Source organism: Mercenaria mercenaria, chromosome 4, assembly GCF_021730395.1.
Source record: "Mercenaria mercenaria strain notata chromosome 4, MADL_Memer_1, whole genome shotgun sequence".
NCBI classification, from domain to species: Eukaryota; Metazoa; Mollusca; class Bivalvia; order Venerida; family Veneridae; genus Mercenaria; species Mercenaria mercenaria.
The window spans coordinates 22,107,764-22,648,204 of record NC_069364.1 but is presented as its reverse complement, the minus strand read 5'-3'; the positions used below and the strand labels follow the sequence as shown (position 1 = coordinate 22,648,204).

The 540,441-nt window shown below is 34.7% G+C and overlaps 17 protein-coding genes and 5 long non-coding RNA genes across 28 annotated transcripts; 13 read left to right on the top strand and 9 right to left on the bottom strand.

Moving 5' to 3' along the window:
* The first annotated feature begins 1,335 nt into the window (after positions 1-1,335).
* On the top strand, positions 1,336-6,983 carry LOC123553281 (uncharacterized). The gene is made up of 4 exons (XM_045343021.2): positions 1,336-1,474; positions 3,593-3,800; positions 5,653-5,857; positions 6,711-6,983. Exons 1-4 carry the CDS (start codon positions 1,405-1,407, stop codon positions 6,822-6,824), a joined length of 597 nt encoding a protein of 198 aa, XP_045198956.2. The 5' UTR covers positions 1,336-1,404; the 3' UTR covers positions 6,825-6,983.
* Positions 6,984-8,095: 1,112 nt separating this feature from the next.
* LOC123553280 (uncharacterized) lies at positions 8,096-15,626 on the top strand. The gene is made up of 4 exons (XM_053542390.1): positions 8,096-8,268; positions 10,455-10,662; positions 12,917-13,127; positions 15,444-15,626. Exons 1-4 carry the CDS (start codon positions 8,196-8,198, stop codon positions 15,555-15,557), a joined length of 606 nt encoding a protein of 201 aa, XP_053398365.1. The 5' UTR covers positions 8,096-8,195; the 3' UTR covers positions 15,558-15,626.
* A 5,894-nt stretch (positions 15,627-21,520) lies between these two features.
* On the top strand, positions 21,521-35,252 carry LOC128556251 (uncharacterized). The gene is made up of 4 exons (XR_008370514.1): positions 21,521-22,553; positions 31,185-31,392; positions 34,047-34,265; positions 35,071-35,252. It is a non-coding gene; the product is annotated as an uncharacterized LOC128556251 (long non-coding RNA).
* Positions 35,253-47,056: 11,804 nt separating this feature from the next.
* On the top strand, positions 47,057-72,028 carry LOC123551188 (26S proteasome non-ATPase regulatory subunit 13-like). The gene is made up of 13 exons (XM_045339919.2): positions 47,057-47,217; positions 50,235-50,313; positions 50,988-51,022; positions 52,372-52,427; positions 54,375-54,418; positions 55,115-55,201; positions 57,315-57,486; positions 59,173-59,252; positions 60,075-60,200; positions 60,963-61,025; positions 65,097-65,177; positions 66,853-66,969; positions 71,233-72,028. The coding sequence occupies exons 1-13, from the start codon at positions 47,117-47,119 to the stop codon at positions 71,326-71,328; spliced, it is 1,137 nt and encodes a 378-aa protein (XP_045195854.2). The 5' UTR covers positions 47,057-47,116; the 3' UTR covers positions 71,329-72,028.
* Positions 72,029-72,153: 125 nt separating this feature from the next.
* On the bottom strand, positions 72,154-78,285 carry LOC123551189 (uncharacterized). Its single transcript, XM_053540696.1, has 2 exons — positions 78,165-78,285; positions 72,154-74,742 (listed from the first exon to the last, which is right to left on the bottom strand). Exon 2 carries the CDS (start codon positions 74,724-74,726, stop codon positions 73,728-73,730), a length of 999 nt encoding a protein of 332 aa, XP_053396671.1. The 5' UTR covers positions 74,727-74,742; positions 78,165-78,285; the 3' UTR covers positions 72,154-73,727.
* Positions 78,286-86,084: 7,799 nt separating this feature from the next.
* Positions 86,085-90,275, top strand: LOC128556248 (big defensin-like). Its single transcript, XM_053540706.1, has 3 exons — positions 86,085-86,153; positions 88,012-88,261; positions 89,395-90,275. The coding sequence occupies exons 2-3, from the start codon at positions 88,030-88,032 to the stop codon at positions 89,520-89,522; spliced, it is 360 nt and encodes a 119-aa protein (XP_053396681.1). The 5' UTR covers positions 86,085-86,153; positions 88,012-88,029; the 3' UTR covers positions 89,523-90,275.
* A 24,114-nt stretch (positions 90,276-114,389) lies between these two features.
* Positions 114,390-126,827, top strand: LOC123551187 (uncharacterized). Of its 2 annotated transcripts, none has more exons than XR_008370510.1 (3): positions 114,390-114,762; positions 120,754-120,951; positions 125,303-126,827. It is a non-coding gene; the product is annotated as an uncharacterized LOC123551187 (long non-coding RNA). The 2 variants fall into 2 exon arrangements; XR_006686363.2 differs by lacking the exon at positions 114,390-114,762 and adding an exon at positions 114,810-115,324.
* An 8,426-nt stretch (positions 126,828-135,253) lies between these two features.
* LOC123553279 (uncharacterized) lies at positions 135,254-140,309 on the bottom strand. The gene is made up of 6 exons (XM_053540703.1): positions 140,158-140,309; positions 138,606-138,755; positions 138,002-138,154; positions 137,210-137,378; positions 136,495-136,548; positions 135,254-136,103 (listed from the first exon to the last, which is right to left on the bottom strand). Exons 2-6 carry the CDS (start codon positions 138,747-138,749, stop codon positions 136,063-136,065), a joined length of 561 nt encoding a protein of 186 aa, XP_053396678.1. The 5' UTR covers positions 138,750-138,755; positions 140,158-140,309; the 3' UTR covers positions 135,254-136,062.
* A 9,337-nt stretch (positions 140,310-149,646) lies between these two features.
* On the bottom strand, positions 149,647-160,307 carry LOC123553278 (uncharacterized). The gene is made up of 5 exons (XM_053542080.1): positions 160,193-160,307; positions 152,566-152,684; positions 151,111-151,263; positions 150,545-150,713; positions 149,647-149,718 (listed from the first exon to the last, which is right to left on the bottom strand). The coding sequence occupies exons 1-5, from the start codon at positions 160,305-160,307 to the stop codon at positions 149,657-149,659; spliced, it is 618 nt and encodes a 205-aa protein (XP_053398055.1). The 3' UTR covers positions 149,647-149,656.
* A 5,784-nt stretch (positions 160,308-166,091) lies between these two features.
* Positions 166,092-170,126, top strand: LOC123551169 (baculoviral IAP repeat-containing protein 3-like). Its single transcript, XM_053540700.1, has 5 exons — positions 166,092-166,289; positions 168,170-168,345; positions 168,590-168,734; positions 169,090-169,287; positions 169,720-170,126. Exons 1-5 carry the CDS (start codon positions 166,145-166,147, stop codon positions 169,914-169,916), a joined length of 861 nt encoding a protein of 286 aa, XP_053396675.1. The 5' UTR covers positions 166,092-166,144; the 3' UTR covers positions 169,917-170,126.
* A 43,502-nt stretch (positions 170,127-213,628) lies between these two features.
* On the top strand, positions 213,629-494,143 carry LOC123551167 (titin homolog). Of its 3 annotated transcripts, none has more exons than XM_045339897.2 (13): positions 213,629-213,968; positions 460,823-461,470; positions 464,514-464,541; positions 464,915-465,508; positions 466,514-466,585; positions 467,032-467,424; positions 468,347-468,562; positions 471,079-471,225; positions 474,290-474,366; positions 474,975-475,013; positions 485,276-487,954; positions 491,198-491,277; positions 492,863-494,143. In XM_045339897.2, the coding sequence occupies exons 2-13, from the start codon at positions 460,838-460,840 to the stop codon at positions 493,554-493,556; spliced, it is 5,652 nt and encodes a 1,883-aa protein (XP_045195832.2). In that variant the 5' UTR covers positions 213,629-213,968; positions 460,823-460,837; the 3' UTR covers positions 493,557-494,143. The 3 variants fall into 3 exon arrangements, with proteins under 3 accessions (XP_045195832.2, XP_053396670.1, XP_045195833.2); XM_053540695.1 differs by having other exon boundaries at positions 213,629-213,973; XM_045339898.2 differs by lacking the exon at positions 474,975-475,013.
* On the top strand, positions 240,210-285,267 carry LOC123553269 (baculoviral IAP repeat-containing protein 2-like). 2 transcript variants are annotated; one of them, XM_053540699.1, is made up of 5 exons: positions 240,210-240,408; positions 242,149-242,324; positions 242,954-243,101; positions 243,469-243,693; positions 283,091-285,267. In XM_053540699.1, the coding sequence occupies exons 1-5, from the start codon at positions 240,246-240,248 to the stop codon at positions 283,285-283,287; spliced, it is 909 nt and encodes a 302-aa protein (XP_053396674.1). In that variant the 5' UTR covers positions 240,210-240,245; the 3' UTR covers positions 283,288-285,267. The 2 variants fall into 2 exon arrangements, with proteins under 2 accessions (XP_053396674.1, XP_053396672.1); XM_053540697.1 differs by lacking the exon at positions 283,091-285,267 and adding an exon at positions 245,271-246,097.
* Positions 248,391-251,756, top strand: LOC128556245 (uncharacterized). Its single transcript, XM_053540704.1, has 4 exons — positions 248,391-248,594; positions 249,757-249,932; positions 250,174-250,321; positions 250,665-251,756. The coding sequence occupies exons 2-4, from the start codon at positions 249,879-249,881 to the stop codon at positions 250,877-250,879; spliced, it is 417 nt and encodes a 138-aa protein (XP_053396679.1). The 5' UTR covers positions 248,391-248,594; positions 249,757-249,878; the 3' UTR covers positions 250,880-251,756.
* LOC128556244 (E3 ubiquitin-protein ligase XIAP-like) lies at positions 268,345-275,021 on the top strand. The gene is made up of 5 exons (XM_053540701.1): positions 268,345-268,646; positions 269,985-270,160; positions 270,817-270,964; positions 271,325-271,549; positions 273,375-275,021. The coding sequence occupies exons 1-5, from the start codon at positions 268,484-268,486 to the stop codon at positions 273,449-273,451; spliced, it is 789 nt and encodes a 262-aa protein (XP_053396676.1). The 5' UTR covers positions 268,345-268,483; the 3' UTR covers positions 273,452-275,021.
* LOC123553245 (E3 ubiquitin-protein ligase MYLIP-A-like) lies at positions 295,824-304,005 on the top strand. Of its 3 annotated transcripts, none has more exons than XM_053540702.1 (5): positions 295,824-296,018; positions 297,134-297,309; positions 297,560-297,707; positions 298,043-298,237; positions 303,619-304,005. In XM_053540702.1, the coding sequence occupies exons 2-5, from the start codon at positions 297,256-297,258 to the stop codon at positions 303,813-303,815; spliced, it is 594 nt and encodes a 197-aa protein (XP_053396677.1). In that variant the 5' UTR covers positions 295,824-296,018; positions 297,134-297,255; the 3' UTR covers positions 303,816-304,005. The 3 variants fall into 3 exon arrangements, with proteins under 3 accessions (XP_053396677.1, XP_045198926.1, XP_045198927.1); XM_045342991.2 differs by lacking the exon at positions 303,619-304,005 and adding an exon at positions 298,763-299,156 and having other exon boundaries at positions 295,827-296,018; positions 298,043-298,192; XM_045342992.2 differs by lacking the exon at positions 303,619-304,005 and adding an exon at positions 298,763-299,156 and having other exon boundaries at positions 295,828-296,018.
* On the bottom strand, positions 331,657-335,550 carry LOC128556249 (uncharacterized). The gene is made up of 3 exons (XR_008370512.1): positions 335,356-335,550; positions 334,557-334,657; positions 331,657-333,132 (listed from the first exon to the last, which is right to left on the bottom strand). It is a non-coding gene; the product is annotated as an uncharacterized LOC128556249 (long non-coding RNA).
* LOC128556250 (uncharacterized) lies at positions 342,352-378,871 on the bottom strand. The gene is made up of 4 exons (XR_008370513.1): positions 378,774-378,871; positions 375,947-375,997; positions 356,494-356,547; positions 342,352-343,354 (listed from the first exon to the last, which is right to left on the bottom strand). It is a non-coding gene; the product is annotated as an uncharacterized LOC128556250 (long non-coding RNA).
* LOC123546426 (uncharacterized) lies at positions 393,643-404,451 on the bottom strand. The gene is made up of 3 exons (XR_008370511.1): positions 403,964-404,451; positions 400,667-400,732; positions 393,643-399,145 (listed from the first exon to the last, which is right to left on the bottom strand). It is a non-coding gene; the product is annotated as an uncharacterized LOC123546426 (long non-coding RNA).
* On the bottom strand, positions 410,030-413,368 carry LOC128556569 (baculoviral IAP repeat-containing protein 7-like). The gene is made up of 4 exons (XM_053542079.1): positions 413,152-413,368; positions 411,342-411,520; positions 410,520-410,667; positions 410,030-410,064 (listed from the first exon to the last, which is right to left on the bottom strand). Exons 1-4 carry the CDS (start codon positions 413,312-413,314, stop codon positions 410,030-410,032), a joined length of 525 nt encoding a protein of 174 aa, XP_053398054.1. The 5' UTR covers positions 413,315-413,368.
* LOC128556247 (uncharacterized) lies at positions 437,273-440,331 on the top strand. Its single transcript, XM_053540705.1, has 3 exons — positions 437,273-437,865; positions 439,111-439,243; positions 439,955-440,331. Exons 1-3 carry the CDS (start codon positions 437,706-437,708, stop codon positions 440,031-440,033), a joined length of 372 nt encoding a protein of 123 aa, XP_053396680.1. The 5' UTR covers positions 437,273-437,705; the 3' UTR covers positions 440,034-440,331.
* LOC128556568 (uncharacterized) lies at positions 454,112-456,707 on the bottom strand. Its single transcript, XM_053542078.1, has 2 exons — positions 456,698-456,707; positions 454,112-454,380 (listed from the first exon to the last, which is right to left on the bottom strand). The coding sequence occupies exons 1-2, from the start codon at positions 456,705-456,707 to the stop codon at positions 454,112-454,114; spliced, it is 279 nt and encodes a 92-aa protein (XP_053398053.1).
* A 28,414-nt stretch (positions 494,144-522,557) lies between the features above and the next one.
* Positions 522,558-525,989, bottom strand: LOC123551170 (E3 ubiquitin-protein ligase XIAP-like). Its single transcript, XM_053540694.1, has 5 exons — positions 525,783-525,989; positions 524,390-524,565; positions 523,980-524,133; positions 523,455-523,640; positions 522,558-522,982 (listed from the first exon to the last, which is right to left on the bottom strand). The coding sequence occupies exons 1-5, from the start codon at positions 525,925-525,927 to the stop codon at positions 522,786-522,788; spliced, it is 858 nt and encodes a 285-aa protein (XP_053396669.1). The 5' UTR covers positions 525,928-525,989; the 3' UTR covers positions 522,558-522,785.
* Between the last annotated feature and the right edge of the window lie 14,452 nt (positions 525,990-540,441).

The following is a 540,441-nucleotide window of genomic DNA, read 5'->3' as shown; positions in this document are numbered from 1 at the left end:
TATTAATGTGGAAATTTTATACATATATATTTTAGGTCGGTTGAGAAGCAAGTCCAACGACTTATATTATCTACCCTCGACACCAATCCATCACTACGAGGGTATGAGAGAAGGAAAGTCAGTCTCTCATCCAATCAAATGATCTACTGGTATCATTTTCACGTCTTTGGTATGACGCGGCCAGGGATCGAACGCTAGGCTTTATAAATGTGGCAAGGCAATACGAGATGTTAAACCTCGATGCAAAAATTACGGTTGCTGTGGCAATAAGATACGTAAAGACACAACACAAAGCTTTCACGGTCAAACAATGTATAAAACGAAAGATCATAGCTATTTTCTATCAAACAGTTATCATCAATGTCAAATTACTGCATTTCTTTACATATTGCTTTTAAAAGAGCTCTTTCAGTATGAAATACACCGATTTTCCTAGGGAAAAGGTCGTTTTTGTGGGAAGAAGTTTCCCATGGAAAAAAAGTATTAATTTTTTATTTCAATTAAAAAATATAAAATAATCAAACTAATCTTATTGGGTTAGTGGATTTGCTGTGGAATGTGCGTGCTCGTTTGTACTGACAGGCGCTTTGCCGTAATTGGTCTGGTATATTGTGGTGGTGATTTAGTTCGTATAAATTCTCTCTACTATATAATGATTTATAATGCGAAGTATAGGAAAGTCAACTGTTCTGAATTTAATTATATACCTTAATGCAAACTATCTGTATATATTCAACGTATCCTCGAGATCTAGTTAACTTTCAGAGAGAGAAAATATAGCTTCTTTGGCCCCAATTAGTTAAAAAGACTAACTTAGTGAATGTCACTACTGACTTGTGAGACATGGAAACAGAGATTTGAGTATATATGCAGATGTTGAACCAGTACGAATGTGTAGTACAATTCGGGTATGTGTATAAATTAGCATCGAAACCAGTGACTATTCTGTGGCATGTGCGTGCTCGCTTGAACAGATAGGCGCTTTGCCGTAATTTGTCCGGTATATTATGCTGGTGATTTAACGGTTCGTATAAGTTCTCTCTCTCTCTCTCTCTCTCTCTCTCTCTCTCTCTCTCTCTCTCTCTATATATATATATATATATATATATATATATACACACACATACACACACCATATCTTAAAATTATTTCCTTTTCGCAATGTATTCAATGTATTTAGCGTTCTTTTCATTTGAAAAATGACGTCACAGCACTTTCGCGCAAAATACAAAGACTGTTAAATCTTTTTATGGCAGTCGATTAAACATTATATCCTCTCATAAACTTTCATTTTAAGTGGCCCCTTTCCAGATCCTCGTGACAAAGTTTCTTATCTGAAGGTAACACAATAAATATGTGACTTTTAGACTAGATTTAGTACAAGAAAAGCGACTTCTACAAAACATGTTTAGGACAATTGTACTGACTATTTCGTGTGTTTCATTAGTAACAGCTATTTCGTGGAGTGATTGTTGTGAGTAGTCTTTAATATTTTGCTCTTAGTTTATAATAATTTATTTTACCTAGAGTATGCTTATTTTGACCACACTCGTGTCCGCTTTAAGGAAAAAAATACCAGTACTGGTGTCATATGAGAAGGCGAGTTCAGCGGCCGACACCTTAACCACTAGACCCCCGCTCCCCTTATTTTGCTTTTAAAGCTATGTATTGTGGACGCAACTTGACCCCGATGGTTGACCTTTGCATTATAATACATAATGAGGCACAGCCTATTATTGAAAAGGAGTGTGCGTAAAACACGAGCTACACGAAAAAAGGAAATATAAATTTATGTAAATATAAATTAGTGTATTTGAAAGTTTTAAATGATCAAATGTAAGTATATATACTTTGATACTGCGATGTATACAAACTTATTCAATATAAATATACATGGCTACCCTAAGCACCCTTGATTACTATTATTATTAGGTTATTTAACATTGTTCTGTACAATACGGAGATATATTTGGACGAGTACCCAGCTGAGAAAACCATATTGGACGAGCCGCTAGGCGAGTTTAATATGGTTTTCTCAGCTGGGTACGAGTCCAAATATATCTCGTATTGTACAGTACAATGTTAAATAACCTTTTTATTCTATATCTATTTTATCTTACTATAATAATAGTTTAAATTAAAAATGTTTCACTGAATATTGTATTCCTGCCTTTTCTAGTTTTTCCCAGCTTGGTATGAGTGCAAATATATATTATACAGAACAATGTTAGACCTTAAATAACCTTTTTATTCTATATTTATTTCACTTCATACGTAATATACGTAATTCATTGAATGCTGTTTTTTGCTGCGTATCATCATTAAAAAAAGTATATGGTGCAACTTCCCTACAACAGCCATTCGGCGATTTGGGTGGTAATAATACTTGGCTGGGATATTATGCCCATAAACATTGTCAGCAAGTTTGGTGAAGATCGGATGAAAACTGTTCGACTTAAAAGAGCGGACATGGCTAAATTCCCCGTTTTTCGAGTAATTCAAGGACTATAATCAAAGAGTGCCTGGTACAATTTGGCTGGTTAACGAAATTGGCCGAGATGTAATGCCCACAAACATTGTCAGCAAGTTTGGTGAAGATCCGACGAAAACTGAATTATAGAGCAGACATGTTTTGGATGCTGACCGCCCGTCCGCTGCCATTCATACTCTTCTCCATTTTGTTTCTTAACCGTTAAATAAAAACTGCTGAGGTAGCTATTCAGACAGTCAAGGCCGATACCAATTTCTAGGTTTCGTCCGGAACGGCTTCTTTTAGCGACTTTTCAAATATTCCAAAATCTATTACTTCATCCGATTTACATTCGGAACATTTTCACGCGTTTCGGGCTTTATCGTATGTTTAACATGGGACTGTTGAACCGTCCAAATACAGAAAATACAGGATTTTTTGTACGCGCGTGCGTCCAAATACAGAAAATACAGGATTTCTGTACGCACGTGCATCCAAATACCGTAATATATTGTACGGTCACGTGCTGCAAATGAACGTTCGCGATTGGATAGATAAAATAGGTATAGAATAAAATGAAATAATCGATATGAATAATCAGCCTAAGGTCAACCATCGCGGTCAAGTTGCGACGACTATATTCAAACGTGTTTGTAAATCGGCGAAGTAATCTATCAAGAGCTGTCAGTTAAAATCGCTGTTATAGAAAATACGGGCTTTTCATGCAGTCCTTCTAAGAATAGTAAAGTTTAAAAAATACGAAAGTGATGAGTGAATACCCCTAAAAGTTCTTTTCTGTCGCACGTGCGTGTCCTGAATTCTAGACTTCATGCTGTAAAAAGTGTGCATTCTCAAGAGACTTAATTCACAGTTACACGAAGTTTTAGTGATATTTGATAAGTCATAAAGTATCGGTGTGTGACACTTGATTAGTCCGACTAATTGAAAATTAGAAATTTTGGAAAGAAATCCGTCCAACGGGTCAAGTGATAGAATATGGTTTTGTGTGCACACTGAAGCAGCTGACTGGCAGGGTTTTGCCAGTCATTTTATTTAAGATATGTGACTATTTCTTCTCATATTTGCAAATAATATGATAACAGTATATTTTTAATAATATAGCCACTGACCCTACGCACGATGCCGTGACATTCACACACATAGATGCGAGTCCAAGCCGCATCGTGTTTCCGGGCGACCTACATATCAACTTGAACCTTACATTTAACCGACCGATAGAACACGCACTTCTAGATATTGAATTCTACAGATACATTTTGGGGTTTCCTTTGAAGATACCATGCATTAATGGGACCATAATTGGTTCATGGTGAGTAATTTAGTCACGGTAGCTTTGTTAATGTGGAAGAAATGCTTGTCTGTTTGTAAGTTTATCTAAAGTGTGTCACCGGTTACCGTTACGGGCGACTCCTCTAGAAGACTGTTAATAATGTAAGTTAAAGGATATTTCAAGGTGCAGAAGAATCTCCTGTTCTTTCACGTGCTAGATGTAAAACAACCATACACGAAGCCCTTATTCAAATTTTGGTATTTTTTTTTTAAATTAGGGGAGCGGGGACTTGTACTCACGACCCGTGGTTTCGTAGTCAGACAGAGTTACCACTGGGCCACTGCGTCCGCTCTGGAAGAAATGCCCACCACGAGTTGGTTTTGTATGAAAGACATAGTCCAATCATTTCAGTCATTCTACCCTTAACCTGCTTAATTTCTATAATGAACTTGCCCATCTTTCAACTTGGACAGTACCATTAACTGTTAAAAGGGGTGCTTACCAAAAAGATACTGACAAAATAGCGAACAGTGCAGATCTTGATCAGACTGCACGGATGAAAAGACGTCGCATGATCTACACTGGTCGCAAAGGCAAAATCAGTCGTGTCCAGCATGCTAAGGGTTAAGAACGATATGGCATTTTGAAATTAAAGGAGAGGCAGCTAAGTTAGTATTAATTTTATGACGTCATGTACACACTGTCTTATCTCGAGCGTGCAACATCTTATCTCGTGCGCAAGTCAGCTGATCTCGAGCGCACGACATCTTATCTCAAGCGCTCGACATCTTATCTCGTGCGCACGACATCTTATCTCGAGCGCACGACATCTTATTTCGTGCGCACGACAATTTATCTCGAGCGTTCGACATCTTATCTCGTACGCACGACATTTTATTTCTTAAGGTGTAAAAATAATAGTTTTTGTGCCTTTTTTGTTCCCGCTGGAAAAATTAGAGAAATTATTTGTCAGTATTTAGTGGTCTTAATTTCTAAAATCAATTGCCACTGCAACAAAATGACTGTCATTTTCATCAAATATTGAAATGTTCATATCTTTCTCATTTTAAAGCCAATTTTAACACTATTACATATTACATTGAATGATTTCAGAAAATCTCACAGCCAAAAATGAACATAATATCAGTGTTACCCTTCCCTTTAAATCGGTTAAATACCAAAAATAAAAATGAAAAGGGACCTCTGTAACCGGGTAGTTATAAACCATTTTCCCCACACCCATTTGTGTTTGAAACCCGGTTTGGTACTAGAATTACCTATCTACTAAGATTAAGTCGACTTGCTGTTGTACCCTGACGCCTGTCCGTGCCTTAAAGACTATCCGATGAGCTGCTAGTGTCATTCTTAGAAGTAAAATAACGATATGGCATAAAATTGTTTGGTTATGACTTTATGTCAGTAAAACTAAATATCAAGAAAATGAAGAAAACTGGAAATAGTTTTTGTCAATCCTTTATTTTTGGCCAATTTATTTATTTATTTATTTTGTTGGGTTTAACGGCGCACCGACAAAATTATAGGACATATGGCGACTTTCCAGCTTTGATGGTGGAGGAAGACCCCAGGTGCCCCTCCGTGCATTATTTCATCACGAGTTGGTACCTTGGTAGAACCACCGACCTTCCGTAAGCCAGCTGGATAGCTTCCTCACATGAAGAATTCAACGCCCCGAGTGAGGCTCGAACCCACATCGGTGAGGGGCAAGTGATTTGAAGTCCGTGACCTTAACCACGCGGCCACGGAGGCCCCCTTATTTTTGGTCAAAGTCTGAACTTTATACTATATATCAGTGCCCAAAATTCAATAATGAGTACAGTACTATGTACAACGAGGGTACACTTACTTATTTTCTACTCGGGTTTTGTTTCAGTAATAACATTGATGCCTGCAGAATATTTAGAAGTATCCTGAATGACCCGAACCACCAGGGAGACTATGGACATCAAGCCGAGTCTATCATGTTACATGCTCTAGGCCACTACATGCAGTGCCCACTCAAAGCGGAAACAGTGATCGTCGATGATGCCGTTGCTCATCTTGATCCGGTTCCATCAGTACTGGGCGTTTTAGCAGATGTGAGTTTAATCCTCAAGGGGTCTTACCTGCTTATATCTTTACTGACTGAGGTCCAAAAGCATGTTGTTTCATACATGCAGCTCTATGAGAGTCATGCCTAGCGGTGGGTTCAAACAAACAAGTATAGTTGCATGTTGATACTGGTCACCAAAGTTTCTAAAATAAAATAATAAGCGGACTCTATAGGAAGCCAAAACACCGCCCATCTTTTAATTTGCTAAATTTAAGCAGTACTCGACTAGATTGGTCCAAAACTATTAAACTGAGTTAAACCCTTGTCATTGGTTACTTTCAAAAGTTGTGTGTCGGAGAAAAACAGTCAGGCACTAGAGGTTTGATAATTAAACATAAAATTCAGAATCCAAATATCTTAGAATCTCTGTCAGTGATCCGGATATAAGAGACCAGAGAGCGCAACCGGACAAGTTGTAGCACTTGCTCCTCCAGCTAGCTAAAACCTGTTCTAAGTTGTTAGGATACCTATTAACCTTTACCCTGCTACATTTCTTAAATGGACTGGTCCGTCATTCAATTTGGACAATACCATTAACTGTTCGAAGGCCGGGGTGTTCACTGAAAACTTACTGACTCAATAGCGAACAGTGCAAACCATGATCAGCCTGTATGGACGTGCAGGCTGATCTTGGTCTGCACTGGTCGCATAGGCAGAATAACTTGCCGCCAGCAGGCTAAGGGTGTTAAAGAAAACAAGCGGTGCCCAGTGCGAGTGCTTTACACCGCCGACGAAAGCTTTTTCACCGTATGTCACATCCCTATAAACCTAAAATGCCTTAATCATTCTTCCGCCGCAAATATAAATATTTGACAGGTTTTTTTTTCTGTTTATTTCAGGGTAACTATGTTATAATAGCCCGTGCTAAAGAGAAGGTGGGTGGACCGTATACGCTCGGTTGTATAAGGCTACAGGTATCTATAGGACTAGATACAAGCGCTATTATTGGATAGATAGAAGGAATGACGTCCTCAGAAGCAACACATATGACTAACTTCAATACAAACAAAAAGATGTGAAATTTATTTTGTTCAAATTGCCTGCTACTTTGACTATTTTTATGAAATTTGGATAAAAATTCAATTTAATTTAATACATCTTTAAAGAATAAAGAGTTTTACCTTGTTTTCTTTAGAAAAAGAACCATAAGCTGGTAAACTAACACAAGTGTAATATTACGTGCCCTTGTGGCTTTAGTTTTCGGATACTTAAAAACTTAAACCGATGTTCACTGGTTCAGTTGTCTGATACATAACGTTGATTTTTCATACAGAAATAGGCCTCCTACTAAACGCTATTTATATCATAGTTTGTTTGTTTTTTTGACAGAGACTATTTTGCTTGCTTTTAAAGCTACATATCTAATTGTCACGTGACGCGTATACAACAAACCTTCAGTGATTAAGGAAATATATAAAACGTATATAGAGATATTTCTAAAAGTTCTAAAGCTAGATCTACCAGTTTTAAATAAAGAGATACATTTTCAATACAAAGAGATAGTATCATATATTTAAAATATAATACTGTAATTGTTAAGCTATCTGAGTATACAAGGCCATTTGAAAGAAATCTCTTTGCGTAAAAATGAGATCTTTAATACGTTTAAAGGCTTGCACTCTTTTGTTGAAAGAGCCGATAGATGGCGTTAAAGAGCTAGCAGTATTTGAAATGATATATTAATGATAATACTGTTAAGCAGATATCACTGCTAGCACCTTTGCCTAACAAAATATCTCCAAAATTTAGATCTCAGCTATATGTCAAAGGGAGGGCACTTTTGCAAAACAGATCAAAATAACAGCTATCAGGCCTGTTGTCGCTTATCCCTCTCCCATCACTCTAGATATTACTCTAACTAAAAGATATTGCTATAAAAATCGCGTATCGTGCCGCAGAATATATATGTTACTGCTAAGGTATAATTATTATTTTCTGATCAACGTCAAGTTTACGTTGTACGTTTTTCGAAACCTTGTTTATTTAATTCGAGTTCTGGACACGCAGTTTAAGCAGGTATGTAAGAACCACTAGACCGCGTTGTTTCATTCCAATCTTTGTGGAGTCAAAATAAAAACATGTAAGTTCAGATTTCTATGTATTTCGCGATAACCATTTTTGTAGGACGCTTCCTTTAAATGAGGCCAATGCTATCACTATGTCATGCATTGTTTAAGGTATGTTTCCTTTCCTTATCAAATTCTTCTTGAGTTTCTACACCGCCTCTGACACTGACTTATCATTAGGTGCCATGACATAAAACTTATTATATGTCATAATAATTTGAGATAACCATTTGTTCCTGAAAGAGAAACAGAACATAAATGATGTTAAAGATCGCTATATTTGCCTTTTCTGTGGTGGTTTTGGTTACTGCGATAACGTACCGTGACTGTGGTAAGAGTTTTTGTTACTCATCATATTTTCCACTTTATTTTCTGAAATTGCGAGCGTCCTAACACTACTCATGAATACTCTTTGAAAGGAGATACACAATTATGTATGGTGGCTGATTTCTGCCATTTCCTGTTGGCGTGTTGGTGGGGCGAAAACACGACAACACGAAAACTCGACAAAAACCTAATTTGTCGAGTTTTCGTGTTTGAGTGTTGTCGTGTCGGCGGGGCGAAAACACGGTACATTTTACGCGAAAACTCGACGATTAGAGGGCGCCGACACGACAAATTTATCTGTCGAGTTTTCGTTTTGGCGTGTATAAATATGTCGTGTTGGCGCCCTTTATTTGTCGTGCTGTCGTGTTTTCGCCCCGCCGACACGAAAACACGAAAACTCGACAAATTAGGTATCTATCGAGTTTTCGTGTTGTCGTGTTTTCGCCCCGCCAACACGAAAACACTTCAAATACATTACTTGTCGAGTTTTCGTGTTTTCGCCCCGCCGACACGAAAACACGAAAACACGATAAATACTTTTCAGACATCTCTTATAAAACGTAGAGTTGAAGCATTTTTCTTTCTATTCGAACGAACCTTCATATCAGAATTTATTTATATTCACTAAGGCTGTATTAGGACATCTGAGATTATAAAACAATACAATGATATGTCAGATGTCAGTTATCGTTTTAAGAATACAAAGTGTATGTATAACAGACTCGGTTCCAGAAATATTTCTTCGGGATGCGGTAGCGGATACAGTTAAAGTATGAAGGTGGCATCTGCTAGCCGAGTGGGGTTAGGTACGGAAGGGGTTAACCTCTCATGTTAGGTAGGTCAGGGGGTGTCCGCCTGGAAATGTTTGAAATATATATTAATACAATGGTGGCCCCTGCTGCATTTTTTTTAGTCCAAATTTTGATGTACGGGTGTTAACTCCCTCCTGGCAGTGGAATCACAGGGTCTCTCCCTTGTCATTTTTGAAATATAGGTATGAAATAGTGGTCCCTGCTGCATTTTTGTCCAAAATTTGAGGTACGTAAGAGGGTCATGCCATCCCTTTAGGGAGTCAGATGGTATTCCCACGGACAATTTTGATTTTTTTTTGTAACAAAATGGTATTCGGTCGAAATATACATAGAACATAAGTCAATTTTTATTCTTAAACTTATATTTTCTAGCATGCAGATATGTTGTGTTCAGTTCAGTAATTGTTGTGCGCAGTCTAACGGAAGATGTCAAAGCGAAAACACGAAAACTCCACACAAAAAAATATTTGTCGTGTTTTCGTATTGGCGGGGCGAAAACACGATAGCACGACAAATAAAGGGCGCCAATATTCATATCCTCCAACACGAAAACTCGACAAATAAATGTGTCGTGTTGGCGCCCTCTAAACGTCATGTGTTCGCGTAAAATTTGTTGTGTTTTCGTGTTGTCGTTTTGTCGCCCCGCCAACACGAAAACACGAAATGGCAGATCAGCCACCATAATTATGGGTCTAATACTTTTTTATCACAGAAAGTAGTACGCACTTAATACATGTATTGTATGAACACAGTATGAATGTGTACTGCCACCATAAAAAACAACAAAAAAAAACCCCCAAAAAACTGGAGGTCTTTTAACAATCGTCTGGTACTGCATAACATTTAGTTATGAATGTACCTCAGCATACAAATTCAGTTTATGTATTTAGCAAAGTTAGATAAATCTAAATTTGAAGTTTTACATCTAAATTAATGATGAAATATTTTATTTTTCTAAAATATTTTAGTGGAAGATTGACATTTTTAAGGACTGGTTGTCCCCATGTTTGAATACTAGTATCACTGTGCGGCCAGTAAAAGACATGATTGCAAATATTCTCTTGTTATTGTTGTAGTGCAAAAACTGAGAGCAATAAATAAATTATACCTTTCCTTTTTTTTTGGCAGTTGTATTTACTTTCGGCGGAACAATAATAGAAAATATTAGAGCCTGTTACGGTTAGCTGCTGACAAGTGTTATCATTGTTCATGTGTATATCACATTATCTTTTGGCTAAAACTGTACTATAATGTAGTTATCACATGCTTTAAAACGAAAAAAACAGCAACATCGAAAACTGGTCAAAGAAATGACCAAATTTGACATAAAATTTACATAACAGTTTATATTGAAAGCATAGCATATTAAATTTTCCAGTACCACACGAAGGTAATAGAGTTGTGTCTGTGAGTAAATTAGAAGTGACTCCAGACGTCATCACATTTCCCGGGACATTTAACGTATCAGTGACCCTTACGTTCAATCGTGAGGTAAAGGAACCCTTTGTTGATTTTGAGCTGATCAGATACTTTCTCGGATTTCCACTGAAGTTACCATGCAGTGGCAGTTCCGTTGTTGGGACATGGTATGACTATGAATATTATATTTATGTCTGTAGTATATCAAGGTCCGTGGGGCAATGTCAAAAATATTAAATTTATGGTGTACTGCAACTACCGCACAAACTGCAGCTCTGTGTAAGAGCAATAATACTATTTACCAGTGCATGTAATAATAACATTTCAGTTACGTAACGACGCGTAGTGAACCTACCAGTGATCCTTTATTCCGTACCAGCATGACCTGGTCCCTGCAAGTAACTGCAAACTTCTCCACCTGAATAATAAAGGTGAAGGGCGAAAATGCTTCAGACACAATTTTAATGCCTTTTATCAAACCACTGGGAACATACGTCTCGACGTTCGACCGGGGATTGAACTCCATATCCCTTCTTATGCTACACTCATGTTTACTGCATCATAAATATTCCAGTTTCTACAGCTATATAACCTAGTATTACTTCAAAATAAACTTAAAATAAATGCACACATTGACCAACCTTTTAGATCGATAACATCACAACGAGACAAAATAATAACTTAATTAAACAAAAATAATACAATACAAAGGTTTTTATCATGTTAATATGTCATTGCGACCAGTCAAAAATGTGTGTTTTGATAGCCTTAAATAACTTAACTTCCATATCCATGCTTTGTTGGGGGTGAACCAAAGCTGTAAATTGATTATTCATATTATTTAAGCTACTGAAATATCAGCGGTGTTCGAGTTTAGTTTCCATTTCCATTTTATAATGCTGTAACTAATTTTGCAGATGAAAACTGTATTTTTTTTACTATCGGAGTATTCTTCATATTTGTATGAATGGATAATGTTTGCCTACAAAAGCATTCACAGACACGTTATGAGACATTGCACTGTGAATGCTATTGTAGGCAAACATTATCCAAAGCAACCAATATGTGCATTATTTTCGTATTACATTTACGAAGCCGGTAAACGAATCTCAAATCCCGATCAGTTTAATTTTGGATGTTCAAACATCTAATAATCTGGAACGCTGTCCAAGCAGCTTAACAAATAAAGTCATTTGATATCATTATATGTGAACGTATGAACCACTGAAATTCAAATAAATGTACGATTCTTGTATTATTTTTAACAATACATAAAAAAACCATGGGCGTCTTCGGGCGGAAGTTCTTGATAACTCAAGAGTCGATGCGATGTATTGGAGAACCGTGATCTTAATTTGAGCCGCACAAACGCCAAGAACGTGCAATCAAGAACAGTCAAGATGGCTGCGCGCATCATTTCTCCACTAGAAACAATAATAATACATCAAATGCTAGAGAATATCTGTGACACTGAAACTGCGGAGTGTCCCGATAATTCGTTGTTGCTAACTTGTATTTTGACTTCTGTAAACAAAGAAGAATGGAAAAAAGTGCAGAACATTTTTTTTCGCCGCTATTTTGTAGAGTGTTCTCGGACTGTGTTCCTGGTGCTCCCCGTAAAAGGTGGTGTAAAATTTTGACCCGCGAACAGTGTTCTCGGATCATGTTCTTAGCGTTCGAGTGTGCTTTTTTCTAACGGAACAGGTGCAAAAACGCCACGAACATGTTCTCGTGTCACGAACATTCCGCCAGAAGGCACCCAAAGTGTTTCAATAGTGTAGCCGTCATAGAATATAGACATACATTTTTATCATATCACAGCTTTGCTTATCTTACCAAGGGCCTGAAGTTGAATATTCGATTAATTTAAGGTACTCAGAACCGAACATTTTGACTTTCCTCAATACCATGTCAAAAATTAGCATATTATTACAATGAGGAGATAAATTCCCTTTTGTAAATAATATCTTAATATATAAACATTAATCTTTTATCCTACAGTCTGAAGTTTATGACTTATTTCGAAATATTTTACGGTGGTATATCAATAAGTTAACATATCTGTATGTATTAGCTTTCTCGCACACAAGAGGTCCACTGTGGTCTCCTGGTTTAACCATTCTTGCATACCAGAGATACAATTTGGGTTCCTTCGCTCTTACCAGAGGTCTATTTTAGCACTATCACGAGCTTCGGATGAATGCGAATGTATAATGAGCAGTTATATCATATAAATGTAATATGTCAACTTCTTATGCTTTATCAAAACATCGAATGTATTAAAACTTATCCTCTCAGTTTCGTTTAAACTATGAACCCTTCAATGTTACAAAATGAATTTGGCGATATCTAGGAATTTTTCAAGATATTTAAGAATTAGCATTATTCATTGAGTCACAATAACACTGGTTTATATTTCAGTAAAGACATTCCTATCTGTTGGTTGTTTGAACGTTCCCTTAACGACACGGACCCCGCCCATTATGACAGCTATGGCCATAAATTGGAGCGTCTGATGAATGCAACTACAGGGCACTTCTGGAAGTGTCCGATCCAAAAACAAACTGTAGTTGTAGAAAACGCCCCTTTCAATCTAACTGAGATCTCTCCTCTCATCCATCTACTTGCAAATGTAAGTGTGTTTATGATATACTAGTAGTATTAATTCATATGTGCATATATCATGTCGCATTTACTCGTTAGTGTATTTAAATATGGATCTAGGACCTTTGTTCTTAGATTACAACAATTATATGATTTGTAAACAACAGCTATGGCAGTCGATGGGCGGGACTACAATTCTATATGGTTTTTACACCTGTTTGAGCTTTGAAATTCAAGTGATCGATCTAGGAATATTCAGACTATTTTGCTTCAGGATCATATCACAAGCACACGACATCTTATCTCGAACGCTTTTCGGCCTATTTCGCGCCTATTATGGAACAAAGGTCACAGAAAGACATTAGAGTCCATATTGTTTTCACAAGGCAAACATAATGTTTTATGAAGATCTTTTGAAAAGTTAAGGTTTTTTGCACACATGAACATTTCCTTTTATACAAACATGCCCATGTACAAAAGAAATGAGGTACACTGATATTTTCTTTGTAGCAAGCTTCTAAAAGAATGAGTTTGTTATGTTATTCTTGAGCAAACAAGTGGTTTCAAAAGAATGGCAAAATTATTGGATTACTTTCTATCAAAATTGTCCAAGCCGCCTGGACCATAAGCGGGTTGCATACACTGGACACTTTGAACGTTTTCTTGCCTTAAATCGCATTTTCTATATGTTTGTTAGAAGATACATGGCTGCTAGCGGACAGTTGTTTCCATACGTGTTACGATATCTGTCTGAGCTTTGAAAACTGGGTAATCGATTAGGAACATCATGACTAAAAACAAAATTATCTCTAGCACTCGACTTTTGATCTTATTTCGAGCGCACGACATCATTTCTTGAGAGCAAATAATAAACTAGTCAGTCCCACGAAATATCATCTCCAGCGGACGATGTGATTATTATCTCCAGCTCACGGCATCATATCCAGAGTGCTTGAGATAAATTTAAATGAATAACTGCATATTCTTTAAACAAGTATCGCTTTCCGTTACCTATATTATTGCTTCCCCTTAAATACATACAGTACTTCATGTCCTTGTCAAACCTAGAGCGGGTCAAAGATATTCTACGGATAAGCCAGGTCACTGATATGTAAAACAATGAAATTTCAGACACCTGTAGTCTTAAACATAACAACATAGTAAAAGGCAATATTGTTTAATATATTTAAGAAGAAAATATAAAATTCTATGACTAAATATGCAGGCGGTCAATTTTACCGCAACGACTCACATTTACCTTGCGTTCATGATTCGAGTTCGTCTTACGATCGGATTATTGCTTTAGTGGTCGGTGGTATACTAGCGTTTGTACTTTACTTTTACTTTTTTCAGTCTCACTTATGTTGAAAATTAGCGTAATAAACGGGACGCTGACAGGCTTTTGCAAAAGCTAACATTATCACTCTACCTACAGCACGTAAAGATCGTTTCTTTGACCAGTCCGAACATTGTTCACACACTCGAAGTCAATGGAGTGAAAAAAGAGTTGTGTTCCGGAATGGTTAGAACGTTTGCGGACTGGTGCAGTCAGAATAGTCACGTAATAAATATGTACGACAATAGAAAGCAGGTCTTGTTTCCAATGAGCAAACATTACTCTAGAATATTTAGAACAATGTCTAGTCAAGGGAATATGGCTAAAGAAAAAAAAATCAACGATTTTGCCTTTAAGTATATAAGTTATATCATCCGAACTAAATTTATTTTAATATATCCCAAACAAACAAATTTCCTAATAAACACCATCAAACACCTTATAAACACTGTCAAAACCGCTTTTTCGGTGTTTGTTAGTGCGTTCCATTAGCGATCCATTGAAACAATCAAGAAATGGTTGCAATGGATGGCTAACGGAACGTGTTCCATTAACTGGATCGCGATTTTGAAGCGAGTTATTAACTTTACAGAGTCATTCAGAAGGCTTTTACCTCTTTTATCAGGAAACATATGGTTTTAATCCCTTCCATTTACCATTCACTGCCTATCTTCTAGTTGCCATATCTCATCTTAGGAATAATATAGAGGAACATAAATTAGTGCATTTTGTAGGTAATAAGAATAGAGGATGGACAGGATCGATTTGTTGAAGAGGAAATGGTGGTTGTTATTTCATTTATTTTCTATGATTTACAACTAAAGGTATTTTCTTAATACATACAATTCAGTATAAATAAACACTTTTTTACATTGTGATTTTTTTAAAGATTTTAATAAAATAAGTTAGTGTATGATAGAATTCCAAGATCATAATGGGTTTTAAAATGCTGATTAAAATGGCATACTTGAATATTTTACTTTGATCAGTAGTCAGATTTCATTTCAGGGAGACTACAAGATAACGGTTTTCGCAAAAGAGAACAAGACCGGACCTATTATCGGTTGCATAGAAGTAAATGCAACAATTGGAGGAGAAAGTACTGGATCTATTTTCGGTTAACTTGTTCATTTAATGGTAAAACAACAACAACAAACGTCTAAATAATAAAATCAAGAAAAAAACCAAACACTTTTTCGTTTGTTTAATGGAAGCAGTTTTTGTTAATTGTAATACACTGACATATACCGTTTCAATGTTTAAACGGTCTAATCACGACAAATTAGAGTGGCTGTGTGCAGCATGATGGTATAGTAACCACACAGTCGAAGTCTCATGTGGTTTATAAGTTGTGCAGGGGTAAAAATTGAAACTTGTTTAGATGTGGCTGTAAATAGGCTAGTTTGACCAGATTATGATAGAAAATGACAATTTCAGTGCAATTTAGCAGAGAAAAAGCAGAAAAACTAAAAATATTTCAAAATCACTGTTTTTGGTGTATTTTTTTTTCAAAAAATGCATATTTATTGACTAAATATTGGTAAATTTTAGGTGTCAGGGGTGAGTTTGGGTATATTTTACAGTAACAGTGTGTGATTTGAGTGCAGTTTATGGTAAAACTTGATAAAATATGGCAAAAATAAGCCCAAGCAAAGAAAAGTGGTCAAAAATGATGTCGCGACAGCTTTTTTCCAGGAAAGGACGGGATATGATAAGGACCAAAAATGGCCCCCACTAAATATGCATTTAAAACAACACCATTCCATTGGTAATTAACTATATTTTTCAAAACCCATTAAGATATAATGACCAGACGTTGGTAATAAACCAAAAATAATTGATTATTACACCTATCTAAGACTTACGCTGAAAAAATATTTGATCATTTAGAATGGGGGTATAGAAAACTATTTTGCAATATATTCTATTTTATATCGCTGAATCCTATAAATTGTATGTCGTCACAATACACAGTGATCCAACTTCTTGAAACGAACTTTTATTTTGTATTCTAAGACAGAATGATTGTGCAAAAACAAGGAAAACAAGGGAGATAATTTTTTCATGTAAGGACGACCGAAAACTCATTTAAGAAATAAGACTTTTTTTTTGTATTTTATACATCTACATAGGCGTATTCTCTACTTATTATGTCTGTTTCGTTTTATTTCGTATCAAGAAAATTTCTAAAACTAAAATCCAAAACTTTCATTTCATATGCGTTACCATAGCAACATAGAAACTGTTTCGCAATTTTTTTTATTTATAGTAATTTAGCGAGTTATTTCACATACTTGATGAAATATTAACTTTTAGAAACATTTTTGCTTCTATATATCCTTACATATTTAGTGTTGTTTTTTTTTTTGTTTCGTATACGGAATGTTCTTCTTGTGTGACATTCGTAAAAAACAAAACCTTCGTCGAATAAATCAGGAGGCAGGACTTTGTCTTACAAGTTTACATTTTTCATATTTTCGGTGATTTTTTATTTAAATATGTAATGAAGTATTTTCATCAAGTAAGTTGAAAAAAATGACAGTGTTCATTTTACTTGGATAAATAATATACGAGTTAAATATTATTAAATCCTTACCATATAATTCAAACACGTACCCGCAGAAATGTCGCCGCAAACGAGTTAGATCGGTATTACAACTATGGAAGCATATCTATGTAGTTCATTCAAATTAATTTCTCGGATTAAGTCAAAAACGTTTCCTTTGAAACGAAACTATAATATCGATATGAGAAGCACAAAATATACATTAGCGTATGTAAGATCATTATGAATGAGTGACATGAAAGGCACGTGCAGTTTCCCGCCAAAATGCCCTTATATATGTAACGTAAAATGCTTACGATTTCCTGCAAAAAATTTTGGATTATAGATGAAAGAAAATTATTTGATTTAGTCCATTTTGTCATATTCCAATTATAATTGTTGCATTTATATTATATATTGCGTTCATATTAAAATCAGTTTACAAGACGACCTGGGATACCCAAGTAGTAACATTTGTATGCGCGCATGAAGACATTTGATTTTATTCTAATGGTATTGTTAGAGCGGTAGGTATAAATTGTTTACAAAATAACAATAGGTCATGGTTGCACAGTGAGAAGGAGATGATCCGGCTTTCCTCTGGATTACCGCTTTTCCTTTCCTCGAATAGAAAGAAAGACAGATTCGAGACGAAACGGCTGCAGCGATAAAGAACCGGCATAATTGCTCAGTACGCACGTGTTAGTCTAAGAAACATCTGCGCACGTGCCCACGTATAAGCTAATAAGTGATGTCTATAGTAAGCTTTCCATCATGCCGAGTGATATGTGCGCAGAGGTATTTTTTATAATAATACGTGCGCAGATTGTTTAATACATTTACGTGCGCACGTAACACGTAATGTAATTCTTATTACGCGCGCAAGTAATAGATTTTACGTGAGCACGAAATAACTAATACGTGCGATCGTTTATTGATGAAACAATTCTGAGTTGTTGACTTACTATTTTTCATACGTCATAAAAGAAGAAGTATAGAAACACATGTTTATATCTTTATCATAGATATACAGTAAAAGAATAATTGACTAATTATAGAAATAATACGGTTAAATAGTTTAAAATATTTTAACTCGCGGCTAAAAATATATAATCTAAATATGGTTTGCAACTCACCATCAAAGAATAATAATTTCTGTCGTTTTTGACAGAAAAAAAGTTTTACAGGATTTGTTGGGAATCGAACTCGCTTACCACTGACACTAGATCTAGGCCACTGGCGCCAGATCAGAAAGAAATGCCTCTGTACATGTTATACCCTACCCCAAGGTATTCTATAAGAACCATGGTCATGAACGGGAAACTTCCTCATGTCACTCATTATACCAGATTTCATCCATAGCATGGAACTACATTTCGGACTACTTCACATGTAACACTGAGTAGTCACTTCCGGTTTGGTGTAATCCGTCCTTAATGACAAGACGACCTCTAAATGCCACATATCAATTTATCAGTTGAATAGAGTCTAGCACTGACGACAATGTAATTACTTTCAATCAGCGTTGGTGCCAAATGTATGGAAATGTGACCGCAAAATTCTTTAGAAGTAAACACTAAGTCCTCTCAGAACATGTCATTTGTTTTTAAGGCCTGTGCAAGCTATTCTGTTACAAAAACGTGGATGTCTCCGAAGATCTCCGAAGATCAGACCATAGTTTGCATTATTTGTTTTCTGTTCGAAAACTGGTTTTAAAAATCCATTAACGTAGGCCTACATCTTGCTGGTGTAACTTCTAAGCTCAGAATAAGATAGGTAAATCAAGCTGAACTATGTATTTGAATTGTAACGTTCTTTTCCAAGGAAGTCACAAGCAGTAAGTTGCTTTTCACCACTCAATACAAAGTTTTCCACACACTTTGATATCGCGAGGCCGTTTATGTTGTGTGTAGCTGTCATTTGGCATATCACTTAGCCTACCTAATTGATGAAAATTCAAGAACATAGTTCGTCAGTTGGATTTCATTGATTTAAGTGGTTTGTCTATAAGTTTAATATGGGTAGAATGGATTTTTTTCGACTGTATTTCAGTTATGCAACGTCGGTCATTTACCAAGTGTCCTCAAATCCTTTACTACATGTATTGCTAGAAATTTTCTCTGCAAATATCAGTTGTATTGTCTTAAGCTTCTGTCAAGTCATAAAAGAAGGCACGCGCGACTCAATCGGGGTTTGAACTCTAGACTGTAGGACTGGTAATATTAATCTGCATGTGCCTTTCCTATTCGTTCCGCTTATTGTAAACATTCCACGCAAGTAAATGTTACGAAGATAATTGTGTCCACACGTTTTCCAGCTAAAACTGTTCCCGATGGTAACTGCATGGGGCTGATGGTATTCGGGACTAGACTAAAGAAAATATATAGCTAAGATCTGTAGGACTGGTATGAGGTAGAATCTACGTTTGAAACATTAATCAACAGACACACATAAGCCAAAATTAATTACCTAGAGCGCACCATAAAGTCATTCTACTCAAAAAAGTTCTCATATATGTCTTAAGTTTATCTGATATGAGTACGAGTATGAGTAAAATCCCCCTTTCTCTTATACATTCAACCAGGCGTCAATCCATCCCGCAGATGAATTAAATATTGTTTAACAATTAGGTCGTTACAAGGTAAAGAGAAATGAAGGAGTTATAAAGATAAAAACATTGTTTTCTGGTCTAATACAGGATGGATGCCACAGCCAGGGATGATCATCAAATGGCTTGACAGACTATTCCCTAACAAAACTGAATGAGGAGAAAACATCAGAGGTGACTTGTACCTTTCAGAAGCTAGGTGGGTACATTTGCCAAATTGTTCTCAGCGGCTGTGATGGTAGATTAAATTGTTTTTATCTGTTCGTTGGTTGTTGTGATTTTACGAAGTCAAGAGATTTATTTGCGTTTGGGATATTCTAGTGGTGTGCGTGTCCAAGCTTAGTTTGCTAAGTCAAGATACTTTGCACTAGAGACTGACTTAATGTTTCGCCATGGAGGAGAAATTAGGTTTAATGACATTTGTCCTTTGGTGTAAATGGCTGTGTCTGTTATTTTTTAGGGATTGAACTCCGTGTTCTGCTCACTTTCTCATTTTCGGATGTGCTGAGGTCATCTTCGATGATTGTTCTGTCATCTGTAGAGTTTCGGAAGAAGAGTAAGAAAGACTTACTGTAACCGTGCCGTTGGCAAATGGACTTGTGACTTGATAGAATATCGTGAGCTAGCCTTATGGAACTCCATAATTATGTAGCAGGTATTTTTCCGAATGACCACCCTTCAAGATTACTGACTGAGTTATGTTTAGTACAAATTACTCAGACCAGTTGAGGACTTGTGGACAAATACCAGACTCTATAGAAGTTTAAACAGAGGTTTGGGGTGACTTACTTTGTCATAAGTTTTACAAAAGTCGAGCCAAGTTAAATCAATTTGTTTGTAACTAGTAATGATGTTGACCATTTCATCTCTTAATTCAGTCGTTTAGGTCTCAAAAGATCTTTTGTCTAGATATCCAGGTTTAACGTCATAAAGAATGTTACAGTAAGTAAAGTGAGCAAAAACATTGAAAGCATTATAATGTGTTTTGGGGTTGGGTTTTGCATTATACATAGTTAATTATATAGGCCGATAAATTTGACGTGCTTCTGTGGTCTCCATTATTGAACAGTTGATAGACTAATTTCAAATACTGTCCATCGATAGCCGGTCTAATGTAGAAAAACTAGAACAAGCTACAATATAGCTAGGGCACTTAGAATTGTTTAAATGACTATAAATCCTCATACGATACATTAAATAGGAAAGTAAATATGTCAATACTACATCTTGACAGACTGGACAGCTAGCAAAGTCAGCATTCATGTACATAACATTCATGTCATAAACAACCGGTGCCCATTATGAGTGCTTTATACCGCCGACGAAAGCTTCTTCACCGTATGTCTCACCTCTGTAAACCTAAAATGTTTTAAAGATTCTTCCACCGCAAGCATAGATATTTGACAGTTCCCCCCCCCCCCCCCTCCCCTGTTTATTTCAGGGTGACTATGTTATAATAGCCCATGAATTGAATCTCAGAAGCGTTTCTCAAAGTTAAACAAACTTGAATTACATAAGACATGGAACTACTTCACGCGTAGATGCTTCTACGCATGCTGTTCGGTTTCAAATAAGACATATCGTCTGTAAATTTGTGGTATGGTAAATCTGTGAGCATGCTTTGCTGCCCACGAAAACGAAATCATGAAGAAAGAATATGAGCCACGCCATGAGAAAACCAACATAGTGGGTTTACGACCAGCATGGATCCAGACAAGCCTGCGCATCCGCGCAGTCTGGTCAGGACCCATGCTGTTCGCTTTCAAAGCCTATTGTAATTAGAGAAACTGTTAGCGAACAGCATTGATCCTGACCAGACTGCGCGGATGCGCAGGCTGGTCTGGATCCATGCTGGTCGCAAAGCCACTATGTTGGTTTTCTCATGGCACGGCTCATATCTACTTTTCGCATGTGTTTTAGCGTGCGATGTGAAATTAATTTTGTTCAACTTGCCTGCTACTTTGATAATTCTTATGAAATTTGGATTAAAATTTAATTTGATTTAATACATCTTTAAAGAATAAAGAGTTTTATCTTGTTTTCTTTAGAGCAAAAGAACTAAAATCTGGTAAACTAACACACGTGTAATACGCGCCCTTGTAGCTTTAGGTTTCGGGTACTTAAAAGCTTAAACCGATGTTCAGTTGTCTGATACTTAACGTTGTTTTTTTTTTTCATACAGAAATAGGCATTACTAAACGCTATCTATATCATAGTTTTTTTCCGACAGAAAAGCTACAGATCTAATTGTCACGTGACGTGTCTACAACAAGCCGTCTTACTATAATTTCTGTGATTAAGGAAATATATAAAATGTATATAGAGATATTTCTAAAAGTTTTAAAGCTAGATCTACCAGTTTTAAATAAAGAGATACGTTTTCAATGCCAATATAGTGCTATATATTTAAAAGATAATACTGTAAAAGCTATCTGAGTGTACAAGGCCATTTGAAAGATATCTCTTTGCATAAAAGTGAGATCTTTAATATATTTAAAGGCTAGCTCTCTTTTGTTGAAAGAGCCGATAGATGGCGTTACAGAGCTAGCAGTGTTTGAAATGATATATTAATGATGATACTGTAAAGCAGAGAGCACTGCTAGCACCTATGCCTAACAGCCTAATAAGATATCTTCAAAATTTTAAGAAAGATCTCTATATGTTAATATTTCTGAAAGACGCTTCCTTTAAACGAGGCCACTGCTATCACCATATCATGCAATTCCAAAACTTTTATTTAATGCGTATTTTCTTTCCTTATCAAATAGTTAATGAATTTTGACTTAGCTTGACACTGACTTATCATTCTAGATGCCATGACATAAAACTTATCATGATATGTCAAAATAATTTAAGATTGTCATTTGTTCCTGAAAGAGAAACAGGACATAAACAATGTTGAAGATCGTTATATTTGCCTTTTCTGTAGTGGTTTTGGTTACTGCGATAACGTACCGTGACTGCGGTAAGATCTTTTATAACTCACCATATTTTCCACTTTTTTCTGAAATTGCGAGCGTCTTTACATTGCTTTTGATTTATACATATCTGACATGTGTGAATCGTTATCTATTGTAGTTGAGTACTCGAGTTCTTGATTTAATCTGAACAATTTCTACATATAATTTATGTAAAACATAAAGTTATTAATCCATAGATGGATTACTAGTACTATGCATACGTTTGAAATACGGTTCACACTCCATACATGTATAACTGAATAAAAACTTAATACATGTATATCTAAACACAGTATAAATATGTACTACTGCTGAAAAACTGGAAGTCTTTTAACAATCGTCCGATACTGCATGACATTTAATTATATATGTAGCTCAGCATACACAATAAGTTTATATATTTTGTCAAGTTAAATAAATTTGATAACAATTTTCTTCATATCAATTTTTTCACCTAAAGACAATATATTTTATTTTTCTAAAATATTTTAGCGAAAGATAGACATTGTGTATCTTTAAGGGATGGTTGTCCTCATGTTTGAACACTAGTGTCGCTGTGCCGTCAGTAAATGTCAAGTCGTGATTGCAAATATGCTCTTGTTGTTGTTGTAGTGTAAAAACTGAGAGCAACAAATAATAAAATCTGTAAAAAGATCCCTTGAAAAATGCAACCAAAAAAGAAAAATAGCAGACTCGGTTTAATTAAGTCTGTTCATGAGAGGTAATGAAATGTGCAATACCTCTCACTCCCCCTAGCATCGGCCTAAGCGTATCTCTATTACACATCTATCGAATGGAATCCATGATCCCAAAGGACCGGAAAAATATAACAACACTGAATCCAAATACGGGGAGACTTTTTATACATATTTTTCTTACTTTCTTCTTCTTAATTTTTAACGCTATTAATACGCGGAAAAGAGGTTATAGGCCCGCGAAATGATTTCACGAGGCCCTAGCATTATTTCGATTCTAATATGCCCTTTATCTAAAACAGAAGATCAAATATACTAGCTCCCTTTCATGGTCGCTACACAAACATTTACGTCGTCGCCCGTTAACGTGGCGTCGTTTCAGCGTGAGCGTGTTTTAAATCTTTTTAAATTAGAATATGCTAAAACAGTAATACGAATATCACTGCCTGTTATGGCCAGCTGCTGACAGTATTATCATTGTTCGTGTGTATAAGCATCTTATTATCTTTTGGCTAAAATGTAGTTATCACACGCTTTAAAACGGCAAAAATAACACATGATCAACAATTCGGTAAAATTTGCCGCCTTATCCAATAGAAACAAAGAAGGAAAAAAAGTTTGAATAAAAATATTGTTTTTATTAGAATGAACACACACAATTTAATATCGATTTGAAGTGTTCGTAATTCTTTTCTCTTTACAAAGATATAAAAATCATATATCTAAAAAGAAGAATTAATGCTTCCCTTGGCGATTAAAAAACACCACTATCCGTCTCAGTTTACGGCATATACACGGTGCACAATCACGTGGTCTAAGACGTCATGCTATAGGTATCGCGCCAAGCATTTTTTATGAACAAAGCGTCGGTTCAAGAAGAAAATTCGACGTAAGTATTTTGTTACGAATTTTTGTAAAATGTCTTTAGTATGTTGCAAGTCCTTTTATAGATGCGTACCTCCGATCACACAGCATCTGCCCGTGTCTGCTTTAGTTTGGCTGGAAAACGGGACAAACTGACCAAAATCTCAAAATCGCTCTTGCTATTGCTCCAAGCTGATTCCAGAACCGCATTAAAACCAGCTTTCTCTTGCTGAAGTCTTCAAATGGCCGTTTTGGTTTGGTACTTTTTGTCTTCAAACATCCGCTGATTGATTATTTTTCACGTTAAAGGTGTTGTTTTCAGGTAAAAACCAAGGATAAAAAGATATGATATTGCGACAAGTTCTAAAAGATAAATGCTATCGCAACAAGCTGAAAGTATGTGCAATGACGGTGGCTTGAAAGGGTTGAGCTAGATTTTCAGGATAAAACAAAGGCTTTGAAGCATAATAAATATGTTTATATGTTAATATAGAGCAGTATATTCGCGAGGCTATTATTTTTTTTTATATACGCGATTTTCACTTAAGCACACATTCAAGACACAAGCGTAATAATTATTTCTTGCTTAACGCACCGCTAAATATTCAAATTTTAAAAATCTCGAAAAAATTACCTACGCAGAATCAACCAGTTTACAGCTTTAGTATTCAATTTCCAAATTAGCTTTTTTTCTCAATCATAATAAATAAGATGGCTAACGGTGTTTTTTAGTTGCAGATTCAAACGCAGAATGGCTGATGAAGCTAGGACAAACGTGTGCAGCCAGCGTGGCAAGGCTTTCCGCCAGAGGCGAAATTTGCATACGCTCGAGAAAAGTCACACAGAAACGTTTCCCTAGGGGTTTCAGCTCTCGATAGGCATTGGTAACTATTTTCTGTAATTTTATATCTGTGTAGCAAATGGACAGAAAATGGGCCATATATGCGAAGCTTGAACTTTTAGTTTTGATAACATTCAGAAGCTTTTGAAAATAATGTGCATTTTCTTTACAATTATAACTTTATAAATTTTATACCTTGGACTCTCGAAGACGTATGTCACACTAAACTCATGTAGGAATAACTTAATGACCGAAGAACTGTAGTGTATGAATCAGTTTATTACAGGAGAATAAATACTGAAATTACAGCTGGTTAAAAATGGAACAGTTTACTTGTAAATCAATGGAAAATTATCAACTGATCCTTTACGTGTTTTGAGTGTATTTACGAAATATTTGATCTGTTTATCCTATGCCCAATTGCATCAGCATCAGCAACATTCAGAGGACGGCCGCCATACAAGCTCTTGGCCTCTCCTCTTGTGAATACAACAATTCTGAAGAAAATGACTATAATTTTGGTATGTATCTATGACATGGTTCCCAAATATGCAGATAATTACGACAAAAGTGCATAATATATTTTATTTAAAATTTGGAAAGTATCACAGCATTATTTCTATTAATTTTCAGATGAAGAGAGCATAAGTTTACACTTAAACGCTCACGACAGGAGAGGGAACAATCCTCGGACTTTCAGTTCTGACACTTGCGGCTATCTGGTGGTGACCCGTTACGAACTCACCGAGCACATGCGCAGTCATGAAGACAACCAGAGTCTGCCTGCATACAATGTGGTGCATTGAATAAGCACAGGCCATTCCTGAATCGGGATATAAGGCAACGTCGCAGGAATGTGTGTGTAATTTAAACCAGTGAATACTTTGAAAAATTGATGAAGACATGTTGATCTCGAATTTTTAGTGATGCATTCTGGTCATTGTGTCAAATAGCATTTTTGGCATGATGCAACCCACGTGCCTGTCTATTTTTTTTTGTTCTTAAAGGGAATCCTATAGTTTTTTATGCGCATCTTTCAACGCAGCCGGCACTTTCTACGGAAAACTGAACTGAAGTCAACATTTGTTGAAACATGTTACAGACAATCTTAAATATGAGGAATTTTGAATGAAATAACATTTTTGATAAGTTATATCAGTAATCAAATGTTGATACTGGCTTATGTTGTATTGACAAGTATCATGCCTGACAGGTATCTTGCTATTTTTGTGGCTGTGTTTTCACATCGCATTTTAGTACAAAGACAGTGTTGTTCATATAATGTAAGATAATTGACTTAGTACTGATAAGACAATATCACCTTTCAGATTATTTAGTATTCAATTATAGAAAGAATTAAGAATTTTTAAAACTTTTTTTTTAACTTTTAGCAGACATACATGTAATCAATTTGGCCAGGTTCGCGCCATTTCCGTCCGAACAGGTGTTGTATTCTAGCGGTCTTGACATAAAATTTAGCCTGGTGACCCATACATTTTTAGCCATTTTTATGCTCACAATACAATTATCTATACACAAGAAGAAAAAGAAAAAAAATCTATGAAAGAGTTTTTTTCAAAATTAAAAAAAAATTCTTCACTATGGGTATTTTTCATTGAAAAAAGTTCACAAAAGTAAATATGAAACAATATTTTTTGTTCATTTGTACCCATTATTGTAAAGATAGAGTATTACAAATATGACTATGATATCAAATAAGTATATAATAAAATCTGTAAAAAGGAAAAACCGTATTGTGCTGCCTGGATGAATATTTTGTTTGGTATTTATAAAAAAAAACAACAGAAAATTATGAAAATGTTGAAAAATCGCTGGCAGTTTCAGCAACAGTGGGTGTGTTCAAATCAATTTTTCACAAAAACAAGCCTGGTGACCTATTGTTTCTATTTGTTCATTGTTTTCAGCACAAATTTTCCTATCATATATGTGAATTTAAAAAAATTCTATGAAAGGAAAAAACTATAGGAATTCTCTTTGAGCGGCTTTCAAATTCAAATATCTGTTACTATCAAAGCCATTGACTTGTAACATAAAATAGTTATTTGCTATCAAAGTCTACACCAATGAAACAATTCCTGCTACTTTGTTTGAATTTGACAGAGTTATGTCCGTTTCAACTAAGAATGCTTTGGTTAAAGATTTTGATAAAGTCAAATATCGCTGTTACTATTTAATTTTCTGACTTTTCTGAATTTTCGGGACATAATACATTATTTTACAATCATAGTTTACATATTATTATACATGAAGTTACATGTCTTTAAAAATAATAAAATTGAAGCTGACAGTTCTGGAATGTGTTAGTTGTAAAATGTTACAAATGTTTAAACGAAAAGTTCAATCTACATCATGATACATGGCCTTCAAGGCTTAAGAGAGTTAACTGTGTAATAACTAAAATTTTCAACATAAAGAAATTCTTCAAATTTTGTCTGTTGACTCATGATAATGTCTGAAATAGAATTTTGAAAGAAACTTCCGATGTCAGCTGATTTTTTAGTCGAAAAGAAGAAATGTCAGTTAACACGCCAACATGCTGTGTATCATCAGTTGTCGAGTCCAATTCTTACGCTAATTTCATTCCGCCTTGCACTGCTGTCCCACGAAACACCAAGGGATCCTTTTAACAGCATTCCTGCTTATGCTCATAGTAGCTACCTTTTTTATGCACAAGGCCCTAGTTCTCTTTGAGCGATCAAAGTCGTTGTCCCAGTAACAAGGAAAAAACTAAAGACAAAAACTGGTAAGTCTTATAAGATTCAAATAAGACTTATTATAAATGCAGATGTGACGTGTCGTGTGCCTGCTATAACATGTCGCCGCGTATTTAATCGCAAAGCAAATAATTACATACATGTACTGCTTACGGCGTTGCCAAGGGCGTCGATAGTTTTGTTTTGCTCAGAGTTCCTTATGAACAGACTCAAATCAAGTGTTGGTTTTGTTTGTCTTGCTTTCGACTGGTCTCTTCAGAGTTTATTCAATTATTGTGTACTATGACGCCGTTTCCTATGAAGTTTGTTTGTTTTGCCGGTGCAAAGGTTATTACAGTGAGTTTACAGACTAGAATTTCCCCTATTATTATCATTATAGATAATAATTTTGGTAATGGTATTATTATTAGTATTGTTATTATTTTCAAATGACTATAGGTTACAGTACAACCTCTCCTGAGCGGCCCTCTGTTAAGCAAAACCCCCTCTATAACAACATATCAAAATTTCCCTCGGCTGAAATATACTATCAAATTTACCTCTCCAGAACAACAACCTCTACATAACAGTCAATATTTGTATCCAAAGGGTCTTGCTCTACAGAGGTTGCATTGTATTACCTGTCTTCCAATATACAACGTTTATTAGTGGGCACACGTTGTATGGACCTGTCATCTGCTCGTCGCTCATATTTGTACACCAGCTTGAAAACAGTCTCCCGACTAGTTCGATAGTAAAAGGACCTGTAATACAAGAATAGCTCGTATAATCCAATGTCTTATATTTTCTTAAAATAAAAGTATCAAATACTTAATTTAGCATTTGCATTATCATTTAACCAGTTTCGTTTTTTTCTTGGGACCCCATACATGTATCTTAAAATAATTATTTTCTCAGATGTATTGATTAGCCATTGAAATTTGTCATAATCTGTACAGTACTTTCTATGCGATATTTGATTTATATGACAATATTAGCTTAAGAAAGGTTAAAGCCTGTAGCGATATCATTGATCTTTCTCAGAAGCATAATCTTAGCTCCCTGTTTTTGTCTAAAAATTTTATTTCCGGTAGCTGTATTTCAATGGAAGAGTACCAAGCGGTAATTGTGGAAATTAATGGAAGCAATGCCTTAAATTCCAAGTTAAAATTTTAGATTGTTGTAACATCATTTATCTTTTAAAACTAGCCGCGATGCCATATTTTTTTTTTTGCTCCGTGTTTTGCCTATAAACTCGCATTATACACAAGATAAATTCGACTGACAGATCGTGTTTAGATGAAAGAGTGATATGCGTTGATTTACGTATGAAAACTAATAGGAAAACGGACTTAAAATAAGATTATCGTTTCAGCTTGTTGCGATATCATTTATCTTCCAGAACTTGCCGCAATAGCACATCTTTTTATCTTTGGTTTTACCTGAGAATAACACCTTTCACGTGAAAAATAATCAATCAGCGGATGTTTTGAGACAGAAAGTACCAAACCAAAACGGCCATCTGAAGACTTCAGCAAGAGAAAGCTGGTTTTAATGCGGTTCTGGAATCAGCTTGGAGCAATAGCAAGAGCGATTTTGAGATTTTGGTCAGTTTGTCCCGTTTTCCTGCCAAACTAAAGCAGACACGGGCAGATGCTGTGTGATCGGAGGTACGCATCTATAAAAGGACTTGCAACATACTAAAGACATTTTACAAAAATTCGTAACAAAATACTTCCGACAAATTTTCTTCTTGAATCGACGCTTTGTTGACAAAAAAATGCTTGGCGCGATACCTATAGTATGACGTCATAGACCACGTGATTGTGCACCGTGATATAGTTACTGAATAAAATAAGCAAAAACCTGTGATACGTATCTTATTCCTTCCCCTGTAGCCACTTTATTCATAATTTGAGAATATTTATTATCCTATTGAAGTATTCTATAGACAATAAATTTTTCATATATGTTTTTATTTTGAAATTATTTTAATGTCTTCTTGCTTCCCTGGACGTTTAAAAATTGGTAATTTTTTGTAAAATTTCTTTATTGCTCGTGTCCGTGGTCTTTCCGAACGCGCGCGGAAACTCACGAACTCGACCGAAGTTAAGCTGTCTATGATACAGAGAGCTGATGGTTACAAAAGAGTATTATTATTGATAGGCGTTCAATCTGTTATATCTATTATATAGTCTGTAGTTAACGACATGTATCCTTGACAAAATAAGGAAATATTGTATTGTATTTATGTATTGGTAATTCTTACTGCATGCATCAATATATTAAAAAGAAAAAAAGAAAGAAAGGTAGAGAGAGAGAAGAAAGGAAAGTCATAACAATTTCATGAGTGAAATTTACACAATTAGAAAAGAAGCTAGAGTATATAAATGGTCTATATTTTACTGCTTGCTAAAAATTCATAAGACAATATGCACTTTGCAACTATATATATTTCTTTCTAAAAAGGATATAGCAACTGTCTCGTATTTTAAAGATTCGCATAATTATATTTATACACCTCAGCTTAAGTTTTAACCACATATATATTATAAAGAATTTAATTAATGCAACATTTTGAGTAAATTGATTTCGGAGTCTCTGAAACAGCCATATTAAAGCACTTTTTGATAGTTGTTTATTACCAATTAACAGCTTTTTGCAAGTTTATTGCGTATCAACACCTTTTTATTAGGGGACTAGGGGTGATCAGGTCTTTTTATTACACAAACAATAATCTTCTCGGTTATTGCGTCTATATTAAGAGCATTTTGAAAATTGTAACATGTTTAATGAACGACACTTAAATACACTATAAATATATATATATTTTTTTTCATTTTCTAATCAACAAATAATGATGAAAGATATATAGGATAACGTGACAGTGATTTAATATTAAATTTTACTTGTATTTGATTTACAGTATTTTTTCCTGAATACAGGTTAATTGTTCGATACTTAAATATAGAAACATAGAACACATGTTAAAGGTTCGCCTTAGAATGAAAATATTATAAGTTTTTCGACAACATTGTAAAAAGAGTGTCGTTTATTGATATATTAGTTTATTGTCTCTTCTGAAAATTATTATGTACTCTTAGTGCTCCATATTATAAAATGCTTTCACTTGCTGTAAGTATTGCATTTATAAGCTTTATGCAGTAAATCGAAATTGAATAGAATTGAATGTACGCACAGATAATCTCAAGCAGATATAGCACGCGCTAATTTTTAAGAAATGAAAAAATATGTAATTCCTAGTTCGTATAGTAATAATATACGTGATAATTATTATAAATAACCTTTCTACTACATCAGTGTCACATTATCTTAAATCTTTCTTAAAAGACTTTAAAAGTCTGACATTTATTAAATCAGTCAGTCAGTTACCTTTGAGAAACTTTGGGAAGTCGTAATTCAAGTTGAAACTGGTCAAAGAAATGACCAAATATGACATAAAATACATATTATATACATGTAACATTCTGTGTTGAAAGCTTTGCATATTAAATTTTTCAGTACCCAAAGGTAATGAAAAAGTTGTGTCTGTGAGTAATCTACAGGTGACTCCAGACGTCATCAAATTTCCGGGGACATTTAACGTATCAGTAAATCTGACGTTCAGTCGCGAGGTAACGGAACCTGTTGTTGATTTTGAGCTGATCAGATACTTTCTCGGATTTCCACTGAAACTACCGTGCAGTGGCAGTTCCGTTGTTGGAACATGGTATGACTATGCATATTCATATTCTCTTCTCATTAATATTTATGCCTGTAGTATACACGTACCGGGCCCACTTATTCCATATTCGAAACTTTAACCGGCTATTAAACTAACCGCCTGTTAAATTTTGATTCAAAATAATAGGCATGATGGGAACCACTAGTACTGTATGATTTTATAATTTTACTGTAAAGACGTTTAGTGTTCATAATTCTTATATTATAATGTGTTTTACTAAGTCTACTAAAAATGTCGAAATAAATGTAACTCTAAAAGTTAATCGACCGTTTGCTTACTATGGTCGCCAGTTAAAAGTTTCGAACGAGTGGGCCCGGTGTTCATGGATTTTATACCAATACTGACTTGTTCTCAGTAAGTAAGAGCAAACTTCATTGCATGAACAAGAGGAGGAGGTCGAAATCACTTCAACCACGAAGTCTTTTATTCAATCGCCACTGAGATACACCTTGCTCAGGGATTGAACCCTATTATATCCTTATTATTCTTTTCTGTTTACTATATTACAATCATTTCAGTTCTATAGCTGGTTAACTTATTAATACATTATCATATCTCAATATTATTTAGAAACAACTTGCACACTGTGGCCATTATCTAAGAGCGATACGATCACAACGAGACAAACGACTTGACTTAAATAAACTATTTCTACAAAAGCGGTACAATACAAAGGTGTTAACATTGTTATTTCGTTCAGATGCGTCGTAATTAATCACTCAGGTCTTCGGCCTTCGCGATTAGATTACAACGCATCTGAACTCAAAACCGTGTTCTATTTGCCAAAACAGCACGCAAAACTAAAATCTATTTCGAAAGTTAACGCAGCTGGATGTATGAGAATTTTCGTACACGAGAGATTACCATGGTTACCTGGCTGAATCATTCTCGCACACAAGAGATCACCATGGTTCCCTGGCTGAACAATTCTCGCACACTAGAGATCACCATGATTCACTGGCTGAACAATTCTCGCACACAAGAGATCACCATGGTTCCCTGGTTGAACAATTCTCGCACACTAGAGATCACTATATGGTTCCCTGGCTGAACCTGGCGCACACGAGAGATCACCATAGTCCCATGGTTAAACCATTCACGCATAATAGAGATATACCATGGTTCCATAGCAGAACCATTCGCTAATACCGGAGGTCTACATTGGGACTATGACGAACCTCTTATGAACAAGAGTTATATTTTATAAATATATCTACTTCTAATGTTGTATTAACACATCGATTTTATTCAAACTTCCCCTGCCAGTTTTATATGAACCCTTAAAGGCACAGTTGCAGCCGGTAGTGTCTAGGAATTATGTTTACCCCATTGGTGACACATTATTTTTGCCATGTTGTCCGTCCGTCCGTCATACTTCATTTTCGATCAATAACCTGACACCCATTTAACCTAGAACCTTCAAACCTTCAAACTTCATATGGTAGTATGGCTTACAGAGTTGATGATCCCTATTATTTTTTTGGTTACTCCATCAGAGCTAAAGGTCACAGGAGCTTGAAAGGGGAAAAGCGTTTCCGATAAATAACTTGAGAACCATTTGACCCAAAATGTTGAAACTTCATAGGATGATTGGACATGCAAAGTAGATGGAACCTATTGATTTTGGGGGTCACTCCTTCAAATGTCAAGGTCACATGGGCTAAAATCCGTCACTTTTCATTTCCGATCAATAACTGGAGAACTATTTGACATAGAACCTTCAAACAGGGGCTTTAACATGGAAAAGCGTTTCCAATCAATAACTTGAGAACCCTTAATCAAGAGTGTTTAAACTTCATAGGATAATTGCACATGCAGATTAGATAACCCCTATTGATTTTGGGATTACCCAATTAAAAGTCAAGGTCACTGGAGCCTGGGCATGGAAAAACGTTTCTGATCAATAACTTGACAACCACTTGACCAAGAACCTTCAAACTTAACACGATAACTGGAAATGCAAGGTAGATGATCCCTAATGATCCTTTATGATTGTAGAGTTACTTCATCGAAGGTCAAGGTCACAGGGGCAGTACATGGAAAACCGTTTCCGATGAATAACTTGACAACCATTTGACTCAGAACCTTCGAACTACATACAGTGATAGGACTTACAGCAGAGTACATGAGATCTATTGCTTTTAGGGCCACTCGATCAAAGGTCAAGGTCGCAGGGGCCTGAACATGAAAAAAAAAGCCGTTTCCGATCAATAGTTTGAGAACCACTTGTCTCAGACAGTTGGAACTTCACAGGATGATTGGACATAGAGGATAGATGATATCTATTGATTTTGGGGGTCACTTCATCAAAGGTCAATGTCAAAGGCCATAACACTGGAAGCAGTTTCCGATCAATAACTTGAGAACTACTTGACCCAGAATGTTTAAACTTCATTCGGATGATTGGACATGCAGAGTAGATGATCGCTATTGCATTTCAATCGCTAAGCCCACATTCATTGTCTCTTTGATATTCGCTCCAGTCCCCTATATATCGATTTCTTGCCTATTACTACTGTGCTTTGGGGAGACATGCGTTTTTCTGCAAAAGCAGCTTCTAGTTTATGAAGATGTCAAGGAATTTGCATTATTCATTGATTCATAATAAATTAATAATGGTACACTGGTCTATATTTCAGCAACAACCTTCCTATCTGTTCGATCAGTTCGATGTTTGACCGTATCTTAAAGGAAAATGACACAAAAATTATAACAGCTACGGTCATAAATTGGAGCGTCTAATGAATGCAACTACAGGGCACTACTGGGAGTGTCCTATCAAACCAGAAACTGTAGTTGTAGACAACGCACCTTTTAGTCTAACAGACATTTCTCCATTCATCCATCTACTTGCAGATGTAAGTATTTATAGTAATATATGATTGCACACGTGTTTATTAAGAATGTTAAGCATTATTTTGTAACAGAAACATTTTCAATTGCTGTTTAATGTTCTATAGAATGTTTAAATTACTTATACTTGCGGGAACTTTAATTCAAATGTCTATACCGGCGTAACCACAAGTTTGTTTAATTTGGTTTTTAGGCCTTAAGCAAAAGTGTGTGCTTTTTTCTCATTTTCTGACAGGAAGATTATTATTTTTACTACTTCAATGCCAGACAGTTATACATTGTATATATGAATTCCTTCGTTTTTTTGTGTGTGTGTGTGAAAAGTTAATATTCATAGTAAGAATGTCAACATAAAGCTTATGTTTTTGATCATTTTACTTGATAATTAGCACATTTTTCTCTGGCATTCATTAGAGTTCATTATTCTACTACTTTTTAAATACTACTATAGCTTCAACTAACGATAAATCCTCCTCAAATTGTACCTTGCTTCTATTTAAAATGTGTCGAAATCGTGTAACAGGGCCTCCTCTTTCATTTGCTTATGTAGCCAAATGCTACAAATTCAAAGAACTGGCTACAATTAAAAAAATAGCTACAAGAGGTTTATTAATATGTGGCCAAATTTCAGGAATTCAGCTTCAATTTGGCAGTTTCTCTCAAATGTGGCTACAACTTTTTGAGGTCCAGTGGAGGCCCTGGTGTAGGGTTGTGGCATCCACACACGTGTCTTTTCTGAACAGTCTGCATGAATAGATTATAGGTACACTTAAATATTTTACCTTAATCAGTTTTCTGATTTCATTTCAGGGAGACTACACGATAACGGTTGTGGCAAAAGAGAACAAGACCGGACCTGTTATCGGTTGTATTAAAGTAAATGCGACAATTGGAGGAGAAGGCCCTGGGTCTATTTTCGGTTAACTTGTTCATTTAATGGTAAAACAATAACAACAAACGTCTAAATAATAAAATTAAGAAGAAAAACGTAACACTTCCTGCTTTGTTTAATGGTACCAGGACTTGTTTATTGTAATAAACCGACATATAATACCGTTTCAGTGTTTAAAAGATCTAGTCGCAACAATGAAAGTGGCTATGTGCATTATAGTAACCACACATCCAACGTCTCATGTGGCTTAACCCTTGACCCTTTGGGATCATGGAGTCCATTAGATATATGTGTAATAGAGTTTAGCCGTTGCTAGGGGCCGTGAGAGGTGCTGCACATTTCATTACCTCTCATGAACAGACTCAATCAAACAAAGTCTGCTATTACTCTGCTTGGTTGCATTCGTTGCTTCCAAAGGATCTTTTTACAGATTTTATTAATGACCAAGACAACCTCTAAATCCAAACTGTTGAATAATAACGTCTAGCACTGACGACTACGTAATTACTTTCAATCAATGTTGGTGCCAAATGTATGGAAATGTAACTTGATATAACTGAAAAATTCATTAGAAGTAAAACCTAAGTCCTCTCAGAACATGTCAGTCATTTGTTAATTTGTTGACATGAACTATTTGCAAAGAATCCCTGTCAAATACTAAAAAAAAAAAATATGAAAAGGACAAGGCTTCTAAAACGCAATGAAATCAGCAATGGTATATATGGCTTTTAAGGCCTGTGCAAGTGATTATATTTCAAAAACGTTGATGTCTCCGAATATCTTACCATAATTTGCATTGTTTGTCTTCTGGTCGAAAACTAGTTTTGAATATCAATATAAAACAGGTAAATCAAGCTGAACTACGTATTTTAGTTGTAACAGTTCTTTTCCCAATAAGCCACAAGCAGTACTGCTTTTCTCCACTCAATACAAAGTTTTGCACACACTTTGGTATCGCGAGGCTGTTTATGTGGTATGTAGTTATCACTTCGCTTATCGCTTTTTCGACAGTATTTCAGTTATGTAACGCCGGTCAGTTACTAATCCTTTGCTATTGCTAGACAGTTTCTCTGAAAATGCCAGTTGTATTGTCTTCAACTTCTGTCAAGTCATAAAAGAAGGCACTCATTTCTTAATCGGGGTTTGAACTATAAACTCTGGGACTGGTATTAGTAGTCAATGTATGCCTTTACTAATCGCACAGCTTATTGTACATTTTCCTCGCAAGTAAATATTACGAAGGTGAATATGTCCACAGCAGGCTTTCCAGCAGAAACTGAAAAGAAAATATGTGAAATCATTTTTATTCGCGTAGGACGAATTTTCGCGTATTTCGCGCTAGGACCGATGCGAGAATTTAAGACCGCGCTATTATTATTTTTTAATTATATTTTTTCATTACTAAAATTGAAAAATGTGCGAATTAAAGCCCGTGCGAAACAGTCCTTTTTCACGTTTGCGCGAAATTTCATGTCAGCAAATTTAAATGATTTCCCAGTACATGGCTAAGATCTGAAGGGGCTGATATAAGGAAGATGCTACGTTTGCAAAATTAAACAACAGACCCACATAAGCCAAAGTTAATTCCCTAAGGCATAAAGTCATTCTACTAAAAAAAACTCTTATACTTGTATTTCTTTATTTTCTCATATAAGTATTACATTTATGTAATTTCTGAAAGAACCTTTTTTAATAACGTTTACTGGTGTTGTTGATTGTAAAAAAACCCTTTCTCTTTCTCACAAGGCATCAATTCAATACATTCCAAGATAATGTTAAACAATTATGATGGCGTCTTAGGTCGTCAGAAGGTGAAGGGAAATGAAAGAGCTGCGAAGATAAAATCATTGTTTCCTGGTCTAATACTGGATGGTTTCCACAGCCACCATGATTTTCAAGTGTCAGGGATGATAATACCGTGGTCATACCACGTGTCCAAATGCTATGTTAGTGAGCAGAATTTATATGAAAAACCTTCAGCTCAGGTAACATTTTTATAGATTATTTTCTAATTACTTGATTGAATTTCATGAAACAAAGACGAGGGCCGTCTTCTTAAAGAGATATACGCGTTACTCTTAATTGTTTTGTCGGAAATCCTTTTATTTCGTCAGAAAGTGCAACCGCGCATTTCGATCGGGTGAAAAACAGAGCAGAAACCAAAACCATGCCAAAATCTGCTGTTTCCTGCTATTTCTCGTGAATCTTTGGGTAAATTATATTGCAATACACTATACTTAACAATAATACAGCCGAAGAGCAATTGTTTATTTAAGTCTATGCCTGTATTTTGGCTACATATGAAATAGCTATGTCGGGGAGCACTTAAGAAAGCTATGATGGGGAGCAGATATTTCTGATTTTGTTCAGTCTCACAATCCAGCTGAATATTGGACCATGCTTGTAACTTTCATACACGAACCTCGTTCATTCAGATGAACGTTTCTGACCTAGTTAAACTGGCGTATATCAAGCTACTGTAGCCTACATAATGTGTTAGGTCTGTGAATTTTATGTCTTATTTATTGAAACTTAGAGTTGTAGTGGCAGAGTTATATCCTTCTTACATTATAACACATGTTATGGAATTTAATAGATTCTGTAAAATTTCTTTAACTAACATGGTTCCCTCAAGCAGTTGTCATAAAATAAAATAATAAAAATAAAATGTCAAAAAAAAAGTGTTTGTTTTCCTATCAGCAACTCTTGTCCAAAATGTTATGATTGCTGTACATTTTTTCAGATTTACTTACATATTTTCTTTAATAGTTGTAAGAAATATTGTGTCCCTTGTATGTATTTATGAATTTCAAAACCCTTTCCGATGATTGTATAAAATATATGCTTGGTTGTTGCATTTCAGGAGTTTTGTGAACCGTACCAAAAGAAAAACAGTGTATAAACTAATGACTGATAAAGATGGCGAAAAGGTGTCTAAAGAAGATATCACATTGAAATAAGTTCATCGAATATAATATGTGTGTAAGCTTGATTAGAATACCTCCTGTGAATTACTATTCCATACAGTACACTATTTGGGACATGAATCAAGAATCTTGTCCTGTTTGACTGTTTGACAGGGAAACATCAAATATAACTATTTGAATTCTATTATGACAGGCTCAACCAACTATTCCGCGCCATACATATGCTACAAGTGCAGCAATCTATAATTCACCATCTCCTACACATGTAAGAATATAAGAATATAATAATTTTGAAAAAAATGTTTATTATCATCAACACTCGGTTTCTGTCAAAAAAGGCCATAGTAATTATTTTTCAAGCGTGTAACCTTTTTGTTTCAATGATAATCAAGCATGGTCTAACATACATCATTTTTCAAATCAAAATTTGAATTGATTATGTGCACTTGTGAAAAAAAATATAATGAATGAGTTGATCCCTAGATATTGTATTTCACCACAACTGAAAGGACTGTTTACATTTTCAGTGACCATTCCTTCGATACGCAGGCCAGAGCACGAGTCAAAGGAAGAAAACGAGAAGAAACACTGTGTCTAAAAGTCGTAATGCTACACTCCGGGGTTCCTTTGGTGTTCTATGGGAACAATCGCGTAGAAATGACAGCAAGTTATTACCCACCATTAGAATGGGTATTGATGAGAAGCTATCTAGTTACACTTAACATTTACATGGACTCACACTTGTCATCATAAATAAACTTTTTGAACAAAAAAGCTAGAATTTACTTCTTCGTTTTTGTTTAATTCACAAAGGAAGAATGTCGGTCAGCTTTAAGATTTAATTGCGGAGGTATGTCTGTTTGTTTTGGGTTTGGTACCGTTTTTCAACAGAATTTCAGTTATGTAAAGGCCTTAACCTAACTAGTGTTCCTTGATTCTGTACCAGATGTAAGATGTTCTCCACAAGTAACTGCCAACTTCTCCACATGAATCAATGGCGGAGGATGGAGACTTTTATATCAAATTGTCACAGAGAACTTACGCCTTGCCCGAGGATCGAACACGCGTCCCCGTGATAGGTAGGTCAATGGTCTCCCTATTAAATTATTAATATTCAGACGGGCCTTTGTGGAAGAAGACCTGAAATAACAGGCCTGAAATTTTCTGAGGTACATGCGTGCACCTGTCATTACCTCCTTAACAAACAATCTAGGTCACTGTAGGTTCAATGTCATGCTTTCATAGCATAAACTACTCTTTATCACTGTTTTCATTGTTCTGCTTAATAGTTATTTTAATGTGTAATTCAGCTTTAACAAAAGGACCAGCTAATGAAAGACACGGCTGAAAAAAAAACAACAATTTAATCACAGATAAAAATCACAGTACAATTTTGTTGAAGTGAAAAACTTCTTAAATGAGTGCACATAGATGTTCATAATTTTCTTAATATTGCTTCGGTAGTGCGAGCATACCCTTATGATTTAATAATTTGCATTGCTATTCCGCTAAGCGACTCTGTTTGTCCCCATCATAAATCTGATTGGCAAAGAAGCCTTAAAACAGTATTATTTTATTCTGTTATTTATTTTCATGTATAATGATATAAAATTATGAACATCTATATGCACTCATTTAAGAACCACAAACTAAACCACGCTGACACCGTAGTAACTGTATGCATGTTAATTGTGATTTATATTTAATCTCGATATGATCAAAAGAAAAGACATCACTCATCCTTATGGAATGATATTTAGGTAAATATTACACAATGCCTGCTGACTGTTACAATTTACTCACTGACACTCCCATTGTGCTTACTGGTATAGTAATCATGCATGCTGGCACCTTTAACACGCTTGTTGACAATGATACGACGCTTGTTGACAATGATACCATGCTTGCTGACAATGATACCATGCGTGCTTTAAGTTACAACTTCTTTGCTGCTTAGACCCTGATGTCTATATCATAATTTCATTTGGCAAAATGACAGTGCCGTGTACCGTATTGGAATATTTCAACATGTTATGGTTATACTGGTTAATCTGTAATGCATCCAAGAACAAAATTCACGGAGTGATCAGCCAGTAAGGAAAATGTAATCAGGCACTAGGCAAAATAGGAGTAAGCATAATGTCATTTCAAAAGTATATGTCACATTTTGATAACAGGGGGCGCTATGTTCAAGTGGTCGTGTTTTTCCGTACTTTGAATAATTATTTGCCGGAAAGATTATCGAGGATATCCGAATATGTATAGAGATCTAACAATAGTTACTCCCCCTTTTTGCAAATCGCCATTTGCCTGAACTTTATTATCCCCCGCCGATGAAATCGGGAGGAGGGTATTGAAATGGCGTTGTCCGTCCGTCAGTCTGTACGTGCCCGCGAAATGATGGTTAAGTGACTTCATAACGGTACTTTCTCTTTGATGTCATTCATTCCGTTCTGTTTATGTGACTTTTTTCTTTTTATGTGACTGATAGAACAATAGAGAGAAAAATGGGGGTGTCACATAAATACCGTTTCGTTAGAACGTCCGTCCGTGCGTCCGTCCGCAGCCATTTCTCAGTAACTAGCATGTAGAATTTCATGAAACTTGAAATAAACATGAACCAACATACTGCGATGATGCCCGTCAAGTTTTTTTTTTAGATTGGTCAATTTCCCTTAGAGTTATTACCCTTGATTTAATGAAAAATTCCCAAAAATGTCCGTCCGCAGCCATTTCTCAGTAACTATCAGGTAGAATTTCATAAAACTTGACATAAACATACACCAGCATACTGCGATGATGCCCGTCAAATTTTTTATCGGATTGGTCAATTTTCCTTAGAGTTATTGCCCTTGATTTAATGAAAAATCTACATCTGCAGCCATTTCTCAGTAACAAGCTGGTAGAATTTCATGAAACTTGAAATAAATATGAACCAACATACTTCGATGATGCCGTTCATTTTTTTTTCCAATTGGTCAATTTTCCTTAGAGTTATTGCCCTTTAATTGTTTAAAAATCTACAGATTTGTACATAACAAACCAACCCATTGGTAGAATTTCATTAAACTTCTTTCATTCTTTTCCATGAACATTTAGTATAAACATGTGAAGTTTGGTACCCAAAATGGTCACCACCTTGCCTTGGTCACACACCCTCCCCCTCTCATCCCCCCCCCTCCTCCCCCCACCCAAAAAAAGCATTCCTTTTTTTTTTCAAACCTTCCATGAATATTTATTAGCATGCAGAGTTGTACCATTCCCCCACCTCACTCTCCACTCGGTCTTGCCCACCACCCCGATCATACGTCCCCATCCCCCACCCAGTTTTTTTTTTTTTTTTTTTTTTTTCATTTTTAATTTTCCATCAATATTTATAATCAACAGGTGAAATTTTGCACCCCCCCCCCCCCCTCCCCCCCCCCCCCCCCCCCCCCCCCAAAAAAAAACAAAAACAAAAAAACATTCATTTTCTGTTAAAATGATTTTGACGAAATTATTTGCTTCTAAGTAACATCCCTAACTTTTTGCCAGAAATATTTTTTTGCCATTCCTCACCTCAAGCCCTTTCGGCGGGGGATACCAATTCATCGAATTTGCTTGTTTATTTTTAATGTTGCGTTTATTTACAAGTGACGTGTTATATAAATGGAAGACTTACAGTTTGAAATTCCTGAGATTTCACAAATTAAACTGGCTGTTAAGGACAGAATTTTGCAGATTGCTAATAATGTGTCAAACTGTCATTTTGAACATGTAGAATATGAACTTGAGTCAGTGATGACTGTTTTGACACTTAGCCAAGAGCTAATTAAAATCCGTTATAGGCCGGATATTCTCGTTACCTTTCGTGAAAACTACGAACTTGCGCCCTCTGGTATCAAAATGTGACGTGCAATGTTGCACTTTGCATTATGCTTACTTTCAACTTGCTTAGTGGCTGATTGCATCTTTCATATTGTGTGGTCCCATCGTGTATTTTCTTCTGTGAGCATTGTAACTGTGCAATGTTGCTTATATACAGTCTCGGCATGTTGAAATATTCCAATACGGTACACGGCACTGTCATTTTGCCAAATGAAATTATGATATAGACATCAGGGTCTAAGCAGCAAAGAAGTTGTAACTTCCAGCACGCATGGAATCATTGTCAGCAAGCATGGTACCGTTGTCAACAAGCGTGGTGTCATTGTCAACAAGCGTGTTAAAGGTGCCAGCATGCATGATTACTATACCAGTAAGCACAATGGGAGTTTCAGTGAGTAAATTGTAACAGTCAGCAGGCATTGTGTAATATTTACCTAAATATCATTCCATACATCCTTGCTTTAATTAAACAGAGCATTTTCTATTTTGTACTAATAGTAACATGAAAATTTACCATAACCCAAAACTGCACAGGTCTATATGCCGCTTAACAAGTTTGCAATATTCCATATTTATGTCATTGACATTTTTGAGCAAATTCTAACAGAAGTTTGAAAATAATAATTCAAGAGTAGTAACCCTATTTTAAAGTAAGATCTCACGCGATATTCACGACATCATTTGTAAAAGGTGTCAGATTTCTATGACATACACTTTTAGAAGTTTTACAGACTGAATGAAATCACTTGCAAAACCATATTTGTGCAAAATCTTAATTATGACGATTTCATATATGTAAAGTTTCTACAATCGATCTAATACTTAAGACATATGCTAAAACCTTCGCGACAGCCAACAATTCTTCTAGTATTTGGCACTTCCAGGTACACAGTACTGTAATGATATAATCGTGTAATGCCACAATAATATCTGAAACCCGCATTAAACATAGACGACGTCTTTTTATTTTTTCAAACCGACTGCATGTTTCAACGGTGCTTGGAGTTTGCATGCCTACAAAGGCTACTTTAATGCTTATTAACTTTGTCACACATCTCACATGAGTATGCTCATGTTGCAAATATTATGAGTGACCTTTATGCTATCTCAAAGCACCGCTGTCCTTGACCTTATACTTGCAAAATTTATATTCCTTGAAACATTCTCTCTTTTTATTTCTACAGGCGAAGTCCTTCCCACATTTGGAACACACAATTTTATTTTTGGGACCGCCATGGTTTGATACTCTATGCATTCTTAAGTGGTACAAATCCTGATTGATACACCTTGCCGCAGCAAAAATAACGTCCCTGTTGAGCATGGACTGCCACAAGGTCTGCATGGACTGCCACAAGTAAAACTTCTGTTGAACTTTGACTACACTTTGGCACGCATAATTCACCATATCTGAAACAAAGTAACTGTAATAAGTAAATCACTAAAGAAGTGCACATCAAAGAACTATTTATGCGAAATAGCAAATTACATTTGCACGGAGAGGTACAATACATTTATATTGCATGTGACAATTATGAACCTAATAACAGATTGACTTCTGAAAATTGTAAAAGTTTTTAGTAACTTAAAGTACGAAACAGGCATTTCAAATGTTCAGCGTTACATGCATGGTTTGATTTTCAGCTGGATTTTGAGACTGAACAAAATCAGAAATATCTACTCCCCATCATAACTTTTCTAAATGTGCTTCACGACATAGCTATTTCATATGTAGCCACAATACAGGCATAGACTTAAATAAACTATTGCTCTTCGGCTGTATTAATGTTAAATATAGTGTATTGCAACATATTTCACCCAAAGATTCACGAGAAATAGCAGGAAACAGCAGATTTTGCACATTAAATTGTGTGTGGAGTATCTAAATATGTTACAAATAATGCAATTGTTCGTGAACGGGGTAGATATCCACTAGCTGTAGATGCCATTTGTAATACTGTGAAATATTTCCAACGACTGAGTGTTGGTAATGTCAGTTGATTGTTGTTAGAAACCATAATAGAGAGTAAAAATCTGAATTATTGTAACAAAACTAGTTGGGTTTAAAGTGTTTATCATGTTTTAATCAGTTCAACATATCACATACAATCTTGTATAATAAGAATTTACTGTCTGTTGTCAAGAATAAGTTGATTTGTATGTACAAATCAAAGTGGAGTGAGCCATTGTCATTTTGTAATATTACACAATACGGGTAAATTAAGAACTTGTGCTAAATTTAAACAGCAATTTTGTAGAGAGACATACTTTATATTTTACAAGAGTCTTTTTTATTAAATTTAGAATTAGTGCTCACTCATAGACTCCATGCTGAAACAGGTCGTTATAAGAACTTGGCATGTGATCAGAGAATCTGTAATACTTGTAATCATGGTTGTGTGGAGGATGGAATTCATTTCTCTATGTTCTGTCCTGCTTATGATTGTCATAGAATTGATTTTTAGGCAATAAATATGTACTGGAGACACTTTAAAGATATGGATTGTTATAAAAAATAATGTATGGTTAATGAGCTCAGAAAATGCTAATGTTATTTTGTTGCTAGCTAACTTCTTCTATAAGATTTATAACATCAGAAAGATTATTGTATGATATTGCTTTGCTTTGTTCGTTTCGCAGTGGTCATATTAGTTAGAACTAGGTGTTGATCGGTCTTTGCAGGATGTTTGGGGTGGTCTGGCGAGAGAACGGACATTTTTTTTCTTTTAAATGGCGGTTCACTCGGCATGCTTCTCCTGTCAGCATGCGTTGCCTGGCTGTTGTTTGGTGCATACTTTGATGAGTTTATTGGATGGCTTCTGCGGAACGAACTGCGCAGGGTTTTTTTGCAATGGGAATTTAAATAATATCTCATAATCAAGAACTTTAAAACATCCATCCAATATTTGTGTATAAGTCACATAACAGTCTGATGTCTCTATCAAGCTTTATGTTTATAGTATTGATAATGATAACTCTTGGGAGTTACTGTATTGTACGCAATCTTTTCCACATGTAACATCGTCTGCAATACTATAGATGATATTATACATGCATTATAAACACGTTTTGATATTTTATTAATCTTCACTTCCATAGAAGGTATTTTAGTTCATCTGTACATCTAATGTTATTTGAATTAACTGTCTTCTAAACTATAGACAGTTGTCTGCAAGGCTATAGATAGCCCCTTCATGCTTTAGAATCTGACAAATTTTCTTTGAATGTTGCCTGATTGTGACAACAGACTATTTCATCTGAAGTTTATATCATTTTGTGGTATATTTGCATAGATAGGTGTTAGGCCTATTGAGTATATTATTTTGTTGGGGGAGGGGGTGGGGGGGGGTGCGAAAAAGCCTGGTAGTAGGCACAGTTAGAAAAAAATTAAACAAAATCATGTTAAATATTGTTATAGTAAAAAACAGTTAGAAAAAAAAAGATTAAAGATTAAACAAAATCATGTTAAATATTGTTATAGTAAAAAAAAAAATAATAATAATAATAACAATTAACCCTGAAGGTTTTCCACACATTTGGTAGCCGTTGAATACAAGAGACGTTTTTACAGACAGTTTCTTTTAATTAATGTCTGTTATTTGATTGGAAGTGGCTAGGGGTCCGGTAAGACCCGGAGTCTAGAGGTCCGGTAATCAATATATATGTACTATCGTGTACTGTATTCCTAGTATATAAGGTAATTGCTGGTAAAAGTTATGAATGGTTGTCATAAAGTTGCCGTTCTTTACGTTTTTTTCTTGTAAATATTTTAAATATTTATAATTAATCGCACCCGTATTTGATTATTTAACAATCAGTTCCGTGCCGATTATCATGATATCTTGTAAAATAACAAAATAAATAGGCATATAATATTATTCCTATTTTTCTGCTGAATTTCAAATAGATCTATAATCCATTCAAGGGTTAGATTCACTCATTAATCTGTTCTCAACAGTTTATTTTACAATAAACTAAACGACATGAAACAGTGTACTAGTTTTTATTTGGAGTTCCTCGGTTATAATTTTAGGTTTTAAAAGAAAAGGTAAACAATCGAGTGAACGCTAGTATTTGTAAACCATTTAGATCCAAGTTTTAAGTGAACACTGGTTAAGTGTTACTTGTTATTTCATTTTAAACAAAATTTAAGATGTAAATAGCCCTAAATCTCTAGAAAAAGGAGGTCCATACCCTTAGAAAACCCCTAATAGGCTTGTCCAGAGGTTCGGATCCGTACCTCTAGAATCCAGTTCTAGAGATATCATAATGATATCATATGAACTCCTTCTTTCCCCGCACAGTCAGATACTGGAACGCCTTACCTTATAACATAAAGGACAGTGTGAACCTTCAGTGCTTCACATCTGACCTAGATTCGTATATGTACTAATGTCATCATCCTGTTTTTATTTTTAACAAGCTGTATATATTACTGCTCTCACTCTTTTAACAACATGAATATCATGTATCATGTAACATAGCAACATGTTTTTAACAAATGCCCCTACCTCCCAGTTATGATCAGAGATTGATTATTGGGAGTATCTCCGTAGATGTAGATGTACTCCTGGACACTTCCTAGAATCGTTAAGCCTTAGTTAGTTGTTTTCACACCAATACGAATCATGCCTTATTTGTGTTACTAATGTTATTATTTCCTTCAAATACTTTAACTTGTGATTATTATGTCATGTAATGTGACCATTAATTGGTAATAAAACATCGATGTAACTCATTGCAGACTTGGAGCGGTCTTCTGCGCATGCCCGAAAGTGATTATCAATTGTAGCGTACGGCAAAAATATGCATATTTTTGCATGTCCGCATGCATTTAGTGTATAATATGCATAAAATACTGACTAAAGGTTAGGGTTAGTATCACCATGGTTACAAAATATATACAATTATGATATTTTCGTTCAAATTTAGTTAATCCGGTATGTACCGGAGTCTGTAAATTATACCGGCGCTCCAAGTCTGCATAATCTGGTTCCCTGTCCAATATTGGTTCCCATTCAAAGTTCGCAGAGGACCAGTCTATATTCTATTCTACGGTTTGGTACGGCATTTAGACACACCACATAATAGTTACCTCCCCGTCCAAAAACGATCTTCAATTAGGAGAACTTTTTTGTGTGAAATTTCGCCGGTATCACGAGAAACAAACAAAATGCCTAAAGACGTTGGTGCCTATCTAGCAGAGCAGCAGAAGAAGTCATCAGGTGAAATTGCATCAGAATGGGCTCAGCTAGAAGAACTTTACAACAAAAAGTATATGTTTACCAGAATTTATTGTACAATTTGATAAAGTTGTAGTGACTCAGCAAAATGAAATTTACTTTCAGACTTTTTCTCAAATTTTGCTGATAATTGATACTTCATAGTTCAGTGTGAGAAAATTTTATGTATTGATTTTGATCTCAAATTTTAAATGAACCCTATACTGAAGGCAGCGGCTAGTAGTGTAGACACTTGGAGGTCAGGCTCCCCTCCCCTCACCAGGTAGAGCACATAGTAATTAACAGATCATATATAAATCAATATATCACCTGTAAATTCATATATCAACACATCTTTTAATCAATATATCAGTCACTTCATAACCGTTATTTTCTAATGCAAATCATTTCCGCAAAGATTCCAACGATGGAGACAGAACAAAAAACTGTAAATTTTCATTTTACGATAAAAAAAAATGTTTGTCATGATGCATTTATAAAATAAAGTGCATTAGCATATCTGTATTAAACCACATACGCATGTTTAACAGTTCTAAATGCTATAAATATGTCAAAATATAACTTATTTTATTAATTACGTATGTATTTCTTTTCCGAGGTGAAGGTCATGATTGGCTGGTTTACAACATCGTCATTCAGTTTCATCAGCAGCTTCTTAGTAATGAATAGCATCTCTTTGTCAGCATCAATCACGGCGTTTGTTAAAATAAATGATGGAAAAGTACCAGTCAACATCAAAATGCTTCCGGTGAATTGAAAGAGACGGAGAAACGAATTGTCGATTTATTTTTGCATTTTCTGGGGTATATTATAATTTTGAAGTCCTTCACTTGTATAGTTCTTTGAAAATATGTCTTCAAAAGCAAAATTCGCAGCGTTCAAAGTTGAAATTATCTTCACAAATGTGCTGGTGTAAACAAAAATAAACCCCGGATGTGCGTTTTATGGTGCGGATTTGACTGTGAATTTTTTTAAAAACAATTTTACTTACTAATATCAAAGAGCTATAAAAATAAATAGATTGGCAACTTGAAAGGCATATAGAGCAAATCTCGCCAACCTCCCGTGACAAAAAAACGAGATCTCGTTTACCGAAAGTGTCGCTTTCTCCACGCGCCATTTTGTATGCGAAAGCAATTATTCATTGGTAAAATAATTATCACCGTATGACCACGCTTCTTTCGATGGCAAAAGAAAACGTGTACTTCGTGTCTTAAGACCATTTCAAATTAAACTAATTTTGTTTTAGAAGCTAACATGTATTTTAAAAGTAGTTTTAAAGGTACATAATTGTAACTCCATGCTCGCCGATGTTTGTTTTTAGTAAGATAACGCCGAATCACGCTCTGACACGAGCTCACGCGAGATTACAGCCAGTTGCCATTCTGTGTATTTATACTTCTTTGCTAATATATTGATTAAAAGATATGTTGATATATAAATTTACAGGTGATATATTGATTTATATATGATCTGTTAATTACTGTGTGTGCTCTACCTGCTCACCGCCTCTGCCAAACTTCATCAGGTCTAGGATTTCGTCGTTTATACATACAATCCATAAATTCAAAGATTTTTCAGGCTATAAATTAACAGACTCAGCAGGTTTTTTTTCCCTCTTTTGGGGGAAGGGGGTCAGTGCCCTTAGCCGGGGGAAAATTTTGACACAAACGAGCTGAAAGGGGAATTTTTGTGGCATGTTTTATTCCACATAGAATCTTGGATAGTGTGGTTATTTTAGCCTCTGGTGGAGAGTATACAACAATTTGGCTAATCTAACAACAAATATTTGATAAGGAGTATTTTTTCCTCAAAATAATTATTTTCGCCAAAATTGAACTATTTTGCATCTGCAAAAAATGACAGAAAGTGCAGACCCTGATAGATTATCACAGAAATGACATGACAATTCTAGTCCATATATTTAAAATTCAAGAAATTGACTATTTATTAATGACAATGTGCCAGAAACAAGTTAAAAAAATGAAAGTCATAGAGTTTTTTTGACAACTGAAAATTCATGTTCTCGATTTCTCTTGATTTGCTGAGATGTGACATCAAAAACGATTATGCACTACGCAGATGGGGAAGTACCTTTGAGATAGAAGGCTCTGCTTGAACAGAATGTCAATTTTCTTTGACCCTTTAGCTGTTTTTTGGTCTATCTTTTTCAGACAAGACTTTGCGTTGTGGGCGACATTTTGAAGCCATCGGCGAGACACTTGCATGACTATGAAAACAAAATGAATGCGGAAAGTGCCCACGTGATAGTTCTCCATATTGAATAAAACCCGTCGCCGCACAATATCAAATAAAACCTGTCACCGCATCGGACATCAATTTCGCTCAGTGTAATCTCTGGTGAGGGGGTGGGGGGGTTTAGATGGGGTGAAAAAAACATACTTTTCTGAGGGGGAAATGGGGCCGAATTGCGCCGAATATTTTAGCCAGAAAAACCTGGACTGGGTATATGAAATCTGTTAAAAGTACTATTTAAAACAAAACCGCAGGTTTAAACTTAAAGATTTTTAGGCTGCCTGCACAGATAAAGGGGATTTGTGATTTTCTGTTAACCCAGATAACTTTTAATTTTCGGAAATTGTGGAAAAAATTTAAGTGATCCAAGCTGTCTGAAATTCTATTAGTTTTATCTATACATGTTATAAGTGAAACTTTTCATTTTAACCTGCGGTTTTGATTTAAAATTAAATTGTAATTTTACCAGATTTCATATTCTCTGTCTGTAAATTTGTAGACCAAAAAATCTTTGAATATATGGATTGTCCGTAGATTTACAGAATGTCTGTAAAAACGACAAAATCCTAGACCTGTTCATTCAATATAAAATATTTTTATATTATATGTTTTGTTACAAATTCAACTATGCTAATTGTATTCACAGCCTGGAATTAAAAGATAACATATACATTGTTAATTCGTCATATTTTGTACTTCAAGACTGATCAAATTTGTGTCCTTCTTTTGAAATTACAATGCTTACCTCCATACTACTAGTTATTGTTTTAAGATATAATTAATATTTTGCAGATTATGGCATCAGCTGACACTAAGACTTCAAAACTTTGTGAAAAATCCTGTGTTCAGCAAAGGGGAAGGCTTAATAAGGGTAACTACTGGTTTTCTTTCTTTTGACTATAGATAGGGTCATAAAACTAAAATAAAAGTTTTAATTATGAAATTATTTTAGATGTATAGAACGTTAGTAATATAGTTATGAACTGTACTTCAATTTTGAGACCAGCCTCAAAATTGAAGACTGTGTTTGTATCAGAATTCAGTTGTTAAATTGACCAATTGATGTCAAGGTTGCATTCTGAGACTTATCTCTATACTCTGTAAAATTGTAACTTGTGTGGCTGTAAGTAGGTTCAGATTCCTAAGTAATACGACTTTGACTCTGTAATCTGTTGCTCTGTAAGCAACAGTAAGAAATGCAGGAACCAGTAACTAGGCATACGTGTAGTTTCTGTTAAAAGATATATGTTTAAAACCAACAATATACCGGTATTTTCATAAATCTATCAGCCTTGCATCTTGCTTTCTCTCGCTGTAAATCTGAAAATTCACCACTTTAATATTTAGATGTAAAATTATAAATTCAGTTGATACTTCAGTCATTTATTTCATTTTGTACTCAGTTTTGAAGTGTGTCAACTTGTACAGGTATCTGAGTAGCAATCTTTGAAAGTACTATTGAAGTTCTTAGTCATAAACACATATAATTTTTGTGTGCATATAGTTGCTGCTTGTTTATGTTCAGTTTTAAATGTTTATTTTCAGATGTATGAAAACTTTTTATCGGATTTTGAACACAGGTAAGATTTCTTTTATGAAAAGTTGATTTCCTCTTAATAATTATTATGTAAATTTCTAAGTTTAAAACTAACTGCTTGTGCTTTGACTAGTTTGATAGAAGTTGCCATTTGGCAACAGGAACCCATTTTTGCTGAGCGAAGTTGATAAGACTGCACTGTTTTTGACCCCATTTTAAAGGAATTATTGGACTAGAAGACGTAACTTATGTAAAAAAAAAAACATTGCGGGATACCTGTCCTTTTAGCTATTTATGTAGGCACAGTCGACTATGAATTCAGAGGTCACCACTAGGCAAAGGTTCTGTGATCTAGTAAGAGGTAATGTGCTTGAAGTTACTTATCCTCTACCTTTGATTGATGTTTGGATGTTGTTACTTGTGAGGAACAATTAGTACAGAACATAGGAATGCAAGCCAATTAACTAATCACATAACTGAAATACTGTTCAAAAAATGGTATTAAACCAAACTGAGACTGGTAAATTGTAGTACGATTCTTTGTGGTACATTGTAGCTCAATTTTCATGAGTTTGTGAAGTTTTTATGCCCCTGAAGGGAGGCATATAGTTTTTGAACCGTCTGTCGGTCTGTCCGCAATTTTCGTGTCCGGTCCATATCTTTGTCATCCATGGATGGATTTTAAAATAACTTGGCATGAATGTGTACCACAGTAAGAAGACGTGTCGCGCGCAAGACCAAGGTCCGTAACTCAAAGGTCAAGGTCACAGACGTTTAAGGTCATTTTTCATGATAGTGCATTGATGGGCGTGTCCGGTCCATATCTTTGTCATCCATGGATGGATTTTCAAGTAACTACGCATAAATGTGTGGCACAGTAAGACGACCTGTCGCACGCAAGACCCAGGTCTGTAGCTCAAAGGTCAAGGTCACACTTAGACGTTAAAGGTCATATTTCATGATAGTGCATTGATGGGCGTGTCCGGTCCATATCTTTGTCATTCATGCATGGATTTTAAAATTATTGGGCATGAATGTGTACCACAGTAAGACGACGTGTCGTGCGCAAGACCCAGGTCCGTAGCTCAAAAGTCAAGGTCACACTTAGACGTTAAAGGTCATATTTCATGATAGTGCAATGATGGGCATGTCCGGTCCATATCTTTGTCATTCATGCATGGATTTTAAAATAACTACGCATGAATGTGTGGCACAGTAAGACGACGTGTCGCGCGCAAGACCCAGGTCCGTAGGTCAAAGGTCCTAAACTCTAACATCGGCCATAACTATTCATTCAAAGTGCCATCGGGGGCATGTGTCATCCTATGGAGACAGCTCTTGTTTATGTTGGATTACCGATTATTACAATTCAATGCTTTCTTTCAATTTCAGGATAAACCATCTGTCTTTAGCAGAGATTATTCTATATGTAGTGAAACAGATAGCAGGTAAGATCACATTGTTTGTTTCTTTTATTATCTAGTACACATGTACTTGTTAAATATAGAGCGTGCTTTCTTGATATACCTTTTTGGCTTATTTTTGACAACTGGACTGAAAATGAACATTGTTGAAGACATTGAAACTACTTAAGGTAGTGTACCAGTAGTGGTCATCAGCATTTTTCATTGTTAGCTTGACTATTCGAAGAATAGTCTAGCTATTCTACTCACCCTGGCGTCGGCCTCGGCGTCACACCTTGGTTAAAGTTTTGCATGCAAGTACATATGGCTATCATTTAAAGGCATATAGCTTTGAAACTTATTTTTTCTTTTTCTAGGTCAATTATCAACCTCACTGGGTCAAGTCCCATAACTCTGACATGTATTTTGGCCAAATTATGCCCCCTTTTGGACTTAGAAAATCCTGGTTAAAGTTTTGCGTGCAAGTACATATAGCTATTACTTAAAGGCATATAGCTTTGAAACTTTTTTTCTTTTTCTAGGTCAATTACCAACCTCACTGGGTCAAGTCTCATAACTCTGACATGTATTTTGAGCAAATTATGCCCCCTTTTGGCCTTAGAAAATGTCTGGTTAAAGTTTTGCATGGAAGTTTCTATCTCCAAAACTAATGCAGATATTGAATTGAAACTTCACATGTGTCTTCGGGGTTATAAAACTAGTTGATAGCATCAAGTCCCATAACTCTGACATGCATTTTGGCCAAATTATGCCCCCTTTTGGACTTAGAAAATCCTGGTTAAAGTTTTGCGTGCAAGTACATACAGCTATTACTTAAAGGCATATAGATTTGAAACTTATTTTTTCTTTTTCTAGATCAATTACCAACCTCACTGGGTCAAGTCCCATAACTCTGACATGTATTTTGGGCAAATTATGCCCCCTTTTGGACTTGGAAAATTCTGGTTAAAGTTTTGCGTGCAAGTTACTATCTGCAAAACAAATGCAGATATTAAATTGAAACTTCACATGTGCCTTCGGGGTTATAAAACTAGTTGATTGCATCAAGTCCCATAACTCTGACATGCATTTTGGCTAAATTATGTCCCATTTCGAACTTAAAACTTCTGGTTAAAGTTTTACGTGCAAGTTACTATCTCCAAAAGTAATGCAGATACTGGATTAAAACTCTATAGATATTTTAACATTTAGGGTAATATTCCTGCTTCTGGGACAATAATTCGAATAGTTGAGCACTGGCTGTCTTTACGGACAGTTCTTGTATTACATATTCTCTGCACATGATTTAGGCATTCTCCATTTGAGCCGTGCCATGAGAAAACCAACATAATGGGTTTGCGACCAGCATGGATCCAGACCAGCCTGCGCATCCGCGCAGGTTGGTCAGGATCCATGCTGTTCGCTTTTAAAGCCTACTGCAATTAGAGAAACCATTAGCGAACAGCATGGATCCTGACCAGACTGCATGGATGCGCAGGCTGGTCTGGATCCATGCTGGTCGCAAACCCACTATGTTGGTTTTCTCATGGCACGGCTCATTTGTTATGAAAAAGCAAGTTATGGCTGAAGTATGCCAAATAGTATAAGAGATCATTTAGTCCTAAGGAAATTGCAGATTGTCATTACAAGTCAACCTTAAAATAAGAGGTGCCTCTACAGAAAAGTTGTCATGGCTGCTGACTTCAAATCGTTAACTTTTCGACACTGTTGGTTCAAGACTTGCCGAGGTATTCATGTAAGGAAGCCATTCAGCTTGCTTGTAGAAGGTCTTTGGTTCTACCAAGGTGCCTGCCTGTATCTAAAGTTATGTTCAGAGTGAACGTTAGGTCTTCCTCCACCTTCAAAGCTGGAAAGGTATCATGTCACCTAAATTGTTTCAGTGTAATTTAAAGCCCAGACAGAATATGAAATAAAGAATTAGGTAAAAAAATTTAGCATTGAGGAATACATGTTTGTATTGCTGTTTTCCAGATCCCAAACAAGCAATAGATTTCTTGGAGAAGATTAAAGAAAAGGTACAGTAAAAAAGTTTGATTTATTTTTAATTATGCAGAGAAAACTTAAGATAATGCTTCTGTCGCCCATGCAAGTGGTAAGGCCTTTACTTTGAAAATCTGAAGATTTTTTTTGGTATAAAAATTTAAATTGCATTATGGCCAATAAATGGCTTTTTCATTGGGAACAAGAATTAGTGGGGAAAGCTTACATATCCCCTGGCATTGACTGTCATTGATTGACACAAATGTAAAATCCATGAAAATATAAAGTCCTGCTTATTACGTTGCTCCATTCCTGTTACTCATAGAAGTAAAAAGGAAGCAAAGTCGATCATCTGTAACTTTGGTTTGAGCTAACATAAATTGTTATTTACTAGTAAAGCAGAATCTGCTTCAGTCAAGGCATTTCTTATGCAGTTTTATCCTAAATATTCCTTGTTTCATGTGTAATGTTTAAGAGATTAAAGTATTTTGTATTTATAATGTTGAAAAAACATGATTGTCAAATATGTCATGACTAGAAATTATACATATAATTACTAAATTTAGGTAATTAGAAATACTGAGAGGAAAATGTAAAGAAATCTTAATTTCCAAAATTTGGGACATGTAATTGATTTTTTGCCCTTTATGTTCATAACTTTATTCAACCATATCATGTTTTTATATGCATTTTTGAACAAAAGCACCTTGGACCTTCAAATAATTTTGCAGGTGAAAGCTAGCACAGAGGCCCGTGTACTATGTTTAACACAGATAGCCACCATAAAGTTAAGAACTAAAGACCTCGATGGAACAAAGGTATGTTTACTATTATAAATTAATCCAAATGAATGGAAATTTTACAGTTGGTTAGTTTCAACAGAATCTGTGAAAGTGGTACAAAAATTGAAGCAATAAAGTCATTGACTAACTAGAAATTTATTACGTAGAACATGATGTATGTCATCACTGAGCATTTGTTGTGTTTTTAGCTCACCTGAGCACAAAGTGCTCATGGTGAGGTATTGTGATCACACTGTGTCCGTCGTCCGTCCGTGCGTCAAGTCGTCCGTCGTCAACATTTGTGTTTAAACGACATCTCCTCCAAAACCACTGAATGGATTTTGATGAAACTTGGCCATGATGTTCCTTGGGTGGTCCTCTACCAAAGTTATTCAAACGGTTCCGCTTGGTTGCACATAGGGGCTGCCAGAGCTAAAAATAGAAAAAACTTCAAACAACATCTCCTCCTAAACTGATGGTCCGATTTTGAAATAATTTCACACAAATGGTCCTTATGCTACCCTCTACCAAGATTGTTCAAATTATACCGATTCTTCAAAAAACATGGCCGCCAGAGTGCGTGGTCACTTTTCCCTTTATGTATATAGAGGAAACTTTAAAAATCTTCTTGTATGAAACTGCTTGTCCGATTTTAGAACAATTTTACACAAATGGTCCTTGTGTGACCTTCTACAGTAAACCTTCTAGATTCCAACATGGGTTCTAGAGTTACTATCCCTGAAAGGCGCAAAATTTTCCATTTTGGCGCTTTCAGCCATATAGAGGTTTCATTGATGCTTTGATTTGAAACAAACTTGCAAACTATGTTTATCTTGATGATCTCTAGGCCAGGTTCGAAACTGGGTCATGTGGGGTCAAAAACTAGGTCACCAGGTCAAATCAAAAGAAAAGCTTGTTAACACCCTAGAGGCCATATTTATGACCCTATCTTCATGAAACTTGGTAAGAATGTTAATCTTGATGATTCCTATGCCAAGTTCAGAACTGGGTCATGTTGGGTCAAAAACTAGGTCACCCAGTCAAATGAAAGGAGAAGCTTGTTAACACTCTTGAGGCCACATTTATGACCCTATCTTCATGAAACTTTGTCAGAATGTTCATCTTGATGATTCCTAGGCCAAGTTCGAAACTGGGTCATGTGGGTCAAAAACTGTCAACCTCTCAAATCAAAGGAAATGCTTGTTAACACTCTAGAGGCCATATTTATGACCCTATCTTCATGAAACTTAATGAGAATATTTATTTGGATTATTCCTATGCCAAGTTCAAAACTGGGTCATATGGGGTCAGAAACTAGGTCACCTGGTCAAATGAAAGGAAAAGCTTGTTAACACTCTTGAGGCCACATTTATGATGCTATCTTCATGAAACTTGGTCAGAATGTTCATTTTTATGATTCCTAGGTCAAGTTCGAAACTTGGTCATGTGGGGTCAAAAACTAGGTCACTCGCTCAAGTCAAAGGAAATGCTTGTTAACGTTCCAGAGGCCATATTTATGACCCTATCTTCATGAAACATGGTAAGAATGTTTATCTTGATGATTCCTGTGCCAAGTTTGACACTGGGTCATGTGGGGTCAAAAACTAGGTCACCACTTAAATCAAAGAAAAAGCTTGTTAACACTATAGAGGCCACATTTATGACCCTGTCTTCATGAAACTTTGTCAGAATGTTTATCTTAATGATTCAAAGGCCAGGTTTAACAGGTGAGCGATATAGGGTCATCATGCCCCTCTTGTTTTGAATGAATAGGTTGATTACATGTACCATGAAAACTGGTTGGTTGAACAGTCCCATCTGTTTTCATGAAATAATGGAAAGTAGACAATGTTCTTGCAAATGTATGTGATAAGTGCAATTTAGTTATCCATTATATGTATTCCTGTGTCAAGTATAATTGACATTATGTACCTACTTGCTGCCGTGTATTTTGTATCTTTCTCAGTTACCTACGTATTCTGTTATTTTTTGTGTTACATCTGTTTTATGCACCTTTCTGTGTTAACTATATGCATTATGTACCTTTCTCTGTTATCCATGTATTATGTACCTTTCACTGTTACCTTTATATACTAGTATTAAAACTTTGAAGAAGTGGTTCCTATGTATGATAAATTATATCTTTCAGACAGTGGTTGAAGAATGTCAGGGTATACTAGATACTTTGGATGGAATCTCATCAGTCCATAGCCGGTTCTACGAGTTGTCCAGTAACTACCATAAACTGATGGGAAATCATGCTGACTATTATAAAGATGCTTTGAGATTTCTTGGATGTACATCTTTAGATGATATTCCAGGTTTGTAAACTTAGATTGAGATTAAATTTGAGATTACCATTATTTTTATGCCCCCGAAGGGAGGCATATAGTTTTTGAACCGTCTGTCGGTCTGTCAGTCTGTCGGTCTGTCAGTCTGTCCGCAATTTTCGTGTCCGGTCCATATCTTTGTCATCGATGGATGGATTTTCAAATAACTTGGCATGAATGTGTACCACAGTAAGACGACGTGTCGCACGCAAGACCCTGGTCCGTAGCTCAAAGGTCAAGGTCACACTAAGACATTAAAGGATAGTGCATTGATGGGCATGTCCGGTCCATATCTTTGTCATTGATGGATGGATTTTCAAATAACTTGGCATGAATGTGTACCACAGTATGACGACGTGTCGTGCGCAAGACCCAGGTCCGTAGCTCAAAGGTCAAGGTCCATTTAGACATTAAAGGGTAGTGCATTGATGGGCGTGTCCGGTCCATATCTTGTCATCGTGTAGATTTTCAATACTACTTGCATGATGTGTTACCATCTGTTTAAGACGCTGTCGGCAGCATAGTACCGTCTCTGTAGCTCAAGGTCAAGTCACACTTTAGACTTTAAAGGTATGCTTGATGGGCATGTCCGGTCCATATACTTTCAACATGGATGGATTCTTTCAATAACTTGGCATGAATGTGTACACAGTAATGAGAGTGTCCGGTCTAAGATCAGGTCCGTACTCAAATAAGGTAATTAGCGTTAAAGGACTAGTGCTTGATGGCAGATTCCGGTCCATATCTTTGTATCCATGATGGATTTTCAAATAACTTGATGAAATTGTGATACCACAGTTAATGACGATATAGCATCCGTAGCTCAAAGGTCTAACTCTAAATCAGATAACTACTCATTCAAAGTGCCATGGGGCATTGTCATCCTATGGAGACAGCTCTTGTTATTTATTTTTTTTTAGATTATGTTTGTACTTGATACCTCTTTTATAAAATTGTTTTGCTAAATTGCTAGATTATTTATAAGACTTCTTGAAAATATCTGTCCATCACTAACTGTAACTGCATAAAAATGGAAAAGATACAATGTGAGTAAGAAATGTCATAAAAAATTATGTGTTCCGTTGGAAAATATCCAATAATTGTTCTGACAGAAAAAGTACCTCGTTTGAAGCAGAATGATGTTAATGGTAGCATTTGTTTAGTTCTATGATATATCAAAGAAGTCAATAAATTCTATGAACAGTTAATCTTGCCTTAGATGCCATCTGTATTAAGCAGCCACTTGTCTTAAGCATCCAGTCAGCTAACTGCCTGAATTGATATTTTGTTCTAATTACAACCTGTCTTAACCTTTAGCCTGCTAGAGCAAGTGATTCTGCTTTGCAACCATGCAGACATATCAGCCTGCACATCCGTGCAGCTGATCTGGTCTGCTCTGTTCGCTAAATTCAGCAGTAATTATAGTGACACCTTGAATATAAATGGTATGTCATTGAGATGACATTATTTAGAATAGGGGTAATGTCAACACAACTGTTCACCTTGTGGCTTAATACAGGTTTTCTTAACCAAACTAGTAAATTCATTTTCTTATATCAAGTTATTACATTTGGTTGACATTTTTGATTAAAGTAATGTTCAACTAGAAGTCTCATTTGGTGTAATATTCAGTATACTGATGCCATATAATGAAGTTTGTTCATGTTGTTTTTACAGCTGGAGAGCAGGCAGAAAGAGCATTCAACCTCGGACTGGCTGCAATACTTGGGGAAGGAGTATACAACTTTGGGGAACTTGTGAGTACTTATTCCGTTCTTTTGATTTGAATATGTTATTTGAATGTATTATGGAACTAGGAAAAAAACAAACTTCTCTTGCATGTTAATCATAAGCTTAACTTTGTCTTTTGTTATGTTTTCAAGGGAGTATTTGATAATGCATGAATTGTCTCGCATTTAGGAAACAGGTCTGGGATAGTTTGCTGTATATGTAATTGGTGTAAAAAATTGTAAGTTTTGTTTTACAGGAGAACTTAAATGATAGTAAAGTTCTTTAGCCATTGATACAATAAATGTTGACTTAGATACCTAAATCTGATAATACCCGGTAAACAACACATTTTATTGCTTTCTGTTTATAACTTTTATTCATGAAATTCATTCTAGTATTTTCAAAAACAGTAGGGGAAAAGTAGTTACTGTTCTCAAGTTATCTGTTGTTAACCAGATTTTGAACCACATTGCAGTCACATGTTATGATTAAAACTCAAATACTGTGAATTCATTAATATTTGTTTGGGACTTATTTTCATGGATTTTATGGTTTACTCAATCCACAAAATTTAATTCCAACAAACAAGTAAATTTCCTATTCATTTTATGTTCAGAAGTTGAAATCCGAGATTTCATATACCCACGAAATAGCCATTTCTTCCAGAATCACGAAATTTCATGCACACGAAATTAAATTATTTCACAGTACATTCGTAGGATCACCCTAGGTGTGGCAGATTCCATACTAATTCAAATTAGTGCCAAGCCGTTTTCACAACCAAGCTGCAATTTTAAATATTATTGTACGAAGGTATAAACCAGTTTTCTGTTTACCTGTTTACACAGCTTGCACATCCAATTCTGGATTCATTAAAGACCACAGACAAGGACTGGGTTGTCTCATTATTGTATGCATTTAACAGTGGAAATATTTCAAAGTTTGATGATCTCAAGAAAAGTTGGGGAGCACAGGTTGGTAGTGTCTTTTTAAGTTTTGTCATTGAAATAAGCTTTTCTTGATATTCATATAAGGCTTTAAAGATGAACCCTGTACATCTGTAAAGGGACTAACGCACACATTTTAAGTGAAAAATATTTTCTCTCAAAATTCCAAAAGAAGTTACTAGTGGATGAAATAAAATTTTTGCTCGATATTCTTATGAATAACCAAAAATATTAACCATTGCAACATTGTTGAAGTAATGCAGAAACTTTACATAGCTAACTTAAATATACACTGTGTCTGGTTATTATGAGCTGCACTGTGAGAAAACCAACATATGCTGGTCGCAAAGCCACTATGCTGGTTTTCTCATGGTGTGGCTCGTTACATAAAACTTGTGATACTATTTATGCACACAAGTATGTTTATTTCATGTTTACACAGAAGCTGTGTAGTAATTTTTGTTGTTTGTTCAGTAAAGAAATTTGAGCACCAGACCCATTTAATGACACAGAAAACACATTCATTATTATGTTTGCAGTTGTAAACAAACAAAAAAGAAAAAAAAAACCTGGGCATTTTGTTCTTTTGAAAAAAAAAAAGATTCTAATATTGAATAGACAGGTGATGACACTGGACAAAAATGTGTGTTACTGTTACATGACTATTTACTCTTTACAAACAATTCAGATGGTTATCCAAGATATACAAGACCAAATATTGAGAAATAGTGATAATTAGGGTATCCCCAGAAACAGTTGAGCTTATTGATTTATTTTTGTTCCTTTCAGCCTGACCTTGCAGCTCATGAGATTTTGATGAGACAGAAAATATCTCTGCTTTGTCTAATGGAGGTAATATTACTGATTTAAAAAAGAAATGTAAAAATTGAAAATGTAGCTTTAAGGGTAAAAGTTCTTTTATGAAATTGTTCAAACAAAGAAGAAACTTCAGAAGAAAGCAAAGATGTTGGGACTGTAGTAGCTAAATGAGAACTCGTATTTTATGGTAAATGTAATTTTGGTTATACATTCTTTACACTGCTTTTTAGCTCACCTGAGACAGAGGCTCATGGTGAGCTTTTGTGACTGCTCAATGTCCGTCGTCAGTCGTGCGTCGTCCGTCCGTCAACATTTTCTAAAAAAATCTTCTTGAAAACCACTGAGCAGAATTACACCAAACTTCACAGGAATGATCCTTGGGTGGCCCCCTTTCAAAATTATTCAAAGAATTGAATTCCATGCAGAACTCTGGTTGCCATGGCAACAGAAAGGAAAAACTTTAAAAATCTTCTTGTTGAAAACCGCAAGGCATAGAGCTCTATATTTGGCATGTGACATCATCTAATGGTCCTCTATGAAGATTGTTCAAATTGTGCCCCTGGGGTGAAAAGAGGCCCCGTGCCAGGGGTCACAAGTTTTACATAGACTTATATAGGAAAAAACTTTAAAAATCTTCTTGTCTAAAACCACAAGATCTAGACCTTTGATAATTTGTATGTAGCATTGCCTTGTGGTCCTCTATCAAAATTATTCAAATTATAACCCTTGGGTGAAAAGAGGCCCTGCCCCGGGGGTCTCAAGTTTTACATTTACTTATATAGGAAAAAACTTTAAAAATCTTCTTGTCTGAAACTGAAAGGCCTAGGCTTTTGATATTTGGTTTGTTGCCTTGCCTTGTGTTCCTCTACTAAAATTATTAAAATTATGCCCCTTGGGTGAAAAGAGGCCCTGCCCTTTGGGTCTCAGATTTAACATAGACATATCTATAGGGAAAAAATCTTGTATAAAAGTTCAAGGCCTAGGCCTTAAATATTTGGTATGTAGAATTGCCTAGTGGATTTCTAACAAGATTGCCCAAATTATGCCCCTGGGGTGAAAAGAGGCCCCACCCTAGGGGGCACTTGTTATATGAGTTATGTAGGAATAGATACTTAAAAAAATATCAGATCATATTTCCTAGACTGCTGAATTATTATTACCTGATGACCCCAAGTGATTAGAGGGTCACTTGACTGTGACCTTGACCTACTGACATACTTTCTTGTTTTTTAAGGTACAGCCTTGAAATTTGGATGACATGTACATTTTTGCACACCTATCTTAAACTGACTTTCAGTGACCATGAATGTGACGTACTGACCTACTTTCTAATATTTTAGCATCAGTTTGCCATTTGGCTCATATTACTCAGGTGAGCGATTTAGGGTCATCATGACCCTCTTGTTATAGAAAAGTATGTATATATAACATTTAGAAATAATGAAAGGAGTAAAATCCTTATTAAATTAATTTTGGGGCCTTCAGGACTGAAGGTTAAGAATGCAAACTTTGAATCACTTGCCCCTCACAAGTGTGGGTAGTAGCCACATTTAAGGTGTAGATTTTTTCATTTGAGGAAGCCATCATGATTCAGCTAGCTTGAGGAAGGTCAGTGGTTTTGCGTAGGTGCCCTCCTCAGTCCTGAAACAATGCCTGGAAGGGCACCTGTAGTCTTACTCCACCAATAAAAGCTGGAAATGTCACCATATGACCTTAAATGTGTTGATGTGACTCTAAAATCCAACAAAATATGAGCCACACCATGAGAAAATCAACACAGTGGCTTTGCCCCGCGCAGTCTAGTCAAGATACATGCTGTTCGCTTTTAAAGTATATTGTAATTAGAGAAACCATTAGCGAACAGCATGAATCCTGACCAAACTGAGCGGATGTGCAGGCTGGTCTGGATCCATGCTGGTCGCAAAACCACTATGTTGGTTTTATCATGGATCGGCTCATATAATAATAGATTTTGATAAAGAGAATTATTGGTGTTTCTCTTTATTTCAAAAGCATTATAATGTATGTTTTACTTTAATGGGGCATTCAAGCCTGACTGATTGCCGGGTAAAAACTTTGTCTCTTATTTGGATGTACAGTAAACCTCGGTTATAAGGAACAGCTTGGGACCTCTTAAAAATTGTTCCTAATAACCGAGGTTCCTTATATCCGTATAGCGAACTAGTTCCATGTAACTGAGGTTTGTATAACGAACACAATTTGTATAGGGAACACTATTTGACTGACGTTTGATAAGGGCTATGTGTTCGCACTCCGGGCCGACCTTGAATCCTCATGTGAGAAAGTTTCGTTTCTAGTACCAGCCCTTTCCTGGAGAGATGATAAGGTAAACTGCCTGCATGTATATGACTGAAATAGTGTTGAAACGCGGCGTTAAACCCAAACAAGCCAAAATATTTGTCGGTAAGAATGACCGTAATTCATGTTTATTTTTGTCGGTTATTTCTATATTCTTTTTAGAGAGCGCTACATGATGACTATCAGATACCGTATAGCAGGTTATTTCTGCAGTCCAAATATTCTGCGTTTAGGCCCCAAAAAGTGTGAAACAAATTTCTGCTTGTTTAATTTCTGCGTTTTCACATAAAAGGAAGAGAAATGTCTGCGTTTTTGATGCCAAAGAGGAGGTTATTCCTCGCATGACTGGTCGTTGTGAGAATGATAGCTTATGAAAAAAATAAAGTAAATTACCGGTAACTGTTGTAAGATAACTTTGCATTTAATGAATACATTGTAGGATATAATAAAATGTGTACTGAAAATATATAAATCCAACAACAATTGCACAAACAACAACTGCAAACTACGATATATCGGCATACCGGTTATACTTATATAAAGGTTACTGAAGTTTAGTTCGGAAGATCTTCACAAGGTATTTTTAAGATCAACACAAGTGAAATTCACTCAATTTATTTCATTCACAGAAGAAAAACGTTTTCTGAGGGATTAACAGTTAGTACTTTGATTGACCATCACACCTTATTATACCATTATCGGTAATTGTCAGATGGCGTCGTTAATTTCCAATAATTAAACCATGCCATTGTGAACTTCGAATTACCTAGGGAAACAGCGTGAAATAACGCTGGTGATAACAATGCAGATTTTTTTTTGCGTTTTAAATTTTTGCTGGATGAATATTCTGCTGGAAATATTTTTGCGATTCTACCAAGGGACCGCAGAAACGCAGAAATATTCCCCCCGTAGAAATAACCCGCTATACGGTATGTTGCAGTTACTCCCCTTACCTTGCTTGACCGCATGTTATGTGAACAGACATCAATACTAATATAAAACAAATGTTAAATTTTTTATTACAAAAATATTAAATTAGACTACCCATTAAAATCTAAAAGTAGGGTGTTTATGACATACAGTGTATTACGACTAGACAACGGTGCCATACGTATGGATTAAAGTGTAAATTATACCTATACTTTTGCTATCCATTTTAGCACCTGTTATAATTTTTATAATTGGAAATTTGGTAAACTGAACTGATTGCCATTGTTAATCGTGTGTGATTAGCACATTTATTTAGGATATGACCGTGACTGATTTTCGTTCACTATTGTTAACATGAAATATCTCATACATGTAGCTCTCGGACATAATCTTGAGAATATATGTCTACTATCGTCTAGTATTTGGTAATTTAATGATATTATATATTTTCTTTTTATCGTACCCATGAATTAACAAACTAAAGATCATAGAAATGAAATATTTGTGTTTATTCATGTACATGAAAGCGCGTGAAAGTACCGATGTTACTCTGACGTCATCCGCGATTCTCCTGTTTATTTCCGGTTTTCAGTAATTTTTATACTCTATGTCTGTTCGTTATAACCGAGGGTTTTTCCATTGAATTTTGTTCTTTGGGACTGGAAAAAGTGTTCCTTATAACCGAGTGTTCCTTATAAACGAGTTCCCTATAACCGAGGATTTTTACATTGAATAAAGAAGGAATTAGATTGGGGAATTGAAAATTGTTCCTTATAACCGAGTGTTCCTTATATCCGAGTTCCTTATAAGTGAGGTTTACTGTACATTTGATGTATACATTAAGTTGAATTTCAGATGACATTTAAGAGACCAGCCACAAACCGACAGTTAACATTTGCAGAAATCGCCACAGAAACAAGATTACCAGAAGGGGAGGTAATAATCTCAAGTTTGATAACTTTTAAATTAAATGTTGTAATAGAACAGCGTCATGGCAATATTCTGTTTTCTATAAAAGTAGAAGTTTTCGTGAGGGTTTAATTTTTGCTATATTCCCCAGGCTTTACATCTTGCGAAAATTAATCCTCGCATAAATATCCACCATTAGTATTACTGTGAAATCATTAATATTCGTGGGGGACTAATTTTCGTGGATTTCGTGGTTGAGTCAATCCACGAAACTTAATCCCAACGAACAAGTAAAATTCCCATTCATTTTATGTTCAAATGTTGAAATCCACGAATTCATATCCCCACGAAATTGCCATTTTGACCAAAACCACGAAATTTCATGCCCACGAAATTAAATGATTTTACAGTATTCAAATTCAAGTAGGATAACATTTTTACAATTTCGTGAATAATGAGCCTTCCTAACATACTCAAAGTTTCAAATTAGCGAAATTTTAACCCAACAAAAATACATGTATACGCTTTTACAGTATTCAGAATCAAACACTTTTAAATTGAACACTCAGTGCCGGATAATGTGTTATGTCCTGTCTAGTTTGTGTAAAGATTGCATTCTAGAAATTGAAAAGGCCTAAGTGTTTAGGATTCTGTGTATTTTAAAAATTCTTAAAGGCTTGACTAGCTAAGTTTCTGGCTTTGAATCACTAGCCGTGTCACCTCCATGGTTGTCCTTTGAGGAAGTCATCAAGCTGCCATGTGGAAGTTACATGAAATGGTTCTACCTGTATGTGAACTAACTCTGGGAGGGACACTTGTAAACGGTCCTCCTCGACCAGTAAGGACTGATAGGTTTGCTGTATGACAAAAAAAAATTGTGTAGGTCTGTATATATTTCTGCATATGATAATGAAACTTTTGAAAATTAAAAAAAAAAAATTGAGTAATTTTCATGAAAAATGAATAAATCTTCATGATTTTATTGACAAGTTTTCACAAAAATATCTAGTTATCAAGAAAAAATGTCAAAATAGTGCCAACTACAGCATAAAAATGACATGACATTTTTTATCAAATCCTAATTTTTGCAAAAACTTAATTGGGGCATTCATTTTTCACGAAAAAAGGAAAGGTACAACAAAAATAACTTGTTATCATATGCAGTATTGGGCACTAACTTGATTTTTCCACATGATAGTGAGGATTTCACTTGTGAATAAGATTTTTCCTTGCTTTTCATTTAATTTTCATGAACAGAACATTATTAATGAGCCACGCCATGGGAAAACCAACATTGTGGCTTTGCGACCAGCATGGATCCAGACCAGCCTGCACATCCATGCAGTCTGGTCAGGATCCATGCTGTTCGCTAACAGTTTCTCTAATTGCAGTAGACTATGAAAGCGAACAGCATGGATCCTGACCAGACTGTGCGGATGTGCAGGCTGGTCTGGATCCATGCTGGTTGCAAAGCCACTATGTTGGTTTTCTCATGGCGCTGCTCATTTTGTTTTGTTGGTGCAACATTAAACCCAACAGAAAAAATCTTCATCTGTTTTTTTTAATTTTTTTTAAAATTTATCTTGTCATATGCTGAAATATGCGGCCATATATTTGACTTTAAACAACCACACAAGAGACAGATATGCTTTTAAATATTTGTTTAATCCGAAATGAATGTTTTTTTTTCTGTAAATTTCAGGTAGAGATGTTAGTTATGAAGGCATTGAGTCTTGGCCTTGTTAAGGGTTCAATAGATGAGATAGACCACAGAGTACACTTGACATGGGTACAACCTAGAGTTCTAGATCTTGAACAGGTAATGTTTAATCACCTCAGATTATTGCAAAATAATGTGAGATGAAGTTTAACCTTTAGTATGGTATCGGCAGGTTGTTTTGCCTTTGCGATCAGTGCAGACCAATACCATCCTGCACATTCTGTGCAGGCTCATTATATTCGGCACTGTGCACTGTTCAGTCTGTAAATTTTCTGTGAAAACCCCTTTGATAACAGATTAATAAGTGGTCCTGCCCAAATTGAATGATGGACCAGTCCATTTTAGAAAATTAGGAGGGCAAAGGTTAAAGAATGCAGAGGCTGCTTAAAGTTTTCTTCAGATGATTAGATTTTTAGGAAGAAGGCAGAAACACCAAAGTAATAGATGATTTGAATGAGAAGTTTGAAATTGCTTAGAGAGAGAATGCTTATGCTAGTTTTGATGAAATACTACCAGTGATTGGAAATTAAAATTCAGATTTATCGGCCTACAGATTTCTTTATTATGAGAAAGACATCTTGTAATAGAACATGTATAAAACAGGTGTATGTTTACAAATTTCAGTCATACAGAGTTGTGCCCCCCATGAGTGGTGGGAGGCTTATAAATTTGGTCTTGTGCGTCCGTCTGTCCGAAGTTCGTGACGCGCCTAGCTCGAAAAGTATTTGATATAAATTGATGAAACCTTGCATGAGTCTTTATCATGATACGAACTTGCGCACCTCCAATTTTTTATCTGGCTCCGCCCCCTATTTTTAGAGTTATGGCCCCTGAAATAGTCAAAAATGCACATTTTCACCTTGTGACACGCCTAGCTCAAAAAGTGTTTGATATAGATTCATGAAACTTTGCAGGAGTCTTAATCATGATATGGACTTGCGCACATCCTATTTTTCATTTTGGTCTGACCCCTATTTTTAGTGTTATGGCCCCTGAAATAGGCAAAAATGCCCATTTTCACCTTGTGACGCACCTAGCTCAAAAAGTATTTCATATAAATTGATTAAACCTTGTTTGAGTCTTTATCATGATATGAACTTGTGCACGTCCTATTTTTAGCTCGACTATACGAAGTATAAGGAGAGCTATCCTACTCGCCCCGGCGTCGGCGTCGGCGTCTTTCCGCGTCCCCACCTTGGTTAAAGTTTTGGTGCACTTTCACTTTTTTCAGCTTATCTCTGTAATTACTTGATGGATTTGATTCAAACTTGAAATACTTATTCCTCATCATCATCCACATCATCTGACATAAGGGCCATAACTCTGGCACCAATATTTCATGAATTATCTCCCCCTTTTCACTTAGATTTTCAGGTTAAAGTTTTGATGCACTTTCACTCTATCTCTGTTATTACTGAATGGATTTGATTCAGATTTAAAATAGTTGTTCAGCATCATCACCCTTATCATATGAAACAAGGTGCATAACTCTGGCACCATTTTTTCATGAATTATTCCCCCTTTTTACTTAGAATTTCAGGTTAAAGTTTTGGTGCACTTTCACTCTACCTCTGTCATTACTGAATGGATTTGATTCAAACTTAAAATAGTTGTTCAACATCATCACCCACACTATATGACACAAGCTGCATAACTCTGGTACCAATATTTAATGAATTATGTCCCTTTTTGCTTAGGATATACTTATATAGTGTTTTGATACATTTTATCTTTACCTCTCTTATTACTTTAAGTTGATATTTTTGACATAGACTCAGGCTGTTGTGCAATATCTTCATTCACAATTGGAGTCATTAAACACTCCAGTGACAGCTCTAGTTTTCTCAGATGTGCCCAGTTTCACTATCCAGCATCGAAATAGTCGAGCGCGCTGTCTCCTGTGACAGCTCTTGTTTGTCTGGCTCTGCCCCCTATTTTCAGAGTTATGGCCCCTAAAATAGTCAAAAATGCACATTTTCACCTTGTGATGTGCCTAGCTCAAAAAGGATTTCATATAAATTGATAAAACCTTGTATGAGTCTTTATCATGATATGAACCTGTGCACCTCCTATTTTTTGTCTGGCTCTGCCCCCTATTTTCAGAGTTATGGCCCCTAAAATAGTCAAAAATGCACATTTTCACCTTTTGATGCACCTAGCTCAAAAAGTATTTAATATAAATGGTTGAAAACTTGCATAAATCTTTATCATGATATAAACTTGCACATCTCTTATATTTTGGCCGGCTCCACACCCTATTTTTAAAGTTATGGCCCCTGAAATAATTAAAAAATGCACATTTTCACCTAATTATGTGCCTAGCTCAAAAAGTATTTAATGTAAATTCATGAAACCTTGCTTGAGTCTTTATCATGATGTGACCTTTTACACTTGGCATTCTTCTTGAGAATCTTTGCACTTATTACAGAGTTATGGCCCTTGAAATAGCCAAAATAGTGGATTTTTAGCTCACCTGTCACATAGTGACAAGGTGAGCTTTTGTGATCACCCTTCGTCCGTCGTCCGTCGTGTGTCCGTGCGTCCGTCCGTCCGTCAACAATTTCTTGTCTGCACCATAGTGGTTTCATTTATGATTTTATTTTAACCAAACTTGCACACAACTTGTATCACCATAAGATCTCGGTTCCTTTCTTGAACTGGCCAGATCCCATTATGGGTTCCAGAGTTATGGCCCCTGAAAGGGCCAGAATCAGCTATTTTGACCTTGTCTGCACAATAGCAGCTTTATTTATGATTTGATTTTTACCAAACTGGCACACAACTTGTATCACCATAAGATCTTGGTTCCTTTCTTGAACTGGCCAGATCCCATTATGGGTTCCAGAGTTATGGCCCCTGAAAGGGCCAGAATTAGCTATTTTGACCTTGTCTGCACAATAGCAGCTTCATTTATGATTTGATTTTAACCAAACTTGCACACAACTTGTATCACTATAAGATCTTGGTTCCTTTCTTGAACTGGCTAGATTCCATTATGGGTTCCAGAGTTACGGCCCCTGAAAGGGCCAGAATTAGCTATTTTGACCTTGTCTGCACAATAGCAGCTTCATTTATGATTTGAATTTAATCAAACTTGCACAAAACTTGTGTTGCCATAAGATCTCAGTTCCTTTGTTGAACCGGCCAGATCCCGTAATGGGTTCCAGAGTTACGGCCCCTGAAAGGGCCAGAATTAGCTATTTTGACCTTGTCTGCACAATAGCAGCTTCATTTATGATTTGATTTTAACCAAACTTGCACACAACTTGTATCACCACAAGATCTTGGTTCCTTTCTTGAACTGGCCAGATTCCATCATGGGTTCCAGAGTTATGGCCCCTTGAAGGTCCAAAATTGGCTATTTTGGCTTTTGCAGCCATATAGAGACTTCATTTATGGTTTTATTTGATACAAACTTCCAAAATATCTTCAACAACAATAAATCTTGGATTCCATGACAAATCAGATCCAATCGTAGGTTCCAGAGTTATTTTATATCTGATTACCTCCCCTGATTGTAGTCAAAATGGATTTATATCAGTAAGTACTTATAGGACTTATTTGAAATTTCATTATTATCATTAGTTGGACTGATTCAATCAGGGTAGATAACTATGGACTGATTTTATGTCAAATTACCTCCCTTTATTTCAAATTAAAATGGGTATATCTCCGTAACTAATGAAGATACTGATCTGAAATTTCATTTATGTCAACAGATTTATTTGGCAGATCCTTCTTTTGTTCACTTACAATAATTTTCTTTTGAATTACTTCCCTTTTACTTTAATATAAATAGCTTATTTTTAGTAACTTTTTTATTATTGGCTGTAGGGAAAAACCGAGACCACTTTTCTGTGGTACAACATGGATGGTACCTCCAATTTTTAGGTGTATTTTGACATATCTGTACCTTGTAAGAATTTTTTTTCTTTTTGGTTTAATTTCTTCCCTTTGTTGTTCCTGTCCTTTGGACTTAGATATTTTTTCTGAGGACCTTCTTGTCCTCAAGTGCATTGATAACAGGTGAGCGATATAGGGCCATCATGGCCCTCTTTTTTTGTTTGTGATGGTCATAGCTCAAAAATATATTGCCTAGAATAATGAATCCTTTTCATAAAATGTTTGTTTAGGCTAAACCCCATTAACACTGCAAACATTTGAATTATTGCCCCTTATTTGTGACAGATGTACCAATGGGGGGCACACCCTGTGTCCTACAGACACATTCTAGTTAAAACCTGTATTTTTCGGTCGCTATAAACTTATATAAATGTTGCCAAGATTTTTCTTGAATTCATTGTTTGTATCATGTATCATGTGTATAGAGGCTAAGTTTAATCTAAAATTTGGTATTTCCAGATTTCCAATATGCAGTGTAGGTTGCAGCAGTGGTGTGAAGATGTTAAACAGATGGAAAGATTAGTGGAAGTGAAGGCCCATGATATTCTCACATAAACATTAAGAAAAACTCATTTTATAGTGTCATATGTGTCATCCTTTACATGCGTTTGAATGCTGTAAAAGCAGAATTTTTGCGAGGGCTCAATTTTCGCTACATTTGTGAGGGCCTACATCTCACAAAAATTAATCCTCGCGTAAATATTCACCATTAGCATAATTTTAATTAAAGTATGATACCATTTTTACAATTTCGTTAATATCAAACCTCAAGAACATACTCAAAATTTCAAATTCACGAAATTTTGACCCAGCAAAAATATGTGCTTTTACAGTAATATCTTTAAATCAGTGATTTTCTTTGTGTAGAGACTTTGGCCAAGTGTTGATGAATGATGTAAATTTCTTTAACGCTAAAATGTATGTTGATAAGTCTTTATACAGTGTTTTCTGCATGTGTAAAGATAAACTTAATCTAAGATATATGGAGATAGTCTAGACACTTCAGCCTGCTTGAAAAGGTGTGCAAGCACTCGTAACAATACATTGTTACTATATAAGAAATGACATCCTGGCAAAGGGTGTAATGTTCAGTTATTTATTTTAAGTGCTCTTCTCGGTGGTTTATAGTTCTTTAATGTTTTAAGTTACTTAACCGTATTTAAAGCATATTTCTCTGGTTACAATTAAGATTAAAAGAAATTTGATACTTTTTGTCGAAATGTGCTAAATATCAATAAAATAAATTGAAAATGTTTTTTTTTTCTGTTGTTTCGTGTCCTCCAGATAATCTTTACCATAAATCATTTGATCTAGTGGGTATGAAATTCTGTGGTTTTGACCAAAATGGCTATTGTATGGGGTTATGAATTTGGTACATAATTACTACAGACAAATTTGAGCAGACAATTCGTCAGTGATCAGCAATTAGAAAAGAAGGATCAAATCAAGAAATGCCTTGAGAAACTCTGAAGTTAAATTTTTCAACAAATAATCTTTTCAGAAAAGCTAAAGCCCATAGAATCTCAGAAGTTGAATTATGTTGATTGTGATAATGCTACTGATGGCAAGAACCTGGTATTTGTGTTTTAGCCTCAGGGACACTATATCCTGTCTTGTTTGTTTGTTTTGGGTTTAACGCCGTTTTTCAACAGTATTTCTGTTCTATAACAACAGGCAGTTAACCTAACCAATGTTCAGTACAACCCTGTTCTCCGCAAGTTACTGCCAACTTCCCAACATGAATCAGAGGTGGAGGACGAATTATGTTGGACACAATGTCTTTTATCAAATCGTCATGGAGAACATACGCCTCTCCTGGGGATCAAACTCGTTGCCCCCTGATCCGTAGAACTGCGCTCTCTCCCTGTCCTTTTACATTGGTGGTTTCTTGTCGGTGTTTGATTAGTCATGTTGAACAAATTTTTTTGATAACGTTTGAAGTCTGTCTCAGTTATGTGACATTTTTGTTCAAGACTTTTCATACAAACCCACATAATTATAAAAACATACCCATTAATGTTTATTGATTTTATTTGAAATTGTTAAAAAGTAAATAATTGAAAAAAAAAATCAAACACATGGACTCATCTGATGTGACGATACACAAATCGTTTTTAGTTTATTAGTTTAATAAATTCTCATCCACATTTACATATGTACATATTTACAGTATTTCAATATGATATTTTATGTTATCATTCTAATAAGAATTACAAGAGACTATAATTATGTGTTCTAGATATATATAGCATTATATACCAGTAAGATTACTACTGAAAAATAAGCTATGTTTGCTAATTATGACACATTAATTTACTAATACATCCAATACTTGACTGAAAGAATTGATAAATAAAATACTGAAGTAGTTTGTGATTTGTGCACTAGATTTTCCCGTCCAGTAAAAAACAGTCTAAAACGTCATGTATCACTTCTAATCCCATTAGAAATGAACAGATTAGCAAGCACATCTTATCATTTTTATGAAATGATGAATATGTTAAAACAATACATGCCTCAAATTTAAACCTTGTTGATCATATATAAAATATATATGTATCTTGAATCAAGATTCTTGATATGATCAATCAACATATACATATCAAAACTAGGGTTGATATATATCTATTCATCCAAATCATAATATATCCCACTTTAATTTTCATATTTTTTGCTAGATATTGCTGTTCTGTTAATGCAGGTATTGTTATGGTATCTACTTTACAATAGACAAATCATTTTGAAATGTTGGTATTAATTTGCTATTAAAATACCCTTAAAGTTCCAAAACGCCAATCGATATAATATAGCTGACAGCTATCTGATATCGTACACAGATTATGCCACGTATTATTGCATAACAATAACAATGTATTTTGGACGTTTACCTGAAATACCCCTTAAGATATAAAAAATTCTATACCTAAGGATTTTATATAAGCGGGGAGACTGTGTCAAGCACGAATAACACCTATAGCTAAGAAAAGCAGTGATAACATGATGATAGTGGTATGCATTCCAACAGAAACACGTCGTTTCTTGTCGGACAAATACATGCGAATAGGTGCTCTACAGAAAGGACATTTTCCCGGGTCTTCCGAGTCTCCCATTATCGTCCTGGCACAGGAATCGCAGCAACCTAAATGTCCACAGAAATAAAACCGAACCATGGAAACATTTTCCGAATAACATATGTAACAATTGTCGTCTTCTTGCCCGTAGATCAATTTGTGTCCATCTGGATATGTATAAAACTTGTAAAATATCAACAGTAATTCTGTACTAGAAAGTATGATTAAACATACAACAAAAGTGTATATTGATAAAGAAAATAAAACAATTGATGAGCATAAAACCACAGGAATAAGTATGTAGGACACTATTGGCATACAAAGTATTTCAAAAGATACGTAAGTCAATGGTTTTGTTGATACACGTATCTTACAAAAAAGTACACTCAGAAGAAATATCAAGACCATGTTTTCCATCATATCAAATCTTGGAGATCCCGACATTCTTTCACTGCTGTTGGAGTCTATCACAGATTCACACACTCTGGAATTTTTTACATCGTCCAGTAATGAAAGAAAAGTATACAATATGTCTTTGATTACCATTGATGGGGTTGTTAGCACTTTCCTTAAAACAACGTCTAATGCGTAGTATGTGACGGAATTTGTGATTAGTTTTGATGGAAAAATGATGTCTCCTATGAAAATAACAGGGTATCTCAATATACAGATGAAAACGTCTGTAAATATGAACACTGTCTTGCTACTTAAAAAGTCCAGAAATAAAATAACTGATTGTAAAACCCGGAAGTGAATAACAAGTCTATTCCAGAAGCACATCTCTTCAAACGGTATCTGTTTGGTCGGTTTGTCTTCGCTGTAGAAATATATAAGACTACACAACACGAAAGTCCAGAACGCAATTTCTTTGAAAAACCACATTTTCCTTCGCCGGTCTCTGAAAAAAATAAAGTAAAACTAAATGAGCTGCAAATTACCTTTTATTAACATTTAGCATGCTAGATAAATTGTCGTCTGCTGGAAATGTCGTCTGCTAAAATTGTAAAGTTCATTCAATTTGCTCCAAAATTGGAAGAAATATTGTCAGAGTAGCAAACAGCTTGGAACCTGATCAGACGCCGATTTAATCGGCGTCTGATCTGGTTCCAAGCTGTTTGCAAAGGCTGTTAAATTCGCCTGCAGCAGGCTAAGGGTTAACAGAAATGCATACGTTCATAAAACCCAACAGGAATGACTGGTCACGATAGGATTGCAAAGGACTTTAACATAGTCTGTAAGATAAATCTTTCCATCCATTTTGCATACAGAAAGCTGGTGGTTCTTAGCAGGTCTACAATAAAGTCTGTCTTGCTCCTTTGTTAATCAAATGCTAGAAACGCACAATTCATCGATGTGGCTAAAGTAAAGAGATAAAAGTTTAGAAATCAGACAGAAGACAACCATATGAAAGGATGATAAGTAATTTAGACAATACCACCGAGTAAGATTTCTTAAAAGTTGCTTTACTGAAATAAATTACAAAATACATTTATTATTTATGAAAACATTTCTATTAAAATTTCGTGTATTTTTTTTAATGTGAAAGTGACAGGGTTTTCCGTTTTGTTTTGTGACTAGCATGAGCTACTTTGGAGTTGAAAATGTGATTTATGTTTATATACCTTCTTGGTCATAGTTAAATTCATTCTTAACAAACAATACCAACCCAGGGCCTTATATGGACCTTTAATAAGTATTGAATATATTGAAAAGGTATGACACACTGACCCATTGCTGAGAAACATTTTTTATATTCCAATCAAGCCTATCCGCATTTATTTGTAAAGAACATGGGGAGAGGGTGGCCCCCAAACTTCGGTAGTGGGGAGCAGCATATACTTTGCTCCTCCCATCTTCACTGGGCAAAAATCCCTGATATTTTTGCACAAAAATAACAGCAAATGAATTAAAAAAAACCTGTAAAAAGATCCATTGGAAGCACAGAATGCCATCAAGTCTATTGGTGTACATGTACTGATGAGGATCTCAGTTTTAGGAAAACTATTCGGGGCTGGGATATTTTATTAAAAAAAAGTTCTGACTTTGAATTTGCCTGAAAAAAAAACATTCCACTTAAGCCGGTGCTAGGTGTGTGTGTGTGGTGGGGGGAGGGGGTCGTGAGGGGTGTTGCGCTTTCCATTACCTCTCATGAACAGACTCAATCACACGAGTCTGCTATTAATTTGCTTAGTTGCATTCTATGCTTCCAAAGGATCTTCATATAGAATTCATTCAACATATTGGAAAAAAATTGTGGCACCCTAATCACTGAAAAAAATTAGCTCTATGTCAGATTAAAAAAAACACAACATATTTCCGTAACTTTGAAAGCCATATATTTTTTCCCTTTTAAACTGCTGTCAGAGTTAATACATATTTATAATTTCATAGGTTAGTTTATATATGTAATCCTTACATAACTTGGTTAATAAGGAAAAACAGTATTTCCCTCGATTTTTGAATAGTTTAAAAACACTGCTGAAGAAGAGTGCAAGATTGTGTAAGCCGGCATCTCGGTACCCACTGATTGGAAAGGATTGAAACTTCACGCACTTGTTTACTTTGATGAGTTGACATGCGCTGTACAGATTCCACAACTCTGTTTTGCATGATTACAAAATTATCCCCTGTTTGGACTTTTGTTTCATTCATTCGACTTTTTTTTACCGACAAAACTGATGAATAGTCGAGCTTTGCTGTCCTCCAACAGCTATTGTTTCGTCACCTATAGAGTAACTGACAAGCATATGCAGGACTTGGCACTCACAATTTTCAAAATCTCCTGTAGAAATGATACTTTTAAAACATAGTCTGTATTCAGACCCTTTGTTTTGTTCACAGGAGATATTATAGTAAGTCCCGAGGGTATTCATATTTGGTTGCGGGTTTATCCCGCTACCAAAGTTAAAGTGTATTTCTGACAATCATAGCATCTTTATTTTATTCCGAATCACATCCAAAGGATGTTCATATGCTGCACAAAATAGTCCCATTCATGAACAATGCGGATGAATTATCAATGAACAAGCAGTTTTTATTCAACCTGTATCCACTCACACTGACCATTTAGATTATATAAGATCTATCAATGATAAGGTATTCCAGCCCATGGTTACATCACAAGCTAGGTCAAGCAGATCTTAGATATGAGGCACATTAAATTTGTATTTGTTTCTCATTCTAGACTGGCATTTAAACAGAAAATAAATCTACCAAAAACCCGCAACCATCAGACATTTCAAGGCTTTAATTTATGATTATGCCCGATTTTTTCTAAAAACAAAGGAGATAATAAAAGATATGTGGGAATTAGCTGCGAAAGCAAAAGCGAAAGAAATTTATACATTTTTTTTAACAAATTGTAAGATCTGTAGTCAGTAGCCAGAATATTTATAAAAAAATATCAGCTCTTAAACACAAGACATAAAAGTGAAAATAACTTATTTGTAAAGTTTAACCCTTAATTATAAAATAAACATCAATTAGAATACAACCATCAGACGGAAAATAAGTAAAACGTGTGAAAGTTTAGTTTTTGACAGAACTTGTTCCTTTCAACACTCAGCAGGATGCTGGATCTATCAACTAAAACTATCGATATTTTCCGGTTGAGCACACCCGTACCCCCAACTACAGGATGTATTTCTTTCTCCCATATTCTCCTCCACATTCTGGCCCCAACTTTGAAAAAAACAACTCCTAAAGCCATGGTATATATACATATGTAATAATGTGTATATTCTGGGGTGCACCCAACACACCAACCTAAACAAGAGCTGTATTACGAAAGTGCGCTCGACTGTTTGCAGCCCTTCCACATAATATTAGCTTATTTACAAAAGCTTTGGCATTTTTCTTTTAATTTGAAAAATGGGCATAATTTTTTTTCTAAACTGTAAGTCAGAGTTATGAAGACACTTGCCACCTGAACATCCAATTTTGACTGGCTATTTGACCTGGTGGCTCATTTATCTTATAGGTTTCAATCATACAATTTATATATATGTACATAAATAGCAGATTTCTGATAATCAAAGACACTTGTATTTGCCTTTCATACATATATCTTTAAGTTATTAAGATGATTCAATATTATTCTGCTCGTTTTTATTTTTTAAGAAATGGTTTTCAAGTTTTGGAAGCAAAAAAAATCTTGGCCCAAAGGAAATTCCCGGTACCCGTCACTTCTACAAGTCGAATAGTCGAACGGTCGGCCCCTTATATATATATATATATATATATATATATATATATATATATATATATATATATATATATATTGCTTATTTATTAATGACAGTTTGATTTGAAAAAACTCACCTGTACACTATTTGTTATGCCTCAGTATTTCGAGTGGTCTTTTAAGAATTTAACACATACACACAGCCACTTTCTCATAATTCTTTCATGATCTGATAATTTGGTTTATATCGGATATTCCGCTTTGTTCAAAATAGTCTATTGGTATTTCAATAATGAACACAAATAAACCTTATGACATAAATGTTTGGAAAAAAATATTCAAAATGAAAAGGAGTGGTAATCGTTCGGTCAAATCGTAGTAATATATCAGTATTGATATATTAATAGCAGTATTATATTTTATTTGTTGGAATTCCAAGGTAGAAATAGTTTAAATGGTATGCATTCATCCCAATACGGAAGAAGATCATAGAAGTGTTTATATTTAGCGTTAAGCAATGTTAAATATTTTAGGTCAATAATGTATTAATATATTTATAGCACTATATTTCATTGTTGGAATTTCAAGGTAGAAATAGTTTAAATGGTATGTATGTATTCACCCCAATATGGAAGTAGAACATAGAAGAGTTTATATTAAGCGTTGAGTAATGTTTAGTATTAAGCAGAAAAAACACTGAAATATTTGATAAATGAACTATAGGATAATATCACTCTCATGGTATTTACAATAATACTATTTTAGCCATACATTTTGTATCTTATTTGCAAGTCTTATAAAGGCTGTAAGAACGGCTCGTACCTCACCATCTTTAGTAAACAAGCTCTAAACCAGAAAATTCTATTTTCACTAAGACAGTCGGATGAAGAAAAAGAATCTATTCAATGCCAATTCAGAATGTTTCTAACTTCAGTTTTATTGACCGCCTGATCAAAAAGGAGGACAGTGAAACATACTGAAAACCGGTGGCTTTTATGAATATATTCATCATTTCACTTGTCTCTACGTCTGCGGTTGTTGCTCAGTTTCAGCAATTGGAATGGTCTATAAAAAGAAACGTATATACTTGTTTTTTTAAGTATATATGTGTTCCTTCATTACATCTTACATTTGTGCAACTCTCTCTTTTAAACTTTTTCTACTTGAATGTTTACTAGAAGCAGGCCAGATTCGTATTGTAATAATAATACATATCAATATCAGTGTAACAGTAATGAAAACTTAAGCTGCTTTCAGCAAGACAATATTTCCATTCGAAATTTACAAATTTTTCACATGTACAGAGGTTCTAAGGACCTTTTCATTTGTTTATTTATTTAAATATCTTTCTAACTGTATGTATTTGCAGCCCTTTCTAAAATCTTAGGAATAAGACTGAAAATACTCACAGGTCTGTAGTTTCCCACATCAAGAGCACTATACTATTCTATATGTACAAAGGTTTGTCATTTCATCAGTAATACGGTTACCAGAAATTGGCATACTGATTATAAAAGTAACAGGTAATTTTAAAATCTTGCAGATATTCCGTCAGGGACTGTCCTTTTATATATATTCAGATTACAAATTTCTTTATATGTAGAATTCGCTGAGACATTTTTTAGGTAGTGTACACACTTTTTTCCTGGTGGTAGCTTTGTCTGTTGTAGAAATCATTAAAGTGGTTTGCAACAGATGTTAATTTATAAAAATGTTCACCATCAACATTCTAATCTTTAGACGTTGTTTTTCCCCAGTCCAATCGCGACGTCGCGGATCGCTTAATCTATTTATTTGTAGTCTTTTGCTTTCCATTTGGATAAGCGGATGTTTTGGAACATGTCTCAGTTTGATTCAAATTATCGATGAGTAAGTCTTACGACACTGTGACATTTTTTATATCCACTATCAAGTCATTCTACCTGCTCCAATTGTTTATCAACTGAAAATTTGGCACTGACAATGTTGGAATCCCAGTGCTTTCAGATGCCAAATGATTTCTGGAACGTGCCAATCACATCTTCTATGCCAAGCCTTAAAAAAAAGAACAACCGCTCGTGATACAACATCGTCATCTTAGTCTATGTATATATGACATATAGATATTTATATACGATATGTCGTATATATATGATAATATGTTGTAATTCTATCATTTTTATAAACACGAAATTTGGGTACAAGACCCCTTTAATGACATACAAAAGCACATTCATAATTATGTTTGCAACTGTTAACAAAAAAGAAAACGAATGAGTATTTTGTTTTTTAAAACATTTTTTTTTAATAGACAAACATGTGTGATACTCCTGCATAATTTGCTCCTTAAAAATCAATAGGTTTTCCAAAATAAATGATACAGAATTAAAAATAGTCATAAACAAAATATCTCTTCTTTATATTATTGAACTTCATTTACAATTTTAAACTAACAATGTACATTTTCAGTTTGAAAGTTCTTTATGCATTTGTTTAAATGAAGAAGAAAATTTAGAGATAATCCTAAAGATGTAGGGACTATAAAGGGACTATAATGAGCGAAATATTAGAACTCGAGTTTTAACGAAACCAAAATTTTATAATATATATATATATATATAAATATATATATATATATATATATATATATCTGACAATTAGAATAATAAAAGAAGTGAAATATTTATTACATTCTTTTACCTCTTTGGTGGAGAGGTTAAGGTCGATGACTTTGAATTTGTTGTTCCGCATCGATGTGGGTTCGAAACCTCACTTGAGGTGTAAAATTCTCCATCTGAGAAAGCCATCCAGATGGCTTAAGGAAGGTCCGTGGTCCTACCTAGGTACACGCTCATGCCTGAAATAATGCCTGGATGTGTACCTTGGGTCTTCCTTCACAAAAAACAAAACAAAAAAAAAACCCCCCCCCCCCCCCGCCTGAATTAACGCCATAATTATGACCTAAATTATGTCAGTGTGTTAACCCAACAAAATAATGATTTTGAAAATCTTAGTAAAACAGAATAATCATGTTCTTCGTACCAAAAGTGTTATAGATGTTTTCTCTTACTGAGTAATTTCTTAAGCCTGATAGATTGGTGGATGAAAGTTATATATATATATATATATATATATATATATATATATATATATATATACAGGTAGTGTCTACTTTGAACTGACTTTGAATTTGAGTTTAAGAGTTCATCAACAAACTTTCAGTTTACATTTACAGAAATCGGTACAGAAACAGGATTACCAGAAGGGGAAGTTATAACATCAAGTTTAATGATATTAAATTTAAAGTTGTTGTAAAACAACATTATAGCAATATCCTCTTTGTCCAAATTTGAACACTTGCAATGCTGTGTAATGCGTTATGTTCTAGTTTGTGAAAAGACTGCATTCTAGAAATTGAAAAGGCGTAAGTTCTTAAGGTTCTGTGTATTCTAAAAGCTGAAAAGGCCTCACTGGTTAAGGTCCGAGTTTGAATCACTAATCCCTCTCCTGCATGAGTTCAAGCCTGGCTCTGGTTGTTGTTTGAGGAAGCGATGAAGCTGCCTTGTGGAACCCTATATTCATACATATGTGTGTAGGTGCACTTTGGGGTTCTCTTTCGCCAGTGAAGACTGGAAAGTTTGCCGTATGACCAGAACTATACAGGTTTGCATAGTGGCATATGGATATGATAAACAGATAACTTTCATGAAAATAATGAAAACTTTTGAGAAAATTAGATTTAAATGATTAAATAATAAATATTTTTTACGAAAAAACGAGTCAACTCTTGTGAGTTTATTGAGTTAAGTAAAGATATCTGGTTATCGAAAAAAAAAAAAAAAAAAAAAAAAAAAAAAAAAAAACCTGTCAATAAAATTCTCACTATTGCTGCACAAAGATAAACAGATTATTTATTCTCCCAAAACTCTTTAAAATTTTGCAAAAGCTTTCAAAGTTCATAAATTTTAAACACTTCAATGAAAATCAAAGTTTTTGCGAACATTTTTAACTTTCTGGGAAAAATCTAAAGTAAAGCAGAAATAGGAAATTCAGAACTTTTCTCGAAACCTTTAAATAGTTCTTAAACCTTTTAATTTTTGCAATAGCTTATTCATTTTGCTAAAAAAAAACATATCTTTTATGAAAGGAAGATTAACCATCTCATCTTCAAAATGTAATGCCTGGAGATTTAGTCTGGATTGCTTGTTAGATTACATAGTATCAAAGCAGCCAGTTATTCAAGAAAAAAAGGACGGGGAAATTGCGGGACGAACGGACGGATGGATGGATGGACGAAGCTGCGGCTATACGCTTCCCCGTGGAGAGCACAAAAGAAATATTTGATATTTAAAAAATGACGTTCTCAAAATACCTGAAGCAAAATGGACAGCTCTTGCCTTGACCGTTTTTCAATGATTTTAGGATTTCCCAAATTATAGTCTTTATCAAAAGTCTTCATAGCTAAATAAATTCAATAGCGTATATTGTAAGTTTAGTCTACTTTCAACACTTTGAAAGAGCCTGTACTCTTTTAATAAAATCAAAATCCAAGACTAGCCAAGAGTCTAAAACCCATGAAAAAATCTGAGTGAAAGAGAATGACATGCTCTTTATTATAAGCTTGCCAAAACCAGTCCAAAATTTTACCCGAAAGAAGTTATTAAAGATTTTAAACAAACCCCTACACCATTTTACCATCAATATTTTCCACTCATGAATGCATGCACTCAATTCAAGTGATAATGGTTGATACATGTATAGCCCACACACACACACACACACACACACACAAAAAACGTTTTTCAAGTTGTGAAAACAGTTTAACTTGTAAATTCATGCTGTTATCTAAATGTACCCGCTTATTTTGTTTACAACAATAAATAAAACACCTTAAAGTATGTTTAAGGATGTTGAACTGTAACGAAAATCATAAAATAAAGTAATCTTCATATGCTTTTTCAGCATTTATTCGTTTTTCATGGAAAGCAATAATCGTGATAGTTCTATCCAGATTGCTTGAAATACATTGCAGAGAGTTATTATCAGTTACCTTAAAATGTTGTAGCTACAACTACTACCTTATATTGTTGTAATTTCATTTGATGACAATGACTTTTTGTGTTACATTATTTGCAGCAAAGTACCCCTGAACAGTAAGAATGCTTCAAAATGACTAAAGCATAAGAGACACTTTCAAAATGATTAATTGAAATGATGATTATAACCAGTCTTCCTACGTTGTTACACAAACGTGATACCAATTAAACTTATTTTTTTGTAATTTCTCATTGTTGGATTTATACATTTTTCATTTTAATATATAAATTTTGTGTCAACCAAGGTATCATCGTTGAGAACAATTAATAACTTTGGCTAAAAGATCAAAACTTAATAACGTTTCTCAATGTCGTAAAATTTCTTTAAAGGAATTTATGCATTATTTTACTTTATTTTCATGCACTACTGAACTTTCTATCAGGGCCTCACTTAGCAACTTAAAGAATAGCTGTCGGTGTAAGTCATGAGAAAAGTGTGCATGCCATATATTGAATACATTGTGATTTAAATAAATGTAGGTCATATTTTGTCTTCCTGATCACTTGTTGGGAAAAGAACCTATTTGATTTTTCTTTCACTTTTAACGGATGCTTTATGTTGGCTTCAGTTTATTGGTCAATTCAGAGTTGTTCCCATTAGATTTTCTTGGGTAGGTACCATGTCTACTTATATTTATCTCCTAAATATTACATTTCGAGCCAGGTAATGCCTATGTTTCAGATACTACTTCATGACAAGGCATCTATAAGAAATTATTCAAAGGATTGTTTATTTATTTTCTTACTTTTGATAAGGCTTTGTTCCACATAGATTACATACGTAGAAACTATGTGCGCAGAACCATGTACTACATAAGAAACTATAACATCGATCGTGAGAAAGTCAAGTCTGGTCCAGCCTGATAAGGGCCCATAAAATCCCTGTAGACTTGACATGTAGTCCATGTCAGAGGATCATAAATGTTATTGATATGTACAGATAATTGGTTATTTCCTGGGTTTTGTATTTTATTGATTGAAATGCAGCTTTTTTTTTCAGAATATACACACAATTATTTTAGTTAATGATATACTTATTGTAATTGCTCAGTCATGTTGAGCTATGTCCTGACCAATTATATTGTAACACTTACAGCAAAGCAATTCTCACCCTTTTAGAAAACTCTCACCTTTATTTAATAAAAAATAAAATATTTATTTAAAACTGAATAAGAGAAATGACAAGTTCAATTATTATGATCTTTTTATCTAAGTTACAAAATAAAACCAGAAGAATTCATCATTGCTGGATTTTATTAGAAATTAAAGAAGAGTTCAGTTGCATTTTTAATAAATAAAAAGAAATATGGAGAGAAGGATTTTATGTATTAAAAATGCATGATAGATGAACAGAATTTTAGGCTGGAGACCTTTCTAATGAGACACTATGAAATGTGTTAAGTGAACTGAGTTATAAGAAAACGTTATTAATTGCAGAAAATTCTATATATAGTTCCCCGTGTGTAGCCTAAATACAGTTTCTTTTATATATAATAAAATCCAGCAATAAAGAGATATCATTGTTCAAAATACACTTGGTTTATTAGTTATAAAAGGTGCCTGAATGCATTTTCTCTTATTTTTAAAAATCCAGCAATAATGTGATATTATCGTAATAAAACTTGATTTTTGAAAAAATTAAAAACTACTGTTGTATCTTATCACTTTCTTTGTTTAAGCCTAATTCAACCAGGCTTTCTAAACTCGTTATAAAAATGAGAACTGGTTTGCTATAAAGGTGAGAAATATTATGTGCAATGTATGTACTGCACAGTAGCTATACAATAGCTTATTATGATAAACAGAATCTAGGCTATCAACGCAGACCGTACCATCCCTCGCATACCAGAATCAGTGTCTTTAAGCGTGATTGTCTCAAAGAATTAATATCATGGGTTGATAGCTCGTACAAAAGCAAGAATCAACGAAGTATCAAAAGTGATCTCTAAAATCAATAAAATCTGCAAAAAGATCCTTTGGAAGTAAAGAATGCAACCAAGAATATGTAAAAATATCCTTTGGAAGCAAAGAATGCAACCAAGAAGAATAATTATAGCAGAATCCGTTTGATTGAGTTTGTTCATGAGAAATAATGAAATGTGCACACCTCTCACACCCACTAGCATCGCCTTAAGCGGAACTCTATTACTCATACGTTGAATGACTCCATGATCCCAAAGGACCAGAAAATATAACAACACTCTGTGTGCCCTGTGTGGCTGCATTTGAACTATGTAAAGCGCCTTTGAACGTGAAATTGATCATGAAAAGGGCGCCATATAAATCTGGTATAATAAATAAATAAATAAACACTGAATCCAATACAGAAAAGGTTCTAAAACCTTCCATGGACAAAGATGAGCTTAGATTGTTTACGGGTGCTTCGGCCAAACATTTAAAACGACCTTCGACTTAGTGTACCTACAAACTAGAAAACGTAAGTCAATTTCATAACTTCAGAGGAAAGGAGTGTCCAGTTATCAAGCGGAAACGTTATCGTTAGTGGACTATGGTATATTAGGACACAATACAGTGCACATATATGAACGCTTTAATGTATTTACGTTTTCCTAGCACATTTGTTTTATTTTCCATATACACTTCGTGTTTTTATGATAAATAATCATATCTTTAATCGGACGTTTCTCAGGCTCAAATAAAACTGTACCTGTACCAATTTTACGTCTTAAAATATATCCACAAAAACCTACCATTTTTCATCTGAGATGAAAAGTTGTATTCTGTGAATACATACTGTGAATACTTACTTTTAACAACTTCCTTACTTTGTTTTGAAACATCACAGGTCAAGGTTCTGTACCTGCTGACTTTCTATGAACAGATGTTTACGACATTGGACCATGTACTTGCTGACAAAAGATATATTGTAAACACATTGTTTTCGTAAACAGAAATGACATTTTATCTCAAAAGCCAAATATGGAATATTATAAGTGCTTCCTTATCTATAATAACGACGCATTTGCTGAGTATAAAAGAAAGTGTGACTGCAAAGTTAACTTAAATCAAATAATTACAGAATTGGCAGATGTAAGTAAAGTATTCATACTATATAGTGGCTGAAAAAGTATATGTGGTCATGAAGGTCTTTAACTGAACCGACTGGTGCTACTTACGCAGTACAGATACATTAAAATAGACAGAAAAGAGTAAAGAAAAATCGAAAAACAATTGAAAAACAAAAGTAAAAATTCGTGCTATATTTGACAAAATGAATCATTTGAAAATATTATATATAAAACGTTTTAGAGATTACTTTCAACGGAGGCATTTAACTACGGAAGCATGGAGGGGACATCGGATGTTTTTATTTTAATTTATTTCGAGGCCACGAGTTATAACTAAAAAAGACGCAAAACAAATAATGTTATCTCGTGGCCACGAGATATAACTAAGACCAAAACAAAAAACAATTTCTTAATTCGTGGCCACGAAATATAAATAAGAAAAAAAAACAAAAACAAAAAAACGATTTCTTAAATTTCTTGAAATATAAGTAAGAAAGAAAAAAAAAATTTTTTTTTACTTATATTTCTTGGCCACGAATTAGCAAAAAATCGGTTTTCATTTTTTACTTACTTATATTTCGTGGCCACGAATTAGCAAAAAAAATCGTTTTTTTTTGTTTTTTTTCTTACTTATATTTCGTGGCCACGAATTAGCAAAAATCGTTTTTTGTTTTTTTCTTACTTATATTTCGTGGCCACGAATTAGCAAAAATCGTTTTTTTTATCTCAGTTATATTTCGTGGTCACGAATTAAGAAACTGTTTTTTTCTGAGTTATATCTCCTGACCACGAGATAACATTTTTTGTTTTTCGTTTTTTTAGTTATAACTCGTGGCCACGAGATAAATGAAAATAAAAAAATCCGATGTCCCCTCCATGCTTCCGTATGTAACGAACATTTAAGCATATATGACTTTTGTTCCGTCTTGTTTGATTGAACAGTTTGTGTTATGTTCGGAAATATCATGTTTGCTGACAATTTTTCAGTTTTTAATTATTATGACAGCATCCGTGATTGCCAATGCTGGGGAGTCACGATTTTTGGTTATGTCTTAGATGAGTATGAGGTGCTGAAATCGAAAAGCATTCATGAAAATCAGTTCTTAAGAAATTAGTAGGAAGTATCTTTTTTATCTTTGATGACCAAACACACTCTTTTGCGCTTTAATAGGTGCTATTGTGTTTTCATTTTACGTTTATGAGGATTCGATGTTTTAGTGCATTCCAATATATTATGTGTTTCATCTTCTTCACTTTTTTTGAACTCATTGACGAAATGAACATTGTGCATAAATTAATAACTTTAACGAAGTTAAAATTTTAGTATCTAGTTTTCATAAGATCGGGAACCTTGCTGACATGGAAAATATTCAGGTTGTACTATTGTGTCTTGAAAACAACTAGTAAAAACAGAATTGCGATTTAAAGACATCAGTACGACAGAAATTTGTATGTCAGTGATATAAGTTTTACAGGAAAGCAAGATCAAAACGATATTAATTAGGTTATGATTAAAACTTCTTTATTTGAATAAATCGAAGTTTGAATGTCTGGTTAAATATATTGTATGATTATTTAAACATAACTTTCCATGGGACCGCATTAGTTTTATTGATAATTTCCCTATAGATATGCGAAAAGTATAACTTTTTACTACAGTTAGATTTCTGTAGAAATATACCAGTGCCTTTAAAGTAAAATGTCTACGATAAAGAAAGTTCAGAAATATCTTGCCCCACCCCACCTCACCCTACCCCCTGTCTGTCTGTCTTTCTGTCTGTCTCTCATTCTCGGTCGGTCGGTCAGTCTGCCATCCTACCTACCTGCCTATTTAATGTCTTACAATATTGAACGCAGAATACATGATTTTACTTTGACAGTTTTACAGAATAGAAGCAATGGAGAGAACGACAATTTACTGTATAGTTTACATTACTCTGCTAACGGTAACAACTCCGGCACTATGTCTTCTCACGGAGTCAAAGGACGAACAACATGACAACCAGAAAAGATTTGCTGTCGCTGCTCTCCCACTGTATGCTGGGGTCGCAGTTTCACCGTGGGTTTGGGCGGCGCTTATTGCGGCTTACGGTGCAGCAGCACTCTACGAATATTCCGTCTCAAAAACTTGTATCCTTTATTCCTGATAAGTTATCTTCTTGTTTAAGGCAATATTTTATAAAACTTATAGCACTAAAATTACATTCACATATAGTCTGTTTCCGGTAAACCAATTGTAGAAAAGCAACATTTAATTTTTGAAATAATTTGTTTCTTGTTATTTATGTGAGAAATGGCAACCAAATATATATGAAGAAGGATGAAATAAGTTGTGTAATATATCTGGAAAGTGTGTTTAAGAAAGGAAGCCTGGCCTAAACAGGAAATAATTCATCCAAAGTAAATATTTCAAAATTTAGTGTAACATTTGCTAGCCTGACTTACTGTTTTTACATCACCAGTTGTTAGATATTCCAAAATGAAGGCTTTGACTATGGCCAGTTATGAAGAGTAGACTTTTCTCTCCACCTATAAGATTCTCATTCTTCTGCAATTTAAGGTATTTGTCTATAGAACAAACAAAACTTCCTCCGAGTTCGATTACCATTAATTGCAAGATTGTATATAAGTATTACTAGTTCTCTATACAAAGCCATATCTTTGTTTCTTTCTTTTTCGTCTTTTATGTATTACTTGGATAGATTTGCAACACAAATTTACAAAAATATTTAGTTTCATTTTGAGTACAGATTTCAACCATCAAAATAATAAAGAACATGTGTGTTTTTATTTCACGAAAGCAAAAAAAAAAAAATAAAATAAAAAAAAAAAAAAATAAATAAAGCAATAACAAATGAATCATCAGAATACATATTGAGATGTCTACAAACATTTATTTTGTCTATAAATGATTAACAGAAGAAATATATTATACACGGACCCGTTCTTGATTTGGTGATTTCTGAAACTAGGGGTCTGGGTTATAGATTGACTATATATGGAAGTTTACTCTGTGAAAATATTTCTAATATTCTAAAAACAAGTGTGTAATTACAGGAACTTTCAACACGTACATGTATATGGTTTTTAAAGATTCTAACTATAGCTTATTATGGATGAAATACCATAAGGAATAAAGCAAAAAAAAAATCAGATAGGTTTGAACATCAGTTACGTTGATTCCGTTTTGTAAAAAAGTATTTTCAACTTGGAGGGTGACGGCATACATACATGTTTATTTCATGTCTTTAACTATTCCACAGCATCTGACAGTCACTCCTGCGCAAACAACAGAGGATGGTGTAGAGGTACATGCTTCAGCCATGAATACATTGACAATTACAATAGCCCCGTATGTGGAAATTATCATTGCTGCAGACCTAGAAATTAAGATTAATTCGACGTTATTTGTATTTGTTTTCAAATAAACAAGAATAAATAAAATAAATGCTTGTTTTAGAAAATTATCAACGGACCTTTACTCATGTTTTATTTGCGACTAGGAATTCAATTGAAAATTGTTTATCGATTACCCGTTTTATGCCTTGTATTTCGTTTCAATAAGGCATGAATTGAAGGGTTGATTAGTTGATAACCTTCCATATGTTGCTAATACCTAATTTTAGCAAGATTGTGCCATATTGACTATATAAAATTAAGTATACATGCTCATAGTTTTTGCCATTGATATTGTTTGCACATAATTTGCTTATTCGGTACAATTCTAGTCATTATGATATCTGTTGCTGATATTCCACTAAGTTGTACTTGTCGGCATTTTGCCATGTTAATACTCTCTGTTTATTTATTTGTATTATATATTTGTACTGGTTATTGTTTAAACATTTTGCCATGCTGCTCTCCTATCTGTGGAGGTAATAAAGAATTTATCTATCCGCCATTAAACAGATCAAAGCTAAGTAACAGTTTGGAATTTGGAACTTTTGTACAAGAGTTCATTATTTTCAAAATGATACACAATTAGTTTGTCTTTGTTGACATATTTTGACATTATGACCAAAAACTACGTATTTGTAACAACCCCTATAATGTAGTCCTCGAATAAGTCCGAAGTTTATATATATTCTCATTTTATGCAAGTTAATGAAACACTTTTGTCAATGAAATAAATTCTACATTAACACTATGATTGATGTTATTTTTGTGTACCTCAATGCTTGGATGTTCAGAAATCGGCATAAAGAAAAAAGAATTTGTTTATTTTAGTGAATATGTAATGTATTTCACCTTGAAGTTGGACAATTTTCATATTTCAAAGAAAAATTGTCTAAATTTTTTCGTTGAGAAATATTCCATATTCATGAAAAACAAACACAGATCCTGAACACATAAGAGGTTGTTTTCATTAGCAATCATCATTAGACCGTACACGGGCAACAGCACCCATTAAATCTTACACATAATACAACACTTTTAAGCACGTGTTCCTATTTTAACATTTTCCAATTTTCCTGCTTAAGATAATTGAAATTTATCATATTCGAAAATAAATAAATAAATAAATAAATGAATAAATAAAAAGTCATCTTTATCCATCAGAAAATGTTTCAAGCCGCACGAATAAATTGAAATGTGTGTTTGCTTGTTTTGAGTTTAACGCCGTTTTTCAACAGTATTTCAGTTATGTAACGGCGGGCAGTTAACCTATCAAGTGTTCCTGGATTCTGTAACAGTACAAACATTTCTCTGCAAGTAGCTGCTAAATTCCCCACATGAATCAGAGTCGGAGGACAAAATATTTCAGACACAGTGTCTTTCATCAAATCGTCACGGGAAACATATGTCCCGCTTGGGGATCGAACTCACGATCCCGCGATCCGTAGATATCTGCACTCTCCCTAATGAGCTAAGCGGGCGGGCTTAAAATTTAAGTGTATACAGTTATTGTTTCTATTGTTCGGGTCTCTCGACGGGTCGCCTTTAAGGTATTAGATCACTAATAGAGAACCTCCTTTTTGAAGAGTATTCAATTCCTACCATAAACCTACTTTTACTGCAATTCTTAGGGGGGCGTAGGGTCAAGCCCTACTGGGACCAAATTATTTTTCCCTTATTTTCCATTTTTTCTAGTAAGTTTTTACTTCTTTCAAGACTCATTATTGATTTCTTGTAAAAAAAATGGAAAAGATGAATCTTATAAGCGATTTCTTGGTGTTCAAAGTGAATTTACTAGTTAAACAGAAGGGGTAGAGTTACACATCTTTAAAAATATTGAGTTACACGCGGTGAAAGTTCTCTTAGATTATATATTGTGGAAGAAATTTAGGTAGGTTTTACGTCTGCCCTAAGGTTATTTTTAAATCATGTAAGCAAAATTCAAAAAAGAAACGCATCATTCGACCTCACTTTTTCAATGTTTAAGTATGAATTCTGTCTCATTAAATCCGTTTACTTGAGGTACCATAGAAAAAATGATACTGACATTTTTATTTTGTGTTTTACAATTGTTTACCAATAGTTTGATGTTTCTTATATTAAAATTTATGGTAAAGTGAGTTCTCTGCAAACGTTTTAGATAGTGGCTATCACTTTGAAATTTGTCTCTACTTGAGCTTGAGGAGATACCGTAAGTTATACAAAATTTATAAAAAACGGCACGTTAAAAGTTGTTTAAAAATTGCAAAATAGTGCAAAACACGGTTACCTTTCAGAATATTCCAAGCAAACGCCATTTTGTTAACATTACTATTAGTTTTTTAGGTAGGAGTTTTGTTAAAAATCAACGAAATAGACCGAAACGTCTGAATCTAATACAGGTTTTATTTTACTTTGGTAATGCAATAGCAAGCTGAGAACCAGCTGTTGAGATATATAAACCTAAAGAGATTCTTCCTAAATGAAAAATATTTCCTTTCTGCGTTATTGATCGATAATTTAACAGAGACCGTTTTGTCTCAAATATTCTGAACGTCAACATAATAAACAGGCCATTGTCTGGGTTTTACACAAAAATAGTAAACTTTTAAATTGCAACATTGACACAAGTTATATATGGAACGAAGGTGTTGGCCCGTACTATGTACCATTACGTACCGAATCGATTCGGAATGTAACAATCCGAATCACGATTAACACCATCGTTCCTTGTACAAGAACACATTTTTTGTCATATCAAAGGGAGCAAATCGGAGTGTATGATCTTAAAAGTAAAATAATTACTTTCGTCTCTTTATAAGAATTTTAGAAAATGAAATTTATACTAGTGGTATGGTGGTAACTGTCGTATGAATTTGAACAATTCAGAAGCAGAAATGCACGTTTCCCGAACAAACCTATGTCAGAATAGAAAAGAAATATTTGTGATTTTGAGATCATAGCAAAACACAAAATTCGCAAGCATTAAATTGAAAATCTAACAAAGATGACCGAAACACAAATATTCGATACTTACTGTTCTCAACAAAATAAAAAGAAATCTTACCTTTTCTCGCTTTGGCTAAACGGTTTTGTTAATAGACGTTTCGTAATTTATTTTTGTGTAAAAAATTACCTGTTCAAAAAATCCAATACAATACATGTATGTGGTTACTGTGTGAGTTTTTTAAAACGGTGCGTGGTCGTAAAATTTCTTCATAACATTTAAAATTATTTTTCTAAACGTGTAGCAATTTCATAAATGTCCTTTAAGTAACTATTACCGTACACGCAAAAAAACAACAACAACAAAACAACTAAGTATTGCGTTAGAAGATTTGTTTAGAGTAGACTGTCCAATAAAAAGTCTACCATTGTGCGATTGTCCATACGATTCCTCCGCTGGCTCCTTGCATTTAGCTTTATAAGCTTTATATGGGCGGCGGTTTTTTGGTCGCCCAGATACATGTATTACGATTCGGAAATTTATTACCTGTATTGCTTTGTAATGCTTGCACTACTTTAATGTCTAATTTTGCCTTTTAATGCAATTTTAATAAATGCCCATATTTCATTCAAATCAACTGTGTTTGTGTTTGTGTTTGTGTTTCTTTCTCATCTCCATACAAGTTCGCCTAGCCTGTGACTTTCCCCACAGGACAACCCTGACTCAGGACAATACATAAATAGGCTGTTATCAGAATTACCAATTTCAAAAGCCTGACCGCATAAGGAGGAACTATTGTGAAAAAAAATTGTGAACAAAATCCGTAACCTTTCAAAATGTTTGTCTTTGCTTCAGTAAAAATTTTGCACATTGTTTTTTACCCTTATTAAAAGAGAAATGCCAACTGCCATTCCTGTGCAGATAAGGGTGTATAATACCTTAGGTTTTAGAAATAACAGCTACTACCAAACCGTTCGCTTTTACGTCGGCCCATGAGTACAGCATGTAGCGTTCTCGGGGAAAATTTTGTAGGATACAGTCTTTTTGCGTGGAGTTCTGTTAAATACTAAATACGCATTGAAAATACTGACATCAATCTTTCTTGATGTCTCGTTGGTCAGCTGGGGGCATTTACAATGGTAAATCCCGTTTTAGAGCCACAAACAATACACGCGTCCCGTACTTTTAAGACCAGGTGTTATTAGTATTGTGTACAACTGATTCACCTTTGGTTTTACTTTCCATTGTTTCTCTGTTAAAACTAGATTCAGAGGTATCATCATCTGCATGTCTGGAAAGAACAGTTAGATTTAGTCTTGTTATAATTTCTGGTCCTTTGGGATCATGGAATATATTCAATATATATATAATATACTTCCTCTTAAGCCGGTGTTAAGGAGCGTGAGTGGTACAGATTTTATTAGAGGTACGAGCATTGTTCAATGAATACGTAGACAAATTTGTTCCCTTTGTTTGCAGTTTAGTACAACTTATACCGTTATAACCATTTACATATCCGCTAACTATGGTGGCTGATTTCTGCCATTTCGTGTGTTCGTGTCGGCGAGGCGAAATGTCAAAGTAACGAAATAATGCTTATTTGTCGTGTGTTCGCCTTTCGACTTTCGAGGCTAATACACGAAGTAGCGAAACATTGAAGGCGAAGTAACGAAATTTCAGAGGCGAACACCTTTCACTTTTCGTGTCGGCGGGTATTAAAACTTCGTGTTTTCGCCCTTATTTTGTCGTGTCTTCGTGTATTCGCCTTGAAAGGTTAAAGGCGAACACACGACGATTGAGCTGATTTCGACCTTTCGTTACTTCGACCCACCGACACGACAACTGTTCCGTGTAGGGTCTGCCTTAATACAGTAATGGACAGTATTGTAGCAAGACATCTTTTATGGAATATAAATCACTATCTTTCATAAATATAGAACAAATGTTATTCTATAAATCGTAAAACACATTATTTAGATAGCATTCAAAGTTCAGGGCGGTTGTTGTATGTAGCAATTTACATTTTATTTCATAAAAACGGAATAAAAATCCGATACCTTGACAGTTCCTCTTGCTTCCTTATAGTATATTTCTCGATTTAAAAAAACGTTTCATCAAAAATTCATAACGTTACGCTGCAATTGATAAAACAAAACCTGAACTAAACATTGTTATTTATCTTTGAAGCGTCATGACGTCTTTCCTGTTTACGGACGTTGGTTTCCCGCGCTTTGTTTAACCCTTTCGCTGCCAACGGAAAATTCAAAAGATGCCAAAGTGACGTCGATGACGTCGAAAACCGTTAGAGAATCTTGACGTCAGCGGTCATGTTCATGCTAATTGATGCTTTAATTGAATTGTTTTACATTGCGATTATAATTAGGGTTTTTTGTCAGTAAATGAAATTTTCTTAAATCCGATCATATACAGGTTATTTGTTTGTGTGAGATTAAAGTATCTTTCACGAGTTAACACCGAATACAATATTTTCATGAGTGGTTTACCCACAGGTGAAAATATAAGATATGGCGTCCATGAGTGAAAGATATTTAGATATTACATGTAAAAACAAAGAAATTTTCTTTTTTATTTCTGTTTTGACTAACTTTACCCATTTTATAGTTTCTTACAAGTGAAAAATATCTTCAGTATTTAATATTTTTCACTGAAAATACCAGCTATATTTCACTCTAACATTTCGATAAATCACTGAAAAACATTTAATAAGACAGGTAATTCTATATGTTTAGAGCTAAAATGAATACTTTGGCAATACACTGTACTTGTTTCTCGGGTCGGGGGTTCGTTCTTGGGTAAATCACATATATAACTGTAAGCTTCAACATGCATATTCTGATCACTCTTAATTAGGGATAAGAACAGACAATTTTTCTCTTTTGTGAAACATCCGAGGACATAAAACTATGAAAACACTTTATTATGATGTTATATATGACAATTTACAGAAGACAGAACATGCGCGAATGCCGAGAACTGTTGGATAACCCGTGAAACAAGATATTTTACGCTGTGAAAAAAGTATATATTTCGTCTGTATATTTGGCGGATAAGAAACAAAAACAAAGACTTCTCGTTTGCAGTACATCGTAAGCTGATCGGATTTTACGTTCGATATATGACAAACAAATTTTAAAATTGATAATCGCTGTGGCAGCATTATGATTTACATAGACAAATTGCCACACTTGATCTTTCCTAATACGAATACTCCTGAAACTAATTCAAAATATATCCGCTGCTTTGTGGATGTTTACAACTTTGAGCAAGATAATTAATTACCCCTTAAATTTCCTTATGAGTTGTGCATGATTTGAAAATATTTGAGCGTTTTTCTTCAAACCAATTTTAACCGATTCAATTTTGTCTTAATAGTTTGCTTTTTTTTTTCTTTTGCCTCAAAGGGACAGCCTCAAGACGAACAGATAGCAAACGTTCACTATTGTATACATATTGGATATGTATACATACTGGATATGAAACGTCACAAATCATTAGTATTTCAAGTTTGATATAAAACTACGTGCAGCTAATTTATTCTGTTTTACATCACATTGACTGACTACCGCTTTAGGGAGCTTTTAGGCAAGCCCCTTAAGATTCATGTAAAGTGTTTGAGACTGCCCCTCGAGTAAATTTTTGTTTCATGTTTTGAGACCTCATAGGCCTTTGTTTTGCATACATTGTATACCAAACCGTTCAGAAGGAGTAGACATGTCATTCAAGAGAGGTTGTTTTGCTCGGTACAATAATATTTCTCTTTTATGACATGTACTTTGCTTGTCCACATTCGGTTTTGTAAAAAATATCAAACTTCTTTTTAAAAAATATTTTGACATTAGGTATTTACTTATTGTGTGCCTAACATATTTCTCCAGGTACTCCCAGTGTTAAAATTGCTACAACACATCTACATTTCAAAAATTTGCCAAAATTGCAAAACGAAAGTGAAAGTAGAGCTGTCAAAATGACAAAATACTCCTATATTTCAGAAAATATGTAAGTTAACTGTATTCCAATACTAGGAGTACCTAGATTAATATGTTACAGACACAAACAAAACGTATTTAAAGAAAAAATACTTTTGAAAAAAAAAGTTTGATATTTTCTACAAAATAGAACCGTGACGGTCGAAGTAACTGCAATTTTAGACAAAATACTTATTCTCAAAGAAGCTTACCTTTGTGTAATGTATTCCCTACTTCCTCTAAACAATTCAGTGTATTTATAATAAATAGAAACGGTCTTCGAAGAATAAATTTCCAAAATCAAAATTCACCTGAGGGGTGGTGTCCAAACACTTTACATGAACCTTAATGGCGTACAATAGGGGCCTCCGTGGCCGAGTGGTTAAGGTCGCTGACTTCAAATCACTTGCCCCTCATCGATGTGGGTTCGAGCCTCACTCGGGGCGTTGAATTCTTCATGTGAGGAAGCCATCCAGCTGGCTTACGGAAGGTCGGTGGTTCTACCCAGGTGCCCGCTCGTGATGAAATAATGCACGGAGGGGCACCTGGGGTCTTCCTCCACCATTAAAGCTGGAAAGTCGCCATATGACCTATCATGTGTCGGTGCGACGTTAAATCCAACAAAAAAACAAAACAAAAAAAACCCCAACATATTAAAGACAATTATAGTTATGCCTCTGACTATGTAATTATTGTAATTTGCAACAACAGCTCCATTACAATCATTGTCAACATAATATTAGACATTCTTAACTAAATAAAAAATATCAACAACGGTAGTTACTTTCAACATACATGAAACTGAAACTGAACTATTTATGCAATTTTTCAGAAGCGATTTAGTTACATGTGGTTTTAAATTAATAAAATATATGTTGATGTTTTTATGGATTTACCGATATTTTTTCACGAGCATTTTAGTTACATACGGAGTTTCTTTACCAGTTTCCCCCGATCTTCAGCCGATCACCACAGGGAGCCGTGATATGTCTCGCCCAGGATCCGAGCTCCTGAATATGAATATATAGCTTCCCGGCGAGCATAATATAAAGTAAATACATTTCATTGTACTTGTCTTTAAAAGTAGATATGGCATTATTTCTTTTAATTATTTTATTACGATTTCTTTACATAAACCTGAAAAGAAGAGCTTAAACGCTGTCATGTTACAATAAATGATAATCGAGAGAGTTTTAGCCAAATTTATAGGGAATCGATCCTACCGATTTTCGTCGCTTTGAAGTCGGGATCGATCCCTCTACAGTAGCATGCGATATACCGAATGTGATATATACTATCGAATTAAAAAAATCTGTGCTTCCGGCACGTGCACAGAGCGTCTGACTTCGGACTTTGGAAGAATACGCTTTTTCCTTGTGACATAACTTGCGTCTTGCACATCAGTACAAATATGGGCCGTGTTGTTTTTTATTCCAAAATCTACCTTTAAATTGATAGGGAATCGATCCTGCGCGAAACGACGAAAATCGGGATCGATCCCTCTACGGTAACATTCGATATACCGGATGACATATTTATTATCGAAAATGTGTCCTTCAATTTCTCATTAAACAATCGAGCATTTTCATCATTTTTTTTTTTTCAATGGTTGAAAGTGCGGATAGAAATCTGTAACTCTCGGGTAACTGTTTTGCGGTAATGCGGCCCGCTTGAAGATGCGAATGAAAATATATGGCTCTCGGGTAACTGTTTAGGCGGTATCAAGGCTCCGAGAGTCATAAATTTCAATCCACACCAACTAATGGTAGATTCTTCTTCCTGCATACCGTATTCTTCAATTAAATATAACAAATGATTTCCTTTTAAGTACTATTTCATCATAGTAGCGTATGAATTTACGCATTCATTCATAAATTACAGTATGTGAGTCATCTTAAACCCCGAGGGTAAGTTCACATCGGAGCTCTAGGGAAGGGTAGGCTGTTGTGTAAATGATACTTACCCCACCAGTAAAGTAACTGACCAATCAAAAATTGGGCCGTGGAAGTATGTAAGACTTTTTTCCCTGCACACTGAGCGCTGTGATAAAAGCAAGGAACCAGTAAACCCTACCTCGCCATGGAGTTTGCGGAGTTCAGGTCTTCAGCAGGGAAGATACGATGGTGTACTTACTTATACCGTTCAAGTGGGTTATCGAGTACAGTGTCAGTCTCTACTCTACCCTAGAGCTTCGATGTGAACTTACCCCGAAGTGTATGACGAGTTTTTCCAGCACCGGCAAACCTGTCTGGTATGCAAGAAGGTTTTTTCCAACACCGACAAAAACACGGGAAAATCCTGTCCAGCATGCAAGAAAAGGCAAATTGCGTTGCTGCATATCATGTGTGACTTCTCTAATTTTAAAAATAAAAGTTCACGTACTGAGGTGTTACAATGTAACTATAATGTGAGCCTAAAAATCTACTTTTTACTCTTAACTCGGCTTTCCCTCTACTATGGAAACACGTGTGCAACTAAAAATGTGAACGTTACTTTTCTATATTTCAAAAAGAGCCATGAAAGGGAAATGAATCACAAAAAAAAAAAATAAAACAAACAAACAATACATTGTACGATAAAGATGAATGTAGAAACTGTATTCCGTCGTTCATTTAAAAAAAACAACAACAACATAAGTTTGAAAATATCCTATTATCCTAATAGTATACAATATCTAAACACACCATAGTTTAATTAAAAGTTCTTTTGTTTTCATATCGACATCGTTTCAAATATTATAGGTAAAACTATATTTTTATTTGTTTGTCTGTACTTGAGTGCGCGTTGTATGCGTTGTTTGATTTCATTTTTTCAACACCGGCAATGATTATAATATCTTTATAAACTAATTACAACACACACATTTATATATATTTAGTATTATTTACATACTTCATTGGATGTCTAGTGTATTTTTATCACATCGGTACCGTACGGGGAATGTCTCGAACAGTCGCACACTTATTTATACAGTTCAAATTATTTGAATATTGATTCAGTCTCCTTCGAGATATGAAGTATAATCATATTATATTAAAAATGAAATAAAATGTTGTTTGGTTTTTAAAGTCAGATCGACATAATTGTATGTCATGTGGCGACTCTCTAGAACCGTTGACCTTCCGTTTGCCAGCCGGATGCTTCCTCACATATAATAATTCAACACCCTAACGAACCAGCGACGGTGAAGGTCAAGTGATTCCAAGTCAGTGACCTTTATCACTCTGCCAATGAGACCCCTAAACACAATTCAATGGGGTCTAACTGTAAACATTCTCTAGATTCAGATTAATGTAAACATTACTCAAGCTGAAGGCACCTTAACAATAAAATCTTGCAAAGTATTACTTTATTTCAGGATCACAATTATTTTTTATATCTGTAAAATATTCATCACGATTTTATGAAAGATATAGGTTACAAGTTTGTTAAACTGTCGAGACATTTCAAAGGCAGTGCACGACACTTGGAAGTTCCTTACACAGAGCGTGAAAAGGACTTTTTCAGTAAAATATTTTATGCCTCCAGTTTGATTCAATAGAACTTTGTTCGACTTTTTATTAGGAAATATTTTAGTTTTTAAATGGTTTGCTAGGCTGAACAAGTACTATCAACATAATATTTAGTAATTTGTTCAATGTATTTCGATTTACTGAATAAAAAACATTTCAATTGAATATTTCTTCTCGCAAAACGTGCGTTGTAGTCATTTTATCACGTTTCTTCGGTCAGTCGTACAACACCCAAACCAACGATAGGTATTTATTATTTCGGCGGGAACTTTTGATACGTTAACGTCTTTAAAGTGACGTCAACTCGAAAATGACGTCATAATATGCCAGTAAGATTGTTATGTTTTCATTTCCATAGAGACAATAGTATGTATATCTGCTTGGAAAATAATAACACTGACATCAAATAAACGGGGTAAATGTTCAGTTTAGATCGGCCCAAATCGGCCCTTGGCACTCAACGTAGTAAACAACATCGGCCCAAAATCGGCCCTTGGCACAGAAGTGGTTAAATACGCTGCTAGAAGAAATAGTTCTAAAAAGAAAGTCGTTCGATTGATTTTATTTCTATTTTTATTTCTTTAATATGGTATGCAAGAAAATGATTCTGTCACTGGTTGTAGGTGCAGATGGGAATATCGGCTCTCGGGTAACTGTTTACGCGGTTATTCGGCTGGATCCTCGTAACCGCCTAAACAGTTACCCTCGAGGCCGGAAATTCCCATCTGAACCTACAACTGGTAATAGAATCTTATAGTATATAGAGGCGTAATGTATGAAATCTATAAAATATCAGTGTTATCTAACTTTCATAAGTAGTTGATATTTTCTGTGTGACTAGCGCTGTAGAGTTTTCTTACGTATTCGACATTTTAATTACATATGCATTTGACTTTGAATAATTACTGTCGTATTTTCTTGAACTTAGTTAAAAATATCTGTGAGATTTTCCCAAAAATATCTTGAAAGGTTACATGAAATAAATCAGACGCGGCTGTTTATATACCGACTATATGTTTCATTAATCGACGATATAATTAATGCGCATGACTACCGGAAGGCGAATACACGAAAGGACGAAATTGCACATTTGTCGTGTGTTCGTGTCGGCGGGTCGAAGACACGAAAACACGAAAGGTCGAAAACTGCTTATTTGTCGTGTGTTCGCCTTCCGACTTTCGAGGCGAATACACGAAGACACGACAAAAGAAGGGCGGCAACACGAAGTTTTAATACCCGCCGACACAAAAAGTGAAAGATACAAAAGTTCGTGTGTTCGCCCTTGAATTTTCGTTATTTCGCCTTCAATGTTTCGTTACTTCGTGTATTCTCCTCGAAAGTCGAAAGGCGAACATATGACAAATAAGCAGTTTTCGACCTTTTGTGTTTTCGTGTTTTCGACATTTCGACCCGCCGACACGAACAAATAAGCGTTATTTCGACCTTTCGTGTTTTCGTTACTTCGACAATTCGCCTCGCGGCACGAACACACGAAAAGGAAATGGCAGAAATCAGCCACCATAGCTAACAAATATAGTTATCAAAGGAGAATGGTATCACACAGTACAAAACTACAGGTTATTTGATAATCACAGCAACACCCAGTCGACGTTTTAACGTCTTATGAAATGTAGAATCATTAAGTTTATTTGATCTTGCAAATACAAACGTCTGGTATCTGGCAAACGCCTTTGGTGGTATTATTAGTTACACTTCTTGTTGGTGACAGGATACGGGATATACGCTGTCGAGGAAATCAAAGCTCGAGCCTGATATGGATTTTCGAGACCAACAAGCAGTGTAACGATTTTATCTTGCTAACTACCCTTTACTTACATGTTATAATCAACACATTTTGAAAATTAACAAAGCTACTTACAGTGCAGACTGGAATCCTACAATCATTTGTTTGGTCATCACGTTTTGTTTATAGTTGATTTACACCAGCCATAAGATGCACAATGACCTGTGTTTTGGTTAAATCGCAAAACACAAAAGCTCATTACACGGTTATGAACTGGTTTAGATCAGAAACACTAAAAAAACTTCTTGTTCCATCCCTTCGAAAGTTACCGGATTGATACTTCGGCTTTCATCCCCTTTCCTGTTAAATAATTTATCTTGCACGTAGATTAAATAATCCTACAACAAACTGCTGAGTAACAAATATGTCAATTCTTTTATTTCACGATGATTTAACTGTTTAACTTCCAAAACAAGATTTCAACGTCCGTGTATCCCATACAGAGTTATTCCGCTTTTACGGCTAACTTTTGTCAAACTTCATGAGCCTCAACTTTAATAAAATGAAATCGGCAAGAAAACACTAAATTTACTCTCGGAAACGATACTATCGCTGGAGCTAATAAATAATCTGACTTGATTCAATTACGCCAGCAGTGTGACAGCCATTTTATTTTAATCAAAAGTCATATCTGAAATATACTAGCAGGATATAGAATTTATCCTGTCTCCACGTGACGTCTATTGACCAACAGAAATGCAAGAAACTTGTAGGAGGCAAGATAAAAGTCTGTTTCTACCTTGTGTAGAAATATATTCTAAAAATTAAGTTACCATCAAAAAGACAGCCTGTGAGGAAGATAACGTGACTCTATTGTTCTACGGTAATATCCTAAACCAACGACTTACAAGTAAAATCATAATTAAATAGCTGCGTTTTGTCCCTTAATATTTCGAAATGAATTCCAATATTAGGCCATTTTCGAAGAGCGATAACTTCACAACGAGAAATAGTAAATGTTAAAAATGTATTACTTCTCCAATGTGGATACAATATGGTAACATTTGTTTTGTAATACTATAATGAATCTTAAATATATTATGTACGTCATTTAAAATATTCATTTTTTATATCCGTAAATAAAACGAGTATTCAAGTACAAGAACACAGAAATTGTATGTACATGGTCCATCCTATCTGAAGTGTAGCGAAACTATACGAACGAAAATTTCACAAAACAAAGAACCTTGAACATAATGTGTCCTTACAAATAATAAATCTACTTTTACAATGATATACGCAATAGGTATTTCAAATACATTTATTTGGTGATTTTGTTTATAAAGTATTTCTCCTTTCAGTAAACACAGCAAAATTGAATTCTTAGTTTTACTGATAGACTGAAGCTCGGTTTACATCCATGTTTACCTGTTTTATCTCTTATCGAGTACTTTAACAATATTCCCTCAACAGCAGTTAATCAAAATTATCTTTTACGCTTTCAATTTTTTAGACATTCTGCAAATACATTAAAGCTCACAGGGGACTGCATGTCTGGAGATCTTGTGCAGTCAGATCAAGCTTGTTTCTCGTAAATAACAGCATATAAGCCTTAAGGCATGTCCCTAGAACAAAAAATATCTTTCTAGATTTTGTTATTGATGATATATTTATATATTGATCTGTCGATCGATCGATCGATATTATACATAATAAAACAAATGGATAACATTTCATCAAAATGGCATGAATAAGTAAAAAGCAACATTTTTAACCGATTGTATTTAAAATCGCTGTTTAGGTTTAGTCAAAAACATTACACATTCAACGTTCAAGATGTAACAAGCCTTATTTTGTTTCTAATATGATATAAATATTAACATCTGCTAAAGAGTTATTAATTTTGCCGACTAAAACAAGTTCCTTCCCAAACAAACAGTTTTAAAACACTGTACAACAAGATTTTAATTTTATCTTTTTTTTTTGTAAAGTAATCTGATATCGAAGTGTCATCATTTTCTTGAATAGATATAGATATACATGTACATATCTTTAACATACAAAACAAAGTTGATATAGTAAACTTGCATATTTTCAATACAAGCTAACACTTTACAAGCCGCAGCATCACGGCATATACAGTAAGAATAAAATTTACAAACAACATTTCATATGGGCTAAACACCGGTAGCATATAACATCTGAAGATGGACAAAATATAAATAAACAAAACACAAGACGAAGCAAAACCTTCCGGAAACTAAATATTGCTTAAAACGCAACTCATGTACATACCACATTTAGAGTTTGGACCAGAACATTTAAGAAACCAGCCTCACAAACTGCCGGAAGGAGGGCATTGGGAGGCTATTCTACATCTGGTTGGCCTCAGAATGAACGCATACAGTATATAGTGGTTCGGACAGCCGGTAAATCTAGCACAATCTGATATCTGAAAGATTTGTTTGAATTTTTATATAATTTGTTTTTGATGAGACTTAATAGTTCAATTGCAATTCGTCTAATCCAGACTAAATGTAACTCTATGATACTAACATGTTGAAGCAGATCTTTAAAAGCATAGAAGAAACCATTAAATGAAATTCAGAATCTTTAATATAACAAGACTTTGACGCATTTGTTTGGTAAATAATGATGCTATATATGATAAAGAAATACCCATTGAATCCAGGACAAATATAAATCTACCACCCATTTACTGTATGTTCATTAAAATATTCTGTTTAGCTGTGTTTTATTTTAAAAAGACATGCACATATCGCAACGTTATTGTTCAGCCAAAACCGATATGGCCTAATATCCACATGCCAACAACCCCCATTCAATATATCTTTAAAATCCGGGGTAGATCATTTATATGACAAAGTTCGTTTGTCAGAAAAAAGATTTTAAACACTGGCAAAATTGAACAATTTTATTTAATACTCGGAAACGTTCTAACCTACAAACAATCCAGGATATAGGACCATATATAACAACAATGTTCCAGAAACGTAGCCCCCCTACAGCAATGTATGTATATATTGGTAAATGGAGGGTAAAGGAATAATTAAATAAGTGTTAACATTGCAACATTTATTTTAGAAAGACTCGGAATGCATCAGGAGTTATTATTTACATCATTTTGCAAACAAACTGTGGAATGCTTTTTGACTAATCCATAAGTACTGCTACTCCAGAGACTCCTTACTCTAAGGTCTGATTCCAATCCCCAGTTAAGCGCTGAAAGGGTAGTTTGCATCCATAGTTAGGTCTTGAGACAGCCAAACATAAAACAAAATACCTTCGAAATAAGATATAGGCTCTTTCAAATACTAGTATTTCAGACATTGATAGTAAAATGCTAACGGATCTGTAATTTTGCCTTCGAAGAATCATCTGTTTCACCATCTGTTTTAGGAAATGATTGTGAATCGGACCAAATTCTCTGTGGAGGTGTTTTCACGTCGTGTTCTGTATGCAAAAAAAAAAAAAAAAAAAAAAAAAAATGTCATAAAACAGGGAATGCCACGTTCCAAAACCGCAGCCTTATAAGGGGCTATTTAAAGAGAATTCCTATAGTTTTTTTCCTTTCATAGAATTTTTTTTAATTCACACATATGATAGGAAAATTTGTGCTGAAAACAATGAACAAATAAAAACAATAGGTCACCAGGCTTGTTTTTGTGAAAAATTGTTTGGAACACACCCACTGTTGCTGAAACTGCCAGCGATTTTTCAACATTTTCATAATTTTCTGCTTTTTTATAAATACCAACCAAAATATACATGCAGGCAGCACAATACGGTTTTTTCTTTTTACAGATTTTATTATATACTTATTTGATATCAAAGTCATATTTGTAATACTCTATCCTTTAAATAATGGGTACAAATGAAAAAAAATTGTTTCATATTTACTTTTGTGAATTTTTTTCAATGAAAAATACCCGTAGTGAAGATTTTTTTTTTAATTTTGAAAAAACTCTTTCATAGATTTTTTTCTTTTTCTTCTTGTGTATAGATAACTGTATTGTGAGCATAAAAATGGCTAAAAATGTATAGGTCACCAGGCTAAATTTTATGTTAAGACCGCTAGAATACAACACCTGTTCGGACGGAAATGGCGCGAACCTGGCCAAATTGATTACATGTATGTCTGCTAAAAGTTAAAAAAAAAGTTTTAAAAATTCTTAATTCTTTCTATAATTGAATACTAAATAATCTGAATGGTGATATTGTCTTATCAGTACTAAGTCAATTATCTTATATTATATGAACAACACTGTCTTTGTACTAAAATGCGATGTGAAAACACAACCACAAAAATAGCAAGATACCTGTCAGGCATGATACTTGTCAATACAACATAAACCAGTATCAACATTTGATTACTGATATAACTTATCAAAAATGTTATTTCATTCAAGATTCCTCATATTTAAGATTGTCTATAACATGTTTCAACAAATGTTGACTTCAGTTCAGTTTTCCATAGAAAGTGTCGGCTGCGCAGAAAGATGCGCATAAAAAACTATAGGAATTCCCTTTAAAAGATAATGTTTGTGCTAAACATTTAAATATTTAGCAGGTACAGTGGTCATTCCTGCAACTGTCTTGCTTTTTATGACTTTATATGTTGATTTATATCCCGTTTGAATTCAAAATTTAAAGTGGTAATACGATTATGTTATAAATTTCAGAATATCAGAATTATGCTCATTAACTGGCCGCTAACTTTACTAATTTCATATAACTCGCAAACCTCAATGAATTATGAACTACTGTAAAATCAGGCTTGACTTGCAGTTTTGAATCTATAAACAGCGTTTCAATTTGACCATATCCAGATATAAGTTTTACTTTTACTATTAAAATTAACATTTAATTAGCTTTTAACTAGTTTAAAAGAATAATTACAATACATCAAAACAGGAAAGCTACAAGTAAAGACCCTTTTCCGAAAGACAGCTGCAATTTCTCGGTTGTCTGGCAGTTATTTTTGGTAGTTATATTTGAAACAAATGCTACAAACCAAAATAAATTTAACATTGTTTACCCAAATGGCCAATCGTGACCAAGCTGAAATGTTACTCAATAATGATTCCACAATTACTATTGACGAATGCATCAGATAAAAAATCTGTCCTTTGTATTCGCGCAGTGTCACGTCATTTGAGGAAATAAGTTGCTTTCGCACAATGATCTACCTGATATTTTAGTTGGTTGTTGGTAGAAACATATCCAACTTTTATCCAGACGTTGTAAAGTAATGAGCATTGCATCAAATTGCTGTGAATATGACTGTAGGTTGCAGAATTATTATTCACTGCTTAAATACTGCAATTTGATATATTCATGAGCAAAAGTAAGTGTTTTAATGAGAAAAAAAAATATTTCAACAAATTGCCAAAATAGTAATAATAATTATAATAATAATAATACCACGAAGATATATTAATTTCCATATTAGAAAATGCTGCATCTTTAATGCTTGAATCAACATTTATTCTTCATGTTATAAATAGAGCATATACTATTCGAAAATAATTGTTCGAAAATATATCTGATTCAGTGCCGCTTCCGGTTCCTATGTCAATCGTTTTATAACCATGAAAACATGTTGTGTCAAGGTCAACTGGTAAACACATAATTGTTAATATTCTGCCCGGGTGTGCCGTCAGATCAACGACCAGCCAACCCCGTATTTGATGTTGAACTTTCATACAAGGTAATTTAATCCAGTTTATCATTTTTGTCTGGTTTTAAAAATATAGCACAGCTGTATCGTTTAACCGTCTTAAAATCATTGGTAAAAGATAACAAAATAAGTTACTCTCATGTTCAAATAGTTATTAGTTTTAAAGGAGACAACTCGATAATCCTTGTAACGCTAGAAGAAGAAATGTTTTTTTTAATTACTTGAGTGGAACTTAATCTGTACCGATTTGAGATAGATAAAGATTGTATTTGTTACGCTGATCCTGCAAATAATTGGTAGAAATAAATATAAAAAAGCCATTGACCGTTTATAATGAAGACACACACGGACACCCTACTAATCATTCTAATGGGGTTATATTTCTTTTTTCGTATTTATAACCGGGTGGTCTTGCAAATGATGTTGTCAACATTTTGATATAAATGCTAAAAAAGGGCAAACCTCTATTGCAAATACGAAATTGCGATACAGTGCAAAAAGCAAGGTGCAAGGACAATAAAAATACACCTAAAATTTAAAATTTGCCACAGCTTTTAAAAGAGAACCGTTCTGTCTTCATTCTTTGATTTTTTTTTAAATTTTATTAGCCTCCATTGTTTTAATCAGTTTGAATTTAAACAGAAACTTTTGTTTGTCATGATAAAATTAAAGCTAATTACACATCAATTTTGTTTCCATTTAAGTTACATAAACTATAGCGGCTACAATTTTGTTTCTGCTTTAGTAAGAGACACTGTATGACGCATAGCTACGACAACCACACTGGCACCATCACTGGGAACCAGCAACATCATCAGCGCCTTAGAACCTTCATTCAACTTTTATATATTGAAATAAATCCTTGATAACCTCGTGCATGATACTTACTTTGAAAAATATTTTTTATGTAGATGAGTAATTTGACCGAAACAATGAACGATATGTAAGACATGTACACCTTGTATTCTTAACAGCATTGTGTTTGTGACAACGTCAGCTAACCAGCTGATGACTACTGAGTTTCGATGTAATAAATCGTTTCCACACATTATGCTTTAAATAATGATACATTAGAAAGTGAGTACGTATACTGTGGAAAACTTATAGACATGGTACGTTACTTTCGATGAACTATTGCTATTTTATTGTTATAGGAACGTCTTTGTATACCAATGAATACATTTTTATATAGTAGAAAATATAGACATCAAGTTGAATAGAGGGGAAGAAAATCAACAGACAGAACAACACTTGGACGCACGTAGCCGGCTTAAGCGGAAGGTTAAAATACTTAGGCACAAGACATGCTTAAATAATAGGACAATTTTCCATTGATATTCGTACTTCCACTTGCGTGGTACACGTTCCAGTAGGATGGCATGCAGAACATGCCTTTTGTTTGAGAGATAACACGTGTTGGTTTTTTTTTTTGTATTTTTGTATGGTAACTGTAATTGTTTGGAAATGCCTTTAATAATTAATTGTATTTAAAGACAATTTCCCCATAAAAGAGTTTGATTGATCCGTGTGAAGCAGATGAGGCATAGATTCTATAGATATAGTAACTATAAACATCAACAAAGGTGTCTGTCAGTTATCCAGCATCAAACTCCGCACGAGTGACCCTTTAACCTTAGTTATTTGATACTAGTAAAATATAATATCTTTACGAATATGAGCCATTTTGCTGTGGTCCAAATCATATTTTGCGGAGAACGTAATTACCACTTTGACAACTAAACTATTAGAAATATAAGATGAACTTGAGGACCACCTAGTGTTAAAAGAAACTGAGATAAAAGTATTGTAAACTTCATTACAATACTGACAAAGAGTATGAATATGCGCAATTATATTTTAAACCAAATAAAGGAACAAATATCATGAAGTGTTTATCTGATTAAGTAAATATTTTCATAAATTGCTATTAGAGAGTATGTATTCAGGTTTGCGGAGACACCGGTGCTGTAAATGTACAAGTGTTTCAGATAACAGCAATGAAACAAACAAATACGAATGTACCATATGATGTTCAAAGGACCTTTAATCAAAGTTATATGTTTGGAGAGGTATAGGGAACAGTAATACAATTAACGAAACTTCTCATGTCCCTCGTCTTCTTTTAAAACTATCTTCGATATTACGCAATATATTTTTCTGAAATTTCAATTTTTTAAAAGTCGCAAATGTTCTCATAAATATCTAGAATTAACAAACAAATGAATTTCTTTTTAAGCCACGAAAATCATAAAAAAGCAATCAGACTTCTCTACCCAGTCATAATTAAGAACCAAATTTAAAACCTAATTCTAAATGACAGAAACCATCGGTTGAGAAATGTAAGGAACCTACTTATAATAATATTATACAAAACAAATATGATTAAGGCAGAGGACCCGTAATAAAAGTCGGGAAATTAGGCATTCCCCGTATTTTGGTATTTTCTAGTTGTTTGGGAATGTTATTATGTGTGCGTTGAGGTACTTTACGTCTGAAAAATGCAGAATTGCCTAACGAGGGTACCCAGTTACATGGAAATAATGGATCCACTACCTAAAGTCATGCCATATATCCACAGAATAATACACAAAATTCTATGTATATTATATAATTTAATATTATATTGTAAGTTGCGACATTGTGTAGCATGAAAGTGCTTGTAGCGATTTGTTTCTTTATCTTTTTTCAATGGAGACGGTTATGTGACAAATCTGAAAATTATGCAGACTTTTCTTATCTTTAGAAACCATTCAAACAGCATAAAGACCTACCTAATGGAATCAGCATTTACTTTAATATATAACCAATGTAACATGCATTTCACAAAAGGTTATGAAAGTACAGTATCAGTTTGTATCTTTCACAACATCTAGATTAAAAGATTGAACTATACAGCTATCTCTCTTTGAGTTAAAGCTATTTATTTTCTTCTCAAACACATCCTGCGCTTTTATTTAGTTGATGTTAACTGAAGAAAAAATCTCTTATCTGCAAAGCACTTGAATAAATTATGCATTAAGGAGTAACCCTGTTTTTGAAGGTGATTAAATCTAAAGGAGGTGTCCTTTTATATATTAGATTGGTGTAAAGAACGTCACCATATTTATCATATTTATAAAAGTAATCAAATTTATTTGGTACCAGGTCGCTATTGGAACAACTAGAACTGTCACAGGAGTGACGAATAATACCCACACAATACGGCCTTGTCACAGAAGTATGACAACCATAAGAAAGAAATGGCCACAAGAAGATGCAATTTAAATTGTTTAACTTGAAGGTGAAAAAACTGAAACTGTTTGTCAAAGAGTCTAGTATTAAAATCAGACATTGATTTCAGTTATTATACAGTTAATGATGTAAATGTTTTGTTTTAATAGCATACAGAATATTTAAGGTTGGTAATTATCGATTATTGTGAAATTTAAAAGACTTATTTCAAACATAAAATGATTATTTTGATGTTTTTAGACAAAAATAAATACCAATTTATGTATAAAAAAAGAGAATATCAATTTTTGTACACAATAGAATACTAATTTCTGTACACAAAATGAGTTTGGCAAATTTTAAGTTGGAAAGGGGCCATAACTACGTCAAAAATTTGGTGGTTTGTAGGCAAAGTCGAAATTGACCTGTATTTTATGATGTTACACCTGTGTACCAAAACTTATTTAAATCTGTCAAGCCTTTCATGAGTTATTGTTCAGAAACCATGAATTTGGCAAATTTTAAGTTGGAAAGGGGCCATCAAAAATGGTGGTTTGTAGGCAAAGTCGAACTTGACCTGTATTTTATGATGTTACACCTGTTTACCAACATTTATTTAAATAAGTCAAGCCTTTCATGAGTTATTGTCCGGAAACCATGAAAACCAACGGACCGACAGACCGATCGACAAGCTCACTCCTTTATACACCCAAACTTCGTTTGTGGGGTATAAATATAAGTTTGTGTTTCTCTTCGATAACCCTTCCCCAGCTAAATTTCCATAATGAACTTGTCCATCTTTCAATTTGGACAGTACCATTAACTGTTAAAAGGGGTGCTTACCAAAAAGATACTGACTGAATAGCGAACAGTGCAGATCTTGATCAGACTGCACGGATGTGCTGGCTGATCATGATCTACACTGGTCGCAAAGGTAGAATCAATCGTGTCCAGCATGGTAAGGGTTAGGTCAAAGTTATCGCTATAATTAAACGAAGAAAAATATACATTGTAATAAAATCACGCAATGCAATATTTTTTTTTTTACAAACAACTGTATCTTTTGAAATTGATTAAAATTCAGTGATATAGAATTCAATAGAATTGTACAGGCCAATTCTTATTTTGTTTATTTGTATCTACAATAATTTATAGCCGCTACCGGTTGCCGCTTTGTGTCTTCAAACAAAAAGATATATTAGCACTTTCACATTTGGAGGACAGAGCAAGATACAAAAGATGTTCAAATAACAGAAGCTTTGTCTGTTTCTCTGACGTATAAAAGGAACCTCGATTTAAAGTCAAATCTGAAAGATAGTCTGTTACACCGATCTGTCTTAGCGAATACGTAATAATATGTAGTATAAATGCGTGGAAGAGTCTAATCTGAAAGACTATATTTTGGCCAGTCTTCAGTGGGGTTTGATGTTGTGAAACCAATGAACTAACCACTGAGTTATAGAGGAAGCATTCTCCGTTGGTACATACATAGCCTCTGTTGTGACAGGACATTACGGAACAACCAAACATCAGACAAATTTTATGCTTGGGGTAACTGGATAACAGAATTGAAGGAGACGCCTTTAAAAAAGGTCTTTATTTTGTGTAAAGAACTGAATGATTTCAAAAGCTTCATCCTGTTTCTTCGTTTTTATTAATGTTTGCCAATACGGCTTACTGCCACGTGAACATTATTTCTCTGGATCTAAATTGTCTATTTAGGCTCACATATGGGTTAGGTTATACTAATTTGTTTTTAGCTCGATTGTGATGAAAGCTTCAAGCTTATTGTAACCACTCTCGAGTCCGCTTCCTCGAAAATCCAGTACTGGTGTCATATGAGAATTCATGGTCGTGACCACTGTGGGGCTCGAACCCACGACCCCTGGATTGAGCGGCCGACACCTTATCCACTAGACCACCGCTCCCCGTTTTTATGGGTTAGCTTCACTCAGTTGTTATAATTGTTATTATAAAATAGATAAGTTATAATTGTTATTATAAAATAGATAAGTTATAATGGTTATTATAAAATACTTATCCAGGTAGTACAGGCAACGAACAATGATGAATCCTCTATGAAACATCAGATGTATTAAGTAATTATACTCGGAACATATTCTAATCGTACACATTTTAGTTTCTATAGCTAGTACAACCTTACCTAATATGTATGCTTATAATAAACATTATAATACCATGTTTTCGAAAGTCATACTTGAAATGGTCAACACAATATGCCATGGGTAGACAATCATAATTATTTTAAAAAAATGTAAGAAGTTTGTAAGTTGCTGATAGTCTCTTCAACTTCTGAATAACTATATAAATTGATTAGAGGGTAGGTAAAAGAATCTGATGAAATATTTTCTAGATTTTATTTACCTTTGTCATTCATGATCTAATACTGAAATACTGTCACTATTACATGTAACACATTCCTTGCGGTATTATATCCACTGTCAATTCAAGTTTTAGAGAACTTTTCTTAAGTTGATTCCGACTTGTCTAGGGTAACTGGTGAAGTAAATGACATAATTTGCATCCATTACGGTTTTGTTAATTTACGAAATATATATCTGACCTTAATACGCGGGTTATATAAGCTATAATCTTTGTATATCAATGATCTTTATTTCTAGTTGAACAATGTATGACACCGACCATATCAAACTGAGTTTGCTGTTATTTCGCTTGTTTGCGTTTTATGCTTCCTAAAGATCATCTTATATACTGTGAAATCATTTAAATTCGCTGGCATGAAATTTCGCGCAAACGTGAAGAAGGACTGTTTCGCGCGGACTTTAATTCGCGCATCTTCAATTTTAAAAAGGAAACAATATAATAAAAAAATAATAACAGCGCGGTCTTAAATTCGCGCATCGGTCCTAGCGCGAAATACGCGAAAATTCGTCCTACGCGAATAAAAATGATTTCACAGTACCTAATTTAGTAGTAACTTATCTCAGAATTTTAAATCAATAGAAATTCTTACTTGATATCACCAGAGACGATAAAAACTACTGTCAGATCAATTCAGCTCTTGATTAACGGCCTTTACGGAAGAAAATGGAAAACATAATGGTTTACCGGTTTTCGCGACCTATCGAAGTGTCTGTCTCAAAAATTGCTTTCAGACGTTTGTCTTTAAAGTTAATAAGTAGGCCATCGTAGTCGTGTACTTATTCACATTCTAAATCTTTGTCTTTCCATTATTTTTATGTATAGTGTCCTTGAGTTTTTGAGACAAGAAGGAAATAAAAGCAAACTTAATGAAACATACAATATCATGATTGTTATTTCTAGCTAAAGTTATTAAGTGCTATGTTTTTTTTGGGTGTTTTGAAGGGTGTAACCATATCGGATCTCCTTTCAAATCCACGAATAGCTGCATGTTCTAAACCGACAGCCTGTTATATTACAGGGATCATCGCTCTCAGGCCCAAATACACCTACGTTTAAAGTCTGAACTTAAAACGTCGAATATTCAATTAAAAAATATCCTGGTAAATTGAACATTCACCTTATATAATTCAACAGTATATCATAAACATAATAATATGAAATGTGAACATTTGTCTCTTAAAAAGTTGATGTACCACTTTTCATGATTATTTGAATGTCTATCTTATATAAATCTAAAGCATATCTTAAATTTGATGAAAATTGTTTTCATGATAAGCAAACTGTTTGTTACAGTCTTCTCAATGTTAAACAAACCATGCACGGTTTCTAATTTGTATGAATAGAAAAATTGATTGTAAAAAGTCTAACGGAAAGATACGATCATATTTTTATAAAATATAACGTCAAATTGATAATGTGTTCATGCGATATTTGTTATGAATATGAATGAAAATTATGCCATTAAGAAATTTGACTATGTGCAAATTACTCGTATGGAAAGAAGATACATCATACATTAAACATTTAAAGCTAGTATTAAACAGAATACTTGGGTATGAGACAGTTATTAGTTATATCAAAAGGTATGATTTGTGTCCAAAACCAAACACTTTATAACTGGTATTAGATGGAATACTTGCGGTATCAGTCAGTAAGAAGTTACATAAAAGGATATTATTTGTTTCCAAGAAAAGTCGATGCTTTACAGGGTTTAAAGAATAATACAAAAGGACTAGAAAATTGATTCGAGGTACCTTGCTTAAATTATTCGCTTTTTATAAATATGAATGAAATTGGAAGAAATATGGAAATAAAGATTAATATTAAAAAGGTGCAAGAAGTGATGGCGGAAGGTTAAAGTTGAATAGCTATTGTTAGTGTTTGATCATTCCGTACACCATCAGAAAAGAGACACTGAAAATGATTTCAGAAAAACACTTTCAATCAGCGTTTTGCACGAGAAAATATTTAAATTAGATCTTTTCAGCTATTTTTGTTACGCCTACAACATTTCAATATTTGGATAGTTCAAAATACTTGACAGGTTTGATATTTTAGAAGCTAGGATTTATACCATAATAAAAACAGCTCAAGCGGGAAACCCACTGTACTCGATCGTCACATGTTGACAAAACGAGTACAAAGTCCCGGGCAAGAAGTTTCATCAAGTCTGCCATTTTCCGTTAAAATATTTCACTTCCTGACTCGGAGAAATTACGTGACCCGATATTAACCAAATTAGTGGAATACACAACTTCATTGGATTTTATATTTTGGAGGCACTTGACGGATTTTGGAGTTAGTCCTAGACGGTATTATTTACTACAACATTTTTTTGTAGGATTTCAAGTAATTTTAATGCCAAATTTCACATGTATCAGCCGGAATCGATAAGTAAGTTAATAAAACAATACTAGATAATTATACTATTGATTTATGGATTTTCTGAATTTTCATTCTACCTTGAAAGACAGCCACAGAAAAAAACAACAACAAAAAAAAAAAAAAAAAAAAAAACGAAATATTTTTCTCGCTTATTATATCTGCATTTCTTATTTATTTGAGTCTGTTTTTTTCTCTCTTTCCCTCTTTTTGAATTATCTAAAATACGTTGAAAATATAAGGTTCATATACGACTTTTTCTATTCTTGAAGTCTTAGAGACACGTCTCCAAGTCATGGCCCTTATTGCAATAGATAATTAGTTACATTTTGTTAATAATTGTAAATAAAAAATATAAACATGATGATACAGTGAAGTCTAGCAAGCATCAGCGGTAAAACAATATATTTCGCGAATTAAAAAGTTTGCTGTTTTTCAGATAAAAGTTGACGCGCTGGTTATAGTGTTTTAGGAATATGGCCAATCTTTATGATTATTTATTTATTAATTCATCCATAATATCTCCTCTCATATTATTCTAAAAAGCAGTCTGCATTCACGAGCGTTATTTTAACTTGATCTACTTTTTATTTTTCTGCAGTTGATAAGTAAATTTAATATACATACTATATTCAAAGAGATAATCAATTTCAATAATGTACTTTACAAATCTCAAACAGAAAGAGAAGAAAAACAAGTATAGACAATAAATAAAGAGTCAAGGTAAGGAAGTCAGGTGAAATCGTCTCGCGGCACTCCACATGACCGTTACTGACTCGGAGACGCGCGCAGTGGTCATAAAATCCCGGTGTGCCCATAAAACTGCAATAGCGGGCACCCAGAGTAAAATATTTTTGTACTGCAATGATTTCCTCGTTCTACAATAGTTTTGCTTCTGTGGGGTTTTTCACATGGGCTGATATGTAAGCATTTTAACTTTGACACAAGGAAATCATTAAATATTCACGGTTGCATATTCTTAAAATTATTGAATAGAAACGTTATTAATATGTTTACTTAATGCAGCAAATAACGCCTTAAGTATTGTCATCACAGGTACTATCTTGAAATTTACCAGGAACCATATATCTAATATTTTATATAAGAACAGAACAGCGCAGAAATTTTATAAAGGCTCATGGCATGTACAGCATATCGACATAAGTCAATATAGATAATAGCATGATCATGACAATAATGGCAATACTTGCAATATGACAGTAACAAAATGACAATCAAATCAAAATGCACAAATATAAAAATATTTCTTGCATGTAATAAATAATACTTCAATAATATAAGTCAATATACACATTTTACACAATCATGCCGCATCTTTGTTTAATAAAAAGAAATTGTATGAAGCAATGGTTTACTATTAGTTTTCAACATATATACAAATTTAGCCATTCTTAGTCTAACACGATAATATCTTGGAATATGAATAAAGCGAAATATTGTGATACTTGCTTGACAAAATGTAAAGTGATTTCTGTCATGTCAAATTCTTGTAACTGACAGTATGAAATATCTAATGTGTTGAGTTGTCAATAAATCGCACTCCCAACACGACAGAATGACAATGAGTAATAATATCCTAATTGTAAATTCACAGAAAAATCATAATTTAAAATGATATTTCATGAGATATTCTACATTCTAGAAATTATTTTCACAATCACTTTTATAGTTTTATTGTTTATTATAGTCTCATCCATTTACAAGCTGCATTTATAAATCATATATAGAATAGCTTTAAAATGCAAATAGTCATTTTTTGCGGAATTACAAGAAACCTACAGTATTATGCATTCATATTACTGACATTTTCAATTCAGTCGTTAGACATATTTACATATGACAATTACTGATTTGGAAATATTAAATGCTATTAGTCAGCTTAAATCTGGTAGAAGTGCTGGTCCCGATATGTTTTTGAATGAATTTTTTATACATGGAAACATATGTTACTGCCTACTTTATCATTACTCTTTAACAAAATATTTGAAAATGGTTATTTCCCCGAAAGTTGGTCTGAAGGTTTTGTAATTCCACTTCATAAAAAGGGTAGTATCAATGATGTGAATAATTATAGAGGGATAACCTTACTCAGTGTTTTAGGAAAATTATTTACAAGGGTTTTGAATAATAGACTATCTGACTGGGCAGAAGATTACGGCGTATATGTTGAAGCACAGGCTGGTTTCAGGAAAAATATGGGTACAGTTGATAATATTTTTGTTCTACATGGTTTGATTACACACTTAATTAATCAAGGGAGACAATTTTACTGCGCTTTTATTGACTTTACCAAAGCCTTTGATTACATTGTAAGAGATAATTTGTGGTTTAAAATGATAAATCTTGGTATCAGGGGCCCTGTTTTGAATATTATTCGTTATATTTTTTCTGTTGTCAAAACAAAAGTGAAATATTGTAATCAGTTAAGTGTTGAACTTGTATGTACACTAGGTGTAAGACAAGGCGAATGTCTATCTCCTTTTTTATTCTCAATGTTTCTAAATGATTTAGAAGACACGTTTTTACATGGTGAAGTACCTGGTATTGATGTTCACATGTTCAAAATGTTTTTAATTATGTACGCTGATGATATTGTTATTTTTGCAAATACAAAAGAAGAATTACAGATGGGATTAAATATGTTATCAGATTATTGTGACAGGTGGAAATTAACTGTAAATGCATCTAAAACCAAAATTATGATATTTCGAAAAGGTGGTAGGTTACCCAGAGATATTAATTTTATGTACAAAGATGTACAGGTTGAAATTGTTGATAAATTTACATATTTGGGAATTGTTTTTACAACTGGTGGATCTTTCAACGAAGCTCAAAATACCATTGCTGAAAGCCATGTTTAAAATGAATAAATATTTACAGAAATTTGTTAATATATCGGTTTTACATAGAATAGAGTTGTTTGATAAACTCATTGGTCCAATACTTAATTATGGAAGTGAAGTTTGGGGTTTTATACAGGGAAATGCTATTGAGAGGGTACATATGCAGTTTTGTAAAAATATACTTGGGGTAAAGAAAACTACACAAAACGATTTCATTTATGGGGAACTTGGAAGAATATCTTTTAAAACACAACGTTGTTATAATATATTGAAATATTGGATTAAGGTTATTCATTGCGAAGCAAATAAATATGTTAATAAAGTTTATAATATGTTAAAACAAGATTTGGAAGATCACCCAAATAAGACTAACTGGTGCTCTAGTTAAATCATTGTTATGTTCTTTAGGATTCTATGATGTATGGCTATCGCAAAGTGTTGGTAATATTGATTTATTCTTGTACAATATTAAGCAGAGGCTTCATGATCAATTTGTACAAAATTGGTCTAGCAGATTAGAAGAATCAAGTAGAGCTTTGTTTTATAGACATTTATCAGAATTTAGATTTCAGCCATATCTTAAATATATTACTATTAATAGGCATTGTAGGAATTTTACTAAATTGAGAGTTTCTTCTCATCGATTACATATTGAAACAGGCAGATGGACAAAACCTTTTAGTACTCCTATCAGTGAAAGAAAATGTTTAGTATGTGGAGTATTGAAAGACGAATATCATTTTGTATTTGAATGTCCATAATATTCAGATTTAAGAAAACAATGTATACCTATATATTATTGGAGACGACCATGTATGGCAAAATTAATTGAATTAATAAACTCGTGCAATGAAAATATTGTACGTAAGCTTGGAAAATTTGTTTATAATGCCTTTCAAATCAGAAGAGAACATATGTTTGGAAACTAATGTATATTAACATTATGCAATGTTTAATTTAAAAAGTTACATGAAATCACAGAATTTGCAATTGTGATATATGTATTGTAATATCACTATGCGTAACTGGCTATTAAGTTAACCCGCTCTTGCGTTTCACTTGAACATTTATTATATAGATTATGGTAAATGTTGTTTGTTTGTTTGTTGTTGTTTTATATTTCTAAACAATATGCACTTACTAATTTTTACAACCATGTTAAGATAATTGAACCTTAACGTTTATTATGTCTGTCAATGTTTCTGACTGCTTATTTACCATATATCGATTTCTGAATGTTTATTCGTCAAGAAACCAGTTATACAAGGTTGATATAGTCTATAATCAGTGATTACAATATGATGGTTATCATGCGATGACATATTTATAATTTCATGTCGTGTCAGGAGAATAATATTGTGCTATACTGTTATTATAACATATTACATGCAATGTTAAGTGGCATACTATTTTATTAAGTTACTTGAAAAATCGTTTTCGAAACGTATATATTTCACGGATTCCAAACATTGTTCTTGTGTTTCGTTTCGACAAAATCAGCGTTTGTTATATGGATTCAAGATAAAATTGTCTTAATCGTTGTCGTTTTTGACATACGCACTGTGATAATTATTTAAATTAGTTGAATAAGCATTTGACAATAGTATCATGTAAACATGGTGTGCTACGTAACACCAGTTGCTAGTTAAGCTATTATGCCGTTTCTGTAATTCAGTAAATCTTCACTAGACAATGTAATACGTAATTGTATGTATATTGATTTAGTACCATACAACCTTCTCCGTTTAAATGTTTTGTATATCAATGTATTATTTGTCTCGCCATTATATTGATTGTAATCCTCATAGGCCTTTTGGCCTAATGGAATATTTGAAATAAACTTATCAAACTTATCAAACTTATCATATAAAGACACCGTAACACCAATGTTAATCCTAAAGAAAGTATACGGGTAATTCGGGTAATTACTAACCGGAAATATCGCATATATTTACGTTAAAAGATTATCTAAATATCAAAATAATTAAGAATAATATCATTGTTTTTATCCAAAGGAATAACAAATATTCAAAGGCTTTAGATTTTACTCAATTTCATTTCATTAACATTTCGGCCTCACGGTCTTTATCAAAAGGATAAAATTTCAAGTAATATTCTACAGCAAAGGTCATGAAGCCAAAACGTTAATGAAATAAGATCTAGAAATAAATTAAGAAGAATCTTAGCACGTCAATACAAACTTTAATATTGTGACACCGTGTTATATTTTTGATACTTGTGTCAAAATGTATCACTTTAAGCTATAATTCCAAGTTTATAATCTAGCTTTAACGTCATTTACATTACGCTTCCATATGCACTCAGCTTTGGGGATTCGTTTCGGGAGCATGTGGTTTTGGAACGAGGCTATTTGTATTAGATTTTTATCCTTGTTTGTATTTATATCAGATTTTTTTCGCGCGATAACTTTATGATAAATTTGTTGGATATCCAAGGATCTATAAAATTGATATATTTTATTTTATATATTTCAGGCTGAAATACATTTTGGCTGTCAACTTGGGAGTAATACGTTTTTGACTTTGAATGTTATTACAATATTCAATGCTATAGATTATTTTATATTACATTGGCAATGACTTCAGTTACAAACATGTTGTGTACAAAGTGGATAGTTAAACTAAATTACCTTCTGATACTGATCTTCCTTATTCTGACGCTGTATGCTGAAGGTAAGATATTTTTCGTAGTTTTATTTACATTATTGTTATTGATTGCAACAGTTTATAACGACAATAAGAAAGTTAGTACAAATCTTGAATGTATAAATTTATATTTAACATATACAGTATAGACAAATCATTTAGTATACTAATAATGAATTTTGTTTTGCAAGCTGCAGAATTGTACTACGTAGATAAAATCATAGAACAGCTTAATTATAACAAAACACAAATCACAACAGAAAATATAACAACGCACAGTCCAAGTATTGTAAGATATATAACGGCTGCGGCACGACACGCTATAAACTGCTATTATGATAGTTTGAAAATCTGTAAGAAGATTCTTTGAACGTATAGAGCAAGCAGAAGATTCAGGTTGATTAAGTTTGATTAAATTTAGAGAATCAATCAAAAATTATATTAAAAAATTTAACAAAATAACATTCTCGCATACCAGAGGTCTACCATGGTTCCCTGGTTCGTCTCGTGCTTTTGTCGAACCTCCGATGGATGAGAATGCAAAATAAAGATTCTTCGAAATTTCAGAGGTGTAACTGAGATTCTTCGTTCATACCATTTTACATATTAAATAACCGAAAAAATTCTATCTAACATTTATTTTTTAAAATCGATTTTGAATATTCGTTGACTGATGCATTTGCTTGTCAAAAGCTGAATTCGTATCATTTCTATTTTTCTTATTAAAGTTTACAAAATATTTAGTGACGAACGTTTTATTGTTATTTCCTAAACTCTGTATCAATAAAACTGTTGTATTTTCTTTTATTTTCCATGCTGAAGGCAGAGTTTTGTTTACTTCAAATATTTTATATTTTCATTATAGATGCACGTTATGTCAGATGAACCACTGGCGTTCGTTAACCTACACTGACTGCATTTTTTATGTTGCATCGTTTAAGTAACATCGTAATAATAACTGCTTCAAATTTATTTTACCTCATGTGAATAAATCAAAGCTACAAAAAGAAGCAAAGTAAAGCAACATTGGCGTGATTTAGTATTTCCGTCGCTTGCATCATTGATTCGATCTGATAAAAAATTATAAATGAGATACCCGTTTAGAGTGATCAAATGATATCATTATAGCAAGTTAGTATCTAAATGGTATATTTATTCAAATGACAAGTTGGTTATCTTCAATTCTGTTTATCGCCGAAAGAATCTACATGCTAAGTTTGTTGTACAATGATAGAATAGGCGAAAATCATGTTTGTTTTTCGTTGTCTCACACACGCAGTTATGATCAGTGTTTTATTTTTCTGTTTTTAAGAGTAGAATTTTAAACTGTGGGATTATCAAATAAGACCAGATGAATGTAATGTATGTTGAATGTATTTGCTCATAATATAGGGCTGGAGAGTTTGTCGTCTGTTCATTAAGTGGTAGGAATGTGTTCAGAACTCTTGACATTAAACTGCTTTTTGTATCAAAATATATATCATTTAAGAATATAAGCCTGGGCGTGATGGTATGGAGAAAAATATGAATGGATTACTAAAGTATGTTATCAAGTCTGATATATATGCTTTTATAGCAGTAAGGTGTTTTTCAAGGAAACAAGAGAACCTGTCTACAATTTCAGGCAATGTAATGACTAAGAGCTAATCATTTCACAAAACACCTACAGACTGGAGGCATCTTTTTAGAAAGTGCCTGAAGCATAAACTTTCATACAGACACATACATTACGATTTATTACACTAGTTCGCATTATGAAAGCATTTAGCCTAGCTGTTGTCTTAACGAATGAACTCGTGCATGTATTTGGAACGTATTTGTTTTTTAAGAGTAGGATCAAAATATCTTTCACCGAATGAAAAAATACATGTATTCAACGCAACAATATCGGTTAGAGTAAACTTACCGAAATTCAATAAGCCCACATTCTAATGTGTCCGGTAATGAGCCTTTCCTTAAATTAAGATGTTTAATATCACCTACTAAGGATAAAAGAAGTATACAAGACATATCAAAAATATAATAAAACTGCAAGAAAGATATCTATTGACCATCACTTTTGACATATTTTCCCCCTCGAACTCAGTCCGGCAATGATTATTTTCAAAATGCTCTACTAGTGGAAAAAAGTATATTTCTCATATAAAATGCATCTTGCCATAGATCTAGATGCTGGCCAGTTATCATGAATAATCTATTGTATAAAACAGGATCGTTTTCAAACACATCCTACTATCTGCTGTTCCCCAATAATATGCCAATCTAATCATCTTTTAAAACAAACCCCCAATAGAAGAATTCCGAGATAGTAAAACTGAAGTATAATAATTACATAAACACTGAGTCCAAGTACGGGAAAGCTTTATACAGGTAACACAAGGCACATAAAGACTGCTTTTGCGATAGCAAATACCTTTAAAACTTAGAATGCTACCAAGCAAAATAATAGCAGACTAAGTCATGAGAGATTATGCTGTGTGTAACATCTCTCACGTCACTAAGCACTGGCTTAAGCGAATTTTTACTAAAACAGAATTACCTCAATGTTTGAAAACGGCCAGCAAATATAACAAAACTGAGTAAAATTCTCTTTGCACTTCAAATTTGCATCCTAAGGTTTGAAAGCATGTTAAAACTACTGTAGGAGGTTTTTAAGCTCTTTTGCATATTAGGTTTGTAAAACTAACTTAAGCCTACATGCTGACTTTATACAAAATTGTAACTGGTGGCATTTTGAATAAAGTTTCTTATCTAATGGCTTGGAACGTTTTACATGAAGTTATTAAACCTGTATCGAAGTGTACATTTGGTTTAACATGATTTTTTTCCAGAAATCACTATGAGTTAATATCAAAATTTTATTTAAATTTAGTGTTAAATGTAGACGCATGATAAAGCAAGGGAATAGCATGAACGACATATTTATCATAATATTAATATCTTTAGGGATAATGGTAGAAATTGAAGAAGATTTCCGAACTGTAGTTGCGACTCGTAATACGCTGTGATGTTATTTGATATGCATATATCTTCTTTACACCAGGTGGTAGAAATGTGAAATGTAATATCAAAAAAAAAAAAAAAAATAAAAAATAAAACATCAAGTTTCAGTCTAAACATTCATGCGAATAGGAGTAACACAAACCAGATAATTACAATATAGATGTTTATATTATTATATTAAACATAATTGAGATCTTTATCATGTTTATAACCGGGAGGTATCAGTAATTCTGTTGTCAAAGTTTTGAAATTAAAATTTCACAGTTTAATTTTTATCCTTTGCAACGGGAATTTAGAGCAAAACAAAATGTTTATACAAGTCAACATTCCCAACTGATATTTGGAATAAAATGATTATGATTTTATTTTCTTACTTATTACAAATCGTATTTGGTAACAAGTATGCATTATTGGTAAAAATGATTGATCAAACATGCAGTTATAGTGCGTGACTAGTATTATAACCATTTTGTTTTAACAACAGTATTTGACGCAGTACCAGTCTTTTTAAAAAACGCAGTATCACAATCATTCTGGGTTGTTTTTAATTTTAGAAATAAGCGTTGTTTATATATGTAGTAAATGTGCAGTATATCAGCCAATCGATTTATATATCAGCAATAAGCTCACTATCACAATTATTTTCGTCCTATTTGTACACAAGTATTGGTTTCAATTTTAAAGTAACAAGCGCATTATTACAAGTTGTTTTAGTATCAGTAACAAGCGCTTTAATACCACCATTTTTGTCTGTTTTAGTAACAAACACAGTATCACAATGAGTTTGTTTTTATTTGTTTTAACAATCATGATATCACAACTATTTTGTTTATATTTATAGTAACAGTGCAGTATCACCACTTTTTGGTAATTATACAAAATGCAAAGGCAGTGTCTGGACCATTTTTATATTAAAATCAACAATCCTAGTATTACAACCATGTTGTTTTATAACAGCAACAAAAGAAGTATCAAAGTCATTTTGTTTATATTTGTTAGTACGAGCGCGGTGTTTAATATCAATAACGAACGAAGTATCAAAGCAATCTTGTTTAAATTTGTAGTAACAAGATCAGTATCACAACAGTCTTGTTATAACTTGTAGTACGAAAAGCAGTTTATGAAAATAATTTTGTTTCTCTCTGTAGTTGCAAACGAAGTAGAATTAACATTTTAAGATCACAACCACTTTTTCCATTTGTGGCAAAAAAGGCAATATCACAATAACACAATAATTTTGTTTCTATTTGTAAAAACAAAAGCAGCAATAAACATTTTGGTTCTATTTTAGGAACAAGCACAGAATGTTTATATTTATAGTAACAACTTTGTAGTATCAGGTTTAGTATCTGTATCATTTTGTTTCTATCTGTAGCAACAAGCGGAGTATGTCGCAGGGGAAGGACCCCAACAACTACACCAGCACCGACAGAGTCAACGACAACCCCAGCACCATAGAACCGTTATTCAAACTCAAAATGTTTCTTGATCCTTGATAGATGAATCTTAATATGGAGAAAGTAAAAGAACTTCATGGATAAAAAAGGCATTTCGTCAATAATAGGGTAAAAGAAACGAGTTAAAAATAGTAAAGAAATTACCGCTTTCTTTCCAGTTGGATTGGAATTTCTTGCTAACGAACACATGTGATCACATGTGGTGTAATATTTTATTAAATGACGGTATGAATAAAAGTGTAAACTCGTAAGAAGTTTTGCCATAATATGGATCTAGTGACAATTTTGATTTTCATATTGTAAAAGGCTGACTGAAGAACTAGGAATTCAACCGAAAGGCTATTTTATTTTATGCTGTCGGAAAAATTACTACGATATAACTGAAAATATATTTGATAATTTCACAGTGAAAAATGTCAAATATAATTATATTTTCACTGTACTCAAGCTGGGACTACTTTGGATAATTTCCTCTTAGAGTGCCTCAAACAATGTCATTAAATACCGACATTTAGAGTAGTTTTAAGCATACAAATCAAATTCATATAGAAGCCAAGTTCTAGCTTCCGCCTCGCTATGCGTCATTTATAAACAGAAACAAAAAATAGTACCATTAAGTATTATTTGGACTTTCTAGTAGTTGTATCTGATAACATAGTTAATGAGTCTTTTCTTTTACCCGTCTTGTACTATTTGAAGATTATTGGGCATATTTGTGTACAGCCCAGCAAAAACTGCCAATTGCAAAATCATTATACTGCCAGGGCGGTAAAGAAATATCCTAGTATTTTCTCATTCAGTACACGTGCCGGCAGCAATCAATTCTGTTCGGCTGACCGATTTCGACTACACTTTGAATGAAACATTATCCGCTATGCCTTTGTCAGTAGGAACAATAGCACTTTACCCTTGACATGAATTAAAATAAATCCAGTGCTTGTTCCCGAAATGATACTTTTCTTCGATTCGCATAGTTTTCCATAATGTCGGACGTATCAATAACAGTATGACCTATGGACATTACTCCGCTGTAATGTTTTTAAACATACGTTGCGATGGTTCAAATAATTGTCATATTAAACATAAGATAATTTTATCCAGGTTTTTCTTGGTAGAAAATATTCTTGACAAAATTATACATTTATTTCGGATATACTTTTGGCATACTATAAATTTGTGCGTATTGAGCTTCCAGTAAGGGACATTAAAGCGGACAAAATGAAAAGTGCCAGGGTTTTGTCTCTGTTTTTGTCGCAGAAAAAAACAACAACATAAAATAAAATGAAATGTGTTTGTTTTTAGTATAAGATGAATTTCATTTCACCTCGTGAGCTTCAAAAATAGACTTCTTACTCGTGGCTACTCAAAAAATAATACTATTCGAAGCTAACTCGATGCAATAGAATTACATCACACACACACACACACACACACACACACACACCCACACACACACACACACACGAACAACCCCATCGAATATCGTATTTTTAACTGTCCTGATATTTTATGGTTTTTGTTCCACAGTCATAGGTTTATTGGCAAACACACATTTTTCATTATACCGTAGTCAAATGGGCGAGCATATGAAGGTTTTTTTTTACTACATATGTACATTAATTACAACAAGTAAATAGCATTAGTTAGTTTCATTGTAATATTGAAGTGAACAGACGCATTGTTTTTATGAGTTGCTTGGCAATAAATGACACTACTAGTAGTATATTATTATGACGTTTTATTTGCGTAAAAAGTATCAATCGTTCGGTCGAAAATATGAATATAAGGTCTTATGTTGACAAGTGAAATGTATTTTTATCATCAGTCAAATTCAGCTGTATGTTTCACTTGAAATTAACCTTTACCCTGCTAAATTTCTATTATGGACTGGTCCATCATTCAATTTTGGTAATGCCATTTATTAATTGAATAATTAAAAATTTACTGACTGAATAGCGAACAGTGCAGACCATGATTAGACTGCACGGATGTGCAGGCTGATCTTGGTCTGCACTGGTCGCAAAGGCAGAATCGCTTGCCGGCAGTAGACTAAAGGTTAATAATTCACCGGAAACCATGAAATAAAAACAACTACAGTGATATAAATTTTATACTTTATGATTGATATTGTTGAATATCTACGCAAATAATTTATGAAATGATACAAAAAACATGTTGTTATGGATCAAATTTGAATTCTTTCAATATATCTTTACCTAGCAAAAGTATAACTTATATTTATTGTTTACAAACATTTTTGATTTATAAGTGTTATGAAATTATATTTCTTTTCCTTTTATTCATTTTACATCCATCCTGAGAACACATCTTTACTATAACATAAAATGAATTAACTTCATCTATTTTGAAAATGTTTGTTAATTGAAAAGTGTAAAAATAGATTTTTTTTTTTATAAAACAGCTACTGTTGTACTTCTTTTATTTCAACTGTTATTTAGGAATGTTTCCTGGTCTTATGCATTGCATGTATAACACTTTAAAAATGACCTATAAATATCATTCAGAGCAAATGTAATCACTTGCAAATTTACTAAAATGATACACCATATTACATGTGTATTACCGAACACATCCACTAGCAATTAAGGGCTTGTAGTTTATGACGAACTGTAATCGTAAGGACATTTTCTGCTATACATTTTGTACTTTGAATAGCTATGTTTTCAGGATAGCACATGTGAAGAGCTATTAAGGCAGCCTCGTTTTGGCTATGGATATGGCGCCATCTTGACTTTACAAATAAACATAGTATGAGTTACTTGAAGATATTGTATTTCAACCAACCTTATGTGTGGGTGTAGCAAAAGTCCCCGATGATAGAAAATACCAATTACAATGACAGAAAACAGTATGAGGAGCTGAAATTAGAGACATTCTTCTACATTTCACTTCCTTTTATAAATATCATTTAAACTCAAGAATGAGTGCATTTTCTAAAAAAAAAAAAAAAAAAAAAAATGTCTGATACATAGAAGATATATCATGCTGATTATTAACTGAAAACAACTACATTTTTACACTTGTACAATAAAGTTAATGTTTATTTCAAAACATTCTCAATTTTAACACTCAACCACCGTATACTAGTAACAGATTATGCTTTACTGCGGTTTTGACAACATCAATCATTAATGATGAGGTTATATCGGTATTCCCAAATGAAATAAAGCGTCTCATAGCCTGGAGTCTGCTCTCTAAAAAAGTAAAAAATGTCTATAATGAGCGGACATTGCAATTAATCCATAACATTTTAAATCTGTCACATATGTTATGACTTTACAAGTTAAATAACAGTTCAGATGATATCAGTTATTACACATTTTGGTCATTATATATACACCGCTCTTGTATTTTTGTTGTGGCACGCGTTGGCACCCGCTGTAGCATTTACGGTACAAGCTGACCCAAGAGCATTAAACAGAGCTAGGCGTGCCAAGGATGATAAACCAGAACAAGTTGTTTTAAGGATGGATAACCCAAACAAGCTATATTGAGAACGAACCCAAAAATAATGTGTATCAAGTAGCCTAACAAAAACAAGCAAGTTTTATTTATGGGACCACTCCAGAAAATTCCATTCCCGTGGAGCTTTACCAGAACAAGCTGTGCCAAGGTCCTTTACTGCAGCTCGACAATCCACAAGAGATAACATCTAAGAATATGGATGCACATGTATAGTAGGATACGTACTTTCAGTCATAGCTTTTTTGTGAAGTACAACCTCTGCTAAAGACACTTTTGAAGAGCAATAACATTTGAATAAAGACAGGAACTTTGTTTCCCATTCAACAATATATTTTATTTCGTAAAATATATTTTTCAAGATGGCCCAACTGTATTACGAAACGTATGCGGTTCTACACAGATGGAACAATGCATTGAAGAGCACGTGTGCATTTTATGGTGGAAAAGTAAGTTGTGTCGGTATAACCCTAATCTCAACAAAAGCAAAACTAACTACTCATTAGTATCAACCTTTGTTTAGTCAATTCAGAAGTATTCGATCTATATGATATACTTTATCATTTGTAAATTCTACAACTGCAAAATTTGTTTACTAAAACAAACTTCTTGTTCTTATATTTTTTTTTCATTTTAAAAGGACATGTCGAACGGTGCTGATAGAGAGTGCAGTATTTTCTAGTTGAAATAAAGAACCATCAACTGATGGTATCACAAAGACATATATAGAACATCATCCTTTGAAAGTAAAGAAAGAACAAAGGAAAATAACAACAGACTCGGTGTTTTTTAAGTAGACACACGTTTTACTTTCATACAGTTCTTATAAATCCTAGAATAAATGTATACAAATGTCAGTATATCAAATTAAAGAAAAAAAGAACAACAACAACAACAACAAAAATAAAAACAAAAAACAACAAGAACGAGTTTCGTTTTTTAAGAATAAAAGAAGTAAATATATTTTTATTAATGTGTGATGCTGATCGTCTACTTTAAAAAAATTTACATCGCGTCACTTGACTTTTAAGTTTGTATATGAGACGTGCATGTGATGGTCTTGTGTACGTTTGCATATGATATTTGTATAAGGATGACTTGTTAAATTACGAAATACAGTTTTATATGCTAGTATACATTTGATTTTAGCTAACATAAATGGTTGGTATAATTATCGTTTGAACCGGTTGTGTCTTTAAGATTCAGTCCCTTGTCGTATTTTTCATAAAAGTATAACTAATGTAACGCCCCGGGGTCGTTTACGTAACGGATGTTTAAACCAACGTATTAATTTAGCCCACAATCAGGTTTCAGGCAAATTACCTTGTTTCTACACGTTTAATTTTGACACATTTGTTTTGCTTTTGATAAATAGCATGAATATATTCATTCTAATTTATTATACTCAAATTACTACCGTCGCTTTAGGTTAAAGCGTACGTCGAATTAAAATGCGTGTCAGTTAAGTACATGCAGTTAAATTCGGAAAATCTTAATTTAGATGTACTGTTTGCTTCTTTACTAGTAACAGTATACGCTTTAATTAATAAAGGTTTCAAAACAATTTGTGGTTGTTTAATTACTTAAGGTAACAAAGACATCACATTAATCCATGTCTGGTTGTCTGTCATATTTTGTTGCAATTAAAGGAACTGTCTGTTTGTCGTATTTTGTTACAATGAAAGAAATCGTCTGTTTAGCGCATTTGTTGCAATAAAAGGATCTGTTTATTTATCGTATTTTGTAACAATAAAAGGAACTGTCTGTACATTTTGTTGTAATTAAAGAAACTGTCTGTTTGTCGCATTTTGTTAAAATACAAGGAATTTCTGTTTGTCGCATTTTGTTACAATAAAAGGAACAGTCCGTTTAGCATATTTTGTTGCAATAAAAGGATCTGTCTGTTTGTCGTATTTTGTTAAATAAAAAAGTTCTGTTTGTCGCATTTTGTTGCAATCAAAGGAACCGTTTGTTTGTCGTATTTTGTTACAATAAAAGGAACTGTCTGTTTGTCGCATGCTGTTACAATAAAGGGAACTAACGATTTGTCTTATTTTGTTGTAATTAAGGTAAGCTCCGGGTTGAGCAGAACTCAACATTTACACATGTTAAAAGTACCAGAAAACAATTAAGAGACGTTCTTTAGGTAGATATATAATGTTCAGCAAATATTGTGGTGTCGATATATTTAGAATTGTGTCATACTGAATCTAAAATACTTTATTTAGATTTTTCATTCGATAGTTTTCTTATTTCTTTCTGTGATAAAATGAAATATAATATGTCAACCTTATAACAATTTCAAAACTGCAATACCGCGTAGACTTTCCATTTCACCAGCAGTAACACATGTTCAACATATATGTTATGAAAATCTTTTGATTATTCAAAATACTTTCCATGACTTTCTTTTAATTTGACATCAAATGTTTTTGTATGACAAAATGTTACAAAACGCCGTTTAGATATGACCGAGCACCTTAAATGATATTAAGAAAACTGTTTGAGCCGCGCCATGAGAAAACCAATACAGTGGTTCTGCGACCAGTATGTATCCAAACTAGCCTGAGCATCCGCGCAGTCTGGTCAGGATCCATGCTGTTCGTTTTCAAACTCTACTGCAATTAGAGAAACTGTTAGCGAACAGCATGGATCCTGACCAGACTGTGCGGCTGAGACTAGTCTGGATCAATACTGGTGGCAGAACCACTATATTGGTTTTCTCATGGTGCGGCTCATTTAAAGTGAAAATAATGTAGTTGTATTTTTTCATTGATGTAAATGACTTTATTTCGCTATATTTTTGTTTCTTGTTAAATCAGACGTACCTATCAGGAATGTATCCTGAACTCAATGCAAGTCTGTTAGTACTCACAACTGCTTACAAAATGATACATTCCCAACATTTTGCATTATTCGAGAATTTTAGCTAATGTAATCTTTTAATTTGACATCAAGTTCTTATTCGTACACAGTAATATTTATTTCTTATCAAGACATCGCAGACATGTTTTAAATCAATAATAAAACAGTTTTATTGACAAGAAGAATTTAACGAGAGTTTGTTTATCTTCCTGTAAACAATAAATTTATCTTAAAATATATTTTTATTTTTCAGAACGGGGAAGCGGATAAATATCTATACTGAAAGCACTATGTGGTTAAATCATTATTATATTTTATTCTAAATAGATAAAAATTGGCACAGAGGGTGACTGGATTTTGGCTAACCCAGAAACTATGTAACCATGCAAGGGTGATGCTGTGACCGGAATAATGATGTACAGGAGTCATCTAACAACTCCTTTCTGTAACAGCAGTTTCGGTGTACATGTATTTGTCGTCGTAAATAGTATTCGAAGCGTAGAGTGTAATGTAATTTCAAAAAAGGGTGCTAGACTATTGTTTTAAAAGACTAGATTATTCAATGTATTGGAGAAAATATATTCATACTCTTTACCTTTTAAAAGTGTTGAAATATAAAACTGACAAGTTATCGTAGCTCTAGGCAGGTTAAGACATAACACCAGGAAAACTACATCTTAATTTGGTAATCAACAGTCTGGCCGGTGCATATAAAAGATCTATGTACTAGACATTCAGGAGGCAAGGCGGCAGAGCCACCAACCGTGGTTCTGCCAACGTAAGTCAAAATACCATTATGCCTCGTTAGGTTACTTCCAAATATGTAGATTTCATGAATAACAACTCAAACATAATTAGTTCTTAACATTTTACAGTAGCTAAATATTATTTGAAAGATTGACACTGAGACAATAAAATTACTTGTATTAAAAGACTTTCTTTAACTACCTGAAATTAAATAAACATCAGAAACGAACTACTGCGTCTTCGATCTTATATATGTGTGTGAAAGTTCTACCACAGGTTTTACAAGTCTGGCAACACTGGTGCCATGTGGCTTTTAGAGGCCATTACGTAGGCATAGGAAAAAGAGATCAATATAATTGCACCTTTACTAATCCTACCAGGTGTTCTGTATTACAAAAGTGCTTCTGTTGTGACATTTCGATACAAGCAAAACTGTATTATCTGCACTATAAAATACTTACTGGTATTTCATTTTATTATCGGCTTGTTAAAAGTTATTTTTTACCATAAGTAAGTTGACAAAATCATAGGAACCAGTGGTTCAGGGTTAAATCAAACACATATTAATAAATTCTAAACGATTTTGTTGTGCAAAAATGTATATTATTGTGTTTTAAACCGTTTTCGTTTTCTACTCTATTGTGTAATTGCAAGGGAAGTAAACTAATAAATATCTCTGCTTTAAAGTACTAGCCCAAGGCAAGAGTTGCCATTCTTTGCGGATCACAACTTTGAATTAAATATTAAAACTGCTGTTATTGATATTAGCAAAACTATCATACATTGCACATTTGTGAAATCAATTTTGTTAATTTCAAGGACTTGGAAATCAATTTCTAGACTTTATTTAATGTATTTCTATCAATGAAAATGTTAGGGTCTATCTCTACATTACGCTACAAGAGACCGTTGATAAATGAGACAATACTGTACAGGTTTATAATCGTGGCAATCAGGTTTAACAACGACAGTCTTTGTTTTGTGTTTAGGTTTATTCACTCTACATCAGAGGCAATGGTTTTCGTGGATTTTATGCAGCTATGACATTTGCAAAATCACTCGAAAATGGATTAAATGCAAATGTTATACAATACATAAAATACAGAAAGTACAGATTGCAATTCTTTTAATAATTAAGATCTTTTGGAAGCATAGAATGCAACTAAGCAATATAAAAGCAGACTCTGTTTTACTGAGTTTGTTCATATTAAGTAGTTATAAAACATGCAATACTTCTCAATTCACCACACCCCTCACGCCCCAGCATTGTGTACAATGAAACTCGCGTCAAGTGTACTTTCTCAGGCTGAAGCAGTAAGAATGCGAAGTAAAGCTGACATACAATAACAAGTAACATTTATAAAATTGAGCTCATTGTGCATAGAAAATGTAAAAAATTGTTATATAACTGAAGTTGTGGATGACGAGCAATAAAAAATTACCACATGTAAACTTATACATAAAATACAATTATAATAAGCCTATTTTACTCAAGTACATATGGGGGCATCCCTGACTGGGTGGTTAATATCTGCGACTTGCCCTTCACCGCTGTGGGTTTACATAACACTAGTGACTCAATTTGGAGGTAGAATTCTTTCCTTGTGCGGAGTCATTCAGCTATAACTTTTGAAAGATTCTATAAAAAATACCGGTACATGTGGTATTCTCCCAGGCCACACAAAAAACTAGAACAACGCAATGTGACATAAAATTTCCTCGATGTGATTTTAACCGTAAAAAAAAAGAAATAGGGAAAGAACCAACACTTCTAGACTGCCAAACACAGAAATTATTTTACTTATAATGTAAAATTTGTTACAGGCAAGAGCAATAATTCTGCCTTGAACTACAAAATTTGCATTTCAAGATTATGTTAAAAACATACCTTTCTTAAAAAAATAATAAACAATACCATTTCTGATTTTCAAAAAAAATATCTTCTGATATCCGCTCGAAGAAATCAAACAGTACTGATAAGGTATGAAGAGAGCGAAAGGAATTCACTCACCAAGGAGAGACGTGAGATAGGATGGAAATCTACGGTCAATGCAACATATTATTCATAATATATACAGTATATAGTAAGCAGCAACGAATGTAGGAGGGAATTTAGCCGTAACAGTTGGAGAGTGAAGGTAGAGGTGAGCTTCTACGATAGCCTACACTTAAAGTTAGGAGTGTATCAGCATGAAGCAGCAGTCAGGTAAACGTATTTTCTCGCTCGAACCCATCTCGTCCTTATCCCTCACCCGTCTGATCGCTACAAATGGTTGTCTGGCTACTTTCCACGTCTCAGCCCAGTTTAAAGTGTTGGTTCCCATCCCTTACTCCTCTCCATTGAGAGGTGCATTGTGTCAGGCTTCGATTTATCCAGACGCGTATACTGGTATGTCTCTCTGACAGCTTCTTGCGGTGCTCACAATAGATATTTACACAAGTACAGGTTCCGATTAAACGTCATCTCATCACCATGAGGGATGCATACCATTCTTTCGCTCCATATTCGCCATACGTTTAGTATACATACAGCTTCTAACGGTAACCCGTCGTTAGTTAAAACAAAGTTGGAATGCTACGCGTTTGGACTAATAAATAATAAACTCAAGATATATGTAAAGTTTGTCTAACGGATATGAACAGATATCCGTAGCTGGGCAAAAAATTAGTCGGGCTAGTACTTTGATTGAACAAGATATAAAAATATAATAGATGTTCCCTACATGTTTCCGTACAATTTAATCAGTTTTTGTGAAATACCACAAACATAGATACATGTTTCCCAATTTATTATCACAATGATGCATAGAAAATAACGTAAAAACGTAAAATAGTAATTATTTTACAAAACTTGGTTTAAAAAAGAATATCTAGGCAATAAAAATTAAAGAAATTCTAGATGTGTGTCCACTTGACATAAGTGCTTCTACTTCCTGTCACAGTACATGGATTCGTGACTATGTGAAAGCATTTTTTTAAAATACATGTATATGCAAATCAAACTTTGAAGCACTCAATGTCCATTTTTCGTTAAATCCAGGATCATAACTTTGGTCTAGCTGAGTTAAATCCCAAAGAAAACACCAGGTACACAACTTAATATGCTATATAACAATCCTGTAATGTTTTATGACTCTAAGTTAAATCGTTTTTGAGATACATTCGAGACAAACTTGTATGCCATTTATGTTTATTTTTTACTTAATCAAGTGCCATAATTCTGGTCTGAATGATAGAAGTCCCAAACAAAAACCAGGTGCACAACTTCTCATGCTGAATGATATTCCTATTATGTTCCATGGCCCTAGATCAAATACGTTTTAAGATACGTGGGACACAAAATTCTATGCCTTTATGCATACTTTTGTCTAAGCTAAGGGCCAAAACTTCGGTCTGGGCATGTTAGATCCCAATTAAAACATCAGATACACAACTTCACATGCTGAATAATAAGTATGTGAGGTTTGATGACCATGGGTTAAATATTTTAGGGAACTACACTACACAAATTTGGACGGGTGGACAATGGCAACTCTAAGTCCCCCCAAACAAGAAAAAAAATGTAATGATTGATGTTATGTTGCTAAGCGGCTGTGCTAACATTTCGGCTTACTGAGGATGCGTCTGAAAAATAAAAAATGAAAAAGACTAAATACAAATTGTTATAACGATACAGGGACTTAAGCTCTCAGGACATACTTGTCCAACATCTTTTTATAACGTGAATGGAATGGAGTTAGATTAAAGAAAATTACAAAAGATTTTGTTAAGTTCTTGAAAAGGTATTGCATTCATTAGATTATAGGCGGGATAACGACCATGTTTCATGAATAAAGCGGGTACAATGAGGAAGGTAAAATTATGGTATCTAATTGTAGTTTCTTTTTCGTCGCAACCTTCAAAACTCGTTTCCTGTTAAATATGTACCTCATTAGGAAACTGATTCATATTCTAAGTTAAAACTACGACTTTTAACGTAGTAAGAAGATACCGTTGAAAGATAACTATTACATACGTGCGAATAAAAATGGAGCTCCGTTAAATTCGTAAGAATCTAAAATACCATCTCCTGAAAGTCAAAGAAAATATACACGTTATACTGAAAGAAACAGTGTTTGCACTTAGCATATAAACAATGATGTGAGTGACTGAAATTATTAAAGATATCCTATGTTCATCTTTCACTACAATATATATAGTAGATATTTACTTAAGGTTTGACCTATCTTAAACATAATACGCATAACTGTTTATACAAATAAAAATATTAATTTTACGTTTACATAGAAACTTTGTAGTAATTGTTCTTGTTTGCAAATATGAAATCTGGGCAAAATATATCTTTAAATGGACAGAAAAGTAGACCTTTATGTAAAAACAACTGTTTTTGAGTTTAAGTGATCTAAACAATATCAGTTGTATTTGTCTACCAGTTTAGACATACAAAATAATACCAGCTTTGTTAATATATCGTTTTACCATTTGCTTTGTTAATTTGCGAGTCTTTAATAGTAAAATTGTTTTTCCCTTTTTAAAGTCACTGTCCTGCTAGATGTAAGAATACGCTCAAAAAGTTGCAAGGTAGTAGCGTTTTTAAACATTACGTTTATAATAAATCCGTAAATGAGAATGTCCAACTCTGCATAATAACATAATAGATATTATGTAAGTGCTTCTAATGTGCTACTAAATAAAATGGTATTGCGTACAATGTACAATAAAAAGATTACCATCAAAGTCAGCGAATGCAAAGGGCTCACGAAGTTCCTCTGGATCTGCCAGGTTTACGCTTCGTAACACAGCCAACTGAAACTCTTTGTATGTGATCAGCTTATCACCGTTCATATCGTAGTCCGACATCTCGTCGGAAAATGGGAGCAGAATTTCAGTCATTTCAACCTAAGACAAAAATGAACTGACATTCGTGGCATGTTTTAAATATTCGGCGTCTGTCACATTGTTCATCATTTTATAAAATTTATAGCTCTGCACTGACTTTTACCGCTAATAAACATAGAACCATGTTTTTCGGTGAACCATCTAAATTAATGTGGTTTTAATTATACCAACAGATATTAGATATTTATCATGATGTGGATTTATCCCTACCACAAGATAATAAATCGGCTTGTAGCATATTTTGTTAGTCACATGTGAAAGCTTCCGTCTCATACACATAGTAATAATTTCTTACGAGCGGACACAGACTTCCACTATGAATTTGTCTATAAAATAGCGCTTATACTCTCAGTATATTTACACTTCTAGCGGCCTCCGCGGCCGAGTGGTAAAAGACACTGACTTTGAATCACTTGCCCCTCACCGATGTGAGGGGCGTTGAATTCTTCATGTGAGGAAGCAATCAAGCTGGCTAACGGAAATTCAGCAGTTCTACCAAGGTGCCCGCCCGTACACCATAAAAGCTAGAAATTCGCCATATGACTTATAATTATGCGCCGACGTTAAACCCAACAAAATAAAACAAAAAATGTACACTTCTGCACTTCGGTTATTATACTTACACTTCTTTTGCATCTCTCTTTTCTCACATGGCAAGCATTTGTACCCGCTGATACACCTACTGCCACGATTGCAGATCCTATACCAGAAGTTCCGGACGCTAAGGCTGTACCAAGGGCCCCCACTGCGGCAGGACAACCGACACCAAACAATACCTAAAATACGGATAAGGTAAGACGTATTATTAACAATTAATCTTTCTCTAAACACGGCAGAAGCTGACAGAGAATTAAAGAAAGAAACTTTGTTGTTGTTTTTTCAGACTGATGTGGAACTTGTTTCATTTTTTTACGCTGTTTCTTTTTCAATATAATAACGCTTGACTAAAAATTGTAGCCAAATTCTTAGTGGAAGCAAACATTTGTTAGGATGACAATTGTCCATATTCACCAAAAGCATGCAGCCTTATCAACCTGTAAAATTTCAATAATTAAAAGTGACTACTGTTACTTCTGATTACATTTTTTATGATTATGAAAGCAAACGTAACTTTAAAGGTTAAAGGAAACAACACAGTACAGAATTATATTAAGAAAATACAAATGATAATTAAACTTTAAGAAGAAGCCGGAAACTTAAACATGTCCTTATATAATTGTTACTTACCCTGCAACCAGCTTTTTTGACGTTCTTTACCGCCTTCTTGATACTTCTCCCGAGCTTTCTCAGTTGTTTCCTTAGCCATCCCTCTGTCGGGTCTATTAAGGCTATGATTACAATGGTAATGAGAAAATATTTGAAGAACTTCATTTTTGTCTGAAATAGATAATAATTAGTCGATGTTTAAACTTTTGTAGGATAATGAAACAATTGCAGAACTTTACAGAGTTTCCCAGTGTTATATTATTTTGAAATTAATTATATTTATATCACGAAAACTGCTAAAATTCCTTGTGCATTAGGGAAAACGAAACTTTGGCTGTTTTCTAAAATACATTAGACAAGTAGATGAAGATCAGGAAATACTTGTTACATATCTTATCAATGTCACCTAATGATGTTTTTGTGCACTGTAATGTTCTTAAGTATATTTTTTGCATGCTTCGTGGATGTAAGTGATTGACCATCACATATGTATGGACATATCGCATATTTGTAACACTAAGTGGAAATATCTAGATATTCCATGGCGATGAATATCCACGAGACTAGTATTTCTCGGTATATGACAAATAATGATTAAGAGTAAAATTTGATTAAAATATTTCCGGATCTCACTTATATGGAACAAATTATGATTGAAAAGTGGGTTAAAGTAATTACAGATCTCCCTCATATAGAGAAAAAAATAGTAAAATTGGGTTACAAAAATCCAATATAATATGGAATAAATAATAAGTAAAATTTCATTAAAACATTTACGGATCTCACTAATTTTGAGCAAATAGTGAGTAAAATTGGGTTAAAACATCTTCGGATCTCACTAATATGGAACAAATAATGAGTAAAATTGGATTAAAGTATCTCTGAATCTTATTTTATATTGCTGCTGTCGTTCAACTCGGTGACGTATAACATCGGTGACGTTTGACCTTACAATGAAACGAACGAGCTAACCACAATGAAATTATTTTGGTAAGAACGTAAATTGTGTTCAAAGATCGTGATGGCGTTCACAACATTGTTAAAGATATAAACTTTGTTAAATTCTTGTTATTTCTTGTTTTCCCTGTAATCTTCATCTCGCATGCATGTCATACATTGAAATAGTTCATTAACATAGTATTATTGAACCAATTTTTCTTTATTATCTTTCTTTATGGTAGCATTTAAGCTCATTTAGTGCTCTGCAAACAATGTAATTATGCATAATCCAAATTTAAACAGCTGTTTTATTTTTTTAACATTATAAATATTAAAAGCCTAACGTAACTTCAATGTATTTCTTGATTTAATCGTTTCATGCAATATTTCAATTATCTAATGATTCCTGGTGTTTCCTGGTTCCCCGCCAGTACTAAGTTTAATTTTCGCTTTTCAAACTACTAAAATACTTTATTCAAATTTGCTATATATTCTCAACTTTTCATACAGACTGACTGTTTGCGACATGTATTATAATTTGATGGTATAGTAGCAATGTCTATATTATATGTTATTGTATGAAATAATCTAGCAATTTAAACATCAAAATAAAACCATTTAAATTATATCTAACCTGAACTTTCTTCGTGTTCCTTAAGTGTAACAAACTAACGTGTCGCCGTGTATGAACGTAGCATTGCGAACGCGACGTATATATTTAGCGTTAGATCCGGTTCATGGGAAAACACCTCTCGTCTACGGATGTAATTTTGGAAACGGAAAGTTTCACTTTTTCTTTTTGATTGATAACAAGGAAATATTAAATCTAATATTCATTTTATTAAATATCAACATTTTTGTAGGTTTAAGTTATGTCGAAATACTATTCATTAAACTTCAGTTAAATGCGTACGTTTGCAAAAAAAATTCAACTGTGGCTTTATCATTAATTCAATTATATATTACTGTTGTTTATTTGTTTGGAATTGTATAGGGGCTCCATATATCTTTAATTATGCAGCGTCATTGAGTTATGTTTTCTTACCACAACATTTTAATAAAAGAGACTTGGTTATAAAACCATACTTTAAACCATATATCTTATATATATCTATGTAACTCTGGGGATAGTGCAAGATAGAGCAGACACTCCAATTCCAGAATGTCCCCTGATTCTTTAGCATTCCAGGTGTAAGGGGACCTCTGATCACAATCTTAGTTAATTTTAGGTTGAAGAGCGCATTGTTAGATGTGAAATGTTTATGAATGGTAAGTACAATATTGAGCCAGCGTTTAGAATGTCACTGGTTCAACTCAGACCTCATGTGTCTCAAATGACACTCGGAGGTGCGTTCAGTTTTTCTTGAACTTTACATGATACTAATGTATTTGGTATGAATTGAAACTAATTAATTTGTATGTAATGTATGCTCATTGTTTTATTCAATTTTACATTTTGTCTTTTGTTATCATATCATTTTTTTTTATTCTATTTCAAAACTACAAAGTGCCGAACCGAAATACACAACCTTGTAATAAATTTACAATTAATTTAAAAAGGAAACCTGATATAGCATTAACAATTTTGTTATATTACTTTGGAAAGTCCCGAAACATTTTAACAGAAAAAATCTTGCCCGAACGTAATCAGTACCTAATTACTTAATTAGGTTTTCTTCGTGTCATATATAAACAAAGCACAATTTCCAATTTGATTATCACATGAAGAGAAACTAAAAAGGAAAGTTGAAAACGATATGTTTGAAATTCATGGAAATGTACATGAGTTATATTGCGCGCTAGTTTCTTTTACAGATGATGCTAGCAGTCTTTTTTTCCCTTTGATATAAATTATATTGTCTGAATCGTCGTGTAATAATTATGAAAATGAATTGGATTTTACTTTTTAATACTCTTTAATAAATATTTTCAAGTTTTAAATGTGTATTCGTTGAGAAACAAACTTCATATTCTAATTACCTACATGTAATCTGAGATCGCTTCAAGCATGACGGACAAAATTTTTTACAATACCAGTTTTGTACATCTATATTAAACGCTATTAAAAACGCGAGTTCCTTAGTATGAATTACAAAATGTAGTTAACATGTAGAATCTATACCTAGAATGATTTACGTTTAGATGTGGTTGTATTTTGAGTTGGCACTGTTTACTATGACAAGCCTCTGTCGTTAAGATCATGACCAATCGTGGATCTGGTCATTAATACATTAAACATATTATACGAACCTTTTTGTTTCAACATCGGTCACGACTCGTCAGCATAATATCACATTTTGTGAACAATTAAAACATATCAACCCAAAATTCTTGGGAGATATGTTGCGTTTTCCGGTCATCTTCTATCTATAACAATTGGCACACACATTTACCATACTGAAAGAAGGGGACGAACACAAATTGATGTCACATCGATTCAGTGTCTATGTCGTACAATCAGATTAATGTTTGAATAGGCGCAGCTTTTCGTGTAAGGTTTATATCTTTTTTCCCCATAGAGTTTCATTACACTTGGCATATATAGTCTCCACAATTAAACCTGTTCCATAATAAACCGGTTTGCATAACAACACTTTCATTCCTACTAGCTCAAGGTCAATGTCGTGCTGAGATCAAAGATCAGATATTTGTAAAGCAGTGTTTCGTGTCCGCTCTATATCATTTAATTTCTTGTAAGTTGCATAAATGTCAAACATAGTGAAATGACTTGCAGAACAAAGGTTGCAGACAATTCGTAATGCTTTTCAAGGTCAACGTCGTACCGTGAGACTATATACAAGTTTTGTGTCAACATTTAAGTCACCCTCAGATAACTTGGCACATATGCATATCGCATTAATCAGTCATCCTTTTCAAAACAAACGCATCTCTATGTGATATGCCAACATATAATAAATAAGTTCGTCCTTCTATGTATTGAAGCGGTATGCGGAGACATGCGCTTGTTATTAAAGCAATTTCTAGTTAAATATCATTTATGTTCGTGGTTTCATTTTTTGTGTTTACAGTATACAGATGAGACCAAACCAGGAAACAAACAAACCGAATTAATTTTGATAATCTTGTTGTAAGAGACCCTATAAATCAATCTTGTGGTGTAAACACGTAATCAATTTTGCTTACTATTGTTGACAAGAAGAATATTCTAATAATGTGTCAATAATAACTTAAATTTAACTTGGTTTAAAAAATATTAGTTATTTAGTATGTTACCCATTAATTTACACTCATTATTATACCTTAAAGATAATAAGGTTCATTAAATATTATATTTATGATAGACTTCATTTGTGTGTCGCCTCGTTTTTAGACTCGGTGTTGTAACTTTTTCTGATCCCTTAGGATCATGAAACCATTAAATGTAATTGTATCACAGAGTGACTTTGAAAGGGCATGTAATGGGTGCAGCGTTTTTCACTAACCCTTACCCTGCTAAATTTCTATAATGAACTAGTCCATCTGTCAATACGGACAGTACCATTTATTATTCGAAGGGGTGATCATTGAAAAATAACTGACTGAATAGCGAACAGTGCAGTTCTTGGTCTGCACTGGTCACAAAGGCAGAATCAATTGCCACCAGCAGGCTAAGTGTTAATCCCTCATGATGGACAGATTTAGTCAAACCGCCTGTTTGTTGATTTCATTGCTATGACTTATACATAAAGTTGCACATAACTAAAGCATATCACTTGGAATTGTTATAAATTTAAACGAAATAAACGTTTTAATGAATGTATGCATGACGTATAGAATAACACATTAAGCAATGATGCTTCAGGCGAAAATACCTACTTTGGATGTAAATTATCTAAAAACGCCTTTTATATATTCGAAATAATATATCGCTTAATTACTGTATTCATGAAAGTTATTCATTCATTCAAAAGCATTTATTAATTTGCGTTACTACTTTATGCACGTTGCTACGTTGCGAGAGATATGTTCGAAAGTTTCAAGGATTAAATAGTTTATCAAACTCTTTTTATATCAAACTGACATCTTGTGAAATTTACAGCTGAATCAAAAGTTAAATCATATTACAGCAAACAACACGGAAGAATTCGCCGTACATTGTAATATGGCAATGTAACATGAACTTTCACTTTCGTATAACTTTAAAGGAAGACATGCTAAAAACTACTCCTTTGGAAATGGGAGGACAACTTTAAGACTAGTGTTAAAACAAAATAATAAATGAATAAAATGTTAAATGTGAAACAGTAAGCTGTCATAAAGTGGAATACATTTGGATCCAAATTGTAAAATTCTAGAATTAGAAAAACTATAATCAGTTGTGTTGTTTAACATATAAATGTGTAAACATTTAAAATTTGATCTAATTTTATCTTGGACGACTAGCGCGGTATAATAAAATGTATCCCACAATATCACCGTCATTCGCGTTTCGAGCGTTGAAAAATATAAATGAGATACATTTAAGGTATCCGGTCCACAAGTAATCAGGGCGATTAAAATATATCAAATATTGATGCCTGGTAAGCTCATATAATTTTGGTCTCGTTTGGAAGTGTATTGTCTATTGAAAAAGAAATATCATTTGCATGACGAAAATACGTTACAAATATTATTTTTTATTTTCTTATTTGATAGTTTTCAATGATACTTCAATAGAAATCCAGTTAATACGGTGTAAGTTTTTTATCATTTGGCAGTAAAAACACGTAAGTAGTGATTCTTGCTTATTATCGTGGTCAGATTATTTACTAATTCTTGTTCAGAAGCCACAGCTCTTTCAAATTATGCTAAAGAGAGAGAGAGAGAAAAAAAAAAAACATGGGGTCACCAGGCATCGAAATGTTATCTCGTATTTGTGGATCGGATACCTTAAACCTCTTCATTTTGAAGTTTGGTAGAAAGCCAAGCCGGAATGAGTCGGGCTTTTCATACTTAACAAGACTGCTTACTTTTATAAAGTCGTGACTTAACCTTTAAAAGTTGTCTCCCTTATTCTATACATATTCATGTACCACTATTTAAAAATCATTGCAAAGTACTTTACTGATTTATAACTTCATAAAATGGAAGGAACTGAACAGTACTGGCAGTAATTTACTCAAACGATATTGCTCTGAAAATATTTAGAAGTGGAACCAGTTCTTACTGATCAGAAGATTTCGAAAGATATGTAGTAGACTTAACTTAGTCCCAATCCTATCGCAGTCATAAATGATTAGATGGTTTGTACTACTTTGATGGAAGAGCGGACGGAAGGATCCGGTGGCCAGTTAGTAACACTGACTACGAAATCAGGGATCGTGAGTTCCAGCCCATTCTCCTCCGCTAAAATTATTAACATTAGTGCCCTGTGTGTGTGTATGCTATACGCTAAAGAAAGTGTTACCGATGGCGACTATTAATACGCTTAAAAACAAACAAACTTCATTGTATTTCAATTTAATGGATTAATTTGTAAAGTATGCCAGGAGTTTCAACACAGGGTTGATAGGCTTTCCACTAACACTATTTCAAATCCCTAAAGGACGCATTCTTTAACGGAGGAGCATGACTGTTTACATTAATTAGTAGAAGTCTACCTAATAAATAAGTTGATAATCATGTTACTGGTAAAGTCACTGTGATATCAGAGAACATATTCAGTAGTTAAGATATACTAACTCATATACGACTGATTTCCTGTAAAGATACATTATAGTCTGTTTACCTTTTACAATTTTGCAGTGGTATTATGTTTTTTCAAGTTCATGCGTTTCTTTTTACATTGAAAAGTATTGTAAATCCTCAAGACATGGCCTAGGAATATAATTTTACTGCGTTTGTTTGAACGATTTGGACTATTTCTCTAGTCTAACACATTGTTCGACTACATAACGCGATCTTTACGCCTATGAATTTGTATACATTTGAAATAGTATTTGTTCATTTTTCTCCTTTGATTAGAAAGATCTTTTCAGTTTTCGAAAAAATATCGTAAGTTCTGAAAGTCATGTTGATATTTTTCTTTTATTCCGTAAAGAGTAGATAACAAATGAGCCACACCATGAGAAAACCAACATAATGCATTTGCGACCAGCATGGATCCAGACCTGCCTGCGCATCCGCGTCGTCTGATCAGGATTCATGTTGTTTGCTAACAGTTTGTCTAATTGCAATAGGCTTTGAAAGCGAACAGCATGGACCCTGACCAGACTGCGTGGATGCGCAGGCTGGTCTGGATCCATGCTGGTGGCAAATGCACTATGTTGGTTTTCTCATGGTGTGGCTCAAATAAGATAATTTATGTGAAAAGATCCTTTGAACGCATAAGACACAATGAAGCAACAAAAATATAATGGCTGGGTAGGTTTTATTGAGTCTGTTCATGAGAGATGATGAAAAAGACAAACTTATTGATCACATGCGTCTTTTGATAACGTTTGTTATTAACAGAAGACGGGTAAAACACAGCCTTTTATGAAATATCACGGAAAGGACTGTGCAAATAAATAAATAAAAGACAGCAATCAATTTTGTCCATAAAACAGTACATTTGTAAAACTGTTTGCAATATTACTGTGTAATTCTCTTTCTTTATTGGTTCTCCGTTCCAGTATTTTTTGTTTTCTTTTTACTTTCGCGATCACCCGATCACGTGATATGACGTCATCGAAATCCATACGGCGTTCAAAGCAATATAAAAACATTCTTGACCCGAATTGTAGTAAAATATTAAATATTGAGAATCGTATTGCTGTTACAGTAGTGAAATTGTTCTTGGAATTGTCAGAGTATAAATACCTAGCCAAAAGTCCCATACTTGTATTTAAATTAGTATCTGCTTTAATTATAAAGAGTAACACTCTTTCTGATTTAGGTTTATTCTATATTCTAACACGACCAGCGAATAATCTACATATATGTAGAGCAAAATCTATCTCGGGTTATTCTGCAATAGACCACTCGCGTGCAATGACGTCATATCTTATCCAGGTGCGTAGCACGATCGAAAAAAGTAGTTTCCATTTTTTCTAACACTGTTGATACTAGTATATCGTGTTAGAATCGAAATAACGGCCTTCGTGATATATTCTTACGCATATGAACTCAAAACGCAGGTTATTCTACGATAAACCACACTTGGGAACTTATTATTGCTTAAATACAAAAATTCTAACATAATCTTGTTGGAAAACTATTGCGTTCGAATGGATTTCTGTTTTCTGAGAATTTATAACATAAAAACAATTTATTTAAGTCTGAGACTCTGTAAAACGAATACACGTTTTATTTCATTCTTAATAAGAGAAAATTGGCAGAAGTGACTGATATTTATCTGACCCCTATAGCCATTTAATCATGCAATTCTTTTAAAACAGTCGCTTTTTAATTAACTATAGTGTTTTGTCTTTTATTGTGTATATTTCGAGAAAATAAGTTAAAATAAAGTTGAAATGTTTAAACATGCGCACCTTTATGAAATCTACTCATCATATTTTCTCATTTTGATTTAATTTTGGTTTGACTGTGCAACAACACAGTTTATGTGATATAGCCCAATACCGGGCTAAATATTCCGGTCTCTCAGCTAAGCTATATAGATATAAAATTTAAAGAGTAAATGCTTCATATCTGCTTGTATAACAGAGATATAGCAAAACGGACGATAATGCAAGGGTAAGATGGTTTCAGTTATTTTCATACACAAATTTTCCAAAACCACATATGTGATAACGGACGGTTGTCAAAATGTTTTAAAAGTGTAATGGTACAATAAATTGGATTACACAAGTGTTGCATAAGCAACTCCAATAGTGCACATATTTAAAACTATTCGATTTTTAGCTCACCTGACGGCTCAGGGTGAGCTGTTAGTATAGGTAGATGGTCCGGCGTCCGTCGTCCACATTTTCACTTAAACATCTTCTCAGAAACTACTTGAATGAGTTACCACAAACTTGGTCAGTAGCATCCTTGAATGGCCTTCTATCAAGTGTTTTTCAAATGGTTCACCTTAGTCTCTTTTAGGGGCCGTCAGAGCTAAAAATAGAAAAGCCTTTAAACGACTTCTTCTGATGAACCACTTGATGGATCTCCATCAAACTTTATGTGCAGCATCATTATAAGATCCTGTCACAAGTGCAGGGGGGTTGGTGGGGTGGGAGGGGGGTGGGGACTTGGCTCCTTTAAACGGCTGCTAGTGCCAAAATTAGAAACACTTTTAAACGATTTCTTGCCATGTACCGCAAGAAGGATTTTAATCAAATTTGGTCTATAACATCTTTATAAGGTTATCTCCCAAGTTTGTTCAAATGGGGGGTGGGGGGACTTGGTTCATTTTAAGAGCTGCTAGAGCCAGAATTAGAAATACACGACTTTATCTCGTGAACTGTTCATAAAAGTTGGTCTACTCTGTAGCATCATTATAAGGTCCTCTCCCAGGTTTATTTAAATGGGAGACAAAATTAGAAATACCTTTAAATGACTTCTTCTCATGAACCGTTTGAAGGATATTCATCAAACTTGGTCTGTAGCATCATTATAAGGTCCTCTCTCAAACGCTAGAGACAAAACTAAGAAATACCTTTACAAGACTTCCTCTCATGAACCGCTAGAAGGATCCTTATCAAAGTTGGTATGTAGCATTATTATAAGCTCCTCGCCCTTTTTTTTAAATGGAGACAATTGGCCCCTTTTAGGGGCCACTAGAGTTACAAACAGAAATGCCTTTGAAAGGCTTCTTCTCATAAACCACTAACTGCATCTTTATCAAATTTGATCTGTAGCATCAGTATAAGGTGCAGAAATAACTTGTAAATCGATTAAAGTGCTTAATATGTTATTTCAAGCATGAAAAACAGAAAATACAAACTGTGATCATTTTAATTCAACTACTAAACTCTATATGATCCTTTAGAAGCATAGAATGCAATGAAGCAATATAACAGAAGACTCGATCTGAATGAGTTTGTTCATGAGAAGAAATAGAACATACAACACTTTTCAATCCACCCAAACCCCTCAACGCCCCAGCAACGGTTTAAAGTTTCAAGTAAACTTTGACAGGCTAAAGCTGTAAGAATTTAAAACAAGACTGACTTACAACAACAGCTTACATTTATTAAGGTGGTCTCATTGCGTATAGAAAAGGCAGAAATTGTTACAAGTTGTGGGTGACTAGCAATAACAAATCACCACATTTAAGATTATACATAAATTATTCACAAGTTTAGTAAAATTATTTCATTTAGATACACATGAGTGCCTCCCTTGCTGGGTGGTTAATGCCTCTGACTTGCCCTTCAACGTTTGACACCAGTGACTCAATTTGGATGTAGAATTCTTTCATCTGCGAAGCCATCTAGCTAGCTTTTTGTAGGTCGAATATTAACTCAAATAATACAGACACCTGCGGTCTTCTTCTAACTCGAAAAGCTAGAACGTCGTCATGTGAAATAAAATTTCGTCGATCTCACGATAAACTTAACAAAAGAAACAACAACAACAACAACAACAAAAATAACAGAAAAAGGAAAACAATAAACAAAAAGAAAATGCACTACTAGACGGCAAAAAAGAGAAGAAAGTTAGCCCATAACGTAAAATTTCTTATTGGCATGATCTTGCCTTGAAGTACAAAATTTGCATTTCAAGACTAATCATAATACATATAGTAAGCACAAACAAGAAAAAACAAAAACATTTATGTTATGTTGCTAGGCGGCTTTGCTTACATTTCGGCGTTTTGAGGATACGTCTGAAAAATAAAAAAGAGAAAGACTTTATATAATTTTATAACGTTACAGGGACTTAAGCTCTCAGGACAAAACTGTCCTACTACTTTATATAATTTGTCCGAAATACCAGATGGAAGGAGTACTATTAAAGAAAATCAAAGAAGATTTAATAAGTTCTTCAAAAGGAATTATATTCATTATTTATAGGCAGGATTACGACCTTGTATCAAGCGGGTACAAGAAGGAAGGCAAAATCATGGTAGATAATTGTAGTTTCTTTCCATCGAAAGGCTAACTACACACCTCCCAATCTCATTTTCTGTAAAATCAGTACCTCATTTGGAAACGGCTTCATATTAAACATTTTAACGACGGCTTAAACATTATATGAAGAGATCGTTGACAGATCTATAACTATTACATACGTGCGAATAAAAATGGAGCTCCGCTGAATTCGTCAGAATCTAAAACACCATCTCCTGAAAGGCAAAGAAAATATATATACGTTATATTGAAAGAATCACTGTTTGTACTTGGCACATAAAACAGTGAGATATCCAATACCCATCCTTTTCTAAAATATTTTACCGTAGATATTTACTTTAAATATTGAAGCTCGTCTCCAAATGTGTTTAACTTGACTATATAATTAAAGTAAATGTATATGTAGAGATTTATTCGCAGTTAAAAGTCAGATAGCAATAGACATTTAATATAAAAACAAACTGCATTTTATTTCGCAGATGTACACATTTATACTGTGTTTAAGGTATGACCTTTTTAAACCTGACACGCATTACTGTTTTCACAGGATACATGTTAAGCTAACGTTAACATAGTAAAGTTTGTAGCAATTTGTTCTTGTTTTCAAATATGAAATCTGGGGAAAATATATCTTTAAATAAACAATAAAGTAGACGTTTATATAAAAACTGTTTCTTAATTTAAGTGATCTACATAATCTCAATTGTTTTTATCCAACGCTTTATGTGTGCAGCAAGGGGTCGCTAAGGCAGTCTTTACTGTATAAAAACAGCTGTGTTAATATCTCGTTTTACCATTAGCTTTGTTAATGTGCGAGTCTTTAATAATAGAATTGTCTCAGTTTTAAAGTCACTTTCCTGTTAGATGTAAGGATACGCCGAAAAAGTGGCAAGGTAGTAGTGGTTTTAAACGCAACGTTTATAATCAATCCGTAAATGGAAATGTCAAACTCTGCATAATAGGTAATATGTAAGTGTATCTAATGTGCTACTACATTGTAAATAATTTGGTCTTGCGTAAAATGAACAGTCGAAAAATTACCATCAAAGTCAGCGAATGCAAAAGGCTCATGAAGTTCCTCTGGGTCTGCGAGGTTTACGCTTCGTGACACAGCAAACTCAAATTCTTTGTATGTGATCACCTTATCATCGTCCATATCGTAGTCTGACATCTCGTCGGAAAATGGGAGCAGAATTTCAGTCATTTCAACCTGAGAAAGAAAGAATTGACCTTTTGTTTTTGACATGTGCTAAACATTCGGCGTTTGTAACATAGTTCATCACTGTATATTATTTCTCACTCTGCACTGATGTTACTGCTAATAAACATAAAACAATGTTTTGCCTCGAACCATCTTATATAATGTGGTTTTAATAATACCACCTGATATTAGATATTTATCATGATGTGATTTCATCCCTACAACAAGAATGTAATAAATCGGCTTGTAGAAAATTTATTTAGCCGCACGTGGAAGCTCTCAACTTTATACGTATTGCATTGATTCTTCCGAGCGGACATAGATTTCAAAGCTATGAGTTTGTTTATGGAATAGTGTTTATGACCTCAGTATTTTTACACTTCTGCACTGTGGTAGTTACACTTACACTTCTTTTGCATTTATTTTTTCTCACATGGCAAGCATCTATACCGGCTGCAGTACCTACTGCCACGAGTGAAGTTCCTACACCGGAACTTCCTGCCGCTATGGTTGTACCAAGGGTCCCAACTGCGACAGGACAACCGACACCAAACAAAATCTAAAATATGGATAAGGGCATATTTTTACTACAAATCTCTCTCTATACTACGGAAGAGCATAATTGCCAGGTGAACGTTATTCATTAATTCGAAATTTCGAGTTACTTTGTCGAAATTTCTAGTTACTATATGTTCGAGTCACAATCACAATAGTTTACGTAGATGTATAGGTCCTGGCCAAGATTAGGTACCTGGTGTATACACCGGGTAGCCCTATAGGATCATATGATTAAGATGACCGGGCAGCGTTTGTTCATAAAAAATATCACTATTTAAACCATGGAAATATAGACAATACATGAACGTGTAGTAATGATTCTGACCAAAATTGGGTACTTGGGTAGATCTAGATGTTGAGGAGAGGCCATAGAAGGTGACCGGGAAGTATTCAAACTTAGAATATTTCACTATTTTGATCATATGTGGAAGGTTTTCGACCTGGTTCGAGCCCCTACCACCTGAACATACTATGCATGTAAATGAAGGTATATATCCTGGATACATTTTGAAATCTGTAGTAGCTCTAGAGGCTATGGAGTAGGTCATACATTGATGTATGGTACTATATATTCAAGTCGCTACATGTTGGGTATAATATATAGATGTGTAGATAGATGATTCCACTTCGAAGAGTCAAACGTCTTTAGTTTTTTGGCCTTCGACGGACGGACAGACGTTCCAATTTGCGGATAAAAGGGCAAGATACGGAGTCGAAATTTCGTATTATTAACTCGAAATTTCGAGTTACTCAACTCGAAATTTCGACTCATTAACTCAAAATTTCGACTTAGTAACATAATAAATAAAACGCACCTGGCACTTATGTTCTTTCTTACTGTACACCTCAGTCCAGACTGATGCGGAACTTTAAATTTTTAACGTCAGTTCCTTTTTTCATAATAAATAAATTCTGTGGTCCAATCTTTAGTGGAAGCAAAACACTTTAAGATGAAATTGGCCATATTTAACGAAGCCAGCAGATTTATTTTGCATGGCCTATACATAATATTTCAACAAAGGAAAGGCAATTTAATTGTACTTAATGTTGTAGAAATTCAGAATAGTTCCTTCTTTAGTAAAACCGTAGCTGTTTCAGATTGCCAAGCTTTGGTAAATCATTTTGTGGTGTAAATTTGACTACCTGTACTTCTGATTCCGTTTTGTTAAATATAATTGCAAACAATATTTTAAAACGTTTAAAGGGAATAACACAAATCATGAACTGTATTTCAAAATAGAAACTGTAATTGAATTTCGAGAAAACATCAGAAACATGTCCTTTCAATATGGATGTGACATACCTTGCAACCAGCTTTTTTGACGCTCTTTACAACCTTCTTGATACCTCTACCAAGCCTTTTTATTTTCTTCTTTAACCACCCACCCTCTGTTGGGTCAAGTAATGCTATGACTCTCTTACCTCGTGTCGATGGATTCCATCAGGAATGAGGTGTCGAGAGTGATTAATATAAAATGTGTTCAAAGCGACTGTTCGAACACACAGTGGTGAGCGTCAAGGTTAAGTGATTCGAAACCAATGACCTTCTACATTTTTGATTCATATTTTAATATGACTTCATTTAACAAGCTCTTCCATAAATTATTTATATCTAAACATAATGCTTTAAGCTGTTGAATATTTATTTTCAATTGCTACACTATCATTTTGAAATCGGAGAAAACAAAAGAATTACTTGACTATCCTATATGTCAAATTGCGTCTACTATAGCAATGCTGATATCGTTTTTATAATTTCCTTAAATATAATTCTTGAAATACAATAGAATTCACTTCTTGTTTCTGGTCCTTTTTTATTTGTTAAAAAAATTCCCGTTCGTAACATGTTACTGCGTCTGCATATTCTGCATTTTTTTTCAGTAAAAAGCATGCACAAGCCTATATTCACTCCGGGAGAACTACGTTCCAACGCAAGTCATGTCTCAACGATATCATGTGACATATCTCAACGACTTCTGGCTACGGTATCGCTCAATATGACACGGCTTATATTATTTTCATATGTATCAATTACTTTTATTATATTTACTTATGTCTTGACTTGAACATTTATTCAGATTCTAAAAGTAATCGCATAAATTTATTAAAACATTCAAATTTTAAAAGCAGTTGTCTGTTATTTAGAAAATAGAAGCATTTTACTATTTTCCAGAATAAAACAAATATACAACACTTTTTCAACAGCAATACTTACTGACAGTCAATGATCGATTAAAGGCAATGCCAGTTTTAATCTTAGAAATATATCTCTGCAACGGCTTTATCATAAACGAACAATATTTATTAAATATCATGTCCCTCACTCTAACCGATGATGTTACTAACTCTATACGCGACAAAGGCAAGCGTTACTGACACTCATCGAAGTATCGCTGCTTAACACATTACTTATATTCGAGTAAAATATACAATGTCTGTGACTGAAATCAGATTTTGTTCAAAGTATGTACTAGTATATTTATCCGTTTCTTTTATTATCATTTGACGGTTTCTACAAGATATCTTACTAGCAATATATATGAGGTGGCGCGGAGTTGACTTATACTATTGCATGCGCACACCTTAATTATTATTAAGTGTGTAAAGAGATTCTTTTGAAGCACAGGGCGCAACTAAGAAACCTGAAGTAAGCATGTAATCGTAGGTTATTAGATTTGTATCTAGGTATATGCACGCGTTCTGCAGCGGAAATATAGAAATATTGCGCGACTTAATCAAACCAAGTCTGCAATTTTCACTGTTTGCCTTGTTCTCGGTGCTTCCGACGGATCTACTTTCCAGATTTTATTTATGAAGAATGAATGCTTATTTATCGATGCAAATCTAAAAATCTTTTTATAATTACTACATGTGTATAATTCATTATATCAATGAAAAAATTGTTCTTTAGCCCAAGTGGAACTGAAAATGTCCTAGTTAAAGAACTTAAAAACGTGACGACATCCATGAAACTGACGTCACAATTGACGACACGCACTCGAAATGAAACTGAAACGTCAATATCTATAAGTTATTGACATTGTTTTTGGATATAATGCACTTGTTCTGCAGCAGTAATATTGCGCGACTTTAGGAGCGCAATATTATCCGCGAAAGAACGAGTGCATATATCCACATACAAAGTTGATAACGTTTTTATTACATATCTACTATCAAGTAATTGCTTTATGTCTAAATTTTCTTTCTGCTACGAAAAACAGGAGAAGTACGAGAAGAATTTCTCCGAAAATCTAATAAACAAATCAAGCTGACGCGCATTCATATTTTCCGCAAGTTGAACCGTCAAATAGATGCCGCAACGTGCGCGTGGACGTCATGGACATCACGCGATTATTTCCACTTAAACGTTTAGAAAACATTTCTCTCTGATATGAAAGCGTTGTCCGCAATATGTACAGTTTCATAAATGGGAGAGCGGTGCATTTAAGTAATAGTGGCCCTGCCAAGGTGATAATAGCCCGAGGGCTATTATTTTCTTTTAGGGCCATTTTCACTCAAAGACACCTTTATCCCATCTATTTACCTGTTTATTACACGTGTACCTATAATCTTGTAAGAAAAATTTAAAGTGTATTATTCATTTGTTCAAGCATTTAATGGAGTTTTTCAGTTTCTATACTATTTGGATAAGAGGCTATATGTTGTATAAAATCAAATGCCTTGATAGTTGTACTTTCTTACATAAAGCATAATTTAGGGTTGAAAAAAAATCATTTCATGAAGAATTACTTCGAAGTTAATATACGACTGGGTTGTGCTTTCTTGCCATTGTTATAATCGCCCGAGGGCTTTATTCCGAGGACCATTATGAAACTTGGCGTGCCATTGCGGCTAGAAGGCTTATTGACTTTTGACTTATTGGCCAGCCGTTTATTGACTTTTTATCATATACGTTCACTTCATATTTATCTTGGTATTTTCATTTTATATATTTTCCAAACACGTAAAAGAATTATTTGTATTGCTTTTTATCAACAATGCCATCAATAGTTGACAATCGATCTGATTCAGCGCGCTTTCAATCGCCATAATAATGTTGCTTCATGACGTCAACATCAGAACGCGCTGACGTTCTGGCCCCGTGTTCACAAAACATTTTTCGGTCTCAGCTGAGTTTGAGTTTGAAATTTTGATATCAATTTTACTAAAACGACAAGGTTGAATTCCATCAGAGACTGGCCATCAGTACTGAATAGACACTTGAAAATAGTTATTAACTTAAAATTTAGTTTTAAACATGCCATTCAGATATGAATGACAAATAAAGTTTCATTATCAAACTCAGCTGAGATTGAAAATGTGTTGTGAACACGGGGCCTGGTTACCCGGGGCCGTTATGGTTATGGCGCCAGAGGCGCACTGCGCCATTATGGATACATAAACAGAATCCGTAATGACCGTTTTAAATGGCTTTTTGTTACTATTTATAGTAACGTATATAATCAGGAAAAATATTGCACGATCACGGTCCATTGAAACTCAATCGAAATGATTGTAGATATGTAATAAGGAAAAATATTTCTTGTACAACGGACTGGCGTTTCCGTCGACTTTACCCATGCCTGCAAAACCCATCTGGCATCCCCATGCGATGGCTCTCGTTCTGGTTATGATAACTTGCGCTGCTTTGATATTATATGGTATTGTATATGTGAACTTAGACAATATCAGGTACTTTGAGACCTACTCTTCATCCTATTTATATGTAGTATTTTGTCGGTCTGAAATACGTTATTTTACGGAAAGGACATACCGTTACGCTTTAAACGATAAAACTAAAGTGGAACTTTGTTATTGTGCTTCACTTGAATGTAATGACGTCACTTCGGCTTACGGACGTTCATTTCCCGCGCTGTGGGTGCATGCTCTGCCATAAGAATGAGTACTGCAAATGAAGTACATTGTATTTCTAATTGCTTTTAAATTTCTGTTGTTATTTGTGAAATACGGTATGCAACAAAAATGATCTGTCAGAATGAAACGCTTATTTTTATACGATGTGCAAGAAAAAAATCAGTTATGTGTTAACGAACTCGACAGAAATATCCGTCCTGAGGGCACTTGCGCCTTGTATTGTTACGAGTTATGACGTCTCAGGTTCCTAATACATTTGCACGACGTAATAATAATTATTATATGCGGACAAAATGAGCAATACGCCTGCACATGGTGCCGAAAACATTTGTTACGAAATAGCTAATTTATGTGGAAAGTTCTTGAAGTAATGCTTTACGATCCTGATTATCTATACAGAATTGATTACCGGCGTACACATGTACGTACTATCTAATAAGTGTGAATGTATAAGCTATTTTATAACATTAATGAAGCGTTCTACATCTCTCCGAGATAATTGTGCCATGAGAAAATCAACATAGTGGGTTTGCGACCAGCATGGATCCAGACCAGCCTGCGCATCCGCGCAGTCTGGTCAGGATCCATGCTGTTCGCTTTCAAAGCCTATTACAATTTGAGAAACCGTTAGTGAACAGCATGGATCCTGACCAGACTGCGCGGATGCGCAGGCTGGTCTGGATCTATGCTGGTCGCAAATGCACTATGTTTGTTTTCTCATGGCGCGGCTCAATTAAAGATTTTAAGGTTCGTGGTGACGGAATGCGCAAGGTGCCCCTCCGAACATTATTTCATATACGGACGGGCATCTTGGTAGAGCAAACGACCTTTTGCAAGCGTACTGGATGGATTTCTTACATGAAAATCCCACATCCAAAGCTAAAGTTCAAGCACATAGATGAAAAGGCAAAATAAAGGAAAAAGGCGTTTCAGTTAAAACGACAAAGTAAAGGAGATTCGAGTCACTGCACGACTTTTATGAATTATGTTTGAAAAAGAAAAGTAAAAGGGTGATGCAATATGCTGCATAAGTTTGGATTATCTTAGTAAATGCACAAGTTTCGAGAACTTAATAAGGAAATTGGGAGATGAAAACAACGCAAAATACTAGCAATGAAATTTTCAGGAAATGCGCGTGTTTAAAAAGGACGAGAAAGAAAGACATGCTGTAAAGTTTAGAATAATATAATTGTTATTTTCTTCCAATTATTAAAACCTTACAGGTTCTCTATCCGCTTTTAACGTAAAATGTAAACATTACATTGCATAACATGTATACACTTTTTCAAAACTGACTGTAAGAGTAAAGGTTCAGCTGAGCACCACTTTTGTGTAGGAGCCATCAACAATGCTTACAAGATTCCATGGAATTTGATATAAATGAAAGATACTTATTTCTATTGAAGAGCATTAACCTTACATTTTAATTTTCATGCTGAAATTGTACATGATTTTATTAATCCATTTCAAAGAATTTTACTCCACCCTGCGTAATACTATAATGTGTATTATTATAACGACAAATACATTTGTCATACTGACTAAATTGTTGTATCTTGCCCAGACGTCATCCAGTCATTTATGAAAATGTCAAAGAAATGTTCTCGACGTAAAGATAAGATGTACATAAGAATTTTCTACAAGTTCAAATGGTAATTATGATACTGAGACTTTGCAACACTGTATGTGAGACGTTGTCACATAATCTCTGTTATCGTTGCGGCCTTGCAACATTTATGTAGCTTACATATGTGTATTTGTAACTAGTTCATTGTATCTTGCAAAATGCTGCAAATAGCTAATATATCTTCCACACATCAAACTCATCTTTTCAGTTATGAAACGTAGAATATATACGCTTAATTACACATAATATATGAATCAACAAGGTCATTCGAAGCGACACCGTAGCTTCATCGTTGAGGTATGTCACATGATATCGATGAGACTTGACTTACGTTGGAACGTAGTTCTCCTGGAGTGAGATAACACAAATTGGATAAATTGATGGTGTTGGGATTTTTGTGTATAATTCAGTAATCAGGTAAAATTTCAAAATAATTTCTGAAGACTTTATTCTTCACGGTCTGCTTTACAATTGGCTGTAATTATCTTTGAAATGTATTGAATATATATTGAGTTTGACTGCACGTAATATTGCAAAATTTTGTCATAGAAAAATATCGAATAAAGGCATAATACAGGTAGTGAAATGCACATCCTTTTACTTGCATATGTTCACATAGATATTTAAAACATAACTATGACAAATTTATTGACTTTATTGTTACCACTTAGTCATCTTTTATTTTTATGAAAATTTGCATGTAAAATTTTGAGTCAAATGGCCGCCACTGTATAGCATTATAAAATTAATGGTAATGATAATACTCACTTTATTTCCTGAAGGTTACATACTTAGTGTAAAATGCAAATATTATACAACTTGTTTTCATTATGGCCTTAAATTAAATTTCATATACATTCACATATCTACACAATCATGCAGTCAATTTATAATTATACATTTATACAAAAATACACATATCAGAATTACTTAAATTTTCTTCGACAACAGGTCTCAAATTAAAGAAGTCTTAAATAAACATACAAATATAACAGTAATAATGTTTTAAAAGAATTACCATGCGTCGCAAAGGTTAATTCACGACAATTATGATGTGCAAAAAATGTCCAGATTTGGTACATTGATTATTGTTAACAGAATTATTAAACATTCACGCTCATTTGGAAACAAACGAACCGCCCCATGAGAAAACCGACATAGTGGTTTTGCGACGAACATGGGTCCAGACCAGCCTGCGCATCCACGCAATCTGTTCAGGATCCATGCTGTTCGCTAACGGTTTCACCAGTTGCAATAGGCTTTGAAAGCGTACAGCATGGATCCTAACCAGACTGCGCGGATGCTGGTCGCAAAGCCACTATGTTGGTTTTCTCACGGCGCGGCTCAAATAACATTAATTCAACAAAATTCTTGTTAATACAAGTAACTGAAGATGCCTAAGCAAAATAGCGTTTTATTTTCTCCTTATGAGAAAGAAGATTTAATACAGCTTGGATAGAACTATAAGATCATAGAAAGCAAAAGTAACAATGCGAAAATATTGTTTCAGAAGGAGGGGGCTTTGACGGAGATAGTAACATCATAATACATTTGTATTAGAACTCTATAAAGTTCCTCAAATATATCCAGGTAATCAAACACAGACACACTTTAATTTACCACATGTACAATTGAAAACAAACCATGTATATACATTGAAATATGCTTTGACTCGGCGATAAACCTACTAACAACCAGGTTTGTACAAGAAGTGTCCACTGAGAAATCATTACCGCGCCAATTTCGTCGTGCAACCCAGCCATATCTTGGCCAAGAATTGTAACGGTGACCCTAAGAAGGCGTTTCATGCAACCCGTTTGATCGGCGCACGACAATTACTATCGCTTTCCTCTTGTTTATAGTTGTCTTGCAACCGGCCAAAAGACTTTTTATGTATTTGTTGAGGAAACAAGTTTAGTTTTTTTACCATTTCTTAACATGTCGACTCGGTGTTGAGAAGTAAGTTCAAACCAAAGTGAATACACCTCCTTTACCTTTTAGGATGCCAAGAAATGGCAAGCGACTGCACTCAGAAGGTGCCTTTAGTACTTTGTGATTTTCCCGGAGTTAGCTCTTCTACCTACTTCGCTGACTACTGAAAGAAATATTCATGTCAGTGATGAATATGGGAGAATGTTGTGAAATACGAAACTAAACGAAATTAAACTTGCTTGATATTACATTACATATACGTTAGACATCGAAAAGGATTAAAGGTTCAAAATAATCAGTTATTATTCAAATGATAAACGATTTCACTGTTATCAATGTAACAGATCACCTAGTATCCTTATGGAGGGATCGTAGCCTATGGGGGTTCAGGCTCTGCTCAGGGTGTCATGTGAGCCACCAAAAAGGGGAATGAACACGGTGGTGATTTCACAAAATACAATACTGTCAAAGCTGTGTTATGGTCACTGCCCCTTACCCCTCGCTGGAAATGCCGGAGAAATGACGCAGAGGGGTACGACTAACCCTAAAAATGCAGCTACGCGTTTGAAGAGGATGACGGCCCTTGTGGCGAAGATGCTGAGGTGCCCCATTCTCAATGGCGCTGTGATGTTTGTTTGTTTTCTAATGTGAATTCAAGGTTTAGATGCCAATAAACATCCTTAGCCTGTATTTCGGTGTAGACGATTTATGAGGTGGTATTGACCCCAAACGATCAATTGGCTAGTTATAAGACAGGAAACCTCATTTTACGATTGTTTCTTCTGTTTGTTTCATTTTATATTGTAGGGGGCCTCCGTGGCCGAGTGGTTAAGGTCGCTGACTTCAAATCACTTGCCCCTCATCGATGTGGGTTCGAGCCTCACTCGGGGCGTTGAATTCTTCATGTGAGGAAGCCATCCAGCTGGCTTACGGAAGGTCGGTGGTTCTACCCAGGTGCCCGCTCGTGATGAAATGATGCACGGAGGGGCACCTGGGGTCTTCCTCCACCATTAAAAGCTGGAAAGTCGCCATATGACCTATCATGTGTCGGTGCGACGTTAAATCCAACAACAACAAAATTTTATATTGCAGACATGTCTCGTCACATTTACATTATAGAAATATTTGTTGCTTTTATGCAAGAAGACGGTACACATAATCCAATATAACTTCAAGCCGTTGTCATCTTACTGCGCTCAACAAACTTCACATTGCGTTCACACAAAATTATGTATTACTTCTTCGTAAGACGTCGGGCCCTTAAAGGTGTTTCCCTATTGCTTTGTCTTCTGCATGAAGTGAATGCATTTTATATCCAAAATGATTCATAATGATTGCTTTTATAAACATACAATAGTATTATTGTGTTTTACATAACATGCCCTCTGTTGCCATTGCCAATGTAATAGGTTTCACCTGGCGGGAGGAACTTCTTTTTACTGTTCTATGAGTTTGGAACATGGTGGGGGTTAAACTGTGGTAAGGTGCACCATAAACCGGTTTAAGCTCCCCAATGGTGATTTTGAGATTGACCTTCCAAGGCGGTGCCCCACTGTGTTCATTCATTTGTTAGTTTTGTCCTAGTGAGTTTTCTTTGTGTGAAAGTGATATATATTTTATTTTATTTGTTTTATCTTTATTTATTTTTTTTATATTTTTTTGCGATATTGGGCAAAATTTCATGGAAGTTTAGAGATTTAAACCGAAACACTAAAATTATTTTGAATCAAATTTAAATGCATTCAATGTTCGAAGGAATCTCACTTCATTGATTCTGTAAATGAGAAACTATGAACACACAATACCAAACCTCAAATTTCGCGGTAGTGCTTCTGAAGAGGTAGTCATACACAAATGCGATAAAAAGTATATTCATTTTTCAGAATAACACTGTTTTTTTTTTTAAGAGAACCGTGCTCTGAATCACAGAATGACTTGCAGAATATATCTGGACAATGACGCATGAATTTGTTTATTCGTATGGACACATGTGAGTCTGTTTCGTCGAAGTGAACTTGGTACATTTTGACAGAATACAAAACAATCAAGAATAATTCACCGTGTTTCAGTTCGTACTTACACTTTTTAGTTGTCTACATATTTCATTTTCTGTATCGTATATAGAGAATTATATCGAGAAAGACATAAGAGGTATTACACAGAACCAACACAAATGACCACATTGCTAGATGTATATAGACTTAACGAATATTCGCAGTTGTTTTAAGAATCAGAGATGCTTACAGACATATTTTAAAATAAAAACCATTAATAAATTTTACATCATAGATTATGTAAATAGGAAGCTATGAACACACAATACCAAATTTCTAATTTCGTGATAATGCTTTTTAAGAGGTAGTCATACACAAATGCAATAAAAAAAGTACATTCATTTTTCAGAACAAGACCGTTTGTTGGAAGAGAACGGTGCTCTGAAACACAGAATGACCTGCAAATTATGTCTGGACAATGGCGCATGCATTTTGTTTATTCGTGCGGGCACATGGTATCATGCTGATAGACAAAACAAACGCGCAGTCTGTAGGGCTGATATAAAAGACACAATATGGGCATATCCAGCCTGAAACCAAAATATATTAAAGCTTCGGTAAATATTAATAAATAAAAAAAATGTGAATATGATATTTCACTACAAAAACCGAAAACAAAAATAATTAAGACACTGACTCAATAAGACAATCCACGAAAGGAGCACAGTGAAATCAAAATTTTGCTGCAGTGTTCACATTTTACCACAATATACACTAAAATGCATAGTCAAAGTAACACACACGCACACACGCACGCACGCACGCATTAAACACAGCTGGGACTGCTTTGGAATTCTGTGGCAAAAATCTGCTTATCAATTTTGTGGGGTGGGGGTTCATTTTAACTCATTCTTGTTTTTATATAAAAGATTGCGTTTAAATTAGTATTTGCATATGCTATATTAAGAAGTGCAACATCTTGATGTTTATAATTTTAGCACTATAAATTTTAGGCATGTATGTATAGTTCTTAAGTTAAGATTGATAACATGTACGTAATCATGTTAAAGCTTGAAAGCAGATTACTACAGGATCCGTAACATAGTAACTAAAGCATTTCAGTAACAATTAGTTTTTAAGGTTTTCATACCTACACTTGACTATAGACCAACGTTAATAGTTTACTTCAGTTAAACCTTGCATCTAGTGTCTATTTATACTCAACACCACTAATCTCGCGTCATCACTAATTTCCCGGTATTTGAGTTGCGTCACCAACGTGATGTTTACCGGGGAAGTTCGTGACCTATTTTACTCATGCTTGCGAAAAATGTTCCTACCTGCAGTTACATTGCTAAATATCTGTCAAGATTTATTAAAATCGTATTTTTCACATATTTATTGCAAAAATCCGTGAATTAAGCAAATATTTGCAATGTTTATAAGTTCGTGTACCAGCTGATCAGCATTTGTCCTCATTAATTATACAAATTAAGTCCCGCCTATAGGTTAGAGGACACAAAATTTTACTTAACATCCCCCAGCTACAGAAAAATGAATGAAATAACGGTATCAGGCGAAACATCAAAACGTCTTAACTCGACGGATTTTAAGGGGGAGGAAGGGATGGGGGCCCCCTGACCATCTCCTCAAAATACACCCATGATACTGAGCAGTGAATTTTAATATGTTAGATAACTATCAAACAGAAAATATTAAGTACTAGTACGATTCTTAGGCTCCGCTACATTATGACCACGCCCGTGACCTTGTGATTTACTTGCAAAATATCTGGTGTGCCTGCTGCACAGAGGAGAATATTTTCGATAGTGCCAATTTAAACAGATAATATAAAACGTTTAAATTGGCGTTTAATGACTTTTGAGTGTTCCTGTTAGTTTGACTTAGATAGCTTTTCAATGTTTGAATTATATTTAGTGTTTTATAACCTATGATAGTTTGATTGACACAATTGTTGACCTATACCGCGACATTAGTGACGTGACGTCACACGATAACAATGGCTGACTGTTGTTGTTCAAAGTACACATGGATGTTTCTTGAATGATATCTTATTCATTTTCACACAGTTATTGATGCATATGACATGAAATATTGTGGTAAAGACAAGAAATTCATTGTTGTGTTGTTTCTTGTTTAATGTGGTCATGTCGAATGTCAAGTACCGCGACATAACAGATGAACGGTATACTCCGTAAAAATAGAAGTAATAAAACTTTCTATCCTACCTAATTTCAAAATGAGAAAGATTCTGAAATATTGACGAGAAAACACGCAGCAAAACTTCGTTGACTAGTGGAAGAAAAATCAAAACCCCATAATGTTGCGACATTTTAGGAAAGAGAAAACAGAATGTATCATTTTCAGTCTGTTCACTAAACCGTTTATGCAATGAAAACGGGTCAAAGGTCTTTTTCAGGAAAATAAATTCGAACTAAACTTATTCATAGCACGAAGACAGACTTAAATATTGTTAAGGAAAGAAATGTTTCATAGCCATAAATTTGAATCTGACTTCTGACTGGGCAATTTCACAACCCCATGTTTGACACATGTCAGGACACAAAACGAGCTTATTGCAAAAGAACATCATAATAAATAACCAACTATTAAATGCATGCACTCGATTTAAAAAGAAATCTGGCTCGGTTTTATTGCCACTAAATATGACTTTTTGTAACATAATTTACCGGAGCGTAGCTGAAGATATTAAGGTTGTAGGCCTGCTGAGAGGAGCCGGATGAGTGCGGGGATGCTCATCCACGTTTTGTTTAGTAAATAGATGTTAACTATTGCAGTCAAGCGCATTAGGGATGGTATTTTGGTATTAACAAGACTGAAATCATTATCACTCATCTACAGTTTCTCTGATTTATTTTCGACTTGACATTAAATATTGAACGACTTAAACTTTTAACCTATGTTTGTATGATCTCGGCATGAAACACCTGCTCCATATCATGATACTACTTGTTCGCATGAGGCTAACAATGTTTACAGTTTACCCTTAGTATTTGTCTTCTTGTACATTTGCAAAGAAACAACTATCTGTTTTTTATGTTATCAAAAGGAAACCTGAATGCTTATTATCATCATTATTCTATAGCTTCGGAATCTGAATAAGATGGTTCTGCATCAGGCGTCCGTCCGCGAATGTGGACATCAGGCTAGGGTTAGGCATTGGAGGCATCCGAAAATAATCCTACAAGGAGAATGTTTGGCCATTTCACATATATCATATTGAGCATCTATGTGTGATTTATGTGCAAACATGGTAGAAAATACACATCTCTTCCTGAAAATATGAGAATATTTATGGTTTACCTGTCTATATGTCACAATAAAAATTCAATAAGCATAAGAGATTGTAAAAAAGAAACAGCTATCTTTAACATTCGTCAAGTCGGGATAAAGAAGTATGGCACACAGTTGAGCATGTGGCTTTGTTGCAGTTGGAATAGAGTTCGGGGAATTTTAAAATCCTAGAAGTAAAACGATACATTTTAAGCCACGGAAGTAAGCAAGACTACTAATGATTTTGTCACTTTTGTGCGCAAAAATCTTACCTGTTTAAAGATTTTGAAAAACAAAACCACAGCCATTATAGCTACGGAGTTTATGTAGATTTCACCGTTGTCAGGGAATGTTTGATGACAACAGCAACAAACATACAGTTGTATGTTATACAAATGTTTTCCGCTACAACGCTTTTCTTATATTTGGTCGAAAAACAAGAGAAAACGTATTACTTCAAAGAAGGTAAGGGTTGTATTATAGACATTCTATGGATTTCTTTTTAATTAATCATATATATTTTGAAGGGTTTGCGACTGCAGAAAAATTATGTCCCTTATTGTCAGTACATTTATATCCCAATATGAAAACAAGCCGAAATGCAAATTAATGTGTTTTTTTTTTAAATGTATTATCATGGAAGCCCATAGACATTACTTAAAGGATGTTCTTGCAAACCACTGTAAATCCGGGCCTGATGCAGTGGCTATTTTCAAAATGTTTATTATCAATATCTTATAACTCATGCAAATATTTGTAGTTTGTAAACATGCGATGTATAATGCAGCCTTAAAACACCTGAAACTTCGCATTTCATTGTTTTTATTTAATTATTTAGCAGACATAAACACATTCCCCGAATTATAAATTTAATTAAGGATAGGTTCAATAATTTCAAAGACTTTAACAAAACCGCGTAAAGATATTATGTTTCAAGTATCAATGCAGTTTAATAGTATTATCGTTATATGTATGAACAAAGATAGTCAAGTAAGTCGTTCGACCTTCAGTTCAGACAACTTTTAACATGTAATTATGGTTTTCCAAATACATTTCTATTTTTAGCAATTAGCTGGTATTTGTTTACATCTAATTTTAGCATACTATCCCAGGCAAATTTGAGCGGTTGGAATGAACATATGGAGCTTTATCCTGGAATTACGAATGGAAGACCAAAGAATCCTGATTATGCTTTGATGAAAGAAAGACTTGTGACATTCGAAGATTGGTCAAGAGATGGGATAGCTATAGAAGGCCTGGCCAAAGCGGGATTTTACGCAACAGGTACTTTTTAAATATTGATAAATGGATAAATGCAAAGAATGTAATCATTTTATGAATACTACGTATACAACGATCAAAAATCATTCTAAATCCTTAAGCGACTTTAAAAAAAACCACATAAATGTATGTTGTTCATTTATGTTTATTGTTTTGGACAAAATTCATCTTTTACTATAATTTGTTTACACGTGTTTTGCATGACACCTACAAATGCAGTATAGCTGCATTACAGCAGTATTTGTCATTGCAATACTCATATTGTTTCATATTTGAGCCGTGCCATGAGAAAACCAACATATTGGGTTTGCGACCAGCATGGATCCAGACCAGCCTGCGCATACGCGCAGTCTGGTCAGGAACCATGCTGTTCGCTATCAAAGCCTATTGGAATTAGAGAAACTGTTAGCGAACAGCATGGATCCTGACCAGACTGCGCGGATGTTGGTTTTCTCATGGCACGGCTCATTTTATGATTAAGCACATTAACATTATAATATTGGATTTTACCAGCTTACCATAATATACGCTTTGACAGACGTTTACAAAAATCAAATCGCTCAAGCATTGCAAGATGGCGACACATAAACTTCAAATCGATTTAACAATTTTCCAGGAAGATTATCGTGTTAGAAAGGATGTTATTAAACTTGTCTCAAGTATACGATCTTCCTTTCAGGCGTTTCGCTTTTAAGTCGATGATTTTGATGTATCATTTGTAAGAGGAGACCACCTAATTATTTGTTTTAAGATAAAGCAACAAATGAAAAGCTAAAATGTTTATAGCAGAAAAAAATAAATCTAGAGATGTTTTAAGGTATATAATGCGATTTGAATATATAGTTTTAATTAAGAAATAATTTATAGCAAAACAGTGCTTTATCACTATTTATACACGATGGGTGGTTATACGTCGGGCGTAATAATTTCACGAGGGCGCAGCACTGTTTTGCTATAAATTATTTCGATTCTAATATTTTCTTAATTGTAAAATTTACATCAAATATGATGGAACTGTTTCTTTGCGCAAGCATGGCGCCAATAGTAGGTATTTGTTAAAACACGCCAGGACCGGAAACGGTAATACGTCTTGCGGCAGAATTCAGTTCGAGCGAAACTTATTGCGAATTATTCAGCAAAGCGAATAACTAATTCAGTATGTGTTTAAATTGATCAAAACATTTGTGCAATGTGACATTTCGTTTAAAACATGTTATTAAGTAAAATATTTCATGAAATTTGAAAGCGCTATTTCTAGATGCGTACATGGCGCTAAATATCACGTTGACATGACGTCAACATGACATTGTTGTGATGATAAAAGCATTGTTAGCCATATTAGAATATCATATTAAGTCATTAAGTTTTACATATTTATTTTTCGTTCAGATAAAAAACAAGTGAAGATCATTTGTCTTAGATATTCCGTTATTTTAGGTAATTACACGTCGCACATGCGAATATTTTCTGTTTTCCGTCTTTTTAAAATACTATCCGAGTATTAAAATGTCACATGAAAATTTCATCAGAAAAGATTTACTTTTTGCACATACTTAATTATTATTATTGTAAAACAAACAAGTGTTATGAATGATCTGTGATATGAGTTATTCATTTTTTTTGCGTGGAAACAGAAACATATAAGAACATTTCAGAAGTCACAACTAACAATTTATGTCTTATGTACATTATTATGTAGATTCTCACGCTTTGTGCTTTTTGTTTTTATTTTTGTATGTATTTTGTTATGTGTTGCTTTCCATGAAAATATATGACCTGTCTATGCATTACGTATATACTTCAGTATGTAATAGTCCACAAATGTTTTATATAAGACAAATAAATATACGTTCTGTTCTATTCTATTCTTATTTCTGTTTTAGGAAACCAAGACTCTGTTAGGTGCTTTTACTGTGGTGGTGGGGTGAAAGACTGGCAACGAAGTGATGAACCCTGGATACAGCATGCGACAGTTTTCCCACATTGTGAATATGTAAAACTGTGTATGGGAGAAGATTTCATAAACAGAGCAGCAAACATGAACGAAGAGGATACACAGGTGACTAAAATAGCATTTTCAGAGTTTTAACTAGTAACTGACAACTTGGGACATTTTAGCAAATTTCTTGCTCGTACGGTCTGAAATAATTTTTACCTGCTCCTGTTAGATTTTTCTGATAATCATTTTGTTTTTAATTTAGATTTTAATTGCATAAATTTAAATCATTTCTTAATAACAAAGTGGTCTTTTAATCTAGCCTATATGAATATATTATTCTAACTTTGTTTTATTTGATAATAAGGAATTAAACAGAAGACTAGCACAACATCTTGTTCCTGACCAACTAATAGAAGATTTAAATTGTAAGGCCGCATTGCTTCTAATAGATAAAAAGTATAGACAAGAGGATGTTGAACAGGCTATTCAAAAGGCAAGGGAAAAATACGGTTAGTGACATATTTTGTCTATATACGGTATGCAAGAGCTAAAATTAAATTTGTTTGTCCTTCTGTTGTTACAATCGGTGAAGTGACTGTTGTTAGGAAATCATATGAAGAAGTGCCCGGACGTAGCTATTAAGATATTGAAATATCGCTCAAAGTACAATTAAGTTAACTACACATCAATAGTCTGCTTTATCCGCATTTGCATGTACACGGCAAACTCAAGTACCAATGAGAGTTATAAATACAGTCACTTTTCCACTTTCTATGCCGCAACGACCATGTTCTGAATTAGCAAAGTGAAACATGTCCTTATTTTAGACATAAAATGTATACTGATTTGCTTATTTGTCCGCAGGCAGTAGAGCACTTAGAGCTCACTTCATTCATGAGTTTCTTCTTGAAAGCAACACGGTAACCACGCCTCGAAACATCCATGCAGTTGCATTATCACGACAGACTAATAATACAACAGTTTCAAATGGTCCCACAGAGCATCAACATCTTGTTGGTTCGAGGGATTTTCAATCTGAGAATCTTGATGCTCATGATACTGGTAGGGATTTTATCGCATTTTATAGTAATTCCACTCTTAGACTATAGTTCTTGTTTTAAGTTATCTTATCACGTGTTTGATATGAATTTTGTAAATGTCTCAGTGTACTGAACATATTGCATTTATATATTTCCTGCATAAGAAAGATAAAACGTACATAATGTAATATCATGCAGAAGCATCTTTAAGCCATTTTGTACTTTACATAGAAAGTAATATTTTAAGGGAAAACAACATTATTCATTCTATAGGCTAGATTTTCTTATATCGTATCAGCCTATGAAAGAATTTTATAATTCGAATTGAAAATTTTGAACATTTTAATATTTAAAAGAATTGCTCCCATTCACTGAACTTTTGTGACTATTAGTTTTACTTGTTAATTCTGAAAAAGTGTACATGTACATAGCAAGAGGAACAACTTCATTTCAGAGCAAGATCGTCTTCTGGAAGAAAACCGGGATCTGAAAGACAGAATTGCCTGCAAAATATGTATGGACAAAGATGCGTGCATTGTGTTTATTCCATGTGGACATATGGTATCTTGCATAGAGTGTGCACAAAGACAACGCATGTGTGCGGTCTGTAGAGCGGAAATAAAAGAAACAGTAAGGGCGTATCCAGCCTAGAAACCACAATATTCAAACTTGGACATCTTTACCTACCCAATTTTACGATTGACAAACGACAGAACAGATGAGATTTTGCCGTGTAACTCATCATTTTTTTCAAGGAATGCTTCTGTATATGAGTCATACAATGTAATTTATTTTCGTGCGGAGAACTTAAAAACAAATTTAAAATAAACTAAAAATATAAAAACAATATTTATAATCTGATATTTTCTTGTTTGAATTACGTGATCCAATCTTGACCAGGGCCTTATTACATGGCAAAGTAATTAATCAAATTACACTCTAACTAATATTTTCAAAGTAACAAATTCCATTACTCATTTCATGTAGTTTACCATATTTGATTCCATATTACCGTTTGTACATTAAAAGCATATTTAAAGTTTATTTGATTTCAAGAGCAGTACAGTCTCCTTGAAATTACTTACTCCATCCAAAAGGCAGGTTTTGGAGAGCTAGGAGTTTACTTTAGTCACGATTGTTCTCTCTTGAAAGCAACACGGTAATCACGTCTCGATGCTCATACAGTATAAGTGACAAATATACTAGTGCGTTTACATCTTTTACGTAATAGAAAAAATACCAATATGCGAATAATCAGCAAGTAAATGGTCCAACCTTTCATTTCTGTGATTTTGCGAATAGATTTCATTCAAGTGTATGCAATTCCCACGCTAAATGAACATCACATCTTATGTGTCTACTTTAAACTTAAGTTAACATTACCTTTTCCCGGACGTGTGTGTTGGCGTTAGACTTATTAAACTACCATGCAGAACAATAAAGAGTCTCGTTATTAGTTTTCATGTTTCGGTTCAATGATTTATAGTTTGATTACAAAGTTGTTAGATAATGCAGCATAATATGGGACTTTACCCAAGACTTATTTTACTGCAATCCCTCCTCAACTATTGGCTTCCACCGGGTAATAGTGTTATAAGGCAAATTTAATGTAAATTTTCATATTTGTTAGAGAGTCATAACAACCTTATTATTCAAGTCGTATCCATGCCACGCATTCCACACAAAGTAAGGAATGTATTGCATCGCACACAGGAAGTACAGCTGAAATGACTATAGTGTTCTAACTGCGGTCTAAACTATTAAAGGTAAAAATAATTTTAGAAACTTTTACAAATTAAACGAAATTCTGTGAAAACTTAAGCAAAAGTTTTTGTTGCAAATCAATCTATTATTATTGTAATGCATGTAATTTACTGTTGATGTATTCACAATATTGTATATAAATAACTATAAAGTAGAAAAGCTAGAAGAAAGAACACAGTCAGCGCCGCTTGAGTCCCGAGGCAGATATTAGAAAGATACAGCAGTTGTCCGTTCCAATGTCCCTCAAGATATTTATATTTTCATCGTAAAAGAGGCAATGTTTGAGGTGTGAGAAATAGAAATGGAAGTAAAAGAAAGAGGTATTGAGAGAAATTCAGATCACAGCAATACAGGACTACGTACATTAAAATCTATAGGTATTTTTACAGGTTTTTATTTTTATCTTGCTTTCTTTTCGAGCAATTTCAAATGCATTGGCAATATAAAAACCAAAAATACTATTTCTAATTTTTGTGTAATTGCTCGATGATATACAAGTGCATGATCTTCACAGATCTTTCGACTAAATTATGTTGACAATTAGCGTAATAAGCATGCTACTGACTAGCTTTTACAAAAGCTAACCATATTCATACAGTTATATATTGAAGCTACATATCTAATTCGCGACATTCCTCTCCAGCTAAGTAATCCGCAATCCAAGAAAATATAGAATGTATTTCGTACGGACTGGCCCGATCTTTTAAACAAAGAAATCTCAAACGTAATTAAAAAGATATTTGAGCCGTGTCATGGGAAAACCAACATAGTGGGTATGCGACCAGCATAGATCCAGACCAGCCTGCGCATCCGCGCAGTCTGGTCAGGATCCATGCTGTTCGCTAATAGTTTCTCCAATTCCAATAGGCTTTAAAAGCGAACAGCATGGAGCCTGACCAGACTGCGCGGATGCGCAGGCTGGTCTGGATCCATGCTGGTCGCAAACCCACTATGTTGATTTTCTCATGGCACGGCTCATATTTGTATTTTTGAGAAAGAAATATATCGGGTAAGACATTGTGAACAATGTAGGATGCCCGATACCTTCTGTTATCGGTTTAGTTTTAAATTTATATGTGGTTGTTATTCTTATATAAGCGCCATTAAGTTGAAACATAAAAATAATTGTAATGGTTTTCCACTTTTCATACCTATGTATATTAAGCGGCTGAAGCATAAATATATTTATAAGTTTTCCATTATTCATACCTATATTTAGTAGCTAAGTGGTTTATTCCGTATTTAATTTAAAAGCTATTTGACATACGCTGTTGATATCAAATAACACACCAAATTTACAACTAAACTCTTTAGCAAAAATCTTGTCTTGGTTGAATATCCAGCTCTCAGGTAACTGTGCAGGTTGTTACAAATGTAAAAGGCTATGTTGAATGACCGCTTAAACACTTACCGGAGAGCAAGATATTGATTAAAATATTGATTCTTTTCATTTTACATTTATACCGAATTATTCAAATAGTAGGGAAAAGTATAGAAGCGTATCTTTATTGAGCGCGATAAATCAACGGCTGTTAACTGTAATGACTTAAGTACACAACAAAATTAAAAACGTACTTTGTTATGTAGAGATAGACCCTAAAATTTTCATTGATAGTAATACATTAAATAAAGTCTAGAAATTTATTTCCAAGTCCTTGAAATAACCAAAAATGATTTCACAAATGTGAAGTTTATGATAGTTTTGTTAATATCAATAACAGAAGATTTAATTTTTAATTTAAAGTTGTGATTCATAAGAATGACAACTCTTGCCTTGGGCTAGTACTTATCCGCAGAGATATCTATTAGTTTACTTCCCTTGCAATTACACAATTGAGTGGAAAATGAAAACTGTTTTACACACAATATCATACTTTTTTGCACAACAAAAACATTTAGGATTTATTCATTTGTGTTTGATTTACCCCTCAAAACATGGTTCCTATGATTTTGTCAATTTACATATGGTAAAAAATTAACTTTTAACAAGCCAATAATAAAATGAAATACCAGTAAGTAATTAATAGTGCAGATGATACAGTTTTGCTTGTATCAAAATGTCACAATAGAAGCACTTTTGTAATACAGAACACCTGGTAGGATTAGTAAAGGTGCAATTATATTGATCTCTATTTCTTATGCCTATGTTATGATATCATTTCAGCACATCCATCCAGGGATGTTAGATGGATTTCCCGAACGAAAAACCTGGATACTCCCACCTGATATGCTATATGTCAAAACAAATTACATTGTTTTATGTCTTCGATCAACAAAAAGAAAAAAAACTATCATAAAAGTAAACTTAAACATAAACCTTCGAACATGACAAAAATTGCGTTTGCAAATCTCGCTAATTGTTTTTCTATGATTTGACTGATCAAATCTACGTCAAAATTCAAGTAAACTATAGTTATCGGTTTGGGTGAGGTGGTTCGTGTAAGAGAAATTATGTGATGAAAAGTACAACGCTCTTCCAGCCCGTAGCACTGGCATTAAATGGACATCATGACCTAAATGTACTGTAACAGCTATAACTGCAACCATCTATACAAGGCCTTAACATGTAAGACTATCTTTGTGACAATGTATGCCTGCCGCTCTGCAATTTAAAATGCAGAGTATTTTCAGACCCACAACATATTATAAGAAACACAAACATTGTTGAATTCATGCATTACTTGAGTAACAAAATTATTATTATATACATACATATATGCAACAGTTGGGTTAGCTGACTTTTACCAGGAAAGAAAGATCGTTCAACTTAAATTGCAATAAACTATCAAGCTATTTTATAATGAAAATAGGTCAAATATGTACTAAACTTAAAAAAAAACCTCAAATAATTCCAAAGAATGTCTAAACATAGCTTGAATTGTGCATATCCCTTTCATCATGGTTATATATCCAGGACCTATACCTTTTATTTTCCAAATAGCAATTTTAGTTTCTATTAAAATCTACACGGTATATTCATTAAAATATACAATGTAGAAACATTTCAATTTGCGTAAATGTCATCATTTCGACTGCATTTCCTGCTCGTTTGAAAGGTTATTTAGATTGATCTATGCAGGTGCAGTAATTCTTTTTGTTTCACATATTTTTAACATAATTACTAACATTTCCTCGAAGAAATGTGACATTGGCTACTTAAACATTTTCCGTATTAAAATACTGCAACTGAAGAAAAGTGATGAGTCTCTTTGATTAGAACTAATTGTGCACGAGTCGAATTCCGCTGTTCCGTCAAAGTGTGAAATTATACACATAACCGTCTGATTAGGCTATTTGTAAGTATGGTACTGGCCTGATTCAATTTGTTATGAGTTGATGTGATCGAGAAGGTTTGTGCAGTTTTTCTATCAATATACAAACCCGCTCATTCAAACACAACATATTCTTGTCGCTATATGACTTCTGAGGTTGATGTCACTTTCGAAATACATGTAACAATAAATTAAACACATCTGCTGGAATTCTTCAGACGTCATGTTGCCATATCTAAAGCTGATTCCCCACATGGCGAACGAAATGTGAGGGTAATTATACAGTTTTAGATAATAATTTGTTACAGACACCGGTAATGTCTACAGAAATTGTATATAGCTTTTGTCATGAAAAGTTCATTGTCTGTGAACAATACAGCACACACATCGTTGTCCCGTCACTTATTTAAAGCGCCGTTCATATTTCTTATTTGTTTCAAAAGAGAATGATTATATACAAGTGCTTACTCGGCGGAACGTCTGCCTAGCTGTAAATATCACTCCAGGAGAACTACGTTCCAACGTAAGTCAAGTCTCATCGATATCATGTGACATACCTCAACGATGAAGCTACGGTGTCGCTTCGAATGACCTTGTTGATTCATATATTATGTGTAATTAAGCGTATATATTCTACGTTTCATAACTGAAAAGATGAGTTTGATGTGTGGAAGATATATTAGCTATTTGCAGCATTTTGCAAGATACAATGAACTAGTTACAAATACACATATGTAAGCTACATAAATGTTGCAAGGCCGCAACGATAACAGAGATTATGTGACAACGTCTCACATACAGTGTTGCAAAGTCTCAGTATCATAATTACCATTTGAACTTGTAGAAAATTCTTATGTACATCTTATCTTTACGTCGAGAACATTTCTTTGACATTTTCATAAATGACTGGATGACGTCTGGGCAAGATACAACAATTTAGTCAGTATGACAAATGTATTTGTCGTTATAATAATACACATTATAGTATTACGCAGGGTGGAGTAAAATTCTTTGAAATGGATTAATAAAATCATGTACAATTTCAGCATGAAAATTAAAATGTAAGGTTAATGCTCTTCAATAGAAATAAGTATCTTTCATTTATATCAAATTCCATGGAATCTTGTAAGCATTGTTGATGGCTCCTACACAAAAGTGGTGCTCAGCTGAACCTTTACTCTTACAGTCAGTTTTGAAAAAGTGTATACATGTTATGCAATGTAATGTTTACATTTTACGTTAAAAGCGGATAGAGAACCTGTAAGGTTTTAATAATTGGAAGAAAATAACAATTATATTATTCTAAACTTTACAGCATGTCTTTCTTTCTCGTCCTTTTTAAACACGCGCATTTCCTGAAAATTTCATTGCTAGTATTTTGCGTTGTTTTCATCTCCCAATTTCCTTATTAAGTTCTCGAAACTTGTGCATTTACTAAGATAATCCAAACTTATGCAGCATATTGCATCACCCTTTTACTTTTCTTTTTCAAACATAATTCATAAAAGTCGTGCAGTGACTCGAATCTCCTTTACTTTGTCGTTTTACTGAAACGCCTTTTTCCTTTATTTTGCCTTTTCATCTATGTGCTTGAACTTTAGCTTTGGATGTGGGATTTTCATGTAAGAAATCCATCCAGTACGCTTGCAAAAGGTCGTTTGCTCTACCAAGATGCCCGTCCGTATATGAAATAATGTTCGGAGGGGCACCTTGCGCATTCCGTCACCACGAACCTTAAAATCTTTAATTGAGCCGCGCCATGAGAAAACAAACATAGTGCATTTGCGACCAGCATAGATCCAGACCAGCCTGCGCATCGGCGCAGTCTGGTCAGGATCCATGCTGTTCACTAACGGTTTCTCAAATTGTAATAGGCTTTGAAAGCGAACAGCATGGATCCTGACCAGACTGCGCGGATGCGCAGGCTGGTCTGGATCCATGCTGGTCGCAAACCCACTATGTTGATTTTCTCATGGCACAATTATCTCGGAGAGATGTAGAACGCTTCATTAATGTTATAAAATAGCTTATACATTCACACTTATTAGATAGTACGTACATGTGTACGCCGGTAATCAATTCTGTATAGATAATCAGGATCGTAAAGCATTACTTCAAGAACTTTCCACATAAATTAGCTATTTCGTAACAAATGTTTTCGGCACCATGTGCAGGCGTATTGCTCATTTTGTCCGCATATAATAATTATTATTACGTCGTGCAAATGTATTAGGAACCTGAGACGTCATAACTCGTAACAATACAAGGCGCAAGTGCCCTCAGGACGGATATTTCTGTCGAGTTCGTTAACACATAACTGATTTTTTTCTTGCACATCGTATAAAAATAAGCGTTTCATTCTGACAGATCATTTTTGTTGCATACCGTATTTCACAAATAACAACAGAAATTTAAAAGCAATTAGAAATACAATGTACTTCATTTGCAGTACTCATTCTTATGGCAGAGCATGCACCCACAGCGCGGGAAATGAACGTCCGTAAGCCGAAGTGACGTCATTACATTCAAGTGAAGCACAATAACAAAGTTCCACTTTAGTTTTATCGTTTAAAGCGTAACGGTATGTCCTTTCCGTAAAATAACGTATTTCAGACCGACAAAATACTACATATAAATAGGATGAAGAGTAGGTCTCAAAGTACCTGATATTGTCTAAGTTCACATATACAATACCATATAATATCAAAGCAGCGCAAGTTATCATAACCAGAACGAGAGCCATCGCATGGGGATGCCAGATGGGTTTTGCAGGCATGGGTAAAGTCGACGGAAACGCCAGTCCGTTGTACAAGAAATATTTTTCCTTATTACATATCTACAATCATTTCGATTGAGTTTCAATGGCCTGTGATCGTGCAATATTTTTCCTGATTATATACGTTACTATAAATAGTAACAAAAAGCCATTTAAAACGGTCATTACGGATTCTGTTTATGTATCCATAATGGCGCAGTGCGCCTCTGGCGCCATAACCATAACGGCCCCGGGTAACCAGGCCCCGTGTTCACAACACATTTTCAATCTCAGCTGAGTTTGATAATGAAACTTTATTTGTCATTCATATCTGAATGGCATGTTTAAAACTAAATTTTAAGTTAATAACTATTTTCAAGTGTCTATTCAGTACTGATGGCCAGTCTCTGATGGAATTCAACCTTGTCGTTTTAGTAAAATTGATATCAAAATTTCAAACTCAAACTCAGCTGAGACCGAAAAATGTTTTGTGAACACGGGGCCAGAACGTCAGCGCGTTCTGATGTTGACGTCATGAAGCAACATTATTATGGCGATTAAAAGCGCGCTGAATCAGATCGATTGTCAACTATTGATGGCATTGTTGATAAAAAGCAATACAAATAATTCTTTTACGTGTTTGGAAAATATATAAAATGAAAATACCAAGATAAATATGAAGTGAACGTATATGATAAAAAAGTCAATAAACGGCTGGCCAATAAGTCAAAAGTCAATAAGCCTTCTAGCCGCAATGGCACGCCAAGTTTCATAATGGTCCTCGGAATAAAGCCCTCGGGCGATTATAACAATGGCAAGAAAGCACAACCCAGTCGTATATTAACTTCGAAGTAATTCTTCATGAAATGATTTTTTTTCAACCCTAAATTATGCTTTATGTAAGAAAGTACAACTATCAAGGCATTTGATTTTATACAACATATAGCCTCTTATCCAAATAGTATAGAAACTGAAAAACTCCATTAAATGCTTGAACAAATGAATAATACACTTTAAATTTTTCTTACAAGATTATAGGTACACGTGTAATAAACAGGTAAATAGATGGGATAAAGGTGTCTTTGAGTGAAAATGGCCCTAAAAGAAAATAATAGCCCTCGGGCTATTATCACCTTGGCAGGGCCACTATTACTTAAATGCACCGCTCTCCCATTTATGAAACTGTACATATTGCGGACAACGCTTTCATATCAGAGAGAAATGTTTTCTAAACGTTTAAGTGGAAATAATCGCGTGATGTCCATGACGTCCACGCGCACGTTGCGGCATCTATTTGACGGTTCAACTTGCGGAAAATATGAATGCGCGTCAGCTTGATTTGTTTATTAGATTTTCGGAGAAATTCTTCTCGTACTTCTCCTGTTTTTCGTAGCAGAAAGAAAATTTAGACATAAAGCAATTACTTGATAGTAGATATGTAGTAAAAACGTTATCAACTTTGTATGTGGATATATGCACTCGTTCTTTCGCGGATAATATTGCGCTCCTAAAGTCGCGCAATATTACTGCTGCAGAACAAGTGCATTATATCCAAAAACAATGTCAATAACTTATAGATATTGACGTTTCAGTTTCATTTCGAGTGCGTGTCGTCAATTGTGACGTCAGTTTCATGGATGTCGTCACGTTTTTAAGTTCTTTAACTAGGACATTTTCAGTTCCACTTGGGCTAAAGAACAATTTTTTCATTGATATAATGAATTATACACATGTAGTAATTATAAAAAGATTTTTAGATTTGCATCGATAAATAAGCATTCATTCTTCATAAATAAAATCTGGAAAGTAGATCCGTCGGAAGCACCGAGAACAAGGCAAACAGTGAAAATTGCAGACTCGGTTTGATTAAGTCGCGCAATATTTCTATATTTCCGCTGCAGAACGCGTGCATATACCTAGATACAAATCTAATAACCTACGATTACATGCTTACTTCAGGTTTCTTAGTTGCGCCCTGTGCTTCAAAAGAATCTTTTTACACACTTAATAATAATTAAGGTGTGCGCATGCAATAGTATAAGTCAACTCCGCGCCACCTCATATATATTGCTAGTAAGATATCTTGTAGAAACCGTCAAATGATAATAAAAGAAACGGATAAATATACTAGTACATACTTTGAACAAAATCTGATTTCAGTCACAGACATTGTATATTTTACTCGAATATAAGTAATGTGTTAAGCAGCGATACTTCGATGAGTGTCAGTAACGCTTGCCTTTGTCGCGTATAGAGTTAGTAACATCATCGGTTAGAGTGAGGGACATGATATTTAATAAATATTGTTCGTTTATGATAAAGCCGTTGCAGAGATATATTTCTAAGATTAAAACTGGCATTGCCTTTAATCGATCATTGACTGTCAGTAAGTATTGCTGTTGAAAAAGTGTTGTATATTTGTTTTATTCTGGAAAATAGTAAAATGCTTCTATTTTCTAAATAACAGACAACTGCTTTTAAAATTTGAATGTTTTAATAAATTTATGCGATTACTTTTAGAATCTGAATAAATGTTCAAGTCAAGACATAAGTAAATATAATAAAAGTAATTGATACATATGAAAATAATATAAGCCGTGTCATATTGAGCGATACCGTAGCCAGAAGTCGTTGAGATATGTCACATGATATCGTTGAGACATGACTTGCGTTGGAACGTAGTTCTCCCGGAGTGTATCTGTTCACACATAATTTACATGTATATAAACAGGTGATATTATAGGATTATGTATAGGTTTACCTGGCTACCTGTGGTCAGTAATGCATGTACAAACAACATTTTAAATTAAATTTGCATGGGGTTGTCTTTTTGTGTCTAATGCAATAACCAGGAACAATTTCGACAAAAATCCATAAGAGTTTGCAGTATAATTATTGTACTATGAAATTAACTAAATTTTGTCTTTGTAATATTTTTTATATTGGAGTTTGACTGCACATAAAATTTCAATATTTTGGGGTAAACTTTCGGTCTAAACCAGACTCACACATTTTACAAGCGGCATATGTACTATAAATCATCATATGCTTCTTATGTTGATGATAATTTGACCAGCTGTTAAGGCTTTAGTGCAATTTTCAAGAGAAAAATACTCGGCCTGAAAATATGAACTGATACAGAGTTGTGACTGTGGCGATGCCTTAACATATGCATAAATGACATGTATCGTGTGTCTGTTTATTCATGTTGTATGTAGCTTACACTATTTATATGTATATGACGTGGATAAATATTTTACCCACATAAACGTTTCTACAAATGATTGCGGAATACCTGGCGATGACCTTAGACAGTATGAAATTTCGAGCGACTACACATGCTTTTTTAATGTTTATTTGTAGTCTGATTTTTGAAAGAAGCGTCAATGTTACATATTCAATTTTTGATCATGAAGTGCCGTGTTCATATCCCATGTGTAAAACTGTATTTTATACCCAGCCGACACGAAAACACGATAAATACCTAATCTTTTCGCTCTACTATTGTTCTATTAAAAGCATTACTTTCAGAATATTGTACCTAAGATATAAAGTATACGGTCGGGTGTTATCCTGGAATCATGCATGTTAGACAGTTCGTTTTCCGCTCTATCTCTTCTTAAATGCAAGGAAAAAAATGCATGATATAGCATTTTATTACCCACATTCATCAAGAAAACAGGCAGAGCGCACAACTAAAGTCGGGATCACTTCTGAAGATCGAAAATCAAACAGCTTAACCTGTTTCCGAGCCGTACTTTTTGAACTGCTTGAAAAAAATTCATTAAACTAACAAGAGTTTTATCTAATAAAGGTGATATAAAAGGCGCCCAACCTAAGGCACTCAAGGTCATTTGGTCTGCAAGAAAGGTCAAAGGTCAAGTGGCTTAACTTAATGTCCGCTCGATGTCTTCTTAACCGATTAGAACGTTTTCAAAGCATTTCATTTACCTCAACGTCAAGTCCGCTCCATATTATCTAACCTGCTTAGGGCCTTGAAAGAGTTTCATATATATATATAACACTGGAATCAGGTGTAAACCTCACCAAGACGACTCGTGTCCATACCGCATGTTCTTAACCCATTAGAATGAGCTTCATTAAATTAGCATCAATGGTCAATGTCATCTGGACGACAAATGCAAAGATTGACCATTGTCCTTATAGCCGAGTTGTGCACTTTGATTATTGTTTGATATTTCTCCTGTAAAATGACTCAGTTTGTAGTTGTATTTCATCGGAAAATATGCACTCTTTCTTTGCATTTAGCGGAAGAATAAATTTGTTATATTTGCAGTGAAAATAAGAAAGATGTTGTTTGCGTCCCAGTGCTTTGACATTGTTTGCAAGGCGCCTCGGCTGACAGACTGTGTAAAATTCGGCAAATTCGTGAGGCATAAATTCTCAACGGCTTTCTTATTACATGGCTTCATATGTACTAATGTAGTAATCAAATTACCACAATATTAAGAAACGTATTTTCGTCAATGTCACACTTTCAGGTCAAATATCAAATAGCTTATAAATAATTGTCCGACCCATACCTTCAAACCAACTGAATTCTCATTAAAAACATCAGTTGTTAACCTAATTAAGACGACATGCGTTGCGCACAACAAAGAACTTTAGAGCCAAGGTGAAAGGTTATTATCCTTGTATCAAAACAGCGTCTGGGGGCGTTATTCGTCTACAGTGATAGCTTAAGTTAAGCTATGTACCGGGAAATATGCACGAGTTCGGCAGTGAAAATATTGTGTGACTTTAGAGCAAAATATTTATACCTTGAGCATGATTTTTAAAAATGTTCTTGCAATTTTGTAACAAAGAAAAAGAAAGTCAGAAAGTACAGTCTGTTCTTATTTAACAGTCTGTTACACTTTTTAGTGACCAAGAATAAATTATTATAAATTGACTGTATGATTGTGTAGATGTGTGAATGTATATGAAATTTAATTGAATACCTTACTGGAAATAAGCTGTATAATATTTGTATTTGTACACTAAGTATGTAAGTTATAATTAATGTAACCTTCAGAAAATAAAGTTAGTATTATTATTACTATTAATTATATAATGCTATACCGTGTATACACATACATCCACTATACATGTGAATGCTTAAACAAACATGATTCGCCTATCATCCATTACTCAACTGAGTTAATGCGCTACCCATTTGACTCCGGGATAATCTGGAGATTATAGGTAGATAACTCAACCCGCCGCTCAGCGTTGATCAGCGAGTTATCGGACGATCTGTCCTGCAACCGGCCATTTGTACAAACCTGGTTGTTAGTAGGTTTATCGCCGAGTCAAAGCATATTTCAATTTATATACATGCTTTGTTTTCAATTGTACATGTGGTAAATTAATGTGTCTGTGTTTGATTACCTGGATATGTTTGAGGAACTTTATAGAGTTTAAATATAGATATATTATAGTAATTATGTTACTATCTCCGTCAAGGCCCCCTCCTTCTGAAACAATATTTTGGCATTGTTGCATTTGCTTTCTATGATCATATTGTTTTCTCCAAGCTCTATAAAATCTTCTTTCTCATAAGGAGAAAATAACTCGCCCTTTTGTTTTTGCCTGGGCATCTTTAGTTACTTATATTAACAAGAATTTTGGTTGAATTAATGTTATTTGAGCCGCGTCATGAGAAAACCAACATAGTTGCTTTGCAACCAGCATGAATCCAGACCAGCTTGCACATCCGCGCAGTCTGGTCATGATCCATGCTGTTAGCTTTCAAAGGCTATTGCAGTTAGAGAAACCGTTAGCGAACAGAATGGATTCTATCAGACTGCGTGGATTCACAGGCTAGTCTGGATCCATGCTGGTCGCAAAGCCACTATGTTGGTTTTCTCATTGCGCGGTTAATTTGTTTCCAAATGAGCGTGAATGTTGAATAATTCGATTAACAATAATAATAATTGTATTATCTTTCTATCCAAATCTGGAATATGTATATCATTTTATGGGACAGACTTTATATAAGTTAGTGTTATACTTATGAATTGTGTATATGAGCCGCGCCATGGGAAAACCAACATAGTGGGTGTGCGACCAGCATGGATCCAGACCAGCCTGCGCATCCGCGCAGTCTGGTCAGGATCCATGCTGTTCGCTAACAGTTTCTCCAATTCCAATAGGCTTTAAAAGCAAACAGCATGGAGCCTGACCAGACTGCGCGGATGCGCAGGCTGGTCTGGATCCATGCTGGTCGCACACCCACTATGTTGGTTTTCCCATGGCACGGCTCATATCATGTTTATTTAAGACTTCTATAATTTGAGACCTGTTTGTTGAAGAAAATTTAAGTAATTCTGATATGTGTATTTTCGTATATATGTACAATTATAATTTGACTGTATGATTGTGTAGATGTGTGAATGTATATGAAATTTAACTGAAGGCCATACTGGAAATAAGTTATATAATATTTGTATTTGTACCCTTATGTTTTTGTGTGTAAAAAAAAGTAGGTCACTAGGTCGTGGTGGGTCTTTAAGCCAGCACGTGAATAACGGGGCACGATAAAAGTTAAATTTTCGATTGGATTTTTCTACTTTAAGCGATGTCAGCAATGGCTTGTCTTTCTATTGTTATTTTAAACCAGGGGCATAGGTGGTTTAAGGAATGATGGCGGCGGATTATGTAGACACGGATTTAAATTTTCAGCATGAAGTAATAGCAGAAATGTTGAGGAGGAAGAGAATGATACGGGGCATAGCAAACCCTTTCGTTTTAAGCGACGATTTGGACTTATTAGATATATCTCCTACATCTGTTTTCATTCTTCCAGACTTGTTTTAGTTGCTTGCAGATTCTGAGGTTCACATTCGATCGAATTATGCAACAGATACAAATCATTTCGATATCTTTTAATGTATTATAATATATAAGCAAATTTCAAAATACGAAACTGTGTATTAAAATGTAACAGATTAAACTATTTGCTTTTTACTTTAAAAAATTTACTATGTTTGAACACGTTTCAAAATATGCGTGCACGCATCAATATGCAGGTGAACATATATATGGATATGCAAGTATATATATATACGTCTCCCTTTAATGGTGTATTTGTAAATCAATACATATATACGTGAACATATATATTTGCAAGAGCAATTGTAATTCAAGTACATCCTTATATATGTACATGTGCACTTGACAAAAAAAAGTGTCCAATGCAAGGCTATTTTTATGGACTTAAATGTACGCATGTACCTGTAAATGTACAATACCTATTTATTTACAAATGCATTACCAATTACAAGAGTATATTGCACGTGTTTTGTTCACGAAAGTCGCAATATTTAGGAATAGTGATAACAATTAACATAAAAGTGAATATTTGTAGTCTTACGTTGAGTTGAACTCACTTTTCATTTTTTTCACAGCAAACATAATTTTCAATGATCAGATGAGCACTAGTGTTTTGTTTTCCAAGGTATCTTTGTACTTTTTGACGATTTCAGTTAGAAATTCTTTTTCAAAAGTTTTATAATTTTGCGTACGTTTTGACATGGCCTAAGAAGTTTTCGAAACTTAAAACCGTTACCGACAAGAACTGAAATACCGTTTAAGGTGCTCGGAATAACGAGAAAATGGCATAATTCTTCAGTTTAATTTTCAATGAAATTGAAATTCATAATTAGAACTGAATTATACTCGTGCCATTTATTCTTGGTGAAAGCCAGTCCGTGTAAATTGCAAACATATCATTTATAAAATAAATGTTTCCTATATCATTTAAAGAATCAGATTTGATAAATAAGCCGCGCCATGAGAAAACCAACATACTGGCTTTGCGACCAGCATGGTTCCAGACCAGCCTGCGCGTCTGGTCAGGATCCATGCTGTTCGCTAACAGTTTCTCTAATAAGCAATTGGTTATGAAAGCGAACAGCATGGATCCTGACCAGACTGCGCGGATGCGCAGGCTGGTCTGGATCCATGCTGGTCGCAAAGCCACTATGTTGGTTTTCTCATGGCGCGGCTCAAATATAGGTTTTCTTAATGACATTGGTTTAAACATATTTTATTTCCCAATATGTACATTTCAATGAATATTTACATACATAAATTCTGGATTGGACTGGAAGCCAGTAGGCTTATTGAAGTCCTCTCCATATATATAATCAATTTACACAGAATCTTGGCGTTATCGAACTTATAAAAAGGAAATGCTCTCTTATATTGTATTTGAGTTGATCTAAGTTATCGGAAAAGAAAATATCAAACTAGCAAAAACAAAACAAAAGTATATTAATCAAAATCAAAATATAATATAGATTCTAGATAAGTAAAAAGAATTCAGAGAGTAAATGGACATGAAGACGAAGATAGGCGACAGGGTTGTTAGTTTTGTACAATGGTGAATTATCTAAGGAAGCGTTTCGATTTCTCTATATATCTGTGTACTGCAGAGAAGATAGTAGTATTGTCTTCGTACGAGAGAGACTGGTCACCACAAAGGAGAACATTTAAAGATACCTGGCAATAACTAGAAACTGTCTCCAGGAGACTAATTCGTAGGTCACTGTACCTTTCACAGTGAAGGAAGTAATGATTAGCGCTTTCGGCGTAGCCACAAGTACAGTTTGGAGAGTCAATAATGTTCTTTGAATAAAGATCTTGCGAAAGTGAACTACAGTTGGTACGTAACCTAGTATGTAAAGCCTGAATTTCTCGACTCCCATGATAATAATATTTAGGAACATATACAATATTCGAGTTGAGGTGGTGTTTAAAACTAGATAGTGATTCAGCTTCCCGAGTAGGTCGTGGCAATTCATTGAAAAGACGTACAGCCGAAGGAAGAAATGAGTTTTGATAAAGTGTTGTGCGTGCACGTGGAACTTGTATGTCGTCTGCGTTGCGGAGGCTGTAATTAGACCTATCTTCTACGAGAGGCGGAACTAAATATGACAAGTATTCAGGCGTAAGACCTTGTTTCATTTTATAAAAAAGAATTAGTTTATGTTTACTTCTTCTATCTTTCAATGTGTCCCAGCCCACTTCTTTCATTAATATCTGGATAGAAACTAATTTAGTAGTACCGGTCACGATGCGGGCGGCTTCATATTGAATTTTTTCTAGTTCATCGGACTCTTCAGTTGTACAGTTATCAAAAAGGACATCTGCATATTCAAGTATTGGTCTTATATAACTAATATACATTGTTTCTAATGATTTCCGGTCTAAGATGAATTTGAGTTTCCGCATTATATTTAGTCTATTGTAAGCTTTGGATTTAATGTATTCAATATGTTGGTTCCATCGAAGATCATTAGAAAATAGTACACCTAAGTGTTTGTGATTTTGAACTTCTTGAACGATTTGGTTCTGCATTATGATTGGTGGATGGGGGAACTGGTGTATTTTTCTTGAAAAGAGAAGACATTCAGTTTTCTTTGGGTTAAATTTAACTAACCATCTTGCAGCCCACTCAGAGATTTTCGACAGATCAACATTGAGTGTATTTGCCGCTTCTTGCTCATTTTCAACAATTACATAAAGACTTGTGTCATCAGCAAATAGACGTATATTAGCTCCGATGTCATTAACGATGTCATTAATGTACATCAGGAAAAGTAAAGGGCCCAAAATGGACCCCTGAGGTACACCAGCATCGATAGAATTCCAGTCAGATTTAGCACCACATATTACCACACGCTGCCTACGATTTGAAAGGTAAGATGAGAACCAAGAGTTCAGACGACCAGAAATTCCAAATAATTTAAGCTTATAGAGTAGACCAGTATGCCAGACACGATCGAATGCTTTACTGATATCACAGAAGACAGCCCTAATCTCTTTGCCGGAGTCAATTGCATGAGTGAATGCGTTGTAAAGATAAACAAGTTGATTGACTGTGGAATCTCTTGGCACAAAACCAGATTGTAAAGGTGTAAGAAGATTGTTATCTTGAAGATAGTTGAAAACATGTTTAAATACGATTCTCTCAAAGACCTTACCGACTGTACTTAGAAGAGAAATTGGTCTGTAATTAGTAACAAGAGATGGATCTCCAGATTTGAATAGGGGTGTGACGTTTGCTTCCTTCCATCCTTCTGGAAAAGTGCAACAAGTAAGTGAGTGGTTAAAAAGATCACATAATGGTGAAGCAAGTTCGAAAGAAAGTTCACGCAGAATTCGGTTGTTTACCCCGTCGGGACCGGATGCTTTGCCGAGTGGTAGGGTTTTAAGTACAGACTGAACTTTTTCTGGTGAAATTTGAAGTAAATTTAGGGAAGGATGCTGAGTGTTTGGACTGTCAGGCAAGGTTTGGGCAGCCGTTTCATCTAACAGGGATTGTTCTTTGAAGAAATTGTTTAACAGGTTTGCCTTTCGTTTGTCATCATAAACAGCTTCGTCATCATATACAAGGTTGGAAATGGTACTTTTGATTGTTGGTTTAATGAAGGATTTCATACAACACCACCACGATTTAGAAGACTTTGAGTGATCTGTAAGGTTTTTGGCAAGTTTGGAAATATGAGTTTTCTTTGCATCTTTGATAAGTGTAGTAATACTATTCCTAAGATGCCGAAATCTAGACCAGTGTTCTTCAGACCCAGTGTTCTTAGCTTTTCGATAAATTCGTTTTCTTTTTCTTATAAGTTTTTTTATATGAGTTGTAATCCATGATGGATCATTCTGCCGTATAAGAACTTCCCTGTTTGGGATGCACGATTTTGCAATTTCCAAAATTTGATGAGTTATATTCGAACAATAAGTACTAATATTTTCATCTTTAAAAGAACTCCAATTTATCATCGATGCTTTCTGGCGCAGAAGATCATAGTTTCCTTTATCAAATAGCCAAATATGTCTTTTAAAAGCTGGGTTAGAATGCTTCTTTAAATTTAAAAGTCCGTAAGTAGGGCAATGATAACGTATTTCTTGGGATAAGAAGGGATCACCAACACCAGAACAGTATAGGAGACTTGCATTAGATGTAAATATTAAATCAATTAACGAGGACGAATTTTCAGTATAATGTGTAGGTTCATCAATATGCTGTATGAACGAGAATTGTTGGCAGATTGAGTGGATCTTGCGGGCTGAATGTTGGTTTGCACAGTTAAGATTAAAATCACCTACGACTATTATATCACGAAAGCCAGTGTCAACCGCCAAGTGTAAAGAATCAACAATTTTTGAGTGTTGAAGTGCATCTGTATTTGGTGGTCTGTAGAATAAACCAAACAAAATGTTTTTAGTTTCAAGAACTAATTCAACCCAAATACACTCGGTACCAGGAATTTCTAGATCTGTCCTTCTTTTGTAATGGAGTGTATCCCTAATATACAATAAAACACCTCCGTGTGGATCGTGCGTACGGTCTTTCCGTTCAGGAGGATGAAAAGACGCAAAAAGAAGCTCTTCTGTATGGATTGATTGGTTTAACCATGTCTCTGATAAGGCAATTATGTCAAAATCACGGAGTTCGGCAAATAACAACTCTAGTTTATTTGATATACTTTCTATATTATAGTGAACAAATGAAATATGTCTAGACAAGTCTAATCTGTTTACAGACGAAGATGATAATGAAGAAGAGGAAGTATCTTGTGATGAAACCGTCGGGCCAGGGTTCGGGTGGACGTCACCAGATAGCAAAATTTTTAAGATAAGATAACTATATACCAGGAAACTCATCAAAAAGACACCGGCAATAGCAGCAAGAGAAAACCTTGAGTTATCTAGATGTTTAGTGCTTTTTGGACAATTCTTTTTCAGTCCTGCGGTGACTGGCATTTGACTAGACTGTTGTGTTATATAATGTAAGGCCGTGAATACTGACAATAAAGAGAAGTGAAGACTAAACATGAAGCTTATGAGGACTAAAAATCTAAATCGTCCCTGCAAGCAAAAATTCCTCATGATGGCTGGTTTTCTATAAGTATTGTTGGTCATGTTATTTGCAAGAGGTAAAACAGGAAGAATTCAAAAGCCAACAGGAGGAACATAACCAAAACACAGTACATTAACATAAAAGAGAAAGATCGAAAAGGTATTAGAAAATACTCTGTCGCCAAAGAAGCATTTGGAAAGAAATAGAAAGGACCTAATCTAATGGTGAGTATTAGGAGAAGAAAAGAGATCATTATTTGTAATAATGATTAAGTTGACTTGAAAGATACAATTACACAGATTAAGTGAAGGACTGCAAAGTAAACGTGTTTAAAGAGCATGTAATGTAAAAAGGAAATAGATTAGGTTATATTTAGCAATGACTAATTGGACAATTTCGGTCAATGAGAATGGCGATGATAATTAAAATCGCGTATTGTAGTTACTAGGAAAATAATCAATCGGTTAACGTAACGCATGTGATGATGAAAAAATGTTTATATATGGTAACATATTTACAAATGTAGAAATACATGTACTTTGACGTAAATTGTAATTACGCAAAAGAATGAGACATTTTTGTTCAAATAGCACTGCTGATACTCAATAGTAATTGTTCTTTGGAAAAAAGGTGGATATGTGAATAGCTTCATATATGTAATATATGGATATACAGTTACTTATATAAAAGAGCATTGAACACTACGCACAGTTTGTCACAAGTCCTTAAGGTTATACACAAAATGTTCAATATACAGATACTTATATAAAAGGGCATTGAACACTATGCACGGTTGTGTTTTAAATCCTTAAGGTTAACACAAAGTATACAATGTACAGACACCTTTATAGAAGAGCATTGAACACTATGCATGGTGGTGTCATAAATCCTTAAGGTTATACAAAGAGTATTCAATTTACATGTACTTATAAAAAAAAACAAAAACACATAAGACACTATGCATGGTTGTGTCACACATCCTTAGGGTTATACATAAAGTACTTAATATGCAGGTAGGTCTAATTAGATACAATCACACAGACCTAATATTTACTGTATGAAATATTGGCAAAGTAGCCTGACGTACATGTACAATACATATTTATTAAACCTTGAGTAGGCATATCGTGTAAGAAACATGTCTCACCCATCAAAACAGATTCGCAAATTTATATTGTGATAAAGACATACAAGTTTTCATCAGTTTATATCACATACTTTTGGAATGAGGCGCGTCACATGCTGAAAATGTGCATTTGTGACTATTTCAAGGGCCATAATTCTGGAAATAGGGGATGGAGCCAGGCTGAAAAAGTGGGGGTACCGCAAAGTCTTATCATGATATAGACTCATGCAAAGTTTCACAAATTTAAATGAAGTACTTTTAAGCTAGGCGCGTCGCAAGGTAAATATGTGAATTTTTTTAAAACTATTTCAGGGGCTATAACTCTGGAAATAGGGGGTGGAGTCAAACAAAAAAAAAAATTATAAGGTGCGCAAGTTTATATCCTGATAGAGACTCATACAATATTTCCTCAATTTAAATGGAATATATTTGTACTGGGCCCGCCGCAAGGTGAAAATGTTCATTTTTGTCTCTTTCAGGTCCATAACTCTAAGAATAGGGGGCGGCGCCAACCGAAGAATAAGAGGTGCGCAAGTTCATATCATGATTAAGACTCATTGACATTGAATTTGAGGGAAACGTTTATATTTTCCAGTATGAATTAACCGATATCTAGGCTTGTAAAAAAGATAATTACTGTGACGTGGGTTTCTGGGAGTGACAGATACGCCCCGCGAGGCTATTTTTTGTAGATATATATTCAATTTCCTATATCTGTTTTAATCGTTTGCATCAGTTTACTGTCTTTTGCGTTTTCGTCGTTCTCAACAAAATGTATTAAAAAGAACATAATATATTTTTCACAACATACCTCATACAAATACGTAATTTCACTTTAAATACATAGACGACACTGTTATCTTACCTTCAAAATAATTAGATATTGTAAATTTATCATCTAAACTTGCATTAAGACATCTTGAGAAACACTCAAGTGTCCCCAGGACCTCCCTCAACATTCACTCACTCTGGGGAGTTGACTCGACTGTCACTCAGCTTTATAAATACAAATCGAATCTTTCCTGAGTAAAGACGTGGTCGTTAGGCAATTTCAATGAGTGGAGTTGGGATATTGTCTATGAGTATAGCCCTAAGTCACAACTAAACAGTTGAGAAACTGGTCATAAGTAACTTAGACACTATAAATAAGTAGACAGGATGAATCAGAACTATTTTTAAAAAGATGAGTTCGGATCTCAAGGATACACATATACACCAATGCTGATAAGAAAAATAAGAAACTTGATTCAGAATTAAATAGATTAGTTCTTTCCTGTCTGTATAAACATCGATTTCTATGGAAACTATGCAGTTTACAGTAAGGATCAAGGCCGGTTTATAAGACATGTGCGTGCATGTTTTACTAACATGTATGTTTTTTTTTGTTTTTTTTTTTTTGCCATTGCCTACATCAAATACCGTATTGCTTAGTTTATTACTTTATTTTATCATGTTTTAAAGTTTAAAGTAGTGCAAACTTCTATGCATGTAAAGTTAAACAAAACTACTTCTATAAGAACATTCAAATAAAATTGGAATACATGTATCTTCACACAAGTCTCGCTTTTCTCTAGGAAAATTATTACACATGTTTTGTGGGAAAGCTCATTTATAAAATAATCCTCGGATTTCAATGTTTAGCCGTCATTTTATAGCGGAATTTAAAGTTTCAAAAGAAAAGAAAAGAAATTCATATAAATGTCTTCATTTTCTGTTACATGACAACAGGAATTCCGTAATATCATAAGCTAACATAATGTTTTGTTGTTACAGAAATGTTTTACATCTTTACAAGAATAATATTCCTATATGAATCTATAAAACAACAGGATTTATATTCCAACACCTTCTACATGTTTGATGCTTTCTATGGAGCAATATGCTTCCTTAAAACTTATACCGTATCCCATAAAAACAAACAAACAATAACAACTTCATCATTTATTATTTTGTAAGTAGCACTTGGGTGATTAAGGTGTGTATCGAAACATTACACTGTACTTATCACAACTTATACACAGTCTTATATAACTATAGACACACTGCACATACCACAAGTATCATAGCATTCACAGAAATTTTTAGAAAGACTTAACATGCGTTACAATCAATCCAATCTGAAAAGTGTTTAAAAGTATCAAATATACAGAAAATATTTTTTAATAGAAAAACATTTGTCTAAATTTTCAAATTTGATCTCTGCTAAAACTTAGTATTATAAGCATACATATTGCAGCCGTTTTTTTTTTTTTTTTTTAGTTTTTTTTTAAGTATTGAAAAAGTTCCGTCGATCGCCAAAGCTGAATGACAATTAAATACCTTACATTTAACACGAAAACTTCGTGCACAAATGCCGCGTAATGTAGAGATAGAACCTAAGTTTTTCAAATCATAGGTCTGAATTTAACAAGCTTTAAAATGAAGACAAATGTCCATATATTTCTCAGAAACAGAAATATAGACAATATTTTAACCAGAAGTGTGGAGTTATGAGAATTTAATATTTTCATGTTAAAGAAAATTTTGTGATCAAGGAAATGTAACTCTTCTTGAACATGGAGAACATATAAACATCAAAGGGACATAATATAGTGAATATTTTCTAAGTGGGTGCATTTGAATTAACATTCAACTTTGATCTGGATTGCTAAATAATGATCCATGATACTGTGTGCTAAAAAATTAGAACGTCTGGGACAGTCTTTTAACAGCAAAACTATGCTTTAGCAGAATGCAAATAGTGAAGCTCTTACTGGGACTCGAACCCAGGACCTCTCACACCTAAGGTAGACACTCTATCACTTCCCTGTAACAGCAGCAGCTAACAGCTATGCAGTTTAATTGCCTGGATTACATTGTGTGAACTGGAACAATAATCGGTAACTCCGGATTATCGGCGTATTCGCTTTGTTACCTAACGGCAATTTTCGTGTAAAGAAAAAATATAATCTAATGCTGCCAACGTCATAATCGGTCATATCTGCCTAAATGTCTCTGACGTGTTGTTCAGAGTATGAACTTACTGACTGGTAGTACTAGTAAAATATAATTTAAACAGAATCTTTTAGCAGCTGTCGAACGGAAAAGACGGTGACTTTTGTCCAAATATTAGTAATTATTTTACCAGTTTTGAGAGGATTTCAATTGATGGGAAATTACAGTTACAGACTAATTACCTTCTGCAACACATGGAGTCATTAGCATTCACTGTCAATCAGTATTATGACTAAGATTGAGTGTCATTCATACATTTCAAAGATTATAGACAGAGTCTTTTGTTTACATTTTTATCGTAACCGGTGTATTTGTAAAAATCACTTTAATTTGAAAAATCAAAGTATGCGAAGAGCTACGGTACGGTAATGGGCACATTATTTGACCAATAGAAAATAATGTTCTTCTAATTCACAGTCGTTCACCCGCAGAAAATTCTATTTCCTTAAAACTTATACGGTGTCCAATAGAAACAAACAAACAATAACAACTTTATCATTTATTACTTGGTAAGTAGTTCTTGGGTGATCAATGTGAAATTAAAGAACGGGCTGTAAAACAGAAAAAAAAAATGGCAGCTAAACTTCAAATTGATCTTCAGAATCAAAATACATACATGTATATAACCAGAAAATGCTAGTGACAATTTATACATTACATAACCCAAGTGATAAGGAAACGGCCAATCTTTCTTTTAAATTGTCTCTTATATATGAATCTGTCTTTAGCACTTTCACTAGCCCAACGGCCGTGTCTTTTGAATATCCTGTCTATAATACCAGAATTGGCTGCGGCAGTAGCCCCGTCAGATCTCAATGAATGTAAACTTTGTAACATCAACCACATGGGTTTCAGAGCATTCAAAAACAGTTCACGTAATTTTGTATAAGAAGTTGGTTTACAGGTATTTCTCACGTTATAACCAGTCTTAGTTTTAGGCAAGTTACAAAACAAAAAATCGTCTCCATGAAATATATTTTAAAACATTTTCACAAGGGCAAAGTACAGTTCCTGTCTTGGCAATCATTAACCAGTGTCCATCTCTATTCTTATCAGTTTTGCTTTTCCCGGTATGAATTGCCATGTAAGACTGCTCGGACACTATATCACATATTTTTAAATTTAATATGCTCCGCACTGCGCAAAATCCCTGCATATGCTAAAATGATAGCAAAAATTATAATCTGATTTTTTATATTTTTCTCTTGATGCAAAGACTTGTAAATCGACAAAATAATGTCAATAGTAATCGGTTCTTTCTTATTAGTAAGCTTTCCTAAAATTCTTTTAGCAGCTTCTAATAGGGGATGAAAATTTCCGAGACGGTAACGTCCGTATAAACTTATTCGTCTTTGTTGTCTGCATATACTGAGGAATTTTTTTTGACGTTTTCCGGTTCCGGTTTATGTACACTCCGCAGACTGGTTGTCTGCATGAACAACAGAGCACCCCGAATCTGTCACAGAAATTCGTAAACCGCGCCAACATGATTCTTTTACTTCTTTTTCGTAATGAAAACTGTATATGCAACTGAAAAACACTTTTTTAAATAGTAAGGAAGTGTAAAGGCCGTCAAGTTTCTACATGGAGTGCAAACAAAAAAAAATCCTAAAGCCAGTGCGAGAACGCGGCGAATGACGTCACCGTCACACCGGCTTCCCGTAAATATTGCAAGGTATGATATTCGCTGTAACAGGTATGATGACACTAAATGTAAACTTCACTGTTTCGAGCTAAGTTTCACTTTCTTTTGAGTGGTGAATAGTTTCTTTGTAAGCGGATATATAAAAGATAAATCCCCATTCTAGGCGGTGCCTGCCTTTAGAATATGTAGGTGTAATTAACTTCGTGAAGCCATTTTATGGCATAAAAACTTGTTACAACAGGAGCAGGTGTATTCGCAGACTGAATCGAAGATGACAGATAAATGACCACCGGTAAAACTTTAGCAGTCAAGATGTCCCCACTCCATAAAGAATTACACAGACACCAATTTTCCCAACGTTTGAAAGCTAGTTCGTACTTTTTACTTTTAAGTATTTTCTGCCCTGGATTTCTTCAGTAACTCCGGGAGTAAGTCTACCTGGTCCATCAAAACCGATGACAGTTCATCAATCTCAACTCTGTGGATCTGAAAAAATAAATTTATACGTAAATATTTTAATGAATATATTATTCTTTCGGGTTTCTTAACTGTAGATATTGAATCTAATATTTTAAAAGAATTATCAAATGCTTTTACATATTTAAAAAAGTTGCATACATCAACAAGATACGCCTACAGTATTCCATTACGGTATACTCGTATTATACACGTATAATCTCATACATACTAGCTCAAGCGAGCACAATAACCGGGAAAGCTCCCTTGTTACTGACGAAGCCGCCAAGCTTGAAACAACAGCTTATTTACTGTTGTTCTAGCGTAAACATTTCTTTACATAAAACACAATGTGCTTGGACAATGGAAACAACTCAATAATGATTAATCTTCAGTCTTTACAGAGTATTGTCCCTTAAAACTTCATTTGTAAAGCAAACATTCGGAATCTTGATTCTGAATTCCCGAACATTCCTTTACCGATTTTGCATTTTACGAATTACTTTGCCTCAGTAGGCAAATCTATCCAGTCAACACATATTTGAGATAAAGGATCCGTTTTGAATGAGGCCGATTTCCATAACGGAATGACCAAATTGCCTTGTGCTTTATCAACAATCATCTTTTTATAATCCTGTTCAATAAATAGACCGGAGGAACAAACAAACGACGACCAGGAAATAGTAAAGTCTTCTTCGCCTAAAGACGCGGGATTCCAAAACTTAGAATAAAACAGTTGTAATTTCGCGTTATGTTCTGACGCAAACCAGTCAATGCCGAATTTATTCTGTATGATAGATAATATACCGAAAGAAATGCCGCAGTCATCATAATCTACGTTCTTGTAGAGATAATCAGCCACGGGGAATCCATTCTATTTCCAAAGTGATAGCATGATGCATGCAAAGTTGGAATATGCTAAACGCTAAGTCTTGAAGATATTTTTCCATAGGGCCTTTAGAAACTATGGAAACTACGCCCTGGATGTCAGAAAACCACTTGACGCGTTGATCCATTAGCACGTGCACTAAAGATTTAAGAACAGTAAAAACTGCTGACAGTTCCCTCCAAGTGGAGGATTTAAGACTCTCATCTAAAGACCACATCCCATGCCATTAACTGTACTAACCTCTTAGCCAGCAAAACCCGAGGTGCTAGCATCGCTGTACACCACCCTAAAGCTCACGTGTGACTGATATATGTCTTCAACATGTAAATTTTCTCAATGCCTTTCCCAAAATCTAATGTGTTCGACACTTTCTACATACAGTGATATATATGAATCCCAAGATGGACCTTGGAATATATCAGCACTGAAATACTTTGTCATTTTTTGAGTCACGTGATCAATGAAAATAGACACTGAGACTGACTGAGTTGCATTGTCCTACTAAACTGGCTATTTTTTCTAAAAGCAACTTTTATGTGTAGTTTTAAATCTTGCAAAATTTGCGAGGCCGTTGCCTTGTCCTTTTCTATATTCTCTGTATTGAAATACTAATTTTGACTTCTTTAGAATTCAAAACAGTACCCAAGAGTTGCAAATTCTGTACTGGTTTCCATATACATTTAGTATCATTTGGAACAAAACCTGAAAACAACAGATCTTCTTTGACCTACGAGCTTTACTGCAGTACACCGTGGAAATTACTTGCACACCCAAAACCATCGTCTAGAAACGTAAGAATTTATTTACATTCTGCGCTCCATTAAGCTACCAATGGTCGTGTTACCTTTGTAAATATGTAACACGCGCTCGATAAACCAAATGGTAGAACCAGAAATTACACAAATCTTATCTGTCCACGAAAACCCTAAAAATTCAGCGTGAGGTTCAACAATTTCTATGAAGTGATACGCACTTGTAAAATTTAAACATATAAAACTCTTTCACTAAATAAGATAAAGCTATGCGTAGATCTTCAAATTTCACTGTTTGTTTCCATAAATGCTTATTAACTTCACGTAAATCTAAGATTAATTTCATTTTCCCATTATTTTGTATTGATACTGTCAAAAGGTTAACTACCCAAGGAGGCTGAGAACATTGCTGAATCAAAGATCTATCTAGAAAGTCCTGAATTGCTGAAATGGCTGCAATAATGCGGAACGATTGTTTTTACTGATTGAGCGAGATGGTGTAGAATAAAACGAAATTTTACAGCCAAATTTTATAACATCTAAGACGAATTCTGACGCGCTATATCACACCAAAAGTGTACATTTTTTTCTCAACCTACCCCTTACAATAATAGTTTTCTGTCCCTGTTCGTACTCAAAGAAATCGTGTGTGAAATTGCTAGAGTCATAATTATACACATCTTGGAATGTAAAGCTACTTTCCAGCTGCTGACTGGTTCCCGGCTGAACGGGTGGTGAACGGACAGTCCGGACGGAAATGGCTGAAGCTTCCGCAGGCAAGGCATGGACCTGTGGCGGCTTCGCTATACCCAATGAACCGTGGACCGTAGCTGTAGGCTCCTAGTGAGGGATGAAAAGAAGTTCCTCTGTCGACATCGGGTAAGACTGGTCGTGTAAGGAGTCCCTCTCTGGCCACCAGGGAAAGGCCGAGCAGGAGCAAGATAATCTACTAGAGGAAATTTAGTAGTCGCTAACCGTTTAGTGGCATTTACGCCCCATCTTCTTCACGGGATAAAACATTGATATTTCCCGCTGAACACATGCACTTGGTTGCACTGATGGTACTTTTCCTAAACTGGCCTGTGCCTACTGTTTGTTGGTTTTAGTACGTGCATCATAACTCCCTGTATTCAAAAAGTTGATTTACTGTAAGAAAATTTTAGGTTTTGGTATATTATACAAATATAAGGTATTTCTCTTGAGGCAACGGAACTGCTGTGACGTGTTTGACTGGTTTTGCAAAAGGTTGTGAACCACTAATTTATTTCTGGCTGTTAAATAGTTAAGCGTTGCTGTCTTCCTAACTTGTGATAAAAAATAATGGATTTCCCCTGGTCAAAAACAAGCTCACTACATTAAATCATAGAAAAAACACACAACTTATTGACAATCTACATGTCAGATTTTCTACTTGATCATCATTAATATATATGAAAATGTATGCTACATACCTACCTACCTACCTACCTACCTTACCTACATACATACCTATCTACCCTACCTACCTACCTACATACCTCCCTACCCTACCTACCTACCTACCTACCAACCTACATACCTACCTACCCTACCCTACCCTACCTACCTACCCACCTACCAACCTTACCTACCTACCTACCTACCTTGCCTACCTACCTACCTACCTTACCTACCTAGTACCTACCTTACATACCTACCTACCTACCTTACCTACCTACCTACCTACCTACCTACCTACCTTACCTACCTATCTACCTACCTATCTACCGTCCTTACCTACCTACCTATCTACATTACTTACCTTACCTACCTACCTGCATTACCTACCTACCCACATTACCTACCTACCTGCATTACCTACCTACCTACATTACCTACCTTACCTACCTACCTACCTACCTTACCTACCTACTAATGCCAACTCCACTCGAGACTCCTCTCTCGAGTGTTATAGACATGGAGTGCACGTCGACTTGTTAGTTAACGTGAAAAAGAGTTCTAAAAGACTAGTGGGTCCAACATGAACTAAGGTGAGAATAGGCTAAAAGAATATTATTATGGTAGATGGGATTAGAAAAGAACAATCATTCAAAGATAAAAGATAAAAAATTGCTCTCTGGTCCCGTACGGGATGGTTGCCACAGCCACATTGAAAGCATCAAGGTCAAGGATGGTAACTATATTGCTAGGTAGGTTATTCCACAATACAACTGAGTGTAGAAAGGATGAAAATTTGTGGCAATCCGAGATGGCCTGACTTGTCTGAAACTATGCGGGTGCATCAGTCTAGAAAATCTAGATTGTATTTGAATGTTACATGGGCGACTGATGGTAACAAGATGATAGTAGATTTTATAAAAAGTTACAAGATGGGAATCCAATCTTCTATGTTCAAGGGAGCGCCAACCCAGTCTTCCTTGCATTTCTGTAACATAAGAGAGAGGTTAGAAATCACTTGTTACCCATCGAAGTGCACGGCGTTGAACCATTTCTATTGTGCGTGCTTTTGCTTGGGTGTATGGATGGCAGATAGTAAATGCATATTCCACCTGTGGACGGACAAGAGTTTTGTATGCTAATGTTTATTACGGTTACGTTGGTTGTTGTGATTCTTTCGTTTTATGAAGCCAAGGGTTTTACAAGTTCAGCATAGCAAAAGTTCCTTCTAGGGCGCACCTATATAAATATAAAGTAATCATCTAGTAAAATTTTGAATGCAATGTCTGTTTTAAATATTGATCATCAGTGTGTGGAACCCCAGGATTGGACGCAATGACAAGACCATTATATCTTATTGGCAAATATTCGCTTTATATTTTTTCTGTTTAACATTCTAATGAAGTGATGCAACGCGTTAACAGTCTAGGACCCCGAAATAATGATTTGGGTCATGAATAAAACGACCTTAGCTTATGTAAGGGAGACAATTCAATTTGAAGGGAATTGCGGTCTTGACCAATATACAACGCAGGATACGTTTCTAAAAGTCGTTAAGTACATGTATAAAGTTTTATAATTAAAGAAGTTTACCTCCGGTATCCCGTTACAAACGCTTTCAATTTTGAATGGGAAAAAGTAGTCAAAACAACTTATTCTTATGTGTTTCAATAAAGTTTAATCAATCACTAAGTTTCAAAGTTTCTAAGGAAAAAGTAATACCTTTTATGATATCTAAAAGGTTTCTCTTCTTTTGTTGTCGTACGATCTGGGGGTCAGTGCCTATTTTAATTATCTCATAATTATACCGTCGCTTTTTATGTTATAGAATTAATGGTAGAAGGAACGAATAAATTTATCGGCCTATAAATACAAAATACATATATTGCTTTTCATAGATTTTAATCAGGGGTAGGACACTTTAACTCAACATGAAAAAGAAAGCGTGTTTTAAACCAACAGTATTAACAATAAATGATGAAACTTAGTTTATTGTGTGCAAAAACTTAACGTGACAAACTATATTTTTCTTTTTTCAGGCCCCCAGTGAAGCGGTAAACCCATTTATTTTCCTCGTCTTTGGCGTGATAGGGGTCGAGGAGCATCCTCCTATCAGCCTTACAATGAAACGTGTATAAATTACAATTAAGAATAAACAAATTATTTGTCATGATAATTTACAATAGCCCATCGTTTAAAGTAAGTGTACATCCGTACTTCTGCACACAAGTTATTTTACAAATCGGCATTTGAACAATGGTATAACAATTAATTTTCAATAAAAAAGATACTTATCTTATATCATTCTAATTGTAGGAAAATAATAAATGTAATCAATACGAAACAAATAATTCGCTGTAATATCGTTGACTTGTCCGAAAGCTGAAAGTTGACAAGGATGAAAAACGAAATATAACTGTATCTGTATTGAAACTTTTGGAGTTGCGTCCCTTCATCAGCAAAAACGTATTCATAAGTGATATATTATATCATTCACATTAGACATGTTTAAGAAAGTCTGCGACAATCTTATCCTAAACGTGATAAACTTCATTTTTAACGCAGACAATTTATGTGCTTTTATCAATCCGGCAAAAACAGATAATAGAAGAATTATTCAAGTTAAATTTTGATAGAAGAGAATGCGTTTTTACAAACAAAACGTACCCAAATGTACCCTTGTTTTCTCAATCCCTTATTTTTTATGTAAAAAGGCTATACATTCTATTTTAAGCTTTTCATTATTTAATCGAGAGCCAAAACAAGACAAGTATAGTTCTTTGCTCTTCGCTCGCTCTTGATTTTCTAAAAAAAACGCTCTTCGCTCGCTCTTGATTATCTCAAAACAAGAAATATCTTTAAAAATGATGGTCGGCGAATTGTAATAAGGAAAGAAGTTTATGAATTTTTCATCTAACATTCATCTTTCATCTAACATTTTTCAAATTGCAAAACTAAACACCGCACTTTAACAATTTAAATGGTTCTCTTTAAATTTTTTGCAAAAGTTTCGTATGGTTGCAATTTTGTTTCGTTTATCCTTAGACGAATAATTACAGCAGTAGTTTGATGAAGATTCATGAAGCGGTTCATGAGAAGAGGTCATTAAACGTGTTAATATTTTTAGCTAAATTGGTCCCTATCCCCATTTGTAACAAAATAGCAGGAGACCTTACGATATTGTTACACATCGAGTTTGATAAAAAATCCATTACATTTTAGTGGTTAATGCGAAGAAAGGCATATCTACTTTTAGCTATAGTGGTCCGTAATAGGGCCCAAGTTCCTATATAAATAAATTTGGAAGAGGACCTTATAATGATGCTCCAGACCAAGTATGACAAAGATCCATCAAGCTGTTCATGAGACGCTGTATAAAGACATTTCTAGTTTTAGCTCTAGCAGCCCCTAAAAGGGGTTAAATGTCCCAGCTGAACAAAATTGGCTGCGGGCCTAATTAAGATGCTACAAATCAAGTTTGATTAGAAATACATGAGAAAAATCAATTAAAGGATTTTTTTATTTATTATTTTTATTTATTTCTAAAATAGGCCAACTGATCCCGCTTTAACAAATGCATATTCGCTATTCATGAATCTTTGGACAATGACGTCACACCTATAAAAAAGTGAAGGTCAAGCAAAACATACAACTGTAATTATTTCAATATTTCTGTTTCATAAGCAAAGTTTGTCCGTAGTCATATCACATAGATAAACTGTATGTAGCGTACCTTCATTTCAGTGTAATGAGATTCAGTCATTATATAGCATATATATAATAAAACAGATTTCAACTGAGTTCAATATTTGCATACCATACTAAAGAAAAATATTCATATATGATAAATCAGTTAAATAATTTATAACAAATATATCAAAGCAAACAAGTACTCATTTTAATATGCAATCTGAATAAGCCATAAAAGCAAGAAACCTTTTCATATACAGACGACAATTGTAACAAGGAAAATCTTTTAAAAAGCACTTCTCTACATAAAAGACTCTTATCACACCCTTATTCATGTGATACGCAGACCGTATTCAGCTCTTTCTTTAATTTAATATATGTTGGTATTTGAACAGGTTTTTATCATATTTATTAAACTTACTTATCATTTTGAGATATATCAATATTCTTGCTAAATATACTGAGCCAAAGTTAGCTTTAAAACTGTGAACAGCGTCGTTTAGGATAAACGCTTTGTCTACATTTCACTCAGCGTAGCACAATCAACAGAGTGAAAGAAATTGACACTCTCGTCCAATCAGGCAGAGTGTTGCATAAATCTTCCATTTTGATAAATTATCTATAATGCGTTATCAAGTAGTTTGATTTGCAAACTGAAGTCACGTGGCATAGGTAACGAAAACGAATTTAGACGGCGTCGCCGAAAAAATAATTTTGATTTACGATCGCCGCCTCAATTTTTTCAGAAAAAAATCCGATGAACAACTATTCAGTTTGGTGTGTCCTTGGCATTGAATTAATTAAACACAAAAAATGATTTATCGCAAATTAATATTGAACAACGTTCCATAATTAAAGCTCGTTTGCCTCGGTATTTACTGACGTTTTCCTACCACCACTAGCGGTTCAAAGTAAAACAAGATTGTCCATTAATTAAATATAGCTTAAGGCAATTTAAATACCAGCGTTATTGGAGAGGTCTATCTATAGTGTTGGCTTTCAAACTAGGAGAATTCAGACTAATCTACTAATTTAACGGCGTTAGATTTCACTTTCTAGCGCAAATTATGGTGAGCCAGTCTAAAATGGTACAATGCGCTTGCGCACAAGTAAGTTTTAAAATCATCTAAGACGAAATTGACTGTTCGTTTAAAATAAAGAAATATGGTGTAATACTATTGTTATGAATGTTGGAAATGGTTCAGTTATTAAAAAAACAAATATAGAGATATATATTAACTATTCTTTGTTCTCAGTATTCAAAGATTGCATATGAATTGAGTCACGTTAAAATGTATTTCGTTCAATTAAATGAACGTATTGTTTAATTCCCCATTCGGAAGATCTTCTGAAATAAGAAGAGTTCTTCTGAGCTTCTGCGTCTTCCACCTAATTGTCGGACAAGTTAATCACGTGATCAAAACAAGGTGGCAATTCGACATATATACCTTACAAACTGAGTTATAAACTAGAACAAATAAAATGTTTGGAATTTATTTTTCAAACAGCACATTAACAATAAAAATCTCTTAAAAATACATTTAAAAAAAGAATGATACGTTTTCTGTTCCGGCAGACGTCTGTTCGATTGGTATTTTCTTCTAAGCTTTTCTAAAGCTTCTCGGAAGATTTTCTCTTGGGCCCAAACGAACGGGGTAGTTGACAAACAAGCCTGTCAGGTGAGGTTCTCGCATAAATGGTAAGATGCTAATTTGGCAGCTTTCACCAGGGCCAAGTTCAGTCTACAATTATTGCAGTGGTAGCTTTTGAACATTTTTAAATGAAATTCAGTATTAACTAGGAAGTGCTTGGGCCCCTAATAGGTCACAGTGACCTGAAGCAGGGAAACTCGTCTATAGCACAACCTATCATATAACCAGCTTACATTTGTTATCTATGTGTCTGATATAACTTTAAAAGGAGCAACACTGGACCTCTCCTAGGTTTCTTTTTTAAAAGAAGCCTACTTGTTGAAAACATGGTTTATAGGTTCCCGCGCTAAATTTCGGACACGGACGTAAATTTACGGAAGGTAACGATCAAAGCTAAAGGATTATCAACTGTTCACATAAAGCTTATCAGCAGTAGCGTTCAGTACAGAAAGTTCGATATGGCCTACCTGAGGGACAGTGTGGAATGAAAAACCGAGGTATTGGAAAACAGCTGTCTTACACAGACAGACATGAAAGATAATTTTTCTTGCCTATTACGTTCGAAATAGATGGTGACAAATAGATTTTGGTATTTCCTGGCATTATTTTTTATAGTTTATGACGGCATACGTAAAAGTGCCAATACTATGTGACGTCACCTCATAAGTGCACGCTATTTTAGACAAGGTTTTGTACTAGGGAAAGACAGGAATATCTATCCCTGGCGCGTGCTCAGGCAAATGTAAACATTTCCCGACAGGAAGGCAGAAAAAAGCCATTCTGCAGGTCGGCATCATGACGGACAGAGCCGTCCTGCAGCCACACACTTGGATGCGCGATTTTCGAGGGCAAGGTGCATCTGATATCCCATTACAATATGATGATGAACCTTTACAACCAGAGCAACCTAACATCGAGCAAAGACGGAAGAAGCTCTAACCTCTTAGGGGAAGTCATACCAAAACATTTCTTTTATATTGGCCTAGATCTGACAATATTCTGAAGTGGTTTATGCTTAGTTTAAACATATTTTATTGCTTATAATACATGTATTTATATCATAACAGCAACATATTGATATTAACAATCAATTGAATAATAGCAGTAGGGTCGGGCCACAAGTTCTGCCAAAATTAGTAAACGGCCCTTCCCTTGAAAATTAACTATTACATAGAATTAATTACTTTTAGTAAATAAACGATTATAACATGTATTACAAAGAATTGTGAATATTACTTTTAGAAAACACCTTTATTTACTCTGCACTCCGATGCCCGACCTCCGTCATACAATTCTAACAGGACATCGTACTTTCTGTAAGGCTATTGCAACTATTGGATGATGCGCCCTGTCCTTTTAGATGAAAACATTCTGTCTTTCGTTTTGAATCTGGTAATTCCCCAATTATGCCCAAAATGCAAGACGATAATACGATCCCGAATTTACTGGGGGCTAACGCGTGTAAAGCAGTGTTTCTCAAAGACAGCACGTGTATGTTCCTAAGTGAAAGCGGGTTAACATTTTGGCCTCCGACTGACTGGTGAGTATAATTAATATGAAATATACTTTATAGAGGTAGGAAGTTTCACATAGTTTTAAACTTAGAATAAAGAGTATGCCAATCATAGTCGTTTTTACGTGTTTCAACGTTTGAAATTATGGTCGTTTCATAAAATGATGCAATGTTCTGATAATCAAGACATAAATCTATAAATTTACACATCAGATGCAATTGTAATGCTATTGTTTTTCACTAATAAGATCGCAGTGATAGAAAGTATTCGTTTTTAAGAACCAAAACATAAATTATCATCAGTTAACGAATGGTTTAAAGCAGTTGCAATGTCTAGTTTAAGTAAAACACTGTATAAGTTTCTACATGAAATCGATAAAAGTGTGTGAGTGCGTGCGGGGGTGCGTGTGTGTGTGTGTGGGTTTCTAACAGAGTGTGTGTGCGTTTTTCACTGAAAACATTTTAATGATATGGACTGAAATTGTCGCGCGTCTGTTCTTTCCAAATTAGGACATTATTCAAGATATCATTATTATTAATCTTTTTTTTTTCTTTGCATTTAGTTTGTACATGCAACTATGCAAAAAGCATAAAACGCGTACTTTCGTGATATTAACTGCACCAAAACTTAAAGTAGAACAACAAATGGCGTTCATAGTATAGAAAAAAAGCATTTACCATCGTGTAACTGCTATTTGATCACCGTGACAAGTTCAAAAGTAAATAAGAAATATCTTTAGAAAAATTGGTCGTCGTGATGTAACTGAAGCACAAGTTATATATGGGCAGAAATCTGTATTTTAAATCTTTTAGCAATGTTGAAAGGGGCCTCTGTGAAGTTTCATATAAATGAGGACAGTAGTTCTGAAGAAGACTGTGTTTTGAAATTGTGGAGGGACACACGACGGACACCAAACAATCATAAAAGCTCACTTTGAGCCTTTGGTGCTTAAATGATGGTAACAGTAAGCAAACAATATTGAAATACGTTCTATACTTTATTTCTGGAATTGTTGGAAGCAACATGAACCCTTACCCTACTTCAGCTTATTATTAAATTTGTCTATCATTCAGAATATGTACAGCACTGTTTTCACCGGAAAGATTAATTTAAAATTTAGAGACTAAAATTTAACAGTATCGGGCATGTTGTTGCAGGTTAGTAATGATTTGCACTGGTTAGAAATTGTTGCTGTAATGCTTGGTAAGAGGTAATGACTGTATAAAACAAATAACCTTTTTGTAAAAACACAACTTAAGGAAAGGAAACTTTACAAAACAGAAATAACTTAACAAGAAAACTTAACAAAACAGAAATATGTCCGGATGAGCAGATGAATATTTGGTTACGCACACCTGTGCAAGTGGTACGCATACAACCCGATGGTGCTGTACTTATAGAGGTTATAGATGACGAACGCGTTGTCATTTCACTCAGTGTCACACATGACTCAGAGTGAAGCATTTTCAGCCTTTTCATCAATTAACGCCACTCTTACAAAATCTCTCATTATGGCTGAAAATACCGAGAATACCTTACCAAGCAATCCGATTGGTACATTATTCAGGCGGCATAAGGTCATACGAGGACATAAAATCGTGCTTAATACGGCACGCCGAAAAAAATACATATCCAACACCTGGTCAACATAGTCTTCACTTGAAGGAATGTAACGCTTTCAGTGAGGAACATACATAAAAACAAGAAATGTTATCTCGTGGCCACGAGATATAACTAAGAAAAAAATCAAAAAACGAATTTTGCTTATTCGTGGCCACGAAATATAAGTAAGAAAGAAAAAAAAGATTTCTGCTAATTCATGGCTACGAAATACAACTTAGAAAAAAAAGCAGAAGAAACTATTGCTAATTCTAGCCACGAAATATAAGTTAGAAAAAAAAGAATTTTTATAATTCTTGGCCACGAAATGTAAGTAAGAAAAAACTAAGTAACGTTTTATTTCATTTTTTTTTTTATTTTATTTTATTTTATCTATTTATTTTTTTTTGCTAATTCGTGGCCATGAGATTATTATAACTTAGAAAAAATAAACAACAAAAAACACGAGTTTTGCTAATTCATGGCCACGAAATATAAGTAAGAAAAAAACGAAAAACGATTTATGTAATTCGTGGCCACGAAATATAAGTAAAAAAAAAGAAAAACGACTTTTTCTTATTTGTGGCCACGAAATATAACTAAGAAATAAATCCTTTTTTTTTTCTTACTTTATTGTTATAATTTGTGACCACGAATTAAGAAATCGTTTCTTTTTTTTTCTTAGTTATATTTCGTGGCCACGAGTTAAGAATTTTTTTTTCTTAGTTATATCGCGTGGTCACGAGATAGCATTTTTTGTTTTCCACTTTCGTTTCTTAGTTATATCTCGTGACCACGAGATAAATTAAAATAAAAAAATCCGATGTTCCCTCCATGCTTCCGTGCAAAAAAACTGTTTAAATCATGTATTGCACTATTTAAATGACCTGTCAAAACATGTTTCTGGCGTTCATTTTAATCTTTTATAGGCGTGAACAGAATATAATAAAAGCCGGGAATATGTTTTTGCAAGTCAAATAATTTTTAATACTATGCCCTAACGATAACATGATGTTTACAAACATAATTGTAATAAACTGAAATGAAGCACAGGGATTTCAACATTTTTGTATTGACAATATATCTGGTCAGAATGTACAGGTACTAATAAACTTTGATAATGTGGCAGCTGACCTCAATACAATCGACACTGTTTATTTTCCAATACAGGTAAATCCAATAATTGCTTTACAATAGATCTATGACGGATTATTTTTGAACACCCCTGGACATATTGGACTCAACTGCCACATTATCAAAGCTTATTAGTATCGCACAGTAATAAGGCGCATTGAAATGTAAACAAACAAAACAATAGCATAAATTTAAGTCAATACACTACGTTTACGCTGTAGATAGTAATTCCTCGTTGGCCGAGCGGTATTGGTTTCCGCCTTATACTTTTTCGTCGGGAGTTCGATTCTGGACCCGTAAAAATATTTTGAAAACTGTATTTAATTTCTTCCTTAACAACACAAGTTTGTTAATCTAGTAATAACTGGTTCACTTAGTTATATATTATTATTATTATTATAATACCAGATTTCCAAAGCGCCCTTTTCATGATAAACACGTTCAAATGCGCTTTACATATACTGCAGCCACACAGGGCACGAATTCATCCTCTACTAGTACAGACACAGAGCGATCTGACCAGAGGGATAGAGTGAGATAAAGCCCTGTAGGACCACATTCGTAACAGATCGCATTTGTAACAGATTTTGGACGTATGCGATCGCATTCGTAACAGGTAAAATGTGTTACCAATATGTTTGTCCAACATGGGGTTTGACATGAGAAGCACATATGTATCATGTTGAGTTTCATACTGCAAATTTTCAATCAGCTGGTTGTCATCGCAACATCATTAAATAACCGCCATAAGAACCATCACAAGTTAGCGTCGTCGTCATCATCGACGTCAATAACGTCATAAAATTATTTGAGCCGCACCATGAGAAAATGGGCCTTCGGGAATCTACCTGAATATGAGAGTTTTCTGACCCTAATTCAGATGCATAAATGCACCGATCAGCCTAAATAATGACTTTTCGGAAATTTACGAAAATATCCGAATGCCAATTTTCCCGTGACGTGGCTCAATTTTTATTATCATTTCTGCATCCACTGCCACTACTACTATTAGATGATTACAACTTCAGCTACTTCTACTGTTACCTCGACTAGCTGAAATGTAGACCCACATGCTCAGGTCACTTGTTCGAACTCGGTAGCGACATACATTTGTAGCTATCTTCCGCTATCCGGAGCTGTTTTAAGTTGGGTGACAAACAGGAAGTTGCTATGTCCTGGGACAAATTATACACAACTTGTCATGGACGGGGTCGTTAGCCTGAAGTCTAGGAGGGCCCGACCTTGTGCATGATGCGAACTAATGTCTATGAGATTTAAAGCCCACCGAGCCCTCTTGTAAGGAAATAGGCCTTTATTCATTATAACCCCGCCGTGAAATAGCGGTGTTTGTGCGTTCGTGCAGTTTTATATAGGTTTTTGTCCTTGGTAGAACTTGCCCATGCATGCTCAGATTTTCAAATTATTTGGGTCAAATAATCAGTATGGATAGGAGGTTTGTTGCGATCATGATCCATGTTGCTACATCCAAGATCAAGGTCACAACTTTGTACTTAGATTTGTTTTGCTATTTTGTTGTAATATATACGTTTGTGTCCGGATCATAACTCGCTTAAGTCAGATTTCCAAATACTTTGGTACAAATTACCGCCATTTATTGACAATCTGTAGTGATCATATTACACCTATTACTGCAAACGTCTCAAATTTTGGCACCCTGTAGAATGGTTTTGATGAATATTATGTTGTACAACGGACCAGTCAAAGATAATGATGATGATGATGATGATGATGATGATGATGATAAAAATGTCAATAATTTTAAAATCAGTACAACAGTATCTTAATGTTAGTAACAGACAACTTCCCAGCTTGAAACAGCACCGATAGGCGAAAATCGCAACAGATACGAGTAGTTTTTACCAGGTCTCGAACGTGTGTCCCTCAACACTCTAGCCGATGGTTCTTCCCATTAATTTCAATTGAAATCATATCCTGGCTCATATATGAGTTTACACTCATACGTTCGTTTACGGATATGGTAAAACGCACTGATACACGTAAAGTCTTAACTGGGTGGATGAGAGACACAATATCTCTGGAAATTCATGGCCCTGACTGGGAATTCAACCCGCTCCGCCGGTTTCGCAATCTGTTAAACTATCCACTGCACCACCCTCACTGATGGAGTTACTCGTGCCGCTCCTATAGAGATACAAAATAAGAATGTTTCCATACGAAAGCACCAAGCCTGGCAAGAAAACTCTCTTCGATAATATAATCCAATAAAGTTCACTCCAGGGTTATAAATGGGACATATTTCATTTGATGTATCCATTGTCGTCAGTATAAGTATCTTTTTTTGTTTAAAACAATGCGAATTGACAAAGATAAACAAATTGAAAACGAAAAACCTATCTTGCAGCGAAGCCGACGACATCAGGATCAGAACAATAGCCATGAGCAGCTTCAAATAGTCAAGCTAGTCACTATTTAAAAGTATACATAAATGTATATATACCCGGTGTTCTACGGAAACAAGCTTTTACAAGACTTTCTATTTTAGTTGAGACTGCCTTGATCTTGATTCTGGTGCATTTTATTTGTTGTTGAAACGATACTACCAGCGATTTGCCGATTATAAAAGTTGAACAGGAATTGCATGTGGTGTGCATCTTCCCCTTTAATCATACATATTCATATATTCATGCATTTAGTAATTTATATATAAAAAATGAAATCTTAAAAACCAAACCTATATGGGAAATTTATTAGTGACACGTACATGTAGTACCATGCTGCTATGAACAGACCAGTCATGATAACGGTATTCTTGCCAAGTTTAATTGCCAGATAACAAAGCAGTTCCAAGATATCAGCCTGACCGGAAATATCTTTCTAATCAGCAAGAGGGTCGTGGTCCACTATCGCTCACATGAGTAATACTACACTATACATGTTATTAAATCTGCGGTTTTTGCCATTTCAGGGACCATAACTCTAAGATAAATAGAGTGATGTGGCTACTCTTCGAGGAAAAAAGCAAGATCTTAATGATATATAATTTCAATGCAAGTTTGGTCAAAATCAAATAATAAATGTGATCTATGTCATGTTCACAATGCTAAAGTCAGCAAATGTTGTCATTTTAGGGGCCATAACTCCAGGACAAATGGTGATATAACTTGTATACAAGTTCGGTCAAAATGAAATAATAAATATGGTCTCTATTGTGTCCATAACTCCGAGACAAATGACGTGATATAGCTGTTTCCAAAGGAAGTGAGATCCTTTATAAGTTTGATAAAAATCAAATAATAAATGTAGTCTCCATTGTGTTGACAAGGATAAAATCATCATTTTTTGCCAATTCAGGGACCGTAACTCCAAGTCAAATGGTGCAATACGGTTGTTTTTGAAAGGAACCGAGATCTTATAGATATATAAGTGTGCAAGTTTAGTCAAAATAAACAAAGAAGAGATCACAGAGTGATCTTGGCGCCCACCATTGAGCCATTTTTGAATGTTCTAAATTTCAAGACTAGCTCAAGGTCAAAATCCAGGTCAAATTTCATTTAGGTACACAACACTCTGCATGTGGTCCATGTATGTGGTCCAAGTTGAAAGCTGTAGCTTGAGAAATGTGAAAGTAAGTCACTAGGTCAAGATCAAGGTCAACTCATGTCAAGGTTCATCTTGCCACTCAAAACTATACATATGGTCCAAATTTGAATGTTGTAGGTTATGGACAAGAAGATTTTAAAAGTTTTTCCCTATATAAGTCTGTATGAACCATGTGACCTCCGGGGAGGGGCCATATTTGACCCTAAGGGGATAATTTGGACAACCTTGATAGAGAACCACTAGATGATGCTACATTACAAATATCAAAACCCAAGGCTTTGTGTTTTGGACAAGAAGATTTTCAAAGTTTTTCCCTATATAAGTGTTGTAAACCATGTGACCCTAGGGCGGTTCCATATCTGACCCTAGGGGAATAATTTGAACAATCTTAGTAGAGGACCACTAGATGGTGTCACACCCCAGGGAAATAATTTGAACAATCTTCGTCGTAGAGGACCACTAAATGATGCTACATACCAAATATCAAAGTCCTAGGCCCTGTGGTTTTGGACAAGAAGATTTTCAAATGTTTTCCCTATATAAATCTATGTAAATTATAAAAATAAACAAAGGGCCATATCTCACTCAAAAATTGTTGAACCAGTCTGATTTTCAGGGGCACACAACTAGGGTACAAAATGTACCAATACATCATTCTGACAAAGTTTGGTCAAAATCCTCTCCCCCCTCCACCCCACGTAGTTTCTGAGGAGATGCGATAACGAGAAATTGTTAACGGACGGCAGGACGACGGACCACGGACGCAGAGTGATTTGAATAGCCCACCATCTGATGGAGCTAACACTGTGGTCTCTATAGCGTTCATAACGCTAAAATCAGTAATTATTTCCGTCTCTGGGGCCATAACTCCAAGACGAATAAGGTGATATGGCTAATTTTGAAAGGAACCGAGATATCATAGATATATACAATTCTGTGCATGTTTGGTCAAAATCAAATATTAAATGTTGTCTCTCTCTTATTCACAAGAAAAATGTGAACGGACGGACGGCCGGACGACGGACGACGTACAAAGGATGATCACAATTGCTTACCTAGTCACTTCGTACAAGTGAGCTTTAACATGTTACAAATGTGTTTCAGATGTAAAATTGCACTTTTTTGTTCATTTTTCCGATTGAAAATGACATGTGACAAATGTGATCAGATCTCACATCAAAAATCGGCATCGATCACATTTGTCTCAAAAAGCGTTACAAATGTGCTTGATTTCTGTAACATATGCGATCTCATTTGTAACACTTGTTACTTATGCAATCGCATTTGTAATACCTGTTACAAATGCGATCTGTTACGAATGTGGTCCTACAAAGCCCCCAGAACAGAAAGAGAGAATTTATCAAATACAGACGTGTCATTTTTAACACGTAATCATGTTTAAATACGCTTCATCTTTAATATGAACTAATGTTTTTGAGGCTTTCGTAAATAAATTAGACATCAGGGAAACATAAACTTATACAAAATATAGATAAATAAATTAAATGCAAAATAAAAAATGACGAATGCAAGGCTTAAACCATCAACCCTATCACTACAAAATGATTATAACCTACTGCGTCATCAAGCCATCTATAGATCTTACTTCCAATATATTTTGTTTTAAAAGGGATTGCTAGTACTGATTGTTTATTTGCATGTTGCTAAAAATAAAAACGCCATAATACTGTGCGGTACTTATAAATCATTTGCCTCAACGTTAACGTGATGTTTTCAAGCATGACTATAAATAGATTAAAATGGAACATGGGCAATTCAACATTTCTCTAATATGTTAAAATCTAAACATTTCTAATTTTGAAAAATAATTACAAATTAGTTCAGAGGCAAATCATACTGTTCATGTTCAACAGATCATTTGTCGTGTGGGTTCGAAACTCTGCATCGACATTTAATTTTTATTTCATTTTTGTATAACAAATATTAGATTCCTTCATGTGTTCTGTGACAACACGACAGAGAAATATTTAAAGCCGATATGGCAGATGAGAAATGTTTAGCAGCATATCAAAGATGATATTAATTAGATGCATGCATTTAAGCGAATAGTGAACAGAATATTATGTTATATAAGACAAGCATTAAGAATTGTTATTTTATCAGTTTAAATGTCATAAAAATGGATTCATCCTCGCGTTTCGGCGGAAATCGCGTTATAATTGGGGATTAGTCCTGTGTATATTACAGCTATTTATCAATACCGTCCTTTTACGCATGCGCAGAAAATGAAAAAAACTGATTTACCAATATCAAAAATGTCTATGTACATAGCAAACACGCTCAATTTTAAACTATGTTGTATTATGGATTTTTCAATTGCACATTCAAGCCACAGGTCAGACAAACACAGAGTCAGAACTTTTTAGTGCAATGGATATTCGTGATTTCTGTTACCAGTTTACAAAATATAAACATACGAAGTACAGTATGATATGAAAAATAATTGGAGATTGTTAAGACTTACTGAAAATGCAAGGATGATTAGTATCTGTATATATAAACAAACGCGTACCTCATTTACTGCAACAAGAAACTTGAAACTCATGGTGATTGGACAAGGAGCGATACATGTAAGGTAGATTTTAATATTGTAGAGAATATACATTTGAATTGAAATATGTAGTCATGTGATACTGTAAATTCATATACATTGCATAAATTTTATCTTTGTGCTGGGGTACGCAGAAAAGTTTTCGTGTACTTTTGCATTCTATACGTAGGTCGTGACGGCACTTCTTTCCGTCTTACCTCTGTTCTAGGGACTGATAACCTGATAACCCAAAGTTTGTAAACTTCTTGAAATTCTGTATTATCAAAATTATATTGTTTAATTGCATGAATATGAGCATCCTAAATATTTGCAAGTTCAGCTTGTGGACTGTTTACACGAAACAGGAAGTGACTACTTAGTCATCCAAAATGTATAAAAGTATGCAACAGTTTTATTATCGGCGCATCTCCTTACAAACCATACTGGCTGCGTAGCGATAAGAGGTTATTTTTATCGGTGCGTTGGCCGTAGCAAAGTGTCGACAAGTGTCATACTTAGCTTCGTTTGGTACTCGAGTAGGCAAATAGGCTCGTCTTTTGACTTTCTTCTCACAGAACCACTCGATTAACAGGCCGTCATTGGAAATCTTCGCTTGACATCGGACAACTGCCATTTTTAAGGTATATATAGGATTTACTTAAATATGTAAAGGTATTTTGATCAAATCAAAACAAGTCTTGATCGTAAAGCACTTTAACTAGCACGTATTGTGCTATTTAATGACCTGTCAAAACATGTTCCCGGCTTTCACGTTAATCTTATTTAGGCTCGAACAGAATATAATGAAAGCCGGGTCCATTTTATGACAGGTCAAATAAATTGGACAATAAAAGTGGATAAACAGCTTCAATTTAATATAGGTATAGTGGACGCAACTTGACCCTGAGGTTTGACCTTTGTATTATAATACATAAGGAGGTACAACCTATTATTGAAAAGAAGTGTACGTAAAACGCAAAACGCTTCATCTCTTTGCATTCATAAACTTAAAATAGATGTAGATAAAGGCCTCAACAGACGGTAGGTTTTTGTTGTACAACACCAATTAAATGTAAGATGTACATCCAAATATTATCATGTGTACGATGCTTTTCCTTGATTTCGTAAATCTTAATTCTTGACTTACAGAGTAGGACATGTTCTATTTCGTAAGTTTTGCCTTACGTACCACCCATGTTGACAAGCAACAAAATGGTAAATTATTAGTTGATAATGAGACAAGCGAATGAAATTCCAGACATAATTGCCCAAAAAATAAATACAAATCTGAAAATAAAATGGTTTCCAATGCATAATGGACAAAAGATGACACTGAAAAGTTAAAATAATTTGAGCCGCGCCATAAGAAAACCAACATAGTGCGTTTGCGACCAGCATCCGCACAGTCAGTCTGGTCCATGCTATTCGCTAACGGCTTCTCTATTTGCAGTAGGCTTTGAAAGCGAACATCATGGATCCTGGCCAGACTGCGCGGATGTGCAGGCTGGTCTGGATCCATGCTGGTGGCAAAGCCACAATGTTGGTTTTCTCATGGCGTGGCTCATTTGTGTCACCCCTAATCAAATTCATGGGACATAGAAAATCCGATTTTTTCTAAATAAGACTATAGACTCGGGAGTTTAGAAGTTATCTTATATAATTAATGGTAACATTCTTTTCAGTACCTGGTGTTCTATGTATACTAGGAAAATCTCTGTGATTTATATGGGAGTGGAATCATATGAAGTTATGACGTCTACAACATCACAATTTATGTGATAGAATTGGAGGTCCACTAAAGTCTGAGCAGGTCTACTAGATTTTAGCAGTTGGTGGACCTGCTGGCAACTGCTGAAAAAAGTTACGGTCGAGGCCTGGATTTAGGTAAAAATAATTAAAGCTGAGTTTAATGGTATAAAAATGAATTTTGAGACGAGTATTTCGATTGGTTGATTCTGTACAGATTTGAAATTGGCAAATGACAGGGTAGCTTTGTGAGACATGTCTCTGATTGTAGTTTTATAATGCTGGATTTAGGTGTAGTGTTTTCATGGCATTTATTTGAGATCAAAATATTAACTTATTATAACTGAGTTAAAACAAAAAGTAGGAAATGTGCTGTTCTATTTTAACCCACCTGAACCAATTAGTTCGAGGTGAGCTACTGCTATAGATTGATGGTCCCTGGTCCTGCATCCATCATCTGTCATCTTGCATCTACATACTTGCTGATGGCAGTTACTTGCAGGGAACAGATAGTGGTATAGAATCCTGGAACATCGATTTAGTTAACTTCTGCTGTTACCTAACTGAAATACTGTGGAAAAAGTGGCTCTTAACCAAACCCAAAACAAACTAAGAGACGTAATGGATCTTTACAAAACTTGTTGTGTATTGTCGTTGTTTTGACCTCTCTCGAGGTTTGTTCAAATGGTTCTACTTGATCCCTTTTAAAGGCCATCAGAATTTTAAGCTGAAAACACTTCCAAGGACCTCTTCTTTGGTCTGTAGCATCTTCACTTAGACCAGTTCAATTGAAGGAATAGAGCAAGAAGGTCAAAATTGCATAATAGTAAAGAAGGCATTGACTGCTTTCTGGCACTAACTCCTTGACTTGTAGTTCCAGGCTCATGGGCCTCCATGGAGAAGTGGTTATGGTTGTTGGCTTCAAAACTATTGCCCATCTTCATTGTGGGCACCAAATTCTGCATATGATGTAGAATGTTTTTTCATGAGATAAACTAATATCAGTGATTCTACCCAGGTTTTGCTCATGACGAAACAATGCCTGGAGCACCACATGTAGGGTCTTCCTCCACTGTCAGAATCTAGAGAGTCAAAATATGACTTACCGGGTACAATTTTGTCTGTGTGATGTTGTAATAAATAGAATTTGCTATCCAACAGACTTACAGCTGGAATGATGCATTGAGGGGCATCTAGAGTCTTATTTCATGTCAAAAGCAGGAAAACGGCCATATGACCTATAATTGTGTCAATGTGAAGTTAAACCAATAAAAACAAACAAATAGAACCACTTGATGGATCTTTACCAAACTATGTTTGTAGTGTCTATGTGTCTACCTCAAATGTTTGTTCAAATGAGACCACTTGACCTCTTTTAGGGGCCTCCATTTCTGAAAATTGAAAATTTTTGGAGAACTTCTTATTAACCAAGTTACATCGACTGCTTATCGCCAGACAGCCCATTTGTTTCAAAAAGAAATGTTTTTAATTTATTAAAGTAAGATTTTAAAAAAAAAATTGGTTAAATTTTAATTCTTAGTTATGTAATTGGCTTTCATGAAATATGCATGTGTGTAAGTGTGTTTTAATTTTTGCATAAAAGGTAGTTCCAACCATACCTGGTAAAAAGCAATGTGGTAATAAGAAAAATCAACAAAAAGTTTGTTTTAAGTTTTACACAGTGATATTTATTTTGAGTACCTGTCTGAGTAAAATATTGTATCTTTAAAACATTTAATTTCAGACAATACTTCTTGATTTCTGCTTATGAGAGAAGATTTTTAGTAAAAAAAAAACAACGCTGTTTTGTAGACAGTCAAGAAAGGCATATGCTGTTCATGATCTGCGTAGACATTTTTTAACAATTGATTCAAAAAGAGGTCATGATTATTAATCCTTAATAGTATTTATTAGACTATATAGTAATACATATTTGGAAAATTATTTTTAGGTATCGCATATATGATGAAGAGGTGGTCAGTCAGAATAGTGATGGAAATTCAATAGATCATATAGATGTGTTAAATGCTCCTAGAGCAAATGGTGTTTCATCTCCAACCAGCTCCTCCCCACAAGAAAGCAACAGTTCCAGGTAACCTGTATGCAACATATTGGTCTACTACACTTAAGCATGGCCTCTGTGGCTGAGTAGGTCAGGTCACTGAACTTGAATCAGACTTACGGAAGGTCGGTGGTTCTACCCAATTGCCCACTCGTGATGAAATAATGCATGTAGAGGCACATTAAGGTCTTTCTCCATCATCAAAGCTGGAAAGTCACCATATGACCTATAATTGTGTCTGTGCAACATTAAACCAAACAAAAAAAAAAACAGGAACAAAAATATCAATATAACAAATATATGTGTGGGTATTTGTTTGTCAACATCATTATATCCCAGAAAACTAAGTTTAGGGAGGTATTTTGGAGTCATGGATTGTCGGTCTTGTAGTGAAGCAGTCTATTTCAGGTAGTTTATGGAGCGAGCTACTTCCACATTTTTAATGGGACTCCAATGAAACATAATACACATGTATATATTTATATTATATTCCTCATGAAGTGTAGATGTACATGACATTTTATTCTGGGATGTATGAAGGTGGGAGTCACCTAAGTCCCACTCCTCCCTCAAGTTGGTTTAGCAAAATCCATAATTTCTAGGAGATTCCTATGAAACTTCATATATATGATCACTGCAACATGTGTGTCAAAGCAGTTTCATGTCCGCTCTGTAACTCTTGAACCTCTTGAATGATCTGAAGAAACTTGACACAAATGTTTATGACATTGAGACAACGTGCAAAGCGAATGTTTTGGGTGGCTCACTTCAAGGTCAAGGTCACTTTTAGGGGTCAAAGGTCATATGACTTTGTTTCATGTCCGCTCTATAACTCTTGACTTGCTTGAAGGATTTTTAAGAAACTTGGCACAAATGTTCACCTGTTCAAGACGTTGTGCCGAGCGCATGTTTTCGATGGCTCGCTTCAAGGTCAAGGTCACACTTAGGGGTCAGTGCAATTTCGTATCCGCTCTGTAACTCTTGAACACCTTGAAGGATTTCGAAGAAAATTAGCACAAATGTTCACCACATCGAGACGACATGCAGAGTGCATGTTTCAGATGAGTCGCTTTAAGGTCAATCTGGTCACACTTAGGTCATACATTCTGGCTTATATTGCACCGCATTGCGGTGCTTTTTTTTCCGATTGTTAGGATCGTACCAGTTTGATTCAGTGGGGAAAAATATGTTGTAAGTTAAGGTTTGTGGGAAAAGAAGGGATATTAAATGCACTTATTGAAAACGGAAACATGTAATATGTTTATGTAACAAAAACTGGTGTACTGCTACAATCGTTGTGGATAAGGTAGCTTTGATATATGCCAAAGGGCTTCAAGGATTACATCTGTTGACTTTTGGTTAAAACACCTAACTTCTGATGCCATTAGTGCATAATGAAAATAATGATAACAATAAGAAGAAGAGGAAGAAGGAGAAGAATGATAATAATTATGACAATAATAATGATATAAAGGAAACAAGACTTATGAAAAAGGTGCATGTCTCCTCATATTACTCCTACTAAAGGCTATGATGAATGGATAAGCTGTATCTTGCTATAGAACAAAGAAATATGTTGTGAGAAAGACAAGCATAAATGTTAAGCAATTCAGTGTTTGTGATGCTAGTTAATCTTTCAGGAAAACAGAAAAATGTAAAAAGCAAATATTAAAAATATTGTGTTCAACACACTGACGCTTGAATTCATATATAATGTTTGTTATATGTGTGTGTGTAGTAACACTAAAGCTTGGTAATACTTTTGAATTACAAAAATGTATAAAGAAATGAAGTTCAGAGGCCTTTGTTGAAGGATTGATTAAGTGCTGACTTCTGATTTATTGTCCCTTACCTCTGCGTTTAAGCCCCACTTGATTTGACATGTGAGGAATTTTGTAACTTTTCTTTCTTAAGTTTTGAAAAAATGTTTTATAAAAATTTTCGAACTAAGGCCTTTACATAAACAGAGAAATGCTATTGGTTTAAACATATTTTATTAACAAAATACATAGTTTACAAATTGTATACTATCTAACAAATTCAGAAATATGCTTAGGATAGGTTCGAAAGCCGATAGCTTATATAGACCTCATCAAGTAAAGAATGATATTTACGCAGGTCATATATTTGTAATTTGTCTGGCTTAAAATGTAATTTAGGGAGAGTGCCTGTAGATATAGTTTATGTATACTTAAGGATTTTGAAAAATCACTCCATCTTATGATGTATAAATGTATTTGATTTCATTTTGCAGTCCTACAAAGTCAAATGCACAGAAATCCAGCCAAAGTGCACAAGGCAGAAACACAGGGGCCAATGATATTCCAAGTCAAATTGCTGTAGGGACTTTAAATACTGACAGCGTTCAGCATCATCCATTGACAAATGAACAGTTAGCATTCCATAGTAGTTACCATTAGTCAGCATTATTGTATAAATGCAGGGTTCTGATTGGTTATGCAGAGTCATGTGACAGGAAGTTATGGCACAGAAGGAGATTAGTGGCTCAAAGTAGTGGGAAAACTTTTAGCAAATTTGGCATTTATATTTAGTCAGTGCTATGTTGTGTGAATAGATTTACTCCTCTGTCAGACTGAGGGTATAGTCTCATTTTTCATACACTTGCACATGGTATATTAGAGCCGTGCCATGAGAAAACCAACATAGTGGGTTTGCGACCAGCATGGATCCAGACCAGCTTGCACATCCAGGCAGTCTGGTCAGTATCCATGCTGTTCGCTTTCAAAGTCTATTGCAGTTAGAGAAACTGTTAGCAAACAGCATGGATCCTGACCAGACTGTGCGGATGCGCAGGCTGGTCTGGATCCATGCTGGTCACAAACCTACTATGTTGGTTTTCCCATGGCATGGCTCATTTCACTGTTGGCCTAAATGTTTGCAATCATATATTTCTGTATAACTAATGACGTTTTTGTCACTTTGGTATCAGCATCTTTACTAAATGGTTTGCCTTGAGCATAGTGCTTATTGATGTTTCATAGCAGATGTATCATTGTTTCTTGATTTACAATTCTGGGGAGGAAATGTGTATGTGGCACAGTAGCTCAATTGGTAGTCCAGCTCGTGACTTTGATTCCAGTCTTGTACTACGTCCAACCTGGCCAAGTCTGAAAATCTGCATAATCATAATTGATTCATAGCAGAACATAAATTTTAAACTCTTAAGAACATAAGAAACAAAGTAGAGCCTAATTTAATGTAGGTACTCTATTGATCTTGTGAACAGATAAATTATTTTAGCTTATTCTTCATAAAAATCTGTAGAAGAAACAGCTGTTAAATATATATATGAACATTCTGTGTTTAGCACAGTATAAATTCGTGCTCGATTTGTCCACAAGAGGTTATCTGGAGTGTTCATTAAGGAACTGGCAAGGGAAAATTGTAACGTTGCAGAGCTAGAGCTCTCTGCAAAAATGTTTTGTGTAAATGAATTTTATCAGTAAGTAATAGTTCCTGATAGAAATACACATTTAGTTGCACTAGTATACATGCACTTGGAATTTACCTTAGAGATTGTGCTTTCCAGTTAATGCTATCTGGGTCTCTGTGGATGGGCCTTTATGAGAGGTAATTAGAGTCATGGATTGGGACTACTCAGTAAGCATTGGAACAGTATAGTCTTTCTTCACATTTTACTCTCATATTTTACTTACTGTGACAGATACACATTTCTTCTGTGGGAATATCTAAAGAACTGATTTTGCTGTACTATTTTTAGACTGTACTATTTTTAGACTTAAAATGCATGTAATTCACTGAATATTGTCACTGCAGGCACTGCAAAAAGTTGTACACTATTTGTGTTTGAACAAAGAAACAGATAGTATATGTAGATAATATTTTTATAAAGTACATAGTTTAGATATTCTTCTTTTACATCATAGCACAAAATTTGAAATGAGTCACAAGTGATATACTGCTGTATTAAAATTAAACCTGATACGTTTTATACCAAGTGTACCCCAAGTCTACCCCGTAGCCTGTTCTAGCTTGAAACATGATTCAAAGAATTTAATGAGGTTAGAATTTTAAATAATGGAAAGAACTGACGAGTTTTTGTATAGAATTTAAGTTCCTAACTTCTGTCGTAAGTTATTAATTTACAGGTTAAAGCTGAAAATTTCTTGTTTAAAGAACACCTTTTTTCTGGAAATGCCAATCATGAAAATATGATGTTATGATAATTTTTAAATTTCATGCTGTGCCATACAGAAAAATGGTCACTTTTTCTCAGGATGGAAAGAGACAAAACTGCTTTATTTTAATTGACTTTTAATGGCTTAGGTACCGTAATGCCCCGTGTTGTACAAGTATTTAACTAGCTGATTCAGAATCATTCAGAGTATGATAGTGTACTTAATTTTCATTCAGTGGCCATCTGAATTGAAAAAAAAATAGTTTGTCTTCTAGGGTAGGAAAAGAGTTATATTCTCGTAAAAGTGTGCAATATAAAGATGAAATATGAATATAATCTAGGAAATTACACCACTTTCCATATCGATCTTTTTTTTCTTGCAGTTTAGGAATGATGTGTGTATTTTGTTGTTGGCAGTATTGCCAGTGCCAGTGCACCATATTGTTAATTTTGGTTTTGAGAGAAATTTATGAGGAGTAGACTATGTTACTAAAATCTTAAAGACACTGTTGCAGAAACAGGCTGAACATTTAGTGGGCTGAGCGCGAAACTATTGTAACTTTATATAAATAAAGAACAAGATACAGTAGTTTCGCGCTCAGCCCTCGATTTAAGTATGAAAACCAGTCTGATTAACAGTATATATTCTCCACCTGTGTATACCACATATTTGCTTCTCATGTGAAAGACCTTACTTCAGATGTTTTCATTGCAGTCACAAGTTTTCTTTTGTTTTTAATATAATTGTTTTAAATTTTTATTTATGTTATTCATATAAAGATATAATTCTTGGAATAGAAAACATGGTTACATTTATTTTACCAAAAATTCACTGATATAAAAACAGTGATTTCCTATTGAATTTTCATTCTGTTAATTGAGTTTTTGTAAATGTACATGTTTTCTTTGATGTCCCTAAGATAAGCACTCGGAGTGTAGTTCTCAAATTTAAAAAAAAGAACAGATTTCAGAATTGGTATATTGATGTATTTTTTCCTACATTGACTTGATTGCCTGAACTGAATGGTTTATTTTGCCTTGTGTCACTTTGGACCACAGTCTTCTGGCCTACCTTATATGCAACTGCATTTATATGAAGAAGAGATTTAGTTGTTTTTTTTTGCATATGTGCAATCCCATTGATTGTATAAATGACATGACTTAATGGCAAAATAGCCTTATTTACTTTCCTGTTAAGTTTGACCACAAACTCTCTGTAAAGAACACTTCTGTTATGCATCATTATGATTAAATTCTGTTGAAGTAATTGAGATTATTAATGAGTGCCACTGTGCTAAAACCAACATTAGGGCTTTGTGACCAGGATGGATGTGGATCAGTCAGCACATGTATTCTGTCTGATTTGGAGCCTTACTGCAAGTGCCGAAATTTATGAATGAACATTGTGGATGTGGGGATATATTGAACAGTATGGATGTGGACAGATACGGATTCTTGCAGGGTCCAAGCTGTAATGTTGGTGTTTGCATAGTGGCACTCTTTTATCGTTTATGTTTGATGTGTTTTTTTGATCACGGTAGATATGAGGAGTATCTGCTACATTACACCCTCAGAAGTTCTTTTCTATAATTTTCATAATTTTAGTATTACTTCTTAAAGAATAGGTAGAGATTTTGCACTAAGCCATTTGTTGGCATCAGCATTTAAATATTTAGCAATTTAAGATATTTTATAGGTTGCAAAGTTATTTTTCAACTTTATATAAGTATGAAAGTTGTTTGTGGACAAGAGTTTGGAGTTCGGTTTAACCTTTTGTTAAAAGTTAATTTCCTTTGTTTTTCTTTGGATACTTACAGAAACAATTTCCATATTTTCATGACATTGATAAACAGTATAAAGATGTGGTATTTCTTATGCCTGGATGAAAGATAAGTTGAGGCAGCCTATCTAACATCGTTAATTTTTCTCCATTTATTTATTGTTCTTTTGTGTTGTGACCTTTGAGACAAATTGTGGATTGTTTTTTTTACTTTGATGGATTCATTCATTAGGAATTACTTTTGTTCTTTTTGTTGTTATGGGTGTTTTCTACTGGCTGGTTAATTTTTGTAAATGAGGGTTTGTTTTATAGTGAGATATGTGGAAATGTATGAGCTTTGAGAAACAAGTCTGACTGCAGTCTTGATATTCTGTGATAAGTCTGCCTTGTCAGCTGATGAGGTAGAGAACAAGTGAATGAATTTAGGTCATGAGTTTAATCCCCAGGTCAGGGGAATGTACTCTGTGAGGATCTGACAGAAGACAAAACAGTTAAACCTGTGTTAGTGGTCACCTGAATTCAGCAGCCACTTGACGTTAGCACCCAGTCAGCTAGATTTCCAAGATGACATTTTACTCTGATTTTAACTTAACCATTAGCCAGATAAATTTCTAAAATGGACTGGTCCTTCATTTAATTTGTGCAGTACCACTTATTATTCCAAGGGGGTGTTCACTGAAAATTTAGTGACTGAATAGCAAACAGTGCAGACCATGATCAGACTGCACGGATGTGCACTTTTTGCAAATGCAGAAATACTTGCTGCCAGCAGGCTAAGGGTTAATACAGGTTTGACTGTATGCCTGGAGTTGACTCATGTTTGGAAGTTGTCATCTACTTATGGAGAACAAGAATGTTCTTGAAAACAATTTGGGAACACTGATTAAAGATATTCAGTGTGCATCTTTCATTAAGATATTTTGATTTTAGACACGTAAAATGTAGAAAATCCTCAGCAAAATTAACCCTTACGCTGTTAAATTTCTATTCACTTTGGACAGTACCATTAACTGTTAAAAAGGAGTGCATACCAAAAAAGATACTGACTGAATGGCATTTAGTGCAGATCATGATCAGACTGCATGGATGTGCAGGCTGATTATGATCTACACTGGTCGCATAGGCAGAATCAATCCTCACCAAATGAATTAAGCTTGATTAAATGTATGATCTGTGTTTAATAGTTAAATTTACAGTTGAATGTCGTTTATAACAATCACTAAAATTTTATTTAAGAAAAGAACTTCCAGTTACTTAGTGGTACATGTAGTGCATACTTATACTGTGTTTAGCATTTATGTAATAGATGTGTACTTTTTTTATTAAACTAACACATGGTACTGTTTATACATGCAAACATGATAATTTTATGTTAACATAGATATTATAAAGTAGTTGTTCATATTTTCAAATATTAATTTGGGTTGGATATGTTTTTAAGTTCATTTACTGCTATTACTAAACTGAAATAAGGTGGGTAAGCCATCATAGCTTTCTGTCCTTTTTCTCAATATTATTATGAAATTGCATCATTAATATACATGCAGTAAAGTACATTTAAACTAAATGAAAAACTATTCAAAAATGGCTTTGAATTCCATTAAATATGACTTACTATTCAACACATTTTAATACTGTGTCTTGGGCATTGGTGTGAAGTTTATGAGACATTCTTTTAGCATTATCACCAACAGTTATGAGAATTTTCTTGATAGTTTTAAATTTATCGATTTCTTGTCAACATTAAACAGTAGTTATATTCTCTTTTAAGATTGGATAATTGAGCCGTGCCATGAGAAAACCAACATAATGGGTTTGCGACCAGCATGGATCCAGACCAGCCTGCGCATCCGCGCAGTCTGGTCAGGATCCATGCTGTTCGCTAATAGTTTCTCCAATTCCAATAGGCTTTAAAAGCGAACAGCATGGAGCCTGACCAGACTGCGCGGATGCGCAGGCTGGTCTGGATCCATGCTGGTCGCATACCCACTATGTTGGTTTTCTCATGGCACGGCTCAATTGATGTTTTTGTAAAAAAAAAACATTTTGACAAACACAGTGCACAGCATATTAACATGTTAAAACTGCATGTCTCTAGATTTATGTCATGTTTATTAGATTAAAAAAGCCTTTCTTTAGTAAGTAATTGCAATGGAAAGAAATTTTAAAGCTGTTTCATGTGTTTTAGGAACATTTTATCTACAGTAACACATTCTTAGTTAAAGCTCTCAAATGTGTCTGTCTTAAGGTAGTTCTGCACGGCGTTTGGATCTATTTTTTTTCTACAGTATAGAATTTGATAAAATTCTGATTTTTCAAAACTTCAGAATGTACATAGAAAATTCAGCAATAAATAAGGTATGATTGTGTTCTTTATTTTTTGCTGGACTGATTTTATGTTTTTACATATTCGGACTCTATGGGAAAATCACAACTTTCGTAACATTCTCGCGAATATAAATTCTCCTACAAAATAGATTTTTATGAAACTTCTCATGGTTGTAAATAAACATATGGTCCATAATAAGGTTAAATAAAATGTATAGGTCCTTGTACTTAGTTTTGAGATATTTGACCATAATTAAAGTGAAATGCACATTTCAAGCTACTGTTAAGACATTGTTTTGAATTATTTAACTTGTCATATGTTTTAATATCATAATCTTAACTGTAGAAAGATAGTAACAGTGCCATTGTAATGAATTTACTTTCAGGTTGCCATTAATTCATAAAATGATTTTCATTACGGTATGCTGAATCCAGACTTTTTTCTATGTTTTCTGGAAAAAATGATGTGACACCATCACTTCTGGTTTATAAAATGTGCAGAACTACCTTAATATTAGATTGAATATCAAATAAAAGCAATCTGGCAGTACTTTGAATCATATATATTGAAAGATCTATAACTAATATCAATTGCTATTGTTTTAAAAAAATTGAAATTTTGATGTTCGTCTGTAGGCATGTTGCTTTAACTTTAATCTTAGAAAATTTGCTCATTATGGGTGTTATAGAATAGTAATGTAAATATTTGTGGGTAGTACCAAATGGCATAGCTATATAAATATGCTTGTACCTATTTTATTTATATAATTTTGTAATAAATATGGTAATGATGAAAGATGAAAATGATAGACATGTTACATTTTGATGTTTTATCCTACAATTACCCCAGTATTTTGAACACTGTGAACTTGTGGTCTTAAGTTTGTTACAGTATATATTTCAAGCTCTGAATATGTTCAGGTATAATTTCTGCATTTAAGAACGTTAGAGCATATACTTCTGGATTTATGTATGTTCTAGTAAAATTTCTGGATTTAAGTATGTTATTTTATATATGGATTTAAGTAGATTTAAGTATGTTCTTTACAATTTCTGGATTTAAGTATGTTACAGTATAGTTTCTAGATTTAAGTATGTTACAGTATAGTTTCTGGATTTAAGTATGTTATTTTATAATGGCTGAATTTAAGTATGTTACAGTATAGTTTCTGGATTTAAGTATGTTACAGTATAGTTTCTGGATTTAAGTATGTTCTTTATAGTTCCTGGATTTAAGTATGTTTAAGTATAATTTCTGGATTTAAGTATGTTAATTTATATATTTCTACATCAAACTTTGCCATGTTTGCTAGCTTGTCCAGTTAATTCGGTAAGTATAACACAATATTATGAATTAAGAGATCATGAGTTCTATCCCCTGGCAAGGCGCATGTTCTCTGTGATAAGATGACGGAAAGAATGTGTATGAAGTCAGTTGTCCGAAATCTGCAATTCATGTGGGAAAGCTGAGAACAAGTTATTACTGGTGCAGAATCCCAGTAACACTGGTTAGGTTAACTTGGCTAATCATTGTTACATAACCAAATTACAGGTACTGTTGAAAAATGGCATTAAACGCCATCAAAATGATATTTTCTTGATGGATAACTGAAAACAAAAATATTCCATTGCTATTCACTTGCCAATTACAAGCAGATGCTGCAGTGAATAATAGCAATAAGGCATGTTTATACTATTTGCCTATATTTCTGTTGTGGAATGTGCTTTACATGTAAGAAGACACTGAACAAAAATGGCTCCTATAAATAGACTTTGACGACAGTAGCAGTTATTTTTTTGCCTAATAGACATTTAGGTTTAAGATGTAAGTTCTGTTGTAACATTTTAAATTATTAGTGTTGAACTAATTTCCATTGAATTAATTGTTCATATTCTAACAATTTGAGATCGAGACGGGTGCCTCCATGGTCGAGCGGTTAAGGTTGCTGACTTCAAATCACTTGCCCCCTCATTGATGTGTGTTCGAGTCTCACTCGAGGCGTTGAATTCTTCATGTGAGGAGGCTATCCAGCTGGCTTATGGAAAGTCGGTGGTTCTACCCAGGTGCTCGCTCGTGATGAAATAATGCACGGAGGGGCAGCTGTGGTCTTCCTCCACCATCACAGCTGGAAGTCACCATATGACCTATAATTGTGTCGGTGCGACGTTAAACCCAACAAAATAAATAAATAAATTGAGGTCGAGAAATTAATGTTCCAGTGAAATACGTAGTTGTTATGGACTAAACAACAACACTTATGCCCACGAAATTCATAAATTTTACAGTAATTTCACGCAGTTCAGTACTGCAAAATGTAATACAATTGAAGCTAAAACTGCATTTTCATTTATCAGTTTATTTATAAAACATCTTATCTTTTGTAACTTGGGAAATTGTTCATCTTGGACAACCATCTTCTTTCTTTTGGGTTTTCAGTTGAAATGAATTAAACACCTTTTGCTGACGTATGCCATAATGTTGTGCAATGTAATATAAACAATGTAGCAATGTAACATAATATAATATGAACACTGTAAAGTTATGAATGGATGCATGAATTATGTGTCTTCCATTCAATAGAGAGGATGATATTTTTGTGGAATCAATTAAGTTATTTTGTTTCTTTTTCCATATTTTACTTGATGTTGATAATGTACATGTATAGTGTTATCTAATGTTAAGAATATATATTGTCCAACTCTGAGGGAAATAAAAGATCTACTCATAAAAGACTTGCATGCTTATTTGTTTCCTAGTTGATTGCAAACTGTCCAATTTTCCCTGTCAGATTAAGAAAGAAAGTCTTTGCAAACTATCCATCTCTCTTAGTAAGCTCAAGAAAGAAATTCTTTGTAAAGTATTCAATTGTCCCTGTTAGGTCAAAAAAGAAAGTTTTGAAAAGTATCTATCCCACCCTGTAAGCTCAAGAAAGAAGACCTTTGCAAATTATCTATATTTTCCAGTAAGTTCAAGAAATTAAGTCTTTGCAAAGTATCCATCTCTTCCCGTTAGCTCAAGAAAGGAAATCTTTGCAAACTCTATCTTTTCCAGTAAGCTCAAGAAAGAGAAGTATCCAACTTTCTCAGTTAGCTCAAGAAAGAAAGTCCTTGCAAAATATCCAACTCTTCCTGTTGGCTCAAGATAGAACTTAACAAAACTATCTCTTTCAGAACGCTCAAGAAAGGTCTTCAAAGTATCCAACTCTCCCAGTAAGCCAAAGAAAGTCTTTGCAAGGTATCCACTCTCCTTGTAAACTCGAGGAAGAAACTCTGCAAAGTTTTGTCTAAGAAGTGGAGTCTAGAGTGGTAGCTTGGAGCTTTCTTCACAATCGACCAGAAAAAAATTCTTCTAAACTAAACCGATGCATAACAGGATTTGTCTCCCTTTGACCGGGAAAAGCAAAAGCACTCTGCACAGTCAAATGACCCTGAAAGTATATATACGCATCAAGGCAATACATGACCAAGTTCGATTTTGCAATTTACGGTGAACAGATAGAAGGTCATACACTGTTATATTGCCCACAGACTTGTAAACGTATTCCAATCGCTGATATCTACAGACATGATTTTTTATTGAATGATCATCTTTGGAGAAATATTAAAACCTTAATCCAGTGAAACCTATTCGAAAGGGTTATAGGTCAAGGAGAAATAAATCTTTTTTTGTGTCTCAGCTTTGTAGTTGTCAGGGTGAAATGGAGTTTTTGCATCTGCAGACTGCGTTGAACGTTAAATTGTAACATACTATAATATATGAAATTAAAGGCCTCGCGTGATAAATGAAGAAAACTGAATGAGCGGGTACAGGTGTAATGAAGTATTTCGACCCCCATAGAATAATGACTCCCCGGTCATTATTCTATAGAAAAAGTGACCCCCCGGTCATAGTATTATGACCTCCAGATCATAGTACTATGACTCCCCCACGTGAAGTAAACTGAACCTCACGAAGAATATTGACTCCCATAAAAAAACGACCCCCGGTCATTTGGTCAAATTTAGTGATAACTCATGTATCTAAGGCCTAATTGCTGCATTTTATGCCCCCACTCGGGGGAGGGGGGGGGGCATATAGATTTGCCTTTGTCCGTCCGTCCGTCCTTTCGTTTGACCATTAGCCCCAGATACCATCACTTGATACAAAAATCAGAGCATTCCGCAACGGGAAAAGGGATTCTATTTCTAGACGCTGTATCTTGGTGTATACATTTTTTTCAGGAAAATAACAATTCACAATATGTTCACAAAACACACCAGTGTCAATAATCCCTGCAAACTTCGGTATGAAGTAATTCTTCAGAAGAAAACTGCACAAGAAACTGCTAGCATAGAACTTAGTATTAATAGAAGTTGCAATACTTAGCAGTGGCAGTAAAGTACGGTAGCGGCAACAATAGAAAGTAGTAGTAGTAGTAGTAGTAGTGGCAGTGGTAGTGGCAGTTGCAGTAGCAGCAGCAGCAGAGGAATAAGTGACAGCAACAACAGCAGCAGGAGAAGAGGTAGATGTACAAGACGTATTAGTGGAAGCAGGTATAGTAGTATCAGTAGTAGCAGTTGTAGTAGTAGTAGTAGAAGTAGTAGTAGTAGTAGTAGAAGAAGAAGAAGAAGTACATGTAGTAATAGCAATAGAAGTAGCGGCACCAGTAGTAGTAGTACAATCAAAATGTTAACTATTGGCAATGGAGGGTATTAGAGTTGTAGATCTAGTAAAATTGTCCGTTAGGTTTGGTGGGGATCACTTTTGAATAGATATTATCGTCGAAAGTCTTTTTAGGAGCCGGTGTTTTACACGGAAAGAGTAACTTTTTTAAATAGAATAATGTCCGGGAATCGATATTGTATGAGAGTTCGAATGTAGTAATTTCGGTAGTGAGTATTTTACATGGAAGGAGACAATTTTTCTATAGAATAATAACCGGGGTCGTTATTCTATAAGATTCGAAGGGAGTCATCTTTAGGGAGTCAGTATTTTACTTGGAGGGGTCAGTTTTTCTATAGAATAATGACCGGGGGGTCGTTATTCTATAGAGTTTTCAAAGGGAGTCAGTTTTTTATAAGGGGAGTCAATATTTTACAGGAAAGGAGTCACATTTTCTATAGAATAATGACCGGGGGGTCGTTATTCTATGGGGGTCGAAATACTTCATTACACCGGCATGCCGCTGGTACTTCGAGTTTTCATGGATGGTTTGCGGATGGGATGGGGCGGGTACTTATTCTTGTTACATGTTACATTCAAAAAGGAACTCTGTGATAAAAAGAGCTCTAAGCTCACCGGTTCCTGTAATAGATGCAGTATAGTACTTTCAACATTTCTATTACAATCAGTGGAACTGTGCAAGCAAAACCAACGAGGATTTGATCGTTACTTTATCTACGCTGGAGTTACTGAAGTCACATATCAATATTTTAACCAGTTTTAGACATTTTAACTGCAAAAGCAGCAGTTTAGAATTCGCACATCGATGAAGGGCAAGTGATTCAAAGAAAGCGACCATTACCACTCGACCATTTAACCCCTGTCGTCCTGTTTCAAAGTCTCCTGTTACTAAGTCTTTTACATAATGTATGTAAATATGCACATGTTGAAGCCTTGGAATATCTTTGCAGAATTCTTTTTCCCCGTGTCACAGAAAAAAATCAAATTATTGGTTTCTTTAGAAAATACCTTTAGAAAATTTAATATTTAATATACTACAGTCTTTAAACTTAATTGGTCAATGGCAATATAAATGACTTTTACAAAAATGCCATTTTGTACAGAATGATACATTCGAACGAAATTGATTGCATCCAAGGAATAAACCCTTTGTCCAGAAATTTGTCTAAATCCGTCGTATTCTAATACTTGTCTCTATTAAAGCACGCTTGCGATAGAATGACGTCACGTCAACATGCGATGAGAACAAAGTTTTTGTTGCGACCAAGAAAGAGCGCTACTTTATTTTAACGGTATGTTAGGTATTTCTCAATAAATACATATGTCTTTATGTTGTTGTTTTTTTTCTTAATAACGGGAGATATAATTACAAAATTCTACAAAAATCAATAAAGCATACATATTTAATAGGGATCTAGCTTTATGTAAAGGGAGCGTTCCCTAAATTTATTAGTTTCTTTCGGGATATATGAAAAGTAAAAACGTAATAAGGAAGTGTGATCTTTTTTTTTACAGTTAAAATCTTTTTCATACTCTTTGAGCTTGAAGAACATTAGTTTCTAAGACATTTAAGATCTGCAAAAGCACAGGTCACTGCACTCGTTTTTATTTCATAGAGTATTTGCTTCTTTATTTACTCTGCTGTGTGTTCGAAACCACTCTAAGAACTCGTGCATGTGAACAAGCCATTCAGCTGATCGGTGGGTCTTTAATACCATAAGTGGTGATGTTTTGAGGGTAACGGGGGTCTTCCTCCGTCACGGAAAGATTGAAAATCGCCATATTACGTCTACATAATGGGTTGCTCGGTGGTCTAGTTGAAACACGATTACCTATCAATGCAGAGGTCCGATGTCAAAACTACGGTCCAGGCACTGGATATTTTGTACTTTTCTTCCCAGGAAAGTTTTGTATGTATTGGTGCATCTTAAAGTACCAGGCTGTCTAGGCTAACTTAGATCTCTCTCTCTCTATCTCTCTCTCTCTCTCCCTCTCTCTCTCTCTCTCTGTGTGTGTGCGTGTGTATGTATGTGTTTCGCTCTATCTGCATGTCAGATTGCCTTGTTTTTTTGTACTGTTAGAGCCCTGAGTGGCTGATTTTGTATGCCAAACACTTTTTACTGTTTTATTATGAAAAGTATGATATTGAAATCTGGTACAGTCCATAAAATAAACAAACGTGTTTGTAGACATGGACGGATCCAGACGGAAGGGGAAGAAGCATTTTATAGAAAAATTCCGATGGCAAAATACAATACAAATCCGTAGCCCTGACCAACCTATAAACCGGGCAATTCTATAAGTACATCCTCAAGGCTGACCCATTTAAACGAGCTGTATGATGACGATGATGATGATGATGATAACAACAACAACAACAACAATATCAACAGTTGTGTAAATGTGATGTTAAAGAATACGTTTTCCTTGCTATTTTGCAGTGATAAATAAAAAAGAATAATTTAAAATGAAACTAGTACATTGAAACACATCATATTTATTCATGAAGTCAAGTGTTTGATATACAAAACTAACAAATGATAGCTTATCTGCTCGAAAATAACTGCGCAGAGAGCATACTATTCATGGAATGTGGGGTGGAAAAACCCTGAATAGCTTTAATGACTTGGGATACCAGTTATGTTGTCAGATATAAAAATAGACTGTGCGAACTATTTATAGTAATTTTAGCGTTTGTAACCAGTTCGTAATATGTTCTATATATGGAACTTGTTTGTCATTATTGTTAATTTTTGCATGTGAAACGGTGTACCGTCAATTAAATCTATCATATTTAAATGCATATTTTGTCCTTTTTGCAATTATACTGTTTTTTATGTTTTTGCAATATTCCGAAAGACTTATATGTTTGTACTTGATATCAACAGTGTTGCATTTAATAGTACAATACATGCATATACAGCGGGTCGAATGTAAAGTGTTGCTGTGGGAGATCACAATATCTCACCATGAGCGATCAAAGTATGTTTTATTCCCTAACAGATTTTACCTGTTCTGGCTTGATTTAAAATTGTGCAAATAAAGACATATCTCCTTTAAAATATATACATTCATCATCTCTCTGTTTGTATTGTTTACACTGTGCATATTAAAAGAAAAGATGTTTCAATTTCCATGAATTACACATACATTTTTGTCCTTTTTCATGGTCCTAGCACTGTCACGGTAGAATTCTTCAGTCTGTTAAATAACATTAGATACATATTATTTTATGTGCATAACATTGCTTAATTATGAACCAGCTTACACTTTTCAGTGATATCCAGACTCCTTATCACCAGACCTGAACCCAGGACATTCCCATCAATGTTTACCCATTGCGAAAAATTGTCATAAAGTCATCCCCACAACAACATAACATGCATAAAGTGAAGATAAATCTATCTATGAGCGTTAAAATTGGATGAATTTCTTAACTAGCAAGTAATGGAATGATATTTAGGTAAATATTACACAATGCCTGCTGACTGTTACAATTTACTCACTGACACTCCCATTGTGCTTACTGGTAAAGTAATCATGCATGCTGGCACCTTTAACACACTTGTTGACAATGATACCACGCTTGTTGACAATGATACCATGCTTGCTGACAATGATGCCATGCGTGCTGGAAGTTACAACTTCTTTGCTACTTAGACCCTGATGTCTATATCATAATTTCATTTGGCAAAATGACACAGGGTGGCGAATCACGTGATCGTTGTACGTCATATTGCTATTCCGCAAAGAATAAATTATCAACAAAAGTCGTCGATTCAAATCTTCGAATCAATGTAAGTTTTTTATTTCTCAATCAATTTTTATGGAATATATTGCATGCGAAGGAGAAAACAGTATTCTATCTCCCATGTTAATGGTTTCCTTCTAGACCGTCGATAAATATACAAACACCCTGGAAAACCTTTTCTGCTCGGCCCGATCGCATTGGCTTATCCACCAAGAAAATGTTATTTTTGACATGTATTTTATACAAATCCTGTTCCAGTGGTCATGTATTCGCAAAGAAAACTTCCAAAGTTTTCTATTTACACGAATGAAACATAATTAATACGAAATCAGAGTATCAGTGAAAGGGAAAACGTGTATTTTGTGAATATGCTAATCCACAAAGAAAACAATTTTACGCTAATCCACCGAGTCATTTTTTCAGGAGCATGGTCGATCCAGAAACGGGTGTTTTAACTAACCTCTGTGGAACTTGTGGAACAAATTTTAAGTACAAAAGAAATCTATATACCCATGAGAAAGAGCATGCTGGTACTTTGCCGTTCCATTGTTGTTGAAAGTCATTCGCTTCTCGCCAAAGTCTACGACGACACAGGTAATAAGCATGTTTACACTAGTACAATTCGCAGACATAATTAGTGATCGATCTGTTTGGCAACTATTGGTATGCTTTGTTGCTACTGTCCTTAAGTTGTAAACTACGAATCCGGGCTATATCTTATACAGTTATAATTTGAATTTTATATAACTTTACTGAAAAAAAATGTTACAAGCCCCTAAATTTTTCAAAGTTTAACCCCTAAGTACATGGATGATGGATGACTATTGTGTCTATGGAACCCATGATTACAATACTTATTACGAGACAGTTTTCGCCAGAGCCATACTTTTACGTGCACAGAAACAGAGTTATAACACAATCCGCAACATTTCCTATATAAACAAGCGCGTCCAACTGCCCGTCCGTGTTTTTTTTATTTTTTATTTTTTTATGACGTTACAATGAAATGATGCAATGCGTTAAACATAGTTCGGATACTTTAAAAGATTTTGTCGTGTTAAAGTCGAAATAATAAACATGTTTCTATATTTTATCGGCGATTAATATATGGGCGGTCGTTTGGGTGCGAGTAATTAAATCACTCGTACTACGCACTCGTAATTCAATTAATACGCATCCAAAGTCCCGCCCGTATATTATTCACCTGATAAAATATAGAGACATATTTTTATTTCCTAAGTATATTTCATTCCTATCAAGGTCCGAGGCCCATCCTGCATGCTGGATGGTGTGGTATTTTTCAGCACTAGCGGACGTGTAGATCTACATGTATAAAATATTGATATATTTATGTGTAAGCTATATATCGGACACGGAATATTGTTATTTAACTCTATATAATAGGTTTGAATCCCCCATGAGACTTGACATTTGATTAAGTCAGCGCGGTGCTGTACATCGTATGCTCTCAGGCTTTATAAAGTTATATAAAATTCGATTTATAACTGTATAAGATATAGCCCGGATTCGTAGTTTACAAACTGAAGGACAGTAGCAACAAAGCATACCAATAGTTGCCAAACAGATCGATCACTAATTATGTCTGCGAATTATACTAGTGTAAACATGCTTATTACCTGTGTCGTCGTAGACTTTGGCGAGAAGTGAATGACTTTCCACAACAATGGAACGGCAAAGTACCAGCATGCTCTTTCTCAAGGGTATATAGATTTCTTTTGTACTTAAAATTTGTTCCACAAGTTCCACAGAGGTTAGCTAAATCACCCGTTTCTGGATCGACCATGCTCCTGAAAAAATGACTCGGTGGATTAGCGTAAAATTGTTTTCTTTGTGGATTAGCATATTCACAATATACACGTTTTCCCTTTCACTTATACTCTGATTTCGTATTAAATATGTTTCATTCGTGTAAATAGAAAACTTTGGAAGTTTTCTTTGCGAATACATGACCACTGGAACAGGATTTGTACAAAATACATGTCAAAAATAACATTTTCTTGGTGGATAAGCCAATGCGATCGGGCCGAGTAGAAAAGGTTTTCCAGGGTGTTTGTATATTTATCGACGGTCTAGAAGGAAACCATTAACACGGAAGATAGAATATTGTTTTCTCCTTCGCATGCAACATATTTCATAGAAATTGATTGAGAAATAAAAAACTTACATTGATTTGAAGATTTGAATCGACGACTTTTGTTGATAAATTCTTCTTTGCGGAATAGCGATATGACGTACAACGATCACGTGATTCGCCACCCTGTGACAGTGCCGTGTACCGTATTGGAATATTTCAACATGCCGGGACTGTATATAAGCAACATTGCACAGTTACAATGCTCACAGAAGAAAATACACGATGTGACCACACAATATGAAAGATGCAATCAGCCACTAAGCAAGTTGAAAGTAAGCATAATGCAAAGTGCAACATTGCACGTCACGTTTTGATACCAGGGGGGCGCAAGTTTGTAGTTTTCACGAAAGGTAATGGGAATATCCGGATTTCAATTAGCTCTTGGCTAAGTGTCAAAACAGTCATCACTGACTCAAGTTCATATTCTACATGCTCAAAATGACAGTTTGACACATTATTAGAATCTGCAAAATTCTGTCCTTAACAGCCAGTTTAATTTGTGAAATCTCAGGAATTTCAAACTGTAAGTCTTCCATTTATATAACACGTCACTTGTAAATAAACGCAACATTAAAAATAAACAAGCAAATTCGATGAATTGGTATCCCCGCCGAAAGGGCTTGAGGTGAGGAATGGCAAAAAAATATTTCTGGCAAAAAGTTAAGGATGTTACCAAGAAGCAAATAATTTCGTCAAAAATGCTTTTTTTTGTGGGGGGTGACCGGGTGAGGGTGCAAAATTTCACCTGTTGATTATAAATATTGATGGAAAATTAAAAAAAAAAAAAAAAAACTGGGTGGGTGATGGGAACGTATGATCGGGGTGGTGGGCAAGACCGAGTGGAGAGTGAGGTGGGGGAATGGTACAACTCTGCATGCTAATAAATATTCATGGAAGGTTTGAAAATAAAATAAATAAAAAGGAATGATTTTTTTTTTGGGGGGGGGGGGGGGGGGGGGGGGGGGGGGGGAGGGTGTGTGACCAAGGCAAGGTGGTGACCAGGTGTGGGTACAAAACTTCACATGTTTATACTAAATGTTCATGGAAAAGAATGAAAGAAGTTTAATGAAACTCTACCAATGGGTTCCAATGGGTTGGTTTGTTATGTACAAATCTGTAGATTTTTAAACAAAGGGCAATAACTCTAAGGAAAATTGACCAATTGAAAAAAAAAAATGAACGGCATCATCGAAGTATGTTGGCTCATATTTATTTCAAGTTTCATGAAATTCTACCAGCTTGTTGAAATGGCTGCAGATGTAGATTTTTCATTAAATCAAGGGCAATAACTCTAAGGAAAATTGACCAATCCGATAAAAAATTTGACGGGCATCATCGCAGTATGCTGGTGTATGTTTATGTCAAGTTTTATGAAATTCTACCTGATAGTTACTGAGAAATGGCTGCGGACGGACATTTTTGGGCATTTTTCATTAATCAAATCAAGGGCAATAACTCTAAGGGAAATTGACAAATCTAAAAAAAAAACTTGACGGGCATCATCGCAGTATGTCGGTTCATGTTTATTTCAAGTTTCATGAAATTCTACCTGCTAATTACTGAGAAATGGCTGCGGACGGACGGACTGACGGACGGACGGACAACGCCATTTCAATACCCCCTCCCGATTCCATCGGCGGGGGATAATAAAGTTAAGACAAATGGCGATTTGCAAAAAGGGGAAGTAACTATTGTTAGATCTATATACATATTCGAATATCCTTGATAATCTTTCCGGCAAATAATAATTCAAAGTACGGGAAAACACGACCACTTGAACATAGCGCCCCCTGTTATCAAAATGTGACATATACTTTTGAAATGACATTATGCTTACTCCTATTTTGCCTAGTGCCTGATTACATTTTCCTTACTGGTTGATCACTTCGTGAATTTTGTTCCTGGATGCATTACAGATTAACCAGTAAAACCATAACATGTTGAAATATTCCAATACCGTACACGGCACTGTCATTTTGCCAAATGAAATTATGATATAGACATCAGGGTCTAAGCAGCAAAGAAGTTGTAACTTCAAGCACGCATGGTATCATTGTCAGCAAGCATGGTATCATTGCCAACAAGCGTGGTATCATTGTCAACAAGCGTGTTAAAGGTGCCAGCATGCATGATTACTATACCAGTAAGCGCAATGGGAGTGTCAGTGAGTAAATTGTAACAGTCAGCAGGCATTGTGTAATATTTACCTAAATATCATTCCATAGTAAGTAATTAATGATTTTTATCAACATAAAGGCCCGAGTAGGGTTTAGATACGTTAAAATGGAGATAAAAAGTGAAGGTCTTTCAAAATATTACTCTAATCAGCCAACTGGTGCCTTCAATAACTTTTTTGTTCTTAGATCTATATATAGCCAACGATTGATGCCGATTAAAGCCAGAACATAGCTCTCTGGACTGGCCATATTGAAATTAATAAAACAATGCAAACAAAGTTACACTTACAAAGTTTACAGAAAATTCTTGACCAAAAAACGTCATTTTCTGCCATTTTGACTCGCACAGCAACAGCTGCTCACATAAAGGCTCCCATAACAACACTTTACGTTCGACCCCCTGATATAGATAGCAAGTAATATGATTTTTTGAACCTCTAAATGCCAGTTTGCCTATTAAAAAGTCATTTGTAACCTGTACAATACTAATATTACCTACTGTTTAAAGCTATATATTAATCACTATCATAATAATATTAATGTGTGAATGCACATATTTCTAGCCAGATACGGTTTGCTATTTGCAATGCCTTCAAGCCATTCTGTATTTTTACGCCAGTTTTTTCTTGGATGTTCTAAATGATTTGCTTGAAGTGTTTCTGTACTTTCTTTCTTTGTTGCAGCTTTCTTCGTTAATTTCGAGTGTTTCTGTACTTTCTTTATTTGTTCAAAGAACTAAAAATACATTTTTTTATATAGCTCTTTGATTTGTTGCAGCTTTCTTCGTTAATTTCGAGTGTTTCTGTACTTTCTTTATTTGTTCAAATAACTAAAAATACATTTTTTTTATATCTCTTTGATTTGTTGCAGCTTTCTTCGTTAATTTCGAGTGTTCAAATAACTAAAAATACATTTTTTTTATAGCTCTTTGATTTGTTGCAGCTTTCTTCGTTAATTTCGAGTGTTCAAATAACTAAAAATACATTTTTTTTATAGCTCTTTGATTTGTTGCAGCTTTCTTCGTTAATTTCGAGTGTTTCTGTACTTTCTTTATTTGTTGCAGCTTCTCTTGGAAAAAACATAGTTATATTACTTATTTATCTCAATAAAGATAACATCATAAAGTTTAAAAAGTAAATTTCCAAAATGATGATGTGCTAAAAAGGAATGTGCAAAAATACAATTGTTGTAAGTAAAGCAGTGTGCATCATACTGTCAGATATCCATTTTCTATAGTGTTCCATAGATCTGCACATTTCCTATTGAGCTAATTAAGTGGATGCGTTTTCTCACAATATGCATTTTTAAAAATGGCTCCTTGTCATACACATCAATAAAATGCATTTTTGAAGGATTTCATCAATGTAAAAGAATGTACTATTGATCATTTTGCTGTCTTTTTAAACAGCGTATACATAATTGTATACTATAAATAGTTTCTAATGGTTTTCCACATTAGATCATACCACAATCGTAGTTAAGTGCTAGAAGAAACCATGGATCGTTATCCTGGAATATCAAATGGAAGACCAAAGAATCCTGATTATTCCATGGCAACGGAAAGACTGGCAACATTCAAAGACGTAGCAACATTCAAAGACTGGTCAACAAATGGGATCTCTATTGAAGAATTATCGAGTGCGGGATTTTATGCTACAGGTACTTAATAAGTTTGTTGTAAAATTACGGACATATTTTGCTGACATAACAAGTTTGGACATGATCACGTCGCTACATTTATCATGTAAACCAATTCTATTTGTCTAACAAGGATCAAACAAGAAATGAGTTTGTTTTTTTTTTTTTTTTTTTTTGTTATTTATGTAGGCAGATACTAGAATTTTTCAAATTGGGGATGGGACACATATTTATTGACCTTCTATTGAAATATTTGCAGTAAACGGAGCGCATCGAAGTGAAAACAATAACTTATTCAACAGGTGATCTATAACTTATTACCATTATCGACCACTAAATTGTCTACTATATGGATTCATTTAATATGTATTGCATAAACTTTCAAATTAAACCAACTAGTGAGGTTGGGTGTATAGGTTAGTTAAACTATGATTTTTTAAAAGTTATGTAGAGTCAGAGACCATTTCTGTTCATATTGTGTGTACTGAATTGTTCAGGAGAAGAATGGGGATCACTTTGTTTGGAAATATATATTTTGCCTTCTATTACATGTACTTCAACAATCTCACTGCTTTACCAAACATGATTTCTTAGAATATTGCACCATTTTGACAATATCTTGAATGGTTTTTGACCTAGTGCGTACAGCACGAGCATACTATACAAGTAAATGTAGGTATATATAGCGGAAATAAAGAAAAACTGTAAAAGCTAGAGTATGTCAGAAGTTTAAGTCCCTACTTGATGCATTATATTGATGTGTGGGTAAATGTATCCATGCCTTTATTTTCTAAGGATGAACAGTTTTGGCCTTGACAATCGCAAAGAAAATAGAGACAATATGTAACTCACTCGAAATCTCGACTGACTATAAAATACAATAAATAAAATGCACATGACACTAATGCTCTTCCGCATACGAAGACATCTAGTTACCTTACTCTATTTTACCTGTTACATTGATAGTATGAATAGAAAACGACAACAAAAACGCTATCGATTATTATTATGTCTTTATCAGTGTTTATTGGTAACTGAGGGCTTACTTCATGGTAAATCTGGGTTTTCTTTATAGGCAATACGATTCAAAAGTAGTACAACAATTTTGTCACGGATTAGTGTTTCACTACCTTATTCCCCTTTTCTCAATAATAAAGTAAAAATGTTAGCATTGCAAATACCGTGCGTGAGTAGTGACCCCCCTGATATTATCGATTAATGTTGCATTTATTTGTGATATTTGACCATGATACCCGATAATTGTGGTGTAACTTTCAGAACGCTATATCACTTCCCACGAAATAATCACATTCTTTAACTAACGCAAATGCGAGTTTAACAAAATGCGTGAATTTTTAACCAACACGTTTTGAAAAAAATGTGAGAAAATAATAAAGTTTGATATATAGCTGTTTTTTATATGAATAATTTGTAAAACCTAATAGATTATTTATTTGAAAAGTCTACAAAGCAGAAAAAACTTCTTAAAACTGTTCATATTGAATAATCTGATTATGTAAGACCGATGTTTTTTTTTTCCGAAAAATATTTTTGAAAAGGATAAATGCACATATTTTGAATACGAAATTAATTCATTAAATGGAAAGTTATTGTTTTATATTCTAACTTTTAAAATGGCTACGTAAACTGATTTAAACAAAGAAAAACATTCATATTATTTTTTTCTGCTGACGCAAGGCAAACTTTCTACACATAAACTGTAGTTAATTAAAAGGTTTAGTAATTATATTCCTGTTCCAGGAAGCCGAGACTCTGTAAAATGTTTTTACTGCGGAGGAGGGATGCAACACTGGCAACAGGATGATGATCCTTGGATAGAGCATGCAAGACATTTTCCAGATTGTGACTTTTTAAAGCTACATGTAGAAGAAGAGTTTATAAAAAAGGCACACTATGTGGATGGTAAAGATGCAATGGTGATTAAAAACAATTATGATTGATAACTATTTATAATTGCCGTGAAAATATTCTCTCGCAAGTCAGTTCGTCAATATAAAACACGTGACCTCATCCTTTGTTTCACTGAAGAGCAAATCGAGTCATGTTATAATGTATATCAAACGCCACTATTTATTTGAATCTTAAGTCTCGAGTCACCGTTCCTTATGATCGACATAGTTCTTCCGGTCGGACTTTTGTCCTTGTTTTGACATTGTTTATTGTCTGAGTGTACCATTGATATAAATCATACATTAAAGACAAACCAGAAATTCTTAATTGATCAAATCATCTCTGAATTGCTAGTCAGAACTGATTTTTCTTAATAACAATTTTAATTGCTAACCTGAAATTTTGATTTATCGTTGAATCCAACTTGAACCTGTCAGAGTTCCATGGGCAACATTTAAGCAATACATCATTGTGAATTATTTGATCTATACATTTTTGAAGATTGTCATTTTGGCCAGTCAATAAAGAATTCATTTGCTTTATTTGCATTTGCGTTATTGCATGTAATTTCAGGAAAAGTTGGAGATTCAAAGTCTTACTTCTATCTTGATGTGACTTATTTGAAAATATTATCTATTAATTGATTCGTTTTAAGGAATCAACATTTGGGCATGTGAAAAAACGTCTTGTTCCTGATCAGCTGATAGAAGATTTGAATAGTAAGGCATCCTTGCTTCTTATGGAGAAAGGGTACAAGCAAGAGGATGTTGAACACGCGATTGAAAGAGCAAGAGAAAAGCATGGTTAGTTAAACTTGAGAGGTATTTTGTTTTGAAAACATAATGATAATGGTACAGTTACTGTGTTAGAAGCGTACTTAAGAAATATAAATTCTAACATGCACTATTTTTACTCTGCAGTTAAAATCGGAAAAGACAAACAAGTTCTTGGACTTTTCACATTAACATTATATATCCCATTATTGACACAATCATGCCTTAGCTAAGAAACAGAAATTGAACCCTGATATGAAATTTGACACACGTGTCCAACCAATTCCCGGTTTGGCCAACTTCAAACTTCCGTTGCAATGTTACACATACAGGTTAAAAGTTAAAAAAAATCATACACAGTTTATGATCATGATCAGTTTGAACATTTTCATTACAGGTAGCGGGGATTTAAGGGCTCATCATATTCTCGAGGCTCTACTTGAAAGCGAGACGTTTACCACGCCCTGTAGTAAAGACACATTTTCTTCTTCACGACCAACCAACCATATGAATTTGTCAAATGGCTACACGGAACGACCAGTACATGTTCCAGTCAATTTGTGGGGTAACGTCTCTGAGTCTCTTGGAGAAAAGACATATAATGATGATGCACTTGATACTGGTAAATCATTTAGATCTTTATCGTCGCTTTATTATACCAATGGCAATACTTAATAATTTTCAGCACACTTTGACTGTGCTCATAGGCGTAGGAGCAAGGGGGGGGGGGGGGGGCAGCAGGGGCCAGGCCCCCCCAAAGCTAGGAGGGGGGGGGCCAAAGTATAGTTTGGCCCCCCCCCCCCCCCCCCCGAATATTCTGGAAAAGAGATATAAATTGCAGTCTAATATAACATTTACTTAGCATCATATAATTCTTTTCAACCTGATTTCTGATTTGCATTTGGCCTTCCCTTGTATTCAGACTAAAAATGTCTCTTTCCGTAGTGTGACTACTGAAATCTGTACGCGCCACGACAAGAATTGTTTACATTTTATAAAAATAATATATCATTAAGCACAATCACTACAGTTCCGGTTTGAGCGTCTGCAAAATCAATGTAGGCCTAACTATTAAGCCTGCTTACGCATGTAAACGTTATGTATTTTTTTGTTTTTCATTGTCCATTCAAGGGAAATGATATTTCCACAACTTTATACCACAATTAGACAAATGCAGTGCTAATTGATTGTATGTCCAGGGCTTCAACAGAAGAATGTAAAAAAAATGGCACACTTAATTAGAACAATACATAATATGACTGATTAAGACAGTTCAGTGCCTAGTCGTATGTGTATCATCAGAATAACTCAATGATTGCTAAAACATAAAGGTTTGAGGGGCCTATGGCCCAATTAATCCCTGTACAAGGCTTTGAGTCTTTGTCATGAATAATGCACCGAGGATACCTTGCCGCTAACCCCCCCCCCCCACAAACCGCCGGTCGAAAAGGTTTGGCCCCCCCAGAGTTAAACTCGCTCCTACGCCCATGGTGCTATATTTTAATAATGCAGTAAATACCCAAATGCACTGAAATTTGGATAGTTAGGCTGATACGTAGAAGAAATGAAATAAGTCAAGTTGGTGTTTACTTTGAAATGTGTCTATAAAGTGAATCTTACAGCAACAAGATTATATTCATTTATATTATTCCACCTTTTTGATAGTATGTGTCTTTTAAGTACTTATTAGTCTTTTTCATCAAATTAAATGGGTATTTTTAGATAAAATACAAAAAGTCATTTATCCATGAATTTATTGTTTCAGTAAGGACTTTATCTTTTAAGTGACTAAGCTATCCAAATTATCGTATATCAAGGATCATATTGATATCAGCAAAAGGAATTAGGAACAAAAATTATTGCATTTGATCTAGACTTGTCAAATTTCCTTAAATGAACTTAAAATCCTTTCCTATGTCAATTAATTTGTTTAATTAAATCCTAGGGGGACCAAAAGACCACATAGCTAACGTAGATACAGTTACTAGTATACCTAATGAATATTTGCAGTTGTTTCTTTTTAAGAAACAGAAATGCTTACAGACATATTTCAAAATGAAACCCATTAATAAATTTGACTTCATAGATTCTGTAAATGGGTAACTATGAACACACAATACAAAGCCTCTTATTTCGTGTAAGTGGTTCTTACGAGGTAGTTATACAAAAATGCAATCAAAAAGTGTATTCATTTTTCAGAACAAGACTGTTTGTTGGAAGAGAACCGTGCTCTGAAACACAGGATTACCTGCAAAATATGTCTGGACAATGATGCATGTATTGTGTTTATTCCGTGCGGGCACATGGTATCATGCAGGCAATGTGCTGGCAGACAAAACAAGTGTGCAGTCTGTAGGGCTGATATAAAAGACACAATTCGGGCATATCCCGCCTGAAACCCAAAGATATTAAAGCCTGGGGAAAATGTTAATAAATAAAAACAGAAATTATGACATTTCACTACAAAAACAAAAGTGATTATGATATTTCACTAAAAAAACGAAAAACAAAAATAATAAAGACAATGACTCAATAGGACAATCCACGAACGGAGCACGGTGAAATAAAAACTCTGCTGCTGTTTTCACATATTACCACAATATACACTAAAATGCATGGTCAATGTAACACACACACACGCAAACGCACGCACGCACACACGCACGCAGGCAACATGCTCATTCAGACAAGAACACAGTTGCGACTGCCTTGGAATGTTCAGTGGCAAAATAATGTACTAATGAATTTTGTGTGGTTATTTATGTGCACCAGAACTCATTCTTAATCCTCTAACAAGACAGTGTTAATAAAATAGATCTTGTCCTAACATACACAATGGTAACTATAAATAGAGGACGATAACGAAAACATTATCGGAAGAGTCGATTATGTCTTTATTGGTAATTCAGGGTTTACTGACATGGTAAATCAAGAGTTTCTTTATATTCAAAATATTTAGTACAATTATTTTGTCACGGATAATGGTTTCACTACCCGATTCCCCGTTTCTCAATAGTAGCATTTAACATGTTATTGTTACAAATACCGTGCGAGAGTAGTATATGCACGATAAGTTAAATACAAAAATGCTTGTATATATAATTATATGAACCGTACACGTATACACAGAAACACCGCATTTTGCGTCCTTTAATGTTTGTTTTTACCATTTTTTCTTCTTCTTTTTCTAAATATTCAAAACAAATTGGGTCTCTGATTGTATAATATACAAAGTAGACACCTTTTATAAAAAAACCCTACTGTTGTTGTATATTATTCCACAAAAGGGTATTTAGTTTTTTAACAAACAATTAGTTTTTCACAGGGTGAGAAAAATGTGCAGCCAGACCTGGACTCGAACCCGGAGCCTAGGATTATCGTTCCGATGCTCTACTGACTGAGCTACCCGGCCGTCCACACATTTTCTCCCCGTTTTAATATTCAAGTTCTATACCGTGACATATTTCCCCACTATCGGGAAATGTATATTATATAAGCAATTTCAGGCGTCGGAGACTAACCAGTGTAGTGCTGTCAGAGTCCTATGTTGGGCGCCAAATGTCACAGGGTGACTGGGCCGGGCTACCCGGCCGTCTACTCACATTCTCCCAGTTCTATACCGTGACATTACAATGCTTCTTTCTCAATGTGGGCATACTACTTTTATCATTTTGTAAATAAAAGATTGCTTTAGTATTTGCATAGTGCAATATCTTGATGTTTATAGCTTTGGTACTATAATTTTTAGGCAAGTACAGTACAACCTCTCCAGAGCGACCCTCTCTTAAGCTAAAACCTCTCTATAACAACATCATCAAAATTTCCCTAAGCTGAAATATACGATCAAATTTACCTCTCCAGAACAGCAACCTCTACATAACAGTCAATATTTGTATTTCCCAAAGGGTGTTGCTCTACAGAGGTTGCACTGTACATGTATATAAAGTTCTTAAGCAAAAATTGATAACATGTAAGTAATCAAGTTAAAACTTTAGAGCAGATTACTACAGGATCCGTAACGAAATCACGTAAGCATTTCCAGGAACATTTCGTTTTAAAGGATTTTATACCTCCATTTGACTAACGACCAACTTTAGTATGTAACTTCAGTCACACCTTTCTGCTAGTGTAAATTTATTCCGTGCAAATAAAAGTAATAACATTTTCTATCTTTCTTAATTTCAAAATAAAAAGTATCTGAAATATTGAAGAGAAAACACGCAAAAACTCGTTGACCAGTGCGGGAAAAATCAAAACCATAATGTTGCGACTTTTAGGGAAAGAGTAGAAAGAATGTATCGTTTTCAGTCTGTATGCGATGAAAACAGATAAAGGTCTTTTTTTTTCAGGAAAATAAATCGATCTGAAACTATTCATAGCATGAAGATAGACTTAAACAATGTTAGCGAAAGAAATGTTTCATAGCCATAAATTTGAATCTGAGTTCCGACATTAACCCCATGTTTGACAGATGTCAGGACACAAAATGTGCTCATTCCAAATATTATCATAACAAATAACCAGCTATTAAATATATGCACTCGTTTTGATAAGAAAATTGTCTGGTTTAACGTAAGATAACAGGGACGTAGCTGAGGGGTTTGGGGTTGTAGCCTAAGGCTTGCTGAGACTGCCAGTGATTTTGTCACTTGTGTGCGTAACACTCTCACCTGTTATTATATGGAAACCACAGCCATTATAGCTACGACCTGTTTAGAGAAACCACAGCCATTATAGCTACGGAGTTTATGTAGATTTCACCAATGTCAGAGAATGTTTGATGAAATCAGCAACAAACATACACTTGTCTGTTATACAAATGTTTTCCGTTACAACGCTTTTCTTATTTTTGCTCGAAAAACAAGACAATACATATTACTCTAAAGAAAGTAAAGGATTGTATGTATTTCTTTTGAATTCATCATATAATGTGAATGGGGTTGCTTTTGTTGTAAAATTATGGCCCTTATTAATGTACATTCAGTATTCCCATATGAAAACAAGCCGAAATGCAGTCACGACCCAGAATTAGTGTGCTTTTTCCACATATATCATTATGGGCCCACAGATATTACTTGAGGGATGTTCTTGCAAACCTCTGCAAATCCGGGCCTGATGCAGTGGCCAAGTATTCAGTATATTTAAACACATTACCCAAAGAATAAACTTAATCAAGCATAGGTAAAATAAATTAAAAGATTGTTTAACAAAACTGCGTAAAGATGTTACACTTCAGTTACTTTTATTTTTAAACCTTCGATCATGGTTTTCCAACTACATTTCTATTTTTAGCTAAAGGTTAGGTCTAATTTTAGCCTACATTTTGTACTATCCCAATTTGAATCGGGCGGGCACATTTGTGCGGTTGGAATGAACATATGGAGCGTTATCCTGGAATTACGAATGGAAGACCAAAGAATCCTGATTATGCTTTGATGAAAGAAAGACTTGTGACATTCGAAGACTGGTCAAGAGATGGGATAGCTATTGAAGACCTGGCAAAGGCGGGGTTTTACGCAACAGGTACTTTTTAAATATTGATGTGATATTTTACAAGCAGATACATGTTAACAATGTTTGAGTGCTATGAAGACACATTATACAACGATTAAATAACATCATAAATCTTTACACGATTTTGAAAAAGCACAAATGTATGTTCTTACATCATGTTTATTGTTTCAATTTTCGTCTTTTACTGTCACTTTACTATACCAGTTTTGCATGGCAATATCACATACATGTGAACATCATTTAACACAACAATAGTTCCAGATAATGGCAGTATTTGTCATTGTTTCATTTTTATGATCAAGCACATTAACATTATATATTGCCTTTGAATGTTAAACGCTGCGTTTACAAAACAACAAATGGAAGAATGCGACACATAAATAAATTCGGTTTGATGGTTTGAAATCATGTTATGTTAAGGATGTTATTAAAGTTGTCTTAAGTATACGATCGTCCTGCCAACAGTATCGCTTTTCAGACGATGATTTTATCATTTGTATGAGGAGAAAACCTTGTTATTTGTTTCAAGATAAAGCAACAAATAAAAAACTACCAATTTTATAGCTGATAAATATTAAATTCAGAGATGTTTTCAAGGATATAATGCAATTTGAATATTTAGTTTAAATATAGTATATCAAAAGCATTAAGTTTTATATGGTTAAATTTTATTAAGATAAAAAGAAAAAGAAGGTTGCTTGTTTTAGATATTCCGTTATTTAAGTTCATTACTCGTCGCACGTGCTAGTATTTTCTATTTCTCATCTATTAAAAGTAAAATGTTTCATGAAAGTTCACCATTTACTGTTATCTAATCATTATGTTTGCAAAAGTGTAATAAAGCTGTGACTGTTTTAAATAATCTCAAACATAATTTTTGCGTGGAAACAGACACATAAGAGAGCAGTCCAATTAATTTCTTATGTACAGTAAAAGTAATCTTTATCTGTATTATCATGTAGATTATCGCGTTTTTGTGCTTTTTGTTTTTGCTTGTGTGTGCATTTTGTTACGTGTTGGTTTCCATGAAAATACAAAATGTATATGTCTTATCTATGCATTACGCATGCGCTTCAGTATGTAATAGTTCACGTATATGTTGACAATTTTTTATATTCTTAAGACTAATCAAAATATGTTCTGTTCTATTCTATTCTTATTTCTGTTTTAGGAAACCAAGACTCTGTTAGATGTTTTTACTGTGGTGGTGGGGTGAAAGACTGGCAACGAAGTGATGATCCCTGGATATAGCATGCGACAGTCTTCCCACATTGTGAATATGTAAAACTATGTATGGGAGAAGATTTCATAAACAGAGCAGCAAACATGAACGAAATGGATACACAGGTGACTGAAATGACATTTTCATAATTGCAACTAGTAACTCAAGATTTTTTTTGCAAATTTCTTGGTTATACGCTCTGAAATGAAATAAGGTTTTACCTGTTCCTATTAGATTTTTCTGATACTAATACAACAAATCAGACTTTTATTGCATAAACTTAACACTTCTTAATTACAAAGAGATCTTTAAATCTAGCCTGTATGAATATATTATATTTTTACTTACGTTTCATTTGATTCTAAGGAATTAACTAGAAGACTAGCAGAAGAACATCTTGTTCCTGACCAGCTAATAGAAGATTTAAATTGTAAGGCCGCATTGCTTCTAATAGATAAAAAGTATAGGCAAGAGGATGTTGAACAGGCTATTCAAAAGGCAAGGGAAAAGTACGGTTAGTGACATATTTTGTCGATATACGGTATGCAAGAAATAAAATTAAATTTGTTTGTCCTTCTGTTGTTAAAATCGGTGAAGTGACTGTTGTTAGGAAATCATATGAAGTGCCCGGACGTAGCTATTAAGATATTGAAATATCGCTCAAAGTACAATTAAGTTAACTACACATCAATAATCTGCGTTTTCCGCATTTGCATGTACACGGCAAACTCAAGTACCAATAAGAGTTACAAATACATTAACTTTCCGCAACGACTTGATCTTAATTAGCACTTGAAAACATGACAGTATTTTAGAAGTTAAACATATACTAAATTTGCTTTAATATTTGTCCACAGGTAGAGAAGAACTAAGAGTTCACTTTATTCACGAGTTTCTTAATAGCAACATGGTAACCACGCCTCGAAACATCCATGCAGTTGCACCATCACAACAGACTAATAATACAACAGTATCAAATGGCTTAACAGAACATCAACATCTTGTTCGTTCGAGGGATTTTAACTCTGAGAATCTTGATACTCATGACAATTTTTTAATAATTGCGTTGTAATAATACCATACTAGTTTTTATCGCATTTAACACTACTTCCGTTCATAGATCATAGTTCTTGTTTTATGTACTAAGTATTCTAAACACGTGTTTGACATGAATTTAGTAAATGTCTGAGCATACTGAACATATTGCCTATAAAGACAGATATATATATATATTTCCTGCATAAGAAAGATAAAACTTTAAAGTACATAATGTTACATCATGCAGAAACATCTTTAAGCCATTTTGTACTTTACATAGAAAATAAAATATTAAGGGTAATACAGAATTGTTCTAATTGTTCATTCTATCGGCTATAGGTCTTCTTATATCATTTCAGGCTATGAAAGAACTTAATTGAAAATTATGAACATTTCAATATCTAACAGAATTGCAGCCATTTACTGAACTTTTGTGACTATAAGTTTTACTTGTTAATTTTGAAATAGGTGTACATGTACATAGCCAGAGGTACAATTTATTTTCAGATCAAGATCGTCTGGTGGCAGAAAATCGGAATTTAAAAGATAGAATGGCCTGCAAAATATGTATGGACAAAGATGCGTGCATTGTGTTTATTCCATGTGGACATATGGTATCGTGTATAGAATGTGCACAGAGACAACGCACGTGTGCGGTCTGTAGAGCGGAAATAAAAGAAACAGTGCGGGCGTATCCCGCCTAGAAATCACAATACTCATATTTGGACATCTTTAACTACCTGATTTTAGGATTGACAAACGATAGAACTGATGATAATTTGCCGTATAACTCATCTTTTGTTTCAAGAAGTGCTTCTGTATATGAGTCATACAATGTTATTTATTTTCATGCGGAAACCTTAAAACAAATTTAAAATAAATTAAAAATATTAAAAGTATTTATAATCTGATGTTTTCTTGTTTGAATATCGTGACAGAATCTTGACAAGGGCAAAGTTTATAACATGGCAAAGTAATTAATTACAGACTAACTAATAATTTAATATTTTCAAAGTAACTACCATTACTCGTTGCATGTAGTGTAATATATATTAATCCACGGTCAAAAGGGGGTTGAAATCTTCATGTTAGGAAGCCTTCCAGCTGGCTTGCAGAAGGTCGATAGGTCTACCCAGGTTCCCGCTCGTGATGAAATAATTCATGGAGGGCACCTAGGGTCTTACTCCACCAACTAAGCTTGAAAGTCGCAATATGACCTTAAAGGCCTAGATTCACTACTATATAAGTGTCCCCCCCCACAAATCCAATATACAACTCCCATCTTATCTGCTGCTTATCAGCGATTATGTAACCGTAACTGATTAGAGGGCAATTAGCACAGCAGGGACCCCTAGACCATGAAGATGTGTGCAGTGGAGTTGAAAGAAATTAATTTTTCTTCAGTGAAATGTGGAATGATAATAATATTTATTATTATTTTGATATTTAATTTATATAAATGATAATAACTATTAATTTAATGGTATAATAATGATAATAATAATAATAAAAAATAATAATTATTATTATTATTATATTACATAAAGGATGATTAAAGATACAGTAATAATATTGAAAATAATAATGATAATAAAACACAAGTGTAGTGAAAACTTCATGAGTTCTCTGTGCTGACAAACAATATTTTTCTAATTGGAAACTGGGTTTTTAGTAATCATGTAATCAACATTATTTGAACTTCAAATTATTGTGTTCCATCTATACTGAAGTTTCATTTTCAGTATGTTGCCAAAAGTGACTTTTTTCATGCTTTGCTTTGTAACTTTGAAATGCACATACTGTTTTCAATTTTTAGACAAATGTTATTTACAGTATTCTGCAAGCTTTAGGTGAGTGAAAGTCACATTTTTCTGAAATATCACAATTCTCCAGACAGACTGAAAAAATAAAAACTTGCATATTTCTTTAAGTAAGTTTATCATTATTTCATTATTGTGAAAATAAGTTTCTGATTATTTTATTATTGTGTTTGATCAACAAATATTTTTCTTTACATAGAAATGCCAAAAAAAAAAACTAGTATAACTTAAAAAGTTATCAATTATATATCAATCTAAAATAAATTACATTGTTTCCCCTTCTCACTAATTGATACACTTGTAAGGTAGACTGAGTCTCCAATAAACATTGACCCTTGTTTATTGGAACCAAACTGCGATGGTCATTAGCCCCCAACTGTGCTGGTGAAGACAGAAATCCCTTGGCCCACTGCCAAAATCTAGGCCTTTAAGTTGTGTCGGTGCGACGTTAAACCTAACAAAATAAATAAATTTTCACTTTTCATGCCAACCATTTTTACTGTAGTGTCAATGAGGGTAGGCCGGTGGTCTAGTGGTAACACGCTTGACCGTCAATCCAGAGGCCTGGTGTTTGAATCCCGGTCCAAGCTCTAGACATTTCTGAGATGGTCTCGAGTGTCTCCCACCTAACTCAGAGGCCTGTACTGGTTCTTTCTAGGAAATACGGTTTCGCGTGTATCGGTGCTATACATCGGGCACTTTAAAGAACCAGGCTGTCTATTCACAAAGTGCTTGGCTAAGTTAGCCGGACAAGCCTGTATCTTAAAAGGATTTCTCTATCTGTTCTGGGGGCTTTATCTGGTCAGATCTGTGTCTGTACTAGTAGAGGATAAATTTCGCGCCCTGTGTGGCTGCGTTTGCTATATTTAAAGCGCCTTTGAACGTTTAACATGAGAAGGGCGTTAAATAAATCTGGTGTTATAACAATAATAATAATAATACAAATAATGATAATAATAATAATAATACATTTGTAATAATAATAATGACTGTTGCTTTTGTCACAGTATAAGCGATAATACAGCATGTACACATGTAAATTTAGTACCTGTGTGTAGAGAATGGATTTATCGTTATACCGGTACGCCTTTTATGTGAATGCAGTGCAAAGCAAGGCGGCACGATGATCAGTTTGCATTATTTTTGAAAAGCTCCTTGTATAATCAAACAATAGTTAAAGACTTGAAAGTATTAAAAAGATATAATAAACACATACGCCAACAGCAAACACAGATGCATTCAAATGTGTTACTTACGTATTAAAAAGATACATCAGTCATTGAAAATTTGTAATCATGATAAATAAACACGTAAAGAACACACGCTATTTTTATGGTAAGTAGGCTTTATCGTTACTTCTTAACTGATTTTCGGAACTTTATTAATACTATGACTTGAACATAAGTAAATCCTCGTTATCTTAGTTATATATATCATGCGGTAATAAATTATTTTACATATGCGTACAAAGAGAATGAAATATGTATAGACACCAATGTTAAAAAGTATTTGAAAACTTACATGAATTGGGTGATCAAATTTATGCTTGCATATAATAATATGTAATATGTGTTTAATGAAAAATACATTACTTTTAACAGCAAGATTTTTTGTTGACTGAGAATCAGAATCTGAAAGACAGAATGGCTAACAATACATACAAGGAAGAAGATGTACGCTTTTTGTTTATTTCATTTAGGCATATAATATCATCGAGAGGGATGTTCGCGTAGACAAAGCACACATGTGTAGTCTAGAGCGGAAATAAGAGACAATTCTGGTGTATGCTGCATGGAAACTCAAAGACTAAATGTAAGAAATTGGTTTATTTCCCTATTTTCTGATTAATAAAGGAAACACCCAATTGAGTGATGATACAGCGCAGTGAATCATTTCCTTTTACTTCCTATTTCTCCCCTCTAAACAAACCATATCCTGTTCAATCATTTCAAACCCAACTTGTAAACCCAGCATATGTGGCAGCTATATGAGAATGAATGAAAAATAATAAAAAAACTAATTTGCATTAAAATAACTCAAATCATCTCGGCAAATATCCTTTTACCTAAACCAAAATACTTTTGCTTGGTTAAACGAGATTTTTACATTAAAGATGTTTAAATGTAAAAGTCATTATTGCCAGTCTGAAAGTGTGTTTTAGATGTCTTATTCAAACACTGCTAGCTCTTATATACTTCATAAATTCAGTCTTTTTACCATATAGTTCAGTCACTCATTAAAGGTGGCAATATATTACAAACATACGTGCAGCGCCAGATAATACGAAAACAATATTACAGAGTTCTTGTTATGCTGAATAGGTAAGAATAATGGTGAATATTCTAGCCCATACCGAAGAATATTCCTCCGGCCACTAATCGATAGCGGTCAGATTTTCTATATAGAAATAAGAAGGGCATGTACACATTTTACTTAATAACAAAATTACTAAAATAAGAAACCTTAGGTGCAAAAAGATTACCAAAGTTCAACATTTGATTCATCACAAGGTTTTTTTAAATTAAATTTTATCTTAATTTTTATTCGTTCTTCACATGAAGTTTAATGCCATCATTTCGTCATTTTTCCCTTCTTTTTTCCATATTAAATTTGCAAAAATCTCATACATGCGTTTCTTCAAAGCATTTTTTTTATAAAACCATTGATATGAAAGCTTAGGTGCAAAAAAATTCCCACTCTCAATGAATTTATCTTTTGAATGATATTTATTTCATTTTTGTGAAATAAAAATTTGATTCGTTCTCAGACGGTTTATTTCCACTAATTTGGAAGAAAAATTAACTTCAGCGCGAAGTTGTTGTTGTAGCGTCATAAGCAGACGATATTATTATGCCGCGTGAACATGCGGTATTGTGATCAAAAGGTTAAAGTAATGATTTAATCATTTAATGTAATTTTACTTCACGAGTAATTAATTTTATGTTAATATCACACATTAACAATATAAGAAATGCAATTAAATATTGCAATTAATATTTCGGTTCTAAAAGGAAAGAGATGCGCATTTCTTCTTATGTTGTTGTTGTCACCTTATTTCATATACATTTAAATATCTGTGTCAATTATGCCAATTATGTCAATTAAACATTAAAAGAGATAGCTTTTCTATCGGCCCTTGGATCACAAATGCAAACTGTCGCTATTTTTCTACTCAGTTACAGTACAAAAAGGTAAAATATAGAATTTTTGTATATATTTTACTTAATAAATTTTAGTAAATAAATTCAAGGTCCGCCTTGATCAAATTAAATGTGGAAAATATGTCCGGAGTATTTTTGTGTAAAAGAATGTTTTTGCAGTGTAAATAATATCTGCATTTAAAACAGAATTGAATTTTACTTCAGTAACTTAATGATATATTTTTGATTTCGTGAAAATTTTATCTGGTTTCATGATCTTTTCAGTTATCATAAATGTCGTCGTGATTAACTTACTTTCATAATTTATTGTATATGTTCAATTCAAGATAATTTTACATGAAACGAATTTCTATACTGTAATCCTATTGAAAGATAGTTTATAGAAGTAATAAAATGTTGTATGCATCACGTATAAATCCTTTTTATTGGACCTGTAATAAAACTTGCCAATTACCTCTCAGTAAGGAACGTTAAAACAACATAGATGTTTATAAACACTGATAAGGCTATAATTGCGTTTTGAATTACGGGTATTTTCTTTTTGTAATTACAAGGTATAATTATCATGCGATTTTAATCTTTCGCATATTTTTTATTTTGCAAACAGTTTTCATATATATATAGTTTTAGTTTTATTTTTTTCAAAGTTCCATAAGGCAAAATAGCCCATGAGGAAGAACAAAACATAATACATGGCAGGACAGTGTTTAACAAATGTATACAATGATATGGTTCATCGGAGAAGGTATACAATAAATTGCATATCAATTACAAACATATCAATCATTTAAGAACACATGATGATACAAAAATAATGATTTCATTAAAGTAATATGAATTAGTGCTTAACAGAACTTACTAGTGTCACATTTTGAATATTACACATGTTACAGAATCTCGTCATTTTACATATATATTTGTTTTGTAAATAGTGGATACATGTAATAGCTTTGACTAATACATATGTTATATTATTGTTTTATACTATGTGGGTAAATGTAGTACCGGTAGCATTCGATCAATAGATATGTTATATCCTGTATGCTTATACAAACACATATATACACATTTTCAATCATATACACATCATATGTATACTATATATACACAATATGAAAGTTGACCTTGCCGAAACGAAACACAAGCTCAACATATCAAATAAACTGTAAATTATAGTTTATCATGATACTATTACGTTAAACAAAATACACTGCAAAAAAAGAATTAAACTAGGATTCTTATGGCAGTTTGCCTTAAGAAAATACCAGTTAAAATGACTATAAATGAGAGGTTAGAATATTAGTTTAAAGCGTACAGTATACCGTGTCTAGGCGTACATATAGCACTTATGTTCATTTACTAAATTAATTAAATCATTTATTTATCTATACATACTACAGTAACGAAATACATACGTCTGTAATAAAAGAGAGTATCTAATATTAAGAAACATTAACATTATTTTCGTTGACAGCAACTGGGTATAACCTTTCTTTTCTTAAAGCAAAAGCTTTGTTCACAAAATTCCCTAACTTTCGTATTATGCAAACATTTTCAGAATTTAACAGTTCAATAAATTTTGGCATATTTGGTCTTTTCCAGTAATACATGGGAATAAAACGTTTTCTTAGATTATTATATACTTTACATTCCAATACAAAATGGTATTCATCTTCTAAAACACCACAAGAAAAACATTTCCTTTCATTAAGAGGTGTACTGTTTGGCTTAGTCCATCTGCCAGTTTCAATATGCAATCTGTGAGAAGAAACTCTTAACTTAGTAAAATCTGTACAAAAACGTTTGATGTTTATACAATTGAGATATGGTTGAAACTTAAAAATAGCAATATGTCTGTAGAATATAGCCCTGCTTGAATTGTCTAACCTACTTGACCAATTTTGTAGAAATTGATCTTTTAATCTTTGTTTTACGTGCCATAAGAACAGGTTAGTGTTACCAACACTTTGCATAAACCATGCATCATAAAAACCTAACGTACATAAAAGATTTTTTACTAGTGAACACCAGTTTGTTTTATTTGGGTAATTTTCACAATCATTTTTCAATAAATTATACACTTTGTTAACAAATTTGTTCTCATTTGTATGCAATATTTTTACCCAGTATTTTATGATGTTATAATAACGCATTGACTGGAAAGATAATCTACCGAGTTCACCATATATGAAATCGTTTTGAGTAGTTTTCTTAACACATAATATGCGTTTGCAAAATTGCATGTGAACTCTTTCAATTGCATTGCCATGTACAAAACCCCAAACTTCACTGCTGTAGTTAAGAATAGGACTTATTAGCTTATCGAAAAGATCCAACCTATGAGAAGTAGAAAATATTCATATATTGGTGGAATATGTGCAGTTATATTAAAATGAGTAATGTCAGCTTGAATACGGCAAAATACCTGTACCACGCTGATTGCCACTATCTTTTTTTTTTTTAATTTTACAAACATACCATAAATTTCTATTCATTAAACTTCCTATTTTGCCAATATGTTAAGAATTACTGAATTGATATACGTATGATGTTCAACCATTTCAGAATAAAAAATCAAAACCTACTCCTATGTAATTATAAATTGTAAACAGCTGTTGTTTTTTTTAGACTAAGGTCTTTTACACATATTATACTTAAAGACAGCGTTATTTAAAACAAATGTAAAATCAGTTCATATTTCTTAAATATATATGTCAGATTTTATTTTTCAACGACAGCGTATTTTATATGTGGGAGACGCCGTAAAAATATCAATGCTAGTGCTATATAAATATAAAAGGAAGTGTACGAACCTTCTTTTTTCTAGAGATTAAGGGTCATTTACATTTCAGATTTGGTTGAAAATAAAAAAAACAAAACAAAAGACTTCATCGATATTTGCCTTTAACTTGAATCTAAATGGTTTACAAATAGCAATGTTCACCCGATTTGTTACATTATTTTTCGAAAACATGTTAAAATATACATTCTTCTTATATAAGAAAAGGTATGAAAATATGATTTTTATATGAAAATATGGTTTTTATTGCTGATAGAAATGTTATATTAATATAAAAATTAATTTAATTATTACAAAATAACATGTTTAAAATGCTATGGTTCAGAAAATTACATATTAAACATTCTTTTGATAAAAATGACATGTTTTATTTCTAATGAAAAATCCCTTTTCCATAGTTTGTAACTCCAGTGACATTTCAGTTAAGCTTGTTTAATTATCTTATGAAAAACCTTCTCTTTTATTACACTTGATATTGAAATAAACATCCAGGTGACAATACCCGGAGGCAATAGATATCGACATCGCAATACCGGTCACCTGTTACCAATACCATATAGCTGTTGTCTCCCCTGATATCGATTTTCTGCAATATCGGTCATGAGGTCAATTCTTCCTCATGCAAATCATGCACTAGTTTTACATTATTTGGCCGCCAGCTTGAAAGCCTATATATTTCTTACAAACTAAAGCCATCTAATACTAACTTTACAACAGCAGTATTAATTTGACCAAATTAACGCTCTTCCCATTCAGGTTATTATACGCCAACTGAAACTAATGTAACCACACCTGAAATGGTTGCTACATTACAGTTGAAACAGGTCTCAGTTTGTATTAATTTGCCGAGCATTTCCGTTTTGTTCCAATGTAATTTCTTGCTGAATTCACACGAAAGGACTATAGTAAAAATTCGCAGTCCGAACGGAGGCTACAAATGAAAACTTAATTTGAGAGTCCTGAGTTAATTCGCTATTTTAAAAATATTTTCATTCAGTGTTGACAGATTTTCAAAAACTATGTGGTATAAAGACATTTCGTAACGGTACCATGTCAGTTGATGAAAAAAGTGGATATTTGATCAGTTTAGGTACATAAAGCCGACAAATTTACAAATGCGTTTACGTCTTTTCAGCATTACAGAAAAATTGTACCAGTCTGCTAAAATTAGACGTTTTATTTTGCTAATGCATTTCATAACATTCTGAATACGGATAATAGCTAATGTCAAGTGTAAACCAATCCCACACTAAATTAACGTCACAATTGAAAACCTCAGTTTTCAGTTGTAGCAGTTAACTACTGTAACTGCTGCAACTGCTTACTGCTCACTTCCCATTTATTGTATCTTCTTTAAACTTCAGTTAACATTTCCCCTCCCGGACTTGTGTATTGAAGTTGGACTAATTAAGCTATGGTACAGAAGAATAAAGACTTTCGTCGTTTAAGTTGTCTCATTTCAGTTCTACGACCGATAAATTGATTACTAAGTTTTTATATCGGGTTGCAAATTATGGAATTTTAACAACTAATGATTTCACTGTATTCCCCCGACAAAACTTGGTTCAACCGGATGATAGTAATATGAGGCGCACCCTAGCTAAAGTTTCATATTCATTAGAGAGTCCAACACAATCTTGTCGCCAATGTATGAGAGCAAGTTATTATAATTATATGTTGATTTTTTACATTTATAATTTTAAAAGTTGTGTTTAACTGACATTTTGTCTGTATTTGTTTTGTATTTAAAATGTCACCTACATACTTTTGGACATCATCTGACACAAAAATATTTACAGATTACAGCAGTATTTGCCATTTCGATACTCGTAGTTTGGCGTTGTCCATCCGTGCTTTCTGTCAGTCCGTCAGTGCGTACATGCGTGTGTCCGTCCGAAATTGAAAATGCTTACAATTCAGAGACAAGTCAAAAGATTTTCCGCCGCCAGAAATGTATATTCAGATCAGTCATAATGAATGTCAATTTTTATTGTGAACAATATTTTGTGGGCTAATGATCTCAAAAACAACTGGGGTCATAACAGGTCATGGCAATCTAAATATATGAAATTATATCCTAAAAAAATCTAATATCTATAGTTTAATGTTTAGGTCAGCTTTTCTCCTAAACTATCATAGCTATTGCTTTGAAACTTGCAACACTTGTTCACCATCATAAACTGACCCTGTACATCAAGAAACATAACTTCATCCTGCTTTTTTCAAGAATTTTTGCCCCTTTTGGACTTAGAAAATCAGTTTTCTTGGTTGAGTAATATGTTTAAGTCAGCTTTTCTCATAAACTATCAAAGCTATTGCTTTAAAACTTGCACCCCTTGTTCATCATCATAAGCTGACCATGTACAGCAAGAAACACAACTCTGTCCTGCTTTTTGCAAGAGTTATGACCCCTTTTGGACTTAGAAAATATCAGATTTATTGGTTAAGTTTTATGTTTAGGTCAGCTTTTCTTCTAAACTATTCAAGCTATTGCTTTGAAACTGGCAACAGTTGTTCACCATCATAAGTTGACTATGTACATCAAGAAACATAACTCCATCCTGCTTTTTGCAAGAATTATGGCCCTTTTTGGACTAAAAAAATCATGGGTAGGACATTTTTTCTATTAAACAAAAAAAATCAGATGAGCGTCAGCACCAGCAAGGCGGTGCTCTTGTTTAGATTAAAAAATAAAGGGCTAACCTTTCTTTTGTCGGTAATTGCAATAGAAAGAAGTTTTAACGTTATTCTATTTTTATGACATTTTTTCAGGAACATTTTATCTTTAGTAACACACTTTTAATCAAGAGCTCTCAAAAGTGATAGTCTGAAGGTAGTTCTACCCATTTGTATCATTTTTTTCCACCATGTAGGATTGGATTGAACACTGATTTTTTTTCCAGAACTTAAAAATATACTTAGAAAATTTAGCAATAGATAAGATAGGGTTGTTAGCTTGATTTTTTGCTGGACTGATTTTAAAGATTTAGACCTCGCACAGTTTTACATAATTGGAGTTTATGGGAAAATCACAACTTTCCTAACATTTTTGCGAATAGGAATTCTTCTACATTGTAGATTTTAATGAAACTTCTCATGATCGTAAATAAACATATGGTCTATAATGTAGTAAAATAAAATGTATTGGTCCTTGTACTTAGTGTTGAGATATTTGACCATAATTAAAGTGAAACGCTCATTGCAAGAAGACTCTATTTTGAATTATTTAACATGTCAGATGTTTTTTTTAAAATATCATATCTTTAGAAAGATAGTAACAGTGCCATTGTAATGAATTTACTCACAGGTTTCCAGTAATTTATAAAATGATTTTCATTACCATATGCCGAATCCAGGCTTTTTTCTATGTTTTCTGGAAAAAATGAGGTGACACCGTCACTTTTGGTTTATAAAATGTGCAGAGCTACCTAAATATTAGATCGAATATCAAATACAAGCAATCTGGCAGTACTTTGAACCATACACATTGAAAGATCTATATCTAATATAAATTGCTATTGTTTTTAAAAAAATTGAAATTTTGATGTTCGTCTGTAAGCATGTTGCTTTAACTTTAATCTTAGAAAAGTTGCTCATTATGGGTGTTATAGAATAGAAATGTAAATATTTGTGGGCAGCACCAAATGGCATAGCTATATAAATATGCTTGTACCTATTTTATTTATATAATTTTGTAATAAATATGTTAATGATGAAAGATGAAAATGATAGACATGTCACATTTTGATGTTTTATACTACAATTACCCCAGAATTTTAAACAGCATGAACTTCTGGATTTAAGTTTGTTACAGTATATATTTCAAGCTCTGAATATGTTCAAGTATAAATTTCTGCATTTAAGAACGTTAGAGTATATACTTCTGGATTTATGTATGTTCTAGTAAAATTTCTAGATTTAAGTATGTTATTTATATATGGATTTAAGTGGATTTAAGTATGTTATGTTACAGTATAGTTTCTGGATTTAAGTATGTTATTTTATCATTTCTGAATTTAAGTATGTTACAGTATAGTTTCTGGATTTAAGTATGTTATTTTATAATTTCTGAATTTAAGTATGTTACGGTATAGTTCCTGGATTTAAGTATGTTAAAGTATAATTTCTGGATTTAAGTATGATACAAATTTCTGGATTTAAGTATGTTAATTTATATATTTCTACATCAAACTTTGCCATGTTTGCTAGCTTGTCCAGTTAATTCGGTAGGTATAACACAATATTATGCATTAAGAGATCATGAGTTCTATCCCCTGGCAAGGCGCATGTTCTCTGTAATAAGATGACAGAATAGAATGTGTATGAAGTCAGTTGTCCGAAATCTGCAATTCATGTGGGAAAGCTGAGAACAGGTTATTACTGGTGCAGAATCCCAGTAACACTGGTTAGGTTAACTTGGCTAGTCATTGTCACATATCCAAATTACACGTACTGTTGAAAAATGGCATTAAATGCAATCAAAATGATATTTTCTTGATGGATAACTAAAATCAAAAATATGCCATGGCTATTCACTTGCAATTTACAAGCAAAAGCTGCAGTGAATAATAGCAATAAGGCATGTTTATACTATTTGCCTACATTTCTGTTGTGGAATGTGCTTTACATGTAAGAAGACACTGAACAAAAATGGCTCCTATAAATAGACTTTGACGACAGTAGCAGTTATTTTTTTGCCTAATAGACATTTAGGTTTAAGCTGTAAGTTTTATTGTAACATTTTAACATTAATCAAAATTATTAGTGAGGAACTAATTTCCATTGAATTAATTGTTCATATTCTAACAATTTGAGATCGAGAAGGGTGCCTCCGTGGCCGAGCGGTTAATGTCGCTGACTTCAAATCACTTGCCCCTCATTGATGTGGGTTCGAGTCTCACTCGAGGCGTTGAATTCTTCATGTGAGGAAGCTATCCAGCTGGCTTACGGAAAGTCGGTGGTTCTACCCAGGTGCTCGCTCGTGATGAAATAATGCACCTAGGGGCAGCTGTGGTCCTCCTCCACCATCACAGCTGGAAGTCACCATATGACCTATAATTGTGTCGGTGCGACGTTTAACCCAACAAAATAAATAAATAAATTGATGTCGAGAAATTAATGTTCCAGTGAAATACACGTAGTTGTTATGGACTAAACAACAACACTTTATGCCCACGAAATTCATAAATTTTACAGTAATTTTATTCAATTCAGTACTGCAAAATGTATTACAATTGAAGCTAAAACTGCATTTTCATTTATCAATTTATTTATAAAACTTCATATCTTTTGTAACTTGGGAAATTGTTCATCTTGGACAACCATTTTCTTTCTTTTGGGTTTTCAGTTGAAATGAAATTGAACACTTTTTGCTGACGTATGCCATATTGTTGTGCAACGTAATATAAACAATGTAGCAATGTATTATAATATAATATGACCACTGTAAAGTTATGAATGGATGCATGAATTATGTGTCTTCCATTCAATAGAGAGGATGATATTTTTGTGGAATCAATTAAGTTATTTTGTTTCTTTTTTTTCATATTTTACTTGATGTTGATAATGTACATGTATAGTGTTATCTAGTGTTAAGAATATATATATTGTCCAACTCTGAGGGAAATAAAAGATCTACTCATAAAAGACTTGCATGCTTGTTTTGTTTTCTAGTTGATTGCAAACTGTCCAATTCTCTCTGCCAGATTAAGAAAGAAACTCTTTGCAACTATCCATCTCTCTTAGTAAGCTCAAGAAAGAAAGAAATTCTTTGTAAAGTATTCATTTGTCACTGTTAGGTCAAAAAAGAAAAGTTTGAAAAGTATCTATCCCTCCCCATAAGCTCAAGAAAGAAGATCTTTGCAAACTATCTATATTTTCCAGTAAGTTCAAGAAATTAAAGTCTTTGCAAAGTATCCATCTCTCCCCGTTAGCTCAAGAAAGAAAATCTTTGCAAACTATCTTTTTCAGTAAGCTCAAGAAAGAAAAGTATCCAACTTTCTCAGCTCAAGAAAGTCCTGGCAAAATATCCGACTCTCCCTGTTGGCTCAAGAAAGAACTTTCAAAACTATCTCTTCCAGAACGCTCAAGAAAGGTCTGCAAGGTATACACTCTCCCTGTAAACTCGAGGAAGAAACTCTGCAAAGTTTTTCTAACAGGTGGAGTCTAGAGTGGTAACTTGGAGCTTTCTTCACAATCGACTAGAAAAAATTCTAAGCTAAACGGATGCATAACAGGATTTGTCTCCCTTTGACCGGGAAAAGCAAAAGCACTCTGCACAGTCAAGAGTCAAACACAGACTGACCCTGAAAGTATATATACGCATCAAGGCAATACATGACCAAGTTCGATTTTGCATTTTACGGTGAACAGATAGAAGGTCATACACGGTTATATTGCCCACAGACTTGTAAACGTATTCCGATCGCTGACACCTACGGACATGTGATCATCTTTGGAGAAATATTAAAACCCTAATCAAGTGAAACCTAATCGAAAGGGTTATAGGTCAAGGAGAAATAAATCTTTTCATGAATTTAAAACTTTCTGTCTCAGCTTTGTAGTTGTCAGGGTGAAATGGAGTTCTTGCATCTGCAGACTGCGTTGAACGTTAAATTGTAACATACTGTAATATATGAAATTAAAGGCATCACGTGATAAATGAAGAAAACTGAATGAGCGGGTACCGGCATGCCGCTAGTACTTCGAGTTTTCATGGATGGTTTGGGGATGGGATGGTGGGGGGGGGGGGGGGGGGGGGGTACTTATTCTTGTTACATGTTACATTCAAAAAGGAACTCTGTGATAAAAAGAGCTCTCAGCTCACCGGTTCCTGTAATAGATGCAGTATAGTACTTTCAACATTTCTATTACAATCAGTGGAATTGTGCAAGCAAAACCAACGAGGATTTGATCGTTACTTTATCTACGCTGGAGTTACTGAAGTCACATATCAATATTTTAACCAGTTTTAGACCTTTAAACTGCAAAAGCAGCAGTTTAGAATTTGCACATCGATGAAGGGCAAGCGACCATTACCACTCGACCATTTAACCCCTGTCGTCCTGTTTCAAAGTCTCCTGTTACTAAGTCTTTTACATAATGTATGTAAATATGCACATGTTGAATCCTTGGAATATCTTTGCAGAATTCTTTTTCCCCGTGTCACAGAAAAAAATCAAATTATTGGTTTCTTTAGAAAATACCTTTAGAAAATTTAATATTTAATATACTACAGTGTTTAAACTTAATTGGTCAATGGCAATATAAATGGCTTTTTACAAAAATGCCATTTTGTACAGAATGATACATTCGAACGAAATTGATTGCATCCAAGGAATAAACGCTTTGTGTAGAAATTAGTCTAAATCCGTCGTATTCTAATACTTGTCTCTATTAAAGCACGCTTGCGATAGAATGACGTCACGTTAACGTGCGGTGAGAACAAAGTTTTTGTTGCGACCAAGAAAGAGCGCTACTTTATTTTAACGGTATTTGTGTCTTTATGTTGTTTTTTGTTTTTCTTAATAACGGGGGATATAATTACAAAATTCTACAAAAATCAATAAAGCATACATATTTAATAGGGATCTAGCTTTATGTAAAGGGTAGTTCCCTAAATTTATTAGTTTCTTTCGGGATATATGAAAAGTAAAAACGTAATAATTTCTGGCTTAAGGAAGTATAATCTTTTTTTTTTTACAGTTAAAATCTTTTTTCATACTCTTTGAGCTTGAAGAATATTAGTTTCTAAGACATTTAAGATTTGCAAAAGCACAGGTCACTGCACTCGTTTTTATTTCATTGAGTATTTGCTTCTTTCTTTACTCTGCTGTGTGTTCGAAACCACTTAATACCCTAAGTGGTGATGTTTTGAGGGTAACGGGAGTCTTCCTCCTTCACGGAAAGATTGAAAATCGCCATATTACGTCTACATAATGGGTTGCTTGTGGTCTAGTTGAAACACGATTACCTATCAATGCAGAGGTCCGGGGTCAAAATTACGGTTCAGGCACTGGATATTTTTAAGATGCTATTGAGTGTCTGTCAGCACTTTTCTTCCCAGGAAAGAGAGTTTTGTATGAATCAGTGCATGTTAAAGATCCAGGCTGTCTAGGCTGACTTAGGATCTCTCTCTCTCTCTCTCTCTCTCTCTCTCTCTCTCTCTCTCGCTCTCTGTGTGTGTGTGTGTGTGTACGCGCGTGTGTGTGTGTACCTGTTTCACTCTATATGTATGTCAGTTCGCCTTGTTTTTGTACTGGTAGAGCCCTGAGTGACTGATTTTGTATGTAAAGCACTTTTTACTATTTTATTATGAAAAGTATGATATGCAAATCTGGTATGATGATGATGATGATGATGATGATAACAACAACAACAACAATATCAACAATTGTGTAAATGTGACGTTAAATCCAACAAGAATAAGCTTTGCTTGCTATTTTGCAGTGATAAATAAAAAAGAATAATTTAAAATAAAACTAGTACATCGAAACACATCATATTTATTCAAGAAGTCAAGTGTTAGCTTATCTGCACATATGTATAGCAAATGTACTATTCATGGAATGTGTGGTGGAAAAACCCTGAATCAAGGATCTGGTATTTTTAATGACCTGGGATACCAGTTTTGTTGATAAAAATAGACTGTGCGAACTATTTATAGTAATTTTAGCTTTATTTTATACGTATTTGTACTCTCTATCAGCCATATCAGTTCATAACATGTTCTATATACGGAACTTGTTTGTCAATATTGTTAATTCAGCTATACTGAAGCTTGCATGTGAACGATGTACCGTCGATTAAATCTATCATAATGCATATTTTGTTCTTTTTTGCAATTATACTGTTTTCATGTTTTCGCAATATTCGCAATATTCCGAAAGACTTATATGTTTGTACTTTATATCAACACTGTTGCCTTAGTACAATACATGCATGTAGATAGCAAGTAATGTGATAGTTTGAACCTCCTAAATGCCAATTTGCTTATTAAAAGGCCATTTGTAACCTGTACAATACTAATATTATCTACTATTTAATGTAAAGCTATATTTTAATCACTATCATAATAATATTAATGTGACAATGCACATATTTCTAGCCAGATACGGTTTACTAGTTTGCAATTTGCAATCTGTATTTTTACGCCAGTCTTTTTTCTTGGATATTTTAAATGATTTTGATTGATATGTTTTAGTTCCAAAAGCAAACATGTCATTTCTCTTGTGCCCTCTTTCTCCTTTTGTTCCATTGACATTTTGAAAGTTTCCAGTTCGTTCAATAATTTCAGAAGGCATTCCATCTCGCTTTCCTCATTCTGATGTTGTCTTTCTTCGGATTCATCACCTTCTTTGTTAATTTCGAGTGTTTCTGTACTTTCTTTATTTGTTTCAGCTGCAAAATCTTCTCTTGTAAATAAGCATAGATATATTACTTATTTATCTCAATAAAGATAACATAATAAAGTTTAAAAAGTAAATTTCCAAAATGATGATGTGCTAAAAAGGAGTGTTGTTGTAAGTAAAGCAGTGTGCATCATACTGTCAGATATCCCTTTCTATAGTGTTCCATAGATCTGCACATTTCCTATTGAGCTAATTAAGTGGATCCTTTTTCTCATAATGTGCATTTTTAAAAAAATGGCTCTTTGTCATACACATCAATAAAAATGCATTTTTGAAGGATTTCATTAATGTAAAAGAATGTTTAATGTTCTATTGATCATTTTGCTGTCTTTTTTGTCTTTCTTATTTTAAATAGCGTATACATAATTGTATACTATAAATAGTTTCTAATGGTTTTCCACATTATTAGATCATATTCACAATCGTAGTTAAGTGCTAGAACAAACCATGGATCGTTATCCTGGAATATCAAATGGAAGACACAAGAATCCTGATTATTCCATGGCAACGGAAAGACTGGCAACACTCACAGACGTGGCAACATTCAAAGACTGGTCAACAAATGGGATCTCTATTGAAGAATTATCGAGTGCGGGATTTTATGCTACAGGTACTTAAGTTTGTTGTAAAATTACGGACATATTTTGCTGATATATTGTCAGGCATAACACGTTTGGACATGATCACGTCGCTACATGTATCATGTAAACCAATTCTATTTGTCTAACAAGGATCAAACAAGAAATGATTTTGTTTTTGTTTTTTTTTGTTAGACAGATACTAGAATTTTTCAAATGTTAATATCTTAATTGGGGGCGGGACACACATTTATTGGCCTTCTATTGAAATATTTGCAGTGTAAACGGAGCGTATTGAAGTGAAAACAATAACTTATTCAACAGGTGATCTATAACTTATTTCCATTGTCGACCACTAAATTGTCTACTACATATCTACTGTATATGGATTCATTTAAGTGAAGTAGCCCATTAACAGTTTTGGCCATTGACAGTCGCATAGAAAATAGAGATAATATATAACTAACTCAAAATCTCGACTAAGTAAAAAATACAATAAATAAAATGCACCTGACACTAATGCTCTTCCGCATACGAAGATATCTAGTTTTACCTGTTACGTAACAATACATTTTGCTTTAGTGCATGCTACTTAAATAGATAGTATTTATGATATAAATGTAGAGGAGGCATATCTATTGCAAAGCCATAATACATTGATAGAATAAATAGAAAACGATATCAAAAATGTTATCGGAAAAGTCGATTGCTGGTAATTCAGGGTTTACTTTATGGTAAATCAGGGTTTTCTTTATAGGCAATACGATTCAAAAGTAGTACAACTATTTTGTCACGGATTATTCTTTCACTACCTGATTCCCCTTTTCTCAATAATAAAATAAACATGTTAGCATTGCAAATATCGTGCGTGAGTAGTGACCCCCTGATATTATCGGTTAATGTTGCATTTATTTGTGATATTTGACCATGATACCCGATAATTGTGGTGTAACGCAAATGCGAGTTTAACAAAATGCGTGAATTTTGCAAATCATTAATCACGTTTTGAAAAAATTGTGAGAAAATAATAAAGTTTGATATAAAGCTGTTCTTTATATGAATAATTTGTAAAACCTAATTGATAATTTATTTGTAAAGTCTTAAAACTGTTCATATTGAATAATCTGATTTTGTAAGACTGATATTTTTCCGAAAAATTATTTTTGAAAAAGATAAATGCACATATTTGAATACGAATTTAATTCATTAAATGGAAAGTTATTGTTTTATATTCTAACTTTTAAAATGGCTATGTAAACTGATTTAAACAAAGAAAAATATTCATATTATTTTGCTGCTGACGCAAGGTAAAATTTCTACACATAAACTGTAGTTAATTAAAAGGTTTAGTAATTTTATTCCTGTTCCAGGAAGCCGAGACTCTGTAAAATGTTTTTACTGCGGAGGAGGGATGCAACACTGGCAACAGGAGGATGATCCTTGGCTAGAGCATGCAAGACATTTTCCAGATTGTGACTTTTTAAAGCTACATGTAGAAGAAGAGTTTATAAAAAGGGCAAACTATGTGGATGGAAAAGATGCAATGGTGATTGAAAAATTATGATTGATAACTATTTATAATTGCCGTGAAATTATTCTCTCGCAAGTCAGTGCGTCAATATAAAACACTTGACCTCATCCTTTGTTTCACTGAAGAACAAATCGAGTCATGTTATAATGTATATTAAACGCCATTAATTATTTGAATCTTAAGTCTCGAGTCGCCATTCATTATGACCGACATTGTTCTTTCGATGTGGCCTTTCCTGTCGGACTTTTGTCCTTGTTTTGACATTGTTTATTGTCTGAGTGTACCATTGATATAAATCATACATTAAAGACAAACCAGAAATTCTTAAATGATCAAATCATCTCTGAATTGATAGTCAGAACTGACTTTTCTTAATAACAACTTTAATTGCTAACCTGAAAGTTTGATTTATGGTTGAATCCAACTTGAACCTGTAAGAGCTCCATGGGCAACATTTAAGCAATATATCATTGTGAATTATTTGATCTATACATTTTTGAAGATTCTCATTTTGGCCGGTCAATAAAGATATTAGTTGTACAACATTTGCTTTATTTGCTTTTGCGTTATTGGAGGTAATTTCAGGAAAAATTGGAGATTCAACCAGAAACTTACTTCTATCTTGATATGGCTTATTTGTAAACATTATCTATTAATTGGTATGTTTTAAGGAATCAACATGTGGGCAGGTGAAAAAACGTCTTGTTCCTGATCAGCTAATAGACGATTTGTACAGTAAGGCATCCTTGCTGCTTATGGACAAAGGGAACAAGCAAGAGATTGTTGAACATGCGATTGAAAGAGCAAGAGAAAAGCATGGTTAGTTAGACCTGAGAGATATTTTGTTTTGATAACATTATGATAATGGTACAATTTCTTTTTTAGAAACATACATACGAAATATAAATTCTAACATGTACTATTTTCTCTGCAGTTAGAATGGGAAAAGACAAACAAGTTCTTGGACTTTTCACATTAACATCGCATTGTTAACACAATCATGCCTTACCTAGGAAACAGAAATTGAACCCTGATATGAAATTTGACACACGTGTCCAACCAATTCCCGGTTTGGCTAACTTCAAACTTCCGTTGCAATGTTATACATGCAGGTTAAAAGTTGAAAAAATGATACACAGTTTATGATCATGATGATCAGTTTGAACATTTTTATTTCAGGTAGCGGGGATTTAAGGGCTTCCGATATTCTCAATGCTCTACTTGAAAGCGAGACGTTTACCACGCCCTGTAGCAAAGACGCATTTTCTTCTTCACGACCAACCAACTATATGAATTTGTCAAATGGCCACGCGGAACGACTAGTACATGTTCCTGTCAGTTTGGGGGATAGTTTCTCTGGGCCTTTAGGTGAAAAGACATATGCTGATGATGCACTCAATACTGGTAATTGACTTAGATTTTAATAATTGCCCTATCATACTTTAGGCAATGCTCAATAATTCCCAACACATTGGGACCATGTCAGCTAAAAATAGAAATACCTTTTAACATCTTCTTCTCATGAACCTCCAGCTGGATCTTTATCAAACTTGGGTTTGTAACATTATTATAAGTTCCTCTCCAAAAATTATTCAAATGTGAGAACTTGGCAATTTTAAGGTGCCAATAGAGCTAAAAATAGAAATAACTTTAAATGGCTTCTTCTCTTGAACCGCTTGATAGATTTTCATCAAACTTAGTCTGTAGCATCACTGATAGGTCCTCTCATAAGTATTTTAAAATAGGAGCGCTTGGTCCCTTTTAGAGGCTGCTACTAAGGCTAGAATTAAAAATATCTTTAAACAACTTCTCCTCATAAACGGCTGGATGCATATTCACAAAACTTGGTCTGAAGCAACGTTGTAAAGTTCTCTTCTTAACTTATAAAGAGACCTTCCTTCTAAAACACCCTCAACATCCTCAAATTGTCTGTCTGTATTTTTTCGACCCCTATTCTAAGTCCTAAGAAGCATACAGTGTTTGAATTGTTCAACACCTGCCACTCTAATTTATGTTATCAACTTATACTGCCTCTGGAACTTTCGACACATGCATCATATTATGGTCCTGTTCCACACTCTCTAGCCTTTTTAAGCTCTGAAACTCTGGTAAGCGAACTAAGGGCATCATTACCCTCTTGTTTATTCATGGTACTCCCTAAACCTAAACCCCACATAGAGGCAGAACCAGTGAACACACTTTAATTTACAGTGTCAGATGAAATATTAAAGGTCGCTTTATATACTAGTATCTTTCTGAAGATCCGTCAGAATGGTGAAACCGGTTGAATGTTTCTATTCAAGGTTTGACTTTCTATTTGTACAATAAATAAATATATACTATTAGCTGATTTGGAATATATATAGATATATATATATACCATAGTTACATTGTATGTACACTGATGAGCCGATAGGCGAAACTAGTTTGTATTTTTATAATTAAATACTGGTACTGATGATAAACCCGGACAGATGATAAAGTCGACCACCTTGGAAATATTCGATTGCAATTGGTTATTTATAAAATTGAACACACCATCTAATAGTTTCCACTTTACAACATCAACTGGTATAAACAAAAACAAAATTTGTAAATGTTCTGTATAAATAAATGACTTACATTTATTTGTATAAAAAATATTTATCCAAAATTACTGGGGAAGAGGGTGTTTTTTTTGCGCATGCTCACTGTCGAAACATAAAGGCCTGACATTTGGTAATTTTTCATTACTTGATTAGGAATGACTGTTGCAGCTTTTTGGGGAAAGTTTCAATACAAAAATACGAAGAAAATTTTGTAAATGACAAAGGGTTCGAATTTATCATCAGTCAACGTTCATACAGTCCCCATTTTACAAACCCCTTTCAGGGCCTCACTTCATGTGAGTTTGCTTACTAAATATAAATCTGATTTATGTAAAGTTTTCAGCAAATGTTAAGCTTTATTTTGATACCAACAATTGCTGACGATTTGCAGAATAATAATATCTGTCATGTGTTTACGAATTGGATAGAAATATCCGTCCCGAGGGCACCTGCGCATTGGGCGGTAATGAGGCTTGCCGAATTACCGCCCATGCGCAGGTGGCCGAGGGACGGATATTTCCATCCGATTCGTAAACACATGACTGATATTTTTTCTTGCATATCGTATACATGTTACTACTGTTTGCAGATCAACTTGCCCTTTCGTCTTTTCTTAAATCGATAAACTTGTACCTTTACAGCGAGGCTGGAGCTATTTTTGGATCTCGTCTATACAGGTAACTCCGCCTTTCCGATACGAGTAAAAATTCCTGAATGAACTTGTTTACATAGACTGCACTTAACTGGATTGTAACAGATGTACTAGAACTAATCTTCATTTAAAATTTAAATGAATCTTGCCATAATGCAAACTACATTTAGGTAGCGTGGATATAAAAAAAAGACACCCTCTTGTACACTACAGGCCTTTTTCTGTCTAAATTTCAGTACCTTTTGCTGCATATTTTTAAATAATGTACCTCCTGTTTATTTTTTTTAACAATAATTATAAAACGTGACTGACCCGAGTTGTTGGATTCGCTCATCGTTGATTGAAGGGCATAAATTCGATTCCCGGAACCGACCATGCTTCCTTAATTGAAAAAAAACGTCGGCAATTTCTTACGGAATATGTGAGCCTTAGTCTAATTTGACGCGATCCTAGGAAACAGTTACGAGTAGTTTTCTCCACTCGAAAGAAATTGTCTTTGCCAGATTTGGGTTTAAATGCTGATATTGTTGCGAATATAAGATAAATTCAAATAAAACTTACATGTATCAAAAGGTAGTCCAAATATTTTTACTCAAAAGTTGAATATCGTTATATTTTTGACTGGTTGATAACAACTATCTATTTACGTCCGATACATTTCCATACACAGGTTTATTTTTAGGTTACACGCCACGCCTATGTCATCGACTTTTTTACTCCATGTACTTACTATTCGCATTATGGTTAACAATTTCGTTGTTACTGTATGTTTTTAAATTGATGGCATTTTCTTCTTATTAAAGATTTTTCTATTCTGTGTTTGCCTTTTCTAGCCGAAAGTCCAATTTTATTTTTCGCATTGATTTCAATTTATTTACTTATAAGACATAATAGCAATTTGCGATCGCGCTGTATAAAATTTTACCGGTAAATTTATGAAAAATCGGCCGTTTTTATGTAATTTTGATTAGTTTAAAGTTTGTATTTTAACGAAAATGCCCTAATATTCTAGCTACATCTATCTTTTATCGACGTTGAAAGTTTGAAGCAATCTGTTGGATATTAAAAGCTCCACACGCGTTTCCTGTGTACGGGACACCTAAATTTCGCGGTATTATTCTTATCTAAAATTTACCTGGTTACCTGTTTTCGGTTGCCTGTCGTCGTCTGCTTGTTTATTGTACGTTTTCACTACTGGATTTACCTATGGTGACTTCTTTCTTATATCCATTACTCTGCTCTGTATGTTGTTTATGCCACCGTATAGGTCCCTAACATCTATTTACAAATGCTTGCCTAACTTTACTGTAAATGATATTTTCTTCCTATGTTTACTATTTGATTTCTTATAGTTGTTTTATTACCTTTGTTTCAGTTCCATGTAAAACATGTTAAAGTTGTTTCAAATTTTGGTTAAAACTGTTAAAACTAGCTAAAATATGACAACATTTTATAAAATCAGCATCGGCGTGTGCAAGCGATAAAACCAATAAGTACTGCGATTTATCCTCAATTATTTTGGTCCTTTTAGAGTGACCCTCACAAATATAAAACAAACTAAACGTCGAATTATTTTGACTTATGTGAGTCTATAACTGGTTCTTTCCATGAACGAAGACAAGGCTTATCAACTGTCTGTATGTTAATAACTGATATAGTGTTTAAACGACTTCAAATAAATAGTAGATAAATTCACATAGTTTACACGAAACCCCACCAAAAATCAAATAAAAAAAATCAAATAAATCAGTTTTTAGCCCACCATCATCAGATGGTGGGCTATTCAAATCACTCTGCGTCCGTGGTCCGTCGTCCTTCCGTCCGTCCGTCCGTCATTCCGTCCGTCCTTCCGTTAACAATTTCTCGTTATCGCATCTCCTCAGAAACTACAAGGGGGATTTTGACCAAACTTTGTCAGAATGATGTATTGGTACCCTAGTTGTGTCCCCCTGAAAATCAGACTGGTTCAACAAATTTTTAGTAAGTTATGGCCCTTTGTTTAATTCTATAATTTACATAGATTTATATAGGGAAAAACTTTGAAAATCTTCTTGCCCCAAACCAAAGAGCCTAGGGCTTTGATATTTGGTATGAAGCATCATCTAGTGGTCTTCTACCAATATGATTCAAATTATTTCCCTGGGGTGTAATATGGCCCCGCCCCGGGGGTCACATGGTTAATATAGACTTATATAGGGAAAAACTTTGAAAAGCCTCTTGTCCAAAACCACAGGGCCTAGGGCTTTGATATTTTGTATGTGACATCATCTAGTGGTCTTCAACTAAGATTGTTCAAATTATCCCTCTAGGGTCAAATATGGCCCCGCCCCGGGGGTCACATGGTTTACATAGACTTATATAGGGAAAAAATTTGAAAATCTTCTTGTCCAAACCACAACGCCTAGGGCTTTGATATTTGTAATGTAGCATCGTCTAGTGGTTCTCTACCAAGTTTGTTAAAATTATCCCCATAGGGTCAAATATGGCCCCGCCCTTGGGGTCACATGGTTCATATAGACTTATATAGGGAAAAGCTTATAAAACTTCTTGTCAATAACCTACAACATTCAAATTTGGACCACATGTATGGTTTTGAGTGGCAAGATGAACCTTGACATGAGTTGACCTTGATTTTGACCTAGTGACCTACTTTCACATTTCTGTAGCTACAACCTTCAAATTTGGACCACATGCATAGTTTTGTGCACTGAAATAAACTTTGACCTTGACATTGACCTAGTGACCTACTTTCACATTTTTGAAGGTACAGGCTTCAAATTTGGACCACATGCATAATTTCGTGTTCCGAAATGAAATTTGACCTTGATTTTGACCCAGTGACCTACTTTCACATTTCTCAAGCTACAGCCTTCAAATTTGGACCACCTGCATGGTAATTGTACCGAAACAAACTTTGACCTTTACATCGACCTAGTGACCTACTTTCACATTTTTGAAGGTACAGGCTTCAAATTTGGACCACATGCATAGTTCTGTATTCCGAAATATAATTTGACCTTGATTTTGACCTAGTGACCTACTTTCACATTTCTCAAGCTACAGCCTTCAAATTTGGACCACATGCATGGTTTTGTGTACCGAAACAAACTTTGACCTTTACATTGACCTAGTGACCTACTTCCACATTTTTGAAGGTACAGGCTTCAAATTTGGACCACATGCATAGTTTTGTATTCCGAAATAAAATTTGACCTTGATTTTGACCTAGTGACCTACTTTCACATTTCTCAAGCAACAGCCTTCAAATTTGGACCACTTGCATAGTTCTGTGTACCGAAATGAACTTTGACCTTAAGATTGACCTAATGACCTACTTTCAGATTTCTGTAGCTATAGGCTTCAAATTTAGACCACATGAATAGGATTGTGTACCGAAACAAACTTTGACCTTGATATTGACCTAGTGACCTATGTTCACATTTTTGAAGGAACAGGCTTCAAATTTGGACCACATGCATAGATTTGTGTTGTGAAGTGAAATTTGACCTAGTGACCTACTTTCTCATTTCTCAAGCTACAGCCTTCAAATTTGGACCACTTGCATAGTATTGTGTACCGAAATAAACTTTGACCTTAAGATTGACCTAGTGACCTACTTTCAAATTTCTCAAACTACAGTCTTCAAAATTGATGCACATGCATAGTTTTGTGTACAAAGAACTTTGTCCTTGAAATTGATCTAGTGACCTACTTTCACATTTCTCAAGTTACAGCTTTCGAATTTAGACCACATGCACAGTGTTGTGTACGGAAATGAAATTTGACCTTGAGCTAGTCAGTAAGTCTTGAAATTTGGAACACACAAAAATGACACATTGGTGGGCGCCAAGATCACTCTGTGATCTCTTGTTATGGATATAACAATTACATTTTCTACAAGTGTTGCGGAGCTTGAAGGTTCAATGATCAATGATACCTTTCTATAAAACCATGTATACTTTTGCATGGTTAGAAATTTCGTCGATAATAATTGTCATAACAAACAAAAAACGCTGTTTTCATGTGAACGTAGTTGAAATATTCTGTATTCTACTTTTGAAACAATATATATATATCTATTATCTCCTTATTCATTGCACTTTACAATGTATGCAAGTACGGCGATACTTCAAAGATAGAGTCAGAGCGCGCGCTTTGTGTGACGTCAAGATAAAGAAAAAAGTTTCACCACAAAGTGAATGAATGAGGCGGGGTTAACCTGTCAGCATTGCTCCAAAAATAGCTTCAGCTTCACGTTTTTTGTGACGTAAAAGAGTAACTCTATCGATTTCAAAAAGGAGGAAAGGGCAATTTGATCTGCAAATAGTAGTAGCATTTTATTCTGGCAGACTTTTTTCTTGCATACCGTATTTTACAAAAGGTAGAAATAATTTCTTTTTTGGCACTCTTTCTTAAAGTGGAGAATGAACACAAAGCGCGGGAAATTAACGTCCATAAGCAGAAGTGACGCCATGATGTTTTGCGTTACGCATAATAACAAAGTTCCACTTTAGTTTTGTCGTTTGTAGCTTAACGTTATGTTTTTATGGTAAACTAACGTATTTTGAATCGAGAAATATACTATAAGGAACGGAGAGAAACTATCAAGGTACCTGCTTTTTTCGTATTTTACATAAACAATATCTTATTAGTGCATGAACCAGCAGTTGTCATTAACAGCACGAGAGTCATCTGTCATGGGGGGTGCCAGATGGGTTTTGCCGGCATGGGTAAAATCACTGGAATAATAATATCTGTCATGTGTTTACGAATCGGATAGAAATATCTGTCCCGAGGGCACCTGCGCACTGGGCGGTAATGAGGCTTGCCGAATTACCGCCCATGCGCAGGTTGCCGAGGGATGGATATTTCTATCCGATTCGTAAACACATGACTGATATGTTTTCTTGCATATCGTATACATGTTAGCATTTATTCTTGCAGATTATTTTTCTTGTTACCGTATTTTACAAACAACAGGTAGAAATACTTTCTTTGTAGCACTCTTTCTTATAGTAGAGCGCGGGAAATTAACGTCCGTAAGCAGAAGTGACGTCATGATGTTTAGCGTTACGCACCATAACAAAGTTCCACTTTAGTTTTATCGTTTGTAGCGTAACGTTATGTTCTTACGGTAAACTAACGTATTTTGAATCGAGAAATATACTATAAGGAACGGTGAGAAACTATCAAGGTACCTGCGTTTTTCGTATTTGTACATAAACAATATATTATCAGTGCATGAACCAGTAGTTGTCATTAACAGCACGAGAGTCATCTTGCATGGGGGTGCCAGATGGGTTTTGCCGGCATGGCTAAAATCACCGGAAACGCCAGTCCGGTGTGCAAGAAACGCCAGTCCGGTATGCAAGAAATAAAAAAGGTAAAAAACCTCATTTTCTGTTCGGGTTTATCATCAGTGTTGGAAAGGCATGTGAAGTCATTTTATTTATTTGATATATATATAATTTTACTTTGGTTCTAAAAAAGTCACAAACCAGATCCGTCTTTAACGGCTCATCAGGCAGACACGTATGAGACAATTTAAAAACTAGAAGAACAATTCATTCTCAACATATAAGAGGTCCATCGGTAAAACAACTACCTGTAGGTAAGTCATACACAGTACAATTAAACAAAAAAACATCCATTTTATTAAATGAAAACGAACAGTTTATCAGCAAGATTTACAAAATACAAATACTTCATTGCCTGTTTTAAACCAAAATTTAACATCACAGGAGACGGATGAATAAAGTACGTCATAAAATCATTAACTCCCCTGTTTGACGTCAAAATTACGTCCCTTGTTACCTTAATGTCAGAACTATTGAATTACTTCCCTATTCTTCTGTTGTTTTATATTTAGACAGACTGATAAGCGAACAGTTTGTGACCTTTTAATTAAAGTCTAATAAAAACTAGGCGAGCAGTCTAAGTCTATTAGGTAAATAAAATGACTTTACATGCCTTTCCAACAGTATTAAATTATTAAAATACGAACTAGTTTCGCCTGTCGGCCAATCAGTGTAGATAGATAGATAGATTTATTTCGGTAAGGAGTGCACATACATGGACAATTAAAAACAACATGTATAGTAATTACAACATAATAACATAATGCATACATGAAATTAAAAATAGCCACGACAGGCACACCGTCACCAAGGATTACACAAAAAAGAGAAAACTCTTATTTCCATTGTGGTCCTTTGTGTTGGTGGCATGACATAGAGAGGCATAACAGAGTTTACAGAATTATGTGACTAGATGGAAATTGAAGTATGTGACTAGATGGAAATTACACAGCTATATCAAATAAAGAATTATGTGACTAGATGGAAATTGTACACCTATATCAAAAAGTAAAATGCGAGCTTAAATTAAAATGTACATACATCGAAGGCCATAAGAATAGTTATTAAAACACATTAAATAGTTATTAAACACATTAAAGTAATTATGCTAAACTGTCTAATAAATAATTCTTTACTAACGTTTTAAAAACAGGTAATTTCTCAGTCTGTGCTATACTAGCAGGCAACTTATTCCATAGGGAAATACCAGAAAAGAAAAAGGACTTTAACCCAAAACCTTTGACCTTTGGAACAGCAAAAGCACCTTTGTGACTTAACCTTGTCCTATATGAATGAACAATATCCTGTGGGATAAAATTGTCTCCCATGTAGTCAGGGGCTAACCCATTTTTTATCTTAAAAACATGACACAGGATAATCTGGTCTACACGTTTGTTGACTGGTAACCAGTTGAGCGATTTAAAGTGCTCTGGGCCAATGTGCGACCTAGCATCAAGGTCCAGAACAAACCTCATTAACTTATTCTGTGTGGTTTGGAGCTTGGATTTAAGTAACTGGGTCAGACTATGGTACCATATAGAACAGGCGTAATAGAACATACAAATGTATTTTTTGTTATTAAATACTGTTGGAAAGGCATGTGAAGTCGTTTTATTTACTTAACTTATAGACTTTCATCTTGTGCATAGTCTATTCATTTTCAAGTATTATGTATATCATATGGCGAGGAAAGAGATTGAAGGAAATGCCTTTTTGGTATTACGTAGATCAATTGTGTAAAATCATGACTTAAAAATTTCAGCTGGTTTCACCATTAACATGGATCTTCAGGAGAATGTTGCTTATTACGTAGCCGTCAGGCAACGACGTTATCAATAATGACGTCGCTTAAGTTATATATATCAATAATGGTTAAACTGTTGTTTGCAATATTGAAAAACATAAGTTTGAAATAGTCCATAAGTTCTGTAATTATAGACACTGCAAATAATTTATGTAAATAGTAAATATTGTGTAGTAGCATTCAGAGATACTTCATAATCAACATATAAGACAAGCAGACACGGTGATACTTCTAGAAAGCAATCATATTACAAGATGTGCAAAAAACTGTACACACAATCTGACATAAGTACTTTAGTCAGATGCTGTACACCGAAATTTCGATTTTATAAGCCGAAAGATAATAACACTACCCTTTTTATGATGATTTAGAAGAGTCAGAGTTTTGTCCCTTGAAATAATTTATAATGGTGTTGGTACACAAAATCTACCATATACTTGTCTATGTAATACAAATGGCCCAATGTCATGCGAAATGTATGTCAGAGGAAATAATTAATGAGCCTGGGTACTCGGAAAATTGTTCCAGCACCCATTTACTATAACATTAATTAAATAAAGTAATTTAATTCGGCAGCGCTACATTTCACGACGTTCTGTAATTTTTCATCCAAAACAGACATGGAAAAATGTCTGCATGCCAACAGCACCCATGCGATATACCTTTCAGTTCCCGGGTGCGAACGTAATTGCTTTAAGTATTGTTCATTTTGCTTTATTTTGTGACAATCAGAGGTTTGTTGTTTAAGTTCAAAAACATAAGGGGAGTAACTCTAACGAAACGAAGATCGGCTAAACGAAAGTGAACGAGACTTGAAACAAATTAAATGTACATTCGATAGAGATTTGCAAAGTAAGCACAGCTTTGATAAATTCTAAATATCTGTTTTGACTTACACGCACGTGGTTGTATTTTATTTGTAAAAGCTTTTAAATTGCTGTTTAGTCGAGATATTCTTATCGCAACGATCGTTCCTAAATGACATAATTATACTGTCTTTGAACGACCGCAAGAAACGGACTAAGAACTAATGAAATTAAATGTACATGTTTCCTTGTTGTCGTGGATATCCTTCTTTTATTTTTATTATACCTTATTTATCCACACATAGGATATAAAATAAAAGCAAAACCTTATTATCAAAGTTATTTCATTTAATTTTTACCTATCTATTTTATCATGAACACAACCTTCCGTAATTACATCAAACTTATTTCGAGTCCTTTTTAGTCGACACAAGTCGTTCTATTTATATAAGGCTTTCCCGCCAAGAATACTATTTAAAAACAAAAGAAAGGCATGAAAAACATGAAATACATATTTATTTATTTATTTCGGTCTCTTCCAATACATTACATATGCACATAAAGATTTTACAAAACATAAGATACATAGTACTGGCCATTCTTGAAATAGAATTATAAGAGACTTTGTATCATAAAGCATATCAATGAGGAAAACCAGAGACATGACTCTCACACCACTAACTAACTCAGCCAATGATATTGTGTAAGATAAGTAAATATTCTGATCAGACCAAACATATTTTATATCACATAATTGCTAAACGTCATAGATCTGGTAATTTCACTGAGCTTTAATTTGTTTGGACATTATACAGACACAAGCTACAAACAAATATTTACACAAAATCATCTTAAAAATCAGCTTACCACTGCTAACCTTTTTATTAAAAAACTGCAATAAAAAGTTACGACTTAATAAGATACTGAAGACTGTAAATCGTGGCACTAGTGCGCAAAATAAAAAATATTTTAAAAAACCAATTACCCTCCATGATCAGATCATGAGGGGACTGGTTAGCAATGATAATCTGCACTGTCATAAAAGAATACCTTTACATTATATAAGATTTTAACTGAGTTAATACATTATTTACATCGTACAATTTGGTTTACTACTAAAACAAGTCACATTTTCATACAAAGGTAGTCCTCACATTACATACAAAAACGACCATTTGTAAACATATACCTCCTCAAATTATTGGTGAAAAAGAAATGTTACTACAGGCTTATGTATTAAGGAATGATTTTTATCATCGCTTTATTATACTTATGGCAATACTTAATAATTTTCAGCACATTTGGACTGTGCTATATTTTAATAATGTATGTAACCCAAATGCACTGAAATTTGGTTTTATACAGTTAGGCTGATACGTAGAAGAAATGAAATAAGTAAAGATGTTGATGTTTTCTTTGAAATTCGTATAAAGTGCATCTTACATCAAATTATCACAAGATTATATTCATATATGATATTATTGCATTTGATCTGACTTGTGAAATTTCCTTAAATGAACTAAAAACGCTTTCCTGTTTAATTGAAGAACCCAGAGCAACCAACACAGAAGACCAGTTTCTTTTTTAGTAATAGAAATGTTACAGACATAATAATTTTGAAATTGAATCCATTAATAAATTTCACTTTATAGATACTAAGAACGCACAAATTCCGTGAACGTGCTTCTAAAGAGGTAGTCATACACAAATGTAATCAAAATGTATATTCATTTTTCAGAACAAGACCGTTTGTTGAAAGAGAACCGTGCTTTGAAACACAGGATGACCTGCAAAATATGCCTGGTCAATGATGCATGTATTGTATTTATTCCGTGTGGGCACATGGTATCATGCAGGCAATGTGCTGGTAGACAAAACAAGTGCGCAGTCTGCAGGGCTGATATAAAAGACACAATACGGGCATATCCCGCCTGAAACCCAAAGATATTAAAGCTTGGGTAAATGTTGATAAATAAAAAAAGAAATTATGACATTTCACTACAAATACCAAAAACAAAAATAATAAAGACAATGACTCAGTAGGACAATCCACGAACGGAGCACGGTGAAATCAAAACCTTGCTGCTGTGTTCACATATTACCACAATATACACTAAAATGCATGGTCAATGTAACACACACACACGCAAACGCACGCACGCAGGCAACATGCTCATTCAGACAAGAACACAGTTGCGACTGCCTTGGAATGTTCAGTGGCAAAAGATCTACTAATGAATTTTGTGTGATTATTTATGTGCACCAGAACTCATTCTTAATCCTCTAACAAGACAGTGTTAATAAAATAGATCTTTTTCTAACATACACAATGATAACTATATGCACGACAAGGTAAATACAAAAATGCTTGTACATATAATTGTTTAAACCATACACTTTACACTGGAACATCTCATTTTACGTCTGTTTATGTTTGTTTTACCATTTTTTAATTTTTTTCTAAATAATTAAAACAAACTGGGTCTGTGATTAGACATCTCTTATAAAAGTTAAAAAAACCTACTGTTGTATATTATTCCACAAAAGAGTATTTAGTTTTTTTAAACAAACAATTAGACTGTCACAGGGTTTGGAAAATGTGCAGCCAGACCTGGACTCGAACCTGGAGCCTAGGAATATCGTTCAGATGCTCTACTGACTGAGCTATTCGGCCATCTACACATTTTCTCCCCGTTTAAATATTCAAGTTCTATACCGTGACATATTTCCCCACCATTTTGAATTCGTCCTCGAATTTCAGCGGGCACTGTATATTATATAAGCAATTACAGGCGTCGGAGACTAACCAGTGTAATTTCGTCACGGTCCCATGTTGGGTGCCAAATGTCACAGGGTGTCTGGGCTACCCGGCCGTCTACACACTTTCTCCCCGTTTTATTATTCGTGACATTACAATGCTTCTTTCTAAATGTGGGCGTACTATTTTTATCATTTTGTAAATACAAGATTGCTTTAGTATTTGCATATTTACGAAGTGCAACATCTTGATGTTTATAGCTTTGGTACTATAAATTTTAGGCAAGTACATGTAAACATTGATAACATGTACGTAATCATGTTAAAACTTTAGGTGGCAGGGGAGCGGTTTCGTAGTTTTGGCCCCGATCGATTTTCTGTATAAACAGGACAGGGTAGATATAAAGGCATATCTATCTTACTGGTTATTTATCATTATCAATTCTATAATATATCTGGGGAATGAGGAACGGTTAATGATTCTACATGGCGGGTGTTTTAAAATTCCTAGCTCCGTACTTCCGGTTGAGGCTAAAACATAAATATCAGAACAAAAAGTCGGCCAGACGCGCAGCTGTCATCCATCCACTTTTTTTTCAAGTGAAAATTAGGGAAATAAAGTGGTGGTTGGCAGACACATTCCACACCACCTGGGTATGCATCTATGTTCGTACTATACATATATGCTACGAAATTGGATTTAAAAATATAAAATGGGTGAATGGCAGAGTTCAAAGTGAGGTCCGGTTAGGCTGTTTTTGGTCTATAAAATTTGGGTGATTTGGCCGATTTTCACTACACCTGGCGTGGAAAGCGACAGGTGTATAGGACCGGAGAGTCGTCTTTATGTAGTATATAGTGTCTGCAATGGTCAATAGTAGTTTCAAAGAAAAATAAGCAAAAATGAGATTTCTATGTATATTTTAACACTGGTACCCACACGTCAATGTGGAATTCGCAAATCTGCACTCCCCTGCCACCTTTACAGGAGATTACTACAGGATCCGTAACGAAATCACGTAAGCATTATCAGGAACATTTCGTTTTAAAGGATTTTATACCTCCATTTGACTAACGACCAACTTTAATATGTAACTTCAGTTAAACCTTGCTTCTAGTGTATATTTACTCCGTACAAATAAAAGAAATAACATTTTCTATCTTTTTTAATTTCAAAATAAAAAGAATCTGAAATATTGAAGAGAAAACACGCAAAAACTCGTTGACCAGTGCGGTAAAAATTAAAACCATATTGTTGCGACTTTTCGGGAAATAGTAGAAAGAATGTATCATTTTCAGTCTGTTTACTATATCGTTTGTGCGATGAAAACAGATCAAAGGTCTCTTTTTTCAGGAAAATAAATCGAACTGAAATTATTCATAGCATGAAGATAGACTTAAACAATGTTAGCGAAAGAAATGTTCCATAGCCATAAATTTGAATCTGAGTTCTGATCGAGCGATTTCGACATTTAACCCCATGTTTGACAGATGTCAGGACACAAAATCATAACAAATAACAAACTATTTAAATGTATGAACTCGTTTTAATAAGAAAATTGGCTGGTTTAACGTTAGTTAACAGGGACGTATCTGAGGGGTTTGGGGTTGTAGCCTAAGGCCGGCTGAGAGCAACAGGGTATGTGGGGGAATGCTATCCGCGTTCTGTTTCGTAAATGGTGCATTGCGGGTGGTAATTTAATATTAATAAGACTAAAAGCAGTATCACTCATCTACGATTTCTCTGCTCTAGTTTCGACTTGATATCAACTATTGAATGATTCAAACATTTAACCTATGTTTGTATGAAATTCGGCACTAAATACCTGCTCCATATCATGATGTTTTACAAAGGTACTTTTTATTCGCATGACACTAATATGGCAGGCATTGACAACGATGTTTTCAGTATACCTTTAGTGTTTATCTCGTCTTGTACATTTGCCAAATAAACAGCTAACTGTTTCTTTGTAACCAAATGAAAACCTGAATTTTTATTATCATTATTTTACAGCTTCTAAATCTGAATAATATTGTTCAGCAGCAGGCGTCCAGAAACATGATGAAAAGGATTAGGTGTAGGCACGGAAGGGGTCCGACAAATTTCAAAACCCTACAAATTTATTTAGACCATTTTAGAATAACATATTGAGCAAAACTGTTTGTGATTTATGTGCAAGGCTGATAGAAAAATACGCATCTCTTCTTGAAAATGTGAGAATGTTTTTATTTTACCTTTCTATATGTCACAATATGTAGCATAGGAGAGTGATATCCGAAGAAACAGATATCTGTTTGAATTAAGAGGCATGACACCCAGTTGCGCATGTTGCATTGATGCAGTTAGGAGGGAGTTCGGGGAATTTTGAAATCCTACAAGTAAAACTATGCATCTTAAGCAAGGGGAAAAAAACAAGACTACCAGTGATTTTGTCACTTGTGTGCGCAACAATCTCACCTGTTTAGAGGTTTTCGAAAAACAAAACCACAACCATTATAGCTACGGAGTTTATGTAGAGTTCACCGATGTCAGAGAATGTTTGATGAAATCAGCAACAAACATATACAGTTGTCTGTTATACAAATGTTTTCCGTTACAATGCTTTTCTTATATTTGCTCGAAAAACAAGACAAAACATATTACTCTAAAGAAAGTAAAGGATTGTTTGTGTTTCTTTTGAATTCAACATATATTTCGAAGGGGTTGCTTTTGTTTTAAAATTATGGCCCTTATTATATGTACATTTATATACCCATATGATAACAAGCCGGAATGCATTCACGACCCAGAATTAGTGTGCTTTTTCCAGATATATCATTATGGCGGCCCACAGACATTACTTGAGGGATGTTCTTGTAAACCTCTGTAAATCCGGGCCTGATGCAGCGGCCATTTTCAAAATGTTTATTATCAATATCTTAAGACGCATTTTTAGCCCACCATCATCAGATGGTGGGCTATTCAAATCACTCTGCGTCCGTGGTCCGTCCGTCCGTCATTCCGTCCGTCCGTTAACAATTTCTCGTTATCGCATCTCCTCAGAAACTACTAGGGGGATTTTGACCAAACTTTGTCAGAATGGTGTATAGGTACCCTAGTTTTGTCCCCCTGAAAATCAGTCTGGTTCAACAATTTTTGAGTGAGTTATGGCCCTTTGTTTATTTTTATAATTTACATAGATTTATATAGGGAAACACTTTGAAAATCTTCTTGTCCAAAACCACAGGGCCTAGGGCTTTGATATTTGGTATGAAGCATCATCTAGTGGTCCTCTACCAAGATGATTCAAATTATATCCCTGGGGTCAAATATGGCCCCGCCCCAGGGCCACATGGTTTATATAGACTTATATAGGGAAAAACTTTGAAAAACCTCTTGTCCAAAACCACAGGGCCTAGGGCTTTGTTATTTTGTATGTGACATCATCTACAAACTTTGTGCTCTTCCCGTATGCGACGACCGGATGTAAACAAAACATTCGTAATGAGCATGCCCAGCAGTCAAGTACCGCCCTTTTTGTTGTTGTTGTTCTAGTTAATCGAACGAATGTGTAATGTGCACTGTACATATACATGTACATGTTGCAGTAGCTGTACACGAGTTTTACTGGAATATCTATGTTGGCACTGCGGGCTTAACTGTGTTATCAAGTTAAGATTTAAGATTATTTGGCTTTACGGACGTAATTATGTAACTGTTTATATGTACTTGGTTTTTCAGTTTCACGATTTTATAAGGCTTTTGGAAGTATATTTTATTAAGAATGAAGATGTAGTTTTAATAATTCACCTTAGTTTAATAATTTATTAGTGTGATTATTTCCATCTCTTCTAGCAGAGCAGCATGGATCTTGTGATGATCTCCATGTTTGTCCATCCATTCAGACTTCTTTATAAAATACCGTTGGTACTAGAAACTTCAAACTTTGCCAAAATACCGACATGGGCTTTGAAGAATACAAAATACTTTTAGAATTTCAATACGACCCCTGGATCATAAGCTAATGGGTCAGGAGGGGCCAGGGTCAATATGAGAAAATTGGGTCAAGTAAGTGATAAAGAATGTATAGCAAAATTACTGTTTTCGGATTTCTATCAATAAAGGTCAAAGGTCATATTTTTAATTACTAACTTTTTAATTACTAACTTTAACAAAATTTAATCAGAAGTGTCCTTTTAACAATCCGCATTATAACACCGTAGGGATATAATGATCTTTTTTCTGATTTTATTGAAATATGGATGAATCTACAAGAAAAAGTATAGAACTCGACTTAAGTAACTCGGATTATTTTCCTGCAGAAGGAGACTGTTGTCTAAAACTTTATTCAAATGATAATGAGTCAACTCTATCGTATTTTGGGAGAGCACGTAGAGTGCAAGAAAGTAAATGGAAGTATGGCAATGATTTATTCCCTATAAGATTTAAGTATAATGAAGATGACGCTTACATCAGCCGCATTCAAAGGTTTGAGAACATAATGTAGGGGCACAGTTTCCTAGTTTACAGTCTGCGAGCGCTTGGTTTGACCAACACACAGTTTTTGTATGGGGTGGATTTAATACTGATAAATTTGACATTAGCAATGAACTTATCAAATTAGAATTCGTCAGAAACAGGTATCAGTGCACCATTTCCCAGCCTGCTGGTAGAGGTGTTCCGAGTAAAGACGTCCAGAGGGGTGATATACCGACTGGCAGAACCGGTCACACTGTCACACAGTTGGGTGATAATAAAGTAGTAATGCATGGCGGAGTATCACTACCCAACAGACATACGACAGGCCTTGTCAGTCCCTTTCCTCAAGATTGCAATGATGGTTCTTTATACGAGTTTGATTCATTCACACATTTATGGACAAGAATAAAAAGTATTCCAGATGTAAGACCGAGAGCCTATCACGAATTCTGTGGCATTGCCAGGCACACATGTGTGATTATAATAGGAGGTTTGTCTTTCAAAGGGAATGAATCTGTACCATTAGAAAGACTTCCAGTAAATGAACTTTTCATTCTGAAAATGCATAACCTGACTGAACATAGATACAGTTTAGACAAGATAACAGCTAAACTTCAAGTAGACATATTTATTTCGTACCACAGCATCGTTGCACTTAATAATAAACTGATTGTCACTGGAGGGTATGCTCAAAAGGAACATGAGATGACTGATACTCCTTTAACAAGTAAGAAGTTATATACTATAGATATGCAATCTTTGAACATTGACACTACATAGTTAGACACATGGCACTGCACTGCAGAAAATAGAAGTTTTGCTTTGTCAGATAACTGCATTATGGTTGTTGGAGGATCGGCTGAAAATATTTTTACATACACTACCAAACCACTGCGACCAAGTTCGTGCAATTTAGATGATGAATGGTGTATTTTTGAATCTCCAGAAATTTCACCTATAGCATGGCTTCAGTACGAAAGCAAATGCAAGCGTTGGTAACTTCAATACTGTGTGGGTCTTACAGTAAAATTTTTATTAAATAAAACATTACTACAAAATAAACCTTGACTTGTGTTTTTTGTTTTGCTGGCGGGTGTTCAACCCTGAACACATTAATGTCAACGTTTCGATTTAATAATTTCGTGTGGTCATTAATTCGTCTTGAATACATAGACTACACTTAAATAAGTAACGTCTTGGTATAATATTAGAGTATTACAACCATGTTTTCATACAGTTTGCTTTAAAATATTGTGAACTTCAAACAAGAATTAAATTTCAGACTCAGACATAGTTTTCTGCTAAAAAAACAAGGCAGTCATAATGGCCCTATACAGCTCATCTGAATATTATATAAATAATGGTGAAGGTCTATTTTTTTTCAAAACAGAAGACCAGGTCTGGAAGTAAATAGCTACATATCAGTTGTTCAACTATTATTGCTTTAGCTTAAAATAGCAATCAATACAGAAAGTCAAGGTTTAATAAAATCTGTAAAAAATTCTTTGGAAGCAAAGAATGCAACTAATAATAATTATTATAGCAGACTCGGTTTGATCGAGTCTGTTCATGAGAGGCAATGAAATGTGCAACACCTCTCACGCCCCTTAGCACCGGCTTAAGCGGAACTCTATTACACATATGTTGAATGGACTTCATGATCCCAAAGGACAAGAAAATATAACAACACTAACACTGAATCCAAGTACGGGGAGACTTTTACAGCCGCCACACGGCACTTAAAGATTGCTGTTGTGATAGTTAATAAAATCTTTAAAAAGATCCTTTGGAAGCAAAGAATGCAACCAAGAATGATAATAGCAGTCTCGTTTGATTTAGTCTGTTCATTAGAGATAATGAAGTTAAAAGTGTCAATTTTACATCTGCAAAGATGAAGGTCGTTTCCCGCTGGAATTGGTTACCCCCACCCTTCTAAGGTATAAATGTAACCATAATTAATGTCTAAAAGGTGTGAAAAAGCAAGAAAATAATACGTGTAGACAAATAGTTTTTGGAGCTCGGTGAACAAAGCCATCCTTGTGTTAATATAAACAGTCTTCACCTCTGACCTCTCAGGCAGACTACAGCTGCATTCAAAATTTGACTAAAACATAACACTAACTTTGTTATGTAAAACTTATGTAGTGGCAATATTTTTGTTGCATGTTTTTTGAAAATGTAATTTTATTTCATCAAACTACCTCAACTCTTCTTGAATATGTATACTGCGGACAGAGATCGCCTTGAAGTTTCATGTTTCATTGTTAATTTCAGAAAATAACGTTCGAAAATATTAGTCCTGGCGGATTTCGTTCCAAATACCTAAAACTGTTTAATATAACAGTATCAACACGTCACTGAATATGTGCAGCTTTTAGCGGTTAGCGATCGACGTTATGTAAACAAACGACTTTGATGTCCAAGACACTGAAAATGTAAGGTGGACACTACCCAAATGAACTCAAAACGTGAAGTATATTCACTGATGATTTTGGAAAAAATTGTCTCTATTTTCAAAAAAATTTCTAACTTATATAAAATAAGCATCTTCTGGACAACTCATTGACTGTACCGATACCGTTCTTGCACTTAACTACGATTTATAACGTGCGTAGATAAAATACTTGTCTCAGAATTTCGAACTTTTAATTCTGTTTTGATGATCAATCATTATATAAATAAATTATACCAAATTGTCAAGATTTGGACACTACAGTTACCTGATATCGATCTGAAAACTTGAAAGGTAGTTTTACTTTCGATTTGGCATGCGGGGCGCTTGATTGAATTATGTTCTAATGTTTTTGACCGATATCCAATATGGCCGCTTCATTTGCATAATTTATTCATAAGAACAGGAGCAAGCGAGTTTGTTAGGTGGCAGGGGAGGGCAGATTTGCGAATTCCACATTGACGTGTGGGTACCAGTGTTGAAATATCCATAGAAATCTCGTTTTTGCTAATTTTTCTTTGAAACTACTATGGACTATTGCAGATACTATAGACTACATAAAGACGCCTCTCCGGTCCTATGCACCTGTCGCTTTCCACGCCAGATGTAGTGAAAATCAGCCACAGCACCCAAATTTTATAGACCAAAAAACGCTTAACCGGGGTTCACTTTGAACTATGCCATTCATCCATTTCTATTTTTAAATCCAATTTCGTAGCATATATGTATAGTACGAACATAGATGCATACCCAGGTGGTGTGGAATGTGTCTCCCTACCGCCACTTTATTTCCCTAACTTTCACTTGAAAAAAAGTGGATGGATGACAGCCGCGCGTCTGGCCGACTTTTTGTTCTGATATTTATGTTTTAGCCTCAACCGGAAGTACGGAGCTAGGAATTTTAAAACACCCGTCATGTAGAATCATTAACCGTTTCACATTCCCCAGATATATTAAAGAATTGATAATGATAAATAACCAGTAAGATAGATATGCCTTTATGTCTACCCTGTCCTGTTTATACAGAAAATCGACAGGGGCCAAACTACGAAACCACTCCCCTGCCACCTTAAGTTTTGTAGATCTTTAAATAAAATAAAATGTAACCTGTCCTGAATCCTAAGACACTTATGCTGATATCAACTGAACAAAAAGAGTTGCCGTAATTTACAAGATAGCCGGTGAATAAGCCAACAAAATGCCCACCCCTTCACGCAAGAATCAGCCAAAATTTGCATTCTGAATCAAAGTAACCCCGAAAAACTATTCACTGCCTTTAGAGTTAATTTAACATGATATTTACAATTTAAAGCCGTTCAAATGTTAAAACGATATACTTTTAACATAATTCTGGTATACAAATGCAAATTACCGTATTTAACCTATCGGGACACCCCTTAAAGGCCACCCATCCATCCTTTGGGGCCACCCCAGCCACTATATAGCTTGATGGCATTGCTAGATATAGACACATGTGCTACTTTTAAACAAAATGGCATAAATAGTCATTATCTAGGCACTTTTTTCTTCTTTTGGCCGTTTTATGATACGAATCCTACTGGCTGGGGGTCCTTAGCTTCACTGTTATATAGCCACCCACTTCCATTTTGGGACTCGCCAGGCCGAATTTAGTACTCTGAAATAAATAAAAACCACTATATGTTGCAGTTCATTCCGTAATGGGTTGCAATAAATGCAAAAAGTCAATATTTGAGTGGTTTGTAATGTTGTCTATTTTCCTTAAGGTGGCAGGGGAGTGCAAATTTGCGAATTCCACATTGACGTGTGGGTACCAGTGTTGAAATATCAATAGAAATCTCGTTTTTGCTTATTTTTCTTTGAAACTACTATGGACCATTGCAGATATTATAGACTACATAAAGACGCCTCTCCGGTCCTATGCACCTGTCGCTTTCCACGCCAGATGTAGTGAAAATCGGCCACAGCACCCAAATTTTATAGACCAAAAATAGCCTAACCGGGCCTCTTTTGAACCATTCATCCATTTCTATTTTTAAAGGCGTACGCTAGAATTCCCTGTATGTGAGATGGGCGAAAATTTTCCCAATAACAGAATTTCTTTAAACTTTGGATATTGAAGGACTAACAAAAAATATGCAATAAAAATCATAGGTCACCGGTATCGAAAAAGAGTTATCTGCCCTTGAAAACGTCATTTTGGGGGAAATGCCGTTTTCAAGGGCAGATAACTCTCTTTCGATACCGGTGACCTATGATTTTTATTGCATTTTTTGTTTCTTAGATGATTGTCCTTCGATATCCAAAGTTTGAAGAAATTCTGTTATTGGGAAAATTTTCGCACCAAATTCTAGCATACGTCCTTAAATCCAATTTCGTAGCATATATGTATAGTACGAACATAAATGCATACCCAGGTGGTGTGGAATGTGTCTCCCAACCACCCCTTTATTTCCCTAATTTTCACTTGAAAAAAAGTGGATGGATGACAGCCGCGCGTCTGGCCGACTTTTTGTTCTGATATTTATGTTTTAGCCTCAACCGGAAGTACGGAGCTAGGAATTTTAAAACACCCGTCATGTAGAATCATTTACCGTTTCACATTCCCCAGATATATTAAAGAATTAATAATGATAAATAACCAGTAAGATAGATATGCCTTTATATCTACCCTGTCCTGTTTATACAGAAAATCGACAGGGGCCAAACTACGAAACCGCTCCCCTGCCACCTTAGTGATCTAGTGGTCTTCTACTAAGATTGTTCAAATTATCCCCCTAGGGTCAAATATGGCACCGCCCTTGGGGTCACATGGTTTATATAGACTTATATAGGGAAAAATTCTGAAAAACCTCTTGTCCAAAACCACAGGACCTAGGACCTTGATATTTTGTATGTGACATCATCTAGTAGTCTTCTACTAAGGTTGTTCAAATTATCCCCCTAGGGTCAAATATGGCCCCGCCCTGGGGGTCACATGGTTTACATAGACTTATATAGGGAAAAACTTTGAAAGTCTTCTTGTCCAAACCACAAAGCCTAGGGCTTTGATATTTGTTATGTAGCATCATCTCGTGGTTCTCTACCAAGTTTGTTAAAATTAGCCCCCTAGGGTCAAATATGGCCCCCCACCCCCGGGGGTCACATGGTTCATATAGACTTATATAGGGAAAAGCTTTTAAAATCTTCTTGTCAATAACCTACAGCATTCAAATTTGGACCACATGTATAGTTTTGAGTAGCAAGATGAACATTGACATGAGTTGACCTTGATCTTGACCTAGTGACCTACTTTCACATTTCTGTAGCTACAGCCTTCAAATTTGGACCACATGCATAGTTTTGTGCACCGGAAAAAACTTTGACCTTGACATTGACCTAGTGACCTACTTTCACATTTTTGAAGGTACAGGCTTCAAATTTGGACAACATGCATAGTTTTGTGTTCCGAAATGAAATTTGACCTTGATTTTGACCTAGTGACCTACTTTAACATTTCTCAAGCTACAGCCTTCAAATTTGGACCACATGCATAGTTTTGTGTACCGAAAAAAACTTTGACCTTGACATTGACCTAGTGACCTACTTTCACATTTCTCAAGCTACAGCCTTCAAATTTGGACCACATGCATAGTTTTGTGTACCGAAAAAAACTTTGACCTTGACGTTGACCTAGTGACCTACTTTCACATTTTTGTAGGTACAGGCTTCAAATTTGGACCACATGCATAGTTTTGTGTTCCGAAATGAAATTTGACCTTGATTTTGACCTAGTGACCTACTTTCACATTTCTCAAGCTACAGCCTTCAAATTTGGACCACATGCATAGTTTTGTGTTTCGAAATGAAATTTGACCTTGATTTTGACCTAGTGACCTACTTTCACATTTTTCAAGCTACAGCCTTCAAATTTGGACCACATGCATAGTTTTGTGTACCGAAAAAAACTTTGACCTTGACATTGACCTAGTGACCTACTTGCATATTTCTCAAGCTACAGCCTTCAAATTTGGACCACATGCATAGTTTTGTGTACCGAAAAAAACTTTGACCTTGACATTGACCTAGTGACCTACTTTCACATTTCTCAATCTACAGCCTTCAAATTTGGACCACATGCATAGTTTTGTGTACCGAAATGAACTTTGATCTTGAGATTGACCTAGTGACCTACTTTCACATTTCTCAAGCTACAGGCTTCAAATTTGGACCACATGCATATTTTTGTGTTCTGAATTGAAATTTGACATTGATTTTTATCTAGTACCTACTTTCACATTTCTCAAGCTGCAGCCTCCAAATTTTATAGCACATACATAGTTTTGTATACCGAAATGAACTTTGACATTGAAATTGATCTTGTGACCTACTTTCACATTTCTCAAGCTACAGCTTTTAAAATGGACCACATGCACAGTGATATGTACTGAAATGAAATTTGACCTTGAGATTGACCTTGAGCTAGTCTTGAAATTTGAGACAATAAAAAATGTCTCATTGGTGGGCGCCAAGATCACTCTGTGATCTCTTGTTTGTATTGTATTGTAGTTTTTAATCATGCGATGTTTATAATGCAGTATAAAAACACTTGAAACTTCGCTTTTTGGGGTCAGAATTGTCCTGTTTTTATTTAATTATTCAGTATAATTAAACACATTCCCCAAAGTATAGACTTAAGTAAGCATAGGTAAAATATAAAGATGTTACATTTCGAGTATTAACGCAGTTACTATTATTTTTAAAACTTCGATCATGGTTTTCCAACTACATTTCTATTTTTAGCAATAGATTGGGTCTAATTTTAGCATAAGCCTACATTTTGTACTATCCCAATTTGAATCGGGCGGGCAAATTTGAGCGGTTGGAATGAACATATGGAGCGTTATCCTGGAATTACGAATGAAAGACCAAAGAATCCTGATTATGTTTTGATGAAAGAAAGACTTGTGACATTCGAAGAGTGGTCAAGAGATGGGATAGCTATAGAAGTCCTGGCGAAGGCGTGATTTTACGCAACAGGTACATTTTTAAATATTGATGTGATATTTTACAAGCGGATAAATGTTAACAATATAAGAGTGTTATGCAGACTCATTTTACAACGTTTAAATAACATTATAAATCTTTACGCGATTTTGAAAATGCATAAATGTATGTTCTTACATCATGTTTATTGTTTCAAATTTTGTCTTTTACTGTCACTTTATTATACGAGTTTTGCATAACAGCAGTGTATTTGTCATTGTTTCATTTTTATGATTAAGCACATTAACATTATATATTTATTGCCTTTCACCAACTTGAATGTTAAACACAACAAATGCAAGAATGTGACACATAAATTAATTCGGTTTGATGGTTTTCATGTTATGTTAAGATTGTCTTAAGTATACGAGCGTCCTGCAAGCAGTATCGCTTTTCAGACGATGATTTTATCGTTTGTAGGAGGAGAAAACAGGTCTAATTATTTGTTTCAAGATAAAGCAAAAATTAAAAATTACAAATTTTATAGCTGATAAATATTAAATCTAGAGATCTGTTCAAGGTATATAATGCAATTTGAATATCTAGTTTAAATATCGTATATTAAAAGCATTAAATTTTATATGGTTATATTTCGTTAAGATAAATAGCAAATGAAGGTTGCTTGTTTTAGAAATACCGTTTTTAAGATATTTACTCGTCGCACGTGCTGGTGTTTTCTATTTCCCATCTTTTAAAAGTAAAATGTCTCATGAAAGTTCACCATTTGCTGTTATTTTATCATTATGTTTGCAAAAGTGTAATAAATATGTGACTGATTTAGTGTTAAGGAATTATAAATGATCTCATACATATTTTTTGCGTGGAAACAGACACATAAGAGAGCAGTCCATAGGTCAATTAATTTCTTATGTACAGTAAAAGTTATCTTTATCTGTATTATCGTGTAGATTATCGCATTTTTGTGCTTTTTGTTTTGTTTATGTGTGCATTTTGTTACGTGTGTTGGTTTCCATGAAAATATATGAATTATCTATACATTACGTATACCCTTCAGTATGTAATAGTTCACGTATATGTTGATACTTTTTTATATTCTTAAGACTAATCAATATATGTTCTGTTCTATTCTATTCTTATTTCTGTTTTAGGAAACCAAGACTCTGTTAGGTGCTTTTACTGTGGTGTTGGGGTGAAAGACTGGCAACGAAGTGATGATCCCTGGATACAGCATGCAACAGTTTTCTCACATTGTGAATATGTAAAACTATGTATGGGAGAAGATTTCATAAACAGAGCAGCAAACATGAACGGCATGGATACACAGGTGACTGAAATAGCATTTTCAGAAAGTTAACTTGTAGCTGACCATTTGAGACATTTTAGCATATTTCCTGCTCTTGCGCTCTGAAATAAAATACGGTTTTACCTGTTCCTGTTGGATTTTCTGATACTAATTAAAAAAAAAATCAGACTTTTATTGCATTCACTGAACCCTTCTTAATTACAAAGAGATCTTTTATTCTAGCCAGTATGAATATATTATTTTTTTTACTTACGTTTCATTTGATTCTAAGGAATTAACTAGAAGACTAGCAGAAAAACATCTTGTTCCTGACCAGCTAATAGAAGATTTAAATTGTAAGGCCGCATTGCTTCTAATAGATAAAGAATATAGGCAAGAGGATGTTGAACAGGCTATTCAAAAGGCAAGGGAAAAATACGGTTAGTGACATACTCCGTCTATATACGGTATGCAGCAACTAAAACTTAATTTGTTTGTCCTTCTGTTGTTACTGTGAAAGGACTGTTGTTAGGAAATTATATGAAGTGCCCGGACGTAGCTATTAAAATATTGAAATATCCTTAAAAGTATAATTAAGTAAACTACACATTATTAATCGGATTTATCCGCATTTGTATGTACACGGCAAACTGAAGTACCAGTAAGAGTTACAAATACATTAACTTTCCCCAACGACTTGATCTTAATTAGCACTTGAAAACATGACAATATTTTAGAAGTTAAACATTTACTAAATTTGCTTATTTGTCCACAGGTAGAGGAGAACTAAGAGCTCACTTCATTCACGAGTTTCTTAATAGCAACATGGTAACCACGCCTCGAAACATCCATGCAGTTGCACCATCACAACAGACTTATAATACAACAGTATCAAATGGGCCCACAGAGCATCAACATCTTGTTGGTTTGAGAGATTTTAACTCTGAAAATCTTGATACTCATGATACCGGTAGACAATTTTTTTTAATATTTTAATAATTGCGTTGTAATAATACCATACTAGTTTTTATCGCATTTTACACGACTTCCGTTCTTAGATCATATTCTTGTTTTATGTACTAAGTATTCTAAACACGTGCTTGACATGAATTTAGTAAATGTCTGAGCGTACTGAACATATTGCATATAAAGACAGATATATATTTCCTGCATAAGAAAGATAAAACGTACATAATGTAATATCATGCAGAAACATCTTTAAGCCATTTTGTACTCTACATTGAAAATAAAGTTTAAAGGGAGAACCAGCATTGTTCTAAGTGTTCATTCTATCGGCTAGGTCTTCATATAATATTTTAGGCTTTGAACGAATTTTATAGTTCGAATTTAAAATTATGAAAATTTCAATATTTGACAGAATAGCAAATTTCAATATTTGACAGAATAGCAGCCATACACCGATTTTTTGTGACTATTAGTTTTACTTTTTAATTCTGAAAGAAGTGTACATGCCAGAGGTAAAATTTATTTTCAGAGCAAAATCGCCTGTTGGCGGAAAACCGGAATCTGAAAGACAGAATGGCCTGCAAAATTTGTATGGACAAAGACGCGTGCATTGTGTTTATTCCATGTGGACATATGGTATCATGTATAGAGTGTGCACAAAGACAACGCACGTATGCGGTCTGTAGAGCTGAAATAAAAGAAACAGTAAGGGCGTATCCCGCATAGAAACCGCAATACTCAAACTTGGACATCTTTACAAAAGAAAAAACGATAGAACAAATGATATTTTATCGTGTAACTCATCATTAAAATTTGTTGCAAATCACATATCATGAGTCATACAATGTAATTTATTTTCATGCGGAAAACTTACAAACAAACTTAAAACAAAGTAAAAATATTAAAATTTATTTATAATCTGACGTTTTCTTGTTTGAATTTTGTATTCCAATCTTACATGTGATTTAAATTTTCATAAAGGAACCTAGTTATAACAGATATGTATGAACACTAAAAATATAAAAGATAAAAGCAGATTTCCCAAAAACACAGAAAATACGGCCAAAGCCATATATCGCTAAATAGACTTGCATCAGAAAGAAACGATAGTGTTAAGATATAGCAGACGGGTTGCTTCAATTACTTATATTCAAGATGCAAGAATGAAAAAAGGAGAGCCATGCTAGACGGTAAACCCGTACTGGACCAATACGCACGCACGCAAGTATGCACACAAGCATAGACAGCATAAAATAAGCAGATATTTGGGACAAACCAAAACAGAAAGACACCGCTCAGGGACGGCCGGTGGCAATAAAACCCGTTGCTAGCTCCAGCCAGTATATTGTGGGTACTCACACATAGTAAAAGGAGAGGTTGGCTCTTACATTAGTGACAGAATACCAGACTGAATAAAATGCAACAAATTATATAAAGTTTAGGTATAAGCATTTTACACATTTTACAAATATTTAATTGTATCATAAGCATTATGTTAAATTTTCCGTATTTTATAAACTACATCACCATAGTATACGGGGTATGTAAAAGCAAGTTTTAATACTTGTCTTATAGTTCTTAAAAAGTTTGGACGATCTGTAGTAAAATTTAGTAAAAGTTTGCCGCAGTTTATTATACATGCACCGGTAACCCGATTTCTATGATTGAAATCCTCAGACTTTGAATAAATTGTTGAAAAACAAACGAGTCATTTAACGGGCATCCCCTCTTTTATTATTAATTTTCATTACAATATAGAAATAAATCAGCAAAGTGCGGGACGCATTTAGACCCCAGAGGGATACAAATTGCTTGTTTGTGTGTTCTATTGCCAGATTGAATGTATGAGTTTTCCAGAAATCGCTTTGCAAGACATATTCACGTTTATTACTATTTGATCTGCTAGATGATTCATAACCAAATACATTTTCAGTCATGTCTTATTACATGAAAAAGCAATTAATAAATTTACACATTAACTTCAAAGATATTAATTCCGTTACTCATTGCATGTAGTTTAACATATTTGATTCTACATTACCGTTTGTGCATTTAAAGTAAATTTAATGTTTGAAAACAGATACATTGTATTTAATTTCAAGAGCAGTACAGTTTCCTTCAATTTGAAATTACTTACTGCATCCAAAAACAAAATAGTGTAGCTAAGTGTTTACTTTACACGATAATTGCGCCTCGAAACAACGATGCAGTTTTACACCATCGCAGTAATGCATTGTCAAAAGCACCCAAAGGCCCCGCAGAGCATTCATATATTGCCAATTTGTGAGATTGTTTTTCCGAGAATCTTAATGCTTTTAATAACGGTATTCATTTTTTTTCATTCCCTGATAATGGTATTCTAACTTTTGCACTTTTCACTTCCAACTTCATGTCTTCCTACTTCCTACTTCTTACTTCCCTCTTCTGACTTCTAACTTCCGCACTTCTAACTTCCAACTTCCTGACTTTCGACTTCTGATTTCCAACTTCCGAACTTCTTACTTCCGACTTCTAACTTTCACACTTCTAACTTCCTGACTTCAAACATTTGCACTTCTGACTTCTAACTTTCCCTCTTTGGAAGTCGGAAGTAAGAAGTGTGGAAGTTGGAAGTCGGAAGTAAGAAGTCAGGAAGTCTGAAGTCAGAAATGCGGAAGTTAGAGGTCAGAAGTGCGGAATATAAAAGAAGGAAGTAAGAAGTCAAGAAGTCGGAAGTAAGAAGTGTGGAAGTTTGAAATCAGAAGTCGAAAGTCAGGAAGTTTGGAAGTCAGAAGTGCGGAAGTTAGAAGTCAGAAGTGTGGAAGTTAGAAGTAGGAAGTCAAGAAGCTGGAAGTGAGAAGTGCAAAAGTTAGAAGTCAGAAGTGAAATGATTTTACATGTCCGTTAAAACACATACTGACCGAAACAAAGGTCTATAATTGTTATATTTTATGCTCTTCTCAAATGAACTCATTTGACTGGCCTATATTTCATAAATATAAAAAAAGTGATATCACAAGAGTCATTATCGCTTTTGAAGGTCAATTTCACTTCTTGCGGACCCGCGCGTGTACCCAGTTCGTCCATTTAAATGAGCGCATTTGAGAAGGGTATATAAAAGTACCATATATTTGGTGCTATATGTTGTCATTTATCATTTGGCGTGGGTACAAGTCCGTGTCCTAACAGATTTCTAACCCCAGTGTTTGTTAAACCACATAATGCATCAACACCCAATGGAACCAATATTTTCGGATCAACTTTAAATTTGTAGTAACTGGCAAGACTGTTTTACATAACAAACCAGCAAGGGCGCTCAAACATCATTTGCTGTAACACTGACTTCTATTTGTGTGTTGTTTTTTTGTTTTTTTTTTTGATATTTTAATTTATAATTCCGTCTTTTTTAATTTTATATATATTTTTCAATTTTATTAATCTGTGTTTTTGTTGAAAGTGTAGGAAAGTTACTAAGCAATTTTCCATATTTTGATATAAAAGTATGTGGTATTTTATGATCATAAGCTTTTGCTAATTGTTTCGTTTGTCTATCAGTTAAATTTACTTTATATCCAATATCAGTCATATACATTATATTTTTATTTAAACAATTACTAATTCGTATCCGATAGTATTTAATTGAACTATTTCTTCGTACATAACAATTGCACAAATACGAATATTCGCTACCGGTGAATCATTTAGTTAAACTGATAATGTAATACACTTAAATTAAAAGGAACAAACCAAAAACCTAAAATAAGCTTATAAAGTTTCCTACATTTAGAAGACTTCCAGTATTTTTGTCATTTTGATTATGGGCTTACTAAACTAAAGGAACAAGCATGGGAGCCATCTGGTCTAGTCGCGTAATGGCTGCCAGGTATTTGAACACTAACTTTTCACTTGGCATGGCAACAGAGGTCTAAATTAAGGCTAGTTTCTGTTTGAATTTCATTGTGGATGTATTGTTGACATTTTGGTAGGAAAAATGGGAGAGCAGGTTGTATTTGGTGAAGTCAAGCTCAATTTTAGAATGAGTAGTACTTCCAGGTAATAGCAGTGTGATTTCGATGTCAGTTTACAGTAAGTAAATGTGACCAGAGAAATCTCTCTTAGAAGATACATGACCCCTACTTTTCTCTTCATTTTATATCAGTGTTATCATAACTCTTAAAAATAAAGTAAGGATTTGTTCTCTGAAATGGGTCTAGCTATGTTTGGTAGCTCTTTGAAAAGGGTCAGTTTTATATAGAATATATAGGGAAAACTATTTAGGCTATTGTGACCTATAAGAAAATGTGGGCAAAAATTGAGATTTGTCCAGATATTGATATAAATGAACTAGTTTTGGTCAGATTTTGGTAAAAATGAGCATTTCATTGAAATTTTGATGCAAAAATTGATAAAAACCCCAAAAATCACATTTTCAGTGTTGGTGTATTTTTTTTTTTAAATGAACATTTACACTCTAAATTTTGCCCATCTATACCTTTCAGAGGGGACATTTGGTATATTTCAAAGTGTAAGTGTGTAATTTGCTTGCAAATTATGGTAAAAATGTATGAAATAGGGCAAAAACCGGCTCTGGCTAGAAGAACTGGTTAAGAATTAAGCCGCGACATCAGTTTTGAAGGAAAATTGGCGCAGGGACCCGCATTACTGAAAATGCCATAAAACCTGGAAAGATGAAACTTGGTAGTTTTCATGCAGATGTGTTACTGGTACTATACAAATGAAATCGAGAATATTACAGAAAAAACAGGTTTTCTTATAGGCCTAACTAAACTAAAGGAACCAGCATGGGAGCCATCTGGTCTAGTCGCGTAATGGCTGCCAGGTATTTGAACACTAACTTTTCACTTGGCATGGCAACAGAGGTCTAAATTAAGGCTAGTTTCTGTTTGAATTTCATCGTGGATGTATTGTTGACATTTTGGTAGGAAAAATGGGAGAGCAGGTTGTATTTGGTGAAGTCAAGCTCAATTTTAGTATGAGTAGTACTTCCAGGTCACAGCAGTGTGATTTTGATGTCAGTTTACAGTAAGTAAATGTGACCAGAGAAATCTCTCTTAGAAGATACATGACCCCTACTTTTCTCTTCATTTTATATCAGTTTTATCATAACTCTTTAAAATGAGGTAAGGATTTGTTCTCTGAAATGGGTCTAGCTATGTTTGGTAGCTCTTTGAAAAAGGTCAGTTTTATATAGAATATATAGGGAAAACTATTTAGGCTATTGTGACCTTATGGTAATAATTAACTTGAATAAAAATTGACAGAATAGCAAATTTCAATATTTGACAGAATAGCAGCCATACACCGATTTTTTGTGACTATTAGTTTTACTTTTTAATTCTGAAAGAAGTGTACATGCACATAGCCAGAGGTTAAATTTATTTTCAGAGCAAAATCGCCTGTTGGCGGAAAACCGGAATCTGAAAGACAGAATGGCCTGCAAAATTTGTATGGATAAAGACGCGTGCATTGTGTTTATTCTATGTGGACATATGGTATCATGTATAGGGTGTGCACAAAGACAACGCACGTGTGCGGTCTGTGGAGCTGAAATAAAAGAAACAGTAAGGGCGTATCCCGCCTAGAAACCGCAAACTTGGACATCTTTACAAAAGAAAAAACGATAGAACAAATGATATTTTATCGTGTAACTCATCATTAAAATTTGTTGCAAGTCATATATCATGAGTCATACAATGTAATTTATTTTCATGCGGAAAACTTAAAAACAAACTTAAAATAAAGTAAAAATATTAAAATTTATTTATAATCTGACGTTTTCTTGTTTGAATTTTGTTATCCAATCTTACATGTGATTTAAATTTTCATAAAGGAACCTAGTTATAACAGACATGTATGAACACTAAAAATATAAAAGATAAAAGCAGATTTCCCAAAAACACAGAAAATACGGCCAGAGCCATATGTCGCTAAATAGACTTGCAACAGAAAGAAACGATAGTGTTAAGATATAGCAGACGTGTTGCTTCAATTACTTATATTCAAGATGCAAGAATAAAAAAGAGAGCCATGATAGACGGTAAACCCGTACAGGACCAACACGCACGCACGCAAGTATACACACATAATTAACTTGAATAATAATTGACTTGGGATAGCATATTACTTCCAAACCCTGGAAACAGGGTATAATTATTTAATGATTTGTTTTTTGTTTTTTTTTCATTTACCTCATTAACATCTTGAATTAACAACTTTCTAGTAGCGAAACCCATACTATGTCCGGCTTCATCGTCTCTACTTTTAGGAGTAGAGTTTCCGTATCATTTTAATAAATAAATTAATTTGTTCTAGTTGATTGAACGTAATACTTTGATAATTCAACAAAACCACTATCTTTTTTTTATACTTACCACATTATACAAACTATTCTATTTTCATTCTTTTATTCTGCTTTATAACAAGTTAAATGAATTGTTGAAGCTGCATTATTGGTTAATGCAATCTGATCGGCATAATCATTTAGCAATTTTTCTTTACTTTAAAACTTACTCCAAAAGTAACTATTAAATCAACCGGAATGTGAACTTCTATCAATAATTGTAAAGTAATATCCACTTTTTGTTTGTTGCTTATCATTATTTGGTCCTCTTGTAAATGGATTAGCCCTTGTAAGGTCTGCAGTACTTAAAGCAAACAGAACATTCCCAAAATGTCCATCTACTAGTGAATTATCAAATTAATTCATCAGATTACAGTGAAAATGTTTCTCAAAACTAAGCAAAGTATTAAATTTTGAAATTTGTAAAATAAAACATGCACTGTTATCAAAATTTTTAAAATGCATTAATCAAATTCCAAGGCGCAATAATCGAATCACAATAATCAAAATAATCATTGGCTATTAATATTTCCGTAATGCAATTATTGATATCTGTATAGCTGTGTAAGAATCGTTTAAAATCACCTTTCCATACTTTATCACTATTGTAACGAATTCTTTTATTGCCATATTCCACACAAATATTATGCCAAAAGTAAGTCATAGTGTTACATGTATACCATCCAAACCAACAATATAATTTTTATTCTTATCGAAAACCTAAGGACGACTGAATGTAATTGTAAAGTTGCTTGGGACATTTTTATGTCTGGCTGTTTCAAAACTTGAAACAATTTTTGTTCCATTTATTAATAACAATTTACATATTTTCTGTATCTAAAAATCATGTGCTTTGGTGATTATTGTTTCGCTTTTATTAACTCATCTTTTATGTTTATACCTTGTTTTTATTGTTTTGTTTATCATTCCCAGTACCAATGGAACCCCCAAATAAGTAAGTTCCAATTGCTCAATCAGTTTACGAATATTCAAATTTGCATTCCATTATAAACATGATAAAGTTTGTTTGATCTATTTTTTATTGTTTTTCTGTAGCCCATTACAGTTTCCAGAGAGCAAAGGTCAACTCATGGTCCATCAATAGAGGCTATTTGCCTCGAGGTACATAATATATTTACTTCTAAGTTAGGATTATAGTCTTTCATGTATTTATTATGTGCTTTATTGAAAAGATTAGCAATAAAAACTTATTCCTATTCTCAACCATTTTGCCAGTATCAGATATTAAGTCTCTTTTTAACGTTGCATCCCAAGCCAACCTGATGCTACTAAAGTAATGGCAACGATCAAGTTTATGTTACATTTTGTTGTTAGAAAATGCTGAACACCATGTGTGTTACTAATACATGTTTATTGAAGTAAGCTTAACAATAGAATGATACTCAATCATAGAGGCATGCAATGTATATCTAGAGTAACAGTAATCTAGTATGAAGAACGTAATCATAAGGATGCTGGAGTTGTGTCCCTTTAAAATATTAGAATATGTATTCAAAACACAGGTTTCGAAAAACATCTGCTAATAGTAAGACAACAGTTTTTATATACAAATTATGATAATCTCTAATTGTTTTTATTTTGAATTAATTCCAAATTTTAGCGTTCAGATATGTGGGTATAATTTAACATATAATGAAATTCGTTTTTAAAGGGATAATTGACATTTTTTTTAATTTTTCAAATGAATCCATGTAATTATATCGGTAAACACCTATTATTTATAAAAGGTCAATTAATTTCTATTAAATTCCAAGGAAAAGTACTTAAATTCAGGAATATTTAGTCATCCAAGAAATGTGACATAAATTGAATATTATCAAAAAACTAAATCACTTAACATACATGCCATATGTTTTTCCATTGTAAGGAATTACATTATTTTTTACAAATTTTCCTATTTGTTGCATAGTGGAATAACTGCCATAACCTTTTAAATTATGAAAAAATTCACGGATTTTGTTTGTTAGACTGTAATTAATATTACATGATCTCTTACTTACACTTCTGTTTTGTATTCATCATAATCCTTCTTAAATTGTTCGTTAATTATTTTCTAACAAAATATTTCTTCCTTTCTACAGTGCTACTTTGATACATTTATCAATTGCAGAAGGGTATCAATAAACTTAAGTTTGATTATTATATTTATTATCATAGTAACAAACAACTTTGTAGCCGTAACCACAATCCAGATGTTTTTGAAACGGCAAAGTAAATGAACTTTTAGAAGACGGTTGATATTTTCCTAGTTGTTATTTCGAAGTCAGCATAAATAACAAAATGTGCCATTAATAGTTAATAATAAGTTTTGAAATGTATGTACTTGTCACTACTTTGACATTTTACAAATAATTTGGTATACGCTCATTTAATACTCTTTCTTCAGAAAAAATGCATTGTAATTAAACATTGCTTAACAGAAATGCTGCTCATGTTGGTGTTTTGTCATTATTTAACATTAATCTTTTGAAGTCTTTAATCCAGACATAATGAGGCAATTCCTCATTCATTTTATAATACATATACCAATGATCTATTCACTGAAATTTTGAATTTCCAGCTTTCACAGGTCAAACTGCTGGACAGAAAGGAGTGATTAGTACCAAGCCAGATTGTGCATATCGCCGACATTTTTCCGCTTCGCTGCACAAAATAAATCCTGAAAACTCGTGAAAATAACGTTTTTTGTTTTGTTCTTCTTTATAAATTCTACCTGCTCGTGCCTACGCATTTTTATTTTTGTGAACCACCGACTCAGACGTAAGACAAAACCTTCGCCGACGGCCGGGCTTTGCCGAACTAAGTATTTTTGAAACTGCATACAAAGATGACCGATCGGTTAAAGTGGGTGTATCGTACCTGTGTGATGAAAATACGAGACATTTTAACAATAAGTTATCCATTTACAACGAGAAAATAAAGGGGCAGTAGGCAAACACGTGTTTTTTAGTGAATATTTCCTGAATGTTAGAAACAAATACAAATGATATGAAAATTTCGATACATCCCCATAAAAGCGTGTTCATTGTAGGTCATTCTCGGTCAATTCCCAATAACAAAGCTTTCATAATGAAAATACTGCAAAGAAAACATTACCTTGACTGGCGAAAACCACCGCAAAAAGCTCCCTGCTCGCACGTAATTATGCCACAGGTCAACGCTTACGTTGAGACTCGGTGTACATAGGGGAGACGAGACATGTGTTTTTTTGTGACGAAAACGCCTTCTAGTAAGGTGGCAGGGGAGTGCAGATTTGCGAATTCCACATTGACGTGTGGGTACCAGTGTTGAAATATCCATAGAAATCTCGTTTTTGCTTATTTCTCTTTGAAACTACTATGGACTATTGCAGATACTATAGACTACATAAAGACAACTCTCCGGTCCTATGCACCTGTCGCTTTCCATGCCAGATGTAGTGAAAATTGGCCAAATCACCCAAATTTTATAGACCAAATTAGCCTAACCGGGCCTCACTTTGAACTCTGCCATTCATCCATTTTGTATTTTTAAATCCAATTTCGTAGCATTTATGTATAGTGCGAACATAGATGCATACCCAGGTGGTGTGGAATGTGTCTCCCAACCACCACTTTATTTCCCTAATTTTCACTTGAAAAAAAGTGGATGGATAACAGCCGAGCGTCTGGCCGACTTTTTGTTCTGATGTTTATGTTTTAGCCTCAACCGGAAGTACGGAGCTAGGAATTTTAAAACACCCGCCATGTAGGATCATTAACCGTTCCTCATTCCCCAGATATATTAAAGAATTAATAATGATAAATAACCAGTAAGATAGATATGCCTTTATATCTACCCTGTCCTGTTTATACAGAAAATCGACAGGGGCCAAACTACGAAACCGCTCCCTGCCACCTTAAGTTTTTAAGATGTTTAAATAAAATAAAATGTAACCTGTCCTGAATCCTAAGACACTTATAGTGATATCAACTGAACAAAAAGTGTTGCCGTACCTTGCAAGATAGCCGGTGAATAAGCCAACAAAAGTGCCCACCCCTCCACGCAAAAATCAGCCAAAATTTGCATTCTGAATCAAAGTAACCCCGAAAAACTATTTACTGCCTTTAAAGTTTATTTCACATGATATTTACATTTTAAAGCCTTTCAAATGTTAAAACCATGTACTTTTAACATAATTTTGGTATACAAATGCAGATTACCGTACTTATCCTATCGGGACACCCTTTAAAGGCCACCCATCCATCCTTTGGGGCCACCCCAGCCACTATATAGCTTAATGGCATTGCTAGATATAGACACATGTGTTGCTTTTAAACAAAATGGCATGAATAGTCATTATTTAGGCACTAATTTCTTCTTTTGGCCGTTTTATGATACGAATCCTACTGGCTGGGGGTCCTTAGCTTCATTATTATATGGCCACCTACTGCCATTTTGGGACTCGCTAGGCCGAATTTAGTACTCAGGAATGAATAAAAACCACTATAGGTTACAGTTCATTCCGTAATGGATTTAAATACATGCAAAAAGTCAATATTTGAGAGGTTTGAAAATTTGTCTATTTTCCTTAAGGTGGCAGGGGAGTGCAGATTTGCGAATTCCACATTGACGTGTGGGTACCAGTGTTGAAATATCCATAGAAATCTCGTTTTTGCTTATTTCTCTTTGAAACTACTATGGACTATTGCAGATACTATAGACTACATAAAGACAACTCTCCGGTCCTATGCACCTGTCGCTTTCCATGCCAGATGTAGTGAAAATTGGCCAAATCACCCAAATTTTATAGACCAAAATTAGCCTAACCGGGCCTCACTTTGAACTCTGCCATTCATCCATTTTGTATTTTTAAATCCAATTTCGTAGCATTTATGTATAGTGCGAACATAGATGCATACCCAGGTGGCGTGGAATGTGTCTCCCAACCACCACTTTATTTCCCTAATTTTCACTTGAAAAAAAGTGGATGGATAACAGCCGAGCGTCTGGCCGACTTTTTGTTCTGATGTTTATGTTTTAGCCTCAACCGGAAGTACGGAGCTAGGAATTTTAAAACACCCGCCATGTAGGATCATTAACCGTTCCTCATTCCCCAGATATATTAAAGAATTAATAATGATAAATAACCAGTAAGATAGATATGCCTTTATATCTACCCTGTCCTGTTTATACAGAAAATCGACAGGGGCCAAACTACGAAACCGCTCCCCTGCCACCTAAAAGCCTTTGATTGTAGATAGATAGATAGATATCTTTATTGCCTCCAAAGATTGAAGAGTACATATTATAATATAACATTTCAATTTACAAAGCATAATTACAAAACAATAGGTACAATATAAATTCAATGTACAAATCACAATTGCATATTAAGATGAATATTGAATATCAATTACAATTATAAATGAGATGCAAACACATATGTATATTATATCTACATATAGTAGTAACAGAAACAGGTATACATATGTGAGGAATAATAATTGCATCACACGATTCGTAAAATCTGCGCATTTGTTAAGTTTTAAAAGCTTATCGAAACGAAATATAAGCATTTAGTTAACAAATATAAGCAGAAGAGATGTGTTAAATGAAAAATTGTAAATCATACTGTACAATGAAATCAACATTTAAACATGGTTAATAACTTAAATTTATAGCTAGAATTCGATTTCGGTCATTGAGCTGCCGTGACTGCCCTTTAACGTATGGAACTACAACGGTAAAAACAGAGGAGAACGTATACGTTACGGTCCCATGTTCGAAATCCAATAATAGTAGTCTATTTACAATATTGTACATTGTTTCATACCTTTTGAAGTTCTAAGTTCAGAATAAAGAAACATTAAAGAGTCTAATAAAGTTAATTGTAATTGTTTTCTTGGGTCAAGTCTATATGCAAATTCAATTTTAATAATTTTGAGTTACTGTCCTTAGAACGATTTTTTAATTCCCTTCACATGCTTCTATATAAAATACAAGTATGACAGTTGCTGCAAAGATGCAGCACAGGGAAAGCCAAACAAAGCAGTGTATGTAGTACTGAAAGAACTGGAGGTGATATTGGCAGTTTACTGTCATTCAAACATGAATTATGGACAACAGCCGTTTGGGTCATATATGTAGGCAATGCAGTCACCGCCGCGACAATTTTCTCAAATGCTGTCTCAGGGACCTACAGGAATTCAACAGCCGCCATGGGCTACTGCTGTTATAGGGGATATTAAAAGCATAAAAAAATCAGTGGCGAAAACTAGTCGAAAGTGTTGAAAAGACTGTGAATTCTATTAGCGTAAATTGAATGATTTGGAATTAAAAGTACATTCTATTGATGAGCGAGTTTCGATGTTAAAAAATCGAAAACTTTAAAACAGAAATTTATGAATTCTAATATTCTGGATGGAGAAAATAGGAGTACGCGTGAAAACATTATATTCTATGACATACCGGAAGCGCTTGAAGTGGAGAACTGTGAATCTGAGGTAAAAAGATTCATAAAAAGCAATTTGATTTTTGATGCTGACGATTTCCAATTCGATCATGCCCATCGACTGGGTAACCAATTCAAGGCAAAAAAACCTCGCCCGATTGTGGTGAAATTTCACAATTATCAGTCGCGAGAAAAGATCAGAGCTGCTGCGTTACTCTGTAAAGAAGAGCTAAAAGCTATGAACTGTGGGATGGGAGCTCAAACTCCCAAAGAATGGCGTGATGCGCGCAAACCTCTGTACTCAGTTATGGTAGCCGAACGGAAGAAATGTAAAAATGTATATTTCTTGGGTGACAAATTATTCATCAATGGGAAACCGTACAGTGCACCTCCAACTAGTACTTAGGGAAGTCACAAGGAGTATTAAGACATTGTTTCGTGGAATATAAATGGACTCGTTAGAAAGATTTCGGATGTTGACTAATTAAACCACATGACGTAATTGTTCTCACTGAAACTTGGATATCGAAAAACTCTCATCATAATTTAGATATTGAAGGTCACTGTGCATATCATTATATGGAAATAATCTCCTAACATCAAAAAGGACGCTACAGTGGAGGTATTTCTGTTTATTATAAGACATATTTGCGTGGTAAAATACAAGTTGTTGATAAACACAATGTGGTATTATTTGGCTAAGGATATGTAAACGTTTGTTTCATTTCAACTCTGATGTTTATGTATGTTGTGTATATGTTCCACCTTACAATTCAACAGTAAAAGTTCGTGATGAAACTGGCATATTTGAACATATAGAACTAGAAATTGAAAAGTTTAAAGACACTGATTCTGGTATGCAAGGTATGTGGCCTATGGTCTGCGTATTGGCAGCAAAAGCCAATATATAAGACTGAACGATTGATAGACTTGCTTCTGTTTGTCATATTAAGCTACTGTATAGCTACTGTGCAGTAAATAGATTGCATGTGATATTTTTCACCTTTATAGCAAACCAGTTCTCACTTTTCAAGTCTACAGGGGTTTTATGGACCCTTATCAGACTGGACCATACAGGATTCTGTTTATTGGTGATTAAAGTGTCTGGCTTTTAGGGGGGGTCACTTATATAGGAGATTTTCTTTGCCTTCACAGGGAAAAAAGTTCTGAATGGCTACTTTAACAGTCATACAGCAAATGAGTCTGATTTTATGCCTTTTGATAGATTTTTGGATACAAGTAATATATTAGAATTAAACTTAGTAATGTAGATAAAATATTAGATGTACAAGGAAAAAGGTTAATTGAACTTTGTGAAAAGACCAATATTTTGAAAGGTATTGAGCACGCACTCCGAATGTATCACGGGACGAGAGTACCACCCAGGAACTATCTATCGCGTGGAATAATACGAGAATTGATGTATTTTGATCGAAACTACTAGATAATATTTCAATTCTTGAGCGCATTATATCAGGTTTGAATAACAACACGGTCGATGATACGGTGCGGTCTTTAACTTTATTATTTTTTTGCAAGATTATGCATTCAACGTATTTGGGAAAACGTGTTCATCAGAAGCAAATGTTTGTTTAAAAAATAATGGTAAAAGGAAATGGTTTAATCCGGATTGTCTCATGGCACGTAAAATATTTGATAAAGATAGAAATTTATTTTTAAGAAATAGGTCAGTTGAAAACAAAACGACCTTTTTGAATGCTACAAGACAATAAATAAAATTAAAGAAAAGGCATAAGCGTATTCAAGCGTAATGAAGGTGAACGTATTGCAAATCTAGCGAAATCGTAACCAAATCGTTTTTGGAAAAGTGTTAAAATAGCAATATAAAGTTGTTTCTAAAGATCCACAAAATGTTTCAGTTGATTCTTTATTTACATATTTTCATAATTTGTATAGCTCTAACGCAACAAACGATCGTGATGTTGATGATAATAGAACATTTTTTACCAACTCCCCCCTTTTCGCCCGGTCCATCATGCATACAAATTGTTGCTGTATATTGTTGGATTAATTCTTCAAATACATGCACATTATTTGTAAATAAAATTATAGTCGAATAAGACGGTAATATATAACATGATCTTTTTGTTTTGCAGTTTTCATTTTCGACCATGGCCAGTGGCGGCGAGGAAGAGGAGATTGTAAATCCATTACAGGAATCGTTTATTGTTGATGAACAACACTTGTGTCCCGTTTATGGGAAAAGTTCAAAAGAAAGTTTTGTCTATAGAGACATGTGAAAGTTCACAAGAATGACAAAAGTTCAAAATGTACGCATTTAACAAAAGTTACAAGAGTAAATACGATTTAGAAAACCATGTTAGAAGTAAACACGATGGTACAAACCTTACATGTGACAGTTGTCAGAAGACTTTCAATTACAAGCAAAGTCTTCTAGCCCATTCCAAAAGTTGTAGTGGTAGTATGGAGGCCAGTGAAATGTAAAGAATGCGAATTTAAAGGAACGAAGAAAAATGATCTTCTTGTACACACCGCTGCTAAGCACAAAGAACAGTATCTTTTCGAATGCAAAAGATGTGGCAAGAAGTTCAAATGGCGTTCTTCGCTAGCCTGTCACAGCAAACATCCCGATAAATAATCACGGACGTATTGATTTAGTAAGAACACTACTTGTGTGCCAATATGTAGTGGAATTATCGTTTCAAATAACTTTACCAGCGTCTAGCTTCATGCTACACACTGTTTTATACATATTTCTTTACATAATGAGCTATTTTTTACACTATGACCTTCGGTTTTTGTAAATCAGAGCCAGTATGTATAATCACGTTTTCGCGCTACGTTATTTGACTTGAAATAACCTTTCTCCTTTCACATTCGAGCTCAAAAATTTTGAGCCCGAAAGTGAAAGTAGAAAGGTTAACAAAAATAAGTTTGCCTTGTGAACACTCTAGAGACCACATTTTTGACCCAATCTTTATAAAACTTGTCAGGACGTAAGTTTTTTTATTCATTATACATGTATTGTATCAATATCATGCACAATTTGAGCCTATTTAAAAGTGCTACGGCCAGTACTGCAATTTCCCTACCAAAACCTTCTCGCTTAACGCTATTCCTGTTCAAATGACTTGTAGTGAGAACAGCTCAGAGCGCAATGTCAGAAATAGCGTTAAAAAGTGTAGGTTTTGGTGGGGAAATCATAGCACCGGTGGTAGCACTTTCAAATAGGTTACGAATCATATGTATGATATTAACACAATATATTGAATATAAAACCTGCGCTCTCATATATACGTATTCTGTTCTCACTTTCGAGCTCAAAATGACATCTCGCGATCACGTCATTGAGCATACTGATGCTCCACACTTGTTTAGTAAAGGCTCATTGATAGTAGTCTTAGTCGCCGGCGGCGAATTGGAAACTTACTTTTTATGCCCCCGGCATCTATTAAAGCAGTAGACATATAAATATGGCCATGTCCATCCCTTCGTCTGTCTGTTCGTCCGTACGAAATCAAGTAGATTTAACCGTTTCGTCCAGCACCAACACCGCTTACTAAAACACTCGGATACTTACAGTTGTTGCCTGTGACCATTCCTAATCCACTCATATCACCTTGCCTCAGTTTGACCTTGCCCTTATTTGGAATGATTCAAATATGGCTATATCTTGGTTTAGTATATTTTACCGTTTCGTCTAGAACCAACACTGCTTCCTAGAACACTTGGGTACTTATATAGATGTTACCTATGATCATTCGTAATATACTCACATTACCCAACCTCCGTTTGACCTTGACCGAATTTGGACTTGAAATGTGTAAATGGGCCAAATTGTGACAAGCATGCCAGCGGGGGCATATGCGTCTATTGCAAATAACTACAGGTATGCAGCTATGCTGCCGTGTTGTATTTTTTCTTCTAAAATAAATATGTATGTTATTATCTGCCAAGGTATGGCATACAAATGTGATATGCTCATATTATATTTTAATTATTTTCATAAATGTACCTTACATATATGGAGATATCAAAGCTGACAAAATTTTGGTATCTGTTTGAAACGGGAGAGAAATATCATTTTACTGAATATCATAAGCTAAAATGCTGTTTTCGTCCATGTTTTCAAAAGTAAGCTTACAGCAAAATTTCGTTTAAAGGCAGGCAGACCACACATTTCACCATGCTAGAATTGAAGTTTAGTAGCATACACGTACATGTGTTACTCTGTTAATTTAATTAAATACGTTTCTCTTCCGTTTTCTAAATCAAGCAAAGTTATCAATTATAGTAGATGAACAACATCCAAATACGTGTTAGAATGTATGTTGGCAAAGCAGCCTAAACTATTTTCGTTGTAAAACAGCCGAGTTGAAGTCTCTTCATTGGGCCATTCTCCATATATGTTGAGAATTAAGTCTAGTCTAGTCAAATAAGTCTAGCCACAAAAGTCAAGTCACTTCCTTTTTTCTACATGATTTTTTATTTCTTTTATTTATTTTCAAGCCGAGACACGTCTATTCGTCTGTGATAATGATTTTGAATATTTTTGTTAATCTTTTGGTTAAAGTTCAGAGTGATTTGTACGTTTTAACATCAATAAGGATATTATCAAAAGTGTTCGCTTTAAATCTTGCTTATGTTAAAACACATTTAGCATGCTGTGTTCGTCAGTGCTGCTATGTATGCCCAATTTCATCCGTGTTTTGAACACGACGCGCCATATTTCTAATATATAGTGAACACAAAACATTATCAGAAGCAGCTGAAACACATACCACATCAACATATATGACTTCTATATGAGAAATAATGCTATTAAATTCTCCTTGATTGTGTCCGTCTCCGTGGTCAAGTGGTTCAAAAAACATAAAACCCCACACTGTCAAATAGATTTCAATATTTATTTACATTATGCACAGGTAACATCAACAAAGCATATGATACTTTTGTCATTCTCGTGAACTTTCACATGTCTCTGTAGACAAAACTTTCTTTTGAACTTTTCCCATAAACGGGACACAAGTGTTGTTCATCAACAATAAACGATTCCTGTAATGGATTTACATCTCCTCATCCTCGCCGCCACTGGCCATGGTCGAAAATGAAAACTGCAAAACAAAAAGATCATGTTATATTACCGTCTTATTCGACTATAATTTTATTTACAAATAATGTGCATGTATTTAAAGAGTTAATCCAAACCCGACCGTACGTTAAATTTATAGCAATAATTGTATGTGTGATGCGCCAGGCGAAAAGGGGAAGGTTGTAAAATATTGAAAAATTTAGACATTGATACGGTGTTAAAATTTTCTCTTTCATCTTTCAGAAATGTGTAGTAAATTATACATAATGTTATATTAGTATGTATAAATAAAATGGTAAATAGTCTTACATTTCAGACAGAAGCTATATCAATATGAAACTTGTCTCGTAACACTGCTGTAACAATGGCTTCTGTTTGTCACTATGTCAGAAATCTGTAAAAAATGAGAATAGGTGTTAAAACTAAGAAGCTGAACAAAGAAGAAAAACTTAACTAAGAAACTTTAAAAAATGGAATGCAAGCTACACGGGAATATCGGTAACGCATTTTTACTGCGCTGCAACTCGTATTTTTATCTCTTTAAAAGACACGTGCAATGGGATCCTTTTCTAAATTGCACCGCGGCGTACAGATTTTCTGCTCAATGTGTGTCCCCGTGGCGTACAGAAATTGCTTTCACCGCTGCGTACAGTCCTTTGTTTACGCTTTGCACCGCGGCGTACAGCATGCCAAATTTAAATCCTTTAAATCTATTTTAGCGGGTGTTGGCCAGAAAATAATGGACATGAAACAGCAGCTAGACAGTCTTCATACATGTGGACAAGTAATTTTATGGATGCATTCATTTTAGTCGAAAAATCGTCACTTTTATTTCGATTCCTCAACACGTTGCGTTCAGTTCAACATTACAGGAAGACGCTGTGGTTCGATCAAAAAAGATGATAAGCCTTTGATTTGCCGTTTCAAGCTCTTTCGTTTCATGTATTATCTATTGTAGAGGGCGTCATATTTTAAAAGTTCAGACCAAAATCAAACGACGCTTACCTTTCAACATTTCACGTCCGCCATCTTTAAAACACCGCGGATTTTCGGCGTACATAGTTTCCATACAGTGGATATGTTATTCTTATGTTTTTGAAAGTTACAATTTCAGTTTTAAATGTAAACTATAAAAGTATTAAAAAGTTTAGAATAATAAGTGTTTATAAGATACACCTGGGATGACAATAAGTAACTTTTAAAACGACATTTAAAGGAAAAGTACGTAAATTATCAAAGACGTAAGTATCTTCTTCTAGAAACTGCATAAATATATGGATCGCCTTTTTATCATTTCAAGAAATGTACAGTTAAGACAGAACGGCTCGGACAATTTATACCTTCAAGCATGTCTGGTTTTTGTAATATTATATAACTAATAATTTTATATTAAAGGTCCACTTACTAATGGTAATATTGCAACGCACTAAACAAAGTAACTGGATACTCTTACAATTAAAATAATATTGGAAAGCAATCAATATGTGCTTTAGAAATGCACACCAGAGTTTATGGAACAAAACTATTTCTTTCTGGCGCATTCATCAAACTAAAAAAGAAAATAATTTTTCAAGTGATGTCCGACAAAACATTGCTTCCCTTTCTGCTATTTGATTTTTTCCTGTCTTGTGAAACTTAATATTTTTCTCGTTTGTGTTTTTAAATTGATGTCATCATTATAAATGGGCCAGGCCATACATTAAAAATAAAAAATATGAAAGTGTGCAAATCGAAAATAAAATCTGTAAGAAGCAAAGAATGCAACCAAGAAGAATAATACAGGCTCTGTTTAACTAAGTTTATCCATGTGTGGTAATGGAATGTACAACATCCCCCTAGCACCGGCGGAACTCTATTACACACATGTTGAATGGAGTCCATGATCACAAAGGACCAGAAAATATAACAACACTAAATCCAAGTACAGTGAGATCTTTTTACAGCCGCTATACGGCACTTGAAAATTGCTGCTGTGGTAAATAATAAAATATGTAAAAAGATTCTTTGGAAGCAACAAATGCAACCAGGAAGAAGTCGTCATTTACGACATACATTGCACTAACAAAAGGTCACATCCGTTGCAAATGGTTTAGATCATTATATCTTAAATACAGAACTATTTGAATAAAGTTGCGAATATTTAATACCAGTACAAGAAAGTACAAATAGGATATGTGACGTCACAAAGAAATGAAAAATAATTAACATGCATTCTGTGGTTACCATTTCTTATAAATTCGCTTTCTGTTTTATTTAACCGCGGACTAAGGGTCAAAGGTCAAATGCCGAAAGCAGCATAATCATCACAAACCTGACAATTTTCAAGTGTTGATAATGATGAAAAATAAAAAAAAAAAATAAAAAACCCCAAAACAACAACAACAACAAAACAATTATTGGTGGGGTATGGGTGCATCATCGGGTTGACGGTGGTGACTGGGTGGAGGAACATGTTGATAGTTATTCATAGAAGATCCAAAAAAAAGAATGAATTTGGGGGTTGGGTGGAGGGCGATGGGTGTAATCATGCGGTGGGGGTAAGCGGGTGTGGGTACACAACTTCACATGTTGATAATAAATGTTCATGAAAAATAAAACGAAAGAAATTTAATGAAATTCTACTGAATGGTTAGTTTGTTACGCGTGCAAATATGTGGATTTTTAACAATTAAAGGGCAATAACTCTTGCTACTAAACAGATCCTGACGAAATTGTGTATGCACTACCACATTATGGTGATATAAATTTTCTTTAAGTTTCATAATTTTAGCTTAAATCTATCACAGGTTATGAAGCAGAAACTGCCATATTTATAGTACCATATATAGGTAATACTAGAAACTTCCAATGGCCAGAACTGGGCAATCTGTCTAAAACTTGACGGGCCGCATTTCTCAACTTGTATATGAAGTTTTACTTTAATGTTCCAAACCGCGTCCTAGATAGCTGTAAGTAAATAAACAAATAATAGGCCAGTAGTCTCGTTTAAAACAATCATTTTGTCAAGATAATTTTGACTGTTTGAATCCTACGTCAGTCTGAATTTTTTTCTATTTAGTATTACATTCTTTACGTAGGTTTGTTCTTCAACGGTTACTTATTCATTGTTTTGTTGTCATTTCGTATAAAGTCGGCAGCAGTATCTTTAAATTTATCAATACCGAAATTACGGACAATGCTTTTTAAAGTGAGAATAAGATTGTCATAAAATTTATAAAATCATCCCGCAGTTCTCTGAAATATCAAAGGTGAGCTTCAAAAGCATTACATCATTATCATATTTTTTGTATTAAAGCATAATTATATGTTAGTGTATTATAATGACATATTTCAGTTAACCACATTTACTTACTAGAGAGATTGAATTTGATCGAACATTAAGAAATCATACACACTTTTCTAGAGTTAAAACTATACGGGTCATCTTCTTCGTAAGTCCAGTATGTATATTCTAAGTTACGTGGTTCTCAGGTGGAAACCGTTCTACTGGTTCGCGTCCACGTGCCCTTGACCTACTGACCCTAAAACACTTTAGGGGTTATCACCTTCTTCAGCCCAATCGTGCATACAAGTTAAAATGATCTGGGTCAAGTGGTTCTCAGGTTATTTGACGGAATCCGCACTCTACAGACCGACCGACAGGTGCACAACATTATACCTTTCTTCGAAGGAGAGCATAAAAATATAATTAGAAATGTAGCCAATTTTATATTGAGGACATTTTATTTCACATTACTGTATAAACAAAGGTAAGTTTAACCCTTACCCTGCTAAATTTCTATAATGAACTTGTCCGTCTTGAAATTGGACAGGTACTATTAACTGTTAAAAGGGGTGCTTGCCAAAAAGAAATTAACTGAATACAAATCATGATCAGACTGCATGGATGTGCAGTCTGATCATGATCTACACTGGTCGCAAAGGCAGAACCAATCGTGTCCGGCGTTGAAAGGGTTAAATTCAAATGAAATATCTTTATTAGTTTAAGAGCTATTTAAGGAAAACAGCAATTCCAGTATTCATTTTTTCAATAAAAAAGAATGAATAACTTTGCCATCATTAAAAATTTCAATGACTGTTATGTATAACTATATTATGATTCTAGATTTGTTAAACGTTTCAATCAAGTGCATGCATAGGTTTAAGAATATTGAAGACATACTAAAAAAAAACAACAACAATTTTGCCACATTTCTAAGTCAAAATAAAAGGCAAAGTCATGGATCTGCAACCACAACCTCAGATCCCCTTACTAAATTCCTATTTGTTTAGTTCTGCCTATTGTCTTCTCTTTCAGGGCAAACCTATTACTTTAACTAGCGGTTACAAGCCGCCTTTTATGGAATGGCACGCTAGTCATTCAATATCATTGAAGTTAACTAGCAGCTTGTTGCCTGGCATCTATAGGGAGCTTCATTTCGTGCCAGTGTTTATGACAAAATATGTTGCAATTCAAAGTTTTAAGGTTCAAGTGAAGATCATATGAAGGCCAATGCCATCTTTATAGTATACAGAGGTCAGTCTATAGGTCTTGCCACATGGTTTGACGATTGTATGAACTAAATTTGGTCATTTATGTTGGCTACAGGATCAAAATGTTGAATATTCAAGTTTTTTTTATGTCCGAAGGGCATTCATTGTACGAGGGTTAATGCCATGTATTTATGTAGTCAGTTTCTAGGTCTCGTTACAAGGATGTTGAGAAAAAGTAGGAACTGAATCGGGTCTTTAATGTGAGCTGCAGGCGATCTGGTTCGTGAGCACGGACAGACAATTGGACAGTTCAATCGGCACATGCCCTGAGTCATAACAATATCCGGAACTATTGGTATCTCGTAAGTGAAACAGGACTGAACTTAAAAGTAGGAGTGACGCTATAAACACTTTCTTGCACTTTATTTATTAAGAAAATATCTTTAACAATTTTATATGGCACATTCTGTACAGTGAAAGTTCTGGTAGCAAAATTATTTCTGTTACTGCAATGGTCAAAGTTATCTGATTAATGGACAGCATAAAGATATGAAGAAACATAAAGGCAATGATATCCCTAGACCGCTCACCTCAATTATAGAAGTTCAAAATGATATAGACATATATATAAAAAAAACTTAACCACCCCATACACTAGATGCAACTAGTTTTCTGGCATATTTGTGAAGAAACCATCCTCCAGTTTCTACAAACTTTTTACAGAGTAAACAAGTCAATGAAGTAGTTCCATGAAATAAAAAGTACCCTACTGGAAGGCAACTAATTTTCTCTACTGCAGTATAAATACACCAACAATTTTAGATTTAGTCCATATGACACATGAGCTTCCACGGACAGGAAAAGATCAATGATGACTTTTGACCTTCTGGTGTGACCTTGACCTTTGCATTTAGGGTCTGGTTATTTCACATGTCATGTGACATGCCATATTGCCCCATAATGGGGAACATTTGCGTCAGGTAATATTATTATCCCTTATTTGATAAGTTATAGGCCGGAAAGAAAAAAGCTTACTGACCTTTAATCTTTAAGTCTGACATTGCCTTTAAGCTAGCGTTCTGGGTGTTGCACATGACATATTGTCTGATTATGGGGAAAATTTATGCTAAGTAATATTGTAATCCCTTGATGGAAGACAGAGTTCTGGGCAGCACGGAAAACATACCTTGTTTATGCCATGTTATTAGTCTGCCAAGTGTGACCTTGACCTCTGAGCTAGGGGTCTGAAGGTTGTGCATGACACCATCTTATCATGGGATACATTTGTGAACAGTAATATTAAAATCCCTTCAAAAATTGCAAAGTTTTGGACAAGGCACGAAACTAGATGCCCACGGGCATCATGTCGAGCATGCCCTTTGACCCCTAACTTTGACCTTGACCTTTGAGATAAATCCGTTTCCTTGAGTTAAACATTCATGCCAGATAAAAATATTAAAGATTACTCAATGCATGTCAAAGCTGTGCACCGGACAAGCTCTGAAATGACTTTTATCCTCACACTGTGACCTTGACCTTTGAGATAGGAAACTGGGGTTAGTGCATGACATTCCGTCTTACTGAGGTTAACATTCATGCCAAATATAAACAAGATTGCTCAATGCATGTCAAAGTTATGGTCCGGACAAACAAATCAGAAAGGACGGACGCACGCACATACACCGAACCGCCATTTGGACAACTGCGCCAGGCAATATTAAAATATCTTGATGAATGATAAAGTTTTGGATCTGAAACAAAGTTATGGATCAAGTGAAGAAGTTACGTTACTTAGCGTATGTCAGAAGCTGGACAGACAACAGACAGTAAGTTAACAACAGCTCACCAAAAGCTTATTGTCTTCAGGTGAGCAAATTGTCAGGAATCACACTGGTATAGCTAAAATGTCATACAATAATAAGTGAATGAAATATTGCCATGTAATAAAAAGTCCCCTACTCACTGACACCAGACCAGAAAGAAAATGCCTCTGTACATGTTATACCCTACCCCTAGGTATTCTATAGGAACCAATGTATTACTTCAAATTCAAAATCATTTCTAAGATGGATTTCATTCATCATTTTGAGTTTTATTGTATACTGTGAATATTTTGCATTCTGTTTCGGTTTGTTTACATTCGGCCTAACATCGCTGTGACCTCAAGACCGGATGTTCATTAGGGAAGTTCACGTAAGTTTTTTTTTGTAACGTTGTCGATAGCATAAAATATGCGAAGTATCTCTGCAGTATGAAATAGTGAGACAATGTGACTTGCGCACGATGGAAGATAAATTACCGCTTGTTCAATATGCTTGGTACTCATTCATCGAAGTGCGCGTTTTATGTGACAAATGTGCCGCTTGAAATGGGTTAGTGCATTTTCCCGTTCATGACAATAGTTCTTATAGAATACCTAAGTGTATGGTATAACATGTACAGGGGCATTTTCTTTCTGGTCTGGTGCCAGTGCCCCTACTGGAATATCAGTTCATTATGATGTCTAAACAATATTATATTATAAAATCAATATGTTATAACAAAACACTTGGAATGAAATTTGCATATACAAAAGCCTACTGTTGTTGATTGTTTCATAACCTATATAAATATAAACAAGGTGCTAGAATGTCACAATATATACACACATCATAGCAAATTTCTTTACACTAGCACCTGTATTTTCATACGGAATTTTTTCTTGGCCAATTATAAAAAAGTTATAAAATAAGTTATTTATAGTAACAACAAAGGGAAGAAAAAAAAAAAAAAAAAAACAAGGTCATTGACCCTAAAGCGCTCATCGGAGTACAAGGCTTCAAAGGTGTCTGTGTAAGTACAGGGTTAGATTTCTTCTATATAAGCCTATATTATATACATGTCACACAAGTTTTTTAAACCTAGGGCAATAATATAAATCATTACGATACAACTATTATTAATTCAGAGAAGAAGATTTTCAATGTTTCTTTTGTAAAAGCCTATAGAAAGTACAGACACAGGGGCATGGCCATTTGTTTTTACCTTAGAGTGATAATTCGGACAAGTATGGATCGAGTCAAATCCTTATATCACATGCCAAATATCAAAGCTCCTGAAAAAAGATTTTTAAAATCTGATCGCTATAAACCTATCTTTTCACCAAAAAACCCTTATGTTCAATGACCCGGAACCATTTAAACAATTTTAAAAGACGTCTACCCAGAGATCATTTGTGTAAAGTTTCATCAAAACCCATTCAGTGGTTTTTGAGGAAATACTGTTTAAAAAAAAATGTTGATGAAAAGTGATCACGCCCTCTTGCGGCTATTTTTGGATGAATCACAAAATTTTGAGCGCTTTTTGTTGAAAGTCAAACAAGAACCATTTGTGTAAAATTATTTTAGAATCGGACAAACATTTTCACACAAGAATATTTTTAAAGTTTCCACTATATACATATAGGGAAAATTGATCACGCCCTCTAGCAGTCATGTTTTTGACGAATCTGTATATTTTCAACAATCTTGGTAGAGGGTCACACAAGGACCATTTGTGAGAAATTATTCTAAACTCGGACCAGTAATTTCACACAAGAAGATTTTAAACTTTTCACTATATACATATATGAACTGACCACGCCCTCTGGCGGCCAAATTTTTGTCGAATCAATCTTAGCAGACGGTCACAAAAGAACCATTTGTGTGAAATTATTCTAAAATCGGACAAGCAGTTTCACAAGAGTTGATTTTTAATTTTTTTCACTACACATATATATATATATATATATGAAAAAGTGACCACGCCCTATGGCAGCAATGTTTTTTTGAAGAATCGATGTTATTTGAACAACCTTGGTACAGGGACACACGAGTTGATTTTTAAATTTTTCACCATATACATATAGCGAAAAAAGACCCCACCCTCTGACAGCCATGTTTTTTGACGAATTGATGTTATCTGAACAATCTCGGTAGAGGGACACACAAGAACCATTTGTGTAAAAATATTTTAAAATCGGGCCAGCAGTTTCACACAAGAAGATTTTTAAAATTTTCACTAACATATATAGGGAAAAGTGACCACGCCCCCTGGCGGCCATGTTTTTTGACGGATCAGTATAATTTGAACAATCTTGGTAGGAGGTGACATAAGGTTTAGAAGGAGATGTCGTTTGAAGATTTTTTCTATTTTTAGCTCTGGCAGCCCCTATGTGCAACAAAGCGAAACCGTCTAAACAACTTTGGTAGAGGGTCCCCAAGCAACATCCTGGCCAAGTTTCATCAAAATCAGTAGTTTTAGAGGAGATGTCATTTAAACATAATTGTTGACAACGAACGACTTGGTGCACCGACGGACGCACCGACGGACACAGTCTGATCACAATACCTCACTATAAGCACTGTGTGCTCAGGTAAGCTAAAAAATCTACATAAGTCCATAGAAAACTCTCTGTCAGGTAGAGATAGCTCAAAATACAACTAAAAATTGGATGTAACATGCATGTTGTACCACAGGAAGTGGTCCCGACTTTTCCTTTAGCCCAATCATAAAAAAGTTACAATATAAGCTACACATAGTATAAACTAAGGGAAGTAATTCTAAAAACAAGAGGGTCACTGACCCTAAAGCGCTCAACCGTGTACAAGGCTTCAAGTGTGTTTGTATAAGTAAGTTTCTTCTATGTTAGCCTATATTATATACATGTCACTCACACTTTGAACCTAGGGCAATAATTTAAACAATTATGATAGACATTACAAATTTGATATCACACAACAAATATCTAGGCTCTGGCGAGTGACCACACCCCGGCAGCCATGTTTTTTTTGACGAATCGGAAAAAAATGGAACAAACTTGGTAGAGGTTCACACAAGAACCATTTGTTCAAAATTAATTAAAAACGGGCCAGCAGTTTCAAACAAAAAAGATTTGTGATGTTTCCGCTTAATACATATAGGGAAAAGTGACCATGCCCCTTGGTGGCAACTATTGACGAAACAAAATAATCTGAACATTTTTGGTAGAGGATCACACGGACCATTTGTGTAAAATTATTTTAAAATCGGACCACCAGTGTCACACAAGAAGATTTCTAAAGTTTCAACTATATACATATAGGGAAAAGTGACCACGCCCTCTGACGGCTAATTTTTGAGAAATTAAAATAATTTGAACAATCTGGGTAGAGGGTCACACAAGGACCATTTGAGTAAAAGTATTCTAAAAATCGGAGGAGCAGTTTCATACAGGAAGATTTTTAAAGTTTCCACCATATACATATTGGGAAAAGTGACCACGCCCTCTGGTGGCCATGTTTTTTGACGAATCCGAATAATCTGAACAATCTTCGTAGAGGGTCACACAAGGACCATTTGTGTAATTTTTTTCTACAAGAGATCACAGAGTGATCTTGGCGCCCACCATTGAATCATTTTTTAATTGTTCCAAATTTCAAGACTAACTAAAATCCTAAAGGTAGGTAACTAATAATTATAACTATTAATTCAATCCATACCCTAAACAAGAGAGATGACACCTTTACTAGGGTAGTCTATTCTCTGCTGAGGTGTAATAAGAAAATAATGAACAACTTGAATCATTATCTCATTATTGTCTGCAGACTTTATGATCCTTCTACGGGTAAGGCCATAAACAAGAGGACCAAGAGGGCACTAGGTCGCTCACCTGAAAAACACACCATAACAGTGTAAATATGTTTGACCTAGTTATTTCATGGAAACAAATATTCTGGCTAATTTTCATTAGGATTGGACCAAAAATGTGGTCTCTAGAGTTTGAAAAAAGTATTTTTTGATATGACCTAGTGACCTACTTTTAGACCCGTATTCAAACTTGACCTAGATTTTATTAAGGCAATCATTCTGACCAAATTTTACGAAGATCAATTGAAAAATACATCCTCTATTGCATACACAAGGTTTTTATTTGATCTGACCAAGTGACCTATTTTTTAATTCCAGATGACTAATATTCAAACTCAACCTAGATTTTATCCCTGCAATCATTTTGACCAAATTTTACGAAGATCAATTGAAAAATACAGCTTCTATCGCATACACAAAGTTTTTCTTCAATATGACCCAGTGACCTACTTTTTTACCTCAGATGACCCATATTCAAACTCTACCTGGATTTCATCAAGGTTATCATTCTGACCAAATTTCAAGATCAATTCATAACTAGAAGATGCTTTTGCAAAAAAGCGCATGTCTCCCCAGGGTTTTTTCTTTCTGTTTTGGGAACATAGCCTATACCCCCAATACTGGGAATTTTGATGCGTAAATGTTCCAAATTGGGAAATATTTAGTCCCATAGGATATAGTAAGGATGTGTTTAAGCACTTTCTCATACACTTGTTACACATTGTGCAACCTCTTTAATAACATACTGGCATTACAAAATTGTCCTTAATTTGGTCAATATTTGTGCAATTTTGATGAAATATTTTTTCAGAATGTAGATTGGGAATTTTTGTAGTCATTTTGGGAAAAATAAATACTTTTTGGCACTGGGAATATAGCCGAATAACGGCTATAAAAACGGCCGAAAAAAAATCCTGCTCCCCCAATGCACAGTGGTATAGGCAAGAAGTCAATAGGAGTCAGGAGCGAAAATCAAAGAGACACTGATGGTTGGCTGCAATAGGGATCATCTACTTGGCATGTCCAGTCATCCTGCTAAGTTTCAACACTCTTGGCCTAGTGGTTCTCAAGTCATTGTTCAGGCTCCTGTGACCTTGACCTTTGATCAAGTGACCCCAAAATAAATAGGGGTCATCTACTCTGCATGTCCAATCATCCTATTAAGTTTCAACATTCTAGATCAAGTGGTTCTCAAGTTATTTTCCGGAAATGATTTCACATGACCAGGCCCCTGTGACCTTGACCTTTAATAGACTGACCCAAAAATCAATAGGGGTCATCTACTCTGCATGTTCAATTATCTTATGAAGTTTCAACATTCTGGATCAAGAGGTTCTCAAGTTATTGATCGGAAATGGTTATCAATGTTCAGGCCCCTGTGACCTTGACCTTTAACGGAGGGACCCCAAAATCGATAGGGGTCATCCACTCTGCATGAGCAATCATCCTACGAAGTTTCAACATTCTAGGTTGAGTGGTTCTCAAGTTACTGACCGGAAATTGTTTTCCATGTTCAAGCCCCTGTGACCTTGACCTTTAATAGAGTGACCCCAAAATTAATTGGGGTCATTTACTCTGTATGTCCAATTATCCTATAAAGTTTTAACATTCTGGGTCAAGAGGTTTTCAATTTATTGATCAGAAACGGTTTTCCATGTTCAGGCCCCTGTGACCTTGACCTTTAACAGAGTGACCCCAAAATCGATAGGGATCATCTACTCTGCATGATCAATCATCCTATTAAGTTTCAACATTCTGGGTCAAGTGGTTCTCAAGTTACTGACCGGAAATGTTTTTCAATTTTCAGACCCCTGTAACCTTGATCTTTAACAGAATGACCCCAAAATCAGTAGGGGTCATCTACTTTGCATGTACAATCATCCTATGAAGTTTCAATATTCTGGGTCAAGTGGTACTCAAGTTATTGATTAGAAATGGTTTTCAATGTTCAGGCCCCTGTGACCTTGACCTTTAACAGAGTGACCCCAAAAACAAAAGGGGTCATCTACTCTACATGACCAATCATCCTATGAAGTATCAACATTCTGGGTCAAGTGGTTCTCTAGTTATTGATCAGAAATCGTTTGCAATTTTCAGACCCCTGTGACCTTGACCTTTGACGGAGTGACCCCAAAATCAATAGGGGTCATCTACTCTTCATGACCAATCACCGTATTAAGTTTCAACATTCTGGGTCAAGTGGTTCTCTAGTTATTGATCGGAAATGGTTTTCAATGTTCAGGCCCCTGTGCCCTTGACCTTTGATGGAGTGATCCCAAAATCAATAGGGGTCATCTACTCTGCATGTTCAATTATCCTATGAAGTTTCAACATTCTGGATCAAGAGGTTCTCAAGTTATTGATCGGAAATGGTTATCAATGTTCAGACCCCTGTGACCTTGACCTTTGACGGAGTGACGCCAAAATCAATAGGGATCATCTACTCTTCATGATCAATCATCCTATTAAGTTTCAACATTCTGGGACAAGTGGTTCTCTAGTTATTGATCGGAAATCATTTTCAATGTTCAGGCCCCTGTGACCTTGACCTTTGATGGAGTGATCCCAAAATCAATAGGGATCATCTACTCTTCATGACCAATCATCCTATTAAGTTTCAACATTCTGGGTCAAGTAGTTCTCTAGTTATTGATCGGAAATGGTTTTCAATGTTCAGGCCCCTGTGACCTTAACCTTTGACGGAGTGACCCCAAAATCAATAGGGGTCATCTACTCTTCATGATCAATCATCCTATTAAGTTTCAACATTCTGGGACAAGTGGTTCTCTAGTTATTGATCGGAAATCGTTTTCAATGTTCAGGCCCCTGTGACCTTGACCTTTGATGGAGTGATCCCAAAATCAATAGGGATCATCTACTCTTCATGACCAATCATCCTATTAAGGTTCAACATTCTGGGTCAAGTAGTTCTCTAGTTATTGATCGGAAATGGTTTTCAATGTTCAGGCCCCTATGACCTTGACCTTTGACGGAGTGACCCCAAAATCAATAGGGGTCATCTACTCTTCAATGTCAATCATCCTGTCAAGTTTCAACATTCTGGGTCAAGTGGTTCTCTAGTTATTGATCGGAAATTGTTTTCAATGTTCAGGCCCCTTTGACAGAATGACCCCAAAAACAATAGGACTCGTCTACTCCAGCAGCCCTACAACCCTTTGAAGTTTGAAGGTTCTAGGTCAAATGGTTCTCCAGTTATTGCTCGGAAATGAAGTGTGACGTACGGACAGACGGACGGACAGGGCAAAAACAATATGTCTCCCCCAGAGGGGAGGGGGGGGGGGGGGGGGGCATAAATACAACTTCTATCGAATACACATTGCTTGTCTTTGATTTGACTTAGTGACCTGCGTTTTTAATCCCAGATACCCCATATTAAAACTCGACACAGATTTCATCAAGACATTCATTCTGACCAAATTTCAGGAAGATTAATTGAAAAATACAGCTTCTATTGCACAAGGTTTTTTCTTTGATTTAACCTAGTGACCTACTTTTTGACCTGAGATAACCCATATTCTAACTCGACCTAGAATTCACCGAGGTGATAAAGATCAATTGAAAAATACATCCTCTATCTCATACACAAGCTAAATGTTGACAGACGAAAGACGAAATGCGATCACAATAACTCACCTGAGCATTGTTCAGGTAAGCTATAAACCAATTAACTTCTCTGAGTGCCACTGGATATAAAAAAATATATTAGAAATAAAAATAAACAAAAGGACATAACTCACACAAAAATTGTTGAACCAGTCTGGTTTTCAGGGGTACACTAGGGTACCAATGCATCATTCTGACAATGTTTGGTCAAAATGCCCCAGTAGTTTCTGATTTGTTTGTTTGTTTTGGGTATTTCAGTTATGTAACGGCAGGCAGTTAACCTAACCAGTGTTCCTGGATTCTGTACCAGTAAAAAACCTGTTCTCTTCAAGTAACTGCCAATTTCCCCACATGAATCAGTGGTGGAGGACTAATGATTTCAGACACAATGTCGTTTATCAAATACATGTAGTCACGGAGAACATATGCCCCGTCCGAGGATCGAACTCACGACCCCGCGATCCGTAGACCAACGCTCTACCTACTGAGCTAAGCGAGCGGGCTCAGTAGGTTCTGAGGAGATGCGATAACGAGAAATTGTTAACGGACGGACGGACGAACCACGGAGTGATTTGAATAGCCCACAGTTTCATGATGGTGGGCTAAAAATCGGACAAGCAGTTATACAAGAAGATCTTTAAAGTTTCCTCTATGTACATACTGGGAAAAGTGACCACGCCCTCTGGCGGCCATGCTTTTTTGACGAATCAAAATAAAGCGTTCTTAAAAAACTAAGCAGTAACCATTTTCAGTCTCAATGTCACAGTGACCTTGACCTAAAAACAGATGGCGTCATCTACTGACCACATGCAACCATGCTATGAAGTTTGACGAACGTATGTCAAGGCGTTCTTTAGCTATTGAGTAGAAACCGTTTACAGTATCAAGGTCACTGTGATCTTTACCTACTAACGCCAAGAATAAATGGGGTAATCTACTGACAACAGGCAATCATCCTTTGCAGTCTGGCCCTTGAAGGACCAGTGTTCTCTATTTACTAATCAGAAACCAAATGGTCAATCGACCGACAATGCGCAAAACAATATTCACTACTATTCTTCGAAGGAGGTCATAATATAGCAGGTCAATAAACTAGACATCTACTTTTAAGCTTCAGATGAACATCACTATTACAGACGCAAATGTATATGTAAGTTCATAGAACAATCTTCATCTTTATCTCTATATATAAAGTATATTACATGTCTTTCCATAATGGATTTATTTTAAAAGAATTGAAACGAGAGTTGTCACTGTTAGTGACAAATGTCCCCGAAGCGTGCCCAAGAATGCTACAGCAGTCTGGTCAAAATAAGCCAGAATAGTTTATAGTTTAGATATTATTTATTTAGTAACCAGACGAAAAAAGGATCTCCAAAGGTGACCTTAACATTGGAGCTAGGGGTTCTGGGTCTTGCACATGACACATCAACTAATTACAGGTAACATTAAATTTTGTGCCAAGTAAATTCAAAATCCCTTGATAAATGGCAAAGTTTTTGACCGGACAAGAAACAGATCCTGTTAACATTTGACTTCTAAGTGTGACCTTGACTTTGGAGCTAGGGGTCAAGGTCTTGCGCATGACACGTCATATCAATATTGAAAATATTTATGCCATGTAATTTTAAAATCCCTTTATCGAGTTATGAACTGGACATGAAACAGACCCAAACTTCTGACTTCTAAGTGGTACCTTGACATTTGAGCTTGGGTCTGTGCCTTGTGCACGACACGTCGTCTCATTATGTAAAAATTTAAGCCAAGTGATTTCAAAATCCCTTTACGGATGGCAGTTATAGACCGGACGCAAAACAGACCATGCTAAGAGAGCAGTCTGGTGTCACAAAAAAGTGTCCGCATCATTACTGTGTGAATGCTACTCAAATCTCTTGATAAATTTTAATCAAAACTGTCAAAATGCAGAACGTTTCTGTACTGTTTCATACACATACGAGCATACAACTTGGTATGATTTCAGGTGTAATAAATCATACGTTTAATCTACTGAATTAAGGCTTGAATGATGCTTAAATTGCAGCAAATAAGCGAACATCATAAAGCTAAATATTACGTCCCTACATAAATAATCTGTAAAAAGACGTTTCATAACATAAAATATTTCTTACAGTGTGTTCATTACTGTAAAATAGCAAACTAAACAAGAAAATATCACCATATTTTGAAACTGATCAAACCATACCTATGTTGGTCATTGCGACACCAAGAAAAGCTATTTAAAAGGTGTTTTATAGGTAGGATTTAAAATCCAAGCAATATATTTTTTGAGCTCTCATGTTTGATCATGAGCTATTGCACAGGAGTCTTGCAAGAGACACATTGTCAGACTGATACGAAGTATTTAAATATATATCCATGATTAAATAAATATTGAGAAAACAACAAAATCACAAAAACTTGACCTTGTGTGGCCTTGGTCTTTCGAGTAAGAGATTGAATTGGGTCATCACCTCATAAAACCAAGTGCATGTAAATTAATATGTGCATAGAAATGTCACCGATCTCTCTAAATATCACAGATGGACGGGTTTATTCAACAATGAAGTCTCGAACGCTATACGAAGGTACTTATCATTTTCAACAAACAGCAGGTACAACAAGTGGGCATTAAATGTCTTAATTCGCTAACCTGTTCTTAATTGTTTGGCCTAATGGTCCGTCACTCAGGACCATATGAACAAATGTAAGAAAGGACTATCCAAGGATGTTGCAGACCAAGTATTGGGAAGATCCACCTAGTGGTTCATGAAAAAAGCTGTTAAAAGGTATTTCTATTTTACGCTTTGGTGCTCTCACAGTCTGCAATGGAATATATATATTTATTGAAGACGCACAACTTCAGCATCAATAGCAGCTCTGTTGTGTACATGCAATGTTTCTGATGAACAAAGATTAAACATTCTATCAAAATCATAGACTTCACAAAAATATCGTGCAACAAAATAACTTGAAACAGAAAATCATGATCATTCCGCAAAAATAACAAACAAATACGTTTTCCATTGACCATGCCGTAATAATAATTCAATATTCAAACATACGAATATGAGGAGTTTCACATATGTGAAACATGAACAAAAGCTACAATTGTTTTGGATCAAAACTGAGAAAGAGAACGCAAAAGAATAGATATAATATAAGCATATATGAACAGTTATTTCTTGTAAAATATAATAAAACAGTATGTGATTATTAACATTTTTTCTAGAAGCCACTTAAAAACCTCTCAGTAGCTGTCTGCATAAGTTCAGTATCACTATATTGTATTGCCAATTCCTCCTCAGTTGCCTAGAAGACACATAAATAAATATTAACACCAAAGGATAAACAATTAACATGATATATAGATATCGTTATGGTACATATTCGATAATTATGAAGTTTTGTTTCGCAATTCTCTCACCTTAAGCAAGTTTTTCTGGTGAAACTTTATACAACAAGTTTTGTTTCAACAATTATCCAGAGATAACAAGTAAATTAAGTCACTTTGTATCCTCTACCAAAAGGGATAAAGATTTCACCTATGAAATGGCATCCTCTGCCTTCAAAAAACACGTAAATGAAACTGAATTTCTGTATTACAAAAATTACTCATTCTAAGTTACTGATCGAAAACCATTTTCCTATAGTAAGTAACAATGGCCCCAACCAAAGCTATCCAAAATAAAATAAAGAAAAGGACCCTATTTACCAGGTTTAGTCTGCTTATCTCGTTCCTAACTGAAATTATCAGGACAACTTTCTTTTATAGCAACGATGATCTTGACCTCAGCTACCCATAATACATCTAAAATCATGGCATCCTTGCCAGCTTCCTAAATTCCAATTTTGGACACAGTAACCTATTCCTTACTGAAGTTAATGAGCAGAAGAAATTTTCAATTTTAATACATAAGTACTATAAGTTATAAATCTTGTGTTCCTGAAGCAATTTAACTTGATCTTGCAGGGCCACATTTCCCAATTACGATTAACAAGATGTTTCGAACCAAGTCTGAGATATGACTTCAGATGGACAGAAAAAGGAATTTGTTTGTTTGTTTTTGGTTTAATGCTATTTGTCAACAGTATTTCAGTTATGTTACAGCGGGCAGTTAACCTAACCAGTGTTCCTGGATTCTGTATCAGTGCAAACCTGTTTTCCACAAGTAACTTCCCCACATGAATATGAGGTGGAGGACGAATTATTTCTTTTTTGGATTTAACGTCGCACTGACACATGACAGGTCATATGGCGACTTTCCAGCAAAATATTTAGTCTTCGGACAGACAGACAACTTGAAACCAGTATACCCCCATCCCTAACAACTTCGTTGTTCAAGGGGTATAATTGCCAAAAACCTTTTTATCTCTAAGTGTGTCATTGACCTTTAGCTTCAGGTCTGAGTCTGAAATGCGACATATTTTGTTATGGGGACTGTGACAAGAAACTTGATTACCCATCGATGCAAAAAGTATCATTCACCAGACAATAACAGATTTGTAAGTATGACCCTATGATCTAGCATAGGGGAAGTTTGAGTCAAGTGATTTTGAACAGCCAGCGCTCGTTGTAAACATGGTTTATAGCAGCAACAAATAATTGGCCACTTTTATCAAACTGTGCTCAAATGAGCAAACATTTCAAATTATTCTTAAATGATTTCGAGACAGACAACCAGTAAGAAAAGGTGACAAATTGATGCCCCAAATATTATGTTTTAGGAACTTACAAATGTTTTATCCATACAAGTCAAAGAATGGACGTACGCACATTAACGCCGTCGATATATATCTGTAGAAAATGATCCAGATGACCTCTTTTCTCTTTCAACTGAAAATATAATATAGTAAAACAAACTTAACTAGAAGAAGCCTAAATCAGCCACACATTTGAGGATTAGTCACAATGTACATACATGATTTCTTCGATAGTAGAACCGGTAAACATTAAAAAATGAAAACCAGATGTGTGTACATAAGACACAAGTATCATAAACTTCTTATCACTACTCGTATGTTACTTGTTGACAATTGTGGACTAAATATACAATTAATTTTTCTTCATTTGTAGAAATATAATCTAGTAAAGTTTTATGTAAATAATCATTTGCGATTCGTGAAATATTTTGTAAAAAAACTTGAAAGTGGATAATTATATTCTTATATAGAGTTTGAAGACAGCGCCCCGGTAGCCTTGTGGAAGAGCGCCTGCTTCAAGTGCGGGAGGTTGTGAGTTCAATTCCTGGGCACGTCATATCAAAGACGTAAAAATGTCTCACTCGAAGCGTAGAATTCTTAATGTGAGGAATACATCCAGCTGATTTACGGAAGTTCAATGGTTCTACCCAGGTGTCCGCGTTTTAAGAAATGAAAGGGCACCATGAAAAGCTTGAAAATCGCCATATGACCTATATGTATGTTGGTGTGACGTTAAAACCAAACAGAAACAAATGGTTTACCATTATTAGTGTAAATTCAGTTAGCAATAATTATATAATTATTGTTAAATAACATTTCAACACAACTTACTATTCCTGCTGATTGTATCTCCTTGTGTTTGTGTTTCAGCATGACCTACAAAAAGAAAATGTTAAAAATACCTCCATAAAATGTCTTCTTTTATAGTCATAAGGTATTTCACCCCGAAATGTAAGATACAATTAAACTTGACATTCAATTTGTATGACAGATACAGGATAATTTTGCTGACAATTGCAAACACATTTATTGGGAAGACAAGAGGACCATGATGGTCCTGAATCGCTCCCCTGTCCCCACATGACCCAGTTTTGAACTGAGCATGACACGGTTTTTTCTATTATTTGACATAGTGACCTAGTTTTTGAGCTCATGTGACCCAGTTTTGAACCTGACCTAGATATCATCAAGATAAAACTTTTGACCAATTTTCATGAAGATCTATTGAAAAATATGGCCTCTAGAGAGGTCACAAGGTTTTTTATTATTTGACCTACTGATCTAGTTATTGACGGCATGTGACCCAGTTTCGTATTTGATCTAGATATCATCAAGGTGAACATTCTGACCAATTTTCATGAAGATCCATTCAAAAGTATGGCCTTTAGAGAGGTCACAAGTTTTTTCTATTTTTAGACCTACTGACCTAGTTTTTGATCGCAGTTGACCCAGTTTCAAACTTGATCTAGATATCATCAAGATGAACATTCAGACCAATTTTCATACAGATCCCATGAAAAATATGGCCTCTAGAGAGGTCACAAGGTTTTTTTATTATTTGACCTACTGACCTAGTTACTGACAGCACGTGACTCACTTTCAAACCTGACCTAGACATTATCAAAATGAACATTCTGACCAACTTTTAAGAAAATCCATTCATAAATATGGCCTCTAGAGAGGTCACAAGGTTTTTCTATTTTTAGACCTACTGACCTAGTTTTTGACCGCACTGACCCAGTTTCGAACTTGACCTAGATATCATCAAGATGAACATTCAGACTAACTTTCATACAGATCCCATGAAAAATATGGCCTCTAGAGAGGTCACAAGGTTTTTCTATTATTTGACTTTCTGACCTAGTTTTTGATGGCACGTGACCCAGTTTCAAATTTAACTTAGATATTATCAAGGTGAACATTCTGACCAATTTTCATGAAGATCCATTAAAGGGTATGGCCTCTAGAGAGGTCACAAGGTTTTTCTACTTTAAGACCCACTGACCTAGTTTTTAATCGCAGTTGACCCAGTTTCAAAACTGACCTATATATCATCAAGATGAACATTCAAACCAATTTTCATACAGATCCCATGAAAAATATGACCTCTAGAGAGGTCACAAAGTTTTTTTCATTATTTGACCTACTGACCTACTTTTTGATGACACGTAATCCACTTTCGAACTAGACCTAGATATCATCAAGATGAACATTCTGACCAATTTTTATGATCCAATCACAAGTATGGCCTCTAGAGAGGTCACAAGGTTTTTCTATTTTTAGACCTACTGACCTAGTTCTTGATCGCACGTGATCCAGTTTCGAACTTGACATAGATATTATTAAGATGAACATTCAGACCAACTTTCATACAGATCCCATGAAAAATATGGCCTTAAGAGAGGTCACAAGGTTTTTCTATTATTTGACCTAGTGACCTAGTTTTTGAAGGCACGTGACCCAGTTTCAAACTTGACTTAGATATCATCAAGTTGAACGTTCTGACCAATTTTCATGAAGATCTTGTGAAATATATGGCCTCTAGAGAGGTCACAAGATTTTCTATTTTTAGACCTACTGACCTAGTTTTTGATTGCACGTGACCCAGTTTCGAACTTTACCTAGATATCATCAAGGTGAACATTCTGACCAATTTTCATGAATATCTTTTGAAATATATGGCCTCTAGAGAGGTCACAAGGTTTTCTATTTTTAGACCTACTGACCTTGTTTTTGAAGAAACGTGACCCAGTTTCGAACTTGACCTAGATATCATCAAGATGAACATTCTGACCAACTTTCATAAAGATTCCACAAAAAATGTGACCTCTAGAGTGGTCACAAGCAAAAGTTTACGCACGCACGGACGACGGACGCTGCGCGATCACAAAAGCTCACCTTGTCACTATGTGACAGGTGAGCTAAAAATCAGTGATTCGCACAAAGCGGTTTATACGGATATGGGCCGCAGCGAGAACAATATTGATAGAGAGAAAATTCTCAAAAACGATGTAAAAAGCTAAATCAAGATGGAGGATGTAGAACATTTGGCAGTGGAAAATAATGGTATATCTGTTATATTCTTTGGCAGCAATGTTTTATCTAACAGACAAAATCAACATTATAAACAAGAGGGTCATGATCACCCTGAATCGCACACCTGAGTAATATGAGCCACATGTTTAAAATGGCAAACTGAAACTAAAATATTAAGAAAGTTGGTCAGAAGGCCACATTCACGGTCACTGGAAGTCAGTTTTAAGATTGGTGTGCAAAACTGTACATTTCATCCAAATTTCAAGGCTGTATCTTAAACAATTAGAAAGTAAGTCAGTAGGTAAAGGTCACGGTCAAGTGTCCCTAATCATTTGTGATCATCAGATTATTATAATTAAACACTCTAGGAAATATGATCAGATATTTTTCAAGTATTTACTCCTATATAACCCATATTACAAGTGACACCCATGGCGGTGCCTCTTTTCAGCCCTCGGGCATAATTTGAACAATCTTGTTAGAGATCAGCCAGGCATTGCTACAACCTAAATATCAAAGGTCTAGGCATTGAACTTTCGGGCAAGGAGATTTTTTTTAAAGTTTTTCCTAAATTAGACTAAGTAAAACGTGAGAAACTCCAACCCAGGGCAGAGGCTCCCCCTAATTTGAACAATTTTGGTAGAGTACCACAAGGCAATGCTACATACCAATAATTAAAGGCCAAAGTTTTGTGGCTTTAGACAAAAAGATTTCTAAAGACTTTTTCCAATATGTTTTTCTTAAAAAAAAAACAAAAACAAAAACTTGTGAACCCCGGGGCGGGGCTCTTTTCATTCTAGGGGAACAATTTGAAAAGTCTTCATAGAAAACCATTAGATGATGTCACAAGCCAAATATCAAGGCTCACGCATTGCGGTTTTGGACAAGAAGATTTTCAAAGTTTTTCCTTTTGGTAGCCCGTCCGCTTAGCTCAGTAGGAAGATCGTTGGTCTACGGGTCTTGGTGTCGCAGGTTCGATCCCTGGGAGGGGCGTATGTTATCCGTGGCAAATTGATAAATGTTATCTGAAATCCTTCGTCCTCCACCTCTAATAACCCATATGGGGAGATTGGCTGTTACTTGCTGAGAACTGGGCACTGGTTAGATTAACTGCCCGTCGGTATATGACTGAAATACTGTTGTCAAACAGCGTTAATCCAAACAATTTTCCTTTCGTTTGCCAAAGCAGCCATTGTTCTGCATGGAAATCAATTCTTTGAATACTTTTGAAAGGGGTGGTTGGGGAAGGGGGGCAATGATCATTCCTAAGAAGTATTATCAAATTAATTATACATAAGTATATATTCTGAAATAATAAGCCATTAAGGTCAGAAAATGTCTAAATAAAGGTGCTAAGCTGTATAAACAAATTTCGGTTTTACGACACTGTCAGTGTATTAAACAAGAGGGCCAAGATGGCCCTACGTAGCTCACCTGAGTACCAAAGCATAACAGGGCAAACCTGTTTTACAAGTGATATTATGGAGACAAATATTCTGGCCAATTTCTGGACGAAAAACTAGGCCTCTTGAGTAGTAACAAGCTTTTCTATTAATTTGACAGGGTGACCTTATTTTTAACTCAACATGATTCTGATTAGAACTTGAATTAGAAATCATCAAGACAAGATCTTCAAGAAAACATTCTGAAAAAGTTTCATGTAGATTGAGTCACAACTGTGGCCTCTAGAGTGTTCACAAGAGTTTTCTTTGATCTGGCCTGTTGACCTAGTTTTTGATTCAACATGACCCAGTTTCGATCAAACCCTAGAGATTGTCAAGACAAACATTTTGACAAAGATTCATAACGACTGAAATACAATTTTGACCTCTGGAATGTTCACAAGCTTTTCATTTAATTTGAGCTGGTGACCTAATTCTGGATCTTATATAATCTAGGTTCAGAATTGAACTAGACATCATAAAGACAAACATTCTGACCAAGTTTCATAAAAATTGAGTTACAACTGTGGCCTGTAGAGTGTTCACAAGCTTTTCCTTTGATTTGACCTGGTGACCTAGTTTCTGACCCATATGACCAAAATTTGAACTTTGCGTTCAGATCATAAAGACAAACACTCTGACCAAGCTTCATAAATATTGAGTCAAATCTATGGCCTATTGAGTGTTCACAAGCTTTTCCTATGATCTGGCCTACCCACCTAGTTTTTGACTTCAAATGACCCTGTTTTGAATTGGACCTAGAGATCATCAATGCCAACATTCTGACAAAGTTTCATAAAGATTTGGTCGCAACTATGGCCTATAAAGTGTTCACATGGCAAATGTCGACGGACGACGCACGACGCACGACGCACGTCGCATGACAGACACCGGCAGACGCCGGGCAATGGCCGGTCACAATACCTCGCATTGAACACGTGTTAAAATGAGTGTCAAGGCTGCGCTAGATTGCTCACTCGAGATTCATAACTTCAGTAAAAGATCTTGGAAGAAGGACCAATGATGTGAAAATGTTTAAGAAACGGGCCAGCGGTAACAGCGGAAGTTTCAATGTTTTAATCATATAGGGAAAAGTAACCACGCTTCTCCGCAGTTTAACAAAACAAACTAATCAGAAGTGATTTAGCAGTAGATCACTCAAGCTATATTGCTGTGAATTTTTCTAACTCTATCGGCCCCTAAAACGGACCAAGTGCCCTCATTTGCACAAAATTAGGAGAGCACTATATTACTGACTAAGTCACGGAGGAAAATGCATCCAGTGTAGTTGATGAGAAGAACTCATTTAAAGGCATTACTTCTGTTCATTGAACAGCCCCTTCCTTAGACCGGGTGCCCCTTTTTGAAAAAAAATGTAAGCAAATCTGTAGCGTAGCGCTGCCTAAAGCTACTAAATAAATAATACACTGTTTTTGTTTCCGTCTAGTTTATTTTCCGTCACAAGTAGTATAACGTCCAGCTGACAGAGCTCACAAAATTCAATTTAATACGAAACGCCTTACACCTCCCAGTTAGTTCGAAAATACACAATTTGTCTTCATATTTATACAGATTGGTCAAATACATCGTTAACATAAGCAAAATGAATTCATTCTGGTAGAAACCACAAGTAATAAACAATTAAAAATAATCCTCTTAAAATATACATAAATTGTCACTCAAGTTACACCTAATGTCAAACACTTTACTGCAATATAACACTTATATTATTTCATTGTTTTATTGGTCGTTTATATTTGTGCACTTTGAGAGAAAAGCAACATAATTTTCTATAGTGAAGCACTAATTAATATACCTAGATTTTATCTGTTTATTTTTACCATTTTCATGGGAAAAGTGTTTGTTTATTTATGAAAAAATATATGGACGGTGTGTTTTCTTTCAACGAAAAAGAAATTTATATCAACTTCTTTACAAATCTTGCGATGATGTTACATCTAATTTCTGATGGAGATCGAACAAATCGCTCATTGAAAGAGGTTGTTTAAAAGATATTCTTATTTCTAGCTCAATTAAGACACTGTAAGAGACAAAATGTTCCCACTGGGACAAATTAAGTAATACTTATATCATTATTGTTAAATAACTTTTCAACACAACTTACCATTCCTGCTGACTGTTTCTCCTTGTGGTTGTGTTTCAAAATTACCTGCAAAGGGAAAATGTTTAATAATGCCTCCAAAAATGTTTCTTTTAGTCATTTAGTTATTTCACTCCGAAATGTAAGATGCATTTAAAAGCGACGTTTAACAGACGTATGACAGATAAAGATAGGATGACTTCTCGAGAATCGCAAACAAATTTGTATGTAAAACTTGGGGCGCTCGAGTGGGGTCTCTTTTTATCCCACGGTAATAATCTAATTTTGGTTGAGGACCACAAGGCAATGCTACATACCAAATATCGAAGGTCCAGGTCTTGATGTTTAAGAAAAGAAGTTTTTTTAAAGTTGTTTCCTATATAAGTCTATGTAAACTTTGAGACCACCGCGGCGGGGCCTCTTTTCATCCCAGTGAAATAATTTGATTACCCTTCATAGAAGACCATTATATGATGTCACATGACAAATATCAAGGCTCTACGTCTTGCGGTTTTTGACAGGAAGATTTTACAATGTTTTCATTTTGGTTACCAAGGCAACCAGAGTTTTGTGAGAAATTCAATTTTTGAACAATTTTGGAAGAGTGCCATCCAAGGACCATCATTCCTGTGAAGATAGGTGTAAATCTGCCCAGTGGGTTTCAAGGAGATATTTTAGAAGAATTTGACGGACGGACGGACGGACGACGCACGTCACACGAATGACAACGGACGACAGTCATTGAGCGGTCGCAAAAGCTCACCATAAGCCTTTGGTTTAGGTGTACTAATAACAAAAGTTACCGAAGAACATTTACCTTACAAAATAACCTATATAACACCGATGACCTCGGGTATAATTGGCTAAGTCCATTTTTAGAAGAAAAACTAAGGCCTCTTGAAAAGTAACAAGCTTTTCTATTAATTTGACAGGGTGACCTTATTTTTAACTCAACCTGATTCTGATTAGAATTTTAATTAGAAATCATCAAGACAAGATCTTCAAGAAAACTTTCTGAAATAGTTTCATGTAGACTGAGTCACAACTGTGGCCTCTAGAGTGTTCACAAGACTTTTCTTTGATCTGGCCTGTTGACCTAGTTTTTGATCCAACATGACCCAGTTTCGATCAATCCCTAGAGATTGTCAAGAAAAACATTCTGACAAAGATTCATAAAGACTGAAATACAACTTATACCATTATCGTTAAATAATTTTTCAATATAACTCACCATTCCTGCTGACTGTTTCTCCTTGTGTTTGTGTTTCAAAACTACCTGCAAAGGGAAAATGTTTAATAATGCCTCCAAAAATGTTTCTTTTAGTCATAAGTTATTTCACTCCGAAATGTAAGATGCATTTAAAAGCGACGTTTAACAGACGTATGACAGATAAAGATAGGATGACTTCTCGAGAATCGCAAACAAATTTGTATGTAAAACTTGGGGCGCTCGAGTGGGGTCTCTTTTTATCCCACGGTAATAATCTAATTTTGGTTGAGGACCAAAAGGCAATGCTACATAGGTTCAGGTCTTGAGGTTTAAGAAAAGAAGATTTTTAAAGTTGTTTCCTGTATAAGTCTATGTAAAATTTGAGACCACCGCGGCGGGGCCTCTTTTCATCCCAGTGACATAATTTGATTATTCTTCATAGAAGACTATTAGATGATGTCACATGTTGAACAATGTTAATGTTAAGAGATAGTAAGATATAAGCAATAGTATCAAAGAAAAACAAAGGTTGCCGAAAAACTTTAATCAAGAAAGGTCACGTCGACGCTAACGCCGACACCGATCCCTGGGCGAGTAGAATAGCACCCCTATTCTCCGAACAGTGGAGCTAAACACAAAGTAGAATAACGGGATCTGCACAGTGTATGTAAGATTATAACAGTGAATAAAGTCGTGAAGTTTCAATCCATTACCATCAGTTGGTAATAAGATACTAGCTTAGTTTTTAAGGCAAAATAGGGGCATAATTTTGTAAAATGTTTATCACGATAGATAAGTGTGTGAAGTTTCAATCCATTCTCAAAAGTGGGTACTGAGATACCAGGGTACATTAAAAAACTTAACTTAAATCTTAGGAGAGCCCCTTCATATATATATAAAGGTGTAGGGGAAGATTTGCGCATAATATCAGCTGTTTTATATCATGGATTCTTTAAAAGTAAGAAAGGAGGGGCAAATTTATTAAGTTATATATACCTGTAAGTGTATTAACTGCCCAGGATGTTCGAACTCTATTTTGGCCTGTAAAAAAGAACAATTTTAACATGCAAGAAACAAGAGGGTCACCATGACCATTGTTCGCTCACTTGAGTAATATGAGCTACATGTATCAAATGTCAAAGTGATCCTAAACCACTAAGAAAGTGGGTCAGTAGGTCACATTCATGCTCACTGAAAGTCAGTTTTAAGATCAGTGTGCAAAACTGTACTGTCACTCAAATTTCAAGGCTGTATCTTCAAAAACAAGAAAGTATATCGGGGCGGGCCTCTATTCACCCCAGGGCTATAATTTGAACAATCTTGTTAGAATTCAACGAGGCAATGATACATACCAAAAATCAAAAGCCTAGACCTTGAACTTTCAGACAAGAATTTTTCTTTAATTTTTATTTTTTTGTATAAGTCTATGTAAATTTGGGACATTCTTGGTGGGGCTTAACTAAGACCATAAATGATTAATCTTGGTAGAAGACAACTAGCCAATGCAACTTACCAAATATTATAAGCTTAGGCCGTCCAGTTTCAGACAAGAAGATTTTTAAAGTTTTTCCTATGTAAGTATATCAAATTTTGGACACCCAAAGAAGAGCCTCTTTTCACCCAAGGGTAATAATTTGAACAATCTTGGAATACGACCATAACGCAATGCTACATACAAAACACTAAAAGGCCTAGGTTTTGTGGTTTCAGACAAGGAGATGTTTAAACATTTTTCTTATGCAAGTCGATATAAACCATGTGAACTGGGCCTGGACGGGGCACTATTTGACCATAGGGGAATAAGTGAAAAAGTTGATAAAGGACCAATTGATGATGCTACGTATCAAATATCAAAGCACTAGACCCTGCGGATTTTGACAAGAAGATTTTCAAAAATGTCCCCTATATAAGTCTATATTAAGCATGAGACCCTATGGGGGATAATTTGAACAATCTTAGTAGAGGACCTCTAGATGATGTTACATACAAATGTCAAAGCCCTAAGCCCTGTGGTTTTGGACAAGACGATTTTCAAATGTTTCTAAATAAGTCTATATAAACCATATGACCCCAGGGCGGAGCCATATTTGATCCTAGGGGGATAATTTGAACTCACTTGGTAGAGTACTATTAGATGATGCCACATATCAATTATCAAAGCCCCAGCTATGGTGGTTTTGGACAAGAAGATTTTTCAAAACTTTCCTTTCGTTTGCCATGGCAACCAGAGTTTTGCCAGATTCTTTGGGCAAATTTGATAGGGTGCAACCAAGGATCATTTCTGTGAAGTTTAGAGTAAATTTGCCCAGTGGTTTTGCAGGAGAACATTTTTGAAATTTACAATACAGCCATATAGGGAAAATAAGCCACGCCCCCAGGCGGCCATGATTTGAACCGGGACAGAATGGCTTAGACAATATGGTAGAGGGTCACCTAGAGATTATTTCTACGAAATATTTTTGAAATCCGGCACACAGTTTATGACAAAAAGACTTTCAAAGTTTTTCCTTTAGGTTACCACGGCAACCAGAGTTCTGCAAGAATATAAATTCTTTCGGTAATGTTTTAAAAGGGGACGGGGCCACCCAAGGATCATTTATGTGAATTTTGGTGTAAATCTGCCCAGTGGTTCCGAAGAAGAAGATTTTTTTCATATTGTTGACACACGACGCACAACCCACGACGGCCATCAAGCGGTCACAAAAGCTCACCTTGAGCATTTGGCTCAGGTGTGCTAAAAATATGTATTTGGAACATAATAACAACATGTCACTGATAACTCCAGTAGGATCGTTTTGAAATAAATATATTCAACAATTTTAACTTTATGGCAAAAATATATTTTCCACTCTAAAAATCGGGAACATTCACAATGTCAACGAGGCTGTCTGAAAGAGACCTATTCCTCCGGCCACCGTTAAGGATAATGAAAAGGTTGAGGAAATTGTGTGGACCTTGACCTTTGAATTTTGAATATTGCACAGTGTCTTGATAAGTGGAATATTACAGTCAAGTCATATCGAAATCCATCTAGGTGTTTAGGAGATACAGAGAGGATATAAAATTGAAGGCTAAAACCTTTGACCTTGAGTTGTAAACTTGACCATGAGCCATTAAAGCTGACACATGGGTTCTGTACATAGTCTTGATGAGGTAATTAATTGACCCAAGTTTCATGAAAATCCTTTAAGAGGTTTAGGAGGTACAAAGCTGATATAGAATAGAAGGTTCAGACATCTGACCCCCGAGTAGTGACCTTGACATTAAGCCGACATGGCTGACTCGTAAGTTCTGCACATCATCTTGATGAGATAATCATTTGTCCCTAGTTTCTTTAAATCCTTAAGTGATTTAGGAGATACAGAGCGGACATAAAATGGAAGGCTAAAAATATCCAGGGTTGTGACCTAGACTTCGAGCCGACATAGCTGACTCATTAGTTCTGGTCATTGTCTTGATAAGGTGATAATTTGACAGAGTTTCATGAAAAACTTTCAAGGGGTTAAGAAGATACAGAGCGGGCACAAACATTTGACTTTGGCTTGTGAACTTGACCTTAAATCGACACTGCTGACACAGTCCTGCACATAGTCTAGATGAGTCGACATTTGACATTTAGACCCTTTAGAAGAGAAACATAGCGGACACAAAATTGAAGGCTCAAACCTGTGACCTCAAGTTGTGATCTCTACCTTGAGCCAAAATGGCTGACTCGTAAGTTCTGCACATCTTTCAGATGATTTAATAATTTGACCCAAGTTTCATGATTATCCTTCAAGGGGTTTAAGATATGGCTTGTACGATTTCAAAATTTTGAAACCGGTTATTCATTTCTTTGAAATCGAATCGAACCGGATAATCGGCCGCCATATTGACCGTATCAAGGTACTTCCAGCAGCTGACTTCATTAGAAACTTATCGACTTTATCGTTTGTAAGCAGTTTGACAATTACTAAGTCATATTTTGGAGTATTTTATTTTAAAGGTATCACGACATGCACATCCGAGACTATTAATTATGTTCAATTATTGTGTTTAAGCAGAAATATACAGTGGATCTATGTGCTGGTCAAAGAAATGTATCAATATAAAGTACGACTCGTGATGTTAATTATTTAAGAGCGATTACCGATTTCGCAAAATTGAAACCGGTTTCACCTAGTAATCGAATCGGATCCGATTAACCGAGTAATCGTCCCAGTTTTAGTTTAAGAAATACAGAGCGGGTAAGAAAAGAAACGCTAAAACCTTTTACCTCGAGTTGTGACCTTGACCTTGAGCCGACATGACTGACTTATGGGTTCTGCACGCCATCTTGATGAGTTGAATCATTTGACTTAAGTTTCATGATTATCCTTCAAGGAGTTTCGGAGATACAGAGCGGAAACAAAATGCTACGGACGGACAGATGGTCGGAAGGAGAGACAGAAGAAGACCATTCTAATAACCCCCACCACTCGTGTGGGGGATTAAAAAAAATCATAAATAAAGTCAAAATTGAAACTAGATAAGAGGGACAAGATGGCCCTTTGTAGCTCATCTTGGTAATAAACCATAACATTGTAATTAACTTTAGCCAAGTGGAGACAAAAATTCTCACCAATTTTCGTTAAGATTGGACCCAAAATGTGGCCTCTTGAGTGTAATCAAGAATTTATTTTGATTTTACCTATGACCCATTCACTCTTGACCTAGATATCATCACGACAGATATTCTGATAAATATTCAAGACTTTAAAAAAGATGGTTAGCTTTGAATCGAGAAATATGTACTAGTTCTTAAACAGAAAAATTATGTGCTCCTAAAGTCGTGCAATATGTCCATACTGTAGAACACATGCTTATCTCATGGTAGAAAGCTAACACAAATGTGTAACAGTTTGTTACAGTGTTAGCAAAGTCCCATCCCTATGGATAGTTTTTAACAAAAGATATTGAATGTCAGTACAACATCTTCTAAATATTAAGGAAACATACTAACAACGTATATAAGTCACAACTATATATCATATATTTCATGTTTGAGAATTTCTTGAAATCTAAAACTGGCGAATGCTTTAGAATGCTAACATAAAAGATGAAATGCAGAGGCCTAGCTAGGTTCATTTGTTTGAAGTCACTTCTCCCGCAAGCCGATTAAGGTAGAAGTGGGAAGACTTGTAAACTCAAATTTTTAAGTATATAAAAGGTCTTTATTCCATCGAAATGCATATTAGAGATGTAGTTCTTGGCCTACATAGTCCCCAAATGATAAAAAACAAGAATAAGTGTGCAAAGTTTCAAAGCTGTACCTCTTATAGTTTTTGAGAAGGGTGGTCCTTAACAAAAAATGTAACGAACGCCGACGCCGAGTCAAGTGACAACAATACCTCATTGATTTTGTTTTTCAAAAATCAGCCGAGCTAAAACTAACATGCATCACCAGCTAATGAGCAATTTTGTGAAATCATTACAAATTCTGATAATTGCTTTTAGGCCACACCAAATTGAAAAGTTGTGGAAAGGGCTTAATGTAATATGTTAGAACTTGTTGCCCAACCAGTTTGCTTTTGAACTGTTGTAATTCTATGTATCGACTTGCATGTTTGTATGAGCAATAAAGTATGATTAAATAAAAAGTTGTTCATTGGATTTTTTTTTCTGAAAAAAAAGCTTGATTTACTAATAACGACCTTAAATGCAGTGTAGCCCTTTATATTAAAAGAGATTGAGAAAACATAGGTACATTTTTGATTGGGTACGTTTTGATCCGTAAGCGCATAACTCAGGAAGAAAGGTAATAGCATTGACACTTAGTACAGTGTAATCAAATATTGCATGCGTTTGAAAATGCTGTTTGAAAATATTTAATATACAATGCATTTATAATCTTAACCACAATCATGACACTGATATGTGACTTGAACATTTACTGCTATGAAAATGTAGCTTTTTTAGTTTGACTTTTCGAAGATTTTGATTAAGTCAAATACCTCTGTTACTACTAAAGATTTTGACTTGAATTTATATCAAAGTCTACACTTGGAGAAACGATCCCCGTAACTCTGTCTTTAATTCTGACAGAGTTATGCCCCTATTTAACTTAGAATGTTTGGTTAAAGTTTTAGAAAACGTCCAATATCATAATTACTTTTAAAGCTATTGATTATTATGCACCTTTTACTGACAAAGCTCTAATTCAGAGTTAAGCAATGAGAGAAGTCGAACGTGCTCTCTTGTTCTAACTTTAAACTTTCTTAACGGATTAAACTTCTTGAAGCAAAGTTTCATTTAAGGTCTGAAACGCAGATTAACGTGCATTAACAGTATTCTACTCGAGAATTGGAAAATTTGAACACAAAATTTGTCTTTATAAAACTCACAATAAATAGTAAACTAGAAGATGCTTTTGTATAAAAGCGCATGTCTCCCCCAATGCATAGCCATATAGGCTGGGAGTCAATAGGTTACAGGAGCAAAAGTCTAAGCAACACAGATGACTGGCTGCAACAGAAATCATCTATTTCGCATGTCATCTCATTTCACAAAGTTTCAACATTCTGAGCTAGGAGGTTCTCAAGTTATGAATTGAAAACTGTTTCCATGTTCCAGCCCCTGTGACCATGACCTTTGGTCGGGTGACCCAAACATCAGTAGGAGTAATCTATTCTGCAAGTCAAATCATCCTACATAGTTTCAACATTCTGTGTCAAGTGGTTCTCAAGTTATTGATTGAAAAGTGTTTTCTATGTTCAGTCCCCTGTGACATTGAATTTGGTGGTGTGGCCCCAAAAACAATAGGGATCATCTACTCTGTAACTTCTATCACCCTTTGAAATTTTAAGGTATTAGGTCAAATGCTTCTCAAGTTATTGACTGAAAATAGATTTCAATGTTCTGTTTGTTGCAACCTTGACCATTTATAGAGTGACCCAAATACGATAGGGGTCATCGCCTCTGTAAGTCTTATCACCTTATAAGGTTTACAACATTCTGGGTGAAATGGTTCTCAAGAAACTAAACGGAAATGGATTTCCATGTTCTGTTTGCTGCGACCTTGACGTTTAATAGAGTGACCTAAAATTCAATGGGGTTATGTACTCTGCATGACCAATCATCCTATAAATTTTCAACATTCTTGGTCAAGCAGTTCTCAAGTTATTGATCAGAAATGGTTTTCTATGTTCAGGCCCCTGTGACCTTGACCTTTAACGGAGTGATCCCAAAATCAATAGGGGTCATCCACTCTACATGACCAATCATTCTGGGTCAAGGGGTTCTCATGTTATTGATCAGAAATGGCCTTCCGTGTTCAGGCTCCTGTGACCTTGACCTTTAACGGAGTAACCCCAAAATCAATAGGGGTCATCTACTCTGTCTGACCAATCACCAAATTATGTTTCAACATTCTGGGTCAAGTTGTGCTTAAGTTATTGATCAGAAATGGTTTTCCATGTTCAAGCTCATGTGACCTTGACCTTAAACGGAGTGACCCCCCAAAAATATACAGGGGTCATTTACTATGCATGACCAATCATTCTATGAAGTTTCAACATTCTGGGTCAAGTGGTTCTTAAGTTATTGATCGGAAATTGTTTTCCATGTTCAGGTCAATGTGACCTTGACCTTAAACGGAGTGACTTGCAAAAAATAGGGGTCGTTAACTCCATAAGTCCTGCCACCTTATGAAGTTTCAAAGGTCTAGGTCAAATGCTTCTCCAGTTTTTTATCGGAAATGAAGTGTGACGTACGGACGGCCGGACAGGGCAAAATGTTTTACAGATCACATAGGCATGCACTTTAAATATCATGAAGATAAATATTTTCTTGCAACAGTCCCTTTTGACCTATGGGTCTACTAGTCAAGGCCAACCTCCATACCAAGTCTGAGTGCCCTAGGCTCAAATGCTACATTTTTGTACTAGCATGACTATTCCTTACCCTGGAAGACTCATTAGATGTTGCTGAGGTATATTCATTTACCTAAAATAAAGGGAGGTAATTTTTCATAAATTCAGTCAAAAGCTATCTACCCTGATTTTCCGAGTCCATCTGGTGTCATAAATAACATTACAAATCAGTATCTTCAATGGTTACTGAGATACATCCATTTAAATATGAAACAAAGGGAGGTACTTTGACATAAAATAAGTCCATAGTTATATACCTGAATCATTCATTGGTATCTGCATGTAGAAGATACAGAGTACAAGTCTTCAGAACAATGTATTAGTATGTAAAAGTAGAAATTTCTTACCATTGAAAACATAAAGAACGTTTCAAACTAGAAGCTGCTAGATATATTTATTTACATAAAAAATAAAGGGAAGTAATTTGTCAAAAATTCAGTCAATATGCCTCTTCACTGATTGTCTAAGTCCATCTGATGGCATAAATGAAATTTCAGATCAGTGTCTTCATTAGTTACGAAGATATACATATTTTGATTTGAATTAAAGGGAGGTAATTTGACATAAAATTAGTCCATAATTATCTACCCTGATTGTCTCTGTCGAACTAATGACAATAATGCAATTTCAAATGAGTCCTTAAGTACTTACCGAAATAAATCCATACTGAGTAAAATCAGGGGAGGTAATCATATATAAATAACTTTAGAACCAATGATTTGATCTGACAGATTTATCATTGAATTCAAGATTTATTGTTGTTGAAGATATTTTAAAAGTTTTGAAAGACCACCGCTGCACTATCTGTTCCTAATGATGAATCTTGAAGTAACCCACCCTTGTGCAGAAAAGCTTTTGAGGGGTCATGGCTTCAGTATGTCTAGATCAGCCGTACCAGCATCACAGAATGCTGTAAAACTTACTATAGATCAACCTTCATGCCAAGAAAAAGGGAAGCATCATAAGTCTCTGTCGAACTAATGACAATAATGTAATTTCAGTAATGACAGTAATGTCTTAGAAATGACGCCGCTTATGTTTTATACAATTATTTATTTAACTTATTGGCAGGTCTTATGTTAAAGCGTTAAGTGATGGTTGAAACAATTTAATAAAGTGGTGTTCTTTGATTCTTCGTAGAGTACTGTTATTTTCTGGTGGTCGATATATAGGGGAAATCTTGTATTTTGTGTTGCAATCTTTAGCACATTGCGCGATATGTCTGCTAACTGGAATGGGTGCATCTTTACCTTGTCGGATATGCTGGTTATGTAATATAACCCTGTTTCTCAAATTTCCCGTTTCTCCAATATAATCTTTGTTGCATCCGTTACATTTTATTGCATATATAACATTAGTGGCATCGCATGTTCCTGAAAATTTTATTTTGAACGACTGTCCATTATAAAATTTGTACTCGTTCCCTTCTATTATGTGTGTACACAATTTACATCTAGGTCATTAAAAAAACAAAAAATAGGTCAGTAGGTCAAGATCACAGTCAAGTGACCCCCTTACAACTTGGGGTCATCAAGTAATCATAATTAAACAATCTAGGAAAAATGATCAGATAATTTTTGAAGTATTTGTTCCTAAATAACTCATATACAAGTGACTCACAGGGCGTGGCCTCTTTTCATCACAATGGTATAATTTGAACAATCTTGTTAGATAACCACTAGGCAATGCTACATACAAAATATCAAAGGCTTTAGCCTTGAACTTTCAGACAAGAAGATTTTTACGTTTTTTTCATATATATGTCTATGTAAACTTGGAACCCCCGGCGCAGGGCCTCTTCTCAACCATGGGGCATAATTTGAACAATTATGGTAGAGGACTTAAGCAATGCAACAAACCAAATATCAAAAGCCTAAGCATTGTAGTTACAGGCAAGAAGATTTGTTTTCCTATAAAAGGCTATAAAACCCCTAGGTGCGGTCTCTTTTCACCTCAGGGGCACAATTTGAATAATCTTGGAAAAGGACCACTAGACAATGCAACATACCAAACATCAAAAGCCTAGGCCTAAAAGCTTCAGAATATAAGTTTTTTAAAAGTTTTTTTTCTATATATTCAGTCTATGTAAGACTTAGTATCCGCAGGGCGAGGCCTCTTTTCACCCAGTGACATAATTGCAATAAACTTAGTAGAGGACCACAAAGCAATGCAATAGACCAAAATATCAAATGCCTAGGTCTTGTGGTTCACCGAAGATTTTTAATTCGGACAATTTTGGTAGAGAACCATAAGGCAATGTTACATACCAAATATCAAAGGCCTTGGTTTTGTGGTTTCAGAAAAGAGGATATTTTTTTTCTATATAAGTCTATATGAAATGAGGACTCCCGGGGCGGGGCCCTTTTTCACCCGCAGGGTAATAATTTGAACAATCTTGGTACAGGCTCACCAGGAAATGCTAAATACCAAATATCAAAAACCTATGTCTTGTGGTTTAAGAAAAAAAGATTTATTTAATGTTTTTCCTTTACAAGTCTATGTAAAATTTGAGACTCCCGGGGTTGGGCCTCTTTACATACCGGATAATTAATTCGAACAATCTTGATAGAGGACCGCTAGATGATGTCACACACCAAATATCAAAGCTCTAGGCCCAGTGGTTCTGGACAAGAAAATTTTCAAAGTTTATAAATGTATGTAAATCATGTAACCCCACCAGGGCGGGGCTATATTTGACCCGGTGCGGGTCGTGGGGGGGGGGGGGGTGTGGAATATGAACAAACTTGGCAAATAACCATTGGATGATGCCACATACCAAATATCAAAGCCCTAGCTAATGTGGTTTTGGACAATAATATTTTTAAAGTTTTTCCTTTCGGTTGCTTTGGCAAAAAGAGTTCTGCTTGCAAATTATTTCTTTGACTAATTTTCAATAAAAAAAGCATGCAAGGAACATTCTTGTGAAGTGTCATCCAAATTGGACTAGTTGTTCAGGCTGGGAGGTGTAGACGAACGACGGTCGATGACGGACGCGGGAAAACCACTGACCACCAAAACTCACCCTTGAGCTCTTCATGCACCATACATGACTACTGTTATTTCTGATCACTTGTATGAAAATTCAATAAATTGTGTCAAGGGGATGAGAAGTGATATTGCACACAAGACTGTGTCAATATATATAGCATAGAAGGCCCTGTATCGCTCACCTGACCTATTGACCTAAAGATCATCAAGAATAAATTCTGACCAAGTTTCATTAAGATATGGTCATAAATGTGGTCCCTAAAGTGTACACTAGCTTTTCCTTTGATTTCACCCGATGACCTAGTTTTTGACCCCACATGACCCAGATTCGAACTTGAACTAAAGATCATCAAGATTAACATTCTTACTAGGTTTCATGAAGATACAGTCATAAATGTGAGCTCTACAGTGTTAACAAGATTTTTCTTTGATCTGTCCTAGTGGCCTAGGTTTTGATCCCACATGTCCCAGATTTAAACTTGACCTATAGATCATGAAGATCAACACTTTGACCAAGTTTCATTAAGATATGTTCATAAATGTGGCCTCTACGAGTTAACAAGCTTTTCCTTTGATTTGACCTGGTGACCTAGTTTTTAACTCTACATAACACAAATTCAAACTGGACCTTTAGACCATTAAGATTAACATTCTCTTTCAGATTCATGAAGATACAGTCATAAATGTGACCTCTACAGTGTTAGCAAGCTTTTCCTTTGATTTGATCTGGTGATCTGGTTTTTGGTTAACAAGCTTTTCCTATGATTTGACCTAGTGACCTTGTTTTTGACCCCAGATGACCTAGTTTCAAAATTGTCCAAGATTTTATTGAGGGAAACATTCTGACCAAGTTTCATTAAGGTTTGCTCAAAATTGTGATCTCTAGAGTGTAAACAATCTTTTCCTTTGATTTGACCTAGTGACCTAGTTTTTGATCCCACTTGACCCAGATTTAAACTTCTCCTATAAATCATCAAGATCAACATTCTGACCAAGTTTCATTAAGATAACATCCTAAATGTGGCCTCTGGTTAACTAGCTTTTCTTTTGATTTGACCTGGTGACCTAATATTTGAAACCAGTTAACCCAATATCTAACTCGTCCAATTTTTAATTAAGGGGAACATTCTAACCAAGGTTCATAAAAATACATTTATAAATGTGGCCTCTACAGTGTTAGCAAGCTTTTCCTTTGATTTGACCTGGTGATCTAGTTTTTGATCCCAGTTGACCCAATATGTAACTCGTCCAAGATTTCATTGAGGGTAACATTCTGACCAAGTTTCATTAAGATTGGTCGAAAATTGTACCTCTAGAGGTTAACAAGCTTTTCCTTTGATTTGACCTGGTGACCTAGTTTTTAACCCCAGATGACCCAATATCAAAGTCGCCCAAAATTGTATTGAAGGAAACATTCTGGCCAATTTTCTTAAAGATTTGGCCAAAATTGTGACCGTTAGAGTGTTAATGTTCAAATGAACCCGATTTAAGCCTGACCTATAGATCATCAAGATCAACATTCTGACTATGTTTCAATAAGATATGGTCATAAATGTGGCCTCTACAGTGTTAACTAGCTTTTCCTTTGATTTGACCTGGTGGCCTAGTTTTTGACCCCAGATGGCCCAATATCGAACTGACCAAGTTTCATTAAGATATGGACATAAATTTGGCCTCTACAATGTTAACTAGCTTTTCATTTGATTTGACCTGGTGACCTGGTTTTTGACCCAGATGACCCAATATCAAACTCGTCCAAGATTTTATTGATGGGGACATTCTGACCAAGTTTCATTAAGATTGGACCAAAATTGTGACCTCTAGAGTGTTAACAAGCTTTTTCTTTGCTTTGACCTGGTGACCTAGTTTTTGACCCAAGATAACCCGATATCGAATTCGTCCAAGACTTTATTGAGGGGAACATTCTGACCAAGTTTCATTAAGATTGGGCCAAAATTGTGACCTCTAGAGTGTAAACAAGCTTTTCCTTTGATCTGACCTAGTGACCTTCTTTTTTTACCCCATCTGACCCATATTTAAACATACCTTATAGATCATCAAGATCAACATTCTGACCAAATTTCATTAAGATATGGTCATAAATGTTGCATCTACAGTGTTGTCTATCTTTCCCTTTGATTTGACCTGGTGATCTAGTTTTTGACCGCAGATGACCCAATATCTAACTTGTCAAAGATTTTATTGAGGGGAACATTCTGACAAAGTTTCATTAGGATTGGGCCAAAACTGTGACCTCAACAGTGTTAGCAAGATTTTCCTTTGCTTTGACCTTGTGACCTAGTTTTTGTACCTAGATGACCCAGTATCGAACTCGTCCAAGATTTTATTGAGGGGAACATGCTGACCAATATAAGACTGGGCCAAAATTGCGACCGTTAGTGTGTTAACAATTTTTTCCTTTGATCTGACCTAGTGACCTAGTTTTTGACCCCACCTAACCCAGATTTTAACTTGACCTATAAATTATCAAGACCAAGTATCGAACTCGTCCAAGATTTTAACTTGACCCCAAAAAGACCAAAGACCCAATATCATACTCGTCCCAAGATTTTATTGAGGGGAACATTCTGACCAAGTTTCATTAAGATTGGGCCAAAATTGTGACGTCTAGAGTGAAAACAATCTTTTCCTTTGATCTGGCCTAGTGACCTAGTTTTTAACCCCACCTGACCCATATTTGAACATACCCTATAGATCATCAAGATCAACATTCTGACCAAGTTTCATTAAGATATGATCATAAATGTGGCCTCTACAGTGTTAACTAACCTTTCCTTCGATTTGATCTGGTGACCTAATTTTTGATCCCAGATGACCCAATATCTCTTTCTTTAAAGAAATTATTGATGGGAACATTCTGACAAAGTTTCATCAAGATTGGGCAAAAATTGTGACCTCTAGAGTGTTAACAGTCAAATTGTTGAGGACGGACGACGGACGGACGGACGACGGACACAGGGCGATCACAAAAGCTCACCTTTGAGCACTTCGTGATCAGGTGGGCTAAAAAACAAAGGTCCATACCTCTGTAGTGAAGAACCGTAAAAGAATGAGGAGAACTGGTGCGCACAAGATTGTGTCTATGGATGGACAGACGGACGGACAGACAGACAACGTCATACCAGTATACCCACTTAAAACTTTGTTTTCGGGGATACAATGATGTACAAGTTCATTTTAGAAATTCAGCAGGGTATGGGTGAATTGGGGAATTAAGGAATAATATCAGAAATGTCAATGAATTACATTATAGTTGCCTACATGTAATATAGTAGTAATTACCATATGTTTGTCCATAACGTCCGACTGCGAGAACAGAAACATGCGGCGGAAAACCTGCAAAGATACAATACTAGCATTTTCATAAATGCAAAGAAATGAATGTATTATAATGTTATCATATAAACATCCCCGACCGCGTCATACCAAAGACATAAAAATGGTACTAGTAACTTCCTCGCTTAGCGCTCAGCATTAGGAGGGTAGTGCTAGGACTAGTCAGCCCGGTGTCAGTATAATGTGACTGGGTGTGGTATCATGTCACGTGTCTACGGCATGATATTCCAGTGAGGCAGTACTTTAGAGTTGGGCATTGTGCTGACTGCTACAAGTAGTCACCGTCGGTTATATGACTGAAAACAAATGTTGAAAAAAGACGTTAAACCCGAAAACACACACACACAATATAAACATCCGCATATATGGGTTAGTATTAATCTTTCTATAAAGTTTAATTTTAACCAGTAGTTCTAGCTCGTAAAATCTATTCTGATTGACAGGTGTGCATATAGCTCTGACCATACAAGATAATACAGCATTACCGTAGATACCCAAGCATAATGCATAGCTTTTTGTATTTTTATTCTCGGGACCACTCCCGATAAAATAATAACCTACAAAATAGTACTTCAGCACCATCCGCGTAGATATGTAATCGGTATTACTAATACAATTTGAGGGAATATGGGCCGCCGTGAGAAAAATATTGAGAAATATAAAGACTTATACCACATTGTAGAATGAAGTGAGTTACCGTAATTTCCCATGTATCTCTTTCCAGACACGCGACTGGAAAAAAATATGAAGTCACAAATATACCGGTTAAAGAGAAAATAAGAAACAAAGGCTGCTGAATTATTAAGGTGACAACGTCTTTGAAAACTGTGTTATGATTGTAAAAATTATATATTTAGTGAAGGTAATATTTATTCTAGCAGATATGACACTTTCATTAAAAAAAGATGGAAATCGTTTTGCCTTAAATAAAAAAAAATCAATAAATACCTGAAAATGACGAAAATGACTAAATAACGATATTTGGTTTCTGAACGATATTTGGATTCCTCTATTGCATATACAATCGCATTAGACTTGTTTTATAGACAATGAAACCTCTTATACATTTGCCACTACTAATTTATTTAAACGTATAACTTTATGTCGAACTGATATTCTACCCCACGTGGACAGATATTGCGAGTATATGCAAATTCTAGAAAAACATTCCTAGAAGAAATTAAAATCCAACAATTACAGGATGTGCTGTTCCGTCGTTTCATAGCCTGATGAATCACAAAGAACCGCTTTGATTAAAACCTTTTTAGTGCATTTATTTTCAGTTTAGCATTTTTGGCTTGTTACATTGCCAAAAAATGTCCATGTGAATCTGTCAGGCAGTTTGTCAAACCCTTTCCTTACTGAACGACATTGCCACCTAGTAAGGCATTGCAATTTCTCGAGAGGTAATAAGAAATCAACGAAAACTACTTCTGCAGAGCTTGTCGTATGATTCAGAAAAACGCTGTAGATAGTCATGTGTGGTTACTATATCAACAATAATTCACGCATTCTGGATGATGTTTTCAAATACGGACAATCACTTGCTGCTCGAACAGTTGACATTTTTGTGCCAGGGAGGTTGAGTTATTAGATGAAACTAACAATTTAAAGACATCAATACTGCATCGCTTTAGATTGACATATTTCCATATTTAAAATTGGTTTACACTTTCAAATTTATTTACTCTAGTTTATTTTAGATGGGGTATAAGGATGTTTCCCATACAAGCTTTTGCAATATATCAGCCCAGGTAAGTATCTGTTACTAGATACATTGTTTGTCACAATAGCTGATGGTCATGTTGTCTGTCGGTTATATGGCAGTTGCAGCAGTTTACAGCTACCGGTATTACCGGTTGTAAGTTATTGTCCATAAAAGGGAAATCTATCAGAAAGAATTCCTCGGAATTGCTTCCCCTTATAATTATCTTTCACTAAAAAAGAAAGTAGGGAATTCCAAATAGCAAAGTGGAATTGATAGTTTCGCATGGAATTGATAGTTTCGCATTTCTCCCGGGCACTAAATTTATGTATAAGGCGTATATGCATTCTACATGCATTTATATTCCAGTAGTTATTTATCATTATAATAGAACAAGGGGCCTCCGTGGCCGAGTGATTAAGGTCGCTGACTTTAAATCACTTGCCCCTCATCGATGTGGGTTCGAGCCTTACTCGGGGCGTTGAATTCTTCATGTGGGGAAGCTATCCAGCTGGCTTACGGAAGGTCGGTGGTTCTACCCAGGTGCCCGCTCGTGATGAAATAATGCATGGAGGGGCACCTGGGGTCTTCCTCTACCATTAAAGCTGGAAAGTCGCCATATGACCTATCATTGTGTCGGGCGACGTTGAATACAACAAAAAAAATTATAATAGAACAAAGGAGAGGTAAAAAGAATAAACATCATGTATGACAAGAAACCAAATGAGTGGGGGTGCATTAAAGTCTGGGCAGAACGTTAAATGGTGAGTCTCGGTGTCGGGGTACAGTCCCGCAACAGTAGAAGAAACTGGGATGCCACCGGGTGGGCGTGGTAGAGAGGGTGGACGCCCGACAGGCCCGGGTGGTGGCCCTTCTGGTGAAGGTCTGGTTTCCGAGCAAGGGTGGACTTTAGTATTGGCCGGGAACGCTCGAAAACGCCATTTTGCCTCCAGCAGTTGACTGCATGGCCATGACCGTAGGAGAAATTTGGGCGCCACCGGGTGGGCGTTGTAGAGGGGGTCCTTGTTTGCCCACCCGGCATAGCGGCCATCCCGGTTAAGGTCTGTCTTTTCTTCGTGAGCGTGCGTCAAAGTCGGGGCAGAATGTAAAATGGCGAGTTTCAGTGTCGGGCTCCAGTCCCGCAATAGTAGAAGAAACTAGGGTGTCACTGGGTGGGCGTTGTAGAGAGCGTGGACGCCCGACACGCCTGGGTGGTGGCCATCCTGGTTAATTTCTGGTTTCAGAGCAAGAGTGGACTTTAGTGTTTGGCCGGGAACGCTTGAAGAAATTGGGGTACCACCAGGTGGGCGTTGTAGAGGGGGTCCGTGCATGCGGACCCGGCATAGCGGCCATCTCGGTTAAGATCTGTTCTTTTTCGTGAGCGTGCGTCAATGTCCGGGCAGAACGTAAAACGGCGAGTTTCGGTGTCGACGTCCAGTCCCGCAACAGAAGAAGAAACTGGGGTGCCACCAGGTGGGCGTTGTAGAGAGGGTGGACGCCCGACAGGCCCGTGTGGCGGCCATCCCGGTTAAGGTCTGGTTTCCGAGCAAGGGTGGACTTTAGTGTTGGCCGGGAACGCTCGAAAACGCCATTTCGCCTCCAGCAGTTGATTGTCTGGCCATAACCGTAGGAGAAATTTGGGTGCCACCGGGTGGGCGTTGTAGAGGGGGTCCTTGTTTGCCCACCCGGCATAGCGGCCATCCCGGTTAAGGTCTGTCTTTGTTTCGTGAGCGTGCGTCAAAGTCGGGGCAGAACGTAAAATGGCGTGTTTCAGTGTCGGGCTCCAGTCCCGCAATAGTAGAAGAAACTGGGGTGCCACTGGGTGGGCGTTGTAGAGAGGGTGGACGCCCGACACGCCTAGGTGGTGGCCATCCTGGTTAATTTCTGGTTTCAGAGCAAGAGTGGACTTTAGTGTTTGGCCGGGAACGCTCGAAGAAATTGGGGTACCACCGGGAGGGCGTTGTAGAGGGAGCCGTGCATGCGGACCCGGCATAGCGGCCATCTCGGTTAAGATCTGTTCTTTTTCGTGAGCGTGCGTCAATGTCCGGGCAGAACGTAAAACGGCGGGTTTCGGTGTCGAGGTCCAGTCCCGCAACAGAAGAAGAAACTGGGGTGCCACCAGGTGGGCGTTGTAGAGAGGATGGACGCCCGACACGCCCGTGTGGTGGCCATCCCGGTTAAGGTCTGATTTCCGAGCAAGGGTGGACTTTAGTGTTGGCCGGGAACGCTCGAAAACGCCATTTCGCCTCCAGCAGTTGATTGCCTGGCCATAACCGTCGGAGAAATTTGGGTGCCACCGGGTGGGCGTTGTAGAGGGGGTCCTTGTATGCGGACCCGGCATAGCGGCCATCCCGGTTAAGGTCTGTCTTTTTTTCGTGAGTGTGCGTCAAAGTCGGGGCAGAACGTAAAATGGCGTGTTTCAGTGTCGGGCTCCAGTCCAGCAACAGTAGAAGAAACTGGGGTGCCACTGGATGGGCGTTGTAGAGAGGGTGGACGCCCGACACGCCTGGGTGGTGGCCATCCTGGTTAATTTCTGGTTTCCGAGCAAGAGTGGACTTGTATTAGGCCGGGACCGCTCGAAAACGCCAATGCACCTCCAGCAGTTGATTGCCTGGCCGTAACCGTAGAAGAAACTGGCGTCCCACCGGACGGGCGTTGTAGAGGGGGTCCGTGCATGCGGACCCAACATAGCGGTCATCCCGGTTTAGGTCTGTTTTTTTCTTGAGCATGCGTCAAAATCGGGGCAGAACGTAAAATGGCGAGTTTCGGTGTTGGGGTCCAGTCCCGCAACCGTTGAAGAAACTGGGGTGCCACCGGGTGGGCGTTGTAGAGAGGGTGGATGCCCGACACGCCCGGGTAGTGGCCATCCTTGTTAAGGTCTGGTTTCCGAGCCAAGGTAGACTTTAGTGTTTGTTCGAAAACGCCATTTCGCCTCCAGCAGTTGATTGCCTAGCCGTAACCGTAGAAGAAACTGGAGTTTTATGGTCACTACGTCAAAGTTCAAGGTCTTAGGGGCCAAACATTGGGAAACCATTTTCAATCCATAACATAAGAACCACTTGACTTAGAACTTTGAAACTTTATTGGATGATCGGACATGTCAGGTTGATGATCCCTATTTATTCACCAAGTAAACCAAATGTGTCCCTTTGAATCCTGCTCGTGTCTCCTATTTTGACTTGTTTATTTCTAATGTTTCAGGGATAGTCGTCGTCTAGGTTTGACTGAAGACGCCATGTTTTCACTTCGAAGGACGAGTTTTCAGTATAAAAAGCTATATCTCGTTGCGTATCTCTCACTTATTAGCATTAGCCTAGTAGGTTCATATATTACCCCTCGTCCCACCCCGCCCCCTACACACAAATGATATAAAATAAAATCATATGCTGTTCTAAAGGTACTGATTGTTGTATATTGAAGACGTATAGTCATAAAATGTGGTAACTAAACGCTGTAGCATGCCCAAGGTAATGTTCTATACACATGGTCAGTACCAGATTTTCCTGAAACATTTTATCAAAAGGGTAAATGTCTATATCTTAGTAAAATTCTGTTTTAAAACGCAAGTCCGCTGTCAGAAGGTTCTAAAGCTTACACGCCTGTATCTTTTCTGCTAGATTTTGGTAAAAAAGAAGCCAGAACATGGAAATTTAACACCTGAATCTAAATGTGCTGAGATTCCACAAGGGGAGGGAGCACACCCATATTTAGAAATTAAGTATGCTAGGGGTCTGTTAGCATTTTAAGTGTGTGAAAATAATGGCACTTTAACAGGTCCGTTCTGCTGGAATATATTGAATACTGCTGTGTATTCATAGAAGTACATTCCCTTAATCCCTTAACTGATAATAGTTTGATATTGTACTTAATAATTTAGTACACTTGTTAACTTTTCCATACAAAGTTGTCCCCTACCAAAATTTCATCTGCAATACAAGACTCACATGCATTTCTATACTGAAATATAAAGAGTTCATCCCAGTGTATAGGATAAGATCTACGTTCATTAACTTAATATTTGTTCAATATCACCCTCCCTCTAAGTTCAATACATTAGGCTGGTGTTATGAATTGTAACTGAGATCATTTTTGTTTTGCTTTGTTCCTTGGGCTATAATAATCATGGTATTTTGACTGTTGTTCAAAATCTGTGGTATGTTTTGTGGTGTTGAAAATTCTGGGCATTTTTGAAGACAGTGATACTACTATACGTCTCGTAGATAACCTCCTGCCAAACTCCAAAAGCCATTTCTAAAGGAGCTAAAGATCTGTATAGATTGACTGTCGGGAACCCCCACCAGCACTGAAACAAGCGCCAATATATGGCCATATCTTTTCGGCATTCTTTATCGGGTCTTTATCCAAAGTCATCATTCGGACTATCTCTATAATTGTAAGAATTATTCATGGAAAGAGAGTGTTAAAATTTCTTTCCGATAACATATGAGGCAAAGACTCTTAATCTGCTATCGGTTTCATATGCCCTACTTATTAGGTTGCTGTGACTGTTACCAGTATAACAAGAGCTGTCGGAGGACAGCAACGCTCGACTATTCAACAACCTTGTCAACTGAATGAAACAAAATTCGAAAAAAGGGCATAATTTTGTTAAAATGGGAAAAAGGGTCATGGAACCTTCACAGTGCTTATCAGCTCATGACTGATACTCATGACTGAGTGTGTGAAGTTTCAATCCTTTCCCACTAGTGGATACTGAAAAACTAGCTTACATACAAAACCTTTAAAAAACCTAAAACTGCTAAGTTGAAAAAAGGGCATAATTTTGAAAAAATGCAAAATAGAGTTAAGGGACCTGCACAGTGCATGTCAAATCATGACAGTGAACAAGTGTGTGAAGTTTCAATCCATTCCCATTAGTGAGAACTGAGATACCAGCTTATACAAAAGAATTTCTAAGTCGAAAAAGAGACATAATTTTGTAAAACAGAGTTATGAAACCTGTGCAATGTAGGTCAGTTTATCACAGTGAATAAGTGTGTGAAGTTTCAATCCATTCCCAGGAGTGGTAAATAAGATACCAGCTTACATACAAAACCTTAACCAAATCGGGACGCCGACGCCGACGCATGGGTAAGTCCAATAGCTCTACTATTCATTGAATAGTCGAGCTAAAATCGTTAACAAATTCATATCATCACCTTGTTACAAACTCATTCACCACAACATGTCCACACACACAAAACTGGTCAATGTGTAATGGTATGTAAATGAAAGAAGTCAATGACGGCTTTTATCCACTTTCAAAGACAACACATGTAGGGAATTATCCATGGTCATTTTCGGCTATTATCCATTTTTCACACAAGGATCAATATAAATGGTTTTGACATAAAAACGGCAAACGTAAACAACTTACTCTAAACTATGTCAGATAGTGAAATGGTAGAGCTGCATATATAGTGAATTACAAGCATAAATTTTTTTTTTAAATATGTTTTATGAATTTTCAAACTAAACTTACATGGATTTTGTAAACTATTTAACATACTGTGTATTGTATTCACAAAAATATGGTAAAATAATTTGAGTTCCATGGAAACAAATCACCATTCGTTCTTTTTGCAACATCTGGTGGTTAAAATCTCTTATCTAGCCACAGCAACTTACCGAAAAACCTGAAATTTTCAGAAGCGTTCATCTGTCATTGTGTAGCATTTTGGAATTATCACAGCATTTCGTATTATCCGAATAACAAGGGTGTATGAGAGACATAGTGAAAATACATCAAAATTAACCGTAAACTAGAGCTGCTTTTGAGAAAAGCACGTGTCTCCTTAAACTGCCTAATCATCTAGTTTGGTATTTCTTCTACATTATGTATCTGAGTCAACCATACACCAAGACTTGTATGACTGGCATCAGTATTTTCGGTTCAAGGACCATGAGACAGATTCCATTTAAAAATGTGAAACCGTCATTGTGTCCGCCATTTATTTCAAGTTTAAAATTTTGAACGACCTTCACATGTATCTTAATTTATTATGCCTGGTGGATTTGAGTATTTGTCAATATTTTTAAAACAAATTGTTTAAATTCTCTATTAATCTGACATTTTGAAGGAATACACTTCAAATGTGTAGCACAAAATGACGTTAGCTTGACGGAATTTATGTCCAAAGGTTTACACCATGTTAATTACATGGTGAATGCTTTCAATTCGAAGTCAAAAACCATCGGTAAGTATGGTCTAATATTGATATATGTACCTTTCAATAATAAAAATAACTTCCACCGTTGTTTAATTTGATCAGATAAAGAAAAAAGAAAAGCGTATTTCAATTTTCGGAAGGCAGCGGCCAAATGATGATAAACAAATGTGCAGAGGTCTCCATGGCCGAGAGGTTAAGGTCGCTGACTTCGAATCACTTGCCCCTCACCGATATAGGTTCGAGCCTCACTCAAGGCTATGAATTCTTCATGCGCGGAAGCCATAAAGCTCCAGCTATTACTGATTCAGAGATGACTTTCAAAGCTTCTTAAATAAAAGCCTATAGTAAACACATGTCAGACACAAGGGTGTGGCCATGTCTTTTACCTTAGGGCAATAATTTGGACTAGAATTGTAGAAAGTCAAACCTTTATACCATACCACATGCCAAACATCAAAACTCTATAGAAAATGATGGTTGAAAACCTATTTTTAACAAAACAAAAAACAACAACAACAAACAAAAAACGCGTATGTTCAATGAACCGGAACCATTTGAACAACTTTGAACGTTTGTGTAAAGGTTCATCAATTCAGTGGTTTTGAAGATTTTGTTAAAAGAAATTGTTGATGAAAAGTGACCACGCCCTCTGATGGCCATGCCTTTTTATAAATCATAATAATTTGTGCAATCTTGATAGAGGGTCACATAAGGACCATTTGTATAACATTCTTTCCAAATCGGGCCAGTAGTTTCACACAAGAAGAATTTTTTTTAATTTCAACTATAGACACATAGGGATAAGTGACCACCCCCATGACCGCCATGGTTTTTTTTATTTTGATATAATTTTGATAATCATGGTAGAGGGTGACATAGGCAGCATTTTTGTGAAATTATCTCAAAATCGGTCTTTTATAGATTTTTCTCGTTTTAGCTTTGTCGGCCCCTATGTCACTTAGAACAGGTAAAACTGATCATTTCTTTGCTCTTTCAGATGTCAATAAGGGACCGTATATATAACTCCGGTACATATAATGGACCTAACAGATTCATCATGGAATCTAAGATTTATTGATGTTGAAGATATTTTGCAAGTTTATGTTAAATTAAATCATGAATAAAGTATCTAGATGGCTGCAAAGGCCAAAATAGCAAATGTTGGCCCTTTAAGGGGCCAAACGTCTGGAAACCGTTATTTGATCTGGTAATTTTTCGAAAAGAATCTACATCTTATGCCAGTACAAGTTGTGTGCAAGTTTGATTAAAGTTGATTGCATAATGTGGCCACAACTCCATACAAGAGGGCCATCGCTCACGTGACCTATTGACCTAAAGATCATCAAGATTAACATTCTGACCAAGTTTCATTAAGATATGGTCAAAAATGTGGCCTCTACAGTGTTGAATAGCTTTTCTTTTGATTTGACCCGGTGGCCTAGTTTTTGACCCGACATGACTCAGATTCGAACTGACCTAAAGATCATCAAGATTAACATTCTGACTAAGTTTCATGAAGGTACAGTCATAAATGTGGCCGCTAGAGTGTTAACAAGCTATTCCTTTGATCTGACCTAGTGACCTAGTTTTTGATCCAATCTGACCCAGATTTAAACTTGACCTGTAGATCATTAAGATTAACATTCTGACTAAGTTTCATTAAGATACGATTATAAATGTGGCTTCTACAGATTAAACCAGCTTTTCCTTTGATTTGACCTGGTGACCTAGTTTCTTAACCTACATGACCAAGATTCAGACTGGACCTTAAAGTCATAAAGATTAATATTCTGACCAAGTTTCATGAAGATGCAGTCATATATGTGGCCTCTACAGTGTTAACAAGCTTTTTCTTTTATTTGACCTGGTGACCTAGTTTTTCACCCCAGATGACCCAATATCAAACTCGTCCAAGATTTTATTGAGGGTAACATTTTGAACAAGTTTCATTAAAATTGGGCCAAAAAATGTGACCTCTAGAGTGTTAACAACCTTTTCCTTCGATCATATCTGGTGACCTATTTTTTCGACCCCAGATAACCCAATATCAAACTCCTCCAAGATTTTATTAAGGATAACATCTTGACCAAGTTTCATTAAGACTGGGCCAAAATTGTGACCTCTAGAGAGTTAATAAGCTTTTCCTTTGATTTGACCTAGTGACCTAGTGTTTGACCCCAGATGACCCAATATCAAATTTTTCCAAGATTTTATTGAGGGTAACATTCTGACCAAGTTTTATTAAGATTGGGCTAAAATTGTGACCTCTAGAGTGTTAACAGTCAAATTGTTGACGAAGGAAGACTGACGACGGACGACGGACACAGGGCGATCAAGCAAATAAATAGCAATGTTTGGCCTTTTAAGGGGCCATAAATCTACAGCCAATAAGGGGATCTGGCCAGTTTTCTTAAGGAATCGAGATATTATGCCAATACAAGTTCTGTATAAGTTTTATTAAAGTTTATTGCAAAACGTTGTCTCTATCATGTTCTCAAGCCGATTATAGCACATTTTGGCCCTTGAAGGGGCCATAACTTTGAAACCCATAATGGAATTTGGCTGTCGTTCGAAAAGAACAGAGATATTATAACAAAGCAAGTTATGTTTAAGTTTTAATAAGTTGATTGCAAAATGTGATTTTCATTGTATTCAGTGATGTGTATCGTGATACACTCCAGATGCCAAATTTTCTACTCGATCTTCATAAAACATTTGTCAGAAAGTGTTTTAACTCACCAGTCAAATAGTGACAAGGTGAGCTTTGTGATCGCCCTTCATCGTCCGTCTACAATTTCTTATGAAAGTGATAGAACCCGTATTTTGCAACTGATTTTCTTCAAACTTTCACAAACTTGTATTGGCATAATACCTCAATTCCTTTCGAAAATTGGCCAGATCCCAATTATGGGTTACAGAATTATGGCCCCTTAAAGGACCAAAATTTTCTATTTTGGCTTGGCTTGTGAACATGAAAAAGACCACATTCTGCAGTCGATTTTAATGAATCTTGCACTCAACTGGTATTGGCAAAATATCTCATTTCGTTTTTATCAGTTTAAATTTTAGGTACTAACTCTTGTCATTGGCCACCTGTTTTGGAACTAAAACATATCTGGACAGTAATTATTTTGTTTCCTTCCTGGAATATCTCCAAGTAGACATTTAGGGGAAAATATTTATTCTAAAGATATATTTTTAAAGAGACTAACCCTTACATCAACGGGGGAGGAAGTGTCACACGAAGGATGGAGTTCTTCTGATAACCTGTCATGTTTTCTTCTGATAACTGTTACGGAGTGCCTGGAAAACGTTACAGAGTTCTTCTGATGTCTGAATGACGAGCCAAGGAATCGGTGGATAAAATGATAATTATTTATCTTTAAATAGAGAGAATGGGGTGTAAAACTAAAGTTTGATGATCAAGGTTGCCTGATGTCTTGTGCTATGCGTCAGGAAAAACTGTTAGGTCTAATAATCATCACCACTTCTTTAAAATGAAGACATTAATTTTTAGTAAAATATCGAAATCGTTTGCTTATTCAAACATATTATTCTTCTTATTCACGTTCTTCATCCTCTCCACATGCAATAGAATAATTTCAGTGCAAGATGCAAATATAAATCACTTTCTAACAATTTTATGCCCGATTTTTTGAAATGTTACGGAATTCAGGTGATAACTCTAAAGATGTCCCAGAGTTCTTATGATAACTTTTATTACTGCCAGAGTGTTTCTTGAGCTATGTTAGGATACTTTTTAGCTAATTTTATTATTTACAAATGGTGTTAATAATGTTCTAACGTAATATATTTATCCAAGGCACAGTATTGTGGTTATATAATGTACGGTATGAGTCTTTTGTAAAGTCTAAAACTAAGTGCAGTATAATGACATGTATAGTAAAATACGAATAGATAACAAATGCAGTAAATTGTATTTTTCGTTCTATCAATTAATGTGCCATTGTTCGTGAACAACGGTTTATTGGTTTCCGTTTTGATTGATCACTGAATTGAAAACAAATCCGTTGTAGGGTACATCTAATTGCTGCATTTGCAGATGCTGTCTTTTTCTGAAGCGGTTTATCAGATTTATATATATGACTGCTGTTGTCATCGCATGCAGTTCAATTGCTTGTGTAGTTATGCATATTCATATTATGACCTTTATGCTGAGTTAATATGTGGTAGGTTGAAAAGGCCAATATGCTAGGTAAAGCTTTAGATAATTGTCCTTTGTTTCAGGATGCGACAGTCAGATGTAAATACTGTCACAATAGATTCCTGACGTCTGAAGCAGTTGCTCATGTTGTAAATATTCATCCTGAAAGGAAAGTCGCAATTACAACATTGAGGCCATGTGGCAAATTCAAAACAACTGTTTATGCACAGTCTTGGTTGGTGTATTTATTCTTTTCTATTTGTGTACAGGACATTCTGTAGTATCTCTCGTCAATCCTTGTATCAAACCACTTTCTTCATCATAGGATATTTTTGATTCGTCCTGTCCAATGTCTTCGCCTAGTAAATCAAACGTCCGTGTTTTAAATTTGCCACAGTCATACATATTAATCCGATAAACCGCTTCAGAAAAAGACAGCCTCTGCAAATGCAGCAAATAGATGTACCCTAAATTAAAGATAACGGATTTGATTTCAATTCAGTGATCAATCAAAACGGAAACCAATAACCGTTGTTCACGAACATTGGCACATCCATTGATAGAAAGAAAAAAATACAATTTATTGCATTTGTTATCTATTCGTATTTTACTATATATGTCGTTATACTGCACTTAGTTTTAAACTTTACAAAAGACTCATACCGTACATTATATAACCACAATACTGTGACTTGGATAAATATATTACGTTAAAGGATCATTAACGCTCTTTGTAAATAATAAAATTAGCTAAAAAGTATCCTAACATAACTCAAGAAACACCCTGGTAGTAATAAAAGTTATCATAAGAACTCTGTGACATCTTCGGAGTTATCACCTGAATTCCGTAACATTTGAAAAATCGGGCATGAAATTGTTAGAAATTGGTTTATGTTTGCATCTTTACACTAAATTTATACTATTGCATGTGGAGAGGATGAAGAACGTGAATAAGAAGAACAATATGTATGAATAAGCAAACGATTTCGATATTTTATTCAAAATTTCTTCATTTCAAAGAAGTGGCGCTGATTGTTAGACTAAACAGTTTTTCTGACGCATAGCACAAGACATCAGAGCAACCTTAATCATCAAACTTTAGTTTTACACCCCATTCTCTCTATTTAAAGATAAATAATTATCATTTTATCCACCGATTCCTTGGCTCGTCATTCAGACATCAGAAGAACTCTGTAACGTTTTCCAGGCACTCCATAACAGTTATCAGAAGAAAACATGACAGGTTATCAGAAGAACTCCATCCTTCGTGTGACACTTCCTCCCCCGTGACATCGTGGTGTCAGATTCTAAAACAAGAGGACCATGATGGTCCTGAATCGTTCACCTCTTCCCACATGACCCAGTTTTGAGTATGACGTTTCTATTATTTGACATAGTGACCTAGTTTTTGAGCTTATGTGACCCAGTTTTGAACTTGACCTAGATATTATCAAGATAAAAATTCTGACCAATTTTCATGAAGATCCATTGAAAAATATGGTCTCTAGAGAGGTCACAAGGTTTTTCTGTTATTTGACCTATTGACCTAGTTTTCGAAGGTACGTGACCCTGTTTTGAAATTTACCTAGATATCATCAAGGTGAACATTCTCAAGAATTTTCATGAAGATCTCATGAAAAATATGGCCTCTAGAGAGGTCACAAGGTTTTTCTATTTTTATACCTACTGGCCTAGTTTTTGACCGCACGTGACCCAGTTTCGAAAGTGATCTAGATATCATCAAGGTGAACATTCAGATCAATTTTCATGAAGATCCATTGAAAAATATGGCCTCTAGAGAGGTCAAAAGATTTTTCTAATTTTAGACCTACTGACCTAGTTTTAGACCGAAGTTGACCCAGTTTCAAACTTGACCTAGATATCATCAAGGTAAACATTCTGACCAATTTTCATGAAGATCCATTCAAGGGTATGGCCACTAGAGAGGTCACAAGGTTTTTCTATTTTTAGACCTACTGACCTAGTTTTTGATCGAAGTTGACCCGGTTTCAAACTTGACCTATACATCATCAAGATAAACATTCAGACCAACTTTCATACAGATCCCATGAAAAATATGCCCTCTAGAGAGGACACAACGTTTTTTCATTATTTGACCTACTGACCTACTTTTTGACGGCACATCAAACCACTTTCAAACTTGACCTAGATATCATCAAGATGAACATTCTGACCAATTTTTATGGAGATCCATTAACAAGTATGGCCTCTAGAGAGGTCACAATGTTTTTCTATTTTTAGACCTACTGACCTAGTTTTTGACTGCACATGACCCTGTTTCGAACTTGACCTAGATATCATCAAGATGAACATTCAGACCAACTTTCATACAGATCCCATGAAAAATATGGCCTTTAGAGAGGTCACAAGGTTTTTCTATTATTTGACCTACTGACCTAGTTTTTGAAGGCACGTGACCCACTTTCGAACTTGACCTAGATATCATCAAGATGAACATTCAGACCAACTTTCATACAGATCCCATAAAAAATATGGCCTCTAGAGAGGTCACAAGGTTTTTCTATTATTTGATCTACTGACCTAGTTTTTGAAGGCACGTAATCCACTTTCGAACGTGACCTAGATATCATTAAGGTAAACATTCTGACCAATTTTCAAGAAGATATCATGAAAAATATGGCCTCTAGAGAGGTCACAAGGTTTTTCTATTGATGACCTAGTTTTTGACCGCACGTGACCCAGTTTTGAACTTGACCTAGATATCATTAAGATGAACACTTAGACCAACTTTCATACAGATCCCATAAAAAATATGGCCTTAGAGAGGTCACAAGGTTTTTCTATTATTTGACCTACTGACCTAGTTTTTGATGGCACGTGACCCAGTTTCGAATTTGACCTAGATATCATCAAGGTGAACGTTCTGACCAATTTTCATGAAGATCTTGTGAAATATATGGCCTCTAGAGAGGTCACAAAGTTTTTCTATTTTTAGACCTACTGACCTAGTTTTTGATGGCATGTAACCCAGTTTCAAACTTGACCTAGATATCATCAAGGTGAATATTCTGGCCAATTTTCATGATCATCTTGTGAAATATATGCCCTCTAGAGAGGTCACAAGGTTTTTCTATTTTTAGACCTACTGACCTAGTTTTTGATGGCACATGACCCAGTTTCAAACTTGGCCTAGATATCATCAAGATGAATATTCTGACCAACTTTCATAAAGATCCCACAAAAAATGTGACCTCTAGAGTGGTCACAAGCAAAAGTTTACGGACGCACGGACGCACTGACGCACGGACGGACGGACGACGGACGACGGACACCGCGCGATCACAAAAGCTCACCTTGTCACTTTGTGACAGGTGAGCTAAAAAATAAACGCTTGCTTCATTCACTTATCTGCTGCATAATCGATGTTCTTACAATGTATTTTTAATCAAAGTCTCTTGAAAATCGTTGTTTTTTAATACATTTAAAACTAGAATGTGGCTGTAGGACACAGGGTGTGCACCCCTCCCCCCACTGGTACATTTGTCACAAATAAGGGGAATAATTCAAATGTTTGCAGTCTTAATGGGGTATAGCTTCAACAAACATTTTATGAAAAGGACTCATTATTCTGGGCCATATTACTTTTTGAGCTATGAACATCACAAACAAAAGTTCTACTATATCGGCTATTTCATGGGCAATAAATCTGTAATAAGCGCTAAGATTTTCAAGAAGAATGCCAAGTGTGCAAGGTCACATCATGATAAAGACTCAAGCAACGTTTAATGAATTTACATCAAATACTTTTTGAGCTAGGCACATAATTAGGTAAAAATTTGCATTTTTATCCTATTTCAGGGGCCATACCTTATAAAATAGGGGGTGGAGCCAGCCAAAACATAAGTGATGTGCAAGTTTATATCATGATAAAGACTTATGCAAGTTTTCAACCATTTATATTACATACTTTTTGAGCTAGGTGTGTAACAAGGTGAAAATGTGCATTTTTCGCTATTTCAGGGGCCATAATTCTGAAAATAGAGGGTAGGCCCAAATGAAAAGTAGGAGGTGCACAAGTTCGTATCATGATGAAGACCCATGCTAGGTTTCATGAATCTATATCAAATACTTCTTAAGCTAGGCCTGTCACATGGTGAAAATAAGGATTTTTACTATTTCAGGGGCCATAACTCAAGTTTATATCATGATAAAGACTCGTGCAAGGTTTAATCAATTCATATGAAATACGTTTTAGCTAGGCGCGTCACTAGGTGAAAATGTGCATTTTTGATAATTTCAAGGGCCATAACTCTGAAAATAGGGGGCGGACTCAAATGAAAAATAGGAGGTGCGCAAGTTCACATCATGATTAAGACTCATGCAAGGTTTCATGAATTCATATCAAATACGTTTTGAGCTAGGCGTGTCACAGGGTGAAAAAGTGCATTTTTGACTACTTCAGGCGCCATAACTCTGAAAATAGGGGGCGGAGCCAGACGAAAAATAGGAGGTACGCAAGTTCATATCATGTTAAAGACTCATGCAAGGTTTAATCAATTCATATGAAATACTTTTTAGCTAGGCGCGTCACTAGGTGAAAATGTGCATTTTTGATAATTTCAAGGGCCATAACTCTGAAAATAGGGGGCGGACTCAAATGAAAAATAGGAGGTGCGCAAGTTCACATCATGATTAAGACTCATGCAAGGTTTCATGAATTCATATCAAATACGTTTTGAGCTAGGCGTGTCACAAGGTGAAAAAGTGCATTTTTGACTACTTCAGGCGCCATAACTCTGAAAATAGGGGGCGGAGCCAGACGAAAAATAGGAGGTGCGCAAGTTCTTATCATGTTAAAGACTCATGCAAGGTTTAATCAATTGATATGAAATACTTTTTGAACTAGGCGCGTCACAAGATGAAAATGTGCATTTCTGACTATTTCAAGGGCCATAACTCTATACAAATAGGGAGCGCACTCAAATGAAAAATAGAAGGTGCGCAAGTTCACATCATGATTAAGATTTATGCAAGGTTTCATGAATCTATATCAAATACGTTTTGAGCTAGGCGTGTCATAAGGTGAAAATGTGCATTTTTGGCTATTTTAGGGGCCGTAACTAAAAATAGTAAGGGGCGGAGCCAGATGAAAAGTAAGAGGTGCGCAAGTTCATATCTAGGTAAAGACTCATGCAAGGTTTCATCAATTTATATCAAGTACTTTTTGAGCTAAGCGCGTCACAAACTTCGGATGGACGCACGGACAAGACCAAATCTATATGCCCACCACCACTCATGGGGGACACAATAAAAACATTCTACAATGTCTGATAAGGATTTCCCAGTGTATAAACAAAAACGAACTTCCCGTCAGCAAATATCACGTGATTTTCAAAACAGCGCACACGTATTATAAGTATCGCACACTATTGGGACGTTTTGAAATGAAAAACGTCAAATGAAGTCAGTACACTTAGTACGTTAACAATGCAGTCAGTGATTTCCCGTTGGCCTAGTGCGGTTACGGCACTCGTATTATACTTGACTGTTCGTCCAGAGTTCGATTCCTAGACCCGTTAAATTTTGCCTTTATTGTTTTTTTCACTACAATTCAAGACAAGACGAGTTAGTAAGTCTAATTCTTACATGTTCACTAAAATCATATGTCACAACTGGCACATGATATTTATGCATAAATACACCCTACATTTAATATGATCTAATGTTTCTTTATCTTTCCCTGGACCGGATCCAGATTTTTTTTAGTGAGAGGGGATAGGACCAGTATTGAACGAAGACGTCACCGCGAAGGCGCATAGTAAGGCATTGGAGGGGTTGCCTTTACCCATGTTAGGGGATTCAGGGTGGGGGAGGTGGTCTTCCCTTGGATTTTTTTTAAACACAGGTATGAAATGGTATCCTCAGGTGCATTTCTTGGTGGGTGTACTCCAGTCATATTGCGTGGGGCGGGGGGGGGGGGCGTCAAGGAGACTCTCCCCTAGAAATGTTTGAAATACAGGCATGAAATGGTAGCCTCTGATGCATTTTAAGTCTAAACTTTCAGCTATTGTAGGTGTACGTTATTCCCCTCTTGATTTGGTGGTCAGGGGGCTCTCCCCTGGAAAATTTTGAAATACATGTATTATGAAATGGTGGCCTCTTGTGCGTTTCTGGGTCTACATTTTGAGAAAACATAATCCTTTGCCAAAATAGTAGGGTGAGTGTTTGATGAGTATTAGTGACTTCTCAGCCAACTGGTGGTGGTGGTCGGGTGGGGGGGGGGGGGGGGGGGGGGGGGCACGGGCCACCTCGGCTCGGCCCTGGATCCGGGCCTGCTTAACTGTGATATTTTCAAACCTGTACGGATTGGTTTTATAACAATCTTACACTTCACATTAATACAAGCATCGCCTGGCCATAATTTTAGGATTGATTGATTTATAGATATTTCCAATTTTATACAGAAATAAGAAACAAAACAATAAATTAGAAACCAGAGAAAAACAAACTTACACAAAGTATGTAATGCAAACTCCCGACGAAAAGGTATTATAGAAATACCGTACCCGCTCGGCCAACAAGGAATCGCTGACTAAATCTTAATCGTTGTATTTTTATGTAATTTTATGTTATTGTTTTGTTTTCACTTCTAAACGCCATAATACTGTGCGCTACCTATATTTCGGTTTTGTGGCGAGCAATGGTTTTACATTTACACATTTACTTTTAATAATGGAACGGTCCGTTATTTAGGTAGTGTTATTCGGTACGATTCAGTGGTTCCTACCTATATAAGGCAAAGTAAATCATGCTGACTTCCCTAATCAGAAGACAAGTACAATCTACCCATCAGTCATCATGCAGACTTTTGATTTGCTGCCCACGCGATGATAGCTTCTAAAAATACTGTCGCGTCTCGTCCTATATTTATTAATGTTTACAAATAAAGCGTTGTAACGGTTTAACAAAGTACAATATAAATACAGCAAAAACTGAAACGTTCAACCATTATGTTTCATGCAAGTATATGAAACTGTGGCGGTATTTTGCTTTTCGGTGATAAATTATTTTAAAAATTAAAATTTACAATGCGTGGGTTTGTCGCTTTAAATAGGAGAATAGTCTCATCTGAGAATTTCATTGGCGACATTCTGACTAGGTTTCATTTGGATTGTGCCAAATTTGTCATCGTTTGTCCTCAGCTTTAGTAAGGTAAAACAAAAAATCTGTTTAACTGACCAAACTTTTTCTCCTAAAATTTTGAGCACAAACCTCGCACACTTTATAGATCTACACTAAATATACACCATTCTTCATTTGAGCATACATGTATATAACAGCTTAAGTTATAAAACCGTTAAAAATAAATCAACTTACCAGTTTCTTGCATACCGCATAGATTCTTTTGTAATCTGTTTCCCAGGGAATCTGAAATAAAAAATCAAGAGGGTAATGAGTGCACTTCATCGCTCACCTGAGTTTTGTTGCATAACAAAATTCTTAGCTTAAGCTTCACTAACAAAATCAAGGTAAGTATAGCATGGTAAGGCCTAAAAAGAGTTTGTTTCCAGTATCCCGACCTTCCCTAAAGTTTTGGTCCGACCCTAAATGTTTTAAAAGCTTTGGAGAAATTTCTTTCCCACCTTTTTAACAAGATAATTGCACTTTTTTGCTTCAGATATGGTCAGTGATGTTAGAAATCAACGAACTGATGCTATAAAGGCATAACCCACTTATTTGTTTTCATTTCTTGACACAAAGGTAATTTCCGAAAAGTCTCAAATAATAATGATAATAAAATACCGAACTACCTACCCTAATTTTTGAGCATGTTCCCGAAAACAAAGAATTGTTGTTAGGTCTTAAGATTATTAAAGATAACAACTGAAATCTGTTTAAAAAATAAAAAAGGTCTAAATTTCTTTGCTGTAGCTTAAAAAACAAGACAGTAGGTCAGTAGTTCAGGGATAAGAATATTAAAGAGGAGTATTGAAATCAGTATTAGAAGCAATAAACGTGGTCCAAATTTCTATGCTGTTCCTTCAAAACCAAGAAAGTAGGTCAGTAGGTCATGATTAAGACAATACAAGATGAATATTGAAATAAGTATCAAACATTATACTTGTAGTCCAAATTTCTTTGCCACTTCTTCAAAAACAAGTAAGTGTATGTAAAACAAGGAACCACCCGAGCGTGGTTCCTTGACCTAAGGGTGATGATTTTAACAGTCTTTGTAGAGAACCACTACAGCATGATATATACTAAATATCTAAGCTTTAGGCTTTATGGCTTAAGAAAGAAAAAGGTGCTGTTCATGTTAATTTGAACCATGTGACCCCCGGGCGGGGCCATATTTGACTCCAGGGGATAATTTGAACAATCTTAGTAGAGGACTACTAGATGATGATACATACCAAAAATCAAAGCCCTCAGCCCTGTGGTTTTGGACAAGAAGATTTTCAAAGATTTCCCCTATATTAGTCTGTATAAACCATGTGAACACAAGGCGTGGCCATATTTGACCATAGGGGAATAATTTGAATAATCTTGGTTGAGGACCACTAGATGATGCGACATACCAAATATCAAAGCCTTTGGACAAGAGTTTTAAGTTTCCCTATATAAGTCTATATAAACAATGTGACCCCAAGGGCAGAGCCGTTTTTGACCCTAGGGGGGTATTCGAACTTCTCCACTAGATGATGCTATATACAAAATATAAAAGCCCTATGACTTGTGGTTTGGAGAAGAAGATTTTTAAAGTGTTTCCGTTCGGTTGCCAAGACACAACAGAGTTCTATATGGAATTCAATCCTTTGATCAATTTTAAAGAAGACCATCCAAGGAACATCCCTGTGACATTCCATTAAGATTGGACAGGTGGTCTAGGAGATGTTGTTTAAAGAAAGTGTGGCTAAATCAATCATGCATTAACATTTCACAACAACAACAACAACAAAAGTAAGTACAATGTACCTTCTGTGAAATTTCGAGCTAAAAGTTGTTGATGAAAAGTCACCTTGCCCTTTGGCGTCCACGCTTTTTGACGAATAAGAGAAAATTGAACACTGCATGTATAAGGTCACACAAGGACAATTTGTTAGGGTCATGATTTGAACAATCATGGTGGAGAACCACTATTGCATGCCACATAACACATGTAAATAGCTGAACTCTGAACCATATGGTTTTACTTAAAGACATTTTTAAAATGTCTTCCCTATACAAGTCTATTTAAATTATGTGAACCCCGGCGCGGAGTAAGTTTTCAATCCAGGGAGATAATTTGAGCTTTCTTGTAAGGCCTTACAAAATGGAAAAGTTATTCATCGGATTTAAAAAAAAATATTAAGGCGGCGGGCGAAAAAAACATTTAAATATTCTTTTTTGTTTTGTTTTGTTTTTGAGAAAATCAGGAGTGAACGAGGTCCTATGGTTTAAGACAAGAACATTTTCAAAGTTTTCCCAATTTAAGTCTATATAAGCCATGTGACCCCTAGATCAGGGCCACATTTGATTATTTGACCCTAGGGGAATAATTTGGAAATCTTTGTTGAGGACCAATTGATGATGTTATAAACCAAATATCAAAACTCAGACCCTGTGGTTTTGGACAAGAAGATTTTCAAAATTTGTCCTACATAAGTCTTTGTATATAAGTCTTTGTGAACCATGTGAACCCCAGGGTGAAGTCATATTTGACCCAAGTGGGATAATTTGAATAGTCTTGGTAGAGGAGCACTAGATGACGCTAAATACCAAATATTAAAGTCCTAGAATCTGAGATTTTCCTTACGGTTGCCATGGCAACCAACTTCTGTATAATTTCAAGTTAATGACCAGTTCTAAAGAAGACCATCCAAAGGACATCCCTTTCTTCAGAACTGGCCTGGCGGTTTAAGAGAAATTGTTTAAAGGAAAGTATGGATGGACGTACAGACGGACGGACGCCGGACGGTGAGCGATCACAATAGCTTATCTTGAGCACTTTGTGCTCAGGTGAGCTAATAAACCAGAGTTAGATTTGCAAGTGAAACAAAATGGAATCTGGTTGTGTTCGGACACTGTTAATGTTGTCGGGTCATGATATGCTCAGCTACGCCCCTGTGAACATTACCGTACATGGCAGAGTCTAATTTCATATTAGTTTTAAATATCCGTTTGTGTTTAAGTGATATTAAACGAATTAGATTTCAAGTTTTACCTCGTGTATCCATATTATGGAGGCTTTCAGAGCTACTCGGACTACAGTCGCTTACTTGAAGTTCAAAACCTCACACTAAAGACTGAAACCTGACACACTGAAATAAAAACATTGCAATAATAAATAAAAGAACTGAACTGAGGAAGTTTGACACTTTCAGATGTTTGCTTATTTAGAAAGTATACCATTCAGAAATAAATCCTAAAAATTTCAGATGAAAGTCTTCAAAATTTTCATTTTTATGACATATTTTGTAGCATAGATAAATTGGTGAGTAGGTCACAGTAAAGAAATCTCAAGATTACAACTTACTGTAATCTCTATGAAAATGATACAGGTTGTTAAAATCTCTTTGCCGTAGCTTCAGAAACAAGAAAGTAGGTCAGTAGGTCATGGTTAAGAATATCAAAGATGAGTATTGAAATCTGTTTCAAAATTTATACACGTGGTCCAAATTTCTATATTGTAACTTTTAAAGATTTTCATATATAGGACAATGTAAAACAAGGTACGGCCGCCCACACCCAAACTTGGTAGAAGACGACTAGATGATGCTACGTACCAAATATCAAATTCCTAGGCCCTGTAGTTTTAGACAAAATGATTTTAAAGGTTTTCCTTTCGGTTGCCGTGGCAACTAGAGTTCTGTACATAATTTAATGTTTTGATTTTTTAAGACCATTCAAGAAACACCCCTGTGTATATGAAGGTGTGAAGTAAGATGACGGACGTATTTTTTCAGTCAGTGTTGAGAGTGTAAAATTTTGGAATTTTTGAGACTTTTGAAGGATTTAGGACGGTAGACGAAAGTAACTGACGAGAACTTTGTACAATATGTTACAAAATATGTGGAATACTAGTACCCCGAATGGACAGAATGTGACTTTTGCAGTCCCAACATCTAACAGATATATCCAACTACAGCAGTGGGCGGGGTGTGATCAAACCCCTATAAATGCAGGGGGACAGAAACATGCACATGGAATCACAGGTAGCTCGTTTATAACATCAAATAGTGACAATTCATTTTATTCGTTGAATACCGACGAAAAATTAGTTATGATGTTTCGAAAATTAGAGAAATTAGACGAGAACGATAGATCTTTGTTGTCAATGACTGAGAAAATAAATAGCACAATTCGAAAAGTTGATACCCCGGAGCATATCATTAGCGTGAGAAATGGTCACTTGAAACAGTTAGCATTCCACAGTATAGATACTGAAGCGCGCTCCAGGCGCAATAATCTTATTTTCTACGGCCTAGCGGACGTGAGATCAAAAGATACGTATGATCTACTTTCTGAGTTTTTTAGTGACTGTTTAGAACTAGATCTTGGAGAGTTTTATGTCCAGCGTGTGCATCGGTTAGGGTCCCTAAACCGCGCGAGAAGTATTACGCAAACTCCTAGGCGACCGATAATTATGACATTCCGGGACTATCAGGATACGGAATATATCCTGCAGCAGGCTAAAAGGCTTAGAAATACACGATTTAGCATTGACAGCGATTACCCAAAAGAAATCGCCAACGCGCGGAAGAGACTTTGGGATCGCTTTCACAGCGAAAGGGAAACTTTTGGTCTAGATGCGAAAATGGCCTACCCTGCGAAATTTATTATCAAAGGTCGAGTGGTAGCGGACGAATTTCCCGACTGGCACGACATTTTAAACAGAGACAGATCCCAGTTGTTTAATCCCCAAAACGATATTTGTAGTAAGCAAAACCGAAATGTTTATTCAGTGTCAACTGATGTTGACAATTCTGCAAGCGAGGCTAGTATGCCGAGTCCAAACCAGCGGATCGAGCCTGAGAGACCAGCAAACATTGAAAATCAAATATATAATATACCAGCACAGTCTCAGCATTTAAACAAGAAGTTATACAGTCAAGTAGCAGCAGGTACGACCGTTCAACCGACTAACGTACCGCATTATAGTAACGTGTCGTCTGCTGGGGCAGACAACAGACAGCACGTGGAGATTGATAGTTCAGTTAATTATAGCAGCGGGGGCGGCCATGGTCAATTATCAAATCACAGGATAAGCGTGTCTCGAGATAATCCTACCGACCAATAGTACAATAGGGAGAGACGGTCGATAAGATGTGCGCTGTTAAATATACAATGTCTTATTTCAAAAAATGTGAACAAACTGGAATCCCCCGAATTAATGGCTGTTTTCAATAACCATAATATAATTTTCATGACAGAAACTTGGTCAAATGAATACGTAAATATGAATATTGACGGTTTTGAATTGTTTAATTTACATAGGACGGTGAAAAATCATGCTGTTAAAAGGAATTCTGGTGGTATTGCTGTGTATGTGAAATTTGATATTATTGATAATGTATCTTTATACAGCGCGGACAGTGATGATATATTATGGCTGAAACTTAAAGGCTCAGTTTTTGATTTACAACATGATGTATATATATGTCTTTGCTATGTAGTTCCGAAAGGGAGCTCACGAGAAGCCTTTATAGAGACAGATATTTATGACAGAGTTATCAATCAGATAGTAAGAATAAGTAGTATTACCAATGACAACTGTTCTTTTATAGTTCTTGGAGATATGAATAGCAGGATTGGCCAGTTAAATGATTTTGTTAACGAAGATGAATTAAATATACATTTGAGCCCATTTCTGCCAGAAAATTACCAGCCCGATAAAGTTTTACCCAGAGTATCACAAGACTTTGTAACAAATCAAAACGGAACTCTACTGATAGACTTTTGCAAACAGTCGGGGCTTAGAATTCTTAACGGACGGATAGGAAAAGATGCCAGTATTGGTAAATACACCTACGTTGGACCATTAGGTAGTAGCCTAGTAGACTATGTGCTAGCAAGTGAAAATATTATGGCATTGTTAAACTCTTTTGAAGTATTAGAGCCGAATATATTATCTGATCATTGTGTAGTTTCTTTTAGCTTACAGGCATATACGTCGGATATAAATATTTCGGAAGAAAATAACTGTAATAGAATTGAATACACATATAAATAGAATTCTGATAAAATACATGATTATACACAGAAATTGACAGGTGAAGTTGTTGTAAATGAATTAATTTATTTGACAAATAATTTCAATAATATTGCACATAGTAACGAGGTTGACGACAATATTTCTGATTTTTTGAAAATCATGGATGAAGTATGCTCACCTTTGTTTAAGCAGGTACCAAAAAGTACTGATAGTTTTAATAGAAGGCGGAAAGAGGAATGGTTCGATGATGAATGTTCTTCAAAGCGTGACTTATTCCATAACTGTTTAAATTCATATAGAAACTGTAAAAGTGATATTAACAGACTAAATATGTGCAGGGCACGGTCTCAGTATAAGCATGTACTGAGAAATAAGCGTTATAAACATAGACAGAAAGAAACTAATAAGCTGATTAAAGCGAGGACAAATAATGCTAAGCAGTATTGGAAAATGTTGAAGGGATTAACTAGCTGTAGTTATCCTAACTATCTTACACTGGATAATTTCGCTAGATATTTTAAAGCCATAAATAACCCTGAGGATATGTTTTATCAGGCAGATGAAGATGTTTTATTTTTTAACGAAAGGTATTTAAACGGGGAACTTCAAATAATGTTCACCGAATTAGATGAACATATTAGTCACACAGAAATACTGAAAGCAGTTAAGCAGTTGAAAAGTAATACAAGTGGAGGTCCAGATTTATTATTAAATGAATTTTTCAAACACGGAATAGATGTTTTATTACCATACTTGTCTCAGTTATTTAACAAATGTCTAAATATAGGTTATTTTCCAGACTCTTGGAGCGACGGTTTTATTGTTCCCATTTTTAAAAGTGGTGATATTAGAGAGCCAAGCAATTATAGAGGTATAACACTTTTAAGTGTTTTAGGTAAATTGTTCACCAGAATTTTAAACAACCGACTTACGGAGTGGGCAGAAAACTATTAGGTTTATATTGAAGCGCAAGCTGGCTTTCGTAAACATATGAGCACAATAGATAATATCTTTGTGTTAAACAGCCTTATTTCTCATATATGTAATAGTAATGAAAAACTTTTCTATGCATTTGTTGATTTTCAGAAGGCTTTTAATTTCGTTGTAAGAGACATTTTATGGTACAAACTTATTAAAACAGGAGTAAGAGGGAAAATTTTAAATGTTATTAAGTCTATGTATGATAATGTAAAATCAAAAGTTAAACTCTCTAATAATGTCAGTGATATTTTTGAATGTCATTTAGGGGTCAGACAAGGCGAATGCTTTTCTCCTTTCCTTTTTAGCATGTTTTAAACGACATAGAAGACACGTTCATAAACAAAGGTATAGAAGGTATTGATATTGGTACTATGAAACTCTGTCTTTTATTATATGCAGATGATATTATATTATTTTCTCAGTCTGCAGACGGTCTTCAGAACTCTTAAAATGTTTTGTATGATTATTGTTCTAAATGGAAGCTCACTGTTAATTCGAAGAAAACAAAAATTATGATTTTTAGAAAAGGTGGTCGGCTGCCAGATAATTTAGCATTTACTTATAATAATGAACAAATAGAAATTGTTAGCAAATTTAAATACCTAGGTGTTCTTTTTACGACAGGTGGTGCTTTTAACGAGATGGACAAAATGTTAGCAGGCCAAGCACTGAAAGCCACCTTTCAACTTAATAAATATTTGTATAAGTTCACATCTATCTCGCCAAAACATGTATTGAATCTTTATGATAAATTAGCTACACCGGTAATGAATTATGTTCCAGAGATATGAGGTTTTAATAAGGGTACACATATTGAAAGAGCCCATCTTTGTTTCTGTAAAAAATTGTTAGGAGTTAAAGTTTGTTGTCAAAATGCTTTTGTATGTGGTGAAACTGGAAGAGTGACATATATTACGCACAGATATTTACATATTATAAAATACTGGTTAAAATTGTGTCAGTGCGAAGAGGTAAAATATGCACGAAAGATGTATGTTCTATTAAAAAATGATATTGAATTACACCCAAATCATATAAATTGGGTACACAATGTTAGAAATTTATTGTCAAGGTTAGGTTTTTATGAGGTGTGGTTAAACCAAGGAGTTGGGGACATTAATATATTTTTACAAACCTTGAAGGTTCGTCTTTATGATATATTTAAACAAAATTGGAACGACAGCTTACAGGGATCCTCTCGTGCCTTATTTTACAGAACAATAGCTACTTTTACTTTTCAGAAATATTTAAATGATGTCATTGTTGAAAAACATAGAATAAGTATGTCTCGACTAAGAATGTCATCACATAGACTAGAAATAGAAAGTGGCAGATGGAAGAAACCTGTAAGCGTCCCTTTGGATCAAAGAAAATGTTTATTGTGTAATGTATTGGAGGATGAATACCATTTTATAATTGAGTGCTCTCTATATACAGATTTAAGGCATCAGTACATTAAAAGATACTATTGGTTTCATCCTAACTATATAAAATTTATGGAACTAACTAAAACTGAAAATATTACTGATTTAAGAAAACTTTCAGCGTATGTTTACAAGGCGTTTGAAAAACGAAACTTGATTTTTGATTCAATGTAGCAGTCAGATATATATTATGTTAAAAAGTCTCTATTATGATGTAACACTTGATATTTGTCATAATGTTAAATAATGCTCTCACAGTCAAAGATATAACATGCATTTGGTATGAAGTGTTTATCTTTTGATATATTTATTGTCATCTTACTTACACATCTTGTAAAGTTGCATTGTTATTTCTTCTGTGATTATGTTATATTGATGCACGTACATGGGCCAGAATTGGCTTAATACATAATAAAGTTATTATTATGTATGCCAATACAAGTTCTGTGCAAGTTTTATTAAAATCAAATGCAAAATGTGGTCCCTATAGATAGTGTTCATAAGGGAAATGATAACAAAATTTGGCCTTTTAAGGGGCTATAATAGTGGAACCAATGATGGGATCTAACCAGTTTTCGAAAGGAACCGGGATATTATATCAATACAAGTTGTTTGGAAGTATGTTTTGAATTTGATTGCAAAATGAGGTCTCTATCATGTTCACAAGAAATTGTGGACGGACGGACAACGGATAATCACAAAAGCTCACCCTGTCACTATGTGACAGGTGAGCTAAAACCAGAACATTTCAGTTTTCCGTCCGTTTTAGTTCCTTTCACACTTAGCTAACAATTGTGAGATAGAGTAAATTTCTGTTACAATGGCATGATATATAATTTAGATCCCTGCTGAATACACAAAGTGATAATAAATTAAAATCTACAACAATTTCGATAATTAAGATGGCCCAGAAGGACCTTGGTCGCTCACCTGAAAAACACATCATAACAGTGCATGTAAATTATTATATTAGTATTTGACCTAGTGATTTCATAAAGACAAATATTCTGATTAATTTTCATTAAGAATGGACCAAAAAATGTGGTCTCTTATGTGTAAACAAATATTCTCCTGGATTTGACCTGGTGACCAGTTTTTGACCCCACATAAACCAAATCCGGGCTTGTCAAAGATTCTATAAATACAAACATTCTGACAAAGCTTCGGGAAGATTGGAGCAAAACATGGCTTCTATAGTTTATACACGCTTTTCCTTTGACTTGACATAGTGACCTAGATTTTGGTCTCCCATACCCCATATTCAAAATCATGTAAGGTTGCATGATAAAAAGACATTCTGACTAAGTTTTATGAAGATAGAAACAAAGCCGGCCTCTAAAAGATATTCTTTGATTTGACCTGGTGGCATAGCTTTTAACCCAACGTAACCCAGGTAAGAATTCTTCTGAGATTTTATGCAGACAAACATTCTGAAACAGTTCTATGCACTTTAAACACTATTGCAAACACAATGTTTTTCTTTTATTTTCACGGGTGACCTAGTTTTTAACCCCAGATAACCCAGATTCAAAATTCAGCTAAGGATCGCCAAGACAAACATTTTGGCTAATTTCATGAAGATATGGCCATAAATCTGGCCCCAGCTTTTCCTTTAATTTGATTGGAATACCTTTTTTTTTCATCCAAAATGACCCAGACTAAAACTTGACCTAGAGTTGACATGCTTTTCCTTTGATCTCACCTAGCGACCTAGTTTGTGACCCCGTATGACCCTGTTTCAATTTAAATCTAGAGATAATTACGACAATCATTTTGACCAAGTTTTCCAAATTAATTCACAACTATGGCATTTAGAGTGTTCACAAGTTTTTCTTTTGTATTAAAGACACTGATGCTGGTATGACAGGTATGTGGCCTATGGGAATGATAAGGTCTGCGTATTGGCGGTAAGGGCCAATAGACAAGGCTGGACCATTGATAGACTTGCTTCTGTTTATCATAATAAGCTATTGTATAGCTACTGTGCAGTACATAAATTACAGGTGATATTTCTCACCTTCATAGCAAATCAGTTCTCACCTTTATAACAAGTTTAGAATGCTTGATTGAATTAGGGCTAAATAAACAAAGCGATAAGATACAACAGTGTTTTTTTTTCATATTTTCAATAATCAAGTTTTTTAACAATTAAATTTCATCATTGCTATTTTTTTTTTTTTTTTTTTTTTTTAAATCAAAAATGCATTCAGGCACATAGCTTTTAGAAATAATAAATTATGTGTATTTTGAACAATGATATCTCTTTATTGCTGGATTTTATTATACATAAAAGAATCGCTATTTAGACAACACAACAAGAGGGGAATTATGCATTTTTAATATATAAAATTGTTCTGTCCATATTATATAGGAGATTTTCTTTGCCTTTAACCGGGCGATTTAGTTTTTCACCCCACATGATCCAGATTCGAACTTGACCTAGATTTTATCAAGACAAATGTTCTGATCAATGCTCTTGCGTTTCAAACTAAAATTGTGGTCTCTAAAATGTTAACAAGACTTTCCTTTGATCTAGTCTGCTGACCTAGTTTTTAAATCCACGGGACCCAGTTTCCAACTCGATTTAAAGATCGTCAAAACCTACAGTTTTACAGAGTTTCATACAGATAGAGTCACAACTGGGGCCTCTAGACTGTTCACAAGTTTTTCCTTTCATTTCACCAGGTGACCTAGTTTTTTAACCAACATGATCAAGATTCGAACTTGACCCAGAAGCCATCAAGAAAAACTTTCAGACTAATTCTCATGAGAGTCGAACTTAAACTGTGGACTCTAGAGTGGTAACAAGATTTCCTTTTGATCTGACATACTGCCCTTGTTGATTAACATGACCAAGTTTCAACCTCGACCTAGAGATCACCAATGTTAAAATTCTGACCAAGTTTCATAAAGGTTTAATCAAAACTGTGGCCTCTGAGTCTTCAAAAGCTTTTCGTTTAATTTGGTCTTCTGGGTTTTAACTCCACATGATCCGGATTCGAGCTAGAGCTAGAGGTCATCAAGACAATTTCTCTGGCTTATTCTCAAGAGTTTCTGTATTAAAATGTGATTTCTAGAGTGTTAACAAGACTTACCTTTGATCTGGCCTACTGACCTAATTTTAAATCAACATGACCCGGTTTCCAACTTGACCTATAAATCGTCAAGGAAAACATTCTGGCTAAGTTTCATGAAGATTTAGTCACAACTGCGGTCTCTAGACTGTTCACAAGCTTTTCATTCTATTTTACCAGGTGATCTATATTTTTAAACCAACATAACCCAGATTCAAACTTGATTTAGAAGTACTTTCTGATAAATTTTCATGAGTTTCAAGCTTAAATGGTGGTCTCTATGGTATAAACAAGATTTCACTTTGGTCAGGCCTTATGACCTTGTTTTTGACCCACATGACCCAGTTTCATAAAGATTGAGCCATAACTGTAGACTCTATGGTGTTCACAAGCTGTTGATTTAATTTGACTGAGTGACCTAGTTTTTGACCCCACATGGTCCCAGATTCAATTTTGTACTTAAAGCTTATAAAGATAAACATTCTGAACAAGTTCCATAAAGACTGAGTCACAACTGTGGCCCCTAGAGTATTCATAAGCTTTTTCGATGATCTGGCCTACTGACGTAGTTTTTGACCAGATATGACCCAGATTCGATCTTGATGTAGTATTCATCTAGACAAATATTCTGATCAATTCTCACGAGTTTCAAACTTAAATTGTAGTCTTTAGTGTTGAAAATTATTTCATTTGATCTGGCTTACTGACCTAGTTTTAAATCCAAATGATCCAGTTTCAAATCTGACCAGATTCGAACTAGAGCTAGAGGTCATCGAGACAAATTCTCTGATTAATTCTCATGAGTTTCAAATTTAAAGTGTGGTTTTTAGAGTGTTACCAAGACTTACTTTTGATCTGGCCTACTTATCTAGCTTTTAAATCAACATGACCCGGTTTCCAACTTGACGTCAAGGCAAACATTGTGACGAAGTTTCATAAAGTTTGAGTCACAACTGTGGAGACAGAGTGTTCGCAAACTTTTCTTTTGATTTTACCTGGTGACTTAGTTTTGACTCAAAATGACCCAGATTCAATTTTGCCCTGAAACTTCATCAAGGCAAACAACCTAAACAAGTTTTATACAGATTGACTGTGACCTTTAGAGTGTTCACAATCTTTTAGTTAGATCTCACATGCTGACCTACGTTTTGAACCTACATGACCCAGATTCGAATTTACCTAGAAATCATTAAGACAAACATTCTGACCAACCCTCATGAGTTTAAAACTTAAATTGTGGTCTCTAGGGTGTTAAATATGATTTCTCTTTTATCTGGCCTACAGACCTAGTTTCTGATCACATATGACTCGGTTTCGAGCTTTAGTTAAACATCAAGTGTAAAAAAGATTGAGTCACAATTGTGGCCTCCAGACGGTGCATACACTTTTCCTTTGATTCGATTGAATGACCTAGTTTTTGACCCCACATGACCAAGTCTCAATATTGACCTTAAAGATAATTAAGACAAACATTCTTACCAAGTTTTATAAAGAATGAGTCATTACTGTGGCCTCTACAGTGTTCACAAGCTTTCAATTTGATCTGGCCCGCTGACCCAGTTTTTGTCCCACATAACCCAGATTCGAACTTGACCTAGAAGTCATCAAGATAAATATTCTGATCAATTCACATGAGTTTAAACTTAAATTGTGGTCTCTAGAGTGTTATAAAGATTTTATTTTATCTGGTCTACTGGCCTAATTTTTGAAACAACATGACCCAGCCCCAATTTGATCAAGAGATCGCCATAGCAAATATTCTGACAAAGTTTCATAAAGATGGAGTCACAACTTTGGACTGTAGGGTGTTCACAGGCTTTCCCTTTGATATAAATAGGTGCCCTAGTGTATGACCCCACATGCACCAGATTCTGTCTTCTGACGAAGTTTCATAGAGATGAGTTAAAACTTTGTTGTCTAGAGTGTTCACAAGCTTTTCTTTGATCTGGCCTACTTACATAATTTTTGATCCAGCATGAATCAGATTCAGCCTTGACCTAAAAGTCTTCAAGACAAACATTCAGCTCAATTTTCATATGAGTTTCAAATTTAAATTGTGGTCTCGAAAGTGTTAAAAAGACTTTACTTTGATCTGGACTACTGAACCCATATTACCCATTTTTTTACCTGAAGGTCATCAAGACAAACTTTCTGACAAGTTCTCATGTGTTCCAACCTTAATTTGCTGTCTCTAGGGTGTAAACATGAGTTCCCTTTGATCTGGCATTCTGACATTGTTTCTGACCCTGCATGACCCAGTTTCAAGCTTATCCTAGAGATCATCAAGGCAAATATTCTGACAATGTTTCATAAAGCTTGAGTCACAACTTCTGGCTCTAGTATGTTCACAAGCTTTTCCTTTGATTTGACCGGATGACCTAGATTTTGATTCCATATGATCCAATTTAAATTTTGTCCTTAAAGATCATCAAGGCAAACAACCTAACCAAGTTTTATAAAGACTAAGTCACAACTGTGGCTCTAGACTGATCACACGTTTTTACTTTGACTTGACAGGGTGACCTAGTTTTGAACCAACATGATCCAGATTCGAACTTAACCTAGAGGTCATAAATACAAACTTCCTTACCAATTTTCATGACTTTCAAACATAAATTGTGTTCTGTAGATTGTTTACAAGTTTTCCCTTTGATCTGGCCTACCGGTCTAGTTACTGTGGTCACAATACCAGTTTTCAATTTTGGCCTAGAAATCAAGGCAAACATTTCTGACCAAGTTTCATAAAGATTGGGTGATACTTGTGTCCTCAAGAGTGTTCACAAGGCAAAATACTTTCGGTCTCAGGTGACATTTAAATATTACTCAATTGGTGTTACCATGGCAACAAATATATTAAATTCCCCTTTCTATAACAATACTTATAAAAACAAGTTCATTTGAAATAAGGTTTTTAAAAAGTAAAATATTTGAAGGCATATGTATTTAGGGAAAAAAAAGAGTGCCAGACTAACTGACACAAAATACGCCCATTTAAATATTTATTTACATACCATAATAAATGGTAGGGACTTTGGCCGAGTTGTTAAGATCGCTAACTTCAAATCACTTGCCCCTCATCGATGTTGGTTCGAGCCTCACTCTGGGCGTTGAATTCATGTTGACCATATACCGCTCACCTGTTAGTCTTGGCCTTGGAACCATCGAGATAGTTATTCTGATCAAGTTTTATGATATGTATGAACTTTACTTTTGATTTATGAAGGCATGTGCTTGCCTTATGCATTAAGTTATTATGTTCAACTATCCTATGAAGTATCATGCAGTATCTTGAATGGTAATCGAGAGATTTTAACAGAACAGAACTGAAAATTAAAAGTTTGCACAACTATTAACGATGTTGAAAATTCATAAACCAACACAGTTTTTGTCAAAACATTTTTCGCTTTAATAAACTTCTTCAGTTGACAATAACATAAACAATGATACGTGAAATACGGAAATGACGTCGATGCGCACAAATGGCTGATAAAAGTGCATCATGAAATAATACGTTTATGTGTGTTAAATAATATACATTATTATATTATTTTCAACTATTAACGTCATATAAAAGTTATGGGTTTTGACCATAGGTTTAGTTGTATGGTGAAAATTGACTGATTTGGATTTAACGTCGTTCTCAATAGTAAAAGTCATATGGCAACTTCCAGCTTTTATGGAGGAGGAAGACCCCAGGTGCACCTAACAAATAAAAAATGTTTCACACAATCAAACGGATCTCGGTTCCTGTTACTATCCTCTGAATCTGATTCAACTATTTGTCTGACTATCACGAATGTTTTATTTTACAGTTAAATTGTATCGATGTTTCCATTCATATTGCTACAAATATTACTTACAACTCATTCTAGCTGTAATCTTCTAATAACGTTTTAAAAAAGTAAACAAGATCTAGGAAGGCACAGAAAAAAATGATACACTAAATATATATACAACAAGAGCTGTCACAGGAGACAGCGGGTTCGACTTTTTCGAAGCTGGATAGGGGATTTTTATGAAATTATTTTTATGTCAAAATGAATACAAATATGGGGGTTATGCCTTTAGAACAACAGTAAGTTGGTTTCTAACTTCACTGTCTATGTTTTAAGCATAAACAGTGCAGTTTTGCATTTTTTTTGCTAAAAACTCGAAAAAAAAAACTCTCCAAGCCCAAAAACATTTAGGGTCGGACCAAAAAAGTAATAAGAGAGAAAAGAACATTAGTAACATAGGTAGAATTCTAAGCAAAATGCGGGATATTTCATGAAATACTGGTGAAAGAGTAATTTCTGCATCATGTGTCATATGATGCGGGTGATGATGTGGAACAAAAACGTCAAGTTTGAATCAAATCCATTTAATAATAACTGAACTATAGTGAAAATGCACCAAAATTAACCTGAAAGTCTAAGTAAATTGGGGGCATAATTCATGACATAATGGTACCAGAGTTATGGAACTTGTGTTATAAATGATGTGGGTGATGATGTTGAATAACTATTTTAAGGTATTGGACCCTTCCTTAATAGTAATGTTTAAAAAATGGCATTTGCTTGGTATATTCTTAAAGTTGACTATGTTTCACACTGTGTTGCAAATTTTAGACAACTTTTACCGTGCCGTTTTTTTGTAATTTTTGCCTAATTTATGGTATTTCCTCAAGCACAAGTAGAGACAAGTTTCAACGTGATGGCCACTATCTAAAACGTTTGCAGAGAATTCATTACATCATTTTTTTGATAAAAGAAACGTCAACTATTGCTAAACAATTACTGTACAAGAGATCACAGAGTGATCTTGGCGCCCACCATTGTGCCATTTTTGATTGTTCCACATTTCAAGACTAGCTCAAGGTCAAAATCAAGGTCAAATTTCATTTTAGTACACATCACTGTGCATGTGGTCCATGCATGTGGTCCATGCTGTAGCTTGAGAAATATGAAAGTGATTCACAAGATCAATTTCAAGGTCAAAGTTCATTTCGGTATACAAAACTATGCATGTGCTTCAAATTTGGAGGCTGCAGCTAGAGAAATGTGAAAGTAGGTACTAGATAAAAATCAATGTCAAATTTCAAGTCAGAACACAAAAATATGCATGTGGTCCAAATTTGAAGCCTGTAGCTTGAGAAATGTGAAAGTAGGGCACTAGGACATTCTCAAGATCAAAGTTTATTTCGGTACACAAAACTATGCATGTGGTCCAAATTTGAAGCCTGTACCTTCAAAAATGTGAAAGTAGGTCACTAGGTCAATGTCAAGGTCAAAGTTTTTTTCTGTACACAAAAATATGCATGTGGTCCAAATTTGAAGGCTGTAGCTTGAGAAATGTAAAAGTAGGTCACTAGGTCAAAATCAAGGTCAAATTTCATTTCGGAACACAAAACTATGCATGTGGTCCAAATTTGAAGGCTGTAACTTGAGAAATGTGAAAGTAGGTCACTAGGCCAAAATCAAGGTCAAATTTCATTTCGGAACACAAAACTATGCATGTGGTCCAAACTTGAAGCATGTACCTTCAAAAATGTGAAAATAGGTCACTAGGTCAATGTCAAGGTCAAAACTTTTTTGGTACACAAACTATGCATGTAGTCCAAATTTGAAGGCTGGGGCTTGACAAATGTGAAAGTAGGTCACTAGGTCAATGTCAAGGTCAAAGTTTTTTCCTGTGCACAAAACTATGCATGTGTTCCAAATTTGAAGGCTGTAGCTACAGAAATGTGAAAGTAGGTCACTATGTCAAAATCAAGGTCAACTCATGTCAATGTTCATCTTGCCACTCAAAACTATACATGTGGTCCAAATTTGAATGTTGTAGGTTATTGACAAGAAAACTTTAAAAGCTTTTCCCTATATAAGTCTATATGAACCATGTGACCCCCGGGGCGGGCCATATTTGACCCTAGGGGGATAATTTGAACAAATTTGATAGAGACCCATGAGATGATGCTACATAACAAATATCAAAGCCCTAGGCTTTGTGGTTTGGACAAGGAGATTTCCAAAGTTTTTTCCCTATATAAGACTATGTAAACAATGTGACCCCCAGGGCGGGGCCATATTTGACCCTAGTGGGATAATTTAAACAACCTTAGTAGAAAATTACTAGATGATGTCACATACAAAATATCAAAGCCCTAGTTCCTGTGGTTTTGGACAAGAGGTTTTTCAAAGTTTTTCCCTATATAAGTCTATATAAACCATGTGACCCAGGGGCGGGGCCATATTTGACGCAAGGGATATAATTTGAATCATCTTAGTAAATGTATGTTTCTTATATGTCATGTTATTCCCACTCATACTTCATTTTAGTATTTTTATTAGAATATAGATGATTCATCGTTTATTGTAAAGCCTACCCTAGTTCTGAGACACCATGTATGTTATTAAGTAGGGCTGTCATCGATAGAAACGATATCGATGTATCAACGATATTTTTTGGTCGATCGATTATCGATTCCCATTTTCAAAAATCGATATTTTACAGAGAGAAAAAACAACTGTCTAGATAAACACTCAGACCCTCTAAAACAACTTTTTCTGCCTGCAAAAATGTGCCGTAAGTAACGGAAGTTGTCAAAAAAGGTCATGTCTAAACTTGTACCGTAGCAGTCTTTTCCCACTAGCCGGCACTACCTATATGGGTAGAAGTAAAAAGGGCTCAACTTCAGAATCTATTTGCAAAAAGTTACGTTGTCCTGTCTTGAAAGGTCGCTTCGTTGTTTGTGCATGTAAAAACATAGTGTATATACTGTTTCTACGTCAATCTCGGCTTTTTACTTGTTCGCGTATAGCTGATCACTCAGTAAAAAGGTACAGAATTTAGCTAGTGTCCGTAACAATAACAATCAAAAATGGCCGAAGAGGAAGCCGTCGCTGGCTTAAATAGTGGAAAAAGAGTCGAAAGACGGAAAGAAAAGCTTTGTTTGAGTTCGTAGAAACACAGGGTGTTGCTTAAACATGCCTTTCAGTACAACAAACAAACAGTCAAACACTACACATTTGAGGCCCATCGAAAACTTGGGCAAAAGTTAAAAAAGAAAACCAAAAAAAAAAAAAAAAACAAAAAACAAAAACACGCGATGCCAGTACCGAATGTAAGTGCAAGGTAAAAATTAGACAGGGTATGAAACAGGCTAAAAATAAATAAAAACATGGTAAATAAATAAATTAATTAATTTAATAAATAAATAGATATCTGTGGAAGAGAAATGCAGAATTTTAGCTGTTTGAAACCCGACTCCAGTGCCTGGTATTATAGTTCACTAGGTTGTAAAGTAGGATAAATGCAAAAGAGGAGTGAAGGCACAATGAAGATCTATAAAAGATTTCATTAATTTTCATTTATTTTATTTATTTCACAGATACAAATACAACACAATCAAACAGTAATATAAAAAGTAGGCAATAAAACTAAACATAACATTAACAAGAAGGTATATAGCATGCCCATGAACAAACAGGCTTTTAATCTAACTTAATAATCGATATATCGATGTATCGTCGATATTTGTCTTCCGATATATCGGTATCGTCGATATGCCAAAGACCCAATCAATGACAGCCCTATTATTAAGTTATATATTATATTCAATGCTTTTCTAGAAGGTTCAATCAACAGGATGTTAACATTATTTAAAACTCTGGATTATTGTTTTTTTTTTGTTTTTGTTTTTTTGTTTTTTTTTCTAGAAAGCTCAAGTTTACACGGCAGGCAGATATCGGCCTGATAAATGCATAGTGGTAGGCTATTTATACCCTTCTTATTTGCTGGCATACGAAGACGCACCTTTGCAGTTAGGATTCTACCTTACAGTAAGGGGCGGTGTAACAATGTCACATTGTCAGTCATATATATCTACTCTAACAGGGTTACTTCCCTTACCTGTATAGGTTTGTCGGTTTGTCAGGTGTCCTACTTTTTTGTATACTAATATGTTACTGCAGTTAGAAAAAACAACAGCAGTGTTTATCTTACTGATTGAATTACACGTTAAAATTTTGCATTTTATGATGTTCGACAGCTGAAGATACCGTCGTGCCAAAGTAACTATACTTTGATGTCTGACTAAATGCATGGCATGGAACTACTTGTTTGTACTCTGCTAACACTGGATCGATTGTGAGAACGTCGACCAGAAAATGCCGAAATGTAATTTAGAACAACTTTTGCCCCTGTGACAATAAGCCATTTCAAAGGTGTTTATGAACATTTTGACATGTGCATTGCTTCCAGGTCCATATTTTTAAAGATATTTCTCTATAAATGATTGGTCGACTTTTTGGTAAGTGAAATTAATAATCTTTCAGAAAAATCTTACTTCACAGCCCAGTTTCTGGAATATAGTTCAAGGGATCGTCAGACATTTAGAAAGTCAATAGTTTGAAATTTTTAACCACTTAAAGGCTTCCCTGGAAATTTTGAAGACTTAGATAACAAAAGCTGTCACAGAAGACAAAAAAAAAAAACTTGCGCTCGACTGCTGGATAGTAAAATTGGGCACATCTGAGGAAGCTGAAGCTGTTAAAAATTAGCTCCGGTTGGGTAAAAAACTAGGTTTCTAGACCAAATCGAAGAAAAACACATTTTTGCTCCAATCTTCCGGGAACTTGGTCAGAATGTTTATCTCCTTGAAAACTCTGACGAGTTTGTAACTGGGTCATGTGGTTTCAAAAGCTGGATAACTATGTTGTGTTACTCTAGTGAGCGCAACTTAGTGCCATCATGGCCCTCTTGTTTTATATTATTATTATTTATTTTTACAATAAGTTTTCATAAAATATGAACTGGTACGAAAAACTTAACCAAGATTTCAAAGTCAAAAAGGGCCATAATTCAGCCAAAATCCTCGATGGAGTTATGTACATTTGCCTATAACTAGATACGGTGATGCTAAACAAGTGTTAAAAGTTTCAAAGCTTTATCTCAAAAGACTCTGCCAAAATAAGAACTGGTACTAAAAACTTAACCATGATTTCTAAGTCAAACGGGGCCATCATTCAGCCAAAATCCTTGATAGAGTTATGTGCTCTTGCCTATAACAGGCTATGGTGATGGTAAACAATTGTTGAAAGTTTCCAAGCTTTATCTCAAAAGAATTTGTCAAGAAATGGACTGGTACGAAAAACTTAACCAAGGTGTGATGCCGACGCCAATGCAGTGGTGAGTAGGATAGCTCTACTTATTCTTCGAATAGTCGAGCTAAAAAACAAGAGCAATGCATTGCAACGCAAATGCAGAGCAATATACACACAAAACAAAGTCATATGACCTTTGACCCCTAAGTGTGACCTTGACCTTGAAGTGAGCCATCTGAAACATGCGCTGTGCACATCTTTTCCATGAGGTGAACATTTGTTTAGGTTTCTTTGAAATCCTTCAAATGGTTCAAGAGTTACAGCGTGGAAATGAAATCGCTAACCAACAGACAGACAGACATTCAGACCAGACACCGAGGCGGTAACATAATATGTCTCTTAGGGCGTATAAGAAAGAACTGAAATCTTATGGTGATACAAGCTGTGTGCAAATTTGGTTAAAATCAGATCATAAATGAAGCTGCTATTGTGCAGACAAAGTCAAAATAGCTAATTTTGGCCCTTGCAGGGATCATAACTCTGGAACCCAAAATGGGATCTGGCCGGTTCAAGAAAGGAACCAAGATCTTAATATGGTGACACAAGTTTTATGCAAGTTTGTTTAAATTCAAATCATAAATGAAGCTGCTATTGTGCAGACAAGGTCAAAATAGCTGATTCTGGCCCTATCAGGGGCCATAACTCTGGAACCCATATTGGATTCTGGCCAGTTCAATAAAAGAATCAAGATCTTGCGGTGATAAAAGTTGTGTGCAAGTTTGGTTAAAAAATCAAATCATAAATGAAGCTGCTCTTGCGCAGACAAGGTCAAGATAGCTAATTTTGGCCCTTTCAGGGGCCATAACCCTGGAACCCATAATAAGATCTGGTCAGTTCCAGAAAGGAACCAAGATCTTATTGTGATACAAGTTGTGTGCAAGTTTGGTTAAAATAAAATCATAAATGAAACCAATATCGTGCAGACAAGAAATTGTGGACGAACAAAGGGCAATCACAAAAGCTCACCCCGTCACTACGTGACAGGTGAGCTAATAAAACTAAACTGTTATATGCAGTGTTATTCGCTTAGGCCCTTGTGAAATTATTCTGCTTGGGTATAACCCCTTCATAATGTTTCTATGTTAATGCTGATGTCACTTCAATGGAGCACCATGTATTTATCAAGAACCAGCGCTTCAAATTTGATAAAATATTTTACTTAGAAAACATGTTTTTAAACAAATATCACAAAACACAATTTTCTTGATTAATTTACACATACCCTGAGCTAGTTATTTGCTGTACGCTTTCTCTTTCATTTGCGCCTTAATGGAACTATTCTGCAAGATGTATTAATAATATATGTCATTTGTTATACGAATAAGATAGAAATATCCATCCCGAGGGCACCTGCACATTGGGCGGCAACTCTACAATCATCAATGCCATGCACCCATGCTCAGGTAGCCGAGGGACGGATATTTCTATCTGAATTTTAAACACATGACTGGAGGTTTTTCTTGCTTGTCTTATACATAAAGTTTTATATTCTGACAGACTAGTTTCCATGCACACAGTATTTTACAAATGAAAAAATAGATAAAGCAAATAGAAATACTTTCTTTGTAGCACTCTTTCTTAGAGTTTGTAAAGTGCGAGAAATAGATGTCTGTAAGCAGAAGTGATGTCATGACCTTTCAGGGATGCACAATAATAAAGTTCCATTTTAGCTTTATCATTTGTAGTGTAACGTTGTGTTATCACCATAAAGAAACATCTTTTGAATCAAGAAATATACTACAAGGAACGTAGAGAAACTATCAATATATCTGACTTTTTCGAATTTTACATAAACGATATGTGCATGAATCTCTAGTTGTCATTAACAGCATGAAATTCATCTGGCATGGGGAATATCAGATGGGTTTTGCCAACATTGGAAACGCCAGTTCAATGTGCAAGCATACCATTTCTGGTACCGACAAAGAATGTGACGACCTAACATTTGGTGCCATACATGTGCAAAATAAACGGTTCCGTCATGTTTGATATAACTTTTACATACCAGATATATCAGAATAGCAATAATTTCTAGCAAGACATGTTTAAACACTATACAATCTGACTGTTAAACGTAATATGAAATAACTACTCTTGCTTGACCTAAAACTCCCATTGTGAAAAAACAAAGTAAGAAACGGTTTTGCTATAAATTATTTCTTAAGTCTTCTGATAACTTTAAATTGTCGGCCATGGAAGTAGTCATATTTTGTCTTTAGTGGCTGCTGTCAATTTAGACTTGAAAGAACTTTTTGACCGGATAGCTTTCTTTCCATCTTCTTTAACATCCGAGTCATAATCTTCAACATCTGTTGTCTTTTCGAGTTGATGAAAACGAGAGAAGTAGGAGCTGATTAGTTGACCTGACAAGAATTTATGTCTGGTAAACTTTCCCGACAGTCTCATTTCCTCCATTGCCACAAAGGGTTCGACTTTGTTCATGCCACTTTATCTGTGTTACAATTCTTTCTCGAAGTTTTTTTGTTCGAAATTGAAGCTGACTCTACATTTTGTTTCTAAAATTACTCATTCTTACACAAGTGTAGTAATACAGTACTTTCAGCTATACTCTCATTATTGTTGGGCAAAGGCAGCATTTCCTTTGAGTGGAACATGTTGAATGACGTATCGGCATATACATGCTTAGCCTTTTATGTTCAAGTCATTTTGCTGAGTGTGGACAGTTTTTATTGTTGAAAAAGTCCTTGTGTAGTTGTCCTACAGACACTACAATACAATGGTTGATAACTCCGCTACTGCTCCTGAAAATCAAATAAAATTACATATAATTTATAAAAGGGAAACAATAGGTTTCCTAATTCCATTACATATACCACTTGAAGTTAATTTATAACAGGGCAGGGCCTCTTTTTACCCTAGATGCATAATTTGAACATTCTTTGTAAAGTACCACTAGGCAATGCAACATACCAAAATTCAAAAGTCTAGGCCTTGCAGTTTCAGACAATTTTTTTTCCTATTTAAATCTATGTAAAACTTAGTACCCCCGGTACGGGGGCCTCTTTTCACCCCAGGGACATAGTTTGAACAGTCTTGGTAGAGATCTACAAGGCAATGCTATATTCCAAACATTAAAGGCCTAGGTCTTGAGGTTTCAGACAAGAAGATTTTTAAGTTGTTTCCTACAAGTCTATGTAAAACTTGGTACCCCCGGGACAGGGCCTCTTTTCACCCCAGGGGCATAACTTGAACAATTTTTATAGAGGACCATTAGATGATGCCACATGCCAAATATTGAGGCCCTATGCTTTGTGGTTTTTGCCAAGAAGATTTTCAAAGTGTTCCCAATATAAGTCTATGTAAGCCATTTGACTCTCCCCCCAGGGTCTGACCATATTTGACCCAATGGGAATAATTTGAACAATCTTGGTACAGGACCACTAGATGATGCTACATATCAAACATAAAAGCCCTATGACCTGTAGTTTTTGACAAGAAGATTTTTCAAATTTTTCCTTTTTGTTGGCATGGCAATTTCCAGAGTTCTATATGGAATTCAATTCTTTGAACAATTTTCAAAGACCATCCAAGTTACATCCCTGTGAAGTTTCATCAAGATTAGGAGGAGATGTTGTTTAAAGGAAAGTGTGGACGGAAGTGTAGAAGGATGACGGATGGTGAGCGATCACAATAATCATCCTGAGCTTTTGGTTTGGATGAGCTAACAAGAACTGGTAAAAGGCAGCACTTTGAACTGTTTGAAATCCTTCCACACAATATCTGCTTACATACAAAAGCTTTACAAAAATTGTGTAAGTTTAAAAATGGGCAAACTTTGGTAAACTGTAAGCCAGAGATGTGAAACCAAGTTCTGAATGGTCAATTCAAAGTGGCAAAGACTTATAAATAGACTTATAAATGAAAAGTCTGAAAGCGTTAAGTACACCAGTTCCTGAGAAACCTGCTTACATGCAAAACTTTCCACAAAATTTATACTGAGTGAAACCCGGGCATTGACAAAATGTCAGCTTGAATTATAAAACCTGCTCTGTGAATCATCCTATGATAGCATTATTGTAACAATGATCCTGAAAGCAGTCAAACAGTTTCTCAGAAACCTGGTAACATATAATTTCTGCAGTTAAAACTGAACACTGAAAGGGGCATAATTAAGGCCTGGGGGTATGTGGCTGTGATGACAGAATACTAATTTAAAGGTACAATATGCAAAGTGATACGGTATTTCAGATAATGATATTAAGGACAAAATTGAAACCAAGAAATTGTTGTTACACATGAGCATATATTGTATATACATTTACCTTACATATTGTAGTCTGTCATATGCAGAATCTCTATCAAAATTCTCCTACCGTTTGGGGAAATGCCTGAAAAAAAAATGTTTTAAAATGTCATTGATGTATGTCATGTGTTTTGTTTAAATAATATCACCACATCTAGGACACAGATTTCTGTCATTTGACATGTATATTTCTGTGCATGCACATCAAGTCATATAACACAGTAACACAGGAAATCAGTATTGACTAATACCAGTAGATGTGCGAGTAACTAATAGCATACTACGAATGTATGTACACAGTGAAATACCGGTACTTCATCTTTTAAATGATTATGATAATGAAAATACTGTAGTAAACTTTCAGTAACTTTAACTAGAGCTGCTTTTGAAAAAAAATGCATGTCTTCCACAATCATGCCTAATCATCTGAATAGTATTATATAAGTCAAACATGTGCCAAGACCTCAACTCTGCCTCATGACTGTGTACAAATGTACCGATTTACATCTAATTCCCTCCTGTATGAAAAAGAAATGCTCCGGACAAAGTCATTCTTGTATGTGACCTTTGGCCTCTAAGTGTGACCTTGACCTAGGGACCTGGTTCTTGCGCATGACACTATGTTTCATGATGGTGAATAATTGTGTCAAGTTACATTCAAATCCCTCAATGCACGAAGAAGAGATGATACAAAGTCTGTAAATTAATCCTAAGACCTGGTTTTTGTACATGTCACTCCGTCTCATGATGGCGAACAACTGTCCCAAGTTACATCAAAATCCCTCTATACATGAAGAAGTTAAGTCCGGCCCGCATTCCCATAATACATCCCGTTTTTTTTTTAAATGGGTGTATAGAATTTTGACAAACTAGAAATGTGTCCATGGGACACAGATGCCCCCACTACATCCCATTAAAATGACTATTTTTCCCAGGTCAGGGGCCAGAACTCCTACAATACTGAATGAATCCGGATGCGAAAGCCCAGGTGCAGAACTGCACATGCTGACTAACATTCCTGTAAACTTTGGTGACTCTAGGTCAAATACTTTTGGAGCTACGCAAGACACAACATTAAAATGACCCATTTTTAACTAAGTCAGTGGCTATAACTCCTACACGACTGAATGAATCCGGACGTGAAACCCCAGGTGCACAACTGCATATGCTGACCAACATTCCTGTAAACTTTGGTGATTCTAGGTCAAATACTTTTGGAGCTATGCGCGACACAACATTAAAATGACCAATTTTTTTACTAAGTCAGGGGACATAACTTCTACATGACTGGATGAATCCGGACGCGAAACCCCAGTTGCACAACTGCACAAGCTGACCAACATTTCTTGTAAACTTTGGTGACTCTAGGTCAAATACTTTTGGAGCTATGCGCGACACAACATTAAAATGACCAATTTTTACAAAGTCAGGGGCCATAACTTCTACATGACTGAATGAATCCGGACGCGAAAGCCCAGGTGCACAACTACACATGCTGACCAACATTCCTGTAAAGTTTTGTGACTACGTCAAATAGTTTCACAGCTACGCGTGACACAACATTTTCGGAAGGACGGATGGACGGACGAACAAGAGCAAATCTATGTGCTCCCCACTCCCCGCAAAGTGGGGGCATAAAAATTGCAATGCTCCCATTGCTTTGTACACTTAGCTTACTGTGTTGTTTACAGGGAATCTTACATACATTTTTATTTTTAAGACAGGAAATTGAATATTATACACTGTTTTCAAACATTAAAATATCCTGTTACAGTACTTCAATGACAATGGGGCTAAAATTTCAATTTCTTTTTTTTTAATTGAATGGATGCAAAATCAGTCTAAAGAAAGTAGGGAAATCTTCCTTTATAACAGACTTAGAAGTGTCTAAGGGCACACATCCTTACCTCTAGTATGTGATTCTAGAGGTAGGGATCCTGTAACCCTAGAAATTCCTTTTAAGGATTGTCTAGTGGCATGGACCTTCTCTTTCCAGATGTTGTGTGTTATTTACATCATTCTTTAATCTTCTTGCAAACTAACAAATCAAATATGATTTAACCAATATTCACCTATTAAAACATGAATCTAAATTGTTCATGGATTGATAGTTATTTCCTTTTGAAACATAAATAACTGTCAAGACACAACATAAATATTGCAAATCCTACTGGCACAAAATACATAAGACACAATGATATCAAATTATGTTGTGACAGGTCATTTAATCTTAATTATGTTTTCCGCATATCTGGTGCTGGAAATATTTGAGGAACAAATAACCAACAAAAAACTTTAAAATAAATAAAAAACATATGGTCACACACAAAAAATGAAAATGTGTAATGTGTGTTACTGTGTATACTGTATATGTCAAAATCTAGGACATAACTTTAGCATCCTACAAAACAGGCCTGATTTGTAAAATATAAGAGTCCAGGAACATATTTTTCATCTTGAAATCATAGTCAAACTAATTTGACGCAATCCTAGAAAGTATCAAGATAATTGTTTCATATGGGCAATACCTCCACTTGTGTCAAACACTTTAAGACCCAAATAGTGGAGAAAATTCCGCTGAAATTTTCATCACAGCTGACATGCTACAAGCTATATGTTTAAATGCAAATATAGCTTGTAGCATGTCAGCTGTGATGAAAATTTTTAAATGCAAATATGTCACAAGCTCGCCAAAGATTCAAACGAAACTTACTTGTAGCAAAAGGAGATTAAATTCCTGAGAACTAATTTATATTGCTTTAAGTAAAATTTATCAAATGATTTCCAAAATTACGAATTATTCAGTGATTTAAACCAATGCAATGAATGTAGGTATGTACTGTACATGATTATTGTTTACCACATCAGTCATCTACACAGCATAACGCCCAAGCGATAAAACCAATAACATTACACGACTGTGTATTGTGATATATCTGCCATTATTTTGGTCTTTCAGAGTATTGACAGTTACACAGCTAAAATAATCCAGCTTCAGCTGTTAATGTTATGGATCTCTAATGGATGTGACTATTAGAATATAAAAATGGCGTCAGTTAAGTTATGGTAGCCAGAACTAACGTTTTGACTTCCCCCGTCACAATTTTATATACCAATTTGATCGTCAAATTATTTTGACTACATGTAATACAAAGCTTGAAATACTGTTGTTAGGTATTTCTGGTATTTCCTATGAACAAATCATAGTCTGAATAAAAACTAAAGTAGATACATGATGAAAATTGTCATATCATAAACACTGATAAAACATGTTAATTGTTATGCCAGTAATCAAAACTTATTACGAGTACCTTACCTGTGCCTGTGGAAAATATAACTTCGATTGCTGAAATAACTGTCAACAAATTTTCTCCAGAGATCTGTCGCTCATATTTTCCCGTAGTCCCTGAATGTGTATCCAGAATAGCACACCTTATGGTACGGAGTGTGTTTAACTTTCAATTCACGTAAATGATCCGGATGATGATTACCAAAAATAACAGGTTTCGAGTACGAATTAAGATCAATGCAACCTGAATCTGATAAATATACACAAAGTTCGTCTTCTGCAATCATTTATTATGATTCCTAACGATAAACCATTTATATAGCACGACAATGACACTGAAAACTCGTGGCAAAGATAGCTCTCCGCCATAATTTGGGAAACACTACTTTCTATAGTTTTGTCGGCCATTAGTCCAGGCTTTGCACCACTAAAATTATGACTCTAATATACTGACTAGAGGTTAGGGTTAGGTCGACTATGGCCACAGTGGTTCGTTTGCCCTATGGAAAATAGCCTTACCCCCATAATTTTTTTTAATGTTGCCTATATCTCCTCTGCGAAGATCATCAAAGGGGGATAAATCATGTAGGAGAAAAGGGAAATAAGCTTCATATTAAAATCGCGTTTATGGGGAAACTAGATAGATTCCCAAATATGTTATTGATGTTTATGTAAGTTCAATTTTCTGCCAATTTAGCCCAATATATCAATTTATGCAAACCGGATGCATATTCAAATAACATTTACCAAAAGTAAGCACCTTTTAAACACCTTTTTGTTACATTTAAGGGCCTTAATGATGTATTATAAATCGTTTCGGCTGGTATCGTGAATGTTGAGTGAATGCTGAACATGAGTTAAACTATTTTGATGCATATCAATATAAAAAATATAGATGTTAAATGATAGTATGGATAAAAATCAAATTACTGTACCAAGCGTCCGAGTATGGCAGGATTTTGTGACTTTCTTAAAAATACAGTTCGTTTCTATGGCAACCAGTTATCAAATTGAGGTTATAAATGTTTTTTATTTATTACATCTATCCTATCATTGTATGGCAGGAGTTTGAAGAAAATGCTTGACTATGCGTGGCACAATTTTCTCAGTGGTTACAGAGAATGACTGTTAAATATAATCCGACCTACCTAACATATTTTTGAGCAGGTTACCGGAAACAAATATCCCTTATGCCTCACTGTTTTATTAAACATCTGTATCGTGGTGCTAAGATCCCTTAAAAAGCATATTTAATATGCACTAGAAAGAATCTTTTGGTCAGCTAAATCTTGTTGCTTATAATTAAATAAGCTAATTAGAGTACGTAGATCGAGAGACTGTTCATACTAAGTGTAGTTTAAGCATAGGCCCATCTATCAGACTTAATATGGATCCACCTAACACAAAAAATCCTCAATTTGCAGAAAAAAAAAAGAAATATTTTACCTTATTTGTTATAATTATTCCAGTCTATAAAAGCAGTAATTTTTTTGAATAATAAATGCAATAAATATGCGTTGAAAATTTTCTTGTAGCTCTATTGTATATATAGCCGCACGTTCAGTCATCACTGTGGGGAAACGGACACCGGATATAGCCCAGAAAGTGATCAATCAATAAACGTTTTATTTTGACACACGGTAGGTTTTTTACCATTTTTGGTATTTTATGGTGATATATTTATCAAAATCGAAGAGTTTCGAATAGCTTTATCTTATGTGTCTCCACTCTTGTATCATGGCACAATTCTCGCTAAAAGTTGCATGATCGCTCATAAATGTTCAGTAATGTGTTAGGATTTCAAACATAAAACAACAAATAGAAAATAAGAATAAAAACTGAATCGAGCGATTTTATTAAAATTACATCGTCCAGTATTGTGTAAGATATCAATACGATATATTTTGTTGTTATGGAGATAATTATACTATTTGACGAGCTGAAAGTGTACTGGGGATATACGAAGCAAATAAATATCTGCACAGGGGATAGCTATTAAGTGGACTGAGGATAGGAACTATATATTTTGAATAATGAGACTGCGATAATGATTATAGCTTTTTACCTCTACTTTAAGTCGTGGGGATATGATTTATCCATTGTCCATATCGAGGAATGAGAGCAAAAGTGTTTTTTTTCTGTATGTACTTATTTAACAGATTCACTCTGACCTTCCGGTATGCTCGTCTGTCTTTTCTTCCACGTGTTTAACTGCTCGGCCTTCCAGAGCAATACTTGCAATGGTTGGTCAAATTGAGTAGATATAGCAGTAACAGATGGGGTTCAGTTACTTAGTTTCTAATGTGCAATTTGAAATTCAGTCTATTGGTAAATAGATTTTGTCCACAAAAATAAACACTGTCAATAAACACCACTAAAACCATGATCCGCAAGCGAGTTGTTAATCTAATAAACACCATCAAAACCGTGTTCCAATTTCACATGCAAATGAGCTAATGGATCGCTAATTAACATAATGTGTCATTAAACAACACGCTAATGGAGCGCACAATAAATCGCTCAATGGAACGCATAATAGATCGTATAATGGAACGCATAATAGATCGTATAATGGATCGTATAATGGATTGCTTAATGGATCACATAATGGATCGCTTAATGGAACGCATGTATAATAGATCGCTTAATAGATCACTCAATGGAATGCGTTCCATCAAACAGATAAATTCCTAACTACAGACTGTATTTAATTGAAATCTGATGCATTCAGTTTTGGCAAATCGTTTATGTGACTGGATATATATATAGCCTGGATTTGCAGAGATATGCAGTAACTGTTGAAAAGGGTTTTCTGTTAAAATTATTCAAATATTAATTTGTTAAATAATGTATATAGCAATCATTCAACATTTTCATGATCATTTGGATGCAGTTTTATAAATTATACAAATCATTTGATAAATCATGCAGCTAAAAGAAATTCCAGCTTTAATTTTGTGAAATATGGATAGACAAAGAGAAAAATATATTTATTAACTAGTTTCAATATAAGAAAGTAATATACAGGTCGTTTGAATCAGCATTTCAAAAACTATTGTGTTATGCATTTGATAAATCTTTGAATTCTAACATACAATGAAATCTATAAAGAATCACAATGTTAACATGCATTTATTTATACTGAATTGTAAGTACATGTATTAAGAAAATACCTTTAGTTGTAAATCATAGAAATTAAAGTAATGAAATAACAACCACCATTTTCTCTTCAGTAAATCCATATGCCCAACCCTTACACTTACAACCTACAAAATGCACTAATTTCTGTCCCTTTATATTATACCTTAGATGAGATTACATAACATAACCATAGCAACTAGAAGATCTGCGGTTACGGTACATTTGATGGATTAAAACCATATGTTTCCTGATAAAAGAGGAGAAAGCCTTCTGAATGGCTCTGTAAAGTTAATAACTCGCTTCAAAATCGCGATCCATTTAATGGAACATGTTCCATTAGCAATCCATTGCAACCATTTCTTGATTGTTTCAATGGATCACTAATGGAACGCACTTACAAACACCAAAAAAGCGGTTTTGATAGCGTTTTAATAAGGTGTTTTTATAGTGTTTATTAGAAAAAAAAATTGTTTTGGTCTTGCTACCAGTTGCACACCATTTGGATACTAGCGCTAGAAGTTCGTAAGGTAAATATTTCTAAAGACTGGAGTAAACGAAGAAGTTTGAAAAAGACATATATTGTACATGTACAGTGTTGAACCGGGTCGTCTATCAAATTAGCCTGTAAGTTAACTTTGATAAAAATGAGAATGTTCGCATTAGACATTATTAGTAATTCTGAAACTTCAAAAACATGTATTTGGTACAAAATACTGGCATAGAACTTTACAAAACACGGCTCAATTCATTCTGAAACCGGCCCGGATTGTCCCAAATATGGTCCGGGTTGTTTGGTCCATATTGTCCCATGGTCCGTATTGTCCCAGTACCCAGTGTTACTGTCAATCAGAATATTTTACATGCTATCCACAGTACACGTTTGTCAACTTGTAAACAACTGCACATTTGCATATTTATTTATCACTTTCTGAGCTATTGACCATATCGACATTAAGAATAAATCCCGTTTTCCGGTATTTCCAATAGGATCAGTGGGGGAGGGGGGGGGGGGGGGGGCGGACGAGATGACCTTGTACAATATTAGCGATTATTTTGCCACAACATAAGGATTTAGAAAAGTTCTTACTTTTTCACAATGGAAATGCTATTTTACGACCTCGGCAACAATTTTTTTTTTTTTTCAAAAATAATCTGTTTACCTTGAAAAATGCTAATAATTTCACACCTTCGGTATCGAGCCACGGAAGCGGCAGGGTAGAATGAAAGATAAAATTTCAAAAATAAAGTAAACTTTGAGGATATTTTTTGCTACAGCTTAATTACAACAATGTTTAGTGATAATCTGCAATACATTATTATTCATTTTCTTTGTTTAAGACTTGAAAAAGGATAATCTTAACACTACCGCCATGTAGCGTAATGGCCGATACACCCCTCGCCGTAAAACCGGGAACGGGCGTTTATTGGTAGTTAATACCGGAAAACGGGATTTATCCTATAATGTCGCAAAACATTTTAAGGACGGATTACACCAAACCGGAAATGACTGCTCAGTGTTACATGTGAAGTAGTCCAAAATGTAGTTCCATGCTATGGATGAAATCTGGTATAATGAGTGACATGAGGAGGTGACAGTTAAATTTTTGGCTTATGTTTATTGCTTATAGTACTGAGAATAGATCTAGACCATTTTCATTGTAAATTTCTTGGAATAAGTTTTATTCTTTGCGAAAAATGTCTACCTACGCGTAACTGCTAAACGGCTGTTTTCATGGGGGCATTTTTAGAGGGTGATGTTTCTCAGAACAGATTATTTTTCTTATATTCAACATAACATGTCAATATTTTTCTATTTTTGATAAGAAGACATGTTATACTAAATGACCATATATGGTTTTCTTATCATTGAAATGCTCTAAAGTGCTGAAAATGAGGTCTGAATGTTTTGTTATTAATATGAAATAAATAAGGACTTGAATTGGTAGAGTGTAACCTCGAATGTTTCTCATTGGCATACAGACACTAAATAGAAAAATGGCGCGAAAAAAAAAGGTAGTCGCATAATGGCGGACACAAATAGTCCTTAGTTTTTTTGCTCTGTAGAGCTATTTTCCTTATTTTCTTTGCATTTTTTTTGCTAAAATCACATGACAGATCTATGCTTGACATGTAGGTAGCATTTTCATAATGAAATAACATCATGACAAAATTTTTCATGGAAACTTACATCATACACCACCAGTATAATTTGGGGTCTCATTTTTTAGCTGATTTTGCAGTTAGTGTGTTTGACTGAAATTATTTTTCTTGCATCAAACATAACCCCCACTTTTCTTTTGATTTTTAGTTAGCCCTGACAATATTCTTCAAGAAAATGTAAGTTACAGAAATTTAAAATGGGTCCTGATGTGTGCTGCGGTCATTGGAAATAGGTCAGTTTTATATAGAATAAAGAACAACAACTATTTAGTGTGTTATAACCTATAATGTAGAGTTGGTGCAGCCGTTCTGCGCAGGCGCGGAATTAATATCCATTGGAGCGCACGGCAAAATTACTCATTTTTTTGCATGTCCGCATGCATTTAGTGTATCAGATGCATAATATACTGACTAGAGGTTAGGGTTAGTAGGTTATTAATAAAACCCGGCCCTGCCCGGCCCAAACCACGGAAATAGCCGATTCCGATTGTACGGAAACCACCGTCGACATCGAGAAATCCGGTGTCCATTTCCCCACAGTGACTTCCATTTTTGCGCATGCGCACACAGACTACGTCCGTAGTTTTTGTACATGATGGTTTAGCATCAAATTTCCCTGATGAGACCACGGTCTCATATCACGTGATATTAGCAGGGGAGGCAATCGATATGAACTCTTCAGTGTGGAGATTGCCCGCGGAAGTAACCGAAAGCAAGCTTGAGAATTGAGATAGCTACTCTATTCTAAATAATTCGAAATTCTTCATATTGCTCTAACCCGACTTGAGAAATTCAACTGGTAACTAGAGCGCTTAAATCTCCGCTACCTGTAATGAAAATGTTCAAATAGATTATAAGTAAAGAATTTGTTTACAACATGAACTGTGTATCATTTTTCACTTTTAACCTGAATGTGTAACATTGCAACGGAAGCTTGATGTTAGCAAAACTGGGAATTGGTAGGACGTTTAAATAACTACACGTGCGTGGTAGGACGTTTAAATAACTACACGTGCGTGAATGTTCATATCAGCTTTCAATTTCTGTTTCCTAGCTACCGCAAAATAATGATGTTTCAATAAGTGTACTGAATGTAATCTGTCAATTCTTAGATATATCACACAAATGTAGTTAGTCAAAAAACTTGTTCTTACTACAGAGAAGAGAAGCGAATATAAATTACAAAATTTGAATTTCATATTTATTATGTATACTATTAACAAAGTAACTGTACTATCATCACCATGTTTTCAAAACAAAATATCTCACAAGTTTAACTAACATTGCTTTTCCCTTGCTCTTTCAATCGCCTGTTCAACATCCTCTTGCCTATACCCTCTGTCCAGAAGAAGCAAGGATGCCTTACTATTCAAATCCTCTATCAGCTGATCAGGAACAAGACGTTTTTTCACGTGTTCACATGGAGATTCCTTTAAACATTGAAAGCATATCAGTTAAAATAATAATATTGATGTTCGAATAAGCCGGATGGATTTAAATAAAATTAATTGAAGAGTTCCGGTTTAAATCTCTAAACTTCCATGAAATTCTGCCTAACATCGCAAAAATAAAACAAAAACAAAATGAGTTATACCGCTGTCACCCAAAAGTAAGATTGTGAATATCTTTATTTGACGGTCAAAAATGTATAAATAATTCACATAGATATATTGCTTAAATGTTACCCTAGATAATCTGACAGGTTCAGTTGAATTCATCAATAGGTCGAAACTATGGGTCAGCAGTCAATATTGCTATTGAAAAGTCAGTTCAAAGATTTTTTTGATCATTTAACTATTCCTGTTTCGTATTTAATATATGACTGATATCAATCATACTGTCGGATATTAAACAATGTCAAAACAAGGACAAAAGCCACATCGAAAGAACAATGTCGCACATACATCATCCTATTAATGAATGGTGACTCGTGACTTAAAATTAAAACAATTAGTGACGTTTAATATACATTATAACATAGTTCGATTTGTTCATCAGTTAAACAAAGGATGAGGTCAAGTGTTTTATATTGACACACTGACTTGCGAGAGAATATTATCACGGCAATTATAAATAGTTGTTAATCATGTTTATTTTCAATCACCATTGCATCTTTTCCATCCATATTATACTGTGCCCATTTTATAAACTCTTCATCCACGTGTAGCTTTAAAAAGTCACAATCTGGGAAATATTTAGCATGCTCTATCCAAGGATCATCATCTTTTTGCCAGTCTTTCATCCCTCCTCCGCAGTAAAAGCATCTTACAAAGTCTCGGCTTCCTTAACAGAAATAAAATTACTAAAATTTACAATTAACTACAATTTATGTGTGGAAATTTTACCCTGCGTCAGCAGCAAAATAATATAAATATTTTTCTTTATCTAAATCAGTTTATATAGTCATTTTAACAGTAAGAATATAAAACAATAACTTTCCATTTAACAGATTAATTTCGTATTCAAAAAATGTGCATTTATCTATTTTAGAAATACTGTTTCGAAAAAAACATGAGTCTTAGATAATTAGATTATTCAATATAAATAGCAGTGTTTTTTCTGTTTTGTTGACTATTCGAATGAATAATTCATTAGTTTTTACAAATTCATACAACAGCTATCAAACTTCGTCATCTCGCTATTCTTTCAAAACATGTTAGTCAACGATTTGCAAAATCGATTTGCATTTTGTTTAACGCGCATTTGCGTTAGTTAAAGAATGTGATAAATAGAGTAGGTATTTTCGTGGTTAGTGATTTAACGTTCTGAAAGTTACAGTACGATTATCGGATATCATGGCCAAATATCACAAAAAAAACAAAAAAACAATGCAACATAAATCGATTTTACCACCGGGTTACTATCAATGTATTATTTTTATGGCTTTGCAATAGATATGCCTCCTCTATATTTATATCATATATACTATCTATTTAAGTATCATGCACTAAAACAAAGTGTATTGTTACGTAACAGGTAAAAATATAATAAGGTAACTAGATATCTTCGTATGCGGAAGAGAATTAGTGGCAGGTGCATTTTATTTATTGTGTTTTATACATAGTTGAAATTTTGAGAGTTTTGTATTCTCTATGTTTTCTCTGCGACTGTCAATGACCAAAAATGTTAATGGCTACTTCACCCTTAGAAAATAAAAAAAAATATAGTGTATAGTCAAGTACATCATGTAGGGACTTAAACATATACTTCTTTACTTAAATATATGATCTACCCTAGCTTTTACAGCTTTTTCCATATTTCCGCTATATATTTGTACCTGCATTTACATCTATAGTATGCTCCAGAGGTACGGACTCGCACTAAGTCAAAAAAAATCCATATATAGTCAAAATGGTGCAATATTCTAAGAAATCATGTTTGGCAAAGAAGTGGGATCGTTGAAGTTCATGTAATAGAAGGCAAAATGTATATTACCAAACAAAGTGATCCCCATTATTCTCATAAGCAATTCAATGTACATGATATGAACAGTAACGGTCTCTGAGGTGTAAATTTTACAAAACTTTAATATAATTTATAGCTTAACTAACCTAAACACCCGATCTCAATTATTGGTTTAATTTGAAAGTTTATGCAATACATATCAAGTGAATCCATTTAGTAGACAAATTAGTGAGCATATATTGCCGTCGGTAATGGTAATAAGTTATAGATCACCTGTTGTATAAATTATTGTTTTCACTTCGATGCGCTTCGTTTACACTGCAAATATTTCAAAAGAAGGTCAATAAATATGTCCCACCCATCCTAACATATCAACATTTGAAAAAAAAAACACCCTCATTTTAGACAGATAGAGTTGGTTAACATGATATGTGTTGTCGAATGCATTTTAATATGTCTGAGAATATGACAGCAAAATATGTCCGTCCCTTTGCATTAAACTCAAGTACCTGTAGCATAAAATCCCGCACTCGATAATTCTTCAATAGCGATCCCATTTGTTGACCAGTCTTTGAATGTTGCCACGTCGTTGAATGTTGCCAGTCTTTCCGTTGCCATGGAATAATCAGGATTCTTTGGTCTTCCAATTGAAATTCCAGGATAACGATCCATTGTTTGGTCAAAACCAGCACTTAACTACGATTGTGATATATCTAACTAATGTGGAAAACCATAAGAAACTATTTATAGTATGCAATTATAAGTTGTTTAAAATAGAAAGATAAAAATTTGAGTGCGTATATCATACAAAAAAGAACCAATAGTTCATTAAACATTTTTTTTACATTACTGAAATCCTTCATAAAAGCATTTTTACTGATGTAAACACCATTGCGTGTTTGACTTGAAGCCATTTTTAAACGTTCTTTTCATGAAATTCTACTTTTATTCTACTTTTTGTTTGTTTTGGTGCATTCCTTTCTAGCTCATCAACATTTTGGATATTTACTTTTGAAACTTTATTATGTTATCTTTATTGAGATAAATTAGTAATATATCCATGTTTATTAACATGAAAAAATTCTTCATCTGAAAAGAATAAAGAAAGTACAGAAACACTTGAAATTAGCAAAGAAGCTGATGAATTTTAGATAAAGACAACATCATAATGAGGAAATCGAGATGAAATGACTTCTGAAATTATTGAACGAGCTGAAAACCATCAAAATGACAATGGAACAAAAGGAGAAAGAGAGCACAAGAGAAATTGATAAACTTAAAGAAGAAAAAGCTTGTTTGCCCTTGGAACTAGAACGTATCAAACAAGATCATTCAGAATATCCAAGAAACAATGGTGTAAAATGCAGAATGGCTTGAAGGCATTGCAAATTACAAACTAACAACCGTATCTGCTAAAAATGTGTGCCCTATCACATAAAATAAATATATTGATATTTGATAGTAGTTAAAATATAGTTTTACATAAAGATGAAGGTAATATAAGTATTGTATGTACTTTTATACAGTTAAAATGATCTTTCTTTTCAAAATATTTCGAAATATAGCGAAAATCCCGATAATAGTATAATTGTACAAATATATGTATTGTTTTAGATTTATATGACAGTTTTAAGTACACCTGAACTAAGAAAAATGAGTTTTACAAGTTTCATTTGAGAACATATTATGAACTAGTAAGCTTTTAAACGTTAAAAATGTATACCAATCGAAGTAAACCCTAATCTAAACCTTACTATTATGGCCGGTATAGTATAGACTTAAAACATATTAGGAAGAAATATTTATTGACATGTTTATTATTTTTACCCACAAAACTGGTATCCCGAGGAGTAATTGAAAATATTACTTCCCTGTTTCGGGGCTTTTCCGTCCCGCTTCCAGGTATAGCACATGTACATGTAGTAATTTTAGAACAGGTAACAAATCATTTTCATATCAGCTACTATACTACATGAATAGATATGATGTATTTGAACTTTTTTAATAATCTTTTTATATGCAATATAGGCACAAAAGGTTATTTTCTTTGGATTTAAAAACATCATAGTAGAAGTAGTAGTAGTAGTAGCAGTAGCAGTAGCAGCATCTAGTAGTAGTAGTAGTAGTAGTTGTTGTTGTAGTAGTAGTAGTAGTAGTAGTAAAAGTAGTAATAGTAGTAGCAACAGTAGCAGCGGTAGCAGTAACAGTAGCAGTAGCAGCAGCAGTAGTAGTAGCAGCAACAGCTAGTAGTAGTAGTAGTAGTAGCAGTAGCGGTAGCAGCAGCAGGTAGCAGTAGTGGTAGTGGTGGTGGTAGTAGTAGTAGTGGTGGTGGTAGTGGTAGTATTGGTAGTAGTAGTGGTTTTGGTGGTAGTTGTAGTGGAAGTAGTAGCGGTGGTAGTTGTACTTGAAGTGGTAGTGGTGGTGGTGGTGGTGGTGGTGGTGGTGGTGGTAGTAGTAGTGGTGGTGGTGGTAGTTGTAGTGGAAGTGGTAGTGGTGGTAGTGGTAGTTAAAGTGGTAGTGGTAGTGGTAGTATACCAGATTCAAACAGCACCTTTTTCATAATAAACACGTTCAAGGTGGCTTACATACAAAGGCATACAATACATACAAAGGCAGATACGAAGGCGGCCAAATCCATCCATTACTAATACATACATCTGGCCAGAGGGGCAGAGCACAGGAATGACCAAAGAATAGAGAAAGATAGTGTTTGAAAAAGATGTATGAAAATGATATATCAAACTTTCTGTACTAAACGCGACTGCTGATACGCCTTATTTGTAACTTTGAGCGTTATCTTCCGTAAATTTACGTCCATCTCAGAAATTTAGCGGGGACCCATAAACCATGTTTTCAATAAAATCGATATTTAAATTGCCTTAAGCTATATCTAACTAATGGCTCATTGGACACTTGTTTTTACTATGAAATGGCAATGGTGGTAGAAAAATGACAGTAAATATGTAGGCAAAAAGATCTTACTGAAGCCACGATTTTTTTTTCTATAACTAAAATAACTATATTAACATTAAAAGGCAAATAAAGTAAGCCAGTACCATTTACTGTTAAAAGGGGTACTTACAAAAATGATACTGCTCAAATAGTGAACAGTGCAGATCATGATCAGACTGCACGGATGTCCAAGTTAAACATGAGCTACACTGGTAGCAAAGATAAAGTCAATCGTGTCCGCAAGATAAAGTTTAATGACAAGGAAACGCACATCCAGGAAAACTAAATGATTTTGATATTTGAACCTCTTCAAACAGCCTGTTGAGAGGAAATTCCAAGACGCATTGCTTTGAAAAATTACATCGTGTTAAAATGCGCTGCTGCTAATTATCAAGTGAATACTAAAGTAAAATGAAAACGACTATTTTTAAACGATGTCGCATTTTGTTGTTTATATTCTTCAAGATCCTGTAGTCCGGCAAACCTGTACTTAAAAATAACATATATTTTTCGAGAACATGAGGAAGCCGTGGTATTTTCATGTACCTGATTGTGATCTTAAGACAAGGCAACAAGCAAAATAAACATGATTTATACAAAAGGTGAAATTGTTTTCAAAGAGCTGATTTTAGCCAGTGCTTTAGCAACTGGCTACTGGCACGCGAGTAGTCCCCGGACAGCAGTAGTTCCCGGACACCCGCCCGTAACGCTCTATTTTCGCGATTCGTCTACATATTTTTGTGCCTAATCATACAGACGCTTGTTTTTGGAGAAGTTTATCAAGTTCATTTTTTCACAGGTAATCATTTGAGTATAATTATCATGGAAATCCTACCCAAAGGTTACTTGTTTACATTTTCACTGGCGGGGCTTCCGTTTTTAATGCGCATGCGCAAGAGAGGCCCCTCTGTAGGGTTTTAAAACTAAGGCTACATGTCTTTACTTCAAGACTAGCAGACGATACATACACTTTCAACAAGAAAAGTTATTTTCTTTGTGACAACAATACTTATTTGCCAAGATATTAAAGAGGTGTTATAGCACTACATTGTCCAGATATCTGTAACTTAAGCATAATTATTCTATTGTGTTTGTCGCAATTTCCGTGTGGACGGGACAAATAAATATGACGCAAACTTGAGATCTTTTTACAGTGATATAAAATATCATTTGTCTTTTTCATCATTCCAGCTCATATGGGCAGTTCCCGATAAATATATTCATGAAAAATTGGTGTCCGGGCATTACTATCGAGCATGTTAAAATTTGACGTTCTACAGACCCCTTTTCGGGCCTCGCTAATCCCCCGCGAACGTGACGTTATTTCACAGGAAAAACCCTAAACTGGTAATACCGAAGCTAAGGTTTGTATATATGTAAATAATTTTTATTCTTGATATTGGTTAAGCTTTTGAGGACGAAATATATGCGATTTCTGTCCGGGGACTACTCGCGTGCCAGTATAGCTTTAAATCAACTACCAAGTTTCAACCTCGCGTCGTCTGAGTTTTCCTTCTATCTCTGTGTATCCGCATTATCTACACAAATATTTTGAACGTGTAAAAGAAATAGTCCCACATTTACTTTTATAATCTTTATATTGTGTGTGTAAGCAACTGAGGACTACAGTTTTAAACACCAAAAACAAGCAGCGAAGGATTCTGGAATACTTAAGAACTTTTAGTCACATTCAAACTATTCGGAATCAATCGACTCTGGGCCAAGGGTTGAAACTGGCACCACCCTGGGGAAAACTTAGTTTTACATAGAGTTGTATAGGGAAAATATTCAAAAATCTTCTTGTCTCGAACCACAATGCACAGAGCTTAGATATATGGCATGTAGCATTGTCTAATGGACATCTACCAACATTGTTCAAATCATGACCGGTCTTTGCACAGTGAAATGTTGATTTTTCAGGTGCGTCGGTTGAAATATCACTCAGTAAGCACTGGCTATCAGTCCTTTCAGGGCTTAACAGAGACGTCATGCTAATAACTTATTCAGTTTTCTTCAGTGGTCACATGGTGTCTTTTAGTTTAGGTATAATGGTACATCTTAACACATACTGCAAAACGTATCACTTCAGTACCATAGGGTCATTCCCGTCGTATAATTATATACGAATGAATAGGAATCAATCAAGTTGAATACCAAAATTTCTTCTTCTTTTTTTTGTGTGTTTTTTTTTTTGTTTGTTTTTTTTTGTTTTTTTTGTTGGATTTAACGTCGCTACGACACATGATAGGTCATATGGCGACTTTCATGAGGAAAATCCCAGGTGCCCCTCCGTGCATTATTTCATCACGAGCGGGCACCTGGGTAGAACCACCGGCCTTCCGTAAGCCAGCTGGATGGCTTCCTCACATGAAGAATTCAACGTCCCGAGTGTGGTTCGAACCTACAACGATGATGGGCAAGTGATTTGAAGTCAGCGACCTTAACCACTCGGTCACGGGGGCCCCTTTTCACCCTAACGGAGTACAAAAATGATCGGTTAAGTTGAGGCAAAGAAAATTTGAAATTGATGAAAAGATGTACTTCTGCTTGACCTATAATCACTTCGTACAGGTTTAACTGGCTATGATGTGTTTTTTTTTTGTCTCCAAAGGCAAATCTATATCAGCTATAAATCTATGGTCAGTGTAGAAATGATCTTTGACTCGCATAGTGCAAAATCAAACTTAGTCATCTATTTACAATTGGAAAACTTAATACAAAGTTTGATGCGTACATGTATTTTCAATTTACCAAAGAGATGACCAATTTGAGCGACTCACAATGCTTTTGCTTTCATAGTAAAGGGAGACAAACACATGCCGCAAGTATCTGGAAAACGCATTAAGCACCCTTGTTCGTCCGCGCGAAACAGTCTTCATACAGTTGCAAGAGGACACAATCTAAAGACGATTTTCGTTATACACTCCATGAAACACACTATAGAACACCGAGATATGCAAACATACATATAGATTAATTATCTATAGTACGTTTCATTAAACATGGCGGGACGGAGTTAATGGTAATCTAAAAAAAACGAGCAAAATAGGTATGGTAATATGATTTTTTAATTCCGTAACCAACATCTAAATTTCAACACTACATTGGTTACAGTGTAAGATAGATTAACACTGATTCCGAATATACTACATATCCTGCACAATAATGCAGTGGACCGCCGCGAAACCCCGCCCCGCCAGGTCAATTAAAACGCAAAATAAGATGGTATTCTTCAAAGTCGCTGTAATTTTCTACTTTCGCACTTTAATTTCGTGCCCCTATTTTGTAAATGTTGATAGTCATTAAGCAATAATAATATACTTTCACTTAATTAAGTTGAACAATTGAACGCAGGTAGACCGATTTAATTTATATAATTTAAAGTCATCTATGACGTTGTCAGATTCATTGTCAGAGTTGTAGATTAATGACATTTGAATCTAGATTGAAACGTAAGATAGGAAACGTGGCACCACTTACATATGATTCGTTGTTTTATATTTAAAATGGTTTAAGCAAATTTGACATTGATAAGTTTCTGAAATAAAATAACACAGAAAGTAGGTGGAAATTTTCTATAAAGCGAGATATGGAAACAACCAAGCTTACACATTTCCTATACAAAAGAAATAGGTAAAAGTGGATTTTCTGTCTTATGACACAATATTTCTTGAAAGAATTTGTAAAAAAAATAGCGAAATGTCCAGACAAAATAGTCGCCACACAAGATAGATGTTTTCATATATAATGGGAAAAAAACAATACCGATTATGAATTTTCATTAATCAAAGATGACCATATTTCCACAGACTGGTATTTTTTCAGTTCTCTGTTATTCTCCATTTAAATCTTCAAACATGACCACTAATGTCATGTTTTCAGCAGAGCGCAAAATAAGGTACTTGGCAGGATTTCTTAGTAGCGTTTTAATATACAACAAAAAGGCGGCAAAAAATCTTTATTTTCAAGTTTGTGTTAAAATTATCTCTCCAATGATATGTAAATTGTCAAGTTTATTTTGACGTCACATCGGCGGCAAACGATTTATGAACGCAAAACACGTACAACTGACGTTGAGTTTCACCTAAAATTTCACCCAAGATAAGATGTCGTGCGCATGAGATAACTTATCGAGAGCACGAGATAAGATTTCGAGCGCTCGAGATAAGATGTCGTGCACACGAGAGAAGATGTTGTGCACTCGGGATAAGGTGTTGTACGTACGAGATAATTTAATCCTAAAAAATGCATTTGCTGAATATACCATTCTTAAATTTTACTTGAATTAAGGACTTTAACAATACTTGCCGAAATTCTAAAACATAATAAGAAAAGTGAATATAATCTTACAAATAAACACAATTTGATATACAAATCAAACGTTATAATTCTAAACAAAATGGTTATAGTCAATCCTTAAGAGATTTTATTACCTGATATTTTGGTGTTCATATATTAAGACTTCGTCATGGAACTGGTAATTACCAGGTATGATTCATGCTGGTACTTGAAACTTCCATGTCAGTGTATTTCTATCTTCATTTGGTATTCCGCCGAACGTATAGTGGGAACCGTTTAGAAAATAATACTGCACGTGACTTGTGAGCACAAGCTGAGGGCTTGAGATGAAACTGTCAAAAATTCAAGATTCCTCGCTGGAAGTGCAGTTAGCCAGTCGTTTGACGTAGACAAGATGCAATGGATACATCGAAAACGAAAAGACGGTATATGTTCTCAATAAAAATGCAGTTATTTCGATAAATATATAGGTACTATTAAAATACTTTAGTATTAGATAATCGGGACTAAAAGTGCAATTTGGTAATATAAAGACGGATTCTGTATACATTATACTTTAATTTTCGATTCTTTTTATATTTGATTGCCTTATGTCATTCATACTACTACTGTTTTTCAGCATTTTCCTTTAATATCTGTCACTTAAACCTGTTAAATCATAAAAGATAAAACTGAATGGAAATAACTGACTTCGAAATTGTTACAGACTACATGGATGAAAGTTTGCGTCTGATATCAGAGGACGTAGGTTCGAACAATATATAGATACCGCAGTTTTAAATTTCTCAGTTTGAAGATGTCAGCAGATAGTTTAATTTCTGACCAAATATGCTTAATGGTCTGCACTGTTCGCTAATCAGTCAGTCAATTTTCTGAAGAATAAATTGAATAATTGTCTATAGTCCATTTTAGCAATTTAGCAAGGCAATGGTTAAAAATCGTTTTACTATCATTCTCTTTAATCAAAAGAGAATAGTTTCAAATAAGCGTTCAGCTTCCTACTCAATCCTTTATGCCTTTTTGATATATGTACGAGTACATGTGGTAAATGAATTGTGATTAATAAAATATTGTTTAAGCCAAAAGATAACGCGTATGTATTTTCAAACAGAGTGTTCTGCTGACACCCCTGCTAGTCGCTACGGGTCAACGTATCTGTGTGTCAAGTACCACGGTTGAAACCATGCAGTGTGAACGAGTTGGAAGTACATGTGATTCATAACACCTTTCATAAAACTATGGGACAAATCCCGGACTTTAGAGATCGAACTCATTACCATTTCTATTCTATTATTTCAGTTGGTAATCAAGAACTGGTGTTACAATAAATTTTATACACATGCATTTCGCAATTTGACATGGCAAATAAGCAAAATAGGCAAAATTGGTATTAAGTATTTAAAAAAACACAACGTAAAATCCTTTACTCATTTAAAAAATTTCAAAAAAAAATATGTTACTACCCTCTGCTCAGACACTTTGGCAAAATTTTGTTTGTATTTGTTGGTCATGTATAAATTTTTTTCACAGGAACCATTCTTCTGTTTGAAGAATGTCATGAAATAAAATCTTCATTTTACCATTATTGTAACATTACTTCATTTCATCAACCAATAGGAACAGAAACTGAATTTGAATTAATGGAAGTTTATGATAAGAGCGAAAACGTCATTACGTTTACTGAGACGGAATCTAAAACGGTAAACCCCATTTTTCTTTTAAGGAATCGATAGCGATTGAAATATCGTACGCAAGGTCAACTTTGTTTATACACAAGCAGCCGTTTTAAGTTTGGGGCGAAATTCGACGTCCGTTTTACGTGTTTTGCGTTCATAAATTCTTTGCCTCCTATGTGACGTCGAAATAAACTCGACAAATTATATATAACTGAAGCGGTAATTTTAATACAAAATTTTTGCCACATTTTTTTATTGTATTATATTAAAACACTACTTAAAAACCTACCATGGACTTCATTTTGCGTTCTGTTGAAAAATGACGTCAGTGGTCATATTTGAATATTTACAGCAGCAAAATTGAGAATAAGAGAGACCTGAAAAATGTCAGTCTGTCGGAAATATCGTCAACTTTAATTGGTTGAAAATCGGTAGGTGGCAAATATTACCTTGATACATAATATATAATAAACACAAAAATAAAATCATTATTTGGAGTTTACGTGCGAAGGAATTATATTACGAATACCGAGCTCAAGGGATATCATAATACGCATCCGAACGAAAAACAATGACTTTATTCAAAAGAAAATTACTGTTTGTGATATATCATTTCAATTTCAAAATGATATCTTTAAGGAATTATTATGACGACATTCATCAACTATTTGATTCTTTTGTACGATTTCACTTCCATTGCGCGACGTTTAGACGTAGTTTATTCGACGTACAGACAGAGATTTGTTGCTTCGACTGCCTTTGTTTATAGAAAAACAAAACGGGGTTGAACTACAAGTAAAACAATGTTTCTACACTGTTGAATAAGAAGATACTGTACACGTGGACTGGAGTCTTTAACCCTTATCCTGCTTTGCACGATTGATTCTGCCATTGCGACCAGTGTAGATCGTGATCAGCCTTCACATCCGTGCAGCCTAATCATGATCTGCACTGTTCGCCATTCAGTCGGCATCTTTTTGTGTAATTACCCCTTTTAACAATTAATGGTACTGTCCAAATTGAAAGATGGACAAGTTCATTACAGAAATTTAGCAGGGTAATGGTTAAACAAATTCTTCGAAAGCGTAGAACGCAGCCATTGTATGCAAACTTTATGGCGGCGGTGGCTTTATGGTTGAAATTATTGGTGTTTTAGTTAAAAACTCATTTACGTTTTAAGAACTTTACCAGCTGAACAATAATGTACCTATTGTGATTAAACATAACATAACTATGATAAGATTATAATTTTACAATGTTTCAATTAGTGTTTCGGCAAAACAGTAAAAGTCCCACGATTTATTTAACGGGCAATTACTTTAATAGCGAAAACATTTATCAATCTATCCCTTCTTGATGGTACGATATTAATTTCTACCCCCAAGTCCAGCGTATGCTTCCATGCCTCGTCATACAGAAGACATGAACTATGGTAAATGTTATTACTCAATACTCAAAGAATAAAACAAATTTAAGTCGGTATCTTGGTATTTGTTATTATTATTATTATTATTATTATTATACCAGATTTATATTATTTATATATGTTATTGATCAGACAACAGCTTTTTTTTTTTTTTTTTTTGTTTACTTTTTTTTCCATTTTAATGGTTTAACGTCTCACCGATGTAATTACAGGTCAGATGTGACTTTCCATAAAGGTAATGGAAGACCGTATGTTCCCCTCTAGGCATTATTGCAGTCCGGCACTGGCTGGTACCTGCGTGGAACTATCGATATTCCGTTAGCCAGCTAGTTGACTTTCCTTACATTTAAGAATTATCCAAGCGAGGTTTCGAACCCACAGTGGTGAGCGAGAAGAAATTTGAAGCAAGAAAACTTATCTACCCTGTCACGTACGTCCACAAGAGCTTTATAGCTATTGCTGGTCCGTCATCATTTAAAGGTTATCTTAACTATTCCATTCATTAACCTTTACCCTGCCAACGTTATAAAATGGTCTGGTCTATCATTCTTTTTGAGCAGCACCATTTTATTATTCGAAGGAATGTTCACTGAAAATTTACAGACTGAATAGCGAACAGTGCAGACAAAGATCAAAGGCAAAATTACTTGCAGAAAGCAGGCTAAATGTTAAAATAGTTTACATCCAAAGTCAAATGATAGTTGGACAAACATGATGTGATCATATTTTAGTATAACATGTAAGAGGTATCGTATCAAATAAATGCAGAAAGTGTCGAAATAATATAAACATTTTTGAATACCGGCATATAACAAAAAAAAAAGAAAAAAAAAGAAACGAGGGCGGTTTTACATTGGGCTTAATTATTTCGCGAGGGTGCAACAGGACTGAAATTATTTGGTAACGAGTAAAATCGCCAGAATTTATAAAGTGTTTACACACGGTTTTGCTATAAATTAGAACTGTTTCTTCTTGTGCATGTATAAAAATCAAATAGTAGGGCGCCCTGCTCCTTTTTTATACATTCCAGTACCAGAAATTGTAATAATGTTTATAAACAGTTGTTATTCTACCTCTTTTTTATACATATTCAGTAAATTATCGTCGGAGTGTTTAGTTTTATTCCTTTGTCTGTACTTACAATAGACTTCGTAAAAAGATGTAACTTGGAAAACATAGTTCAAACCTGACCTTTTATCCTTCAAACGAATGGATTTAAAAGCTTGTGATATTGCTCTTTTCATTCATGCATATGTTAGAATCGGAAGTTCTGTCTAGGTCCTGTAGGTCAATAAAATACCCATTTTTTATAATATCTTTCACATATCTAATATCTTTATAATACCATAACTTGAAAAATATAGGTTTTCTATCAATGAGAATAAAGTGATTATAGAATAATGGCATTTCAAGAAAATTGTCGACCGTAGCTATCACAGATTTTTCTCAGATTTTTCAATCAGTTCTGAATATGCACGCAATACATCTTTCCTACAGCAATTTTTAACATTGTTTACCATTATGTCTATGTATCCCTTTCCACAGTTTTATAAAATAAATTTAATACATTACCGGTAAGACTGTAACATTTGTTATTTTTACCCCCTTAACATCCTTTTAAGCCGGGTAAGTTTTTAACTTATTGATCGCGGCATCGGCCGCGATCATATTGAATAGGTAAAGTATATGCACGCTGGGGAAAATATTTCATGATGGACCTGTGAATTCTTTACTTATGGGTGAAACAGGTTTCATAAGCGTAAATACGACTAGCTTCTACTGATTATAAAACAGACCGTACGATTTTGTTGTGAATTAACTGTTGTTGTACTTTTAGTACTTCAACCGCCACACTTGTTTAAGAGCAACATTTAAAAAACACGTTTTTTTTTCATCCTCAAGTAATAAGTAAGTAGACTCGCCCAGTTTAATCAATCTAGACGCATAATCTAACTCTACATAGAGCGCCTACTTCACCCGATTTACATTCGGAACATTTTCACGCGTTTCGGGCTTTATCGTATGTTTAACATGGGATTTTTGAACCGTCCAAAGATGTTGGAAATGTTTGTCTCATTGTTTATTTTTTTTAATAAAAATGTTACTGCTTTCATTGTCTACCACTTTTTTCCACCCTTGCCTGAAAAACAGTAATGAATTTGTACACTGTTCAGACAATTGTGCTCTGTTGAAATTTAACCAAACACAAGTTTACCTGCATAAACAGAAAGCATGATATGTCACCATGCGCGGATCCAGAGGTGGGGGGGGGGGGGGGGGGGGACCGGGGGTCCGGACCCCCTCTGGAAAATCTTTAAAAAAAGAAAGAAGACAAGAAGGAAAGAAAATGTTTTTCGAAAAAGGCAACTTTAGGACTGCATGTAAAGTATATGCGGCTGCTGCTACATAAGACCCCGACATAATTCATATTATTTATCTAAAAGAAACTAAGAATTTTACCTTCAAGAAAGCTTGATTTTATCATTTTCCCAAATTTAACAGGTTAGTCCATAAAACTGTCCCAGAATGCAAAAAATGAAGTGCTAAATTTCAAAATTTCCAGGGGGTGGGGGGGGGGGCAGGGGATCGGACCCCCTCTGAGAAAATTGGCTGTGTCCGTGCATGGTCACTATACCTGTCCAGTACTGGACACTATGGTAAACGCTTCTTTCCTGCACAAATGACAATTTCGCAACTTCTGGCCGGTTTGTACAAATTTCTGGCCGCGATAAACCATTTGACTTGTAATGTATTCGTACACGTCAACCATTTTAATCCGCCTTCTGTATATTCCTTTACTGCTACTGATTTTTTAATCTTTTCCGGCCCTTGCCAAACGAAGTCCAAACAGTTTATTTCCGCTAAGGTCTGTGTTCGGGATTTGGTAAAGACATGAAAAGATGTGTCAGCAATGGTAAAAGAAGAAATTTTATCCGGCCAAGCGGTAAAGGCCGTTTTTTGTTCCAGTATGAAATTACGTTTCTTATTTCATCAACTTTGTCTTTGTAATTTATATCGCACATGGTTTTATATTTATTTATTATGGTCAATATGAAATTTCTACGGGGCCCCTAAAGTGTCATGTTACACACTTTTTTTCCACTTAGGTAATGTGAGACTTTTCTTATTTCGTTTAAAGAGAATTCCTATAGTTTTTTTTCTTTCATAGAATTTTTTTGAATTCACATATATGATAGGAAAATTTGTGCTGAAAACAATGAACAAATAAAAACAATAGGTCACCAGGTTTGTTTTTGTGAAAAATTGTTTTGAACACACCCACTGTTGCTGAAACTGCTAGCGATTTTTCAACATTTTCATAATTTTCTGCTTTTTTATAAATACCAACCAAAATATACATCAACACAGCACAATAAAGTTCTTTCTTTTTACAGATTTTATCATATACTTATTTGATATCATAGTCATATTTGTAATACTCTATCCTTACAATAATGGGTACAAATGAAAAAAAAAATACTGTTTCATATTTACTTTGTGAACTTTTTTCAGTGAAAAATACCCATAGTGAAGAATATTTTTTAAATTTTGAAAAAAAAAATTTTCATAAAATTTTTTCCTATTTTTCTTGTATATAGATAATTGTATTGTGAGCATAAAAATGGCTAAAAATGTATGGGTCACCAGGCTAAATTTTATGTTAAGACCGCTAGAATACAACACCTGTTCGGACGGAAAATGGCGCGAACCTGGCCAAATTGATTACATGTATGTCTGCTAGAAGTTAAAAAAAGTTTTAAAATTCTTAATTCTTTCTATAATTGAATACTAAATAATCTGAAAGGTGATATTGTCTTATCAGTACTAAGTCAATTATCTTACATTATATGAACAACACTGTCTTTGTACCAAAATGCGATTTGAAAACACAACCACAAAAATTGCAAGATACCTGTCAGGCATGATACTTGTCAATACAACATAAACCAGTATCAACATTTGATTACTGATAAAACTTATCAGAACTGTTATTTCATTCAAGATTCCTCATATTTAAGACTGTCTGTAACATGTTTCAACAAATGTTGACTTCAGTTCAGTTTTCCATAGAAAGTGTCGGCTGCGCAGAAAGATGCGCATAAAAAACTATCGGAATTCCCTTTAAATGAATTTAAACAAAATAACTATTTCGTTTAAACGAAATCATTTCGTTTTAACGAAATAAGTTTAAACGAAATCATTTCGTTTGAACGAAATAACTATTTCGTTTAAACGAAACCATTTCATTTTAACGAAATAACTAATTCGTTTAAACGAAATCATAAACGAAATAAAAAAAACGTCTCACATTACCTAAGTGGAAAAAAAGTGTGTAACATGTCACTTTAGGGGCACCGTTAATTTCAAACCCAGCAGTTTATTTTTTTTTGTACCCCAGTTCAATTTCCATCTTTTTCATTGACCTTGTACTGTATTTCAAAGCACCGATCCATACAACATGTGTTTCATCAAAATTCACCTTTAGAGCGGAACACCTTGCACTCATTTAAAACATTTAAAGTAGAGTGCAAAGAGCTTTCAGACCCTAGCTATCTAGCAATAACGAAGTATCGTCAACATTTATACTTTGTTTAGCGTTTATTTTTATTTAAACTGTCGACTGTTTCTGCATGACATTTAATCATTATGAAAGTAGCTCTATATGCAAATTTATATACATATATTCATTTATGTTTAACGTAGATTTTGTCAGCATTTGACCGTATCCATATTTAACACTTTCACTGTTTTCATCAGTATGTGTACAAAAAATCGAATTTGAATAACGTGAATAATATAGCTGGATATTTTCAACTTGTTTAGCTTGAAACAAAACCGGGTGATATGTATGGAGAGGAGCCCCGGAGTTACAACAAGTTATAGATATGAACGAACTGAAGTATAAAATATGAAAGATCAGTGCCACTTTTTCGCAAAATTTAGAACACGGGTCCCCCGAAACATGACCACTCAGTGTGTTTTAAAACAGCACTATAAAAACAGTAAATAGTTTATATGAATAAACGGGAGGATAGTGATAGCAATGAAGTCTCGTGTTTTCACAATTAACTGATAACTTCATTTGTTTAAATTCTAATCATATTTGATTGTTCTTTCCTTCGTGTATGAAATAATGCAAGCGTATCTTTTAACACAGAATAAAAAAGAACGATCAGGTCGGGCTACACGCTATTTCAGCATCGGTATATACAACCATTCAAACAATGTTAACACTCATCTTTTTAAAACGAACATTCTAAACCATGGTTAACAAATGTGTGCAATTCAGATTTTAAAATAATTCCAGTTTTGAAACTTGAAATACATATAAACCTTTAAAAATAGTCTCTTGTCTAATTCACCCATTCAAAAATTACCCCACCCCTCATGTCATGTCGGACCGAATGAAACAAGGGGTGGAGCGTTCGCCCGTCAATCGAGCGATCACAGGTTTGATGTCATTAAAATTTGAAAAAGGGAAGGCCTATTTGACAACTTTAGAAAATGACATGGTTAGCATTTCAGATAACATTTTACTAGAACTTTAAATCCCTTTACCAGTAAAATTTACAATAACAAAACACATTGTCACGTTTTGCTTGACATAAAGTAGAATAAGGGCATGTAGACAGACCTCCCTTACAGCACCTTTGTCAAGGATAACGGCAGGAGACGTTGAGATACTATGTATGACGGAATTATCTGAAGAGCACATACTGCTCCCCACTCCCCCAACACACACACAAATCAAGTAGGAAATGGATTCAAAAATGCACACTTGGAACGTAACTTTCGTGAATCAAAAACTGTGAACCAAAAATAAAAAACGTAAGTTGACGTAATAAAGCACCATCTTTTGATACAATTTTTAATAAACACAGATGGAAGGTATGCTCTTCTGAAAAATAAAATAAAACAAACAAAACTATTTGATCTTATCTTAGTTAAACAAAGGTAAAATACCCCTAAAATGTAAAGTGAGAGTGATGGTACAAGTGATGTTTCAATGGTAATAGAAAAGCAAGAACGTAATGATAGACACATAACTTTGTTTCCGTGTACTAAGTATAGTTAAGTACAAGTGAAGAATTTGAAACGTTAATAATGCAGAAGAATTGAAGTATGACAAACGGTTTGGATCAATTGTGTGTTTACAAATCATATTAAATAGAATAAACAGGAAACACTGGCATGTCGTACAGCGTTGTTGTCGATAGAATAAGATTCTTTTATTCAGGACATCAAGGAATCCTCAAGTTGGGATTGTCTCGACTTGGTTTACAAACTGTTGATAAATGCTTTAAATATTAAACGACACGTTACTATGGGATGCGCAAACTTATCCGACGGGTACTACAATATTAGAAGATGACATTGCTTTGTCAGGCGTTACAACAAATGTTATATAATACATACTCTTACAGACTTCATTTATCATATCGAAAGTATGGCTATTTTATTTGACAACCGTTCCGAACGTTAACGCATCTACCATTTAGTCTTAGCTCGGAACGCTTAACCCATGCTTGAATATAGAACATATCCGCGTTGTATAACTAGATGACCTTTTGTCTGTTTGGATAAAAGTTTAAAATGCCGCTATGGCGTGCTAAATATTCAATATTTGGTCAATCGCTAAAAATAGAAAAATGAACTTAAATCCTTTAGATCAAAGTTAATTGACAGCGTTCATGAATTTTAATTGTAGAAATTGGGACATCTTGTTATTGGCAGGAAAATTGCATATTGCCAGTATATCTTCAGGTAAGTAATGAGGAGGAACCTGGTGCTGGTGATTTGAACACAGTCATGGCCGAAATTCACCTTTTGTTCAAAACGCCATGTAATATTTTAGGGTTATATAACCTCAAATATGAAACACATTAATAACCTAATGATTTACTATTGCTAAATTTTAGTTATCTGTATCACAGTATGTTTGTCATACTACATGTATAATTATAAATATGTCAGTTAACAATGGTAAAAAGTGCTCAATGTTACCTATTGTGATCACTCATTCTGCGTATGCAACCTGTATATCCATTTCCAAGACCTTGAGCGTAATATGGATTTTCGATTCCTTGGCACGGCTGGTTGGGGTTATAGGAATGGTCTCTGCTCGTCCTTCTTTCTGTTCGTCAGCAATTGTCTCAGCTCCATACAATTTAAACTCCTTAAACTTGGTTCAAAGGATTACCTCATCAAGACAATGTGCAGAACTCATGAGTCAGCAATGTCCGTTTAAGGTCAAAGGTTTGTGCCTTTCATTTTGTGTTCGCTCTATATTTGCTAAACCCCTTGAAGGATTTTCATGAAACTTTGGTTAATGTATTATTTTGATTTTTAGCTCAACTATTTGAAGAATAAGTAGATCTATCCTACTCGCCACGGCGTCAAAGTAGCATTTTGTTTAAAATTTTTGTACCAGTTTACATTTTGAGATAAAACTTTGAAAGTTTTAACACTTGTGTACCGCCATCATGTTCATTTTTAAGCAAGAGTAAATAACTCTATTAAGGATTTTGTCTAAATTATGGACCCTTAACGCCTAAAACTTTTGGTCAAGTCTTTTGTACCAGTTCATACTTTGTGCAAACTGTTTGACATATGCCTTTGTATCCTTTATCACTTGTTCATTTAACAATCTCTATATGTAGGCTATCTGAGTATATCTGTAGGCTATCTAAGTATTCCCAGTACTTTTGCTGAATTGAGCCGCACCATGAGAAAACCATCATAGTGCATTTGTGACCAGCATGAATCCAGACCAGCCTGCGCATGTGCGCAGTCTAGTCAGGATCCATGCTGTTCGCTTACAGTTTCTCTAATTGCAATAGGGTTTGAAAGCAAACAGCATGGATCCTGACCAGACTGCGCAGATGCGCAGGCTGGTCTGGATCAATGCTGGTCGCAAATGCACTATGTTGGTGTCCTCATGGTGCGGCTCAATTAAATTATGGCCCTTTTTGAACTGAAAAGTAAGTTTAAGTTTTCATACCAATATTTCCCACTATTACGACCCGCAACACACACCCGAACACATTACTGAACCTTACATATCTAGTAGCTCTAAACTTTTCAAAAAATCTTGTTTCAATAAACAGAACTGAAACAATTTCAGAATAAGTTCACCTACATTTTCTATGTTTAACCATCTTAGCTCACCTGAAATTTGTTATAGTCTAGTCCAGATTTCAATAAATGTGAGAGGTACAGGTATTCTGTTAGTATTTGGTCTCATATACTTTTTTAGTATAATTTGGGTATGCTGAATTCAAAACTATATGTTGGCCATCTGACAAATAATTTTTTGTAGGTCAAAATGGCGGAAAACAAAATGGCCGCCAAATTAAGATATTTCTAATATAAATATGTAATAGTATTTCAAGTATCCAAAAATATGTGGGGTTCTTTATCAAAGTTATGTTTAACATAGTAACAGATTAAATTAACAACACTTTTTCAAAGAAAAATTAATTTTTAATCCAAATGTGTGTTCCGTTAGGAGAAAAAAAGCTAGCATTTAAAAACCCACTATAACTTGACGATTTTGCCAAAAAGATGATTATCAAATTATTCACCTTGGTTATAATTGCAAAGCTATTGCTAAATACAGTACACTAATTTAATATTTGGAATCAATTTACAGGACAGAAGATAAATCCATAAACTGTTTATTATATAATTGTTTCAAAATAATATAGATTGAAATATTTGCTTTCACAGTCCCATTTCATGTTAATTTACTGCCTCGAGTTCATACAGCTGGTAATGCTTTATCGCATATACATAATTTATATCTGTGCATAAAAGCCTAGTCTTTTTACATTAATACATCTGAGGGTCCTACATCTAGGTGTACACTTGCAAGCAGTGAACTCAATACAAGCTTGGAGAATTGGATCACGTGTAAGAAGAACTGGCTTAAGTGTGTCATCTGCCACCTTCCATCCCATGTCGGACGGTGCAGGCAGTCTGCATTGAGAACAATTGATTGGTTCTATACCAGGGCTTGATAAGCAAGCAATCACTGGTTGGGGGTATGTGTTCAGGACTTGTAGACCTGCCAAACATAACATTTTGAACACTGTCAGTACTTATAGCATCTTGGCCATACATTTTGCAAATAAAATATTCACAGTTTTTCATTACTTCATCAGGCAGTTGTCCATATCTAAGACCTTCTATCAGTTTTGCACTGACTGTAAGCACTTTAAATACAGATCTTTAGCGATTCCACAGAATTTGATGTTGTGTCTCAGCCAGTGTGTGCATGAAAAGATAGGAAATTTCTACGCAACTCTTCAGTTATTGAGGATTTCTTTAATACTTAGTTGACTTGAATGTATTTTCGTTTTTTCACTGTTCCAATTATCATCAATACTGTTGCATTTGTTTCCTGCAAGTGGCATAGTAAGACCAAATACTTCAGTATCTCTGGCAGAAACAACAACAGTGTTACAATTTGATAGTTTACTGCAGTGAACAACATGAAGAATGATTCTTGTGTCAGCTTCCTCAAGTTTAGCCTTTAATTCATCCAAATGAAGTTCAATGACAGTGTTTTCAACAGTTTCTTCTTCCTAAAAGCCGACGCAAACAACCAACGTCTTATCTGAAGGCTATTACATGATCAGCTTCTGATAAAAATCTACTATGTCAATTTTATTTGTAGGAAGTGCTAAAAAGTTACACTAGATTTCAAATAATTCATTGATATTTGCAAATCACCCATTCTATGTCACTGCCCATTTCAAATCCACAAGCTTTAAGTAAAGAGCCTGGTCAACAGTTATAACTGAATGTGACTGTCCCAGCCTTTCTGATATATGCATACAATTTTGAACAACAGTGTTTAATGTGTCGATATCTCATTCTCAGTAAGTGTCAGCGGAATAGCATGACCAGTTTCAGGATCCATTGATTCCAGGGTTTTTTTTTCAGTTAAAGATGTGTCTACTATTAGTATGTCTCTGCAGCTCAATATGTGTCCTGCAGTATGAAATAGGTTTACTAAATGTTTTAACCTAGTCATCTAGTGCAATGTACTTGCAACACCTATGTGTTTAGGAGTCCATTTTTTACCATCACTCACTCCATAAACAATATCTTGTGCTACACTTAAAATTTTTGTTTACATATCAGGTTCAGAATCTTTATGGTCAAATTCTTCATCTAGAAGCTCTTGTCCACCATACGTTAAATTCAGAAACATGAACAGACACTCCGGAACACAGTTTACTGAAACATTTTCAATCACACTCAGTCCAGGATGTCCTTCCAGAGAAAACTAATCAACCCTTAATTTAAGTGCTAATGTCGAAGAAGTCGTCACTGGACTTATATTTCTGTTTTGTCAGCCGTTCATCACTATTACCAGTAGTATTATAATGGGCATCTCTTAGCATTGACGCAGCACATTCATATGGAACAAGAAGTGTATTCCTTTCATCAAAAGATATATGTAGTGGAGTTACAAATTAAAACCGGTTTCTCAGTTTACGTTGTAGGGCTTTTTTGAAAGATGATATTCTAGAATTAAATGACAAAGAAATGTTGAAGAAGTCTCTACAGTACGTATGCTGAGTATCTGTTCCAACTGTCTGAAAGCTGATTTATTTGCGATTTCATTTCAGCATACTCACGTTCATGTATAAGGAAGATCATGGCAATATCTGTATTTGAGATGTCCGACTTGGCTTTGCGAACTCCGTATCGAAAAGAATTTAAACTTTTTCATGATATTTGCCCTCCGTTGACATCAGAGAGTAATAATCGCATTGTGTAGTCATGTTTAGAATCCTTCAAAATACTATCACTGACTAGTTATGTTAAGGAGTTTTTCATGTTGTTGTATTCTTCTTCTTTTGTTTGTCTTGACAGAACATACACATTTCCCAATTTAGTAGAAGTATATGATAAGTTTGATGAGGATGTAGCTTTATCTGATGTTTGTTTTATATTAAACTTAGCTTTGACTGAATAGTATGTATTAGTTCTTCGTGGACAAAATTAGAATAACACTTTCTATGGCAACGTATTTCGTCATTTTCATCTATTTTTTTCAATTCTACTAATGGCTTCATATTTAGAAAAAATCTCTAAAAAAAATCTTGATTCAGCACGCTCTTTTAGAGATGTTATGCCTTGAAGCTGTTTAGTTTCAAGTTTTGACAGATTTTGCCTCCTGACAAATGATGCACTATTATGTGCTATCTTGAAATGGTCTCTTGAGATGCAAATTCTTGTCCATTGTTACTTCGGAATATTTTAACACATATGAAAACAAAATAATATTATATATCATTCACAAGCAATTATACCATATAAAAAGCTATCTTTAAATAACTTGACTTGACTATAAATAAACTTATCACAGATACTGAAAGTTAAAATGAATACAATTTCACAAAATCTTAAAATATAACGAAGTATATTAAGCAAAGCATCTCTAAAAACTTTTAGAAATAAAATATATAAATTTGTCCTACCTATAAAAAATTCTTAGAAAACCTGATTCCATGAAGTATTCTTGACACCTCTAAAACCTTAATGATCATGAAAGAGTGTGTTCTTGTCAGGATTAATGTACATTGAATAACAGGTAAAACACCCCAAATAGTTTATATGAGGACTTAAACAAAAACGTGATTTGACTCACTATTGTGATAGAGACCTGTATCGTTTATACTAATTATGTTAACATGAATTAGCCTTAATCTTAATCCATGTCACACTTATTTTTCACCAATTATTATGATGCTAAGGTATTAAAATGTTGATTATTAAATAAAATGATCTTACCAGGATAAAATAAGTTCTACATTATATTCTGTTCATTACAGACAAATTGTCATGTTGTTAATTAAGTTTTAGCTTCCCCGTTGTTGTTTTTCTTAAATGACTATTTTAAAACTGCAAAATGATTTCATCAAAAAACAGTTCTTTTTGACATTAAAATTCCAGCGGAAGTTTACAATCTAATACTTAGTCTCATTTCTCTGTTCCATAAATGATGTTCGATATTTATTTTTTTTTTTAATTGTCTTCAAATTCCCCTTCTGGAACCCCGTAAAATTCACATTTTTAATTTTTGACATATCTTATTGATAAATATTTATTCAATTATACTATTTACATGAAATAATTTGTTGAAACATATCTACAGATAAAGATTTGTATTATAAAGTAATATCAAAGGAAAAGTTTTTGTTAAAAATAGTGGTCATTTTTGCTCCCATTTTTTACCCTTTCAGAGGCATTTGCCAGATGGCCAACATATATTTTTGGATCCAGCATACCCAAAATATGTTGGACCAAATACTAACAAAATGCTTGTAACTTCTTAAATAAGCTTATATCTGCAAAATCGGACTAGACTATTAAGGGTGACATATTCGTTTAGATGAATGGTCAGGCATCCTGGTTCAATATGTTAACTTAAACATTTTCTCGTCTGAATCTACTGGTCAGATTATCCCCAAACATAGTCACTAGCATCCTTGCATGGACCCTTATCAAAAGATAATAGGTAAGGGTAAATTTCTCGGCAGCACAGAGCACCAGGAACCCGAAGGGGAAAGTTGAACAAGGAAGAATATACAAAGGGAATGCCACGATCCTTAATAACCGTCATAAGTTCATTATTTAAAGTGGTCACATTTGCTCCTTCTATGGGCTGACATAACTGAAAACAGAAAAAAAAACAGGCAAATGAGTTCTTTTCATAAACTGCGATAAGGATCTTAAACTAACTTTGTCTGTAGCATTATCATAACATGTTTTATAATATTTTTGAAGTGGGAGCACTTGGTCAGATTATAATGCCATCTCCAACTTTGTTGAAATGGGGACAGGCAGTCCTTATTGGGACTTATGTCTTAAAATAAAAATACCTTGAATTGACTTAACACAATGGATCTTCATCAGACTTGTAGCATGTAGCACCACTATTATGTCCCATCCCAGTTTTGATAAAATGATACAGTCTGGGTGGCTCCGGAGATAAATATAAATACAATCATGTACCTTTGATTGACTTATTGAATAAGTTGTTCTCATGAACCCTTTGATGGAACTTCATCAAACTTGGTGTGGAGTGGCTTGGTCACTTTAAGAGTATACCAGAAATAAAAATAGAAGAAATATATAATTAACTTCTTATCTTGAAGTTGTTCTATTGGGCTGTCACAGCATAATATATATATAAACATCTAACTGATTATCTTCATGATTATCAGCAGACTTGGTCAGAAGCGATGTTAAGTAGTCAATATTAATTTCAGCTTAGCTACTTGGACGCATTTCTGCCTTTTGTCTTAAATTGAACTGTTGGCTCCTAAGATGATTGGTAAGTGCACTAACTATGCATATTGTTGCCGTTGAAGGTATAATCGGTGGTTTATTTGTGTACCCTGACCACTTCATTGCTCCTGTACGGCGTTTGCAATTAAAACATATATCCATTCAAAGATTCCTTTCTTGTACATATTCCTGTTAATTAATTTTAGTTCGACTATTCAGATAACAGGTATCTGCGTCGCCGTCCCAATTTTGGTTAAGTTTTTAGCTCGACTATACGAAGTATGGAGAGCTATTCTAGTCGACCCGGTGTCTGCGTCCTTCCGCGTCCGCACCTTGGTCGTCAGAACGACGCTATCAATAGCCAGGCTAGAAACAATAATGATATCACTGGAGTTGAGCGCATGACCTTTTGTTTCCGTTAAATATAACCTGCACAACCAATGCGACTAATTAATATACAGTGTGATGGTAGAAAAATGATGTTACTTGTCTGTATGCGAACAGATCTTTACACAACCTTCAGGAAATTATTCAATTAATATATCTCATTTTGTGATGTGTCGTCGAATAAATTCATTACTCGGAATTGATTGATATAGTAATGCGCATCTGAATGCCAAACAATGGACTACTTCAAGAGCAATCCTCTAAATGAGATATTTTTTTTTTTTATTCTAACACAGTACCAATTATTCTTACGTACAATATTGGCGACATTCGGCAAATATGAGCTTGTTATCTGTTGGCTTCTTTTCCAGCGTGCCACCTAACGTTATGACGTAAAAATTCTGATGTCAGAAAACATTGTTAAACAGAAAATCTGGGTAATTTATCGAAATGATGACACGTAGACACTTTGATGCTGTTTAACGGCCGCATTAACGTTGACAGGTGCCGTTTGGTCTATCATCAGAGACATTTTTTTAGGTCTAAATAAAGAGTGCCAGGTGCGAAAGCATGCGCAGAGGATCGCCGATTATAGTATCCGTTACGCATGCGCCTGATATCTGCGCCGACTTCAGTGCGCACAGTTGCTTTGCACGTTGTTCAAATTTTGAAATTTGAGCTCTTGCGACATTGTGACCTTGCTTTGGCAAATTTGCAAATACAGCACAGATTACAAGAATTTTGAGTACTAAGACAAGCAGTTGGTTAAGAATACCCAATTTTGTCTTTCTGGATATTTTTTGTATCAAATCTGCACCGTTTATACCAACTAGGGGCGGCGTTGACTGTTGGTAAACACATATCCGGATTTAGTAATTCGGATATAACATTTTGTCTTTGACAAATAAACTTCGGAGCTTTCGTCTGATTATTTAAGATAAGACACTGTATAGTAATTGTTGTTCCAGTCATCCAGTGTTATCTTAAATAAGCTCGAAGGTTTTCTGCCCTTGTCATGGCCTTCCAAGCCAAGGAGCGTTTTAGATTTGTATTTTCAGGTTTGACGCACGGCAGTGACGGCACCGGTGTTCTTGTTGCAGGCGATTCCAACGTGAGACACATTTGTAACTCCATTGACGCTGATAGCAAAAATGTGGATCCTCTGACTATACCAGGTAAGTGGTCTCCAAATAGTATTTTGCTGACATGTATAGGAAAATTTTCATAATGTTTGATTATTTGACATTTTGTGTCAGGGACGGCGAAATCTGATTTTGACTTGCTTGTCCGTTATTGTCATTTGATATATTTCACTTGTCCGTATAATAGTTATATAGTAAATTCTGGTCAAATTTCACTTGTCCGTACCACCGCCTCGGTAGACTAGTGGTAGACCATCCGCTTCGAGTGCAGGTCGTGGGTTCGATCCCCGGCCGCGTCATACCAAAGACGTAAAAAATGGTACTAGTAGCTTCCTCGCTTGGCGCTCGGCATTAAGAGGGTAGTGCTAGGACTGGTCAGCCCAGTGTCAGTATAATGTGACTGGGTGGGTATCATGTCACGTGTCTACGGCGTGATATTCCATTGAGGCAGCACTATAAAGTTGGGTATTGTGCTCTCTGCTACAGGTAGACACCGTCATTTATATGACTGAAAAATTGTTGAAAAAGACGTTAAACCCGAACACACACACTCACTTGTCCGTACAAGCTTTGGGACAACCTGGGCAATACGGACAATTGAATATGCCACCCCTGTGTGTATGATCAGTTTGACTGTGCCAAAACAGGAATTAATGTAAATATGGCAAGAGCGCATATTTGATTCAGAAATTGCCAGTGAGAAAATGTGCAGCCTCGGACCTTCAGCTTATTGTGCCACTGAGCACTGAAAAAAGTCGAGCGCGCTGTCTTGCGTACAGCTCAATATTTTTAATGTAAACTAAGCTGCTAGGTTCTTGTCCAAATATATCTCCTTACTGTACAGAAGAATAACCCTATAATATACCACCACACATAATAATATGCATGTGGATAAAACAAGTGAAATAATGAAATAGTCACAAATCAATTTTGTACAAAATGCGGTACAAACTTAACATATCAGAATACAATAAACATGTCTAAGAAAAATAAATTGTAATGGTTGGTATTGAAAATTATGCGCTGGAGTGCAGAGTTATTCTATGAATTTGCATTTACAACCATCATTAAACAAAATGTATAATTAAAGAAAATGGCTATGATGCATGGTTTTATATTATAGTGGTTTCCTTTGTGCCCACTGATGGTTTCCTTCACAGATTTTAAACCTGCTATAGTATTTCTTTTCCAACATGAAATTGAAACTAAATTTGTATTAATCTGCATTTTTATTATAAAACAAACAAGTTTCATGTTTGAATTTTTTTTTGTATTTAGGGGCCCGGATTCTACGTGACGGAAAAGGATTTCTCAATGCACTAACTGCCAAGCTGAGTCGTAATACCTTTGAACGGCTATATCTTCATCTAGGTTCTAATGATGTGCTTTCGTCTCAAGAGAAATATATGAGGTAAATGCTGTGTGCTTTTAATTTCTTCAATGTTACTATATAATGATCAGGGGTGTAAAAAGTTTTCGAACCACTCACCCTGCATGACGACAGGACAGCTGTTCTTTTGGTGACCCTCTACCGAGAAAGTTAAAATTTAAATGATGTTTTTAAATGAAACATGTTTAAAACTTTGAGGTGGGGGCAATCTTGATTCTTGAGTAAATGCTGTGTTTGGTAGGACTGGGACGATTACTCGGTTAATCTGATTCGATTCGATTACTAGGTGAAACCGGTTTCAATTTTGACAAACTGCTACTCGCTCTCAAACAATAAATCTCACAAATCGTTTTTTTGATGTTTATACATTTCTTTGACCAGCTCATACTCATAGACCTGCAGTATATTTTTGCTAAAACACATCAACTTGAACATAATAGTCTCAGATTTGCCTGTTGTGATATATCTAAAATAAAATACATCAAAATATGACTTATTAATTAATACACTGCTTCTAAACGGTAAAGTCCGTAAGTTCCCAATGAAGTCAGCTGCTGGAAGTACCTTTATATGGTCGTCGGAAAGAAAACAACATTTTAAATATGGCGACCAATTAACCGGTTAGATTTAATTTCATACAAATGATTAACAGGTTTCAAAATTTTAAAATCATCCCAACCCTAGTTTTTGGACTTGACAATATTGCATCTACATCTTTTTGTTACATTTCAGCTCTCTGATGTCCTTGTGTGACCACATACATGAGATGTCACTGTCACAAATTGACATACGGGCCTTATTTTATCTGTAGTGTAAATGCAGGTATTGCATCATCTTTTTGTAAATTTTTGAGTTATTGAGGTAAATGTCAGATTTTACGTATAAAATACCTCTCATGTTTTTCTGTATTTCATAACTTAAATTTCCATGTAAATTTCATTAAATTCGGTTCAGTAATAAGAAAGTTGATATTTTATAAACTTCAGTAATTTATGTTTTTATCCCCAAAACCACTATAATGGGCCTCAAATTGTCAATTTCAATCCGCGCCAAAGTAGTCAGATTTCCCGGCTATATCGTGAAGCCCGTGGAAATACAAATAGGCAAGAGTCCACGGCTTAGCCGTGAATCCCATGAAATTTAGTATTTGGCGGGACATTACCCTTTAGATAGACTGGACTAGATATGCCTTGCGCACACCACCTTCCGACATTATAGACGAATCTATGTCTGAATTATTTTCTTGCTAGAAATTTATGCTCGATCGAGGTAAGAAATTTATTTGTTAGATTTTTGTATGATTTTTGCATTACGATTTTTATTTGGTAAATTTTTGTGCATTCTACAGAATTCTGTAACATTTACTTTTCGGCATATGATTTTAGCTAGTTTCGGTATGTTAGGATAATTTATTAAATTTTTCAGACTTTTGTAAATTATTTCGAAAGAGGACTCTAAATGTTTCGTTTATATAAGATATTAGATTTATACTGAAATTTGTATCGTGATAATTGTAAAGCACTGTTTCAAAAACTTATGTCAAACATTTTGTTAATTATGGAACGCCATTACTGCATTGTATTGTTATGTATAAATCTATATGGCAAGTCTAGTACCATGTATGTAATATATCATTGTAATTTGTAATTGTGTGCCAGTCTATATCACATCTAATTAATGTCCGTTGTAGTGTATGGCATTAGATATTATATCGATACCACCTATGATATAACGTTTGATTTATATTGAATTTTGTTAATTTGTAGTTGTAAATAATGGCTGCAGTTTATCATTTCCATTACTATATTTTTCATCATATACTTTTCATATCATTTCATACTTTAACTTTAGTCTTTTAAGTAAGTAATTTTTGTAATAATGGAAGTAATTAGTGACGTATTTTAATAACGTGACGTATGAACTTAGTAGCACATACTTTTTGTAAAAGTAGCACGTTTTTTTTAGGGGACCCTTTCGGAGGAGGTGTCCCCAAAAGGTGCATTTTTATCCCCCTGATTTATTTGTTTTGTTGGGGCTTTCCAATTTTATAATTTTAGCTTCTCCCCGACTTTTTCCTGGGAGCATAACCGGAAGTACAATGCCCGGGCCCCATTGTTTTCATCGCCTGGATGTGATACCCGCGCAAGCTTACGTCCCATGGTTTCCCGAAACCCGCAAAGACGTGATTTTTGTTTTCCTCTGAATTGGGGTCAAAATACACCTAGGGAGCCAATCGAATAAACGTATTCAGGGTTTAAAGGGACTTTTTTTCAAGAAACTTTTGATTTTTTTGTGCCAAAAGTTCCAATTTAAATAAAGAACTGTACCACGTAAAATTAAAAGGGAAACTACGAACTTTTATTGGTGTATGAATTTTTATTTTTTTTTTTAATCTTTTTTTTTTTCAATTCTGTTCTTTGAAAAAATCATTTTATGTAAATAAATTGTAAATATTGTAAGGTGTTGATTTTTTTTGAGGGTTTACTGTCCCCGGGTCGCCTTTCCTGTCCAGCCCCAATACAAACATTTATCTGTGTGAATACGTTAGGGAATTAGAGTCTTAAAACAAATATCGGGGCAAAAAAGGGAAAGGCCCTTACCCAAGTAAATCTTGGTTGAGTTATAAAAGAGGGGTTGGGGTTGTTTGCGTTTATCCCTTTTGCAGTTCATGTCACACCAAACATTTTCAGGTAAGGAAAACATTTAAGAAGGGTTGGCTACATTTGAATGTGGGGTGGTGAGATGTTTTGGGGCTTTAAGTTGACATTTTGAAGACAGGGGCACCCTCCCCAAAGGGCCCCACGGGTTTTCTTTGGTGTAAACAAGGGCCCCCCTTAAATAGCAGGAGAAGGAATTCAACTTTGAGGAGTATCGGAAGGTCTGCCGCATTATACAGTGATGTTGTACAGTCAGACAGAGGTGGGTTTTCTTGAAAATTGTTTAAAACCCTTTGGTTTAAATTTTTTTGATAAAGTCAAATATCTCTGTTACATCAAAGAAAATTACTTGAAATTTAAACAGTTTTTTACTTCAAAGTCTACACCGGGGAGAAAAAACCCCCAAAACCCTTGTTTTGAATTTCGTTACTATCAAAGTTTTGATTAAAAATTTAAAACAGTTTTTACTATCAAAGTCACACCAGGGAAAAATCCCCAAAAAACTCGATTTGAATTTTGTATTGTTCTTAAAATTTTTCGGGAAACACATCAGATTATTGAAACTAAATTACCCAGCACTTCGCAGCCGACACAGATTTAAAACAAAAAAGGTTTGTTTATTAATCTGAAAGCAAAAAAGCGTTTTTATTTTTAATATAGTATAAAGTTTGATTTGCATCTACCCTTGTCTTGTTTTTTCCCCATTTAAATTTGAATTAAAACTTTATCGTTGTAAGACAGGAAAATCAAGTTTTTTTGATAAACAATAATTATTGTTGATAAAAGTTTTTTCAAAAGTAATGGTCTTGTAGCAAATCTTAACTTTTACATTTTTATTTAGCAGCAGAGAATTTATAACAGAAGTCACCCCGACCTAGGAGAAGATACCATAGGAGAAGTCCCAAGTGGATGCACAAGATGAATGTAATTATTTTTATATTGTACGAATATTTATTATTTACTTTGTTTCTTTAAGTTTAGAATACATCGCATATATTTAACTTTCACCTCTATTAAAAACTTTTTGCTTTGAAAAACCCTTTTCCCATAGATAATTACTTGTTTGTTGTCACAAAAGCTTTTTTTGAAAAGTGGCTTTGTTTATTGACTTGATAATTAATACAGTGCTGATTTACATGGACCATTTAAAACAATATTGCTTTTTTATACTTGAGAAAAAATGTTTGGGTGTTTGAAATCTTTTTACTTTGTAAACTAATTTTCAGTATTAAAGAAATTTAAAAAAATTTTTGCCTTGAGTTTATTAAGAAAGAGTTTCCTAAAAGGGTTTAAATATTTAAGCTGTTTATTTCGTAAAGGTCTGTTAAATTAATCAAAAGTTTTTAACACAGGGTTGCAAAACTGTTTATTGATTTTTATATTCAGCGGGTAATGATGACAGAAAATACTCCCTTACATGCTGTAGCCTATACAGAGAAAACCATTTGGGGGTTTATTTTCGATCATTTTCAACAGTGACTTGGTTTTGGAAAAACTTACATGACATTTTTTCCTCTTTTTCCTATCAATTGAAAATTTTACCTTTTTTTACAGATGCTGTAGGAGGGCTAGTTCCTCCCAAATTTTTTTTATTTTTCTACTTAGAATTGTTTTAAAAAAACTCTGTTCTCTACATTTCCCTAAATGGGTCGTTTTTGAATTTTTACGAAAATGACATTCCTTTTTCATAGTGAAGTTTGCATGAATTTTTGGCATGAAAGATCTGGCAAAAATCAAACCCCAAAATTTTGTAAAACCCTTATGCCTTTCTAAATGTCTCCCTTGAAACAGTCACCATTTAGTTTTAAATCCCCTAGTCCTAATTTGGGAAAAGAGTCAGAAATTCATTAGCAAATTAAGCGATTAGTATTTTGGAATGAAGAAAAGGGTTTTAGTTTATAAAATTTTGGATTTTTAATGTTTTTTTTGTTTTTTTTTTTTTTCAGGTAAAATTTTTCCATAATAATTTTATTTGTATTGTTTTTTGTTGTTTTTGATATTTTTGTTTTTAAGCAGTATAAACCCCTTTAATTGAACAAATATATTAAAATTACCGGATAGTAAATATTTCAAAAAATTTTACGTTAGGTGTTTTAAGTTTCACTGAAAATCAATATTGAAATTTTTTTTTGAATTATTTTAAGCTAAAAAATTAAATTTTTGTTTTAAAGTTAAAAACATGGTGTCTGTCTATTAAAAATTGTGTAGTTGTTTATTGTGTTAAGACCAGTGTTTTTTGGTTAATTATAAACTTTGTAACTTTTATATAAATTTATGTCTTGCTATCATTTTCTTTTCTTTTGACTTGGTTTTGGATTACAATTCTTTATGTGGGGATTATGAAGGGTTTATGGTTCTGCCCAGTTTTCTGTTGCCTGGTAATTTGGGAGGGCACTTAAAGATTTTTCCCCCAGCATAAAAGTTTTAAAAAGTCCCCACATGACTATGTTGTGTCATATTACGTTAAACTAAACAAAAAGAAAAAAAAAATTAAATGTAGCATCAGTTTCTCGTTAAAATTTAAAAAGTACATCTGGACAATGCAGCATTAAAGCTGAAATAAATAAAGTGCTCTTTAAAAGGCTAGGGACTTAAATTCCCTTTTTTTTCAAAATTTCAGCCCGGCAGATGAAAAAATTTTGTTAATAAATGAATTGGCATGGTGTTGTAGTTGCATTTCCATCCTGCAAAGTGATGGATTCTTTCGGGTTTTTTCATTAGTCCCAAGTTTCCCATTTTTATGGCCCAGGATTGACTGTAAAATACCATTTGAATAGTGAGCAAAAGACAGAGCAACGAAAGCTGCGTGAGCCGTTAATTTGCAAATACACATTAGAGTTTTTTTTAAATGCTATCAAAACATATGGTAGAACAAAAAAATTCCCCATTCACACCCTGCTGATTCCTTTAGTATTGTAAAAAAAACGTTTTTCTCAAGTTTGGGAAAGCCAAAAATATTTAAATCTCTTGATATTTTGGGAAGAAGCCAAAAAATAAAGAAAAATGTGTTTTGGACATTTCGCACATTAGTAACATTGTAATTACTCTTGTACTTCAGAGTTAATATATTTAAAGAAGTTCATTATCCTTTTCAGAAAAGTCCGTTATAAAACATGAAAATGAAAAAGTTGTTCAAGAATTTATTGCTGCCAAAATTTTACTCTATTTTAAATGTAAAATGTTGTCTGTTTTAGAAACCCCCAACTTGCCAAATTTTAAAATTTAAACAACAAAATATCATTATCTTCTTCAGGACAGGGCAGTTTTTGCAGTAAAAACAGAGTTTGTAGACTGGGCCCAAAAAAGTGTATTCCCGAGAACTTGAAACAAAAGAAGAAAGGTAAAATGACCATACCAAAATTTTTATAAAAATTATCAGTTGAAAAAAGATTACGTTTCTTTTTGGGAAATTTTAAAATTTGACCAGCTGCCCGATGAAAGTGAAGCTGTTCAACTCCCCTGGTGTAAGCGTCTTACTGTGGTTAAAATTTTTTGCTCAAATTTAAAATGTTGTAAACATTGCTGTATAATTAGATTCACAAGTTTGCCCCCCAGTCATGAAAGTCTTACACGAAGTAAGACAACTATTTTTATGGAAAACCAAAGTCTAGCTTTTTAGCCCCAATTTTTTCCTTAATGAGAAAGCGGGAATATCTACCCCGGGAAATGTTTTTTGTTAAATGACTTTCCCCACTGGGTAGGCAAAATGACGGGTTTTGGGAGAAGTTAAAAGCTGGGAAAGATTTCTCTCATTACAACGATTTTACTGCCAAGCCAAAGACTAAGTGTCATCTTTTAAAACAGTTGCATAATTTCTTTTGAGGGCCTTATTTTGATACATTTGTATTTTTCTTTTAATTTCAGGTTGTGTTTTGGTTTGTATTGCCCTGATTGTGCGGTTAAATTTTCCCAAGAGGTTTTTTACTGTAATCATTGTACAGCTTGCAGAACCCCCCAAAAAAGAAGGGCAGAAAAACAAAGAACCTAAGAATTCACGCCACAAACACTCAAAGACATTTTTACAATCAGAAGGAAAAATAATTTAGGCTTGTTTTTAAAAAAATTTGGATTGTGATTTTTTGATTAAAGAAAAACCAGTATTTTAATTAAAAAATTTAGGTTTTTTAAAATCTTTAAAAAAACTTTAAAATAAACTTTGGATTTATTTTCTTTGTATCATTTTAAAAGAATTTTTAAAAATTTTTTATTTTGGAAACCTCTTTTTTTTAGCGGGACTTTTGAAAATATTTTATTTTTGCCCCCCCTTTTCATTGGTCAAATTTTCTGTAGCTGGTTTCTCCAGAACTACAGGCAATTTTTTCAAATTCACACCTGTCCCATCCCAGATAACATTGACGGGCGTTAAAAAAAAATCTAGCTTTTTTTGATGACCTTTTTTTAAAATTTTGGATTGGTTTAATCTGAAAACAATTTCTGAAAAAGTATAGGCAAATGCTTTCAAAATTCACACTTTTTGTTTTTGATGAACTCACGGGGCAAGTAATTATTACTTTTTTTTGAAATTGTCCCCTTTTTGAAAAAAAAGCTTGTGGAAGATCACTTTAAATTTTTTTTTGGAAATTTTTTTTTAAAAGGCCCAGATTTAAAGATTGACTTACTTATTAGATTTTAGGAATTGTGGGAGACAGCACTTACTTCGAAAACGCTCTAGCTAGTTTATGTATTTTTTTGGTAAACTGATGAGAAAGCGTACTTTTTTAAAAACAAAAGGGTTACGAAAACCGGTATATTGAAAAGGAGATTCCGTCATGGAAGTTCAATATTGTTGAAATAACTAACTGATCAATTCAAACAAAATTTATTGTTATTCCTGCTTTTTTTCGACGGAAGAGGGGGATATGAAATGGTGCATCCTCTTTCCGTCACCTTTTTTTTGGGTCCATAACTCAGCCCAATAAAGGGGTTTTTAAAATAATTTGCTTAAAAGTTCCCCCAAAATTGGGTGATGTTCTTGGCCAGACCGAGCCCCTGCCCCAAAAGGTCACAGTTGAGGTCAAAGTTAAAACAGGGTTGCAGAACCCCAGGCCCCTGGTCTAAGGTCAAGGTCACATTTAGAGGCCATAGTTGCGGGCCACTCGACATTTCCCGTGGGCAGCAGAAGTATTTTAGTCTTAAAAATTTTAATTAGTTTTTAAAATGCGAATTTGTTGCAAAATTTAAAAAAAAATGTAAGATCCCAAAAAAATCAGCAAGGCTTTTTTTTACAAAAGTCTCAACAATTTTATTGCTCTTATTTTTTTCTACAATTATTAAATGAGTTTACATAAACTGTAATTTTTTCAGGGAAACTAATGTATAAACTGCATTTTTTGCTTTTCCAGGTATGTTTTCTGTTTTTTCACCTCTAAATGGGGACTTGCTTCAGTTTTGGATTTATTTTCCCTATGTACCAGTGAGGGGCGAACCATGCATATTGAATATGTGATCATCAGAAGTGGACCATCACGATAAAGTTTTACTGTCTGGTGATGTGGAACTAAACCCCGGGGAAACCTGTAAATATTTTTAATTTCTGTTTTTCTTAAGTCAGTAATTGAAAATGATTTAAGAAGTGATCCTGTCATTCAGTTTAGAATTATTTTTGCCCATATGCATACACTGAACCTTTTTTTGTCTTCTTGTAATGTCCCCTAGTAGGGGGAGAATTTGAGTCCCACCTAGTCCTTCAGTCGGCCCTTACATATTTGTCGGGGTAACTCAAAAGATTGAAGAAACTAATTTTAAACTTTAACTTGTTTTGCTTAAAACGGAAAAAAGCGCCCCACAATTTGCCCCAATCTTTGACAAAAGGCCAAAAACCCTGGTCCATATTTAAAAAAATTATGCCCCCTTTTACTTAAAATTTTAAGGGTAAATTTTTGATGCTTCACTATACTCAGTTATTATGAAATTTAAAACCCTAAAATATTTTTCAACATCATCACCCTCATATGACACAAGGGCCCAAATCTTGCCCAGTAAACATAATTATCTCCTTTTTACTTTGTTTTTTCAGGTTAAATTTTTTGATGACTTTCATTTTATCTCGGTTATTACAAAATGGTTTTGACTCAAATTTTTTAAAAATGTTGTGCCCCCTCATCAACCCCCTCATTGCAAAATTTTGCTAACTCGGCCCCAAATGCCTCTGAATTAAACCCCCTTTATTTGGGAAATTTAAAAAATTAAATTTTGATACTTTTCACTATTCTCGTTATTGGGGAAATGGATTTGATTAAAATTTTGTTTCCATCATCCCCCACTCATTGACAAGATGGATATTTTGGCACCTTATTGTATAAAAAACCCCCCTTTTTTGCTTAAAATTTATATTTAATTTTAAAGTTTTTTAAAACACTTTATTTTTACCTCTCTTGTTATTTAAATATTTTTGACCAAACTTGAGCTATTGCGATCACTCTATTGATAGTGGCGTTCTGGGGTGTGGGGTTAAGTCGCTGACTTCAAATTACCCCTCTCAATTTGGGTTAAAGCCCCCCTACGCTCTTGTTAATTTTAAAAACTTTTATTCCATGTAGATTACTTGGCGATGCCTTAAGCACCCCTTATTTCTACAATGAAATACGGCCTAAGATCATCCATCGCGGTCAAGTTGCGACTACTGTAGAAAACGTGTGCGACGCTTACTATTGTTAGGCCGCAGGTGATATAAGGTTAACTGATCGTGTAGGTACAAGGATTATCTAACAACACTGCACTGTAACGGTAGAGTAGTTAAATCATTAATTTAGGTTTATACTGACTTACACATGGCCAGTTTTTCACCTCTACCACTAATAAAGGCTTAAACCAGTATTAGTTAAGCCATCGCTCAACCTTGTTTTCTAACGGATTTTTGCTAATACTCGGCGGGTTAATTTTGCGATGTATTAGCTAAGCCGTGGTCACCACGGTGGGGAAACCAAGAATGCAACGTCATCAAAAAGCAGCGCAAATGAGCTGGCCACACACAAATTTACGTCGATTCAGGTAAGAAAAGTCTTGTAACTTTTTTATTACTGCAGCTTTCGACTCGAGATAAAGAGCACCGTACCCGGCCTGGAGTATACTATTCTGCGGTAGTGTTCCATATTGTACGTATAGCTTGGTTTTTGCTCGAAAACGCGAACAGTTGGCAAAGAGGGTATGAGCTGTACCACACTTTTGTCTAAGAAAGTGAGTTTTGACCGTATTTTCGTGAAATGAGGACAGATTTGACGCTTATTTAATATCAGTGACGAGCATAATAGTCAACCATTGTTTTATTTTGCTATTTACAAGGATTTCTGACGATATTTTATTCAAAACAAACAACATTATTAAAATGAGAACATCCACACTGACGGCTTTGTTGGAGAACATCTACACTCTTAATTACCATTATTGCAGTTATGCTTCCTAAAATCTATGTCTTAGGCAGTCGAGCTACTTTGTTCAACAACAAATGTCGTCTATACATACAATCAGCAGTTCTAACCATTTACCGCGAGGCTATAGACCAGTTAAAATAGATCTGCCAAATCATGTAGCAATGGCTGAGCACATGTTAGGCTAACATTAATCTCTGTGTATAGTGTGGCATAAGGACACGGTGTTAAGATTGATTGCATTTTAGGAAAAACATTATTTTAAGATAACAAGGCAAATTTGCATAAAAGTCCTGCAAACAAAGTTTAAAAGCAAATAGAGGATTGGAATAGTTATTGTATTGTTATTTTGTTTATAACTATATCCACCCCAAAGTGCATAAAACACGGATAGTTAGTACTTTAACTAAATATTATAACTGTAAGATATTTTAAATCTTATTTCAGCAAATGGAAGTCTCTTTCAAATATCAAATACAATCCAACCTTATACATAAAAAGGGCATTATCACTTAAGGTGATTATGGACATTTGATAAACCGGCAGAAAGGCATACAATGTATTATCATTACGTAGACTAAAGCCTGGGTTCTGCATACGGAACCGAAATTCATTTATTGAATGGCAATCCCATGACAACAATATTATATTTCTAAAGATAAAACGTGATAATAAAATTGTTCGAACATTAAATAGTTCTAAATAGTGTCTTTAAATCAGCTTGAAATGCGCTGATCTCTTAAAATGAAGGCAACGTCTATAGCCTAGTGATAGAGCGTCCACTTCGAGCGCGCGAGGTCGTGGGTTCGATCCCCGGCCGCGTCATACCAAAGACGTGAAAAATGGTACCAGTAGCTCCCTTGCTTGGCGCTCAGCATTAAAAGGGAAACTGGCCTCTTCTCTCATACCCTCGTGGCGATTGATCCTATCAGGAATGAGGGGTCGAGAGTGAATAATATAAGTTGTAGAACTTCCTTCACAATCGACCTAAAATGAATTCTGTATAAACTAAAATAAAGGCACACGTAAGACCGTAGCTTATATTTTCGACTGAGAAGATTCATTAAAAGCTTCATTGGGGACAATTTACTTTTGAAAAGATGATTTCATATAGGCGCATATTACAAAAAGTTACTTAAGGACAAAACATTTTGTTAAGCAGAAAAATCACATGACACTATCAATTTACATTTGCCAAAAGTTGCAAGTTTATTCTATAACTTGGAAAAAAAATCGGAGTTTAATCAAATTTTAAATCAGTGAAGAAAAAAAATCGATCCGAACTTGTAGAACTACCTTAGGCATCATACGGGAAAGATTTTCATGTGACGCCTTAAACTTTCGTCAGTATTTATACACCTTTCCACACTCCTCACGTCCTTGGTTTTCTCTCTCCGCTGTGACTGTCTAAGTGTTCCCGCAGAGCAGGTTTTCCGGTTAGTCCCTAATATCGCACTTCAGTCAAATGCTGATTTATTAAAATAAATTTCCCATAATTTGAAATGTATTACAATGCCATTGGACAAAAATAATTTCAAACACTAAATACTGTTACAACTGTATTAATAAATTTACTAGTTGCGGACACCTATTCACATTAGCAGATCTTAATAATTTCAAACTGTTTTATAGAGCTTGAGCCGTATTGTTCGTTAATAGTAGTTCATCCAGGAAAATTGTAAGGGTGTTTAAGTATAGGTTTGTGGTTTGGCAAAAGAAATTTACATATAACACATATGTAATTGGTGCCAAAATTATTTAAATGGAATGAGAAGTTTTATTTTTCTAATTATTGGCTAACCTGTTTAGTGTTTAAAATTATTTTTGTTAACAAATTTAAGCTCCGCGTACAGTATGTGACTTACCGGGTTAATAAACGACTGGAAGTAAATGTTGATTTACCAAAATTAATTTCCCAACGACATTTGTTGTTGAACAACGTAGCTTGACTACCTAAGACATAGATTTTAGGAAGCATAACTGCAATAATGGTAATTAAGAGTGTGGATGTTCTCCAACAAAGTCGTCAGTGTGGATGTTCTCATTTTAATAATGTTGTTTGTTTTGAATAAAATATCGTCAGATATCCTTGAAAATCGCAAAATAAAGCAATGATCGACTATTATGCTCGTCACTGATATTAAATGAGCGTCAAATCTGTCCTCATTTTACGAAAATACGGTCAAAACTTACTTTCTTAGACAAAAGTGTGGTACAGCTCATACCCTCTTTGCCAACTGTTCGCGTTTTCGAGCAAAAACCAAGCTATACGTACAATATGGAACACTACCGCAGAATAGTATACTCCAGGCCGGGTACGGTGCTCTTTATCTCGAGTCGAAAGCTGCAGTAATAAAAAAGTTACAAGACTTTTCTGACCTGAATCGACGTAAATTTGTGTGTGGTCAGCTCATTTGCGCTGGGTTTTGATGACGTTGCATTCTTTGTTTCCCCACCGTGGTCACACACAACATGTCATCGGACCATTTCGCTGTATATATAAAACGTGTTACTTTGGTGATTTACCACTTTCACAAAAAAATTCTCATAGATATCATAGAAAAATACAAAGACACATTTAAACACAAAAATTTAAACACAAAAGCACTAGCGCCCGTCTAATGAATAAAAAAAAATCTGGGAAAAGGTGAATTTAATTCACGGTAAGACTACAAGCATTCCTATGTTTGCTCATCATCTTATTGTTTTCATTATTCCTAGATGTTCCACCTTTCATGTACAAAACACGTGCAATATGCAGTTGTAATTAGGAATGCATTTGTAAATTTAAATTAATAGTATAGGTACTCAAACTGCACTTGCAAATGTTTGAATTTCAAAATCCACACGTCATTGAAAGAAGACATAATTATATATATATATGTTCAACTACATATTTTTGCGTTACATGTAATTATAATTAATAACATGCACTTATATAATTATTTATGCTTGCACGTATATTTTGAAACGTGTACAAACGTAGCGAATTTAGTAAAGTTAAAATTGAAGAGTTGAATCTGTTACATTTTAGCTCGACTTTTCGAATAAAAAATAGAGCTTTTGAAGTCGCCCCAGCGTCAGCGTCTGCGTCGGCATCGGCGTCGCCGTTGGTTTAAGTTTATTTTTTTTTGTAAAGTAAAACATCTCTAATACTAGCTTTACTGAGACGAAATCTATCCAAAAGTCCAAATCGATGTACATAACGAAAGGGTTTGTTCAGTCCCGTATCATTCCCTCCCTCCTCAACATTTCTGCTTTAACTTCATGCTGGAAATTTAAATATATGTCTAAATATTCCGCCTCCATCTTTTCTTAAACCACCTATGCCCCAGGTTTAAAATTACAATAGAAATTCGAATCAGACTGTGAAGAGGCCCAACGCAAAGGTTACTACCTATTTGGCATATTTATAGACCAAAGTAATGCATTTGATAGGCACTGGAATAAAGGGTCTCTTCACAATTTAATATCTCTAGGCATTAAGGGAAGAATGCTTACATGGATCGCTAATTTCCTTGGAAGGCAGAACAATTAAGGTAAAGGTCAATGGTCAATTGTCGGATACAGTGGAACCTGACAATGGCACACTCCAGAGACGTGTGATTAGTCCGCTTATCTTTAATCCTATAATGAACACTCTAAACACAGCAATAGAACTTGCCCAATTTGTAGATGATGGCGCCACATAGGTCTCCTCACCAAACCCACATAGTTCATTACTAAAAGGTCAAAAGGTCCTCAAAGTTATAGAACAATGGACTAACAAATGGGGATTTACCATATACCCTAATAAAACACAAGTGCTAATGGTGTGCCGGCAGCCATACCTTAACATACTTGCAAAATCGAATAAAGCAACGCCGGAAGTTGTGTGGTAAAATCCTTGAAATAGCACCAAAAGCCAAATTCCTAGGAATGTACTTTGACCAACATCTAACGTGGCACCATTATATAAATGAGCTAGTAAATAGGTGTGAAAAAGACACTGATATCAGGAACAAACTGGGGAGCAAATAAGAAAACTAAACTATTGTAAAACAACTCGTTAATTATGAGCATAATCAACTATGGTGGCACAGCCTGTAAATCACAATTAAATAGGCTAGAAGTAATACAAAACAAAGCCTTACGAGTCGTTACTGGTGCATATAAATCCACTAATAAAATGGCAGTACTAGAAGAAACGGCCCAGGTACCATTAGATCATACAAGAGAGGTCAGTATGCTCAAATATTGGGCTAGGTCAAGGCGCCTAGGTAAAGCTTTGTCCATAAACAATACAATCAAAGCACTGAAAGACTGCCCAGTACCATCGAAAGGGTTAAAACGGTTACACTGCAGTTCATCTCATCTACATTGAAACTATTTATCTTGAAAGGACTTTTAAAAGCGTTACTTATGGCGAATGAGAATTGCAAAAATGAAGATTTCGAAGCAAGTTCATGTTCAAATGAATTAATTCAAGAAATACAGACGTGTGTGATTTTGGAAAATGACAGGTCATATTTTGTTGATATTCATGAACGTCTGAAATAAAAGAGATATAATGAAATAAAACCAATTGCATTGGTATAACATACGTTCAAATTATACAGGAATGCGGTTGTATTTTTCATTTTCAACTGTCTGTTTAAAAATAAAATATACTTAAACGCAAAAGAAAGTGTGCACTCAGGTTTTCGTCAACTGAAGCAGATTATGTTGTCCGAAGTAGATTATTTTGCCTGAAAGTATGTCATATAAAATAAAAAATAAAAAAATTTCGTGGCCACGCAATAGAAAAAAGGGGAAAAAAATAAAAAAAGTTATCGCGTGGCCACGAGATAGTTTATAAAAGAGAAAAAGAAACAAAAACAGTACATTTAGTACATTGTACTTCTACTACTAGCACCAATATCACCACCACCACCACCACTACCACTACCACCATCACCACTTCTACTACTGCCATTATCACCAACACAACCACTACTACCACTGCCACCACCACTACTACCACTACCACCACGACTACTACCACTACCAGTACTACGACCACCGCCACCACTATCACTGCCACCACCACTACTACCACTACCACCACCATTACTATTACTACCACCACGACCATTGCTACCGCCACTACTACTACCTCCGTGCCCGAATGGTTAAGGTCACTGACTTCATATCACTTGCCCCTCACCGATGTAGGTTCAAGCCTCACTCGGGGTATTGAATTCTTGATGTGAGGAAGCCATCAAGCTGGCTTACGGAAGGTCGGTGATGCAATAATGCACGGAGGGGCACCTAGGGTCTTTCTCCACCATCAAAGCTGGAAAATCGCCATAAGACCTATAATTGTGTCGTTGCGACGTTAAACACAACAAAAAACTACCACTATCATTACTACGACGACGACCACCACCATCACTACTACCACTAACACCACCACTACCACCACCACTGCTACCACTAACACCACCACTACCACCACCACTACCACCCCACTACTACCACTACCACCACCACTACCACTACCACCACCACTACTACTACTGCTTTCCCGAATATTTACTCATTTAGTACAGGCTTTTTACCCAACAGTATAGGACTTTATTCATTGAAATATACGAGGGGCGATTTATAAGTATTGCAACTCAGGCAACTTTTTATTTGCCGCTTTTATACTTGTACAATTTAAATCAATGCAATCCTTCGAAGTACCCTTTAGCACTTACACAAAGTTTCAGTCTTTTATTCTAACTTTGAAAGCACTTTTTATAGTCATCAGTAGGTTTGTCTTTAAGGCACTGACTTAGTGTTGTGCCCAATGCACTACGCGAGCTATAATGCTTTCCAGAAAGCACTAATTTTAGCCGCGGAAATAAAAAATATTCGCAGGGTGCCAGATCTGGAGAATAAGCTGGGTGATCCAAGACTCGTACTTTATGTCTGTCCAAATATTCAATCATAATGCGAGTCTTATGAGAAGAAGCGTTATCATGAAGGAGAGATACGTGCTTTATGGTAGTTCTTCACGTTTGATAAACGGGAAGTGATGGCGTAACGTCATTTATCCGGAAAACGTAGAATACAGCCTGGATTCGGCGTACGGAAATGAAACTCATTTTATGAATTAATTGAAATCTGTGAGAAAATTTATTACAATGACACTGTTGCTATATTTCCAAAGTCAAAATTTGATATTAAAACATATGCCACGTTAAAATAATCAAATATATAATGTCTTAAATTAGCATGAAATGTCCGGTTCACTTTGATCATGGTCAAATACCTCAAAAATAACCACACGGACCTATACATGTTATTTCACCAAATTATAGGCCATGTGTTTATTTACAACTGTGAGAAGTTCTTTAAAATCTACATCGTACAAAACATTCTATTCGCGAAAATGTTATGAAAGTAATGATTTTCCCATAGACTCCCATTATGAAATATTGCGTGAGGTCCAAATTTTTCAAATCAGTCTAGGAAAAAATCAAGCTCACGACCCTATCTATTTTATTTGCTGAATTTTCTAGGTATATTCTGAAGTTTTGAAAATTCAGAGTTTAATCAAATTGTACATTGTAGAATTCGATCCAAACGTGCAGAACCACCTTATGCCGCTTTTAAGTCGACATTTCTTAAAATAATTATTCACTTTCTTCAAATCCACGTTGGTACAGTACTTGGCAGTCACACTTTTTTTCCTTTAGGGACAGCAACTTGGATGGTGAGTCCCTGAATGGAAAAGAAAATACAGTACAAAACTTTCCTCATAGTTGCTGTTCTCTTGAAAATTACAGGTCTCTGTCCGTACACGGTTGGACATTTAGGTTAAATAAAGTGCAACCACATTCCATCACCAATTATTAAGTTAGAAAATGTGTTACTTTCAAATTTCCTGTACAACTTAAGTAAAAGTTTAGCCTTTTGAACATGGTCTCGTTTTTGTTCAGCTGTTAACAAATGGGGTATCTAACGTGCACATATTTTATTTACTTTCAAGATTTTGCGCAGAATAAAGTGAACACGTGCGTCTGATATCCTTGATCTGTGGGCTAATTCGCGCAAAGTTAGTCGAGCATCTTCCTCAATTAATTCCTCGATTTTCATAACATTTTGCCTAGTCCTGACTGATTTCAGTGGTCCACACTTTGGGAAGTCTTGTAACTGTTCGTTTCCAGACTTTACTTTTAACTGTGGTATACGATACTTACTTCATTATGTCCATATATGTCACTGAAATGTTTCGGCCACTTATTCCTAAATCATTCTTAGTTTTGATATACCCTCGAATTTCATGCCACTTTTCAGAACGTGATCCCACCATTTTACGTGTGTAGGTTACTAACCGAGTAGGAGGTGTTCATGAATTGAAAATACCCGCGCTCGTGTTACCGCACGACCGCGGGTATTTTCAATTCATGAACATCGATCTAAGAGGTAAGTTACTGACTTACACAACGCCATATTAATTTGTTAATTTTTATAAATTTATTTCTTAATTCTATAACTTACATATACATGTAGAGCAAAATCTTTCTTGCACACCGGACTGGCGTTTCCGGTGAATTTACCCATGCCGGCAAAACCCATCTGGCACCCCCAATGCCAGATGACTCTCGTGCTGTTAATGACAACTAGTGGTTCATGCACTGATAATATATTGTTTAATGTAAAAAATACGAAAAAAGCAGGTACCTTCAAGTTGATAGTTTCTCTCCGTTCCTTATGGTATATTTCTTGATTCAAAATATGTTAGTTTACCATAAGAACATAACGCTACAAACGATAAAACTTAAGTGGAACTTTGTTATTGTGCGTAACGCAAAACATCATGACGTCACTTCTGCTTATGGACGTTAATTTCCCGCGCTCTACTATAAGAAATAGTGCTACAAAGAAAATTTGTAAAATACGGTATGCAAGAAAAAAAATCTGCCAGAATAAAATGCTAACATGTAGACGATATGCAAGAAAAAATATCAGTCATGTGTTTACGAATCGGATGGAAATATCCCTCCCTCGGCCAACTGCGCATGGGCGGTAATTCGGCAAGCCTCATTACCACCCAATGCGCAGGTGCTCTCGGGACGGATATTTCTATCCGATTCGTAAACACATGACAGATATTATTATTCTGGGGTTATTCTACAATAAACCACTCGCGTGCAATGACGTCATCCGATCCAGGTGCGTAGCACGGTCGTAAAACGTAGTTACCTTTTTTTTCTTACACTGTTGATACTAGTATGTCGTGTTAGAATCGAAATAACAAGTTCACAAGTGTGATTTATCGTAGATTCTAACATGGCTCGATTTGATTTCCAGTTAAACAAAGAAGAAAATCAAGCTCGATATATTCTGCGATAAACAACGGTTGACGCGCGGACCGGTAAGAGAGCATTATGACGTCATAATTGACGTCATATTTCCGCATGACGTTCGATACATTACTCCTCGCGTAAAGGAAGTCCAGTATAATATCTATTAAAATATATCAATGAGCATGTCAGAATGAAAACAATCAAGGCTTTCTTGTTATTTATCGTCTAATTTACCACGGTTCATCGTTCAGGTGCTTCAGTATTTAACCACTCGGGCTAACGCCCTCGTGGTTCAATTCCTACGCATCTGAACTCTGAACCGTGGTAAATCAGACGATAAACAACTCGAAAGCCTTGATTATTTGCTAAATAACCAGACTTTTGAGTTCTTATGCGTAATAAATATATCATGAAGGCCGTATGATAAACCACGTTTGGTAACTTTTAATTAAGAAATAATTTATAGCAAAAGTGTGCTTTAACACTATTTATGCACGATGGGTGGTTATACGTTGGGCGCAATAATTTCACGAGGGCGCAGCCCGAGTGGAATTATTTGAACGACGTATTACCACCCGAGTGTATAAATAGTGTTAAAGCACGCTTGTGCTATGAATTATTTCGATTCTAATATGCCCTTAATCTCAAACAATGGATAAAATACAGTAGCGCTCTTTCTTGGTCGCAAAAAAAAAATTGACGTCACCGCACGTAAACGTGACGTCATTCTAGTGTAAGAGTGTTTTAACAGAGACAAGCATATTAGAATTCTTAAATGTCTTTCTTTTCCCCAGTCAGAAAAAGATGAGTGTGGGAAATACTTTAACTTTAGCAGGTAAATTGAAATACGTAAAAGGATTTTAAATAGTTTATGAAAGTTCTGCTTAATACGCCAGTGTAAATGCCGATTGTTTGTTGGGAGTTTTTCTCTGTTTGATTTTACAGAAAAACAAACACAGCGTACCAGTATGGTCTCTGTAACCGTTCTCTCTAACACTTTCATCATTTCATTAAGTTCACATTCACAAGAAGTGATTTAACAAATATGTATCCGAAAATGATATCATCTGCTTATAGGTTTAACTGAATGAAAAGTCCGCACAATTGTTTCATTGTGTTTTTTTTTTTTGTTGTTGTTGTTTCTTTATATAAAAATAAGTGTACTTGACACAGATATTGTCTATTGTCCGTAAGTAGATCTACTGACCTGGCACTCAATAATCTTAACCAATACTTTCGTGGGTTTCCGTTATTTTTCGACATATTTGTATCCTGAAAATATATTACTAAAATAACCAATATAAATAACCAATGGCATGGTGCCGTAGTGGTAGCTGTCTGACTGCCACGTTAGGACGAGTTCAAAATCACCTTTTTCATTTTTTTTTTTTTTTTTTTTTTTTGTGATTCAATATAATGTTGGTATCGATGTTACTTTTATTCTTACAATGTCTACGTAACATATTTCACGAATTCTGATTAATTTGTCTTGTAGTATTCATTTTCTGGAAACGCTGGTACTTTTTCTTTTTATCTAAGATAGTTTTAAAGATGTTTTATTCAACATTCTAATATGCTTGTGTCTGTTAAAACACGCTTACGCTTAAATGACGTCACGTTAATGTGCGATGACGTCAATTTTTTTGTTGCGACCAAGAAAGAGCGCTTCTACATTTTATCTACTGTTTTAGATAAAGGGCATATAAGAATCGAAATAACGTATAGCAAAATCGTGTTTTATCTAATACACTCAAAATCGGTTATATGTCGCCCTCGTGAAATTATTCCGCGGACGTATATCCCCTTTCCGTCTATTAATAACGTTAAAACACGGGTTTTATATACATTGTTTTTTAATTAACCATTATTTCCAGAAATAGACCATAGATTCGATCAGATAAGTGTGGCAATATTTCTACCTGTTAAGTTTGACAATAAAATTTAGGGAAAATGGTCCTACTCGCGAGTCGAACCCACAATACCGATTGTAAACTATACGTTTTGTCCGAACAACTGTTAGCCCATGTGACATCGTGAAAATTCTCAAGAATTTTAATATTCTTTTCTCTGTTAAAACACTCTTACGCTAGAATAACGTCACGTTAACGTGCGGTGACGTCAATGTTTTTATTGCGACCAAGAAAGAGCGCTACTGTATCTTATCTACTGTTTTAGATTAAGAGCATATTAGAACCGAAATGATTTATTGCAAAACCGTGTTTTAACACCATTCATACACTCGGGCGGTAATACGTCGTACAAATAATTCTACTACAGCCTGGATTTGTATAGGAAAATGTATTTCAAACATCAAAAACGTATTTTATCGTTATTTAACGAAATGTTATAACCTCGTGAAGTAATCTTTTTCCCCCCTTTATTTCGATGTATTTTATCGATGTGGTACAAAAAAACCTATTATTTCAATTTTTGTTTGAAGTTAATAACAATCGTTTCTATGCATTTCTATACAGAAATGCGGAAAAGGTCGGAATCGCCCGAGTGTATGAATGGTGTTAAAACACGGTTTTGCAATAAATCATTTCGATTCTAATATGCTCTTAATCTAAAACAGTAGATAAAATACAGTAGCGCTCTTTCTTGGTCGCAACAAAAGCATTGACGTCACCGCACGTTAACGTGACGTTATTCTAGCGTAAGAGTGTTTTAACTAGGGATGGGAACGAATACTGAAATCAATATTCGAATATTCGGTTTGCTTCGAATATTCGGTTTGTTTTAATGGAAGCTTTAAATTCTTATTAAGTGATTAGCATATACACAACGTATTCATTTGTTTAAAGCGTGGATCATCGTACGTAATAAGGCCAGAAAAATGTTTGTTTCGGGTAACCCGATCCTACTTAGCAAAACCCGCCGATCCTTGCGTTTCATTTTACGATTCTGTCAGTATAATCATGAACATATTTAACTTTAATTCGGTGTTTTAGCTTCAAAATGATACAAAAAATCAAAACGATTATAATTTAGACCGTCGCAATTTTATCTAAAAATAGTAGTTCGTCCCATTTATAAACATATAACGCGCTGTTGTATTACCGCCGCCATTTTGAAAATTTTTAATCGGCGTGTAAAAATCGTCGTGTAAATACTCGCTGTGGTCAAGCACAAAATACTTTTATTCCGTGATGGAATGCAATAAAGTATAAAATGTAGATAAATGTATTGCTAATAAACAATTTGTCCTAGCACGCTTGTTGCATTAAAATTATGCCTGAATGTGTTTTTTTCTTTCAGAAATAATTAAGAGAGATGTCTGACAACCCAGAAGAAACAGCTTACTATCTACGCCTTATTCGCATGTACATTGACCTTGGAACAGAAACAGTTGTTAAAGTGTTCTACCATTTAACACCCAAGCAAAATGTGCAGTCATTCTTTAATTCACCTGAAATACAAAGTGCTTTAAAAACTTTATATAAAAACAAGATTTTAAGTTGCAAAGAATATAAACTTGTGTCATGTAATATTAATCCAAACCCAGATAATTTCGATATTTCACTTTTTGTTACTTTATTAACCAACTTATACAATGGAAAGTTACCTGCTCCTAAAAAGGGATGGAAATCTACTCCAGACTCTCGAGATTTTTCCATTGCAGCTGATTTGTTACGGTTACGAAATATACGAAACACGATTGTCGCACATCAGCCACGAGCTAGATTATTTAAAGTTAAATTTGACTATCTTTGGAAAAGCATAGAAGATATCTTATTGAGACTGATTAGAGAGGTAGATTCAGCAAGCGAAATCATTTTGACAGAGAGAATAGCTGAATACAAAGACAAGCCGCTGGATCCACAAAACGATGGAGAGCAAGAGTATTTGGAAAAATTACGAGACTGGTGGGAAAACTGTGAAGAGATTTCCAAATTACAAGAACAGGTAATTCATCAGCATCATTTTAAAACATTAGAAAGTCAAACAAAAGCCGTTTGACAACTTGATTCATGTTATCGATATTGTAACCTTTCTGATCGTCTCAACGCTTGAAATACATTTACGAGTACACAAAAAAAAAAAAAAACAAACAACAAAGCAATTATGATATTTGGCGGGACCATATTTAATTATACAATAACAATGCGCTGTATGGAAAAGTGTTAAATAGAGTCATCCAAGAATTCTTTTGGTCAAATTACTTTGAAATATTTGTTTGTTTTGGGTTTAACGCCGTTTTTCAAACAGTATTTCAGTTATGTGATGACGGGCAGTTAACTTAACCAGTGTTCCTGGATTCTGTATCAGTACAAACCTGTTCTCCTCAAGTAACTGCCAACTTCCCCACATAAACCGGAGAGCGAGGAAGAATAGTTTCAGACACCATGTCTTTTATCAAATCGTCACGGAGAACGTTAAGGCCCGCCCGAGGATCGTACTCACGACCCCGCTATCCTTTGATTGGCGCTCTCCCTATTGAGCTTAGCGGGCGGGTTACCTTGAAACCAAGTCTGCATATGTTCAACTTGTACGTGGTCAAATAAGCAGTGAAAAAATATTAAAATGGGCATACTCTCAAATATTTTGATGGAAAATACTATGAAACCACAACTGTCTCCACGACACTTCAGCAGTTATAAAATAGCACAGTTAACCTCAGCGCCGGCGCAGACAACTGTTTCCTACATTGTTCCGTTTGGACAATCGTGACTTTTTATTTAATACTAAACCGCGATGCACGATGGTACGATGACGAAAACGCGATGGCGCGATAACACGATGATCAAACAACGATAGTACGATGGTGAAAATGCGATGGCACAATAATGAAATCGCGATGGTACGATGGTGAAATGTCGATGTAGTATCGCGTTTTCATCATCGAACCATCGCGTATTCACCATTGTACCATCGTGCCATCGCGTTCTCATCATCGTACCACCGTGCAATCGCGTTTTCACCATCGTACCATCGCGTTTTCCATATTGTGCCATAGCGTTATCACCATCATACCATCGCGATTTCACCATCGTGTCATCGCGTTTTCACCATCGTACCATCATGTTTTCATAATCGTACCATTGCGTTTTTACCATCGTGCCATCGCGTTGTCACCATCGTACCATCGCGTTTTCACCATCGTACCATCGCATTTTCACCATCGTACCATCGCCTTCCGGTGGTCATGCGCAATGGTAAAGTATATGTGTCAGTGAAATACACGCTTGATACAATCTCATCTTCACAGTGAACTATGTACCTTCTACATCCTAACAAGAATAAGCTTTGAATTATACCATGTGACTATTACACCCAGCTTTTTATTGAGTCGGCTAAAGGCTGAAAGCCTTTTGACGAGTCCTTGCTATCCAACGATTCTCTAAATGGACCAAATAACACAGTGAAGGGATGTAGTTCCATTAGATTTCTCAAACTTCAAACAGTTCACTGCATGAATGAAGTTAAGTTGTGTCAATTCCCTTTGCTATGACCAATATACGATGTAATCTGTCATATTTATGACTTGTAATTGTGCAATTCTCGAAAGTAACTCATTAAGCATAAATGTGCATTTTAAGAATTGCGCAGGCTTACAAAGCTTGGGTAACATCCAGCGAAAGACAAAAAATAGTTCCAGCAGGGCTCCAGATAAGATGCGTATTAGCGTAAATTACGTATAGAAATAATGCAAATACGCATGTCTAATAATTTCTAAGCGTATAAAAACGTATATAAAATTACAGAAACGCACACAATGCTTTTTTAAAAACAAAATCTGAATCGTCTGGATGCGTTAGGTAACATAGCCGATCAGCCTTAATTCTCCCACATTGAACGTAAACACGCAACTTTGCGTGGGTTGAATTTTGCAGTCAGTAAACGGATAAATTATCGGAAGAAGAAGCTCTTACTGGTTTGTTTAGTTACTACTGATATTAAAAATGATTTTAATTTTTATTTTTCGAGAAATAAACAAATCGGCGAAACATTAAATTGTATTTTCTTGTAGTTTTTGAAATCGAAAGTAGATCGTCTATGTTTGGCGAAACGAAACAACTTTTTTATGAAAAAATTTAAATAAGAGGTAATTTAACCGTAAACTTCAATGTCAGATACTGCCAATTGCTGCTAAATGTCTTCGTATCATCACAATTTGTAAAATATATTGTTCAAACTGGAGAAAAGTGTAATCGTATCCGGATATAATATTTTGGGTAAATATCGAGCTGTGTTATGAAATTTTAAGAAAAACACTAAAAACAAACTGAAACTGGTAGACTATACTGTCAGTACATCAACCATTAGCCGACTCAGGCCATTCAGGCCTTTGATTTACTTTCATGCATACATGAAATACAAAGGACGTGGCCTTGAAGATTTTACAGTTTTAATGAACTGAGCAATAAACATTTTGTAAAACATTTTGCAAAACAGCATAATCTAAATGGTAAATTTATTCTCACAAAATACATTGAGATACATTATACATTCATCTATTGTTGACAAAAATACAAGTGCACGGGACTACGCATTTTTGACAGAAAGGCGATGGTACGATGGTGAAAACGCGAGAGTACGATGGTGAAACGCGATGGTACGATGGTGAAACCACGATGGTACAATAATGATAACGCGATGACACGATGGTGAAAACGCGATGGTACGATGATGAAAACGCGATACTACATCGACATTTCACCATCGTACCATCGCACCATCGCGATTTCATCATCGTGTCATCGCATTTTCGTCATCGTACCATCGTGCATCGCGGTTTAGTATTAAATAAAACGTCACGATTGTCCAAACGGAACACCGTAGTTTCTCAATGTACACAATGTTAATGACGGGCCAAAAGAAACCGAGAAAGATCATTGACGATTATGTGGAAAAATAATGAACACTTCCTAAACCAATTAAATCAACATATTCAGAATCGTATTTCGTTTTCAAAGTACATGTTAATATGTTTGTAATCTTACTTTAGGTTGAAAGTTTGGTACAGAAAACACAAGGTAAGATTTTACCTTATACTTGATTTTATTATTTAGATTCAGTGTAAATCCTGCAAAAGCATATATTTATTGACCGTATAACAAAATTGTACTGTAATAAAAACTCCCTTTATTTTTTACAAGAACCATAATCTAAATGCCTTATAATGGTAATAAAAGCTGCTTGAATTTTCATATTTTCTCTCACTTTCGACAATTTGTTTTAGTAGGCAAACATTGGCCCAGAGATATCATTGTTTAACGTATTACCTTTCTTTTTTACATGAATATGTTGCTCAAGTTAAACCTTGAAACTTTAAAATTTTGCTTGCAAAACTGTGTTTTTTTCAGATTAAACTGTACAGGTTGTGTTTCTTTTTTTTTTGCTTTATAGAATTCGTGCTTTTCTTCAAGTCGAAACCAGAAAGATATTTCCGTTATATCCAGCTCTTGTTTGACGGTGGGCGTTTGGTTTTAAGCGGTCAGTTAGTCAGCGAAGTATCAAAGCAAAATGAAACATTAGAGACGATATTGGGTAGAAATCAAGATTTCTTAAAGGATAAATTTTCCAGTGAGCAAATGTATAAGCAGTTGTTTCAAGGTACAGAAGATTACACTATTATAAACACCAATATCGAAACGTGGGACATCACAGCATTGGCAATTGTGATTATAAGTATCTTCTCCGAATCTATTGACGAAGTAACATTAACAAACGTCTCTAGTATTATGGAAGCTAGAAATGATTATGCAAACACTGCACTAATGGCTTTAGATAGTGATCTGTTCACTTCCTGCTGTGAAGATCTGCTCTCAAGTATTCGAGTCCTGTCTTCTAGACTTGGAAATGATATTTACAAAAAGTGCAACGAAGTCATTGAAGTATACAAGAAAAAGTCAGAGAGCAATTCTTGTGGTCTTGATCATTATTTTCAGCAATTAAGAAGTCATGGTTCAGAAATAAAAACAATTGCTGAAGTATACAAAGGTAAATGTATGGCCTAAAACTACAATTCAAGAAAGGATATTCTTGCTCTTCATAAAACCATTCATTCATTACCATTTTACTATTTCACCAACACCTTTAAAATTATTTAAATAAATTTTGAATTCGGTATATATTCAGTTAGGTACTGATCTATATTTAGATCGATTTTAGCAGTTCAACCTATTTCTAAAAATGTAAAAAAAATATGAATGCCTAGACTTTATAAACAAGCAAACGTCGTTTGTAAGAGAGAATAATCATACCAAAATCAAAATAACGTATTTTCACTTGCCTCTCATCGATGTGGGTTCGAGCCTCACTCGGGGCGTTGAATTCTTCATGACTGTGAGGAAGCCATCCAGCTGGTTTACGGAAGGTCGGTGGTTCTACCCAGGTAACCACTCGTGATGAAATAATGCACGGAGGGGCACCTGGGGTCTTCCTCCACCATCAAAGTTGGAAACTCGCCATATGACCTTTAATGTGTCGGTGCGACGATAAACCAAACCAAAAACAACAACAACAATAACAAACAACATCTTTTCCTTTTACATTTATTAGGAAGAACATTTGTTGTTGTGTTACATACACCTTGATCCAGTAAACCTCTGTTTGCTTATCTGGTATTCTTTTGTTTAATAAAAAGCTCTTGGTTTGTTTGGTTTAAAATGCTGAAATAGTAAGATGAACCAAATTACATTATGGTTTACGTCTAATTTGCAGGAATATTGGTGTCAAACAGTATGAGAAATGTCATAAATGTAATTGTAGCATTTTAAAGACATTTGTAAATTATCAAGTGTTTTGTTTCTTTAAAAATTTTGTTTTATTTCTATCATTATTAATTTCGATGTACATGATCTTTTAGATTTACAATCTTCTCATTTAAGAGTATAAAACTAAGTGATTAAATGATCAACTAATGGATGTGACTCTGTTGGCAGTGAGTATGTTCAATGCTTACACAGGCTGTACATCATGTTCTTTTATTCTCTTTAATTTCAGAAACTGTGGATAAATTAAAAGATTCGGTGAAAAAAATGGAGGAAGACGGCATAGCTTTTAAACGAGACCATGGTATGTAATCAATTACCAATCAGTTTGGTAGCCAGGAAAAATTGAAAATATTATCATTCCGATCAAAAACATTGATTTTTGTTTTGTTTTTTCTGAACGGTAGCTTTCTTTAGATATTAAGCATACCATAGCATGATATTATTTACACAGTGGACTATATAACTACGCTGGCAAGTAAAGCTTCAACTACCATTTAGCACTGGTAGGGTGTTGGGGGACAGATTTGGCGCACATACCCTGGAAAAATATATAGACTAGGTTGAGTCAAACCACTTATCATTTTTTGATAATAATTGTTCAGATGTTGTCAATCGGTTCAGAAGTCTTGTCCTTTCACATTAGTAATTTTGATATTTTGTCATGATATTTCAGTTGTCTCATGCGAAATAAGTATTTAGTCACAGTATTCCGTAAAACTCTGTATGCACATTTTCTTCTTCTTTCAGTTTTAGAGTTAAAAATGGTAACATTAGGCAATAACAAAGAAAAGAAAAAAGTGGCGGAAGATACGCTAGAAACTGTCTGGCAAGCTGCACTGAAAACGTCTAAAAACCCACAGGAATTTGAAGCAGTTCGACAGGCTTTAGACATGATTTTGAATGATATTCGAAGGATTCCGGATGTGAAAGCAGAACAAATCGAACGACACTGTATATTGCTAAGCCTGCGATGTTTTTCATGGCGAGGATTACTTCTTCTCATTGAATACTTCAATAGTTCCGACTTTGAACGTCATTTAAAGAGAATAGCTGACGAATTATATTTTCTCTATGATGACGTTTTGGTCATTCCAGGAAATCTTACAGCCGAGAGTATACTAGCTGTTTTACGCAATCTAGGTACGTACTGTTGATATCTCTAGTACTGCATGGATCTCTAAACCTTGTTATTTATTAAATCAATCAGGTTCATAGTATGCATTTGAGGGCATTGTTTCAAAAGTTTCATTTTGCAATGTTGTGTGCTTTAAGAAATCTGCCTCAAAACTAGTTAGGAAACAAGTACTTTACTGATATTTGAAGCAACGTATGTTTGTATGCACATATTATCTGAACGAAAAGTATGCAACATAAAGTTATGCTTGTTCAATGTATACGTACATGATAATGATAATATGAAGGGGTCCGTGCAAAAGGTACCTATCTCCATTTAGCAAAACGCATTTTTTTTTGTAAATTTTAGGTAAAGTGTGATTTTTTCCAAAATAATTGAAGCTATAGATTGTATACTATTTAAACAGTCATATTACCAGTTTTCGTGTACTTTGCACTATTTATATCATTTTTATAACAAAAACTGTTGTTTATGTCGCAACAAGGGTTTTAAGTCCATGGAGTTGTGCAACAAGGGTTCTACATCCGTGGAGTTAGGACCATTGTTGCATTTAAACCATGATCCGCGCAACATTTTGCCTAAATATGTCAATGAAATATATTAATTTCACATGCCCGATAACTGTTAAACTAATTGATATAGTCCATTTACATTAGGCTTGTGTTCTTTTTGTTATCCAAAACAGCCGTCAAAGCCTTGAACTCTTTGATGTCAACCCATTTTGGAGTTAGACCAAATGCAACATACCTAAAATACTATTTTTCAACCCTTAAACAGAAGAATACGCGGCTTTTGGGACATTAATCAGGCGGGGAATGTTCTTTTTATGCCACATATGTCCTAACTCCGATTTGACCAAAAATATAAATAGGTACCTTTTTGAACGGACCCCTTCGATTGAGAAACAAAATATACCACTTGCTTCAGAGTGTCCACATGATGAGCCACAGCAGTTTATAAGTGTCCCAATACAGTGCACATCCGCAGAGGGTATGAGACAGGTCTTGGATATATTAGGAAAAGAAAAGACAATAAATAGTTTCAACGAGATCGCAGAATCCCTTTCAGAACAGGTTGGAGACAAAATTTTTGTAAGTGTCAGCTGTGATGGTCGAGGATTAAGTGACGTTTTTGAAGAAGAAGGTAAAGATTTAAAGCGGGACTCAGATAGAATATTTGGAGAAAATTGATAAAATTTGGAATTATTTAAGAAACTGTAGTATCTTATTAATTATATTATTTTATTGGCATATATATTTTAGACAAAATTATATTTTATGTTACAAAGATTCATGATTTTGCTAACTTAACACTGGTATTTCAGGATAACAAATTATCTAAAAATGGCTTTCATATACTTCATTTCTTTTCAAATGTTGTTTTGAGCTTAAACACAATAAATTATTCATTTCAAAGCAAATCATTTATGAAAATGATGCAATTTGATCCTGCCAAATTCATTGCATAAAAACCTGTAACAGCATGGATTCGTTAACAAGTTCTGTCAAAAGCTAACACCTCTGGCGTATAAGCTCCATTGGGAGAGCGCTGATCTACGGATCGCGGGTTAAAGAGTTCGATCTTCCGTCGAGGCTTGTGTTCTCCGTGACGATTTGATAAAAGACACTATGTCTGAAATCGTTCGTCCTCCATTTCTGATTCATGTGGGGAAATTGGTAGTTACTTGCGGAGAACAGGCTTGTACTAATACAGAATCCAACAACACTAGAACACTGCCCGTCGTTACAAAACTGAAAAACTGTTGAAAAACGGCGTTAAACCCAAAACAAATTAATAAAATCTAGAATGCGGTAGTATGGTACAGAAATATGATGCGAGTCTTTCACTTGTTTAGGTACGGATAAAAATTTGCCAGCAGGTTTTCTTGTAGATTAGTAGAGTTAGATATGCTGAAAATATGCTAATAGTAATTCTAAATAAATATGCGGTGCATATGTTTACTGTAAGGCATGCAGCAGCAGGTTAGCTCAGTCAGTATGTTTATTATACCCCAAAATATTAACAAAAGTATTAAGAAAATGAAGTTTGGGGGTATATAGGAGTGAGCTTGTCGGTTAGTCGGTCGGTCTGTCGGTCCGTTGGTTTTCATAGTTTCCGGATAATAACACATGAAAGGCTTGACAGATTTAAATATTTTTGGTACACAGGTTTAACATCAGACAATACAGGTCAGTTTCGACTTTGAGGTCAGTAGGTCAAAGGTCAAGGTCACAATGGCCCAGAACAGTTAAACGGTTTTCGGATGATAACTTCAGAACGCTTGGATCTAGGATTATATATCTTGGTACACAGGTGTAGCATGATAAAATACAGTTCAAGTTTGACTTTGAGGCTAGTAGATCAAAGGTCAAGGTCGCAATGACCCGAAACAGTTAAACAGTTACCAGATGATAACTTAAGACCGCTTGGGACTAGGATCATGAAAATTGATAGGGAGGTTGATCATGATCAGCAGATGATCCTTATAGATTTCGAGGTCAGTAGGTCACAGTCATCCAGAACAGTTAAACGGTTTTCAGACGATAACTTCATTATGCTTGGGCCTAGGATCATGAAATTTAGAAAGGAGGATGGTCATGACCAGCAGATGATCCTATTGATTTTGAAGTCTGAAGGTCAAAGGTCAAGAAAGTTCGGCTTTGACATTGGCTTAGTTCTGTGACAAGGCCTTATTGCGGGAGAGGGGGGTGGGGGTTGGGGCGCGGGTTGCGTATAATTTGTCTCTCCTGTGACAACTCTAGTTCATCTTGTAAGCCAGATGGTCGGTTCGAGCCCCGGACTGACTACACAATTTTCCTACGCTTTGATACTGAATAACAGTTTAAGAGATTGAATTTTAGAGCTTCAATGTCAATTTTTGAAGTTGCTTGCAGACCTATATATTCTCTATATGTTATGAAAAGAGGGGTTTGAATAAAAATAATTCTAAATAAGACACAGTGTAGTTGAATACGTGTTAAAAAATGCATATACTGTCCTCATTTTTCTCGACGTTTACATTCTAGAAACAAAAGCAAATATTTGTTTGTTATGGGACAAAATTGTGGTATTTTTCTTCTCAAAAATATTTATTAAAATCCCTTATATTTTCAGTGAAAAGTATAGGTTATTTTAGCTGAAAATATACTCACCTTTTATAATTAAATCAAACAATCAAACATCTTACCTAACTGTCATCCACGTCTATCGTCGAGGCAGTCATCTGGCAACGCTAGTTGGCACCATTTTTTGTGTTTCATGGTTGGACTTCTACTTAATTGAGCATTTTTGTCGAATATTTAGAAATTAATTCCGCCACAACTCTGACTGGCCAATCGATTATTTCTAACTTTGATATTGAAGATTTAATAAAGATGGACTATATAGTTATGATGACAAGTAAAGGATATTTGATTGTTTATTGTATGATTGCAATATCTCCAGATCTAAACTCTAGAAACGGTCTGTCATACTTCACGATTGTCACGGGCTTACATATTTCGTGACCGAAATTTACCAATTTATTGTATCAAGTAATCTAAATCACTGTATTATAGAACTGATTTTTTCGAGAGATGCCAATAAACAACTCAAAACATAAAATGACATATATTTTTCATTCAGTGTTACAGTTTTTATGAATTTATGTCATATTTTAGAATCAGAACACTCGATTTCCAGCAGCTTCGGTGACGTTGATGATGACCTTGACAGTCCATTGCAACCTTCTGTTATCCCTGTGAATATACCACATAACATGTCGAAAAATGAACAGCCTCATCCGGATCGGCCAGGGCTTTCAACAGGTAACACACGTTCTAGTATGTAGACGGTATGGAATTCATTTGGTTATCGTATGAGTACATAGAAATGTGTGAGGATGCCCGTATGACCATTAGCCCGCTTAAAAAGTTTGCGCCATTTTTGTATGTGCACATCAGATCGCAGCAATTGTGTATGAGAGAAGGTTGAAGAAAATAATATTTGAATTGTTTACGTATCCTGGAACTTTTGATCGTTTATTTAGGAGGACCCATCAAAAAGGCAACGCTAGCTCATAGTTGCAATTTTCTTTGGCCTTGACCGTATGGTTCGTATTTGTAGGCTCCGGATAGAACAGAGATATACTTTCTTGTCTCAGACTGAGATGAGACAGTCGGTGATTATTTGAATGTTGAAAATATGTCAGGAGGCAGCAAACAAGGAGTACAAAGCCTGGTGATATTGTCAAAAACCTGATCCTAGTAACATAGAGGCTTAAAAAAGTATGATTAGTCTGAATTCAAGTATATTGTTCTTTACCGTTCAAAACAACTTACTAAATAAAAGTTAGTTTCAAACCTTTCCAAAACGTTTACGCAACCATTTGACTTCAATGATTAGTTACATAGCTAGAGGGAAATAATCCTTTTAATTTTGTTAAGTCCAAACATTATCATTTCAAAACTAAAGGGCTGTTTAAGATTGTATTTAGGTTTGAAACAATCAAGATCGAGACAATATTATTAAGTGCACTTTCTTCTTATAGTTAGTCTAACATAACCGATCTTATTTTCTACCAGGACGTTCGAAAGAAAAGCTAAAAAATATAAGGATGAATATCCAACAGGGAAAGCCAAATTCTAAAAACGCAGCCTCCCGAAACATAAACCCAGCACATGGACGCACACGACCAATACACACACACACTCACACACAAGGACAAAAAAAACAAACAAAAGGAACACATTAGGACACCGCCTTGGATCTGTCAGTGACAAAACCACTACTGGGGAGCTTAAACCGGTTTATGGTGCACCTAACTTCACTCTTACTCCCACTATGTTCCTAAGTCACAGGACAATGTAAATAAAAGTTATCCCCGCCAGGTGAAACCCTAACATACATGTACGCAAAGGAAGCAGAAAGCAGGTAAAGTAAAACACAAAAATGCTTTTGTATATAAATATAAACGCGATCTTTACGAACCTAAAACGCATGTACTCAGTGCCTTTGCAAAAGAAAGAGCAATAAGGGAAACGCCCTTAAGGGCCCGACGAAACAGGCCAGAAGCTCAGTCCTAGTGGGATTTAAGAACTTCATATCGTAGAGTCCCCCACCTGCTCCGTCAGACACAATTAAAGAGGAGAGCGTAACATCCAACTGTAAAATGGCTGAACACCAAATATGCGGTGTGTCTCAAACAATTGGGTCATAACCTCTTTAGTAAAAAGTATAATGACTTTACTGAATACAATTGGAAAATTGCCAAGACCCAAAATCTTACGAAGTTTGTATATCACATCCTCATAAAAATGTGTTTTGATATACCTTCATGCAGAAGTGTCTTTAAATTACTGCTATTTTATTTTAAAACCAAATCTGAATAACGATAATAAAATTTAGCAAAGTATTTACAATAACGGTACCGCTGTTGAAGAAGCTTATTTGTAAAATATTGATTACGTTCATTGAAATCCTCAACATGAGTATATGCTCTTGCAAAACGAATTAACTGAGACTTGTGCATCCCAAAAGATGTAGCCTGGTTTACATCCCCGTCCAAATGGTGGAAATTCGCAATGCAATAATTAAAATCATCCCTCATGTCATAAATTTTGGTATATTTAAAACTGTCATAAATAGAGGGATGTGAACCTAGAAATGAGGCAGTAGTAGTTTTATTTAACTGCAGCTCCCGGGGATAAATAGTATGAAAACAGATTATCCAAATTGAGTATATCATCTAGATAGCGTGGTGTATTATCAAATGCAGTAATAATGTCTGCCTGTGTATCTTGAGAAAGTTCCAGCATAAAATCTCTTTCATAACATTATAAAATCAAATCTGCGACAAGGGGTGCACAATTTGTTCCCGTGGGAATACCAATCACTTGTCTGAAAACTGCATTCCCAAACCTGACGTAAATATTGTTCAGTAAAAAGGAAAGGGCTTTACAAACTTCGTCACAGGTCAACATAGTATAATTCCTTACAATGCAACTAGTAAAAATGCTTTCTGGAAATTGCAAGCGAGAAACGTAGTATTTTCCCTGGCAAAAATCTTTTGAATTAAGGCAGTTACTTTTTCATTTATTAAGTTATGTGGTAAAATGGTATACAAAGTAAACAAAAACGTATGTACTTACTGAAGACACCTTGTAATTATTTATTCTATATTTCTAAATTTATCCAGATTCCGACCAAAATAAGCTTTTACCAGAGATTTCGTGTACTTTGTCACAATATCTTTTCAAGTGGACTTTTACAGCAGTAAGGCATGATGTTGATAACTTGGAAATATTTGTGGTAGTACAAGAGCTTGAATTAGCGATACAACGAGCTTTATATGGTTGTCATTTAGTCCAATTTGGAAATATAATTTCCTGGTCATCTATACGAACTTTCAAATTAGAAACTTCTGTGATGTAATAAGTGATCAACTGTTGTTAAACAGAAGTACTCAATGTGTAAGCTATAGTACTATTCAGTTCGTTTCCTAAAACATTAATGTAATGTGGACGCCAAATGATGATAATATTGCCGCCTTGTCTGCTGAACTAAAACATACTTAGAATGAAATTTTCGGATTTCTTTTTCAGATTTCTTAAAGGAAACTTGGGCTTAGGTGGATTTAGGTGCTCATTTGTTTTATAAAATTTAATACTAAACCATATATTTCAAAAAGGATGGTCATAAAATCCTGGACTTCTACCATGACCTTGACCTTGAATGCTACAAAATAGACTTGGTAAAGAACCATATCAACAGATGTGAGCGATCCTTGCAAGGATACTTCAAATAGAGTAGGATATACATGTCATGAAACTAAATGTTTTCTATAATTTGAAAGTGTTTTATTCAAAAGATCAAATAGATGACCCTTTTCAGATAATCAGCAAATGATTCAGCCAGGCAAGGATGACTTGGAACTTTATCTGGAAAAAAGACTTTTTGAACGTTGCAAGGTAGGAATTTATTTTTTTTCAGTTGCAACATTTATAAAGATGCTCTTTACGATTATATAATCACGGTGACAAAACGTTCTTTGAATATAGCCCAAAAATGCGAAGAAAATAGACTTCTGAGTTTGTTATAAGGTTAGATTTAAATCATTTTTTTGTGTTTTATAATGAAGTATTCATACCAAAAACGAAGGGTAAGAAATTTGCAAATGTACGGCTGTTATTTAGATTGTCTGTTCTACTATATTCGTGAGGCCCTGTTATCGATCGCTTAAAGCTGCTTGGTTGTTCACATGTGGTCAGTATGGTGGTACTTTTTAAAATATCAAACAAGAAGATATGAATGCGATCTGTTTTGTTATCACTACGGTATTCATACTTTTAGTGACTTAGAGGTGTATTCGTTTTATGGAGTTAGTATCTGTATTATGATGGGATATATTGAGTTGAGTTTTGTAACATAACATACATACTTTTGTTCTGTAATTATTGTCAGTACTGATTTTGTCTGGTCCACTTTTAGTAGAAGCGAGACTAAGCGATTCTAATTCCGGTGGCGGCGTCAGCAATACGGAATGACTAAAAGCATATATTTCTTTGAAACCTTGTAGGATGATTTAGAAAGTGTTCAAGCAAGTAGCAAATTTCAGGTGAGCGATCTAGGGCCTTAATGACCATCTTGTGATATTTAACAGTCTTTACACTACTTGCTGTGTACCAATGGGCTGACATGTACCAGTTTGATTATGCTCTCGGAAGGGGAATCATATAGTTGCCGCTTCGTCCGTCCGTCCCAGATTTCTTGTCCGGGATATTTCTCAGCAACCATCGGTTGGAATTTAGCGAAACGTCATAGAAAGCTGAACTATCAAGAGGAGATGCGCGTATATATCTTCGTGTTCCGGTCGAATGACTTTTCACAGAGTTACCACCCTTTCATTATTCAACAGTAATATACTATAGTGCAATTCTTGTCCGGCGTATTTTTCAGGAACCACTTGTTGGAATTTAGCTATACTTCATAGCAAGCTTTACTATCAAAAGGAGATGAGCATATTGTCTTCGTGTTCCGGTCGGATGATTTGTCACCCAGTGATCGCCCTTTTATTATTAACAATAGTATATTATAGTACAATTCTTTCCCGGGATATTTCTCAGCGAACACTGGTTAGAATTTGTCCATACTTTATAAGCTTCACTACTAAGAGGAGATGCACATATTACCTTCTTGTTTCGGTCGAATGTTTTTTCACAGAGTTATTGCCCTTTGCTTATTCAACAGTAGTATTCTAAAGTGCAATTCTTGTCTGGAGTATTTTTCAGGAACCATAGGTTGGGATTTAGCCATATGCCATAGGAAGCTTCACTATTATGTGGACATGCGCATATTGTCTTCATGTTCCGGTCGGATGATTATTTTATTGAGTTATTGCTCTTTGATTATTCAACAGTTGTATACAATTGTACAATTCTTGCCCGGTGTATGTCTTAGGAACCACTGTTTTGAATTAAACAATACTTCATATGAAGCTTTACTATCCAGTGGAGATGCGCATGTTATCTTCGGTTCTGGTCGGATGATCAAATGGCAATAACTTGGTGAAAATCATTCAACAATAGTATACTATAGTACAATTTTTATCTGGAGTATTTTACAGCAACCACTAGTTGGAACTTAATGAACCTTCATAGGTAGCTTTATTATTAAGAAGAGATGCGCATAGTATCTTCGTGTTCCGATCAGATGATTTTTGATTATGTTATTGCCATTTGATTATTCAACAGTAGTATACTATAGTACACTTCTTGTCCGGAGTATTTCTCAGCAACCACATGTTAGAATTCAGCCAAACTTCACAATAAGCTTTACAGTCAAGAGGAGATGCGCATAGTGTCTTCATGTTTCGGCTTGATAATTTTCACTGATTAATTGCCCTTTGACTATTCAGACGATAGCGCCAATTCACTACCAAGCTTAGTTGTGTATATCCTTAGAATATTATGGTTTATTGATATTAACTGGAGTCGTTGCCTCTATTTTGTGGTTTGTAACAAGTTATGTCTTCGTGCAAACAGACTCTACTGTTCTACCTGTTTCATTGTTGTTTAACCAGGAAAACGAGCATTACATAAATTCCCATCTGTTGCTAGTCTGATACAGTTAAAGTGTGCACCAATCGACTGAGCAGTTGGTGCGTTTTGCAACTATGTGGTAGCTTTTGGTTCTAGAATAATCCAATTCATGAGATTGTCTTACTTGGATTACAAATTGTCTCCATTAACGGGTTACTTTATGGCGAAAATTAATGATCACTCCAGGTCCTTGGCAACATCTTTATATTTTTCACTTTTATTCAATTATCTGGTTGTAAAGTTAAAAATAGTCTTGTTTCAGCTGTATGTGTTCAATGAACTTGCTTGTAAGTATTGTGTAAGATAAAATAGTGCAAGTTCACTGTTTATGGAATAATTTTCAGTGTCATATTTAAACAATTTGAAAATTTGTCACCTGTGCTTGTGCTAGTCTTTTAAGAAGTATTTGTGTGACCTGTGGACTTCCATGTCTGACTTTTTAACTGAATGTTTTGAAATGTTTCAAATAGAAGAGCTTTTCCTTGTCACTATTTTGTTGTCATAGACGCAGTGTTCGCATGTTTTGCATGTAAGTAGGTCTTAAACTACAAAACAGACGGGTATGTTTGTTGCATCATGAAATGACCCCACAGGACAAGTTACATAAATGTAGCTTTTATTTTATCAAAATTAATTTATGCCCCTTTTTAGCTCGACTATACGAAGTATAAGGAAAGCTATCCTACCCGACCCGAATAACTTGATGGATTTGATTCAAACTTGAAATACTTATTCCTCATCATCATCCACATCATCTGACATAAGGGCAATAACTCTGACACTAATATTTCATGAATTATCCTCCCTTTTCACTTAGATTTTCAGGTTAAAGTTTTGATGCACTTTCGCTCTATCTCTGTTATTACGGAATGGATTTGATTCAAACATAAAATATAGTTGTTCAACATCATCACCCACATTATATGACACAGGGTGCATAACTCTGGCACCATTTTTTTCATGAATTATTCCCCCTTTTTACTTAGAATTTCTGGTAAAAGTTTTGGTGCACTTTCACTCTACCTCTGTTATTACTGAATGGATTTGATTCAAACTTAAAATAGTTGTTCAGCATCACCACCCTTATCATATGACACAAGGTGCATAACTCTGGGACCAATTTTTTATGAATTATTTTCCCTTTTTACTTAGAAATTTAGGTTAAAGTTTTGGTGCACTTTCACTCTATCTCTTTTATTACTGAATTGATCTGATTCAAACTTAAACAATTGTTCAACATCATTACCCTTATCATATGACACGAGGTGCATAACTCTGGGACCAACTTTTCATGAATTATTTCCCCGTTTTACTTAGAATTTTAGGTTAAAGTTTTGATGCACTTTCACTCTGTCTCTGTTATTATTGAATGGATTTGATTCAAACTTAAAATAGTTGTTCAGCATCCTCACCCACACCATATGATGCAAGGTGCATAACTCTGGCACCAGTTTTTCATTAATTATTCCCCCTTTTTACTTAGAATTTTAGGTTAAAGTTTTGATGCACTTCCACTCTGTCTCTGTTATTACTGAATGGATTTGATTCAAACTTAAAATAGTTGCACACCATATGACACAAGGTGCATAACTCTGGCACCAATATTTATTGAATTATGCCCTTTTTTGCTTAGGATATACTTATATAGTGTTTTGATACATTTTATCTTTACCTCTCTTATTACTTTAAGTTGATATTTTTGACATAGACTCAGGCTATTGTGCAATATCTTCATCCACAAGTGGAGTCATTAAACACTCAAGTGACAGCTCTAGTTTCCTCAGATGTGCCCAGTTTCACTATCCAGCATCGAAATAGTCGAGCGCGCTGTCTCCTGTGACAGCTCTTGTTAACTTGTTTGTTGCTGTTTTGCCATTAAGGAAGTGTTACAACAACTGTTGGGCCAAATGCTTTGGCATCATAAGATGATTTCACAGGGCAAGTTACATAATTCTAGCTTTTGATTTGTCTAAATTATGCCCTGTTTTAAGTTAGAAATTTGGTATGTAATCTATATATCCATGCATTTGTAATATTTTTACATTTAGTTCGGTTTTTTTTGTATGCATGTCTTGTAAATTTGTATTGTATTTGTATGGAAAGCAATAACATATGATTAAACTAAGAAATTTGGTACAAATTCTGCAAGTAAGCAGTCTTCTCAAAACACTGTAGGGCCAAATGCTTTCAAAATTCACAAATGTCTTTACCATCATAAGATGTCTTCACAGTACAAGTGATATAACTAGCTTCTATTTTATTAAAAGTATGTCCCTTTTAATGTAGACTTATTGTGAAAGTTTTGCATGTAAGCATGATTCTCAAGAAGTTCCTGAGCAAATGATTTAACATTTTGAATTCTCCACATAGTATTGGCAACATGTGGTGACCTAATATGACAGGTTTTCAAACTCGGGGTTACAGTGTTGCAAAAGTATGCATGTTACAAAATTATGCCTGTTACAGAACTATACAACTTTTTCTGCTCCCCTAAGGGGAAGCATGCTGTCGCCGATTCGTCCGTCCGTACAGCATAGAAGCTTCACTGCCAAGAGGAGATGCGCATCTTATCTTTGTTGTACGGTCAGATGGTTTTACACAGAGTTATTGCCCTTTGATTTTCAACAGTAGGAATCAATAGTACAATTCTTGTCAGGAATATTTCTCAGCGAACACTGGCTGCTTGGAAATTAGTAATACTTCATAGAAAGCTTTACTATCAAAAGGAGATGCGCATGTTTTCTTTGTGTCCCGGTCGGATGATTTTTACTCAGCTACATATATTGCCCTTTGATTATTCAACAATAGTATACTATAGTGCAATTCTTCTCCGGAGTATTTCTCAGCAACCACTGGTTGGAACTTAGCCATACTTCATAGGAAACTTTACTATCGAGTGGAGATGCGAATATTGTCTTCATATTACAGTCGGATGATTTTTCATTGAGTTATTGCCCTTTGATTATTCAACAGTAGTATACTATATTATAATACAATTACTGTCCGGGGTATTTCTCAGCAACCACTGGTTGGAATTTACCCATACTTTATAGGAAGCTTCACTAGAGGAGATATGCATATTGTCGTCGATTTCCAGTTGGATGATTTTTTATCCAGTTATTTTCATTTGATTATTTAGCAATAGTTTACTAAGCAAAATCCTTGTTCGGAGTATCTCTCAGCAACCACTGGTTGGAATTTAGTTAATCTTCATATGAATCTTCACTTTCAAGAGGAGATGCGCTTCGCCTTCCGGTCGAATGATTTTTCACCCAGTTATTATGTCTCAAACCACACAGTGGTGTTGGAGGCATATTGATTTACTCAAGTCTGTCTGTCTGTCTGTCACAAAGCTTGTCCGCACTCTAGAAGTTATGGCCATTGAATTTCCAAAAAAACCCGGGTTTTTACTCTTGTCCGCACTCTAAGTCGAACACTTCTCATTGGATCTTCACTAAACTTGAACAAAATGTGTTTGACCATGAGGTCTCGGCCAAGTTCGATAACTAGCCAAATCGATACGGGCATTTTGGAGTTAAGGCCCTTGAATTACCGAAAAGTCGGCCTTTGTACTCTTGTCTGCTCTCTAAAACGAACATATCTCATCCGATCTTCACCAATCTTGAACAAGATGTGTTTGGTCATAAGACTTCAGCCAAGTTCGATAACTGGCCAAATCTGCCCAGTCACTTTTTAATTATGACCCTTGAATTACTGATTTGATACACTCGTCCAGACCATCTAATTTGATCCACTCGTCTAAATCATCTACAGAAACTAGACATTTTATAGGGACATACGCTTTTCTCAAAAGCATCTCTAGTTGCTCTTTGATTATTCAACAGTAGTATACTATAGTACAATTCTTGTCTGGAGTATTTCTCAGTAAAAACTGGTTGAAATTTATCCATACTTAATAAGAAGCTTCAATCTTGACAAGAGGAGATGCGCATATTACCTTCTTGTCGGATGAATTTCACCTAGTTATTGCCCTTTGATTATTCAACAATAATGTACTATAGCAGAATGGGTTCGAAGTCTTTCTCAGCAAATATTGGTTAGAATTCTGCAAAAAATCATAAGACGCTTCACTCTCAAGAGGATATGCGCATATTTTCTTTATTATCCGTTTGAATGAGTGTAAATTACGGGGACTTCCATCGGTTTTACCGATATTTCTTGTTCAAATAAAAAAAATTAAGCTAGTATTAGGTGGAAGAGCTTCAAACAGTTGAGCATGTTGTCATCAGATAGTTCTTGCTTTTTGCTCACCTAAATCCTTACTTTGCCAATGGTGTATGTACTTTCCTTAAAGACCGTTTTCATCATGTTTCTTCCTGATTATATTTTAGGACAAGTGTTTATTGTGTGTGTGTGTGTGTGTGTGTGTGTGTTTGTTTGTGTTTTGAATTATTGATTTGATACACTGTGTTCCTTTGGGAGGCTGCGTTTTTGGAACGTGGCTTTCCCTGTTTAATATTCTTCCTTGTTTTTACATTTGTTTGTTAAAAACTCCTCGGCGAAGCCCTACAATATAATACAAATTATCATGTAATTGTAAGAAATATTGTAAATTTAAAAGTATGTATATAATTTTGGATGGACATACTTCCAAATGTGCCGGAACGGTAGCTTAGAGAAAATGACATTTAAATAAGTACGATTATCTTGAATTGATCTTGTGTGATATGAATTCATGAAACATCATGAATATTTCCCTGTTTACAGCACCTATCCGATCGTTTTTAAGATGCCCAATTCTGCAAACTCATTAATAATTATGTGACATACATCTGACCACTCAGTTTGAATTTTAGAATGCGACACTTCTAACATGTTAGTTTAAAATCTTAAAATGCTACACTCCTGACCTGTCAGTTTAAATCTTAAAATGCCACATTTCTGACCATTCAGTTTGAATTTTGAAATGCTACAATCCTGACCACTTAGCTTAAATTTTAAAATGTCACCATCCTGACCACTTGTTTTCAGTTCTAAAATGCAACACTTCTGACCTCTCAATTTGAATTGAAAAATGCCAGACTCCTGACCACTTAGTTGTAATTTTAGCTCGTCTGATTTTTGAAAAATATTCTAGGAGGTATTGTCGTCAGATGATCGGCAGCTTCGGCATAAGTAAACAATTTTGTTTAGGTCCACCTTTACTCAAAAAACTGTGAGAACTTCAGCTTTGAAACTTTGCACACTTGTCTCTCATCATAATGTTACTATCTAGGTCAATAACTTTAACTCTGATTTGCATTTTGTCAGAATTATGACCCTTTTTGTACTTAGAAAATTTGAGTTTCTTCTTTGAATTTTTTCTTTAGATCTACCAAAAAAAAAAAAAAAAAAAAAAAATAAATAAATAAATAAATATCTATAAGAGCTACAGCTTTGAAACTTTGCACACATGTTTACCAAAAACCATAACTATAGCCTGCATTTTGTCCTTTTTCTTACATATTGTCCAGCAAGTTTTCTTATATATTGTCCAGCACTTGCAGACGAGATATTGTAGCCTTAGGCGGTGCTTTTGTTTCAATGTCTCATACCTGACCAATCAGCTTCAGTTTTGAAATGTTACATACCTGACCACTCAGTTTCAGTTTTGAAATGCCACACGCCCCATGTGGTTCTGGGACGATCTGTGTATGCAAAGAATTGGAAAATGGATGATATGGAATCAAAAACTAGGTCATTAGGTCCAATCGAAGAAAAGCCTCGTGTGTGCGATAGAGGCTGTATTTTTCAATTGATCTTCATGAATTTTGGTCAGAATAATTGCCTTGATAAAATCAAGGTTGTGTGGCCATCAGGGATCAAAAACTAGGTCACTTGGTCAAATCAAAGTATACATATGTATGCTGTTAAATGATCGTTATGTAATTTTGAGAGAATGATGAACTTAATGAAATCTAGGTCTAGTTTGAAAATGGGTTATCTGCGGTCATCATTAACTAGGTAACTAGGTCAAATGAAAAAAAAAACCTTGTGTATGCGATAAAGTCTGTATTTCATAATTGATCTTCCTGAAACTTGGTCACAGTAATTACCTTGAAAAAATCTAGATCAAGTTTCAATATGGGTTATCCAGGGTCAAAAACTAGGTCACTAGGTCAAATCAAAGTAAAACCTGTAAAAACTATGTATGAGATAGAAGCTGTATTTTTCAATTGATCTTTATAAATTTTGTCAGAATAATAACCTTAATGATATCTAGGCAAGATTATAATATGGGTCATCTGGAGTCAAAAACTAGGTCAGCCGGTCAAATTAAAGAAAAACCTTGTGTATGCGATAGAGGCTGTATTTTTTCAATTGATCTTCATGAAACTTGGTCAGATTGATAATTTTGACGAAATTTAGGCTAATTGAGAAAATTGGTCATCTGGGATCAGAAGCTAGGTCACTAAGTCAAATCAAAGAAAACCCTTGTGTATGCGATAGAGGCTATATTTTTCAATTAATCATCAATTGCCTTGATGAAATCAAGATTTACTTTGAGGGCCATTTTGGGTCAAAATCTAGGTCACTAGGTAAAATCAAAGAAAAACAGTGTGAATTTGTTGGAGACTGTATTTTTCACTTGAACTTCTTGAAATTTGGTCAGAACGATTGCCTTGATAAAATCTAGGTCGAGTTAAAAATTATAAATATTGGTCATCTGCGGTCAAAAAGAAGGTCACTATGTCACCTTTTGTATGTGATAGAGGCTGTATTTTATTGATTTTCATGAAATTTGGTCAGAATTATTGCCTTGATGAAATGTAGATCGAGTTTGAATATGGGTCGTTTTGGCCCAAAAACTAGGTCACTGGGTAAAATCAAAGAAAAACCGTGTGTATGTGTTAGAGGCTGTATTTTTCACTTCTGCTTCTTGAAATTTGGTCAGAATTATTGCCTTGATGAAATCTAGGTCGAGTTTTAATATGGGTCATCTGGGTGTAAAAGGTAGGTCACTAGGCCAAATCAAAGACATACCTTGTGTATGTGATAGAGGCTGTATTTTTCGATTGATCTTCATGAAATTTGGTCAGATTGATAACCTTGATGAACGCTAGGTCAGGTTTGATTATGGGTCATCTTGAATCATAAACTATGACACTAGGTCAAATGAAAGAAAAGTATTTTGGACAGAACCATTGCCTTGATGAAGTCTAGGTTGAGTTTGAATATGGGTCAACTGGATTTAAAAAGTGGGTCATTAGGTCAAGTCAAAGAGAAACCTGATATAATTATGTTTGTCTTCATTGAATCTTTGCTGATTTCAAAACTAGGTAAATAGTTCAAATTAAATTCAAAAATCTGAAACCATGTCCTCCTTTTGCAGTCATTGTCTGTATTTCTTGAACAAAATAAAATCAGCATTTCCGGATGAATGTTGTCATACTAACAGTCATGTTGCCTTTCATAGCACACATGACACAATTTTAAACTCTTTTCTTTCTTGTTAAAGTATCAGCAATCAACTAGCCCCATATACAATGCCTACTTATACGCTTCTTATAGTTTCATGATTTCATTCAATTCTAATACTGTTTTTGTTTCGTATTTTAGTAAAAGTGACACTGATCCCATTGGCATTATGTGTTTCCAACCTCTGCCTTACTAAGGACAAGATACGTTGCAGTAAGATCAATCCTAACTCCCGTTTCAAATATAAAAAGCATTTTACCCAAGATTAAAACTTCCAATCTATTTTACAGCCTGCAGGCCTCCGTGGTCTAGTGGTTAATGTAGCCGACTTTGAATCACTTGGCAAGCACCGCTTTGGGTTCGTAGCCCTACACTGCTTGTAGAACTGTTTCGTGGTAGGAAGCCATATAACTGACATATGGAAGATTGGTGGTTCTATCCTGATACCCCCATTACCTGAAATAATTCCCACAGGGGCACCTTCTTCTGCTGTCAAAAGTTGGAAAGTAACCGCATGAGATGTGATGTTTGTATTTCTTCCTTTTACATGTATACCACCAATACCAAATATCATCGAATAATCTCTATATGCTGTATATCGTCTTGTTGTGCTCAGTATAAATTTTTAACTTTTTGGACTATTGTCGATACATGTAATTCAAAAGTTATTTCCCGGGCAAGAAAGGAGTAAAATATTTCAAAAATAGGAGACACTTCAAAAATATATGAAGCAAGTTTTATGATTCTTAGACCATTTACATTGTCTTGTTAAGCTAATCATATTTAAATAAAGTTTGGAAGATTGAAAATATTACTTTGAACAAGAGAGTTAGAAAAAACTAACTCATTTTTGAATATGAAATTATATCCCTACATGTATCTGTATTTTTCTCATTTCTGTCTGAATGATGATTATGCATTTTCCTGAACAGATGCCAGAAAAAATGAACCTCAGTGGATACATTTGGTTTTATTTAATGAGAGATACTTACTAAACATATTTAACGGAGGAATCATATCAAAGATATTTGATGAATTTATGTTGATCTTTACAACAATTTTGCTTAAAGAAAAATATGGATCGACCAGACCTTAAAAATGCATTGGACTACGCATATTCTATACATATTTTAAATAATTATTGTAAAAGCTATTTTTTCTTTACGAGAAATTTCCAAGCAGTGTAATTATTACTTAAAAGTCTTCTCGTGATTTGCAACGAAAAGTTTTGTTTCAAAAGAAATTCATATTTTCTACTATTAAATCGAAAAAGTATAAGCCTCATTTTCGTCAAATAATTATATTTGTTTATGTAGCATTCAAACTGTACATGGATTCGGAATATGAATTATTTTTCCAGGGACTGCATGATCTTTCCAAAATGTCTGATGACCTACCGCCGACAAAGAAATCAAGATGCTCTGAAGAATTTAGATTTGTCGATGATACCAGGAATGATGAAAAAGAGAAGCATCTAGATAATGATATGTGCAATGAAGTGCCAAAAAAGACTGAACCAGTGAGAAAAAAATACTCTACAGAACTGCAACGTCTTGCAATTGCACGAGTTTTGACAGGAGCAAAAATTGCAACAGTTAGCAAAGATATGGACATCCCTCCATCGACCATCAGAACTTGGTTAAAAAGAGCTAAGCTTCCTGCAACGGATAGCATTGAAAATCGATCAGAAACTGTTACTGCTGCAAAACATTCATTTCCTGTTTTGCTTGGCGAATACAATGGAAAGACGGAATTTAATGCGCTGGTAGAAAATCTTGAGGGAAACCTGTGTGCGGTAAAAGAAAGTATATCTCCTAGTCGTACAGAATCCACAGCTACAGTATCCCTCGGTGAAGAAAAGAAAAAAAAAGAATATATGCTGACAGAAAGCATGACACATACAAATGTCTTAGGATTTAAATATCCAGAGGGATCAAAAAGTGCTACTGAAATGGCAAAGAAGCAAATGGATAGAAAAAAAGATGTCCGTGCAAATAGTTCCAGCAAAAACGAAAATAACACTACCTCAGCGGACGGCAACGAAGACATAAACGAAACCGTCAGGTCATCTTCTTCAGCTGATCCATATTTTGTCGATGAAATCAGGAATGATGAAAAAGAGAAGCATATAGATAATGATATGTGCAATGAAGTGTCAAAAAAGACAGAACCAGATAGAAAAAAATACTCTACAGAACTGCAACATCTTGCAATTGCACGAGTTTTGACAGGAGCAAAAATTGCAACAGTTAGCAAAGATATGGACATCCCTCCATCGACCATCAGCACTTGGTTAAAGAAAGCTAAGCCTCCTGCAAAGGATAGCAATGAAAATCGATCAGAAACTGTTACTGCTGCAAAACATTCATATCCTGTTTTGCTTGGTGAAAACCATGGAAAGACGGAATTTAATGCGCTGGTAGAAAATCTTGAGGGAAACCTGTGTGCGGTAAAAGAAAGTATATCTCCCAGTCGTACAGAATCCACAGCTACAGCACCCCTCAATGAAGAAAAGAAAAAAGAAGAATATATGCTGACAGAAAGCATGACACATACAAATGTCTTAGGATTTAAATATCCAGAGGGATCAAAAAGTGCTACTGAAATGGCAAAGAAGCAAATGGATAGAAAAAAAGATGTCCGTGCAAATAGTTCCAGCAAAAACGAAAATAACACTACCTCAGCGGACGGCAACGAAGACATAAACGAAACCGTCAGGTCATCTTCTTCAGCTGATCCATATTTTGTCGATGATACCAGGAATGATGAAAAAGAGAAGCATATAGATAATGATATATGCAATGAAGTGCCAAAGAAAACAGAACCAGATAGAAAAAAATACTCTACAGAACTGCAACATCTTGCAATTGCACGAGTTTTGACAGGAGCAAAAATTGCAACAGTTAGCAAAGATATGGACATCCCTCCATCGACCATCAGCACTTGGTTAAAGAAAGCTAAGCCTCCTGCAACGGATAGCATTGAAAATCGATCAGAAACTGTTATTGCTGCAAAGCATTCATATCCTGTTTTGCTTGGTGAAAACCATGGAAAGACGGAATTTAATGCGCTGGTAGAAAATCTTGAGGGAAACCTGTGTGCGGTAAAAGAAAGTATATCTCCCAGTCGTACAGAATCCACAGCTACAGCATCCCTCATTGAAGAAAAGAAAAAAGAAGAATATATTCTGACAGAAAGCATGACACATACAAATATCTTAAGATTTAAAAATCCAGAAGGATCAAAAAGTGCTACTGAAATGGCAAAGAAGCAAATGGATAGAAAAAAAGATGTCAGTGCAAATAGTTCCAGCAAAAACGAAAATAACACTACCTCAGCGGACGGCAACGAAGACGAAAACGAAACCCTCAGGTCATCTTCTTCAGCTGATCCATATTTTGTCGATGATACCAGGAATGATGAAAAAGAGAAGCATATAGATAATGATATGTGCAATGAAGTTCCAAAAAAGACTGAACCAGATAGAAAAAAATACTCTGCTGAACAGCAACATCTTGCAATTGCACTAGTTTTGACAGGAGCCAAAATTGCAACAGTTAGCAAAGATATGGACATCCCTCCATCGACCATCAGCACTTGGTTAAAGAAAGCTAAGCCTCCTGCAACGGATAGCATTGAAAATCGATCAGAAACTGTTATTGCTGCAAAACATTCATATCCTGTCTTGCTCGGTGAAAACAATGAAATGACAGAATTAATTGCGCCAGATAGAAACCCGTATGTGACACTTGACAGTATATCTCCCAGTCGTATAGCTACTACACCAACTAATAAAGAAAAGAAAAAAGAATATTTGCTAACAGAAAGCATGACATATACAAATGACTTTGAATATCTAAGAAATTCGCTTGCAAAAAACGCAAATAATGTTGGTGCTGCTGGAAGAAGGCGAACCAGATACACACTAGAAGAGAAGACAATAGCTTTAAAAAGGGTAAAGGAAGGCGAAACAATTTCATCAGTTGGCAAACATCTTGGAATTCCTTTTTCTACAATATCAGACTGGAGGAGAAATAGGGTAAACTATACGTACAAGTTAAGCAATTATATACCGTAGTATATGAGTTACTGGATTAAACATCTGGTGAAATATTCATATTGATGGTATTTGAATATTAGGCTATCATACGGGTGATAAGTGATATTTGTACCCCGCCCCGCCAACAACGAAGTTGTAAGGGGGTATACTGGTTTCTGGTTGTCTGTCGTCCGTCCGTCCATCTGCCCGTCTGACTATACATAGAGTCTGCAAATGCTAATTTGTGCGCTCTAAATCTCCTGTACCCGTGCACACAATTTAACGAAACTTCTCACAAGTGATCAACAGTAACTCAAGTTGTGCATGGTGCATGTTAGGTTCTTTCAGGAAAAAATCTGCAAAGTTATCGGACTTTGTTTTAAGCTCACCTGAACATTGCTCAGATGAGTTTTTGTGGTCGCCGGTCTGTCTGTCTGTCAGTGTTACGTCTGTCAACATTTAGCTTGTGTATGCGATAAAGGCTATATTTTTCAACTGATCTTCATGAAATTTTGTCAGAATGATAACCCTGACTAATTCTAGGCCGAGTTCGAAAATGCATTATCTGGAGTCAAAAAGTAGGTCACCAGGTTAAATCAAAGACATGCCTTGTGTATAGAGGCTGTATTTTTCAATTGATCTTCATGAATTTTGGTCAGAATTGATAATGCCTTGATAAAATCTAGGTTGAGTTCGAAAATGGGCCATCAGGGGTCAAAAACTAGGTCACTAGGTCAAATCAAAGCAAAACCTTGTGTATGCGATAGGGACTGTATTCTTCAACTGATCTTAATTTTGAGAGAATGATAAACTTAATGAAATCTAGGTCGAGTTTGAAAATGGGTTATCTGGGATTATTAACTGGGTCACTAGGTCAAATGAAAGAAAAAAATTGTGTATGCGATAGAGGCTTATTTTTCAATTGAACTTCCTGAAACTTGGTCAGAATAATTACCTTGATAAAATCTAGCTAAAGTTTGAATAACGGGTCATCCAGGGTCAAAAACTAGGTCACTAGGTCAAATCAAGGTAAAACCTTGTGTATGAGATAGAAACTGTATTTTTCAACTAATCTTCATGAATTTTTTACAGAATAATAACCTTGATGAAATCTGGGCTAGGTTCGAAATCGGGTCATCTGGAGTCAAAAACTAGGTCAGCCGGTCAAACAAAAGAAAAACCTTGTGTATGCGATAGAGGCTGTATTTTTCAATTCATCTTCATGAAATTTTGTCAAACAAAGTGCCTCGATAAAATCTAGACTGACTTTGAGTATGGGCCATATGAGTTCAAAACTAGGTCACTAGGTCAAATCAAGGAAAAACAGTGTGTATGTGTTAGAGGCTGTATTTTTCACTTGAACTTCTTGAAATTTGGTCAGAATGATTGCCTTGATAAAATCTAGGTCGAGTTTAAATATTAGTCATCTGCGGTCAAAAAAGTAGGTCACTAGGTCAAATCAAAGAAACACCTTTTGTATGTGTTAGAGGCTGTATTTTTAATTGATCTTCATAAAATTTAGTAAGAATTATTGCCTTGATAAAATGTAAATCGAGTTTGAATATGGGTCATTTTGGCTCAAAGGTCACTAGGTATACATAAAAAAAAAGCCGTGTGTATATGTTAGAGGTTTTATTTTTCTCTTCAGCTTCTTGAAATTTGGTCAGACTTATTGCCTTGATGAAATCTAGGTTGAGTTTCAATATGGGTCACCTGGGGTCAAAAAGTAGGTCACTAGGTGAAATCAAAGAAATACCTTGTGTATGTGATAAAGGTATTTTTCAATTGATCTTTATGAAATGTGGTCAGATTGATAACCTTGATTAAATCTAGGTCTGGTCTGATTATGGGTCATCTTAAATCATGAACTAGATCACTAGGTCGAGTGAAAGAAAAACATTGTGATGTGATAGAAGCTTTATTTTTCAATTGATCTTTATAAATTTTGGTCAGACCCATTGCCTTGATGGAGTCTAGGTTGAGGTTGAATATAGGTCAACTGGATTTAAAATGTGGGTCATTAGGTCAAATAAAAGAAAAACCTTATGTATGCCAGAGAGGCTGTTCATTTTTTATTTGATCTTCATATAATTTGGTCAGAATAATTTCCTTTATGAAATATAGGTCAAGTTTGAATATGGGTCATCTGGGGTCAAAAAATAGGTCACTAGGTTATATCAAATGAAATACTTGTTTCAACTCAAGAGACCACATGTTTTCCAATCTTTATGGAAACTGGCCAGAATATTCGTGTTGATGAAATCACTAGGTCAAACAAGTTTAAACTGGTATTGCATGTTTCTCAGGTGAGCGACTTAGGGCCATCTTGGCTCTCTTGTTCATGCTCTTATATTTTTTCCGAATATTCGAATAGTAAAACAATATTCGTGTAATGAACTAATATTCGTTGCCATCCCTAAATTAAAAGAGTGTTTTATCCCTTTTTTCTGTCCGTCCAGAGTTGTATCTCAGACATGGTTTGAAGAATTTAAGAAAAACATGGTACAGTGTGAACTGTTATTGGAGCCATTCAAGTTCCATTGAAATTGTTTTAGGAACAGATGAATTATGGCCCTTAGTACTTAAATAATGTAAATTGTGTATATCCTTGCAAATGGCATAAGTCCATTTTTGCTATAGGATATTGTGATTGGTAATTTGGGTCCAAGTCCAGGTCACTGTTATTAAAAATAGAAAATTAAATAGAATAAAGTTATTGCCTTAAACTTGCATAGAGGCCATTGTGTGAGCTACATTTTGGGTTGCTTGGGTCAAAGTCAAGATTATAATTACTTATTATAGTAAATTGTTTTCTTATAATCAATTAGGAATGAGGTAAGTATATCAAACTTGGTAGACATGTGGCTTTTGTGGGTTTGTTTGCGTTTTTGGGTAGCTTGGGTAAAGGTCATTTTATAGAAAAATATAGACAAATGGTTTCCAGTCAGTAATTTGAATAGGAATGGGCTTGAAGTTTCGTTCACTAAGCAGAGACGCCTGTTTCAAAGGGATGTAACGTGAATATTAACCTTTCATTTGTTTGTTTGCGGATTTAAAATATGTGAATTAGCCTAAACATGAAATCCACAAAAATTAATCCTACATGAATATTAATGATTTTAAGGTATCCTATTTTATTGTATATATAAAGTGATGTATAAAAAAGTGTAATCATCTAGTTGTGTGCTCAATAAATTGCCACTTTTTCAAAATAAATAAAGTGGACTTTGGTTCATATTCCAGGAATTTCAAGCTTCTCAGGGAGGTGAATGTTTTGAGAGCATAGCAGGAGACCATTTTGAGCCATCAGAAAATGCATTAGAGTAAGTCTTCAGAAATGTATATTTCTCAAATATTGAATAATTAATGAGAGCTGTTCTTTTCCACGTCATTAAAGTTTCATGTTAAAATATAAGTATTAGGATAGGACTTAATCACAGTAAGGGAGAAGTCTCCAGTTTATATAGCACTGTTTTGCCGTGCAAAGAAAATTTATATTGCATTTTAAATACAAGTTTAATGGAAATATGATCATTCAATAGAAGGCATAACATTGAACACAGACGTGCTTAAACAAATATCCACCAGTTAACGGGTTTTAGCCAGCCTTACTTCACACGTCATGTTCGACATGTTGCAAGACATTGAGATGTATATCTGACATTCATTTTTCTTGATTGAAGAAGGGAGATGTTATATACAGCCTTATAAAGACCAGTGGTGTTTGATAAGGGCTTTCAAAACAATGCTACATGCATGTATGTCTTTTTCAGATAAAGTAACCAATAAACTACTGACATCTTCTGATGAAGAATGCATGACATAAACTTAATCAGTAGAATTTCTTACAGCTTACTTTAAACACCTGGCAGTGTGTGTTTTATGCCTTCTAAAATAAGGTATTTGAAGATTTACTGCCTAATAATCATATCCACTCTAAGACTAACAAACTAAAGGAGGGTGTACTGTAGTCACAGTGTCAATGTCTGGGCTGTCAGAGCAGAAAATAGGAAAAAAAACTTTAAATGATTTCTTCTCATGAACTGATCATCACCAAACATGTTCTGTAGAATCCTTGTAAGTTCCTCTTTCGGATTTGTTTAAATGGTTCCCCGTGACTGATAATAGGGGCCTCCAGAGCTGAAAAGGTTAAACCTTTAAAGGCTTCTTTTCATGAACATCCTGACGGATCATTACCAAACTTAGTCTGTAGTATCCTTGTAAAGTTCTTTCTCAGATTTGTTCAAATGGTTCCCCTTGACTGATTTTAGGGGTTTCCAGAGCTAAAGATAGAGATAAAAACATTTAAACAACTTTTCATGAATTGCTTGATGGATTGTCACCAAACTTGGCCTGTAGCATCCTTCTAAGATCCTCTCCTACATTTTATCAAATAGTTCTGCCTGACTGATTTTATTTTTGTTATTATATTTTATGGAGAATATTAGATTACTGTCTTATAAATTTAGATTTATTAGGTAATTGGAAGAAAATATAAAGGCTGAGGCTTTAAACAAATTTATGTTTTATATATCAAATCATTTTAGTGTCCTTGTATCTCCCATACCAGCTTCAAAATGAAAGAAAAGCCAACATTACACCCCCGCCTTCCCTCCCTTTTCAAACATTTTCATTTTTATCCATAACATATATCTGATAAATTGATAATCATTTTTCTCTCTTTTGTATTCATCTGGCTAGAACCCTAAGTCAGTTGCAATAAAAGTTTTTGTTGACTTAAAAAACTGATTAAAAGTAATATATAATCTTGGACGAATTCATTTGTTCTGACAGAAAAGCAACAACTTTATTGTTAAAAAAGAGAGAATTATAATTGTCAAGTCTTATACTTTTTAGCAATATGGGACGGTATTTATTTTTCCTATTTTCTATTATAATTGTTTACAGTAATACAGAGGTTTACCCTGCGAAGCGAAAATATCCCGACACAGATGGAAGTGATAATAGAATAACTAGACCAAGAACACGAGAAAGTGAAAATCACCTTGTAACAACTCTGTCTTTTGGTGGTTTTAATCTTGAAAGATGTCCAACTAAGAGGAATTCACACAAAAAAGCATTTCCGAGTCCAAGAAGTAGCAGAAAGACCTCTCCTAGAAGAACTGTTTCAAAGAGAAGTGTTGAAAGCACAAGAGATATTTCTTATGACGAACTATCTGATATTGACGAACTATCTGATATTGACGAACTGTCTGATATTGACATCGGAAAAAAGATTATCAATCTATACACCGAGAAGAAAGCAGATCCTGACAAAAAACCAGATGAAGAAGAATTGGAGAAAATAGTAACTGAGATGGAAACTGATGAGAAAAAAGTATTCCAGCATAAAGCATCTCAAACTGTTCCAACAGTGGTAAAATTTGCAGGTCCTAATGAAGTGAAACTGTTGAAGTTGTGCCCTTCGGAACAAAGACTGGCGTTACTACTGAAGACCAGGGAGCTTGATGAATTGAGAAGAAATATTTTGACATTAATGAAAATTCTTGAACCTGATTACGAGTATGGACCTCCTGAGAATGTTGATAAGGTAATAAAGGTGCTTATTAAAGCGAACAATGAGCAAAAGAATGCCAGTTGAAGTTGTGACTAATGAAGAAAACTGGAAACTTTATGATTCAGTGAATTGTAGATACTTCAGGATAGATTCAGATATGAAAAAGATATAGGCTGAAAACTGATAATTGTATTAGCCTTACCTGTAAACAGTTGTTGGAAATGATGTGGTGAAATAGTATGATAATGAATTAAGACTTTTTTGACCAATTGAAATGGGTTTTTTGAGAGACCTTCCAGTTCAGTTACTTCTTCTCTATTTTGATATACATTGAACAGTTGCTTATATTTGCCATGTTCAGATACTTTTGGAAATAGACAAGTTGTGGTGTTTCTTGTTTAGAACTCGTGTTTACTAGTTACTTAAAGTCACCATTGATGTGTTCAGAAACTCTTGAAGTCTGTCTCGGAACGTTTTGCAAAATTTGATAATATCTTTGACTAATTGAAATAATTAATGTTGAATATATCCTGTTGTGCCTTTTGACAGTATCTGTTAGTAGATAAAATGTTGGTTGGTTAGAGGAACAGTTAGATTGTTCTTGTTCTGTTCAAGAACATGTTTCTATTGTTGACAATGCTACTAGAGAAAACAATGCTACTTAAAGAAAACTGTTCTTTTTTTATTTGAATGATGTTTCTGTTTGATAGTTTATGTTATTGTGATAACTTATATGTTCATACTTTTCCATGGGTATTATGATTGTGATATAGAACAGCCAAAAACATAAAAAGGTTGTTTATGAAGCAGTTAATGCCTGTCTTACAGAGATACCTAGTAATCACAGAATTATTGTTCTAACAAGGTACTCTTACAAAGATACAGGTACAACAAGACACTGCCTTACGTGTATACCTAGTGTATACCTGGTAATCCTAGGATTACTGTTACAACAAGACACTGTCTTACATGTGTACCTATTAATCACAGGGTTATTGTTACAGCAAGATACTGTCTTACTGGTATACCTAGTAATCGTAGGGTTATTGTTCAAACAAGACACTGTCTTGAAGGGATACCGGGTATTCATAGAGGTATTCATTGTTACAACATTGCCTTACAGGGATATCTGGTTATCACAGGGTTGTTGTTACAACAAGACACTGTTTTACAGGTATACCTAGATATCACAGGAGGAGTATTGTTCAAACAAGACACAGAACATTTTGAAATACCGGTATGAAATGGTGGCCTCTGAAGCGTTTTGGGGTCTACAGTTTGAGATTTCCTTGCCAATAAGGTAAGGTGCAACTTTGATGAGTATAGGTCACTTCTCAGCCAACTTAGGGGGCATGGGCCCCCTAAGCCCCGCCCTGGATCCGTGCCTGCACTTTCTTAAAATAATAAGTATATCATATCTATAAAGAATGGTTCAGAGCATCAAAAGACAATCATTCATCTACTAGCTCAGTAATTTTGTTAAGTCTTTGTTTTTTATTATTATTATACCAGATTTCTATAGTACAGTGCCCCTAAAGTGACATGTTACGCAATTTTTTTCCACTTGGGTAATGTGAGACTTTTTTTATTTCGTTTAAACGAATTAGTTATTTCGTTTAAACGAAATCATTTCGTTTTAACGCAATAACTATTTCGTTTAAACGAAATAACTATTACGTTTAAACGAAATAACTAATTCGTTTAAACGAAATAACTAATTCGTTTAAACGAAATCATTTCGTTTAAATGAAATAGTTATTTCGTTTAAACGAAATCATTTCGTTTAAACCAAATCATTTCGTTTAAACGAAATAACTTATTCGTTTAAATGAAATGATTTCGTTTAAATGAAATGATTTCGTTTAAACGAAATAGTTATTTCGTTAAAACGAAATGATTTCGTTTAATCGAAATAAAAAAAGTCTCACATTACCTAAGTGGAAAAAAGTGCGTAACATGTCACTTTAGGGGCACTGTAATATAGCGCCCTTTTCATGATCACGTTCAAAGGCGCTTTACATAGCTCAAATGCAGCCACACAGGGCACATAATTCATCCTCTACTAGTACAGACACAGAGCGATCTGACCAGAGGGACAGAATGAGACAAATCAGATACAGGCCTATCAGAAATCAGATACAGGCCTATCCGGCTAACTTAGCCTAGCTCGTTGCGAATAGACAGCCTGGTTCTTTAACGTGCCCAGTGTATAGCACGCACTGATACACGGATTGCCTTTGTTCCTGACCAGTACACCTCTAGTTGGGTTGGAAACACTGAAAAGCGTTTTTGAAAATTCCCGAGTAGCTGCCGGGCATCGAACCCCCGGCCTCAGGATTGGAAGGCCAGTGTGCAAACCACTGAGCTATCCGTCCACCTTGTTTTGTACATGTAATCACATCTTTACTAAAGGCCACTCTGAATAAATAACTGAAGCCTGTTTTGAAAGATGTTTTTTTTATATACATGTAAAAAGTGTATATTTATTATTTGTTTTAGAGCACATGTTAATTTAGTCTTTTCTGCATCACTTTTATTTCTCGACTTGATAGCAGCTTTGACTACATTTATTTTGTTTGGAATTGGGTAATCTGACACATGTTGGCTGCTGTTTTAAAATTTGTTAATGACAATTTAAGTCCAAACAAAATTGCCCCATATAATACACAATCATCAGTAAGGTAAAGACTACAATTCTCCGGACACTATCATATGCTTCTAGCCTACATTTTGAAGGCAAAATTTCCATTAAGTATTTAAACAATACCCAAATCGTTCCGAGTCAATGATAAACCAATGTGTTAGTTAACTTATTACAGCAGAAACTGGTTTGTATCTGTTCCTATCAAAATGTTTTTTCTTATTTTATCTAGGCCAGGGTATATTTTCTTGAAAAAATAAAATGTTTAATTTCCGTAAAAATATGATGTCATCATTTTTCGGAAGTTTTAAATATATGAATTCCGGTCGAATAAAGTGACAAAATCATTTTATTTAAGGAAAAAATAACATTTTTAGATTAAAATCCCATAAATAAATAAAAAAATAGAACGATATTTTTGCAAACAACCTCTACTTGATTTATCTATACACTGTTTGTAATGTAAAAAAACAAAGACAAATATCAAACAGGGAATGCCACGCACCAAAAAACGCAGCCTCCCCAAAACGAAACCCACAGCACGCAGACGCGCACACCACCCGCACACAAACACATACACGCGCGCACACACAAGGCCAATACACCACAAACACACACACACATACACGCGCACACACAAAGCCAACACATTAGGACAAAACGAACAAACAAAGGAACACAGTGGGGCGCCGCCTTGAAACGGTCAGTGGCAAAAACACCACTGGGGAGCTTAAACCGGTTTATGGTGCGCACCCAACCTCACTCTTACCCCACCATGTTCCAAAGACACGGGACAGTGTAAATAAAAGTAATCCTCTCCGGGTGAATCTCTAACACACGTAATCGAAACAAAAAGGCATGGCATGTAAAACACAAAAATGCTCGTGTATAAAAATATAAAAAGCAAACCTTTAGAACCAAAAACGTATGTACTCAATGCCTTTTCAGAAGACAGAGCAACAAGAGAAACACCCTTAAGGGCCCGACGAAACAGGCCAGAAGACAGATATCAAAACAGTTCAGTCCTGGTAGGATTTAAAAACTGCTTATCATAGAGTCCTGTAAAGTTATTGATGCGTGTGAATAAGTATACATGTATAAATGACCGGTCAGTTTTATTTCAGTGGTTCAGGTAGTTATTTAAGTACATGTACATGTCTATAGTTCTGTTTTAAGTGATAGCAGATAATTGTGTGCTGCATAACATTAGTACTACGAAAAAGGCAGTCATCTTATCAAGGCCGTAGGGTTGGTTCTTGTTTGGGATAAGTACCAGTCGCACAGATAACATTTGAGCCGCGCCATGAGAAAACCAACAGATGGCATATATAAATACGGCTAGACGCAAAAACGAACTAAAAGGTCCATTCGAGTTTCAGGTAGATTTTTTATGCAGCGACTTGGATACATTTTTGTTACATGTTTAAGCAAAATGAACCGTGCCAAGGGAAAACCAACATAGAGCAATTGCGACCAGCATGGATCCAGACCAGCCTGGGCATCTGCGCAGAGTAGTCAGGATCCATGCTGTTCGCTAACGGTTGCTCTAATTCCGATAGGCTTTGAAAGCGAACAGCAATGATCCTGACCAGACTGCGCAGATGCCCAGGCTGGTCTGGATCGCAAAGCCACTATGTATGTTTTCTCATGGCACGGCTCATTTGACTTAAACATGTAATAAAAATGTATCCAGGTCGCTGCATAAAAAATCCACCTGAAACTCGACTGGACCTTTTAGTTCGTTTTCGCGTCTAGCCGTATCTATATATGCCATCTGCATGGAAAGTGACTTGACACATCACTATCGTGGCATCACACTGAATGTGAAACCGTCACTGATATGACCTGCCATGAAGCTACTGTTCTTGACCTATGTATCACACTCAGGCATATCAATGCCAGGCGTTATTTCTGTTGGACAGACTATAGTCAGGATCAGATTAACTGCTGTGCACATATTGCCTCTTTTTGTGGTGTTTAGGCCTAGTTCGCCGCAAAGGACAGTCTTCAATTCAGTTTTTACAGAAGGAAGAACATGAAGTGATGAATGCGTGTGACATTTAGTATGTGTCTAAAAAGGTAAATATAAACGCACAGAAGAAGATGAAAAAATAAAGAAATGAAAAATATATAAGATATACAAAAAAAAACATAATGGAAAACAAACTACATCCTCATCGCTAGTGGCGTGCGCGTCGCGAGTGGGGTGGGGGTGTAGGGTGGGGAAGGGGGGGCAGATGATTACCTGGTGTGTTGCAAGTATGTTAAAGCACATATTTGTCAATCTACTGCAACAAACAACCAGGATAAGCCAATGAAAACTTAACCCAACGAATAATAATGAATTTACAGTATTTGCTTCTTTCACTACTTTACATGTATAACATGCCTATGTGTACCCTTTCAAACATTTGTATAGTATTTGAGTTACAAACAGATGTAAAAATATGTGACTATCAATTTATTAAAATGAATATAAAAAGTATTGGTTACTTCACATTTGGGAACACCCTGTAGTCATATTGTTTTGTTTAAAAGTACTGTTCCACCCCTTGCATCAACACAATAGTCACAGAAAATGTGTATAATTAATATCTTCATATGCTGGCCAAATATGGTTTTAATGCACGGGTGGGAACAATGTGATATAAAGCAAAACACTTTTTAATATCTATATAACAGGGTACGTAATTCTATTTAGAACAAAATCACTGTTCTATGAAACAAATATTGAAAATTTGACTTTAAGAAATAATCTCAAATATGTATTTTAATGGCATATGTACTTAAATACTTATTTCTTAGTAGTTTATTTTCACTCTCTCTTAGAGTAGGCAAATTCATATAGAAAGTGTCCGAAGTCCTTTATTTGCAAACGTTATGTTGCTAAATACCATGCACAACTGTATATTATGCTCAGTACAAATACAAGTTAATGGCATGGGCAGTCCGCCAGAAGGAACTGAGAGACATATTGCATTTCCATGCATGTAGTCCTGGAAAACCAATGTCATGTAATATATATTGTACGAAATAAAAATCAGGTTTATTATATTCATTAAGTCTGAAAATGATGCCAAGATGGTGTTATGAAAAGGAAATTTACATGCGTAAAACACACTTTAGATGACGTTGCACTTTTTTATAAACCAGATTGCACAATGAATGAAGAGGGTCATATGACAAGTGAGATATGATAGTGTGGCATTAAAATCTATTTTTCAATGTAGTAATTATCATTGGTGTAAATGCAGTCATATGATTAGTGATAAAAAGTCATATTGAATTGAGAATGGAGCTCTCAAAACACACACTGACCTATAGCAGTTATGTTATGATGTTGTGACGTCATCAAATGTGACATAATATAAGATTTAAGACCATAACACTAGAAAAATACCTTCGCAACCTTTTCCTCATATAAATTTTGAGTTATTGGATTCAATAATGAAACATATGTTGCCTTTAATGTTCGGTCAATTTTTCAACCTGGGAGAAAGATATGACTTTGTTTTTGCCTGTTAATGCTCAAATCAGCCTCTCTAAAAGGCAGTAATTGTATATTATTATTATATCTTACATGGCATGCATTTCCCTACATGAAGTTCCTAGACTTCATTGGCTAAAAATTGTAATGTTATTTCACACTATTCGAATAGCAATCAGTGTTATTATAGATGTTTGGTATTCCAACTTCATTTTGCTATTTTGTAAAATTAATTGACTTGTCATTTGCGTATTTTTTTACACATTGAGTGATTAATTTATCTCTGTTAAAACAATGACGAGATGATAAGTGCAATACTCTTTATTTCCGTTACAAAGGTTGTTGTCGCTTCATCTGTTGTTTTTGTACATTTGTGTAGTTTCTGAAGGGTAGGCGGAGTCATTTCATATGCCAATTAAATTTCTTAAGATAATATTGGACTTAAGTGTTTAGCCAATGAAAAACTGTTTATCAAAATATACTTAGGTCCTGAAACGAACTGTTTTGACAATTTTATAACATAATTTTATGTGTCACTTTCTACAAATGAATTCATCAATAGTACCTAACACAGTCCAGTTTAAGCTAGCCTGCTTTGCCCAGATAGCATAAAAATACATAGAAAACATATAAAATGACAATTTATCTCATTTTGAAAGATAATTCAAGGGTAGGTGACAATTAATTGTGTCTTCTAAGAACAATAATGTTTTGTTCAGTCAATACACTAATTGTTGGCAGATGGTATAAGTCAAAATTAGTTTATATGTCCAGATTATGTTGTTTGTAATAAATGTTACATTAAACCTTAAATTGTGTCAGTTTAGAAAGGAATACTAGTATCACTTATGTCACAAAGTATAAAGATTGTACAAGTCATGTTAAGGCCTAAATTATATATGGTTTAATTGGCATGGAATTAAGAAATGAAATGATTTCTTTCGGTGTTCATGCGAAATGAACGACAGAATAGGATCGGCAAATCCATGAATCGCGCTAGCGATTCATGTTTAATTTGCCGATCCTATTCTGTCGTTCATATCGCATGAACCCCGAAAAAATAGTTTTATTTCTTATATTTTTTTATTTACATTATATTTTCTTTCTATTTTTAAATTGCACATATTTTGTGGCATTTAACATTTAAATCAGCTTCCTGGCAATTCTGTTCACCAGACGGAACAACTGCGCCGACATCTAAGGAACGTTTTCCCCGACTATACGTCATCAAAACTGCGGTCGGTTATTACTAAGCAGCGATGATGTAACTTTCGCGCAATTTCTTTTGCTGTTCATACGAACTGAACACCATAATTTTCAATGGAAAAGAATAGGGCGATGTAAATATACGAAAATAAACAGAGCAATCAAAAATATATGAAGTATGTACCACAAAGTCTACAACATTTGAAATATAAAGTGCATTTAAACCTCAGGTACAAAATGTTTGGTTTTAGTCACAATATATGTCTTATTTCCCAAATATAGCTTTATAGTGTATGATATTAATTAGTATCTATTGCATAACATTATGCTTCGTTTGGGGCTTCCTTATACTTTTTTCAGTATAACAGATTAAATATTACTTCTATATATGAGAGTTAATAGATATTGTGAACCTTTGAAAAATTATGTCATTTTGGGTTATTTCCTAGATCAACAATATATTTCTCTGGTCCACAATATCTTCTAATACATTCAGATGTATGTGACATTTATGTAATATAGTTAAGTAGTCAAAGTGTATGTATAAGTATTCCCTAATCTCAGGCAGAACTTGCAACACACAACTCGGAAGCAATACAAAGCAATTGATGTTTCATTTTTTGTTTATTTTTGCCAATCTGACATTATGCATGCACAGTAGATTACAGACGAAAAAATGTACCATTTATATTTTGTGTTGCAAACCAGACCATTTAGGTACTATACATATCATACCACCAATGTGTTTGCAAACTTTATCTTACATGTATTATTGACATAGGCTGCTATACACTGAACACTTCCAATTTGTAAATATAGCTGTAGTATTCTATATATACATGTTAATGTTGTTTTTATTTTGTATTTAGAGATTAGTTTATATTTTAGATTAAAGGAATAGAGCTTTAGAATTTTTTGTGCCCCAAAACATTTTGAGGGGGTGTGTCCGCTTAGATTTGCCCTTACCCGTAGGTCAGTCCGTCTTTCTGTCCAATTTTGTGCATATCTCAAAAAGTACTTGACCAAGTTTCATCAGACCTCACAGGATTGTCATTCAGCATGAAGAGTTGTGCACCTGATGTTTTAATTGACAGGCAGGAGTTATGGCCTTGACTTAGTCAAACATAAGTTAACAGTAACAGGAAGTAGGGGTACCAGTGACCTATGGACACACATCTAGTTACTGTTTTGTTTGTCGGACATAAGGATCTTGTGATCATATTGATAGGCTATTTCGCTTAGGGCTTAGTAGCACTGACTGCTCACTCGACTTTTATGATCTATATACAACTTGCAAATCAGTAAACATGTAAAACAACACATAAACAGGGTTCCCACGGTCAGAGGAAGGTCAGGGAAAAAAGTATTTTTTCAAGGTCAGAGAAAAGTCAGATAATTTTGTAATTGGTCAGGGAAATTTGGAAATTTAGCAAAAGTCAGGGAAAAAATCAGGAAAATTTGAAACCAGAAGTCAAAAGCAAGAGAATAAAGTTTTGAAAAAGTAAAAAGAATGAAAATAAAAGGTAAAGGCAGTTTGTTTTCTTTTGGCTATACCAAACATTTTTAAAAACTACAGTCTGTTAAACAAAATTATTTTTAACTGGTAACAAAATTATGACTGTATAAATGGTATGAACTGTGTAGTCCTGCATAATTGCAAATTTATTTCATCATTTTACCATATAAGCAATAATAAAACATTTCTGTTATTTATGTTTGTATGAAAAAGTTACAAAAGAAAACTTATTACATACCATTATTACATGTTTACCATTTTCTTTACTCAAATTGCTGCTTACAGATTGTAATGTGCAAAACATTGCTATTTTGATTAATTTTATATTTAAAACAACCTAAGTCTTCTGGTCAACTATTCTTTAAGTAAAGACCAAAACTAGTTTTCAAGTGCAAAAATGTTCATCAAAGTCTAGTGTTTAATATAAGTTTGAATAGTTATTAGTGGTGGATTTTGTTAAAAGTAAAAGACTATTGTAATAGAATTCTTTGCAGCATCTTAATTTTACCTTGTAATATTTTAGAAATCAGCTAACAGAGAAAGACTGGAAGTTTAAGAGATATAGAAAAGATGCAAACAAACTGCATGCTTAGGGTGGATATTAGGACTCAGTTGGCATCATAGAAAAACAATTACAAATAGAAAGTTAAACAAAACAGAAGTCAAAACACATATAAAGGGTGTACGAAAAGTTTGCTACAGCTGGAAAAGTAAATCAGCATGATAAAAATGTGTAAAGTAAGATTTGTTAAGTCTTTTAATACTGATATGTTGAGGCATTTAAGCTGAACACTATCTACAATGTATTTAATTTTCAACTTCTGAAAAAAAAAATGGCATTTCTGCTTTTATTGATTCTATGTCAATCTTTAATCATTATTAAAAAAATTGTAGAATGCAAACTCAAATACTGTAATAAAATAAGAAACAAAGAACTTCTAAATATACTGCAACAGACATATGCCATTAAGTCTACAAGTAGACTACCCTTATTCTACAGAAATAATATATGAATAAAGGCAAATTTTCATAGAATGTTGTACATTTGCCTGAACAGACACAGTAGAAAAATCCAAAACTTTATCATAGGTAGTCTTTTAGTGATTAATACGGACCTTTCTTGTTGTCTGTTACATCACACTAAAATAATATTGTGATCTGTTAAACTTGAACAAATTGTCTTTGCATCCTTTAGTTATCCATATAACAAGAAACATGGTAAGGGTTGGCTGATGGGGAGCATAGAAGCTACATGTATCAGGGAAAATTGTACTTTGGTCAGTGAAAAGTCAAGGAAAAGTCAGGGAATTTTATTTTCTCTGCTTTGTTGGAACCCTGATTAAAGTATGTTATGGTCTTCATACAAGTTGAACATCAATACACATGGAAAATGTGTGATTTTCTTCATTCAGCTTGCATATCCACGCATAGAAGGTGTGTTATGTTATGATATTATGATCTTCATTTAACTTGCACATCCATACATACGAAGTATGTTTTGATCTTCATTCAGCTTACACGTCTACACATATTTGAAGTGTGTTATGATCTTCATTCAACATGCACATTAACAAAAACATGAAGTACATTATGATTTTCATAAAACGTGCGCATCAGCAAACTCATAAAGTACGTCATGGTGTTCACAGTCTTATTTACTATCATTAGATGACTTGTTTAACATGAAATCAGTAAATGAATAAGCCTTAAAAATGTTTGCAGTGTAGATATTGAGTTAAATGGTAGCAGATATGAAAAAATAAGACATAATGAAGCAAGTAGGAATGAAATTTAGTAAGAGCTAAAATGCTAAGGAATTAGAAACAGGGGTCACTGGGATATATTATGGCACAATACAATTTCTGTCACAATCCAGTTTTAAGTAATCAAACATTGTTTTTACTTATAAACCTTTTATATATATACTTATTTACGTAGGTACTTGTCCATTCTAATATACTGAATGTACCTGGTAAATGTTTAAGATATCCTGTTGATGTTGTTTTTAATTGTCTTTATATGATAGTTTATTTTCTGCATTTATGACATTTTCTGATTTTGTGTTGATTTTAGTTCACCAGATCATTAGCATTCATAAGTGCTGATTTTATTAATTATTTACTCATGTATACTATATACCATTCAAACACAAGTTCTTAGTTTGCAACAGATTCGACTGAGATTACTATTGGTTACATACTAGAATTCATTATACTTTTTTACCAGCCTCTGTCGTCATTCCAAATGTAGTGAGTCACAATCTGACTAAAGTACTTGATCTTCTAAACGAAGATCTGAGAACGACCCATTTATATACTTCTTCTGTAAATTTTGGAGTTCCAGTATTGCTATTTTTATTTTAACCAATCAGACGACTTGTTCGAATGTCAAAGAGTAAGAAAAATGTGCAGTCATTCCAGGTTCCGAACCCGGGACACCTCGCTTACAAAATAAGTGGCCTACCGACTGAGCTAACCGGCTATTTGACACATAATGACATAAGAATTATAAATAGCAAAAGTCAAGGCTACAGGTAGATTTGCAAGATATTGTAAGTTAAGCTCTGATTGGCTAGCGAAAGGGTCGTCAGAACGAGGTTATGAATAGGTCGTTCTCAGATCCTATGCGTAGCGTAATAGGAGATGTACTTTAGTCAGATTGAGTGAGTCATAACTTTACAACATTTATCAAACAGCCAGTATTTTTCTATTACATAAAACTGGCATTTCAAATGGCGTTCAGTATATACGCCTATACACAATACACTCGGGTATAAACAAATGTCAACTTTTCTATTTAATATGTGATAAATGACTTTGTAAATAATCTGTAACAGCTCTTGGTTATCTTATTATTTGTAAAATTTTGTTTGCTTCCAGGGAACAGAATTACTGAACAGAAAACTTTGATTAGAAAGCAAAATTTAGCAATCTGTATACTCATAGTTTTACTTAGACGTAGTAAAGTTAGATTCATATATTATTTAACAGCTTTTTTGTAATACATATTTTTGCCTTGACAAGAGTCAATTGAAAGTCTTGCATTGCCTTTATGTTTATTGGTGTACTGAAATTTAAAACATAATATTATGTGTATTGTCAAATTGCCCTTTCTATGATTATGCAAATTAAATTCTCTATTTGGATAAATCATGAAGTTTTGATTGAACTATTTTAGAAATTAAGAAACAAGACATTTATTATATACGTAAGAAACTGTATGTTGAGAAGTTGTTAAATGAGCCGCGCCACAAGAAAACCAACATAGTGGCTTTGCGACCAACATGGATCCAGACCAGCTTGCGCATCCGCGCAGTCTGTTCATGATCCATGCTGTTCGCTTACAGTTTCTCTAATGGAAATAGGCTTTGAAAGCGAACAGCATGAATCCTGACCAGACTGCGCGGATTCCACTATGTTGGTTTTCTCATGGCGCGGCTCAAATACTTTAAAATAAATATCTTTTGCAAAATCATGTTATACTTGGTTAGAAAAGGGTGTTTCCAAAAGAGAATAGTTTTGTTAAGAATAGAGACTTACATGTTATTACTTACAGAATAAGAATATATATGAGACTTTTGTTTATCTTTTAGTTACATTTCACTTTAGAGCATTTCATTCCTTAATCGTGTTGAGGAGGGAAATTAAGTTGTGGTGACCACACTTCTTTACATGAACATGGTTGCATTTATTATTGCAAGATGTATGTATGTATTATTACTGATGACACATTAAAAGATAAAGGTAGATTTCGTGGAAGCACAGAGCACATCAAATAAAGCTATAGCCACATAGCGCAAAGTAGGTTCATCACAAATACTAATAGAAACTGTAGTGGAAAGGTATAGCAGACAAGTGTCTTCAAATATCCATCAGCTCAGCATTTAAGTACATGAAAGATATAAAAAAGGAGATCGGTTAAAGAAAGGCGGGCTTTTGGGAAAGGGGAATAAATGGATACATATTCAATAGGAAAAGTTCCAAAAACACAATCTTCCCAAACCACATCAGTACAAGATTGGGCGCACACAAGGCCAACACATGTGCATACACGCACTCAGCCATGCACGCTCATCCGAAAACAACAGAGATAAAAATAAAACAAACTAAAAAAAAAACATTTAAATGTTGTTGTTTTTTCTCATAAACAACTTAATCTTCAACAAACTTCGTTTGAGCTTCCTTGTATTGACCTCTCTCATGTTTGTTCATGTGGTGTTGTGTGGGCCCTTTTAAAGGTTACTAAATGTAAAAACAGAAGGAAAAAACGTTTTAGCAACTTCTTGGAAATGTACTACTCATCGGATCTTCACTTAACTTGGTCTTTAGCGTCCCTGTATGGTCTCTTCCAGTTTCTCAAGACGTTTTTGTTTGGCTCCATTTAAAGGCCACAAGAGCTAAAATTAGAAACACTTTCAAACGACTTCTGATTCAATTGATGGATTGTCTCTAATACTGGTCTGTTTGGTTCCCTATTTGTTCAAATGTTCCTGCTTGCAATTGTCCTTTGAGGCACCACCAGAGCTAACCTTTAACAATTTCTTCTAATAATATTAATTTCATCCAGACTAGTTATTTAGTATCCTTGTATGGCTTTTGTCTATTTTGTTCTAATGGTTTAACAGCCAGAGCCGATGAGTCTATAGCTAAAAATAGAAGAACCTTTAAACGGCTTCTTCTCGTGAACCGCTGGATGGATCTGTATCATACTTGACTTTTAGCATCATTATAAGGACCTTTCCGTAATGTGTTCAAATTTGGGCACCCGATCCCTTACATGGATCACTAGTGTTAAAAATAGAAATACCTTTAAAGGACTTCTTCTAACGAAGTGCTTGATGGATCTTCATCATCTTTGGTCTGTAGCATCATTGTAATTTCAGCTCCCAAATTTATTCATAAAGGGGCACCTTACCCCTTTTAAGGCCCGCTACAGCTAAAAATAGAATTTTTTTTAAACAATTTATGACCAGCTTGCTTGATCTTGACCAAGCATGGACTGTATCATCATTGTAAAATCCTCTCCCTAAGTTGTTGAAATGAGAATAGTCAGCACCATTGTAGGTAAAAAAACAAGAGCTCAATATAGAAACTCCTGTAAACAACTTCTTCTCATGAACCGCAGGATGCATCTTCATCAAACTTTGACTGAAGCATCATTAGAAGGTCCTCTCTAAATTATATACATTTATCCCTTTTTAAGTGGCAGCTACAGATAGAAATAGAATCAATTTAAAGAGACCTTCTGAAATACCCTCAACCGACTTTGTTTGAACTGGTTGTTTTCTGTAATTGAATTCTACTGCCTCTGGAACTTCCGGCACCTGTTCTCTTCTAATGTTGCAGATACTCTAGCCTGTTTAAGCTATGAAATTCGTGTGATCGACCTCTAAGAAATGATGGCCTTTTATCCTTTCATACTTTAAACGGCCCTCGAAAGGGCAAAGTGCCCCTTTCTGAATAAATGTGAGAGAGGCCCTTACAAAGATGTTACAGACCAAGTTTTATGAAAATGCAGCAAGCAGTTTAAGAGATATCGTTCAAGGGTTTTTTAGTTCACCAGAGCATGAAGTACTCAGGGGTATGCTCTGGAAAAAAACTATTGTGATCACTTACCGTCCGTCGCACTGTCCGTCGACACTTTTCTTGAGATGAAAGCTTGGCCTGTTTAAGTGGCCATATAAATACCTTTAAATAACTTCTGTTCATAAGTTGCTAGTTAATCTTCATCAAACATTGTTTGTAGAATCATTGTTAGGGCCTCTCCTAAATTTGTTAAAATGAGAACACTTTTCCCCTTTTAGGGTTCAGAAGATGGGATTGAAAAAACTTTAAATGTTGACCGTTCATGAACCACTTGATGGGTATTTATCAAACTTGGTAAGGTACTCTCAAATATTTGTTTAAATTGGGGCGTTTGATCTCTTTAAGAGGCCACTAGAGCTATAAAAGGTACCTTTAACAACTTCTTTTCGTGATCAGCTTGATGGATCTTCATCATACTTTGCCTGTAGCATCATTGTAATGTCCTCCCCCAGTTTTGTTTAAATGGAGGTACATGTATTTGGCCCTTTTTAGGGGCTGCTAGAGTTAAAAAATAGAAATACCTTTAAAAGTACATGTAATTCTTTTCATGAATCGCTTGATGGATCTCCATTTACGCTCCCAAGTTTGTTCAAATGAGGGCACCCACTACCCGAGTTTAAAATAAATATAAACGTCGTCTGCTCATTATCCACTTGATAGATCTTCAACAAACTTAGTCTATAGCATCATTATAAGGTCCTCTTCCAACTTTTTCAATTGGAGGCATTGGCTTTCTTAGTGGCTACTACAGCTGAATACTGCAATACCTTTTAGCTATAAAAGGGGCCAAGTGCTCTCAATTGAAGAAACTTGAGAGAAGACCTTAAAATGATGTTACGGACCAAATTTGATAAAGATCCATCAAGTGATTTATGAAAAAGCGTTGTTTAAATGTATTTTTTACGTTTAGCACTAGCGGCCCCTCAAGCATTCCCAGTTTAAAAGAACTGAAAAAGGACCTGTCAATGATGCTACAGGCCAAGTTTGACAAAGATCATCAAGCGGTGCATGAGAAGTAGTCTCATTTGAATGATTTCCTTTTTAGCTATAGCGCAGCCCCTCAATACTTACTTTGATGAAAAAAGGCGACAAGATAGTAATTTATGTTATGTACTTTTCAAACTGAGCATGCTTTCAAACCTCAATTTATTCTCTGTTTATTTTACTTTTGACCTTTAGTCCAATAACGTATCATCGGCTGCTGAATTTTGCAGCAGTCAAAATTTAAAATGATCACAAACACATAAAAACATGTGTTACTTTGATTGAATGATGAGCAAAACTAGTGTTTTCTCTCTTGCAGTGTTGTTTTGTCTGGCAAATGACTTAGTAGCAGTCCTGATTTGTATTAATATGAGCTGAATATTGCTGCAAAATAAGCACACGGGTATTGTCTAGCGGACCGGTAATAATGTATACTACTTGCGGCTATTTTCGCGTTACATCTGGTCTCGCGGATTTTTTTTTTGTGAGAACAAGAATGAGCAGCGCTGCCTACAGGAATTGATTTGACCTACTCGTTAGTCATTTGACAAAGTAAAATCGGTAATAAATTGTGTGTTACCAAATTACCCTGCCACTGGCTTAGATTAGTATTGCAATATTTATTAATGTCTTGCACATGAAATTAGGTAGGTCAGATAAATTTTACAGTTTTATCAAATAAGATGCCGTACCACGAAAATGGAATTAACTCCCTTGGCGAAATTGAAGGTCATATGTTCTAGAAATATGATGGATTTAAAAGTTAATAAGGGCTTGAAAATGAGTTCCAGTTTGAAATATTGTTTGCAAAGAAAATGTTTTCAAAGTTAACTCATTCTGCCCTAAAGCGTTATCTCTACTTCTACTCTGCTGATATTTATCTTTCCGCCACCTAGGAGGCTGATAAGCCAATCTACCCTGAATACCAAGAGATGTTTTGAGAGATAACATTGATTTTGTAGTTTTTTGCTTGGGATATTGTTGTGTTAATTAGGGACATATGACATCAAATATGTGTTAATAGGTATGGAATTTGCACTCTTTGTAAGTAAATTGAAGTAGCTGCATAACAAAGTTAATTTCATGCAGCTGTGTACTACAGTCATTTTTTTACAGACTGTTGAATTAAAGACACAAAACAAATGACCATATTCTCTCATCAGATTTTGTTTTGGATAAATAACATTTATAAAATGCTAAATTTTATCATGCACAGATTTAAACAACAAATGAGAACAACTCTTAAAAATAATTTTAAATAAATATTATTGTCATTTTCTAACACTGATTTCACTCAGTTATATGCATCCAGACAATCAAAACGCATCAGAATAAAGTTATTTCTCATAAAAATAGTGTATGTATTTAATATGACGATGTAATAAAATGAAAATAAGTGAATATTTTAACTATTTTAGACAGAAACTATTGTCCTGAAAATGAGATTATTTTGGACTAATTTTCAGAAATCATGTATTTTATGAAAATTTGAATTTTGAAACAACTCTGTAGAGTTTCTAAAGTATCACACACAAGCTGTCAAAATAATTGAGTTATTATTAACACTGTATTCCATAGGTCTAGAGACAGTTTCAAAGTTTAACAACAAAAAAAATAGATGAATAAATAAATAAACAAATACCCACGAAGATTATTTTACTTTTTCATACCCACATGAGCATTGTCATATCGCATCTATGTAGGTTAGTGTGCATGAGTGGAAGATAGCTTAATCTTACATGTAAAAGAAAATATTTTAGTTCTTTTCTTTTAAATGATATAATCCACATTTCTACCAGTTTTGTCTAGGCAGTGTTGTGTGCATCGTCACGACGTAAAGATGTGACAATGTTCAAGTGGTATGAAAATGTTAAATAATTCTATGAGATTTTTTTTGGCTGGTATCTATTTATTTATTTATTCATCTATTTACTTACTATTTTTATGTTTCGATCATATAAAGAATCATCCGTAATTTTCAGGCTTCGAGAAATCACAAATTATAACTCGAACGACGCTCGCTTTTACATCTTTCTTCAACGAAAGCATTTATTTTTTCACAACATCAGGTTTTATTTATGTTTTAAAAAATGTTACGCAACAAATAATTTGATTGGTCCAATTTGTTAGAAAGAACTAAACGATTTTATTGAAGACCAATGAAATGTGACGATTGAAAGCATGGCGCGGAATTCAGAGCTATTAAATGGCAGGGGCCAGTTTCGCATTTGGCCCGGTACAATTTTTTTAAATAAAATAGACATATGTACTTTACAGACATATATATTCAACTGGTTATTTATGATGTTTATAGAACTAAGGATCCCTGCGTACGAGTGATTATTGTGTAAAATAAATATGTGCATGTATCGATTTTCCTAGCTCCATGTAGACGGCCGGGTCTAAAGCTTTACCTGAGGTAACGGAAGTCAGACGAATTGGAAATGGTCATCCATCCATCCAGCTTCAGCTTAAATTTGCGGAAAAAGTAAACGGTTATGAGACACTTTTTTTCCCACCATTATTTTCGTCTGGCCACATGCTTTAAAAACATGCATGTGTTTTAGGTCAGTCATTTGGAGGTGCAGGTCGCGCAAGGAGTGCATTTTGGGCCATTTTTGTCTAAAAATTTAGTGTCCTGAAACCTGCGTTTCACTCGTTTTTATCACAGAAGCAACAGAATCGGCAGACTGAAAATGTCACATAATGAAGTTATATGTCTATGCAAGGCGTTAGCTCAACAATTGCCTTAAATTTGTCGAAATTGGATTTTTTATGATTTTTTTCGCACTGGTATTAGCGCAGAGTCGTGGAGTTTTCAAATTTACTGTCCCTTGCCCCCATAACTGTAAGACGCATGTACGCGGCGTACGGTTTCCAGATGTAGATAACAACACCGCGCGGCATTATACAATCCGCCGACGCATTAATGCGTCGCGCGTGCAGAATGAGTTAATAGAAAATGATGGTAACATAACCTTGTTTTTCTTTCTTTCTTTTATTCCTTTAGTACCGCAAAAATAACACCAAACTTGTTATGCATAGTACATATTTATGTCCCTGATTGAACTAATTAAATTATCTTGTATTGTTCGCCTGAGATAGCAATATTTACCTGTAAATAAATGCTAGACTGAATTCAAACCTTAATTAATCTTGTTTAATAAATATTTCAAAAAGTGAAAACGGAAGTGCGACAAATTCTTTGACGGCGAAATTATGAAATGAAGAAATAAGTTGCCAAATTCAGCAAAGTGAATGTATGGACATAGTTGACACTTCATTTATGCAACTTCTTCAATAATGGTGTTTAATAAAACGCAGCCATGTTAAAACGTAGCCATGTCACAAGCATGTTAAAATAGGAATTTCTAGCATTTTTATTACTTCCTGTTCACAATATCCTCTGATTGAATCATCACGTCTTTGTCATCATCTTTGAAACTTCTGTTTGTTAGCATTTTGCATATCTACAGAAGGACAAAAACAACAACACTGTAACGCTTTTAAACAGCGACAGTAACTTCATCTATAATTAGCAGCATTTTTAACAAATTTTTATTGATCAGAATATAGTTCAACAACTTAAATTATTATGTAAAAGTCCTAGCAATACAATTCTTCCTTTGAAAAATGCCTAATTCATGAACAAATCAATTACCTGACGCCTAGAAAATTCGTAGAGGACAGACTAGGCGTACGGCTATCGGGTGGCTAGAACTGTAATGTAATTTCAAAAAAGGGTGCTAGGCTATTGTTTTAAAAGACTAAATTATTCAATGTCTTGGATAGTATATATTCATTCAAAATTAAAGGCTTTCACCGGAAACTCTTGACCTTATAAAACTGACAAGTTATCGTAGCTCTGGGCAGGTTAAGACATAACACCAGGAAAACTACATCTTAATTTGGTAATCAACAGTCTGGCCGGTGCATATAAAAGGTCTATGTACTAGACAATCAGGGAGGCGAGGCAGCAGAGCCACCAACCGTGGTTCTGACAACGTAAGTCAAAAATTATTATGCCTCGTTAGGTTAATTTCCAAATGTGTTATGTAGATTTCATGAAAGACAACTTCAGGGTACAAATAATTAGTTCTTAACATTTTATAGCAGATAAATATTATTTAAAAGATGGACACAGAGACAATAGAATTACTTTTACTAAAAGACTTTCTTTAACTACCTGAAATTAAATAAACATCAGAAACTATTGTGTCTTCGATCTTATATATGTGTGTGAAAGTTCTACCACAGGTTTTACAAGTCTGGTAACACTGGTGCCATGTGGCTTTCAGAGGCCATTACGCTACAGAACGGAGGTTGAGCATCCGGTTACCGGACGACTAGATCCTTCCGAACCTTAAGTGCTAAATATGGGTTTTCAACATAAATGCATGCTGTAAAATTTGACTAAAATAATTTTGACAGCATTTGTAATGTTGGATTTCATTTCGATGGAGGTAAAACCTTGAATTTTCATTTTCAAAATTTCCAGGAGAGATAAAAACCTTTTTCAAGGCATGAAATTAAAGGATCCACAATATTTTTGCATACAAATTTAAGTTGAAACAGCATCATCAATTACACTTTTCGTCATAATCTTGCATCTTTGTAGATTCTGCAGTAATCGCACATATATGAAATTTGAGAATGACATAATTGTACAAAGTTGAAATATAATTGCCGGTGCACCATTACATCAGAAAGAACGATAAAAAACAAAGACAAATATCAAACAGGGAATGCCACGCACCAAAAACGCAGCCTCCTCAAAACTAACTTTTCATTTTTTTGTGTTAATTATCATTACGTCAGTAAAAAATGCATACATTTTTTTCGAGTTTTGACTTTAGCCCTGCAGAATAATTTCTCTCTAAAACCCATGAAAAGTTAGTACTCTAAAGGTGACTAGTGGTACAAATTTACTGAAATAAAGATTTTTGCAATATATGTTTAATATTTAACACAAGTCACTTGGCTTAACACTTTTCACGCATTTTTCATAATTTGTTGTTTATTTTTTTTTATTTTTTTTTTTATTTAAAAATACATATTTTGTAGAAAATTTTTTTAATTACGATACCAAAATTTTCTGAAAGCTTCCATCTATTTTCTTTTATTGCACTTTAGAAAAAAAAAATGGTTCAGCGTAGCTTTCATAGTCGAAAATTTACCTACGAATATATCATTTCAACCTGTAATACATTTTTGTTCGTTAATTATCCTTAACTTGCATTTCAAAGAAATTTCAAGCATATTTAACATCAATAACTTTTGTGTGATTATACCTTTTTGCAGATAAAAATCAGTGCTTATAAAACATTCTCGTGCGTGCAAATAAGGTAAAGTTTGTGAATGTGTATATTTCTAAGTCCAAGAATTTATTTGTCTTTTGTTCACATTTTTGTGCAGTCTTTATTTATACGGAGTTTGATATAAAATGTATTTCTCTCGTTGACATATAGCATGAAAGGTATAAATATTTCGAGGGAAACAGGGAAAGACCGGCGAGATTCCGTATGCAGCTATCGCGATACTTAAAAATATGTCTTGACAAAGTGAAGTTTTCTAAAAAGATTTTCTCAATAGTGGAAAGTGTCTTGAAAATTTATTGCGATACATTATTTTCTCGATACCATTTGTGTTAGTGCCCACAACTGCCATTTATTAGCTAGATAAGCTTCCTCGATACTTTCAGAAATTATCTTGATATTTCGAACTTTTCTGAAAAGCTTTTTTTGCAATATAGCCTACTGTAATGCATCCTGGAAATATAAAGCATATAAAAAAAAAAAATATATCGCGATAATGTTTTCAGAAAGATGCCCAACTTTGCTGGAAAGTTTAAAATATTATCGTGATAGTTACCGAGCATCTCGTGGCAGTTCCAAGCATTAACACGAAACTTTGTGCTAAAACATTTTCAGGAAATAAATAAAAATATCTAGAAAATATTATTTATTGCTGAAATATTTTCAGAAAATCATGCACACATTTTCTGGAAAGTCTACAAATTATCGTGATAGCTACCTAGATATCTCGTGGCAGAAAATGCCACCAAAAATTTGATGAAATGTTTTCAGAAAAATGTAAAAATCTTGGAAGTTTACAATATTATCGAGATAGATACCTAGCTATCTCGTGGCAGAAATATGCCACCATACTCTGCAGAGAAAAAGAAACATGAGGACTATTTGAATCCGCCATTGCGCGACTACTATTTATTTTCGAGTCATTTTCCTATTTAATGTCTGTATGCCTATGATGAAATAAGACGGTCTTCGTGTTTATACTCCAACAATGACAATTTTTGCAAACGGGAATACATTTAGAAAAAAGTGGGTTTAATGTTCGGACAAGAGCAAATATGCGTCTTTTTATTGTAGCAGACCACCACTGACTGGAACTATTTATTTAACCCACTGTCTTCTTTCCATTTTTTTCGTTAATTAATCGCAGAATTTTTATGATAAGTAGGTGTAGGAAAAAAAGTGATGTGTAAATAAGATTTGGAGTTGTCTTTTCATTATGTGAAACAAAGAAGAATCTGAGTGTGACTTTTTACTAGAAACACAAATTGATAGTCCCGTTAGTTGCCATGTAGCCTGTACTGTGTTCATACGCCGTAAAACCCAAATCAACATCAAAATCAACAGCTTTTATGTTATGTTAGCTAAATTTCAGTAAATAAATTTTCCTTATTATTACCCTTTAAAGCTCGTTATTGTTTTTTACGTGCAGAAACTAAATTTGAAGGTTTCCTTGTTTAAAAAATTGATCTCTACTTGGCCTCATCTAGGATACAAAATATACAAAAAGTAGAAATCTATTCCGAAAGACAATGGTTTTACATCTAATGTAGTGATTAAAGACAATTATTAAATATTTTTATTCTTCAAAATCTATGTTATACATATTTGTGTTTTTATATTTAATTTAATAGTCCTTTTATCTAAAGGTTAATTTAAAGTATATTTTATTTCAACTAATCAATACATGTTTATATTGCACATAAACACGTACATTATTTTAACATAGATTAATTAAGAAATAATAAGTTCCCAAGTGTGGTTTATTGTAGAATAACCCGTGTTTTGAGTTCTTATGCGTAAGAATATTTCACGAAGGCCGTAGGCCTGAGTGATGTATTGTTTCGCATAAGAACGAGAAACTAGGGTTATTCTAAGACAAAACACACATGAGAACTTGTTAGTTCGATTCTAACACGACATACTAGTATCAACAGTGTTAGTAAAATGGTAACTAATTTTTACGACCGTGCTGCGCACCTGCATCGGATGACGTCATTGCACGCGAGTGGTATATTGCAGAATAACCCGAGATAGATTTGCTCTACATGTATGTAGGTTATTTGCTAGTCGTGTTAGAATGAAAGTTTAAAAAGCATGTTAAGTTAGAAATCAGAAGCAAAAGGGTTGGGCCGCAAGTTTTTCCAACATTAGCGACGTTCCTTCCCCAAGAGTGGGTTAAGGTAACAGATGGATCTAGAATATAGTATAAACTTATATTGTTATACAGAGAATGATGATATAAACAAAATACAAAAGAATATCGATGACTACTTCAATAAAGAAAGACAAAAGGCTGAAGAAAGGAAAACAAAACTATTTCAAAGATTTTAAAATTTGATCACCCTCGTGTGTCCCGGGAGTCTACTGTTTGAGATCTGATTGAGATCAGCGGCTAAGTACTTAAACTTATGGTAAGGTACATAAACAACATTAGTAATTGGACGTTTCAAAACGCCTGGTTAATTTAATAAATCGCTGGACTTCTTTGAAATTAGTAGAACTTTCTTCATCGGCTTAATATCAAAAGGAATTTTTGTTACTGTTAAGAAGATGGTATTGTGTCTAGTATTGGTAAACAGTTGGAGTTTTTGGTTTGTGTATACCAGATAGCAAATGAAGAAATGTTCAGCATCTTGACACAAACTGCCGCACGTACATTGTGGATTATCGCGTAGATGATCGTTGAATATGTCGTTGTTTAAGCCAATGCATTTTGTTTCGTATTCGGGCATGATGCACTGGCAGGAAACGGTCACCTACAAGAAAATATGTTGGAACAACGGGTGGTTTGAATAGTTTTAGCAGCTTTCTTTTAAATGAGGAAAGAGTTTCTGAATTTCGAGTTTCTATTTCTAAATCATTTCAGAGCTTAATAGATGACGGTAGTACTGATCTGGAAAGAATTTCAAGACGAAGGGCAACAGTTGCGTTATCGAGATGATTTCTCAAATTGTACGAATCCGTATCACTAACATTATCAGGAAAAGGTTCATCTAAGTAGCTTGGTAAATCGCCATTTTTGTTTTTGAAAATAAGAACTAGGTTTTGTAATCTACGTCTATCGGATAATGAAATTCAGCCAATTTCATTTATCAAGTTATCTATGTTTAACCGGTTACTATTCTAGCAGAATCATATTGGATTTTCTCAAGTAATTCTTTTTCGTAACTATGCTGTACAATTATCCAAAATAAAAGAGGCATACTTTAAAACTGGTCTTACGTAGGAGATGTAGATTTGATCTAGAGTTGCCCGTTTCAGTCTAAATTTTAATAATTTCATTGCACCTATTACTTAAGATGCTGAAGAGCTATGTTTGAAATGTTATTGTGCCAAGTGCCATATCACAAAACGTAACTCCAAGATATTGTGTGTTTGAACATAGCTAAGCTGAACATTGTCAAAAAGTAAGGAGGGTCCAGCAATATTGTTTTGGCAAGGGTAAAAAGCATTAGTTTTGTTTTAGAGGGATTAAAAATTACTTTAAAAATTACTTTACATTTTTGAGCCCAAAACGATATCTTTTGTAAATCTTGGTTAGTATAGTTTCGATATATTCAACATTGTCAGAACTAACGGCGAGTGAACTGTCGTCTGCATACAGTCGAGATATACTTAAAGAAACCCGTGAATGTCGTTTACCTAAATAAGAACGTTTCGCCAGAATAGGAAGACCCGATAAAGACTTTTTGGCTTCGGTTGTGCAGATAACTGGTGATCCAGTTTATTTTGTTTTCGTTTATACCACATTGTCTAAATATAAAAATGAGCACTGAGTGCCATACGCTATCAAAAGCTTTACTTGTATCGCAGAATATAATACAAGTAGATTTAGGTCCGTCAAAAAGCCGAACAAATTTGATTATATACAAAATGTATATCAATGGATGGATCCGGGCTGTCAATCAAACTAATTGTTATCTATTATATTGACCAATTAGATAACGCGGATTATTCAGTGCGCTTCACTTGTTGCTAACCAGCCATTTCTTCCCACAAGCTTTCACTTAGAAACCGTAACTGATTGATTCTTATAAGTTTGGTACACAACATTTTTTTCGGTGAAAATGATGTTGAGGCGTGTTTATAGGATATTGTAACGCAAAAGAGCGTTAGCCAGAAAGGCTAGAATGGGGAGGATTTATTTTGTTCCCTAAACCAAAGGCAGATTTAGAAATATGTAAGCGTTGGTTAAAGGCATGTCATTGAACGGATCAATAAACAGAAAGCAATCTGCTAAAATTTAATTCTGATAATCTATACAGTTAGTTCGCCGGTTCCGACGTTTCGCTGGTTCCGAAGAATACGGAATTAATATCGAGTAAACAATAAGATATCAATGATCGAACTATTGCTTTATTATCCTCCATTAACAAGTAACTATTCCTAGAAATTTCACCTCTCGGAGTTGTTTTAAAGTTAAACAAAATATGAATTATATTGCGCCAAATGGGTGTAAATTGACGGTGTCCAAGTGATGCGTTTTGATAGAAAATTTTACACGAAGAAGTCATTTTTTGTAAGAAACAAATTCCATTTCTTTTTTGTCAGATTGTACTGTTATTTTGTCTATATTTAACACAGAAAAAAAACTTGGAAAACAAATCTTCAGAAGTTACTAAACATGTGTATTTTACAGTGTATCTCTTTTCTCCAGTTCCGACGGATGTGTTGATGTAAATACCGTATGGAAGAGGTATCCAGAGGGGGAACCAAAAACAGCTGATTCCATTAGTCTTTGCAAAGCATATGTTACACACATTAACTTGCCTTCTTGAATTAAATTCTATTGAGCCAGTCTGCTTTCAGGCTTGTCTGTTTGTCTGTCTGTGCAGTATTAACAAATGTTAAAATTGTAATATCACCTGACATGTATTTGCTATGCTACTATAGGCATTTTAACACATGTGTAATATCTTTGGTTTGTTTTAGATGACATGTCCAATTGCAACAGAACCCCTCCCCCTCTTAACTGGTCTGCACAGAGTATCATTATTAAAGCTGCACAAAAGAAGGCATTAAAAGTGATAAAGAAAATCACATTGGACGGCAGTCAGTATTAATTTTTAAGTTATATATGAATAATTTTCATGATTGTAGTTTTGTAACTGTAGCATCCACGGATATAGACTTCCATGATTTGTGATTTCTGAGAAGAAGACTTGGTCTAAATCATAAAATGATGAAGTACCAGTAGAAAATATAAATTGTCAAGGACCTGTATTTTAATGTATTCTTGAAAGAAAGAAAAAATGACATTATATTTATAACATGTTATTTCTCCATTTTATATAGGGTTTTCCATTTAGATTGTGTTATTTCCAGTTGTGATAACATTCTAGCCAAAGTTTGTTTCATATTACATTAGTTATGCTATATTATTTATATCAACTTTGCTTTATGTAAATGACACTGTCACAGGTAGAATTTTAAACATGTTTTGCTGTAAATGATATGTATGAAATAAAGGCATACACATGTAAAAAAAGTGGTTTTTATTCTTGAAATACATAAAACATTGCATTCTCAGATTCCAAAAACTGCAGACTAAAGCCATCTTCATAGCCCGATGTTCATGAGTATCTGGTTTATCATTAAACATACTTCCATTAATTAATTAGCATTTCATAGACCATGAAAGCTCTGGCATGAATATTGATTTTCATTGGACCTTTTTACTGACAAAACCACCATATCCTTTTTAATATATTACAATTCACTTCAACGGACAAACAGGAATTTAAATGTTTAAAATTTTAAGATTCAGCTGACAGTCTTTATTGAGCTTGGCCTTCCATGCATGCTTGATGTGAACCCTTTAATGACTGGCACCCATACCACAGCAAGACAGCATTATCTTCATAGTAAATTTACTCTCATTGTTTACGTTTATGATTTTTTTTTCTTTTTGTTGATCGAAGAAATAACACAGTATTCACAAATCTACCAGATGAATTTATGTAATTTGTTTTGACATATATCAGGTGGGAGTATCCAGGTTTTTCGTTCGGGAAATCCATCTAACACCCCTTGATGCAAGCGCTGATATGATATCTTAACAAACTACATGTTTTTAATGTTGCTGTGTGCCTACGTCATTACAGTTACCAGCCGTTGATTTCTCGCGATTAATTAACATATGCATCTATACTTTTCTCTACCATTTGAACAATCGGTATAAATGTAGAATGAAAGGAAACAATATTATTACTTGAAGTATTCAAAATTTAAGATATCTTGCTTTCCGGTAAGTGTATAAGCGGTCATTTGATATAGCCTCTTACATCTGTAATCATATGCACAGTTACCTGAGAGCCGGATAATAAACAAAGACAAGATCTTTATATACTTCCTCATGTTTTAAAGTGTCTAGTTGCAATTTTGGTGTATTATTATCTCAGCGTCAAGATATCAACACCGTATGTCAAATAGCTCTAAAATTAGATATGGAATAAACCACTTAGCTACTAAATATAGGTATGTATAATGGAAACCCTATGAATATAAATTTATGCTTCAGCTGCTGAATAAATATAGGTATTAATTGTGGAAAACCATTACAGTTATTCTTATGTTTCAACGTAATGGCGCTTATATAAGAGTAACAACCATATATAAATATATGTATATTCTGCATTAAACTAAAACCGATATTAAACAAACGGTATCGGGAATCCTACATTGTTCATACTGTCTTACTCTTTCATCTTCCGTTGATGTACATCATTCTCAAAATGTAGTTTTAATAACGTTTAAGATTTCTTTGTTTAATTAAACTTTTGTGAGCTGAAAATGTATTGATGAGGCCAAAAACTAATTAATACATTTAAAGATCGGGCTAGTTCTATATTTTCTGGGATTGCGGATTACATGTACTTAGCTTGAGAGAAATGTCGCGAATTAGATATATATAGCTCAAGTATATAGCTATAAGAATATTGGTACGTCTTTTTCGCTGTTTTTAAACAAAAATCCTACTTCCTTGCCAAGCTGTATAACGCCTCTGTTAAGGAGCAATTCTTGCCGTTCTTTTTATATCTTTATAGATTTCTGTAACACCTGTAGAAATAGATCTACCTATAGATTTTATTGTACGCGATTTGAGTTTCTCTCACTTACCTCAAACCTCACACATTCCCTCTTTTACGTCGGAAATGAAAATATAAATAAATATCTTGAGGAGCACTGGAGCGGACAGCTGCTGTATCTTTCTAATATAGAATCTCCCTCAGGAGTCAAGTGGAACTGACTGTACGCTTCTAGCTTTTTTACTTTATAGTTTTACACAATATTGTGTATACATACGCAGTACATTGCATGCATTACAATATTAGATTAATTTACAACGAAATATTTTGATTACGTTTTCACTGGGTTTCGTGTAATTTGTAAAAGTTCCTAAACTTATTTGTCAGTGCACCTTTAATAGTTTAGACCGCAGTTAGAACACAAGAATTACTTCTGTACTGCCTGTATGCACATTCATTATTAGGTATTTCCGTATTTTGTGTGGAATGTGTGTGTTTGTGTGCGTGTGTGTGCATGTGTGTGTGTGTGTGTGTGTTGGATGGATGTGACTAGAATAACTTGGTACGCCTCTCTAATGAATATGAAAATTTACATGGAATTTGCCTGTAACACTATACTCGTGAAAGCCATTGTTAAGAAGATGCATAAATAGTCTTTGTAAGGTCCATATTATGATGCATATTACAGTTGTACTTATCAAGTATCTATGTTGAATCGAACAAGAAACTAAACGACTCTTTATTGTTCTGCACTGTGGTTTAATTAGCCAAACGCCAACACACACGTCCGGGAAAAGGAAATTTTAACTTTAGTTTAAAGTAGACACATAAGTTGTGATGTTAGTTTAGCTTGGGAATTGCATTCACTTGATCAGAATGATCTCAATGTTAAAAAATGCATTCGCAAAACCACAGAAATAAAATATTAAACCATGTACTTGCTGATCATTAGCAGATAAAGTGATCTTTTTCTGTTACGTAAAAGATGTAAAAGCCACCTATATGTGCTTTGAGACGTGGTTACCGTGTGGCTTTCAAGAGGGAACTCCTGACTAAAGTAAACTCTTAGCTCTCTGCAACCTGCCTTTTGGGTGCAGTAAGTAATTTCAAGGAGGTTGTACTTGAATTTAAATACAATGTATCTTTTTTAACTTTAAATGCGCTTTTATTGCACAAACGGTAACATGGAATCAAATATTTTAAAATACATTCAATGAGTATTTAGTTACTTGAAAATAGTAGTTAGTGAGTAATTTGGTTAATTACTTTGCCGTGCAGTAAGACCCTGGGCAAGACTGGATCACGAAATTCAAACAAGAAAACTTCAGATTATAAATAATTTTTAATATTTTTTTTCTAAATTTGTTTTCAGATTTTCAGGCTTTCCGCATGAAAATTAAAATATTTTGTATGAATTATATACAGAAGCATTTCTTGAAACAAATTATGAGTTACACGGCAAAATGTCATCAGTTCTATAGTTTGCCATTTTTCCTTTTGTAACTGTAAAACGGGGTAGTTTCAGATGTCCAAATTTAAGTATTTTGGTTTCTAGGCGGGATACGCCCGTACTGTTTCTTTTATTTCAGCTCTACAGACCGCACACATGCGTTGTCTTTGTGCACACTCTATGCAAGATACCATATGTCCACATGGAATAAAGACAATACACGCATCTTTGTCCATACATATTTTGCAGGCAATTCTATCTTTCAGATCCCGGTTTTCTTCCAGAAGACGATCTTGCTCTGAAAATAAATTTTACCTCTGTCTATATAATTATACACTTATTTCAAAATTAACAAGTTAAACTAAAAGTCACAAAATTTCGGTGAATGGCTGCTGTTCTGGCAAATACTGGAATGTTCCTAATTTTCAGTTCGAATTATTAAATTCTTTCATAGCCTGAATTGATATAAGAAGACCTTTTTCCTTTAAATCTTATTTTCTATGTAAAGTACAAAATGGCTTAAAAAGGATTTTTTTCTGTATGATTTAATGAACATTATGTTCATTAAAGTTTTATCTTTCTTATGCAGGAAATATATATCAGCATTTATAGGCAATATGTTCAGTATGCTCAGACATTTACTAAATTCATGTCAAACACGTGTTTAGAATACTTAACACAAGAACTATGATCTAAGAGCGGAATTACTATAAAGTGCGATAAAAAATAGTATTGTTTTATTACAAGGCAATTATTACAAAAAAGTCTACCGGTATCATGAGCATCAGAGTGAAAATCTTGGGAACCAGCAAGATGTTGATGCTCTGTGAGACCATTTGATACTATTGTATTATTAGTCTGTCGTGATGATGCAACTACATGGATGTTTCGAGGCGTGGTTACCATGTTGCTTTCAAGAAACTCGTGAATGAAGTGAGCTCTTAGTTCTCCTCTACCTGTGGTCAAATAAAAGAATTAGTATATGTTTAACTTCTAAAATTCTGTCATGTTTTCAAGTGCTAATCAAGAACAAGTCATTGCGAAAAGTGATTGTATTTATAACTATTGTAAGTACTTGAGTTTGCCGTGTACATGCGGATAAAGCAGATTATTGATGTGTAGTTAACTTAATTGTACTTTGAGCTATATTTAATATCTTAATAGCTACATCCGGGGACTTCATATGATTTCCTTACAACAGCCACTTCACAGAATATAGCAACAGAAGGACAAACAAATTTAATTTTAGTTGGTACATACCGTATACACATGTATAGACAAAATATGTCACTAACCGTATTTTTCCCTTGCCTTTTGAATCGCCTGTTCAACATCCTCTTGTCTATACTCCTTATCTATTAGAAGCAATGAGGCCTTACAATTTAAATCTTCTATTAGTTGGTCAGGAACAAGATGTTCTTCTGTCAGTGCTAATCTTCTAGTTAATTCCTTGATATCAAATAAAACGGAATTTAAAATAATATATTCATGTACGCTAGATTAAAAGACCTCTTTGTAATTAAGAAATGGATTAAATTTATGCAATTTAAGTCTGAATTTTTTAAAAAGAAAATGATTATCAGAACACTTTAATAGGAGCAGGTAAAACCTTATTTTATTTCAAGAGCGCAAGAGCAGGAAATATGCTAAAATGTCTCAAGTGGTCAGTTACAAGTTAAAATTCTGAAAATGCTATTTCAGTCACCTGTGTATCCATTTCGTTCATGTTTGCTGCTCTGTTTATGAAATCTTCTCCCATACATAGTTTTACATATTCACAATGTGGGAAGACGGTCGCATGCTGTATCCAAGGATCATCACTTTGTTGCCAGTCTTTCACCCCACCACCACAATAAAAACATCTAACAGAATCTTGGTTTCCTAAAACAGATATAAGAATAGAACAGAACAGAACATTTATTTATTTGTCTTCAGAATATAACAGTTTTTCGACATATACGTGAACTATTACATACTGAAGGGCATACGTAATGCATAGACAGACCATACATTTTCATGGATAGCAACACATAACATAACACATACACAAATAAAAACAAAAAAGCACAAAACGTGAGAATTTACATAATGATACACTCAGCTTTCTGTCCATAAGACATAAATTGTTAATTGTGAGTTCTGGAATGTTCTTATATGTGTCTAATTCTACGCAAAAAATAGGATAACTCATGTCACATATTTATTACACTTATTTGTTTTGCAACAATAATAATTAAATATTTGCAAAACAGGAAATCTTATCTGGTGAATTTTTCATGTGACATTTTAATAAATGGTATCTTAAAAAGACGGAAAATAGAAAATATTTGCACGTGTGACGTGTAAAGGCTTACAGTACCGGAATATCTAAGACAAATGACTTTCACTTGTTTTTTGTCTTAACGAAAAATAAATATGTAAAATTCAATGCCTTAAATATATGATATTTAAACTAGATATTCAAATTGCATTATATACCTTAAAAACATCTTTAGACTTATTTTGTATCTGTTATAAACATTTTAGTTTTTCATTTGTCGCTTTATCTTGAAACAAATAATTTGGTGGTCTCCTCTTACAAATGATACATCAAAATCATCGTCTTAAAAGCTATACGCCTGAAAGGAAGATCGTATACTTGAGACAAGTTTAATAACATCCTTTTTAACATAATAACCATCCCGGAAAATTGTAAAATCGATTTAAAGTCTTGCAATGCTTGATCGATTTGACTTTTGTAAACGTTTGTCAAAGCGTTTAACATATCAAGTTGGTAAAAGGCAATATATAATGTTATTGTACTTAATCATCAAAACATGAAACAATACGAGCACTGCAATGACAAATACTTAAACTATTGTTGTGTTAAATGATGTACACAAGTATGTGACATTGCTATGCAAAACAGATATAATCAAATGACAATAAAAGACGAAATTTGAAACAATGAACAAAGTAACAACATACATTTATGCTTTTTTAAAATTGCTTAAGGATTAAGAATGTTATCTAATTGTTGTATTAGTAGTCTCTATGAAATGATTACATTCTTTCCATGTATCCGATTGTAAAATATCGCATCAATATCTAAAAAGTACCTGTTGCGTAAAATCCCGCCTTCGCCAGGCCTTCAATAGCTATCCCATGTCTTGACCAGTCTTCGAATGTCACAAGTCTTTCTTTCATCAAGGAATAATCTGGATTCTTTGGTCTTCCGTTCCTGATTCCAGGATAACGCTCCATTTGTTCATTCAAATTGCTTGAATCGCCCGCCCGATTATGACTGGGATAGTAATCTAAAATTAGATGTACAAAATACCAGTCCATTGCTAAAAATAGTATAGCTGGAAAACCATGATCAAACATATGTTTTAGTATCTTTGTTCTTTAAATTAATAATATATTATCCCGTGTTGATATTTGAAACATACTTTGTTTACGCGGTTTTGGTATAAAAAAAACAACTTTGAATTTACATTCCTTATCCTAAACTGAGTTTTAAGCTTTATGTAATTTGTGTTTATAGGAAAATGTACGTTTTAATTATTACAGATATGTTTCTAGTAAGGACCTAATCGAATTAGGAAATATATTTTTGGAAGTATATAACAGAAACAAAGCACAATAACAGCAGATGAGATGAGAAGTAATGCCATTCAAATTACAACTGAAATCGCCCTCACCCACCTTCTAAATCAATCACCGGCATCTTAATCGGAACTGTAGTATAAAATAATATTGAGCATTCTCCATAAAAGGTCCAGAATTAATCGTAATAAACAGTATATTTCCAATTATAATATCTGCAGACGAACGAGTTGAGCCCACTAGAACAAAGCAACAACATATTCATAGGGATTCTTCTTTAATGCTTTAACAGAAAACAATCATGGAGAAAGGCTTTTAAACGTTTGAAGGAATTTGATTAGGGGTGACACAAATGAGCCACGCCATGAGAAAACCAACATTGTGGCTTTGCCATCAGCATGGATCCAGACCAGCCTGCACATCCGCGCAGTCTGGCCAGGATCCATGATGTTCGCTTTCAAAGCCTACTGCAAATAGAGAAGCCGTTAGCGAATAGCATGGACCAGACTGACTGTGCGGATGCTGGTCGCAAACGCACTATGTTGGTTTTCTTATGGCGCGGCTCAAATTATTTTAACTTTTCAGTGTCATCTTTTGTCCATTATGCATTGGAAACCATTTTATTTTCAGATTTGTATTTATTTTTTGGGCAATTATGTCTGGAATTTCATTCGCTTGCCTCATTATCAACTAATAATTTACCATTTTGTTGCTTGTCAACGTGGGTGGTACGCAAGGCAAAACTTAGGAAATAGAACATGTCCTACTCTGTAAGTCAAGAATTAAGATTTACGAAATCAAGGAAAAGCATCGTACACATGATAATATTTGGATGTACATCTTACATTTAATTGGTGTTGTACAACAAAAACCTACCGTCTGTTGAGGCCTTTATCTACATCTATTTTAAGTTTATGAATGCAAAGAGATGAAGCGTTTTGCGTTTTACGTACACTTCTTTTCAATAATAGGCTGTACCTCCTTATGTATTATAATACAAAGGTCAAACCGCAGGGTCAAGTTGCGTCCACTATACCTATATTAAATTGAAGCAGTTTATCCACTTTTATTGTCCAATTTATTTGACCTGTCATAAAATGGACCCGGCTTTCATTATATTCTGTTCGAGCCTAAATAAGATTAACATGAAAGCCGGGAACATGTTTTGACAGGTCAATAAAATAGCACAATACGTGCTAGTTAAAGTGCTTTACGATCAAGACTTGTTTTGATTTGATCAAAATACCTTTACGTATTTAAGTAAATCCTATATATACCTTAAAAATGGCAGTTGTCCGATGTCAAGCGAAGATTTCCAATGACGGCCTGTTAATCGAGTGGTTCTGTGAGAAGAAAGTCAAAAGACGAGCCTATTTGCCTACTCGAGTACCAAACGAAGCTAAGTATGCCACTTGTCGACACTTTGCTACGGCCAACGCACCGATAAAAATAACCTCTTATCGCTACGCAGCCAGTATGGTTTGTAAGGAGATGCGCCGATAATAAAACTGTTGCATACTTTTATACATTTTGGATGACTAAGTAGTCACTTCCTGTTTCGTTTAAACAGTCCACAAGCTGAACTTGCAAATATTTAGGATGCTCATATTCATTCAATTAAACAATATAATTTTGATAATACAGAATTTCAAGAAGTTTACAAACTTTGGGTTATCAGGTTATCAGTCCCTAAAACAGAGGTAAGACGGAAAGAAGTGCCGTCACGACCTACGTATAGAATGCAAAAGTACACGAAAACTTTTCTGCGTACCCCAGCACAAAGATAAAATGTATGCAATGTATATGAATTTACAGTATCACATGACTACATATTTCAATTCAAAAGTATATTCTCTACTATATTAAAATCTACCTTACATGTATCGCTCCTTGTCCAATCACCATGAGTTTCAAGTTTCTTGTTGCAGTAAATGAGATACGCGTTTGTTTATATATACAGATACTAATCATCCTTGCATTTTCAGTAAGTCTTAACAATCTCCAATTATTTTTTCATATCATACTGTACTTCGTATGTTTATATTTTGTAAACTGGTAACAGAAATCACGAAAATCCATTGCACTAAAAAGTTCTGACTCTGTGTTTGTCTGACCTGTGGCTTCAATGTGCAATTGAAAAATCCATAATACAACATAGTTTAAAATTGAGCGTGTTTGCTATGTACATAGACATTTTTGATATTGGTAAATCAGCTTTTTTATTTTTTGCGCATGCGTAAAAGGACGGTATTGATAATAGCTGTAATATACACAGGACTAATCCCCAATTATAACGCGATTTCCGCCGAAACGCGAGGATGAATCCATTTTTATGACATTTAAACTGATAAAATAACAATTCTTAATGCTTCTCTTATATAACATAATATTCTGTTCACTATTCGCTTAAATGCATGCATCTAATTAATATCATCTTTGATATGCTGCTAAACATTTCTCATCTGCCATATCTGCTTTAAATATTTCTCTGTCGTGTTGTCACAGAACACATGAAGGAATCTAATATTTGTTATACAAAAATGAAATGAAAATTAAATGTCGATGCAGAGTTTCGAACCCACACGACAAATGGTCAGTTGAACATGAACAGTATGATTTGCCTCTGAGCTAATTTGTAATTGATTTCAGAATTAGAAAAGTTTAGATTTTAACATATTAGAGAAATGTTGAATTGCCCATGTTCCATTTTAATCTATTTATAGTCATGCTTGAAAACATCACGTTAACGTTGAGGCAAATGATTTATAAGTACCGCACAGTATTATGGCGTTTTTATTTTTAGCAACATGTAAATAAACAATCAGTACTAGCAATCCCTTTTAAAACAAAATATATTGGAAGTAGGATCTATAGATGGCTTGATGGCGCAGTAGGTTATAATCATTTTGTAGTGATAGGGTTAATGGTTTAAACCTTGCATTCGTCATTTTTTATTTTGCATTTAATTTATTTATCTATATTTTGTATAAGTTTATGTTTCCCTGATGTCCAATTTATTTACGAAAGCCTCAAAAACATTAGTTCATATTAAAGATGAAGCGTATTTAAACATGATTACGTGTTAAAAATGACACGTCTGTATTTGATAAATTCTCTCTTTCTGTTCTGGGGGCTTTGTAGGACCACATTCGTAACAGATCGCATTTGTAACAGGTGTTACAAATGCGATCGCATAAGTAACAAGTGTTACAAATGAGATCGCATATGTAACAGAAATCAAGCACATTTGTAATGCTTTTTGAGACAAATGTGATCGATGCCGATTTTTGATGTGACATCTGATCACATTTGTCACATGTCATTTTCAATCGGAAAAATGAACAAAAAAGTGCAATTTTACATCTGAAACACATTTGTAACATGTTTAAGCTCACTTGTACGAAGTGACTAGGTAAGCTATTGTGATCATCCTTTGTACGTCGTCCGTCGTCCGGCCGTCCGTCCGTTCACATTTTTCTTGTGAATAAGAGAGAGACAACATTTAATATTTGATTTCGACCAAACATGCACATAATTGTATATATCTATGATATCTCGGTTCCTTTCAAAATTAGCCATATCACCTTATTCGTCTTGGAGTTATGGCCCCAGAGACGGAAATAATTACTGATTTTAGCGTTATGAACGCTATAGAGACCACAGTTTTAGCCCCATCAGATGGTGGGCTATTCAAATCACTCTGCGTCCGTGGTCCGTCGTCCTGCCGTCCGTTAACAATTTCTCGTTATCCGACTCCTCAGAAACTACGTTGGGTGGAGGGGGGGGGGGGGGGGGGAGAGGATTTTGACCAAACTTTGTCAGAATGATGTATTGGTACCCTAGTTGTGTGCTCCTGAAAATCAGACTGGTTCAACAATTTTTGAGTGACATATGACCCTTTGTTTATTTTTATAATTTACATAGATTTATATAGGGAAAAGATTTGAAAATCTTCTTGTCCAAAACCACAGGGCCTAGGACTTTGATATTTGGTATGTAGCATCATTTTGTGGTCCTCTACGACGAAGATTGTTCAAATTATTTCCCTGGGGTGTGACACCATCTAGTGGTCCTCTACTAAGATTGTTCAAATTATTCCCCTAGGGTCAAATATGGAACCGCCCTGGGGTCACATGGTTTACAACACTTATATAGGGAAAAACTTTGAAAATCTTCTTGTCCAAAACACAAAGCCTTGGGTTTTGATATTTGTAATGTAGCATCATCTAGTGGTTCTCTATCAAGGTTGTCCAAATTATCCCCTTAGGGTCAAATATGGCCCCTCCCCGGGGTCACATGGTTCATACAGACTTATATAGGGAAAAACTTTTAAAATCTTCTTGTCCATAACCTACAACATTCAAACTTGGACCACATGTATAGTTTTGAGTGGCAAGATTTACCTTGACATGAGTTGACCTTGATCTTGAGGCCATACCAAATTGATATGTCGTTCGTCGGAACTACCGCATCAATAATTTCATTCCCGAGAAAAAAAAATAAAAATCACCCGCCCGCACGTACATAAAAATCTCCGAAAAAAAATATTTTTTTCCCGATTACGCGGTCCGGAATAATAACGGCAAAGCAGGTTTTATCGCTGTTTTAATGCGTCAAAGTGATATTGATCGGATTTCATGCGTCCGTAATACATGTTACTGATGACCAAAACTCAAAAAGTCAGGAATTATGGTGTTGTTCATCATTTGTTTTAAATCTGGAGTGTCTGTGCTAGTGCCACACATGGCCTTCGATGTGTCGGTAGGTAATGAAGTAGGCACGTTCTACTTTTGTTCAATACAGTGAAAGGAACGAAGCCCGACTTGTAAGACGTGCACGGGGATGCAGTTAAAAATATTTGGAAATATTGTTCAGATATAGTTTTCAAACCATTTGTTATCAGTTGTTTAGTTCAGTATGTTATATCTAGAGCCCAAAGCTGAGGCCGACTACTTTCTTAAAAAAATGTTTGTTCACAGATCCTGACCGACCTATCACATTGTCTAGGCCCAAATCTTTTTGAACGTAACTTCTTTAGTACAGCAGTCAGATATTCTATCGAAACGCATTTAGTCAATTTAAAAGTTGTTTAGCTTTTCAAATAAGTAGTGTAGATATAAAATCTGTCCTTTTGTAACCCCAATTTTGCCTGTTTGTCTATTACTTGGCTGTGAATTGATAGAACGGAAAAAAACCTGAAAAAACAGACCTCCCCAACTCTAAATTTCTAGTTCAGTCAAAGCAAAACAAACAACACTTTAAGGGTGGCTATATAACACTCTAAGGGTGGCCATATTGGGATCATTCTTTGTCAGTCTTGTTATCATTTTTGCCTGAAATGAATCTCCACCACAAAAACATAAACTAGCCTGATCTGTTAAGAAATTATTCCAAAGGGATTCGAGCAATGTCAAAGCATCTGTATGACCAACTCTGTTTGGTCTCACTGGTCAAGTGGTTTATTACTTCCCTTCACCTCTATGGGTTGGAGTTCCACTAGGGGCACAAAGTTGTTCATGTGTCGAAGCCATCTAACTGTGTTTCAGAAGAAATGTTATTCCACATATGTGCCTGTTTTGTCTTAAATATTCCTCATGCTGTGCCGTTAAATAGGCAGGCCTTCAGATTAATGTAGAAAAATCAAAATTAAAAATAAGACACTCATCCCTTAGAAATTATAACTAAAAAAAAACAAAGTGATTTAGTGAGGATTGGCAAGAATTTATTTGCAAAATCATTCATGTAGTCTTTAAAACATAATAGAAAAGCTATATACTGTGTTACCCACACTGTAAATGTTTGATTTCTGTGTTATTTCTAAAGAAATGTTAACTTCATGTATAATCATAACCGCCTCCTCAAGGGTCAAAGCTGGGGAAAAAAAATAAAAAAAGCCCGCTCGCTCCATGTAAAATCTACCCGCCTCTGAAAAAATCAAAATTGAGAAAAAAAAATAAAAATAAAAATTTCGCTCGCCCGCTCCAATATTTTTTGAAAATTTTCCGAAGAACTATTAATCAATTTGGTATGGCCTGACCTAGTGACCTACTTTCACATTTCCTAAGCTTCAAATTTGGACCACATATATGTGTTTGTGTACCGAAACAAACTTTTACCTTGAAATAAACCTAGTGACCTACTTTCACATTTTTGAAAAAAAAAATTCACAAATTTGGACCACATGCATAGTTTTGTGATCCGAAATAAAATTTGACGATGATTTTGACCTAGTGACCTACTTTCACATTTCTGAAGCTACAGCCTTCAAATTGGACCATATGCATAGTTTTGTGTACCGAAATGAACTTTGATCTTGAGATTGACCTAGTGACCTACTTTAACATTTCTGAAGCTACAGGCTTCAAATTTGGATCACATGCATATTTTTGTATTCTGAATTGAAAGACATTGATTTTTACCTAGTACCTACATTCACATTGCTCAAGGTACAGCCTCCAAATTTAAAGCACATGCATAGTTTTGTGTATCGAAATGAACTTTGACATTGAAATTGATCTAGTGACCTACTTTCACATTTCTCAAGCTACAGCTTTCAACTTGGACCACATACATGGACCACATGCACAGTGTTGTGTACCTAAATGAAGTTTGACCTGGAATTTGACCTTGAGCTAGTCTTGAAATTTAGAACATTCAAAAATGGCTCAATGGTGGGCGCCAAGATCACTCTGTGACCTCTTCTTTGTTTATTTTGACTAAACTTGCACACTTATATATCTATAAGTTCTCGGTTCCTTTCAAAAACAACCGTATTGCACCATTTGACTTGGACTTACGGTCCCTGAATTGGCAAAAAATGATGATTTTATCCTTGTCAACACAATGGAAACTTTATTTATTATTTGATTTTTATCAAACTTATAAAGGATCTCACTTCCTTTGAAAACAGCTACATCACGCCATTTGTCTCGGAGTTATGGACACAATAGAGACCATATTTATTATTTCATTTTGACCGAACTTGTATACAAGGTATATCACCATTTGTCCTGGAGTTATGGCTCCTAAAATGACAACATTTGCTGACTTTAGCATTGTGAACATGACATAGATCACATTTATTATTTGATTTTGACCAAACTTGCATTGAAATTATATATAATTAAGATCTTGCTTTTTTCCTCGAAGAGTAGCCACATCACGCTATTTATCTTAGAGTTATGGTCCCTGAAATGGCAAAAACCGCAGATTTAATAACATGTATAGTGTAGTATTACTCATGTGAGCGATAGTGGACCACGACCCTCTTGCTGATTAGAAAGATATTTCCGGTCAGGCTGATATCTTGGAACTGCTTTGTTATCTGGCAATTAAACTTGGCAAGAATACCGTTATCATGACTGGTCTGTTCATAGCAGCATGGTACTACATGTACGTGTCACTAATAAATTTCCCATATCGGTTTTTGTTTTTAAGATTTTATTTTTTATATATAAATTACTAAATGCATGAATATATGAATATGTATGATTAAAGGGGAAGATGCACACCACATGCAATTCCTGTTCAACTTTTATAATCGGCAAATCGCTGGTAGTATCGTTTCAACAATAAATAAAATGCACCAGAATCATGATCAAAGCAGGCTCAACTAAAATAGAAAGTCTTGTAAAAGCTCCTTTCCGTAGAACACCGGGTATATATACATTTATGTATACTTTTAAATAGTGACTAGCTTGACTATTCGAAGCTGCTCATGGCTATTGTTCTGATCCTGATGTCGTCGGCTTCGCTGCAAAATAGGTTTTTCGTTTACATTTTGTTTATCTTTGTCAATTCGCATTGCTTTAATAATAAAAAAAAAAACTTATTCTGACGACAATGGATACATCAAATGAAGTATGTCCCATTTAAAACTCTGAAGTGAACTTTATTGGATTATATTATCGAAGAGAGTTTTCTTGCCAGGCCTGTTGCTTTCGTATGGAAACACTCTTATTTTGTATCTCTATAGGAGCGACACGAGTAACTCCATCAGTGATGGTGGTGCAGTGGATAGTTTTGCAGATTACGAAACCGGCGGAGCGGGTTGAATTCCCAGTCAGGGCCGGAATTTCCAGAGGTATTGTGTCTCTCATCCACCCAGTTTAGACTTTACGTGTATCGATGCGTTTTACCAGACTCGTAAACGAACGTATGAGTGTAAACTCGTATATGAGCCAGGATATGATTTCAATTGAAATGAATGGGAAGAACCATCGGCTAGAGTGTTGAGGGACACACGTTCGAGACCGGGTAAAAACTACTCGTATCTGTTGCGATTTTCGCCTATCGGTGCTGTTTCAAGCTGGGAAGTTGTCTACTAACATAAAGATACTGTTGTACTGATTTTAATATTATTGACATTTTTATCATCATCATCATCATCATCATCATCATCATTATCTTTGACTGGTCCGTTGTACAACATAATATTCATAAAAATCATTCTACAGGGTGCCAAAATTTGAGACGTTTGCAGTAATAGGTGTAATATGATCACTACAGATTGTCAATAAATGGTGGTAAATTGTACCAAAGTATGTGGAGATCTGACTAAAGCGAGTTATGATCCGGACACAAACGTATAGTCGTCGCAACTTGACCGCGATGGTTGACCTTAGGCTGATTATTCATATCGATTATTTCATTATAGTAATTAAGAGTGCTTAGGGTAGCCATGTATATTTATATTGAATAAGTTTGTATACATTGCAGTATCAAAGTATATATACTTACATTTGATCATTTAAAACTTTCAAATACACTAATTTATATTTACATAAATTTATATTTCCTTTTTTCGTGCACCTCGTGTTTTACGTACACTGCTTTTCAATAATAGGTTGTGCCTCATTATGTATTATAATGCAAAGGTCAACCATCGGGGTCAAGTTGCGTCCACTATATATATTACAACAAAATAACAAAACAAATCAAAGTACAAAGTTGTGACCTTGATCTTGGATGTAGCATCGCAACAAACCTCCTATCCATACTGATTATTTGTACCAAATAATTTGAAAATCTGAGTATGCATGGGCAAGTTCTACGGACAAAAACCTATATAAAACTGCACGAACGCACAAACACCGCTATTTCACGGCGGGGTTATAATGAATAAAGGCCTATTTCCTTACAAGCGGGCTCGGTGGGCTTAAAATCTCATAGACATTAGTTCGCATCATGCACAAGGTCGGGCCCTCCTAGACTTAAGGCTAACAACACCGTCCATGACAAGTTGTGTATAATTTGTCCCAGGACATAGCAACTTCCTGTTTGTCACCCAACTTGAAACAGCTCCGGATAACGAAAGATAGCTACAAATGTATGTCGCTACTGAGTTCGAACAAGTGACCTGAGCATGTGGGTCTACATTTCAGCTAGTCGAGGTAACAGTAGAAGTAGCTGAAGTTGTAATCATATGATAGTAGTAGTGGCAGTGGATGCAGAAATGATAATAAAGATTGAGCCACGTCACGGGAAAATTGGCATTCGGATATTTTCGTAAATTTCCGAAAAGTCATTATTTAGGCTGATCGGTGCATTTATGCATCTGAATTAGGGTCAGAAAATCTCATATTCAGGTAGATTCCCGAAGGCCCATTTTCTCATGGTGCGGCTCAAATAATTTTATGACGTTATTGACGTCGATGATGACGACGACGCTAACTTTGATGGTTCTTATGGCGGTTATTTAATGATGTTGCGATGACAACCAGCTGATTGAAAATTTGCAGAATAAAACTCAACATGATACATATGTGCTTCTCATGTCAAACCCCATGTTGGACAAACATATTCGTAACACATTTTACCTGTTACGAATGTGATCGCATACGTCCAAAATCTGTTACAAATGCGATCTGTTACGAATGTGGTCCTACAGGGCTTTATCTCACTCTGTCCCTCTGGTCAGATCGCTCTGTGTCTGTACTAGTAGAGGATGAATTCGTGCCCTGTGTGGCTGCAGTATATGTAAAGCGCATTTGAACGCGTTTATCATGAAAAGGGCGCTTTAGAAATCTGGTATAATAATAATAATAATAATAATAATAATATATAACTAAGTGAACCAGTTATTACTAGATTAACAAACTTGTGTTGTTAAGGAAGAAATTAAATACAGTTTTCAAAATATTTTTACGGGTACAGGATCGAACTCCCGACGAAAAAGTATAAATGCGGAAACCAATACCGCTCGGCCAACGAGGAATTACTATCTACAGCGTAAACGTAGCGTATTGACTTAAATTTATGCTATTGTTTTGTTTGTTTACATTTCAAAGCGTCTTATTATTGTCCGTAAGCATTGACCTGGCACTCATGAATATTCCGTATATTTCCGTAAATTAATTTTCGGTGACCGAACATAAATAGCGATATAACTAAATATTACATATATAATTCCTAACTGATATATTGTCACATGTGCAGGTAGCTGTGCGGACAAAGCGTTTACCTGTCAATATCAGGATTGTGGGTTCGAGTCCTACGTTTTACCATATCTTTTTTCCCCAAATTTTATATGCAGACTTATTACTCATTTGTTCAAACGTTTCGTGATATTTATGGTTCATTTATTAAATGTAATCATATTTACCCGTTGTAAAAAGTGGAATAAAATTATTTTAAAAGTATGTTACATAAAAAGACAAACTATCTGTCACCAGCGTTCCAGAAAAAATACAACAAGAGAAAAGAATTAAAATTCATGAAATATGATACATAAAATAATATAAACGATAACAATACAATACATTAAATTGAAGAAAAAAACTCAATTCAGTAAGTGATTTCGAACCCATGGTAACGTGCGTAGAAGTCAGACAACTTACCTCTACACCACCGTGTCATCGGTTAACTTTACATGTTACTTTATTAATGTAGATACTTTCATGATACTTATATTGCGTAAATTAACGAAAACGCCCGAAAATATTGGCGAAAATTAATGAGTGCCAGGTCAATACTTACGGACAATACTGTGCGATACCTATACATTCTGACCAGATATATTGTCAATACAAAAATGTTGAAATCCCTGTGCTTCATTTCAATTTATTACAATTATGTTTGTAAACATCATGTTATCGTTAGGGCATAGTATTAAAAATTATTTGACTTGCAAAAACATGTTCCCGGCTTTTATTATATTCTGTTCACGCCTATAAAAGATTAAAATGAACGCCAGAAACATGTTTAGACAGGTCATTTAAGTAGTACAATACATGTTTAAACAGTTTTTTGCACGGAAGCATGGAGGGGACATCGGATTTTTTTATTTTAATTTATCTCGTGGTCACGAGATATAACTAAGAAACGAAAATGGAAAACAAAAAATGCTATCTCGTGACCACGCGATATAACTAAGAAAAAAAAATTCTTAACTCGTGGCCACGAAATATAACTAAGAAAAAAAAAGAAACGATTTCTTAATTCGTGGTCACAAAATATAACAATAAAGTAAGAAAAAAAGGATTTATTTCTTAGTTATATTTCTGGCCACGAATTAGCAAAAGTCGTTTTTCGTTTTTTTTTTCTTATTTATATTTCGTGGCCACGAATTACATAAATCGGTTTTTGTTTTTTTTTTCTTACTTATATTTCGTGGCCATGAATTAGCAAAACTCGTGTTTTTTGTTGTTTATTTTTTCTAAGTTATAATAATCTCGTGGCCACGAATTAGCAAAAAAAAAAATAAATAAATAAATAAATAAAATAAAATAAAATAAAATAAAAAAATGAAATAAAACGTTACTTAGTTTTTTCTTACTTACATTTCGTGGCCAAGAATTATAAAAATATTTTTTTTCTAACTTATATTTCGTGGCCAAGAATTAGCAATAGTTTCTTCTGCTTTTTTTCTAAGTTATATTTCGTAGCCATGAATTAGCAAACATCTTTTTTTTCTTTCTTACTTATATTTCGTGGCCACGAATAAGCAAAATTCGTTTTTTGATTTTTTTCTTAGTTATATCTCGTGGCCACGAGATAACATTTCTTGTTTTTATGTATGTTCCTCACTGAAAGCGTGTTTACATTCCTTCAAGTGAAGACTATGTTGACCAGGTGTTGGATATGTATTTTTTTCGGCGTGCCGTATTAAGCACGATTTTATGACCTCGTATGACCTTATGCCGCCTAATAATGTACCAATCGGATTGCTTGGTAAGGTATTCTCGGTATTTTCAGCCATAATGAGAGATTTTGTAAGAGTGGCGTTAATTGATGAAAAGGCTGAAAATGCTTCACTCTGAGTCATGTGAGACACTGAGTGAAATGACAACGCGTTCGTCATCTATAACCTCTATAAGTACAGCACCATCGGGTTGTATGCGTACCACTTGCAGAGGTGTGCGTAACCAAATATTCATCTGCTCATCCGGACATATTTCTGTTTTGTAAAGTTTCCTTTCCTTAAGTTGTATGATTTAAAATACAGGTTTCTAACCATATATAACTTGTGCTTCAGTTACATCACGACGACCAATTTTGCTAAAGATATTTCTTATTTACTTTTGAACTTGTCACGGTGATCAAACAGCAGTTACACGATGGTAAATGCTATTTTCTATACTACGAACGCCATTTGTTGTTCTACTTTAAGTTTTGGTGCAGTTAATGTCACGAAAGTACGCGTTTTATGCTTTATTGCATAGTTGCATGTACAAACTAACTGCAAAAGAAAAGATTATTAATAATAATATCTTGAATAATGTGCTAATTTGGAAAGAACACACGTTTTTTCTCTATGTTCTAGAGTTTTCACACGCAGTCAAATTTTATGTGTGCATTTATCAACGAAGACGCCGCACCTGTACTATGTCGGGAAGTTTCATGCTATCATGTCAGAATGCGATGTTAACTTGTCAAAACATAGTCTTCTTGCGTAAAAATTCTGTTATTATGTAAGATTGTGGTGTTAACTTGTCGAAACAATGTTTTACTATGTTAACTAGCCATGTTATCTTGACAATGCGTGGTGTTAACTTGTTGAAACAGCTTCTTAATATGTTGAAAAGCTATGTTATCATGTCAAGTTGTGATATTAACTTGTTCAAATAGTGTGTTATTATGTTACATAGCCATTCTATCATGTCCAAGAATGAACTTGTTTGCAGAGTGTATTATTATGTTAAAAGGCTATACTATTTTGTTACAAAACCGCGAGATTTTGTCTACCTAGCGTGCTATTATGTTAAAAAGCTATGTTATCTTGTCAAAGTGTTGTGTCAAAACAGTGTCATATTATGTGAATATGCTGTGTTATTATGTAAAAGACTAAATAGTCCAAATAGTATCTTATTAATGTTAACTAGTCATGTCATCATGTCAAAGTGTTGTGTCAACTTGTCAAAACAGTGTCTTATTATGTCACAAAGCTATGTTATCTTGTTAAAGTATCATTTGATTTTGTCTAGATTTTAAACTTAAAAACACGTTCTATAGACAAGATCACACTGTACTTTGACAAATTATCATAGCTTTTTGATATAATAAGACATTATTATCTCAGTTTGATATGATATCATTGTTTTCAACATAATAAGACACTTTTTAGCATGTTAACAGCACACTGTGAAATGATCACATGACTAATTAACATAATAAGACACTGTTTTGACAAGTTAACACCATACTTTGACATGAAAACAAAGATTTTAACATAATAAAACACGTTTTGACAAGTTAGAACCACAGTCTGACATGCTACCATGAAATGTCCTGACATAAGACAATTGCGGCGTTCTATAGTTCTTACTTGCAGACGACGCCATGATCGTCCGTGACACTGGTTGACTAGACACCGGTCGACGCGCGACAATTCATTAAAATGTTTTCAGTGAAAAACGCACACACACTCTGTTAGAAACACACACACAGACACACGCACGCACGCACGCGCACACGCACGCATTAAACACAGCTGGGACTGCTTTGGAATTCAGTTGCAAAAATCTACTTATCAATTTTGTGGGGTGGGGGGGGGTCATTTTAACTCATTCTTAATCCCTTAACAAGACAGTGTATATCAAATAGATCTTTATTCCTAATAATCACAATGATAACTAAATGCACTGCAAGTAAAATACAAAAATGCTTGTATAAATGATTATATGAACCATACAGGTATACAGTGAAATACCTCATTTTACGTCTGTTTAT

Coding starts and splice junctions, on each gene's coding strand:
- LOC123553281 (XM_045343021.2), top strand. CDS start 1,405: ATGTTTAGGACAATTGTACTGACTATTTCGTGTGTTTCATTAGTAACA. Junction 1,475..3,592: donor TATTTCGTGGAGTGATTGTT/GTGAGTAGTCTT, acceptor TTAATAATATAG/CCACTGACCCTACGCACGAT. Junction 5,858..6,710: donor TACTGGGCGTTTTAGCAGAT/GTGAGTTTAATC, acceptor TGTTTATTTCAG/GGTAACTATGTTATAATAGC.
- LOC123553280 (XM_053542390.1), top strand. CDS start 8,196: ATGATGTTAAAGATCGCTATATTTGCCTTTTCTGTGGTGGTTTTGGTT. Junction 10,663..12,916: donor AGTTCCGTTGTTGGGACATG/GTATGACTATGA, acceptor TTTATATTTCAG/TAAAGACATTCCTATCTGTT. Junction 13,128..15,443: donor TCATCCATCTACTTGCAAAT/GTAAGTGTGTTT, acceptor ATTTCATTTCAG/GGAGACTACAAGATAACGGT.
- LOC123551188 (XM_045339919.2), top strand. CDS start 47,117: ATGCCTAAAGACGTTGGTGCCTATCTAGCAGAGCAGCAGAAGAAGTCA. Junction 60,201..60,962: donor AGAAAAGTTGGGGAGCACAG/GTTGGTAGTGTC, acceptor TGTTCCTTTCAG/CCTGACCTTGCAGCTCATGA. Junction 61,026..65,096: donor CTCTGCTTTGTCTAATGGAG/GTAATATTACTG, acceptor GTTGAATTTCAG/ATGACATTTAAGAGACCAGC.
- LOC123551189 (XM_053540696.1), bottom strand. CDS start 74,726: ATGTGGTTTTTCAAAGAAATTGCGTTCTGGACTTTCGTGTTGTGTAGT.
- LOC128556248 (XM_053540706.1), top strand. CDS start 88,030: ATGGAGAGAACGACAATTTACTGTATAGTTTACATTACTCTGCTAACG. Junction 88,262..89,394: donor ATATTCCGTCTCAAAAACTT/GTATCCTTTATT, acceptor ACTATTCCACAG/CATCTGACAGTCACTCCTGC.
- LOC123553279 (XM_053540703.1), bottom strand. CDS start 138,749: ATGAAGTTCTTCAAATATTTTCTCATTACCATTGTAATCATAGCCTTA. Junction 137,379..138,001: donor AAGAGAGATGCAAAAGAAGT/GTAAGTATAATA, acceptor TTTTTGTCTTAG/GTTGAAATGACTGAAATTCT. Junction 136,104..136,494: donor AGCTCCATTTTTATTCGCAC/GTATGTAATAGT, acceptor TTTATTTTTCAG/ACGCATCCTCAGTAAGCCGA.
- LOC123553278 (XM_053542080.1), bottom strand. CDS start 160,307: ATGGGGCACCTCAGCATCTTCGCCACAAGGGCCGTCATCCTCTTCAAA. Junction 152,685..160,192: donor TCCGGCATTTCCAGCGAGGG/GTAAGGGGCAGT, acceptor CATCGACACGAG/GTAAGAGAGTCATAGCATTA. Junction 151,264..152,565: donor TCAAAAAAGCTGGTTGCAAG/GTATGTCACATC, acceptor TCCATATTTTAG/ATTTTGTTTGGTGTCGGTTG.
- LOC123551169 (XM_053540700.1), top strand. CDS start 166,145: ATGGAGCTTTATCCTGGAATTACGAATGGAAGACCAAAGAATCCTGAT. Junction 166,290..168,169: donor AGCGGGATTTTACGCAACAG/GTACTTTTTAAA, acceptor TTTCTGTTTTAG/GAAACCAAGACTCTGTTAGG. Junction 169,288..169,719: donor TCTTGATGCTCATGATACTG/GTAGGGATTTTA, acceptor ACTTCATTTCAG/AGCAAGATCGTCTTCTGGAA.
- LOC123553269 (XM_053540699.1), top strand. CDS start 240,246: ATGGATCGTTATCCTGGAATATCAAATGGAAGACCAAAGAATCCTGAT. Junction 240,409..242,148: donor TGCGGGATTTTATGCTACAG/GTACTTAATAAG, acceptor TTCCTGTTCCAG/GAAGCCGAGACTCTGTAAAA. Junction 242,325..242,953: donor TGGATGGTAAAGATGCAATG/GTGATTAAAAAC, acceptor ATTCGTTTTAAG/GAATCAACATTTGGGCATGT.
- LOC128556245 (XM_053540704.1), top strand. CDS start 249,879: ATGGGAGAAGATTTCATAAACAGAGCAGCAAACATGAACGAAATGGAT. Junction 249,933..250,173: donor TGAACGAAATGGATACACAG/GTGACTGAAATG, acceptor TTTGATTCTAAG/GAATTAACTAGAAGACTAGC. Junction 250,322..250,664: donor AAAGGCAAGGGAAAAGTACG/GTTAGTGACATA, acceptor ATTTGTCCACAG/GTAGAGAAGAACTAAGAGTT.
- LOC128556244 (XM_053540701.1), top strand. CDS start 268,484: ATGGATCGTTATCCTGGAATATCAAATGGAAGACACAAGAATCCTGAT. Junction 270,965..271,324: donor AAGAGCAAGAGAAAAGCATG/GTTAGTTAGACC, acceptor TTTTTATTTCAG/GTAGCGGGGATTTAAGGGCT. Junction 271,550..273,374: donor TGATGATGCACTCAATACTG/GTAATTGACTTA, acceptor GTACCTTTACAG/CGAGGCTGGAGCTATTTTTG.
- LOC123553245 (XM_053540702.1), top strand. CDS start 297,256: ATGGGAGAAGATTTCATAAACAGAGCAGCAAACATGAACGGCATGGAT. Junction 297,708..298,042: donor AAAGGCAAGGGAAAAATACG/GTTAGTGACATA, acceptor ATTTGTCCACAG/GTAGAGGAGAACTAAGAGCT. Junction 298,238..303,618: donor TCTTGATACTCATGATACCG/GTAGACAATTTT, acceptor ATTTATTTTCAG/AGCAAAATCGCCTGTTGGCG.
- LOC128556569 (XM_053542079.1), bottom strand. CDS start 413,314: ATGGATCGTTATCCTGGAATTTCAATTGGAAGACCAAAGAATCCTGAT. Junction 411,521..413,151: donor TGCGGGATTTTATGCTACAG/GTACTTGAGTTT, acceptor ATTTCTGTTAAG/GAAGCCGAGACTTTGTAAGA. Junction 410,668..411,341: donor TGGATGGAAAAGATGCAATG/GTGATTGAAAAT, acceptor CAATGTTTAAAG/GAATCTCCATGTGAACACGT.
- LOC128556247 (XM_053540705.1), top strand. CDS start 437,706: ATGGCCTTCCAAGCCAAGGAGCGTTTTAGATTTGTATTTTCAGGTTTG. Junction 437,866..439,110: donor GGATCCTCTGACTATACCAG/GTAAGTGGTCTC, acceptor TTTTGTATTTAG/GGGCCCGGATTCTACGTGAC. Junction 439,244..439,954: donor TCTCAAGAGAAATATATGAG/GTAAATGCTGTG, acceptor GTTACATTTCAG/CTCTCTGATGTCCTTGTGTG.
- LOC123551167 (XM_045339897.2), top strand. CDS start 460,838: ATGTCTGACAACCCAGAAGAAACAGCTTACTATCTACGCCTTATTCGC. Junction 465,509..466,513: donor AATTGCTGAAGTATACAAAG/GTAAATGTATGG, acceptor CTTTAATTTCAG/AAACTGTGGATAAATTAAAA. Junction 491,278..492,862: donor CCATCAGAAAATGCATTAGA/GTAAGTCTTCAG, acceptor AATTGTTTACAG/TAATACAGAGGTTTACCCTG.
- LOC123551170 (XM_053540694.1), bottom strand. CDS start 525,927: ATGGAGCGTTATCCTGGAATCAGGAACGGAAGACCAAAGAATCCAGAT. Junction 524,566..525,782: donor GGCGGGATTTTACGCAACAG/GTACTTTTTAGA, acceptor TATCTGTTTTAG/GAAACCAAGATTCTGTTAGA. Junction 523,641..523,979: donor AAAGGCAAGGGAAAAATACG/GTTAGTGACATA, acceptor ATTTGACCACAG/GTAGAGGAGAACTAAGAGCT.